The sequence below is a fragment of the Mchenga conophoros genome, linkage group LG17 (assembly GCF_057382185.1).
Source record: "Mchenga conophoros isolate Kocher_MC1m ecotype Shallow Benthic linkage group LG17, M_conophoros_male_GT1.1, whole genome shotgun sequence".
Classification (NCBI taxonomy): Eukaryota; Metazoa; Chordata; class Actinopteri; order Cichliformes; family Cichlidae; genus Mchenga; species Mchenga conophoros.
The window spans coordinates 12,412,472-12,969,826 of NC_140542.1; the positions used below are offsets into that span (position 1 = coordinate 12,412,472).

The window sequence follows — 557,355 nt, forward strand, 5'->3', positions numbered from 1 at the left end:
CCGAACTTTGTTGCAAGAACTTGGGGCCCTGAGCCCAACAGCTGGCTGCCGAAAAACTACAGAGTTCCTTCCCCCTGGTGATGTCATCAGCCGGGTTTTCTGATGATGTGACATACCTCCACTGATGAGAACTGGTGAGCTCCTGGATTTCCCGACAAAGACCTTGTACGGGCAGGAATCTGACTGCAACCAACTCAGCACAGTAGTAGAGTCAGTCCACAAGATGGTATTCTGCAGTGGTAGGGTAAGCTCAGTTTGAAGAGTCTTGGCAAGCTGCGCTCCAGTGAGAGCAGCACTGAGCTCGAGACGAGGCATGGACAATCTCTTCCGAGGAGCGACTCGGGATCTGGCCAATAGGAATGAATATGTCCATGGCAATCTGTGGTCCTCAGATAAGCTACAGATCCATACGCTTTCTTGGATGCATCACAGAACACGTGCAGCTCAAAGGTGCAACTCTATCTGTAGCAGGTGGCACATAATACCTCGGTAAGGTAATGTTCTGCAGGTACGGTAGCTCCTTTTCCCATTCTGCCCAGGTGGCACGAAGGACACCGGTGATAGGTTCATCCCAGCCCATCTCCTTTTGCCACATCGATTGTACAAGAATCTTCCCTCTAGTGGTATAGGGAATGATAAACCCTAGAGGGTCATACTGGCTGGCAAGCACCTTGTACACATTGCGAAGAGTTGGTGTTGCGTAGGAGACTGGGCGATGCTTGTACCCCAAGGTATCGGTGGGGCAATGCCAACGTAACCCAAGCATCAACTCTTGTGGATCACATTGGTTAAAGGTCAGCCAGAGCTCAAAGCTGTCAGAACGGGCAGCAGTAGGCAGGTGGGACACCACCTCTGGCACATTACTAGCCCACTGCCGTATCTCAAATCCTCCCCTGGCCATTAGCTGTCTCATTTGGTCCAGTAGCTGTTTAGCTTGGCAGGGAGTCGGAAGAAACTGGAGACAATTGTCCACACAAAAAGCTTGTGTGGACGGGCTCATACACATCTTCATTCCCCTCACGGTGGTCTTGCACATGCCGCTGTAAAGCGTAAGTGGCACAGCAGGGGCTGCAGATCATACCAAATGGTAACACTCGCCATTCATACACATCAGGTGGGCACTCCTGTTGTCCATCCCTCCAAAGAAAGCAAAGCAGAGGCTAATCTTCGGGAAGCAGGCGCACCTGATGAAACATGGCCTTTATGTCACCGCTTATGTCCACAGCATGCTGGCGGAATCGGATTAACATGCCAAGGAGTGAGGGGCTAAGCGTGGGGCCTGGCAGCAGGAGGTCATTAAGGGCAGGTTGCTGGTACAGGAAGGAGCAGTTGAAGACTAGGTGGGCTTTGTTGTTGCGATGCACAAGATGGTGTGGAATGTACCAGGATTCAGTGGAACCATGCACCTCCTCCAGAGTCAACTTTACCACATAGACCGCCTTCTCCAGTTTTTTTGATCTCCTCGTTGTATGTCTGTGCTCTGCTGGGGTCCTTGCATAGCCGACGCTCATTGGCCCTCAGAAGAGCCATGACAGCTTCTTGAGGTGCCTTCACCTGAGGAAATTCCGTGTGACGAAGCAAGGGAGTAGCATATCGGTGGACTCCCTCTACCTGTACTCGGACTGTCCTTGATTCAAGAATGTCGATTGCCTGCTGGTCCTCCTTTGACCTGGTGACCTCCTTTTCATTCCTAAACGGGAGGACGTCAAGCTGCCACAGCCTTTGAACATCTTTGGAGAGCTCTGATGTCTGTGGGATGAATGACGAGTGCAAGCATGCCCGTCCAGCCGCTGGATGTGGAAGACTCTTGGCAGGTCCCTGCAGCGCCCAGCCCAGCTCCGTGCAGACTGCTACTGGCCCTTCAGGTGGTCCACAAATCACCGGGCATACCGGAGTGATAAGGTGCGGGTGATCTGATCCAATCAGGATCAGTCTTTGTAGGTGACTGTACTTCCTTTTGAGTGTTTCCACTGGGCAAGATTGCTCCGCCGGAGCCAGTTGTTCTGCTGTGAATGCATTTAGTATTTGATGCCTCACCTTCGGCTTAGCTTTAGTGGACACCTCCAATGATATGCTTCCCCCATGCAGCTGCAGGACATCCTGTCTGATGGTTCGGAGGGCCAGAGCCTCGTCTGCCGGGGGCTAGGCCAAGGGACTTCACAGCAGCAGGCAATATTATAGTTCTCTCTGAACCGTCATCCAGCACAGCATAGGTGTCCATGGTTTTCTTCCCATTGTGGAGTTGAACTCTTATCACCTTCAACATCACTCTCCCAGAGTGACTGGGATGGTCAACATAGATGACACTGGATGCTGTGCACATGGTCAGGATACTGGGGTTCTGCTCTTTAGCCTTGGCGAGGCCATGTAATACAAGGAGGTGTTGCTCACCACAGGTGCTGCAGGGTTTCTTGAGCGTGCAGTTGTCAGCAGAATGGTTCCGGCCACACCTCCAACATTTATTCTTATCTCTGATCCAGTCCACAACCGCACCAAATCCAGCCGGGAGAACTCATTACATCCACTCAAGTAATGCTCTGTCCCTTCACAGAAAGGGCAGTAAGGCTTGAAACGTTCTCTTTTCTTCTGCATCACAACAGCCTTTGGACCTGGATGGGCCACAGCAGGTGGTTTGGTGGCTGTGGTTTCAGGTCCATAATAAACAGAGGCCAACTTGGGTTTGTGTTTTGTTTCCCAGTGCCTACTGACTTTCCCCTCCAACCAGGGCTTCTCTGAGGCATACAGCTCCGTGGCTCGTGGGGAGACATGCATTGCTTGGGTCTTGCACTCCAACCACTCGGCTAGATCGTAGAGGGTATAAGTGCGTTTTGATCCAGGCTGCAGGATCCCTCGGTTAAGGCAGTACTCCGCAAAGTTATCCCGATAACTCAGAGGGAGTTTGGTGAGTAATCGTCTACGTGGGATCCACAGTGGAGTTCACTCTCTGCCACCCCGTCTATCATGGTAAGCATGATCTGTATTGGGCTGTATTTGTATAGCGCTTTAGCATCCTCACTGGACTGGCAACTGACAGGGAAAAAGCTTCAAAGGCTTGTGAGTCACCTGGTTTTATGTGTGGTGTGCACAGGATGGCGCTGAGTTCACTCTGCACCAGTTGTCTTAGCTGACCGTAGGTCTGCTCAAGAGCCCTCATTGCACTAGTATATGGAGTTCGGTCATGGATGTAGCGTTTAGCCACTTGGAATGCACTTGGGAACTTCAAGTGATCTAGCAAGATCTGATACTTATAATCCTCAGACAAGTGCTTGTGAGGCCCAAGAACACTATCCAGTCCTTTCTTCAGTAAGACAAAGTCACTCTCCTTCCCAGAACTGAAAACAGTGAGCTTGGGCTTAGGGAGGCCATAGGAGGATGCAATCACCATTTCCAACATACTGGGTTCTGAACTCGCGTGGTTTGCTGCTGGGGGCATACCTGGCTGAGGTCTAAGCTCCTGTGCAGATAGCACAGGTTGGAATTAAGCATATCGAGCCTGTTGAGGCAGAGGGCAAAGTTGTGGGATCCAGGGCTGGAAACCCCGAGTGAAGCCCTCCTTTGCAGTAGAAGGTTGCATAGTGGCCAGCTGAGCCACTAAGGGAGATGGGTGGCCCAACGTGTGCAGTGGAAGTGCAGGGACTGGGGCTAAAGGAGCTGACATCACACAGACGGGCTCTGTAATTCTCTCCCCCTCCTGAATCGATTTGGGCTCCCTGTCTGTAGGATTTGGTGTGGGGACAGCTGAAGCCATTGGTTCCACCTCCATTAATGTCCCCTTTGGCACTGGAGAGGTGAGCTGCGGGGTTGCGGGACTCTGCTACAGTCACTTGCAGAGATCGCATCTGATGCAGGATATTAATCAGACAATCCTCCATTTTTCGCCATCTTATCTCTTCCACATCCGGCCTCCTTGTGTAGTGGGAGTCTGATGGTGCCATCATAACCTCCTCTGTTAGACTGGGTGACAGCCTTGGCCCATGGGTATGGTAGGACAACCTATAGTCCACCAGATGTCCAGGGATTCGATCCTGCTAGGACGGGGACTTCGTGCATCATCCTGATCTCTGGAGGCAGCCATGTCATTTAGGTGCAGCATATCCGGCTCGAAGGACCACTTTGTACAGAATGGTGTACGTCAGTTAATGCTGGGTGGTGCTGCAATAGTAACTATCCTCGGTCGGAAGGAGAGGCTGACATCCAGGGATTAGATTACCACAGGTGGAGTTTATTGGCGATCAGATGGATGGTACAGGGAGGTATGGCATACAGTAGGAGGATGTGGAGGGATGATATGGTGTGGTTTCTATGATTAAGAACAGGGTATACATTAAAACATGAATACAGATTAAAGATTAAGGATTAAGGAAACTGGCAACAAATTCCTCCACTACAAATCAGTCTGATACCACTTCTTACAGTGTTCACATTTACTGGGCTGCCATAGCTATCACTAACTAGCACATATGCTAACGGTAACTAAAACCAATACACACAAGTAGCAGGGTAAACATCTTAAGCATGGAACATTAACTCTCGTTTATGTGACACACACCATCCCCAACAAATACAGGATGGGCTATTTGCTTCCCTTCCCAGTAGCTCTCTCCTCAATCGTTAGCCCAGGAACGAACGAAGACCATCTACCTCAGAAGTCCCATGAATCCCATCACTGCCCAGAGGCTGCTGGGTAATGTAGTTCACACTAACACAGGCTTTCCTACACAGTAATTAAAATTTTTTGCCTCACCATAACCTCTTAAAGTTCAGAGCAAATATGCAGCTTAAAGTGCTCAAAAACTAAACAAAAAACTGAGAAAATGACAACAAACAGCTCTGTGCCAGGTTATGCTATGTTTTTGGTATTTTAATAAAAACACCTATACCAGGGGTCAGCAACCTTTCACATCCAAAGAGCCATTTGGACCCGGTTTCCATGCAAACAAAAACACTGGGAGCCGCAAATACTTTTTGACATCTAAAATGAAGATAACACTATATATATTGTTTTTTACCTTATGCTTTGTGTGAACAACTAAGGTGTGTTGCTTATGAAATCCTTGAAGTGCTAATGAGAAAATTACATTTTATTTATGTAATTAACACATTTTGAACTCTTAAAGAAATATAGCAAAAGGAAAGACACCCAGCTGAACTAAAATGATCCATGTAGCAAACAAAAACTGTTGTGAGCCGCCACCCTTATATCGCCTTTGGGCTTTTGGAGCCTTGACCTGACTTTTAAAAAATAATTGGAAAAAAAGCACTATGCTGCTAAAAGATGAAAAATAGATATTTGCAAAATTCTGCCTAAATATGTATTTTACCTGGTTAATGTGTGTGGCGAGGGGTGTTCTGCAGCGCCGCTGCAGGGGAGGCGGACGCACCTGAGCGGCACCCGCAATCACGCCTCACCGCCTTAACGTCTGTGCTATCTATGCTGTTGTGTTGGTATGTGTCGGGCTGTGAGCTGAAAAGCTACAGCCGGCTGTATGCGTACAGCAACTGTGTGTGAAAAGTGGTCAATGCAAACAGCGTCGGGTCTGCCGTGGTATGTTTACAATGGAACTTCTACTCCTGAACCTCTGCGCACAGCGTCTGCAAATCGGGGCTGTACGAAGTCACTTTCATCTTTACGCAGGACTGTAAGGTGCCATCTGTGAGGCGTGAGCGGTGTTTGTTTTTAACATAGTTCACGGAGGAGAATAGCTGCTGACATGATGTGGATCCGAAGGTCTATAATTGGCCTATCTGGGGTTGAAAGTCTCGATAAATGCACGGCGTTTCGGCGGGTACACCGGCTTCCGCGAGTGTGACGCTTATTTTGAGCAATGAAAAAATAATAGAATATAATTGTATTTTTATATTTCAATATCACAATAAGCTTCCAATTTAGAACTACAAGTTAAAAAAGAACTAACATAAATAAATTACACTTCAGCTAAATACTTCTAATTTATTTTCCCAAACCACGCGGAGCCGCACTATAAGGACTAAAGAGCCGCATTCGGCTCCGGAGCCGCAGGTTGCCGACCCCTATACCAAGACAGACTGATATTTCAGTTTAACAAGTGCTGCATAATTTACCATCCTCCTTTGTTTGGCCTACAGCACTGGCTGTACAGAAGTCTACGCCTTCTGACAACATTGTTGTAGCAACATGATGATTTCTTTTTAAGGCTACAGAATGCAAATCATGGTCCAGAGGGCACCTCGGGCTCATTTGAGAAATCCCTACCTCTCTTTTTTCAGCAGTCTCAATGTTCTTAGGAAAATGGCTGTTTATTTATTTGTTATTAGTGTTAAACTGTGTGAAACTAGAAATTTTCCAGGGCTGTTCTGGCTCATATATTTAGATTTTCATCTCATGGGGTTCATCACCATAGCAAATTTTGAGCTCTGTTTACTTTCAGTGTTCTTTACTGCAGAAAAAATCAAATACCAAAGTAAGAAAAGTAAACTGAAGCAATTCAGTGAGTCACATGTATGTTAAAAACTAAGTATAAGTATTCAAGTCTTGATCGTTGTTGGGGGAAAGGTTTGTTGCAGTTAGCTTTGAGAGCTAACAGTGAACTGTCTTCCTCCTTTCCAAAGCAGGTCAGTGCATATGTATTCAGTTACGTGTATGCTCAGTGGTACAAATTAACTTATAGCGCACATGTCGCACGTATTACACTCATGTCACGTTTCAGAAAGAGATTTAAATTTGGCTCTAAAGGGGCCCAAGGCAGTGACTTAAATGCACGCACAAAAGAGTAATGACACTAAGGTTAATAAAGTTGGTACAATAACCTGCTCATGATGAGATTTTAAAATCAGAAGCCTCATAATTGCTTTCTAATAACTTCTGCTGCCGATTAGAATCTTGATCAGCATCAAAACTTTGAGAGAATTCGGATTGGTCGGCTCTATCTTTGTAATGAATTGGTCGTATAACATGTCCGGCCTTTATAACACTGGCAAGCAGCATGTGAATGAAGAAATTCATCACTATTTTTCTCAATTAAATGTAGGTGGCTTACATTGTCAATGAAAAACTTGTGACCACATCATGCTTTAGTCATTCAACAGAATTTTCTTCTTTGGACCTTGGGCAGTACATTCAATATAATGCTCAATAAGTGCTGTAACAGCTGAAAACTAATTTTCAAGACAGATAGATGCATTTATTTGACAGCAATCAAGAGTACATATACTCATGCAGTTTTTCCAATCATGCCAAAAAAAAAAAAAGAGAAAATAGATTTCAAAGTTAAAAAATTTTCAGTCTGCTGTGTTTACCATATACAGAGATGTTAAAAAGCAGTATTTACAAGAATGTATTTTGTCCCTGAAGTTACTAAAAGGAATGGTGCATTTACTCACTGATATTCTGAAAATAATCTTAAGCTTGCAATTGTTCAAACAGTAAAACAGATGTAGAACGACATTTTAGAAGCTGCAAAATCTTTTGGGATGAATCAGACTGAATCGATGAATGCGTCATGGTTGAAGGACATTTAAGGACGCTCAATGTGTGAATTAACACTTAACCCTGAAGTTGTCATCGCACCATATTGTGTGACTCAGTGGAATGTACAAGATTAGAGAAAACTGTCACCGTCTCCCAGTCCAATGCAGCCTTGTGAAAATAACATTTACAGCTAAATTGATTTTGAGGAAAACAATAATTATGACCAAGTTATACTTAGTGTATAAAAAAAGACGGATGGCATACTTACCTTTAAGTAAACCCCACTAACCTTTCTAACCTTAACTTAAGTGCCTATTTTTCAAAACTGCATGTATTTCTGCAGTGAATCTGCAGAGAGTGAGCACATGTGGCACTGTGAGCATTTATTCTTATATATTTATAAATAATCAGAGGAATATTCAGCCAGAAAACTGGCTACTGCATTTGCATTATGTGCAAGTCAGATACAGGATTTTTTAGTGGTCATAATTTCTTTCAGAGAAGCATTATCTCTGATCAAATTTCTGGTCAAATCTGGTTAAAGCTGAGTTCATACTTCTGCAGAAAGCAGCACAGCATCTGCCAAAGTACGGGTGTCTTCGAGCCAGGATGTAAATCTTGCTCTCAAGTGAGAGAGTTGATTGCTATGTACATGAGTCATGCATTTCAGCCACCATGTCTACTCTGATGCAGATAATTAATGAGGCGCAGCTTAACCCAGGCAGCAAATAGATGTACATTGCCCAGTAAATGTAACTGGGTAAACAATTTATTGCCGTTATGTATATATGCAATTTTTAGGAGACGCAGTTGGTCGGTTGTAATTTAGACAGCACAGTCAGTTGTGTGACATAAAACAACAATAAACAAAATGAGCAAATGATCTGTAATTAAAAATGTTGAGTCGCAGGGTAAGCTATAATATGGAGCAGTGGGGACAGAACTACCATACTAGAAGTTAGAATTACAGACTTTGGAACTTGGAATATGTCAGTCAAAAGATGAAAATTGATGAAGGCTCTCTTTTAGCTTCTTCAATTTAGAGTTTCTGGTGACAGCAAGTCAAGCCTACAAAAGTCCCAGATTGGGGTTTCAGATATCCATATAAATGGCTTTAAACTATTAATACTCAATAAATTGAAAAGTTCAATTTGGTTAAAAATAACAACAGTTTTGCAGATTTTTGTTTGTAATCAAAATTAGCCCAATAGCCCGACATGAATCAAAAAATACCTTTATAACTAATGTGTACATTTGCCTTTTTTCTTTCTTCTTTGCTCAGTACATTGGGCGGGGAAAAGCCAAATAAAGTGACTTTTTAAAAAAAAAGTCTATGTATACACAGCTGACTCAATTAACTGGAAAAAAACAAGTTAAACATTAGCTCATACTTAGCATCAAACTTCAGTCGCAGTTAAGTTATACATTATAGTTTTATAGTTTTAAACAATAGCATAGTGTATTATTGTGGGGGTTTTTCAAACATAAAGCACCTTGAGCAGACTGTTATTGTGATTTGTGATATACAAAAAGAACTCAATTGAACTGTAAACACATTCACTCTTAGCCACGCTCATGTGTCAGATTAAAAGAAATGTGTAAAATGGTAAAAAAATAAAAACATCCTGTAAATAGGATCAGAAAACAAATTGGTACTAACAAATATAACAGGAACTATAAATACAAAATCCAGAAGAACTGTTTTCAAATGCATCACTGCAAATAAAATAAACACACTGACAAGATGGGAACCACACCGTGATTAGCACCTTCAGATCCCTGTTACATAAACTTTAAATCAGTGAAATCTAATGTTCCTTTCTGTATCTGGACCAGTTAATTAAAACCTCAAAGCAAAGAGCCATTCACATCTGAAAACCCACCCTTCCTCAGCCAGGCTACCCGTGCAGTACACATTCCAGTCTGATTGGCTTAGCTGTTGGCCCGCAGCCCAAAAGGCGTCTGTATAAAACTCCCTATGTGCTGAAAGGCAGAGTCAGAAAGGAAAAGGAACCCTGGAGTGACTGTGGGTTAACAGGAAAACTGAATTTGTTCTTTACTGCAATTGAAAGCACTGGAAAATGTGCAAAGGATTAGCCGCTTTACCCCAAACCTGCCTCGAAAGGTGAGTACTGAATCATTGCTTACATCTTAATAGTGTGTTGCTGTGATGTGGTTTGGAGCCCGCAAAGTTTGACTAAGCTTTGTAACCTGTTTGTGGGAGTTCTGTGCCATTAAAGTTAACAGTATGCACTGGAAAGCACTTTAAAGCAAAAAGAAGTTCACTTTATGAGTTTTTACTTTTGTGGTCTATTTTCTGCCTCCTATAAATTATTTTTAAACAGGCTTTTTGACACAGAGAATAATGTACATGACTTGTTTTAAAGCTTTTATTGTTTTACAGATGAATAGTGTATTGCTTAAGCATTCAAACACTGAAGGAGGTCAGGCATGTTGCTTAATGAGAGAAAGAGAAAAAAAAGTGTGGTAAATACTAAAATAAAAACAAGACCTGGATTTTAGGTTTTGTTCCTGACTTATTTTTTTTTAACAGTTTTAGCAGCTTTATTTCTGAAGCTGTGTTACACTGATTGTTAAAGCAGATTTTTACTTGTGAGTGTAATGTCAGTGTCCTGTTCAAATATACTACTCTGGTTAGAGGATGACACTTATCACAGTGTCACAATTTGATAAGCATCTGGACCGGACTGTTAGATGTTAACGCGTTGTTGTCCCGTTCTTCTTTCTGTCATTCAGGGCTAAGGAGATCAAGTCGAAATTAGGAGTCTTACTGCAGAAGCCGGAAAATGCCATCGACCTCATCATCCCCTACCCTGAGAAGACTGAAAAGAAACCGGAGAAGCTCCAGAAGTGAGTGTTTTTCCCTCCGAGGGCTGAATGTCTGTGATGTGGGTAGTATTTTCCTGATTATCTGTTAACCAGATAATTGATGGTAAAGCGGGAGAACAGAGCCCCAAGCAGGTACAAGATGTGGAGATCAAGTGAAACCTCCCCAGACATTGAGTGGGCTCAGACGTTGGGAGTGTGACGGTACAAAGCTTGAGATTTCAAATGCATTGCCTTGAACAGACTGTGGTAGTGGAAAAATATGTATGAGATGCTAAATTATGCCGGTTTTTTGTGTTTATTTGTCTTCTGTTACTGTACACCTAGACTTTTGGTGTTGTAAGGGAAACTTTTGCCTTTAATGTTTGTTTTTAACATAATGGAAAATGTTTTAAATAAATTGTAGCATAACTAGACTAGAAAGACCTTGACTTGTGTCAGTAAAAGCATGATGATTTTTTTTTTTTTTTACCACCTAAAAACCAGCCACAGTGTAGCTTTGAGGAAGGTTTATGTGGCTGTGGCAGAAGCTTTATTTGGGTTTATTTATTATAAATTTGTCTTGCAGCTCCTTTGACCTTTTTGTTTAGTTTGGCTGACAGCAGTCGCAGCAGCTCTCCTGCCTGAGCTGTCAGAACTCCATTTTTTTTCTTATATCATCGAGAAAATCGAATTTATGTTTCGTTATTCCGTAAGCTTTGGTTTGAATTCTTATTATTTATTCTTAACCCTCATTTTTTCTGAAGCACACTTTTTTTCCTTTGTTTTTTTTTAAAGATACAGATTGGGTGTCACTCACTAGCTATTCCAACTATTTTTCCCCCATAAAAAAAAGCAGGCTGCTTTGGAAATGCTCCCTAAAAAGGTGACTGGAAGGCAGCATTGTTTCACAATCTGACTTCTTTGTCCAATTTCTTTAATAAAAGTCCACTTTGAATGAGTTTAAAGTTGGAGCTCAGTGGAAATGACGGGGAAAGATTCAGACATAGACGGTCTATTTTTCCTCTGCAGAAATGTGAAATCTTATAGTGCAAACTCAGTTCAAAAGCTTTCATCTGGCTTTTTTCAGACAAGGACAATACAGTACAATACAATGTGTTTGAATATTTATAGCCTGTTTTCTGAAGCTGTCTGGCAACAGTTCATCAGAGGTTTACTTGGTGTCTGTTGACAGTCATTTTTATTTTCCCCAACCATTTTCAAAGGAAAACAAGGCAAACACTAAAGAATTAAAGAAGCATTTTTTTTTAGGTCTGAGCCTTAATTATTGTGATTATTAACACCTGTGTTGATCAACAACGATCTACGTCTAACCGGCTGCTTTAAAAAAAGAGTCTGAGTGAGATTTCTCAAGTCAAGGATTGTTTTGGGTTGGATCAGCACTCATGTACAAAGGTGTCTGTACAGTTATTCAGTGAGAAGGCTGAAATGTTTCCTGATTATTAATAAATACATACATTTTACCTTTACTGCCACTTAGCAGTCTCTGCATTGTGCAGGAAGCAGTTTTGTACCATAAGTTTACCTTAATAACTGTTTTTTTGCAGTTTAAATTGTAAGCTTCAAGCACTAACAACATGGCAGCTAAAGACCGTAAAGAAAGCCTTCTTAGCTCCTGAGGTAAGTTTTACACTGTTTTTCCTCCTGACTGAAAAGAGGTGTTTTTGTGCACACAGGCCTGCTCCTGAAGAGGCTTCTCAATGGCGTGAGAGTCTGGACCGGGTCCTGAACAACAGCTGTAAGTCAACCCTCTCTATTTCTCACACTTACACTTTCTTAACCAGAAAGCTCAAGCTGAACGTTTTGTTGCGTTTCTTGTTGTTGCCTATTTTTTGTAAAAGGCTGAGTTTTATTTTTTTATGTGACATCTGTGGCTCGAGAAGTTGGAGTGGATTGGAAGGTCTCCTCCAGTACACATGTTCAAGTAGTGCCCCTGACGTCTCCTTATAAATGTGTGTGTGGCAGATAGAAAGGGTGTTAAGTAAAGCACCGCATGAATAGGTGGATGTGGCTGTTACTAAAAAGTGTTTGGTCTCTAAAGTGTTTTTTCAAAAAAAAAAAAAGAAAGTTGTTGCTTCTTGATATTGGACCTCACACGTCTTTCAGTTTATGTAACAGCAAAGCCAGAAATGCACACCAACAATTCTGCTTTCTGAAATCCCAAAATTGAACATTTTCCAAGTAAAGTTACCCTTTTACGTGCACCACACAGTGAATTTGCTTTGTTGTACTCATAGAGAAGCCTGAAGAACATCATTATTTTCTTCTGTCCAAAGCTGTCATTTCCATTATGTAAGAGCTATCATTGTAGTTTAACTTTAATCAGTGTCAAAGGGTGAAAACATGCCTTCTTTGAGGTCTGGTGTCTGTCTGCAAGACAGTTTAAACAGAAACAGTACAGCTAGCAGGCTTTGGTTTCCATGACAGCAAACGTGTGTGCTTAAGACCTACATGTGGCCATGGTGTTTTAATTGGATAAGAGAGATGGTGACGATAAGGTTTTGATCTTTATCTCATCCAATATTATGTGCTCACTCTGCATGGGTTTACAGTACACTATGGGTAGCAGGAGCTTGGTGAAATATGAATTAAAAAAACCTTTATATAACATCTTTAAATCTTTAAAAAGGGGATAAAATGCATTTATCTAATGATATATCTATCCAAAAAAAACACATAATACACATAATGAAATAGTTTGCAGGGGACAGAGTTATATAAAGAGAGTTTTTGGCATAGATGCTGAAAAATGTAAGAAGAAGGGAAAGGAATATTTACAGTCACTATGCGCAGCAAACACTCAATTTCTGGCTCGGCTGTTTACCTCGCAAAGTGAACAGAAAGCCTGAGAGCCTGCAAGACTGATGATTAACTCTAATGGTTAGCGGTATTTAGTACTACGTGTAAACTCCCCAGCTAATAAGTCACTTAGGTGGCCCCTGCGCATTAAAACAAACCCTAGATACAGATGTTGCTGATACGTGAACAGAGAACCATTTCCTCTACCGAGCTCAGTGGAGTGGCAATGAACCTTTCTAAGTGGCTCCTTCAGCACCGTCTGGGGCAGAGAGATGTACGTTCCTCCAGTGTTTGTATGCTTGAATAAATGTGTATACCAGCCCAGGAAGGTTATGGGTGTTTTGGTTACATCTCTAGGGAGCAGTCTAAGTGATTCCAGCAGCACTGATTTATTGCACAGTTGCCGCAAACTGTCACACCGTGATTATTTATCTACATGATATTTTGCATTAACATTAGTCTTTATGGCTTTTCCTTGTTAAGTCCCCTGGGATTGTAAATGAATTATTTTCTCTCATGCACAGAGATACACTCTGCCCCCCACAACCCCACCACCAACGCCCTCGCACAACAGTCAATATTATGAAGAAAATACATAATGCATAACTACCTGTAAAAAAGGAAAAAAAGATTACACTTGACATAAAAAGGGTTTAATTGGTGGCATAGTATTTTGGTTTAAATTACAGTAATTTCATTTTTAGGGGTTTTGTTTTTAAACGTGTTGCTGAATAATTCACTTGCTATCAGCAAGAAGGTTCACTGGAGCTTAATAAAACTAATTTCATGAGTATCGAGTCAAAGGCAGATACACAAACACTAAACACGAGGCTGTGTTCTTTGGTCGCTGCAGCTCTCATTTACAAACTTGTGCCTGTGCATGTGCGCTTTGCTTTTTGTGTGCCCTTGTACTCGTTCCAAAAAAGACAAAAAAAGAAAAAGCAACAACTTGATTAGGACTCTGAGCTATTTTTAATCAAGCTAGCCATTTAGATTGAAGATAAAGGCCTGAGGCCGCAGCAGAAAGCTTATCATTTGCAGCATATGCCTGTATAGACAATGGGACCTTTTGCAGGCATTGTGTTGAGCTACAATGGCCTTCGGGGAAATGAGTGGCTGTTTTATCAAGCTTTAGTTTGGATAATTATTTTTTGATAACCAAAGTGCTTTTATATTTGTCCATAAATAATCAATTTGTTACTTTTTGACATTCCTGAAAGATAGTTGTCTAAATGTTTATAAAGTTGTGGGGGCTTTTTTTTAATTGTTTGTGGATTTTTTTTTTAAAGGTATGAGGTAAAGCCCCACTAAATAACATACACCATCCATCCGCTTTTAATCAGTAACAACAGAAATGCATTGTAATCTAGGCACAGTTTACATTAATTCTGTCAGCTTCTTAATCATGTAAAGTCCTATTTAGACATGGAATGTGTAACATTGGCAGTTTCATTTGTCAAATAAAGGCTTTTGAAACTGAGGTGTCTGCTATGTAATGCTTTAATTATGGTTTTAGTCAGGAGGGGAAAAACAGACGTATGACAAATGGAAAACAGGTAGCAGTTAGAAAAGTATAGGTGGACTGATATTTTTCTAAAAAAAAACAGCAACAGTGGTCAGTTATTGAGGGGTTGGTGGGGGGTGGTGGGGGGTTTAGGATTTAATTCATGAAAAATGCCTGACCTTTTCTAAAAGACGGCATGGTTGTCACCCTCTCCCTGGAGTGTGGTAACAGAAAGTAGAGGAGTAACCACAGACATTATACAAAAGACTGACATAGCCTCTGTGACATCACCCACTGCATTGAGAAAAACAGCCTTGAAGCACTGACTTAGTTTTATGTCACTGCCAGCTTTTTGCAGGGGGAGCCAGAAGTGTCCATATTTGGACAAGGGGGAGGTGTGCAAAGTTAGCACAAGCTGCATCCACAGACTTATGTGTCACATAACAATAATTTGGGAAAAATCATACAAAAGACACCAACATCACAAACATGGTTGAAAGGTCCAGTTCAGTGACTTGGGTGAGGAAGTAATCAGCAGACAGCTAGTCAGCACACACCTGTCACTTGGCATTAATATGCGAGCAGCAACAGGCTCTCAAGTATTAACAAGTCTTTTTAAGCCTTCATAAAATTTAGCCCAGCTCTGCAAAAGCAGTCTAGTGGGAAATTAGCCACAGAGACCAGAATCAGCTAAAAACGTGCTATTGTGAGCTTAAACATTTGGATCTCTGTCCTGCATTTGATTCCCCAAGTTTAGTGAAAATTAACAAAAAAACAGTCTTTCATACATAAAACCATGACTCTGGGACTCTGGCAATAGATCCTTTGGGCCTTGTGGGCTGAAGGTTGGGGCCTTTGTGGATCAGACTTATTTCAGTTAATATGCAGTGGGATTAGTCTTTGGAAAATCTAGAGGCTGAGTCAACACTCCTTTTGAACCATTTCTTGTGCTCATTGAGTTGTTCGGAAACAGTTTCTACTGTTTGACAAGGAGTGTTGTTCTGCAAGAGTAGAGTCTGTCATTACTGCCGACTGTGTCTGGGTTTGCACATGGATTTTAGCATTTTTAAATGAAAGAGCATTAAAGAGCTGATAAGTAGATCCTGTCACTTTAGAGAGGATGTGCTCTTAGAGACAACCTAAGTGGCTACATTTTTTAGCACGAAACATTGCTGCTTGGGAATGGAGGAGTTTCTCCTCTACAATCCAAATTATTAGCTTTTCCTAAGTCTTGGCTGCCATCCATAACAAACTTCAGGGCTCTAGACTAACTTTTTGCCATGGGCGTACCGGTACGCCTAACTTTAAAAAGTTAGGTGCACACAAATTTTATAATAATTTATATAATAATATGTGTTTTTCTGGATACACTGTGCTTTTTCAGCTTTCAAAGATTGATGACACCGTGTCAGAGCACTGGCTATGAATTTCAGAAGGATCAGGCCTTAACTTAAAAGAAAAGTTAGCAATAGTTCTTTTCCTATTACAGCTACATCCACTTCTGTCGTGCCTAGGCTGCTCACTAGGGCTGGGTATCATCACTGATTTCTATAATCCATTCGATTCCGGTTTTCAAAGTCCCGATTCGATTCAATTTAGCCTCAGACAGTCAGAAATATTATAATTCTGATCATTTATCAGTACTGACTTCATCAGAATTGTGAACATCACAGCAGATGCCTTTGTGTGAAAGTAACTGAGAATAAAACACAGAAAAACATGGAGCTGATTTTCCTGGTCTGGCTTTTTATAGCAGATAACCTTAAAAATATTCTACAATGTTCTGCATATAAAGTTTAAATTTCTTCAGTATTGAACAACAGAAAAAATAGCCTTTCTTGTCGGAGGTCATTCAAGTGAAAAAAAGAAAAAGAAAAGAAAAAGACAGCAGCCGACAGCGCTGTAAACAACGGTAGACTGGTGGGTAATAAGCGAATGAATAATACAGAAAACAGAGATTGGAGACGGGAAACTGTTCTTGAAGTACAGAGAGAGATAGAGAGAGAGCTAGCTGTGTATGAAGTGTGATTTTAATAGTCGTGGAAGCAAAACAGCAAAATTCATGACGACATTGATCAAATGTGAAGCGCAGTTTGCTGCTTCTTTTGCTGCTGGCTCAGTGAATTTTGGTTGGAGAGAGACAAAACCTGCAGCTCAGAATCAGCGCAAAAAAGACATAATCACAGCGCGGACCGGACGCATCAGAACCGCTAAGCTCCGACAGCGTGTCCGTCTACGGGCCGTCGGGTGAGAAAGCCGAGAAAGACAAAGTTGATTCTGATGCGTCGGGTCTGTGTTTACGTCTTTGTGTGGAATCCGTGTACCTGCTCTCATCTGCTGTTTGGTTGTTGTTGAAATGGTTTTGTGAGCTTTAATCTGAGAATCTGGCGTTTCTGGCAAAACACAGTTATATTTAAAAGTCGATTCAGGATTTAATTAATTGATATCGCTTTATTCAAGCTACTCACCTCCCACTGCCACCTGCACTTTCAACTGGACCACGGCCAATCAGAGAAGTCCCGCCCCTGACTATCTCTGATTGGTTTAGTCCACGATAGGGGCAAAATGTGTGTCTGTTGTTGACCACAGGGAAGGTTGCAGTTTTTTGGGGGGTTTTTTTGCTACCCGAACAGTTGGTCACACAGGTGCAACCAAATATTTTGTTTTTAGTCGCACCACTGAAAAATTTGGTCGCATTTGTGACCAAATTGGTCGCACTCTAGAGCCCTGCAAACTGAATAAAAACAGAAGTCTTTATTTTTTCATTGGACGCAAACAGTTTTCTCACAAGTTATATTAATGGTGGACTCAGAACAACCCATGTTGAGTTTTTTTCTTTGTTTTTGTTATCAGTGTTCCTTATCAATGTCACCATTGCTAGAATGACATTGGAGCTTTCTGTTCCTTTAATTTATTTATTTTTTGTTTGTTTGTTTTTTTACGTACAGTCATCAAATAAAAAGAAATGATACATTATAGCACATGTAAGTCCCTTTCTTTCTACATTGCTGTATGTAAGCTGTTCTCTAATTAGTCCCTTTTTGTAGACAAAAGCTGTTAATAAGCACAGTGGTTGATGATATAATACTGTGATTTGCAGAGATCCTTTTGTACTGTTCTGACATTTCACCTTAACAGCTGACTCCTCTGTATCGTTAGTAAATTGAAAGTCTCTTCATTAAGTGACAAACTTGGAACCCATTTCAAAATAAGATGCGTTTTGTATGGTGTTCATTTCCAGTTTTAACTTTGTAGTCTTTACGGGAATATGACATTACCCATATTCTTGAGCCATGTTTGAAGTGTAACGGATATACTCAAATCATGTTTAGTTTGACTTAGACTGTCACTGTAACTTAACTGAAGCTTACAATTGCCAACATATTTCCTCAGTGAAGTGCATACCAGGAGAGAGATTTTGATAACAACCTGTGAGTTTGTATCCTATAACATATCAGTTCATGACCTTCTCTGTCGTATCTCCCTCTATCAGATGGTCTGTCTGCCTTCCGTAGCTTCCTGCAGTCTGAGTTCAGTGATGAGAACATCGAGTTCTGGATGGCCTGTGAGGATTTCAAGAAGACCAAGAACCCAGCGAAGATGGCTGCCAAGGCAAAGAAGATCTACGAAGACTTTATCCAGTCTGAGGGACCCAGAGAGGTCAGGCACTCATGTCACTTCCCTATCCCTACTCTTTCATCAGCTCAGCCTCATAAAGATGATAGATAGTTAATCTTCAAATTAATCATACATTGCTTGTTTCACAAAGTGGAAACTGATGCTTGACCTCTTACTTTAACACTCTCCATACTCTAAGTATTTCATGTGTTCACAGTATGTTCCAGGTCAAACTGACCCAGGACAAGATTTCCATAATGACTGTCTATGCTGAATTCCAAAGCACAGATCTGTTTGGAATGTAAAAATAGTTTATCTGACATTATTAAATGACTCATTAATCCTGTATCCTAAGTTGAGAGTGAATTTGTTTTTGATTTCACAATGCCAAAGTACCATCGCTACAACCTTCAATTATTAATATAATTCATTACGTTAAATTATATCATTTTATATTAACATTATTTTATACTTAATAATGATATAGGCAGCATGGTGGAGTTAATAGTGCTATCCCAAAACAGCAAGAAGTTTCCTGGTTTTAAACTCGGCTGGGTCGTTTCTGTGTTTGTAACTTCTCCCCCGCCTGTGTGGGTTTTCTGTGCTCTGCCTGCCTTCCACAGTCCACAGGTTCACAGTTTCAAGACTGACTAAGAACATTGTTTGCCACAATTTGAGGCATACTGGTGGATCTAAATAGATACAGGTTAAATTTGACTCAGAACAGCCTTAATGTACAAATATTTGCAGCATTGGTACAACTGCATAACTTTTTTGCATATTTTAATCTTTGCGTGTTTGGGCCACTTAAGGAAAATCCATCAAACCAGGCTAAGAATGATTAAGTAACTAGTAATAATAAAAGAAAAGTTAAAAAACAAAAAGCAGGAGAATGACAACCAAAACACATAGCACCCTAGATTAGCAATCACTCCACAGAGAGCTGTATATAATATATATAAAATTGGTTAGAGGCAGAATTCAAATTGCATTATTTAGAAACAAAAGCATAATATTCATCAGCCTTCTATAACCAAACTTTTTAAAACTGAGAATCAATCCAGCATTTGGAACAGTGGTAATTCTTCTCTTTTGCAACAAAGAGAAAGAAGAATCATTTATCTGTTGCTTTTATCACCATTGGTACACTCCGTAACTAACATGGAGAAAACCATGACTGAGTCTTCCAAGTGAGTTTTGAGTGAACAAGTTTTAGAAATACTTGTTTTTATTTCATAAGATCTACCTTTTTGATCAGAATGACCTTATAAAATTAGAAATAACAAAGACTGTAGCCTCTGTGACATCACATTTAAGTGTAAAATTTCAGGTTATTGCCGTTACCGTCTTGGCAAACATATTTGCATGAGAGGTTAGACTAGATAGAAACAGATGCCTGCCTGTTAGTGCTAACATATTAAAATATTACTCGTATTTTCACCCGTATTTTATATCAACTTCTCTTATTTATCCTAGTTTTACTTGCTTCTGAGAGAATTTTGGTTTTTTGTCTTAAATCTCTCTAACAGGTCAATATTGACCACTTCACCAAGGATGTGACCCTGAGGAACTTGGTGGAGCTTTCCCCTTCAACCTTTGACCTGGCCCAGAAGAGGATCTATGCCCTCATGGAGAAAGACTCCTTTGGCCGTTTCCTCCGGTCTGAGCAGTACCAGGAGCTCCTGGTCAACTAAATTGAGTAGCTAGGGCAGGGGTGGGTAGGTGGGGAGATTTTAAACAGTAGCTAGATGGTTTGAAAAAAAGAAAACTAATGAAGAATTTCGATTAAATATTTATAATAAACTACTGTGTGTGTGTGTGTGCAAACTATAATCTGGAAGACTTTTGTTTTACAAAATCCAAATTGTGAATGTCATAGATATTACATTTCAAAATTACATTTTGAATTCAGCTAAAGTGAAAAAAATGCCTTTTGAAATAGCCCCACCTTTCCACCCACCCACCCCCGCACACACACGCACGTTCCTAAATTTGGACTCTTAAACTTGATGGTTTCCTAGCATGACCTCAAATGTAAATCAAAATTTCCTTTGAAAAAAGTACAGGGATGCACCAACACACACCAATATACACACTAAATCTATATCAAAACATGTAAAAGTAATCTCTATGGAAACCATACAAATCTTTAACTAGGTCAGAAAGTTAGTTCTTCAGTTTGGGATTTGAAAATCATTCTTTTGAAAAAATCCCTTATAAACATAACCTAACATATACTTACTACTTGCATCACAGTGTTGGAACTTTGTCAGACAGATTTATCATTATGTGTAAGCTGGGCCCCATTGTTTACCATGCACTTTTGACACATGGTGGTAGCATGAAAAAGTAAAAGAGATGGAGGAAGAAGATGAGAAGTTTATTGTCTCTGACCTGCTCCATTTGGTCTGAAAAACTAAGGCATTCCAAATCTATAAAGCTGAGTAACTGGAGAAAAATGAGTATTCCCCTACTGTAGTTGTACAAAGAAGTTGCTGGAGGTTGCTAACAGTCATTATTAAATCGATTGCTAAGGCCTAGTCACTAAAATCTAACCACACGCATTGGTATTGCTTTCCGTTGCTAAATGACATTAGTTGCAAAGAGCTATAAATTGCTGCACCAATAACCTCCTTCCATATCTTTGGTCAATAGTATATTGCTGCGGTTCCAACATGAATACATGCATGGCGCCGACTTGGCCTCAAACACTCACCAATTACTCATTATGCAGTTGTGAAACTCTGAACAGTGTGACCCATACCGGAAACATAGACTGTTTGCCTTGAAAGCAAAAGTGACAAGACACAGCTTTTACTTTGAAATGGAGTAGTGCCTGTTTCAAGTTTCCCTACCGCTCAGTGGTTACATAGTGAGTGTTTTCAAAAGAAAGAAAAACTGTAAACCAAGTCACAAGTTTAAGATAAGACGATGAAAAACATTTTGCAGTTTTGCTTTTATTAAAAAACCTCAAGATTCACCTTAAATGTACAACAATGTTAAATCATTTTAGAAGACATTAAAGTTTTATCCAGAAAGATGTGACTGTGATATGTGAAGTGTTTTGTGATTTCCCCCCCTTAAGACCTTATTGCATGGAAAGTAGAGCAAATGACTTTTTAAAAGGTAAAACAAAGGGAAATTAAAGTGGAACGGCAGTAAAACAGTTGGTTGTTTTGAATCAGTTGATTGCCTGAATAATTTGTAGCATGGACCAAATACTTTGTCTTTTTAATAAAAGAATATCTCACATAGTGGAGTACTATCAATGCATGACTAATATTTATCACATAACCTATTTTCTATTTTGGTTCTGGTCTGTTATCTCACCCTCACATAGATATAAAAATGTGGATTTTCACTACACCCAACCTTTTGGTTGTAATGTATCCTGTGTGAGCCATCCTTGAGGACAGTGCTGGCTAGTTGGCTAAGTGGTGGAGCTCCTTGTCTACCACTTAAGTGCAAGTTGCTAAGATGGGAAAATCAAGTAGGAGGGAATCTCATAAATAGAAGTGAACAGAACAGTGGTTTCATACAAAGAAAGATCTTTTTCCCATGTCACAACACCAAAGCTGTACTGTATGTATGCAAGCCAAGTCAATAAAAAGGTCCAGATCTGCTTTTAGTGTAAATTTACTTTTGAAAAACATGGGAAACTGATCTTGCATGTTTTCAGCACTAGACAATCCCTCAAGTGGCTAATGAGAATGATCTTATGATAAAGAATGGAGCACACAGTTAAATCCTAAAATCAAAGTGTAATGTTAGCAACATTTATAGCAGCATTACAAATTCAAAAATATATGCAATATCAGTTGATAAAGCCAACCTTATATGTACTTTCCTGTTTCAGACTACATTTTATACTTTCAATCACAAGTTATTTGTCACTCTTCTATCCTTAAGAGTATTCACCAACTTACACAAGACTATGCTACAATGAGATGTAATGTTGGATTTGGTGTTGGTGTGTAATGTTGAAGTGTCTATGATATATGCATTTAGTTAAATGTAGCAATCGTTGAGTGTGATGATATTTACTCTTGATTTATGTAATAACCAACAGAAATATAATTATATAATCAGCATTTATAAGTCCTTATTGTTCCCAAAAATTCAAATATATCACAAAAGAAAAAAGAAAAACTAAAAATTGTGCCGATCTGGACATCAGGCGTGATATATTTTCTACTTTTTCAGCTTATCTGAATTTCTAAATGTGTTATTATGAAATGCATCGGACCACCAAATTGACAAAGATTCCTTTCAGGTTTAAAGAGAAATGACAAGGATTCATGATGGCACAGATTAGCCAGTCTGGTGTCATAACCTGAAGAGTGAGAAGTCATCAATCAGCATCATAGAAAAAAATTAAACAAAATTAAAATCAATAAGGGCTTTAATGGTGCTGACAATGCATTATTGGATGTAGCTTGCATGTACGTTTTGGAGTCAATCACATAAAAATATATATGCACACAATTCCTGAAGATGTATTTATTTATACATGTAAATATCTAAACGTGTACAGATTTTCTGAACAGTGAAATCCATGATGCTCTGAATGGAGATAAGGCAAGTACTCTTTCTAGTGTTCTGTATCTCTTATAAAAGAGGAAACATCTGTCTTTAAATTGTCATTTTGGTTTTTCTTTTTTAAGTTATACATACGGAACCTGTTGTGGGCCTAAGCATTGTTTCAAATATCTGCTAGCTTGGTTGTAGCGCCTTCCTATCAAATAGTTGGAGCATAAATCCAAAAAGATATAGATATAGATATAAATAGATATATAGTTGATATAAAACAAAAGGGGGAAAAATGTGTTTTTCAAGGCCTTAGTTCAGGGCCAATAATCAACCCCCACCGACCACCCAAAAAAAGTGTCTGCAATTATGTAACAGAAACAGTCAAAGACAAACAGCACTGAAAAACAAAGTCTCAGAAAACATATTAGTTTATATATTTACTTCATTTTTCTTCCATCCCTTCTTGGAATGACTGGGTTGTTTTAAAGAATCTGCATGTAAAGAGTGCACCACCAAGAAACATCAGCGATGACTAAAGAGCAGAGCGGAAACAGATGCAGCTGACTAACTAGCTGCCAACACAAACACTGTCAAAAGCTTGCATGGATGCATCCGTCACTACCGCGCTTCCTAGAAATAGATGGAAAAGGTCAGATGCCTTTGTTCCCCAAAGGAGGTTAGTGACTCTCTGACAAATGTTTCTTGAGCTTGTAACATATGCGGGACACTGTCACATTTATAGACTCGGACTTGTAGTATCTAAAGTCTGAGCACTAAAACATGGCAAGCTAAAAGTCTGACATTTTATTTGATAGCCAAAGATCTATCAATACTCTTTCAAACAATCACTGTTGAAACAGATGAGTAAGCAGATCAAAACTCAAACATCTTTGGCTCTGATTTCACACACTGTCACTCTCAGTTTACTTTACCTGTCATATAATATTTAGTTTTTTATTTTTGTCTCTTGCCACAAGACATAGCATTTCACTCTGGCAGCGTTTTATGTTTTACGATATGTTTTCATAGACTTATTAGCAGTTAAAAAAGGAATCCAGACAGTTCCAAGTATGGAAAAAAGGTAATCAGACATGAAAAGAAAAAAGAAAATTATATAACATAAAATGTGATGTTTTGTTGAGGGATTCAGGTTCAACCTATAGCGGTGGGATCTGTGTGAAGTTTTAGGGACATGTTGGTGACCGTACTTGGGAAAAAGCAGAGCTGCAATCCCCAGAGTCCAAAATAGTCTTTGTTGATTGATTAAGACCATAAAACTATACAGTGCTGTTTATGTTTACTTAAGCATCGTTAAAAGGCAGAGGGCGTGGGTGCTGCAGGATCGGTGAGCACACAGGAAGCTGATTGCTCCTTTAGTTCCTCATAAAGAAGGCTGTAACATTGATAATGTTCTGGCAAACAGTTCTCATGGTTTCAGGGCTTTTTATACATTTGTCAGAAGAAGAATGATCTGTATTTGTGGGAGAAAATCATAGAACCTTCTGCAATATCCCCCAGTGAGATCTGTGGCTGGCGGTGAGATCTACTGCTGACAGGACTGCACCCACAGGGTTTCTAGCCACAGTCCGCCCCCACGTTCATCTAGGTCTGATGCTGTAAACAGAACTGGGTGCACATGAACTACTCATAAAAGACTGGAGTTAAGGTACCATTGGTGCTTGAAATACTACCAATTCTAATGATATCACATTGCTACTGTACACAAAGTGATATTGTTTTCCTGACACAAGGTGTATTATTCTAGCCAGTTTAAGTTGTGAAAACATAGTGGCTGGTGTCTTGATGCATTCTCAATCATCCAGGAAAGTAAATCTCCAAAAAGTTCTTCAGTCTCAGCTGACTGCAGGTTTCCCCAATCTTATAAACAGAACATTTGCATAATGACTGAAACCAGCCCACTGAAGGAACAGTGGTCTGGGAGGTCGGTTCCTTAATCTTAATTAAGATTAAGGAACTGAAGAAGTCACTTGGGTGAGTGACGAAACGTTTCTCCCACAAAACACTACGTCCAGATGAACAGAATCAACTTTTTGGAGATAGTGGCTGGTGCACTTTGACTTCTAGCTGTGTTTAAAATATTTATACAGTAAATGATCATGCTTAGGAATCACACACAGGTACAGAGGGCCTCAGAATAGAAACCTCAGGAAAAGAAACTTGGGGTAAAACCATGATATCAACTAAGAGAAGATTTCATTACATGAAAAAGAAACTGCCACATTTAAGTGTCTGAACCAACCCAATCTCCTTTATTAGACATCAAATATAGGTACCAAATACAGCTTCTATTTCGTACCTAGTTTGTTTTCACTGTTTTGATTAGAGTACCAAAATTAATTGATTAAATAGGTTTAGGAAAACCTAACCTCAACATTAGCCTGCTCACAGGCTTATGTTGAGCATACTAACTGTGTTAAAATGTGACACCAAGAAAGTGAGAGGAGATCTCTGAGCAGAAATATCTGCATCATCTAATTTAAGGTCACATCTTTATCTCACGGCAGCACGGTGGCACGGTGGTTAGCACTGTTGCCGCACAGCAAGAAGGTCCTGAGTTCAATTCCAACATCAGGCTGGGGTCTTTCTGTGTGGAGTTTGCATGTTCTCCCCGTGTTTGCGTGGGTTCCCTCTGGGTACTCCGGCTTCCTCCCACCGTCCAAAGACATGCAGCTTGTGGGGATAGGTTAATTGGATAACCCAAATTGTCACTAGGTGTGAATGTGCAAATGAATGTGAGTGCGAATGGTTGTTTGTCCCTGTGTGTTAGCCTTGCGACAGACTGGCGACCTGTCCAGGGTGTACCCCGCCTCTCGCCCTATGACAGCTGGGATAGGCTCCAGCGCCCCCCGCGACCCTGAAAAGGATAAGCGGAGATGGATGGATGGATCTTTATCTCACATGAATTTATTTGTCTAGGCAAATAGGACTGAACAGTGACTGTGCGTGTGTGTGTACTGTATAGCACAGTTATCCGTATGGAAACTAGGATTATTCCTGATTACAGTCAAGAATGCTCTGTTCCAGTCTGCGGTCAATCCTCGGGTATCCTGACATTTGCGGTTTTAAACAGCAGCATCCACCAACCAGAGACGATGCTGTTTCTACAACATTTTTTGTCCGTAAAACAAGGTTGATATCATGTAGGCTTATGGTTTCTACATGAGCACTATTCACTATTTTGTAGATCATACTAAGTCTGCTTTGGATGGTTATAACATTATGGCTCATAGTCAAAGTCCATAGGGAGAATATGAATGGGATTTTTGAGCTCCATAGTAATGAACAATTTCCCAGAGTAGTGTCTTGATACTCTAGTGGTGCCTAAGCATGCTGCAGCACCTCCTGAAGGATGGTATGGGGGCTACATGTGATAAACTACAAAATTAAAATAATTTAGTATTTAGGTCCTGAGTTCAATTCCACCATCAGGCCGGGGTCTTTCCGTGTGGAGTTTGCATGTTCTCCCCATGTCTGCGTGGGTTCCCTCCGGGTACTCCGGCTTCCTCCCACCGTCCAAAGACATGCAGCTTGTGGGGATAGGTTAATTGGATAATCCAAATTGTCACTAGGTGTGAATGTGCAAATGAATGTGAGTGCGAATGGCTGTCTGTCCATGTGTGTTGGCCCTGCAACAGACTGGCGACCTGTCCAGGGTGTACCCCGCCTCTCGCCCTATGACAGCTGGGATAGGCTCCAGCTCCCCCCGCGACCCTGAAAAGGATAAGCGGAAGCGAATGGATGGATGGATAGATGGTTATTAAATATTTAATAGTGGAATTTACATGTTTTAGATTACAGTTCCTATCATCAGAATGATAAATACACTTTCCTTCTTTCAAGATATCTGTACAATTGGCTTTCATAGTCCTTGGATAGCTGCTGCTGTATAACGTCTGTCTACTCAAACAATCCTTGATTGGTTTGAGTAGCTGGGTTGATAAGGATAGGTTTGTGAGCGTCATGCTAAAGTGCAGTAATGCTGGCAGACTAGACTCTATAGTACACTTATGATCAATTTCTTGCATCATAACATATATGAAAGGAATAAAAATATGTACCTCATGCACAGTAATCAGTTAGTGAATGCAAAAACAGAACCGGCTTTTGTAACAATTTCATTTAAGAAGGTGTCAAATAAAAATGGACTGGCATATATAGGATTAGCTATTAGCAAGTAGTTTATCACAACACTTTTTGGTTGTCACTGTTTAGCATCATTGTTAATTGTGAGCCTATGCCCAGTCAGTGTATGTGTGTAGACTGTGTTTGTTTTTCCTCTTTTAGATATCACAATCATATAAGAACAATGCATGACCAGTGTACAAGCCTTGGCAAAAATTATGCAATCAGCCCACAACAAACAACTCAAACATGTAAAATTATTTTCATTAAGGCTGTGAGGGTTTTTTTTTCCTTTGCAGATCAAGGATAGGACATATATCACCTGTTGGGATCATGAGGAAAAATATGCCAATTAATACTTTGTTGCATCTTCTCACACTTTTATCGTGCATTGAATGGTTTAAGGCATGGACTTCAGGAAAAACAACATTCTCCATCAAGCTGGTTCCAAACATCTCAGAAGTGCTTTGCAGATTTGAGTTTTATCCTGGACCATTTTTCTTTTCTGTTTCTACCATCAGTTGTCATTCAGTATATCTGAATCTCCCGAAAAAAAAGTGTTCACCCTTTTTGCTCTGTGGAAAGATCCATTATCATCACCATCATCAAACCTACTTTCTCTGATGGACAGGAAAGTGTCCAAAATTTAAATGTATACCTGTGCATTTACTGTTCAGATAATGAGTGTCATCTCCTCACATCTGTAATGCAACCCAGTATCATAAATGATGTGGGACACTTTCTTGCTTTCTTCAGACAGTCGTCTCTATATGTGTCATTTGAAAAATACTGTATAAAAGTTGCAGTACCATCTCCTCTGCTAGTGAAGATTTGTGCTTCGTGACTGAAAATCACTTTCATCCAGTCATCCACAGTCTATGCTTGTCTCTCTTCAGCCCACTGCAACCTTGTTTTTTGTTGTTTTTTTTTTGTACTAGTTGCTATTTGCTTTTCTGCTTATAAATCCCCCTTCATTCAGCCCATTTCTTACTGTTCCATCACGGGCACCAACTTCTGTTTCTACTTGTTTGTTTTACATTTGTTTTATTGTGGATTTTCTATTTTCAAGAGGTTAGGGCAGAATACAACTCTTTAAAGTTCATTTTTATGTTTTCATTTTATTATCTTCCCAGTTATTTTCCAGTTTAGTTAACTGAGAACTAACATCTTACAGACTGATATCACTCTTGTTGGGCCCATGCTTTTTATCAATCAGATGCACCAGGTTGTTAGGGTCTGTTGCAAACCCATCCATCCATCTTCATCCGCTTTATCCGAGGCCGGGTCGCGGGGGCAGCAGCCTAAGCAAAGAGGCCCAGACCTCCCTCTCCCCAGCCACCTCCTCCAGCTTATCCGGGGGAACACCAAGGCGTTCCCAGGCCAGCCGAGAGATATAATCTCTCCAGCGTGTCCTGGGTCTGCCCCGGGGCCTCCTCCCGGTGGGACATGCCTGGAACACCTCACTCAGGAGGTCCCCAGGGGGCATCCTTGTCAGATGCCCGAACCACCTCAGCTGGCTCCTTTCGATGTGGAGCAGCAGCTGCTCTACTCTGAGCCCCTCCCGGATGGCCGAACATCTCACCTTATCTCTAAGGGAGAGACCAGCCGCCCTTCGGAGGAAGCTCATTTCTGCCGCTTGTATCCGCGATCTCGTTCTTTCGGTCACTACCCACAGCTCGTGGCCATAGGTGAGGGTAGGGACGTAGATCGACCGGTGAATTGAGAGCTTCGCTTTTACACTCAGCTCCCTCTTCACCACAACGGACCGGTGCAGCGTCCGCATTACTGCAGCTGCAGCCCCAATCCGTCTGTCGATCTCCGGCTCCCTTCTCCCATCACTCGCGAACAAGACCCCGAGATACTTGAACTCCTCCACTTGGGGCAGGAACTCATCCCCGACCGGGAGTGGGCACTCCACCCTTTTCCGGCTGAGAACCATGGCCTCAGATTTGGAGGTGCTGATCCTCATTCCCGCTGCTTCACACTCGGCTGCGAACCGTTCCAGTGCGAGCCGGAGGCCCTCACCCGATGAAGCCAACAGAGATGAGATTCTGAGGCCACCAAAGTGAAAGCCCTCCGCCACTTGGCTGCGCCTAGAAATCCTGTCCATAAAAATTATGAACAGAACCGGAGACAAAGGGCAGCCCTGGCGGAGCCCATCACCCACCGGGAACGAGTCCGACTTATTGCCGGCAATGCTAACCAAGCTCTTACAACGGTTGTATAGGGATCGAATGGCCCGTAGCAATGGGCCAGACACCCCATACTCCCGCAACACCTCCCACAGGACACCCCGAGGGACACGGTCGAATGCCTTCTCCAAGTCCACAAAACACATGTAGACTGGTTGGGCAAACTCCCATGCACCCTCAAGTATCCTCGAGAGGATAAAGAGCTGGTCCAGTGTTCCGCGACCAGGACGAAAACCGCATTGTTCCTCCTGTATCCGAGGTTCGACTAGCGGACGAACTCTCCTTTCCAGCACCCTGGCATAGACTTACCCAGGGAGGCTGAGGAGTGTGATCCCCCTGTAGTTGGAACACACCCTCCGGTCCCCCTTCTTAAAGATGTTGCAAACCCAATTCTACAAAAAAAAGAAAATGTGGTGCTGTTTAAAATGTAAATAAAAACAGAATGCAATGATGTGCAAATCTCATAAACCCATATTTTATTCACAATAGAACATAGAAAAAATCAGATGTTTTCACTTAGAAAATATACAATTTTAAGAAAAATTGTGTCTCTTTTTCAATTTGATGGCAGCAATGCATTACACAAAAGTTGAGACAGCGTCATTTTTATTACTGTGTAGCATTAACAACAGTCTGTTGATGTCCAGGAACTGAAGAAACCAGTTGTTGGATTTTGTGAGAGCAATGTTGTCCCGTTTTTGCATGATATAGGATTCTAGCTGCTCAATAATCCTGGGTCTGATCATAAACTGGATGATCCCTATCCTTTTTAATCCAGAGGATATGGAGTCCATGCTTTCCAAAAATAATTTCAAATCTTGATTTTTCTGACCACAAAACAGTTTTCCATTTCAGTCCATTTGGGACAGAAAAGATTGCAATGTTTCTGGATCATGTGGGGCGATCGTGGCTCAAGAGTTGGGAGTTCGTCTTGTAATCGGAAGGTTGCCGGTTCGAGCCCTGGCTTGGACAGTCTCGGTCGTTGTGTCCTTGGGCAAGACACTTCACCCGTTGCCTACTGGTGGTGGTCAGAGGGCCCGGTGGCGCCAGTGTCCGGCAGCCTCGCCTCTGTCAGTGCGCCCCAGGGTGGCTGTGGCTACAATGTAGCTTGCCATCACCAGTGTGTCAATGTGTGTGTGAATGGGTGGATGACTGGATATGTAAAGCGCTTTGGGGTCCTTAGGGACTAGTAAGGCGCTATATAAATACAGGCCATTTACCATTTATATGTTCACATGTATTGGTTCTTCTTTGCATTATAGGGCTTTAGTCTGCACTCGTGGATGGCATGTGAACTGTGTTTACAGACAATGAGTTCTGTAAGTCTTCCTGAGCCCATGCAGTGATTTCCATGACAGACCATGCCTGTTTTTACTGCAGTGCTGTCTGAGAGCCTGAATCTCACGGGCATCCAGTATGCTTTCTCTAGATTCTTTGACTCTTATGACGACATTATGTACTGTATATGATGAGACATTGAAAGTCTTCACAATTTTATATTGAGGAAAATGTTTTCTGATTATGTTCCACAATTTAAAGATGCAGTTTTTTTGCCCTAACTTGTACTAATAGCTGTTTCCTTTTTATATTGCTTACTTTTACAGCTCTTTGTTGACACCATCCCAACTTTTTGGAGACATGTTGCTGCCATCAAACTCAAAAAGAGACACAATTTTTTTTTATAGTTTTTTTTAGATTATTTATTTTTTAAATCATTATATTCTGCTTATATTTACTTTTTTGGAATAGAGATTGTAGTTCTGCAGGTATTTGATTTTGAAACACCTGCAGAACTACATTTCTACAAGGGATTTCTTTTCTCTGTATTAATCTGAAACAAGATCTGTTTTTGTTTTTTTGCACACTATATTTACACAGCAATCTTTCATATAGGTATTGGAGGTGAAACCCTAACTCGCGCATTTAACACTCACAATTTGAAACACTTGCCCACAGACAATAAAAGCATAATATGGGCAAAGGTGTATATCACCAGAAAGTTATAGATACAGAAACCAAATTTCCTTTTATGATATATAAATTAGAAACCTTAAGCAGCTGAGTTAATTAGAGAAGCTTTCTAACTGTTGTTCTTTGCATGTATAAAGGAAAGCTCAGATGACTGCCACCGCTGAGAACAGTTTGCATTCTGGCATGCTGGGTCAAATTAAAATGCATCTGATTCATCACACACTAGAGCATTAGTAACTCACAACAGGAGTTAAAACCCATGATCTGCAGCAGAGTGGATTTACCACAGCGCAGTAAACAGCCATAATAAACTCTCTGCATAGTTACTCACTATATGAACTCCAAGGTACAGCTATAATACGTCTCCATGAAAACTGGAGACGTATTATAATAGATGAAAATTGTCACGTGTAGTAGAGTAGCACCGCAGCACGTCACCAGTCTAAAGGCCAGATGGTCTCCATACCTGTGAACAGCATACACAAGTTCTGCTTTCAGTCTTATTTGTTGCAGAAATACAGCAATAAATTTGCTTGGTATAATTTTATGTTTGACTTGTTCCTTTTTGATAAACAACATGTTCATTACTCCACCTGTGAGATCATTAAAAAAATAAAATGTATATAAATAATTATAATCTGGAGAAAAAGTTCACAAAACAGGCTAAACTATAAAAACCACATAATCCAAAGCTCAGGATTCAAATAGATCTTTCAGAATAACAGTCTCCTTTGCTATAAATCATTAACCAGAGACAACCTGAATAAAACCAAATCACTGACTGACCAAACAGAGATTCTGCCCTCTGAAAAGAGAGCGCTAAGTGATGTCAAGAAGAAGAAATACAGACATATCACATATTAAAGGGAATAAAAACTTGCTGTAAATAATCTTAAAAGAATGAATATTGCAACTCCCAAGTCAGTCTCCTTTCCATCCCATTTCCATGTTTTCCATGTTTCTAGATCAATCCAAACCAGATGGTGTGGAGTGCAAGTGAACTCAAAACCCAGTAACAGGGAGTCTGTGGGGGTACTGACCTACATATCATAATCTGGTAACACAAATGCAAGCACTTGTTTCACAAAATGAATGACATATATCATATAATTAGATATGCATGTTTCTGCTTCAGAAATATTAATTTAGCTGTGCATGAAACTTGGAAACCACTTACTTTTAATGCGTCATCTCTGTATTTACAAGGAGATGACGCATGAGAACGTGCCGTATCGAGAGGGCAAAGAGTCTATCAGTATCCATGGTGATGGATGTTTCTTACCTAGTGGCAAGCATGGATATTCATATACCTTTTGATTCCTACCTAACTCTTTAGTGTGGAGTGGCCTTCACAGCTGTATCTACAGTGGATTGACACTCTATAGTTAAGAGGGAAAGTCTTTTATTTGCCAGTTCCAGTCACGTTACACCTGCCCAGCAGACACCCTCTCCATCACAGGTTTAGCCTTCACACCTGCTCCTTATCAGCTAATCAGCTCCTGACCTGCTACCTGCCTGCCCAGCTGCATGTGTCTGTCAGATCAAGCTGACAAGATGTATAACATTCACTCCAACTGTGTCCATATACATATGGGTGTATTTTTAAGCTTTGTTTTGTCCTTTGTATACATGCAAACAGACCTTTAGGTCAATTCCAACTGATTTTTAGAGAATGTCTTGCAAGTTGAAGATAGGAAAAGTCCCAAAAATTACTATATCTTTTCCTAATCACTGTTCTCGGACTTAGATGGAAAAGTCAGTGAAGTAGGGAGAATTCATAAAAACTGGGTACAAACTCAGTACTATTTAGGGTATTGCAGTGATATGATATTCCTATTGGGTTGCAAACTCAAAATACATCCCAACGCTGAAGAGCATGATATCCTGAAAACCAAATTCACTCTCTCAAATTCAGTCCTCTTTGGGTCATTTTTAATGATTAATTTCCTGACAAAGATGAATTATTCAGACGTAGGGAAAGTAAATAAATCAAAGTAAGAGAAATTGATTTTTGTTTTTATTATTTTGCTGTGTGCACTGAAATATCTCACTTAAATTAAGTTTTTATGCTTAATAAACATGTTATGCGAGATACGTGTGAAACAACATGTAACCATAACCGATAATAGTCTATCATCACTATTTAATCATGTCGTAGGCAAAAACTGTGACAGTGATGTCAATATTACTGACACTGTCAGACACCAAGCTTGGACTTCATCGGCTACCAATACCAATATTAGAAACTGTGATATCACGAAAAGGGTTTTAAATAGATTATATACACTTAGACAACCTGGTCAACAGTTTATTTAGTAGTCTTTTTAGTAAGTTGGTATTTTCAAAAAAGATTAATTAAATTCTTGTATTAATAAACGGATCTACTCTTACTTTTAGTAAGAGACAGAATGAGGACATCCCTTCATGTTCTCTTTAACATACCTGACATCTTTATATTTGCCAGACCTCGACCTTCACTTCCAACCAATTGCGGCAAATCCTACCTTGAAGTGCCTGCTGTTGTGATTTGGTGACATAAATAAAACTAAAATGAACTGAATGTTCAGAAGCAGATTTGAATGTATCAGTGCAATCCTTGCCTACTGTGTGGATTTTACTGATGACTTGGATGATGGTCTCTCAGTTGTGTTGATATTCTGTTTTTTTATGAGTAGTTTGAGAGTGTGTCCTTTCATGAAGGATGTTCCAGTGTAACATGTGTAATACGGCTGTAATAACAATAAGGTCACTTCATTCAGCTGGGAACATTGCTAAGCAAAACTGATTACTGGGTATCAACCACAGACTTTTGTAAGCAATGTCACAATTATTTCCTGATAGAATCAGCTACGATATGTCCTTCAACTCTTTATGACAAACAATCAAGCCTCTGCTTCCTGTTTACACTGGCACATACATACAGTGTACATAAATAGTCATTTTATGTTTATCATTTCCACTTACAAAGAAAATGAAGAAAATAAGCTAGTCTAGATTAGATCCTTAAAATTGCTTTATTGTATAAATCCCAGCTGGCTCACCTACCTGTGTAAGTAAATATATCATCGCAAATCTTTTAAGTGTCAAACTTGGCAAAGATGTCATTTTATGGTTTATGACTCGCCTCAGCCCCTATGTGTTTCCAATAACTGCCAGACTGCTGTTAAAGTAATTATGCCCTTAGTCAGCAAATTAAAAGACAGAGCAGTCAGTCCAGTGGCATAATGGGATTAGCTAACAAATGACAAATGAGTGTGACACTTTTAAAATGTATGGTAGCATAGCTGGAGGGAAAGATCTGTTTTCATTAGTTTTACAAAAAAGCCATTTTCCTTTCCTTACCTCAACAAAGCATGTTAGATCAGACCGCAAGTCCTCCCTTTATCTCAAACAGCGAGGACACATAAATTGATTTGCTGCTAAGACTGCACTTTGTGTTCCCCAAGTGTAGTGGAGATATCAAAGATAGGCACGGCTGTGGTACTGATTCAGTCTTTGAGCACTACAGTCACCCCGGTGTCGGCCAGAACACCACTTAAGGCCAAATTGTCCCAGAGTATGAAAGAAGGAGGGAGCTTGAGGTTCCGTTTGAGGCACTTTATTGTTATCACTCAATTTCTGGGGCTGTAAACACAGCGGGTGTACATAGGTGTGTGTGTGGTTTCCTACAAAGGAAATAAACAAGGGAAATAACGATAAATAAAGAGAATAGGCAAGTCAAATACTCAAATATAAACATGATACAATATAGTTAAAATAAGCAAATATAAAGATCAGAAAAATATAATACACTTCAAACTGCTCACACTATGCAACTAAACAGTGCGAGGTTAAGCAACCGTCAGTACACAGGAACTACTTCCGGTAGTTGTACAAAATAATTATAATCCGCTATAATGCTCTTATTGTGAAGGGTATACTTCCGGTCGAACTACGTTCGCTATTTTATTAATCCTCGTACCTAATTGTTCGCTACAAACTCCGCTACTTCAAAGTAAACAATCACAAGCATCACATACAACATACAGAGAAGGTCTGATAACACAGGAATGACATTATGGACATACGAGCGACCGTACATGCGTCAACAAAGCTAAACCGGGGTAAGCTAACAACATAAATTAGCATATGAAATGAGGGTGAACTCACGCGTTGCATGCGTGGGCTCCAACTATGGACTACATTAGCTCCTAAATGGTAACATACTACAGTACTGACACAAACAAAGGCAAAATACAACACAGGTCACTACTTACTTGTCATTTACGCACACATAACATCCCCCAGGAATCAGTGCACCCCCTCCGGACCAACACTGCTCATCCGACATTAAACTGCCCACCTTACTAACCGGATGATGTCACTAGAAGGTGGGCTGGCCCAAACTGGCAGAAGACTGAACATTAAATGAACTTATATAAACTTATAAACACCAGTAAAACTATTCTATGAACTTTGGGGCCTTTTATACACCAAGTCTTTCTGCATTACACAATATGTTGGATAATGCGATTTCTAAAATGTTGATCTGAGTTAGAAAGGCCAAAGAGAACAAAAAAAGAGGCCCATCGGCAGAAGCCAGGCTGATTGTTTGCAGTGAAAACATAAAAAATCTCTTCTTACTGTGTTTTGTGGTATTTGATAGAGCAATGCCACTGCACTTCAATTAAAGGGATCCATGGAATTACCTGTGTGTACTGCCGATACAGTACAAACAATGCAGCAATCGTCAATTTTAATTACATTTATTATCAAATGTATCCACAATGCTAAACGGTTTCAAAGGATGTGCTTTCACCAGACATCAGTTGATTTTATCCCTAATGAGCTCCGAGACCTCACTCGTTATTGAACTGAGCTCTTTATTTTGATGTCGGCTGTAAGCCTGTAAAGTTTTAGACTGCATCTTCCACAGATACGATAATTTTTTTCCCCCAGGACAACAGTTTGTAAATGTGGCAAACACATACAAAAACACAGTGTTAAAATTAAGTATTATAGTTTTGTCATATCACAAAAAAGTGCACACATGCATGGTAAAGCAGGTACAGGGGAGTTTCTGCTTAGTGACTAAAAAACCTTATAAGCATTCCCACAGGGAACTCTGCTCTTGTAGAAGTTATGACATAATGTACGACAGACTAATAGAGCGGGAGTGGAAATTATGGCGTAGTTACTTATAGTATAGAGGTCATTTAAAAAAAAGTTTTCATTCTGGAGTTTAACTGTGACTTTTGCTAAAAAAAACATTGTGTGAATGAATTGCTTATTATTGCCAACTGCAAGAGGACAAAAAAAAGCATTAAAAACTTCAAAAACACATTTTCAACTTTTAACCCAACTATAAATTTTAGCCCTGTTGTCTTTATTACCCAAACTGTCCTATAAACCAGAGAACCAGATATGCAGGCCAAGCAATGTATATATTTATGTACTCAGTGTGTGCATGTGCTCAAACAATGGAGATCAGTGGCGTTGCGCGTGCACGTGTCAGCGGGTACGTGCTTCATTGCATGTATGATCACATTAGAGGACCAGACCCTCCTTTCAGGTTTTAATTAGCAGGCCTCACAGCTGCTTACCGTTAGAAAGGCAGGAGAGAACATCCAGCGATAAGCAAATTAACACTGAGTGAAGCTCTGCTCAGGTCTGGGAGTTTGAGCCTGAGCAGACTCTGGCTGTTATTACAGCTGCAGGCGGAGAAACATACACAAACACAAGTGCTGTACACAGAGGTGGATAAATCATCAGATTTTGTACTTAGGTAAAAGTAGCCACACTGCACTTTGGAAATACTATGTGGAAAAAGCAGTCATTTACATTTTTACTCAAGATAGAAAGCATCAAAATTCACTTAATGAAAAAAAATAAAGGCATATTTCAGACTAATTTATGTTATATTTGTAACTTGTATTCATTGATTCATTAATGTGTCAGTTTCTTTAAATTTGAAAGTGCAATAGATGCTACTTGTAGCCTACATTTAGTCCTTGTTTTATTTTTTATTTTTTCTCAAACTTTCCATCGCACCCTTTACTAGGGAATATTAATAAACTATATGAGAAAAATGGACATAGACAATGTGACTTTACCCACTACTTTCTTAATTCCATTCTGTAGCCTGAAGATTAGAATTCTGGCAGCTCCCATCTTGATTATGATTAGATTAAAGTCTAGGTTTTGATCTTCGCTGTGTGCTGTCGGCTTTGTGCTCACACCCAACTACAAAGAGAAAGATCATATGCGTGTCCTCATTATGATAGGGATTTGTGTTGGTTTTTGGGCTTTAGCCTCAGATTGATATTGTTGACTGGTAATTATAAAACAATATTTTTCAGGTCATTTTACATAAGGAAATGAAAAAGAAAGGCAACGAGTAGCGTAACTAATCATTCTCTCATGGGACGAATTAAGTTATGTACTCCACTTTAAGAAGAGTTCTGTGTAATATGTGTAATTACTTTTACTTTATTAATTTTTGCGAGTAACGACTCCAACAGTGATGAGAACAAAGAGAGGAAAGGTGTCCAACAGGCACAAACATTTGACCACACAGCACAAATTCTAATTTTCACGAGTTTGATGTCATTGCTATGCTGCTTATTAATGCTGTCCACACTCTGTCCACTAGAGTCGTTAAAAAGGGAGACAAAAGCCATGGAGAATAAAAATGTTTCTGGTACCAGGCTTCAAATGTGCTTTTTGACACCCTGAAGTGAGCCATTTTGACATGGGAGTCTATGGGTGCTTTTTGAGTCAGCCTTAAGTGATAAACCTTGTAAAATACGATTAGTTGTAAATGTCAGTGAACAGCTATTATTCCATCACATAAACCTATGTCATTTTTTCCAAAACAATGTCAGTATTTTTGATTTATGGACATTTTTTTTCTTCAATCAAGGCAACGCTGCAGCTTCATTACAACCACATCAGCAACTTTAATTTTTAAATCACAAAGTAATCCAGGGTATGCTCCATAGAGTCAAATATTCTGATCACCAGGCTCTATGAGTTTCCTTTATCTCACTTACCTTGGCACTATGATGTTTTCCACTGTGATCCAGAAAAAGTGCTGAGGAAATGATATTTTCTGAAAGGATTTAAAAGTACAGGTCACATATCTAAACACAACGGGGAAATGAACAGAAAAAGACAAAAGATTTGAGTGTACAAGAAAATAAATAGAGAAATAGAAAGATGTGCACTCAAGAGACAAAACAAAAGAAAAAATCCCAACAAAGAAACTCTCAGGAAATGAAACAACTTGGCAGAGAAAGGAACACTAGAAAACTAAAGGCATAGCAGTGACCATAACTATTCAACAACAATAGAAGAGTCATTCAATCATTTAATTATTTATATTTGTTTTCATGCTGTTTAAAGGGTTTTTTGTGCTTTAAAAAGTGTCTCTGATTTTCTTCTTTGTGATGTCCTCTTTTAAATTTTCCTTTGAGCTACATGTCAGTTTTGCATAAGACTTACTTTTGTCTTCAATTAACCTTTTCCAATTCCTCCAGCCTATATTGTGCTTTATTTACTTTTCTTACACCAGTGCCTGTACACTGTGGCTGGAAGAAAAGCGAATCATTTCTGTTTGTCTTTCCACCGGGGCTTCACATACCCTGTATTTTTCTGAAAAGCCATTTTCTCTGTTTTTCTTTTCTGTTGCTGGTCTGTTACCTGGAAAGATTAATGATAGCACTAAGAAAAGCCAAGTTAACTTGTTTTATCCCTGACCATACAGACCTCCAACAACCCACAGTTTTTAGTATAGTTTCAATCTGCATGGTGGAGAAATGCAGCAAGCAGCATCATACCTTCTACATTTGTAGGCTGAAGCAAGACCACAGCTGTTAATGCTATGACCTCTGTGGCTGCTGTGATGTAAAAGGAGGCGGTACACACCCTTGAAGTCATATATGTTGTTCTCTCAGGAAATGTCATGTGGACTGACAGAAAAGATTTTCCTGGTGCTGCAGAGGTTTCTCAAAAATAGTGCTCTTTGTTTTTTCTTTTAAATATAGGGTGAAAAATGTTACATGTTTTTATACTTTCTGTAATAAGAACCACGTGAGGAGGACCTAAATGTGGGTCATATTTTCAGGCTATAATCATAATTTAGGATGGAAAAATTAAATAAATAAATAAAAACACTTCAAAAATCATAAGGAAATAAACACATGAGTATGTCAGCTTCGTGACATCGTCGAAATGTGTGCAGTGTTTCCCATTAAGAACATACCAAGCAGACAGTTAGATCCAAATGTTTCACAACACATTTATTACTTGATAGCCAGATTGCCAGGTTAAAGTACCATTCTTATGTTCTGCTTTTTCCTTTACAATAAAATGCAGAGAAAATGTTGGTAAAAATCCAAAAAGAAAAAATAGACTTAGAGGGTATTTACTGCTTATAGTACTTCTCAGCAAGCAATAAACAATCGGGTTGTAATTTAAAAGCTTTCAGAATCTGCTTCTAAATGTTAAACATTTCTCATGGAGATTTATTGCCACGCTGTCCAGCAGAGTCAGCAAGCATGAAGAACAAGCAAAAACAAACCACTGACAGTGTTTATGCCAACAGCTGGCCTTGCACACACTTTTCCAAATCTGCACGTTGTTCATCAGTGTTATACAATTGTGACATTTCACTGAATTTTTGTGGTCTTCCATCGAAAGTCTGATGTCTAGTTAGCAGACTGTTGGGGCATTTTTTACTGTCAGCAAGAGGCCAGGTTTCAACATAGGGTGTGAATGGTGTGATGTGATTAATGTGAAGTTGCTGAATTTTCTAGTAACAGAAATAATTTCAGGACTGACTGGTGGATTTAATTAAGAATAGTCTTTAGTAATAGCTTTCTCATAGTGTGCTTAGTAAGGGTCTGTTGCAAACCCATCCATCCATCCATCCATCCATCCATCCATCCATCTTCATCCGCTTTATCCGAGGCCGGGCCGCGGGGGCAGCAGCCTAAGCAGAGAGGCCCAGACCTCCCTCTCCCCAGCCACCTCCTCCAGCTTATCCGGGGGAACACCAAGGCGTTCCCAGGCCAGCCAAGAGATATAATCTCTCCAGCGTGTCCTGGGTCTGCCCCGGGGCCTCCTCCTGGTGGGACATGCCAGGAACACCTCACCTAGGAGGCGCCCAAGGGGCATCCTTGTCAGATGCCCGAACCACCTCAGCTGGCTCCTTTTGATGTGGAGCAGCAGCGGCTCTACTCTGAGCCCCTCCCGGATGGCCGAACTTCTCACCCTATCTCTAAGGGAGAGACCAGCCACCCTTCGGAGGAAGCTCATTTCTGCCACTTGTATCCGCGATCTCGTTCTTTCGGTCACTACCCACAGCTCGTGGCCATAGGTGAGGGTAGGGACGTAGCTCGACCGGTAAATTGAGAGCTTCGCTTTTACACTCAGCTCCCTCTTCACCACGACGGACCGGTGCAGCGTCCGCATTACTGCAGCTGCAGCCCCAATCCGTCTGTCGATCCCCGGCTCCCTGCTCCCATCACTCACGAACAAGACCCCGAAATACTTGAACTCCTCCACTTGGAGCAGGAACTCATCCCCGACCCGGAGTGGGCGACCGTGGCTCAGGGGGTTGGGAAGCGCATCTGTAACCGATCCCCAGGCTTTCTGTCCTGGTCGTTGTGTCCTTGAGCAAGACGCTTTACCCTACCGCCTACTGGTGTTGGCCAGAGGGACCGATGGCGCGATATGGCAGCCTTGCTTCTGTCAGTCTGCCCCAGGGCAGCTGTGGCTACAACTGTAGCTTGCCTCCACCAGTGTGTGAATGTGAGAGTGAATGAATAGTGGCATTGTAAAGCGCTTTGGGTGCCTTGAAAAGCGCTATATAAATCCAATCCATTATTATTATTATTATTACTCCACCCTTTTCCGGCTGAGAACCATGTCCTCAGATTTGGAGGTGCTGATCCTCATTCTCGCTGCTTCACACTCGGCTGCGAACCGTTCCAGTGCGAGCTGGAGGCCCCCACCCAATGAAGCCAACAGAACCACATCATCCGCAAAAATCAGAGATGAGATTCTGAGGCCACCAAAGTGAAAGCCCTCCGCCACTTGGCTGCGCCTAGAAATCCTGTCCATAAAAATTATGAACAGAACCGGAGACAAAGGGCAGCCCTGGCGGAGCCCATCACCCACCGGGAACGAGTCCGACTTATTGCCGGCAATGCGAACCAAGCTCTTACAACGGTTGTATAGGGATCGAATGGCCCGTAGCAATGGGCCAGACACCCCATACTCGCGCAACACCTCCCACAGGACACCCCGAGGGACACGGTCGAATGCCTTCTCCAAGTCCACAAAACACATGTAGACTGGTTGGGCAAACTCCCATGCACCCTCAAGTATCCTCGAGAGGATAAAGAGCTGGTCCAGTGTTCCGCGACCAGGACGAAAACCGCATTGTTCCTCCTGTATCCGAGGTTCGACTAGCGGACGAACTCTCCTTTCCAGCACCCTGGCATAGACTTACCCAGGGAGACTGAGGAGTGTGATCCCCCTGTAGTTGGAACACAACCTCCGGTCTCCCTTCTTAAAGATGGGGACCACCACCCTGGTCGGCCAGTCCACAGGTACTGCCCCTGATCTCCACTCAACATTGTAGAGGCGCGTCAACCAGGACAGCCCTACAACGTCCAGAGCCTTCAGGAACTCGGGGCGGACCTCATCAACACCAGGGGCTCTGCCCCCAAGGAGTTGTTTAACTGCCTCAGAAGGCTGGGTACTCTGAACTGCCACTCGGCGCATAAGCGCAGATGACAATCAGGACCCGTTCCCCGACCCTAAGCTGCAGGGAACAAACCCTCTCATCCACCGGGAAAAACCCCAACGTACCGGCAGCAAGCCAAGGGGATATTAGAATACCCACCCCAGCCCGCCGCCTCTCACCAGGGGCAACTCCAGACTGAGACAGAGTCCAGCCCCTCTCCAGGAGACTGGTTCCAGAGCTCAAGCCATGCGTAGAGGTGAGCCCGACTATATCTAGCCGGTATCTCTCAACCTCATGCACTAACTCAGGCTCCTTCCCCACCAGAGAGGTGACATTCCATGTCCCTATTGCCAGTCTTGGCAGCCGGGGATCAGTCCGCCAGGGCCTCCGCTCCTGGCCGCCATCCGGCACACAATGCACCCGACCCCTATGGCGCCTCCTGCAGGTGGTAGACTTGCGGGAGGATGGGCCCATGTCTCCTCTTCGGGCTGTGCCCGGCCGGGCCCCATGGACTAAGGCCCGGCCACCAGACGCTCGCCCTCGGGCACCCTCCCCGGGCCTGGCTCCAGGGCGGGGCCCCGGTAACCCTATCCCGGGCAGGATAAACTGTTCCCTCGATGTTCTCTTCATAAGGGTCTTCTGAATCGCTCTTTGTCTGGTCCCTCACCCAGGACCAATTTGCCATGGGAGACCCTACCAGGGGGCAAAAGCCCCCAGACAACATAGCCCCTGGGATCCCAGGGACACACAAACCCCTCCACCACGATAAGGTAGCGATTCACGGAGAGGTTGCTTGAAACATGAGCATTTAAATGTGGAGGTTTGTTTTGATTCTGATGTTTTTAATCAGCTGCTGAGATTAGTCATCAGAATAAGTCCTTGAATCATTGAGAAAACATCTTACTGGAGGAAATAAGGGGTGAGTTTCAATGACAGGCTGCAAACTTTACTTGGTGATTGAATGGATGAGAAGCAGAGACACTTCACCGCTTAGGGAGGTTAATTCTATGATGTGAAGCCAAAGGACCAAAAACAGAAAAAGGATCAAAAATCCAAAATGTTTTCAGTTTCCGACTGAGTTTTCTCATTTATTTCCGATGAAGCTGCCTTTGCACTGCAGCATTTCTTTTGAAACTTCTGCTAAGATTTATCCTCAAAGGTCACTGTGCAGGGTTACAATTTCTACCACAGTGACAGTGGGTCCAAAATGAAAGGCCAAAGTTTTGCTCAACAGCTCATGCTGAGAGTATAAGTGCAGTCCGTGTACTCCCACAGAGCATATAGATTGGACAGGCAGTCAGATTTGACAGGGGGCATTTGCCTTATTTCACGTTACTCCTTCTTTAATAAATAAGGATATAAATAATGAATAATAGAAGTAAAAGAAAGAAAGGTGAGGGTACTTAAGAGAGGATATGAACTAAGGTGCAGAGTAAAGAATAAATAAATAAAATGAATTGTTAATATAATATGTAACCTAAACAGTGGACCAGCTTTATAGGCTACACAACAAATAGGCTCAATCAATAGGCTTTATGTAAAATGGATATTACTTAACTATTAATAAGATTTTAAAAAACAAACCCAGAGAAGTTTTTCTACTAAGCATTTTAGAGTTTCACAGCTAAAAGTTTACATTTTGCTAACTACAAGTTACCTTTTAAATGTAGTCGTGTCATTCTTATCAACCTTGATCCTCGCGACAGCAGAGCGTGTCTCACTATATTTAGATTCCTAAAATTCTACGAGGGACAAATGAGCTCTGTGTTAATTGTCATAATACATCCATCAGTTTATCTATTCATCTTCTTAACCATCTCTCCAATTCAGGGTGCCAGACATGCTGGAGCCTAGCCCAGCTATCATCCCAGGCAGGTCGCCTGTCCATCGTAGGCCACTAAACATAAACGGTTTTATGATGATTTAATTTTTATTCATTTATATTGACCATTCTTAAGAGAATGACATGTTTAATAGTCCTATATTAGTAGTAATACAATATTCCCAAAGCAGCCTACAAAAAACAGTTTCAAGAGCTGATTTCAACAGTTCAACAGCTAAATATTATGTTGTATTTATAATTAAATGGCTTAAAGAAGGAATCATTCTTGGAACAACTAAAGAAATAAAATTTATGCATGACTTTAATTCACAACGCCTCAAATCCTTCATCAGAGTGACCAGAAAAAATACTTGATTAATGAACTATTTTGTCTCGTGTTTGGACCTTTCCATCTCTGTGCCCCAGTACTGGTATTGAATGAAATCAGAAAAATGTTAGCCAGTGGTACTGTAGCTCCAGCCCTAAGTGTGCTTATCCAGATTCCTCATCCCTGGTCCTCACTTGTTGTCTCTCACTCCCATACATTTTAGATGACGGAGAAATATTCACACAAGCACACCAGTGGATTTATCACTTTTTTGTGATTTACTCGAGCTGCAGAATTCCTGCATGTTGCGGCTGACGTACAGCAGTATATCAGACAGAAACGAGAATGTGTGTCTGTGCAGACACAACTATGTGTGCATTCTTTTCTTTCTGTGTTTGCAGAAACTTTCCACAGGAAGGAATCTTACCTTAAACAACATAAGTCTCGTAACAACAGTTATTTTTAGAGATTCTGCCTCTATTAAAGAATCAAGGCACTTTATATTCTATTTTTGTGCTCTTACTAAGCAGCAAAGCAGGCAGACAGAATTTCCCAAAAGCAAATATTTATGCATGTTTGCCGTCTCCTTGTCTGTATGAGTTAGATTCCCAGATTAGATTTGATTAGTTATTTACTGTGTAGTTGCTCAGATATGTTCCCCTTAAATAGGCATCTTTATGCAGTGGGTATGAACACAGATGCTGTAAACACTGTTCACTTCAATGAGGCACATCCAAACAAAAAGTTGGTCCAGTGTATGAAAAGTGGAGCTTGAGCTCTGAAGGTTATTTTTAGCTTCTTGTAAGTTTTGAAGTTTAAAATTTAAACTGTTTAGTAAATTATTAACAGTGTATTAAACACCTCTATAAATTATGCTTTCATAACAAAATGATCGAATCCTGATGAAACCCGTCTTTCCTATGTGTGAAATGTTCTCTGGTAATTATTCGATAATAACGTTACCCTCTGATAATCATCTATAATCTGCAGACGTTACGCAATCAATGTTAGATATAGAAGAGACCACCTTTTCCCTGCTGATTATAGATGATTACTGTCTGATTATGAAGGGACAGATGTGATGAGGTCATGGAAACGTTCTTTTAGACATCACAACAAAAAGAGTCAACTGGCATCAACGTGTGTTGATCACTACATGAAATAAAATGTTATCAGTCAAGTTTAAAACCAATGCTGCATAACACAATTTTTATTTAAACATTAATTTAATCATTGCTCTTCATTAAAATTTCCTTTAAGATGTTTTTTTTTTGATTCAGTAAAATAGCATAAATGAACTTACATTTACCGTATATGATGATTTTCTAAGTACTTCTTCCTCCACATAGTTGCAGGGGGGATCATCTGATTGTTGGGTTTTTCTTATATATTTGAGTTTTTACCTTAAATCATTAAATGCCTTTTGAGAATTGTTGTGAATTGGAACTGTATCTATAAATCTGAAATAATATTAAATTGCATTAATTGAAATTATGTCATTTTAATAATCAATCTATCCTCATGTCCTTGGTGATCCACTTGTTAATATGGCACAATATGTTTGATGGTTGATGCGTCATAAGAAGTGTAACTGTGTAACAAAGAAGTGTGTGTTTGAGCTTATCCTCCAACATGTCACACACAAACATACTGTTCATGCCACATTTATTTACTTCATATCTTGTTACCTATAGTTACAGGAGAATTTCACCACTTGTGTTAATCAGCTAGTAGGTGCAGAGGACAGCTATTATTTTGACTGCCACCTTCTCTCAGCTTTACATTTTAAAAGAGCATCTGCAAGCTAGTACAACTCCACAACACTTTCCACAAGTGACATCACCAAAGCTCAAAAACAAAAATGTAAATACAACCACAGATTTTCATCATTAAGCACATTTGGGAGTATACAGAAATAGGACAAAGACACGTGTTCTTTTACATATAATATGTAGTTTTTTATCATCACAGTATACATTTAGATAAGACATTGTAGAATGTGTGGCCACCAAAAATTTGGTAAGGTGGTTTTCTTTAAAAAAAATATCCTACTCCGTTTAACATAACTGCGTCATGACTCTATGACAATTACTACTTCTACTATTATTAAAACATGCCTAAAATTCCCACGAGAACTAGTCAGTCTGTGTTTTCACAGTGCAGAGATCATGTCAGGATGTTTAAACAGCAGAGGCAGTTGTTACCATGATAAAGTGTTGAGATATACACCGGGTTTTACTCACGTGAATAAACAGACATCAGTGTCAACTATGGGCTGTTGTACAAACATATGGTATTAAATAGTGAGTTGGAACTTCAAATGACTATATAAAGCTTTTTTTCCATTACCACTACATTGTGAGGCCATAAGTCAACATGATGGAAAATAACCAATCTGTGACCCTAAACCTAAAACTAACTGCAAAGCCAATCACTACAGTATACGTGCTACTTTATTGTTGTTCCAGCTGTACCAGGATCAATTATTACTTTACATTTATGACTGTATAAAATTGTACAACATTTAAACTTGGAGACTCTACTCCTATACACAACGGAATTGGGGCATTATTTTAAAATGTGCTTGATGTATTAATTTAAATATTCAGGTCTGTACATAGCTAAACTAGTAATCTGTGCCGTTCCATTGAGAAAATGTTCCAGTGGCACCAGTTTTCGTGTCTGTTGGCTGGAGGTAGCTTTCAATAGTTTTCTGTTCTAAGTATCAAGATAACCTGGTCACAGCTTCTAGATCAGATTGTGTTTTGCAAAGAATCCAGAAGGAAAATGTCACAATGCAATGATATATTTACATTCAGTCAGTCTGTAGAACATTTCACCTGATGAATGCAGAAATGGGAAATATATAAATATTTACAAGAGTGACCACATAAGCCCAGAAATAAAGAGCAAGTATCAAAAACAGAAGGAAAAGAAAACGACCTCACATGAACCTTCATCAGACATCTTCAAAACCATTCTTCCTTCCTTATCTAGAAACCCCGGACACCCCAGCAAACCTATCATTCCCACTGTGAGCCCTAACTGACTGTCGATCTTTGGCACCTCCTTCAAGCTTTTCCTTCTTTCGTCCTGACTAAGCACCACCAGCTAACACCTGACTGCTGTCAGCCATGTCACAGCTTCTCTTCTCTTTCTTCTCCTGAGCAGCGTTACTCTGTTGTTGGCACAGATCCTGGATCAGTTTGGATTTGAGAAAGCGCCTATAGGAGTCTTTCTCCATCAGTGTGTAGATCATCTTCTGGGCATCATCAAAACAAGAAGGGCAGGCGTTCTCGACGTTCTGTCTTGTTTTTTCTCTTGTCGCTGCATCTAAGTTTACCTAAAAGGTCACAGAACGAAAGTAAAGTGAAACATACTGATGTAATGTATTCACTTATCAAGAGCCTAAACTTTTAAGCTGCCACAGAGAAACAGCAACTGTTTTTGGTAATAGAGATCATTGCTGATGCGAGGCAGGAGAAACACATGGGCTTATCAACAAAATGAAGACGTGAAAAAAGTAGAAAGATATCTTAAAGTAAAGGTGGACTATTTTTTTACTTGAAGGTAAATGTTCAGGTATAGTATTGGGGTGTGGTGAGTCATATTTTACCTGCCCAGCAAGTAATCTTCTTTTTATGTTGAAGGATTTTACTCTTATTAATCAAATTGATTTTGTTTGTCATTTTATTTCAGTAGTGCTGTGATTACCTCATTAAGAGCATCTGCACCAATATATTTCTGGTAGATCTGCTTGGCTCTGGTTGCTAGCTTGGTAGGTGCAGTCTTCGTGTAGTCCTCGCAAGCCATCCAGAAGTCCATGTTTTCCTCACTGAACTCCGACTTTAGGAAGCTGGTGAAGACTGTGCGACCCACTAAACACAGAAAGAAAAATGTGTCTCTTTTGATCCAACTGTACTCAACAGCCACATAGTCCATTTATTTATTTATTAAACTTAATAACTTTAGTTAATATATATTCGTTATTAATAAACTATTAATTAATAACATTACAATTAGTAATGTTGTTTACTAGTTGGTAAATTTTTTGTAAACCAGCTGGAACTTCCCAGTAACCATCAAGATCATGTTCACAGATGACCTTTGTAACACACATGCACATGTAAGTAGGCCAGTGACATAGCGATTGTGTAATTCTTCTTTCCTTGTTTTTTTTTTCTTAGGTTTAGATACAATTTTGGTCAGAATTGTGGCACAGTGCAATTTAATTATATAAACATACATTTTAACACTACAAATGATTAGTAAAGACTATTCTTTTATTGTGAAATAAGTCTTTACCAAAGTTTAATTAAGTCTCGGTTTAAACATTGTCGTCATTGTAAAGCATTGCCAAAAAGATAAAGCAGTGTGTTATTGAAGCAAAATGAATAAGCCTCACCAGAGTGTAATAAATGCTCTAATATAATGGTGTGGCAGCCTTTGCACTCATCAAAGCCAGTCTAAATTTTCTAATTTGGCTGGCTGCCTGATGAATAATGCAGCAGAATTAGCTAGAGCAGTCCAATTTCAGGTAGCAGAACCTGCCCAGACTTAGTCAAAAATTATGCCACCTCCCCAATAGGAGTTTTAATCAGCTCCCAACTGCACATTAGTTGCCAGAAAAAAATGAATCATGAATACAGAAGTTCCGAGTGCTGGGTAAGAATTTTACCAGCCTTATTTTTTGGCAGCGTGTCCAAGTGCTGGAGTTTTACATTGCTTTGTAGCATGATACGAACATGCCACTGATTTACTTTATATTAAAAAGCTACATCTTGTCTCATATGTCTAACATGACTACAAGAAGAGTTTGAGGAGACCTTTGAGGTCTTAATATGTTAAACAAATGAAGGAGCAGTAGCAGCTGACAGATGTAATAGGGACAGCAGAAGGAAGCCATAACTATGTTGGAGGTCATGGAAAGACGCAGGTCAGAACTCCGCTGGTTTCTGCAAGGCCGTTGCTCCCCATGCACACGCAGACAATATGATTCTCAGAGGTCTTATGCATCCACACACACACAGAGACACACGCAGAGACACACACACACACGTGCACACTCTGCACTGGTCAGCACGCCCTGAGAGGCCCTCTAGTAGTGCCTCGTGACACGTAGCAAAAGCTAGAGCATGAGAATGTGCTGGAAAGTGCTTGAGTGTGTGTGTGTGTGTGTGTGTGTGTGTGTGTGTGTGTGTGTGTGTGTGTGTGTGTGTGTGTGCTCCATTTGCGTGTTTGTGTGTCCCAGCCAAGTCCCCTTAACTTTCTTTTAACAGCAGTAATGAGCACAGTGATGATACTTAATTAGCCAAACCCAACCATCTGCTACGCTGCAGCTTGATTTTCAGCATCACTTTTGGGATTAGCAAAGCCTTACTGTCAACCCTTACAGTGATATGCTAAAGCCAGTATTTCCCATGATTGCAACTGTATTGTACTACATGAAAATGATTAAATATATAAAGCCACAGGCACATTTTGTTGAGAACAAATGAGTGAAGCTTCTGTCGGACAGCTGATGGCATTATTAATATTGGGATGCCAAAGTCAGAAGTTCTTCCAGCTAGCTTTGGATTAAAAGCCTCATCTGACTTGTTCTGATTCAGATCCAGTCTTTTATGAGTGAAACTAATGTAACACTTACCTTCACTGTTCAGCACATGGCTGAAAGACTCCTTCCATTTCTCCACCTCAGCTGTATTAGGCACCCTAAAACACAAACGATCAATGCCATTTTAAGTAAGGTTGCACAGAAAAACATTTTTACATAAAGTACATATGGACATTTTCACCTTATCTCTAATCTAGTCTTTTTGTAGTACTTTCTCCAAAAAGGTGAAGTAGCCACCAAACATCTCTTAACAACATAGCAAAACAAAGATATCTGTATGAGATATCTTTTGCTGTAAATAGAACGACACATTCAAATCCCAGTCGCAAAAATGCAATTATCAAAATGACAGCAAATCAAATCATGCCAACGCACGTCATCTGACAGCAGCAAGCCCGGACTATAGTAAAATGATCATTTTCAGTTATAAAAGACCAATATATAATCAGCATTTAGAATCATAATTTGCATTATGCACAAGGTTATATAAGCGCCATCGAGTCTTTGTGTTGTGCATAGTGATTGATATTGCTGCTGTGCAATTTTAGCAGGAAAACTGAATATTGATCATCCATAGCTGTCTCGGGATGCTGCTAAAAAGCCAAGGTCAATGCGAGCAGGGTCAATGCAAACGTTCTCATAAAGAACAATAACAGGCTTCCCGTGGGAAGACGTGCTCTGGAAGTGTAGAGAAATCTGATAGATTGTGCTCTTCGGTAACATAATTCGATTTCAGAATTTATGCAGAATTTATCAACTATAAAAGTTTAATGACTGTTAGCCACACAAGTCATCACATCTATGTCCAATTATAGGAGGCACTGGCTATACCACTGGTCCAATATATTAAAAAAAAGTACTAAATCATTTATTTTCCATGAAATGAAATGGTTCTTCAGCCTATTGCGTCAAAGTGAGCTCATCTTCTACGTGGAAAGATCCATCCATCTATTTTCTAATCACCTCCCTATCTCTTTCCCAACAAGCCTCAGATAACAGAGATGTACCGCGAGTTTCAGTCATTCATTTAGAGGCACATCAATATTAAGGGTCTGCAACTTGAATTGAAGCACGAGCCAGGATTTTCTTATCTGTACCGTGGTAGGCGCTAGTCACTGAGTTTAAAGTCAAAAATAAACTTAATTTAGCTCTGCATCAGTCTGAAGGAGACTGATCTCAAACAGACACCGCCATCACATTTTTAAGCAGTTTCAACTCCTTCAGATTGGAAACACAATATACTTTTTAAGTCAGCATTTGTGGCAGGCTTGGTTTTAGTTTTCATCATAAAAATTCTCTCTTTCGAAGGAGGCTCAATGTGCAACTTAGCGCATAGAACACATCTTTTAAACAGCAAATTCAGCTGAGAGAGGCTTGTTCCTCTAACCTTTTTGCAGCAGCTGTGGTTGATTTTTCTTTCATCTGCTTCTGATCTGCTGCTTGAGGTTCAGGCTTCTGGAGTAAGAAGCTTATTTTGTGCTTGATGTCTTTGGCACTGTGGAGAGGCAGAACGAGAGGACCGTGAGCAAAATGCATTTCAGAAAATGTCAGTGTGTTTCCATTAGTGATATCTGCGCACAGACTTCCTTTATCTATGTAAACAAGTGGTTAACAGCTTGTCAGCTAGTTCCTCTTTTTCCATGTTTAAATTGAGATTTTGAGTTGCTGCTGTAAAATAACAGCTCTTTCATTTTTTACATGTACACACATCATATTCAAAAACAATGTTTTAATTTTTTCTCTTTCTGTCTTTATTTTTTCCTGAATTAATGTTTTTATCCACCCGTTGTTCAAGGAATATTGCACTTACCTTTTCAAGCATGTCGCAGGCAGTGTTGCAAGTCCTTTACACATGCTGGAACGTTAAAAATCTAAAAATCCAAAGTCAGTTCTGTTGTTTTAAATGACAACAGAGAGGCAACCACACGGTTGTGAGCAGCAGTGTTTTTGCAAGAGTCCTTCAGTATCACACAGCAAGCTGTGGTTGTCTCCACCCCCAGCAGTGGTTTTATACCTCCAAAATGGATTGACAATCCCACCAGACGGGCGAGGGGTGGGGGAGTGTAAGACAGTTAGAAAGGGACAACAGAGAGGGAGGAACAGAGGGAGAGAAAATAGGGGAACATTTACAACAGATGGGATCGTATGTAACCACAATAAAAGGTGTTTTCCACTGAGGGATTTAAGGCATTAGAGAAACTGGTGAAGTCATACATCACGTGGAAAAAAACAGAGCTTTTTCAAACTGAGCAAATCTAAAATCCAGACCTGGAAATTGTTATTTTCAATGTATTCTGTGAGGTCATTGTTGGAAAATGTGACCTTTGTTGCTGGACCTACTGTCAACTCAGCTTACAGCAGCCAGTGTTTATGTTCAAGCATTAACAACCATTTTTATACTGCTGTACCTAAAGAGAATTATGTGCTACATAGCATTATTAATAATGTGATGCATGCAATAAACACATTTCAGTAAATTAGATGATTTCAGGATTCAATTATAATCTCATCAAATCAATACTTGCCTTGAATGTTGTGAAGTAGATCTGTCCAACAGGACACTTGTATCAAAAAGGGTGTAAGCCACAACTCCCTACCAGACACAAATGTTATAACATTTATAATATACAGTAATAAGCATCGTGAATGACAGTTTATTTTGTGTTACGGAAAACAGTAATGGTTTCATTAAAAGCATCAATATGGGACTTAATCCGATGCGTTCTTAATTGGCACTCTCTGAGGCTAGTTCCAATGAACACTGCAGCCATTGTGACTGTTTGTCTCCTTTTTGTTGGCTTACTGCTAATCAGTCTTTTCTCTCTACTTAGCAACTCGTGTCATGACATGATAACTACCTTGGAGCTGTTGTTTTGAAGAGTTTACAGCCTGAAAATGAATCATTCTGAAAAGTAATTATGCAGTTTTGCCATTCCTCCATAAATGAATAACTGTCTCTCTGTGTAATTCTAATTGTCCTCATTGGGTTTCTCATTTCAGGATTTGGTTTATAATTGTAAATACAAAACAATACTCAGAGTTTCACTTTCTGGGTTCTCAGTGGTGGTTTGACTGTGCCATTAGCTCTGTGGAAGTCTACAGTCGGGGATCATATAGCACATATCACATGGACACGTAGTCAGAACAACAGAAAATGCTGCCAATGCTTAGCTAGTTACAGGTAAAAATAGAGATACGTTACAGTGACAAAGAAGTGAAAGCAACCTATAGGAAAGGATGCGTTTTTTTCTCTCTTAAAGCTACAGTATGTTTAGCTTTCACATCGAAGTTCTGTCATTATAGTAGGTGTGGCCATGTCCTGCTGACAAAAGCCGGCCCTGAACTATTGTTAGCAAGGCTCAGATCAGCTATTATATTCCTCATGTTCATTTTATACTGTAGTTTTTTATCACAGTGGATACATTACAAATCATTTTCCTCAAGATGTGTGAGTGTATTAACTGTTTTAGCACTATGGCAAGAAAAACATCTGAGATCACCAAGAAGGGAAGACCACCTCCCACAATGACAAGAGCAAGAGTTTGATATGAGCAGACGAGTTCAATATGAAACTCGGCATGTCTCTCCAGAGACAGTACATGTGAGAAAAAACAATTGTTTTGATAATTACACAACCCTGATTTCATTCGTCAAATTACTTGCGCAAGTTTAGAGTCAACATTCTCTGTCTTTTAAACTTCTTCAGTTTTTTTCATTTTCTGAGTCTCTGAGCTCAGTCAAAGTCATTGAATACATGTGGTTTAATAATGCACTGTAGAAAGCAGCAGGTTAACCTTGTGAAGTCATTATAATAAACCTAATCCTAAAACATTCTATGAAGGACAGGTAGAGAGCAAGTCAGAGAGCAAATTCAAAAAGAGACACAGGAATGCTTTTAGTTTAGGTTTTGCATGCAGGTATTTTACTTATAATTTTTCATCCTGTAAATATGCTTTAGTTTAGCTGTTGATTTCTTTCACTGCTGTCAGTTAATGGTAAATATCTTACCACCATAAAAGTGTATAAACTCTCTTTAACCAGAAAGGGTATGTTTTTATCTGGTCTGTTTGTTTTGTTTAATCACCCGTTATTAGGTGTGTGTCAGGGTAAGTAGTTTTTAAAAGGTGACCACACACCACTATGCTTATGCAATCTCCAACCTTATCAGAAATGGGACTCTAATTATCTAAGACAAAAGAGGAGAAGCTTACTATTCCTATAGTGCTGTTGTGCTTTTGCACATTAAAGGGGTGTTTACAAGTTCTATAACTGTGCGGAATATGAACCATATCAAACACATTTTGTTTTGTTTACATTTTGCCTTCCTCACTACTTTTCTCACTACCTTAGAAGATCATTTTATAGCACTGAGAACTTCAGTTTTTCCTCTTACTGTAGATCAGAACTGTCAATAATTTTGACAGTTCTGATCAAGTATAAAAACAACAACCAACTTAGTCAAACTCCAAGAAACGGCAGTGCAGCACTAAACCGGCTGACCCTATTGAACTCAACCCACTCCACTTCTCATTGTCATCGAACTGTCAATATGGGACAAAATGTGCCGCTACAAATTTCAGCAAATTACACACAGACCTTGAATTACTATGTGACGCAATGAGACTCGGGTAAGGTACTGTCTCATAGCTGACCCTGTTCCTATTGTTTCCAAAAAATCTGAGCATTTTAGTCTACTCTTCAGTCGCTGGATGGTCATTACCATATAAGGTGCCCAGGGATTGCTAAGCTTGTAAATTAGTAAATGTTGTCTTTATCAAATAAAACTAAACCCAGTAAATTCAAACCAGTTGAAGGTTGGAATCTTATGAAACGCTGCCCTGAATTGTTTGGATGGAAATCAAAGTCCCCCACACGACTTGATTTGTGGCTCTGACGAGTCCTCTGCCGCAATTTCCTCCTACTTTACGTCTTCAAGCATCTCCTTTAGAACTTTTTATGACTTCAAGCAATATTCAATCATCCATGTATCTATCCTTGAATACAGAAGCCGGTAAACCAGCCCAAAGTGATTTTTTGAGGATGCAGTCAAGTGGCTGTTGTTATGGTAATTCTTTTTTTGAGTTTCTGACGGCATTGTTAATTTAAAGGTAAGGAGTCACGAATGGTGGAGGATATTAATGCAGATAGGCATGTTTTAACGAATAAGTCACAAACTAAAATGGAATACTGAACAAAAGAGGCTGCTTTGTGTTCTAAACCACTGCATATCAATCAGGGGTTAAAATCATTATCCTGCGACCTGTAATTATTTTTGAACAATAAGCCTGCAGAACAGCAATCAGATTGCAAAGAATAAACCTGAAATCGGAAATTTACCCACCCCAGTGTTCCGTGCTTTCCCTCTGGCCAGTTGCAATTGCATCCAGCCCACACACTCTAAGCTTGTTTTCTAATAGTATATATGACTATGTTTCTTCATCAGCAGCGGCAAAAAATAAGCAGAAGAAACATCTTTAAATGTGTGTATTGAAAAACGTAACCCCGTAAAACCTGGACCATGAAATAGATGCCTGAAAATTCTAATCTTAACCTAACCCCCTCACAATTAAATAAATATATACATATACATATAAGATCTAATTTGTTGTCATGTGTAATCACACTGATGATGTAGAGAACTCATAAAAGCTCATGTAGCAAATGTAATATACTTAGCGTTACAGCGGTGAGCAACCCAATGAGAACTCAGTACAGGTAATGATATACACTGGCTGTATCCCAATTCAGGGTCTGCAGCCTTAAATGCCGCATGTTAAGGCCGATTACGTCACCGTGACGCGACGAAGGCTGTCCCAATTCGAAGGCTGCTCGAAATGCGGCCCTCAAATGCGTCCTTCATTTCCCTGAATTTTAAGGACGTGGTGGTGTAGACTTCGTGGCCCAACATATCCCAGAATGCATAGCGTGGCGGTGGGTGTGGATAATTTTGCCGAAAAAAACGGCGGATGAGGGGCGCCCGAAGAGTAAACTTTAAGTAAGTACTGAATATTATGTCACTTATTTATGTGCAAATGTTTAATAACGAAGAACATTAAAACATTACTGTTGGCCACATGTCGGCAAAGTTATGTGACATTAGCAATGTTTGTACTAACTTGGTTTTAAAGCCTTTACTTTAAAATATACGCCGTTCAATAGCTGAGCTTAATCCTACAGAGAATGATCAAAGCTCATGTAGAAAGAAAGAAACAAATGAACAAAATATGTTCTCCTTCATTTCTGTCAAACAAAGCTGTTTCCAGCTGTTAGTATCATGGTTGCTAGGCAACCTGGGCAGTGCAACGGAGGCTAGACCGTCCCATTTCACAAGCCTCGCACTTCCGGCCTTAGCGGTCTTTGAGTACGCGGCCCTTGAGGACTGTTGAGGCTGCGTACTTTAAGGCTGCAGACCCTGAATTGGGATACAGCCACTGATTAGGTATAATATTATGACCACTGACAGGTGAAGTGAATTCCCTGATTATCTCTTCATCATGGCACCTGCTAGTGGGTGGGATATATTAGGGAGCAAGTGAACATTTTGTCCTGAAAGTTGACGTGCATGGGCAAGCATAAGGATTGAGTTTGACAAACTGTGATGGCTAGACCCCACAACACTTGTGGGGTGTTCTTGGTCTGCAGTTTTCAGCATCTAAAAGCAGTCCAAGGAAGGAACAATGGTGAACCAGAGACAAGGTCAAGAGCGACCAAGGGTCACTGATGCACGTGGGGAGCGAAAGCTGGTCGGTGTGGTCCCATCCATCAGATGAGCTACTGTAACTCACTTAGCTGCATTAGTTGCAGCCTGTAGGTTTCTTATCTGGGGAACTTTCAGGTCAGTACTGCAGGCGCAATGTTTTCACTTCCCTGTTTGCACCTGGTGCAGTTTTATGTCAGGAGAATAAATAATCTGCCGGTAGGTAGACTGTGACTGTGACAGCTGGCTGCCGGCGGAGCTCCTGGGCACGTCACTGCAACCCCCCCTGGCTTATGCTCCGCGGCTGCTGAGTGATCCCTCATCTGGGACTCTGTTTACTGTTATATTCCCATATATCATTGTGATGTTGTTTATTCTATTGCTCTAGTCTTCTTCTGCTTGTTTTCTTTTTTCTTTCTCAACAGGTGATCCAGGAAAAGAAAGAGAAAAAAAAAAGGACACAAAGACAAAGGTGATGAAGCAGATTTTCATTGTCTTTTCTCTCTATCTCTTTTCTCCTTTTTCTTTCCCTGCTACAGTGCCAGACAGGACACAAAAAAAGAAAAAGGTAGACTGTGACTTTAAAATCTGTTTCTTTCCTTTCTTTTGTTGTTTCTCTTAAATATTGAAATAGTGAGTATGTTTAACATAGAATAGAAGGGAGATGATTAGGCACCTCAGATGAATATGTGTAAGCTTGATGTATCAGTCTTTGTGAGCACTTTTTAAAGTGTTGGCTCTCAAACTGAGCAAGCTGAGCAGGTTGTTTTGACCAGCTCATTCATCTCGACCCGATGGGACAGACTAATCTGTCTTGCTCACAGATAATATATAATCAAGATTAACTGATAAGCAAGCTGAGGTTTGTTCAAAGTCTGGAGGATAACCTTCTGATAAATGCATCCTTGAAAATGAGGATCATTTCCTTCTTTCCTTCTCTTTGTCCCAGCGACTTTTTTCGCATGACCTCATAGCCAAAGCTGCAGCCATGCATTATTTTTCCCTTTGATCTGATACCTTGCAGCAGCTTTAATTCTTGTCTCCAAAAGTTCTAAGAGCGTACCTTTCAGATTTGCAGCCAACATGTGGAGGCATTTAAACAACGGAGGGCTGCCAGCAGTTCCCTTTTAAGGTAGAATGATTTCCAAACAGTGAGAGCAGTCCTTTTAAAATTGGACGCACTCAGGGAGGAGATTGTTAGCGTTGTTTGTGCTTTTGGTGGATGGTATTTTCCCGGCGCCCCAATAATCTTCTGATTGCTTTTTTTTTTTTTTTTTTTTTTTACAAGTTTTGCAGTGCATTTTCAAGGAAAATAACTACTACAGCCTAAAACCACCGATTTCTACAAGTTATTTACAGAAAACTTTGAGGAACATGACACTTCTTCATTTGCACGTTGTATTTGTGAATGTGTCTGAATAGCATAGGCCTTTAATATGCATCTGCGGACACTGCAAGGCTTAAAATAGAGATTTGCACCCAAGCATTAAAATGATGTTCTGTCAAGAGAAAGCCAATTCGCCGACTACATGCTCATAAGTGAATGAAGCGCTTTTAGCCATTCTATGTCAGCTGCAGGTTAGAAAATGTGCTTATAATAATACTGTAAAATGTAGGGCTTTTTGTAAAATGTAAATGAAAGCCGACTATAATAACTCGAAGCTTATTTCATTTTAAATATAATCATCAAAAGAAGAAGATTTTGACCATGTTTACCCATGTGCTATGTTGCCTCTTCTTTTAAAAACACTCAAAAACAAGGATTTGATAACTGAACATTCCAGTTGCTGTAGTTTAGAAATGGAACTGTTTTGTCTGCTCAACGTTCAGGAAGCTCTTTGTCATATTTTGGTTTCTCAGTCAGCCAAAAGTTTTTCACTTTCAGGTTGGAACTGCAGATAGGCTGGTTTAGCACCTGGACCCTTTTTTTTTTTTTTTAACAGCGCAATGACGTGCAGAATCTGGGTGGACATTTTGTTCCTGAATTAAACAAGGCCTTCCCTGAAAACGATGTCATCTGGATTGCAACACAGTATGTGGCTCCATTCCCAAACCTGTCTTTGTAACTCAGTATCAACAGCGCCGTCACAGATGTGCAAGTTACCCATGCTATGTAGTCGTTTAACGTCAAAGTTGCTGGTCTTTGAATCGTGTGACGCTAACATGCCAGATGGTCCCGTTCTTCTTTGGCCCAAGGGATGTGCTGTCCCCGATTTCCAAAAAAGAATTTCAGCTTTTGATAGGTGCGATTGTGCCGTGTCTGGTGTTTGTTTATAAATGTTTTCTGTTGCGCACAAGAGTTTTCGCTTGCTTTTTTGGGGTTTCACTGTCAGTGGATTTCAGAGGTCTTCCTGAGCTCATGAGCTGACATCTGCTACAGATTTTCAATGCAGTGCTGTCTGAGGGCCTGAAGCCATCCAAAAATATTGTTCAGCCTTGTGTCTGGAATACATGCAACTTGTGGGGATAGGTTAATTGGATAATCATTTCTGTATAGCTGTATATCTCAGATTCTGTAAAGTTATTTATTTCATATTCTGTATAGTTTTTCATATTTATATGCTGTTCATAGCCTGTACATAGCTTGTACTCACTACAGCCTGTACATACTTATAGTTATAGAATATTCACAACATACTTCATACCGTGTACATTATAACATACCATAATAGACCCATTTCTGTAATATACTCACATATCTATATTATTGCTAATATATATTGTAATATATCTATATCACTAAAGCACTGGATGGATGCAAACTGCATTTCGTTGCCCTGTACCTGTGCGTGTGCAATGACAATGAAGTTGAATTCTATTCTATTCTATTCTAATCCAAATTGCCATTAGGTGTGAATGTGCGAGTGAATGTGAGTGCGAATGGCTGTCTGTCCATGTGTGTTGGCCCTGCGACAGACTGGCGACCTGTCCAGGGTGTACCCCGCCTCTCGCCCTATGACAGCTGGGATAGGCTCCAGCGCCCCCCGCAACCCTGAAAAAGGATAAGCGGAAGCGAATGGAGGGATGGCAAAACTCCCTTTGTAGTTTAACAATGAAAAAATCTGTTTCATCTGTTTATGCACACCAGTTGGCTGAGTGCCAAAGCACCTTTATATTTTCACCTTTCTTATGTTATTTTAGTAATTCAAGCACATCTTAAATGTGATTTTTGTCTGTCACTTTTAGTTCTCTTTTACACAAGTGCTCAACTGTTTTTGTCTCCATGATGCTGAATGGGTACCATATAACACCCCGGCAGCTCACAGGAGTGCTGAGCGACTAAAACCAAGCTTCACAAATCAGACCGAACAGTTCAGCAGCTTTTTATATAACGTATATTTTGTTTCTCCTTCACGGTTTGGCTTTCCAAATAATGGTGTGGGGTCAGGTAAAATGGCTCTGTTTGGTTTCTGTCAGCATGGAACTGATAATGAATTTTGCCATGCTATCTCCTGCTGCTAACCAGACAGCAGGATATGATCAGCGCACCAGAGGCCAGGCTTACACAGCAGCAAGGTGATGATGGCTCTGTGTGTTCCTGGCACACGTAGAGCTTCACACAGACGTGTGTGCTTCTGGAAAATGCACAGAGGATCCTAATTTGAATTACACACATAAAGACAACAGTAGAGTAAACATTAAGTCTAGGTACTAAATTCGATGGCAAGATTTGCAAATATACATTATTTTATCTACTAAATGTTGCTCAGTTTTCAATTTATTTTGCATATAAAACTTTCTTAATATATTGATATTGAGAAGAAAGGGGGGGGGGGATCTACAGTGTACCTTTGGCTCTTAAGCCTTACCAGTTAGTGCCAGATAGGGATGTAGCAAAGACAGGTCAAATGACCAAAAATGAATTTATACTTACGATGTGGTGCACAAATTTGTTTGAATGTAGGGCAAAGGATCAGGCAGATGTCCCTTCCTTACTCCCCATGCTGCTGCCATCCTTGTCCGTTGTCTTATTACTTCCTGGATCGATTATTGCAACTCTTATTTGGTCTCCCCAATAAGTTCCTCCATAAACTTCAACTTCTTCAGAATCCTGCAGCTCGGGTCATAACTCGTACTCCCTTAAGAGACCCTATTACCTCAATTCTTCTACAGCTTCAGTGGTTGCCTATAGAAGCCAGGATAAACTTTAAAATCTTAGTTCTCACTTTTAAGTGTATTCATAACCTTGCCCCTCCTTATCTCTGTGATCTGCTTCATATCACCACAGTTTCCCGCTCTCTCAGATCTTCATCTGCCACTCATCTTGTTGTTCCTTCTTCTCACCTTACCAGTATGGGACACAGAGCTTTCAGTCGCTCTGCTCCTCGGCTCTGGAACTCACTTCCTTCAGCCTTAAGAAATATATAGTCCCTTCCCTTATTTAAGTCACAACTCAAAACTAGGGATGGGTACCGGTGTCCGGTGCCATGATGGCACCGGTTCTGACATAAACGGTAGTAACCAGACCGAAAAGCAGCGCACATTTCGGTGCTTTATTTCGATGCTTTTTTTTCCTGAGCTGTGATACACTTTAGATTCTAGCCAATCATTTTATGTTTCCGAGGATAGTAGGCGGGGCCAGGTATGTACGTTCTTTTAGAGCAGAGCTACAGATTAAAAATGCCCAAGGCAAAGCGGTCAAAAGTCTGGCTGTACTTCAAAATATGCAAACTCAGCAGCCTGCAACAAGTGCTTTAAGCTGATACTGTGATACTGTCAAAGGAGGTAACACCTCAAATCCGATGAAACACCTGGCGACGCATAGCGTTTTTTTAAAAGCCGAGAAATGCACCGTATTTGATAGCTTGCTGCAAGACCTCACACCGAGCACATCTACTGCGCGTGGGTTGCCTGTTATCGGTCCTGGAGTTAGCAACATCCCCCAAAACCCCGAAGAGGAGAGTCCTGGCCCCTAGCCCTGCCAGTGTAGCAGAAATGATGACGGATGATGATGCAGCAGCAGCCGTTCTTCTCTGCGTGAGTAGCTTAATGTTGTTTGTGTGTAATTTACGTTGAGTAGGCTAACCGCGCTATTACATTAATGCAGGTAAGGTGAACTAGCAAACATCATCATAGCTACATGCGGCTGTCTTCTTGTTTGATGGCAGATACTCCCTTCACCCTGGCCAAAAAGGCTAAAATGACCAAAGAAAAAGTGGAAAACAGTTAAACATGAGAGGGTTTTGGACAAAGTTTGTGTTTTTTCCATTGTTTAAGCACTGCTTCCAGCCAAGAGTGATACCATAAATCCCCTATAGCTGCAGAAAAGGCTAACATTGTTATGTTTTTACAAAAAAACAGCTGAACATGAGAGGTTTTTGGACCAATTTTGTGTTCTCCATTCTTTAAGCACCGGCACCGTTTCAAAAGTACCGGTTTGGCACCGGTATTGGATAAAACCTAAACGATACCGATCCCTACTCAAAACCTACTTGTTTAAACTGGCTTACTCGCTTTAATACAGATGTTTTTTGTTGTTTTGTGGTTGTATTTTGCTGTTTTTTGTATTTTAATTTATTAGAATTGATTTTAATATACTGTTTTATTTATGTCTTTTTCTCTTTGTAAGGTGACCTTGGGTTTTAGTAAGGCACCCTCAAATAAAATGTATATTATAATAATAATATGCTTGAACCAATCTTAGTCCTAGAATGTCACTGTTAATCAAAAAATTCAAGTTTGTTTGGAAGAAAATATCTTCCAAATATAAAGTTCAGGCAAAATAACTGCTTTTTGTGAAGTCTGGACTAAGATGAGACTTTTGAATCCAGCAGTGGGTTGGTAGTTCTTGGCCAAGTGAAATCTCACAACACAACACCTCTGAGACTGCTCTGAGGTGAAACACAGCAAAACGAGAAATCCTTGAGCTCAGAAGATTAAAAAAAACAGGTCAGCTTGAGTGTTATGTTTTTCTGACAAAAACACCTAATTTGACATTTGAAGTTAAGTCTGTGGGGGCTGTTTGATGGGTTCATGGTGCTTATGTGCTTTCAAAATAGTGTTAATCTTCACTTTTCATGGACGCTTTCTGCAGCATTTTCCTAGCAAAACATTGCAGCTGATTGTTTGCTCAAAACAAGTGAAGTGAATAATATTAGTTGCACAGTGAGTTATTTTAGGTAACAGCTTGGTATGTAGACAACAGTCAGGTTTTTTTTAATGGTGTGTTTAATGCATGAGGGTGTGTTTCCCATCACATTAATGGCTCCAAAGGTCAAGAGCAGCCTAGGCAGCTAGATATAGATCCTCATAAAGCACATCAGGTGGCAGGGAATAGCCTTGGTAAAATGTCTTAATCTCAGTAAATTATCCCACACAGGCTTCTCCTCAACCCCAATGATCTAGTCACCCCTTTGAGGAAGGACGACCTAGCCCTTCATAAGCTGTCGACTTTGTTCTCATCAGTTCTGTAGAGGACAGTTGGTGAAGGATAAGTGCATATCTCATGTGGTAAAGAAATGCATCTGTCATTTGGAGAGACATTAAATCTGATGGGTAAATCTAATGCAGTAACGGAGTACAGCTAGCCGTCCTATGATATCATCATTTCATTTTAATTTGGGTTGTTTACTGTGCTCTACAATTCGATTAAAAATATCAGTGCTTGCAAATGTATTACTTTCCACATTCGGGCCTACAAAATTTACATGAATTGTTCGTAGAATCATGCCTCAGTTTTTAAAGGATGTGTAAATAACCCAATATGAACTTAATGAAATTCTTTCACTTCAGTTTTTTGTGAATCAGGGGAAAGTGTGACTGACACATCCACTGTGAAAACACAGAGGATGCATATCTCTTCAAAACAATGTGCTCCCAGTGGAAATATTGCCTAATACCGCATAACATAGATGTGAGACTGATTTAATTAATTTTGATGATCGAGTAAGACAAAAGAAGTCCCAATTCAGCTTGTGTAAACATGCTGAACATTAAGCCTTATAATGACAATACAAGAAAAATAAGGGGATGAACAAAGATGTTGGGACAGATTGTGAGGCAACCTTGAATATCTGTGCAAAAATGCTCTCCTTTTAAATGTAGAAGTTCTTTAAAAAAATCTTTTTTGGTTTGGATTGTTTTGAAACAATTTTGAAGCAAAGTATTTACTTCATCCTTCTGTGAATTTGAATATATAAATATTCTGAAAACAAAAGAAGCAAAACCAAAGGACTAAAGGAGCAAAGTCAGCCAATCAGAAACCAAACGCTTTGATGTATTCCTAAGGTTCAACAAGTCTTCCAATTAAACTAGTGGTTTGCATGGTATGGTGACCCCTGGTGGCTCGCAGAGCCATTGAAGGGGCGGGCATGAACTACCAGGAAAAAGCTGACTTAAATAAGTGGGAGAAAATGGTTGTAGGATAAGGGAAATGGACAAGGATCTATAACTAGAATAAAAACATGACAACAACCTCCTTGCAACTGTGAAAAAAATAGACCAGTTGGCAAGTGGTTGCTGGAAGGTGATGGTTGTTGCTTGGTGGGACAGGTTGCAAGGAGTTTGCTGTTCAAAAAGCCACTTTGTGATTGCTTTGGTCTCTAGCAGCTTCAAAGACCAAAAAAGTCTATTCCAGGAGTTACAAAGACTGGCAAAAAAAAGTTGCCCGTACTCATGCTGCCCTGACATCATGCCAGCTCATTTTGGGATGGCATAGCCACCGATCAGTGTTCTTACACCCATTTGCCTGAAATTAGGGCGCCCTCCGTTTGCGAAGTGAACCTGCTGCTTGCGGCACAGGGAAGATAGGGCAGGCCGGCGGAGGATTCTCTGGCTGGAGCAGCATCTAAAAACCAACTTGCAAAACAAAATAAAAACAAACCAACAAACAAGAAAACACCAGACATTATAATACAGAGTTATAATCTGCACTGATGTTTTTTCAAAATTCTATACACAAAAAGTGAGCACAAGAGCCCTCAGTGCACCTGCTTGCTGCTGTGTCAAAGTAAACTTTATTGTCATCTCCACTATATACAGTCCAGTATATAGAGAGACGAGACGACGAGGCTCCAGTTACAGCAGTGCAAGTAAACAAACAATAAATATAAGAAGAGTAAGAAAATAAATATACACTTTAGGACCAGGGGTAAAGGGATCAATAACAATTTAAAATTTATAATTTAAAGTTTGATGATTTAAAGTCTCTCACACAACCTCTCGAAAGGGGAGGGGGGCACATTTCATTCATAATGTTGTGAATCCAAGCCCATTTTGTATTCATGATTTGTTCCTGGGTTGTGCGAAATCCCAGAAATAAACCCTAGAAAAAGCGAATCTGTGAGCTAAGGTGTAGGTCTGTTAGGTTATGTTGTGGTGATCGTCGAGTTGGGGGATGATTGTTCATACTGGACTGCAAAATTAAAACCAATGGAAGATGGACAAGAAGCATTCAAAGCCATCAGGTGCAAAAGATACAGGTAAGCAGATGTGTGATTGGATAATGGCCTGTCATCCTGAAACAATCAGAATCAGAATACTTTATTAATCCCTAAGGAAATTATGTGGGTTACAGTTGCTCCAAGAAGTAAATGTAAAAAATAGTAACAGTAAAAGACTAAACTCCAAACAATACATTATGTTACAGATGTTACACATTTAAGAAATAGCACTAATATATACAGATCGCTCAGTTCTAAATATCAAGGATCAACAGAGATGATTATAAATAAATATCAAGAAAATTTATAAGAATATTACAGAGTAGAGAAGAGCGTGTGTAAAAAGGGTGTAACTATTGCAGTGTTTACAGTGTGTTAGATGGAGGAGTTGTACAGGGAGATGGCCACGGGCAGGAATGATTTCCTGTGTCGTTCAGTGGTGCTTTTTGGTAATCTCAGTCTCTCACTGAACGTGCTCCTGTGACCAGCCAGTATGTCATGGAGTGGATGGGAGGTATTATCCATGATTGTCCCTTATCTTGGACAACATCTGCCTCTCAGACACCACCCTAACAGAGGCCAGCTCCATCCCCACAACATTACTGGCCTTGTGGATCAGTTTATTTAGTCTGTTGGCATCTGTGACCCTCAACCTGCTGCCCCAGCATGTAAGAGCATGGAGGATAGCACTGGCCACAACAGAGATACAACAAGATAACATTAATTAGTAGGGATAGTGAAAACTTTACATTTTTTAGTCACTTGGCTATGATAGGAAACAGTAGACACTGATGTAGCTTACTAAATCTTTTCGACTGTCTTCGGCACAATATTAATTAGTCATTGTCAGTTGTTGATTTGTCCTGTTCTCATTGTATGACGAATTATGATGGCTGTTTGTAAGCTGTCTGCATACTATGCATACTCTCTTTATATATATGTGTGTGTGTGTGTGTGTGTGTGTGTGTGTGTGTGTGTGTGTGTGTGTGTGTGTGTGTGTGTGTTATCTGGCTAAATTCAGTATGGTTCAAACTAGAGATGGCATGATACCACTTTTTAATGTCCGATACCGATTCCGATATCATAAATTTTGGATATAAATATCTTGCTGCATTTTGTATAAGTTCATACTCAAGTTTTAAAAAACAAGAGACTGAAGCTATTCTGTTATACCTGTATGCAAAAAATACACTCCACCCAAAACATTTTCAAGTTCAGCAACACTGATCAATCTAATAAATTTAAACCTACACCATCCTCCCTATTCTGGTATTTTAAAGAGTACTTACCTACCTAACTAATAGGGTTGCCAACTCCCAGCAAAAATATTAGGAAACCACCCCCCAGCCCTTAATCGATGTAATTAACTTTAATTTAATGCAAGTGTAAAACAAATGCACAAAAGTCAATTATTTTTCTACAATAATTAAATAGATTCAACATCTTTCTTCAACAGAATTGCAGACTGCACAGATGGTACCTTCCCAAAGGAAAACGTACTAAAGCTTACTAGGGTATATTACACTTATTATTTACTATATACAATAATGGATTTCTATACATTTAATCAGATGACCACTTTTGTTGTAAAATTGAGATAATTACTTATTCAAAGTTTTTAAATGGCATAACAAAGAAAAATATTTATTTGTGCCCCCCTCACCCTGTTAATGCCCAACCTGGCCCCCGACAAAACTTTGCTAGACCCGCCCCTGCACAGTTACCAGCCGTCAGCTATGTAGAAAAGGATCCTGGTGTTATTAGTCTCTCAGAAACAGTTCATAACTTCCCTTCAACCCATTCATGTCACCTAAAAGGTAAACCTGTTTCTCCATCACCTGCTCAGCTCTGATGATTTATTAAGGACATCTCCTGGTTTCATCTTCACGTTTTCCTCTCACCACATATCCAAACGGATATCATGACCAGCAGCTTTTACAGCCGTGGCTCCAGCAAACCTCAGCTGATACTAGAAAGTAATATTAAATACATTCTAACAACAGCTGATCATGCTTAAACGTGCTGCTGTTGTTTATCCGCTGGTCTCCTCTTTCTAGCACAAAGTGGTCAATAAACAAACAAGAAAGACGGGACTTGCGGCAGAAAAGCCGATCAGCTAATCATTGATCAGTTTCATGTTTGAAGTAATAACAGGAGAGGAAGGGGGAGTGAATGAGAGAAGTACCGTAATTGTCGGGCTATAAGCCGCTACTTTTTGCACAAGCTTTGAACCCTGCGGCTTTTAGTCAGGTGCGGCTTTTCTATGGATTTTCCATGATTTTTGTGATATCGTAAGACGATTTGTTTTGTGTGTTCCGCTGTTGTACGGCACTACGTTGCCTAGCGGAAGGATCGGGGTTCAAGAGTGGTATGTTAGTCACATGTCCGTCCGCCAGGCAACGTAGTGCCGTACGAAGTAGCGCGAAAAACATACTTCAAAGTAGCGCTACGCGTTCAGCGGGAGTCGTGGATGACGAGCGGCGATAAACTTGCGAAAAGCAAGTTATGCCCAACTCCACCGGTGGATTCTGACAGCGTGGAAAAGTGCGAAAACATCCACGATCACCAACGGATTTTGAAGGGCTGAACTGCTGCATGATGGAGAGGAGGACACCGCCACGGCCCTTCTGAGGGTGTTCGACTCTGACACTGACAACGAGGATTTCTTTGGTTTTGAAAGTGACAACGAAGGAGAGAAGCGGAGAGTGGATGACGAAGCCATCCTGAGCCTGTTTGTATCCGACACTGGAGAAGAGGACTTTGGTGGTTTTAGAGCGCAGGAAGAAGAGAAAGATGGTGAATGACTGACTTTTCTTCTTGTTAAAGCCATGTCACTGCACCTGAGCCTAAAAGGTAGTCCGAATCAATTTTTCTGGTGTGCTGTAGGTTACTGTTATTTACTACATGTGCAAATATGTACCCATAACTTGTTTTTCAAAATATTAATAAAAGGGGTGTGTCTCCAAACAGCCATCTCTTTCCTGACAATTCCCTTTGTGCATATTCTCTTACATATGATAAGTCAACATTGAAACACCTGCGGCTTTTAGTCAGGTGCGGCTAATGTATGTACAAAACAGGATTTTCCCCTGATTTTAGCTTGTGCGGCTAATATTCAGGTGCGCTTTGTAGTCCGGGAAATACGGTAGATGCAACTGCGCAGCAAAGAGAGAATAACTCAAGCTGAGTGTCTATTTTTTTTTATTCTAGCTGAAGTACGGGACAAATCGCTTCCTTTTCACCTCAATATGGAACTCCGATGGCCAGTCCAGCTGTGGCTCAATATATCAGTTGTTAAGCTTAACGTGGAAATACTATGCAAACATTCAGGGATGAACTTACACACTTGCTTTACTTCTCTGGGATAGTTTTCTCCGAGATGAAATGCCGCGGTTAGGAAGCATGTAGCGAGGCTCCAAATGCTCCAACAGACCACTGAGAGGTCTCGCAGACAACAGCCGCTATCACGTGACACATACTGCTCCGATGCGCCGAGCTGGGTTACGCCAAGTAGCACCTTTTGTGAGGTGATTTTGTGATACTTCGGATGGGATTACATTTTTTATTTCTCTCCGATATCCGATCCAGTAATTTAGGTCAGTATTGGACCGATACCGATACGTAATATCGGATCGGTCCATCTCTAGTTCAAACAACAGTTTTTACAGTAAAATATTTATCTTAATGTACAATCCTTAATATGTTTTATATGTGGGGGTGGGGGGTGAGGGGGTTGCAATAAGAGGTGTTCGCCCAGGGCACGAAAGGCCCGCCACTGCTGTTAAGGATACAAAGAACCCAGGCTTAGCTCTGGATTATGATTGCTTTCTGTTTTGGGTTAAGTTACGCTAATAGTAAAGAGGACTTTCTCCAGAAATTCTAAGACCTATTTGTTTCGCCACATAAGGTACCATGACAGGAATGCTTGTTTAATGAAAAGTCATAGCTTGCTAAACGAAGGATGTTTTTTGTGGCGTTACTGTAAACTGTAAGTACTCGAATTATAAATGGGTTATTCAGGAATAATTGTGAAGCCAGTTTTTATTATTCACTCACAGATGACTGTGAGCATATCGAACCCAAACAAAGCAGTAGACTTTTCCAGATTCTGCTAAATGACCCTTAGCAGAAAACTCACAGTATTTTGTGCAAAGGAAGAGAGAGCACTGCTATAGTGATTGTTTTTAGACACTGTCTGCAAGTCAGTCATGACAGGTCATAATGAGCTGTGAAGAGGCTACGTGTGGAACAACATGCAGGTTCACAATCAAAATCACTCTTCCTGGGTGGCCTCAGTCACTGCTTTCATCTGACATGGAGACACTGATGGATAAGTCACTGAGCTGTGTGTGTGTGTGTGTGTGTGTGTGTGTGTGTGTGTGTGTGTGTTTTTGGCCTTCTTGTTAATACAGATATTGGTTTAAAAAAAAGACATCTGTTGAAAAATGTTCCACTTGCTTCCTGTCAAACTGATGTTTTCCATGTGCACTCCACAAAGTTCACAAAGAAAAGATTTCAAGTATGAACTCTTGCACGCCCTCTGTTGTTGATTTTTTTTTTAACTGTTTTTATTATTACAACTTGTTAGCCTGACACCCAAAAAATCTTTTGTCTGTGCTCAACAAAGCTTCACTTAAGCTCTGAATTGGCTGCACACCTCTGTTTGTTGACTTGGACACTGCACTCACCGCAAATCTCCTCAACACTAATTAAAATGTCAATGGTGCCATGTGAAAAAGTCCATTTTAATCACTCTCACAACTGATAACTCCATTCCTCTTTGTACGCACGCGTGTTCTCTCTTTCTTTCTTTCTCTCTCGCTCACTCTCTCTCCATAACAGTGAACTCATTCTTTGTGCAAGTAGAAATAAAGTTTGACCCAAAGATTAAAATCAAACAGTCTGTGAAACTGTTACTGCTCTGCAACCTGGCAGATGACGATATAAACACACACATAATTTGTACTTAAATATAATCCGTGCTTCTGTCATATAAACACTGACAACTGCAGTCAAGACTGACCACAGGCCCCTCTGGAGATGTACTTTAAGACTGTGCGCTTGCAGACTGCAGCCTCGAAGTGTTTTCGCTGGTTATAATGTCCCCAACAGATCACCGTGTTGTAGTTACAGGCCACAGCTGTTCCTGAGGCATGGTATGTGTAATAACAAAAGCCAAGGTCTCATATTACATGAAGGAAAAGGGATTCTCTGTTTACTGTCAGAGCACATATGGTGTATCAGGCATTCGGCAGAATGTTTTTAATAATAGCAAACTCCCTGTCAGACCTTGTATTTCTTCTTTTCAGTGTAATATTTATTGTGATACTCAAAACCAAAAAAAGAAAGAGGTAGAAAACAATTTGGTGTCCTGAGGCTTGGTGATTATCTAGCTCCAACTCAGGTGGCATACATTTTTATTGTGTACTGGGGCCCATCACGACCAGCTAAAGAGGTGAAAGCTGACAAATCCTACAAAGCCCTGGCAAATCCTGGAGGAAGAAAATGTTTTACCTCACCTCCATAAACCAATACACAGATTATAGCAATTTCAATGAAATAATGTCAGTGCAAAAACATCCTCTTAAAATATGACGAGGTTTCTGGCATGAAGCTTCAAGGGCTCATTGTACAAGGGTAAACCATGAATTGTTTTCAAAAGACGAACATATGCACCGTGACAACACCTGTTGTCAGTCTTTGACTGCAGTTGTCAGTGTTTATATGACATAAACACAGATTATATTTAAGGGGAAATTATGTGTGTGTTTATATTGTCATCTGCCAGATTGCAAAGCAGTAACAGTTTTACAGACTGTCATCACCGCTTTAAAGTATCCTACCAGAAAAGGGTAGGAACAGAGACTACAATCATGGCTGCTCAACACTATCTTTGTTAACAGTTGAAGTTCAAGCTCTGGCTGCTGGGCTGGGTTCAGCATGCATAGTTTTAGCATGTTAGCAGTATATAATGCAGTTGTTTCTCCTTGGATGCAGTTTGCACTTTACCATTGTTCCACCGCTCCACCAGGTCCCTCAACCTTTCTTTCCCGGTGTACAGATAGATTAAAAAAACCTTTGTAACACAAATAACGACATAATTGTAATTAGTGTAATTACTGTAACTAAAGTAACACATTACATTAGTACATTACTGAAAAAAGTAATACGCTGTAATTACAGTAGCGTGTTACTTTGTAATAAGTGATAAGTAATGAGGTCTTCACTCAGTAAAACTGAAACATAAACTTCTTGTTCTTTCAAGTTTAGCGACTTGAATTAATGAAGGCAAGACCTAGCATACTAATCAGCTACAACTATCTAAGTCAGGCCATGTGGAGATATCATCTGAATTTCAGGAGCGAGACCACTCCTCCTTCACGCCCCCTCCGGCCTCAGGCTATAAAAAACCTCCTTCTCCAATACCTGCTGTTCTCATTTTCATGCCCCACCCTGCCCCCCCTTTTTCTTTCCTCTCTTCTCCTGTCCTCTCCTCTCTTCCTTTCCTCCCTTTATTTCTCATTAGTACATGGGGTTCTTCCCGGCCCAAGAGCCGTCGCCAGTCCCCTTCAAGGCCTTCCCCAAGCCACAGCACTATTCGCACTTCCTCATCCCTCATCGTTACCAAGGAAGTGGTCCCTGCTAGTGAACTATCAATTAAAAAAAAGCCAAGTCTCTAACGATAAATGTTACTAATAAATTGGTCAGTCATGAAAAAATATACTCACCCAAGAGGGAAACTATCCCTATAACCTCCAAGTGTTTTTTGAATCAGGCTGCAAATATTACAGCTGATCATAAGAGCCTATGAGCAACCCTTAAGTGGCCAGTCTAGAACTTGCAGTTTCTAACACTTCATTCTGGCTTCATTTTACAGCCCTTGAGATTGCCACTTAGACTCAGCTTTATTCTTTTTAATCAATAAATTGCACAAGAAAAAGCTTCTCGACTGCATTCGCTCATAATTAAAGTGTGCCTTACAATTAATACTAATGGTTTAAAATCATCAGCTCTACATCGTACAACGGAGTGCTTTCACAACAGCAGCATTTTTATTCACACAGTTATTGGTAATGGATTGGAGCTCAGGAAAATCTATTTCAGCTGACACTCACTGAGCCTGTGTTTGTCTGCCTAATCGATATATTGGTCTGCGAAATTGCAATTGAAGTTATCTTTGCATGCATGTGCGTGCAAACTAGCATGTGTCAGACCGTGTCTTCGTGCATGTGTTTGTCAGTTCATTGCCGATTAAATGGTCACACAAAGTCCTCCATTAGCGAGTCATGAGGTGTGTAATTTAGCATTTAAACTGCAGTCAGTGTTGTTGCCTCTCTGTTTGCCATGGAAAATACTATTTCAAGCCATTTCCTCTTAGTTGTTCTTCACTATCACACTTAAGGGCAAGGACAAGCGCATTGTACACAACAGTGTAGATTTAATCTGGGTTCAAACTTGTATGTGGTGATATAAATGGGTGTATGATTTTAAAAACATTTTTAAAATAACAGGTTTCTAATTAGACACAGCTGATTTAGATAAAGACAGGACTTTAAGCCACATTAAAACATCCAAATGAGGGTCACGGTTAGAGATGGACCGATCCAATATTACGTATCGGTATCGGTCCGATACTGACCTAAATTACTGGATCGGATATCGGAGAAAAATAAAAAATGTAATCCGATCCATTAAATATCACGAAAGCACCTCACAAAACTTGCAACACGCCGTAACTCACCTCAGAACGTTAGCACGTCGGAGCAGTATGCATCACGTGATAGAGCGGCTGTGGCATGCGGGACCTGTGGTGGTCTGGATAGCATTTGGAGCTTCGCTAGCAACCCGGCATTTCATCTCCGACAAAGTTATCCCGAGAGAAGTAAAGCAAGTGTGTAAGTCCATCTCTGAATGTTTGTAAAGCATTCCTGCGTTAAGCTTAACAAGCGACTGCCTCTTCTTGCTGCTACTTCAATCATGAAACTGCTTAACGATCAGCTGATCGGCTTTTCTGTCGCGAGTCCGTGTCTCTAGTTTGCTTTTGGCCCACTTTGCACCAGAAAGAGGAAACCAGCGACTGAACAACAGAAGCACGTTTAAGCTTGATCAGCTGTTGTTAGAATGTATTTAATATTACTTTCTACACCAGGATCTTTTTCTACATAGCTGACGCTGGTAACTGTGCAGGGGCGGATCTAGCAAAGTTTAGCCAGGGGGGCCGATAGGGCATTAACAGGGAAAAGGGGGCACAAAGACATACTTTTCTTTCTTATTCTCATTTAAAATGTCTAGCTTTTAATAAATAATTATCTGACACCCAAAGTTTTAATTTGATGCAAAATAAATAGAAGTCCATTACTGTATATAGCAACTATTAAGTCTAATATATATACCCTAGTAAGCTATAGTACTTTTTCCTTTGGGAAGGTACCATCTGTGCAGTCTGCAATTTTGTTGAAGAAAGATGTTGAATCTATTTAATATTTCTTGAAAAATAATTGATTTCTGTGCATTTTTTTCACACTGCATCAAATTAAGGTTGATTACGTCGATTAAGCATCATGAGGTGGAGCGTGAGGGGTGGTTCCCTATTTTTTATTTATTTATTTTTGTTGTTGCTGGGAGTTGGAACCCTATTAGTTAGGTTGCTTAATATTTACGCTAAGTACTCTTTAAAATACCAGAATAGGGAGGATGGTGTAGGTTTAAGTTTATTAGATTGATCAGTATTGCTGAACTATGAAATAATTTTTTTTGCATACAGGTATAACAGAATAGCTTTAGTGTAGTTGTTGTTTTAAACTTGAGTATGAACTTATACAAAATGCAGCAAGATATTTAAAAAACAGTTTTGTTGATTAAAAAACACTATATCGGATTCATATCGGTATCGGCAGATATCCAAATTTATGATATCGGTATCGGTATCGGACATAAAAAAGTGGTATCGTGCCATCTCTAGTCACGGTACAGTCAAATGCTTCTACGTTTAGTGTTTTGTTAAGTGTTTAAGCTCAGTATTTCACTCTGAACTGAAAGGCAGAAAATAGCAACTGGAACATATTGTTACTTGTTATGTAACTTAGTGGCAGCCTTAATTTAACAATACTCATTAAACAAGAAAAGGAGTAATAGTTATACCTAATCCATTGATGCACTTTAAGACTGAAACGATTGTTTTCCATTTTAAATTAACAGGCCAATTTAATACATGCATATATTATTAAGGTTCTTCGTGGCCAGTCAGTAACAGCATGTACTGTTCTCTTTTTAAAAGCCTCATTAAAGTCCGACTGGGGGTGTAGCTGTTACATCCTTTAAAGGAAATTCAACAACAGAATCACATGGCAGAAATCTGCTGCTCTGCTTTTTATGGGTTGAAACGTTCAGTGATAAAAGTATTCAAATCTTGGATTTAGTAATCGTTCTTACTAAAGTTATAGGAGAATTAATAATAAAAAGGCTCAAGACATGTTAATCAGTGTTAGACAACTAGAGAACGACAAAACTTGCAAAAGCCCATAGCTGCGATGGGACACATGAAAGGAAGCAGGTGCTTTTTATCAAGTTAAAAGAATCTGCAGTCTCACCTGTACATATGTATGCCCAATATTCGCTGTTCTTTAACTTCTAATTCATGTGGTTATCTATCTTTCTCGAGTTACTTGTGCAAGATACAGCAAAAGTTATGCAAAATGCTGAAAAATACTTTTTTTTTCTCTGTATTTATTGTACTTACATCGGTACCCATGAAGCTGTCCAGAGCACTAAGGAATGGTAACTAATGTTAATGAATTCAGCCAGGACCACCAAGTCAGAGTACACCTTGCCACAAGTGTTTCCCCTTGCACTAAGAACACTCTTCGGATGTCTCTTGCTTACATAAAAACTGTGTCTACTGCAAAGCACTGAAGTTCTTATATTGTTTTTCTTTTTTTTTGTATATTGTTTTCTTTACCTTCACCTTTGTGGTCTTGCTACCTAATTTCACTGTGCAAGAAACTGTACAATGACAAAAACAGTTCTAGGTTCTAAGATCTAATTCTCCCTCTGCCATGCATTGTGGGCTCACTCACTTGGGAGGTAGAATCTTTGGTCGGGAATCCTCAAAAGTATGAGCCCGAGGTGGTCCTGCCAACCGTTTGTATGTGTTGTCCAGCATTCACTTTTAGGTCATTCACTGGGCCGATGCCTCCATGTTTGCTTGTGCCATTCTTACCACAGTGACAATCTATCTGCTTCAACACATGTTCTGATGGCCAACACTAACCAGATGTTTGAGAGTATGTGTCTGCATTTCAAGTCTATCCACATAATACTGTAAGTCTGGAAGCTCTCCGCTAGCTGGTCTACTCCACCCTCTTCCAACTCCCTGACAGCAATGGTCCCACATTGTTGTGGATTGTCACTTGCTTACCCCCTTCTGCTGTTGATACTGTCAAACTCACAACAATAGACTGTTTTCCCAAGGCTGTACATTTTGTTGCCTTTCCCAAACTCCCATCTGCTCCCAGACAGCTCAATTCATTGTAGAAAACTTTTTTTTGCCTTGTATATTATTACAATTAATATACAAAGGCTATTCACACTTTTGGTAAATGCATTTTGCTGAGTAGACAAATTTAAATACAATTGTGGCAGAGTATGGTTAGTCATTCATGCCACAGTGGTGCCGAAACCCAGGAGGTGGAATGGCGGAACTATGACTGGGACAGTCAGTGGAGGCGCTGGCCCGAATGGTGGCCACGGCCACGCAGCGGGACCAGGTGGTGGTGTTTCGCCGCCAGGGGGAACAGCTGCAGTGGTCCTGCACGTATCTAGTTGACTGTGAGCCTCGGCTCACGTCCTCGCCTGCTGCGCATCCGCCGCCTGCACAGTCTGCCCCCAGATCCCGCTGGACACAAAGTCGATTGCCGCTGGACACACGGTCGGCCCCCCGATCCAACCCTTCCCTGCCGCTGGTCCATGGGGTCGGGGACACCAATGGTCGTATCCTGATTTCCTCTCCCGTTCGCAGCAAGGGGGAATAGGGCTAGGCCAGAAGGCCGTGGGGGTATGTGGCATGACTGCAGGTGAGGCTGACACACCAGAGTTCCATCAGCTCATCACACTTACCCAGTATTGAACTTGCCGGGACCTGAGGTTGTGGTTGATGTTGTTGTTGTGTGTGGGATGCAGCTGAAAAGCTGCAGCTATGTGTTAGAGGAAAAGGAACCAGAATAAAAAGGTTAAAAGAACAAACTATGTGGTCTAGTCAAGTCCGCCATTCATGCCACAACAATTTATATATTTTTACTATCTTCATTAATTTTAAAAAAATTTTCCACATCTAGTTTTAAATCTTAATTAGGTCTCAGCCAATGAACATTTCATGTACAACTCAGCTTATTAAAAGGAAGACAATTTTGGTTATACTGGAGTTAACCCGTTATTGCTCTTCCGAATAGTCCCACATTTATGTGCCAGTTATATTCATATTATTATCCTGATTATAAGGAGTTTTAAAACATTTAAGTCTTCCTCTCTGATTGTCTGGCAAGTGTCCAGGAAAATCATACAACATAAGCAGAGCAAAAGTACTGATTTACATTTCTTTAGTCACTGGTAAAATCGGTTTCAGAGTAAATAACTGGCATGATAAACCGGGAGATTACATCACCTCTAATTTATGAAATATGCATCATAGTTCATAAATGTAATAGATTTTGACACTCACTCAAACTTTGTGCCAGCTCTGTGTGCATTTAAATGTGAAAAGAGGGTATTTTGGATTGTACCAGACAGTCTATATAAGGAGCCAAGCTGCTGTACTGGAATACCTCAGATCAACATAGCTTCTTTTCCCAGTCAGCAACATTGTAAACATTGTGACAGTGCTCATTATAGCAAACTGGAGTAGAACAATCAGAAAAGCTATGGGATGTTTCAGAACAACAGCAGCTTGAACTCTGAGGTTCTGTAAGGTTCACTGTGCTGTGGATTATTTCCTCTTATACATTAATCTATTTCCATCCATCCATTCACTTCCACTTATCCTTTTCAGGAGCCTATCCCAGCTGTCATAGGGCGAGAGGCGGGGTACACCCTGGACAGGTCGCCAGTCTGTCGCAGGGCCAACACACAGGGACAGACAACCATTCGCACTCACATTCACACCTAGTGGCAATTTGGATTAATCAATTAACCTATCCCCACAAGCTGCATGTCTTTGGACAGTGGGAGGAAGCCGGAGTACCCGGAGGGAACCCACGCAAACACGGGGAGAACATGCAAACTCCACACAGAAAGACCCCGGCCTGATGTTGGAATTGAACTCAGGACCTTCTTGCTGTGCGGCAACAGTGCTAACCACCGTGCCACCGTGCTGCCCTTTAATCTATTTCATCAATTTTATTTTGGAACAGTGTAGAGATTTGTGAGACCAAAAGCAGAATGGAGAAAGAGGTGACACAACAGAATTTAAATCATGTGTTTTGTTCTGTCTTTTCAGGGAACTGAAACCTGCAGTTCCTCTTATGGCCACTTGAGACTAAAAAGGAAAATCAATCCCCATAATCGCCCATTTAGCAATTAAATCACCTTGTTAACAATTTATTAGAAACCTACTCATTTGTTGTTAAGGCTTAGTTAGGGGCTGGTAGTTTTCATCAGTGTGTGTGCTGACACAGGTAACTGCAGGTGATAGCTATCTGCTGTATGTTTCACCTCTGCTAATTTGAGTCTCTAAGATGGACGCCATAACATAGTCCTCTTGATTATGTTTGTGCCTATCAGAACAACAGAATAATCTGAGAAATTATATTATCTGCTGTGAGATACAAACCATTCAAGTTTATGTAGCATTTTAATAGTTTATTAGTACTAATTAGCAAATAGCTGTGTCTGTAAATGTCAAACATACATGGAGGCATGGGGTTAAGAAAGCTTGCTAGCCTTCCCTGGTAGTTTAACACTCCACTCCCTTGTCTAAATACTTCTTTGGAAGAAAAAAACTGTATGGCAGCGGCCAGAAATGCTCATGCTGAGTTTTCATAGTTTGAGTCCACAATCTACTGGGTGACATCAAAGTGGCTAGAAGCATCTTTTACACAGTCTGTGGAGGATACAGACAAGAAAGTCCGTTTTTTCATTTAATGTTTGCATTAAACCTTTTACAGCATGCGTCTGAAATATTGCACCGGTCAGTAAAATCCCAATGTATTATATCTTACACAATATGAAGTGTGGTTCCAAACAAATCCAGGTCTGAGCATGCTGAAGTGGTATTACACACTCCCTGTGTAACCTGTGAGATCTGAAAGACAGATGAGATAACCCTTCTCTCTGTGCCAAGAGCTACAATTTTTCCTCATCTTCCCCCGAAACCCTTCTCTTTCTCCTGCACAGGTTATAGCCTTATAATATGAATCATTGTTTACAAATCCACTGACCCTTAACGTTTGAGATCAATCTAAATTCTGACTATGTGAGACGCGACCTCTGTAAAGGTCTCTGTAAATGCAAACAAATCCTATACATTTATCATACCTGATGATGAGTAGTTTTGCTGACAGTTCAAAAACAGTCAGAAAAAAAACAGGTTTGTTAAAAAGCTGTTCTGCCACCGTAATAGCTTTAATTCTCCTTAGCATTGAGTGTCCAGGTCGTCTGGAAGCCCCATTCTTCATTACGACTGAGGAAGAGATTATCTTCATGTGCTCACCCTGTGGCCTGAGGCTAGTTATCAAAGACGAGTCCTATCAGGATACAAGTGTTTCCTCACATTTTAAAGGTGATCATTCAGAACAACGTGATGTGCCGGGTCTTACCCTGTAAAATAAGATGGACTAAAAATATGGACTGACACTAAGACATGAAAATGCACCCCAAAGCATGCAGGCCTGAATGCTTGACCCTAATATTGAGGGGATCAAGTGGTGAGTTTTGTTCTCTTTGTGCGTGTCACTTGCTTCCTCAGCTGCTGATGACTCACTTGACCGTATCAGTATTTTTCCACACATCTCCGTAGAACATTGTCTGTGGTTTTTGCACCACAGGGTCTCCAAATCCACGTTTTTATAATAAGGGGTTGACAGACTACATCTGTATCACGCATTATTATAATTTTTAAGTAGTTCTTAATTCAACAGTCTGATTACAGCCTGCAGATTTTCTCAGGTACCTGAGGAAGCTGCTGTTTTGTGCATCATAAGCATTAGAGTCAGCATATATGCGCTGCTGATTACGGCTTCCTACCTATTTATTGATGTCTTTTCAGTAGATCTGGATGCAGATGTCGCTTAGTCACGGTTCCCATTGAGGCACTGGCCAAGGGAACAGTCTGCGATTAAAGCTCCTGCCATCTGTGCCCTGACAAATGAGCCTCTTTCAAAGTCACTGAGATGATTTCCTCCTGTTATCAGGATGAACTGGGGCCACTCAGTTGGCCAAAGTGATGACTGGAGTCAAATGTTTAATTTTACCTTGCATCAGAAACAATTGTGTTTCACCTTGTTTTATTTCAGGGGTTCAATAATTTGACACTTTTTTTTTTGTATAGATACAATTTTTATTTTGAATGTACATTGCTGCAGTATCACACCCATGTATATGTACATATACATATACATACATCACTAGCTAAACATACACATGGTAGACTATTCATTAACTCTTAATGTCTTTTGTGTCTTTTGATAAATGCTGAATGATGCATTCTGTGCTGCGTCTTTAAGTGCAGAATAGCTTCAGACTTATAACCAGTGTATCCAGGACCTCAGTGTGCAAAATGATGGTCTGATATTGCACTATACTGTAGCACCACCTTGTGGTTGAAATAAGTGTGTTTCAAGAAACTCAAAATTTAATTCCTAATGCTGGGCTTACACTGTGCGATTTTTTCAGTCGCGCGATTCAGCTCCTGCTCAAACTGTACGGTTGACTCGCAGGGGTTAGAATTTCATAGGTCACGATGCAGGGTCTCACACTATACGGCCCGATGCTCTGATGCGACCTGAGTGCTCACACTGTGCGTCCATAAAATGAAGGTTATAACAGAAATTCTGTCGCTCTCTCCCTCTCCGTCTTTCACTCACACAGACACACCACCACCATCAACTTTGCTAAATTGCTAATGAAAAACATTGATCAGGCAGCTGTGATTGAGCAGCAGTGTAGATCCAACTATTTTCAAGGTTGTTGTGTCGTGATAATTTTGTGAGGCCACATTGAAAAGGCTCGGATGAGCTTTCCAAAGTTCTACAAGTTGTGCCTCCATCGCTTGTGTCCAGATCACACGCTGCACTGCCGTGCTGCGCTGTCTTTTTCGCTGACATTTGTGTTTGCGCGTGCGCAGTGTGACAAACTGCGGTGACACCCTCACGACGGTCGCGATTGATGATCGGGAGCTCGTCGTGAGGTGTTAATCGCGTCTCGTTACCCCACGTATACTACACGATGCACGACACACGATGAAGGCCAAAATCGGGCCGATCGCCAAAACGGTCGCACGACTCAAAAATCGGCTCAAAATGGGCCAAAAATCGCACAGCATTAGTATGAACTTAAACACTGCAGGTTGTTATGATTGCATATTCACCTATGGAATACCTCTGCATTTTCTCTCTGAAACATTTGCAAACTTACGTGAAAGTAAGTCCAGAATTCTTGAAGGACGTTCCAAAGATCTTCTTTAAATGGTGGCTGCTTTTTGTCCTGCTTTGTGTCAAGATGATCCCACATGACATCAATAACCCTGAGAGCTAATTGTTTTACTAATAACTCTATGGATATCACCTTGTTCTTCCAAAAATACTACTTTATGCTTGTCAAAGGTCACATCATTCACTGCAGCTAAAGGAAAAAAAGTAACAACTCATTCGCTTGAGTGGGATTCGGGGTCAAATTTAGGAACAGGGGGAATACACCTAAAGTCTGCTTTCTGCTTCAGTTTATCCTCACAGCATCAAGTAAAGACCAAAGAATGTTAACATAACACTTTAAATACCTCACTTGCACACACTGAAGAGGGAGGCGTTCACTCATGTAATATTTCAATTATATATTCTGAAAAATGGTTCAAAAAGCATGTTAAGGAAGTGAATGTGACCAGTTAAGAAAGAGTGGGGAGAGGATGAGGTCACACAGTTTAAGAATAAATATAGAGCTGTAAAAATGGCAAACTGCATGACCAAAGAAAGCCGACACATTCATTCATTCAGAATGGGTTTGTGTGGCACTCTGTGGGGCAATGCTAAGTGTAACAACACAAATTTAACAAAAAAAACACTTAGCTTATTATAATTTCCTAAGATTAAACTAACAACTAAAATTTGAAAAACATAACTGAAAACATATTGAAACAATGATGTGTACTTAAAAGGCTAAGTATATGGCATTGTCTTTTATTTTTGTATTTGCTAAATATTGATGCATAGGTTTAGTGAGTATTCTGGGATGTCTATGACTATGTATCAATTCTATTTGCAACATGCTGTCCTTGTATGTTATAAAGTTCTTGCTATACATATACTGCTTGTGTTTCCAAATGCAGTGGAAAAAGAAGATAGTATACAAACCAGTGGAAAGTTTCAATTAGCCCCACTGTTCTTCTGTGATTTAATCAGACAGTGGTGACATGATATCGCTTCAGTTAGCTGATATGAAGTTGTACAGTGATCAGTAGCTGCTCTGATTACTCTCCAACATTCTTTGTCTTTTTAGATCATTGACTGCTGTGGTCCTGTATCTTGTCCATGCTGTCTCTCTTTAACGAACATTAAGCCTTGTCCTTAATTAATCTCAGTGGCTAGAGTGGATCAAACCCACTGGCTGCACCCATTGATCCCAAAGAAGAAAGACTCTTGAAAAGATGATTATATCTCAGCTAACATGCTCCATTGTGCAGTCTGGTGAGTATTTGACTTGTTGCCTGATAGATGAGCATGACTTAAATAAGGAGTTGGGGTCAGTGGTTATATTTACTTTTTACAGGAGGAGGAGCTGTGTGTGCAACAGTAGCAGGATATAAAATGTGACCTCTCCTCTGCACATCTCTGCTAGAAGCCTGACTGTGACAGTGTGTACCACCATGAAGACCTGCGTGCTGTTATCACTGCTGCTGGCGTTGGGTTGTGTGACCATCAATGGTGCACCAGTGGAGCGTGGTGGCATGGAGCCAGGTTCATGTGAAGACGCATCAACAAAAGCAGCTGCTGAACTGGCTCTTACCAAAATCAACCAGGACAGGAAGGAGGGCTACATCTTCAGCCTGCACCGCCTGTCCAACGCACACATAAAGAGACATGTAAGCCATGCTGCTGCTTGCAGTATCAAACCAGTTCAGTTCATTGCATTTCTGTTTGTTTACTGGAGCACTTTTAGTTTTCAGTACAATCCAGCCATTTAAAGGGTTGTGACTGAAAAGCGTTTGGCTGAAATCTGGAGACAGAGCAGCAACCGTTACAGCACAATTGCACAGAAAGATGGGCAGAAAGGAACTATTAGACCTGCAACACTAAAAAACTAGTGTTTGTATTTTGCAAGGGGTCAAGCTTACAAATCAGGAGATTTCACAGATCCCGGGAAGTAAAACCAGAAACTGTTGTTAAATTCTGTTAAGGTTTTAATGACTGTAAATGTTTGTGTTTTTGACAAAACGGTATGTGTGCATGTTACAGGGAGATAATGGTGTGGTCTCCTACCTGACTCTGGATGTCGTGGAGACCAAATGCAGCGTTCTCAGCAAGAAGGACTGGAAGAGCTGTGAGACTCGTCCCACTGCAAACATGCCGGTTAGAAAAGACACACACCCTGCAAGTGCATGTACTCACACTGTTCTGCTCAAGGCTTTCTTGAGTAGTTGTTATAATAAAATTGTTTTTATTATATTTTTATTTTCTTAATCGATAAGGTTTTTGTTCCATAAGCATTAGTTCAGAAGTTGGAAGGGGAAAAAGTCATGTGGTGTATTGATATATTGTATTTGTGTTTGCAGGTATATGGACAGTGCAAAGCTGCTATCTTCATCAACAAGGTGCACAGAGTGGAGCGTCTCTACAAATACAGCTGTGTTATCAGACCAGGTATGAAAATTACCGCATCTCTTTGTTTCACCTATTTCCAATTTTCCTTGCAAAACATTAAGAAATGACGTGTAGGGCAACACTTGGCACTACATGTCAAAATCTGGGACAGCGCTTTTTTTGCACACCACAAAATGTTTGAAAATTTGAAGACAATTTTTGTTCTGCTCAGTTCCTGCAGCTAGAGTACATGAGATGTATCCTGACTGCCCAACTTTAATTCACCACGACAATAACAACGTTCAGAAGACTGTGTCCCACTCTCTGGAAAAGTTCAACAAGGAAAGCGGACTCGCCAATCGTTTTGCTCTCCTCAAAATCTGCCGTGCTGCAGCAGGGGTAAGCTTACCATACCTCCAAAAGGAACATCAGCACATGTGACATAATGTATCCTGTCATCTTAACTTCCATAACACACAGTGTCAAGGCTGAGAATATTGTGACTGAATTTCTGAGACCAGAGATTAGTTGAAATCACACAAAAATATCCTTCTTAGAGGTTAATCTAAAATCTTTATCAATAAATGACTAAATACTGGCTTTCCATCAAACCTCATGGGCCTACTTTTCATGTTCAACAGTTTTTATTCCCACCACTCTAGATTACTTAATAATTCCTCTGCAAATGATTTTCTCAATTAAACATTTGTTTATTTGTGTGTTCAGATGGCCATGAGTATGTATTACAATGTGGAATTCAGCATCCAGGAGACCATCTGCCCCAACAGCGCAGAAGCAACAGCTGAGAAGTGCCCCCTCATGAACTGCGAGTTCGCCGTGAGTCAAGATAAACACTTCACAACTTTTTTATTTTATCTGAACTGAATTTTTTAAATGAGAAATTTTGATCAAACTGCTTGATGAAATTACTCCACTGTGGCTTCTCCAATCAGGGGGCTATCAGTTTTTATCACTACAAGCAAAGTCCTCTGTTTACAGTCAAGCCTCGAGCAAGGATGTGTTCTAGCTTTATATTACTGGCTAGTTTACGTCAGCAGGAGATTATTCCTAGATTCAGTTTTTCTAATTCTTAAACCTTAGTAAAATGGGCGTTCCTCTCTGCTCTTTGTTCCTCTTTTTCTCTCCTCAGCACAAGGGCTTCTGTAAGGCATCCCTCTACCACTCCCCCACTAATGATGAAATCATTGACGTAGAGTGTGAGATCTATGAGCCTGAGGTAAGTCTTATCAGGATACGATCTCTGTTTTTTTTTTTAACATCTTTCAATAGCACAGAAAACATACAGGATTGAGTCTAAATTTTAAATTTATTAGAATAAAACCTTTGAAACTTTTGTCTCCCTCTTGAACAAATATTTGATCTTGAACAAATGAACACAAACTGTTGACTCTAATTAGGAAAAACTACAAAACAGGGAATTTGTGTTTGTCCTAGCTTTGCTTCCTTTATTGGACAGCAAGTCTTCCTCTGTATGTCAAGTTTTACTTTGATTTTTTATCTGTGATGTCAAACACTTTTTTTTCGTTCCTAATGTTCATCATACTTCTACATACAACCTGTAAACTGTGATACCACAGGAACCAGACGAATTTCTCCGTTGCTTAGTTAGTGGCAGGTTTTACTTTGAAACAATGGTGCTTGGTAGGATGGTGAAAAGCAGGATCCAGCTAGTCAACCTTACACAGTGTCATCTTTACAGTCGTAACATTTAAAGTAAAAGTTGATATCTTGTTTGTGCTCTAGACTGTTTCAAGCTCTAACATTACAAAATCAGATGATACAGCTAAATTCTCACCAGGGCAAACAAAATATCATTGAATGATTCGATTTAATTTCCTTTCATTTTTTTTTATATAACACCAATTCAAAACAACAGTGACCTCGAAGTGCTTTATGTTGTAAAGACCCTATGATAATAAAAAAAAAAGCAACTCCAACAATCACCAACAATTACAATATAGGAGTTTTTCCAAATTAATACTGTAAAGAAAAATGAAAATAGTGGTAAAAGTTCACTTGACTTTTAATGAGAAATGCAGTGATTAGCTTTCATCCGGTAGTCGCTATAGATTGTGATCAAATCATAGAATCCTTATGGGGCCATTAGCAGAAGTTCAGATTGTAATTCTTCCATCTTGACTTAATTTTTTTTAAATACCTTTTTCTTAAACAAGACAGCTTCACTTTCTGGTCACCATTAAATTTGCTCCCATCTGAAGGAGGTCAGATTTTGTAAGGACTTATTCACAGGGCCACTGGATTTTGCTTTACTGTAATGTACCGTATACTCTTTATCTCTTCTCCAGGCTGCTGAGAGAGAGAAGACACTCCACCTGCTGGGCGGAGAGACTGACCACAGCCACAATGACACACACTCACACAGCCACGAACAAGACCAAACACACGACCACGTACACGATCACACCAAGAGCCACTCTCATCATGACCAAACCCACAAGCATGCTGACAACCACGATCACCACCACACACATGACCATGCCACAGGCAGCACACACAGGCACGCTCATGACCACTCCCATGACCACAGTCACAGCCACGATCACGTGCACACTCATCACGACAAAGCACACAACCACAGCAGTGACTTTCCCAACCAACACCACGACTACAAGCACGCTGAAGGTGTGCACACCCATGAACATGACCACGAGCTGGCTCTGGACCACGATCACAAGCATGGTCACCTGCATGAACACGAGCACCACCACCATCACCACGAGCACGAACATGAGAACGCACCCCACGACCACCCAGAAGGCATGGTGACAATGCTGCCAGCTCTGGGCCAGCCTGTGACCCTGCCTTCCTTCCCTGATGTCCCTGCTGGTGGCCCTGAGCTCGGAGTCACTCTCCCACTTAAGCCCAACCCCCAGATTCCTGGAGAAATGGACCCTGCTATCGAGCCCTTCCCAACCTCAGTCTCAGACCAGTGTCCTGTCCCAAAGGCAGGACGTGACCTGGTGGAGAAACTCTTTGCTGAGGATGCTTTTTTTATGCTTGCTGTATAACATGGCCTATGGAACTGTTTTAGATGTACACAATGACTCAAGTGTAACAAAGAATGGAAAACTATATGATATATGATACATTTGCAATAAAAACATTCACAATCATTGTAACACATCACTTCTCACATGTCTAGCTTCTTATCCTAAGCATCAAAAATGAATGCCTAACCCAAAACCCTTGGCCTAAACCTAATTGTAACGGGAATGACGTACCTGACCACATAGTTCACTCGTTTAACACAGTTTATTCCCGTTTGCTGCTCTCTGAACACTCAGCTGCAGCATTTCAGCTCACACACAACAACAACAACCAAAACTCCTCAGGTCCAGGCCTGTTTAATAGTGGAGATATGATGAGCTGATCGAGCTCAGCTTTGTCCGCCGGTGCGACCTGCCATTCGAGTACAAAAAAGAAAAAGTCTCCGCAACTCTGAAAGTCTGAAACTGTGGTCAACAACAGACACACATGCCCATATTGTGGTCCAAACCAGTCAGACATAGTCTGGGGCAGACCTCTCTGATTGGCAGAAAACGCCAGAATCTAAGGTTAAAGCTATCAAAACTATTTCAACACCCACCAAATAGCTAAAACAGCAAACCAGAGCAGGTAAACGGATTCCGCACAAAGACATAAACACAGAGTGTGGAACCGACGCATCAGAATGAGTGAAATGTCTGCTTTCTCACCCGACGGCACATACGCAGACACGCTGTCGAGGCTGAAAGCCGACAGCTCACTGATTCTGATGCGTCAGGTCCGCTCTTTGTGTTCACATCTTTTTTTGCCCTAGATTCTGATGCTGCAGGTTTTGTCTCTCTCCAACCAAATTAGACTGAACCAGCAGCAAAAGAAGATCAAAACTAGGCTTCACATTTGACAAACATTAATTCCCTCTTACTTTTGCTGTTTTGCATCCACCGCTATAAAAAAAAAAATCACACTTCCTGATCAGGTCTCTCTCTCTCTCTCTCTCTCTCTCTCTCTCGTTGTACTTCAAGAACAGTTTCCCATTTCAAATCTCTGTTTTCACACTTATCTTTCTTGTAGAACTGTGCTCCAAATAAAGAACTTTGTGTTGACAAGATTGTTGAAAAATGCGCTTAATTTTTGTGCTGGTGCACTTAAGAAAAAAAGTTTGGTGCACCAGTGCAACTGTGGCAATAAGTTAGTCTAGAGCCCTGAAATCACATTTTGAGCCTCAAAAAATTTCAAACTCGTGGGGACGGGCATTTTGTACCCATTAGTGCCTGTTGGTCTCCACAAGTATAGTGGCATCCCAATTTTCTTTCCTCACAAAGATGTCAAAGGCTACGTTCATACTGCAGGCAAAAGCGCATCAAATCCAATTTTTTTGACCCTATGCGACCCATATCTGATCATGGTATGACAGTGTGAACGGCACAAATCCGATATTTTCAAATCCGATCTGGGTCACTTTCGTATGTGGTACTGAATCCGATACATATCCGATGTTTTAGAAAGCGACTGCTGTTTGAACAGTCATGTCGCATTAAAGCCGTCTTTTACGTCACTGACACAAACAGACGCCAATTATCAGCGCCCGAGAAGACACCGCGAACGCTTCCTGGCCATCCAGTGTAGATGTCAGTGAAACTTTTGGGAAGACAACATTGGAGAAACGTGAAAATTTTATTTGTACTTTATAATCTGCAGATTCTGACAGAAATCTGCAACTATCCTTTGAAGCACCGCTCCTCTAAAACAGCAATAAGGATAATTAATAGGTTATCTACATTATTATGTAAATAACAAAATAACTTAAAGCAAAAATTGGGAAACGTAAAGTCCGAAGTCTTTATTTTAAGGGTTATCAGTCAAATAATACTGTTTGCTCTGGGTCTAAACAGAGCGCGCTGTGTGTGAAGTCTTCTTTTGTGCATGCGGGCCGCTTTCTTTTTTTTTTTTTTTTTTATTCATATTTTGGATGGACAGAAACATTAACAAATATACAACTGGAATAATCATACTGTCAGTTCTCTGTCCGTTTCTTAACAACAACCAACAAATAAGGACTAACAATAACTAAGACAATCAGACAAACAAACAAACAAAAAAAAAACACCAGGAGAAACAAAATGATATACCGCCTCCTGGGAAACATCTGCAAAAACAAAAGCAATGGGGGCAAAACACCTGGGTGTCTAAAAACAAAACATAACCTTGACCACTGATGACATTAGACAATTTCTTCCCTCTACTGACTTTCAAAGTAAAAAATAGACAACAACAAAAATACCAACGACACATGAACCCCCCCCCCCCCCCCCCCCCCCCAAAAGAACATTTATCACAATATCTAGGAGACATTGTCGATGTACAACAAAAAAGGACCCCAGACCTGCTCAAAAATATCTTCTCTCCCCTTAATTCTGTACATAGTCCGTTCATATGATGCCATCTTAGACATTTGTTCAGTCCATTCCCTGAGAGAACAGGGGCTGCCTCAGTATTATCCTGCATCCTGTTATGAAAGCCAGACGCATCCAGCATGCGGGCCGCTTTGAGCGTTCACACTAGAGAGCGTTTGCTGTCGCATTTTATTTGTAGTGTGAACGAGCAGACAAAAAAATCTGATTTGATCAAAAAATCGGAATTGAGCATTAAGACCTGCAGTGTGAACGTAGCCTAAACACACACGCACGCACAGGTTAAAGACACTGGACCAGAGTACTGTTAGTCTTTCAATCAACAGGAGCATGAACCGAACCAGTGATAGCATTACTTTCGAGCATTACAATGTTTGTTTGGATTTTTTACATATTATAAGATTCATGCAAATTAAGATATAAACACACCATATTGTCAGGATCCTGGGTCTCCTGACCCAGCGTTTTTAGTTCTTTGTGATTTTTGTATTTTGTACTCGTGAGATTTATTCTATGGTTTCTAGGTTTGATCCCTTGCCCTTCATGTTTCTCTGTGCCCCCTCTGTTCTGTGTAAGTCTGTTTCTTGGTCTGTGTCTTTGCATGTTTTGAGTTTCTTGTGTTTTCTGTCACTCTGTATTGTGAATTATATCTCATGGTCTTTTGTTACTCCCACGAGTCTAGTTTCTTGTGTTCCGTGCTTAGTATTTACCTCCGTGTATTTTGGTTCTTAGAGTCCTCTGCTTTATGGGTTATGTCTCTGTGTTTCTTAGTTGCTGTCTCCACCGTGTCAAGTTCGCATCTCTGTGTTATACTTCCTGATTTATTTTGAAGGTCTGTGTCTCATGTGAGTGTATCCTACTTTGCTTCCTTTCTCATCAGTTCTGATTTCTCCCAGCTGTGCCCTCCTTCTGTGTCTCATTCCCCTCATTACTTCCCAGTGCATTTAAACCCTGTGTTTCTCTGAGTCAGTGTCGCGTTGTCCTTCATGCTGTGCGGATCGCCCTGTGTTTCCTGTAAGTTTAGGTTGTCATTTTTTAGTTTAGTTTAGTTTAGTTTAGTTTAGTTTAGTTTAGTTTAGTTTGCATGCTCGTTTTCCTGTGACTAGCAAATAAAGCTGTGGTTTTGAGTTCATCCCTCGAGTCTGAGAGTCCTGCATTTTTAGTCCTCATCTCCTACCTGCCACACAGCACATCCTGACACATATGAATAGGAATAAAAATAAGGAAGGCTTTATTTGGAATATTATATGTACTATTCTATGTACCATTTTTCTTCCACTTATCCAATATTTAGGAAATTATAGTTATAGCTACTGTATAAGATCAAACTAAGCATCAGAATCTTGTTTGAAACAGGGGCAATGTTCCCCTTCAGCTCCACTGCACCTTGAGACCTTCTGGATTTCATTGATGAGAAAAAGAAAATCTTGACTTGCGAGTATCTGTGTGAAATCAATAACAGGATCAAGTGCTGCAGGATCTTTAGTTACATTGATAATATTTATTTATGGTGAAACAGTGGTGGAATATCGCTGTTGCTTTCGTATAAATGAAGCGGACATACCTGCGTGGCCGCGATCTAATCCTGTTTACATAAAGTAAGCCTGCTCCCGAGCAAGTTTACGCTTACGGCTCTGTTGCTATGGCAGCAAGTCCCGGATGAGCTTCGGGGAACCGAACGATCCAAGATCACGCGAAATTGTCAACAATCAAATCCAGCTAACCTACTTAGCGAGGTACGAAGAACGGGCCCCAGGTCTTTCACCAGATGAAAACATTATAAAATCAAGAAGAGCTAGAACTGCTGAGCAGCTAGAATCCATTCTATCTGTAGAATGGGGTAACATTCCTCTCCCTAAAGTTTAGCAGCTGATCTCCTCAGTTCCTTCAGTTTTTTTGAGACATGTGGCTGTCATCAATTTCAAAATAAGCCCATATTTTGTCATAAAATTTCATTTTCCTGTGTAAACATTGAATATATTTTCTATTTTCTATTGTGGATAAAATATGTGAAATTGTGAGATTCAAAAATCAATGTATTTTGTTTTTATTTACGTTTAACACAATGTCCCAACTTTTTCAGAATTCGGGTTGCATGTCATAAGTTTCTTATTTCCTTCTTTGTAATTGTACATCCAGATGAGAAGGATTTACTATGTGGAACACAACACCCGGGAGACCACCTGCCCCCACAGTGCAGAAACAGTGACAGTTGAGAAGTGCTGCAACAGGAAAATGCATGCATGATGAATTCTGTGATTTGAATTCATTAAAAATCCACATGTTGAACTCTGACTTTGACTAATTTTTCACAAGCCTTTGATAAATGCTTATGATGTTTTGGCTTTCCTTAATAAGGAGAGTGTGTGGAATGTTGCAAAGAGAGGCAGGATTATCCAAACTGAAAGGGACGAGTTGCCAGAAGGCAGAATATCAGGCATACAAGTTACAAGTGCAACGGCATTCCATGTTACAATGACAATCATAATAAAAATCCACAAAGGTCAGCAACAGAAGGTAAGACAGGTGCTGAGAAACCAACTGAATGGTAGGAATAATATCTAAGCCATCAATACATTGACTCGTCGTCAGATATCCAGGCAGAATAATAAGCTGGCCACAGAAGAACATAGATACCACTGATCTCAAGACACAAATACCCCTCACAATCCACAGAGGACTATATCTGATGTCCAGAACCCTGAGGCTTGTGAGTAATGGAAAGATTAGTTAGTGTCAGGGCCAGAATCCAGGATGAAACAAGGAAGGAGCACGAGAAAACTGAGAAGTATCAGGGCCTGAAAGAACAGCTGGGGCAGATGTGAAAGTTCAAGTCCAAAATGGTGATAAAGAAGCATTAGGAACTGAAACCCCCAAACTAGAAGTGTGACTCCAGCAGTTTCCAGGCACATCAGAAGTCTGCTTTGATAAAACTGGAAACATCCTCACAGGGAATTGTAGTTTTTAGCACTTCATTTATCTAGCCACCTTTTGTAGTCTTAATGCATGTGTAAGAAAGCTGGATTTTCTGGTAACCATAAAACAAATTTCATTCCATCTAAATATGGCAGCACTGGCTCACAGTTTGTATGCACATATTTACATGGCCACTGAGGTTGCTTAACTATGTTATACTGTATACTGTTCTCCTGGCTTCTGAGATAGGGAAGAAGCTCCACATGCTGGTATAGACAACTGACCACAACCACAGTGACACACACTCAACCAGCTACAACTGAGACTAAACACACAATGACAACCAGACAAATGCATGTATACGTGCCCCATTCTGTGGTCCTGTCCATCTTATACCTGACCCCTCCCAGATCGATGCCTTCATAGAATATCTGCTATTTATAACACTTCGAATACAAAACCAAAAAATACTCTGCTTCCCGTTCTACATTTAAATATCCTAGGAACCACAAGTAAGCAGTCTGAGAGTGAAGTACTCTATTTGAATAATAAGGTGCTATAAGGTCTTTAAGATATGACGAGGCCTGATTATTCAAGATTTTGTATGTGAAGAGACATATTTTAAATCCAGCTCTGAATTTAGCAGAGAACATAATATAGGACAAATCTGCACTTGCTTTCATGTTGCAGTTAGTAGAGTTCTGGATCAACTGATGGTTTTTCAGGAGGTTTGTAGATCTTGAATTACAATAGTTTATTTTAGAAGAAATTAATGTGTGAAGTAGAGCAGGGCGATATGGCCAAAAATATTTATCACGATATATATTTGAAAATTTGCGATAACGATATAACTGACGATATAATTGATGCGAGACAAAATACAACTCCACAACATTACTAGCGCAAAAAGACAACCTTACATTTATTTTCACTTAAACAAGAAGCTGGTTTTTATGTACATTAAAGCTTTATAAAAATGTAACAGTGCAAATGCAAATTCCTTGCTGAAAGTTTAACCAAAAGGCATTTCCAGTAGAAATGGGCTGACATATCCTGAGCATAACCATGTATAATATCCACTGAAGTTAAAAGGAGGTGCTTTGCAACATTAAACTGCAGTGTGCAGTACGTATTTTTCGGACCATAAGGTGCACGGGATTATAAGGCACATTAAGTGAAACAAAGCAGTCAGATAAATCAAACTTTATTAAACTCATTCTTCTTGCTTCCTCCACTTCTGTACCATTGATTCATTAATGTTGAATTCTCTGGCAGCTGCTCTATTCCCATGTTGTTGCAGTATATTAATGACTAACCTGTGGATGGATTATCTCAGTTGTTCTCCTGACTGAAGTTTGGTCCGTTTACAGCATCCTGCCATGCGATTGCATTTGTCTCTAACTATCAGGAACCTTAACGTTAACTTTTATAAGTGGAAAAGTGTTAGTGTTCGTCCTCCAGCTTCACTGTTTATGTTATGCTAACATAGCTGTGTCGCTAGCGATCACGTAGCACATCATTATATACCAGCTAGCCCAACTTCAGTAACCCTACAAACGTCACTGCTGTTTAGTTTCCTGTCTTCATTTATGTTGGAAGCGATAGCAGAGCTGTAGGTTTGATTTTTTTCAGAAATCTCTCAGTCAGAACATGCAATATCATGCTTAGGTAACTAGCGAAACTAGCGAGCTAACTTCCGCTAGCTTCCTGCTAACTTCTAACCCCGTTAAATGTAATAAATTTTGTTTTCATGGATGCCTGGAAGTTAAACTTCATAGTTACAGCTGGTAAAGCAGCAATACTGATCGTTTTATTAGAGATGAAAGAATTTAGACAGTTTTTAACTCTCAGTGACGCTGCAGTGTTCGTTTGACCTGAAGCATACAGAGTTTAGGACCCAGATTACTCCCAGATTTAAGAGCATCTTAGTCCGACAAATACGACAAATACGACGGCCGCTTGCATGTTCTGCAAAAAAATGTTCTTTGTCGTGTATCTGACGGACAAACACCAAACCAGTTCCACATCACTGAAGTTGCACCATTTTTACAAACCAATTCTGGTTCATCTGTTTCAGTCAACAATCGGCCATGTGCGTATGAAAACAAAGGCACTGCGCATGCGCGTTTTACTCATATTCTATCGCGATATTTCATTTTCCTATCATTGCCTAACATTATACCGGTATTACCGTGAACGGTATAATATGGCCCAGCCCTAGTGTGAAGTGACCTATCAGCATCATTCGGAGACAGGATGTTTCTAGTTTTAGTTGAGCAAATGAATGACAGTAGTTATGATCAAAATGACTCCAAGATTTCTCACAGTGTTACTGCAGGCCAGGGTAATGTCATATATCTTTTACGTTGATAAAAAAAAAAAAAGCCTGTAATTTCACTTCTTTTCTTGTAGTGACACTTACTTTTGTGAATTTGATAAGTTCTTGATTGATTTCTTCTCTTCCCTAGTGCACTATGGCCCCTCAGTTTGTCTGAGCCAGCCATTGGCCTCCAGAGCAACAGATAGAAGAGGAGAAAGTCCAGCATCAGTCTGTCACAATTCTCCCTGTAAAAACTAGGCTTACAGGTCCTGCAAAGGAAGATTTCCCTGTCAATACTGATACTGATATTGTTCTTGTACACTCGAGACCAGGTCAAGGTGAACATTCAGCAAATACGTGCACAAAAAGATGAGCATGCAAAAAGAAAAAGCATGTGGCAACATAATCAGCTGATCAACCAGCAGCCTTCTTTGGAGAGCCTAGAAACATCACAGAAAGAAGAAAGCAAATAGAGTTAGAAGTGCTTATTTAAATGTGTGTGTATCCAGGAGAAAGATCTCTCTGTTAACTAACCTCTGATATCATGTCTGAGTCGAGGCCTTAGTCAGGGAGATGCCAAGAACCCAACGGTCAATCTTCGTGCTCCAGAGTGCTCTAAACCTCAGACCTCCAAACAGGACAATGACCCTAAGGACTCACCACATGAGTGGCTTCAGGACCACTCTGTGAATGTTCTTAAGTGTCCCAGAGAGAGAGACGCTTGAACCCAATTGAACATCTCTGGAGAGATCTGAAAATGGCTGTGCACCAACCGTCCGTTTGCACAAATAAATGCTATGTTCTTTTGACCTTTCACCCTCTTGATCCTCCCATTTAGTTTGTGTTAATATCAGAATCAGAATCAGAATCAGAATACTTTATTGATCCCTGGGGGAAATTATTTTTTGTTACAGTGCTCCATTTTAAACCAACATTAAGACAAGACAGACAATACGCTAACTAAGAATAGTACAATATATACATATATATACATACATACATACATAAGTCACTTATAAATAAATATTTGGAAAAGAAACGTGTAGTTGTAGCAGCAATGGTGGTGAATGTGTACCCAGACTGTCCCAGAGCCAAAAATCACAATGAACCAACCACCAAGGAAACAACTGACTCTCCCTGTGTGCACATTTATGAATTGTGGCTTTGCTTCACGTAACAAACAAATACTTCAAAACAAAGTGAGCTTATTATCTAATTACTTATAGTAATTTCATTAAAATGTGCTTTTAAGAGGCTGAATTTAAAAACCTGATGCTGAATGTGACAGTGTTCTGAAATTTACAGTCACTTAGGCTGCTAGAGAAAGAATAAAGAATGAAGAAAGAATGAATAGCTAGCTCTAGTGTTGTTAATAAGAAAAGTATACTGTGTTCAGTTTCAGTTTCTATTTATGATATTGAATGTAAGATTCAGTTTATAATTTTTAAATGTATTTTCATATGTGTGATCTTATCTTTCATGTGCTCTGTGTGTGTTCTGTCCAGTCTCCTCTGACCTCAGATCCCACCAAGTTGTAAATGCATGCTCAACTATAGGATAGCATTGTGAGATTAGTTGCTGCTTTGATTACTCGCCATCATTTTTTACCTTTTTGCTGTTTTTATTGAACAAACATTAAGCTTTGTCCTTGATTTAACTCAGTGCCGAGAGTAGATCATATGACCTTCAACAAACTGGTTGCACACGCTGATCCAAAAGAAAAGATCGATTGCATGAGTGATTATCTAACAACTGATAAGCTCCGTTGTGCAAGTGTGCACTGTAAATGTTTGTCTGGATGCTAGGTGAGCATGGCTTTTTGAGAGGTAGGGATCAATGGTCATATTTACCATTGACAAGAGGTGTGTGTGGGTGGAATGGGGGGGACTTAAACAGTAGCAGGATATAAAATGTGACCTCTCCGTCTCTGCACATCGGTGTTAAAGAGAGAGAGTCGTCCCAGGCCTTTACCATGAAGACCTGCGTGCTGTTATCGCTGCTGCTGGCGTTGGGTTGTGTGACCATCAATGGTGCACCAGTGGAGCGTGGTGGCATAGAACCAGGCTCATGTGAAGATGCTTCAACAAAAGCAGCTGCTGAACTGGCTCTTACCAAAATCAACCAGAACAGAAAGGAGGGCTACATCTTCAGTCTGCACCGCCTGTCCAATGCCCACATAAAGAGACATGTAAGCTGAGCTTGCAGTATTATTACTGTGTGGTAGACCAGAGCTGTTTAAGGCAGAATTACTTTCTAGCAGAGTCCAGAGAAGTTCAGTGTATTTTGGCATTACTGTGTATTTTGGCATTTTTAGTCAAATCATAAAGTGATTTGACTAAAAATCTGGAGAAAAAGTCAGTTAGAAACATTTTCATGAAACAAATATGTTCCAAAAACTTTTCACTGTGATTGGACCAAATGAGACAACAAAAACAAATTAAACCAATGTTTTAAGTAAGTACGACAAGTCAGACTGTTTTGGGGGATTTTTTTGAGGGGGGGATGCCATGTTAGGCAAATTACGTGAAAAACAAATGACCATGTGAAAGATCAGAACATAAATTAAACGAGTAACCACTGAAAATAAATTCCATTAGCGTTTTATTGACTGTACATAATGATTGATTAAATTTGTGTGTTTTACAGGGAGAGAATGGTGTGGTCTTCTACCTGAATCTGGATGTTGTGGAGACCAACTGCAGCGTTCTCAGCAAGAGGGACTGGAAGAGCTGTGACATTCGTAGTGGCAATACGCAGGTTAGAAAAAACACACACAAACACTGCATGTGCAAATTCTCATCAACAAGTTTACCAAAAATCTGTTTGCGTATGTAATTAATACATGTGTTAGTCCTGATTGTTTTTATTACTGTCTCTTGTGTTCTGCTTAAGGCTTTCTTACAATCTTAAATCTTTCTTTTTTAACATAGTGAGCATCTTAGTTTTGTGTTCCATAAGCAATAGTTCATAAGTTGGCAGGTGAATAAAGATATTTAGTATCACAAGATATTGTCATTGTTCTTTCAACTAATTTATAAAAAGGGTATAAAAAAAATCTAAATAAACTCTTTTGCGAATGTGATGCTGTATGTATAAGCAGTACACTAACATCATGTATTGTATTGTGTTTGCAGGTATATGGACAGTGCAAAGCTGCTATCTTCATCAGTAAGGTACACAGAGTGGTTCGTCTCTACAAATACGAGTGTGCTATCAGACCAGGTATGAAAAATATTACACGTATCAAAAAGAAGTGATTGTGGTTTTCATTCAAATTCAACCATTATATCTAAAAAGACATCAAGGTCCAGACTTAAAACATGTTTTTGTGGAGTGCAGCAGTCTCTTCATAATTAAAATGACTTTTTGTTCTGCTCAATTCCTGCAGGTAGGGTGCATCAGTCCTGTGGTGGCTGTCCAGGTTTAACTGACCATAATCATGATAAAGTTCAGAAGGCTGTGACTCAGTCTCTGGAGAAGTTCAATCAGCAGAGTGGGCTGGCCAATCGTTTTGCTCTGCTCAAAATCTCCCGTGCTACTTCACAGGTAGGGAGATCAAAATTAAGATGTGTGACATAATGTATCCTCGGCTCTTTTATTGTATAGATATATATTCTCATCATGCACTGTCAAGGCTGAGAATAAGGTGGCAGAATTCCCCTTTACAAATTTACACCATCAAATTTAATGGAAACACACAGAGAAGCTCCTACGCAAAAATTTGATTAAACAACTACAGTAGCCTGTAAGTAAAGTTTGCATAAACTGTATAATATTTCATAAAGTTTTCTACCAAATCTGGTATAAACAGAAAGGAGGCACATAAATGTTTATGGTAGTGGCACTGCTCTGCCTGGACTTATACTGACTGTATCCATACCTAATCTGGTACTACTACTACTGTAATGGTACTCTGGTACTTACATTAAGACACATTTCCTAACAGCAATTTCCTAATGTTGTAAACCCGCTCAACATTTGGCAATAAAACCCTTTCTGTTTCTGATTCTGCTCCACCCACTCTTCCCTGCTCTGCTGTGTTTCGTTGACCTGCGGTCACATGACTCAGCAGCACTAAGCAGAACTATGCAGGCTGCAGGAAGGGACAAAGTGGAGCAACGTATAGAGGTTCCAGGTTCTAAGAAATAAAATGTATACAGTTTTCCATTCATCTTGTCACATTCTAATATTGCACTAAAAAGTATCTCAGTTTTGAAACTACCAGACCACAGCCCAGCAGCCAAGAAGAAACAGACAGAAAACAGAAGAAACAAAGCTAATTTGTTTGTCTCCCCAAATAGTGACGGCAGATGGTCGCCCCTCCCTGAGCCTGATTCTGCTGGAGGTTTCTTCCTGTTATAAGGGAGTTTTCCTTCCCACTGGTGATTTCATTACTGGGGTTATCTCTGTATTTTTGAAAGGTCTACCTTACAATATAAAATGCCTTGAGGCTATATAAAAAAACTGAATTAAAATTGATTTAATTTAATTAAACAGAACGGGAAAATTTCACACAACTTCCTTAATCACATATTTCTGACAAAAATAAGAACAAGAATAGTGCTTAAAATATTTTTTTTAAACTTTAATCTTTTTCATTTTTTTGCATTTGGACTATGTCTTACTTTCGTGACAGGGGGCGCTACACCACCTCCAGACTTGCCAATGGTCATTCTGTTAACTAGTTACTGTGTGAAAAAAGAATCACCGTAATTTAGTGGTTATTAAAATGTATTCTATACCAAAACTTTGCTGTATCCCACACCGCCACAGAACATCACTAACTATGCTGCCTCAATTCTCACACATGATTTTATATCAAGTCTCTTCCTTAATTTGGGCTTTTCCTTTCTCTCTGTGTCTTTGTGCGTCCAGGTTGTCGCAGGTAGGAAGTACCATGTGGAATACGCCATCCAGGAGACCACTTGCCCCCAGAGGGCAGGAGCAGATGAACCTTGCCCCCCCATGAAATGCGAGTTTGCTGTGAGTCTTTTATTAATCTTTCATCTACTAGGTTTTGCCCTGTTTATTCTCAAATGAAATCAAGTTCAACTCACCTTCTCCATCAGGGGATTGTTTTACTTTCTAACAGTGCAAGGAAAAGACCTTCATTTGCTGCTCAAAGCTTAGTATGTTCTAGCTTCATATCAGTGGCTTGTGTATGACAGCAGGAGATTACTTTGATATTTAGTTTGCCTAGTTTAGAAAAAACAACGTAAAACTACAAAGTTTTCAGATGCAAATTTGTAGTGTAATGGCATCAAGTGACGATGAGTTGGTCGTAAGGTTTCTAAACAAGAAAATGAAGAAACTGAGATTCTGGATTCATCCAGAAATACATTCGCTTCTGCTTACCCTTTTCAGGGTCGCGGGGGATGTGGGGCCTATCCCAGCTGTCGTAGGGCAAGAGGCAGGGTACACCCTGGACAGGTTGCCAGTCTGACACAGGGCTAACACACAGGGACAGACAACCATTTGCACTCACACCTATGGGCAATTTAGACTTTTCAATTAACCTATCCCCACAAAGTGCATGTCTTTGGACTGTGGGAGGAGAACCCTCGCAAACACGGGGAGAACATGCAAACTCCACACAGAAAGACCCTGGCCTGATGGTGGAATTAAACTCAGGACCTTCTTGCTGTGAGGCAACAGTGCTAACCATGCCACTGTGCTGTCCATTCTGGACATCATCCAATTCTAAATAGAAGGCAGCAGCAAAAAGAATTTCTTGTTTTAATCCAAGAGGTGAAGCTGCATCACAGCTGCTTTTGTACATAATTCCGGACGTCAGTAAGGAAGTCTGAGCTCTTGTGGGTAGACCACACCTGAGGAGACAGAGAAATATTTTTCAGATAGCAGTATGACCCAGAGCAGCATGCACACTTGCCAAATGCAGTGGTCTGATTGGTCCAATCTGTTAATTCACACGCGAGAATCAGAAAAACTGAACTTGATCCAAAAAAATTTGTCCAAAAGTATTTTTAAAACAAGAAACATTTGCACAAACTGTACATGTAAAGGCCTTTATACTGTAGTAAAACCACAGGCATAATTATTGCACTCTTACTTTTTCTTCTTTTTCTCTCCTCAGCACAAGGGTTTCTGTAAGGCATCCCTCTTCCACGCTCTCAATGGCGATGAGGAGATTGAGGGAGCCTGTGAGATCTATGAGCCTGAGGTGAGACTCTTTTAGATGGTTTCGCTGTTTACCTTCAATGTCTTTTTACAGCATAAGAAAAAAAAGGATGATTGGTGGATTGTGTGATTTTAATTTTGGAACTCACTAAATTAACGCAAACTGTTTATACATGTCTTTGCTGTATAATTCCAATGAGGATGTGTTTTTTTTAAACTACAGAATCAGATGGACACATCCAAAGTTTTGTTAACACCGTTCCCCTAAAGTTTAGCAAACAGATCTGCTACAGTGCTTTAGCCTGTCTAAATTCTCAGTCACACCTGGTACACCTCTATTTTGAAGCTCTAACTGTCCAGATAGAAGAGGTAAAAAATAAAATTCACTCTGTACTGTTGTCGTGAAGGGAGACCATAGCTATGGAGGCCAGAATTGCTGTTTGTTATTTTCAGGACTTAAGTGGGCCTTGAAAATCTGAAGATGGAAGCACCAGACCATATTTTATTCACATGGCCATTAGAGGTTGCAAATCTATAATACACTGTTCACTCTTTAATATCCTACACTCTTTATCTCTTCTCCAGGCTGCTGAGAGAGAGAAGAAGCTACACCTGCTGGGCGGAGAGACTGACCACAGCCACAATGACACACACTCACACAGCCACGACCAAGACCAAACACACGACCACGCAAACGATCACACAAAGTGCCACTCTCATCATGGCCACACCCACAACCACACTGATGACCGTGATCACCACCACACACATGACCATGCCACAGGCAGCGCCCACAGGCACGCTCATGACCACTCCCATGACCACGGTCTGAATCACGATCACGTGCACACTCATCACGCCAAGGCACACAACCACAGCGGTGACTCTCCCAGTCACCACCACGACTATAAGCATGCTCTAGGTGTGCACACACATGAACATGACCATGAGCTGGCTCTGGACCATGACCACAAGCACGGTCACCTGCATGAACACGAGCACCACCACCATCACCACGAGCACGAACATGAGAACGCACCCCACGATGAACCACAGGGAACAGTGATAGTCCTGCCCGCCTTGGACCAGCCTGTGACTCTGCCTTCCTTCCCTGATGTCCCAGTTGGTGGCCCTGGAGTTGGAGTCACTCTCCCACTTAAACCCGACCCTCAAATTCCTGGACAGATGGAGCCCACCATCGAGCCCTTCCCAAAATCAGTCTCTGCCCAGTGCCCCACCACAGCGGGAAAGCATAAAAATGTGGATGAACTCTTCACTAAAGACCTCGAATTCAAGCCAGCTGCAGCCAGTTCATAAAGCCTATAAAACTGTTTTTAAATACACACACAAAGGCTCAAGTGTAATGAAAAGAAGGAAAACTATTTGGCATTGCATTTTTCTACATTAAACACATTGTCAGTAAAGGACTGCTTGCATGAGTCAATCTTACCGTTTCATGTCCTAGAGCAAAAAAAATGTTTTAAATGCACATTTTTTCATAGATTCCACTAAACAACTGATTTGCTTTGGCAAAAGGCTGCTAATATTTTTTGCACCAACCAAGCAATTCCCATATAGGTTACAACTGAAACCTTGCCATAAATCAGCATGCTGTGGAGTTAAAAATTTGTGGCACCTTAAAAATTGAATACAGGTGACAAAAGGTAAAGACATTCTGTAGCTGAGAAGAAGTACAGGTACTTGTTTTAAAAATTTGGGAACTAGCTGAAGTATTGATTCAGCTTCTCTGCAATGAAATAAATAGCTGAACCTCTGAGTGTACACCTGTGGACTAACCAACTGTTTAAGGTAACGTGCTAACACGGTTAATGCTAGCATCACTGCAGTTAGCCCCACCCTTTTATGCTCATGTTAGCAGTACTAGCTAGCTAACTTGCTCTTCACAAATAAAGCTTCAAGTTAGTCTCTGCCAAGACTAGATATGAAACTACCCATTTGTTTTGATTACACAAGGGCACACATTTCTGGCCTCTTTAAAATATAATATTGTTTAAAGTAAACATTTCAACTGCAAAGAAAGTTTAGCAAACATAGATTTTCTACTGTGGTTTATGCTGTCCAGATTCTCAGTCACAGCACCCACACCTCTCATTTTAAGCTGTAATAGTGTTCTAACAGAAGATTTAAAAAATAAAAGTCACACTCTGTACTGTTGTTATGAAGATGGCTACAAGAATGCTGAAGGCGTGCACACCTACGAGGATGACCATGAGCTGGCTCTGGGCCACGACCACAAGCATTGTCACCTGCATGAACATGAGTGCTACCACCATCACTACAAGCATATAAAATATACATATAAAATATACAAGCTGGCCCATTGTTTTTTACCTGGAGACAGCAGTCGCCCCATTGTTCTGACACACAACACTACACACTAACTACAAAAGGCAACACATTAACTACACACTCCAAACACGGTAAACGTCACAAATCTCTCACTTCTTAAAACTCACTCTCTCTCTTTTTCTGCTGTCTTTCTTTCTCTCTCTCTCTCTCTCTCTCTCTCTCTCTCTCTCTCACCATCACTCCTAAAACTTAACCCTCTTTCTAAACAACCAAATGTCATGTTGCCATATCATTTTTGATTAGTCAACACGAACTGGATGTTTTTTGTTTTGTTTTTTTATTTTTTGATCATAAGCAGAGAGTGCTTGCTAGCTCTGTCCTTAGCTTAGACAATAAACGTGACGAAACTATTGAGGAAAAAACACGCGTAAACATATTTTTATCATGACTCTGGTTTTACGTGGCCTATCTACACAATTTAAAACCTGGTATTTATCACATTGTTGCTTTGTCATCTTGAAGTGATCATGTGATTGGCTTACCACGACTACTTTATTCTTCCTCAGTCAAACAACAGTACTCATGCAATTGTTTTGCCCCCTAGCTACAGGTGTTTTGCCAAAAAGTGATCGTATGCCAGAAAGTGATTGCCGTCTGCGGGAGCGCGCGCAGCTGCTTAAAGCTGTAGCGCCCAGATTACTTACAGCTACTTCCGTGTAACTGATATAAGATGTGGTAAGCTGAACACAGCTTCAACCGTCTGTTTGTTGAAAAATAGTAACGCCACCGCATCACATTTTCTTGTTAGTAACAGTACTGGCGTTGTAACAATAGAAATAGTAATTAGCTAGATTACTCATTACTGAAAAAAATTATGCTGTTAGTAACGTTATTCCCATCACTGGTAATAAGCAAGAGAATAATGCAGGAAACAGAGATTTTTAGATGGGAAACTGTTCTTGAAGCACACTGAGAGAGAGAGAGAGAGAGAGAGAGAGCTGTGCAGATGTGAGGTGTGATTTTTATCGTGGTGAAAGCAAAACAGCAAAAGTAAGAGGGAATTAATGACTATGTTTATGTGAAGCAAATATTAAGTTTTGACAGTTTGCCAAGGAATGGGACTTTGTTCACACAACATCAAGCCTGCATTACCCACAATCTAATTGACAAGTGGAAAAGTCAGTCCAAACAGTGAAGAGGCTGCTGAGCAAGGCAAGAGACAGTAGTACTGACTTCTAACAAAGCCTGCTAGTATACCGCACAACGCCACAAAGCAAATGTTCCAAAGGAAGCTCAACCAAATCATACATCATTCAGGCAGAAGATAATGCTATTCGAAGACAAAATCGCCAAGATCTTCCGGACATGTAGAGTAGAATAGAGGTTGGAGGCTGATGAACAACCCCAACACACACTGGAGATACTATCACCTGGAACAGCTACACATACATAAGAACAAACACAGAAGATCTGTAAGACAAGTAAAGCCACCTATGAGACTGATTGAACAGAGGTGTTGATACGTTGTTTGGAAGATAATATTGTCATAGTATTTACACAAGTTGCACTATAATTGTGTACTGGTGTTGAACTGATTATGATTGTTGAAAACTACTTGTGCTTTTAACCTTTTATTGACAAAGCTTGGTTTAACAAGTAAAAGGAGAGATAGTTTATGTTTATGAAAGTAGAATTATTATATTTTTAAAAAGGGATGGTGTAATGATAACAGCAAATGCATATTTGCTTAGTATCAGTGTTTGATGTTGTTAATATGCCCAGACTGTAGGGGGAGCTAGAGGTCTAGAGAGGAGTTACCTGACGGCAGACTGGCAGAGTTGCTGTTCACATGTGATTAACACCAGTTCGATAAAATACCTTCTGTTCCGCTCTTAATTTATTGCAATATAGGGGCTCTTTGCAATGAGCTACTTTTATTTTGAAATTCGTTTTATTTTGAAAACCAGTTTCAGGAAGTGACAGGATGTCAGCCATGTTTGTTTAGTTCCTAGCGGATCACATGTGGGGAAATTTGATCCAGCGACATCTGCCTTTTGTTTGTGCCATCGACACCACCGTCTGTAAGTTTTCATTTGTATTGAATTGTAGGATTGTATTTTATGTATATTTTGTGGAAATATTTGCTGTAGATGAATACTTTAGTAGTTGTGTGCTAACGCTAATGGATGTGTATTGGAATCTAATTTTGTTGTGCTAATGATGCTAGGTTAATTTTAGCTATGTTATTTGTATTTCAGTTTTACTCCATGAGGAAATACTCACTAATTAAAAGGAGTTGGACGCTACATCCTGACTTCGCGCGTTATTTCAAGTGGAGTTAGGCTACTGCTGAATTGTGTAGCGTACACACACAAGGAGAGCAGGATACCTTCTCTTCAAGTAATGGTGTTGTCATGGCCCTGAGTCTGACGACTCTGTGTTTTGTGTTTCTTTATGTTATTCTATGTTCTTGTTTATTCTGTTATGTCTTTTGTTAAGGGTTGCTGTTCGTTAGGGTTTTGTTCTGTGCCTGCCTGCTCCCACTTCTCTGTGTTCCCTCTGTCTGTCCATGGTGTCACTGTGTCTGGTTGTGAGTCTGTCTGGGCGAAGATTTGGTTTTATTTATTTATTTTATTTAGGACATTGCATGTTAATGAACATAAATGTAAAAAAAAAAATTACATGAATGTAAACATGCCAGATTATAGCCAAGGGCTAATTTCCATCTGTTGTCCTTAAGCATAAAAAATAGACATAAAAATTCATCATTCATTCATAATAAAAACTCCATCACCAAACTTACACATACACACCATTCTGTTCCCAAATAAAACATTAAAACTATACAACTCATACATGATCACACACTTGATTTGTCCATAACCAGTTTTTAACCTTTGCCTTAAACAAATTGAGTGTAGAGCATTCTCTAATGGGTTGAGGAAGACTGTTCCACAGATGGCCTCCCTTGACAGAGAGGACGTTCTGCCCAAATGCTGTCCGTCTGTGGGGTATAAACAAGTCTCCTCGGATTGTAGCTTGAGTGGTCCTGTCTAAGCTTTCTTTATGCCTAATGAACTGCTTTAGTGGTGGTGGAGCAAGGGAGTGTAAGACTTTATATATTAAACACACTCTTTTAAGTTACACTAAGTTATTGAAATTCAGTAATGTATGTTTTTTTAACACATGACAGTGGTGGTGGGAAGTCGGTTTTTTGTCAAGTAGTTTTAAACTTCTTTTATAAATGTTTTCAATAGTTTTAAGTGTCGTTGAACAAGCAAGTGACCCGGACATCAAACAATAGTCCATATGAGAGATGATCATTGAGTAAAAATAAGTTTTTGCAACATTAATATTTAAATTATTACTTATATGATTAAAATTTCAATTATTAAATTTAAGTACCTGGGACACTTTATTTATGTGACTCTTGAAGGATAATGTTGGGTCTAGAATGACCCCAAGATATTTAAATTCTGGAGCTAATTCAAGCTCTACTCCATCCAGGAATATGTTTGACTGCTTCAAGTTTAAGGGGCGTTTTGAAAAATACATACAGTTTTTGAGGTGTTCAACATTAGGCATGAGTCCTCCAGCCAGCTATTAGGGCTGAACGATATATCGCATTTGCGATAATATCGCGACATGATCAAGTGCAATTTTCTAACCGCAAAGGCTGCGATTATATTATATGTCCAAATTCATGGGCTGCATCCTCCTGAGGCCGCATTTGTAGACCGATTACGTCATAGCGACGCGCCGAAGGCTGTCCAAATTCGTAGACTCCTCCGAATGTAGCCGACAAATGCGTCCTCCTTTTCCCCGAATTTGAAGGATGGGTCGGGTGTGTCCTTCGTGGCCTACCATATCCCAGAATTTATAGCGCGGCCCAGCCAAACTCCAGTTTCCAACAATGGCGGCCGCTACTAAGTTTTAAAATTACTCATACTAATCTTTCTGGATCACAAAATAAACTTTTAACATATTTTCAGGCGAGAAAGTAGTTGTGTAAACATCAAATATCTGCTCGGTTTATCAAGATATCCCATATTTGCAAAAGTGCTTCGACGTTTTCGGAGGCGTCTGCTACCCACCAGCTCGACAGCTAGCCGGGAGCTCGAGGGTTACTGATGCGGCCGAGAACGGCACAACTCCCGGCACATCATTTTCAGATCACCGCGGACTTTCGCTGCTCGGGTTAAACGTAATATATAAGTCGCTTAGACAACCTAAAAATGTTATTGTTGGGCTTTTTTCAGTGTTTTGTTTGTTCGTGAGTAAATCGGTTTGGCTGAGATTAAAGTTATTAGATTAGATAAAATAAAACTTTATTAATCCCCCGGGTGGGTTCCTCCTTGGTTTTCGCACAGCTGACTAAACGTCAAACAGAAAACTTATTAAACAGAAGTATGAGACAGTCGAGAATTTACACCAGTGTCTGGTTATATTTTAGATAGCAAGAAGCAGACGGCCGAGTTTATTAAACTCCACCGAGACAGTGGTGACGCTAATCAGAAGGCTAGACCGTCCAATTTCACGCGTTTGTGTGTGTGTTTATACAATTGCTATTATGTTTGCACTTTATGTGTAATGTTACTGACTGCAGAGATCAGTAAGATGTGTGTATTTTTTATTTATTAGCTTTATTTATTTAATATTATTTTTTAATTTAATGACTGTCTAGTAGTTCACAGATGTCGAAAAACTGAGTGTGGTAAAGCCACTGATTTTTTTTATGTATATTTCTGCAATCTGCACATTGTACTGACTTTCATTTTAATGTTTACACCAGGGTTCCTTGTCAGCACTTTATGCTCAGATGTTTGTAAGCTAAAAATAAACTATTGTGTATGTTCAAATATACTGTTGTGATTGAAGAAGTTAAATAAAAATGTCAGTCATCAATTCATGCATCACCTCATGTCATCATAACAGAGGTCTGTCTTCCAGGAAAGAACAGTTTAAAATTAATGTAATATAGTATTGGCCATACTATATGATGTATTGCTTGTCTTTGTTTAATAATACAGAAGACAAAGACCTTAAAAAATAATCGCATCGCAATCGCAATATTGGGGCAAAAAATCGCAATTAGATTATTTTCCATAATCGTTCAGCCCTACCAGCTATGCATTAATGCTAAAGCAGCTGTAAGATCTTTTGCCACCTGCTGAACACTATTTGCTTGCGTATATATAACTGCATCATCCGCATACATTTGAGTAAATATATTTGGACAGACTTCAGGTAAGTTATTGATAAAAAGAGAGAACAATAAGGGCCCAAGAACAGATCCTTGAGGAACCCCTGTATCACAGTCTAAATATGGAGATTTAACCCCATCCAACACCGCACACTGTTTCCTGTGTGAGAGATATGAGGCAAACCACTGAAGAGCCTGACTGGAGGTATTAAACCGAGTCAATCTGGACAACAATATCTGATGGTTTACAGAGTCGAAAGCCTTCTTCAGATCTAGCTCCAACACAGGGACTCTTGTCCAGCAAGCTCTTCAAGTTCTCCACTAACATACACAGGGTGGTATCTGTGGAGTGATGTGCCCGAAAGCCAAACTGCAATGGATGTAATGAGGGTTGGGTGTTTTCTAGGTGAGCAGTGAGGAGTTTAACCACCCACTTCTCAGCTATTTTAGATACGACCGGGAGTATGCTTATGGGGCGATAATTAGCAATGTCAGTCTTCACACCTGCTTTGAGAATTGATGTAACTGCAGCAATTTTCCAATCTGTTGGAACAATGGAGTGTTTGAAAGACATATTCAAAACATGAGTTGTTGGATGTACAAGCAAATCCATATGTTCCTTTAGGAAGTTTGTGTAATACCATATACATCAAGTGCTTTTGATTGTTTTAAACCTGTAATTAGTTTAGCAACTTCAGTGTCTGAAATATGAGTGATGGTGAACAAATTTTGACCAACATCATTCACATTATCAGAGCATACGACTGAGTCAAAGCTCTGACTGATCTCCTTAACAGATGAAATAAAGAAGGTGTTTAAGTTACTGACAATAGATAGAGGCTCTCTAACAATAGAGTTATTTACATAAAGTTCAATTGTATTTTTACTTTTGTTTGAATGACGGCCAAGTAATTTATTTAAGTGTTGCCAGATAATTTTACCATTACCTTTGGCTCTTTCAATTATATTTATAAAAATTTTTGCTTTGGTCTGTCTCAAACTTCTTATTACTTTGTTCCGCATTGAAGTAAGTCTCTGTCTATCCAGAGTTAGACCTGTTTTCAGGAACTGCTTTAGTAATTGATCTCTTGTTTTCATTAAATTCTTGCACTCTTTGTTTAACCAGGGCAAATTAGATGTTGTCTTTATTTGTGGCATTGGTGGGGACGGATGATTCAACCACCGAACTCTGCCCTGTTTCTTTTTTTTTCCTTTTTGTCTTTGCTTCTTGATAAAAAATTTAAAAAAAGGAGAAATATACTTGCCTACATATGCTATTCTACATGCTGTTAAACCATTTAAAATTAAAAGTCATAGTTTTATATGTGAATTATATAATGTTAAATTACAATTAAACAAATGACTAAGTATCTTAGACTTTAATTTACTTCAGCCATATTCCATATAAATCAGGTATCATACAAAAATAAAAATACAGTCATGACAATAAAAGAATATGACTTTAAGGACTTAACAACATTACTTCAGTTACACCAACATCTCTTATACATTAGCACTAAGGGAACACTGAATGACCTGGTGGGTTTTGTCCATAAAACTACTCATCTAAGATTAGCACAAAGTAAAAGATCTCTCAGCAAAATTATGCAACATTTTAGGCACTATTGCTCCTATCAAATCAGTGAGCTGGGATTTTTTTATTCCAAACATGAACTACTGTTACAGCAACAGACATGGACTACTGGGGCCCGTTCTTCGTACGTCGCTTACTACATCCAAGATCAATTGACACATCCAAGACCAAATCATCACGCTAACTCTGAGCTCGCTATTCCGGTTCCCCGAACACACCTGCTGTTGACGATTAGTACAGCTGGATGAAGTAATGTGAGATCACTGGGTGTCGCAAAAGGGGCTACGCATCGATAGTAGAAACATTGATCGGCAACCCTCTGATTGGTCGGCGAAAATGTCGAAGGAGAGCGCTCGGTATTTTTCGGCAGCAGAGCAAGAACTCCTGAGTGAGGGATTTCAGGAGTTTCAGAGTTTAATCAGAACGCAAGGCTGCAAAAGCAAGGAAAGAGGGCTGGCAGAAAGTTGCTGACAAATTAAACTCGTAAGTAATTTAATAATAACAATAATAATAATAATGGAGTGGATTTATATAGCGCTTTTCAAGGCACCCAAAGCGCATGACAATACCACTATTCAGTCACTCTCACATTCACACACTGGTGGAGGCAGCTACAGTTGTAGCCACAGCTGCCCTGGGGCAGACTGACAGAAGCCAGGCTGCCATATCGCGCCATCGGCCCCTCTGGCCAACACCAGTAGGCGGTAGGGTAGATTTATTATATTACACTATATTATCTAATATTATATTACATTATATTATATTATGTTATATTATATCCCCTTTCACATTAGAGCCACAACAGGACCCACTAGAACATGGGAACAGGTAAACGTGAAATATAAGAATATTCTACAGAATGGTAATATTTATCACTTATATTGCTTTTCGTCTCTTGGAAAGAGACCCTGAAATAATCTGTTTGTTTGTTCATAACAGCAACCAAGAAAAGGGCAGAGCAACAAAAGACAGGTGGTGGTCCTGCACCCCCTCGTCAAAAAGTTGGTTAAGTAAATAATACCCTCACGGGAATATCGATATCTCTCAATGAGCACGCTGTCGCGCTGAGCTAAAGGATCCTGTCTGTCCCGCAATATGCGCTGGATTCTGAGGACTCTCCTTATCAATCTTGCACCTTCCGCAATGGGTTGCTCACGTATACGGACAGGACATGGCTGCGACAGGCTTCCCAAATCCACCTTCGCTTCTATAGCCGTGGTCTCCCATCTTGATTACACGAAGTAATTTGCAATTACTGAAAGAAATCTCCGTCCCGGGTTCATCCGTGGATCGGGTTTCCTCCGAGGCGTGATCACCGATAAGCAGAGTTTTGTCCTTTCCTTATAAGATTCCTAATTATTCAAAGTAACGCTCAAGTATGCCGTTCAGCGGGTTAGTTACAGCGCCGGGAGCAGTTAGGAGAACAAAGTGATACATAGACTGTTTCAGGTTGCTCTCCCATAATCAACTCAAAGGTTTATTCAGTACAACAGTTTATATAGAGGAAAAAAAAGGTTCGTGTGTCAGCAGATTCTCAGTTCAAACTGGTACAGACCAAATAAGGAAACGTCTTCCTGCCTTCTGAGCAAAGAAGTATCCTTTGTGTAGTTTATCAGTTCAGCTACAATTTATGATCATTCCAGCAAAATACACTTCTAGACATAGAATACAGAGTTCTTTCATTAGTGAATTCTGAAACAAACCACCTGGCCTTTAACAAGCTCTTTTCTAGGAGATAAAGAAGGGAGGATGGGAGTAAAGAAGTGATCTCTGTGGTGTTTTCGACCTTGAGGTACCATCCTGTGATTCTTACACATTAATTCTTGGGTCACAGAGAAAGAGAAAAACAACTAGTAAATGGGCCTTATTGAGTAACAGTTTTCCTGTATAATATCACTATAAAACAATATCCTGTAAATGCTACCATGGTATCAAAATATCACAACAATTACTACTCTAAAATATGAATTACATCTGTAATAATCACATACATGTAATAGAATGTTAATAGTAGGCTACATTTCCCTTTTTTAGGAAATGACCTGTATGTATCTGTGTGAAATCAATAACAGGATCAAGTGCTGCATTATCTTCAGTTACATTGATGTTATTTATTTATGGTGAAACAGTGGTGGAATATCGCTGTTGCTTTCGTATAAATGAAGCGGACATACCTGCGTGGCCGCGATCTAATCCTGTTTACATAAAGTAAACCTGCTCCCGAGCAGGTTTACGCTTACGGCTCTGTTGCTATGACAGCAAGTCCCGGATGAGCTTCGGGGAACCGAACGATCCAAGATCACGCGAAATCGTCAACAATCTAATCCAGCTAACTTACTTAGCGAGGTACGAAGAACGGGCCCCTGGTGTCCCACACAATCAGAATCAGAATCAGAATGGGTTTATTGCCAGATGTTGAGGTTTACAACATTAGGAAATTGCTGCGGTGCTTCAGTGCAGACAATAAGAATTAAAGTGCTATGTAGAAAGAAAGATATGTGCATGAGATATACATGAGATATATACATGAGAATAAGAATTATGAGTGCTACGTAGAAAGATATATACATGAGTGCAGGTGGTGATCAGTGCCAAACATATATACATGAGAATAAGAATTATGAGTGCTACGTAGAAAGATATATACATGAGTGCAGGTGGTGATCAGTGCCAGACATGAAATGATGCAGTGACACAGCGTAGGGTCATGTGTTAGTGGCGGGGACAGTCATGTGGTTATTGTTCATGTGTCCAACAGCAGAGGGGAAGAAACTGTTCTTGTGGCGAGAGGTTCTGGTGCGAATGGACCGGAGCCTCCTGCCTGAGGGGAGCAGGTCAAACAGACTGTGTCCAGGGTGAGAAGGGTCAGCTGAGATCCGGGCTGCACGCCGCAGTGTCCTGGAGGTGTACAGGTCCTGCAGAGATGGGAGTCTGCAGCCAATCACCTTCTCAGCAGAGCGCACAACACGCTGCAGTCTCTGTTTGTCCCTGATAGTGGCTCCAGCGTACCACACGGTGATGGAGGAGGTGAGGATGGACTCGATGATTGCAGTGTAGAATTGCATCATCGTCCGTGTTGGCAGGTTGAATTTCTTCAGCTGCCTCAGGAAGTACATCCTCTGCTGGGCTTTCTTGATGACGGAGGTGATGGTGGGCTCCCACTTCAGGTCCTGGGTGATGGTGGTACCCAGGAAGCGGAATGAGTCCACAGAGGTGATGGGGGTGTCAGTCAGGATGATGGGGGGGAGTGGGGCTGTGTGCTTCCTGAAGTCCACAATAATCTCCACTGTCTTCTGGGCATTCAGCACCAGGTTGTTGTGGCTGCACCAAGACACCAGACGTTCAACCTCCCTCCTGTAGGCAGACTCATCCCCGTCAGAGATGAGCTCAATGTCCACTATGTGAAGGAGCCAAACACATGCCTTCTCCTCTCGTTAACTGAGATAAACTGTTGGCATGTTTGTTTTACATCTATACTGTCCAGTCTCTCCTGGTGGACATACAGCAGAATTGTTTAATCTCATTTCAGTCATTGTTGACCACGTTAGACATATAATTTTAACAGCCTCTGTAAACTAATATCCTGGCTTGCTCGAGGCTGCCGTTTTCTCTGACAGTTTCGATCAAAATTAGAAATGCTGCTCTGAGACTGAGATAACTAATAGTGCTCCCTGTTGTGCAGTTAGTTTCCAAAACACGTTATTCATGGTTACATACAGTTTTAGACTGATGTGGGCCAAAGCCTAGCATAGCCTGTAACGTTATTATGACGGACACATTTTATGAGTGAACTTGGCTTTAAGTGACTTACAGGTTTCTTTGAAAAATACTTTCTTATATCCAGGTTCTTCCTTTGTGCTGCCATCCTCCCTTGCAGGTCCTCGCAGTTCAGGGGTCTGTTCTTCATACCTCGCTAAGTAAGTTAGCTGGATTTGATTGTTGACGATTTTGCGTGAGCTTGGATCGTTCGGTTCTCCGAAGCTCATCCGGGACTTGCTGTCATAGCAACAGATCCGTAAGCGTAAACCTGCTCGGGAGCAGGCTTACTTTATGTAAACAGGATTAGATCGCGGCCACGCAGGTATGTCCGCTTCATTTATACGAAAGCAACAGCGATATTCCACCACTGTTTTACCATAAATAAATATTATCAATGTAACTAAAGATAATGCAGTACTTGGGGTCCATTCTTCGTACCTCGCTAAGTAAGTTAGCTGGATTTGATTGTTGACGATTTCGTGTGATCTTGGATCGTTCGGTTCCCCGAAGCTCATACGGGACTTGCTGTCATAGCAACAGATCCGTAAGCGTAGACCTGCTCGGGAGCAGGCTTACTTTATGGAAACAAGATTAGATCGCGGCCACTCAGGTATGTCCGCTTCATTTATACGAAAGCAACAGCGATATTTTGCCACTGTTTTACCATCAATAAATATTATCAATATAACTAAAGATAATGCAGTACTTGATCCTTTCATTGATTTCATACAGATACATACAGGTCATTTCCTAAAAAAAGGGAAATGTACTATTAATCATTCTATTTCATGTATTTGATTATTTCAGATGTAATTCATATTTTAGAGTAGTAATAGTAAATTACTTAATGTAATCAAGATGAGAGACCACGGCTATAAAAGCGAAGGTGGATTTGGGAAGTCTGTCGCAGCCATGTCCTGTCCGTATCCGCGAGCCACCCATTGCGGAAGGTGCAAGATTGATAAGGAGAGTCCTCAGAATTCAGCGTATATTGCGGGATAGACAGGATCCTTTATCTCAGCGCGACAGTGTGCTCATAGAGAGATATCGATTTTCCCGTGAGGGTATTATTTACTTAACCAGCTTGTTGACGAGGGGGTGCAGGACCACCACCTGTCTTTTTTTTGCTCTGCCCTTTTCTTGGTTGCTGTTATAAACAAACAGATTACTTCAGGGTCTCTTTTCAAGAGACTAAAAGCAATATAAGTGATAAATATTACCATTCTGTAGAATATTCTTATATTTCACTTTTACTTGTTCCCATGTTCTAGTGGGTCCTGTTGTGGCTCTGATGTGAAAGAGGATATAATGTAATATAATATAATGTGATATAATGTAATATAATATAATAAATCTACCCTACCGCCTACTGGTGTTGGCCAGAGGGGCCGATGGCGCGATATGGCAGCCTCGCTTCTGTCAGCCTGCCCCAGGGCAGCTGTGGCTACAACCGTAGCTGCTTCCACCAGTGTGTCAATGTGAGAGTGAATGAATAGTGGCATTGTAAAGCGCTTTGGGTGCCTTGAAAAGCACTATATAAATCCAATCCATTATTATTATTATTATTATTATTAAATTACTTACGAGTTTAATTTGTCAGCAACTTTCTGCCAGCCCTCTCTCCTTGCTTTTGCAGCCTTTGCAGTGTTCCCTTCCGTTTTAATTAAACTCTGAAACTCCTGAAATCCCTCAATCAAGAGTTCTTGCTCTGCTGCCGAAAAATACTGAGCGCGCTCCTTCGACATTTTCGCCGACCAATCAAAGGGTTGCCGATCAATGTTTCTACTATCGATGCGTAGCCCCTGTTACGACACCCAGTGATCTCACATTACTTCATCCAGCTATACTAATCGTCAACAACAGGTGTGTTCGGAGAACCGGAATAGCGAGCTCAAAGTTAGCGCGATGATTTGATCTTGGATGTGTCATTTGATCTTGGATGTAGTAAGCGAGGTACGAAGAACGGACCCCAGGTTTGCTGTTGCTAAAACTAAACAGAGCTCCCTTAAAGGCACAGCCAATCACATTGGCCATATTTGTTACATGATGTAGGACTACAGTGGAGAATGTAATTTAACTCTTTCTCCCACTTTGACGGATCTTTTTTTTTCTTTCTTTTTATGTGTTTTTCTTTTACTTGAAGAGATCAAATTATTGGTGGGTAAAATTCAATAATCGCTGGATATTGGTGGGGACATGTCCCTTCCGTCCATGCCAAATCTACGCCCTTGGTCTGTTAAGTTCAGTGTCTTGTCTGGTTCTCTGTGTCTGTAAGTTTCCTGTTTTATTCTGAAGGTCTCTGTCTGATGTGAGTGTGTTCAGTTTACGTTTCCCCTGTCTCGTCAGCTCTGTCATTACTGTCATTATTGAGAACCCACAGCTAGAGAAAAGGCACATAGCTCAAAGAAAGAACTGTGTCTACGCAAAACACAAAACTCAGCTAAGAGCCTACACTGAAAAAAAAAGTTATTTCAATTTACTTGATTTTATTGTGTACATCGGTCCCACATAATATGAACAAGTATGACTGACTTAATTTTCCACTTTCCCTCAAGTAATTAATGCTTGTCAAATCAAAGTATTTTATTTACATTAGATTACTTAAAAAAATCATGTTTGATGTACTAATATTAATCGGTTATCTTAACATCAATGTATTGCATAATGTCAATATATTTTAATGTTTAACACCAACTTATTTTTATTTGCCAGTCGTACGCAATGATATTATGTAATGTAAACACATTGCAATTATGTTCCTGCAACACAACTTATGGCTTTAAATCCTACTTAATTTTTTCAATTGAAATATTAACTGATCATTATTGACAAAAAAAAAGGCAAAGACTGTGAGTGCTACTGAACAATTCACCTTTATTAAACTGTAACAGCAGTGAAAGCAGCAATTCTGCCATGAACAAATCCAAAATCACATCCATATAAACTTGTTAACACATTTTTAAATAGAGCCTGCAGAAATAACTAAAAGAAAAAGTTAGTTTGAGAATATATTTGCAAATATATCACAAAAAACTGACCTCAGCAGCAAATAAAAGAAAGTGCTTATAGATGATCCTGTCATCTCTTACATATAACATTTGAATTAATTACACAATTGAAAATGTAAACTAAATTAAGACTACCTGAAAAAAAGCAACACGCTTTTATGAGTAAACAGATTTACAAAATATAACTTGTGTATTATTTGACAACAGTTTCAGCTTCTGTACAAGTATTTATCTGTACAAGATTTCAACTAAGTTGAGCCTTAAATGACATTGTTACATAACTAATACCAAACACCTACATGAATTTTAATCTTCATTTTAAACATGTAAGCAGGACATTAAGGTTGACTTAGAACATATTGCTAAAAATCGTCAGTAAAAATTTCTTAGAACATGATACCAAAAGGAAGAATCATCCTGCATTGCAGTCACATGAGGGGAAAGCAATAAAAACATAAGCAGTATAACGTTACTGAACACAAAATGAAAAACTGCAAAGAATTGCAGAAGTGCAGTCTTTGACTTCTCAATGAAACAGATGGTTTTTGAAAGCAAGAACTTTAGAGAGTTTAGCTCCATCCAGTTCCATGAAAACCTTCTGGAAAACGTCAAAGTTGTAGCGCAGGTCCGCAGGGTAAGCAAGGTTTAATGCATACATGAGTCCAAATAGCATTATCACAGCAAATGCTACATTATCCAAAGTCTTCGCCACCCTGATGCCTGCAAGGACAACTCTTGTTCATCTGCTGAAGCTTGCTCTTTAAGAAGATAAATTCAAACAGTGGTGTCTTCAACAGTCTCACTGATGGCACGTTCTTCGATGCCCTGTAAAAAAGAAGCCACGTTAGTCATTTCATGCCAAGTAAGTAATATGACAAACTGTGGAAAGTCTGAAAAAAAAGAAGAAAAAAAAAGACAAGTACATACCACATACTCCCGGATAAGCATGCCAGCGTCTTCACCCATGTAGATACACACTCCCTTGACAGACGCAGCATCAACATCTTTGCACTGAAATGAAATGTATGTAATTAGCATCTTCATTCAGCCCTTGTCCTTCATTTAAGTTTTAATAGTGTACTTTACATGAATGTTTTTAAAGTAAAGGCACACAAATTAATAATAGGTTTACTGGCAATTAATAATAAGTTGACAAAGTGAAGGTTAAAAAAACAAGCAGATGTAAAAATACAATATGAGAGAATTTATCATGGGAAAACATTTGATATTCAGGCTTTATCACTTACATTATCCATTTATGCCACAATTCTTTTCAGTATTAGTCCAAGCTCTCCTCTTCTGTTGACCAACTTCACCAGGTTGTCCAAGTGGAGATCCAGCTGAGCCAGGAACTTTGTTTGAGGGGGGATGGTGGCAATTCTCTTAAACTCAGTGTTGATCTGAAAACATGAGCACAGAGGAATGAGCTTCAAAGGTTTACTACCTGGAAGAAGGCTGCAATCACTCATACTGAAGAAATGGGCTGTCAAATAACAACTGTGCCTTAACCATTTTAGGCTAATACCACAAGAACACCGTGTATGAGGCAAACCTTACCTCATGGAAATCAAATAGATCAGGCCATCTTGCCATGAAAGCCTCCACCATTGGTGCATCATGGACAACTTCATGTCTTCTGTATGAAAAAGTCTTTTCCATCTTGAGTTTCACCAACTCTGTTACTCTTTTTTTATGTCCATGTGGTGGGCTTTGGCATGTCAATAGCTTTAAGAGTCCCTTTGTCTGCTACTTCTGAAACTGAGGTGAGGTTAAGAAACTCATTCCCAAACAAGGAATCCATAAACTGAAGTCTGAAACTGCCCTGAAGACAACACTGTCTCTTGACTTCAACGATGAGATCCTCAGTTGATTCAGGCGCTCCATTAGAGAGTGAGCCAAAACAGTCTTTAGGACCATAGGACTGTAGGCAAAAAAGAATGACATATTCAGAAAGAATCCTTTCAGTTTAGTTTTCATAAAGCTATCCATACCCAATAGTCAAAGTTATAAAGATCAGACATAAAAAAGAAGAATTTATCTAATGAAATACATGCGACTGAACCTATTACACTTATATGAACACCTTTTATTTCTATATGCCTTTTTAAAGTCACAATGTGGACTGATCCAATCTCATAGACAACCAATGGATAAGTTTCAAGGAGTTCACAGAGTGAAATGAGAGTGAATATTCTTGATGATACTGGGTTGAGCTCAAAAGCTCTGTCGTGCTCTCTGTACCAGCCACCAAGCTCTCTGACAATGTAGAATATGCTGTGGTACAATGCAGATATGGTTTTTCAGTATTCTGGCAATCCACCTGCTGCCCTTTGGGCCAGTACCATTCCATTTCTATAAGTTATGCCCTTTAATGTCACACACTGTGCAAGGTTGACCTCTAGAATGTCAGGGAATATGTACCTAATGACTTAAGCTATCTCCTCTTTAACTCTTTAAATCCACTAGAAAGGCCGATACAGCTGAGCTCTCTAATTCAGACTTGCCAAGAGATGGGGAGTTTAGATAGTAAGCTATCATCATCTGATGTTTTGACTTCTGTAATCATAAAGGTAAAAATTCTACCATCACAAAAAACATTAATTTTAATTGAAAAAAGGTATTCCAGTCCAGAAGAGCATCAATGGTTTCTTTAAAGTACCAATCTTTCCCTCATTTATACATAATGTTTTGAGAAGCAGCTCACATATGTTCTACACAAACTAGAAAAAAAGAGGGGGGGAAAGGGTCCTAATTTGTTTTGGGCCGATGTTGGAAAATTCACAATACATCACTTAATAAGACATAGTCTGTTGAACAAACTTATCTCCTTGTAGATATCTGCTGTATTACTTGGCCGTGACCAATAGAATAGTCAAGTAAGTGACACTTCACCTAAAACAATGACTAAATGGAAAAATGATTTGGCATTTATGGGCACAGGTTCTTAAACCCACGTCTAAGGTGGCAGGATCCTTATTATAACTGCTGCGTGTCAGCAGCAAGAATTAAGGTATAGCACTGTGGGGCTCCCAGCTTCTTAAACTCTGACGGTTACAGCCGGACTAATTAGCCACTGTAGCCATAACTAGCACGAGTAACACAAACACTACTGCGCTCTCTCAGTGATGTTTTAACTTGCTAAGCCATCAAAAACGTCAGTGCTCTCTGTCACATGCATAAATTCCATATCTGACCGACAACAGCTGCAATTTGTTACTATTTTTCAGTTTTAGCCACAAAGCTAATACCAACTTTAGCTAGCACTGTAAAAACAACATGTAGATGCATTACAGATTAATTTTTATATAGCATGCACTACAACACATCTGTGAAAACGTACCCAACTAAAACAAATGTATTTAAATTACTTACCTTCTCAGTATGCCTGACTCAGTGCCAAAGGTTGCATGTGGCTAAACAGTCTTCCAGAATCTGGCGGTCAATTGCGCTCTCCTTAAATTATGTTGTTGTCTTATTGGATAAGACTCTAGGTCTTATTATCCAATCATATTTAGTTGTTGTCTTTGAATATATTGCATCATTTCCGGTTGTTGTCAAACATGATTACAATGGTTTTAGTATTCTAATTTAGTCACTTTAAATCAATGCAAGAAAAATGAGTAGTCTCAGTATTGTTTATAATCAAGTAAATGGTACTTTATTTAATCATGTAAATAAGAGAAACATGAAAGGCTTGTGTAGCATTAACTAAATTCATTTGTGCAAATTCAAAAGCCTGCCAATTCCCATTTTTTCAGTGTACTTTAAATAGTGTCTTTAGGCACTTTGTTTCTAGCAGCCTATTGCAAAAACATACAGTTTGTTTAGTTGAATCTATAACAAATGTAAAGTTAGTTGCATTTAGCAGACATATAGTTGTACTTCTGCCAATAATCAAGATTATTCGCAAAGAATCATTAGCTTTATAAATCTGAGGAAGTTGAGGAGCAAAAAACATAAATAAGTGTCAGGCCTAAAAAATTACCAAAGACTGAGGATTAGTATCTGAAAGTCATGTCCTTAAGAGATGTTTCCTGTTTGTCATGCAAAATATTGGACCAAGCTCAGCACTCACATAGCAGAGATTTCACAATTAGGTGCTGGCTCTCTAGATAATGCCTCTTATCCCAGTGACACACAAGGGGGAGCTTGTTTATTCACCATTGAGAAGACACCCAACACTGTGCTTCCAAGAGGGTCAGTAACCCTGCATATATCTTCACTTATGGTGTAACATCTCTTTTCCACTATAACAACAGCTGTATGTTAAAACAACACAGCACAATATGCAGGAACAAAACTAAGTAAGTTTCATAACAATAACAGATACAGCAAAGACAATTTCCTTAAACTTAACATGAAGCACAGTTTGCCAGAGGCATGATGGGAGATAACATACAGATTACAACAGATTACATTCAGCCAAATCTTGGAGGTTTTGGGGAAGGCAATGCTGGCAAGGCCTTTTTTCCTCTATGGGCTATAAACCCACACCTGCCGGGTGCAAGACCTTCCCCCCTTCTTTGAGTATTATGTTTCTCATTGACCAGACACTCAGCTGTGGTAACAGCACTCTGGGCGGCGACAGTATATGCTTCAGGTCTCTTGGTGAAGTAGTCCATGGCAGGAAAAGGACATAGCGGTTCCCTAGGTTAGTGGTAGGGAAACGGCCAAGGATGACTACCCCAACACCTTCCATGGGAGCCCCCACCTGATACTGTTGCAAGTGGGGGCCATTCTGATGGCCCCTTCTGGGCAGTGCAAGCATCATACTGATGGAGCTCTACATCTTGGTGATACCCTGGCCAGTAGAACCAGGACCGAAGTCTTTGCAAAGTTATGGTGACTCCGAAGTGACCCGCAGCCACCGAACCACGAACCAGGTGGAGCACATTGGTATGTAGCTGATGAGGCACCAAGAGCTGGAAAACCTCACGGTGGCCCCCGTTTGGTTACTCAGTGATTCTTGAGATAAGGGACAAAACATGTCCGCCAGATAAAACCCAATTTTGGGGTTAAAAATATGAATACAAGTGTTAACCACACTGACTAACAGACAAACCAAGGCAATGTTTATGCAACAAAAGCATGAATTTGCATTTTTTATACATATATATTTATTTTAAATGGTACAATAGATTACCAGTACCTTAAAAATCCATTGTCCAGAAGCAGGTGTGATAATATTAAAATACAGGGAAAAAAAGTAAAAGTAATGTAAAATTAAACATCATGGCTCTCGTCACTAAGTATTTAAGTCAATAACATTATATAATATCAAAAATATGCAATTGAAAAAATTTTTCCCTACTTTTTTCTAGTAGAAAAGAATCGGGAATTATTGTGGGTAGCTTACACTCTGAGGACCCCTTTACCACTTCCTGTTTGGTACACATGCCATGAGGTCACTGCTGTGATAATTTATTTTATTTTTATTTCATTTATGACACACCTTTCTGATAAAACTCTGTGTCACAACCATAGCGCGTCAACACCAAAGTCGATGTAAACCAAGATTTATTTATTTTGTTTTGTAAAAAGAGCTTAATTTAGGTAGATTGTAGAGGCCATAAACAAATGATGAAAAACAAGATGGTTTCTGTCAGAAAAACATGACGTCAACACCATCAGGATTTTTTGTCTGACGGTGTTGACCCTTTTTCTAATGGTGTTGACAAATGTCACAAAAGTGTGCTATTCACCATTTATATGAAGTTATTTTTTACTAATATTTCAGATATATTACTTCCTGTGTGTTTTACTGATATTTCTGCTTCACAGATGTGTCAAATATTATCAAATTTGACTTATCTTGAATCTCATTGTTTATGTATACATTATTAATCCTGTAGGAAAATGCTTAGTACTCTGCATTTAACCCATTCACTCAGTGATGCAGTGGGCAGCTACCAATCCAGGATAGCCGCTGTTGGTTGAATGCCCAACCTTCCGATCATGTGGCATCTACTGAGCTATCTCTGCCCCGAGAGCTGTTCTTTAAGTGATGATGTATGAATCCTGCTTCCGGGCCCAAACTACTCTGTGTTTATTAAGCCTGTTGTGCTGTTAAAATGTTTTAATGCTTTTTATCTTGTTCTATTACATCTGAGCAAGCCCCTAAAAACAGTCAGTGATCACTGTCAGCCTAACCGAACCCTCACGTTAACTTTTATCAAGTGGAAAAAAGTTAGCATTCATTCAGCTGGTATATCATGTTTAGGGGGAAACAAGCAATCTAACTTCTAACTCTGTTAAATTTCATATATTCTGTTTTCATGGATGCCTGGATGTTACACCTGGTAGAGCCACACACTGATCATTTTATTAAAGATGAAAGAATTTAGACAGTTTGTAACTCTCAGTGATGCCGCAGAGATCCTTTGACTTTGGGATCTGCAGCAGAGTTTGGACCTGGAAATGACTAATGACATCAGACTTAAAGACCGGATAGCATTTCTATTGCTTAATGCATAATTGTGTTGTGAATATTCATCCTTAATTTGTAAAAAAGCATAAGGTTCAGAAAAATTATAGTGATTATAAAATGGTACATTTCAGACTAGAATGGCAAAGGGGAACCTGTCAGTAGAGGAATGAAAGAGAAGGAACAGGGATGATCAAAAAAGAAGGAGAGAAAAAATTAACAGCCAGCTTGAGTTTCTCATAAAGGAAAGGGAAAGATGGAGAAATAGAGTGAAAGAGGGAAAAATAAAGAACATCAGTGATCTGAAAGGACAAGAAAAAAGGTAGAAGAGAAGGTTTTGGAAACAAGCACAGAGAGACAAAAGGAGAGAAAGTACAGCAGGGTCCACAACCACAGAGTACTTTAGGAATCAAGGAGTAGTAGGCAGCTACTTGCTGGTGAACTGTTAAGATGTAGAACTTGACATGTGCAAAAACAGAATTGTTATGATGTGTCTTGTGACATTACAAAGGTTGCTAAGGTTTAATGGTCATTTTGAAAGAAATAAAATCTTGTTTTCTACTAGTGTGTCACCACCATTAGCACCTTGTCAACTGGAGTTTTTGTTTATTTTTCTCTTTTGGAGAACCATATAGTTTCCTCCCTCATGATCTTCCAATAAAAATACGTAATTTTCTCAATAAATGTGTAATTTGCATCCTGCTTAATATGATTGTTTCTTATAGAGATTAAATACAAGCTTCTGAAAATATGTATGACTGTAACTCTAATAATAAACAGCCAAAACAATCTTACTTTTAAATGTAGTATAATTACTTTGAAAACATATGTGCATAAAAAATAGAATAGAGAAGCTGCTAATAGTCAAAATAGCTGAAACAACTTAATTTAAAATATATATTTTTGCATTTCTTTGTGTCTGACGGTGTTGACAAAAACCTTGCACTTCTCCAGCAAAAGCATAAATTATTAAAAAATGTTTCACCTGGGAGATTGTACCAAAACATGGTGAGACGGCCAAACCTTTGTGTAACAATTATATGTAAATATGTTTTTGAAAAATCAAAAAATATATTTTAGAAAATTAAAACCTGTTTTGTCCCTAATCTCAGGAATCACTGAGTTACACTATCCATCCATCCATCCACTCTCTTCTGCTTATCCTTATCCCAAGTGGACTGAAGCCTATCCCAGCTATGATAGGGCAGTATACACCCTAAATATGTTGCAGGGTTAATTAACTTTGAGAATTTCTATGAGTATTAATTATTAAAAATAAACAATTGTATTTCTTTGAGTCCATTTACCCAGTTCAACAGTATGCTATGACCCGTCAGTTTGTCTGAACCAGAAAAGTCTGGCCACACAGCAGTTTGATTATTCTTACGGGAAGTCTAGCATCACAGTGCAAACAGGCCCTGCAAAGGAAAATTTTCTAGAAAAAAAAGGATAAACTGTTACTCAGTCTGCTTGCAATGCTTATCTGTTATGGTCCTTTTTCATCTTTTATATTCTCCGACCATCGGACCAGGATTTTATAACTTCATCTCTCATGGTGGGTCGCAGTATGTTGAGCCTAGCAACTGCAAACCTACACGTAATGTATTTTAAAGACAAATCATTTAGATGAGTACTGTAAGTGTCACTGTGTTGAGCATTGAGCTCCAATACATCTCTCTCTCTCTCTGAGAAAGTGCTTATATAGATTGCCTTCTCTGGCGGGACAATTACATGTTAAAGATCAAAGAAATGCAGAGTGGCAGGAGAACCGTGTTTACCTTCATAATATTCTTAAAATAACTGATTTCATGTTCTGAAATATGTTGAGTGCTGTCTTTGTTTGACGAATATAAGCGTATAAGCACTGTTAATATAAACTGTTGTTATTAAGAGATTAGAAAAAATCTTTACTTTGTGACTCTTTCAATATGGTCGTCTGACAGAAATATATATTACCTCCAATGTGTTTCATAGTCTGATGAAGGCTAAAAGGATGAAACATTAGCATGTTTGTTGGCTTGGCCAAATAAATTGGTATATTTGAGAATTGTCACACAAGTTTTATGTGTTTGCAACCTATTTCCTTTTGGTATTCAGTGCTGGAGTATTTACAAAATGCTTTGGCTCCACTGTTGTTAGTATCATTAGCTGAATTTGTCAGTTACAATAACTATGAGGATTTCTGACTATTTAAGTTTTAAAAAATAAACATACCCTGTTTCCCAATGCACTATGACCTCTCATTTTTTCTGAACCAGCCTTTGGCTTGCAGAGCAGCAGATGCCAGCTGTTTGCTCATCCTTACTGGAAGTCCAGCATCAGTTTGCCAAAAGGCCCCACAAAGAACATTTTCAGACTAGCATATGTGTTAATATTAACCCTGTAGGTACAGGGGGATAATTATCCATTTTTGGCTACTCATAATTTTTCCATTATATTTCAGCTTTAAAAGGGTCAGCCTTGTCATTTGGTATCATTCTTTCCAGAACAATCTCGCGTCTGATTTTGCATTTATTTTTTTCGTTTTGACCTAAAATCACACAAATATAAAATAAGACTAGGAAATTTTTTTTTTCTGTGAAAACCACAAGCATGTTTAACAAATCATTCTATCAACTTGTCAATTTCAAAAACCTATGCATAAATTTTGGAAACAACAAAGGTATATACAACTATTTACATAATAATGCAGGAAATGCCTCTGGAATGTTGTGTACAAACTCTTTACAGTACAAAAAGATGTTTGTGTCACTCCAAAAAATAGTTCCTGTCCACCAAATGACAGACAGGTAATTCACAGATTGACCAACAGCCTTGTTTACAGAGCCTTAAAATATAAGAGGAGAAAAAGAAAGCAAATACAGAGAGAATTGTTTTTTAAATGTCTATATGTCTCCAGGAGAAAGGTGGATCTCTTTACAAACACTGAAGGAGACGAGTTAACCAACTTGGAACTTCCACTGTTGGACGAAGAGGAAGACTCCAACTCTGCAATGCCCCCGCCATTTTATACTGTATAGCACAGAATCACAACTACAGTACGGTCACCTCAAAGCACTATATTGTAAGGTAAAGACCCTTCAATAATACAGAGCCACAGTGTTCCTGCTCATTGCTCTGACCTGTGGGTAATTAAGCTGTCAACTTATAAGGCCAGCGCTCTCGACTTCTCTTTGCGAGATTCTCAGCAAACAGAGTTAGTGCAGGCCAACATAGTGTTTTGTGAACGTCATAGTAAATTACCTTTTGATTCTCGTTCATAGCTACTCACCAGATTGCCAGACACCAACCTTCTCCATAGAACCTGCATTTGGACGCTGGACCTCTCAGCGGTCTTTATAGCCAAGGCTATCGCTCACTCCACGCACCTGCCTGTCTCAACTTCAGGAGTTTTGGATTCCTTACCACTCTCCCCTCCACGCTACTGATCCACCTGTGGCAAGTAAACAGCTTAAAGGAACATTCAGAACCATCATCTGACAGCAATCACCTGGAACCATACCTGAGCTTGTTTACTCTTATTTCAGTGACTCTGACCCCCCTGGACCCTGCCATCCAGTCTGACTTCCCCTTTGGCCCCAAAATCACAGAACTGCAGTTCTTGTTTTTCTTGTTGCTTGCATAGCTCAGGTTCCATAAGTGCTCAAAACTTTAGCATTGTTCATGGCACATGTTAATACTCATTGCTCACAGTTCAGTTTAATAGTCTCGTTGCACATTCACTTACTTTGAAAATAAACTTTGTTACTTAAACATTAACCAGTTCTCCGCCTGCGTCCTGCATTTGAGTCCTTTTCTCCCGAGTCGGCCTACAGCCATGACATAGGCGGGCCCAGAGGCCAGTATGCAACATGGACCCAAGCACAGATACAGACACGGACAACAGAAACTCAGTTTTAACAAGACTTTATTTACAGATGTAAACTTGTACACAAAGGAAAATGTGCGTGGGGAAACTTGTCATGTGTATGGTCTTACATTTTGTGTGCTATGCGTGTAATGCATACATTGTGTTCTGGCCACAAGAAGCTTCCACTCCCAAGTGGTAAATCCAGGCTCGGCTCTTCTTTAGGCAGTCTTCTTCAGAGAGATTGGCTGTGGCTCAGGATATAGAGCAGGTTGTGCAAAAAGTTGCTGGTTATATGGTAAATGGTAAATGGCCTGTATTTATATAGCGCTTTTACTAGTCCCTAAGGACCCCAAAGTGCTTTACATATCCAGTCATTCACCCATTCACACACACATTCACACACTGGTGATGGCAGCTACGTGCAAATCGGTCGTCTGACCTGGGTATAGGGGCGAAAGACTATTCTTTTGGAGGCACTATATCCTTGGTGCCTCCAGGCTGCCTGATGACGTGTGGACAAGGAACCGAATCTTGAGTTGCTCAAGATGCACACTGGATTGTGGGTCTGTTCATGAATATTAGACACAGAGCTTGAATAATAGTACCCTATGAATGTATGTTGGATTGGGTGAGTGAGGCTTGTAGTAAAAAGCCCTTTAAATATTCAGAAAAAGAAAAATGCTGTGTTATATAAGTGTAAAACTAAAGTTAGTTCAAAGTTAGTGCAAGACAGAAGTGCAAATGCATTAATAAATAATATGTACCATTTAAATCTAAGAAAAACAGCTTCATTGGTAGGAATCATTTCCTAAAGCATTCTTTATGGCAGCGAGGTTGAATCGATCTCAGAGAAACGGGGCTCTGCTGCCTGAACAGTGTGGAGTGGAGCAGGTGTGATGGGTTGTCCTTGATGGAGAGCCGTTTGTTCAGTGACCTCCTGTCCCTCACTGAGTCAAACGCCTCCACATTCTGACCAATGATATCGCAGTTTTTTTCCTCAGAAAGTCAACTCCCATCTCTTTAGTCTTGCTAACATTCAGAAGGTGGTGACAGCCATCCTGAGCAGCTTCTCACTCAGAAGAAGTAGCTGAATGGAATTAAAGCACCGGAGAAATTTAAAAAAACATGATTCTAACAATGCCACCTGTACCATCCAGGTGAGAGTGAGTACACTGCAACAGCTGGATAACAGCATTCTCACCACTTCAAGAAGAAGGTTAAGCAAACTGAAGAAGGTCAAAACTTTATGCCATGTTGTCGATTAGGCTCAACTGTGTGGCAACACTGGACCATGTGCCTATTGATCCAAAAGAAGAGAGGGTGTACAGCCTGTTTATTTAACAACTGATAACTTTATTAAGCAAGTGTGTGTGTGTGTGTGTGTGTGTGTGTGTGTGTGTGTGTGTGTGTGTGTGTGTGTGTGTGTGTGTGTGTGTGTGTGTGTGTGCACATGTGGGTAGCAGGATATAAAATGTGACCTCTCCATCTCTACACAGCTCTTTTGGAAGCTCGAGTGTGACAGTGTGTAAGAGAGTCGTCCCAGGCCTTTACCATGAAGACCTGCGTGCTGTTATCACTGCTGCTGGCGTTGGGTTGTGTGACCATCAATGGTGCACCAGTGGAGCATGGTGGCATGGAGCCAGGCTCATGTGAAGACGCATCAACAAAAGCAGCTGCTGAACTGGCTCTTACCAAAATCAACCAGAACAGGAAGGAGGGCTACGTCTTCAGCCTGCACCACCTGTCCAACGCCCACATAAAGAGCCATGTAAGCCATGCTGCTGAGCTTGCAGTATTATTACTGTGTGATAGACCAGTGCTGTTTAGGGTGGAATTACTTTCTAACAAAGTGCCAGATTTGGTGAAACAGAAATTAATCACATTCATTTTTTATGACAGTAAGTCCGGCTGTTTACTGAATGCATGATGCTTGGAAACCGTCATAAATAGTGTTTGTGTTTTGCAGACACTACCTGGCTTAAAATGGTCAAAATAAAAACAAGAAAAACAAATTTAGGTGACTTGTGTGAAAGTTTAGGAGGTACCATGAATCACTGGAAGTGACCAAGTGAAAGCTGTTAAATTCAATTACATTTTTATTGACTGTAAACATTGCTTGATAAAGTGTGTGTGTGTGTGTGTGTGTGTGTGTGTGTGTGTGTGTGCATGCATTACAGGGAGAGAATGGTGTGGTCTTCTACCTCACTCTGGATGTTGTGGAGACCGACTGCAGTGTTCTCAGCTGGAAGGACTGGAAGAGCTGTGACATTCGTCCAAGGGAAAATATCAAGGTTAGAGCACACGCACACACACACAAACAAAAATAAAAACACAAACAAAAACATTCCTGACTTGCATTGCAATTGCACACACCTGCTGCTATATATATATTTTTAGTATTTCTTTTAGCACTATTTATATTATTATATTACTATTTATTACTTTATTGTTAGGGCTGTTTTTGTTGTGCATCTGCACCTTATTGTTGTCAATGTCTACGCATGGGACAGTGTGAAACGTAATTTCAATTCCTTTGTATGGCAAGTACATTTGAAGAAATTGACAAATAAAAGTATTCTATTCTATTCTATTCTAAGTGCGCACACACAGAGAACGCAGCAAGGCTTTCTTAAAATCCTCAAATCTTTCTGTTTCAGCATAGTGATCATCTTGGGTTTTTGTTCCCTAAGCATTAGTTCAGAAGTTGGAAGGGGAATAAAGTCATTTGGTGTGTTGATATATTGTATTTGTGTTTGCAGGTATATGGACAGTGCAAAGCTGCTATCTTCATCAATAAGGTGCATAGAGTGGAGCGCCTCTACAAATACAGCTGTGTTATCAGACCAGGTATGAAAAATATTACATATATATGAAAAAAGGAGTTGCGATTTTTAACGATCATATCTATGATGACAACCAGTTCTACATATACAGCAGCATACTTTATGGAGGAAAAATAAAAACAGGCTGCACCTTATGAGACAATTTGGTGGCAGGTAGCTCCATGCCCTCCTGGGTTTTAATTGCACCTTAGAACACACATGCATCAACACTACAATGAGCGGGTGGAGGGAGGTTTGGAGTCTTCTCTCACCCCCATTCTCTGCGGGCTGCTGGAGCAGGGGGGCTAGGAGGAGTTGGCCGTCCGACTGCGGTCTGGAGTGTGGGGCCTCCCTGCTGCTGCGGAGTCGGGGCGGTCTGCCTCCCCCCACCGCAGGGAAAAGGGTAACGCCACCTGGGTCTGGGTGCAGTTCCCCCCTCCAGGGGCAAGGGTACCTAGACCCGGTTCGTAGAGTACGCTTGGGGAGTGTGATCATGTGTACAGCGTCTCTTTATGTCTGTCTCCACGTTGGTTGAGTGTGGAGTAAGTGCATATGAGAGCATGAGGGTGGGAATGGATGTTTGTGTCTGTGTGTGCCTGTATGTCTGTGTCTATATGTCAGGTTGGGTATCAGACGCCACCTCTCTGGGGACATCTCGGGCCCTCCAAGGTTTGGAGGCCTATCTCCACCCACCACCACTTCCCCTGCCAGTGGCGGACTCCCTCAGACATCGGTGCGTTGGTGGTTCTTTGTGTCTGGGGGTAGGCGTCCGGGTACACACCGGCTCACTCCTTGGCGGCCGCTTATCGGGGCCTGGAGCCTGGGGCTCGCTCGGGCCACTTCAGAGGTGGGGTGCCCCCGGCCTCTCGGCCTGGGGCTCGGTCACTCAGGCACAGCTGGCTGCCGGCGGAGCTCACGGGCGCGTCACTGCAACTCCCCCTGGCTTCTGCTCCGCCGCTGCTGAGTGAGCCCTCATCTGGGACTCTCCTCAGCTCTTACTGAGACAGTGGCGCGGCTGCCCCTCTGTTGGTCTTCCTTGGTCTGTTGTGTTCTGGGGGCCTCTGGATGTCTGAAGTTTTGATCTCCTCCATACCTGCTTCATACCCTGGAGGACGGGGCTGTGGCTCCCCACACTCCCTAGCAGATCGTTACATGGAGAAACCTTTGGAATGCAAGCATGCTGATCCACACAGGTATGCACACAGGTGTACACACGGGTATTCACAGACGCGGACTACAGCTTTCTTGGCTGCTGCCTCAAAGCACATTGTGCGCTGTCTATCTTGCGTGCTGCACAATATCGTTTATTATTTAGTATCTACTGATATCTACTGCTAGCTAGTTTATTGTGATGGTGCCGTTTTTTTTTATTATGTTGCTCTTTGTTGTTTGCTTTCTCTTCTGTTTTTTTTCTCCATACAGGTGACCCAGGTGTTTTGTTTTTTTTGTTTGTTTGTTTTTTTTTCTCTTTCTTCCCCCCTTCTCACCGTCTCTTCTCCCCTTTGGTTTTCTTTCTCTCTCTCCCTCTCTTTCTTTCATTCTTTCTCCCTGTCCTATCCCCCAGTCATGTCTGTCCCGTTTGTAGCAATTGAAAATAAAATAAATACATAATTATAATAAAGGTCAATCAAATGGACCAATATGGCAAGGCCATGATGATCCACTTGGTAAAATAAATCCGCTTGGCATCTTTCTTGGCCTTAAGACAACAATTCTGATGGCTAAAGATCCAAACGGGACACAAAAAAAAAATAAAAAAAAAATGAGACAATTTGGTGAAATTACAGGTTTCGTGCAGCACCAACATGTAAAACCACTTTTTTGTTCTGCTCAATTCCTGCAGGTAGGGTGCATGAGAGCTGTCCCGGCTGTCCATATTTACCTCGCAATAATGAGGAAGCTGAAGTTCAGAAGACTGTGACCAAGTCTCTGGAGAAATTCCACAACCAGAGCAGGCTGGCCAATCGGTTCACTCTGCTCAAAATCTCCCGTGCTACTGCACAGGTCAGATTACCACATATCCAAAAGAAACATCAAGATATGTGACATAGAAACATGCTAGCTAACCAAATACTTACTGGCTTACTTAGGCCAGGAAGTAAAACATCCTATAAGGTAGAGATGGGAATCACCATACATCCCACGATACGATATTATCACAATACTTAACACACGATACGATATTATTGCAATTTTTAAAAATATTTTGCGATATTCAGATTCTGTACATAAAGGTAAACTTTATCAATATTCATTATATCTAATATCAAAGTCTCGCACTCAGTCTTTCTCTCATTTCAGTCAGTTTTATTGTTGACAAACTGAACGGTTTGTATTACAGTCTAGTCCAACTTAACTGAATGCAACCATCTGGTACAATTATAGCTATTCTGAACTATGCAATTTGTAAAAACTATGCAGCCCATTCAGCAACTGAAGAACTTGAAAGTAAATTAAAACAAAATATAATTTTACATTAAATAAAAAAGTTTTAAACTTAATTAAAATAAAACATGTCTTAAATTAAAATAAGTAAACTGTCATGTTTATTGCTGCCAAAAAAAAAGTTAAACACATTTGGACATTGAAGGAATGTCAGGATTCTTGCTCAGAAAAAGGATCTGATCAACGTGCTCTGAAGTCAGAGCACAAAAACTTTTTTTGTAACAAAATATCGATTTCTGCTGTCCCTGTATCGATACATTATTAGCAAACAAAATATCACGATACTACACAGTATCGATTTTTTCCCCCACCCCTACTATAAGGACACCCAGAACCTTACATGCAATGTCTGCAGTTAAACACTATAGCTGATTGCCCCCCCCCCCCCCCCCCCCCAATCCTAGATGTGTAGGGGAGGAACAGAAAAATCTCTAAACATACAGTTTAAGACGAGGTTTAATTTAAGTACAACAATGACAACTATTATCAAAATCAACCTAACACTGGGTGACACTGAAAAACTAGCGCATACAGTCATTACTTCTGGGCTAAACTGTTATAGTTCAGTATTGTCACTTTGTGCAAAAGGTTCACTGAAAAGCCCTCGATCAATCTGAAATGAATGAGAATATTAACAGGGATAAGAAAGATCTTTTATTCATCATGGACTCTCATTTAGATTGACATATTGTTATGCTTTTTGTGTTTGTGTTTCCAGGTTGTCGCAGGTTCAATTTACCGTGTGGAATACACCATCCAGGAGACCACCTGCCCCCACAGCACAGAAGCAGTGACGGCTGAGAACTGCCCCCCTATGGACTGCGAGTTTGCTGTGAGTCAGGAGAAAGAATTATTAGTCTCACTCATGTAAAGTTGTAGTCAGACGGGTTGATGAGATCAGTGCAGTATGGCTTTTCTGATCAGGGGGTCATTTTAGTTTTAATGCTGCAATCAAAGACCTCTGCTTTCCACTCAAAGCTCTGATCCAGTGTGTTCTAAGTTCTACTGACTAGTTTGTGACAGCAGAGGATTACTTTTTCATTCAGTATGTGTAATTGTTCCACCGTAGTAAAACCACAGGCATCCTCAATCCTCTGCTTTCTTAAGTTTTTTCTTCTTTTTCTCTTCTCAGCACAAGGGCTTCTGTAAGGCATCCCTCTTCCAGCCTCTTTTTGATGAGGAGCAAATTAATGTCGACTGTGAGCTCTATGTGCCTGAGGTAAGACTCATTAACATGTCATATCTGTATTGTTCAAATATCCTTCAGTCGCATAGGGAACAGTGTAAGTAATAAATGGTGATGGGGGACCTAAGAAGGCGCTTAGTTTCCTTATGCCTTGGGCTGGCTCTGTTTTGTAAACTCTTTATTATAGTACACTCTGTATAAAATCTCCAGGCTGCTAAGAGACAGATGATGCTCCCCCTGCTGGGTGGAGAGACTGACCACAGCCACAACGACACACACTCACACAGCCACGACCACACCAAGAGCCACTCGCATCATGGCCACAACAGGAACCAAACTGATGACCACAATCACCACCAAACACATGACCATGCCACAGGCAGTTCCCACAGGCACTGGGACCACTCCCACGACCACGGTCTGAACCACGATCATGTGCACACTCATCATGCCAAGGCACACAACAAGCACGCTGTAGGTGTGCACATCCATGAGCATGACCACAAGCTGGCTCTGGACCACGACCACAAGCACGGTCACCTACATGAACACGAGCACCACCACCATCCCCACGAGCACGAACATGAGAACACACCCCACGATGATGCAAAGGGAACAGTGATAGTCCTGCCTGCCTTGGGCCAGCCTGTGACCTTGCCTTCCTTCCCTGATGTCCCCGCCGGTGGGCCTGGAGTTGGAGTCACTCTCCCACTTAAGCCTGACCCTCAGGTTCCCGGACAGATGGAGCCTGCCATCGAGCCCTTCCCAACCTCAGTCTCTGCCCTGTGCCCCACCAAAAAGGGAGGGGATCAAGGTGTGGGGATTCTCTTTGCTAATGACCCCATGTTCAAGCCGGCTGCATAATGTGGTGTATGAAAATGTAATAAACACAGTGTGCAAAACTCATTTAATTACTGAAATATATAAATAAATAAATAAATAAATAAATGTGTGTGTGTGTGTGTGTGTGTGTGTGTGTGTGTGTGTGTGTGTGTGTGTGTGTGTGAATGGACTGGTTCTTACACCGTATAGCGCTTCCTTATGCTACCTGAGGACTCAAAGTGCTTTATAGAACTTCATTCTTATTCGACCTCATTCACTCATTCATAGAGGCACTGTTTTCTATGCTTTTACTACATAAGTGCTTTCTAACATCGACACACATTTATATTTCAAAGGAAACATCAGAGAGCAATCTGGGACAATGGGCCCATATGGGTCACAAATGGCATGTTTGCTGGGAAGGTAGTTGAGACAAGTGGCTTTATTGTCATTCCAACCGTGTGCAGTGGTACAGTACACAGTGAAGGTGTGTGTGTATAAGGGATTCTGCAGCTAGGTGCTTGGTACTTTAAAATTAGTTCGTTGCTAAGTTACATGTAATGTATTAATGCTGACATCCCTTGGTTTAGGTAATGTTTTTCTCCTTGAATCATGTATCGGTTAGTGTTAAGTGGCTTAAAAACTGAAAACATTCTGCTGAAAAGGTTAAAGTACAAAGGAAAACTGAAAAACAGAAAATTGTCCAGTAAGCCTGAGGAACTATTGCTGTAGATCAGTGGTTCTCAAACTTTTCACAGTGAGTACCACCTCATAAAATATATGGCTGTTGAAGTACCACCCTTATGATTAACATTAAAGTACAATAGTATAGGCCTATTTAACACCATATACAGTTTACATGAGACAATTTTATTTCTTATATGAAAATTATTTATTTTAACTGTCATAAAGAGGACGTGACAAGTGATAATAATAACAACTGTACTGCATTAAAACATTCACAGCAGGTGGGATATCTTTAAGTAATGACGTATGAACCCTACTACCGGCTCCAAACTACTCTGGGTTTATTAAGGCTGTTGTGTTTTTAACATATTTTAATGCTTTGTATTTTGTTCTATTTAATCTGAACAAGCGTTTATTTACAGTGGCAGCAAAATGACAATAAATCCCCGTGCACTTCCATGACTCCCGTGTCGTGTCTTCTTCTCCAAAGTCCATGCTCAGTGCTCTCCACTCCCGTGTGTCCCCACACCCCGTGCTTGCTGCCCTGCGGTGTTCCACGCTCCTCCTGAGGGGAAATAACAGAGGCAGCCATCAAGACACTTAATTCCAGTAGGCATACACTCACAGACGCTAGATGACTGACGTGGAGTCTCACACAACAATCCAGCGTCGAAGAGCGCTCAGCCAAACTGTTAAATAGCTCCCAGACAAGGCTTGATCAGGTGTGTGTGATTCTCCTCCGCAGGTGTGGCCTGGCTGACACACCCACCAGGCCTGAAGAACGGGTGCTCTGCCACATACACACACACACACACACACACCTATACACAAACATAGAACAGCAGCACCAAAAATACACATGTCCGTATTTTGATTCAAAAACATTTTTCATATTACTGTAGTTTAGTAGGATTATGACTTTTACTGAAGTAAAGCAGTACGAGTTCAAACTATTTTCAGACACTCACACGGTGCTGATGTTCATGTAATGCATCTGTTCTAGCACAGCAGGCTGCACACAAGCATGCAGAGTGTTTGCTAATGTGACAAAAACGATTAGGAAAAAAGTGAGTCAACCTCTAATTCACATTTCAGGAAACACTCCAACAGAAATATTTACAGAAGATAAAAGTATATCCAAAACTCTTTGATCGATTCCTGCAGCATAACTCAAACTTTTTCTAAACTCAACTAATAGATAGATTTCTTCATTTTGAAAAAAGAAATCAAATGAACAAAAAGCACAGCTAAAGAGCACACACTCCACTGTTGCTAGCCCATTAAGTTTTATATGATACCACTGACATGAGCTTTTTAGATTTGCCAGTTACAGTTACTATGAGGAAGTATGAACTGGCACACATAAAATAAAAAGAAGAATCAGCAGCAGAGAAGTGGCTTACACTGATGGAGTGCTTTGCAAATGGCCCTCACTTTCTTTTAAGCTTCGATGAGATGAGCTGAGAAGAGTTCTGCTAATCGAAAGCTCACAGGCATTCCTGTTCATCAAGACTGCGTGACTTCATTTCTTAAAGAATTTTTTTTAAAGTAATATTCAAGAACTGAAATGAGGTGTGCAGTGAGCTTTTTAATTGATTTGCCCTGTTCCCCAGTGCACTGTGACCGCTCAGTTTGTCTGAGCCAGTCATTGGCCTGCAGAGCAGCCGATAGCAGCTGTTTGTTCATCCTTTCAGGAAGAGGAGAAAGTCCAGCATCAGTCTCACATGTGTCTCTCACAACTCTTTGTGTAAAAACTGGGATTACTTATTAGGTCCTGCAAAAGAAGATTTCCAGGTCAATGCATGTTTCAGTTTCATTATTAAATGATCTGCCAGCATAAGATTTAGTAATTCAAGTAGGTGGGATTTTTTGTTTTATTAGGACCAGTCTGTATGTGTGTTAGATGAGGATGAGTGTGTACCTGCTGGTCGTATGTTTGGCTTTGCTGCCCCAGGGAGGGGAGGCCTCGGACCCTCCAGGCTGCATGAGCCCTGATGCAGTGCGAGTGGCAGAAGAGGCGTTGGAACAGATCAACCAGGACAGGAAAATTGGATACATCTGGAGCCTCAACAGGCTCTATGATCTGCCTCACACTCCAGAACAGGTCAGGGTGAATTATGCATATGCATGCACAAAGACATGATCATGCAACAAAGGCATGCTGCAACATATTGACCAGCAGCCATATTGTTTTTATGTTAGAAAAGTCACAAAAGGAAGAAAGAAAATAGAGTTGCTTATTTATGAATGTGTCCAGGGGAAAGATGGATCTCTGTACAAACTAACCATCGATGTCATGGAGACCAAATGCCACATCACCAGTGGAAAACCGTGGAAACAATGTGAAGTCAGAAATATTGGGAATGTTCCAGTAAGTACCAAGCAATGCACATGTCACAGAACACATTATAATCTGAGACGATGTTTGAAAGTGAATATGTCAAAGATAAAAGCCTGAAATGTTTACTGGTCTATATTACCATGCCTGATATTTGAATGTATGCAAACTTTGGGCCGCACATTTTTCATGCAAATTGTGGAGGCAGAGGAAAAAATATCTTTAAAAATATGATTTGTGATTGGATTGACCCAGGTCTTCAAAATGAAAAATATGCACACATAACTACATTATAACTAGCATCTTGAAACTCCAGCATTTTTGACACTATTTGGACAGGACAATCAGGACAAAAATGATATTTTTGTGATATAAATTGTTATAATCCGGCATCAAAATTAAAGGAAATTTTCATTTTCTTTATTTTTGTAACCAAGAATGTAATGTTAAAAAGTATTCTACATGCTTTATTTTATAGTGTTAGAGTCACCTCAGCACAACTATTGGCGCTGTACAAATGAACTGATCTGAAAAACTTGAATTCAAAATGAGAGTTTGAATGGTGGATTTTTTACCGGCCAATACTTTGACATTTTTTGACATATCTGTCCCAAGTTATAGATCCTGATTCATTTCACAATACCAGACTGACAAAAAATATTTAGGTCTTTTTTAAGTAAAGCTGTATAAAATTATCAGAAAGTTTGACTTAAAATACCAGAAGTTGCAGCGACAACCTTTTCAGAGTTTTAATACAGTGAGTCTTCTGTTGTCTTTGTTTTACAAAGCACTGCATTGTAATGCATACATTCATATGTTCTGCATGTATGAGCTTAGTAAAGTGTAAATAGATAGTTTTTTTTATGAATGTATGAAATTTCTTAGCTGCTGTGGTTCACCTCTTACACGTACATGTGTCTTTAGCTACTGTATAAATGTGTTTGTGTATTTCAGGTGTATGGAGAGTGTCAAGTATCTGCCTATGTTCACACTCAAGTCAAACTACAAAGCTACTCCTGTACAATTCGTGAAGGTAGATCAAAGCATCACTGAGACTCTTCTGTATTTTTGTCAACTTCACTGTATAAAACAGAAAATTATTTACAGCGTCTTAGCCACAGAAAGCAATCAGACTCTGTTTTGTTCACACAACAGTTCCAACACTGTTACATTTCTATCACCTACATCTGTCTTTTTATCTAAAGCCCTCCCTCATGTAGGAACAACTCTGCATTTTTTTTTTTCAACAAATTAGCAAGACGGTGAGAAGATTCTCTGATCAAAAAACCTCAAAGAGGAAGAGTTTTCAGAATATGAGTTTGTTGTCTTTGGTGAACAGGACAGTGCAGACATTAGAGAGTGAAGTGGGGGCAGACTGAAGAATAATGACACACAGGAAATGGTGTGGGGGCAGAGAGTCAGACCCAGACCCGTGCAGTGAGGACTCTAGCCTTCAGTACTAACCAGGTGCTACAGCAGCACCTGAGCCAGCTCGATATAAACCTGTCAGGAACTAGCAAAGCTAAAAATACTGATGCACAAACATGATAAAAGGGGTGATAGTTACACTCGCAGTAGCACAGGAACAGAGCAGGAGAGGGAGCGAAAGAGAGCCAGGGTTGTTGCAAGAGACAACATCGTCACATTAGAAAGGTATAGTAATGAAACTGAGTGACACCAAGAAAAGAAGCAAAATCTGGAACCATTTCAATTTTATTGACAATACAAAGGCAGAGTGTAGAGTCTGCAAGAGAAGGATATCATATAGAGCCGGCTCCACAAACAACCTGCGCAGGCGGCTGAGAACTGTCCACCCATCAGTGCAATGGAAGGAACTGGGTGTGAGTGGAGCCCTCCAGTGGTTCACCACAAGACAGAACTCAATTGATAAAGACCTGGCAAAAATGACTGCACTTGATTTTCAACCATTTCCAGTTGTGGATGTTAAAGGATTCAGAAAGAATATTCATGCACTGAATCCTGTGTATGCAATTCCAACCAGGAAAACCCTCTCCCAAAAAATCATCCCAGGCCTATATGACAGAGAATGTGCATTTTCTTTTGTTTTGCATATTCATTTATATGTTATTGTGTTGTTGTTTGCATTTTATGACAACAATTTTATATTGTTGTTGATAATAAATTAATTAAAGCAACAAAACAACCTGAAAAGCCGGGTGGGAGCCGAAAGGGCCGGCTCTCTACAAAGAGCCGGAATTCCCATCACTAGTAAACCAGAACGGGCAGATGCATTTCTGAGGGCTGAACTATAGACTCACAAGAATCTCATCAATTTCAAGTTCCAAGAAATAAACATCAGTAGTGATAATAAACTTTGCTTAAAAAAAAAAAAAAAAAATAAAAAACTTGACCCATATCTTGATAATGACAGATTTTTCTTTTTCTATTAAATTTTAGTAAATCTCACTTTTATTAAGAAATTGGCTCTAACAGAGGTAAATAACCCATATGAAACATGGATGTGGTCTGTCTTGGTTGACATAGGGATAAAGTAAACATCTATTAAGGGTTCAATTTCTATGGTTGCTATAATTACAAATTAAAAAAAACAAAAACAAAGCAAGGGTCCAACAAACCTACAAGCATAGCTGCTCTAATAACATGATCCTCTAATAATTAGAGGGTTGGTGGTTTGAGCCCTGGCTGGTTCAGTACTGTGTGCCAATCCGAAGTTGCTCCCTGTGAAGGAATGTGTATTAATGTTAGATCAATTGGGCATAAAAGTGCTTTGGCAAATATGGCTTGTATTTAAAAAGTGCTTTGTGTGCTCAGAGTAGGAAATTGTTGTTTGAGAACAATGCCATCCACCACACAAGGGTTAACAGTGTGTACTCACTAGTGAAGTAATTCCGTTTCTCTATCTTGTCTTGCTGTGGCATTCTGGATAAATCATGTATTTTCATAGAGATTTTAGAAGAACCTAAATACAATAGTCAAGCCTAGAAGTGACAAATGAGTTGATTGATTGAGACAGGATGACCCTCAGGCTTCAGAATTTTGTTTTGACCTTTGAACCTCTTGATCCTTGTGTTCAGTTCCAGCTACTGCAGTGGTGGACACGTGCCCAGACTGTCCCACGGCCGAAAATCTGAATGAGCCCATTGTCAAAGAGACGGCCAATCTCTGCCTGCAGAGGTTCAATGAGGAGAGCCGCCTGGCCAACTACTTTACTCTGGAGAACATAACGAAAGCCAGTTCACAGGTTAAGACAGAAAAAGAAATGAAAAAGAAAAAGAAACCAAACGCAGGCAGAGAGTCAGTAAAGAAACAGGTTGAATACAAATTAAGCTTATGTGTGATTTCTTCTAAGCAAGTACTTTTAGTTTTCTATTCTTTTCAAAAGACTAGACCTAATGTAAAGCTCTTAGCAATTTTATCTGACTAGTTTTGGTCATAGTTCGCTTATTTTGACCTACCTCTGTCCTAAACTAGGCTTTCATAAATATATTTTTCAGTGGGTTGTTGGTCCGTCCTACTTTGTGGAATTCACTATAGTGGAGACAGTTTGTTCAAGGGAAACAGATGTCAGTGAACTGAGCCGCTGCACACCTATGGACTGTCAGTTTGCTGTAAGTAATGAGAAAATAATGCTCTGTTTACTCACCATATGTTCATAAAACTGGACTGCTACCAGGCTGAAGCTGAAAAACTGCCAATAATCTGCTGTTGAATGTGAAACTCCTCTGACAGTGATGAAAGAATACGCATAGATATCTTAAAGACCAGTAATGCACCTTACACTCAATTTATAATTATAATATTTGTCTTAAGACTCGGTGGTTAATTTATCATGTTTAAACCTATGTTCATGTGCCTGGTCTCACCTTTGGTGTGCTCTGTGTACTGCATCCAATCTCCACTGGCTCCAAACAAAAATCCCCCAAGCTGTAAATGCAGGCTCAGCTCTCCTTGTTTTCTCTCTTCTCAGCACAGAGGCTTCTGTTCGGGCTCACATGTGGCTCGTGAGGATCAGTTTGAAATCAGAAACCCTGGTGGCAAAAGGGATGGCTTGATTCAAGATAAGAAACCTGTAGAGGTGAAATGTGAGATCTATGAACCTCAGGTACTTGTTTGAACAACACAAGACTTAAATTATAAAAAAAAGTTCACAAATCACAAATTTGTGAACTTTAAAAAAAATAAAATAAAAAATAAAAAAAAGTTCACAAATCTTCACAGTCTATCACTGCACTTCTGATATTTTGATTGTTAAAGGGTTTTTGAAACACAGTTCGAAAATGTTGACAAATGCTTCATTGCTGAGCACCACCGCTCTCTTGACTATCTTCCGTTTTCAGGCTTCCTCTGTGGAGGCGCAGGCTCACGCAAAAGCAGGCAGTGTGCACACTGAACACCAGCAGCATAACCACACTCACCTGCATCCCCATGAGCACCTCCACTCAGACTCACCCAGCCCAGACATTACACTCTCCGTGTCTCAGAACCTTGGGACTGTGGTGAATCAGCCTGCCTCTCCCAGAGCTTCACCAGCAGGCAGCTCCTGCCCCGGACCCCGCAGACACAATCTGGGTTTACGGAATCTCAGGCTCTGATTGGTTGAACCTTCAGTACTCAGTCCAGAGATTGCTTTTAACCATATTGCAATTAGTTCAAGACAAGAAATGGTAACTAAAACCTTGCAATTAATACAGAAAAAAAATCTGTCTTTACTGTTCATTGATCATTTAAATAAAGTATTTATCACAGCTGGAAGTTGTATAATTTATTTCTATCAGTTTAGCAAATCGGTACTTTACCTAATCAAATAATGACCCCACTGTAGCAACTTCTTGGACACATTTTATTTTTAAAAAGTAACTCTTCTCATTTTAAGCTACATATTACTTTTGGGGGGGTTGTTTTATTTATTTATTTTACTTTATTATTTTGCAGGGGGGTATGTATGACCTCATTATTTGTTGATTTGGCCAGTTTAGCCTATTTGTAGGCTAAACAGCATAAGTTAACAAACTTATCAAGAGGCTATCACGTTTTTGATTGGCTCTCATCATATCTAAATGATAGATGTTTTTTTGTTTCCATTACCAGTTTTAGATCTGCAGACTTAAGCTTTTGAATACATGTTGGAGAGCCCAAAGCACACAAAATAGCTAGCTCTGAAATGAATTAGAAATACACCAACCCTCAGCACTTCCCAGACAGATCGGCAGTATTTAAGGCCATTCCATTGGGGGGAGAGGAGGGAGGGTGTGCATGACGTCTGCAGGATCAGATATTCCAGATAAAACCTACACTCTCAAGGACAACTTGCCGTGGTCGTATAGTGGTTAGTACTCTGCGTTGTGGCCGCAGCAACCCCGGTTCGAATCCGGGCCACGGCATAACTACTTTCTCCAGACATTAAGCTCCCAAGTTGGAAATGCAGAATCAGATCTGCTTGTTTTCTCTCTTCTCACAGAGGCTTCACACGTGGCTCATGAGAATAAGTTTGAAATCAGAAACCCTGGCGGCAAAAGGGGCATTTCGTTTCAAGATAAGAAACCTGTAGAGGTGAAATGTGATATCTATTGGTGCTGAACAGAGACAAGACAGAAAGATTTGCTGTTGGTCCAAAAACACAGACAAAACTTTTGTTTCCATATTTATCATCCCTTTCTCTGAAACACAGTAAGCAAGTCAGGAATGTTGGTATCTCGCGGTAACTCGCGATATCCTGCCTGCTCTAATGTAAAATTCTTGTGTTCTAAATCCCATAGTACTACATAAAAATTGGGAATTCTCATGGTTTTGAAAATTAATTATATTCATTATGCATATTTCAAAATTGTATACTTTATATTAGCCTACTAGATCATTATTACGATCCATTAATGAGTAATATACATTGAAACATTTAGCAGCAGAGTTGTATTTAAAACCAATAATCTGCATCTACAAAAGCATTAGCTACTTAAGCTTTTGAACACATGTTGGAGAGCCCATAGCACAAATAATATCTAGCTCTGAAATGCATTAGAAATACACCAACCCTCAGCACTTCCCAGACCGATCGGCGGTATCTCAGGCCATTCCGTTGGGGGGGCTGGTGACGTCTATGGGATCAAATATTCCAGGTTAAATTGGCGTACTGAGGACAGCTCGCCGTGATCGTATAGTGGTTAGTACTCTGCGTTGTGGCCGCAGCAACCCCGGTTCGAATCCGGGTCACGGCAGTTTTTGCCAAAGTGCTTTTGTAAGAGTATGAAATCCATTACTGGTCGTATAGATATTACCAATAATTATATCTCTATACGTAGGTTTTTGTAACTTTTTCTCTCTTTTTTGTATAGCGAGTATATACCAGTAGGGATGACACGAACACAGTGAATAGATAGAGTGGCTGCAATAAGTGTGTACATATTTCCGCCTACTCCATTTCGTACTCGGTGATTGAGTTCTTACTTCACGTGAGATTTTGTTTGAGCACATACGTGTGTATGTCTATGAATATATATGTGTGTGTGTGTGTACACGTAGTATGTGCGCATATGTGTATGTCTATATATGGCTTTGTTTTACGAAAAAGTAAAACGTAATGTAATCATCGTCATCATCAGCTGTTTATCTATGAATATAACACTTTCTTCGGTGTGTGTGTGTGTGTATGTACCATTACACACACATACACAATCAGTTTACAAATGTATTGTAACTAATACAACCTTTAAAAAAGTTTTCTTCTCTGCTGTCATATCAGACAGCAAATTATTTCTTTTTAGACAGTTTTAGGCTCTTGGCTGACTCGTGATGCCCACAACAGGAGAGCACTGCAGTCATCTGTGGTGAAAGTTTCGTGTGCCGTTAAGGCGGAAGCACACAGTGTGCACTGTGACAGAATGTAGGCCGGTTCAGGAGAAGAATAAACCTGGCAGACTGCCATCTCATGTATAAATACAAATTGATATACTCATTTATAAAAGAGGCTTCTGGCTGCCAAGAACAACATGTGGTTATTTTTATCTGTCAAATGCTTTGCTACCACATCTGTGTTGACAGTTGTGTTAAAACAGACATCAACAGCCTACATAAATTGTGTTTTCTAACACATTAAAAAGATGTATGAGATGCAAAAATCACACTGGAAATAACAAGCCATACTATTCAAAACTACTGGTTTCTTCTTAATAGAGGACAAGGAAACTGAGCTAATTCTCCTCTTATTTCTGTTAACCAATCCAGTGTTACACACTTTACGATGTGTCCACATGGTGTCAGCCTTATCTCTCTTTTCACTTCAACGAGTTCACACTGGACAGTTTGTCCAGTAATCCTAAAAGATAACTTCAGAGTTTTCTCTTTTTTCCCTTTATGCTACTGGATTAACTGCTGCACTTTTGTGCTTCCAAACTGGCTGCAGGGGCTGAAATCTAACTAAACTGCCATAAAATTGCATTTGAATATTTATAGTGCTCAGAAAACTACCTGACTTTTTCTCCTAGTAGCACCATGGGAAACTTGAAGTCTCACCCATGTTTTTACAATATATCACGGATTAGCATTAAGTATTGTAAATGTTTATTCATGCCATCTCCAGGATGAATTACAGGACTTTTCACAATTGCTCAGTTATACCTAAGATTCAAGATTCAAGAAGTTTATTGTCACACTGCAAAACACAAGTGGTTACGCAGAGCAATGAAATTCTTACTTTGCAGGTTCCCTTCACACCACTAAATAACAATTAACTAAAATAAAGAATAAACCTAACCCTGAGCATGGAAAATAGCATAGAAAATAATAAATGAAGTAAAAACAAGTGCTTTGTAGCTTATGTAGCTTATGTGTGGGTGTAGTCAGAATTTAAAGTGAAAGTAGTTGCAACGCTTTCACAGTGGTTATATATAGAAAGTATGCAATATTAAAATTTTTATATTGTAAAATGTATACTGTATACCTAAAGTATATTCTCAAGAGGTCAAAATATCTGCATCTTCATTTGCAAGTATGATGCTGACATTTTAATGTTAGTAAATGCTAGCATCAAGCTGAGCATTTACTTCAAAGCAAATGTGCCAAAGTAGCCACAGTCTCACCAAAAACCAAACTAACTGTTGGTCATAGACTGTATATAAAAATGGCTACCCGTTGCTTTCTGGCCATAGCAATTTGAAACCTCAACAGTAGAATTTTGGACGCCATCTGGGTTTTTCTTTTTTGGAAATAAGCAGTTGTATCCAGTCTGTGTCTGTAGCCTTTACGCCCCCTTCTTGGTGTGATTGGACCTTTTTGCAGTATTCTTGATTGTATTTCTCTTTTAATGGATTTCTGTCATAAAAAAAAAAATATGGCTTGCTGTTTTTTACAGCATGGTCAAAAAGAAAATCTCTGCATCAGTTTAGGTGAATAAAATTCCAATAATTATTTAGCATTTATTTATTACTTAATACTAGTAAGCAAATATATGTAATGTATCTTGCTACCCAAGCTTGCTAGTGTTACCTTGTAACTTAACTAACTTAACCTAAATCTCCTTCTGGCTTAAAACAAATAAATATAGCCAAAGAAAACTCAAACAAATGGTAGAATGGTACATTGAAGCTTCTAAATGTGTATTTTAAAACTATCAGGTGAATCATCATCTATATCCATCGTTTATATACAGTCTACATCACTGAAACACTTTTGGAGCCAGCTTCGAGTGGCTACTTCAGAAATCACTCTGTATTTGGCTGTTCCCCATTTGGCCTCATTCTTCAGCCTTGGATGTTGGTGCTTGCTATAGACACATCAGTTTGGGTTGATCCTAAAAGTGATGAATGATACAGCTTTTAAATTCCTCTGTAAACCACAATATATGAGCTACATGACAGTGTTGCAGATATTTGGCATGAGTGTCAAAAACACCATTAAAACAAACGCTGCAATAAAATCAACGGTGGTTGTCATGAGAATCAAAATTACAAACTGGAGTGACTGTAAGACTAATTTATCTCTTCAAACATATCTTTCAGTTGATCCTCTTTTTTTACCATCTATGTGACTTCACTCACTTTTACAAACAAGCACAGCAAAGACTTACATTTAATTGCACGTCCAAGCCTGCTACATAATTAACACTGGGTTGTATAAGCCTTTTATGTGCTTGGATGCTGTAACAGAGGCAGATTATATCTGTACTAATCTACCCCCAAGTGTGAAGTGAAGACAGCTTTTAATACTGCATGTTGCTACACAGCTTCAGGCACAATTGTAAATGTCATTAGCTGTCCCGCTGCTTCCCTTCTTGTCTGTCTTCTTTGTTGTGTGGCCCACATTCTTTAAAGATCTCCATTATTAATTTAGCTTAAAAGGCCCTCAAGATGTGTAAGGCTGTGCATGCATGCATGTGTGTGTGTTGTGTGGGGACTGTCTTTTAAACCTACCGTGTCTGTGTTTTTCTTGTTGCTTGTGGCTAAGACAAAAGATATCCCAGGTTCAAAGCTCCTGCTGACCTTAACAATGCATGATGTTGGTACCAAAAGAACAACAGGGCTCTGATTCACACTAAAAACTAAACTGATGAGTTAAGATAAAGCTACTGAAGTGAGCATCTTTTAGAATACCAGCTTAGTGTGGATGAATGTTGTGGTAAATAGTCTCAGACAAGGTCCTTCCTCATGGGAAAGCAAAATAGATATGATGAAGTGGTATGAGTGGAATTCCTAAATATGTTCATGCCTCAGCCACCTGAAACTAATGGAAAATACCACCTCACCTTTCTTGTATTTATTTATTTCCCCCCTTTATGATTTAAAGGTGGTCTGTGAAAATGGGGCAGTCTCAAAAACACAGTTTATCCTCCAATCCAATGTAACCAGCATTTACCTAGACTAATTAATCCCTGATACTTGACTTGGTAAATTCACGTTTACTTCAAGAAGCCACCTTCTATCATTTGTGCCCATTCACTGTAACCACCACCATAGCGCCAAGGGCTACAATTGCAGAAAAGTATCTTTAACTATTAATGCAGTCCTTGATTTCTTTGTGTTGTTGCTCTCAAATCTTGGGTGGTTAAAGGGTAACATACATTTTATGATCATCGTAGAATCCCACTTCCAAAGACATTAGGACAGGAGTTGGGCATGCAACACATCTCACAATTTTTTGAAAAGGAACAACAAAAAAACTGGAAAAGTAAGTGTTAATAAAAAGAAACCACTGGAGTAACATTTTGCAACAAATTACATTAATTGACAACAGATCAGTAACATGATGGGGTATTGAAAAGGCACCTTAAAAGTATACATACAATACATACAGACAATATCTGTATGTATAGTGTGACACAGACCCGGGCCAGTTTGCAGCTCATGCCACAGGGTCTTGGCCATCATGTCCTGATTGCCTGATTACTTTACTGTAAGCAAGTGCAGTGCAGGAATGGGTTAAGAGAAACACATCAACTTCAACTGTTGATGCGCACGCCATCTTCTTTTACCACAGGGACAGGCCATATTTGCAAAAATTATTTGAAAATATTAAATTGTAAAGCACTTTGTGAATTTTGTTCTTTAAAAGCACTTTATAAGTAAACCTTACTTAGTAGAAGATCCACTTAAAATGACACAGTGTGTATTTAGAGGCTATCACAGCAATGTTTAGAGTGTTAGAAGGGCAGGAGCTATATTATAATGCCCAAATAAATACCTGTGCCAGAATAAAATGAATTGGCCAAAAAGATATGAATGTGTTTTTTAGCAAAAAACTTGCATTTTTAGTGTTTATCCTAGATTCAAGATGTAGTATCAGGAAATAATCTGTTTCAGGTCTTAAATAAATTTCCTTCAGATTTAAAGGACTTATTATTTCCTCCTTTCTTATATATCAGTATATATCTGATGTGTATGTGGTTACTGTTAACTTCAATTTCCCCATGACTGGTGGAATTTGTTTGACTGCTCTAGTTCACTCCAAAGACATCCACGTTAGGCAGTAGATGTGAGATAGGTGACATATTTAAAGCTTGAAGTGGCTGTAGTAACCCTGAAAAAACATCCATACAAATGCTAGTCTATTTCCAAATGTAGAATACATATTTCTTCAAAAAAAAAACTTGTATATTTTTTCACCTTTAGGTTAACAACATAACTGTCACTGAAGGTTAAAGATTTCCCTACAAGGGCACAAATATGTGACTGTGACAACCTTGCATGTTGCCTTTTGTCCTCTATGTGGACCCATGCTGTTTGTGTGAACAGTATTCAAGACCTAGTTCATGCAGGGAGCGTGTGCTTATGATGCCGCATCCCTAATCAACAGATCAATATGAAGCTGGTGACCTGGCAAGGATTAAATTGTTCTCTATCCTTTTTTAAAGAGCCTTAAGAACACATGGGGTCCCTAAGTGGGTAACTGGTTGTACTGAGCATAAATTCCTCATGCACAGACAGCAGCTGTTCATGTCTGCCAAATAGCTGCCGCGAGGGCAAGGTGGCCATGACCACAAGGGCTGAAGGATTGGTGTAATACAGCCGTCTTTTATGGAGATACCTGTCAAAATACTCCAGGCAGAATAAAAAGAAGCTCACTGATAGTTATATCAGTGAGCTGTTATAAGGGCTTCATGTGTGTTTGTTCATTTAAAGCTGAGAGGCCAGCTAATGTTCTCTGTAATTACGTGATTTGGTTTGAAGGTAATCCACCTCCACAGCATTTAGGAAGCGCTCAGTTGCTAAACGGAGGAGTTAATTTTGATGTATGAGAATGATGTTCTAATTTAACTGAAGCACGATGATAATTAAGAAAGCAGGTGGGAATTTGGGAGATGGCAGTTTGGAGTAAATCATACCACACTGCTACAAGCCCTATTAGCAGCAGCAGCAGCACTTTGGAAATTTCCACAGAGGTGGCGTGAATGTGAATTTGTGCTGCTCCACTTCCCCACCCCTACCCGCCTGGGACCACCTTGTGGGAAGTGATGCATCTTTAACTCCTAGGGTGACGCAGATGGTGTGTGCATCAACATGACAACTGCATTAAGTATGAACACTACCCTGTCTACTGACCACATAGGTCTGTTTTCCTGGAGATACTGTTATTCCAGCTGCTTGAACACAATGTGTGGATGGCTGTCCATGAGTGTCTGAGTGCGCAAGATCTCCCTTTAATTATCAGCAACAGCAGCCTATTATTATTGTACTGATAAAATTGCTAACTAGACTACGGCTTCCTTTTTCTGGATTGTGCAGGGGTTTACACTTAAACCCCCGCGAGCCATCATTTTAGGGATTCCTACCTATAAAACCCGGAGAGCAGTCAAATGGTGGAAGTGGAAGCTAAATTGGCTAGTCATTCATATGTATATTAGGCTGTTAAGTAGGAATTCTGGAGGGAGGGGAGTGGGGGTGGGGGAGTGGAGTGTTTCAGTTTGCCATCTTGGGGAGAAATCAACACACATGGGTGTATGTCCTTTGTTGCTGACATTTATTGATAAAAACAGTACAAAAAACCAACCATTTGTACACATATTTACAAATAATTCAACATTGTCAGCAATCACTCACAATCCTGGCACTGCCATGGTACCTGTAGTCTGCATTTACCACATGTGTATCTTTTGCAGTGAACACATCGCACAGTGGCCTGATTTTTCTTGCATTTGTGTTTGACCTGACACGTGGCTCTTTTTCCAGGGCTCGGTGTGGAGGGTTGTGTCCGAAGCAACTGATCTTTTCTTGCCTTCTTCGCAGCTACATGAGAGTGAGCCAACTCTGTTGCAAGCGCCACCAGGAAGTCCACCCGTCTTTCCTTCGTCCCGGTGCATGCTTGATACAGCACATGTGCATTCAGTGCTGCCATGTCAATCATGTTATAAAACACGGCGACTGGCCAGCGCCGTGTTCCTTTGCGGACAGTGTACTCCCGAACCATCTGGTCCATCACATCCACGCCACACTTTGTTTTGTTGTAAAGGGTGACAGTGTTTGGCTTCCTTTTGGTGGTGTTATCAGTCTGAACCACGCTGTGCATGCTGCTAAGAATATAGACTGTCTTCTTCCGTTTGGCCGCATACGCCGTCAGCGTGGCAGCAGAGGTTGAAAACACCTAAGAAATAAGATAAATTGTTATTTCCATAGCCCTTTTACACACAATGAAACACATAAACATAGAACCACAAAAGTCCTGCAACATACCTGAGTGGTGAATATATTGCGATCTGTCTGTCTAGTGGATTGAGGAATTTCCCTGCGAATCCTGTTGACTGTGCCGAGGATGGTGGTTTTCCGTCTAAGAAGTTTTTGTGCCAGTGAAAGCGATGTGAAGAAATTGTCCGTGGTAACATTTCTGCCCTTGTCTAGGAATGGTTCCATCAGCCTCATTACTACATTTTCAGAAAGTCTCTCCCCAGTGGGACGACTGGGGTCCTTGCCAAGATATGGGAAGACATTGCAAATGTACTTGGATTTTAGGTCGCAAGCCACCCAAAACTTGATCCCAAACTTGTCAGGTTTACTTGCAATATACTGCAGGAAACAGCACCGAGTCTTTGATGGGAAAAGCTGTTCATCAATGGTGATATGTAGACCAGGGTTGTAGCACGTGATGCAGTTGGTGACAAATGATCCCCACACACTGGAAATTGCAGCAAACTTGTCAGTCTTTGCTCGATCACAGCGGGTGGACTTGTCATCAAAGCGTAGGTGTTGCATGATGTTTTGGAAGCGGTTTCGTGCCATAATTCCAATTATCTGTGGGTTTCCCAGGTTTGCTGACCAGCAGTCATTTACAGATGGAAGCCTGCAAACCCCCCGCAAGATCACAATTGCAATAAATGCCATTAGTTCAGGGAGGTCCATGAACCAATGAACATGCTCCGTTTGCTGTGCATGTTGAATAGTCCATTCTTGAATGCTACGAAGCATGTCAAGAGTGACGAAACACAGGAAGCTCTGAAGGCGACTCGAGATACTTCTCCTGGCCTTAGCCGTTGGCTCTCCATCTGCAGCGTACGCTTCTATTGGGGTGAAAGGGAGACAGGTCCCCACATGTTCTTCACGCCACACTGTGCCATCTTTCGCTGTCTCAGTCCCCAAACAAGGTCTCTTTTTCGGTGGAGAAGCAGTCTCCTCATCTGCAGTGTGAACAAATTCAAATTGTGAGCAAAATGGGAAGGTCAAACAAAATCACAAATGCATGCATAGATACTAATTATAATTCCAGTATCTCCTCCTCTGTATCAGAATAATGTCTGAAATATCTTACTTACTAACTACATCCACTTACTTGTTTGAAATGAAAAAGGAAATAACATGAAATGAAACTAACCGGAAGACTGATCAGACAGCTCTGAGTCCGAATCCGGCTGAACTGCTAGGTCTTCTCCATCCGAGTCACAAGGGTCGACTTCCGTCAGGATCATTTCCAAGGCCTGCTGCAGAAGACTACAGGTACCATGGCAGTGCCAGGATTGTGAGTGATTGCTGACAATGTTGAATTATTTGTAAATATGTGTACAAATGGTTGGTTTTTTGTACTGTTTTTATCAATAAATGTCAGCAACAAAGGACATACACCCATGTGTGTTGATTTCTCCCCAAGATGGCAAACTGAAACACTCCACTCCCCCACCCCCACTCCCCTCCCTCCAGAATTCCTACTTAACAGCCTAATATACATATGAATGACTAGCCAATTTAGCTTCCACTTCCACCATTTGACTGCTCTCCGGGTTTTATAGGTAGAAAGGTAGAAGCCTGGGGATGCTAGTGTCAGACTTTTTTTAAAGGTCTCTTTTCTGTTGATGTATGTTTTTATAGGGGTGTGACAAATCTGAAATAAAGCGCTGCAAAAACGTTTTAAAAAAGTATATTTGTCTTATTTCTAGTCAAAATTATCTCATTACACTTACGTCCCTATATATTACTGAAATGTTGCTCTGCAGCTGATTTTGTCTTATTTTAAGTGTTTTAAGTTGAATAGAAATAAGACAAATATACTTGGTAAGATTTTGAGTTTTTGGAGTGAGACAAAACAATGCAATGCAAACATCTAGAATAGTGTATCATAATTCCTTTTCCCAATACTGAAGCCTGTAATATTTAAAGGTTTCAAAATGATGTGTTGAGAAAAAGACATCAGAATAATAGATAAAATAAAATGTAAAAAGTTCAATTAAATTTATTCAGAAAGACTCTGAATAGAAGATGTAAACAATTATAACAAACTACTAAGTGAGGTTTTTCTATTTTTCTTAAATAAAAACTTAGACGCCTACTGTAATTTTTAAATAACATGTTATAAGTTCCTGATGTTAATATGAGTATAACATTAAAAAATCATGTTTTATTGTGACGGTTCCTTTTTTAAAAAAAAATATTCATAAAAATATTTATAAAAGTACGGTGTGCTTTTAAAAAAAATCACAATATATTTAACTTGCACGTTTATGTAGTAGCTTCCCACTAGGTGTTAGCAGATGTGGCCACTAGTTGGTAGCCTTGTCCTTTTTATTTAATTCAAAATCCCAGTTGTGTTCTTGCTACACCTGTAAGGCTGTGTTTCTTATTTTAATGGCAAAAAGATCAAAAGCAAGGCGTGCTATCTCTTCTTCACAATATCTCTCCAAAAATGTTAAATAACATCACAAGAGATGAAATTCAACATTTTTTAATTAATTTACTTTTTTGCTAATTGAAGGACATCGTTTTGCATCAGTCTCTAGGCAGTGCGTTTACATACAGGTTATTTTACTGCTGACCAAAGCCAGCGTTTACAGTAAACACCTGTAAATATACACGCCACTTGCATAGGTGTCATTCAGGTTATTTCCATTATAGTGTGTGTGTGTGTGTGTGTGTGTGTGTGTGTGTAAACAGGGAGGGGGGCAGGTTGTGGGGTGGAGGGGGCAGGTACGAGAGTTTCAGCCACTCCTCCTCATGGCCACGGCGCGTCTCTGCTCCAATGGAAACAGGCGGGATCCCCGGACTCCTCCAATCACACCTTTCCTCCATGAGGGCGGCGGGGTGGGGGGAGTCCTGAACCGGAGGCAGGACCCGACGAACTTCCACACTCGCCACAGGAAAAGTCGGGAAAACACATCTGTCCCCGCATGACGCTGTTTGTGTCGGCCTGCGTGTGTCGTTAAAGCCGTAGCGGTGACCGTTAGCGGGCCGGCAGTTTCCCGGAGCGCCGGTGAAGTTGTGGCCGCTGTTGACGGCGGTGTGGTAGCGTCGGGACGCTTTGCCGCTATGGAGAACATTCACTGATCGGATTTGGAATTGCTTTTCTTGGATTTATCCCCGGTAAACCGAGCTGTTCCCGCATATATCCTATTGGCACCGTGGAGTAGGAATATTTGGATGAAACAAAATGCCTGGGAAAACCAAGTACAACCTCGTAGATGATGGGCACGATCTGAGGATCCCATTGCACAACGAGGAAGCATTCCAGCATGGGATCAACTTCGAGGCAAAGGTGAGTTTCCAAGTAACTTTGAAGTGGTTAGCGCAGCACTTCATTTATATTTTATTATGTCACCGAGTCTTCTTCGTTAACTAACCTGTGCCTGAATAGCGCCTTGTTTAACTCGTATATACCGTAAACAAAACAGGTAACTGGCATAAGACTCTTGGGTCTCCCGAGAATTTGTTTTGTGCTCACGCAGTAAACTTAAGTTGTCAGCTTGTCAAGAGGTAAAAGTTGCCCAAAGCTGGGCTGATTATTACCTTACTGTAGGAACTTGTGTTTGAAATTAAAGGAAAGTCAGCTTCCTTTTTCACTAATGTGCTGTACCTGTCATATTTTAGTACATTGGCAGTCTGGATGTGGCGCGGCCGAGCAGCCGAGTGGAGATTGTGGCAGCGATGAGAAGAATACGGGTGAGTGGAAGGGAGCCTGACAGGACGCCGTTTAAAATCTTGCATTTTGTCATATTTTTCCTTTTCCACATCATTTGATAGGACACGACTCCACGTTGTCCACGGTTTTTTCTTTTTCTTTTAAAATCTGTTTACTTTTCGGCATTGCGAAGCTAATTATGATGGAAGAGCGCAATGCTATTGAACTGGACCCTGAACGTAACTTTAGCTTATTATAGGCTTATAGCTTAGTTATTACTTCTAATAATGAGCACTGCAATTATGCTTCCTCTAATATTTGTACTCATTTAATTCAGAGACAGACTCAGTTGGATTTTTAAATATCAATTTTACATATAATGCTTAAATCACATATCAGATTACCATGTGAGGCCATGTAAAACTGACTTGGAGAAGGCCACAGTGTTGTTATTTAGCATTGGTTTTGTGTGAACACACCTTGGAGTTTAAACGTGGAGCCCTTTGAGTGTCTTTGACATGTCTTGCCTGGTGGGAGGTTTGGTCTCCCATGTGCTCCATCAGTGTTTTGAAGTTTCCTTTGAAGCGGTGCACTGGAGTGTGACTCTTACCCCCTCTCTCCCCCCCTCTTTCCAAGATTTACAGCTTTTTCACTCCCAAAAAGAAGGCTTCATCTTAATCAATGTGTCTGCCAATCATATTGCGGCAAGCTGATGTAGGTTGTTGGAGGTGTTGATGTTTTCGGGGACTGGTGCTGAACTTGTAGGTGGAAACGAAGTGTTAGTTCTGTCCCTATTTATAATCTTGTGGTTTTAAAGAAAATTGTGCCCCCCACACACATGCTGACATTTTATTTTAAAATGCTGACACTTTTCCCTCATTAACAGACTTCAGTTTTGCTCTGCCATTGGCTCATTTCAGCAAGTTGCTCAACCTTTGAGCAGAGTTGAAAAAAAAAACCCCTCTCGTTGGCCCTTTAACAAAGAAGTGACCTGCTCCTAAAAAGTGGACCTCCCGGAATGCTGCCATGGCAGCTGTTGTTGTTGGCAAGAAAACGAGCATTGGTTTGGCTCCTCCGGTGTGAAAATGGTTTGACACTGGCTGGACAACACAATGGAGGGAAACCACAGGTATCAAACTTGGAATGGAGATCACGTTGGGGATCGGGGCGCTGCAGGAGTCACTCTGAAGGCATTTTGTTTGAGTTGGGTTACCAGTATGCCGAAGCAGTCTCCACTCAGTGATTATGTAAGAAAACTGCACTGGAATGCCCCAGTATGTTTTGGTAAATGCAGAAATGATTGGTTTGTTTAATTACTTTTAGGGCATTCATTTACTGATTAGTACACGCTTACACCTTATGCAAAATCTGGACTTTTTAAGTAGGAAAAGAAATCACCGAAAGTAGAAACACTGTAATCTTCAGCAGGTTTATGACTGGCAGAGACAATCATGCGTCTTTGCCGTTAGTTTCACTTAGAAAGAAACAACAAAGGGAGCTATAGAGGCGCTGTCCTTTATTTATCCTTGCAGTTAGAGTTGCCCCATAAAACCAGTTCACTGTGGATTAAGGACTACAACTGGGCATCAAGCAACATTCTTGCAGCCTACAGTGTTTATTCTTGATTCTTGACGTATATTATCTATCCCTGAAAATGTTTGGTCCTTCTTCAGTTTAATTGTACAGAAAATAAAAAAAAAAATCAGTGTTGTGCGTTTCATTTGTACCACATCAAAACAGAGCTTTTCATTATGGAATTGATCAACTTTCCCCTCGCTTCCCAGGCTGTTACTGTTGAGCAGCTGAAGAAAGTTCCGGGGGAAGCGATTGTTGACAAAGCACAGCAAATGCACAGATTGGATGCTTCTACTCTCTGCTCCCTGAACAGCAACATAAAAGTGGAATCAGAACAATGCCTAGACAAAAGATAACATGCTAGTTTTTCCCAAGGTTCCAAGTTCTGTGGTGTTGAAATGCAGTAGTGTGATGAATAATCATAAAAGATGTGAACACAACTTCCTATTTCCCTGCCACAATTACAGTAACTGGTTTGTCTTTTATATGACAGCTACCAAACAAAGCTGACTGTTACCGGCACTCATGTTTTGTTTCTAATTGAAATGTTCGTGTAACACCGGCAGCTTGTGAAATTTGTGAAAGTTAGTCAAAATGATGCTTTCCTGCAGCTTGTGTTTTTCTTGCAAGGTTACTGTCAGACTCCATTTCTGCAGTCAGTCAAAGTTTTGGACGCTGCCTGGCAACCGGTTGATGTATGGTTTCATTGTTCATTGTGTGCATGAGTCACCTGTAAGCTGGTAGCTGATAACAAACAGACAACAGTGCAGAGCAGGAAATAGGCACCTAGAATGGAGCCGAACGCAAAAACCGGCAGGATTTGACGTTTTGTTACACACACACGCACACACATAAAAACACACACGAGTAAACACACCCACTGTGTTGCACGTTGCTGTTGAATGATTAATGATCTCTCCAGAAATGAATGGAGAAAAACACTTAACAGATGGGAAGAGCAGTTTTCACTTCACTTAGTGAAACTTCCCAGCTGAAAGAAATGTAATGTTGAAAAAGTTACTAATGCATTTATGAACTTTTTTCCTTTTTTTTGGAACTCAGGGTCTGTTTTGCAGTTATATAGTGAATCATCAAATGACAAAGATATATTTTAATAAAGATTTTTTTCTCCACCTGTTTTGTTAAAGCTGAAATGAGGATCATGTCACATTTTTTCCTTTCTTCTGTTAGTGAAAAGATAGACTTGCATATACAGATTGAAAGAGCTATAAAATAAAATCCACCTAAATGCATTCTTGTCTTATTTTGCCTTTTTTCTCCCTGTCAGCTACAGACCAGTCAGAGATGAGGATCCTGTATTACATGCTGGTCTTCATAAATTAATTTTATTATTATCATAATCTGGAAAAGTGCAGCAGCAGCAGCTTATCTGGTTAAAAGAAGAGAAGACCTTTGCAGTGAATTAAAGAGATTAATTTCTCATTAATCGCCCTTTGCTGGGTTAACTGACTGTAGGAAGACTGAGCAGCATGGGATGAGAAGATTAGATGTGTCTGACGAGACATTTGTGAGGGCTGAAAGAGCACAGCGGTGGAGCTGGAGTGCGTAAAAGACAGAAATGGAAATGCTTTGTCAGTTCCTCTGGCTGTCAGGCTGAACCAGGACCTTTGTGTTCGCTCGGTGCACCAATTAGCTGGTGGCTGGAAAGCACAGTGCAAGTTTATTAGTCTGGGTTTTAGTTAGCATTTTAGCAAACTGTCGTAAAGCTTTGCACAAACTGTCCACTGCAGAAATTGGATGGAGGTTTTGAACAGTAATGTGCAATCTTTGTGAATACAGTTAGGCACTGAGAGGAAATATTTACAGTACTGAACAGTCTTGTGCTCTATTAAAATTAGTTGTTCCTTCTTGCGAGCCCAAAGACTCGTGGGAATAAAGACGTTTACGTTTGAATCATGTAGCAGTTTTGTGATGATTATTTTCAGCTCATTTCAGAGACTTTTGATCACCGTGGTTTTGATTTCCTGATGTTTGTGTGACCGAACACAGTACAAAGTTCAGCTAGAAATAGGCCACCATAGAACAGACTCCCGTAGGGAATAATTTGGTCTGGCCAGTGTTTGTCTTAACAGTGCTTACATTAAATACAGTAGCACTCCCTTAACCGTGTGGCACGAGGAAGGAGGAAGCTGTGATAATTAACTAAGGGAGGGATACTGTACATTAAATGTAGTATCATCTTAAGCACGCAGTGCAAAGAATAAGCGAAATGTGACTAAACAAATATCGTGCGACAGTTCCAAGAAAGACCAGAAACTCAGTTAATACAGTACAGTAATTAACTTCTTATTTAATTTAAAGAGGAAACACTGAAATGGCAACCAAAGAATGGCTGTATTCTTCTGTAAATGTGTCTTTTGTTCAGTAGATATGAACCTATAACCTTCTTGTGCCGCCCAGCAAAGAAGTTATAGAATTGAAATGATTAAATATCCCTGAACCGTGACTTAATTCATCCAGCTTCACACTGTGCTTGAGGACCTGATACAACATCACATTAATGTGACCAAACTGTAATTATCACGGAGACAGCTATGCTAAGTGGCCCAGTGAAGTAATTGTACAGTTGCTTGTACCTTTGCCTTAGACTTTCTATCGACTGTGTGCAAACATGTATAGTTTATGTCTGTTGTGTACACCTGCCTCAGCTTATTTCCCTTCAGACAGAAAATATGAACAGTGTTCATATTTCAAGTCCTCACAAGGAGAGAATTAACTGCTTCAACCACAGAAAGGGGACAACTAATGAAGCAGAAAGTTAGTAGTGCTGACAGGTGAGCATTATTGGTAAAAGTGACAGCCTTTCTCCATCAGGAAAAAAAGTCTTTTAATTACTGGCAGCCGGAGCTGACCTGCTTTATTTGATTGACTTTAATGAAGTAAAGAAGCTTTGGCTCTGTTCATGTAATCCGCTTGAATTAATAAATGGACTTTCTAAGAAGTGATGTCTTGCATTATGAAGGACCTTCAAACACTCATCTGTTGTGTGACTTATTTGTATTGAATCTTCTTTTTGCATTGTGATGATTGCTTTACATGATACTCTGCAGCTTCTTGCTGATATACTACAGAATGTCAAAACTGACAGATTCTTGTGAACAGTGCAGTGTGATTGTATTTACAGAGGTAAATGGCATGTAGAAAGTTGTAGAGTAACTAATTTATGGTAAAGCTCTCTGAAAAGTGTTTGAATATGTACTAGAGATGGCACGATACCACTTTTTTATGTCCGATACCGATACCGATATCATAAATTTGGATATCTGCCGATACCGATATGAATCCGATATAGTGTTTTTTAATCAACAAAACTGTTTTTTAAAATATCTTGCTGCATTTTGCAAGTCTGCAAGTTCATACTCAAGTTTAAAACAACAACTACACTAAAGCTATTCTGTTATACCTGTATACAAAAAAAATATTTAATAGTTCAGCAATACTGATCAATCTAATAAACTTAGACCTACACCATCCTCCCTATTCTGGTATTTTAAAGAGTACTTAGCGTAAATATTAAGCAACCTAACTAATAGGGTTCCAACTCCCAGCAACAACAAAAATAAATAAATAAAAAATAGGGAACCACCCCTCACGCGCCACCTCATGATGCTTAATCGACGTAATCAACCTTAATTTGATGCAGTGTGAAAAAAAATGCACAGAAATCAATTATTTTTCAAGAAATATTAAATAGATTCAACATCTTTCTTCAACAAAATTGCAGACTGCACAGATGGTACCTTCCCAAAGGAAAAAGTACTATAGCTTACTAGGGTATATATATTAGACTTAATAGTCACTATATACAGTAATTGACTTCTATTCATTTTACATCAAATTAAAACTTTGTGTGTCAGATAATTATTTATTAAAAGCTAGACATTTTAAATGAGAATAAGAAAGAAAAGTATGTCTTTGTGCCCCCTTTTCCCTGTTAATGCCCTATCGGCCCCCCTGGCTAAACTTTGCTAGATCCGCCCCTGCACAGTTACCAGCCGTCAGCTACGTAGAAAAAGATCCTGGAGTAGAAAGTAATATTAAATAAATTGTAACAACAGCTTATCAAGCTTAAACGTGCTGCTGTTGTTCAGCCGCTGGTTTCCTCTTTCTGGTGCAAAGTGGGCCAAAAACAAAGACGGACTCGCGACAGAAAAGCCGATCAGCTGATCATTTAAGCAGTTTCACGATTGAAGTAGCAGCCGGAGAGCGAGAGGCAGTCGCTCGTTAAGCTTAACGCAGGAATGCTTTACAAACATTCAGAGATGGACTTACACACTTGCTTTACTTCTCTCGGGGATAACTTTGTCGGAGATGAAATGCCAGGTTGCTAGCGAAGCTCCAAATGCTATCCAGACCACAGGTCCCGCATGCCACAGCCGCTCTATCACGTGATGCATACTGCTCCGACTGCTAACGTTCTGAGGTGAGTTACGGCGTGTTGCAAGTTTTGTGAGGTGCTTTCGTGATATTTAATGGATCGGATTACATTTTTTATTTTTCTCCGATATCCGATCCAGTCATTTAGGTCAGTATCGGACCGATACCGATACGTAATATCGGATCGGTCCATCTCTAATATGTACATTAAAAAATTTACAGTAGAAAAAGAGCCGGCATTTAGTGTGAAATCTACACTGAGCCGCAGTTAATGAGGTCGAAAATTAAACCGGGAAAAACAGCCAGTTTGGTGAGATCTCTGTAAACCTGGCTGGTATTTTCCATACATGCCTACATACTGTTCGTCCTCACCGCAGCAACAGTAGATCAATGGCTTTATGTTTAATATGTCTGAGTGGCTAACCACGCTGAATAACTCTCTGAAGAGTAATGCTGGGGAAATAACACGGACATGTCAGGTCAGTGGAAACAGCCCGTCGCATTCAAACCTCCCAGTGAACTGAATCACAGTTTAGAACACAAGACAAAGACACACCGTGGAAGAGATCCAGATATTAATAATAATAATGATTAAATACAAAGTCGTGTAAGAATGCAGAGAGTGAAAAGAGGTAAAAGAAGAGACCCCCATTAGTAAAAGGTAAAAAAAAAATGGGGTTCGAAGAAAAATAAAAAAACATATGATGTTGAAAGTTAACATAAGAAGTGTCCTTTAAGCTGAAGAAATGTGAAATGACGGTAGCCTTCACTTATTCATTCCTGGAATCCTATTATCAGATTAGTCGATCTGATTCTATTTTAAATATGCTCTGCAAAACTGAGAAAAAGACCTAATACACAAACAGATAATATGTTTCTGAAAAATGTCATCAATTCCTTGCTTTGTAGCCAGAGACTCAACAGCACTGCATCAAGCTAAAACATGTTGGTGCTCATAAACAGTAAGCAAAGTGCAGCACAGAGAAATGTAGAAAACAGTGAATTGAAGGTAGCCTTGTTCGAGTGGGCTTTTTGTGTGTAACAGCCTCAAATCTGGGCTCAAGGACCACTTAGGGGATTGGAGAGGTTGGAAGAAAGTGGATAAAAATGGATTATGCCATCATGTATTAAAACACACCAAATAAAATCTGTTTAGCTGACTAGTTCCTGGTTTCTCCGCTTGTTGTTTCACTATCTGTCTTTAAAGGGTTTTAGGGATTTTTCTTGTTGGATGGCAGGTATAATAAGAAACTGCGCCTCTACACAGACTCGACACAGAAACTGTCTCAGAGTAGATCTACTAGTCCATAAAGGTTATTACCACGTTTGTGACTTATGGATGATCAGTAGAGGCCTGCTAAAAACTCCTGGAGTGCTCATGAAGAAGCCTGCTAAACGTGCTTGTCTTTATAAGTACATCAGGAAGTGTGAAGGAGGGTTTTTATCCAAAGGGTTTCCTCTTAAGTAAAACGCAGTGTTTGCTGTTTTGAAGTGGTAAAGATTTATGCTAAACCATTTTTGCTTATGTATGAATTTCTTTGTAGAGTGTTTTAAAGCATCTCTTTGTGTTCTTCAAGCTCTCTCTCTTTTGTTTTGGCCAGAGCTCAGAGGTCCTTTTCAAACTTCAGGTCACAGTTTAAAGGTCATGAAGTGCGCTAATAATGACCTGTGTTTGGCTCATTACCCGCCCTCCCTTTTCGCCCCCAGTTGCTCCTTAAATTCCGTTTTCATCGTTTGAGACGATTGGTTTGGAAGGTTAAGTGATCATAATGAGCCTCTGTGTAGTTTACATTAATGTTATGGGACACTTGCTCAATGTCATGTTTATCCCTGCGGTTTATCCTATGCTAGCTGTCAGCGAAGTGCTAGCAGGCAGGCTGTCATTTCCATGTAAGTGTGTTTAAGAAGTGGCTAATATTTAACTTACCGTGTTCGTTACAGATAGCAGAGGGTTTGGCGAGCTGCTGATTGAGAGATGGCATGTATACACACTCCATTATTTACTTATGGTTCAGGTTGTTACAGGAATCTCTTTGAGCTAAAGGCTCAAACATGTAAGGCTTAATTAACAATGGTATGTAACTCAATTGTTAATGGAGTAATGATTTATTCAGCTCAGTGCTGTTGGAGGCATGATTTTTATGTCAGTGCATCTGAAAAGCAGCGTGTGGTAACTTTTTAGAACTGAGCCATTAAACAAAGCAAAAACGGATGTCAAGGTTGAAATTTAAGCCCAATTTAATCTGTATGATGCTGTTTAAAAAAGGATTTTCAGGCTTTTAAGGAGCATTGCATTCTTTAAAAACAGCCCTAAGAGGTAAACATCTTTTGACTGCCTGAAGTTTTACACGTTTTCCTCTGTGTTCATTAGTTGGCCGTTGTCAGGCCCTTAGTCACCCCCCAGCTTGGTAGAAGCATGATAAACTCTGCTGTCCTGTCCACCGTTTATCATGTGAACAGGGCCAAATGCCCCAATAGGCTGGGTCTACACTAGTGACCCCCTGTTGGTGCTCTTGGACAAAAGCAATAATCAGGATTCTCGCTAATCCACTTACTGTAACCAAGTTAAAAACAAGAAGCAAACCTCCACCAAAGCAGCTCACTCTAAGGGCAGTATTTACTTTAAGGAGAAAAGTGTTGTATTTTGTATACATTCACTTTGTTTTCGTCGTGCTTATAGTACAAAAAAGTTTGTAGTGCAGTACAAACAAGTGCAAAGTGCAGGCTTTTGTTATTTGCTATGTTTAAAACCCATTTTAATATACATAATTTTCAGTAACAGTATTTTTTATTTCTTAGAAGTATTATTTGATATTGTTTTCATGTATGAGGATATTGTACGTGTAGGATTCACTTCATTAAGTAAAACGTGTTTAAATGTTTTGCAATAAATATAGTATATAGTATTACAGCAATATAAATATAGTATAGTATTTCCAGGAACATTGTACATGTATTTAAATGGTTATAACCTGTTATTGGCATGTATGTTATAAAGTCCTAATTAGATAACATGATATTTAGAGTCCTGGTATGCCTATGTGTCGTCAATGGAAAAAATGGTAGTAAGAAAGTTTTAAATAGCTCTATATAGTCCGAGTTACTGTGATAAATCTATTGACCTTGAACACAATATTGTAACTCTTTATACAGGACTTTTTTATGGTGACAATACACACCACACTAACAGTTTTCCTCACGGTAACCCTGATAAGGATAGGCGATATGCTTACATTTGGAAGTTGGCAGAATATATTCATGGAGGTGTATTTGGAACACTAGCAGCACACTGCTGATTAGTCATCTGAGGTAGAAATTTAGCACAGGAAGCATCATCAAAACACAGACTGAGCGAATATAGTGTTTAAGAATGGTATTCTGTCTCGCGAGTAGTTCACGAGACTTAAGATATCCAAAGCTGTTAGGAATTGAAGCTATTGTGGTGGAACAGAGTGGCCTAGCACCTTACTAAGAATCTTCCCCATAATTTTTAGTCAGTGTATATGAGAGGTTCCATTTCATTTCTGTCTGTAAGCTTTTTACTTGGTCGTCTTCAAGCTATATTCAGCTCTTCCAACACACTGTGTGTATGTGTGACTAAGCAACCCAGTGCCTTTATGTGGTTTGCAAACACACACCTCCTCCTGCTTGGCTTCTCTGTTGAAATTTAAGGCTACAATCAAGAATAATATGTAGTCCTAAATGTGCAAGTCTTTCTGTTTGCTCTTCTCTGTAATCCCACCTTTTCTCCTGGCCTTTTCATTTAATCCCCCTCTTGCACGTGGCCCCCTTTTCCATGAACAATCTGTTCTGCTTGTCACATCGTCCTGCCCTTCATCAGAGGCCGAGTGAAACTCTGGCTGATTAACGGGGTTTTTTCTCCGAAACGCCAGGGTCTTTGTCAGCCCTCGCTGTAACTAATGGCCACACAGACTTAATTCGATCCCTCCCCTCTTACTTTATTATTAACGCCTGCCATGCCACCGAAATATGTCTCATCCTGTGAAATTTGTATTAACATTTTAGTCTCAGGAACATTAAATAACCCCCAGATAAATATCAAACAACCAAATTGTCCAGTTTGCTCCTGGTTGAAGGAGGAGGGATTTCTCTCCTGATTTCACGTTAGAAATATCACTCAAGAAAATAAGAAAAAAAAAGGAGATATTTGACAGATACCTGGTCCATGTCTGTGCTTGAAAAGCAGATGTTGTAGCAAAAGAGGAAAGTCTTGGTGGTAAAGTTGTTGAGTGAATTGGATCGCAGAAGCACGTAGACACAAATTTCTTCAGATTTTATGATTAACAGAACATCCTATCATTGGTTAGTAGTCATAAAGAATGTGTAAGCATTTTCCCTGTTTCCCTGCATATGCTTCACAAAATTAAAATGAACATTTTCCTATGTTCCATTTATTATTCACAACAGTTAGCAGTAGCAGCGGCATAATCTGCTGTGATTGGTTGGGGGTGAAGTGAAGTTGGGACAAATGAGGGAACGAGAATAACAACACTGATTAAATAGACTCACATTTCCATATAACAGGTGTGCAACAAATCATGCAACACTTCTTCTTCTCTGTGGTCTTGGTGAGCTGGGCTTGAATGACTTCTCCACCGTCCAGGTTGTGGTACTCTCCTGAGTAGAAGCAGTTCGGGATAACAGAGTTGGAGTCCATCTGACTGAGGAACAAGGGGCTGGTGAAGTAGCTGAATGAATTTTGAGGACTACTACAGGAACAACCTGAGCAGGCTGGTGTTTGGTATTTAGCACCAACTGAACTTGTAAAAGGAAATCAAACAGGACCGTCCGTTGATCGAGGATGGTGTAGTTCTCTAGAACTGATGGAAAAAAAGAGAACTCTGAGTTGGCAGATATACTATTAGAGCTGTAAATATACCTGGGCGGCCTGCCAAAGTAAAGTCTCTGTGTGAGCAACACTGTGTTCATATTTTCTACTTATTTCAATCAGGGGGCCTATGCAAGCGATGATGTGAAAGTAAATCAAAGTGTTTTTTTAGGAGGATTATGTATCTGTGCTTGAAAGATATAAAGCGTATAAAGTGTTTGCTGCAGGTTTAGACAGTGAATTAACTCTGATCCAGCAGGTTTGAATGTTGGTGTACGACGAAGCTGTACTCCTGTTTTAAGAGAGCGCGCACACACCTCTTTCCACTGCCTCTAAGCTTGCAATGACAAAATAGGCAAACAGCCTTGTCAGCACTATTAACTGCACTCCAATTACATCTTTACCTCCTTTGATTCCTGCCTCCATCTTTTCCCCTTTAGCTTATGTTTCTCCACATGCTCCGTTGCCACCGTTCACAACCCGCTGCCTCACTTGCTCATCTTCTTTCTCTGACAAGATAATATAGTGTAATAGCACACAGATGCTGCAGGGCTCCCTCCCAACGGTTCATGCCGGAATTTCCTCAAACTCCACCCAGACCCTACGTGGCCCAACGTGCCACCTGAACCTCCACCCTCTTTCTATAAATGTCAGCAGTTAACCAAAGAATGAATCTTGACTGTGCCCTGGGGCGGGCAGCAGGACGGTGGTGATCCAGGACAGTTGAAGGGGGGCGTTGTTGGAGTGCTGAGCTGGTTGCTGCTTTGCTGTGCCCTGCAGCGTAAACATGGGAAGGTACTGTGGTAGAGATGCTGTGCCTGGGAGGAAAGGGAGCTTTCAGAAGGTCCCTTTCCTGGTATAATCAGCTGCTCTCCAGTAGGTTTTGCCTCCTGCTAATCAATACCAGCACCAGTATTTTGGACTCCAGCCACCTATAGTAGTCCTTGTTCTGCTCTGCACCCACAGTGATCCTGGAGTAAGGACACATAACCCAGCTCTCAACCTCCTGCAAGATGGTGTAGCTAGAATATGTCCGAAATAAACTGAATGACATCAAACTTCAGAGATGAGATGTTTCTCTCTGCTCCAGCATACTGGACGTCATGCACCAGTTCCTGCTTCAGACTATCCTCTGTCTGTCTTAAACACTTGCAAACACGTGCCCTTCATGTTCCTTTTATTATCAGGCCTGATTTGTCCTCTTAATGCTTGTTTACATCTCTTTTTGCTGAGCAGTGAAAGGCAATTGGTCATGGAGCTGGAGTGAGGTTTTCTTCATGTAAAAGTGATCTTTTTGCTTTTGTCAGTAATTTACAGCTGTGAGCTCCTGGCTTGACAGTATCATTTACTCTACAATGACAGCGTGAAATTCAGGAATATACTGTGCTAGCAAAAAGTGCTATACACACAAAAAAGAAATGATTTCTTTGGTATAAATTTTTGCTTTATTAATCGATGATTGAAGTGAAAAGCCTAACGTAAGAACCTTAAAGAGTGGATGTAGATCACTGATTACTGCGAATGAAATGTATTAGAGTTTAGGCAGTGGATCGGACAAAACGGGGATCTCAAGCTCACTGTGCATTCCCAGATTTCATTTCATGATTTTTTTTCATCTGAGTTTTGTAACCGTAGTGGGTTAAAGAACTGGTTGTAAATGTAGGAAAATTTGAGAAGCCTGAGTAAGTAAGGCTGGGTGATTCAATTTTATTTCAGCAAATATAATTTTTTTTAATTTTGATTTTTTTTTTTCTAAACAAGATAATTGGAACGAAATTATTAGTTTTCTTGTTCACTTTGCTGTCAAGTGCCTTATTTTCTTTTGCAAAACCCATTGATTTACAGCTGTTAATTTTCTCTTCCTAAAAGCCCACACACTCAGTTTTGTTCAGCTGGGAGCTAAAATAACAGAAACAGTCTTTTCCCAGCAAGGCAACTGTCATGGTTTTCCATGAGTGACACCTGTGGATGGCATTTGCCTCTAACCCAGTCCACTGTTGATGCCGTGCTAAGGAGATGTTGCCTGATTGCATTGTTGTTATTTATGAATTTTCAAATGTACTGTTTAACCAAAAAATTTAAAAGCACATTTTCAGATTTGAATTAAGGTAATTTAGTCGCATCACTGAGAAGAAAAAATGGTTTTAGTGGTTTTTATGTTATGCAGGTCTCCCACATTGATTGACACAAAGACAAAAGAACTACACGAACGGTGCTGAGCAAATTTGTTAGACCACCTAAGAAGAAAATCAAAATATTATATGTTTTATTCTATTCAATGATTGCAAATAAAAAATTGTAATTTGGCATCTTAATAAAAAAAAAGAAAAAGATTATGTTTTACTATGTTTTTCAGCTTTTTATGCAAAACAATACATTTGAAAAATGATGTTGGTCATTTCCAGTACTGTTAATTGCGGGCAGCTGTGACATAAACCTTACGTTGGGCAGTGATCCGGTAAATTTGTTGAGCATTATTTGTTTGTCAGCGGTCAAACCATAGGCAGGGAGAAACAAAATGTAAATTACTGACGAGAGCTTAAAATCGTTTTCGTTTCTGTAGGTTTAACTTGTGCTGTGCGTGTACTAAGCTTCAAAACACCAACTTACCTGTCTCAGCGGACTGCAAATGCACTTGCATCAGTCAAGTAACACGTCCGGTTTCCCAAACACTTCTACTCAGGATTCTTTGAATGTTGAGCATCTCTCTTATGATGTCTTTGGTTAGCTGCCTGATTTTAACTGGTAGCATTACAGCTCCATAGCTGTTTTACTCTTGGGTCTGTAGGGGGTGTTGCTTTAACCCTTTGTCTTCTTGAATCTCAGACGTCGCACTGATCTTTAACTATCAGGTCTTGAGATCAAGGCTCCACAAAAACCACTTGAACCTTTCTACCATAAGGAAACCCTTGCACTGAGGTTTTGGCACGTCCAGCAGCTGTTAATCAGAGTTACAGATTTCTCACCATTGGACGAGCGCATGCAATTGCTCTGGCAAACTGACCTTTCAGCCTCACACTGATCCTCCAAGACTTCCTCCCCTCTGCACCCACTTTCCAGTTGAAAGTGAACTTTTAAAGAAGTGCCTTGAGGAACAGGTGGAAAATGAAGACACGGCCAGGAACAAGGTTCCCCCCCCGGCTGCTTTCGCTGCTCTGCTTCCGTCAGCCCCGTCCTCCTATCCTCATCTAATAATGCTCTGTTTCCTTCTCCTCTTCCTCTCTCTAGACTTTATCTTTATTTTACCTCCTGTTTCTATCCCCCCCCACCCCCCCCACCTCTTTGCGCTTTATCTTCATCCCTATCACCCTCAGTTCCCCTCACCCCACCCCCCCTTGTATTCTTCAGTATGTTGTCTTCTCTGTCCCCTTCATTCTGCTTTTCCTCCTCCTTCCTGCCCCTCCTCTCTCCCTTCATTCTCCTTTGCCTCCTCCTCCTCCTCAGCCTCTCCTCACCGCTCCTCCCTGCATAGTTTCTGTCGTTGTTGAAGAGCTCGTCTTCCCTGCAAACTGCCTCCATAGTTGGCGTGCTTTTCATAGCTCAGCTCTCACCGAGAGCGACTCTCTCTCCTCTTTACACACACCACCACGTGTCATTCCCTTCCCCTTTTAACCCTATGCTATAAACTTCCACACCAGTCAGTCGTTGCAGGCTGCGTCAACCTGACGTGTTTAACTTCTTGGGAGGTACAAGGTTCAAGATATGTGCACGGTTATGGCGTAGGACTGACAGGGGTTTCTGGTTACGTGTAAGTTACGAATTGGATTTCACATAGAAGCCTAAATCGGGCATGGGTGTAAAAAAACGGAGCTACTTTAGCAACCTCCGACTGAGCACAGTACTTTGCAAACTATGTAAGAAAACTGGTCCTGCTACAGGTAGAGGCAAACTTGTTTCAGCACTTAAGGCAAAAGCCAGGCTGTGAAGCGCACTTCTAACTGGAATCCGGTAATTCCCATCCGCCAGTGGATGTGGTTACATGGTGGGAAAACAGGTCTTTGGGTGTGTTTTTTTTTCTTGATCCAGAATAAAACATCCCAGGCATTTTTCGACTTTAATGTGTGACAATATTGTAGAGTTTTTGAAGAGTTACAAGGTTAGGTTACTTTAGTTATTGTTTTTGTCAGAGTGTCGTGGAAATCTGAAATAAATGGGTTTTTCACATCAGTGGGCTGTCTCTGTGATGTTTCATTTGCAAAAGAGTCAAATAACAATGCAGAGCACAGCAGCCTGCAAAGAAGCATTCACAAGCAATACAGTGGTTAAGCAGTTATGTGTTACACTTTAGTAAAAACTCCAGGGAAACACAATTACCTGGGCTCACATTAAACTTGTGCTGTGTTCCTTTATATATGGAAGTGTCAGTGCCATGGTAATATAATGGTGCTGCTGCTGGCACACTTTGGCAAGAAAATCGGGTATTCTGTCTTCACTGAATATGACACTCTTTGGTAAGCAAAGATAGAAAATGCCCTTGATTCTGTTTTTACTAGTAAATGCTGCTATCTGGACGTTACCAATGAAATCATTGTTCAGCGTTTTTATTGTTGTTGTTTTTTAATACAGTCCTGAATATTATTATCACAAATATAATTTGAGGCTATTTTGCAAACCACTAGCCTTTATTGAGCACTGTGATCGTCCAAATTTAGATCTGTCATAAAGCGTTCTACAGTTACCATTCAACATGGTCCAGTTTTCTTTTTTTAATGTTTGTCATAAATGAGACAATGATGCCACCGAAAAGGATTTTTATCCATTATTTTCAGGGATTGGTTGTATATATTGGTGAGTGCTTAATTATGGATGATGATGCCTTTAGTGAAATGCAACAGATGAGAAAATATCACAGAATAAATAAATAACTGCTCAGAGTGGGTGTGTGGTTTCATATTAGCTAAAAATGATTCACATTGGTCTTAACCATCTGTAAAATCTTCTTCTTTATTAAATTATTAAATAATTCCTAAAATTCCAAAATGTTTAGCCTTCTCTATCTCTTCATTACTAAACTGGATATTGAATATACACTTAGCTTGTACATATGGCTGCGTCATCTGCATAAAGTGTTCTGGTGAACTGGCAGGCAGAACACTGATAAATAGAGTGACTGTGTCCTGCCTATCGGAGCAGTCAGATTGCAGTGCATAATTTAAAGGTCAAGTTGCTGTGTTGTTTGCTATTTGAGCGTTCAGTAAATAATTATAGATGGAAGCCCTTTTAAGATGGCCTGTACCAAGCAAACTATGGGAGAGTTCTGCAACAGATAAGATGGGGGTGGAAGTATAACTTCCAGGGCTAAAAAAGGCTTTTTAAAACCTTCTTTTTGTGCAAAGTCAGCAACCTTTCAAGTTGTTTTTACTCTGAATTATTTCATGGATTCTGTTCATGCGCAGATAACATCCTCCAGGCATTTCAAGATAGATGCCAGTTCTGAAACTTATCGCTAGAAGCATTTTGTTATAAAGTATGACTCACCTCTGTCTGCTGTGTGTGTTTGCTTTGTTGGACTTTATCTCAAATTAAAAATAATTTTTTATTATCATGATGATTTTTTTTTGCATACGACATTTTCAGACCCTTTCACGTCCTGGTGAAAGGGTCTGAAACTCACATATCTGTGAGTGCACACACTCGGCAGCCAAGTGATAATGTTATGCAGTCATCTGCTGCTCTCAGGCTGACCTTGGAGCTGCCCTCATCTATCAGCCCCAGGCCTCGGCATTATCTCGCCACTGCAACCATCCCTCCTCCTATCTCTCCACTGTGGCTGCGTCTCAATCCTGCACTCAGCCCTCCTGTGCTTATCTGCATCCTTTTCCTGTCTCTTAATGCTGCCAGCTCCCATCCACGCCTTTCTCCCCTGCCCTCCTCTGCCTTTTCCTTTTTATTTTGTCAGCCTCGAGTCTGTCAAATCATCATCCCCGCTTCCATTAATCCTTTTAAAATGTTTTGGAACCAGCCGTGTCTTTTGTACGAGGTTCGACAAAATCAAAGATGCGCACGCATGTTTGCTGACATTTCCTGTAAATATGTGACACAATAATAATATTAAACCTTGTACTTGTCTTGTATATTTCAGTCATTGAGTTCCTGCGAGCGTTAACAACTCCTCTACCTAACTGCCCCCACTCTCCCTAAATGCACGAAAATCCGGACAAGTCGAGGAGTGTTATCAAGAGCACGTCCGCCTTGCATTGAGGCAAATGATTTCGCTGCCTTTTAGATCACCCACAGATGAAAGAGTGAAAGAAAGGGGATGATGATGAGGAGGTTACTAAGATTGTTTGATCTCCAGAGTCTGTGTGTGTCATTGCATGTGTGTGGCCGCGAGGATGAAATGATGTTGCCCTCCAATATGGTTTTAATGAAACCTTTTCCCCTCCACAGACACTTTCATTAAAGCTGCCGGCTGCTGCTGTCAACCCCACTTTCCCCACAGCCGCTGTGTGGATAGACTCCTCACAAAGCCTTGAACTCACAAACGGTCTTTGTTGTATTGCCATTTTCCTTCTTTTTGGTCTTTCATATGCTCTCTCTGACTGGACTGTTTTATTTTTTATTTTTTGTTGCCAGCACTCCTGCTTCTTTTACTCCCTAACGTACTGATTATATGGTTTGAAAACATCTGTTGTGCAAGTGTACAAAATACTTTAACATTACTAGTTATAATCCAGTGGAATTTGTAATGATACATGTTAGAAAACACAAGCACACAGAGGCTCTGTAATTGTTGAGTCAGCTGCTTTGGTATTCTGAATGTCTGATTCTGCATAAAACCTGTGTTTTTTATTATCAGTGGTTATTATATTTCTCACAACTGGAAGGCTTAATATTATTAATACTTTAACAATACTTTCTATTCTATTCTATTCCGTTTTTAAGAATTTTCCTTTTCCCCTCATTTACTATAGAAATTACAGAAAAAAACTAATTAATAAATCAATAAAAAACAAGTCATTTTCTGTGAATGAACAAACATTTTCTTCTTTATATTTACCGGATATTCTGAGCAATGAGTTACCAGAAATTTCTCTGCAATTTTCCACATTTATTCCTTACAGTTTAAGCCCAAAAAGTCACACTGAAAGATGCCTTTCATTAACTACAGCAGCATGTCTTTATGATGTAAAAAAGCTGAAATGTACTGTTGAAAGTGCCCTTCTTTTTCTTTTATTGAGATATCTCAGGGATTAAATGTACAGTTAAACTACTTTATGTGGTTGAGTTTGACCTCCTCGTTGTGCGTCATTCTCCATCCTCAAACGTTTACATGACTAATTAATTACAAACATTCCTATCAGTTCTAAAAATGTGAAGATATGCTGACAGGGTGGACCTTGTCAGCAAGAGGTGATCAGTATTCAGTCTGTCTGACAGGATGGGAACTGAATATGAGGAGTCTGTGTCTGCATTGGCTTATCTTTGGGTGCTGCAGCAACTGTTTCTTGGAATCATTTCCAAATGGTGCCATCACAGTTTATCCAGGAAAGCAGCACAAAATCACTGCTTTCGGTGCGGCATCAACCATTGTCTTTTCAGGATGTTTTTAACTAGGCTGAGAAATATAGTTTTGCTATAATACACCATTTATATCATGTGTGCTCCCTCTGAAGGAACTTTATCTGCTATAGTGTGGAGGGCGTTCTTTCAGCTAGAGTCATTCACCTCAATGAATGATAAAGAAACAGCTAGTAGGATATTAAATATTTGAATGCAGAAACAAAAACTGACTCAGAGCCAACCTCTCCATTCATATTTCTATTTCTAAAAATGAAGCTTGAGAAACTGAGCAATTTAGTGTAGTTACATAGTAATGAAATGATTTGTTTGCACTTAAAGCTTTGTGTATGAAACGTTACTCTACTGCTTTCAGGAAATATCATGTTGGTCAAAGAGCTATGGTACGCAAACTGTTGTGAAGTTGCAGCTAGCTGCTACTGGGGTGTGCCTCCTTTTGCCTTTAAAACTCCTGTAAGTCATCATGGTATTGATTCAACGAGGTGCTGGAAACATCACTCAGAGATGTTGGTCCATAATGACATGATAGCATCACACTTAATGGAAACACTTGCATTCCAAAATGCTCGGTTGGTATTGAGCATGCGTTCATGTTGTTCAAGTAAAATTGTGATCCTACCATTTCAGTGTTGCAGCAGTAATCGAGGCTCATCAGACACAGCAACATCTGACCGGAGTCCATGCATGTGTTCGGTTCTGACCTTACAGTGTAGCCGCTTTCAAGGTTCAACATGTGCTTTCAGAGATGCTCTTTTGCATACCTTGGTTGTAATCAGTGATTGTTTGCCGGACTGTTGCCTTCCTATTAGTTTGAAAGAGTCTGGCCGTTCTCCTCTGACCTCTAGTGTCAAAGAGGTATTTTGACTCAAAGAACTCAAATATCTTCTCTTTCGTTTCTCCGCATTGTTCTCTACAAACTCAAGACATGGTTGTGACCATTTGCCATCAGCAGAAATGCCACATTCAAAGTCACTTAAATCACCTTTCTTCTCCATTCTGATGCTAGTGTGAACTTCAGCAGGTTGTTTTTACCTTGTTTTTGCAGCCAAACACGCTGGTGAATCTACATATATGGTATTTGCAACTCAAACCAAATCCTGCATGTGCTTTAATTACATTGTGACTGCAACAGTTAGTATCTGTTCAAAACATCAGCCCACACAAACCTCTGAAACACCACAGACTTGTTCTTCACTGTGGTTTTTCACCCCAGCTGGCATGCATGTCAGAGGAGTAGGAGTAGATGATGGATATCTTACCTATTCTCTCATTTACACTTCAGTGGAGAGCGTGCCTCCTAATTGATTTCAGTTTAGTCTGCTGGGTGGATGAGGTAGCATGGAGACCATTCGTCATCATCGTCGTCATCTATCATTTTAGCGCTAGAAGTTGAAAAGATGAAAAAACACAAGTACTGACTAAAAGTAAAAATGTGAGCAGCACCAGCCCGTTGTTCCAACTCTTACAATTCTCCTCTTCATTCCCTCCGTCGGATGAAAGACCGAACAAAAGGTAGACCGTGTCATTAAGTCTGCAGTGGCCTTAAATAGCTGGTTTGTTGCCATTACATCCACAGGGTGTTGGTGGAGCTCACACGTATCCACATAACGATGTCGTAAATTAGAGCAGAGGGTTTTATGTTGGCAGTGATTGTATAGATGCTCAGCTGTCAGCAGTAAATTAAATTTACTCCTTCTACTGACTGATCATGTTCGTCTTTAATAGGAAGGAACGCTTGAAAGATGATGGCATTAAAAAGATTCTGAATGGTCTGTTTTTCTTTTATCCCAGCAGCAAAATAAGCAACAGCAGTTTCAGACATTTAATGCTTTCCATTAAAATGAAATTCATTTGCCTGTTTCTTCTCTTTTTACTGTGGGACATGTCTTTGCTGTAGCACTACTGATAAGGCTAGCTGTAGTTGAGCCCGACAGATTCCTGCAGACGTCTGCACAGGAGAGACAGCTGCAGTTTCCACCGTTCTCCTCTTCTTGTTTCTGTGTTAGTGAAGAGAGGAATCATACAATTTCAAGAAAGCTTTGTAACTTTCTTTCATCACCGTGGTGCTTGGAAGTACTGTAAGGTTGATTATTTCAACAACAGCCATGTGGTGATGATGACGGAGTGCTGACAATCCCGGTCTGCTACGGAGGAATTCTTTGGATTATGGTCAGATGGCAACATTGTGGAAATTTGACTGCAGCGAGTGAATATTGAATAGAGTGATAAAAGTTTCATTCGGCACAGCTCCGTGTTGGTTTCATATTGAGAACTGTTGCGTGTTTTCCACAGCTGAGCCTTCTCGGGCTGTAGAACGTCCGTTCTTGTTTACGTGTGTATTTATGTCGATATTTATGATGAAACAAGTGTCGTGTACAAGTAGTTATGTTTGGTGTTGAACCAGTATGACTTCTTCTTCTTTGGCAAATGATCAAATGTGACTTTTGGCTGATTTTGACATGAGTGCTGTGTGATACTGCAAATTTTGGTATTTACCAAGTTTACCAAGTAAATACTTGGCCAGTATTACCAATATCAGTGCAGATGATTTTACCTTTTAAACACAGCTTATGACGGGGAGAGCAGTGTGTCATGACTTAAGAGATGAATCATCATCAAATTTTGACCACATTTTAATGATCATTAAAACAATTTGAGTTTTACTTTCCACAATAACTTCGTTAACTCAACAAAACACACCTTTCAGCTTTCCATCTATTATTTTGGAGACCTGAAATGTAAATGTGCAAGTCTTTAAGCACATTGGGTCAACTTCTGTTGGTTAACTATGGTAAAATATGGGGGAAAAAATGGTACAAATAAATAAAATAGACTTGACCGTCAAACACAAAAAGGACTTTTTCCCATAGTGTGTGTCTGAGGTATATTTTTTTTCATTTCCAAAAAATTATTCAATACAATTGAGTTGGCTACATGCTGAACTTGGAGGATAAAAACAAACTATCGACGTTATTGATCTGCAGATCAATTCAGAATCAGAATCAGAATCAGAATGGGTTTATTGCCAGATGTTGAGGTTTACAACATTAGGAAATTGCTGCGGTGCTTCAGTGCAAACAATAAGAATTAAAGTGCTATGTAGAAGAAAAGATATGTGCATGAGATATACATGAGATATATACATGAGAATAAGAATTATGAGTGCTACGTAGAAAGATATATACATGAGTGCAGGTGGTGATCAGTGCCAGACATGAAATGATGCAGTGACACAGCGTAGGGTCATGAGTTAGTGGCGGGGACAGTCATATGGTTATTGTTCATGTGTCCAACAGCAGAGGGGAAGAAACTGTTCTTGTGGCGAGAGGTTCTGGTGCGAATGGACCGGAGCCTCCTGCCTGAGGGGAGCAGGTCAAACAGACTGTGTCCAGGGTGAGAAGGGTCAGCTGAGATCCGGGCTGCACGCCCCAGTGTCCTGGAGGTGTACAGGTCCTGCAGAGATGGGAGTCTGCAGCCAATCACCTTCTCAGCAGAGCGCACAACACGCGCACAACACGCCCACCTCTATTTGGCACACTTCATTCCACACTGACTGTGACACTAACCGAGCTGCTCGGTTGTTTCTTCACTTAAAATGATTCTGGTGTTGTGCAGCAAATATGAGGCCTTTAAACTTTAAAATGAGTTTTGGTGCTGCTACATTGAGTCCTTCGCGTGTTTTTTTTTTTTTTTTTTAATATTTTTATTCTTGACCACTGAGAAACCCAGTGACACGTGACCATTAATTGATTGTCATGCCAGGCTTTTATTGTGGCGGTCAGACTTTTCGATGAACATCATCTCTTTGTTCTTGTCATTTAGAAGCGAGGACGGGAGCTCCAGAGAATGACAGGCTGCTCTCAGCGAAGATGCAGAAATCCTGCCAGTGTCTTTATACTCACAGCACTACAGTGGCATCTCTCTGTGCTTCACCATTCATGTGTTCCTTGTCTATGGGACACTATATTTCAGTGTCTGTCTGTTGTTTTCTATTTGGATCTAACTGATAAAATCCTAATACACTTGAAATCACCAGACAGCTGTGAGTGTACACCCGAAAACCTTCGATTAAGGGTTAAAGGAAAGCATTTTGACAGATTGAAAGACGCCGCTGTTGGTCTGCTTCAGTCTGCTCTGAGTTGTTGATTTTGATTTGCTCTGGTTTACAAAATCGAAACTGTAAATGCCTTTGCTCACTGGATGCTTACAATCTGTGCCAGTATTTCCTGTGTTGAAAATATTCAGTATTCAACTTACCTATTTGTAATCCTGCCGTTCACATGGACAGTGTAATTTTGCTGGATGAATTTGCCAGAATCGTAGACTGTGAGCATTAGGATAAATTATTTATAAATATAAGCCATAAGGCTTCAGCCTATTCCTTTTTCGGTTACTGTTTGAGTACTTTTATGTAAAATTATAATCTGTTGTTGTTGTTGACTGAAATAAAAATTTCAATTTTATTTACCCCACTTTGCATAGTGGACCTAAATGAATGGATATAAGGTAAACAGAAAATCCATAACATTTACATAGTTTCTTTGTAGATTTAGAGCTATTTTTAAGTGTAGAAATTGTTAATTGAAACAAAATAATCACTGATAATGAAATTACTTATTATGTGAGGGCCTCTTGTTCCTGTTGAGAAGCAAAGGTCTGCATTTTGGGGCAATTTCATTGCTACATTTTGCTATGTACTCTTTTCAAGCATTTTAAAATGACAGACCACTTTGATAAAAACCCCAAGCCGGCTTCCAGAGCACTGCTGCCAAAAAAAGATGGCTTTCTTTGTCACCCTTTTATTACAAGGGACACATCAGTTTCCTTCAGTATTGCTTTTAATTGTTTCTGTGTAGAAATGAAATTCTGAGTTGATATACTTGGAAAGAAAAAAGAAGGGGGACATTTTAATGACGTTGTTGCCTCAATTTCAATTATTTAATTGAAACTCCCAGGAAAAAAAAAAGTCACTGACCTCCTCAACATACAGAGATACAATCCCGTCCTTAGTATCGTCATTAGAAGTGACTCACCATCCTCATTTATCTGTAATGGCTATGACCAGTCCTGAGACTTTACTTACCTGCTGCCTTTGCTGCTGATGTGCTGCATTGCAGAGCATTGCCTTCAGCCAGTCTTACATGAGTTCAGGAGGTCAGAATTATTTCTTGTTAACAAGGTTCTTTCTGGCATCAAGTTGATATTCGTACGAGACCATCTAGATCGATAACAACAAACCTCATTCGACACAGCGCTTTTCATTTGTAAGTAATTAATATAATTCTGCCTCTTTTCCATTTCCAGTACTTGTAAATGACTGGAGTGGAAGGAGAATGCTTAGCAATGGTAATAGGTTAAAAAACCTAACGCACACAAATATGATCAATGGAGGATTTTAAATATCAATGTTCTCAGTACCAGATGCTGGGGAGAGGAAAGAAAGCAGAAAGACATTGACAGCATAAAACTTCAGTGTTTTCTTTAACCTTTAAGGCTTTTTTGTCACGGAGTCACATCCGAAGGTTTCAAACACAAATTTAGGAATCTAACCTCCCACTCACATCCCACAGGTCTTTGGAAAGACAAATTCCATCTTAGTGGCAATCATTTTCTGGCTCTGCTGTGACTCTTCCAACTCAAACTCGTCATACAAATTGCCTTTGCAGAGCAGCATGATGAAACTTCATCAGCATTTTCTCTCTCTCGTCCTAGCATTGTGTTGTAGATTCTGAATAGCTTTGGGGAACTTTGCCATGGACCCAGAATGCACTTGGTTAACCTTAGCACCCCCCCAAAAAAAAAAAAAATACTGAGTCCAATGAATCAAGCTGTACTGTGGATTTTGAGGCATCATAGGCCAGCTGCGTTGATAAGGCAGCATCAGAGAGCCGAAGTTGCAGCAGCCATGCAAGCAAGGAACACGCACGATCCATCATTTAGCAGATGTATGACTGCTGCTTTTGCTGTGTCTGATTTGCTGCTTGTTACAGTGATGGGTTTTTTTTTCATCTCATTAGCTGGTTGTACAAACTAGACCCAGTTAGAGGGCAGATCATGACTTCACGTCTGCCACAGAAGTAGTGAAAAATCCAATAAGGAGAATACGGTTGAAGGAGAAAATCCAAAACTCGGAGAAAGGAGGAGAAATGTAAATTAGGATGTAAACAAAATAACTTTTTCACATTCAAGATTTAGCTGCAATTGGCTCATTAGTTTTTGGATTTAAAAAAAAATATCACACTTTGTGGTTGTGTAAAAGGACAGTAGACTAGAGACATGGAGAGCAATGAAACACTTTAATGAGTCCTGTGGGAGGCCTAATAAAGCAGCCCAGTGACAAGCAATGAAATAATGGTTACACTGTTCACCTCCGAGCTACCAACAGCTGCAGTCTGGATATATTGGAAAAACTAGAATGTTTTAACCTCTAAAAATCCAACAAGATATTGATCACCCAACTTGGGTTGGTCTTTGCGTTCCCCAGATCCTAATTAAACTACATTTAAAAAAAACTATGTGATATTAGCTTTCAAATGATGTCTCGTGTCTCAATGATGTCTCAATGAATTTGACACTACAGTTTTTCTGCTGTAAATCTTTCAAAACCTTAACAGAGCATTAAAAACATAAACCTACCCTTTGCCCAAGGTGGGTTATTAGGGAGCTGGTTGTGGAAGAAATATACATTTACCAATAATAAACTCAGTTTGAACTTGTTTTAACACTTAACCTCAAGAGCTTTAGCACAAAATGGCACTATTTCCATTTTACACATATAACTAATTCAATGCAACTACTTCATGCAGTATAGTATGATTAAACCTTTTTACCCTTGTTTTCAATGTGTTAAAGTCGTTAACCATAATGCTGCTAGTTACAGTACGTTCAATTTTGTTTATATAGTGCGAAATCACAACAATAGCTGCTCAAGGCCCTTCACACTGTGAGGTAAAGACCCTGCAATAATGGAGAGAAAACCCCCAAATCAGATGTTCTGTGAGCAAACACTTGGAAACGATGGGAAGGAAAAACTTCCTTTCAACCAGAAGAAACATCCAGCAGAACCAGACACAGGGAGGCGACACCACCTGCTGCGACTGGGTGGGGGTGTTATTGATAAAGTCTTTCACTATACGAAAACCTGGGGGTATTTTAGGCCTACAATATACAGATGAAAACACTGAAGATCATGATAGATCTTACCAGCTAGCCTGCTCATTAATGGTTAAAATGGCAACCAGAAAACTATGAATTATGTTGAAGAGATTGGAATATCATTATTGGTTTTAATTTTTACTTTAACGTTAAATGCTTTGGTCCAGTAGAATTTTCACAAGAAACTAATTTCTGCCAAATATTCTCATTTATCTTCTGTCTTTTCATTTGAATTCAGCTAGAGAGGGTGAGGAGTTTGTTCATTTGGGACATTTTTAGAGTTGAGTCTCTGCTACTCCACATTGAAGGGAGGCAGTTTAGGTTTTCTGGCATCTGATTGCTGGACACCTCCAGAGAACAGATGTAATTTCTCAGCTGGGGACTCCTCCCAGTTGAACATGTCTGAAACACCCAGGTGTTCCCCCAAAAGAGCTTCCTTCAGTTACTGGGGAATCTGTTTAGGCTGGTGCCTCCATGACCTGGACTCCAATAAGCAGTGGTTGATGGATGGATGCCACTGACAACATCAATGAGTTTTCTTGGAAATGGTATATTATGGTGTGTATATAGTTTAAGTTGTAGTGGTTTTAACATGGTCTTGTTACCTGCAGACAACTTGGTGACCCTCAGTTGTGCCTGTATTTAAACACTGGGACCTGCGCCTGTGAATTTTTAAAAAAAGGAGGGATAAAGTAGTTATTCAGTAGTGAAGGTTCCTCTTTTAGGCCTTCGCACCTTTTCAAATCATCAAAGCATCTTTTTTTTTTTCTACAGCAACAATGGAAATGTTTTACCGGAGTCATGTTAGTGTCAAAAACCCAATCTCAGTCAGCACACAACAGAGCTAAACACGCATTGTTCTGTTTTGGCACACACTTTGTGGCGTCGTGTTTACCCTGAGACGAGTCCCAAATTAACAGATGGAAAACAAAACGTGCTGAAAGTAAGCCAGGATGACAACATGTGTCAGAGTATTACTATAAATCAACACAGATCAATAGACATATGTTATGTGCTGTTTGTGCAGCATGAATAAAACAAGATGTTGAAAATTCACACTCACTGGGGACGCTGAGCTAATACCAACACATAGAGAAACACACCGTATGCATAACGAGATCCTGTGGGAGTGTGCGCGTTTGGGTGTAGGAGTGTAGGTAGACTCTTTTTTTGTTTTTAAATAATAATCAGGATGTGTGTAATGTCAACATTTCCACCCAGCCTGCTTTTTCTGCTGAATTCTGGGATAGCTTAAATATAGTTTTGTGAGTGTGTGTGTACTGGAAGCATAATCTAGGTTCAGGAAGGCAATTTTATAGAGGGGAAATGGGAGAACAATACCTCTGGCCTCAGTGTAGCACAGTCTGGTCAGCGGGGCTGTGATTTGGTGAGCTGCACTGCAAAAAAAAAAAAAACCTGACCAGCTCAGCAGGAAAAAATTCTAGTGTTTGGGCTCCGAACTGTACTCTGCAATATTCTGCTGCAACAAATCCTAAAATTGAATGGTCAAGCAGTAGCCCCAAGAAGCTGTGATAACCATTACCCTGCAAAGTAAAAGTGCTGGATGGAATAGAAAGTAAAGAGATTTATTAGAGCTGAAACTGTGACATTCCTCCTGAGGCTGTTGTCATCCTGAGGGGGTTTATACCCATTTGGATCCTCTGCATGCTCTGTAACGTCAATTGTCATCTGCTGCTGCGCCGTGAGACACGTGTAGAAGTTAATCAACCTGAGCCTAGGACAGGGCTGAAGGGATAGATAGGTCCTGTGTAATATTGTGTCTTAGGAGGTATAGCAGGTTGTCTGCTTAAATCCTGCTGTACACACATCAAAGTTAACCCCCTGGGAGAGACATCAAACCAAAAACTGGTCATACTGGTGTGGATAGAGCTTATGAAGTAGACCACTTCATCTCTGTGAGAGAGCTTGTATTGTAGAGGGCGATGACAGCATTAGATAAAAGGTGAGGGGAGTCTCTAAAATAATGTGACCCATCGTGCTGAGGAACATCAATACTGGAACAACAAACATCAGGCAGACATTTTCACCTATTCTTGTCTGGACAGACCGACATCCAGTATTGTTCTTGTGCTTCAGTGAAAGAGGAAAAAGTACAAACGATGACATGTGGACAACGGACGCTAATGACTGAATGAACAATTCTTTGGTCAATGCTTTATGCTCATGTCTGCCTTTCAGGATGGTATCAAACATAAAAGTGACCCCAAGCTGATTGGGGTTTTTGATTGGATTTGATTGATCTGTCAGTATTAATAACATTTTCCCATTCCCATTCAACTTCATTTATTCGCAGCTCCCTGGAAGCAGACATACAAATCTACTTTTGTGCTATATCTCATTTCCAGAAAGATTAATGTACACATAAGCATACCATAAATGGCACTGTTGTTGCATGAATGGCAAGAAGATCCACTTCCCGTAGTGACTTTAAACACTGAAACATATGCTGTTTGGGAAATGAATACCTTGAAAACATTTTGCAGTGTTTTTTCAACCTTAGTCGCTGTGATTGAAGAAATGAACTCAAGTTATTGACCTTGAATGTGGAAAACAAAGGGGAAAAAAAAGAAAGCAGGCAAAGCAGGAAGTTGATAATGTGCTTTGAGACCAGAGCTTAGATGCTGACAGAGATAGCCGAATCACAAGTAGCACAACTTCTATTCTATTCTATTAAACACTTAAGTCATGAAAGTGGCCAAAAGGTGACCTTTTATTACTCCTGAACTTTGGGCATCCTCTGGGATGTTTTCTCTGCTTTAAATCTTCTAAGACGTCTATTTGAACTTCCCACAGTGCTGAGTTTGAATGAAGGAACGAGCCTGTGGAATGCTGTTAAGAGTCTGATCCTCAGTGCTCCTTGGAGCTGCTCTAATTTGCCATCTCACTAGAGATTCAGAATAATTGGTCTCAATGAGGGATTACCTTCCGGCCACTGCTCATTTCAGACCAAACTGACAAAATGGCAACCCTGTATGACCCCTTATATCACAGAGGCGTGGGCTCCCTCGAATAGCTGGCTTGGAAACTAACCATTAAACTGCAAAAGTAATTTCTTAAAGTGTTAATTTTGTTGCATATATTCTTCTGCATGATTTCTTTTTAAATGTGCAAATCAACACGCTCATGATTCCAAACCAGTGTCTGGTTTTGTATCTTTGCCTTTGATCAGAGGGTCACAGGTTTTTAATACTGGCTAGACCATTTCCAACATGTTAATGGTCTGATAAAATGTCTTCTCATTCGGGCTTTGACTTGTGCTTATTGTCGTATAAGCACAGTCTTATTCTGTTTAGATACACTAATGCACTTTCTCCAAAGTGGTTAATTGTCAACAAACAGCTGCCACCGTGTTGCTCTTTCCATATTTTCAGTGTTGCGCTCAGAGAAATCACCAGGGAAAGTCATCAGAATTTTAAAGAACTAAATTGATGTCTTGAGCTTCAGTTTCATGCTGGTTGCACTTTGGCCTCGGATACACTATTAATACATTCTGCAAACCATCAGCAGCAGGAAAATAACCCAGTTGGAAATGTCAGATCAAAGTGTATCCTGGAACACATTAATTACTTTGAAAATGATTGGTGACAGTTTGTTAGCCAATAATTTATGATTGCAACATTTAGTTTGAAGTAAGTTTTCCACCTTACCAGTTTAGCTTGAGTTTGAATCTCACTCTCGAATGGCATTTCCATGCTCACCAGTTTCCTGGAGGAGTACTGGTTTCCTTCCGCAGCCCAAAGATACTTAAACTTATCGAAGACAATAGATTGCGTTCATGAGTGTAGTTGATTGTTAAGGCAGGGTTAGACACTCATTTTTGGCACTCATGGATAAAAATCCCATAATGCTTGGTCCAAGTACAGTGGTGTGCAAGGCAACTAGCCTTCTGCTCTTTCTTTTTTGACTCTGTTGTCAGGCTATAAAAGTGTTACGCATAACTGATTTAAGCTTACCGCAGGTTTTTACAGGCCAGTAGAGTTATAGATCGTTTTAGGTAACATACAAAGCGATATTCGAAAATCACATTTTGAATGTTTTCTATGGGGAGTGGTCTTACTGGTCATAGACTAACTTTGGAACCATAAGTGGTAGAACGATGCACCAAGTTAGGTTCAGACTGGTTTTGACCCCAGCTATAATTAAAAATTTTCTTTCATACTCCTGACCCAGAGACAAGCCAAATGCAGTGTTGCAATGGAAAACATGTATTTTCTCCAGGTCCAAAGAAAGGAATGCTATTTAATTTTGAAATATTACCAGGTGGTCTCTATGGTTATATAAGTCACATTAAATGATGTGACTTGCACCCTTCTGTCACTGTTAGTTTAGCTCTGGTGAGTTCATTAGGCACTTCAGGGGGTTGTATAGGTTTGAGGTTTGATAGCACATCCTCAGAGCTTAACACTGTAACCTGCTAGTGAAATATTCATAAGGTCTACTATCAGAGGCTTTGAAGTTCGCCAGCACCTGTGGCAGGATTTTCTTTAAAGCTTGCTGCATATCTTGTTCCTGTTTGAAACCTAACAACTGCGTTTATACTCCCTGAATTGTACTAAAATGTGTCGAGGCAAGAGTTGATATCCCAGCACTCTCGAGGAACAGTTTTAGTTAAAAAAAAACCCCCGTCATAAACAGAAGAGCTCAGCTTGTCCAAACAATCGTTAAACACTAAACCTGAACTTCATGCTACCTTTCAACCAACCAAGCTACTGTCCTGTCACAACTACATCTCCTGTTATGTGTTACAGAATTTTCCCACTGCAACACAATCTCCCTCCTCCTCCTAAACAGGAAAGGGCCCTCAATGATTCTCTATTGTAAACTACTGTAGGATTCCGACACACCCTTCATGTGACAACAGCAGTACAAAAGTGCTTGAGTAGCCAAGTTGTTCTTTGGTAATGCATGGCAGGTTAATGGGTTGTCCTTTGCTGTCTATGTTAACATTATTAACTGTATTAGCTAATGACACTGGAGGACTGTACTTATGGTAAAGGGCTTTAAGTACTAACATGCCCTTCTAGCTATGCTTTAAAACATTGATCGCGTGCTAATAAGTGGGTGATGGGATATGGTCCACTTGCTTCCCCTCCACCAACCCCCAAATGATGATAAATTGCCTGACACAGAGAGCTGTGATAGCTTGGATTATCCACATAATTATTCTCCTGCATATTTTTGCTTATTAATGATAAACAGAGAATGAAAATATAAATTGGGATCAACTGGGGCTTTCATTCATGCAGTGGAAGACTTAGATATTGGCATATTCCACTCTTGAATTTAGCACTTTTCTTTTTTTTATTTTTCCAACTGAGCAAAATTCTTAATGATACTGCTTTAATCACAGCTTCTTATCTGTGTAATCTTACATAACTTACAACAACATTTATGATTTTAGCTCAACAAGTTACACAGAATTTAATCAGAACTTGTATTCCATGCCCTGGTCATTGAATGACCTTCAGAACTCAATTATGGCTTTGTCTCACTGTGAGATTTACAAGATGTAATGAAAACTTAACATAACTGAAGAATTATTATTTCTACATTGATTCTACCATCATGTATCTTTTAGTCCTTTGTTTCTCTTAATGTTTATTGTCCTTCTAACCTTGACGTAGTGTGTTTTCTTTGCCAAGTCTTCCTTTCAAAGTAGATTTTACTCTTGAGGCGTTTATTGCTACAGCTCATGACCATGGGATAAAACATAAAGTATGCACTGATCAGTCAGCCAGGGAACGAAATTGGCCATTTTTCATTTTCCCGGCACTGACCAGTGAGCGACTGGTAACAGGCAAAAAACCACACCCGCATTCACAGCCACATGCTAACGTCATTAGCACGGAAGCTCCTCATTGTGAGTGAAGATGGAGCGTTCGCCAAAGTAAACCATGGGAGGAACCACCACTAAATCAGACATAATGAAACACTTAAGTCACTCTGATCCAGAACTCAGAGTTTGCTCATACTGAGGCCTGTAGCTATGGGCTCAAATTGTGGTCATAAATATTTTGTACTTGTAAATCAGTTTTGTACTTGTAAATCAGGATTTATATGTGTAAAAAGAATTTGTGTGTGGACCAAAAAATACATGTGAAACTCTGCACTCAAGTTTCAAGTTACAAGTACGAATTTTGACCGTTTTTCTTCCTTTCATCTAATGGGCCAATGTCATGTCAATCACAAATTTGACTATCCAATCAGAGAACAGATGGGTTTGGCTGTCTTTTTTACGCACACACAAATTCTTTTTACACATACAAAACTGATTTACAAGTACAAAATATTTATGACCACAATTTTAGCCCATATATAGCTAAGGTTCTAAGCAGTTCTGAGGATAATTATGGAGACTAATAAAAAAGAAAGAAAGAAAGAAAGAAAGAAAGAAAAGACAAGAGAAGGGGTTAAAGACCTGTTACCTGTCGAAGTTATAAACATACAGGAGAAGGTTGTAAGTAACTGACATTGGCTTTGTTATATAAATCTGCTTTTGTTTGGTGAGGTAAAATATGTCAGGTAAAGTTGGGTGTACAGCAGCTTATTTCCTGGCTGTAGCAGAGCACTTTACGTTCAGTGTAAGTTAAAGCTTACTGCATTTTCTGGCACAATTTTAAGTTGTAGACTTTAACATTTCCTTTTATTGTGAAAGTGACATTATACAATAAAGATGTTTTTTTTTTCTATTTGTATAAATTTTTTTAATAATAGTTTTAAAAGAAAAAAAGAATCATTAAAAGTCAGTACTGGCAGCTCACACTTCAAAGGAAAAGAATAACTAATCAGATACAGTCATGAAAACTGCACTTTGGCAGGGTTAAACAAAGGTTAAATAAATGAAAACGGGTATTTAAATAAATACTAAATAACTTGAGGAGCAGGTATTGATGGCGGCTGTAGATTATTCAGCGTGTGTAATCACTGCTAATTGAAAGTAAACCCGCGGTGTGTGAACAGGGTTGATGCTCTAATATTGTGCCGATTTAAATGAGCCTGTAATTTTGCTTCCTGCTAATTCTCATATTTCACATGCTAAGCATGTGCTTCGAGGGCTTCACATCGCCAGGTTTGTTGCTGTAATAAGACAGAAAATCAAGCATGACACATGAAATCTTGACATGTTGTAAAACTAACTAACTAACTAACTAACTAACTAACTAACTAACTAACTAACTAACTAACTAACTAACTAACGGGTAATAGCCACACAATACCAGCTATGCAGCATCTGTGGCCCTCTAATAAGTGATAATAGACCCTGAATGGTTTGGACATCATCAAGATGGTCAGGATAATTGCCAACCTCTCTAATGATGGGATTATGAAGTCAGTGCATAACACCGAGGATAGAAAATTGCATGTGTGATGCTCCCAAGGTGTCAGAGGGTCTGCGAACAAACAGCTCTGACACATGCTGAAGTTTGTAAATGAAAAGGTGAGTCATCTTCGCTTTAGTGCATTGAAACTGTATTAGGTTTTTTTTTCACCTTTAATACCACATACTGCTGGTTACATAGTTCTTGGTTTTTTGTTTGTTTGTTTTTTATTCAACCCCTGTTGGTGTTTGTTGACCTTCATAAATGGGTTCTGCTGCATGACAGTGAAACTGCCCAGTAATGAAAACCATAAAATACATCACAACTGCACAAAGACTAAAACAGCTGCAGTGGGATGAGCTGTAAACTGCACCCATCATGTCTCTGTGTTTCCCTGACGTCAGAAATCAACTCTGTGTGAGTGAGAGCTTAGATAAAATGACTTTTTATGTTCCTCTCTTCACACTGAGGGAAGTAATATAAAGGCGATCTTCTGGCTGGGAAGGGAAGTTTATCTCTGTTCATCTTTTGTCACTGACCTGCCACATTGGACCAAAAGTCTTTTTCTGTGCTAAAGCGGGCAACATCACTTTGCAGATGGATTATATAGTAAAAAAGCAGTCTGAGCTTTGCAGTGATTCAGGAAAATTCTCAGAACAAGGAAGGGACTGACACGTTAATACAGTCAGGAGGTTTGTTTGCAAGTGTTGTTTTATATGTCCTAAATTTTTAATGGTGTGATTGGTTGGGTAAAAAACAAATCTGAACTCGGAGGAGTAATATCCATACAGTGGGTGGTAAAATGATAGACGTACTCGTGCAGTTTAGTCTCTGAGAGCGCCTGGTGGAATTACAAGTACGTGTTTATGGAACGAACATCTCTGCTGAATGATGAAAACACAGGCCTGTCGATGCTGCATCTTATTCACATACTGATAGTTATTTTTATGAGTGTGTGGCAGAGTTTTAATCTATTTGATATTAACATCTTTCATCTGTTTCTTTTGTCTTTGTTCTTTATTCAGATGCCGGTTAGTTGTTCCTGCAGCAGCAGCAGTGTTTCCTCAGCCGAACTGTGTTCCCTCTAAGCTGCTGGCACGGTCTCTGCACACAGAAAATCTGCATTGCGCACAGAAAAAAAATCTAACCTGAATTGAAATTAAAGTAAATACGTTAACAATTCTGTTTTGCAGTGTTAGTCAGTAAGTGACTGGCTGCTCCCGTATGGGATTAGAACGATGCCACCTTATCCCATAGTCCAGCCAATAATGTGATTCACATTCGTAATTCGTTGCCATATCGTAAAAATGATATGGCAACGTGGCATCTAGTTGTTAAGAAACGGGGGGAAGTTTTAGGAGTGATGGCGGAGTGGCACAAATAATTTGTGTGGCATCAAATTTGATGCAGAACAGCTGATTGTTCTGTAAATAGTTTGAAATGTTTGTTTAAAAACACCTTGGCTGCATTTAAAAAAAAAATAGCTGCAAAAAACTTTGTTGTTTGCCAAACTGAGTTACTTTTTTGAACAAGTAACTATATAATTAATTGCCCAACATTGGTCATTATATACTGTATTTTACAGACAGAGAGTTACAGGACTCTCTCCCAGACCACAGGCTCATTATACAAGTCAGAGCTTTATAAAAAAAAAAAAATTAAAAAGAAAGTTGTGTTTTCGAAATTGGAGTTCAAGTTATTTTTACTTCCAATAGTGTTAACATACTACACAGGTCAATGACTAGATTTTTTTACATTTTCATTGTAAGTGGGCTAAAGCAGTTAATTAAAAGTAGTATAACATAAATGTAAATGCTGTAATTTGATTATTTTAATAAACCATGTAACTTGGATGGATTAGATGCCGGTGTGACCACAGTGCAAACGTCTGCTGTCGCTCACAGTGGTCCAAGGGACCGTTCAGGGAGTTTGTGTGTTCGCTCAGACACGTGAAAAATTAGAGGGAACATTGGTCCCAAGCAATCTGATTGTTTGTGTGATCAGTCAGTTTGCCATGAGGAGAGTTTGTCTTATTTACCATCAAGATTCTGAAAACTTCCTGAGAATTTTTGTCACTACGAGCCGCACTTTGTACTCTTTGTTTTTTTTTGTTTTTTTTTTTAATAAATACAGCCCCTGAACACAAAGCAAAAATAATTACAACCTTTCAGTGCCATGGTAACTGGGCTGGGCTGAAACTCAAAGTCATTGTTTCTTGCTGCCCATTAAATAAGTGATTTTTATTCGTTTTTAAAAAACCATTTTCTTTTCTTCTTTAGGACTTCTTTTTATAAACCGGTCTCTGACCTAATGATATTTCTGTCGTGGATTAATAGCATTTGTCTAGCGGAGCTTGTCCTTACTCATTTAAGCTCCATGTTATCTCAGCATGAGATGCACAGAATCCAATTGGAGAAATGAAACTAAGTGTCTTGCCTGAGTTGTCTGGATCCCCAGGCGAGTGCGGAGTTGATCAACAGCAGGATGCTAGCAGCCTCTTGAACACATAATCACTTTATTAGAATGAATCTGTCTAGCCTGCTTTCCACTCACGGCAATGACAGAACCTGCTCGTCAAAGCCTCGAGGCCACGACTAAAGCGTCTGCCCTGAGAGACTGATTGAAAAAGCGTACATCAGTTTAGTGCCTTGTAAGTTCTTTATTGGATATAATAATTACTTGACATCTATATCCATTCACCTCTTTCGCTCCTGTCTAACTGTAAACTCCCATTAAACTTCACGAAGACTGTGTGTAAAACTTTAAAACGTCTGCTGAACTGGCTTCCAACTTTTCTTCATTTAAAAGTCAAAATTAAGAAAAAGAAACTGGGTGACTTTTTAGCAGCCTCATTACTTGTCCTCTCTTTCCCCCGATGACTTTATGCATTATACTAAAAAAACATAGATATCACAACAGATTCTGCAGGAATTGAAAGGTTTTCAAATTAAAACAGTTTACACTTCTTCATCAGTCATGTTGTGATCTCACTGCAGGTAACAGATTAAATACAGAATAAAACCCTGCAAATAAAACGACACTCATAAATAAACACTAAAAATCAGAATAAAAACAATATACAAGATAAATACAAATTTCCACTGTGTGACAAATACGTGGCTCTATTTGATTTCTAATATTAGAATAGAATATATTTGAACAGAGTACAATACCTCTGGATTTTCCCCCATAACTGTCCTTCAGTGTTACAGGGTTTCTTGCACAATTTTGACTATGACTGGATACTTTTGGCGTATTTAATGTCATTGAACTGTGAATACATGTAGATATCTTTGTGCAGCATAGCAAACAGTTTATTTTGTTTTCCCACAAAAAATAAAAGTTTCCTTTGACCATGTTTTGATTTATTCGCGATACCTTAACAGCCGATTCGTGAAAATATTGTCGGACATATAACGGTCCGTGGCTCAAAAAAGGTTGGGGACCGCTGCTCTATAACACTGCCTGTATGTTGCCAATATAAGTAATGGTAGTAAGAAACATAATTTTAAATGGCTCTTTATAGCATTATCATCACATTTCCCTTCAGATCAATTTAGATCTATTGACATTGAAGTGGAGGTCAAAGGTCAAATTCACGATATTTTAAATCATTATACGGTACTTTCTATATGTTGATACAATACGCACCACGCTTGCAAGACTTATATTTCCAAATTACAAGGCTTTTTGTCAAGTTTTCAACAATAAATCATTAAGTTGACCTTGTAGATTTTGATGGATACAAGCCAAATTTTAATGGATCTTTATCATGACCAAACTCTACACCCCTACAAAGTTTTATCTGAATTAATTCTAAACTTTTTGAGCCATAGTGCATACAGACAGAATAAACACTACAAGAATCATAACCTCCTTCGCTGAGGTAATAATTTGTGTGGCAAGTGTTATAGTCCGAAAAATATGGTAGTCAGATTTTTTGTTTATTTTTTAAATATATTTATTTACATTCTTTTTATTTCAATAGTAGGAGAAGGAGGTTATACTTCACTGGGGACAGTGATTCAGATAGCTTCAGGTCCCAGAGATGTATAGTCAACCCTGATGTACATTTAAAGGGTGCACACTGGTGTAGTGTAGTGAAGTGTCTCTGCTGAATCATCAATGTAGTTGTGAAAATTTAACATCCTTGTTCACGTCCAGTAATGAAATTTCTGTCTATTTTAACACATAGAAACTATGACACCAATGTAAGAGTGTGTCTTCATCCTCTACTCTTTGTTTCACTGTGGAAGCTCCTCTCCCAATGACTGAACAAAGTGTTTTGATAGCAAGTTAGCCGTTGAAGAGTTATACAGCAAATTGACAAGCAATGACCTGTAGATTAATCAATAACAAACATAATTGTTTGTTGCAGCCATAATGGTAATGGTCGGTTGGATTTTATTTGCATGGATTTTGAGTCGAGCCCAGTGGACAGCCCTCTCTTCATACAGAAGAATTATTGCTACAAAGCCAAATTGCAAACCATTTGGACTCTCATTTACACCCATTTGTGACTAATGAGTGTCTTTGTCACAGTGCTTTGCACTCATTGGCTTTGAACTATACTTTGAACTGTTCCCTAATGGCAAAGTTGACCACAGCTGATACAATTTGCCGCCCCTAGTCTTACTGCCAAAACTTTGAGCAGGCCTGAGTCCATCCATCAGAAGAAGCCTCATCAGAGCAAGCCGGGGAGTCGTAGGAGAAATAATGTGCTTTTTATGATGGGATGGCCGTAATGTTCTCCACAGGTTGGGGTATTAACTGAGTTCATACATCACCCACACTGCAGAAAACCGTGGGGTAGTTTGACAGGGAATCACCTCTGGGGAAAATGTGGGGATAGAAAACGCCAACGAATTAAAATGTGAAGTAAGGTGAGGGGTTTTCCTCATGAGTATTAATTAGAGGCCAGGTTGATGTACAGCATGCTGTTTATACAAGAGTGAGAAACATGGAAAGTTGGAAGGCAAATGGATTTTTAGTGTTAAACAAGTCAGTTTAAATGTCAAGGAAAAACTATAAAGGCCCAAAAAATGCTGTGTTGGAAAGTTTTTTTAAAATAACATTTAACAGGCTTCATTTAACAAGCAGGGTAATCATGTTTTTTTGGTGGTTTTTTAAGGGAAGATGGACACAGCTGACACAATGTAGTTGCATTGTTCTAACTAACAGCAGATTTTTCACAGCTACTAGTTTCTTGGGATTATTTTGGGTGTCCAGGATGATATCTGTTCCTCTGCATTGCATTTATTTGTTTGGTGTGATGAATACACCTTGAAATCTTTTGCTGAACTGACATTTATCCAGGGATTTTCCTGGCTCTGTATGGGCCTTTGGGGGTGACTAAATGAGGGTGTGTAAAGCAGTGTAAGGGGTTGTTCTCGGTGACGTCCTCAGGCCAGTGAAATATGGAGAGTAACACACAATCACAAGGCACTTATGCCACTGAGGGCTCTTTTGAGGTGGATGACTGCTTCCCTCTAGGATCCCCTGAAGCGGTCATTGGTGTGGTGGTGGACCATAATGGCTAAATATCAATTAGTGGTGTTGGCTCTGGGCCCAGTGAGGCCTAAAAGCTGCAGCTCTGTAGCTGAGGCAATGCAAGTGCAACAGATAGACTGCTCTGTAACCGCGGCTGAGCGTTAAGAGGTTCTGAAGGGGAAAGGAATGCAGTCGGGTGTTGTTTCTGCAGCAGCCAAAACAGAGTCTCTACTTCTTAAATGAAAAATGCTAAGTTAAAGATGATCAAACAAGAGCACAAACTGAGTTATGAGTCTTGCTAAGGGCGTATTTGAAAATCAACCCCTCACTTAGGTGTTAAGAGATGGGCCACCTGCCTCTCATTAACATGATTCCATATTTTACTGTCAAAACTTTGCTAAATCTAAAGATGTAGCCACCATGTTGATCATCACTCTTGTGGGTGCGAAGGATCTAAGAGGCAAACATGCTGGTAAAGTCTTCCTAGCCGTCAGTGTAACTAGTTAGTTAATGGATGCAAGTAAATACTAGAGATGGCACGATACCACTTTTTTATGTCCGATACCGATACCGATATCATAAATTTGGATATCTGCCGATACCGATATGAATCCGATATAGTGTTTTTTAATCAACAAAACTGTTTTTTAAATATCTTGCTGCATTTTGTATAAGTTCATACTCAAGTTTAAAACAACAACTACACTAAAGCTATTCTGTTATACCTGTATGCAAAAAAAAAATTTCATAGTTCAGCAATACTGATCAATCTAATAAACTTAAACCTACACCATCCTCCCTATTCTGGTATTTTAAAGAGTACTTAGCGTAAATATTAAGCAACCTAACTAATAGGGTTCCAACTCCCAGCAACAACAAAAATAAATAAATAAAAAATAGGGAACCACCCCTCACGCTCCACCTCATGATGCTTAATCGACGTAATCAACCTTAATTTGATGCAGTGTGAAAAAAAAAATGCACAGAAATCAATTATTTTTCAAGAAATATTAAATAGATTCAACATCTTTCTTCAACAAAATTGCAGACTGCACAGATGGTACCTTCCCAAAGGAAAAAGTACTATAGCTTACTAGGGTATATATATTAGACTTAATAGTCACTATATACAGTAATTGACTTCTATTCATTTTACATCAAATTAAAACTTTGGGTGTCAGATAATTATTTATTAAAAGCTAGACATTTTAAATGAGAATAAGAAAGAAAAGTATGTCTTTGTGCCCCCTTTTCCCTGTTAATGCCCTATCAGCCCCCCTGGCTAAACTTTGCTAGATCCGCCCCTGCACAGTTACCAGCCGTCAGCTACATAGAAAAAGATCCTCGAGTAGAAAGTAATATTAAATACATTCTAACAACAGCTGATCAAGCTTAAACGTGCTGCTGTTGTTCAGCCGCTGGTTTCCTCTTTCTGGTGCAAAATGGGCCAAAAGCAAACTAGAGACACGGACTGCGACAGAAAAGCCGATCAGCTGATCGTTAAGCAGTTTCATGATTGAAGTAGCAGCAAGAAGAGGCAGTCGCTTGTTAAGCTTAACGCAGGAATGCTTTACAAACATTCAGAGATGGACTTACACACTTGCTTTACTTCTCTCGGGATAACTTTGTCGGAGATGAAATGCCGGGTTGCTAGCGAAGCTCCACATGCTATCCAGACCACCGACAGGTCCCGCATGCCACAGCCGCTCTATCACATGATGCATACTGCTCCGACGTGCTAACGTTCTGAGGTGAGTTACGGCGTGTTGCAAGTTTTGTGAGGTGCTTTCGTGATATTTAATGGATCGGATTACATTTTTTATTTTTCTCCGATATCCGATCCAGTAATTTAGGTCAGTATCGGACCGATACCGATACGTAATATCGGATCGGTCCATCTCTAGTAAATACTACATTAAAACTAATGAATGAATAAATACATTAAGCTCCAACATTAATAAACCTCACAGTTATATAACCACTGACCTTTACCACATCCTACTGTGAGCACTAAGGCTACGTCTACACTAATGCGTTTTTGTTTGAAAATACATCGTTTTCTCTCCCTTTAAATGAGTGGCAGACAGAAATGTCAAATCGTCTTCCGTTTCACGCATGCGCAGTACTGGAGCATAAGCGTTTTCAGCCGTTTCAATGTGGACGCATAACTCTGTTAAAACGACTGAAAACGCTAGTGTGGACGTGGAGCATTTTCAAACAAAAACGACGTTTTCAAATCTATCTGGGCTAGTGTGGACGTAGCCTAAGACATTTCCTGCTGTGATCAGATAAGCAGCAATATTGTAGCAAAGAGGAGTGAGCTCCCCACAGCAGGTGGAGGTTGCACCTAGAGATTGTTTCACCCCAAGGAAGAAAGGGAAGGTGAAAGACAGGGAGAGAGAATAAAAATGATGTCCATAGCTGCTGAACAATGAGTAACTGTCAGGGGCTAGCTCAGTCAGAAACAATCCAATAAAGTCCACTATGTTGGAGAAAGGATGTTGCCACTCCTCATACTTGGCGGTGATTAAAAGAGTGAAATTTAAAAATACTGACATCAGCTCTGACCTTCCTTTTTAATTACTCTTTAATGGTCATCATAATATTGCTGTTATGGAGAGGAAATCAGGGATGTTCTGATATTGTGACTGCCCTAATCAATAGATGAAGTGACCTAAACAATGATCTGGTGTTTTGGTTTATATATGGGAGTCAAATTCCTGCTGACTTCTACCCTCAATGTTAAAGTCCATTAGTCATGTCTGTTTTTATTCTGCAACATTGAGTGCTTTCTTGTAAGTATTTTTCCTGTACCTTCTTTAGGAAGGTCATGTGACCGCTTGGTTATATTGTCATAAAGTCGGGTAGCACAGTTTGACCATGTGATATTTGTTGAAGCCCTGTGTTGTGTGCACAGGGCTTCCAGCACTCTTCTCTCCTCCCTGCATCCACAACAGCAATACACAGTAACACCTGCTGAGTGTTTGATGACCTCATACCAGCAGCACAACACAGATATACACCAAGATGCAGTGCTGAGAGAAGATGGGCAGAAAATGAGGGACCAACATCAGAAGTGCCTATCTTCAGATTAGTTTGGAAAAAGCTAATGTCTTGCGATAATGTCTGATGTGCTTCCGCTAGCTCCTCACCATGAACGCTAACATGAGTGAAATGACACTAAAAGGTGAAACGGCACCAAAATTGTTACCAAGGCAATCATAGCATAAACAGAAGCTGGTTGTGTCAAATTGGCGTTGAATTCATGAAGCACTTTTATTTACAGTATGTGTAGGATAAGGTTTATGCCTCTTATCTGTGGGGCATGCATATATAGAGCAGCATGCTGGGGATTTTCTTATGTAATTCCAGTCTTCTACTAAAGACCGCGCGTGTTAAGTTGTTGGCCCCGTGAAGAGATTTGAGAAAGCTGTCTTCACCGAAATTGTTTCCTCTCCACAATTAGTGTGCATACACTTTGCGATTTCCGAAGGGACTCTATCAGCAGCATTGTTGGTCCTTTCCTGACACAGCCAATATCGCTTACGAATGGAGAGTCTGGCTTAATGGAGGATAAATCCACTCACCTTGGGCAATAATAGCTTACCCTCTGCAGTCTTACCTTGAAGATTGGAAACGTAGGACTTGGTATGTTTCCCTTATCTCTGGCTGCCAATAACAGGACCTCAGAGACAGTGAAGCATGAACCTAGAAGTGGAAAGGGAAAACTTCTGTCGGCCACCCGCAGCAAGCACACACAGGCAAGTGCTCTCCTACAAGAGAGGAAAAAAAGATTTTTGTCTGTCCTGGTAGTCGGGAGGGGATGGAAAACACCTGGGAGAAAAATGCAATTGCAAATGTAACCTTCCCGTGACCATGTTTGCATTTTTGAAATTATCGACCTACATCAGGTGATCGACTCTCAGTGAGGCGTAAAACTGGACCGGGGCTCATTTCATCTCGGCATCCACACCATTCTTTGTGTCATGCAGATAAGAGTGGGATTGCGAGATTGGGAAGATGTCCCGCAGCCTTGACACTTGACATTGGCGGCAATTTGTTGTGATGGAAATGTGGATGATGGTGCAAAAAGTCCGGTATGGAGGTGTGCGTACCATAGTTACCGTGCAACATCACTAGAGGGTAACAGCTGGAGCTTTTAGGAGGACGGGCGATGTGTAATTGAAGAGAGAGAAGAAGAGGAGAGAAGCTGAGCTGGAGATCAAGACAAATGATGTGAATGGGGAAATGAAGATGCAGGCTTGTTTTAAAGCCTAGAACAGAGCATGTTTGCTCTCACTGCTAGTGATGGGGTAGGCTGGAACTACAGGCCTATTGGCAAATGACTTGTAGACTGGTAGCCAATGAGAATATCCTGGATATTCCTAATAGATGTTCTCAGTCTTGTAATTATCTGTAACTGACCACATTAAACCAATACAAGATTGTTTATTAGCAAAGGACGTGAGGTTGCGTGCCCATTGACTTCTATAGAGTTTCGGTTGGATGTTTGTGAATTCCCAAATTTCACACTGTATATTAGTGTAACAATTTCCGTCAGTCTATGAATTTTCTTCCGCTTATCTGATTTAGCTTTGGGGGGGCTGGGGTGGACCCTATCCCAGCTGCCATAGGGCGAGAGGTGGGGTACACCCTGGACTGGTTGCCAGCCGCAGGTGTGAATAGTTCTGATGCTGGCCTATAAAGCTCTGAATGGTTTAGGACCAAAATACATCAGTGACCTCCTGACCCAGTATGAACCTTCCAGATCCCTCAGGTCATCTGGATCCGGTCTTTTATCAGTTCCCAGAGTCAGAACCAGACACGGAGAAGCTGCATTCAGCTTTTATGCTCCTTATATCTGGAACAAACTCCCAGAAAGCCTCAGATCAGCTGAAACACTCAGTTTATTTAAATCCAGGTTGAAGACTCACCTGTTCTCAGCTGCATTTGAATAAAGCACCAAATCCACACTTTTAAGCTTAAATTTCAAAACTTACATTTAACTACTGATTTTATCTATTGTTCTGATTTTATCTGTTTTGATTTTATATACTGTTTTGTTTGTTTGTTAATTAGTTTGTTTGTTTGCTTGTTTTAATCAGTTTTAAATCATGCTTTTTATTTGTTTTTGTTTCTAATGTCTCTGTAAAGCACTTTGAATCACCTTGTTGTTGAATTGTGCTATACAAATAAACTTGCCTTGCCTTGCCTTGCCTAGTTTTCTGTCAATGTCAATATTAATCCAGTAAGAATTTCGAATCATCACTTAACCTAGTCCTTAACCTAACCCCCCACTAACCAGGGCCTTCTTGCTATGAGGCCATAGTGCTCCACCACGCCGGCATGCTGCCCTTCATGTAAAAACTGTTACTGATGCTAAAATGTGTAACAGAGGGTATTCATCTTGTTTTGAAAACACTTGACCTAATGTTCAGGTTTTCCTCCAAGCTGAAGCTGAATCCCTAGTATTGTTTAGGTGTTTAGGTGTTAGGTGAGTAAGATTATTGCTAGCTATCACCACTGTAAACTGCAAAGATTAAGCTGTAGTTTAAATTTCAGGGCAATAAGAACTCGATGGCTCAATTCTAACTTGAATCTGTCCACCTGGACTCATATATATCTATTTAAACGCACAGTAAAAGAATAGAAGCTTACTGTGAAAGTCCATTAAAGCTTTTAATTGTGAACAAACATTTTAAAGTCCACAAATGGACCAAACAGTATACTTACAGTAGCTTCACCTCACAGAGCAAAGCCCGTATCACTGCTTAAGCTGCCAGCCTGTCCTGTTTTCAGCATCAGTTTAGGGGAGCCGTCTGAGCACGGCGCTACCTGCGTCAGTGTATGCATGAATGAAATTGTGTGTCAAGAGTGTAAATGGAGCGCAGCCCAGCTTTGGTCGAGCGCTGCGAGAGCGTGTCTGATATTTGACTAAAGAGGGTGGACTGGATTTGAAGCAACTTTGTGGATAGAAAAGAGGACTGGGTACAAGCATAGATTCTTTCTTAATATCTTTTTTTTGTATGTGTGTACATGTTTGTGATTGTCTGTGCATCTCTGTCTGATTAAGATTTAATTCCTTCTTTTAGTTTGTTAGGCTTTGGAATGTCAGCCTTGATAATGTTGATAATGATCTTCTTCTCTTTGCTGAGGTCTTTCAGTTCTCTCCACTTTACTCCCCTGAGGCTCAAACACATACAGTATGAGAAGCAAAGCAAAGTGCCTGTCAGGTTTGGCTTTGGGTTCCCTTCTGTGGCTTTTTCCGTGGTCAGCTAAGCATGCAGAGTCCCGGATGGCCCCACATCACAGCGTCGACCACTGCCTGTAAGCCTGTGGCAGCATTTGCTGGCAGGATCCCTATAGGAGAGTCTGCAGGAACTGATCCCACACCTTTACTCCTTTTTCTTCATTTGTTGGAAGTTCCACATCACACAGTAGAAATGAAACGTATGGTGTGAGTGAAGGGGCACAGTGGTTGACAAGTTGGAAATAAAGGTGTCATTTGCAAGGCAGTCAGCTGTTCGGACAAACAGGATAGCTGAATTCGAACCTGCAAACTTGCATCCACAAAAGCCAGCAGCACACACTCACACACACTTGCATGAATCTAGTCTGTGTGCGCATCTTGTTTGTCAGCATGGACAGATGTGAAAGAATGTGAGACGAGGAGACACATTTTAAACCCCGAACCTCTTCGGAGTAACTGGAAAACCCTCTGGCTAACTTCGGAACGTTAAAGGAATTTTTAATTTGCACAACGGTGCTTTGACACAACTCCCTTAATCATAGTCTGTTTTCATTGGGGAGAAACATCAATGTGGCAAATTTAAGATGCCCTTTGCAAATGGAGACGTCTGTATGGAGTGTTTGATTGCAGGGACGATTGGGTGATTGGAGGAGGGGTCTTCTACTGAAGAGAGCATGAATGAATTACATGGGTGTCTACTTCCAAGCTTGAGGGGGTTTTTATGCCAAGCTGAGCATCTTCCTCTGAAATGGGTTTAACTTTAATTTTCATGTATGAAACCTCCTGAGAAAGCTTCACCCCAACCTGGCTTCAACTCTAATGGAGCGGATAACCGAGGCTCACTATCACTAATGCAATTTTCCCTGTTCCATATGTAATATTACCTGCCTGTGCACGAGAGGCGAGACAGACGAAAAGACACAGCGGCCCTTTTTTTTTTTTCTTCCTTTTGACCTGGAGCAGCTCTTCCCATTTGCCTGTCTCTAAGGGCTCTTTACTTTGCAGACACAAAAAGGCCTGTTCTCAATGCTGGCATCCCAGCTTCTCGCTTTCTTTCTGCCGATTACTGACCTAACGCCATTTGATTTAAGCGGCTGAATTTCTCCTTACTTTCCCCTCTCAGCGTCACATCCCCAACCTATTCCGGAATCTCGCTGTTGAATGCCCGAGCTTTCATATTCAATCTTGTGCAAAATAGACCTACCTTACCTTTCTCTCTGTCTCTCTCTCGCTCTCTGTCTCTTTCTACCAGTTTTATAATTTTGCTTTGACAAAGGATTTCCCCCCTGTTCCTCTAAAGCCATTTAAATTCACCACCATGTGCTTACGGGAAATCCAATTTCTGCCACCAGCTTATAGAGTGGAGGAACAAAGAGGCCCATTTGCATGGAGAGTTAAGGAAATGGTATGTTGAGTTTGAGATGAGGATGAGAATTTCCCAGATTGCTTTACTGATGTGGTTATTGAATTGGTGCTGCAGTGCGACGTAAATGAAGCGCTCATAGGAGCTGCTCTGGAAGAGAGAAAACATCCAAATAAACTAAGAAAAAAATGCCAATGCAGTATTAATGAGGTATTACTTATGAGCTAGATATCACACACAGACATTCATTAAGATCTCATTGTAATGGTGATTGGACAATGTTGCATCATGATCGCTTTTTCAAAGGATTATAACAGATTGCGTCATTAAATAAAGAAATAACTGGGCTTTAATTCGTGTACCAAAAAAACCACAGGATTAGTTGTGACATATTTAGGACGAATATGCATGTTGGAGGTGTTAATCGATCTATAGAAGGGAGGCAGCCTGGCAGAAAGTGGAGTGCACCTTCAGTCTGAACTTTCAGAGTGATATTAAGCAAATCTGGATGTAGAAGTTTGAGAGTCGGGGCTGTAATTTTAACTCTTTAATCATATTCATTCCAATGCTGACAGGTAAAGGCAGCGACATGCTTATAAAGTTTTGTCCCGATTGCCCCTTTCCAGTGTGAATTGGATGTGGAGTTTTGCGCCTGTGGTTATAGGTTCGGTTTGAAAGGAGAAGTGTTCCTGTACTCTTTTTTAAGTTAAGTTATTGAAACTACACAAGAGAGAAAAGTAAAGATCTGTTATCAGGATAGGAAAAAAGAAGTCTAAAAATCCAGATGAGATGTGGGGTCGCCATTTAGGTGATGATAAATAGAGGTGTGCCTGCCAGGGATTCACAAGTTAACTGATGGCACTGGGATTTCCCCCTCTATATCAAATCTTTTTCAAGTGACCACAAATGAAATCCTATCTTTTCCAAGCAGTAGGATGTAAAAATTACAAATTGCAATCAATAGCCACTTTGACCAGGACCTGTTTCATAAAGTGTTCAGATGGAAGAAACTCCTGTTATCTGGTAACTTTGTTGGGACAGAATCATTCGATGGATTCGATGTTTTATTTTGGACACTAAGAAAAACTTACCTAGCCACTTATTAACGCAATTCTTTCTTTTAATATAGCATCAAATCACAGCAACGGTCGCCTCAAGGCAGTTTATATTGTAAGGTAAAGACTTGACAATAATACAGAGAAAACCCCAACACATAAGTAGGCACTTGGCGACAGTGGGGAGAAAAAACTCCCTCTGATTCCTCCAATATAACCAGACTCAGGGAGTGGCACCCATCGGTTACAACAGATTGGGGGTGAGGGGAGGGAGACAGGACCAAAGCAAAGCCAGTACAGAAGTTCCTTAAATGCACATTCTTTTCATTGGCCAGCAGGGGGCAGCTCTTCTGGTTGTCTGATGTCTATAGAAGGTAGTGCGGAAAATGATTTGTTACTTTATTATGACCTCAGTAAGTCATTTCCTAAGGAGGCTGTGGTCTCAATAGCAGGTTTCAGGCATTATGTAATGGAACATAATTTTGTACAATACAGTGTCATGAAGAGTTAAGTAGGATGTAATTTGGGATATGGCTACCGTGTCACAAACAAATTGGTACTAAACCATTGTGCAGTTCCTCAGTCACATCAATCAAACAAGTTGGTCATGGCCTATAATGTGGTCAAGGAGACCACAAGATTACATCACAGTGACTACATATGTGCAAAGTGTACAATCTGTGGTTTCTGTCAACTTACTAGGAAAATAAATAGCTTTTAGAGGCTATGATGTAGTGGACAGAAATAGCATTGGACCTTTGTGGCACAGCTGTGGCATTTAAAAGCTAAAAGCCACAAAATACCTTGTATTATTACTGCAGGTAATGATAATTCTGTGGGTTTTTGCCCCCTTTTATACTACACAGATGTATTTGCTCTGTTGTTGATATAAAAATAGACATAGCTGTGTTTGGCATATTGGCTGATTATGCTACAATCGAACAAAATGCCAAACGCTTGCCACTTTTCTCTGCTTCATATCTTTGTAAGCCAGAAATAACTAGCAGAAATACTTTGAAGTACTGATTCATCTGATGAATCATGAGCAGAAATAATCTTGCTTAATTGCGCTCCTAATTTAGCTGTATTTAGTTTATATGTATTTATGTGTCACAATTGAAATTTGCCCCTATCTGCCTCTTTAGCTCGGAACTTGTGCTTCTCTTTTTTTTTTCCTCAGCAGGGGAGCCAGTGGTACAGCTGATAAGACTGTTAAACATGGAGACATTGGCCACAGCTCACCACAGCTCCGTAATCGCACAGGTCCTCCTTACTTACTGTGTAGATGAAGGCTTTTGGTTGCTTTATAACAATGAGATAAGATAGCAGAGGAGAACAGGGAACGCTTCTGCTTTGAATGGCTGTGCAGAGGAGAGACAGGAGATGCTACAGTACACACTGTGTTTGGCTCCTCACTTGTCAAGCTGTTTTAGGATTTGTTTGGTTTTTGAGTGGAATAATCTCAATGGGAGAATAACAACTGTTGGGAAAAGTGCGTCCAGAAGCATCCTCCCTCTTTATATCCTTTCTCACTCTTCTGTGAGCACTGACATTCGCCGGGCAAAAATGATGGTTTTGTGTGTTTATGTATGTGTCTGTGCGTGTGCTTTAGCATTTGTCTGCAAGCCTACAAGCATATATGATTGATTTTTTTATGGAGGGGGTGGGTTTAACTGCTGGGGTGTGTGTATTTGGCCAATAAGTGAGTTTGTGGCAGTCAAGTACAGTGCAAAAAACATTTCCCTTACTCTGCAGGGAGCAGGACTGATTCCTTCATCAGTCTGTCGTCCACATTATAGACTTTATGGATGCAGTAAAAACTCCAATGGGCAGCTGCCACCAGTTTCTCAGCTTCACAACTGCCAAACACCGAATGTGTGATATATATATATATATATATATATGTATATATGTATATATATATATGTGTATATATATATATGTATGTATATATATATATATATGTATATATGTATATATATGTATATATATATATATATGTATGTATATATGTATATATATGTGTATATATGTATATATATGTATATATATATATATATATATATATATGTATATATGTATATATATATATATATATATATGTATATATATATATATATATGTATATGTATGTATGTATATGTATGTATATGTATATATATGTATATGTATGTATATATGTATATATATATATATATATATATATATATAATTTCTGGGGCAAGCAAATCTCAGAAGGCTGCCCACCACATTGCCAGGTAAATACTAAAGAAAAACATATAATGAAAAAACTAGGCTCCACCATGGAACTACTGAAGTTGAAGCACATACACGCACATAAAATCTGCCTCTTCTCTGCCTCTGATTGGCTCTGACCCTGACATTTCTGCCTAAGCCTCCTCATCTAACCATAGCACTAAACAAGCAAGAGCCTCGAGGTAATCAGAGGCAGGATAGAGATGGGTCTCTGCAGAGTACAGGTGACGCTGTGGCACCAGGGCTCTGTCAGGAGTAGGAGGCTAGACATCATGGACTGTGCAAAGAAGAGGCAGCTTGCAGTACTGAGAGCAAGAAGTCTAATGAGGAGCTGAAAGTTGATTAAAATGATTTCAATATGTGATGGGTTTACAAAACCTTCACATTTAGACGTGTTTAATCCTTATAGCAAACTTAGCAAATATGTTCAGTGGTGTTCTGAGATCAAGACTTTTTGGCGTGAATATATTCAAATAATTTAGCTTGATGTCTTTAGCACTTGCTCACACTCCCTGTGTGAGCCACTACTGACTAAAACACTGAGGCATGCAGCTGTAGAGCAGCATAGAGACATACATATACACTGTAAACATGAGGATCGTACTAAATGATCATACAAAATTATAAAATAAGTTATTAATAACATGAGACTAACTTGTTATTATTATAATAAGTTGGTATCACGTTAGCTGATCCTCAGATGTGATTTTCTTTTATAACTGTAGCAAAGAAAACATTTATATGCTGTTAAAAGCATTAAAAAAGGTTTAATTTCTTTAACTCAGATTACAATCTATATACTGCAGAGATGCTGCAGAGAAAACAGTGCAGAGACAGACAAAAGGGGTATTCTCCATCTGATCACTAGTCTCAGATATTCACTGTTCGGTAAAGGCTCTCACCAAAATGCCTTACGTCAGCCAGATTGAAGGACATTTCCAGTAAAGATGGGCCTGTAGGGAGTAAAACTCTGAAATCACTCGATGAGCAACATCACTTCTGGTGAATCACAGCTGATTACGGTGCAAAGTTGTAAGTCAGTCATGCTGCTACTGAGGAGCAATGACAGCCAGTTACACAACGGGCATTTTCACATTTCCAGACTTGTGGTCTGAAGGTAAATAATAGCCAGTGTCACATCCAAACAACCCTAATGGCTGATAATGAGCAAGTGGTTTTTGCCAGGACAAACAATAGATGATTCTGCTCTATTTTCCCTTCCTGCCTTATTTCCTGTGCTGAGCTTGGTGTACCACAGGAAGAGTGATGGAAAGGCAGCTCTCTTCGTTTCACGTTTGTGCACATTTATGGACTATTTGCTCTGGTCAACTATGAATTTTGCATGTTAACAAAATATATCCTGTTCTCCTGTTGTTGCTACACAGCCACTATTTACCATATCGGATATCCCACTTTGAGTGCATAATTACAAGTGGACTTATCGATCATCCAGCCTCATTCTGTGCTAAGGTAGCTGTGCTTGTTCATTTAATTTGCCAGAAAATCTATCTGTTATGAAGGAAGCATAGAATATATGGAATATGTGCTACTCCCCATACTTTTTGTGGTCTTAGTCTTAAGTGGGAAGACACAAGTCTGCTTCTTTCTGCTAAATCCACTCGCACTAAATTGTGAAATAAAATGATATCAAAGACTTTGGTGTCCCAGATTCAATGTAAGGGTATTTATAAACGTATTGAATTGCTGATAGCGTCTGTAATTTTGCTATTCCTAAGAGAAAACCAAAAACTTTACATGATTAAAATGACATTAACACATTTAATGTAAATCACTGTAGTTCACTTCTTAAATTGTGTATTACAAAAGGCTCATTTCTTTCAAGAGGAGTTGTGATTGGTTGTATTTGATGCTGTAGTTCAGTGCAGATCTAAGAGAGACGACTTGGGTGAAGTCGTTTCTCTGCACAAGCAGGAATTCATGTCAACTCTCTTAAGAAAAAATTCACCAAGCAGCTTAGATTTTATTTGAAATGAGAGTCAATGCGGCCAAGGTGCTCCAGGCATGTCCTTTCGGAAGTGGGCCCTGGGGTAATCCCAAAACAGTCAGCTGGCCTGGGAACTTCACAGTGTTCCCCTGATGTGTTGGATGAGGCAGCTAGGGAGAGGGAGGGACTTCTTTACTTGGGCTGCTCTCCCTGCGACCGCACTTTGGATAAGTGAAAGAATTGATAGATGATTTATTGATTTTTCATTGTAACTTTTATTGAGATGGTTGTGGTGAGTTGTAGAACAATGTAAACAGTTAAAAATGCACACCACAATGCGGCACACTTTTAAGTCACAATTTATTATTTTTTTCAGATATTCATTTGTCATATTTTAACATGTTTTCATATTATATTTATTATTAGTTTAAATGGTTTTTTTTTCTATTTCTTTGTCTGTTTGGAGTGTAGTATAGTTATATGCAATGTTCATAATACATTATGTGAGGTGCCATACAGTTAAGCAGCATTTAAAGTAGGAAGCGATCGTGGCTCAAGAGTTGGCAGTTCGTCTTGTAATTGGAAGGTTGCTGGTTCGAGCGCCGGCTCCGACAGTCTCAGCCGTTGTGTCCTTGGGCAAGACACTTCACCCGTTGCTGCCTACTGGTGATGGTCAGAGGGCGTGGTGCCGCCAGTGTCCGGCAGCCTCGCCTCTGTCAGCGCGCCCCAGGGCAGCTATGGCTACAATGTAGCTTGCCGTCACCAGTGTGTGAATGGGTGAATGACTGAATGTACTGTAAAGCGCTTTGAGGTCCATATGGACTAAGTAAAGCGCTATACAAATACAGGACATTTAAAGTATGATTCTTTATTGAAGAATGTGACACTGTCTATTAAACAGCCCTCAAATTTTACTTGATATCTGAGTGTTTTTTAGTTTTAGACTAGTCCTTAGACTGTTTATTCTTTCTTTGTTTGGTTGATTTGGACCAGTGTTGTATTTTGTCTCAGGAGGATATTAACAACCCAGACGCATCAACATTGGAGTGGCTTCAGTGTTGAAGTCCCTCAAGAATGTGTAAGTGTGTGAGCAACTTTAATCCCTCTGAAAATGGGTGTAATGACTAGACGATATCAGCTCACAGACGCTTGCAGCTTTAGCAAATCCACAAGTAAGCAAGACACGTGTGAAAATCCCCAAATCCAGATGTGCCACACTGATGTAGGCACATCAGATCTGGGAGGTGGAAGCAGCGGATGACTTGGCTGTCTGATGACTTATTCAGACAGCAGTCTCATCCTCGTTTTCAGTACTTGTAGAAAGTGCATTACCATTCAGGCAGCAGCTCTGAACAATGCAGAAAAAGCTGTTCTGTTACCTGCAGGCACGTCTTTGGTTAACTAGAGTCATTTAAAATCACCATGCTGCTTTTAAAGCGTTATTTATCTGAGATTTGATGGGCTGTTCCAGAGCTTGATATTCTCATTAAGCTGTGATGTATTTGCCTCTAAGACGTCTTCATACTTCTTTTGTTGGTAGATTATACTGCTGATATCCCAAAATATGCTAATCCCAAAACACCTCATTGTAATATTTGATCCCACCGTGTAGCTTTAGCTTCTTTTCAGCAGATGCAGAAGTGAGCATCCCCCTAAACGACAGCCTTCATCTTTTAACAGTATTGTGGAGAAGGTACATGACACACTTTTTGTGATCCACTCTGAGTGATTTATTGAACATGAGTCCATTCCTGTGAAATTCCAGGCTGACATGCATGCGAAGCGTACAAACAGGAGCGTCGGCCTTTACTGTCAGCGGTATTGTGGGCAGCTTCATTAAACTGCCAATTAAAGCTGTAAGAGCTGATAATCCTTTACTGTGTCTCCTGAAGTGCTTTATCATGACAGTCAGCCAGAAACACCTCAGCCCACAGTAATTTAATTCAGCCAAGACCACCTTGTCAACCAGAGGTTCCTCCCTTTAATTGGTTGCTCTAGTGATGGGTTGATGGGTTTTCGTTTTTCTTTTTTTTGCCTCCTGTTTACCAGTGTGCTTCTTTCCATGTGCGTTTCTTGCCGAGGTGTGGTGTAGAGGTTTAGGAAATCAAAGATCACATGGTTTTTCTTTTGGGTTAGCTTTGGGCATTGTTCTTTTGTTCTCTGAAGTTGTGAAAACAGCACAGCTCTTGACTGACTCTTTAAGTTTTCCGGTCCAGCGTGCAGTGCAGCACTGTGATATGGAGGAAATGGAGCAACAGGGGATCTGGAGGTTTGACAACTTGGCTCCACGCCTCATGCATACAGGATTCCATGACTGTCTGAACCAACCAGCAGGCCAAGTCACTGTGGACTCTGCTGTTCTAAAACATGTTTTCCTGAAGTTTAGGACACAGATCATCACTAGAGCTGTGCCTTTAAAGGTACTGGTGTACTTTTTGGGGGGGGTAATTATTTATAGTTGTGAAATCTGTACCATGTAGAGACTGGTATTGTGACAGTTTTGCACTGTAACATAATGGTACAAATATTCTTCCTTTTTAAAAAGAGTGCAAAATTGAGTAGAGGGATACTTAATTGATATTATTAATTCATTAAGGTTGCCCTCCCTTCTCTAGCCTTACCCTACAGCTCTCAGTAATGTAATTTCTGCACCTCTCATCAAGAGTCATCAATTAACCCAACGTGTAAATCTTTGGATTTTAGGGAAATCGGAGCACCAGAGAAAACCCACCTCCAGGACATTCCCGCTGTGAGACAGCAGTGCTTTTTATTCTGATCTGGCACTTTGAAATCTTGATGAAATCTTGAACTTTTTGCAAAAAGAGTTTTCACAGGACTCTGCAGTTTGTAAAAGCTGAATACATACATATTGCTTATTGCTGCTTATTGGTATTAAGAGGCTAAATATCAGCCAGGTGCTGCTAATCATATCCACTTGATTAGCTGAGCGCCTCACAATGCCGAGCAAGGTCAGACCGAGCAGGGCTCTGAGAAATTATAAAAAATGCAAAGTTGTTTAAGTTGTTGCAATGACTCAGACCTCAAACTGACTGAAATCCTGTGGCGAGAACTCAAGAGAGCTGTTAAATAAATACCCACAACTTAAATTTGTTTCCATGATGTATCGGTACCTTTTTGGTCCCTACTTACTTTAAGGACCAGTAGATTGTACCTGTAGGAACAGAATCTGACTTTGTATCTTTGATAACTGATTCTTTCTTAGTTTTAGTATCTTAATAAGAATGCTAATAATAATAGTAAATACAACAACTTTAAGTTAAGGCAAATTAAAGCAGTAACACAATTTAAAACAAATTAAAATTAACCAGAGCCACGAGTCCCTGAAGGTGAATCCACGGTCACCTTTAGAGTTACAGCTCAACTCTGGAACAGCCAAAAGACCCCGCCTGAGGATGCCAGCAGATTCATGAGTGAACACTTCTGCTATTTAGCTTGGGGGCATACCCAGACGTGCTTTAAAAGTGATCAGTAGAATCTTAAAATCAATTCTTTAAAAAAAAAGAGCGTTCTAGGAGCCTGTGAGGAGAGACCAGGTTTGAGGTGATGTGATACAATCTGCTAAAACCAGTAAAAAGCTGAGCATGCTGCATTCCAAATTACTGTTTTTGGTTTGTTTGTTTCATGTCAAAGAGGAGGGAGTTGCTGTATTTGAGGCACGAACAACTTGGTTTAATAGGAGATGGTTTTAATTGGAAAACGTAGGACTGGATAACATTTTAATTTTTGCTTCAAAGCTCAGAGCCTGAAGGAAACGGTAATCCAAAATTTCTGGCAGTGCTAAACTACTAACTTCCAAAAAGTTTTAAAGAATCATAAGTACCATCTGTTTCTGCAGGCGTTTCCTAAAGCTGGGCACAGTGAGGTGAAACATTTGGACTTCTATGCAGGGATAGAGTGCATTTAATTTAAAATGGATAAAAGAAGTGTTTGGCACATCTGGACACGTGTCTTGCTTACTTGTGGATTTGCTAAAGCTGCAAGCGTCTGTGAGCTGATATCGTCTAGTCATTACACCCATTTTCAGAGGGATTAAAGTTGCTCACACACTTACACATTCTTGAGGGACTTCAACACTGAAGCCACTCCAATCCTCTCAAAATTAGGTTTCAAATAAAGCTGTCATCACAGTTGAGGTAAATAAAAGCATGAAATGCAGTATTGGGCATCGGTGATGACACTGATTATTCTTAAGAAGAAACACCAGCTGTGGCTCAGGCGGTATCGATCTCCACCTGCTCCTGTCCTCATGTCGAAGTATCAAGACGAACCCTGATGTGTTTGAATGTTAGATAAAAGTGCTTAGGTGTAGAGTAAACGAAAGAAAGAACTGTGAATGTGTGTGATTGGGTGGATGAGAGGGGTAGTTGAAAGCAATTTGAATGCTCAAATTACAGAAAGTACCAGTCCATTTCACGTGCCAGCTGTAAACACCAGCCAGTCCTTATTGAAGGACACAGCCGGTCTGAGCGACCTCGATTAGTTAGCCACACTGCACTCACAATTGGCCTCACAGTTGATGCCTTTGCCCAGATTTAAAAAAAAAAAAAAGCAAAACCAAAATTGAATGAGTGAAGAGATGGCATAGGTCTAATTAACAATAAACATTTTAAAGCTTACATAAAGGTTTCCTTTTGCCTTTCTCTCTGCGTACAGTCCCGTCCTCTTTAGCTTTTCTTTGTTTTTTTAATTCTTCTGATGGTCACCAACATTAAGAAATACTTTTAGATAGGTGAAGGTGAAAAGCCTTCTACCTTACCTTTTATTTAATTTTACCCTTGAAGAACATGATTGTAGAATTGAACATTAGAAGTTCATCCTTGTGACAGAAACACAGCGCATAATTAAAAAGAAAAACAGTTGCAGAAGGCTTTTTACCTGCCTCGTCATTTTTCTGCCTTTGCCATTTCCATCTTCATTTGCTCCTTTTTATACCCTCTCTGTTTTTCTTTTTCTTTTTTTCCTCCTTTTTACGTTACTCAGAACACACGCAGCTTAAGCTTTGATTCCACTAGAGTTTAAGTAATAACAGAGCTGGATGTTTGAATTTAAAGGCTTTTATGGTGAAAGAGTCAACCCTCCAGGTTATAATGCAAATATGAATTTAAAAAGAAATCTGTGCATGCCTGGAGAATAGAAGCTGCCCTGCACTAAAGCTAATGTGGCTTTAAGACATGCATATAGACTCACACACACCCTCCATCATTTTGGTTTGTGTCACCTTGGAGTTGAGAGCATGACTGGCATCCTTTGACATGTTAATGAGTGTGTCTCTCATAGGACCAGACACTCACTGATAGGACGTCTTAAAAGGTTGCTGTGAATAAAGAGGCAGTCGGACCTAATTGTAGCCTGTATTCACACACATTTGGCTTAGTGCTCTGCTGTCGCTCCTGCTATTATATCACATTGAAAACAACTGTCTCCTTGATATGTATTAGTTTTGGAAGTTGAAATTACAAACCGCCTCTTCTGAAGAAATAAAGCGAATTGAAGGGTTTCCTTGGCTTTCAGAAGGTTTTGAAGCTTTCGTGAGCTCTGCTACCAGACTTCTATAGACTTCTAAAATATGCTAAAGGCTTGTCATAGAAAGTCACAAAAAGAAAAAGATTGATTTCAGATTTGCTTTTTGCCACAGATAATGAAAGAATTGCCAAAAGTAATCATTTTCCATCCTCTTGTTATAACATGCTGCGTCAAGTCAAACCGTAGACGGTATAAACGATGAACATGGTGACGAGCGAACCAAGAGTACCACAGATAGTCCTCCTTTCTGAAACATGGTAGAACAGTAGATTTAAGCTTTTCTTCAGTATGACTAAAAATGAGTGAAAAAGCCAAGAAAGTCAACAGGAAAGTGTTTACCGAGGTTTAAGTTAGAAAACTGTTTTCCCACTGACTGCTATAGGTCTTGTTGCAACCACAACTATCACCCTTCAGGGTTTTAAGACATTCTGCACTGGGTTCATTTTTTTGACCCAAAGGCTGTGAGTGCAGGAAAAAAGGGTTTTAAACACTTACTTTCTGGCACTTGAGGCTTCTTACCCTGCTGCACTTAACACATTTTGCTGGCACTGATGTACATACTCAAGTAACACTTCATGGTCCAGTGAAAATCTCTGTTCTAATAGTGTAAAGACTATGTTTGACTAAAAGGTTTATTTGCACTACAGCTTTGACAACTCCCAGTTCACTCCATAGTCACAATATAAAAACATAAATTTTGCATGTGGAGTAATTTTATGTACTAATGCAGTGTTCAAGAGGATTGTACGATTTTGTAGCTAGAATTTACGAAAGTCCCTTAAACATGTCACATACAGGTAGGGATGGGTATCGTTTAGGTTTTATCCTATACCGGTGCCAAAGCGGTACTTTTGAAACGGTGCCGGTGCTTAAACAGTGCTCGAACTGGTGCTTAAAGAATGGAGAACACAAACTTTGTCCAAAAACCTCTCATGTTTAGCTGTTTTTTTTTTTTTGTAAAAAGATAACAATGTTAGCCTTTTCTGCAGCTATAGGACATATATGGTATCACTCTTGGCTGGAAGCAGTGCTTAAACAATGAAAAAAAAAAAACACAAACTTTGTCCAAAACCTCTCATGTTTAGCTGTTTTCCAATTTTTCTTTGGTCATTTTAGCCTTTTTGGCCAGGGTGAAGGGAGTATCTGCCATCAAACAAGAAGACAGCCGCATGTAACTACGACGGTGTTTGCTAGTTCACCTTACATGCATTAATTTAATAACATGGTTAGCCTACTCAACGTAAATTACACACGAACAACATTAAGCTACTCACACACAGAATAACGGCTGCTGCTGCATCATCATCCGTCATCATTCTGCTACACTGGCAGGGCTAGGGGCCAGGACTCTCTTCGGGTTCTTGGGGGATGTTGCTAACTCCGGGTCCGAGAACAGGCACCACACCCGCACTCGGTGTGAGGTCCTGCAGCAAGCTATCAAATACGGTGCATTTCTGGGCTTTTAAAAAAACGCTATGCGTCGCCAGGTGTTTCATCAAGTTCGAGGTTTTACCTCCTTTGCATTTTTAATCTGTAGCTCTGCTCTAAAAGAACATACGTACCTGGGCCCGCCTACTATCCTCGGAAAGGTAAGGGCTTTCTGACGGACTTAATCTGTGTGATTGTGACTCTCCACAACAGGCAGACTGTGGGATTAGATGTAAGTATGAAAAATTGACATGTTAAAATTGTTTGGCCTGGCTCTCATTTTTCACCTCCTTTCAAAGGCCTATTTGAATGTTATGGTTTGTCTTCAGGGCTGAAGGTCACATTAGGTTTAGGTTAGGGTTTGGCACCTAATTGTGATAGTTTAATGTAGTTTTAGGTAGAGATGGCACGATACCACTTTTTTATGTCCGATACCGATACCGATATCATGAATTTGGATATCTGCCGATACCGATATGAATCCGATATAGTGTGTTTTTTAATCAATAAAACTGTTTTTTAATATCTTGCTGCATTTTGTATAAGTTCATAGTCAAGTTTAAATAAACAACAGCACTAAAGCTATTCTGTTATACCTGTGTGTAAAAAGTACACTGCACCCAAAATATTTCATAGTTCAGCAACACTGATCAATCTAATAAACTTAAACCTACTCCATCCTTCCTATTCTGGTATTTTAAAGAGTACTTAGCAGAAATATTAAGCAACCTAACTAATAGGGTTGCAAACTACCAGCAAAAAAAAATAAAAAATAGGGAACCACCCTCCACCCTCCACTTTGTGATGCTTAATCGATGTAATCAACTTTAATTTGATGCAGTGTGAAAAAAAAATGCACAGAAATAAATTATTTTTTCAAGAATAATTAAATAGATTCAACATCTTTCTTCAACAGAATTGCAGACTGCACAGATGGTACTTTCCCAAAGGAAAAAGTACTATAGCTTACTAGGGTATATTAGACTTAACAGTTACTATATACAGTAATGGACTTCTATACATTTTACATCAGATTAAAACTTTGGGTGTAAGATTCAGATAATTATTTATTAAAAGCTAGACATTTTAAATGAGAATAAGAAAGAAAAGTATGTCTTTGTGCCCCCTTTTCCCTGTTAATGCCCTATCGGCCCCCCTGGCTAAACTTTGCTAGATCCGCCTCTGCACAGTTACCAGGGTCAGCTACGTAGAAAAAGATCCTGGTGTAGAAAGTAATATTAAATAAATTCTAACAACAGCTTATCAAGCTTAAACGTGCTGCTGTTGTTCAGCCGCTGGTTTCCTCTTTCTGGTGCAAAGTGGGCCAAAAACAAACAAGAGAGATGGACTCGCGACAGAAAAGCCGATCAGCTGATCGTTAAGCAGTTTCATGAAGTAGCGGCAGGAGAGAGAGAGAGAGAGAGAGAGGGGCACTTGCTCCATATATCAGTTGTTAAGCTTAACGTGGGAATGCTTTACAAACATTCAGAGAGGAACTTACACACTTGCTTTACTTCTCTCTGGGATAACTTCCTCGGAGATGAAATGCTGGTTTGGTAGCGAGACTACAAATACACACAGCCGCTGTATCACGTGACCACACTGCTCCGACGTGCTACGGTTATGAGACGAGTTACGCCATGTCGCAAGTTTTGTGAGGTGCTTTTTTGATATTTAATGGATCGGATTACATTTTTTATTTCTCGCCGATATCCGATCCAGTAATTTAGGTCAGTATCGGACCGATACCGATACGTAATATCGGATCGGTCCATCTCTAGTTTTAGGAATATGCTTATGCAGTGGTGATGTGTAATGCTATGTAAAGATGCCACAAAAGGGCTGTTGAAAGTCCCTTTGTCTGACTAAACAACCATAAACAGCATATCAGGTAACACTGAGGCTGTTAATGTGAATTTTGGTGCACCTTGGGGACTGGTTTAGGGTTTTTTTAACAGAAGACATTGTAACTCATCACACAGGAAAAGACAACGTGAAAAATATTGATAAGCCATGCAATCAAGCTAGGATGCACATACAGTATCAAAACAGTGGAACCAGATTTACTCATGCATTGCACCAGTTGAATCTGGGTTTTGACCTTAAAAAAAAGTGATAATATTGCGTGCAGGAGGTGGCAACTCGGATATTTTATGTGACAGACCCTGTTGGATATGCATTTCTGGGAGCTCCTTGCTAAAGATGCAAAATATAGAGAGAAGAATGTAAAGTGATTTACCAACGTTTGCAACTCACAATTTAGTGCTAATTGCGCTGATATTTAATGCACTATAAAGCATGTCTTATTTTCTGCCCTTGATAATAAAATGAGCAGAAGATTCAAAGCCAGAGCCGTTGTGCTGTGAGGTGACGGCGTTAATTACCTGGACAAATGGACTGCTATAATTGTTAGTGTGTCACCTTGCCCAAATGTCTTTCTTGAAAATCGTTCACTCGTGGCTTTGCTTTTCTATCAAGGTTCAAAGCGTGGTGTCTTTTTTAATCTTTCCCCCCATTTTTTAAACAGCCTGCAGTGCCCTCCTTATAAAAGGCAGTGCATTAAAAATTATGGCTCTCCTAACATAATCAGTGGTTCCACTTTCTTTTTGACGGGTTCATCATCAAATAAAATCTATTATGAATGAAAGCAAGCTGTAATTTCTCTAAGCAACGAGGGCCATTAGCAGTTTGAGTCTTTATGCAGCGCGGCGCTGAAAATGAAGGCGCACTGGAAGTGATTTGTCGATCCACCAACAGCTCCTAAATTGAGTTTGTCTCACTATCCTTTTGGGGAAGAGAGGGATTTCTCCTCTGACATGGTTCAATAAGAGCAAAGAAAAGCCTTTGTAACTCTTTTCCCTCCCTCCCTCTGCTCCTGTGACTGTAGGTGGAGGACGACATTATAGGGAAAATGTCAAAGCTGATGATAAAAGACTGATGTGCCGGCTGAAAATACCTAAAATGACATTAGCCTCACTTTCATGTGCCCCTCTGATAGTAAAGTGGCCCCCTGGAATCCATCATCACATTTATCTGGGAAGGTGTTACATCTTCAATTCCTCTTCCCACAAACAAAGGCTGTATTGATCAGTTTCACAATAAATCCACTGACTGAACAGTTCTGCAGCACTCTGTAACACTGAAGAGAAGCCAGCTGAAGCGGTTTCTAAGGAACTGCTTCTGATATATCATCTTACATTTGAAGCAGCAAGTCAGAACGATCTGGTTGATATGAATCTCTTCCTCTGTTATTAGAAAAATATCTCTCATGCTTTCGATGTAAGGAACTATAGTCTTTGAAGCTTATCTCGCTGTGTGCATAAATCTATGCAAGATATACGTGACCTCAGAGGGAACAGAGGGAAAGAGAGAAAAGACATCGTCCAGGCAGGAGGCAGCAAAGTCTGATACAAGGATCCAAGGTTGAGAGACAGCGACAAAGTGCGAGAGGAGAAAGTCTTTAACTATGCATTAAAGCTGTGACAGTCGACAGAAAAATAGATTTCCCTTGTTTCCTATAGGACACAACGGGAACCTGTGCAAACAGTCTTTGAAAGCCTAATTTATCTTATCTAAAGTTACTTTTAGAAGTTACACTGCGGATGGTTTGGAGACCAGATTTTGAAATGTCTTTGTAAATGGATGCGGTCACAAATGTTGCTTTTTATGTGGTAATGATGAATGAGGGACACGGCTAGCTGCCTCGTTTTGGCATTGATTCAGTGAACAGGTGTTCATGCAGAGTACAGTGACTAACGCTGTCTCCTCAGAGGAGCCTGCAGCCACAGGTCCCTGTAGTCTGATGAGATACTTAATCAACTCATTGCGTCACATCCTCAGAGGCACAAACGCAGCCATTTGCTCTTTTGATGTTTCTTGTTCTTTACTATGCTATGCATGGTGGCCAAAATACACTGATAATGGAACAGACTGGATGCACAAATAATGCAGTTTTCTTTTATATCAAAACCAAAGGGAACAATCATTTACTATTCCTCTTCTATTTGTATTCTTTCCATCAGAATTTAGAAGCTGGCTACTAGGATTTACTCCCATTCAACCTAAGGAACATCAATGAGGCTTCAGTTAGGGCTGGGTGATATGGACCAAAAATTATATGTCATTGTTTTTAACTGATTATCATACATGGAGATGTTTTTTCACCTGCCATCAACAGGCTTTACTAACAAGGAACCAAAGTTCACGAACATGAACATGGCGTAATGTGATAGTTGGGATGTAAATGCTAATCAAGTTCTTCCCCAGTTAATCAGCAAATCAATTTCTCTATGGAGCTAACTTTGTGCATACATGCATTATCAACCAACCAAAGATTGATTCTGTTCATCTCGATGTAGCGTCTGTAGCGCAACACTCTGTGAATAGTACTCATGGTCTTTGATCAGTGGTTGTTGATCAATGGTCATGAGAATTTACATAATCATGATGAAGGAACTGACCAGTGGGCTGGTTTCAGTCATTATGCAAATGTACTGTTTATAAGATTGGGGAAACCTGCAGTCAGCTGAGACTGAAGAAGTTACTTGGATGAGTGACGAAACGTTTTTCCCACAAAATGCTACGTCCAGATGAACAGAATCAACCTTTGAAGATTTACTTACCTGGATGATTGAGAATGCATCAAGACGTTAGTTCACTGATATCACAAAGCGTTCGTTACAGATAAACTTTACTTGGGTGGTCCACCAAGTGTAGCAACAGCCTCCCAAGTTTACTTTATGAGTTATCTAAGTATACTTTTATTTTTCATTTCTGTTTTATTGTCTCTCAGAGGGAGTACTGCAGTCCACAATCCTAGTGGAAGAATCCTTGAAAATTCAGGCCCTGCTATCCAGCTATCCCCAGTTAGGGAAACTTGTTCCAGCAACTTACTTCCAGACAAAACATAGATTTTCTAGTCTTCTTTTACATAAATGTAACTCCACTTGCAAACTAAAAGTGTGTACTGCGAATAAACTTTCAGTTGTTGTCAGGTTCACATGAAGTTCTTTGAAGGCAGGAAGTTTGTTGTAGACCTCACAAAGACGCAGTCGAAAGCTACAGTCCTGTTCAGAAAGGGGCATTTCAATTATGTGGTTTTTAAATTGGCTTTCCAAAGTTTAACGGCATATCGCTCGTCCTTTTATATGCTAAATGCTCTGTACTCGTGTGGGCGTGTGTGATTATGTGCCAAAATATATTCAATTGGAAATTTTGGCTTTGATTCAAAGACAATACCGCGTCGCTCAGATTGATGAGACGTGATGGACCCTGCACAGCATCTTAAACACAGATGGTTTTGGAAAATGAAATGCCTTTTCATAAACAACATTGCTTGAGATTGAATCAGGCACCGGTGTGTGGAGAAAAGGGGAAGTCGGGAGGCATGGGGAGGGGGGGGGGAGAGATAACAGAGGGTAGAGGGTGTGTGAGGAGCCAGGGAGTAAAGGAGAGAAAATATATGATCATGGGGCACACAAGGGGTTAGTTGCTCTATCAAAGTGGCCGTGGGAATGAGAGTGAAAAGATTAAGATAGGTGGTTAAAAGAAAGCAGAATCCAACTAGGTTATTCTGCAGTGAATAAGGGAGAGAGGAAGGGAGGTTTCTGAGGTTGACAAGAAAGTGAAAAGCATTTGGTGCAGTTAGAAACTGAGACAGACACATCCCTCGGGAGTTGACATGGGAACTGTGGTCTAATCAGAAGATGCAGCAGCTCTTCACAGATGAGTGGATGCACAACCCTGTCTGTTGCTTCGCTGGCAGGAAAACCTCGTAATTGAATCTGATTTTTTTCCCTCCCGTGTTCTCCAGTGGAACTTTGCAGTCGCTCACATCTCTGGTTTTGTAGCTCTGACTTTTGCTGGAATGCTTTAGTGAACATTTCTGCGAACCAGAAAATGAGTAGTGCTCTGTGTTTTTACCTCACGAAGATCTGGCCGACCTGATTTGTAGGCCTTGTTGTTCCTTTTTCTTAAACATTGTTCACGTGTGAAATTAATAGTCTGCTTTGCCTTCCTTGATGCCTATACGTCTTGACTCTTTTGTTAAAGTTGCATCAGTGTCATACCAGCTAGTACGTAGTAGCTACACAGGTGATACTTACCTTAACTATCAGTGGGGTGGGGGAAAACATCGATATTGCATAGTATTGACATATTTTAAGTATCAATACAAGGACACCAAATATCAAGATTTATTAGATAAATGAAAATACTATGAACAAGAGTGCTAATCTCATGCCCCTCCAGCCTGAGATAACATCGGCCAAGCAAACTTACATTAAATTGGCTCAACCGCAAAAAGCATCCGACACTGGACACAGTTGAGGGCTGCCTTGTAATCGTAATGAATTTGTTCACGTTCCTCAACCAATTGCAACTTCTGATGACTAAATGGTTGCCCAGAGCTGAAGGGTGTTGCACAACCACTTTACGAGGCAACCTTTCTACAAACAGACGCATTGTGACTTAGACTGACTTTACAGGGAGTGCAGAATTATTAGGCAAGTTGTATTTTTGAGGAATAATTTTATTATTGAACAACAACCATGTTCTCAATGAACCCAAAAAACTCATTAATATCAAAGCTGAATGTTTTTGGAAGTAGTTTTTAGTTTGTTTTTAGTTTTAGCTATTTTAGGGGGATATCTGTGTGTGCAGGTGACTATTACTGTGCATAATTATTAGGCAACTTAACAACAAACAAATATATACCCATTTCAATCATTTATTTTTACCAGTGAAACCAATAGAACATCTCCACATTCACAAATATACATTTCTGACATTCAAAAACAAAACAAAAACAAATCAGTGACCAATATAGCCACCTTTCTTTGCAAGGACACTCAAAAGCCTGCCATCCATGGATTCTGTCAGTGTTTTGATCTGTTCACCATCAACATTGCGTGCAGCAGCAACCACAGCCTCCCAGACACTGTTCAGAGAGGTGTACTGTTTTCCCTCCTTGTAAATCTCACATTTGATGATGGACCACAGGTTCTCAATGGGGTTCAGATCAGGTGAACAAGGTGGCCATGTCATTAGTTTTTCTTCTTTTATACCCTTTCTTGCCAGCCACGCTGTGGAGTACTTGGACGCGTGTGATGGAGCATTGTCCTGCATGAAAATCATGTTTTTCTTGAAGGATGCAGACTTCTTCCTGCACCACTGCTTGAAGAAGGTGTCTTCCAGAAACTGGCAGTAGGACTGGGAGTTGAGCTTGACTCCATCCTCAACCCGAAAAGGCCCCACAAGCTCATCTTTGATGATACCAGCCCAAACCAGTACTCCACCTCCACCTTGCTGGCGTCTGAGTCAGACTGGAGCTCTCTGCCCTTTACCAATCCAGCCACGGGCCCATCCATCTGGCCCATCAAGACTCACTCTCATGTCATCAGTCCATAAAACCTTAGAAAAATCAGTCTTGAGATATTTCTTGGCCCAGTCTTGACGTTTCAGCTTGTGTGTCTTGTTCAGTGGTGGTCGTCTTTCAGCCTTTCTTACCTTGGCCATGTCTCTGAGTATTGCACACCTTGTGCTTTCGGGCACTCCAGTGATGTTGCAGCTCTGAAATATGGCCAAACTGGTGGCAAGTGGCATCTTGGCAGCTGCACGCTTGACTTTTCTCAGTTCATGGGCAGTTATTTTGCACCTTGGTTTTTCCACACGCTTCTTGCGACCCTGTTGACTATTTTGAATGAAACGCTTGATTGTTCGATGATCACGCTTCAGAAGCTTTGCAATTATAGGGACTGCTGCATCCCTCTGCAAGATATCTCACTACTTTTGACTTTTCTGAGCCTGTCAAGTCCTTCTTTTGACCCATTTTGCCAAAGGAAAGGAAGTTGCCTAATAATTATGCACATCTGATATAGGGTGTTGATGTCATTAGACCACACCCCTTCTCATTACAGAGATGCACATCACCTAATATGCTTAATTGGTAGTAGGCTTTCGAGCCTATACAACTTGGAGTAAGACAACATGCATGAAGAGGATGATGTGGACAAAATACTCATTTGCCTAATAATTCTGCACTCCCTGTAGTCACTCTCAGAGGGATTGTTAAAGTTTTGGATATAGCTGCTGATAGATTGCCAAAGTGTGCCATCGGTTTGACCGAGTTTTTGTCAGTGCACACGGCTCAATGGCTGTCAGCTGGTTGTATTCTAGCGATGTTTCTGTCTTTTATACCAAGATATGGAGAAAGTCGTCCTGATATGAATTAGAATCAATACTATTTATATTGGCATTGATAAAATTCTTTCAGAAACAAACAAAACAAACTGCTTATCCACATCAGTGTTGTGCAGGGGCTCTAACCTATCCCATCTTCTTTGGGGTTTTGCTTATGTGCGATATATTCAGAGAACTTGGTGGAAACATAGAGTATAAAATAATAAGATGGTGGACAAGAACTAGAATGTGGTGTGTATTAGGTTGTAGTGCAGTAGGGGGTAAAACTGAGCTAAAGAAGGTACTGCTTCTCACTGCGGGAGTGCTCCAGTTTCTTCCTGTGGAGACGAATAGAGAGAGTATGGCACCTTTTACATTGTAACTGCAGACGCTCCACTCATCCTCTAACAGCTCTGATTATTGGTTTTCTCTTTTCTTCATCTGCTAGTCCTTTGGGCTTTCCCTCAGGGAAAGTCTTAGAGGTCTTTTCTTCCTCTGTTTCTGCAATTTCAAACCCTTGTTGATCGGTGGTTCTTAGTTAAGGGTGTAATAGTATGCAAAAGGAAAGGTTCAGTATGATCTTCACTTTTTAAACTTTTGCATATAGCAGAGACGAAGGTAGTTACTCAATTCAAAAGTGACCATAATATGTTATATACTGAAATGCTGCCAGTGCCAAAATTAAAAGCACACAGTCAACCTGATCTGTGTGTTCTCAAAGGGTGTAGCGCGTCTTCCTCCCATCACCTACAACTGCTCACGCCTGTTCCTTCCTGATCGTGGTTCTGCTGGATGTTTCTCAGAGATTTTTCTTAACACTGTCATCAAGTCCTTGCTCATAGGGGTTTTCACTCTATTATTGTAGGGTTTTTACCTTACAGTGAAAAAGTGCCTTGAGGGGACTGTTGTCATTTTGTACTATATAAAATTGAATTGAATCTTTTTGATAGGCTATTCACTGAAAACCAGCAGTGTTTCAGCAATTTTAGCTTTAAAATTGCACAAAATGTTGTGCTCCCTATGTTTTGGTCAGAATTGAGGACACTGTCAGCTTTTTCAAATAAACTTTATTGAATTGCACAGCCCTTTTCTCAGATGTGTCTACCGTCTGTCCAATGCCCAATGACTAATATCCAGTCTTGACTGCCACTGCAATCTGCCCCTGTTATTTATTTCCCCTAGCTCCCATTCAACATGTCAGCATGCCTCAACAATAACAGAAAAGGTTTCTTTCTTTAGTGCTTTCATGGCTGACTGTTGTGTGAACTTTTTGATTTGTCAGCCTTATGTCAAAGGTGTTGTTCCGTAATCAGAACTGCTCAGGAACCTCCCGTTCTCATAAAACTTTGTTTTTGTATTTAGTTGCGAATTCACTTAATGAAGGAGATTCATTTTTAGTTACTAGAAAGAACAGAAATAATAGCAACTGCTTAGATAGGTTAATACAGATATTGTCTTGACTGTGTGCAGACTAGTCTCAACTGGCGTTAAATCAGACCTAATTTAAGTGGACAGGTCTGCATTTAAACTGTGGCTGGCAGTAAGCACATTTCTACAGGAGAAAGATCACCAGTTTGAGACTGGGAGGAGAAACAAACCCAGCCACAGGGGAGGGGTCATAAGCTAGTCAGGCCCCAAAACCCAGATAAATGGCACAGTTGGATCAGGAAGAGCATCCAACATAAAATCAGTGCCGAATCAGACATGCTAATCTGTTCATACGGTGACTTATTTCCCTGTGAGAATAGTGTGGCAATAGTTGGCAATCAGATTGACTGTACCATGTTGGCTATCTGTTGTGGATCCAGTGTTCTGGGGGACACGAACTCTAAAACCAATCTTGTACAATTGGCTGTATAACTGATTAAGCACGAAATTGTAAGTGCTCATAGAACAGATGTATAGAGATAAATATTGATTTTAGTAAATGCTGTGCAAAGGTCAAAATATGCTTTTTACTTCACTAAGCACCTAATGACAACACCACAGTTTGCATATTTAAGAAACCTTGGCTTTCAGTTTGTGTAATTAGGAGCTTAATGATCTGAGCTGTTAATTAAACTTAATAAGTCACTCTATTATTGCTTTCTCCTCACTCTGCTCTTCTTAGGTCTTTGTCTCCTTTTGTCCTCCCTTTTTGTTTTTCCTCTCTCTGGTTCATTCTTTACAGCCCTCTGTAGCCCTTTTTCCTTTCTCTAGAGTAGCCATGTCATTGAGATGGATGTGTACTCGTGATTGGCCAGGGAGAAACCTCGGAGCTTGAATGGCATTGGCTTAGAACAATTTGTGTGTGTGTGTGTGTGTGTGTGTGTGTGTGTGTGTGTGTGTGTGTGTGTGTGTGTGTGTGTGTGTGTGTGTGTGTGTGTGTGTGTGTGTGTGCTCACATGCAGATGGAGGCCTGCCTGGTTAACCAGTGCTGGTCAGCATCTGTGTTATTCTGTGTTGTTTAATAGAAGATGGACAAGCAGTGTAGTGATCTCAGTCTGAATAACTGGCCTCTTTTCTAGCCTGCTAAGATCATTGAACACTCTTGGTAACTGCTGTTACTTGACCTCAGTTGTGAACTGTGTGTTGGTCTATTGCCATGCATCTGATTGGTTATTTTAATCTTTTGTTTCAGTTCATAATAAGTAACACATTTGAAATAGTTGCTAGCAGAACTGGCATCGATATTAGACTTTATGAGTAACGGAATTACCCCAGCATGTTTAAAATGAAAAAGACAGAATAGTTGTGCCTCAATAAGCTGTTAATCATCATTAGCAGTGAAGGAGCCATGCGTGTAAGAGTCACAAACAGGATCAGAAAGATCATTGTGTCTTGAAAATGAATCCGAGCACGTTTGGATGGAAATGTGTGTTTCTTGCTTATACTAGCAAACTAGCTTGTTTAGCATGGTGGAGTTCCTAATTCAGTGTTTTTGGAATAGTGTCCTAGGCTTGTAAATTCTGTCATACTGTACAGACACTTGATAAATTAAGTGAGAAGCCACATCATTAAAGCTCTTGCCTAATATTGTTAAGGTTCCCTTCATTCTGTCATAGCTGCTTTAGTGTCTTTGAACTTATCCACCGTCATTAAGGGGTGCCATTTCCCAACAAAGGTGGACAGGATCTGCCAAAGTAGCATCTGCACTGTGTTTGTGTGCTGCCTGAACTTCTCAGTCTCATGCTTTGTTTGACTTTCTGGTTATATTTGGACACTGCAAGACACTGACTAGAATAATGAAAATCTTGTAGTTCGGACCAAAAATTGGGTCAAAATGTCTGTTTACCAGACTAAGCCTGTGCATTAAACAAAAAGTCTCTAATCCTTTGGGTTTAGTATAATGCTGGGGTACCTTTACAAGCATATGCATTGAATGAGGATTGATGGGCTTGTCTAAGAGTTGGCTAAACCTTATGCATCTGAGTGTTTACAGCAGGAGCTCCAGTTCAAACTCCTGTGCACAGAGGGTTAACTCTTCCTACAGTGCTATAGTGTTTGAATGTTTGTCATCAGCAGATGCTAAGGTGTTCTGGATTTTGCACATCATTCTTACACCTAACAAAAGCAGCGACGAAGATGTGGATGAGCTGCTACTTTCTGACATGGAAAGGACAAGATGTCTTACATTATATGACGAGTAATTTTACATGTAATTGTGTCATTATCTTGCTTTTCTGTTGATCATTATTATTCCCTGCCTTAAATTTCACAGTGAAAAAAGCATCTGCAGGCAGCAGACGTGCATGTTTGTGTCTTTGATGCCAAAATGATGGATTATACTGGGAACAGAAGGAACCTTTAGGAATTAACAACCTGCTTATCTGCAAATGGTGCCTGGAAATGTTGGACTTGTTTGCATGATAGATGAGCCTGTTCATGGACCCAAATATTCATTTCATTTCAGTAGGTTTAGATGTGAACTAATATATGTCACTACTCAGTATGACAAGGTTGTTTATGTTGGAAAAAAGAAATTCTGGTGTTTATTACCATTTGTAATAACAATAGTGGTTCTTGCTTTCACTTAATAGCTTTAACGCTGGTAACTTGGTCTTCCTCACTCAATACAGTCAACATTACAATGGATTGTCTATCTCGTGAGACATATGGACTCAACAAAGAGTTCTCACGTGACCAAAAGATGATACCTAAGTTGATGATGTGAGAGGAAAAAGAAACATTGCATGATGGGAGCATCTTCAAAATCCTAATACAACAGAAAGTTTCTGATGTTGTTAACCCAGCTTACTTAGGATTTTTTTAAAATCCTAACATTTAAACAGGAAGTACAGCGACAGATTCTTATCTCAGGATGTCAAATGCCGCTGTCCTGTCAGATACTTCTGTGTCCTTTGCTTTGCCTGTAATAATAACAGTAATGCTGGATGCCACCACCTAACTAAAGCACTAGAAAGTCCACAGGAGACTTGAAGGGTAGCGGATTAACTCACGAAGCTTAGAACTACAAAGAAAGAACTACATTCATGGCACATTTGGGAAGTATGTGCTTTGCGCTTTGTTTGACTTTGCTTTTCACTTGTTGATGAGGTTTAGTAAAAACTGAGAACTGAATAAAACTACAGGATGCTGACATCTAAAAAAAATTCAATTTTATCGATTTAACACTGAATAACAGAAGGCTAAACTGTTAGCTTGGTGTACTATTAAATCAAGAAGCTCATGGTTTTTTGATAGGTTTTTCTTCATACTTTCTAATGCAAACAGTCATTTTGGCTGCAATCTAAGTGACAACATTGATATCATTTTAGGTGTGAATTCAGGAGGGTTATCCAGCAGACACATTTCAGACAATCCTCAACAACCTGAGCGGCACTACAAACCGTTATCTGTGCTCATTCTAACCTTGTCCTGTATAGCTGTGCTGTTGGGACTGTAAAATGAATGCTTGTGCAATTTCTCAAATACAGCAGTTTCTGTGCTGCAAGTTTTTTAATTGCTTGCATTCATTTTCTCATATTTTACAGATAGATGCAGCAGCGATGTGATTTATAGTATTGCTACTGCCTCTTGAAATGGAAGCTGTAAGCACTAGGGAGTGTGTGTGGTAGGTAATGTGGATTTAGCGACAGGGCCATAACAGACAGGAATAGACAGGCTTATTAGCGAGAAGTGTTCCTGTCATAGTTTACTGCATGCACTTGGCCAGTCAAACCCTGCATGAAAAATCTGTTAAATTGCTGCTGTAATCATCTCTGTGGAGGTCAATCGTGCCATCGATCAGCTGCTCCAACGTTTAAATCTCGCATCTATAGCACAGTCAACATTACAATGGATGACAACATGACCATAAAACCACCAATAACACTGACACGTAAACATTTATAGACTTTGGAACTTAACCATATTGAATAGTTGAAGTGTTTTCCCAGATTATATGTAGGGAATATTGTGGAGGTTTTCGAATTTTTTTGAAGGTATCAACAGATTGTTGAATGCAGAGCTTTGCGTCTAAGTATAGGGCTTTGGAGCGTGATGTCACGGGGGTGGGCGTGGAAAGGATTTTGGCCCGATCCGCCATTTTGGGGGTCTAGCGCAAGTGAAAAGGGAGCACACACAACAGCCACGGTTCGTATTTGCTGTGTGGTCGGCTGCAATGTTCGATCGCACGACTGGCAAGAGAATAAGGTTGAAAATGGTTTATCTTTTCATTCTTTCCCAACCTGGAAGCAACATGAGCGGCTTGTGTATCGATGTTAGCAAACGAAGGCGTCTAGCCTGGAGAGCAGCTGTGAGACGAGCTGACGTGCAGTTCTCTTCCATCTCCAAATATCTGTTGGTGCTCCAGACATTTTCATTCCGGTAAGTTCTAAATATGTTCATATCACTCTTTATAGCCTATTAGTTTTATTTTCTATGCGCTCTGAGGTCGTAGCAAATTAGAACAAACATCCTACTGAGTGATTTTGCAGAACTACCGTCTATTTATAGAGTTGCTAATTATTTGGCATTATTGCAGCAAACCAGCCGATGAAATGGATGAAACATCATGACTGAGTTCCAGCGCTACACGAGGGACCTGCTTCAAACAAACCACCATGCCAATCAGATTACTTCTTCCATGTGAGGGTGAAGAGGTGACCCTCCTGGATAAGATGGTGAAGGTTTGCTGCGTTTGGTGAACAGTGTGATAATAAAACCAGAGAAGAATGAAACCTGCTCCTGTTAAATGTTCTTAAGTATTGTGCTGTTATTTTTTCAAAAGATACAGTAAATAAAGTAATGTTAGTAGTGGGTGATATCATGTAAACACTCATGATTTGGTGTAAACATTTTGTCATTTGTAAACTGTAAATGACATGGATTTTACACTGTTACTGATGTGATGTTCTATAAGGTGGTTTTAATTAAAAAAAAAAAAAGGCAAAATTATTTTGTTTCTTTATTCAAGTTTTGAACAGCGGGACTCAGTCAGTACATATTCAGTAAATGCAAATTATTTACACAGCAGTGCACTACAGGCATACATCTAGACCCCTAGATAAAACATTATGGCATTATAGCAGTGACAACTCCTCCACAGTAGCAGGTGGGATTTTTCTGTTTTGGGGACGGCTCCTTTTACCTGTCACTACAGATGGTCTGTGTATGTTTTGATCAAGAGCCTTTTTTTGGGCAGCTGAAGAGAAGTCGTCTATCTTATGGCCAACCTCTGGCTGTATCTTGGTAATATTACCCAGCAAAACCCAGTATGCAGGTTCATCTGTAACAGTCCTTGTGCCACAGATCAACACTGTTCCGTCTACTTTAGACAGAAGAGCAGCGACGTGGGTGCAGGTCTCTGCGACTCCGGCCATACAGCTGCAGTGGGCGACTTCAACCTTCCCTGTGATGCTCACAATGACCCATGGCTGCAATGCTGGTTCATTCAGTCTTTGAGAGAGCAGCACCTGAAACACACACAGACAAAGTTCATTTAAAGACAAGAACTATGAGCCAAGGCCAACACAAATGTGTTTTATCTACTTTATCATAAATGTAACAAAGTGTCTAGAAAGTTAGCACATACATGTAATTATGCATTTCTTTATGTATCCATCTATAGAGCGCTGCAGGTTATAGTCTAAATCTGTCTGTTCTCTGTCAGAAACCTGCCTGCAGAAAATGAACCTAAAGTATGTAATGCAAGGATGTCATCACTTTAGAGATGGAGAAAGCATAAAGTGACAATTATGAATCACTTAATATGATAAGGAGATTCTGCAGGTCATTAATCAATGTATAAAACTAAAATAAAAAGTATTTTTAGTGACACAGGATATAAATATGGAAGCAAGATGTATAATTAGGATTATTTATAATAAATATGAATAGTGCAATTTCTTTAACCATAAAGAATAACTAAATCCTTCAGGACAGTGTCACATCAGTGCACTGAACTCATTATGTTATCCACCTAACAGCCTCCACACGTTCTCACTGTAATTTCCCCTCATGAATGAATTTATGCTGCAGTAATGTGAATGTTTGCAGGGAAATCAAACGCATTTCACACGCAGTACTCGAGCTGACTTACCTTTGTTTGAATGACGACTTGTACGCGTTGACTCCACAGATAAGGTATGAAATATGTCAGGCTACGTCAATAGCGGTTGGTCTTCAGGGTTTCTACTCCACGGCCGTATTTCATATGGGTCCACATTTCCAATGCACGCTATTTTCTGCAAGTACCGCCGCTTCGCCTCTGGACGCAATCGGTCTCTATACAGTCCATTCTCGTTTGAGCTGCTTTTAAGCATCTTGTAATCGTCGTTCCAACACAGTGTGTTTGATTTGATTCGTAGACCCCGAAAATGGTGCCGTGCTCCCACAATGCATTGCGGCGTGATGTCAACTCCAAAGCCCTATTCTTTATATTTAGGGTTGTTAACCAAATGCATTAACCTCATTGTGAAAAAAGCATAAAAGGGCAGCGAAAAAAAGGCACAGTTTGACATCGTCCCTAGTACAGAGTCTGTGTCATTTTACCCATGTGAAACTACCCCAATTAATAAGATCACTGAATTCACAGCAAGCATCAAATGTGCTTCCTCCGGTTCTCTAGCTCAGCAGTCCCCAACATTTTTTGCTCCACGGACCGGTTTATGTCTGACAATATTTTCACAGACCGGCCTTTAAGGTGTCGCGGATAGATGCAACAAAATAAAACGAGTACCGGTACCAAAATATATATATATATATTATTCATAACACACGAGAAAAGACCCTAGGAAACCGAGTTAACAATAAAAACGTTAAAAAAAATAATGATAAAAACCCTAAAAACCATAAATTTCACACCCGAGCCTCAACTGTTGCAACAGGTACCAACAGACTCACGAACCAGTGGTTGGGGACCGCTGCTCCAGCTCAAACAGTATTTCCTGAAATGGGAAGACAACTGACGTGGACAAGCATCTCTTCAATTGTGCTCGATACCAGAAAAGCCAATGTACAATGCAGAAGCCCGAGTCCTCTGACATTTTTTGCATTTCATTCTTGAAAATAGCTCAAGCCTGTATTGCGCTTGGCTTTATACAAGCGCAAGATCTCTTTTTATGACCTCCTTAGTTAAAGTAGGACTGTTATTCCAATTGCTTGGAAGACTCTACTCTTGGACCTCCTCACCTCTCCATATGCATACAGTGATAACTTAATCCTTTAATGCCAGGTGTTTTATATTTGATGAAAGTCATATATCCAAGTTGATATTTAAGTTCTTAAAATGGTTTAATAAACACTCCAGTTTCAAAAGGTTTGAATTTTTTTGTCAAAAATGTCATGCCTGTTGGTTCAAACTTTACAGGGTTAGAGAGCCTCTCGCAGAACAGACCACATATTAGTGACAAAAGACATGACACTGAAGTCAGAAATGGCATCTAAGAAGTAGTTGGGGTGTAGGTGGGTTGCAAAGCAGCTTGCATTGTCTGCATTAACTATATACAGTCTGAAGCATCTTAAACATCATACATCTATATTGCTAATAGGATCAGTAAAATGGAATTAGCTTAATTTTGTATTGTAAAGGGATTATTCATATTGGACTACGGCAATTAAAACTGGTTTCTTGTAAAGTCAGTGCGAGCTTGGTTGTTTGTGTCTCTGTGTCAACAAAAAGCATTTCCTTAAATTCAAACCCAAGGACAAGCGAGTGTAACTAATGCACTAGATGTCTAAAAGTGAATTTAAAATTGATACAGCAACATCAGCAGACATCTGGAGAGATTCAGAACCCTTACAGTAACCCTCTTGTCTGAACAGTTGGGTCCTCCTCTGCAGTATATAGACTGTAACTGCTTACAAAAGTCAAGCACTGTGGAAAACATTATCATTTCTGCTCTATTTTTTTTTCTCCTTGCTTAATATGTCCTCATTTTAATGAGCCTTGTACACTTAATTGTAGAAAATTGCCTCTCAAAACATTAGCAATTAGGTGACGCTGGAACCTAAAAGTGTATTTGGTGTCTTTTCTGTAATAAATTATTTAAAACTTATGAGATTGTTGCACAGTAATTTTCTGTTGACTCACTAATTGACAATCAACAACTCACTAGTTTGAGCACATTTACGCATAATTGGTCGCGAACTGCAGAGAGATGGGAAATGTGATCTCTTAGCAAACAGCTCTGGCACTTTTTGTGCACTGACAGCCAGTAAGGAGGTGATTGGGTTTCTTCAAAGCTTTCTTAAAGCTTCTTGCTTTTTCAGACTGATGCGGACAGGGCGCTCTTTCTGCATTCTATCAGCTCCTTCATTATACAGACGTAAAAAATTCATAACACAAGAAGTCACCTTGTCAGCATGTGGCCAGAGATTTTAAATGTCATCATTTTTATTTCACTTTGTGATCTCAAACGAGCCAAAGTTGTGACAAAGCATTGACAAAAACCTCTGTAACATAAATATATATGTACACTACTGTTCAAAAGTTTTAGAACACCCCAATTTTTCCCTTTTTTCATTGGGAATTACGCAGTTTAATGTCTCATTGCATAATACAAATAAGCAGTTGGAGCTAAAACAGAAATCATAGACCAAATTGATAGACCAAAGTGTCTTCTAAACTTTTGACTCATCAAAGTAGCCACCTTTGGCAGATATAACAGCTGAACACACCTATGGCATTCTTTCTACAATAGAAATCAAAATTCTTCATAAAGTTCTTCCCATATCTGTTGCAGAAGTTCCCGTAAATGTGGCACTTGTAGGTCGCTTTGCTTTCACTCTTCTGTCTAGTTCATCCCAGACCAGCTCGATGGGGTTTAAGGCTGGAGACTGTGCTGGTCACTCTGTGTTTTGAAGCTTACCATCTTGTTCTTTTTTCCTGAGGTAGTTCTGGCATAGCTTGGACTTATGTTTTGGGTCATTATTTTGCTGTAGGATGAACCCCTGACCAACTAGGTGCATACCGGAGGGTAGTGTGTGGCGCTGAAGAATGCTGTGGTAGCCATTTTGGTTCAGGGTGCCTCTCTGTACAAGTCACCGATTCTGGATCCAGCATAACAGCCCCAGACCATCACACTTCCTCCTCTATGTTGGACAGTTGATGCCACACACTGTGGAACTATCCATTCACCTACTTGACAGCATATAAAGATCCTGCGTGATTTACTGAATTTGTATAAATCACTCCATAATACCAGTGGCAGTGGTTCATGGACCAGCCAAGCCTCTTTGTCTTATTCTGATGCCTGGCTTTCTTGCTGCAACTATTCCTGTCAAACGTGCAGCTCGAAGTTTTCTCTTCAGAGTTGAAGCTGAGACTTGCTTACTACGACCAATATTAAGCTGTGCTTGAAGCTGTTGTCCTGTGAGCTGCCTATCATGCAAGCGACTCTCAGAAACTTGTCCACTGTTTTATTTATGGCTTTGGGTCTGTCAGACCTCTCCCTGTCAAAATTTCCCCAGTTTCTGAATGCCTTTCAGTGGTGAAAGAAACTGTACTCACTGACACCCTGACTTTCTTTACAATTTCTCTGTAGGAGAGACCTAAACTTTTAAGTGTTATGATGGTCTTTCTCTCTTCCATTGTTAATTGCCTTATTCTCGCCATTTTTGTAGCAACACACTACTTTCTGCAGTACAGTACTGTTAAACTGATGCTCACGAGGGTATGGTAGCATAATGTGTTCCAACACTGGTTTTATGCAGACAGATGGGGTTGTAAGTAATCAAGAAAAGTTGGAACACCTGGAGGAATTATTAGCAGCAGCTTTCAAGGATTGATCAACCTCCTTTAAATTGTGAACCCATTTTGTGTTCCCTGGAGAAAGGCCTTTTTATATAATTCTGAAATGTACATACTTTTTTTGTTTTGGGTAACCTTACCTTTTTTAACCTCTGACAGTTCACCAATTAACTTTGTACCATTTCAAGCTATCCATTGGACTTGAATGACTTGAATTGCAATACATAACTGTGCATGTAGTAACCATTTAACATTATATCATTATTTTTCTTATACTGGGCCTTGGTGCAACACATAAAAGCAAACAAATAATAATAATAAAAAACCCCAAACCTCATGCTCTTCTGATTGGCTGTCCCTCATAGATAGCATCTGGGTGGACCATCTGCTTGGAGCCAGAGCTGTCCCCGAGATGACTGAATTTACAATATAGATATAAAAAGTGTTTCGAGCAGTCTGAAGCCAGACTGAGAGAGTATTTGGTCAGGGATTACTTGCACATACACTGACGTCACTTGAATATTTCCAAAAATGCAGCTCCTGTGGGGTGTTCCCAGTCTGCAGTGGTCAGCATCTATCAAAAGTTGTCCAAGGAAGGAGCAGTGGTGAACCAGCTACTGTCTCAGGGGTAACCAAGGCTCATTGATTCAGAACTCATCAATGAGTTGTGCTTTATTTAGACCAGAGTGCTCGCTTTGCTGTTTTTATATGCACCCCAATGTTCTGATGTCTTTCTTTGATTCACTGAGTGGGTCTTCCATAAGCGTCTCACAGCATGGTAGGATTGTACCTAATCTAACCTCAGTCGTTTCTCTGATGATGGCTGATGGCTAGAAGTAGACATAGAGGTGTGTCTCCTGTCACCTTTCAGGTGGTGCTGTATAACTCAGGGATTCAGGCATCACTCGGCTGCATGTCAGTTTGCAAGATCCCTATATTAACACAAAAGTCACTTGATCCAGGATTTTTTTTTTAGCCCTGCTCTGTATTTGATAGGCAAACAGTGTGGCTCCATACACTATTGACTGTGGGTGCCTCCTGCAGGGTTGTTTTTTGACACCGCTCACAGCTCCATTAAAGGCAGCAGAGACCATGGAAGCTGTCTCAGCTTGATTTATGGGGTATAAATTGACTTTAGCATAGCAGGAGTCTGCCCATCATCTTATATTCACTCAGCTGGGATTGCCCTTTTTCTGCAACAAATCTTGGTCATTGTCAGGTGTCTGTGCTCAAATAATTTCATGTTCATTCAAGCTTTCTTTATCTAATGCTTTCTGGTACTTCTAACATAGAAACCAGAATGTTTTTAAATTAACCACAGAAGTTTGTTATTGTAGGGCTGATCAAGTTTGCAAACGCTGGCACGATGCTTATTCAAATCTTTCAAGTGTGTTTATGAAGACACAGTGAAGCTGGTTTTATTCATAGTTTGACTGCGTGCTTGGTTTGTGGCAAGTGCAATATGAGTGGATGCAAATATGCTCTGGGTGTTATGAACAAAGAACGAGCTGCTTTAGCAGAAGTCTGCATGACATGGTAAAAAATGTGTAGTACCATCATTTTGTATTGGGACGATTATATGGCTTATGATAGATGAACATATATTGTTGGGGCACACACATCTCGACTTGGAGATGACATGCATCACCACGGTGCTCATACCTACCTACACAGAGCCTACACAACTTTTAGATCAAACCATTAGAAATGATGTTGGCTTGATTTTTTTCAACAGTGTGCTCTGTCTATCTGAAAATATATTTTTCACAAAATTGAATAGGCAGCACGGTGGCACGGTGGTTAGCACTGCTGCCGCACAGCAAGAAGGTCCTGAGTTCAATTCCAACATCATGCCGGGGTCTTTCTGTGTGGAGTTTGCATGTTCTCCCCGTGTTTGCGTGGGTTCCCTCCGGGTACTCCGGCTTCCTCCCACCGTCCAAAGACATGCAGCTTGTGGGGATAGGTTAATTGGATAATCCAAATTGCCACTAAGTGTGAATGTGTGAGTGAATGTGAGTGCGAATGGTTGTCTGTCCCTGTGTGTTAGCCCTGCGACAGACTGGCGACCTGTCCAGGGTGTACCCTGCCTCTCGCCCTATGACAGCTGGGATAGGCTCCAGGATAAGCGGAAGCGAATGGATGGATGGATGAAACCCTTAATGTGTATATATATGTTGCACAACAAATTTGCATCCAAAAAATTTTCCGTGTCGTCTTTTCACACCGTGCTCGGTCTGTACAAACTGAACCTCAGTTATCTGCTGCTACCATTAACTAGCAAGATGTCAATGTAATTTTTTTAACAGTACTTTGCTTTGATACATATGTAAGACTGTTGAGCAAGCCTTGACAACAGACGCTTGTAGGGTTTTTATGTCCAGAGGTTTGGGTTGAGTGGAAGTATCACCTCTGTACCTTCAGCTGCATGTTACACCGGTGTTATAACTAATATAGTTCTGAAATCACAGCAGCTTTAACTCAACTTTTAGATCAAACCATCTAAAAGTTAGACAGGGCTGTCAGACATGCGCCAATGTTGTCATTTGATATTTCTTCCCTGTTTCGTATAATTTTTTTTTCCACTGCCCCAGGACATGATTCAACAGGTGGACCCCCCCTCCCCCAACACACACACACACACACACACACACACACACACACACACACACACACACACACATCCCACGTCTACCTTTAATTTTCCAAAGAATTAATATCGCTTTGCCTGTCTTCTCTCTGCAGTATGAGTTCAAGGTCAAAAACATCAAGAAGAAAAAAGTCCACATCGTGGTGTCTGTAGATGGCGTGAAAATCACCTTGAGGAAAAAGAAGAAAGTGAGTGAACTTTTTTTATAAATTGCAAATTAAAAGCATCTTTTGTACTACTTTGTACTGTTTTGTACTGAATTGTTGTCACCCGCATCGTAGACCTTTGAACGGATCAGTAAAACATCATATAAAATGTCTTGGTGTAAAAACATTGATGTTTGTTTTTGGTTCATACGTGTGCTTTATGGTTGCGCATTGACCACCTCTGTCATCGGCCACGTCGATCCTTTTTTTTTTTCTCTCTTGTTTCTTTTTTCTTTTCTTTTTTCTTTTCTTTCTTTTTTTTCTCTTTTTTCTTTTTCTTCTTTTTCTTCTTTTTTTTCTCCTTTTTCTCTTTTTCTTCTTCTTTTCTTTCTCTTTTTTTCTTTTTCTTCTTTTCTTTTTTTCTTTCCCTTTCCTTTTCTTTTTTCTCTTCAATGCCCAATTCATCACGCATATAGCACTATCACTTGATCCTTGATAGTGCTGCAGATGACAGCCAGCTCTATTAGCCCACAACATTCACCGATGCTTACAGAGTGGTTAAAGGTGGGTGTTGACTCTAGCAGTTTAGGGCTACTTATTTTCCAAGTGAGATGCCACTTGGGCAAAGGAAATGTACTGATGGAAATGGAAAGCTGTGTGGATAATCTGCTAACAGTGCCTCACTTTATAAACACAAGTGCAGCCTTTGCCTTGCAATGAGTTTACCGAGGGCAGCACAAAACGTGCAGCGCTGCAGCAAGAGCAAGTATTCTCCTAACTTCACAGGCATACATGTTTCTTGTAATTTGAACACAAGAAAATGCTCCGAAATTAACTCATTCACTGCCATTGACGTCTATAGACGTCAATGGCAGTCAACGTAAGTTGAACTGAAGCCCACCAGCAGTAAAAGTAGACCTGCAAGGAGGTGCAGGGTTTGCGCACGTAAGGGATTGCGCAGTGAGACAAAAATGTGGTGCAAGTCTTGTTGTGTGGCTGGCAGTGAATGAGTTAAACTAAACATGAAAAAGGAAAAAATCACTGACAGCTGTGGTGTTAAAGAAACTGTGTTGTGTTTGGGGTTTTTTTTAAGCTACTTTTCCTGCATTTCATATAATACTGCAGGTATTTACTGTACTAAAGGCATAAAAAATACAATTTTCTTTTCACCCCGTATATATTTTCACTTTGCTTTCTCTGTCACCCTGTAAATTCCCAGCAATTGTGTTTTAACACATAATGAGGCTTTTTGTTGGCACAAAATCAGTATGTCTGGCCCCTAATGTGTATCTGTCAACAGTCTCGGCACACTGAATCATGGCTCTGTCTTTGTGGCTGTTGAGATATCATCTGTAGTTATAAGAAACATGTGACAGAGCTCTAACAATGTTGGGTTAGTCACTTTCTAAAAAGCTGTTTAATTTCCTGTGTCTTTGTTTGTAGCAGAAGGTAACGACCAGTCCTCTTAGAGAGCATGTGTGACAACGGAAGGACTACTAAAGAGAATACAGTGCTTGATGGGGATCAGAACCATTAGCAGAGTAGAAATCATGAATTAAAAGATGAGGAAAGAGCAAGAAGAAAGCTTGAAGAAGTTGAACTGACACTGGAGAGGAATCTGTGTTTCCAAGTGAGCTGAGGATGACGGGACAGGCTCTGTGGTCGACTCAGCGAATGGAGGGAATAAAGACGATGATGATCGATGAGCTTAATCCAGTCTTGCCCGCTTTAAATGGTGTAGATTATAGGGCCGTCACCAGATATCTGATTTCAGAAATATGGTACTTGGTGCCAGGACCAGGAGAATTCCAAGATGCTTGATGCTCGGTTCAATACAAAAGAAAAAGATTATCCTCTGTACTTAAAGATGAACTCTATTATTTCAGGACAACACAAGAAGGATGATACTTTGTACTGAAAAACACAATAGCAACATTTTCATATTGCCTTTTGCAAATCAGTTTCACCCCTTGGTAATCTGACTTGAATGGAAAGTACTACTATACCCACTTCTGGAGGGGTGATATCCTGCCCCCATCAGCTCTGGAAGAATATAGGTTACTAGCTACAGTACCTGCTGTAATTTCAAGGGAAAATGACTGTCATGTTTACAAAGTTTTTGTATTAAAAAGCATCTGAAGTACATTTTACCTTTTTAGGGTTTGTGTATTGAAAAAGCATTAAAAAGCATGCTTACCTCCTTAAACTCCTAAGACCCGAAATCTTCCACGGCATGCATTTTTAATTTCTCTTTGATATTTGGGCATATTGGGGCCCGATGACTGTAAAAACAAAGAATTACCAGATTAATTTTTTTTACCTGATTTTTGTTTTTAAGAAAAATAAGAGCCACATATGAGGATATTCATTTAAAATGTTGATAGAACAGTAGCAGTATAATGTCCTCGTAAGTGAATATTAGGGCCTTGTAGAGCAAAATTCAGTATTTTGGTCTAAATAACCCAAAATGTAATGTCCACATATGTGGACGCCAGGTCCTAGGAGGTTAAATAAAAACTGTGGGCTTCTGTAGATAATTTGACATTTACTAACAACTCAGTTTACCGGTCGATCAACGTCCATACCTGCACCTATGGTCACGAGCTCTGGGTAGTGGCCAAAAGAACAGGTTTATGGATACAAATGGTGCAAATGAGCTTTCTCCAGGGGGTGGCTGGTCTCTCCCTTAGAGATGGGGTGAGGAGTTTGGCAATCTGGGAGGGGCTCAGAAAAGAGCTGCTGCTCCTCCACATCAAAAGGAGCCAGTTCGGGCATCTGACAAGGATGCCTCCTGGGTGGCTCCTGGGTGAGGTGTGACACCGGGACAGACCCAGGACACACAGGAGAGATTATATCTCTCACCTGGCCCGGACAAGCTTTAGGTGTTGGCCGAGGAAAGACAGGTCTGGGTTTATCTGCTTAGGCTGCTGCCCCCATGTCCACCTGACCTGGCCACGGTTAAGTGGAACAAAATAGATGGATGGAGAACAATTATAAATTGATTATATTTGCTCATAACTCATAATAAGGCTATTTTGCGTTAGCAGCTTGACAAAACCTAAAACCTCACTGGAGATGACATGCATCACCAGTGCTTATGGATTTTCTCTGTTAAGCTGGAAATCCTGCTTTAGGCTCTGTGGTCACATAAAAAGGGGTGTTTCTCCAGTCAAGTGACTCTTTTTCTGCACAAAATGATCCCTATGAGAGGCACCTCCCCCAATCAGAGATGATGATCATCCTATAGTCATTAAAATGTATACAGAACATAAATATAAGAACATAAAAATATAGCAGTGCTGTTACAAATAAGACAAGATATTAAAGCTGTAAAAGACAACAACTGTAAACTTGGTATTTAGTGCACAGAATAAAAAGAAATCCATGTAAAATACTTCAAGTTAAATATTTTATGACTTATGATATTTAGAACTCAGTGCTAGTGTTTATGTGATTGGGTCTCATTAGAAACTAAACATTAAAGCCCCATAGGTTATGAAGGAGATGTGAAAGCTGCTTGAGTTTGATGCTTGAGCAAAGTAAATTAATTCTATGGTTTGAATAGAGATCCTGTGTTCCAATATTACATACTGAGGATTCCAGTGAGCGTGTGATGCATAGAGCTGGCAACAGTAAGGTATGGGCAAACTGAGCTCACTTTGAACACAACCTGGTCCTGACCAGGTTGAGTATCAGTTACCATGGTGATTTAGCTACCGGTAGGTAAAAAGAGAGTCACTTTTGTGACACAGAAAAATTTGGCTTTAAGGTCAGCATAGCTTGCTAACTCATTAATTTTGCTTTGTAATACATTCCCCCATACAGCTTAAGGTTAGGGCTGTGTCTGCTTTGGCTGATCAGTGTGCCAACAGGGAGCTTCAGCCCATCTGACTCCTATGCCTCGTGTCCTGGACCTCTCAGATGTGCTTGTGTTATTGGTGCCCTCTGGAGCATTTTGATAGAATTATCTGACGGCTAAAAAGCCAGTCCAAGTTTCTTCCTCTATGTTTCACTTCTCTTTCATATACAGTTTATTTTAAACACTCTGTGCAAGCCTGAAAAGCAATCGAAGTCTTGTATTTAAAGGGACAGTCTGTGTCTTTGTAAGGAGATGAGGCAGCTCCAAAATCTGATTGCCTGTTGGCAACTTGCTGGCTGTGAAAATGGCAAGATTTCCTCAGCTGATGGTCCACCATCTGCACAGACCACACATTTCCTTAGTTCCTTCGTATTGGGAAGAATGAGCAAATGATGCAGGGATGAATGTTCCATATAAAACCAACTTGCAAGATGGTTTCCTCCAAATTCTGATGAAAACTGTCAAATTCCTTTAAGCTTTTTGGAGCATCATTTTTGGCACACTGATTTTGCTGCTGTAGTCTGAAAAAACTTTATAGTTAAGCTTCACCTGAAAGACTGTACCTACTTTATGTAGGACTCACTCAGCTTATATCAGGTGAAACTCTGTTGACTTACAAAGGCCATATTTGTATGTCAGATTTACATTAATGTCTGAATGGCCCTGAAAGGAGTTGGCCTTTAATCGGACTAGTTTAAAAGTCTAGCTTTGTTAGTAAATGGCCACCTGAAAACATCTGCATATTTGCTCTATAGCTTTGTTGTGGACAGCAGTGTGAGTGGAAGATGCATACTGTAAGTATTCATAGGGTTAAGGCTAATGTCCTTCATGCTTTGTGCTTCAGCAAATTCAGTTCAATAAAAAATATCAAAGTGGAAAATCTCAGCTGTTACTGAAGCTTTACATCAGTATTTGAAGAACTGTTTAGGAAATACTGTATATTCTCTATAATATAGATTCTCATTTCCGGTGACCAGATGCACATGAAGTCGACAGATTTATATTTTTTGGAAGTACTGAGTCCGCAGACATCACCAGATACTTTTAAGCAGTGTAGAATCGTTCTGTCGGGAGTACTGAACAGGCACATTGGCTTTGGGACATTTATTTTTTTCAGCTTGCCTACTGCATATGTATTTCTTTTGAGGTACTTTGAGTACTTAATTAAACCATAAAACTGCGCTTAGATTTGAGCCTGACAATTTACTACAAATTGTGCTGAAAATGACAGCACAAAAAAAGCACATCCCTGATGTGAATGTGATAGTTGCCACTAGGAGGAATAATTTATTTGGAAGCCCAAGGGAGATGTTATTAAAAGTGTGAAATCAGTGCATGTAGACTGCTCAAAGTGGTGCCCAAAGTTTGACTTGTCCTGTAGATTTTTGCTGAGGCCAACTCTTGCATGTTTAGAGCAGAGCCCTGCATGTTTCTGGACCTTAAAGCTGGCATTTTACGTTAACAGAACAGAAAGTGTCACATCGACAGGAGAGAAAGAATAACACAAAATACAAGCGATTGATGTATTAATGGCTACAAAGTTGTTTTTGACATTTAACAGAAATGTTAAGTGTTTTAGGTTTTAGGTCACAATTGTAAGCAGAGAATCTGCACATAAACAATAAGGTAGAGATCAAAGTCTCTGCGTAATGTGTACTGAATGTAATGAATATTGAGGTTTTTGCTGAAATAGTTTGTTATCCACTGACGGCCGTGAGTCATATACACATGCCATTCATTACACATGGCCATACTAAAAAATACCTGCAGCTACATACACATGCAGAAAACAAAAGTGATGTGCACATTTATGCAAATGGAACAATAACTTCATTTACAGGCTAACTGGTGAAAATCTCCACACATCCATCTATTTAATGCCGCTTTCCCGCCGTGGGTCAATACACCAGACCATCCTCTCCCAGTTCATCCGAGGGAACTTTAAGACTTTCCCAGGCCAACTAAGAGATATAATCTCTATAGCTTTCCCTGGATCTGCCTCAGGGCCTCTTCCAAGAAGGCAATGCTTGAAACACCTCGACTGGCTCCTTTCAATGTGGAGTTCCTTCTGAATGAAGGAACTTCGCATCTCAACAGTAAGGGGGAGCCCAGCCGCCCTTCAGAAGAAACTCATTTCTCCCACTTGTGTCCACAGTCTGATTTCTGCCCAGGGCTCGTGAACATAGATGAGGGTAGGGATGTAGATCAGCAGCTGCACATTCACACTCATCTCTCAGTTCACCACAATAGAGCGGTACAGTGTCCGAATTTTGAAGCCAATAGAACTTGAGCATCTTTAAAAAGCAGAAATGAGATTCTGACACCAACTTCTGGAACTTAGATGGGCCTCGAAATTCAGTTGTGCAGAGACTGAATAGCTCTCGTAGCAATAAGAGAGTAAGTCGTACCCAAATTTACAAAGAAATTTAGTAAAATGCCTTCTCCAAGTCCAAAAAGCAAATAAAGAATAGTTCCTCAAACTCCCATGTACCCTCAAATATCCTCGAGAAGATAAAGACCTGGTCCAGTATTCTGCAACGAGGACAAAAAACCCCGAATTTTTCCTCCTGAAATTGAGGTTTAACTAACTGAATGTCTCTCCTCACCAGTATCCTGACTTGGACCTTCCCAGGGAGGCTTACTAGTGTGATCCCCCTATAGCTGAAACACTCCCTCTGGTTGTCCTTCTTAAAGATCGGAACTACCACTCCAGCATACCAAACCAGAGGCACTGCCACAGATTTCCATGCCATGTTGTAGAGATGTGGCAACCAAAACAGCTATGTAGCATCCAGAACCTTAAGGAACTCAGGGCGAATCTTGTCCACCCTGGGAGCTCTGTCATCAAGAAGTGATGAGACATCCCACCTTTGTCTTTAGACGGTGTCAGTCCATGGTTCCACTGAACTCTGTGTGGTTTGCTTCAGCACCACCCTCCACTTGAAATATGCAAAAGTCTTTTGCTGTGTTGTTTAGTTGTTAGATTATTCATGCCCACATTAAGTTTGCTTGTGTTTGACTTACTAATTTCCACTGCTATTGGTAAATTACCAAGGGCATTCATCAGAATGAACGGGCTGCATCTGTGTTAATAAATCAGTACCTGCTTGTTTTGTAACTATTTAGTTTGGCAAGCCGGCAGTCAGTTTTTGCTTTTCTTTTTTTGTTTTTGGAACTTTGTATTATCCTTTCGGCTTAGGTTGTCATCTCTACTTTACATATGCTAACAGGACAGTTCCACCTTCACTTAAATAGCAGTTAGCTGTCAAGTCAGCTAACTGAAAGCCAGGCACAAACTCAGATAAAAACGCAACATGATAAAGTTTTAAAAAGAATTCTGAAAAATGAAGGGATTCAAACTATATTTAATTTCTGACAACAAACCAAAAGTGAGCACAAAATATGGATATTTATTTTTCTGTACCTGGCTGCCCTCAAAAGGCCCTTGGTCAAGTGTACTGGCGGGATGCAATTAAAGGCCAGTCGATGGATGAATGTTTTCTTGTCGAGTTTGGCTCCTTGTCCCGAAAGCTGAAATGTCAAGTGTGACGGTCAGCAATCTATTTACATCTCTGAGTGCAAAGGAGGCATTCAAAGAGCGCAGATTGAAGTGATTGAATGACTCGGTCAACAAAGGGCTCTGTGGAGACAGAAATCAACAAGAATGATTCCTGTGTGCGTCTGTGGTGACATTTTGATTGTGACATTAAGGTGAAAGGTAGATTTAATCAAACAGACAAAAGGAGCAAGTAAAAAATGTATGTGAAGGGCTCACAATGATATCTGTGCTCACGGAATATCATCTGTCTGTCTTTGAGTTTCAGCTGATTTATGCTCAAACTGTCCAAGCAAGGAATGTTTCTTATTTCATTCGTCTTATGTATCCAATTTTTTTACATTTGGTGTAACTGAATGGTTTCGTTTTGTTTACACAGAAGAAGGAGTGGACATGGGACGAGAGCAAAATGATGGTGATGCAGGATCCCATTTACAGGTAAGCTGGCCTTAAGATTTTTTTTTTTTTTTTGTCATAACGTTACATTTCTTTAGCTCATCTTTAAATGCTAATTTAGATGCTTTTTAATACTTATTCTAGTAAGTCAGTCCTTATGGCTCATTGAGCCTTTTCCCAAATGAATTTTAATCCAAACTTGATTAAGTACACTGTGGTGGCTCCGGAAATGAGAATCCTTTGTCTCTGTCAGTGCAAGCGTTGACATTTTGGAGAAAGAAGGCACTGGTAAGTCTGGCGATAACTTCCACCGACTCCTAAACAGCACAGCACCACCAACATTTCAGAAAAAAAATGCTAAACATCATATCAGAAGAAATGGTAATCAAACCAATCCTCAACACTGTTTTTAAAAATTGAATAAATTTTAAGTTCTAATGTGCCCAAGTGTCACTTCTGCTGTCATGTTAATTTCGGATCTCTTTCTCTTTTAATGGGGGCATCTAATTAAACCTGAGCCGTTAGTCAGCTCTTTATCCCCTGTAACCATACTGTGGTTTTCTGCAGTTTTGTTTGCAGCGCTGCAATTCTATCATAATCACAGCATGAGGTTTAATTGACATCTTAAAACAGCCTGAGTTGTATCCCAGTGGCAGCGTGACCTAAAGTAACCTTATTTACTGCCAGTGGTGTTGGTGTTGTGTGGAATACTTGGGATCTGTGTCTTTCCTGTGTTGCTGTTTTTCCTCAGAACAGACATTTTTATGTAAATTCAGAACATCAAGCAGACTCGGCTTCGAGGCATTTGGGTCTTCTAGTCTAGTAGAGGTTTGTAATAGTGTGAGACTTTCAAGTGTTATTCATATGCATCATATAGCACTTTATTCGATACTCTTGTTGGTTACATGCGCGGTATTGGGAGTATCAATATGCAGACTGGGTGAACCGGGGGTTGAACTGTCAACCTTCCAATTAGTGGGTTTTGTTCTGGATGATTGTGAGTCAAACAACAACCTCCAGGGATGGAAAATGATGCCGACAGTTATGTGTCAAGAACTCTGAGTAGCCACTTGTGGCTGGCTCTAAAAGCGAGCCATCACCATAGACTCCCACGTTAAAATTGGCAACTAAAGAGTATTAAACATCTAGTGTAGTGAAAAAAAAGGTTTCTCTTTATGGATGGATTCTTTTTATCATAACGCCGTGTGTTGTGTGTGCGTATACCGATTAGGCGTAACATTATGACCAACTGCATAATATTGTGTTGGTTCTTCCAATCCATTGAGGCACAGACTTCACTAGAGTCCTGATTGTGTGCTGTGGTATCTGGACCAAGATGTTAGCAAACGATCCTTTAAGTCCTTTAAGTTTGAGGTGGAGTTTCCATGGATTGGACTTGTTTGTCCAGCACATCACACAGATGCACAGTTGGATTGAAACCTGGGGAAATTGGAGGCCAAGTCAACACTTTAAACTGGTTTGTTCTCCTCAAACCATTTCTGGACCATTTTTGCTATTAGGGATTACCATTTCAACAAAAAGCTGTACATGGTCTGCAACAATGCTTAGGTAGGTGGTACTTGTCACAGTAACTTTAACAAGGACCCAAGGTTTCCCAGCAGAGCGTTGCCCAAAGGATCGTACTTCCTCCACCAGCTCACTTTCTTCCCATGGTGTATCCCGATGCCAGGTGTTTCCCAGATAAGTAACCCACCTGGGCATCCACATGAGTTAAAAGAAAACGTGATTCATCATGATTCTTCCATTGCTCCATTGCTATTGGCAGTGCATAGGAGTCGACATTGGCACCCTTTCTGGTCTGCAACTATGCAGCACCATACGCATCAAACTGTGATGCAGTGTGTATTCTGATGCCTTTCTATCAGCACTAGCACCAACAATTTTGGCAGTTTGAGCTGCATGAGCTCGTCTGTCCACACAGGCCAGCCTTTGCTTCCCGCTGCAGACTGGAAAAACCCAACATGAGCTTTGGAGTTTTGGAGATGCTCTGACCCAGTCATGTAGCAATCACAATTTTGGCCTTTGTCCAACTCGGGTACAGTTCTTTACGTTATGTTATTCACTTCTGTCAGTTGTCATAGTGTTGTGCCTGATCTATATACGATGCATGTAATTTATTTTGCAAGCTCCATTCATTCAAATGTTTTTTAAGACTTGTAATTAGGCATGTACCTAACACTAAACTATCTGCAAGACCTCAGCTCCCTGACAGTTATAGTATTTTGTTAGCGTGTTACTTGAAACTAATTAGCAGATCTTTGTGTCAGAGTGACATAGTTTTATGGGCACAGCAACCCAGCTTGCTGGCGATAGCTGATAACTCAGCACCTCCTGCCAAAATAAGCTTCTGGCTCCAGAAAAACAAGATAGTCAGAATGCTAAACTGTAAGGCCTCAGAATAAAAATACTGGGTTACATTATAAGTCTGAGGTTACTGAGCAGAGAAAGAATGTAGATAAAAAGTATCTTGATAGCACATTTTATTATCAGTGTTTAAACCTTCAGGCATGTTTTAGTTGGGGAGTGAAGTTGAACATAAAGGCTATGTTGATCTGCATGGATGGTTTTCCCAAAGGTGAGCAAATATGTTTAATGTGTTTCCCGCTCTGGCAGTGAGATCATATCAGGTTTAAAAACTGGATGTCTCCCTGGGCCGTGTTTATTTTGGGGATATCCAAAATAATGGCGTGCTACTGCTCTAAATCAGCCAGTTTTCTTAATGTTATCATGACAAATTTTTGTGGCATTGTTAACATGTAAAAAACCTGTAAGTTTAATGGTCAAAACTGTTCCACTCTGCCAGAATGTCTGATAAAGCAGAGTGTAGGTACCAGGTCATGCTCTCAGCCCTGTTATGATCTTTTTTTCTTTTTATCTTGTCTTCTATTGTGCAAATTTGTTCACTCTCAATTCTTATTCTCTGTATCAGGAGATCTTGCTTGTCATTTATGAAAATGGCAAATTCAAAACAATGATACATTCTCCTAGAATGAGGATATTGTTCCCTGGTTAGCATTATCTCTTGGTGACCTAAAGGTCATGAACAAGATGGCGCCGAGTATGGCAGCCTTGTCGCGAGCTCCCCCAAGCAACAGCTTTTTTCTGTGTTTAATTTTACTTTTCCTTCATTTTATCGCGAGTAGCACATGTCTCCTTGTATACGACCGACAAACCTTACTGGACATAAAAGACGGTCTTTCTTATAACTTTCCGGAGTTCAAGTTTTGCAACACGGACGCTCCGTTTGCAGACCCCCCATTCATCTCACCTGAGACGCCTTTGTTCTCTGGCCCTGGAGGCCGCAAACGCCAACGCAGAGGGAGAAGATCTGGCATTCTGGTTCGACTGAGACGGCGCACTAACACACCACCGTTACCCAGTTCATTACTGGCTAATGTGCATGTGGTGGGGCGTGGTCTGCGGGGCCGTGCGGACGCACTTGCACGGCATCCGCAATCACGCCCGCCGTGTTAAAACACGGGGACTCAGGGGTTGGTGGTGGTGTGGTGTGACGTGAATCAAATAAAGTTGGCTCTGAACGTCGCTCCGTGGTCCCGCCGTGCCTTATTCTGCCACATTGGTGCCGAAACCCAGGAGGCGGCATGGCGGGTACCTACCAGAGCCAGGAAAGGAAAGAGCTGGCCGAGAGGGTGGCCGAAATAGCGGCCACCCAGCGGAAGCAGGCGGCGGAGGTGCGTCGCCAACAGGAAGAGCTGCGGAAGGAGAGCGAACGCCACCTGGGGAAGATGGCAGAGCTGGCAGCGCTGCTCTGGGCCTGGGCGCCACCCCCACAAGTGTGTCCCGAGGACAGTGAAGCGGTGGAGGAGCCGTGTGGGTCACCTCGGCAGCCGGAGGTGGTGGACGAGCCACGCGGGGGTCCGAGCCTGCCGGAGGAGGAGGAGCAGCCGGGTGAAGGGCTGCTCCTGCCGGGAGCGGTGGAGGAGCCGCTCCAATCGGAGGCCGAGGACGAGGCGGGCGAGGGTCTACACCTGCCGGAGGCAGAGGAGTCGCTCCACCCAGAGGTGGGCGAGGGGCTGTGCCTGCTGGGGGCGGAGGCGCAGTGCGCGGAGCCGCTCCAAACGGGAGTGGCGGAGGCGGTGGCGGAGCAGCTGTGCGGGGAGACGGAGGTCCCTGCTCCAGGGCAGCCTGTGCAGCCGGAGTTGGAGGCAGAGGAGCGGGACAGCCCCGCTAGGCCGGGGATCGGCGGGCTGGCTAGTCCAGCCTCGCCGCCACCAGTCGATTCTGCGCGCCTGACGTCTGCCCAGCCGCCTGTGTGCAGGAGCTCACGGCCATGCCTGTGGGGCCGTGTCCGCTTGCTACGCGGCCGACCTCCGGACCAGCTTCGCCGTTGCCGCTGGATGCGCGGGCGGCCACCAGAACGGACGCTTCCCCGTCGCTTGGTCAGGGGCTGGGGCGCCGATGTGTAGGGGCCGAGTCTCGCCCCAGTTCGCGGGGGGGGAGTAGGTTCGGCCAGATTGCTCCCCGGCCTCAATCGGGCGATGGGGGTATGTGGTGGGGCGTGGTCTGCGGGGCCGTGCGGACGCACCTGCACGGCATCCGCAATCACGCCCGCCGTGTTAAAACACGGGGACTCAGGGGTTGGTGGTGGTGTGGTGTGACGTGAATCAAATAAAGTTGGCTCTGAACGTCGCTCCGTGGTCCCGCCGTGCCTTATTCATGCCACAGTGCAGTCTCTGGAGAACAAGCTGTGCGAGCTTCGGGCACGGATCTCATTCCAGCGAGAGATGCGGGACTGCTGCGTGATCTGCCTCACAGAAACCTGGCTATCGGACAAGGTACCGGACTCCGCAATACAACTACCGGGGTTCTCCGTGCATCGCGCGGACAGGTCACAGGATCTTACTGGGAAAAGCAGAGGCGGTGGTGTGTGTTTCATGATCAACAACAGCTGGTGTGATTATGCGAACGTGCACCCGGTCAAATCCTTCTGCTCACCGGACCTGGAGTACCTGATGATTAAGTGCCGGCCATTCTGGCTACCGAGGGAATTTACAGCAGTGATTATTACGGCTGTTTACATTCCCCCACAAGCCGACACTGACCGAGCACTCAGGGAACTGTACAGCGCGATCAGCAGCGAGGAAACCGCACACCCAGAGGCAGCGTTTATCACAGCCGGAGACTTTAATAAGGGAAACCTGAAGAAAGTCTCACCCAAACTCCACCAACACATCCATTTTAACACTCGTGGAGACCGGCTACTCGACCACTGCTACACCTCTTTCCGGGATGCGTACAAAGCCCTCCCCCGCGCCCCATTCGGCCAATCAGATCACCGCTCCATCCTGCTCCTGCCCGCCTACAGGCAGAAGCTTAAACAGGAAGCTCCAACCCGGAGGGCGGTGCACTGTTGGACGGACCAATCGGAGTCTGCGCTGCGGGACTGTTTTGATCACGCGGACTGGGAAATGTTTCACGTGGCTGCTAGGGACATTGATGAATACACAGACTCAGTCTGCGGATTTATCAGGAAATGCGTGGAAGATGTCGTCCCATCCAGAACAGTTAAATCCTTCCCAAATCAAAAACCCTGGATTAACGGAGATGTTCGCGCGGCACTGGCGGCACGGAGCACCGCCTTTGCCTCCGCGAACACATCGGACTACAAACACGCACATTACCAACTCCGGAAGACGATCAAAGCAGCCAAACGTGAGTACAGGGACAGGGTGGAGCAACAGTTTGACAACCCTCGGAGTATGTGGCAGGGACTAAACACGATCACAGACTTTAGAGGGAAAACCAGCACACCGCAGACCACGGCCTCTCTGTGTGAGGATCTAAACGTATTCTACACTAGATTCGACACAGCGAACACCATGAGACCGGACAGTGTGCGCACCGCGGATGACGTCAGTGCGCACACTGTGTCTGAGGAGGATGTGCGGAGGTGCTTCAGGAAGGTGAACGCACGCAAAGCTACTGGTCCGGACGGGATTCCCGGCCGCGTCCTCAAGTCATGCGCGGCTCAGCTGGCTGGAGTGTTCACGCACATCTTCAACCTTTCCCTCTCTCTGTCTGTAGTCCCAGCCTGCTTCAAAATGGCCACCATCGTCCCTGTACTCCTCATTGAACGACTGGCGACCTGTAGCCCTGACCCCCATCGTAAGCAAATGCTTCGAGAAGCTGGTCAAGGACTTCATCTGCTCTGCACTACCCAACTCACTGGACCCTCTACAGTTCGCATACCGCCACAACAGGTCCACTGATGATGCCATAGCCCTGACACTACATACTGCCCTGTCACACCTGGAGAAGAGAGACACGTATGTGAGGATGCTGTTTGTAGATTACAGCTCAGCATTCAATACCATCGTTCCCTCGAAGCTGGACAGGAAACTGCAGGATCTAGGACTGAGCAGCTCCCTCTGCAGCTGGATCCTTAGCTTCCTGTCTGACAGACGCCAAGTGGTCAGACTGGGCAGCATCACCTCATCCCCCGTCACACTGAACACTGGTGCTCCACAGGGGTGTGTACTGAGCCCTCTCCTGTACTCACTCTACACCTACGACTGCACAGCCACTAACAACTCCAACATCATTGTGAAGTTTGCGGACGACACTACAGTGGTGGGTCTTATCACCAATGGTGATGAGACAGCTTACAGGGAGGAGGTCAGCGCCCTGACCCACTGGTGTCAAGACAACCATCTCACCCTCAACGTCGCAAAGACAAAGGAGTTGATAGTGGACTTCCGGAGGTGCAGAGAAGTACACACCCCCATCACCATCAACGGCGCTGCTGTGGAGAGAGTGAGCAGCTTCCGGTTCCTTGGTGTACATCTGGCTGAGGATCTTACGTGGTCAGTACACACAAACAAAACAGTGAAGAAGGCGCAGCAGCACCTCTTCTTTCTCAGGAGACTGAAAAGATATGGCATGAGCCCCCGCATCCTCAGGACCTTCTATCACTGTGCCATTGAGAGCATCCTCACTGGATGCATCACCACCTGGTATGGCAACAGCACCGCCTACAACTGCAAAGCTCTCCAGCGAGTAGTGCGGTGCTCTGAACGGATAATTGGAGGTGAGCTTCCCTCCCTCCAAGACATCTACAGGAAGCGGTGCTTGAGGAAAGCGGGGAGGATCATCAAGGACTCCAGTCACCCCAGCCATAAACTGTTCAGACTACTTCCATCAGGAAGGAGGTTCTGCAGCATCCGGTCCCGTACCAGCAGACTGAGAGACAGCTTTTTCCATCAGGCCATCAGACTGCTGAACACTTCATAGACACCTCACCTCCACTACTGGAACTTCAACATTATGCACTCCATACTGTACAGTAATGCCACTGTTTTGCACATGTCTCACTCTGTATATTTATTTTATATATTTTATTTATTGTTTACTCTATTTAATTTGTAAAATATGTGTACACACACACACACACACACACGTAGAAAAATATTTAGTATACACATCCAGAAATGCATATACTATTATATATTGTACATATATTTATTAGTTTCAGATGTAGCCATTCTTGTATTTTGCTTGTTTACATTATTGTATTTTGCACAACTCTGTTGCTTGTGAAGCTCGCACACAAGAATTTCACTCACATGTGCTGTACCAATGTACCTGCACATGTGATGTGACAATAAAAGTGATTTGATTTGATTTGAAAAGGGCTAAGCAGAGGAAAATGTCATGTTGAAAAAAAAGTCGAATAATATTAAAGTGTGAATATCAGAGTTCTGAGGGATTAGAAACCGCGGTTACGTTGTAAGATCAGAATTAAGGATGCAGGACGCGACGAGGTTTGTGCAGATGTTATTGGGGGAGACAGAACGGCTGGGAAGATCTCACCACAAGAGAATATGTGTGAGAAAGTTGGGCCTAACTTGACATGTCTGTGGTACATTTGACCCCACGGGACTTAAGATTGAGTTCATTCGATCATTTGCCAAAGGGCTATAAGCCTTTGATTTGAACTCTTACCACAGTCTTGTCTGAGCGGACCTGCTTAGACACAAACAGTCACTCAGTGCTGAGACGCAGCTTGTGAGAATTAAGTGGTTCAGACAGATTTGTAGAGAAATGATAGGAACGCTTTAAGATGACTTCACCATTAATCTCTTTGTCTTAGACTTACACAGACATGCAGAGATGTTGAAGTTTGCTCAAACGATGAAAGCCTGCCTGACTACGGTAGAAAAAAACCCTCGTTCTAGAGAGAGAAGTCGAAATAAAGTTGAAGACAGGTAGTGCCGCACTTCTTATTCTGCACCGAATGACTCATTCTTTATCCCACTGCTCCCTCTCTCTTTACCCTTCAGACGTACGCACGCACACGCGCACAAATTGACACACTCTCTCCCAGGCGGGCCCGGCTCAGAAGTGCATCCAGGAGCCCAGTTGGGGGTTTGGGCTTTGGAAATGATTCTGTCAGAAAGATGGATTTTGCCCTGCTGTTTGTGTAAGCGTCTCTGAGCTTAGGAATTCTCAGAGATTTTGTTTGGTTAGAGATGCCTCACCCTGTCCCACGCATCTAAACCTTGCGTACGGTTTTTAATATTACAGTCACAAAGTTCCCCCCCACCCCCACGGCAGGAGGAGGCTGCACAGGGTGGGGGCTTGAAGCCAAGTCCGATGGGTAAGCCTCATCGATCAGTGGCTGTCATCTGCTGAGCCGAGTGTGACAGATCTTCACGACATCTCATCTTTACTCTTCGACTTAGTTACGATGCGCCAGTCCAAACAGAAGTCTCAGTCATGAAATATTTGATATTTTCTGTGCCGGACTTCACTTCTGCTCTTCACATATATTTATGTTTTATAGGAAGTGTATATATCTTCTATACACAGTAGCAGAAGCGGCGATGTTAACATATGAGGATTAATATCTTGCCATATTTTTATATGAGGTGTCATCGTGTTTTATGACAAAAAAATGCTGATATGAAGTAGACACTGCTTCTGTAAGTAGTTATTTGTTATATGTTAGATATATGTGACAGTGTTGTTGTTTTGTTTCATATTCTTCTGTATTTCCCCTCCCACTGGGCAGTTTTTCACACATGAACTTTGGGCAATTTGGAGATAATCATGTTAATCCATCGTTGCCCTTTCTTAAATGTTGCACACAGCAGGAAATAGAGAACTTTAAGCATATTCTCACTACTGGAAACACTACTTGTTTGGCTGAGGGAGCTGCCTGGGGAATATGCAGGACACCCTCTCACTAATGGTAAATGTACTGAACTGTTAACGGTTCTATTGACACATTAATACAAAGTGACATTACTCTCATGTTGCACATGAGAGCTTGATGGCTATAGACTGTCCACTGCATATGTGTTCTCACATGCATCTCTGGATGGTAAAATCCTAGAAAAATTCAAGGCGCGTGAAAATGACTTTACTGTCCTTTAGGCTCCATCAAAAGCATTACTGTGAGCAGCAAATGATGTATTTCATCGTGAGCTCTGCCCAACCCTGTAATGAAGTCTGCGGTGCAGTCTGTTCTAGCACTTTGTTACTGCTATGCAATTACAAAGTTTCACAAAGAGCTGTCGTGATTCTCAAGCTGTACCTGTGGCATTGTTCTACTTTAAGAGGCTCGCTAGTATTGGACAGGGATGTGCATTCCAAGCAAAAGTCCTGGTCAATAGTCTCTGGAATGTGTTTGATCAACCTCCAACCAAATGGCTTTAAAATGACTGCACATAGTTGTGGTAGACTTGTAATATGCTAGCTGTACCTGGTGGATTTTATACTGGACAGTTTTTGTTTTAGAAATTTCCAGAAAATTTTTTTTGACAGTTATATTTCTCTTTTTTTCATTCTTTTTTTTTTCTCGTCTAGTTTATCTTGAACCACTTATGTACCACATATACCAATCAGCCAGGTGACATATATACACTCCAGCCTATGATACATAAGTTGCTTGCTCAACTCAGTGAGGTCTGGTCCAAGTCATAACAGCCTGCAGACCTGTCGATGAGTGTTTTCTTTGGAAACTAGTTCGTCCATGTTTGGTCAGTCCGTGCATGATTACATTGCCCCGCCCATACGCGAATATATCGCCGGTTGGAAAATTTTTACATACTGCCCGCACAATGTTTGCCTTCATAAGTTGAAAGTAAAGAACAACTTTCACATATAAATGCCAAGAGACAAGGTTTTCCCTAAGCGTATTGCATTGTCTACATGTTAGCTATGAGTGGTGTGAGTTGCGTGTGTGACATCTAGATCGTTCAATAAAATAAATTTGACAAAAACAGCTTAAAGTATACTTATGTAACAAATTATTGATTCTCATTATTTTTAAGAAAGAAAACTTAACAAGGAGTGTTTGTTCAATTAGTCGAAGTTATTCATACTTGCTGTGAACAGCTGCTGAAAACCCTGAGTCATACTAGATCAGAGTAGCACAGAGTCATTATCAGTCAGTACTTCGGTTCTTGCCATCACAGATAAAATGAAATCATAATAGGCCTGCATCCCAGAGGTCACTTCTTTACCAGACAGCTGATACACTACTGTGATATCTGTGTCCTTGTATGCTTTCAAAGTTGTTTTTCTCTTGACTTTAACTTATCAATATCCCTGGAGAGCAGTTTATATATCTAAGATTGATCACTGTGTATCAGAATTTTACTTGAAAAGTGACCCGTGTCGTCTCGATTTCAGAGTGATTAGTCTGTAAATGTTAATGCAGGGAAGATCTAGCATTTGCATCACCCTAATGTTATCTGAGAGTAAATTAGAAGGCTTCATTTAGTGAGGGGAAATCCCTATGTGAGAAACTTGGTATTACGTTTGAATACTGTACATCATAAGCTAAATGATACATATTCATATGTAGCTTTTCAAATGCAGGGAGGAAAACGCACATCAAAGCTGTGAACTGTTTTAAGCACTTATATGTGGGTTTTTCAGATGAGCAGACGCTGTGTGAATAAATCATTTGGGAGGATTTAGTGAGCGCTTTGCATATTTCTTTAGTGCATTCCTTTTTGTCCACAATTTTGTTGTCTATTCTATTATATTTTATTATATTTTTAGCTGCTTTCTAGCTGGAGCTGCTGTCTTACCACAACTTAGGCTGTGTGCCTCTCACGTCCAAGATCACATCAGAAGTTGACATTGTTGCACTGTTGAGTACAGTATTTGTTTGCTGAACATGTACAGAGCTACTTGGGTTCTATACAGAATACTTAACATGTGCGTACTAATGCAAGTAGTTCCTCTCAAATAAAGAACATATTCACAGTTTGGCAACAAAATAAAGCTCACTGTTTATTTTTCATCTTTTTTTTAAATAAAAAAGCACATTTGCCTTTTTAAAAGCACGAGTTCAGATTACCACATAGGAAACATCTAATCGTTGTTGGAAAATGCCACGAAAAATGATTAGTTTCTTAAGAGTTGTGACCTGACTCGTGTTTTATGAGCTGCTACAGATGATGGAGAACGCTGCTAATGCAGTGTTCTTTTTTTCCTTTCTTCAATCACAGCGAGCAAAATGTTCCAAATCTTAGACGCCAAACTTCCTGCTTACTTACTGTTTGTGGTGCAGCAATTTGCATGAGAAATGGACTCCGTCCTATCAGAGGAGATGTGTTTTTGACTTCTCTAATGCAAAGACCATCTGTTTTTTTCTCAGCCGCCCATATTTCTTCAGAACCGCACTGCGTAGTCACGAGTCATTACACACTTGGATATAATGTTTTAAATCAAATTTTGACATTTGTTTGTTTTTCTTTTATCACATATAACGAACAAATATAGTCATTTTTGCATAGTTGAGCAGAAGACGCTGTAAAATATTGTCACATAGATTAACAGGAATACGTTTTCAGCTGGGTTGACAGTAAACCCCTGTTAATTTTACAGTTTTCCTCCTTTTATCTGCAGTATTTTACTATAATCCTGCATGTCCTCATTTACAGTTCATTAATATAGTCTCTCCATTTGTACATTTTATTCTGTGCATCGCCGTTCTTTTTACATTCACTTGTTATAAGGTTGGACATTTTACTACTGTTATACTGCAATGCACTAAAACACTGGATTTCATTCATTTTAGCAGCAGTTTATCCCAGATACAGTTCAATGTGGTTATTTTTGTAAATGGTACATATTCCTGGCAGTATTGACTTTGGTAAGCTAAAATGCAGCAATAAAATATGAAGAGAGACTTAGAAAATCAATTGGCTTACATTTATCGGAAAAAGGGCCAAAATACTTGAGTTGCCAAATGACAATCAAATGACCTTTGTTCCTGTTTCTGAGTTGCTTTTATTGACGTTTCGGTCAAAGAAGCAGTTCAGAATAGTATCTGTACTGTACTGTAAACATTACCTGACACATGCCAGCAACGTGTCTTTTATAACTGCTGCTTCTTTTGTCCTCTTGTCATAAAAGAAGCAGCAGGTCGCAGTGTTAGACATTAAATATCTGCACTGCAAACCTCAAAGGCATGATAGCAGTCTGACTCAAGCATTACCTGTAACATTGTCCTCAAAAAGTTAATGTTACTGTACCCTCAAGGCACAATGTGGCAAGTTGTGAGATTTGTGTTAGATTGCCAGCTTAGTTGCTTTCCTGATTAGTGACCATTCATTTGAGGATGGCAGTAGTACCGTCATAGACAGTTAAATGTCTTTCAAGCTACCGTATGTGTGGTAAAAAAGTGCTTGATTCAGATTTGCAGCTGTCTACTCTCGGAAGTATTTTATCTTCCTCTGTTTACGGGGTCCTCTCCCACTGATCTCTAGCCTCTCTGCAGTGTTTTATGGGAGATAGCAAATAAAGGATACATTGCTCTCCACATTATACTGTCATATTAATGGGAAACAGACTGTCAGATGTTGTAGTTTTAGAGCAATTTCTAAGAGTTATGTGATTTAACCGGGAACTTTCTAACAGTAAAGTCATGGCAGCTAGATTAGCCATCTTATAACTTTGGGTTCTTACTGTTTAAACTGTGCAGCCATAAGGGAATATAAGCCTTACTGTTCCCTGTTTAACATTATACAGTACTCTTGTTTGCTTTCTTAATATAATCTAAAGATTTATTACTGTATTATTACTATATAACCTTGATAAATACTCTGGAAATAAATAATTGGCAGATGTGATCATTTACTACAGTGGTCTTGGTCATGGTGGCATGTTGCTGGCTAAACCCTAACACTGTCCTCAAACACAAGCTCTGGAAATAAAGGCAGTTCTTTCCAAAGAAAATGTTTGCCATTATACTTTAATATCATACAGCAGCTTGCTGATCATATTTTTTCTTCCTGACATATTTGCAGAGTATTTCAAAGCGCTGTGCATTACAGTTTCATTTGGGTTTCTTATTTTGTGCTGATGGGCACTGTTGTGCCGTGTTCTGCAGGTATAGATGTGTGAGTGCAGAGATCAACCTGGAAGCAGTCAGAGTGAGGGACTGCTGAGGCTAATGTAATGAGATACACACTCGAGTATTTGAGCCACATTGCCATCTTATTAGAGTGTCCATCAGTGGGGGAAATATTGAAGAAGCTTGAATGCTTTTAAAGTCTGTTTTTGTAACAGAAACAACGCTGTCACCTTAATAGCCGCCCAAATGGTTCTCCCTAATGTGTTTTTGGAAAAAGGGAAAAGAAAACTCACTAGAGACCAGCTGCTACTCGGGTTCTGTTAGGGAGCTATATTGAGTTTTTACTCAATTCAGTTTTTACGGTGATGTTAGCAACATCCTGGTGCCAGATACCACAGCACACCTTCAGGGGTCTACTGGAGACCAGCAGCAAAAGAGGGACCAACACAATATTGGGCACGCGGTCACAATGTTAGGCCCGATCATTGTAACCACAGCCTGATACAGATATAACAGATATACGTAAGTGTTAGGCAGTGGGCAGCAATACATAACTCTAGCTCTGTTTTCTATTCACAAACGACTTTAAGTTGCTAACTTGATCTGTAAACTTTAAGCATGAAGATATTCATGCAAAACATGTAGTTCTATGATTAGATTATTTTTACGTTTCTTTAAATTTGAAGTATATTTACTATCAGCATAAAACATTATGTCTCATATCCAGATTGTCAGGCTGATAAATTGAAATGTATTTCTTATTATGATGCTAAAGTAATGGTATAGTAGGGTGCTGCAAGTGTCAGATCAGTATATCAGGGCTGAGTGCACAAGGGGTTGCTAATAAGCCCCTAAAAGAACTGACAAACAGTATACATAATATGCTGTTACAGGTGATATTACTGTAAACACTGGGTCTTACAACAAGCAGAAGAACTTTAAGGATAGGTGCAAAGGTTTCAGCAGGGGGAGGAGAAATGTTCTTTAAGCCACTGGTGCTGCTGCTGTTCTCCCTTCAGATCTACAGGTGTACATCACCCTGTTCTGTCTCTTAACAAACCCAGACAGTGTTTGTGTGTTTTTCACATTTCACCTGCCAGATAGCTGCAGCCTCAGGGCAAAACCAGCAGACTCATTCACTGAGGAATACTTCGCAATGCCCTGGATCAAGCAGATGTGCCCACCCACAAACTTCAAACTGGCAGCCGGAGCATCTTTTTTTTTCTTAAACCATGCTCACAACGCTGTCATCTAACCCAACCAGGCACAAACACAGCACACACGCCTCATTTTTGAAAAAGCACAGGCTAAGTGTTTGTATCTGAAGCGCAGACATGAGTGTCATATTCAGAGTGCTCGCCAGTTAGTCACTTTTGACGATGGATGGATGGATAGATCGAGTTCTCCTGAGAAGTGATTTTTCTTTATTATTCTGCCTAATCTATTTATGCAAAGAAAAATATGTAGTCGTGGCAGGTTTGAGGTGTACATGAACTATCTCTGGTGGATTCATCTGCTAACTTGTCTGAAAACTTCTCCCCTGCCTTTTATAACTCAGTGTCCCTTCATGAACAGATGGCACGAGGAAGCAGTTGATAATCAAAGCAGCAGATGTTCGGGGAAGCGTGTTTGCTGCCAATACATCATGATTTGATCTTAATTTAATACCCAATAATGCATTTGAGAAAACCGATTAAAGCATAATTGTAAAAACTGTTTAATGCTTGTTATTCCTGAACTTGGTGTTTAAGCAAAAATGTCTTTCCCTCTCTCAGTGGTTGGGACCTTGTTGATTCTTCAGACGTTGCTCATGCTCTTTTCTCCTGTCCAGGCTGTTAGCCCACACTGTAGCAATTTTACACTGTAAAATTAGCCTTACTATTGCAGTTTACTTTATCGGTTCATTATTGTAAAACAGTATTTGGCAACAGAATGGAGTGGGCTCCAGCCTATTCAAGCCATCACAGGGTGGGAGGAAGCACACCCTCGACAGGTCACTTGTCTATCTAACAGCAGTAATTGATATTTAGTAAGTAATTAATCTTGAAGTAGTAAAATATTTTCTTCTCTTTTCGACTGCTCCCTCGAGGGCTCGCTGCAATGGATCACCAGTAGCATCCTGCTTTGCCACACCATGCCTCGCCATGTCCTCCTTCACTGCATCCCTGAAGCTCCTCTATGGTCGTCCTCTTTTTCTCTTGCCATGTTTAGCATCCTTTGGCCAGTATGTCCACCATCCCCCTTCTGCACATGTCTAAACCATCTCAGCCTCGTCTTTCTGACTTTGTCTCTAAACATTCTCAGTCTGAGCTGTCCCTCTGATTTACTCTAATAAGAAAACCTACTTTTTTCAAACTACTTTATTAGCTGTAAGTTATAGTGGTCAACACAGATGAAAACTCTCAAAGATCTACTTTATTACCAGACATCCATAATAGTGTCAGACTATTGCTGTCGTAGGGTGAACCTCACATGTTTGACCCTTTTGCTGTCAACTTTGTACTTGGTTATTATTATTCTGTTCATTATTCTGAACCAAGCAGCTCCACAAAACTTCAAAACTGTATCTGGGAGAAACTGGAAAGGAGTGAAAGTTTGGACATTTTTTAAATGTGCGTATATACAGTACACATCTGTCATTGGTTGTGTCTTCTCTGGCCTGCAGTGATGGTAATTGCTGTCATCCACTGAGAGGCAGCCTGCCCTCACTGACTCCCAACCAGACAGTGTGTATTAGACGGCTTGGCTTACTTCAGATCCCTCCAGTGAGGAGTTCACACCCAGCCAATTAAAGTCAATCTCATGTTTGTGTGTTCTAGGACACCCTGATTATGTGATAAGGAAAACAAACTCTGATATGAAGTGCACACGCATTCTACACACATTTCGCTTTGATATTTCAGTGCACTGATTTCATGCTGATTACATGCTGCACGCTTGAACAGCAAACACACACACACACACACACACACACACACACACACACACACACACACACACACACACACACTGATATATCAAGACCATGAAGTTCTCACAACCCTATTCTGTCCTATACAATCTCTTTCACAGCAGTATCCTCTCCTTTTCTGCTCTGAGCTAATGGAGTGTCCAGTCAGATTTGGTAGCATGCACACTTCCCTACAGGAACACATGAAGGGAAAAAAATTGAAGAGCCATTTTCTAAAATCTACTGAATAGCTTTTGAAGGGTCAGTTCCCTCAAATAAAAAAAAGAAGTAGTTCTGCAGCTTTGTTTTTATATACCGATACATCTGTAAAGAACTTGTAATCAGGAACTTCCACTTCCATGGACTTCCTCTTCCCAAGGGGAGGTTCTTGCAAGATAGTCTAAAAGGAATGAGCCCTTTCTTTCTGGGACTGCTTTTGATAGTAGGCTTGACACAGCTGATATACTTTATCACAGGGGCAACCGTGGCTCAGGAAGTGTATCTGTAACTGGAAGGTCGCCGGTTCGATCCCTGGGCTCTCTGTTCTGGTCATTGTGTCCTTGGGCAAGACACTTTACCCTATCGCCTACTGGTGTTGGCCAGAGGGGCCGATGGCGCGATATGGCAATCTGCCCCAGGGCAGCTGTGGCTACAACCGTAGCTTGCCTCCACCAGTGAGTGAATGAATAGTGGCATTGTAAAGCGCTTTGGGTGCCTTGAAAAGCGCTATATAAATCCAATCCATTATTATCTTATTTATTTATTTTAATCTTTTTCTCAATTGTAGTACAACAACCATCTGTATGTATTAAGGTCATCACAGCATCATGTGACACTTTATGACAACTGTCATTTTCATTCAAGGCATGAAGTAAACAGGGGCAAACTGCTGACTGCAGTCACCTTCAACCAGCATGACCAGCTGCTTGTTTCTGTTGTGATTTAGCTCCATTTGTAACATGTAGTTGTTTTACACGCAAATGTAAGCACATCCTGGTGTAAATCCTTAACCGACCGGTTGGTATTCCTTCACAAGACTTTCCTCTAAGAAAAACTTAACTTTAGTGCTGTTTTCTTTCCATTCAGAAACACTTTAAATAGTGTTTTTATGCTAGCTAAACCAAAATGTTGACTTCGCTGCTTAGAAGCAGGTAGTACTTTTCCTATATTCATTCGTATTCATTGAGGGCAAGCTTCCAAGCGCCCTCTGTTGTGCCCCCAGCTGAACTGCAGGCAATTTCTGTCCAATGAAATGAGTGGAATGGCTTTTTAAAACTGATTCTGTCGTCTTCATCACCTCATAAAGGAGGTTTATTTTAATGTCAGACAGACTGATGTATCAGTCACTTTGGACCCACAGCAATACTACTAAATAATCTTTTAACTTTTGTGTACTATAAAAATAGTAATACAGTTGTAACTTACAATTTTGAGGCAGATTCTTAAGGCCTGACTTTACATTTTTTAACATTGTCTACAGTAACATTTATAAGGTAATGCCTGACATCCAAATGCCGATGTCAGTGATTCCTTAAGTGCGGGTTGGGTGTGCCACAAAGGTACTGCAGGTGGGCCCAAGTAATAACAGAAATTCAGTGTATTTCTTTCTTTATTCAAAAAGTGAATTAAAACTGGTAATGTGTTCTAGTGGCAGGTGGGTCTCACACTGGCCTTAACACTTTAGGTATGACTGCGTAGCATTAGCAGTTTATAGCAAACAACTTCTGTTGTTTATATTTTTTAAATAAAATGTGGAGTTTGCATGTTCTCCCTGTGCTTGCATGTGTTCTCTCTGGGTACTCTGGTTTCCTCCCACAGTCCAAAGACATATAATTAGTGGTGTTAGGTGAAGTGAAATCGCCCATAGTTGTGAAAGTGAGTGTGAATAGTTGTCTGTCTCCATGTGTTAGCCCTGCGACAGGCTGGTGATCTGTCCAGGGTGTACCCTGCCTCTCGCCCTATGACAGCTGGGATAGGCCCCTGTGTGATCCTGACAAGGATAAGCAGAAGAGAATGGATGCATGCATGCATAAATACATTATAAAGGAAATCCATCATTTTTCTTATATTTTGATTAGATTAAAGATTTAAGATTGGGCAGACCCTGTGGGATATTCTGGTTTTTAAATGGGCCACTGAACACTTGACTATGGGAATGGCTGGCCAATGCAAATAATCCCCCATAAGACCCGAGCCACAAAATCATGTCAGTGAAGGTCCTGGAAAAAAGAGTGGCAACGGCAGAGCGACTGAAACAAAAATGTAATTAATTTATTGTTTCTTGTTGCTTGATGTAGCAAACTAGCTGCAGGGTCCTAATAATTACTGTGATGTTCAAAAGGCCAGTTCCTCCTCTTCCCACAGTCAGATCAGACAGAGCCTCTGGTTCTTAGAATTATTACAGCACAGGGCACCATCCAAACACTGGGAAATACAGTATGAGCCAAACTTAATTATTAACAGTCTCAACACATAACTGAGCCTCTCCCTCTTTCTCACTGTAACTCATAAATGAATAGATATAGCATTAAAAGAAAAAGAAAAAACATTGCGTCTCTGCAGCTATTCGGCTGTCATGTATTTTTCCTCCAACCAATGTTTTGACTGGCATTCTTAATTTTGGTTATGAGTATTAGTGACAGACTGCATGACTAAGAAGCTTTGATTATTATTCTGTTCTAAGGAAAAAGAATCTCACCTGTTTAAAACACTGGAGGCCTGTTGCTTTCATTTCCATCATAAAGGAGGTCTCATTAATTCTGGTCTCACTATTTTAACTCAAGCTGCATCTTAATTCAAACTTCACACTAAAATCCTACAGTTAATTCTAGACACATTTAAAAGTAGTTTGGCTCTGCGGTATAGTGTCAGGACTTTTATGACCCAACTGTCTGTCAAAAAGGGGATGTCAAATACAAGGCCCAGGGATCCGAATCGGCACAGCAAAGGCTCCAATATGGCCCGCTGGGCAATTTTGGAAAAGAGGGCATAGATTTTTAAACCTTTAACAGTATTTCCATAAGTTTTGCAGCTTCTCCTGTTGACAAAAACCTCCCCCAAGGCCATTCATACTACACCAAAGTAAATAAGTAATACCGGTAGATAAACAATTGAACAATAAAAAGTTTCTGCTTTTTGAGAAATGTATGATTTTGTTTACAGTGGATTCACAGTTTTAAAAAAATGACTTTTTGTTACTGCATTTCTCATTCTTATATTAAAATATCTTAGGGATTAAATACGGCCCACTTAAGATCAAAGTGGGCCATAAGTGGACCTTAAATTTTTAAACTAGCCTGTTTAAAACATTACGATGCGTGTTGTGAGGAATAGACTATTCTCCCTGAATCTGAGCTGCAACCCTAGCTTTGTTGTTGGAAATTGGAAAGTGGTAGTTTTACAGACCCATCGTCATGTCTACAATTGACTATTAAGTGTTGACTGTGCTGTGGAGCTCAGAGAAAACTGCACTAACTGGAGGAAATGGCTCTGCGGCTGCCGTGTTCGATAGATTTAGTCTGCTGTCTGAAATATTTGAAACCAATCCGAATAAAATGTCTGTAAACATGTTGCTGAGCTTTTCATACGCATTTACTGGACTTGTGTTTCAGTTATAAAGCTTTTCTCATGCGAAGAAGCAATCCACCATCGTTTCAGGCTTTCTCGGTTTATTGATCATCTGTGTCCTGAGATGGATTAAAAGGGCTCCGTGGGTACAGTATCTTGTTATTACCATTGCTAACACTTAAAGAGATTGCATTTTTTACTCAGTTGTATATAGTATTTGTATTTGTATTCTATTTTTATCTTATTGTATATTTATTTTATTTTATTCTACTGTATATAGTATTTTATTTTATTCTATTCTGTACAGTTGTGTACTGTATTTATTCTTATTGTATTCTAATTTTTGCCTCATAACTTTTGCACTGTCCACTTCCTGCTGTGACAAAACAAATTTCCCACGTGTGGGACTAATAAAGGTTATCTTATCTTATCTTATTTTCTGAGACTATAAGGGCCTCGGTTTGTATGTCTGTATTTATTCTAAAAGGCTTCAACCTTCTGCTGCTGCTGGTTTAAACATGTCTCAATTGAATGTAAATGAAGATGAAGACGGCTCAGCTTCTGTTTTCCTTCCCTCTGCCCACCCGTTGCTTTCCACTGCCTCTGGGCGTTGTTGTCTGCGTGTGCCCGCGTGGGTGTGTGTTTAGGTACGTGAGCGTGACCTTGGTTCTCCTGGGTAGATCCGGGTGTGGTGTTGTGGATACGATACGCATGTACCCACTCAGGCGCTGTTCAGTATACAGAACAGGAGAAGGTGATTTGTCTCTGGGAGGAAAGGCTTGCTGTGGCGCAGAGTCAGTTCTGCCTCTTTCTGTTTGTCCTCATCTTTACATAGTTACTTATCCGTGCTATCCGCAGGGCTGTATTTCATTTGAAAGTTCAGTCTCAATGTTTTCATTTTTGCCCAATTTCTGAGAAATACTAAGTGTTTAAAGAAGGACAAGGTCAGACCTAACAGATTCTTTCCATATTTTATATTCGCAGGCACTGGAGGTTTTTCAGATGCTTGCTGCATGATTTTTCATTTCATTATTGATTCTTTTTTTTCTTCTTTTTTTTTAAATATCCAGTTTTTCATGCTCTAATTAGACTTGTGAATATTGATGCACCGTTTCATTGTGATTCACCAATGGCCCTTTGCACACAGCAACACGTCCACGGATAATACTTCTCGTATAATATGTGACATCAATGCATGAACCATTCGTCAGTTGCATTGCTGTAAGAACACTGTCATGCTGTGATGTGTGGACACTATGTGGCGGTTTGTACTCGATGCTTACATAAGGCGTGTGCTGCCTGACTACGGTTGTAAAGGAATTACCCTCCCACTCAACTGACTGATTCGTTCTCATAAGCAGTCGTGGCAGCCTTCAGAGCTAGACACATTTATTTATTATTTATTATTCACATGTGGCCTCAGCAGAATAAGCATTTAACCTAATTTGAAATCTGCAACTTAGCGTGTTACTCCCCTTATGGTCATTCATATTAAATGAGAGAATACATTAAGAGTATCTGCTGCTTCTCGTAGAAGCCTGTGTTTGGTAGGTCCTCACGGGATCTGGGTATCGATACAGGGACTCCAAATATTGATATGTTGATATGATGCATCCACCCATCTTCTTCTTCTTTAATAGTTTATTAAATAGATTTAAACACTCTGGGAGTACTATGAATAAAAGGGCTCATCTCATGTACAATCATCATGAGATAATGCAGGGCAAGCAAGCTTACAGAGAATAGGCTCAACAGAAAAATCGTCTGACACTGGACACACTTAGCATGACAAAGCTACTTCCTTAGTCAGCAACCTGGGCAATTTGTGCTGGTTAATTATAAGTTAATTAGAAATTAAAATTATTGATAAATCATAATATGTGGCGTTCCAGTACTCAGAATACTGCAAAATTGCATCATGGGGTGTGTGATGATTCTTACCTCTTTCCATCAGGAGTGAAAGAATTTCCAGTCTGGACTGGTCCTCCTTTTAGCTCACCTCATAGCATAACATACCCAAATTAGTTCACCTTTGAGGCAGTCCAGTCAGATTCCCAAACCACTTAAAGAAGTGTAGAAGAGCAAAGGCTCCACTCTAAACTCCTCCCTGAATGACAGTGACATAAACTAGTTTATTTAATGAGGCCATGTAACCTTTTATGTTCTCACTATGAATATTTTCTTACTTGCAACCTTTAAAGTGGCTGCAGTGGCTGGAAATTTTGACCTTTTGTAATTCATCTCGTCTTTCCCCATAATTTCACTGCAGGTGATATCCACATGACATTTGTACTTTGTTAAAAACTGCAGCCAAATCAATGTTTGACTCATTCCAAATGTCACAAACTAAAACTAAATTCTCATCTGTGTTCTGGTTTCTGTAACCAACTTGTAGCATCGATATAATGGGATTTATTATAGTTTCAAAAGCAGAACAGTACCAACTAAATGTCTGTTTCCTACAGTAAAAGAACAAACTCTGGTTACATGTTTTTTCTGTTTTAGGATGAGGCACTGAACAAAACTTAAAGAAAGCACTTTTTGAGTACATTTTAAAGATCATGTCACCCTATAATAGGACATAGCACATGGAAGGACTCCTATGCGTTACACTCATCATCTATATGTGATAAACTTGGTTGATATTTATTTGGAATGACTCTGAGGTCGTTAATCATGTTTGGAAGGGTGAGCCCAGATGCACCTGATGCAGAAAGCTCATTTCCGCCACTTGTATTTACAATCTCATTCATCGCTAGTCAGACAGCTTTGAGTCACACTCCACCCGTTTTCATCTGAGAACCAAGTCAGACTTGGAGGTGCTGGCTTTCTTCCTGGAGACGTCACACTGTGCAGGAAACTTCCACAACGGAAGTGATTCTCTTGTTGTGCATCGCTTTGCAGTTGATTGGTCACTAGCAGACGTGCCTGACTCTAGTTGCCTAGGTAACCCTCTGACGTACCACCATCATATTTGTCAATCAGTGCTGTCCTCTGATAATATTGGTAGCCGCTTCTATCACTCGCCTTGCAGTTGATAAAAGTTTAACTCGGCAGTTGCCCACTTTCCATCACATGTGGCTGTTTAATTCTTACGGTAGTCACACCATCTCATTTGTAAACTCGGGCATTAAAACCGCTTGTGCATAGCATATTAGAAAATATCAGTTATTTTAAAAAACGGAAGGGCGGATGGAATGGAAAGCAGAGGTTTATAAACGGATGCGGAGGAGTGAGCTTGAAGTCCTCATTTGTTTAATAGTAAGCAGTGGCACAGAAGGGAGGATCAGAGGGCAACCTTAATGAGAAAACTTAACCGTGCATTTCTTTGGCTTCACTATGTTTTGAGAGCTGAAGTAGTAACTATGCTGGAGCAGTAAAAGATTGAACTTTCTGAAATGAATCCTGCAGTCATTCTCAGTTTTGATGGATTTTGTTATATTTAGGCTCGAGTTGTTCTGTCAGAGGATGATGGATGTTTCACACGTTTTGCCTCGTGCTGATAATCAAAAAGATTGGAGAAATTCTGCATTTGTATACAAACGCATGAAGGTCACTTGTCTTTTAATCAGTGTTTGCATTACATTCTATGGCTGAATTTAGCTTTTTACGCTTTTGGTTAGAGTATAACCACAATTTATATCTCTGTTTCTTCCCCATGTGTCTGTTGTGCTCCTGTATCGTATGAGCTGTGGATCTGCTTTCTATCTCTTACACTTGACTTGGCTAATTTTTTTCACCTCCCTAGCAGGACAAGGAATTTTTTACTAACTTAGTTTTCTTTCTGACTTATATCATTCTTGTCTTCCTGTACTAACGTGTGTGTGTGTGTGTGCATTCATCTGCTCTTGTGTTAATTATAAATCCCTTCACACATTCAATCCATTCAGTGTCCTTGCAAGATGCTGCGTGTCATGATATGATACATTATGCATTGTGGTATGAATGTATAATGTGGTGTATTATAATTCATGCGTAGCAGACAGTATGCATATGCATATATGTATGCATAAGGAGTGATTTCCTCTCCTGTGATGTGTTTGCTTGTGATAATGACAACAAATAGCCTCTGCCTCTGTGAGCAAGTATAGTAACAAAGCTAAATAAAGAGGAATTTATCAAATATGGAACGAGACCAGATGATGTTGAATAAGAATGCTGGGAAGTGACAGCACATGAAATGTTAGCATTATTGTTTATTATGTTTTACCTAAAGTATTAAGCGGATTTCTTTATTTGGTGAGTGGAACCAGCCATTATAAAGACTGTATACAAAAGAGGGAAATAATCAGTGACGTCGCGCTATGATTTAGAAAATGGCAATCTGAAGGTTTTGGCAATCTTACTTATTTATTTTGGTGAGAGCCTGAAATTTAAGTTATCGGCTAATTCTAGTAAGTTCGGTGTAGAATATTGATACATAGTGTAGGTGAATGGCACAAAAATCTTGTAATACTAATAAAATACAACATTTTTTCCCTTCTTGGTGTAAATAACTGCACAGGAGGCCATGTTATTTGCAAGATTTTGTATTAAAAATGTTCCTGTAGGCACTATAAATGCCTGGTTGATTCCACAATCCACTCTCATCACTTGAATTAACAGAAGGGACGCCTTGTACACACCTGCCAGGTACGGCTACTTTTTACCCCTCGGACGTAAAAGACTGATTGTAATCACAGTACTGTGCGGGCAATTGTGAATGCAGTAAGTCGAAAACAAGGTCACACAGGAGCTTCAAATTCATACCAAAAGGTGCATCTACTAAAAATCTTGGACAAGTTGGAATCTCAGTTAGAGGTCAAGTTTTATGAAAACCTTTGAAAGATTGAGATTTTTTCTTATCATAGGCGCGTCTACTAGGAGGAGCAGCACTGACGGTTGCCAGTATTTTTTCATTAACCAGCCCTATTTTTAAAAAAAAACATAAAACAAATGAAAATTGAAAAAGGTGCCTGTAGGTTTGATGCTTTGGGTAGTGTGCAACAACATCTCATTGTACCCCAACGTTTCCATCACCACCCTTCCATCTGCACTTTTACTGTAATCTCAGTGCCAACCTCAGAGACACTGGAAAGACTGTCAAAACTTCCAGCCCCAGTTGGCAGTTTTGATTGGCTGCCCCTCATAAGCAACAGGTTTGATTATTAGATAGGCAGAGTTCATGTGTTCGAGTCAGAACTGTGTGCTTCAGATGACCATATTGAGATATGTGCTCTACCTGATGCCATACAGTCAAAAACAGGAACAAAAACTGGCTATTAAGAATTACTAACTAGATGCAGTAACTTAAGTATTTGGGCATTTTAGGTCATCAACATCCATAAGAGAAAAAAGAATAACAACATTAACATTATTTAGGCTTCTTTGCAGGCTATTTTCCACAAAATAATAGTCCAGACTCTGTTATCCACACTTTCTGATACACTCCAGTGTATCGGGGTCCATGCTCCTGAGGCAAAACTCCAAATAAATATTTTACCTGTCTTGATTTGATATGAGGTTTTGGTTTATGTTGGAGAAAGCGAGAGTTTTATTCAATTTGTCTCCACTGAGTTGAGTTTATTGCAGGGCTTGAGATATTGATTTAGCGACCTGATTTCACATAAAAGACCCTAAAATGCGTCCATATAAATACAGAAACCAAAACGCTTAACCGTTTGATTAAATAATACATTACAGAATAAAAATGAGCCTGAGCTGCTAACTTCTCACCTTGACTGTAACAAGTGCAGTAGGAAATTGCCTGTCTGCTGGATGATTAAGTCTGTTGTTTTACTTTCCGAATTGCCAAGTCTGTGCTATAAAATTTCCGGGTTTATCTTTATCTGGGCATGTAGAGTTTGAGCTGACACAGCAGCTTTTCTGATAATGAACCTCTACCTTTTCACCCTGCTACTTACACTCGTATTTAATCAGGAAAATGCTTGATCAGTATGTAGTCTAGTGTCAGTGTTGCCAAATCTTTGCTGCTCTCAAGAATATTTTGCTTCACTCAAACCTGTGTCTTTGTTATGTTGGCTTGTTATTGTGAAGCTGTGTTTATCGTAATATTGAACTGTTGAGTGGTTTCAGTGCAGCTCAGGCAAAAGGCTTTTGTGTGTTGTCTAACCATGTCTGGTTTAAAGAGATCCCCCACGTGAAGTGAAAATATGAGTTGAAATCAAGATGTTCTGTTCAAGTAAACCAAGAGACCTTTGACCCAACGGCATTCACTGACTGAGGTGTTTTCTAACATAACCATCAAACCAGCATTTTGATTATTTTTGCTTGCAGAAAATCAGAAATCCAGTGTTTCAATCTATCATTTTGAGTTTGAGTAAATTACTGTTCAGATATATTGGATTATGATAGCAGATGACATTGTGTTCTGTAGTAAGAATAGGAAATAGGTGGAAGAGAGCCCAAAGAGGTGCAAGTATACATTGGAGAAAAGAGGAATGAAGGTCAGTAGAATCAAGATCGCATATGTGTATGTGAATATGAGAGAGACAGAGAGGAGTGTAACAGGGAGCAGAGGTAGTGAACATGGATAACTTGGAATATCTCAGGTCAACAGTGGGTGGAGACAAGTGTTCGGTGTCTGGAAAGTTGTTCCTGCTGAAAGCGAGTTTTTCCTTCCCACAGTCGCCAAGTGCTTGCTCATCTGATTGTTGAAGGGTTTTTACCTTAAAATGCATAGCGCCTTGAAGCCAATGTTGTTGAGATTGGGCTCTTTATGATTGGATTTGATTTGATTGCGTGACACCAGGATAGCAGCAAGAGGGAAACAGCAGGTTTACAGAATACAAGTGAAACTTGCTATATATATTTGTATGTACCCTCTACAAGAAGCGTGTCATTGACTGTCTGTGATCACTGAGAAGCTGACTGTTCAGAGTGATATGTAAAAGCATATTAATGGACAAGCGTGCATAAGCAACAGGTATAACCAGAGTCTTGAGATGATTGGCAACAAAAGTCAAGAACTTGGGAGAGCTTCAACAAGAGTGGACAGATGCTATTCAGTGCATCAAGGGCCATCTTCCTAATATCAAAGCATTCCTGAACCAGAGGCAACATGCTAAAGACAACAAGGATCAGACCTTTGCTCAGTTCTCTTTCCAGATAAAGGCAACTTTTAGATTCCATTTGGAAGTTGAAAGCCTAGTATCTGAAGTGAGCATGGAGAGCTGTTTTAAATTCTTCTCTGACCACACTCAACATTTGCATTCACGTAGTAAAGTTTTATCATTAGATGCTGTTGTTTTATTTGGTTATTGCTAAATCCATCTGAACAATCACAGCTCAACAAAAAGCAGGTCATCTGTGCTTTATTTCTTCAGAAAATCAACATCCAGGGTAGAAATTAGGGGTGCTTTTACATTTGCTTCATTTGGTTCAGCTTAAATAATCCCAGATGTAGTTGCAGTTGGTAATGTTCAGCATGGTTCAGTGAAACCTGTCAATTCAACTATTTGACTGCTTGAAAACAAGGATACCAGTTAGATTTTAAAGCCTTTACTGACAATCAAAGACTTAACCGTGAGCCTGCGTGGCTTCAAAAATGTTTGTTCATAAAAATTATGAAATGAACCAGACAATGAAAATAAACAGTCATTTTCAGGTTATGAATGCCTCACTTTGAAAGTAATGAGTATGCCCTGATAAAACACAAATCGTTAAGTCCCAACAGAGAAGGATGCTGAGTGTCAGTAGAATGAGCTCACACATTGAGTAACAGTACATATTAAAGACCTTAATCTTTTAGTGAGTTCATCCAGATGCCGTGTTTCCTGACATCAAGTGTGATTTTTATGAAACCCCTGACTTGCTATTAAAGGGAGACAGAAAGATAATCTCCTTTTTCGCACAGACCCACAAATTTTTTTTTATGTACGGCACAATAACTGTCAAACAGCACCTGTGGAAATTTGAATAAACATACACATCCTGACCTCGTAAACCTGTACTGGAACACTGACATAAATTAGCTCAGTTGGCAGGACACTCTGTAATTACTGACGCTCTTAAACCTGTCACTCAAATCCAGCCATTCTTACAACACACGGCTAATGACTAGAAATTTGTCACCAAATAGTCTGAATGGATTGTTGAGATCATGTGAAGCAAGCATTTGAAAGCCAGAAACATACTGAAATATTCAGTTTTGAGATATTTCTACTTATTGAAATTTTTCTATATGCTGTAAAGCTGTAAAAAAACAGCAGGTTTGTACCTCAGATCTATATGAGGATTTTCAATCACTTGAAGGATCAGACATATTATTTATTTATATGTTTTAAATTTTAAAAAAATGTTTGAAGCAATTTCCTCATGTACAGTTTGATTTATAGGGAAAAAAGACGATGCTGTCTCTAGCAGATTATTGCTGTTGCCCGTAATTTGCTCTGCAAAATTGTCTGCATACATTTGCTGTTTACTTTCTGAGCTGTAGAGCTGGACACACAAAAAAGTGCAATGCAATATGGAAACATAGTAACAAAGAATTTTCACCATCAAAGTAAAGGCTGCGCCTGGTTGCAGCTGAAGACTTCCATGCAAACTGCTGGCAACTGTGACAACCTGTTAGTGACCAAAGCAACTGCAATTAGGTTTTTGGTACCGTACCATTTTCCTCTATTACCAACTTCTCACTAGTGACGGCAAGTAACCTCCAGCAACCATTTGCCAACCAGATGGAGAATACAGGTTTTTCTCTAGTCACTGGTGGCAACCAGGGGACAATGACTGCTCTCTAGGCCTGTATGAATGGGGCCTTAGTTGGGCAAAGTTAACATACTAAATATATTCCTACCTATGGCCAACTCAACTCAACTCAGGCTTGTGAAACAGGCATGAAAACTTTATTACTTGTGTAGAAAGTCTGAGAAAGATGCACATTTTTGCTCCAGGTTGCACGTTAGGGTCTCAAAACTAGACTAGATTATATGGTACAGGTGAACTAGACCAAAAATATTTTACAACAGGCCAGATTTCGCCTGCATGCAATGAGTTTGACAGACATGATGTACACAGTGATCAAATAGTTCATGTTGTACTGATACTGAAGCTTTTATGGATTTCCAGTAAGAGAGAAATGATACTAATTGTCACGGTTCTGGGTCAGTTTTGACCCGGTATTTTGAGTTTTCATGTTTTGGTTTGATTTTGTATTTTTTGGTTATCTTCTTGATCTATTTGAAGATGATGTTCTATGTTCTGGCTTATTCTGGTTTATTTTTGGTTCTGCCCGTGTTAAGTCTGTGTTTCCTAGTCTGCGTCCTTGTGTATTGTTTCCTGTTTTATTTTGAAGGATTGTGTCCTATATCAGTGTGTCCAGCTTTGCTCCCCCTGTCTCGTTAGCCCCAATTTCTCCCAGCTGTGTCTCCCTCCTGTTACCCATTCCCTGATTACCACCCTGTGTATATTAGCCCTGTGTTTTCCTCAACCCAGTGTCGCGTCATACCCTCAGATCCTGCCTGTGTTTTCCAGTTAGTGTTTTCATGTTTGGTTTCTGTTTTGTTTGGTGCCAGCAATAAAGCTGAGGTTTTCAGTTACATTTCTGTCTCTGAGTCCTGCATTTGGATCCACATCTCCATCTGCCCGCACACAGAGCCCTGACACTAATACAGATGCACTCAGCTTTTAAAAGCATGATGCTTTTGCTGTAATAGACAAAAACAGACATCTCAAGGCTGATCTGGCACAGGTGCAATGGATTGATCCACAGTTACTGTGTGATTGTCAATGCTCTGTGTGTATGTTGCATTTCCTCTTACCCTTTGATTTATAGCAGCTGTGTTTCACAGGCAGCGATTTATCAAAGGAAAAAATGTCTGGGGCCTTCGAAAACAAGCCCACTTCATTACTCAAACATCACATGGCAGCTCCCTGCACGATAGGCTCGGCCTGTTAACACGAAGGGCTTATTGCAGGGTTAGCTGAGTGTGAGTGAGTGTGCGGTCATTGAAAGTCTTGTTAATGCAGCATTACGTTGGCTGTCAAAAGTTAATGAATGCCAGTGTGAGTAGCTGGGCTTTGTTTGTTTGTGCACAACTTGTGGAGCCTTTACAGAAGCGCTGACATCTCTTTCTGTCTGTGTTTCAGCTCGGAAAAGTGATGGAGAAGTGCTTTTGCCAAACTGCTGTAATGCCTTGCTGAACTTGAACTCACTGGATGAGTCATGATCATGTGCTTCGCTCCACTACCACACTCTCTTTTCAACTCCATATTTATGAGCGATTTCTGCCTGAGCCTTTTCTCTCTCGATTCACTCATAATCCTTCACATCCTCACTTTTTGGCTCTACCGATACTCTCATTTACTTTGAGTATCCATGACTCTCATTATTTAACCTGCAGTCACCATCTACTGCTCTTTCATTTTCTACCTTTGTTTCTATGCACTAAATTCCTCAGCTTTATTTATTTATTTTTAATAGTTTCCTTCCATGAACAGTAAAGTTGTCTGGGTCTTTTTGCTTCACCATTCTTTTTAGAATATTTCTGCATAATTATAGGTTTTTATTTCAAATAGTTCCCTATATTTTTACACATAAATTGTCTTAGTCTGTGCAATGGTTGAAATTATGAGGAAAAAAAGGCTTTTGGTGCTAATTATTACATTTTATTACACAGTTCTGAGCCTACTATCTGAATGTCACAGAAGAAATTGTGACTCATCAGACAAGCCAGCATCTTTCTGCTCCTCTTTTGTTCAGTTTTGATGAGCTTGTGCGAAAGTTAACCTCATTCCTGGTGTGGGGTGTTCAGGGATGCTGTGAATACAGTTGTTGTAATGAGCTGAAGCATTCTACTCTGACATCAACAAGGTGTTTTCATCCAGAGAGCTGGATCACTGGGTATTTTCTCCTATTCGGATGTAAACTCTTTGAGTTGGCTGTGTGGGAAAATCCCAGCAGTTTTGGAAATACTCAGACCAACCTGTCTGACACCAACAACCATGCCACGTCCAAAATCACTCAAATCGACTTTTGCAGCAGCAACCACAGTCATCGCTAAATGTTTGCCTATCGTCAGCTGTCATTAGGATGACAATTACTAAACATTATTGGCTTATACTGGAGTTCAGTCAATAAATGAGCAGTTCCATAGTAATTGTACACTCTTAACATGTTGTTGATGCTAAAATGTGGCATTCTTGCCTCTATAAAATCAAATTAAACCAGACTACTAGTGTTCTCTCTCTCTTTTTTCATATTTTTTGTTAAATATAGAACATAAACAGTCCTCAGCAAGTTGTTAAAACACTCCAAAATGCAGAGGATATGTTCTTAATGGCATAGAGCACAGGTGTCGAACTCCAGGCCTCGAGGTGTCCTGCAAGTTTTAGATGTCCTTGATCCAGCACAGGTGATTTAAATGACTAAATTACCTCTTCAACATGTCTTGAAGTTCTTCAGAAGCCTGGTAATGAACTAATCATTTGATTTAGGTGTGTTGACCCAGGGTGATATCAAAAACCCTTGAGGCCTGGAGTTGGACACCCTTGGTCTAACTGGACTTTCCATACAAGTTCGACACCCCTGGCATAGAGTCATCCAGCTACAGCATTGGTGCTGTAGAGGAGCATGGCCTATGCAGCTCTTCACTGGAAGCACCCTTGCCAAAGTATTCTTATAATTATTCCCATGTCTATCTGCTGTATCTAAAGCTGGAGTTAAGGGATTTAGATGCAGTTTTTCAACAGGTGCACCAAGGCAGATTTGACAGGGTTTTGCCACAGAATAACAGTATGCCAGTAGTTAGTGCAGGCCAACTAACTCCTTGGTGTTCATATTTATATTAATAGTTTTCTATCACAAAAAAGTACACGTGTTCATTTAAGTAAATAAACAGAGCAGTAAGAGATGTTTTTCAAAATTTGTTTTCTTTATTTTGATTTGCCGCTAATGACAATTTTTTTTATTTGTAGATTTTGTAGTGCTCCCTACAATGTGAACCTCTCACCTGAATTTTCAAAGTTTTGTTCAATCCAATTCAATTCAATTAAATTCAAGCTCAACAATCAAATGATCCCCTATGAGAGCAAGCACTAGGCAACGGTGGAAAGGAAAAACTTCCTTTTTAACAGGAAGAAACCTTTGACAGAGCCAGGCTCAGATAGGGGCAGCCATCTGAAGGAAATCCTTCATTATTTGTTCGAGGTCATCGAGACATTTAAGTTTTATGTATCGAGTCTCCAGGGATGGATATCCTGTCTTGTACTGAAATTGTTCTTCTGTCTTAAATGTCCAGCGCTGTTGCTTGTAGTTGTCTTCAATGTAATAGTCATCAGCGTAAATGCCAGAGTCTAGAACATGATCTGGTGGCTGACCCTGAGTCTCTATGATGAATTTCAGATAATCATATTCATTCTCCGCGGGGTAGAGTGGCACCCCTGTAGCAAGCTCCACAGCTACCAGCCCCAGAAACCACATGTCACTTGCTTCATTATAAGGAAGGCCAAGCATAACCTCAGGTGCACTATAACCAACCGTCCTCACGCAGTCACTAGGATTCACTGCAGACGCAGGACATGCAAGGCCAAAGTCTATAAGTCTGACTTTGACTGGAGACTCATGGCGGTTTACAACCATGATGTTTCCAGGTTTGAGGTCGGCGTGCACTATTCCTACAGAACCCAGCTGGGACAGAGCATTTGTGAGTTGACGTAAAATTGGCCTGACTTCGCTTATGGGGAGACCCTGGTTATTCTGGTCCCCTATGTAGTCCCACAGGCATTGATCAAGGAGTTCAAAGTTTAGGCAAACCCGCTCTCCGTTGTGGAAAAAGACGTTCCAATTAACAATGTTGGCGGTATCTGGATCCAACCTTGGCAGCTGCTCCAGGATGAAAGTTTCCAGTTTTGCCTGTTGCAGAATATCAGGGCGGACCTTGTTGACTTTAATAGCCAAAGCTCGATTGGTCTTGGTATCACGACATTTGGCTACAATACCAAAGCCCCCTTCTCCGAGGAAGGCCTCTACCTTGTAGTGGTTTCCCAAAATGTTCCCTTCAACTATTTCAGGTAGGGCTGCTCAATTAATCGAATTTTAATCACGATTACGATCTGGGCTTTCAACGATCATTAAAAATGACTGAGCCGATTATTAGCCCCTCCCTCATTTATCCGCGACACCTTAAAGGCCGGTCCGTGAAAATATTGTCGGGCATAAACCGGTCCGTGGCGCAAAAAAGGTTGGAGACCGCTGATTAAGAGGACCCGAGGGAAGCTCGGAAAGCTAAGCAGAAGTTATTTGGAGAGGAGAGTGACTGCTGTTGGTTGAAAAGAGAGGTAAAAAAAAAAAAACTTCAGTGGTGTTGCACACTATTTTATATTATTTTTTAAAGTCATTGTTAACCCTTTAAAGCCGGACAGAGCAGCACGCTCCGTTTTGTGTAACTATTTTTAAATCCCTGTAGAACCTGAACCGTGTAAGCTAGCGCAATAATTTGTTTTGCATATGAAACCGGAGGAGTTGTACTTACATCTTATGCCATCAGCTTGTCCTCGGTCACGGTTTCCTTCCACATAAAGCTTTGCAAAAATTGCATAAAAAGCGCTTGCAGGAACAAAAACATAATATTCCAGACACACGCTTTGCCGATCTGATCAGCTGTTCATAACACTTCCCACATTGAAAAAGTTGTCAGCGCGAACTATCACATATATTTATATTCCTGCAGTATATAAAAATTGGTGTATCTCCAAAATAAAACTATGAAGACACTCACAATAAGTTTCCTGTTGTTGTAAACTATTTTTTGCAACTTTTTTGTATTTAAAGTTTTGAGGGATAAGCCTCTTAAATTTCTCCAAGTAGAAATATATGTAAAAAAAAAAAAAAAACGATTTTCAATTTTCTTGTAGTTTATTGCACTTTTTTGCAATTAATGTAGTTACTATGGACTTAATGCATACATATTATTAAAATATGGGCTATAACAGTTGTATAGCAACTTGAAATGCTCCCACAAATGGCACTACAACATGTAAAAATATAATATAAGCTCTGGCGGACTTGGTTCTATAGTAGGTCTTAAAGGGTTAAATAAATATCGTCAAATAATCGAGATCTCAATTTCAGTGAAAATAACCGTGATTATCATTTTTGCTATAATCGAGCAGCCCTAATTTCAGGCTCATTTGAGCTGAAGGATGGGTTGGCTGACATGGTGAAATGTGTCGGCTTGGTTGTTGAATTGCTGAAAAACGTGAAACTCTCAAAACTTTCCAAAAGGGTTGCTGTCAGGTCAGCGTCCATTAAGCAGTAAAGTTTAACAGAGTAAAGCCCCTATTAAATACTCCACATGCATGAAAACTCAGAATTCGGTAGACTAGACATTGCTGGCGCTCCCGGTGAAAGAATTTTGTCAATACGACTTGTAGTTCTTTCTTGGGAAGCATTTGTTTCACAATGACTTTTCTGTTTATTTAAAGCAGCAGAAGAAAGGCAGATGTCTGTCTTTCTGTGTGTGAGTGTGTGTGCGTGCGTGCGTGTGTGTGGTGCCACTGGGTGCAGTTGCTATAGCAACCAGGCTCACACCTGCCTGCTTAATGAGCTCTGTCACTCTGCCAAGATTCATCTTTAAAACTTTTTTCAACTGTTGCTGTGTCCACAGTGTTTGCTCTACAGCCATCATTTTACCCTCAAAACACCCATCGTTTTTCTCTTTCCAACATTGTGTTTTTCAAAGCTCAGAGATTTAAACATTTTGAATTGTGTGGCTCAAAGTAGAGGGATAACCTTCTAACTGACCCATAGAAATACATTGTATTTTTAGTCAGGAGTTTGTTTCAACAGCAGGAAAGACCCCACTTTTTAAATTGCTCCTGTCATCACATTTTTGACACCACAAGGATAAAAGAGACACTGTTGTGCAGAACAATTCCTTGGGATCCTCACAGTTCAAAAGCTGTTTTGATGGGAGTTAGGGTCTTGGATTTAGATGCAGTTTTTCAACAGGTGCACCAAGGCAGATTTGACAGGGTTTCGCCACAGAATAACAGTATGCCAGTAGTTAGTGCAGGCCAACTAAATAGAGTATTCTGATTGGCCTGTTAAATTCAAGCTTATTGTTCATTGGTGGATTTTTCTTCCGCACACAAGTGGTTCAGATCTGGGCATTTGGAGTCAGATGGTGACTTTTAGAATCATCTTTTCTGAATGATTAAAATTTACGGCATTTAGCTGTCTGTAGTGGATTTTCCCACATTTCAGTCATTCAGTGATTAAAATAATGAGGTTTCAATTTTTTATGCAGATGTTTTCTGACTCTACATTTTCTTTTGTCATTAATCAGCTTTTTCTAATTTACATTTTAAACATGTTCGCCTACTTTTAACTTCTTCTCTTTGAATGTCAGCTTTCAATAGTTCTGAACTTTTTTTTTCAGGTGAAAATTTCTGTATTTTTCATCTCATTCAACATTTTTAACTTAACATGCAGCAATTATTTCATTTCAGCTCAAAACATTCAGCTATCAGCATCCACACTGCAGTTTCTTCAGAAAATGCATTCTCTAGTTTAGTTTAGAATTTTTAAATGAAATTAAATTAATGAGGCAAAACCACAGGATTCAGAAATGAATTTTTTCTCTCCAACCATTGGTTGTTAGTTGGAAATAACTTCATTGGGGAAGCAAAGCTGTTCAACAAGTAATTCAACCGAAGATCAAAAAGAATAGATGAAAACAAAGGAAATACTTAATTTTTCACTTGTGATGATCAGAGTAGAGACTAAAGGTCTGATTGGGCCGCACAAGATTTCCACTTCCACTTTTCAAACTGGGCCTCAGAACCTCTGCTTTAAATGATTGATCTTCTTTTTGTATCTGTATTGATTTTATTAGGGTTTTTTAATGTTATGAGGGGTTTTAATAAATATTTTCCAGTCAGATGTATTTTTGTTATCAGAGACACACTTCTATTGCTGCTCTTATTTCATTCAGCAGCAGCGTGAGCAGAAAAGTGACTTCCCTTCAGGTGAATATGTTGTGGATTGAACGTTTAAGCGGGACAGACAACCCCTTGAAATACAATAAAAGAAGCTTGCTGTTGGCACCATTTGCAGTTTGATTTATTTTGCCCTTAAGCATCTTTGACAGCTTTCGTGTGAAGCCCGCCTCACTTATTCCAAGATCTGATCTATCCGATGCATCTTCACCTGGATGGTTGGCAGCTGTTCCTCTTAAAGACAGTTGATAGAGATGTATCTGGGCTGTCATCTCGGCACTGCTCAGGGATTTGTCAGCTAAGCTCACTTTGACTCACTTGTGGGGTGAGCTTCGCTTGTCTGGAAGAATATAATGTGCCCCGCAGTCAACAGTTAGTGCAGCAGGAAGCAGTTTGCCATCATCCTGCCTCAGATTTAAAAACAAAAAAATCAGGATGTTTATTCCTATTAAACTGTCTTGGAGTGAGGGGCTAAAGGAGGGCCTTTTAATTAAAAGGGAAGATTTTTGGGGGGGGGAAAGGAGCCGGATGGGAGCGGTCAGTTTTCTCAAAGTACATGACCTGGCTTGAAATGTTTTTTGCTACAGCTCCTCAAATCCCGGATTTTTTAGTCCTACTCTTTCCTTTGGAGGAAAGGCCTGTCTTAAGAGGAGCCTCTACTAGTGTTCTGTCTCCTTTTAAAGTTTCTAGTAGAGTAGACAGCTTCCTGAAACGTCCTTAGTTTATTAGTTACACTAACACAATATATTTTATATTAATCAGAATCTGGATTCTGGGCCAAATTCATAATTTTTCTTTGATTTTTTTGTACATTGCAGTTTTGTTTTAATCACCTCATAATCCAGGAAATAGACAGAATTCAATTCATTGGCTTTTACCAGATTGACCATCTGGTGATGAATGCTGTGTGTAGAAACATGCAGGAATCCAGCTAGAATGTTTGGTATAAGTATTAATAATATGCAGATTTCTGCCTTAGAGGAATTTTATAGGAATGTATGATCAAATTCCACTGTTTTTGTTTGTAATTCAATTGGAATTTCAGAAGTCCAACTGGGCAAGAAACACGCAGTTCTAGAATAAGACATGATTGTAAGTCATAAATAAACCAGCAATTTTCAGAGTAAGACATAAGAAGCCAGCAGAGAGATTTATCACATAAATGTCTCCATAAACATGAAATGATTTATCTTAACGGAGGCTTAAGCCTGCTGTAGTCACATTACATATGTAAATGTCTACACTTTTTCTTTTACCTAAAAACACAGTGGCAGCCACACTGCTGGCTTGTTTACAGTCTGTATGGTGGTCCTTGATAAGTGCACTGTCATTATAGCTAATGGAGTCATTGAAAATCAAAGGCATAATACACCAAAGTGGATCAGGAAACATGGGGGACTGAATTGGTTCTCATTATTTATGAGCCCTTCACAACAAATATATGTGCAAGATGATGACTAAACTTGTATTTGAATTCGTATTGCCTTTCCTGCTCTCTGGAATTGACAGCAGGCTTTTTGTTATTCAAAAATAAATAAATGTATGAAAGTAAACCTAATGTGTTTAAAAACTAAAAATGACAATCTTGTAGATGATTTCATGCATCACTTATAAGTTGACTTTTACAGCAGCACGTTGGATCTGAAATCAGTGCATTCATGTGCGAGCTCGTGTGTGTGTGTGTGTGGGGGGGGGGGGGGGGGGGTGGTATTTTGAGAGTCTGCTGAGCAGACAAAGACACAATCTATAACTCAAGAACTTCAGCTAGTGTGGCTCCCAGAGAAAAAGGCCAAAATAAATACCACAAAAATGTCACAGAGTGCACAGATCAGACCCTACAATATTACTGGTAGGCAAACACACACACACACACACACACACACACACACACACACACACACACACAAACACAAAGCCACCTTGTACAGTAACATAATCACACATAGGCAGCAGGATCATTTGCATAATCTTCACCTAATTCCTTGTTCTTCCCTGGTTGTCCGTTGTCTCGCTATGATAAATTACCCCAAGCAACCTTGCAGGTTCCTTAATATGGTGCTAATTGGCCAATTAGGGCGCCGTTTTGCCTGAGGATTTCGCCACTTTTAGCGGTTATATTTCAAGTTTACTGTTAATCAACAAATGGCCTCAGATTCCTCTTCTGTCAAAATCCAACCACACATTGGACTATGCTCAAAAACACAAAGATACAGTGCATATGGTACTGAAGGCACATTTAAAGGTAGAAGAGCTGTACAAACGAGGGCAATAAAAATCACATAAATGAAGGACAGAGTCTTAATCTATACGAAACCAGGCCTAGAAAGGTCTTAGAAAAAAAGTCCTATGCCCAGCTGAATCATGGCAGCCTTTACAGCTTTGCCCAGGTAAAAGCCATAGACGATATAAAAGACCAGTACAATGTCACTCACTGGTTTGTGCAGCGAGCATATCTTGCATAATCCTCCTGACGCTTGACAATGGCCAAAATTTACAAAATTGACTTAATATTTGATTCACTATGACACAATTGAGTAACTAAACCTAAAAACTCATCACAAAAACCTTTTACTGAGGTCAGTTCTAAGAGCCTTGTTTCCACAAACTTCTGCAGGACAGGAAGTGTTTGTGAAACCAGGTACTGGCCTTTTAAAAGACTGCAGATTGCGGAAGAAATGTCAGACTGTTAAACTCAAAACTCAATCAGTTTAACCTGAGACACATAATCCTAACTATAGTGGGAAAATGAATATGATCACACTACTTAAAACATAACCCAAGTACCAAGGTGCTTACATAATATACTTAAAAATTAGAACTTTCTGTAAGTTGGTAAAATACAGATAGGCAAACAATGCAGGTGTCATCAGTTGGAAATGGCATTAAGTGGAGTAATTTCTTATTTTCAGCGGATTCTTACGTGTGAGCATTCATATCATTTCAAAATATGACAGTTTCCCAATTTTCTTGCCACCTTATCATCATCGGCATCTCTTTACCCCTCCAGCTTTTTTCTCTTGTCATCATGAATTAGACCCACAGTGGGGGTTAACTCATACAGTGCTCTCGCACCTACAGGTTATTGTTTAGGCGTTTTGCGCTGCCTTTGTACTCCCAGAGTTGTCTCTTGCTATTTACCTCCTCTGCAGGGTATTGTACAGTTTGTCACTGTTGTCTGCGCACAATCTCTCCCTACTAACACAACTCTATTTTTGACTCAAACTTAGTTCCTCCCTATATCCTCTTTCACACAGAGTATTTTTTTTGTTAGAATGGCATTAACGCCCCCGTCTCCTGCGTGCACTGGAATATATCACTGTTGTTATTTGAAGCATTTTCTTTTACTTGGATTTTAAGTTCACCTGACTTTCTGACATTTTTGCAGTATAACATAAATAAAACTGAAGTTTTGAAAAGAGCGTGCACCTGTCATTTATTTAAATAGTCCTACCCCCATCACAGCTTTCTCAGCTTCTTTTTCCATCTAAAATCTACAGTTTGATGTCTTTCCTTTTGGATTAAAACAAAATCATGTTTATATTTGTCACATTCAAATCCCAGAGAAATAGGCTTGTTTCCCATTTTGCATCTTAAGATGCATTTTGAAAGCTTGCCAGGTTTTGTTGTTGTTTTGCATCTCATTCACTTTTTTAGTTTCTGACCTATTTTCTTTTCTTTTAGGATCTTCTATGTGTCTCATGACTCCCAAGATTTGAAGATCTTCAGCTACATTGCCAGAGATGGACAGAGCAATGTGTTCCGCTGTAATGTGTTCAAGTCCAAGAAGAAGGTAAGACAGAGAGAAGCTCCGTTTTAATGTCACTTGTTACGTGCCCTTGATGAGTTGGATAGATTCACTTAACTTAAGCCGTACACCTACAGCTCTGCTTTAGACATCATCTCATAAATTTGTTTTAAACAACTGAACAACAACAGAAAGCAATTTTATAGCAACCAAAAGTGGTTGCTATAAAACAACGCAAGGACAAAAGTTGTACACTGAGGACTGGCTGTCTTATGTTAAGAAGTAATTATTTATTTATTTTGAGGGGGTTTTTTTTGGGGGGGGGATCTATTAGCAAGATTAATCAAAAAGTTGTAATCCGGCTGTGAGTTTTTTGGGATTTATCTTCTTCTTGTTTTCACTTCATAAATGCATATTCATTTGAAATACTGAAAATTAATTTGAAATAAAAAAAATATTGGGAGTCACCATTCAGATGTTTTTGTAAAAATATCGCTCATCCAGATACAGATATTCTAGAACTAGTACCAAGGCTGTATAACAAACCACACATTGCATGGTTACATGGTTTCAAACTAACCTTCTATTAGATCTAAATCTTTTACTATAAAAAACCTTTAGTCACAATTATAAATATAGTATGAAAGCCTACTTGAGGCTCAAATTTTAACCAGAGAGACTAGAATACGATGTTGGTATTTAAGGAATTGAGCTAAGTCACTTGATTCATATCTCTCAGACAGATTGTGATTTGTGTAAATGTAGAGCCTTTGTTTTACAAACGTTAGTCAAAGAGTTCCCCAGGAATGAGGACCAGTACTACAGTGCTTAAATCTTTGGGCAATATTACAAGAAAACACTGCATACATTTTCGGTTCTCTGCAGATGATACCCAGCTGTGTTTATCTACGAAGGCAGATAATATAAGACAATTAGTTAAACTGCAGTCACGTCTTAAAGATTTAAAGGCCTGGATGTGAAGTCATTTTCTTCTCCTGATTTCAGAGAAAGATTAGGCCCTAAAAATCTTGGAAGCATGATGTCTAACCAGATACTTAGAAACTTACAAAGGATGGCATTACCTTGGCCTCCAGCAACATTGTGAAGAATCTTGTCATTTTTGATCAGGATGTGTTCTTCAGTGCATGTATTAAACAAATATGTAGGGCTGCTTTCTTTCATCTTTGAAATACTGCTAAAATTAGAAACAGCAGAGCCTTCAGCTGTCATGTCCTGTAGAACTAGCTCCTAGCTTGGATTCAGGAGACAGGCACCCTCTCTACTTTTAAGATTAGGCTTCAAATTGTTCCTTTTTGATAAAGTTTAGATTTAGGGCTGGATCAGGTGACCCTGAATAATCCCTTAGTTATGCTGATATAGGCTCAGAATGCTGTGGGACTTTCTGTGACCGTATGATACAATAAGCATCACAGTAATTTCTGCATCATTTCCACTCACCTATACCACTATTTAATGACAGCATGTCATTACACTTTTGTCTTCTCCTAGTCTGTCTCCTTGTGCTCTCTTTCTTTTATTTTGTCGTTTCCTTCCACTCCAGCTGGTCGCGACAGATGGCTGTCCCTCCCTGAGCCCGATTCTGCTGGAGATTTCTTCCTGTTAAAAGGGAGTTTTTCCTTCCCACCATCACAAGTGCTTGCTCATAGAGGATTTTCAACAGCAAAATTACAAATGAATTTACAAAAACACATAATATAATCACATAGGCGGGGGGAAATGCAAGAGTTCAAAGAGTTACTTGTCTAAATTGTGTGGAAGTTTAAAATGGTTCATGCAAGCCTCAAGTACAACACCACAATAAAATGTCACTAAGAGGTGAAGAGTGACAATTCAAGGGAATTTATGAGAAAGTCTTGCTGAATCAATACGTCTTTTAAAAGTATTTAATAGAAGATACTGTCCACTGTAATTCACCTTTTGTAGTTAACGGTCAAGAGTTTGCTGCGTGGCAGGCTGTGCTCTGGCAGGTTCTGGAGCAACAGTTCAAGTATATAATCTGGGGCCAGGCCATGAAGGACTTTAAAAGCAGCAAGTTAAATTTAAAAGGTAGTTCTTGACCGGCAAGTGGGCAGCCATTAAAATCTGCTATGCTTCACATAACTGATTATGGTGAGTATGGTAAAACCTGAAAATGTGTTTGGACACACTCCGCTGATAAGTAGAGCTGAACTGCCAGTGAGCAAGTTGCTTCATGCCAACCTCTTCATACTCAGTTTCTCAAAAACCAACTAATGAGACTTTTTTTTCTTAACCTTGTTCTGCTAACCAGATTCTGCTTTGTTTGGGTTGTTTATGATTTCGAGTTCTTCCCAATTTAGATTTGTATGTCTTTTCTGATTTTTTTTTCAAAAGGAGCAGCAGAGAGGATGGGCTTCAACCTAGAATGAGTCATACGAATAATGTGTTCTTAAATGGCTGTATCTCAAACCACTGAGGTACTTTTTAGTGCTTGTGTGTCTGCAGTCTTTCTTATCTGTAGAAGTTTTCATCACTGCATCTGATCTGCAGAGATGAAGAAATGCCGTACCGTGCTATGAAAAAGTCTTTGCACCTTTTACTGATTTTATTTTATTTTTTTGCCACATTTACATGTTTCAGATCATCAAGCCAATTTTAATATTGGACAAAGATAACCGGATTAAATGCAGAATGCAAATTTTAAATGATGATGTGAGAAAACTATCCACATCTATCTTGCCCTTTATGAAAAGGTAATTCAAGTCCAGCATGAACGGCCAATTTAAGGCATTTGACTGCCATGTTGACTGTTGGTAGGACGTTCCTTTTATGAATGTGATTTCAACATGTCTGGCAGTAATCAGGTCTGGGCGAGTTTAGTGAAAATTAACTCATCTATCCTGTAAATGTGGTTAATCCCACTTAATTAATGACTTATCAGTTTTTTTCACACAGGTCCAGGTAGGTTTGGCTGCCTGCCTAAATGAACTCATCATTTCTAAACTGCATTCTGTATTTAGTTGGGCTGTCTTTGTCTGATATTAGAATTTGTTTGATCTGAAACATGTATCTGTGACAAATGAAAGAAAATCAGGAAAGGGGGAAATACTTTTTTCCACACCAACGTGTATTTCTCAATCCTCCGCACTTTTACAGCCCAGTTCAGTCCTCCTAACTAATATCTCATAATACCCTGTGTGAATCTTCTGTTTCACCTGCAAGGCTCACATTTTATTTCCTTTATTAATCAGCTGTGATGTGTAATTAGAATACACTAGAGGGGTCGGATTTGTTTTTGTTAATTCCCAATTTGATCTCAAGTCAGCTGGGCCAGAAAATCCTATGAAGCAAAAAATGTATTCACAAAACACACTCCCAAGTTGGCTTAAGCCCCCTCCTTCAGTGTGGTATGGCAGACCATGGATAATGCCTTTGTCAGTGAGAAGGATGTTAGACTGATGGTGATTCAGATCTCTGGTTCAGATGAAATTACCACTTCTGACAATCACTCTGATCTGTTTTTATGCAAAACAATGCTTTCTGGAGCAATCCATTGAAAGGTTCCAACATCATTCTCCACCGTCTGTGCGGCTTTCACACTATGCCAACCCAGCAAATGGGCCAGATTGGACCTTTTAGGCAGGCTGCTAGCTGTTAGCAGAGGTGGGACCAAGTCATTGTTTTGCAAGTCTCAAGTAAGTCTCAAGTCTTTATCCTCAAGTCTCAAGTCAAGTCTCAAGTAATGTCAGGCAAGTCACAGTCGAGTCTCAAGTCACTGGTGTAAAAGTCCGAGTCAAGTCACAAGTCTGAAATTTTGAATTTCAAGTCCTTTTGAGTCTTTAAAAAAAAAAAAACAACGAAAAAAGAATGTTGCAGTTATGCTAAATGTAAATATTAGACCATGTAATTTTAAAATCTGTGTTTTTCTCAACACATGACAAAATAGTGAACTTAGAAAATATACACAAATTGTGAAATTGCACCTCTTTAAAATGCAGCTCAATTAAACCTAGCTCCAAGAATAATTTTCACCGACAGTTCTGAGATAAGCTGCATGTTATTCTTGGATGCGGTTGTAGGACCGGCTTTAAAACCGCATGACAAAAATATCATACACATTAAAAAAAACTGCATCACCAACGTAGCCTGGACAACATTTGCTAGTTAGATGAAGTCAGCTATCTCATCGTAGCATATTTATATGCATATTTATAATCATACGGTTCTTGGAGTGAGTGCATACACTCATGAAGTTTAGTAACTTCAGGTCACTGCAACAAGCCCAGGTACAGTTTACCGACGGATGGGTGCAGGACCTTGAAATGCACCGTGTAGAAAGTAAAGACCATCGTACGTATCATAAGTTTACCAGTCTCACAAATCGTTGTCATAAATACACATTCGTTAACCGTTTATAAATAGGACCTTTGAGCTCAACGGTAATTAATTAGTAGTGGAAATAATTTCTGGTACGCGTTACAGAAATGTAGCAGTGACAATAATACTGTATGCTGTAATCGTACTGGGCAATTGGTGATACAAAACAACTGTTTTATCCTGTGAATAAAAGTATATGTTTTTGTCAATGCACCATAATAACAGAAGCGAAACACAATATTGTGTCAGGACAATTCACTATTTATGCACAATAAATAAAGGAGCATAGCGCGACAATTTCTGTTCAGCGCCAGACTTACTTGTAACCTATATCACCAATTATGTTATGAAAATGACGCATTAACTACTACAGCAGACTGACCTTTGTGGAAATGCTTGGAGCAGACTAACCTGTGAGCTGGAGTGTTCTGGGACGTTATATTTGATCTTTGAATGGCTGCGATCCAGGCCATCCGTCGCCTCTTTGTTACTTCGGAAACATGGCTCGAACAATTTCTCTTCAACGACGTAATCCGATAACAACCGATTTCTCTACCTGTCGGCTTCCCGTGGCTGTCATGTGACCGGCTATTGCAGTTAATAATACAACAGCTTCTTGCCATTTTTTGTGTTTCTTTTTATCGCTGTATAACTGATTTCAATTAAAAGCCTGCGTGCGCTAGTACCTCTTGCCACGAGTTCCCAGAATCCTTTGTGGTTCTACCCCAGAATGACATCACATTTTCAATCTCTATATAATATGCATGTTACATTTTATATTTGGGGTGAAATATCAAGTCTTTTCAAGTAAATCGGTTCAAGTCCAATTCAAGTCCCAGGTCATTGGTGTAAAAGTCCAAGTCAAGTCACAAGTCTTAGAACATTTTTTCAAGTCAAGTCTAAAGTCATAAAATTAATGACTCGAGTCTGACTCGAGTCCAAGTCATGTGACTCGAGTCCACACCTCTGATAGAAGCCACTAGAAACAAACTATTCCAGCCTAATTGATGACATTTATGGCATTTGTTTTCTGTGCTGACTGATATGCTGCTCGGTGCTTTGCTGCCTGCTTTTAAATCAGGTGTCACTCTGAACATAAACACAAGCTACATGTGATGTCTCTGATGTGTATCTGTTTCTACCCGTGCTGATGCTAGCATGACTAAAGCTAGCCAAGCAGCAGTAAATATGTGAAGCAAGGCAGAAGGATATACTCATCAAACAAACAGGATCATAAGAATATAAAACCACGAGCACTACAAATGTAACAGAAATATGTTGACATAAAATGGCATGTTATTTGAAATCTACACGAAACAATGACACAACTACTTTTTTTCAATTTTTTCAATTTATTTATTTTTTACCAATTGTCCAAATTAGTCTGTGATTGGCCTTAGTGTGACAGAAATCATATTTATATACAACTAAATATGACTCAGCAAACATGTTTTAAATGGATGATTCCTCACTTGATGACGAATGATCCATTTCCATATTTGCTGAGTCTTAAATTTGATGTCAGTGAACTTTTCAGTGGTTGGTGTTAAAAAAAAGCCCCCAAATCCCCTATGAGCAAGCACTTGGCGACAGTGGAGAGGAAAAACTCCCTCTTAATAGGGAGAAACCTCTGACAGAACCGGGCTCAGGAAGGGGTGGCCTTCTGTCTTGACCGAGAGGGGTTCAAATGTTCACTGACAATTTAGTTGTATATAAATATGATTTTTAGGACTTGATGTTGACACCAATTATGTGAAATTGGGGACGCGCACAGTTCCGCTTCTTCTTGTTCTTCTTCTTCCTTGGCGGAATCTCTGGCAGGCTCTTAACTTCAGTCTTGGGTTCAGCCACCTTGACACTGAGCATTTTCTGTTTGTCTTGTAGACTTTGCAAAGATTCCTGTACAGAAAATGCAGCTGACTCTTCTTTTTCTATCTTCTGTTGTTCTGTGGTGTCTTTTTCTTTCTGAGGCTCCTGCAGAGACCTTGCAGTGGATGGCCGTGAGTCCTCTTTTTCCATCTTCTCCTGTTCTCCAGTCTCGTTTTCTTTCGGAAGCTCAAATTTGTGCATTTCATTTGCAGCAGTGGAATTTTGTTCTTTGTGCTGCTGTGGGATTTTAAGTGAGGAAGCTTTGGCCCCTTTCAGCTCTCGCTCCAGAGACTCTAGCTTCAAATCATGAAGGGCCTTGTTGGGGCAGAGCTGGGATTTCAGGTCACTGATTTCCAGGTTGAGTGTCTCCTGCTCCTGCCTATGTTTAACGGCCTGCTCTTCAAGCTGATTTTGAGCTGCTAGGAGCTGTTTCTGGAGCATCTCAATCTGCTCTTGCTGAATCCTACATTTGAGCTCAAATTCAGCCTCCTTAGAGGACTTCAGTCCTACAGAGTCAGTGTGTGAAGCCTCTGTGGTTGGAGTGGCAGACTCCACACACTGCTCTGTGGTAGGGTGGCTGATTTGGTCCTGCAGGGTAGCAATCACCTCATCCAATATGACCATAGCTTCATTGTCACTTGCGAGAGTGTCTGTCTCACTGATGTCATTGGGCTTATTACTAGAAGCCTCTTCCAGCTGCTCTATGAGGCCTTTAATCGTTTCCTCGTGATTTCGCTCGTTCTCGTGAATTTCTTCACGAAGTTTGTTCACCTGAAACTGGTGATAAGAGGCCCTCTTGTTTGCACCTACCATTTTACAGTAAAGGTCGTTCTGATGGTATTGGGAGGCCTCCAGTTGGTGTCTGAGAGCAGCAATCTCGTGCCAGGGATTAAACGGGGTCCCTCCATTAGGCACAGGGTTTGGTCTGCTGGGGTTCTTCCCATTTCTCTCTCTCTCCATGTCCTCCTTTGTATTTGAAATGGGGAGGGATTCAGCCTTTTCTTTTTCAGGAGTGGCTCCAGTGTTTTTTTGCATTTCTTCATTTTTCGGGTTTGCTCCATCACCCGTGCTGCTTTGAGCTTCAAGAAGAGCCCGGGCATATGCCCGAGTAATTGGTCTTTTTGGTTCTTCAGCCACTCTTTTCTGTTTTTGCTTTTTTTGTTTCTTTGGTTTCACAACCGTTTCCTTTGGTGGTTGTGCCACAGGAGACTTTTTAGTATTTGGTTGTGCGGCTTTATCAACCTCAGGTTTTGGTGTGATGACCATTTCTATTTTTGCTTCTGCCATTGTAGATGCGTCAGCGTGTGCGTCTGCGTTTCTCTGCGTCCGCCTTGTCTTTGTTTTAACAACCAGGTTGCTTTGTGTTTCTGCCATCCGAGATCCACTAAAGTTGGTTGAACGTCTCCCCTATTTATAGGGTTTTCCAGTAGAATGTGCACTGTGACATCACAGGCTGTTCCTGTGATGCGCTGTTCCTTTGAAGTGCCATGATTGGAACAATTCAAAATAAAATGCCCACAAACCTAATGTAAAGGAAAGGCTTTTATTTTGTAGCACATACTGAATTAACACTATAAAAGCTACTCTACAGGAATTGCAGTAAAAAATAAAACAAAAGCAAAATATGTTTTTTAAATGGTTGTTAAAAAAACTAACCAAAGTAGAAGACAACTGTTTAGTGGAAAGTATTCGACATTCTAGAGATTCTCAGGCATAATAACTTCTTTCATAATTTTAACAAGGACAGGTAGAAAACGTTCATATTTAGTGAAAGATATTTATTAACATTATCCAATGAGAGTTACTGAATGTCTGTAGGCAGTGAGATCTTGGTGGTTGATGAGGCGACAGAATGTCATCTATGTTTTGTTTTAAATTCAGTTTCAATGCTGAATCTAAGAAACAACAGACTGCAGAGGGAGACTTTAATAGAGGCTTACTAACTCTTACTATCATATACATTGTGGAAAAATCTGTCTTTATTTAGCATAATATATTTGTTATAAGCACTAAATATGTTTTATGATTAACTGATGAACACTAACGTACCAAGCTGAAAATTCTGCTCACCAGTCAGCAGCTTATATTCACAAAAAACGGATAAATCTGCGATCCATGCAACTCTAACCAGCAGAGGTGGGACCAAGTCATTGTTTTGCAAGTCTCAAGTAAGTCTCAAGTCTTTATCCTCAAGTCTCAAGTCAAGTCTCAAGTAATGTCAGGCAAGTCACAGTCGAGTCTCAAGTCACTGGTGTAAAAGTCCAAGTAAAGTCACAAGTCTGAAATTTTGAATTTCAAGTCCTTTCGAGTATTTAAAAAAAAAACGAAAAAAGAATGTTGCAGTTATGCTAAATGTAAATATTTGACCATGTAATTTTTAAATCTGTGTTTTTCTCAACACATGACAAAATAGTGAACTTAGAAAATATACACAAATTGTGAAATTGCACCTCTTTAAAATGCAATTCACTATTTATGCACAATAAATAAAGGAGCATAGCGCGACAATTTCTGTTCAGCGCCAGACTTGCTTGTAACCTATATCACCAATTATGTTATGAAAATGACGTATTAACTACTACAGCAGACTGACCTTTGTGGAAATGCTTGGAGCAGACTAACCTGTGAGCTGGAGTGTTCTGGGACGTTATATTTGGTCTTTGAATGGCTGCGATCCAGGCCATCCGTCGCCTCTTTGTTACTTCGGAAACATGGCTCGAACAATTTCTCTTCAACGACGTAATCCGATAACAACCGATTTCTCTACCTGTCGGCTTCCCGTGGCTGTCATGTGACCGGCTATTGCAGTTAATAATACAACAGCTTCTTGCCATTTTTGTGTTTCTTTTTATCGCTGTATAACTGATTTCAATTGAAAGCCTGCGTGCGGTAGTACCTCTTGCCACGAGTTCCCAGAATCCTTTGCGGTTCTACCCGTGAATGACGTCACATTTTCAATCTCTATATAATATGCGTGTTAAATTTTATATTTGGGGTAAAATATCAAGTCTTTTCAAGTAAACCGGTTCAAGTCCAATTCAAGTCCCAAGTCATTGGTGTAAAAGTCCAAGTCAAGTCACAAGTCTTAGAACATTTTTTCAAGTCAAGTCTAAAGTCATAAAATTAATGACTCGAGTCTGACTCGAGTCCAAGTCATGTGACTCGAGTCCACACCTCTGGCTGTTAGCCCTGTTAGCTTATTCATTTATGTAATTTACAATGAAACGGCTCCACAAAAGAGGGTGGACTGATTGAGCTCATGAATGGATGATTTAAACAGTCACCTCTTTTTGGCCTTTAATGCAGTTTATCCTTAGGTTTTCTCATTATCTAACATTACCTGGCACAATTTCTTATACCTTGCGATCTCAAATGTTTCACATCCTCATGATGGGAGATTATTGGTGCTGAACTAAGGTGTTCTAAATTCTGTGATTTTTTTTTTTTTTTTTTTTTTTTTTTGGGGGGATGGGGATTTTGGTCGAGATAGGTCTCAAGAAGAAAGGTGTAGCTGGTGTAAATGGTGCTCATCATAAACATTTACCTTGGCACAAATAGGTATCATGGACAAAAAAAGATTTTCCGACAGCATTCATGTAAGTTAGAACACTTGTATGAGCAATTTTCAGGAGAGGATGAAAAGCAGGTGACCCATATGCCATAAGGCTATCGCAGAGGTCTGGATTCAGATACACCATACAGTATGTCCTTTCCACTCTCAACTGTCATAATAAAAGCTAAAACAAAAGACCTAAAATACTTTTTAAAAGTGCTTTTACTTACTAGCATGCCAGAGAATTGAACTACCAATCTACTGATTAGTAGGTAAATGCTGAGGCACAGCTGCCAAAATCTGATTTCCAATTTTAACTGGCAGTTGCACTGATGGTGCTTGTTTTGGGTTTATGTAATTTTTCATTAGAGTCGTTAGTTATAATATTGGGTATTTGCTGATTTATCAGTACCAACATTTACAACAGAAAGTGTATTTCCATTAATTTTCATTTTTAGCAATTACAAAACAAAGTTATATAATTAAAGAAGACATTCATCTAAGGCTACGTTCACACTGCAGGCGAAAGCGCTTCAAATCCGACTTTTTTGACCATATGCGACCCATATCTGATCATGGTATGACAGTGTGAACGGCACAAATCCAATATTTTCAAATCCGACCTGGGTCACTTTTGTATGTGGTACTGAATCCGATACATATCTGATGTTTTAGAAAGCGACTGCTGTTTGAATGGTCATGTCCCATTAAATTCGTCTTTTACGTCACTGACACAAACAGACGGTAATTATCAGCGCTGGAGAAGACAAACGAGAAAGCGTGGTGGCGGAAACTGGAGACGGAGCGATTCAATGGACAGAAACTGAGGTTTTGGACTTGATTAGCATATGGGGAGACAATTCTATTCAAGATAAACTTGAAGGGTCTTATCGTAACCGGGCTGTGTTCGAGTGCATTAAAGAAATGGTTGAACGAGGGTACAGGCAAATGTGGCTACAGTGTCAGAGGAAAGTGAAGAGCCTCGGGGCCATGTTTAAAGAAGCTAAAGATATAAACAAACGAAGTGGACGTGGTCGAGTCACCTGCCCGTTTTTTGATGAGCTTGACCGTGTTTTGGGCGACAAACCCAGCTGTCAGCCAGCTGTCACCCAGCTGTGACGTCTTCTTTTGCGCATGCGGACGGCTTTGAGGGCCGTGAACCGCTCACACTAGAGCGCGTTTGCAGTCACATTTTATTTGTAGTGTGAACAACCAGACAAATTAAATCGGATTTGATCAAAAAATCGGAATTGAGCATTAAGACCTTCAGTGTGAACGTAGCCTAACAGATGAAAGATTCCTGGTTCGATCCTGGTTTGGGTCAGAAAGGGGCACTGATGTAAAAACTCTGCTAAATCAAACATGTAGAGCGACCGTCTGTGATAAGCCCTTCTAAATAAGGTGGCAACTGGAGGTAGCTTCTACAAAGAAGAGATGGAAGAAACACCCTTCAACCATGTTACGAGTGTTGATGTTGCATAGTCTGTCCACTAGAGGGCACTCTGCAATATCCCCATTGCTGTGCAATGTGCCTGCTAAGTGCAAATGAGTAATCCGTGTCTTGCAACAATAGAATTTTTAAGCTGCATTGTCATATTATTTTAGGAAGGAGGTGTAAATAACAAAACATAAAAAATAAACAAATCTGTTTATGTTTTGTGTTACTTAAAGAAAAATTATTTTGGGCAATATATCAGATTTTTAAGTATTCAAATATATGTATTTGCATCTGTGTTAAAAATCCTGTATCAGCTGGGCTCTATTTTTTCAAACGATCAGTGAAAGAATTTGTGTTTTTGTGTCAAAACAACCTCAAACTTTGTTGCTGCATAATTACAAGATGGACAAAGACTGATCAGTGCATCATTTCCGATGTTTTCACAGTCTGGTAGTTATGTGGCGTTCACAACAATCCCACCTTCTCTTTTAAATCTAGTCACTGTCTGAGTCGCATCCTGACAACCGCTAAAAAAGACACACCCTGGTTTTCCTCCTTGCACTGTGGGCCTGGCATTGGTGTGAGGAACAAGTATGAGGGTCTTCTGGGGTGGATATGTTGCTGCTGAAATAAGCTGAGCAGAGACAAAGTTAAAACAGAGTCCAGCAGTGTGACACAGTTAGGAAATGTGCTCCCAGTTTTCCACTTTAGCTGCCAATTCAGAGGACTTGATAGTTAAGTCCAGGGGTTAGCTGGGTGAAGCGCACACTGCCTCATTATCTCTTACAGACAGACTGGCATTGACACATGAGCACACATACACGCACACACACGCGCAGACACACACATATTCTGTTCAGAATACAAAATGGAGAGTGACGCATACCAAAAATCTCTGGGCAACCAAGGCCCTGAGGCCATTAAACTGAAAACTTATCTGTGCGTGTGTGTGTGTGTGTGTGTGTGTGTGTGTGTGTGTGTGCGCACGCGCGCGCACGTGCAGGCACGTAATGCTTTTTAAAGTGTATTGGTGGTGAAGAGACTAAAGGCAGGGGCTGTTTTTAATGGAGAACTTATTGACAGTTTGAATTCATTTATTACAGTTCACATCTGGATGATATTGATTACATTTATAACTTTACAGAGTTTTTAAAAAAGCATTTCCCTGTGGCAGAACCAAAAGTGAACCTGTTGTTGTTCTCCTCTGGGTGCATGATGCCGCATTAGACTGCACTGTGAAAAAGCACATTAGTACAAAAAAATAAAGTCAACTAAGTAAACTAGTTTGGTTTATGTGTAATCAGTCTTTTTGCTCTGGAAAGTTAGCAGTTGGCTTTGCTTTCTGTAGTTATGTTTGAGTTGTTGTGATCAGCTACTACCTTTTAAAATTAGCCTTTCAATTATTTATTTTCGTTTTCTCATTTACTGACAATAGCAACTTCATAGAAACTAAAGCGTTACAAACACTCTCAACATATATTTAGAACCAGCAGATGATGATCTGGGTCTTATCTGGGATTATTATCACTTTTCTCAGTTTGAATATGGTTGAGAAAAAATATTATTTTTTAGGCTAAGACACACAGCCAAGATGCATCTGCCAGGACTGAAAATGAAGGACACGGTTAAAAATTGCATTTCCTGGTGGACTTCCGGTGGCTCGTAGCACCGCATGGCCGCATAGAGAGTGACCTCCGGCACCAACCGTGTGTTTCCCCGGACTCGAGAGCTGTATTAGGGCTACACTGCCATTTTTCGACTCAAGAATGAGTGGGGATAAATCTAAAAAGGGAGGATACGGGCTACGAAACATTCTTGACTGTGAAATGGAGAAGGACGCCGCGGCTAGTGAGGCAAGCCTCGCATCGGGACAAGATGGCGACCGAGGTGAAGGTCTGGGTTGGCTTCGGGATGCTGTGAGTAGCGTACTGGTGGCCGAAATGGCTACATTGCGTACCGAATTGAAGAGTGACTTCAAAGCATTCGGTACGGAATTTCGGGAGGATGTAAAGAAGCAAATGGCCGAACTCTCTAAGGAATTGAATCAAAGATTACACGAGATGGCGGATCAGGTGGAGGAGATGACTGGTCGGCTAAAGCACGTCGAGGACAACATGGCTGACTCGGAACGCTGGGTCATTGGTGTTAGGGATACACTTGTGCAGCTGTTGGAAAATCAACGGGCGCTTCAGGAAAAGGTGTCCGATATGGAGGGCCGCGCTAGACGCAAGAACATCCGGATCTACGGCGTACCGGAAAACTCGGAGGGCTCGTCGGTGACTACCTTTGTTGAAAATCTGATCAAAGAACACCTAGGCGAAGATTTCGGCCCGGACCGTGCTCTCGGCATTGAGCGCGCACACCGCGCGTTGGGACCGAAACCACCCCCGAACGCCCCACCACGCTCAATAATAGTGCGCTTCCTCCGGTTCTCTGTTAAAGAAGAGATTCTCCGCACGGCGTGGAACAAAGGGGTACATATCCAAAACAAACGGGTGTATTTCGATCATGACTACTCTCTGGAAGTGCAGAAAAGGAGACGGGAATATATCCCAGTTAAGAAGGCTTTGAAGGACAACGGGATCCGTTTCCAGACACCACTAAGTAAGATGCGAGTGTTTTATGCGTCAGGCAATGTCCTATATAATACCGCGAGCCAAGCTGCCGAGGATTTAAGAAAGCGGGGAATAGCCGTGGGTAAGATCACCTTGGGGAACCAAACCAACAGGAAGACAGAGGACATGATAAAGCAGCTACTTCCTTGGGAAACGCAGACAGCACACTGCGGGGGCGGCTTCCAGCAGCACGTGCGGGAAAAACTCCAAGCATTCCGGAGGGAGCAAGAAAAAGTGTCAGCAGACGAGTGAACAGCTGATGGCGGGACAACGGTGAGATAGCTGGCGGTAGAGTTTTGATAATCTAACCGCAGGAACACTGACTTTCGTATCCTTCAGAATTCATATTTCTTTAGGTTGGTGCCTACGGACATGGTTAGAGAACCACCACGTTATGTCTAGTAGCGATAAGAGACTGTTTCGTTTATTTTTTGCCCTTTTTTGGCTTTTTTGTCGGTCACTCCCCTCTTGTCGGATGAGGGGCCCCACCCTGTGGCCAGTCCCCTCAATGTCAAAGGATACTGTTATATCCTTTGTATTGGAAGCTCCTGTTAATGTTTTGTGTGTTTGCTGTTCAGTGAGTTCTGGTTGTGATGTTCTGAGGTCTGGGTTGATTATGTTGTATTCCACATATCCACTTGATGGCTTATAATTTCTATAAAATGCTGTCACTAAATGTAAATGGCCTGAATAGCCCTATTAAAAGAAGCAAATTAATTGCCAAATTGAAAAAGGAGACAGTAGACTTGGCATATTGGCAAGAAACTCATCTAGATAATGCAGAACATGAGAAATTAAAAAAGATGGGTTTCAGACATACATTTTATTCATCGTATAGGGCCGGGAAAAAACGAGGAGTAGCTATCCTTATCTCAAATAAAATAAAATTTGAACATATATCTACTATAAGTGATAAGGAAGGTCGGTTTGTTTTAGTAAAAGGTAGAATAGAGAATAAGACGGTCACACTATTAAATGTCTATGCACCCCCAGGAAGCAACGCAAGCTTCTTTAAGAAGATATTTGATTTGATCTCTAAGGAAACGGTGGGAACTCTTATTTGTGCAGGAGATTTTAATTTACTGTTAAATCCCAGATTAGACTCAAATAATAGGGACAGGAAAAGCACGTCTGGAGGGAAACGGGTTAAAGGAATGTTAACGGAATTAGGGCTTATTGACGTGTGGCGATCTATCCATGGGTCAGCGTCAGGATTCACTTTTTACTCTGCTCGACACTCAGTGTATTCGAGGATAGATTACTGTTTTATGTTTAATAGGGATTTACACAGGATAAAAGATTGCAGAATAGGTCCAAGAGATGTCTCTGACCACAGTGGACTTTATATAACGTTACATTTGGACGGGACACGGAAGACAACTTTGTGGAGACTAAATACCGGTATGTTAAATGACCCCGCTTTTGTGAAACAAATGACAGCCGATCTTAACTTGTACCTGCAGGACAATGATAATGGAGAGACAAATCACAGTATTGTATGGGATGCAGCCAAAGCTGTCCTCAGAGGTAAAATAATTGCGTGGTCGACCATGATTAAAAAGAAAAAGTCACAAGAATTGTTACAACTGCAGAATAGATTAATGGCCTTGGAACAGTCAGGTCTAAAGGATAAAAATACTACAGTAACCCACCAGATCAGACAGATTAAGCAGGAGATAGATAAGATATTGAGCGAAGAAGTAGAGAAAAACATAAGGTTCATGAAACAGAGGTATTATGAGGCGGGGCCTAAGGCGGCGAAGCAGTTGGCGTGGCGGATTAGAAAACAGCAAGCTGAAAATAATATTTATAAGATTAGAGACCCGGTTGGTAACAATGTTGTAACTGACCTGGATAAAATTCAAAAAGCGTTTGAAAAGTATTACAAATCCTTATATAGTCAATCTACTCAGGGTGATGTAAATAAGATGACTGACTTTTTGAATTCCTTAGACCTGCCTACGATTGGTCGAGAAGCAAATAGTAAGTTAACGTCCTTAATATCTCGGGAAGAAATAATTAAAGCTATCTCCAGCCTTAAATCCAATAAATCACCAGGTACCGACGGGCTCCCTGCCGAATGGTACAAAACCATGAGGGAAAGCCTTCTTCCCCTGTTGGAAACTAGTTTTAACTACATTTTGAAAGGAGGTCTGGTACCTCCCTCTTGGAAGGAGGCCTTCATATCGGTTTTGCCAAAGGGGGGACAGGATAGACTAAACTGCAAATCTTATAGGCCTATAAGTGTCCTGAACTCAGACTATAAACTATACACAACTATTTTGGTGCGAAGAATGGATGCTGTAATGCCTTCTTTGATTGATGAAGACCAAACGGGTTTCTTGAAAAATAGACAAACCCACGATAATATTAGACGAGCTTTACACATCATCGAACACATTAATAATAAGAAAAAAAGCTCAATTATTCTTAGCTTAGATGCTGAAAAAGCATATGATTCAGTGAATTGGGACTTCCTCTTCCTAGTGATGAAAAGATTTGGTTTCTGTAGCGAGTTTATAAGATGTTTCCAAGCTCTTTATTCTCTCCCTACTGCCAGAATAAAAATTAACGGTAGCCTCTCCGATACTATTTTTTTAGAACGAGGATGTAGACAGGGGTGTCCAGCAAGCCCCTACCTCTTCAACTTGTTTATCGAACCTCTAGCCCAGGCTATACGTCAGGAAACATCGTTGAAAGGGATTGTAATAGGAGGGGACGAGTACAAGGTGTGTTTATATGCAGATGATGTCTTGGTGACAATCATGGATCCCAGCTCAGGTATACCAGTATTAATGGGGATGTTGGAAACATATGGCCTGTATTCAGGGTATGTCCTTAATGTCAAAAAAACTCAAGTTCTGTCATTTAATTTTTCTCCGGACCAGACACTACTGGCAAAATTCAAGTGTAATTGGGAGGCAACTGCTATCAAATATTTGGGAGTGTTTCTGCCTAGAGATCTGACACAACTGTACGATATTAATTACAGTCGTATTAATAGAGAAATATATAGCGATCTCAACATTTGGGCCTTGCTCCCTCTCGACCTTGGCAACAGGATACAGATAATTAAAATGAATATTCTCCCCAAACTACTCTATCTTTTTCTTGCTTTACCTATTCAAATTCCAGAGAAGCAATTCAGGGAATGGAATAAGCAGATTTCGAGATTCATTTGGCTTAACAAAAGACCACGGGTGAAGTTCTCTACTTTGCAGTTGCCGAAAGACAAAGGGGGCTTGGCTCTACCTTCATTAAGGAATTACTACTTATCTGCTCAGCTGAGGTCCTTGGTGTGTTGGTGTAATCCATCTTTTTGAGCGAGGTGGAAGACTATTGAGATGTCTCTCTCAGACACGCCAATCCAGTCTAGACTTGGTCACGCGGCTTCTGATTTGGACGATACCTTGACGCCCAGCCACTGGGTCACTTTTACATTAAAAATATGGAGGGGAGTGGTCAAGCAAGCGCAACTCCAGGAAGAGATAAAACTTCTGAGGTGGCCAGCGTATGACCCTGATTTTCTACCTGCTTCCCACGATAGTAGATTTAAACAATGGGTGTGGCATGGAATCACTGCTGGGTGTTTGGTTATTGTAAAATCTAAAATTATGGCTTTTGATACCCTATGCAAGACTTACGATCTCGGGAAACAAGACTTTTTTCGATACTTGCAACTCCGTGACTATATTGGCAAAAGACTGAAGAGCTGTGTCCGTGGAGACTTCTCGATTGTTAATATTTTCATTGATGCTTATGACTCTGGGAGTAACAGAGCCTCGATAAGTAAACTGTATAAATGTCTGACTAAGCTCAAAGGGCACTCAACGATTTACATAAAGCAGAAATGGGAAAAAGAAATGGACATTGTGATTACAGAAGATGGGTGGGCACGGATCTGGGAGACACAGTTTACCACGACTAACTCCAACATGTGGCGGGACTTCTGCTGGAAGAACATTATACGCTATTTCATAACGCCTAAACAGAAGTCTAAATTCAGTGCTACACCTGCGTTTTGCTGGAGGAATTGTGGGGAAGTCATGGCTGATTACGGTCATATATTCTGGTCCTGCCCACTCATACGACCCTTCTGGACGGAAGTTATAAAGATAATTACAGAGGTGTTGGGATTCCACGTGTCTTGTACATTTACCTCATTGTATCTGGGGTATTTTACAGACGATTTAGTTGCAGATGATGTTTACCTTCTGAAAGTTCTCTTGGCTTCTGCGAAGAAGGCCATAACAAAACGCTGGCTCTGTAGAGATCCTCCCACTGTAACAATTTTTACCTCTATAGTGGAAGACGTCAAATTGATGGAATGTATGACTTTCACTCTGCGACTGCAGGGAGATTTGGGAAGGAGACGGTGGAGAAAATGGCTGGACTTTACAGCTTGTGGCAGCACCCTTTGATGCATAGAATTAGCAATGCAGACTTGTTGACGTATGTATGTGTGGATGTGCAGATGTATGTACAGGTGTATGTTATCTTCCCATGACCTCATACTGTTTCTGTTTTTTCTTTTTTCTTTTATCTTGTTGCATAAAAATGTTCCTAAACAAATAAAAAGTGTCAAAAAAAAAAAATTGCATTTCCTCAAGGAGTCACTTGAGCAAAAACAAGTCAAGAAGGTCCCTGTAGATTCAGTAGCTGTGTTAAACTGCTGCTTTTAATAGCAGAAATGACCATTTTTGCAGTCTGGAACAAAAGCTAATTTCTGCCTCTATAATGAAGGCAGGTGGGGGGAATTTTTTTAATGACAATGTTTGTGCTGTTGGTACCTTTGAAGTTTTATTAAAATTGTGTGACAAGTTTTAAAGTCTTCTAAGACGATTGTGATTTCTTTTAGTACAGTGAAGTGTGGTGTGGGTATATAACTAGGGATGGGTATCGTTTAGGTTTTATCTGATACCAGTACCAAACCGGTACTTTTGAAACGGTGCCGGTGCTTAAACGGTGCTTAAAGAATGGAGAACACACACTTTGTCCAAAAGCCTCTTGTTTAACTGTTTTTTTGTAAAAAGATAACAATGTTAGCCTTTTCTGCAGCTATGGGGCATATATGGTATCACTCTTGGCTGGAAGCAGTGCTTAAACAATGGAAAAAACACAAACTTTGTCCAAAACCTCTCATGTTTAACTGTTTTCCACTTTTTCTTTGGTCATTTTAGCCTTTTTGGCCAGGGTGAAGGGAGTATCTGCCATCAAACAAGAAGACAGCCGCATGTAGCTATGATGATGTTTGCTAGTTCACCTTACATGCATTAATGTAATAACGTGGTTAGCCTACTCAACGTAAATTACACACGAACAACATTAAGCTACTCACGCAGAGAAGAACGGCTGCTGCTGCCATCATCATCCGTCATCATTCTGCTACACTGGCAGGGCTAGGGGCCAGGACTCTCCTCCGGGTTCTTGGGGGATGTTGCAAACTCCGGGTCCGAGAACAGGCACCACACCCGCAGTAGATGTGCTCGGTGTGAGGTCTCGCAGCAAGCTATCAAATACGGTGCATTGCTCGGCTTTTAACAAAACGCTATAAGTCGCCAGGTGTTTCATCAGATTCGAGGTGTTACCTCCTTTGACAGTATCACAGTATCACCTTAAAGCACTTGTTGCAGGCTGCTGAGTTTGCATCTTTTGCTGTGAAGTACAGCCAGACTTTGACCACTTTGCCTTGGACATTTTTAAACTGTAGCTCTGCTCTAAAAGAACGTACGTACCTGGGCCCGCCCACTACGCTCGCAAAGGTGAAATGATTGGCTAGAATTCAAAGTGTATGACATTTCAGGGAAAGAAAGCACCAAACTGTGCGCTGCTTTTCGGTCTGGTTACTACCGTTTATGTCAGAACCGGTGCACATCCCTATATATAACTCACCACTGTTTATGCTTGTGTGTGTGTGTCTTACACCCAGTGCATTGCAGCGTATGGATCCAGCTTGCTAAGCACCCATGCTACTGTTAGCTGATAATTCAAATTCTGACAAAGGCTAAATCAGAAGGAAGCACTCTGGCATAATGAGAAGAATAAAGGTAACCATGTCAAACATGCAATAAAAATGTCATTCGTGTGGTTTTGTGTGAGTGCACGTGGAAACCTGTGAGAGGACAATTAGGAAGATGATTAAGGAGACTTTATTCTCCTTCTAACTACCAGCAGTGAGAAAATGTCTTGGCTTTATATCACAGCGGCATAAAAAAGGCTTCACTGGCCGATCACTTCTAACACTTAGGCAGGTTCTCCTTCTCTCTCTCTCTCCTCTACTATGACTTATGCTTTCTCATTCATCCTCCTCCTTCTCCAAATCAGTACTTCAGTGGATGCTAATGAATGGTCGAGTCACTGTTATGTAGAATTGAAGTGTGGGTGATGGAGCAAAGAGTGTTCATCCACACAGTGAATGCCACATTGGCTCCAAGTCCACAGATGGTACTACTCTATTTAAGAGGCAGCTGTAAGTAAGAGCAGAAGCAAGAGGTGGTGTCAGAAAGTGTTACGCCTTTCAGAAGCCATGTTTTGAATATTATATATTGGAAATCCACACGCAATATTCATAAGAAGCCACAGTGATCAATGATTGCGTGGTTTATTTATCGCAAATCAAAAGAAATAGGCAAATGTTTTGACTTATCACTGTTCAGGTCAGTTTTTCAGCCACTTATTTTTAAGCCTGTCTCCTCTCACATGAGCTGTCAGTGTTTGGAAAGTCTGAAGCAGTGAATGCAGCACCTACGTCACACAACTGCCCCTGCCATGCCTTGTTGTTGGTGGATATTGCTCCATAGTGTCACTAGTGGTGCTTGAGATATGCAAACAAGTTTTTGAAATAGCTTAAAATATATCAAACCCTCTATATAATTTTTACTTTGCAAGTTTTTACATTTCAGAAAGTATATGTTTAAACTTTATATTCTAGAGCTTCAGTGTTTTGTAAAATATACAGGTCTTTCCCAGTACAAGTCTCACAAGATTTTGGTGGTAATCCAAATGAAGCTAGCCCAGCTTTAGACCATGTCATGTGTTGGTATCATTACTCTAATGTCTAATCTTGGCGATATCTGCATCAGTGAGGCGGGGGCACTTTAACAAGCCTAACATAAAGAACGGCACTCATAAGGATCATAAAACATAATGTGGATAACTTGGTTTTGGTCTTTTAAACCTGATAATTGACTCTATATATTACAGCTCAGTAATAACATGTCGAGCTTTAATGTAGAGTCCTGCTGTTGTTCTGTGTTTTTAATTTATCTACCCAGCTAATGGATGTAGTGAGAGCTGTGGTTATTGTGTCAAGTGTTCCTTGAGTTCATTTAATGAAATTCTCATTGAGATTTGGACGGAGAAGATTGCAAAGGCCAGACTTTTCTCTTGAGAGGGAGATTTTTCCCTCGTGGCTAATTACATTAGAAAGTTTGGGGTAAGGTACAGGGTCAGTACTGCCCGTTTCAGATAAGAGATTAGAAACTAAAATGTCTTAAAGAACAAGATGTGTGTAGGGTGTATATTTTTACGTGGATGGTGTTTAAATGTAGCCACTGTAGATTTTAGCTTTAAAGTGAAGAATCAATGGTTTCCTCGCTGACTTTGTAGAGTGCTGATGTAAAATGATATAAGGCCAATTCAATGATAAGGACTCACTTTGTTCTTGATACAGCTTGGGGAAGGCAATTGGATTTAATAGCCTTTCAGCACTTTTTATTGAATATCCATATCTCAATGAAATTATCCTTCTGTCTTGAGCTGTAGTCTCTCCTCTCTGTTAAAGCTGCGTTGCTTCTGCACCAGTGGCACGACTAAATCAAAGTTCCAAATCAAACAGAACTGGAAATGGGTTGGCCATTTGTTTTAAGTTACTCCTTTCCTAACACTACATATCAGTCGTGTTATATATTGATGATTAGATTCCCCTGCTGAAATGTAAACACAGGCAGAAGTCAACTGGCTGTCCTGACATAATTACTCTGTCTTATTCTCCAGTGTTTTAGCTTTGTGCTATTTACAACAACCGCTATAAGCTCGCTGAAGCTGTCATGGAACTTGACAAGTCTACCCTTTTTAAAAAAAAAAACATTTCACTGGCTTATTTGATGATTTAACGAGGTTGTTCTCACTCCCAACCCAGGATGTGGTCAGGATCCTTTGGCGTCACATAGTGACACACTAAGCAACCCTTAAATGTCATTTTTCCAGTATACAGGGTAGTGCCGTAGGATAGTGGGAAGTCCTGCAATGTCTAAAACAAGCACGATGCGACTGTGGGCAAAACCGTTGTCCAACCGTGTTACACCATGGTAACCAAGAAAGCAGGAGAAGGTTGTGGCAGACAAAGTTGACAGATGTTTATCATTTTATATTTGTAACCCAAACCACAAGTTCACTGCTTGCCCCTGGAAGCTTCTTCAACAGCAAATTGGTCCCAAAGAATTGGCAAGACCAAAAATAGTACAGAATACCCTTTTGAAGAGCATGAGAGCAAGGGAGCATTACCCTGCCCAGAACAGGGTTACCAGGGTCCCACCCTGGATCCAAGCCTCCTACAGGGGCCTGAGGGCACGGTTGCCCCATCTTTGCCCATCCCAAAATACCTAGATTGGCTGTAGGGGATCAGTGCAGTGGATGCAGAGCAGAAGTGGAGGTCCTAGTTGTACCCAGCTGTCAAAACTCGCTAGAGCGACAAAATATGTCCCTCTGTTACTCACTTTGAAATCCAAGCTCCAGTATCTTGGTGTCTTGGGAAATGGCATGTTAAAATATGATGGGAAAGGTTTCATCCCCAAGTGCCAAAATGTGACAAACTAGGACTGAGAATTTCTTACATGTTCTCAAATTCACACCGACAAGATGATGTTCCAGTTTACTGTCTAGTGAGTGACAGAGGAAAGGGGAGAATCCAGAACATTCAGATGCTGTCTGGCACTCCTGCCACAGAGCGAGTTAATTAAAAGATACTGACATTTAAACAAATCCTGGAGAGAGAAAAGGTGACAGGGGAGAGAAAGAAGAATCAAGAAAGGTTGACAGAAGCAGTAAGATGATTGAAACTGGTTTGGGGGGGTTGCATGATGTAGCCATGTGTGGTGCCTCAAAAGCAAGCTAATGGTTCAGAAGAGTCACTGAGACATTATAAATTAATTTCCTTACACTTCGCTCACTTCATGCTGTCATACTCGAGCGCATTCACATGCACACAGAGACTTGTCCATTGATTAGGAGTTATTTCACTCTCATAATATTCACCTGCAGTGCCAGAACTATGGTATAATTCATTCCTGTTCCCCCCCTAATTTCAATCAAAGTGTTTGAAGAGCAGACTATGCTGTGCCCTGATCATTATAGTGATCAGAGAGCGTCTAATGCAAATCTTTAAAGGATACGCCAGTGAAATGATCTGTCTTATATGCTATAGAAGATTTGTATACACTGAGCAATGTCTGCGTAAGTTGTAGAAGGACGAGAGGAAACTGTCATCACAGAAGGAATAGACATATGAAGAGAGAGATATGTGGCAATTCTTTAATCACAAGCAATTCCCTTGCTCACCACCCCCGCTCTTGTTTACCCTGCTCTTTCCTAGATTATATTATATTCCCATTTGCCCCTTATTTTTGCCTGTGCCAAGACTTGCAAGTGGACAGCCAAAGCACCGCTCAACCTCTGTGGGTAATTCAGGATAAATAATGCTTCACACTTTTGGACAGACTTCATCTCGTCATCACTGAGGAAGAGCCAGCTCACCAGAGGCTTGATATGTAGAGAAGAAAGGGATAGAAAGGCAAAGATAAGGAAAAGATACACTTTTATTTAGTTGAACTGACAGAGAGGAAAAGTGATGGGGACAGAGTTGGAGACAAAAAAGAGGACTTGACAGAGATGGTGACAGATGTCCAACATAGGCAGCAGCAGCCTTTCCAGCAGGGTATCGAGGTTTTGCATTTGAGTGACAGATCTTTTAGTGATCCTGTCAGCTGCCACAATTGGAGATTAGCTAGAGAATTGGCTGAAGGCAAAAAATGTTCAGATAAAGTGCAAGTGTCTTCATAAAAAGTTAGTTAAAAAAGAAATTGTGTTAAAAGCAGCATTGAACATAGTGGTGTAACACTAAGGACATTCAAGGAGTTTCTATATTAAGAGGACCTCAAAGGAACAGTTAGTTATGTCTTTTTTTAGTTAACTTCAATTTACTTCACTTCAGTTCAGTTCAAATAATGCCACATCACAGCAAGCATTTATATTGTAAAACCCCAAACACTAACAATCGAACTACCCAGAGATTAATAAAAATTTACGATTAAATGTAGAGCATTCTGTAAGCACAAAGATGGGCCTGAAAGCCAAAGACTCTGCTATCCGTTCTACTTTTAAATACCCTAGTAACCACAAGTAAACCAGCAATCTGAGAGTGAAGTGTCTCTCCAGTTAATATATGTTTACCCAACTAAAAATACTTGGTTCATGTTGCGATTGGCAGCATTGGTTGGACGTGTTAGCCTGAAAGCATGCTGTCATGTGTTGAAGACTTGGAGCTTGGTTCTGAGAATATAAAGTCATTGGGAAAGTGTTTACTGACAATTAGGATACTTTTCAGACCCAGAGGCTGCATCTATTGTTAATATGAAGTCTGTGGTTTGGTTCAGTTGCCATAGATAGTTGTATGGAAAGTCCAGTTAGACCAAGGGTGTCCAACTCCAGGCCTCAAGGGTTTTAGATATCACCCTGGGTCAAATTAGTTCATTACCAGGCCTCTGGAGAACTTCAAGACATGTTGAGGAGGTAATTTAGCCATTTAAATCAGCTGTGTTGGATCAAGGACACATCGAAAACCTGCAGGACACCGGCCCCTGAGGCCTGGAGTTGGACACCCCTGAGTATCAGATTTCTGAGTCTGGATCAGAAATCTGATCCAGACTCAAAAGACTGCAGTCTGGTTGAAAAGGTAAACAGCGTACAGTAATGCTATGAATGTGATGTTGGGAATAATTGGAAAATATGGTTGTGTATTTATGATATGCAACTTTTTGTTAACCCAGCTGGCTCTTAAAATGAACAAGGGCATTTTTTCTGGCATTGCCAATCTCAACGGTCATAACTAAGGGGCAAATTACATCAAAAAAATATTTAAAGACTTTGAACAAATGGCTAAAACTGTATTTGTTGAAAGGGACTTCGCATTTGGCACTTTTGACTTTGCAAGGTTTTACTTCTTTAAGATGTTGTCCCAGTTCAGTTTCAACAGAATAGCAACAGAGAGAATCTCCTCCACGTTAATCTCACTGTCTAAGCACTTAATTGTCCATAAGCACATTTGACCAGAAGAAGAAAAAGCTTTTTTTTCTGTCCTTTGACTTCGATTCAGTTTTCCGGTCTCATAGGAGACCTTACCAAAGCAGCAATCAGTTATTTAAGCCCCCATGAAAAGGTTCAAGTTTTCTTTTGTCCCAGCGACTCTGGGTCTATACTTTTATTACAATTAAACTTAACTACTGCAGCACATTGCACTCTACTCTCCCCCCAGAAGCTTTTAAAACAATTGCAGCTTACAAAGTACTTCTGGCAGACTGTAACTGGAGCAAGTAGAGTGCTCACATCACTGCTGTTTTAAAGTCCCTGAACTGGCTCCTGATGCCTTTGAGGATAGATATTTAAGATCCTGGGAATATGGATGTCTTCTTAAAGAAGCAATTAAACTGGTTGATATGCTGCAAAAAAGACACCTGACCTGTGTAGTGCCCTCAGTCTTTGCTGCTCACTCTAGCAAAGATGAAAGACTGTGATGGATTTGACTTTGCCAGTTTTGGCCCCAAAGTGCCTTAAAAAAATTCTCCTATTTATACATTTATTCTCCATAACCCTGAAACCTGAGTATCTCTGTTCCATTATAAATTATTATATCCATCCATCCATAAATTTTCTTCCGCTTATCCTCATCAGTGTTGCAGGAGGGGCTGGAGTCTATCCCGGCTGCCATAGAAAGGCCATGGTCAGGTGACAGATTTAGGACTTCTTCTTTTTTTATAAGTGTCTCATTGTTGTAATTTAAGTTGTTGAAAGGTTCTTTAAAAAGCTGTAGAGTTGATCCAGTATGCTGCAGAGAAAATATTCTTCCTGTTAAAAGGGTGTTTTTCCTTCCCATTGTCATCAAGTTCTTCCTAATAGGGGGTTGATTGACTGTTGATGTTTTCTCTCCAGGACTTTTACCTAACAGTATAAACCATCTTGAGACAACAGTTGTTATATCAATGAAAGTGAATTGAAATTGAATTGGATTGTTGCTGCCTCTGCCCTTATTACTTCAGTATGGTATTATCATTGTTGAGCTCCCAGCGGCAGCCCATGTCCCAAGCATTTTTTTCAGCAGTTCAATGAGGTTAGCTCTTTTGTTTAATGGGAGCATTTAGTGGAACCAATTTGGGGTTTTGTTAGTAGGATTAAGAACGAGGAAGTCATCTTTCTGAGCCAGAAGCACAAAAAATGTGTTGAACTGTTGAGTCAATTACAAGAAAGGGGAATTGGAGAGGAGGAAAAAAAGGACTAAAATAATGAAAAAGTATAAAGCATTGTTTTCAATTGTGTGTTTTCCAACGCGTCGGTGTGTGAGGCAGGGGAGCCGAGCTTTGCTGTGTTCGCTGTGTACAATAACACCAGAATCTGCTCTCATCCCCGGTATGACTGCCTGTGGAACAAACATCTTCAAAGGGAAACACGATTGTTTACTGTCAGTCTGAGGACCAGCATGGGGTGAGAAGACATGAATGGGGTCCACAGAGAAGGAGGAGATGATGTGGGGGTGAGATAATGGAGGAGGAAATGAAGAAGATGGGAACGGCAGAGCGTGGAAAAACAGGACCACGGCTCCAAGGAGGAAAGATGAGTGAAGGATGCAAGAGTTGCTCCAAATGTGAGATGCCTGCAAGTGTATACTTAACATTTTTGAATAACATCATCTATCATTTTCAGAACAACTTTTTCCTTGTTTAAAAAAAGTGGAGTTTTGCCTTCAAGGGTCACTAGTTTTTTTTCTTTCCTTTCTTAATGCCCATAGAGCGGTGATGTCTCACGTTATTAACACTCGTCTCCAGAAAATTAGAAAAGAGAGGAAGCAGATGTCAGAATTGAATACATCTCTTTTAATTTGCATTTTTATCACTATAATCTTGAACATCAGCTACTTGTATTCATGACGCCTGGTTGGTTGATGACACTGTCACTGAATACCAATAAGGAAGATGTGTTAAGACAAACAAACACTAAATTATTTTATGAAGGTGGAGGGAAGCATTGCTTTAACAGCTAATCTGGCAAATACTCTTCAGAAGTTTTCTATATAGTACAAAACAACTACTCAACCTTTTACATTACAGTCTATGAATTTCTGTTTTTGAAGTATGGGTGCTATGTGGGTTGCACGCTCAGTCTCTGGGTGATCAGTTTACCAGTTAGTCACTGCAACTAGCGTGAATAAAAATCCTTAGGATTTCTTAAAATCTCATCATAGCAATATTTACCATTTAAGAGGTTGAAACTGTTAGTTCTTCAATTCTTTTTGGTTCTGAAGTTATTTAGTCATGTCACTGTGAGAATTCCAAATCACCATCAGGGTGTATACCTCACCCCTGACGTCGTTGCCCACCTCTCAATTTTAAATACACTTAGTCATTGAGGGCTAGCAGGAGGGACTATGCGCTTACCTGCTGCTCCTTGGCAGGTAGCTCCATGCCCTCCTGGGTTTTAATTGCACCTTAGAACACATATGCATCAACACTACAATGAGCGGGTGGAGGGAGGTTTGGAGTCTTCTCCCACCCCCATTCTCTGCGGCCTGCTGGAGCAGGAGGGCTAGTAGGAGGAGTTGGCCGTCCGACTGCGGTCTGGGGTGTGGGGCCTCCCTGCTGCTGCGGAGTCGGGGTGGTCTGCCTCTCCCCACCGCAGGGAAAAGGGTAACACCACCTGGGTCTGGGTGCAATTCCCCCCTCCAGGGGCAAGGGTACCTAGACCCGGTTTGTAGAGTACGCTTGGGGAGTGTGATTGTGTGTACAGCGTCTCTTTATGTCTGTCTCCACGTTGGTTGAGTGTGGAGTGAGTGCATATGAGAGCATGAGGGTGGGAATGGATGTTTGTGTCTGTGTGTGCCTGTATGTCTGTGTCTATGTGTCAGGTTGGGTATCAGACGCCACCTCTCTGGGGACATCTCAGGCCCTCCAAGGTTTGGAGGCCTATCTCCACCCACCACCACTTCCCCTGCCGGTGGCGGACTCCCTCAGGTGTCGGTGTGTTGGTGGTTCTTTGTGTCTGGGGGTGGGCGTCCGGGTACACACCGGCTCACTCCTTGGCGGCCGCTTGTCGGGGCCTGGGGCTCGCTCGGACCCCTTTGGAGGTGGGGTGCCCCCGGCCTCTCGGCCTGGGGCTCGGTCACTCAGGCGCAGCTGGGGGCCGGCGGAGCTCACGGGCGCGTCACTGCAACTCCCCCTGACTTCTGCTCCGCGGCTGCTGGGCGAGCCCTCATCTGGGACTCTCCTCAGCTCTTACTGGGACAGTGGCGCGGCTGCCCCTCTGTTGGTCTTCCATGGTCTCTTGTGTTCTGGGGGCCTCTGGATGTCTGGAGTTTTGATCTCCTCCATACCCACTTCACACCCTGGAGGACGGGGCTGTGGCCCCCCCACACTCCCTAGCAGATCATTACATGGAGAAACCTTTGGAATGCAAGCATGCTGATCCACACAGGTATGCACACATGGGTATTCACAGACGCGGACTAAAGCTTTCTTGGCTGCTGCCTCAAAGCACACTGTGCGCTGTCTATCTTGCGTGCTGCACAATATCGTTTATTATTTAGTAAATATTGATACCTATGACTAGCTAGTTTATTGTGATGGTGCTTTGTTTTCTCTATTATTATGTTGCTCTTTGTTGTTTGCTGTCTCCTCTGTTTGTTTTTTTTTGTTTGTTTTTTTTTTTCTCTCCATACAGGTGACCCAGGAGTTCTTTTTTTTTTTTCTCTCTCTTCCCCCCCCCTTCTCACCGTCTCTTCTCCCCTTTGGTTTTCTTTCTTTCTCTCCCCCTCTTTCTCTCATTCATTCCCTCTGTCCTATTTATTAAAAAAAAAAAAAAAAAAAAATGACAAAGGATGAACTGAAGCTCTGCCATCACGTAATGTCGCATACTGCTGTTTCTGATGTCATTTAGAGAGAGAAAAAAAAAAAAGAGAATTCTTAGACAGCTCTGTTTTTCATCCCTCTACAAATTAGATTGTGCGGTGTTACTGTATTATTAAACTGTAGATATATAGTTTGATTAGATTTGATAGTTTATATATAAAATAACGCTGATTGAACTCCTGAAAGGACGATGAAGCAGAGGATGATTGAAATTGGAAATGGAAATAATTTGGCACAGATATTCTTGGTTGGAAACAAGCTCCTGCTTTACACAGATCATGGGATTTGACTACCTTAATTGCAACAACCTGTAGCATGCAATGTGGTGGTAGCAAAACCTCCAAATCTGAAGCCAGAAACCAGTGGCATGCTCCTCTGTGGTTGACGGAAATGCTACCCTAGCTAAAGGTTTAACTCTCCGGGGATCTTGACGCAACATGGAGCATGAGCTCAACTGGCGAATTGTACGTGGTCAGCTTAACCGTTGTGGTGAACCAGTCGGATTATGTGCCAACCGTCACTTATGGGCTTCACATATGGCCACAAAAATGAGGTCAATGATACAACCAAAATGAGCTTCCTCCGTAGGGTGGCTCGGTTTGATCTCAGAGGTGTGGAGAGGAGCTCGGGCATGCAGAGAGAGCACAGAGTGGGACGCCTGCTACTTAACACTTTAATAAACAAACTTAGGCAATGCTAAACCAAATGCTTATTTTGCACCTCAGTATTCTATTTGAGCTGACAGCAGGGTGTTTACTTGCACAGAGTGTATTTCTGATGTTCATTTTCATTGAAAGTTTGGCTTGAATTTTTATTTCTATGGTTTTAAAAGTGTTTTTTTGTTGTTGTTTTTTTGAGAGAGAGAGAGAGTTTTCAAATGGCTTTATGCTGTCAGTGACTTTTAGTGAGGTACCGAGATCCAGGAGGAAGCTCAGAGGGGACAGGGCCTTCTCTATTGTGGCTCCAAAATTATGGAATAATTTGCCCATGCATGTTAGAGAGGCCCCTTCACTGTCCACTTTTAAATCACGTCTTAAAACCCACTTTTATTCCTTGGCTTTTAACCTCAGTGAGACTTAGTTTCTTTTTTAATGCAGTAGTTATTTAATTAATGATTTCACTCTTCTTTTATTTGTTTTTTATTTATATCTCATGTAATTTTATTTTACAGTTCCAATGTACAGCACTTTGTGTCAGCTGTGGTTGTTTTAAAGTGCTTTATAAATAAAGTTGATGATGATGATGATGATGATGATGAGGTGACTGAGCACAACAAAGTGGAGGTTCATGGAGCTTTTATGCCAGCAAGGCAGCTTAGTCATCACGACTGTTGATTCTGTAAGGGTCAGAAGGTATGTGACACACTGGGAGGTCATAAATTCTTTCTGCTGGTTGTGCCACCTGATGGCTGGTCACTATGGTAACATCAGCACTAAATTAAACTAAAGCGAGTCGATTTAATTTAAAAAAAATGAATAATAAAATGTGCTGTAAGAAGACTGCAGACAAACATTACTACTGATACAGAAACACATCTGTGGGCTGAGGCCAAAGCCCAGGAGCTCAGTTGCTGTCAAAACCCACTAACTCATCAACTGTTTTCTGATCCCATACAGAGCTTGCACTAATGCTGTTAGCACTTACAGGACACAGCCTCAAACTAGTCCAGTGTTGACAAGCAGGGCAAGAAAGGATTTGGTCCTTCAGTCATGTGTGTATTGTGTTGTGGCTTTTAGGCCACGCTTCATCCATTTATACTCATTCAGCTGAGAATGAGTGCTTTACAATGAAATCTTTTCTGCCTTTACGCCTTTCTACTGTGAGGAGATAGAGCAGATGCCTGACAGGAGATAGAAAGCGTCTAAGTTGTTTTTGCCTGACCTGCCTTTTCAGAGCAGGGCCGAAGGAGGAAAAAGGAGGAGATGAGCAGAGGCACTAAAGTCGGTGTGCCTGCGGGTAAAGTGAAATCCAGTCAAAAGTAGAAATTCAGAGTTTGGAGTATTTTTTTTTAACAACAGGCTGCTATTTGTTTGAAATGCCTTAGAAGGAGGAAAAAGGAGAAATTTCTCAATGTGCTGAAATACAAACACCCCCACCACCCCACCAAACAAAAAAATAAAAGCAACAAAGAGCTGCATCTACAATACAATAATAATAATAACTAGAATTATTCAGAGAGTACAAAGTTCTGCCGAGGCGGCTCAGTCTCTGGGCAGTATTTACTTTTAAGGGAATAGTATAGTAGGAGTAACCTGTAAATAACTGAACATGAATAAGGTACATATATAATATTATATAATCTAATACTACCGTATATTGCTAATTAACTGGGCACCTCATTCTCTTTCCTTTTGCAATATTTTCTTTGAAGATAAACAATTTTTGGGGTCATCTTAAAAGAAATGCAGATGTGAAATCAAAAGTGAGGTCAGAGGTCATGTGACATGGTTTTTGGAGGCAAAAGAATCCCCCTATATTGTTCCCTGTATTCCTATTTATTAATGCAATAGCAGTAAGAAACATAGTTTTAAATAGCTTCTCACTTTGACCTTAGATCAGTCTATTAACCTAAAAGGAGAGGTCAGAGGTCAAATGTGATGTGATATTTTAAATCTTTATACAGTACTGTCTACATGTTGATAACACACACCACACTTGTAAGAATTATAGTTGCTTTTTGTCAGTTTTCCACCAATAAATCTTGAAGACCTCGGGCGATGTAAGCCACATTTCACTAGATTGTTAACATGACCTCAAGTTTACACCCTTGAAAAAAGTAATGAGAAATTATTCAGAAACTTTCCAGCTAGTGAGTACTATGTGTCATTTTTGTCTCATTTTTGTCATTTATGTCTAATATTTCTTCTTCTTGACATAAAAAGTTTAAATGGAAACTTCAATCTTTACCTAAACCTTTATTATTATTATTTTTTTTAAATTAAAGAAAATACAACATGTAACTGATGCATTTCTTTTTTAAAAACTGATATAGCTGGGCAACATGTTCAGGATGTAAGCTTTACTCTGTGACAGCTGGGATGGGCTCTCTGAATCGGATCAAAGATAGATGGATGAAAGCAAGTCCACTGAGTCCAAGAGTAATAATTCCACATTTACAGTACATTGGTAGAAACATAGTCTCACGGGTGAAAGCCCGTTCATTTCTTTGTAGCTCTGCCTCTTCCTTATGTAGACTTTGTGACTCTGCATTTTTTTCCACTACAGGACGATTCAGTTTCAGTATTTTTCCTCCCCACTTAAGTTGCAAAGCATCACAACAACATGATTGGTCAGTTGTAATGGTGGCCCCACAACAACATCATGATCTCTTAACATAGTGATCTCAGATATCATCATGTGGCCCAGTGCATCCATGTAAGAGTGAATCACCAGCTGACCTACACACCCGTGTTCTGGGCTTGTTGTGTCTGAGACAGGAAATATTCTAAGAGTGATTCTGGGTCCAGTCGGAATCCAACACTGGGCTCAGTCTTATCTGGTAAAATCACCCTGGTGGCTCGTGATGGGGTTTGCATTGCCTTATACCCAGAAACATGTATTGGTTTCTGGGTAAACACCTGCAGAAACCCAGTCAGAGGAAGCCTAAGGAGAAAGATGCCACACTAGATGAAGTCGATTAGAAAATGCAACGCAGCAAAGAGTTTTTAATTTTTCTTTAAAACCAAATGTCAACACAAAAATGCAGCTGATAACACTCTGAGAATCACAGCTACATTTATTTGTCTTTCTTTGTCTCCTCACCCTCGCAGAGCCAGGCCATGCGTATCGTTCGGACAGTCGGGCAGGCGTTTGAAGTTTGTCACAAACTGAGTCTGCAGCACACGCAGCAGAACACAGATGGACAGGACGACCACCACAGCGACAAGAACAGCAATGACTCCTCCGTCACAGGTAGACACGAACACCATTCCATTTTTTATTCTATTAAAGCACTTCTGCTGTGGCCTCAAGTCTGTTAAAAAGTGCTTACTGCAAGTTCAGTTGTGCATACTGTGATCACTTTGGAGAATGGTGGAGCTGCAGAGGCACTAAAGACTGCAAGGTGAAAGTTGCGTGCGAGTTTTCAATTTGAATTGAACTCATTAAAAGACAAAAAAGTAGACGCGAGCTCACTGAGGAGAGGTCAGGAGCAAATGCAACGATTGATTGAGTGACGTTTTGTCTCAGGGTAATTCATTTGTTGTTTTACCTTCAGCAGGCGTTGTTAGTGAACGCTGACAGGCAAGTTCATACAGAGACAGTCTAAGATTGTTTTTCTGCGAGATGCCAGAAATGTTATTTTGCCATGTAAAGCGCCCACTTAGATAAAACGCACTGTGATTTTAAGACGAGTAAATACAGCTGTTTACGAGGTTTACTTTCAGATGAGAACTGCGCAGGGAGTGAGCGGATAGATAGACGTGTGTGGGTTGATGTAATGTAGTGCTTCAGAGGCATGTGCTGTGAAGGAGACTCGAGGCTTGTTTGGCTGTGGCAGTAAAAACATTGTCGGTGTGTCCAAAATTAAAAGCAGACCTTGAGAGCAGACTTTCTGGACCAACAAAGGGCACATCGCTGATAGAAACAGCCAGGCTTGTGCTGCCGATAGACTGATAGACCTTGTCTTTTTTTTAGACGCCCATAACAAAACATTGTTAAATTGAGTGCCTAAATTGTGGGTGGATTCAGTGCTGCTCTTTCATATTAGCTGGAGGTTGTCCAGGTGGCTGAGTGAATAAGACTCATACTTGCAATTTCCATCCTGTGTAATTTCCCCCTGCCTCGCTTATTTCCAATCACCTCTCTGCTTCTACATTCATAGAAATGCAGAAATTATCCCCAAGATAATTTATGGTTACAGTTGATATGAACATCATTCAAAATGGCATGTTTATGCCTTTTTACTGCAAAAGCTTTTTTTTTTTTTTCTGTTCCATCCTCATTATGCAGCAAGTCGCTCTTCACCTTTGTCTTTCCTCTCAAGAAAGATGTTCTCTGTTTGGATGCTGCACTGTTGCCATAACACTGTAGCATCCAAACAGACTGATGGCTGTTGGTTTTTGCCTGCTCTGCTCCTTGGTTCACCACCATGAGACTAATTTACGACATAACCAATTCATTATTTTTATCTTCTGATAAAATCTAAAGTGATGCCTCCTGTTTTAACATAAATCTGTTGTATAAACTAAATCCGATATAAATTTAGCAGCTATTCTCCTCAAGGTGGCCTCGTTGCCAGCCTCTGGTCTGTTTGTCCCCATCAGCATCAATGTGTAACATACGTGAAGTGGACTACAGTAGAGATATCAAGGTCCTTTGATGTCTAAAATAGAAGCCGTGCAACCACTGGCAACTGAGAATATTAAGAATAGTAACTGAGGGAATGTTGTAGAAGTTTGTTAGTGTCTTTCCGTAACAAAACGTAAAAGCAAAACTGGAAGACATGAAACTGATTTAAAATATTAATATAATACAATTATAATTATAAAATAAGTATTTACTAATAGTCCATAAGCACAAATCTGTGTGTAACCTACGCGTATGAACATTCATCATCATCATCATTCATCAGCCATTTATAATATTTGTATCTGAATTTGTTTGTACAAACAAATTTAAGTGTCTCTGACCATATGGACAAGCAAATGAAGTATTATTATCCTTATTATTGTTATTAATGCTAAAAATTACAGTTGAATTTTAAATTATAAAAGAATTATTACATTTAATATAAAGAAAACAGAAGATTCAATTGAAAGGTGTAGGCTTTTAATTTGAACCTGTGTTCTTTGTCGTCTCTTAAATTATCGTATCTTTCATTAAAAATGACATATCGTTGCTGGATGCAACAGGCTAATGTCGTCGCATTATTCCAGTCTGCCCTGAGTTTCTGATCTCTTTTGATGTCCAAATTTATTTCCTTTATTTGAGCCACGGTGGGTGTCTCAGAGGAAACCATATTAAAAACTTCTATAATTTCAGCTAGTTCAGTTTTATTTATACAGCGCCAAATCACAAAAGCAGTCGCTTCAAGGTGGTTTATTTTGTAAGGTAGACCCCACAATAATACAAGCAGAGAAAGACCCAACAATCATATGACCCCCTATGAGCAAGCACTTTGGTGACAGTGGGAAGGAAAAACTCCCTTTTAACAGGAAGAAACCTCCGGCAGAAACAGGCTCAGGGAGGGGCGACGATCTGCCACGAACGGTTGGGGTGAGAGAAGGAAAACAAGATGAAAGACATGCTGTGGAAGAGAGACGGAGATTAATTACAAGTAATGAGTCAATGCAAAGAGGTCTATTAACACATAGTAAATGAGAAAGGAGCCTTTGGACATAACTGTTTTCATTTCTTCAGCTGGACTTTCTGCTGCTTTCTTGCCTTAGAAGTACAGTAGCGTCACCGCTTTCTCTGTTCACCTGGAGGCATTTCCTTAGAAAGAGAAATGTGGGTGGAAGAGTATGGTGATTATACGAGACTGTTGCTTCAGAACTGTTCTCGTTTATTAACAAATGTAGGAACAAAATAGGCCGGTCACATTTCATTAATTGGACAGTAGTATAGCATACGTGTTTATTTTTACACTGTGTAAGAATGTACATATTAGTACATGAAGACCATTGGGTTTATACCATATTAGTTGTGTTTGGGCTCATTGTCATGCTGAAAAATGGAGATGTTGCCAATCATTGAGTTGATACCCAGGTTATCGGCTTTTCTAACTTGTCTAACGTTGTGTTGTCAGTTTCAGTTTTAACCTTGAGATAGGAAAGAGTCTCGGGAAGAACCAGTGAGAGTCCATTAGCACTTGTTCTATCAGATTGTAATCCTAAAAAGTATGTTTTTAATGCCCTAAGTAAAATGGGAAAGAAGTGTCATCAGTTCCATTGTGGAAGTCCTAAAAGTAAAGCAAAATCTGAAGGGCTGTCAGCACATTCCCCAGTGCCCACAAACACCTACACACTTCGCATAGTCATGTGTCCTCAGACTGCACTAACAGGTTGTACTGGAGACGCACTGCACATACACAGCTGTAGATGTGCTGTAGATGAGATTCCTGCCTGTATTGTGCCCAAACTGGAAAGAAGGAGAATGGTATGCTAGAGCGAATATCATGGATGAGTCAACACAGAGAAACAGCACAACAACACTGGTGGGCTGAGCTACTTTTATCCGCTGCCTGATGTCTGGACGGCTTGGGTTGTGTGGCAGCCCGGGGACACGTGGCTCTCAGTGGGGTCCTGAGAGGACAAGACAAGGAGTCATCAAATGCAGCTCTTTTACACCATTGTTCCAGATCTTACAGCGGCCAGCTGCTGGTCGTCCTCCCTGCCCTGATCTACACCGGGCAGGGATATGTTATTTGCAGATTCCCCTCCAGCCCTCCAAAGACGAGCTCGTTTTCACATGCTGATGAGCCCGGAGATCACCCACACGCTCTAACTGTGCATCGCACACACATTGTAAAGAGGACCTCACATGCATACAAGGAGAGGTCTGTACACACGCACTCACTGTCACGGTGTGTTAAATAACACAAGCGCCGTCACGCACAGCCAATGTGCTTATCTGAAGAACTAATTATCATGGCAATGAGAGGAGAGGGGAGGAAAAAAAGGGGGAGATAGTGTGCTGGAGGAAGGCATGTCTAGTTGAGATGAGGAAGAGGAAATGATGTTAGAGGGGAAAATAAACTCAGGAGGAGGATGAAAGGAAGAAGAAAGACCAAATGTAGATTAGAAAAGAGGAGAGGGGATGGAGAACTGGGTTGAACAGCAGGGAGTCACAAGAAGGAAGAAAAGGAAGAGAAGAAAGTGTGCGGCAATGTTTCTGTACTGTTTCAGAGGAGTTGTCCAACCCAGACTGAGTAATATAAACAACAAAGAATTTTGTAAAGTCAGCTTCCAACCTTGGAACTGGATCTAACGAAGCCCACTGAATGATAACAAATGCCAGTGTCATTACAGTTCAATTTAGCATGAGTTATAACAGAGCCACAGGCGTGAATATCCATTCAGCAGTAACTAGATAGTCAGTGAATGCTAAGTGTGCTGGGTAAAAAGCCCACGGGCTATATGATAACTTTTTTAGCTACAGTTTAAAAGCACACAAAACAAAAACTGTTTATTTGAGCAAGTTATTTTGATTCAGTCAGTGTGATTTTTGACTATTTTATTCATGGAGTGACAAAAAGCAACACAACTGCACCTGCTTCCAGTTCATTTATACCTGTTTAACCCTTTTTTCAACTAAGAAACAGTAAAAGCTCAAAGTAATTTTGGTCATTTTAACAGTGAATTGAAGCGCTAGTGATTCCACAGTTTTCTTCCCCTTCTCTTTCAATTCACACTCACTTATAGAGTAATGAACCACTGCTGCTGCTGCTACTTTGGTTTTAAAAGATTTAGAATATTCCAGTAGCTTAAACAAGGTAAATTACTGAATCTGATTACATTTTTATAACCCCCCCGTTCCCTGTACTAATCAGAAAAATATTCACTGCATATAAGTTTCCATGCAGATGAGTCTAATTAATGGTTGCCCACAGTGTTGTCTCCAGGCTTCCCTCAGCGTTTTGGAGACAAAGAAGGGTTCAGTTCCCCCTTCCCTCAGGTCAACCCTGCCCTTCCCTTACTTGCACTTCTGCCGAGGCACTGGAGGCCTCTGCCACCTGGGCCTCTTGTCACCACCGTCTGCACCCACAGTGGACATGGGTGGGCACTGAGGCTGAAGGCAGCTGGCGGCTGACTTTCTTATATGAGCCGTGGTTTGAGCCTAAAGCTTAATTTGGACTTCTGCAGTGAATCTGTGTAGAGCCTGCAGTGTAACATGCACAGGTGGCTAATTTTACATATCACTTTTCATTTGAATTATAAACTTCGGGGAAATCTACTTTGCTAAACCTTTATAATAATAATAATGGATACTTTATTGATCCCCATGGGGAAATTACTTGTTTTTCTCTGCATTTGACCCATTCACTCAGTGAAGCAGTGGGCAGCCCACTAAGCAGGCGCCCGGGGAGCAGTGTGTAGGGACGGTACCTTGCTCAGGGTTACCTCAGGGTAGCCGTTAAGTGGATTCGAACCGCCGACCTTCCGATCATGGGGCGACCACTTTACCTACTGAGCTATCCCTGCCCCAAGTGCTTGAAATAATAGTTATGCCATATTCATCATACCAGGGTCACACATTCCAAGAGGAAGTGTTGCTGTATGTAATCATTTATCCAAGACGTATAACGCTTGCTCTCTTTAGTCATTTGTAAATGGCTCCCACCCAGGCCCATGTATGCACCATTTCTCAATTTGCAACAGTCTCCCCGCAAAGGAGCTTAGCTCTTTTCTTCTCTCAGTGTAATTAACAATAACAAAGTCATCTGGAAAGAGTTGAGGCTGAACTGGGAAGCAAAGACAACAGGGGGAAATTATGTCAGTAGCAGAGAGCACGGGTAAACACCGGGCAGCAGAGCTTTGCCAGTTGAGTAGAAAGGGTGAGTATTACGAGGTGTAATGGAGGAAAAGGTAAGAGTAGTACTGGCAGCAGGTTTTGAATGGTAAGTATTGGAGATGACAAGCTGTGCTCCTTCCAAACTATTGGAGAGGAGGTTTGAGTGGAGGGGGAGGAGAGGATTAATAGCTGGGTGCACAAGAGGGGAAAACGAGCTGAGAGAAGTGACACCCTGTGTGGTCTTCTGCTGCTGGAGCCCATCTGCTTTAATGTTTGATTCAGACATGCATTCTTCTGCATACCAGGAACATACAGTGCAGATTTTATCCTGTCACTGAATCGAATTGAATTGAATAGACTGGTTGCAACGAGCTCGGAAAGAACTTGATACTTCCTTTTCACACCATTCTTTGTAACCCTAGAGATTGTTGTGTGAGAAAATCCCAGTAGATCGCCACTTTCTGAAATACTCAGACCAGTACCATCAACCATAACACATTTTCTTTCCCATTCTGATGCTCTGTTTTAACCTCAGCAAGTCATCTAGACCATGCCTACATACCTAAATGCATTGAGTTGCTGCCATGTGATTGGATGATTTGATATTTGTGTTAACGAGCAGGTGAATAGATGAAAGTGAGTGTATTTCCACTATATATTCTTATATTCATGCTTATTCGCTTTATTTCGTGATAGCCAGTGGTGGGCAGATGGATTTGCCAGCTGATATAGTTTTGCCAGTGAAGGGAGTGCAGCCCCTATGCCAGTCAAGTGTATTTTTAACAGCTAGAAAACAAATGCAATTTTGTTTTGTGGGCAGTTTTCAAGTGCAGTGCAGTTGTGCAGTTTTATGGAATAAAATATGGAAACACAGGCTTTCCTTGGTTACAAGGTTCACATTGAATTGGGTGAAGACATTCCAGGTACTGGGAGGAAGTGTTTCAGTGACTGTGACAAAGTTCTACAGAGGAAATATCTGAAGGCAGGAGGAATCTCATAACTGAGAAATCATTGCTGGCAAATATCAAGTTAAATCAACATATTTCTGCTTTTTTAATTGACTTTAATGGTACTTTTTAAAAATGTCTTTCAGTGCATCGATCTCTCATAAACTGTGGCAGCTTTCAACAGTGTTTTTACTAAATTAACATGTTTGGATTGCTGGAACTATTAACAGCAACAAAAGTAGTCTTTACCAAATAAAAGGAAAATGGATATCTCCATTAAAATTTTGATTAAAAGCGATGGGGCCACAAGCAGAAGAGTGGGAGGGCTGGCTGTGAACAGCAGCTGTTTTGATTTTGTGTCACAGGAAGCAATTTTGTTGATCATCACAGTTAATATCTGCTTTGTAAAAACTCAGAAACCACCACTGATTTCTGTATTGGAAATAAATTAACAGCAACAGGAACACTAAATGGAAGCCAGAGTGTGCTCCCAACAGTACATTTATTTTAAATTGACATTAAATTTGACATCTGTGTGGCAATAAAAAAAAATTGTCAACTATTTAGCATACTGTGGCTGTGTGGAAACTTTTCTCTTAAACGCTTTTATGTTTGTCCACCCATGTGTGTGTGTGTGCGTACATGCTCACGCCTACATGTGTGTGTGTGTGTGCAGGTGTGCGTGCTTATCCACCTGTGTGTGTATGTACTTTCCTGGGCTCAGTTCGGGAGCTAACAGGTGCAGAGAAGACGGCGACCGTCGCTGAAGAGACCGACATTGATGCCGAGGAGGTGAGCCAGGCGCTAGCAGCAGAGGATCTGAACCTCAACAGAGGAGTGACTGACCTGGACGCCACAGCCAAGACAACAGATGTGAACCTCTCAGAAAACAAGGTAGGCAAACACTGTGTGTACAGATAGGCAATGTGGTTGCCAAGGTTCATGTATGTTCTCTGTATGTGTGGCAGCAGCTTGGCATTACAGTTGGCAAATGGACAGGCCTTTAGCGCTTTTCTAGTCACTTTATTCTCTAAATTTGAAGCACTTTATCTACTGCACATCCGTGTCTGTTTTGGAATCAACAATTAATCTCACACATGTACGAGGTGGCAGGAAGGCTCTTTTACAAAAGATCCCAAACAGAAAAGCCCAACGTGACCAGGAGAGTCAAACTAGTTATGGTAAAGTTGCAGAGCAATTAGTGGTTGGAGACCACATCAGTACCAAGATTATTGCCACTGTACTGCATGCAATGAACTCACACTCTTGTTGTTTCAAAGACAGGGACAAAGGCCACAACCACATGCAAACAGCTGCCATCTTCAAAGCAACTTTGGTGCATCAAAGCAGTGATAAATGACACAGTCAGTCTGCTATTAGTTTGTGATCGAATGTGGTCAAGTTACAATTACATGCAATCTGTTTGTGATAATGCAGCACTTGACTTTTACAAATCTGTTGCCATCTACGTACAAAGAAAGACGCTCACTTTGCTTTATAAAAAATATACGAAGTTGCCAACCAGTTGATTCAAGTCGCTGATTGCAAAGTGATGAGTTGCAGACGAGTTGTTTGGCACACTCTGATTGATTGTAAAGTGTTGGCAATCTGTGTTTGCAAATTAGACAGCAGTTATTTTGCAAACCTTTAGCAATTCTGAGAGTAGCTGCAGGACTATCTGTGTCGGGCCACGACTGCATGGAGGCAGGTCGCTTTCAGCTAGGTGCTAACTGTGTTACTACGTGACGATCAAAAGTGGTCGAGGGTGTCGTACACTCAGTCATTTAGCCACCACAGCTGCTTGAAATCAGTTGTCAAATGTGAAAATATTCAATGCACTCAACTGCCAACCTCCATTTTTTTTCATAGATCTAGGACGGTTGCTGTCCTGCTTTTATTCTAATGTTCCAATATTCAAACTGAGCCATCAGCAGAAGCCAAATGGACACTTTAAGTTGTAAAATATATATTTTTTAAATGTAAGTAGTTTTTTTTATGCCTTGCTTTATGAAACATGACCTTTGCCCCTATGTCAGCGTTCCCCAACCTTTTTTGCGCCACGGACCGGTTTATGTTTAGATTTAGACTTTATACAGATTTCTCGAAGGCTTTCTTTAATGTAAGATTTACTTGAGAAATCATAAGGTTTTCATTTTCATTTGAAGATAAATGCATGTAGTAAACTCCACTAAAATCAATGTTACACCAGCTCTGTGCTTGTGTATGGCATGACTGTTAAGAAAGTAGCTCCTACTACTTGGTTTCTTTCAGGAGCTGTTAGCAGTGTGTTGGCAACTGAGCGCAAAGATGGCCAGTTCACGTCTTTGCATGGCCTTGTAGTATTAGAGATTTGATACTGCTCAGTCAGACCATCTGCTCTCTGGCCTGTGAAAACTCACCACTAGCATCTATCTATAACCACAGAAAGGCTGTCTGGCCTGTCGGAAGGTGTGAGAGCATGGTTGTTTGGCCTGCTGGCAGAGCAGCATAGTAACTGTTTTTTACTGGATTTACAGTTGTATGCAGGGGTGTAATTGTGTTTTTGATAGAGGAGGCAGTGGGAGGGAAACTCTACGTGATGAGGGCAGAGATGGGGTGCAGGGTGATGTTTATTATGCTACTGTTTGGCTCAAGACCTAGGGCTCCATATCAAGTTGGCAACAGCGGTGCATTGTAATAATTTTATTACGTTTTTATTATTTATAGCTTCCCATAGCCTGGCTTTGCTCAGTAGTGAGTGGACAAGTATAGCAGAAAAGCCTGGACTGCTTTTATTTGTTACTTTCTATATTCATTCTTTTGAACCTGTAAAACATTGTCACAGTTACAGATAAGTCATACAGAAGTCAATCCTAACTTTAAGCTATAGTGGGGGGTTTTTTGTATAACTTTATCAGTCTCTCACATCTTTGTGGAGGAATTTGGGTCCATACTTCTTGACAGCATTGCTACAGTTCCTTGGTAGTTGTGGGCATTTAGTGTTGCACAGCTCCATTAGTGTCCCACGTTACAGTCAGATTGGAGTTTGGACTTTTACTGGGCTCTTGCAACATCTCAATTCTTGAATTCTTCAGTGATTCTGTTGCATTTTCCTTTTGCATGATTCAACTTTAGCCAAGTTTTAGCTGTTGGACAATACTTTGGTATACAGAGTTTGCGGTGAGCTAAACAAGTGCAAGGTGTCCAGATCCTGTGGCTGCAAAACAAGCCCAAACTATCACCCCTCTGCAACTCTGTTTGACTGCTGGTAGGACTGTGCTGATGTCATGCATTTAGCTTTTCTTAAATGTGGTGCTGACGGTTAAGACAAGATAAGATAAGATAACCTTTATTAGTCCCACGTGTGGGAAATTTGTTTTGTTACAGCAGTGGACAGTGCAAGTTGCATAGAAAAATTAGAGAAAAAACACTGGAATAATATATCTATGAGATACTGTACACAATAGAATAGAATAAAATAAAATAAAATACTATATACAATCGAATAAAATAGAATACAAATGTTATATACAATTGAGTATAATACAACGATGCCAGAAAAGAGTATTGCACTTAGTGTTATTGCACATGTGTGGATGTGTGTGTTTGATCAGTTGAAGTCTTTGTTGTGGAGTCTGACAGCAATGGGGAGGAAAGACCTGCAAAATCTCTCCGTCCCACACCGTGGGTGCCGCAGCCAGCCACTGAAGGAGCTGCTCAGTGCTGTCAGAGTCTCCTGCATGGGGTGGGAGATGTTGTCCAACAGGGATGACAGCTTAGCCACCATTCTCCTGTCACTCACCACCTCCACTGGATCCAGAGGGCATCCTAGAACAGAGCTGGCCCTTCTGATCAGTCTGTTCTCTTCCTGTCTCCGGCAGAGATGTTGCCGCCCCAGCAGACCACACCGTAAAAGATGGCTGAGGCCACCACAGAGTCATAGAAGGTCTTCAGAACTGGGCCCTTCACTCTAAAAGACCTGAATTTAGGGCCAAACATCTCCAGTTTGGTTTTCTTTGTCCAAAGGGCATTCTTAAAGAAGTCTTGTGGTTTGTTAAGATGCAATTTTGGAAACCTGAGTTGTGCTGCCATCGTCTTTTTTAGAGAGAAGACTTGTTCAGTCTTTTGTGTTGTACTGGGACTAAAATGCCAACTGAGGCTTATAGAGTCTGTAATGTAGCTGTTGGGTTTGTTGCAGTTTCTCTGATCTCAGAGTGAACTTGCTGGCACATACACTACTGACGTGTACCTGACATTAAAGTATATAAAGTACATTAAACTCCTTCTGTAGAGGTGCTCACACAGACAGATGTGCAGTTAATAAAGTACATTTGAATAGCAGCACCTGGCAGCTACCTACTTGCTTAAATTCTTATAGAAGGAGTCAAAGTATGCTTTCTCCTTTTTCACAGGACAACGTAGAGCTCTGTGGAGATGTTCGTTTTTACTTTTGCTGTGCTGTAGGACTTTGTGCATACCACTGACATGCATACCCTGGCAAAACAGCAGCATTTAACACCCTGGGAAGGAGAACAGGCTCTCCAGACAGGCTACTGTTTTCGCCTTTCTGTAAGCTTTATTCAGGCTAGTGTTCATTTTCTAAAAAGAATGTTAATAAGAGTCATGAACAGACTGCTGTTGTCTAGCCTGAATAAAACAATGCACCAAGATTTATTACTGAGTGCTCTTGAGTGAAAGGCTGTGGCCTGAAGAGTTGCCAGTTTTTGGGACAAAGTTGCAACATTTGCCAAACATTTCTGCTACTTAGCAAATTAAAGAGTTGCATTATTTATTCCCTCTGATGCCCAGACGGTCATATTCACCCCGACTGATTTGGAGTATAGTTTTTGTTTATATATCTTTTTAATTTCTTGATGGTCTTTTTTTCATCAGATCTCATAAAACGCTCAGGGCTGTGCTTAACTCCGGGTAACCAGGCTGTTCCTTATTCATCTTCAGTCAATGCTAAATAGTGAAACAGATGAGCTCCTAGGCAACACTCCAGGCCAGCGTTAAGTAAACGTCTCATCAAGACCCACACAAGAGTGTTATGTCACCTCAGGCTTCAGGCGCACCGAAACATACCTGTTAACACACCACGTGAAGAGATGCCAGATGCTAAATCAGAGTTATAAAACCAAGCTATTCATCTGGTTAACAGTCCTTGGGTCCCATTAACGTTAGTTATGAGACCCTTCATTACAGCTCCTGATTGAAAGCAACATGGCGTGAAATCACTGAAACAACGAGCTCTCGGCAGTGACCTCTATTCTCAGGTCACTGGAGGGAGCGAATGTCTGTGTGCGTGACACATTGTCGTGTGTTCATGTAGTGTGCGTATTAATATATATATATATATATATATATATATATATATATATATATATATATATATATATATATATATATATGTATATATATATATATATATATATACACACACACACGCGCACACACGCGCACACATGTGTCATGTGTCAGAAAAAATGCATATATATATATATATATATATATATATATATATATATATATATATATATATATATATATATACACACACACAGAGACACACACGCGCACACATGTGTCATGTGTCAGAAAAAATGCATATATATATATATATATATGTGTGTATATATATATATATATATGCATTTTTTCTGACACATGACACATGTGTGCGCGTGTGTGTGTCTCTGTGTGTGCGTGTCCCTGAGGAAAGGGATTTGATTCACTACAGGGTTTCTTTGGAAGCTCATGAAAGGGAAAGCAGTCTGCGAGTGTTAAAGTTCATTCTCTTCCTGTCAGCTCCCATTAGACTGACAAATCCCTCGGCTGCCTGTGTTCAAATGATCCCAGAAGACTCGGAGAGCACGCATCAATCCTACCTTAGGCTTTCGGTCCATGGGGTTGAGTCAGGACGTCTTCATTTAAAGGGCTTGCCTCAGGGATCACAAAAAGTATTAATCCAAGGCAAATTACAAAGTCACTGGGTGCAATGGAGAGACAAAAGTGTGCTTTACATATTTCTGGCTCCTCTTGTGTTTTTGGTGAGAGGTAAATGCTTATCTAATGGATCAGTCAAGTAGAGTAAAAATAGGACACCACTCTCCTTGTGACTACAAAATCTCAGGGGTTTCCTGGTGATGTCATTGAATTTTCTTTTTGCTGTAGGAGACCGATTACAAGTATTTGTGGTGTCCTCTGTTCGCCCAGAGGTTAAGTGTGCAAAACCACTTTCAAACAGCAGGTGATTCCACAGGTCATTGGGTGGAAAACTACCAGCATCCAAGCTCTCATGGTGCATCTCGTACTGGCTGCGATCACTCTTATACCAATTAAAAGTGAAGTTGCCGAGCCCATTTGTTCAGTAGTTTGCATAAGAGTTCCACCAGTGAATGAATAAAACGTACGTTTACATTGACGAGCTTTAAAGTGTGACTTTAAAACAAATGCACTGATAGAGGTTTTGCATCTGGCCTACTTTCAGATGCTGTCAGGTAGGTGTAAATGCTTTATGAGAGTAATGCTATAGACATCACTCCACTGACAAATCACTTTCTGTCCTCTCCTTTTTTCCGCTGTCCTTCATGACTTTTTTTATTTTGTTTTAAGCTCTAATATGGCCTAACGTTGTTGAATCATTAGACAGGCTTCCCACTCACAAGCTATGGTGCCCAGTGGGTGAGAGGCAGAGTCTGTGTTTAGTTGGATGTGATTTTATTTTCCTTGATCTGAAGTCACTAAAATCAGTTAAAAGTTGAATGTGCTGATTGTTTGGGTTTTTTTTCCTCCTATATTTCCCTTGTTATCAGCTTTACAGTTATTACAGTCTGGCTTTGGGATCACAACAAATAAAAGAAAGACACGAGGGAATAACCAAAATTAAGTTTAATTTAGCAGCAATACGTTTTTCTTTTATCAAATGCAACAAAAATTCAGGCTTGGAAATGAGAGTGGCAGAAAAGCAATCTGCCTGGTGAACTCAAATCCAACTATATAAAAAATCAAAACTCAAATAGAAAAGAAAATTGTGTCAGAAGAGTGAGCTGCTACAAGGAGGAGGCAGGTTTTATAGATCCTAGACACAGTGGCCAGCTGCCTCCACTTTCTTGATTAATTCCAGCTCGAGCCAACCAGGAACCGTGGAAAATCTCATGGCCTAAACACAGGAGACTAAATACCAACATATCAATCCAGTATTTGTTTAGATCATACTTTCTTTTTTAATTGAGGAAAATTAGAAGCAATAATACGCAAAATAATTCATTTCAGTTTTATTTATATGCCACCAAAGTAACAATAGTTTCATCGAGACACTTTATATTATAAGGTAAAGACCCTACAGCAATAGATCCAAATCCAACAATCAGGCAACCCTCTATGAGCAAGCGTTTGGCAACAGTGGGGAGGAAAATCTCCCTTTTAACAGGAATAAACCTCCAGCAGAAACAGGCTTAGGGAGGGGCGGCCATCTGCTGCAATTGATTGGAGTTAAAGGAGGGAGGCAAAAGACACACTGAGAAAATGCAGAGTGGTATATAAGGCATAGAGAGTGAAAAGAGGTGAGTGAAGCCCTCAACAGCCTAGACCTATTGCCACATAACTAATGGAGCATTCAGGGTTGCCTGATCCAGCCCTAAATTTAAACTTTATCAATAAATAAATATACAAACCGTTGTAAGGAGAATAAACTTTCCCAAAATAATTGAAAAATCAACATTAGGGAAAATGTTTATACAGAGCTTTGCTTGACTTTTGGCAATATTAACCCTTTAAAGCCGGTCGGAGCGGACACGCTCCATTTTGCGTAAGTATTTTTAAATCCCGGTAGCACTGCAACCAAGTAAGCTAGCGCAATAATTTTTTTTGCATATGAAACCGGAGGAGTTGTACTTACATCTTATGCCATCAGCTTGTCCTAGGTCACAGTTTCCTTCCACATATAGCTTTGCAAAAACTGCATAAAAAGCGCTTGCAGCAACAAAAACATAATATTCCAGAAACACGCTTCGCCGATCCGATCAGCTGTTTGTAACACTTCCTACGTCCATCAGCGTGAACTGCCGCATGACCGCATGACCTGCCCGAAACCGGAAGTGACGTCATTTTGCGGAAATGTAGTTTTATTACGATCGGGGCCTTATGAGCCTATACTTGTGTTTTAAAAGTTATGTTTGAATTTATGACTTTCTGTGTCGTTTCTGGGATGCTTAGGACTCATATTGCACTGCTGGAAATAGTTTATTTTGATGCATATGCTGTTATTTTGCAAATTTGCACTATAATATTTATTTTCGTTTTTCCTGCAATATATAAAAATTGGTGCATTTCAAAAATAAAACTATGAAGACACTTAAAATAAATTTCCTGTGGTGGGAAACTAGTTTGTGCAACTTTTTTTGTATTTACAGTTTTGAGGGATAAGCCTCTTAAATTTCTCTAACTAGAAATATATGTTAAAAAAACAAAAACGATTTTCAATTTTTTTGTAGTTTATTGCACTTTTTTGCAATTTATGTAATTACTATGCACCTAATGCAGACATATTATTAAAGTTTGGGCTATAATGGTTGTATTGATGTATATCAACTTGAAATGCTCCCAAAAATGGCTCCACAGCATGTAAAAATATAATATAAGCTCTGGCGGACTTGGTTCTATGGTAGGTCTTAAAGGGTTAATATCCCTCAAGTATGCAGTCTGCACTTCCTGGAGTGAAAAACCAGCGTAGGGATAAAAGATGCAACACTGCGCAAAAGTCTTAAGCCACCACTCAGTTATTTATGTATTCAAGGAACCAGAGTGTTTTGTCATTTTTCATTCATTGCGATTTATTAATTTATACGAACAAAGTGATTCCCACGGAGCTAGTAGCTAACAACCTGCCATATCTGGGCATGGTGTGCAGTGTGACCTTTAAAAATTTAAGGAAACTGGGTGAGTGACATCCATGATCTGTGTCAAGAAGTGAACAGTCATAGGAGCTACTGTTCACTGAAGACTTATAAGAAATGGTCTGTGTTGGAAGTATTGCTGTCAAGAAGTCATCATTAACAGAAACTGCAAGAAAAGCTGCACAGCTGAGGTATGCCACGTTATACAAGAACCGGACTGAAAATCAGTGGTAACAGGTGTGTCAGCAGCCCTCTGTAAAAGGCTGGAGGCTCTGTCATGGTTTGCATTTCAGCCGGCGGTGATGGGGACTTTATCAAACTTAATGGGATTATGATTGCAGACAAATACTGTCAAAATTGATTTAATTTTCAAGCAGTACCATCTGGAAAATGTCTGACTGACAACACATTCACTTTTTCATATGACAAGGATCTCAAAGACACGGCAAAAAAACATACGTAGATGATAGAAAACGGACAGTTAATTTCATGAGTTATGGATTGGCCTCCCTAGAGTTCAGACCTCAGTGTTATTGAAGTAGTGAGGGGTTCATCCTGAAAGAGAGCAAAACAAAAGGCCACCAAGATCGGAATAAGCACTGAAGCTTCTCTGGGCTACTAGTATAGTTTTAATTTTACAGCCTGGTTCAATCGCTTTCCTCAAAATGATAATGAACTTTCTAGCATCGTGATACTTTCCTTTAACTTCTTGTAGCATGCTTCTGACACACGTGTTTGTGTTTATTCTTCTTGTTTTTCCTGTCAGTTGCATCTTTCAGAAATGGTGTTGTTCTGTTTTTTTTTTAGATACATAAGTACTTGTTTAATTTATGGTTCAATATATAAATGAGTAGTTAAGCAGCTGCAACTGAGAATTTGAACATCTTCCCTGAGTGTGAAAGCTTAGGTAGTCAAGTGTGACTCTAAAGACCATAAATTCTGTTTTCACACGTGTGATTACTCGCCTGGCTTCAGGACAAGAGGGTGATGATGTTGATGATGACATAAAGAGTTGTAGAAAGCAGGGAAGAGGTGTGAGTAGCAAGTGCTGTTAACCTTGAAAGAGTCTATTCTCTTTCAGGAAGTTACAGCTTTAGCACCACTGTTACATATATTAAATCATAGCACTGTTAGTCTATTTCATGAAACAATTTTAATCCTGTTACCATGGCCTAAAAAAAGAAACATTCATGTCTCTTCAGCCTTTAACTCATAGCTTCTAAGCTGCAGGCACACTCACACTTGGCCCTTTTCCCTGTCTCCACAGCAGCCTTACAGGACTTATCTTTCCAATGCTCTTCACACAATAAAAATGCAGCCTCTCAACTTTTCACTGTAAACTCAGCGGGGTTTTGTGAAACTGTCTCTTGACCCATTTATATTGGAGGCACTAGCTGAGGTGGTTTCTCTCTGTAGCCTCACTGTCTGATTTGATTTCCCAGCATGCGTGTGCGCGCGTGTGCATGTGTGTGCAGACTTGTAAAGTTGTGATACAACACAAGTCTGCCAATAACCAAGGAGTCCCAAAGCCAAAATACTGTCATCCTGCAGACCTTAACATTTAAGCATGCCTCATTTTTACCCTCTATTTTTATCCACGTCTGCTTTTAAATGCGTATATGTGGGAATGTTGTGGTATTTGGACCTGGTATCATCCCATGTAGGAAGCTATTTGCTCTGAGCCTGTAACTCGTGTGTTGTTGGCTGACAGCAAACCACAAAAAAATGCGGCCAAAGAAAAGACAAAGTAAAACGGTGACCTTTTCGCCTCAGGCAGGCTTGAGTTAGTCCAGGATTGATCTGCATTCCAAAGCCTGAGATGATCGTACATCTTTTTTACTTCCACACAGAGGGTTTGTTTCCCCGTTCATCATTTGCTTGTTCTGTCTCATCCATCATTACACTTTCCACTCCAGTAGCCTGCATTTTGTGTCGACATTCTTCTTCTTTCGGCTACTCCCTTTAGGGGGTCACCAAAGCAGATCACCCGCCTTCATCTCACCCTACCCCTAGCATCCTCCTTCAATACATCCATGAGTCTTTTCTGAGGTCTTCTTTTTTTTCTTCGCTACTGGCAGCTACATCTTTAACATCCTTTGTCCAAACCATCTCAGCTTTGCTACTCTAACTTTACCCACCAAACTGCTCAACCTGCCCTTCTGTTATACTCATTTATAATCTTGTCCATTTTGGTCACATCCAATGGAAACCTTAACATCTTCAACTGTACCCCCACTTTGAACCCATCTGTAAAGCTTGGTTTAGCTTTAGCTTTTATCCCTACACTGTAACTTTCCACGCTATTTAAGTTGTTGCAGGCTGCGTCGACCCAACGTGTAGCAACATTTCTTGAGAGGTTCTTGGGAGTTTCTTCATCAGGTTACACAGAAGTGCAACTGCTTCTGACCTTTTCGGTACTTCTCCATCAACACTGGCATGCAGTCCATACTGCTCCATGCTGATTGTCACCTCTCTTCTTAACCTATCTTTAAACAACTCTTTTCATGGCATGGCTCATCAAAATTATCCCTCTGTAGACGGCTCTGCACATCACCCTTGTAAATTGGATCCCGTACTCCTCTTCTGCATTTGTCAATATCCAATTGATACAAGTCCTTTCCTCCTTTCTTCGTGTCCAGCCTCGCATACAACACTAAGCCTTTTCTGGGGGGGTTTTTTTACCCCTACTCCACTTCTTTCCCTAGCTTCACCATAGTCTACATAGGAAGAGTTTTCCCTGCGACAGATTGACGACCTGTCCAAGGTCCACTCCACCTTTCCATGACAGCTGTAATAGGCTCCAGTCCCTCCCCCCAGATAGCTGGGTGGGTGGATGGGATGAATGGAGCTGTAACTGGCATGTCTGATCTGTAGAAGAAATTGCGAGGATGACTGTAGAAGTCCAATGTTGGATTAAGACAAATTAAACTACCAGCCTGGCTTGCAAATCACCTAAATATAACCTGGAAGAAATCCAGGTATACCAAATAGGTTTTGCAACAGACTTTTGTCAACTTGTTCACCACTCCCAATTACATGTTACTTATTATTTATAATTGTTAACATAAGAGTTGTTTTGTATGAACCCTCCACAGACCCTACTGCCTACTGTTTTTATACTACAGTAATAAGTAGCTCTCCCTTTGCTTCCCAGGTCTGAATCAGTCTCTGATTAGACATCTTGAAGCAAAACCAACAGAGCTTTGAGTAATAAGAACAGCCAGTGCCTCAAGTACAACGACATGCAAATTAATGCCCGCAACTATGTGACTGGCATCATTAAAAAGTAATGAGGCAACCATTAGCCAGGGAAACAAGAAATGTCATTTGACAATAACAACAATGGCTGTGTTGAAAGATCATCAAAAGCAGCTCAAATGATTCTAATGACACTAAGGGCAAAGAAATGTTCGACTAACAAGCTCTGAGTCTAGCTTGCAGACTGTATGCATTATTTAAAAACAAAAAAAAACAAAAAAACAACCACCACCTGATGCTTGTGTCAGAAGTGAAAGGACTCAGTGGAAATTGGAAAGGAAATATAAAAAGGCTATTCTGAAGGATGGGACAACGAGGTTCCTTTCTCAGGGTGTTGATCAGTGTGGCATCCTGGGTTGAAAATGTGGGTGAGCTTGCCACAAACTGTGGATGTGATTTTAAAACCTGCTGAAATATTCTCTGATTTAGTACACTCCTATTTCATCCTGTATCAGTACACAGGATATATCACTGAGACATCATTTGGTGACCATTTCCATGATCTTGTTACATACACCAAACAAAACAGACAGGCAGACCTGCAGAGCACCCACTGAAGCTAAAAGGCTAGCTAAATCAAAATCCAAGACAAAGGAAAGTTCTTGCTGAAGGCAAACAATCTCAGCTGGGACTGAGGTGGGAGAATGAGTAGCTTAAATCTTTACCAAGTGAAAAGAGGGGTCCATGGGGAGCTTTTTTCACCTTCGTGGCTCAAGATTTGGGAGTTCGCCTTGTAATCAGAAGGTTGCCGGTTCGAGCCCCGGCTCGGACAGTTTCGGTCGTTGTGTCCTTGGGCAAGACACTTCACCCGTTGCCTACTGGTGGTGGTCAGAGGTGCGCCCCAGGGTGGCTGTGGCTACATGTAGCTTGCCATCACCAGTGTGTGAATGTGTGTGTGGATGGGTGGATGACTGAATGTGTAAAGTGCGTTGGGGTCCTTAAGTGGGTGAACAAACAAACAAACCCTGAAAAGGCATAGGGAGCTATTCCACCACTTGAGCTCCTTGGAAGCAAAATATAAAAACTTGAAGGGCAGTTCAAATGTCTATACAGTACTGTACTGTATATTTACAGATTAAAGCATGTTTATGGTTCTTGGTGTGATCCTCGTATTTCAATATGGCACTCGGTAAACCTGAATTTGACACCCCTGGGTTAGAATATTGCTCTTTCAAGTAACCCCGTCAAATAGTTGTACAAAGAAAACAAATTATTCAGAGAAATATACAGTAATTAACTTAAAATCTACCAAGTCATTGCTGATCCATCTAGGCCAGCGGTCCCCAACCTTTTTTGCGCCACGGACCGGTTTATTCCCGACAATATTTTCATGGACCGGCCTTTAAGGTGTCGCGGATAAATACAACAAAATAAAACTAGTACCGGTACCGAAAAAAAGAAAATTTATTCATAACACACGTGAAAAGACCCAGGAAAACCGAGTAAACGATAAAAACGATAACAAAATAACACTGAAAACCGATAAAAACCCTGAAAACCATACATTTCACACCTGAGCCCCAACTCTCGCGGCCCGGTACCAAACGACTCATGGACCGGTACCGGTCCGAGGCCCGGGGGTTGGGGACCGCTGATCTAGGGTACTGGTTGTAGTTAACATGCACCCTTTTTTTTATAAAAATATCACCTGTTTTGTAGAAAACTGGAATGCCAAAATGAGTGGGAATTTTTTTTAAATGTCTACTTGTTTCTCAAACTTTGCTAATTTAGCTAATCCTGACACTAGGCAAGTCTTTGGTTAAACAATAGCAAGATGGCTAGGATATTAATAACAAAGTATCAAGACACAATAAATCAAACTATTGTTTTAAGATAAACAGCTCTTTAGTCTTGCTTTTCACACCAAAGCTTTTCTTAGCCCCAAATTCTTCTTCTTATTATTATTATTCTGTTAGTCCCAAACCATTTTTCTTTTGGAACATCCTTTGAACAATAACAGATTTGTTACATTAGGAGGCATCACGCTATCACTATATTATCATGAAGTCACCCTTAGAAGTAAAACATAGTGGAGGAGTAGTCTGTTAATGGGGTTATTCATAGTAACGTGCCCAAGCACGTCAAAACACTTCCGCCAAATTAAGATATTCCCTTATACTGCTATACCATGGTTTAGGTTGTTTAGGTTGATGTCATGCAATTTTATTACAGGCAGAGCCACAGTGGAGTAATTTGTGCAGATTTTATTTTCTTTTTTCTTCTCGAGAGCCCTTGATAAAGTTGTAAATCTGTAGCCAAGGCTGTCAGCAGTGAAGGAAGCCAGAACCTGTCAGACTGCACAGTGTTTTATAGCCAGCGTCCGTGTGTGGGTGTGGGTGGGAGGGCACTGTCTGTTTGACAGACAGAGAGCAGCTAGTGTAATCACAGCTGTAGGAGGAGAATTAAAAACTTCCTTTATCCCTCATCATCTATCTTTAGCTTTGTTTCCCTTTTCTCTGCTTCCCTGTTTTCTGTCTGTCCATCAATGAGTACAACCAGAGGCTAAAAGATAAAGGGACAACTATGAACTTGTTAGTGTGTGATATAATAGCAACTTTTCCCTTTGGGTCAAACAGTTATGAGAAATTTCAGCAATATGGCTGATCCTCCCCTTTAAGCCCCCCTTCTCAGTTTGAATATTCACTCCGTCTTCCATAATTGGCTTTTTCTGTGGTAAACAAGTTTAGCATTCAGGCATGGACTGTTGTTTCTTATTCTAGGCAGTAAACAGTGCAGAGAGGCCGAGTCTGTGTTTGAATATGCAGGATTGTGTTTAACAAACTTCTAGCTGTGAATACGGGGGTGTGAGCGTTTCATGTGTGGGTTTGACTCAGTGCCTGTCCTCGGCTTTTGTCGGCGGCATTGTGGATGTTTTTTATTTATCCACCCATTATCCAAGTTAACATACCCATTGTTGCGTCTCATATGGAAATTCAAAAGTTACTTTAAAAAAAAAAGAGACTGATCTCATCACCAGTTTGGCTTCTTTTTTTTAATGAATGGACTTCTTGTACCCATTAACACAAAGATTACAAATGTTCACAACTGAGTGCCTTCTACGCCCACATTTGCCTGCCCCATTTAACATCCTTGACAGCTTTTCATATGCATCAACCCTCGCTAGCTCAGTCACCAGTTTTTTAGGAGTCACTCCAGGCATTGTGCAGTTTATGGGAATATGTTGGCATCCAGCATTCACACAGCTGTGTGGGCCCTCTATGCAGTGGCATTTTTGGAGTTACAGGATTTGGCTCAGAGGAAGTGTGATGTGTCATGTGTTTCAGGGACAGCAGCTTACTATGCATCAAACAAAGGATTCCAGGCCTGGAATCCTTTGTTTGATGCATAGTAAGCTGCTGTTTGCGTCTAGTATGGTACCATATATTTTGCCTGCCTTAGCTCTTTTGTTCACCATTGATGTTATATGAGGGGGAAAATGACAACTCTTGAACTACCCACATCCCAAAGAGGCTGAAATTTCCTATGTGCTTCCTCAAAACTGCTTATTAGGTGCTAGAACAGCTCCAGTCCTCCGTGACACATTCTTTGGATGTTGACAATGGATTTTGCAAAAGCAGTATAATGGCTTTTCTAATATGCAGTTATGGCATAGACAATCATTGTTATAAGTGATGGGAAACATCACTGGTAGTAAACAGTTTATGGGGCGATCGTAGCTCAAGAGTTGGGGGTTCGCCTTGTAATCGGAAGGTTGCCGGTTCGAGCTTCGGCTTGGACAGTCTCGGTCGTTGTGTCCTTGGGCAAGACACTTCACCCGTTGCCTACTGGTGGTGGTCGGAGGGCCCGGTGGCGCCAGTGTCCGGCAGCCTCGCCTCTGTCAGTGCGCCCCAGGGTGGCTGTGGCTACATTGTAGCTTGCCATCACCAGTGTGTGAATGTGTGTGTGAATGGGTGGATGACAGGTTGTGTAAAGCGCTTTGGGGTCCTTAGGGACTAGAAAAGCGCTATACAAATACAGGCCATTTACCATTTATCAGATGGGAAAATGTTGCAGATGACTAAATCAGTGTACTTTTGGAATGGGATTTCTTTCCATCTGTGTTATGTCTTCTTCTGCGCCAGCTGACAGTCTATTTATGTCTGTCTTCTCCTTCTGTTTCTCTATAATTGGGAATAGTTCCTGTGTCCACAGTACTCGTGAGCCAAACATGCCATCCTCTTTCCTCTGTGTTGCTTTAAGTGCTGAATTATCTTATTCACGCTTCCACTTGCTAAACCTTCTCTGTCTGACAACCCAGCTTCAAAGCTACCGCAATAATCCTGCTTACCGTCCTTTACTTAGCAGCTGAGCAGTTGTTTTACGTATCTCGGAGTAACTCCAATGGAATAAAGGTGAAGGAAGTGTGTGTTAAAAAGAGGCACTTTCGAGAAAACACGTTTATCGGGATCCTGCTTGTTACTGAGAAGTCATCGCCAACAAATTCTCTCTTATCTCACATTTATACACACACACACACTCTCACTCATTCTGGAGACTTCTGTCTTATTATTCAAATCATGATGGCGCCAAACAACCTGTCAACCTGGATAATTTCCTCTCGTTAACATAAAAGGTCCGTGTCAGGCAGGCCATCAGTCACATTTTCCTCTCATGCAGAGTGCGTCTGCTCTTGGTGTCACCAGAAGGCATGAGAGACAGACTGTGAAGTATTTTGGCGTAGATTCCTTAAGGCAGGTTAAGGTTCAATTTCATCAGGTTTCTGATCGCCAGTCGCCCCAACCGTCCAATAGCATTTGATTCATTATGAAACACTTTGCCCTCGAATACACAGCAGCTCTATTCAAAAGCTTTTGATATCCACATATATCTGGCTGGCTGACCAACACTGTTACACATAAATATCGCAGTTTTGTCAGAAACTGGTAGCATCACAGGTGTATGCACAAGGTGGTCTGTGGTGTTGCTGCTACGATACACTAGTTGTGCGAACTGCTCCGTTTTTAAGGGCGACAATGTCCACATCAGGAGGTAAGAGAGGTGGCAGTGGAAGTGATACCACCCAGTGTTTTCACATTTTAAAGCATCCACTTTGGTGTGATGGCCACCACCAGCTCATTCTTGCTTTATCGGCATGAAAGTTTGATTGCTAAGTTGTAGCCACAGATGACACAGTGATGAGAGGCTTATTGATAAATACAAACTTTCCGGTCACTAAAACTAGATTGCAGGCTTTCAAGCCACAATATATATCCACCCATTTAAAATTCCTCCAACTACACAAACTCAGTGAAACAGTAACTTTCAAGACAGGTGGAGTTCAGTAACTTCAATTAAAAGAGGCCATCTACACAGCGTGTGCTGTTACACAGATCAGTCAAAGCAGCCTAACTTAGTCGCGACAGCATTTAGGGGTTTTAAAATAATCAATTTGACTCGCTTTTGAAGCCAGCCTCCAGTGACCCTTAAGGAACTGCAGTTTTTGGCACTTGGCTTCATTTATTAGGCCCCGAGGTTTCCGAATTTATGTCAGCTCGCTGTTAGACTCCTCTCACTACTGCCATGACTGGTCCATCACAGCAAAGCGCACTTAATGTTTTACCTTTGGGGCACTACATGGCCTTCAGCCTGTATCAGTCTGTGTGGTAAATGCCTTTGGAGGAAAACATGTACGCTATAATCTCAAGGTCTCCGTGTATGTCTGAGAGTGCTTTTTTTTTTTATTCCTCTATACCAACGTGTAATAGTCTGTTTTTAAGGACCGCTTCAAGAGGGGATTTAATACCTGCATTTATCTTCCTATCTGATGACGGAGAAGAGAATATGGCTGTGTATTTTTTGGAACAGCACGTGTTTTAAATGTATTTCCATGTTGTGTCTGCTTGGATGTCATCATTAGCATGGATTATGAGATATTTTATTTGGCCATTGTATTACAGAAATATATATATTTTGACTAGTTGAATGACGGAAAGGCCACGAAGTGTGACCGGTAACTAAAGCCTTGAAACTATAATACGATGCTTCATGGCGTTAGATGAAGGAGAGCTGATTCCCAAAGCTCATTATTGTTGGAGTGGAGCATTTCAGTGCTACTGATCTGCATTCCAGGGCAGCACCACTCATTCCACACTGGTGCAACTAATCAGCAACTCTACATTTTAAATTCAGATTGTTGTTTTGATGACGGCTTGTTCTCCAAGGCATTTTATTGACGCTATTGCTTGTCCTGATTGTATTTATTTATTCATTAGCAAAGCCTTTTCTTTTCTTTCTCTTTTTTTTACTTTTGATTTGCATCATCGGCTTCTTATGAGCAAGTTAGAAAAAGTGTTTGAAGTAGTACATGGTTAAAACGAGCATGAGTGTGCAATTTTAACAGATACACCTGCAACATGTGAAGCAAAACACAAGCTCTGATATTCATTTTACTTTTTTTACGTGAAATATTATGTTTTATCAAATTATGTATTTCTTAAATATCTGGGTCATTTTATATGTCCTGTACTACTTATTAGCAGTGTTGGGGACGTTACTCACTACTGTAGAAACATGGATAGGTGAAAATGGAAGTTATAGTGCTGCAAGTTAGAGTTGGATGTCTCAAGAGACCACTTTTACGTGGTCTTGGTCTTGACAGACTTTGGTCTCGGTCTTGTCTTGGTCTCACTGTCTCCATCTCGCTGTCTCAGATCGACATAGTGGTCGGGAGATTTGGAGTCAACAGTATCCATGATACACAATGTAATGAGCGCGAGCCGGCTCCTCACTTAATTTCCTTTCGCTGCTCAGCTCTCACACAGTGGCTCAGCTATGCTCCAATCCCTCCACATTGTGGCCAATCACATGCGAGGATACAAGATAATATCATTATGTGGAAAAACAGAGAGGGTGAGAGACGCGACAGTCAAGTGGAGCGTGCGTCTGTCCTCTCAGTGAGTGAGTGAAACAGTAGACAGCAGTGAGAGCTAAAGTTGTGTTAGCAATTGTTTCTGTTCTAGACGTAGTTTGCATGTCACTACAACGCTCTTGTTCTTTAGTGCAATAACAATTTAATGTCCAATCCTCAAAAGCTGTAGATCACTCCAACAGCTAACCGTAGTAATAAGACGTGAAGGCAGCGCCATGCACAAAACTGCTGTAAATAACAGATTTAAAACTGTCTTCTTAGACTGATATTTCATTTGTATTTTGAAAGGCGGTGTAAATAAATAATGTACTTACGTACTGCTCCCTTCACAAAACACCACAGACTGACTACTGGAACAGACAGCGTGTCCAACAGGGACCTTGCAGACTGTCAACTAGCAGCTTTGTTAAATAGTGCCCGCATGAGCAAGGCGAAGATGTATGACATCTTCCCTTTTTTGACACTTTGGATGATATATGATACACTTGCATTAGGTAGCACAATGTGCCATTAGTACACTGACGGTTGCTGGAAATATGTTTCAGGACTTGTATCTAGATATTCTGTCAGAAACCATGACAAATTAATTGTTAACTTGAACTATTTTCAACTTTTACAACCAATTTCTTGTTATATTAGAACAAACGTACTTTGATTTTTGGAAAAAATGCCATCCAGGAGGGGCTGAGATGGATGGATAGACGGATGCATGGACTTATGTATCATTTATTTTTGTATTTTTGGTCCACGGTGATTCATTTGAAGGCTCTTCCACCCGTAAATGTGCTCATAATAACAAGTTTGCAGGATTTTCTGTTTGAAGCCTCATCATGCTGACCTCATTTCCCCCTTTTCCCTCTGGTAGCAGCCTTCAGAGGAGGCTTCCCTGCTGGTGTCCAGCCCCAAGATGCTGCTCCCAGCATCAGGCATACTGCCACCCAGCACCCCGTTGTCTGTGCACCACCAGATCCAACTGCTCCAGCAACAGCTCCAGCAGCAACAGCAGCAGACACAAGTGGCTGTGGCACAGGTGAGTGTCATCCAGTGACATTATGTCTCCCATGAAATCTGCTTGCACAGGAATAAAAATATGCTTTTTTATACATTTAAATTACATTTCACATCACTCCAGTACTTTCACACTGCTCACTACAATCCTCACCATAGTGAAGTTGCTAAATTTCTGCAGAGTAAATTGTTACGAACCTCCAAACTTCATGTGGCCTCTTTTCGGCTATAGTCTTATGGGTAAGCTTGCAGAATGTAAGAGAAGATGAGCACAGAGAAAACACTGTAGCTATGGTCAGTTTGATCGCTCATATATTTATTCACTTTTAAAATATAGATGAAAATAACAATAGAAATAGAGCAACAGTCTGGTGTAAGCTAATGAATCATGAACAGTGTATTGGTACACTGGTGATTGATTTTAAATCAATACACAACACTAACCCACAGACCTCAGTTTAAGAGCACATTTCTTTCACCTGTAGGTTGCAACAACCACACCCTCGGTCTATCCGCCCATGCTATATCAGTTACTGTTTCTGCTGTGCACAAGAATGCTAGAGTACCTTCAAGCTTGTTGCCAAAATTCATCTCTAATTGGGACTTGTTATTCTGCTTTCCATCCGACTTTGCTGAAGTAGCTATTCAGGATTGACAGCTCAGAATAATCCTTCTTTGCATTAGACTAGGACTTGGTGAAGTCCCTTAGTTCACCTACTGTCTGAAACAAGCTGTTTACACTCGTTCCACCCACCTTTAAACCAACATTGTTCTGACAGCTGGTGCTGAGCGCCTGAAAGAGAATATTTAGAGCAATCTGAACCCTGAGCTTTTGGCTCACAGGGATTACACGTGATCTGAAACTTTGGCCATGTTTGATATGAGCATCCATCACTATAATAGTGACTGAAAATGAGGCAAAAGAATAATAGGCCTCTTTTCATTTTGTATTAACAGTAATTTCTGAATTCCCTTGGGTGGAAAGGATAATCAGTGGAATGACTCACGGGTCACTGACAAATTAAGGAGATCAACACATGCCTGTGGTCTTGGAGAGGAAAAAAGTGCAAAGCACATCCAGCATGAGACATCAGTCATCCAGTTTGAGTGGCTGTAGTGGGGGAGGAGAACAGTGACAGAAATGGCTTTGGGTTTGCGAGCTGGATCAACACACATACACAGAAGGCCTTAAGATTAAGATTAGAAAGTGCCATTTCATAGCTCAGCACGCTTTCCCTTGTGGATTCTTCACTCACACTGCTGACCCAGAAGCATCCCAGAGAGTTAAATTCTGATGTCTCAAAGCTTCTAGAGAGGGAGGCGGAGGTCCTGCTTAAACTGCCCGGCCACACTGAACTTTACTGTTCTCATCTTAAGATGGAGATGAACAAACAAACTGCTGCCACAACTGACAAATCACACATTCAGACTGAGCATGCCCATACATAGGTGCGATCAATTACACACTAATAAGGCCAAAGGTAGCTGCCCACGGGCAGAGGAACTAGTGTGTGTATTTTTTTTAAATGTATCAAAACTGCTTTGGAACATGAAGTAACGATTTTCACCTCATGAAATGTTTCAAACGAGTGCGTTCCAGGCATTTGTGTCTGACCTTGGTTCTTTTGCCATTTAGCAAGGTTTCCCAAGTGATCGTAACTTGTCTGAGATGCTGTAGCAGTTTGCTTCCACACAGCATCTAAATTAGTTTCACCTCAGTTTATTTCCTTATAGGCTTCTGGCTGCACTCTGCTGTTTCTACCATCCATCTCTGCAATGCTTAAATAACTACCTCAGCTATCGATCAAATAATTGACAGAAAAATAATCTAATATTGAATCATTTATCAGAATCAGAATCAGAATCAGAATACTTTATTGATCCCTGGGGGAAATTATTTTTTGTTACAGTGCTCCATTTTAAACCAACATTAAGACAAGACAGACAATACGCTAACTAAGAATAGTACAATATATACATATATATACATACATACATACATAAGTCACTCATAAATAAATATTTGGAAAAGAAACATGTGTAGTTGTAGCAGCAAACAGTGTGTTAAGTGGATGCGTTGTACAGGGAGATGGCCACAGGCAGGAATGATTTCCTGTGTCGTTCAGTGGTGCTTTTCGGTAATCTCAGTCTCTCACTGAACGAGCTCCTGTGACTGACCAACATGTCATGGAGTGGGTGGGAGGTGTTATCCAACATTGTCTTTATCTTGGACAGCATCCGCCTCTCCGACACCACCTTGAGGGAGTCCAGCTCCATCCCCACAACATTGCTGGCCTTACGGATCAATTTATATCATTTATAAGGCCTAACTTCTCAACTTTATGAGGTCAAAACTTAAGCAACACTGAAGAATAAAAAAATATCTCCATTACTTCTTTACTTGTTTTGGCTCGTGCTCTAAATCAGGCTCGACATAGAGACATATTACATATATTGGACATAATGTAGGTTTAAATTACAAAGCAACCATTCATATACATCCACAGCCGTATCTGCCAGTGAAGCACCTACAAGGATGGATGGCCATTTGTTTTCAGCCCACACTCAGGGAGGGGCGCGTCATCTTCCCAAATGTGGTGCTATCCACATTTATCTAATGCTCGGACAATGACAACGTTTTTAACAAGTCCTTCCATACAAGTCTGTATCAGAAGCTCCGTAAACAGATCCCCCTAACATTTGTTATGTGTATTCATTTGTGAGTTCTTGCTAAAATCACATGACGGCGCAGTTTAAAATGATCTGACTTTATTACCGTACTGGATTAACTGGCTGCTCAGATTAGCTGGTTTTTGTTTTTTGCCATTTGTGTTACCAACGGGGAAATTTCAGAGTGCCCTCTGTTGGACAAACGGTGCAACTTTAACACTCTTAACATGGTTGAAGGCCATTTCTCCCGTCTCTTGTTTACTTTTTAAATTTTCATTTGTCAGCCATTATGAATGCAGATCAGCAGATTGCTCATATTTCCTGATATATCACCGAGACTTTAGTGAGAACAGTAGCTCTAACTTTATGTGTTACTATAGAAGATGAACGCCAACTGTGTTGTGAACTCCCGTTTTGTTGCCTTCAAACTTGGATTATAGCTCTTGTTTTTTGTCTTTTGTAGCCAGAGGTTACCATATTTAGGAGAACGCGCTCCTAATTTATCAGCTCAAGCTTATCCAGGAGGGGCTAGTTTGTCTGCTAGTTTGGATAGTGGCTGCACATAATAGCACTGATGTAACCTACAAATACAGTCTTCAACACAGTTACGTCCTTCATGGAGGACTTTTAGTATTAGTCACATCAGGCACATTTGTTGCCTGGGAATTTTCAAGTGCTTGAAAAAGCCCCAATGTAGCCAACATAGTTAAGAAGTTTACTTCATGCCTATGAAGCTACTACTGACCTACTTGGAGGTGACCACTTTTTGTCACCCATCACTAGCTTTAAACTCTGCGTCAAAGGGAGTGGTTTTAGCCGTTAATGTGGGAGTTAAAGTTACACGTGACCATATTTGAGTAAAAGGGTAGAGCGCTAAGTTATTAGCTAATGCTTATGAGGTTAATTAGCAAGCTACAACCATCAACTGTATAGATGCAATGCACAGACGCACATATCGGCTAATTAGTCCTATAAGACTGATTAAAATTCAAGAATTTTATTCACCAAGATGGGAGACAAATGACTTTTTTTAAAGCCAGAATTAGATGGATTTTTACTTTTTGACAGATGTTTCCTCACTTTAAAACGTAACTATACTAACGATCATTTCTCTTCTTATTTCAATTTCAGAATTTCAACATGTACACAACACACAACACAATCTCTTTCATCAGTGTGCTTATGTGAATCTCCTGAGCATTCATAATGACTGATAGTTTGCCAACAGAAGTGATTTGTGCTGTTTGTGGCCAAGAAAAACTATTAAGCCCTCGTGCGTTCTCTCCCACTGGTCCAGTCAAATCGGTCTCTCTGATGTATAAGCATAAACTTTTCTGAAACTGCTTCTAAGCACTATTAATAAGGAAAGGCAGCTAACTCTAGTAATAAAGGTCAAACAGTAGAAAAGAAAAGGCTACATGGTTCTGCTCAGATAGTCCCAATTATGGATGAAGACACAGAGGAAGAGAGGAACAAGGAGATCATCTGGCTGAAGATGTGCTTGCACATGCACGTCTTTAGCTCTGTGTATTTTGTGTAATTTAGAGTTCTACAGTTGGTTTACTTATCAAAACTAATAGTCGTCCCTGGCGTCTTCGCTTCAGTTTCACACCAATAAATGAAAATGACAGTGTTAGGGGTTTTTTCAGGGGTTGTGTTGAAAGTAAATGCTGCTGGATGACAAAGTAACCTACTTAGTCATCTTTAAGACAGCTGTAGTTCTTGTTTATGGTTCTAATGTCTCAAACAGGGAGTCCCTTCTGATTTTTAGAGCTGTCAGACACGAGCGCATAGTGCTGTTATACAATAACAAATCAGCCACCCACAACTTTGATAAACAAAGCCAGAAAAAAACATAAGGACTTTTAGTTTTGCCAAGACTCCAGTGTATATACGCATAAATTATAAAAATTATCTAAGGACTTGAAATGTGAGAAAAAATACTGAAACAGGCTCAATTGCTGTATGTACGATAAACAGCTTTTTTTAACGGATAAAATGGGATAGACAGACATCAGCGTTATGTGTTCACCGTCTTTGAGACATTTGCCCTCGAGACAATGTGCTCTTTGTTATGCAGCAAAGGCAAACCAACTTTTGTGAACTTGTTTTGTCAGTCAGACAAAGACACGTGCCATTGTACTTGGCAATTGTACTTCATTCCATGAAGAATCGGTCAGCTGACCCCTTCAGAATCAATTGGGGGTTTTTTGTAGGTACTATTCGTGTATTTAATAAGGTCATGTGAATTTTCACCTTTTGACTGCAGCAATTGTCCATGTTACAAAAAAGGGCCTCTAAGTGCAGGATGTTAGGTTGAATTTTTCCACTTCAGTAAATGAAATTAGTAGGAATTAATGATAATGATGATTTGCATCATTTTTGCAGCATTTTCTGAGCTTTTATTTTGTAAGTACAGGAGCTAACCACATTATGTTTTCATTGTTGAAAAACTGTAAACAAATTTTCTTCCACTTAAAGTCCCACTTTTTCATAGTTTCAAGCATCTTTTTGAGCAACTTTAAGCATCAACATCAGGCATATATCAGAACCATCCATCCATCCATCCATCCATCCATCCATCTTCATCCGCTTTGTCCGGGGCCGGGTCGCGGGGGCAGCAGCCTAAGCAAAGAGGCCCAGACCTCCCTCTCCCCAGCCACCTCCTCCAGCTTATCCGGGGGAATACCAAGGCGTTCCCAGGCCAGCTCATTTCTGCCGCTTGTATCCGCGATCTCGTTCTTTCGGTCACTACCCACAGCTCGTGGCCATAGGTGAGGGTAGGGACGTAGATCGACCGGTAAATTGAGAGCTTCGCTTTTACACTCAGCTCCCTCTTCACCACGACGGACCGGTGCAGCGTCCGCATTACTGCAGCTGCAGCCCCAATCCGTCTGTCGATCTCCGGCTCCCTTCTCCCATCACTCGCGAACAAGACCCCGAGATACTTGAACTCCTCCACTTGGGGCAGGAACTCATCCCCGACCCGGAGTGGCACTCCACCCTTTTCCGGCTGAGAACCATGGCCTCAGATTTGGAGGTGCTGATCCTCATTCCCGCTGCTTCACACTCGGCTGCGAACCGTTCCAGTGCGAGCTGGAGGCCCTCACCCGATGAAGCCAACAGAACCACATCATCTGCAAAGATCAGAGATGAGATTCTGAGGCCACCAAAGCGAAAGCCCTCCGCCACTTGGCTGCGCCTAGAAATCCTGTCCATAAAAATTATGAACAGAACCGGAGACAAAGGGCAGCCCTGGCGGAGCCCATCACCCACCAGGAACGAGTCCGACTTATTGCCGGCAATGCGAACCAAGCTCTTGCAACGGTTGTATAGGGATCGAATGGCCCGTAGCAATGGGCCAGACACCCCATACTCCCGCAACACCTCCCACAGGACACCCCGAGGGACACGGTCGAATGCCTTCTCCAAGTCCACAAAACACATGTAGACTGGTTGGGCAAACTCCCATGAACCCTCAAGTATCCTGGAGAGGATAAAGAGCTGGTCCAGTGTTCCGCGACCAGGACGAAAACCGCATTGTTCCTCCTGTATCCGAGGTTCGACTAACGGACGAACTCTCCTTTCCAGCACCCTGGCAAAGACTTTCCCAGGGAGGCTGAGGAGTGTGATCCCCCTGTAGTTGGAACACACCCTCCGGTCCCCTTTCTTAAAGATGGGGACCACCACCCCGGTCTGCCAGTCCACAGGTACTGCCCCTGATCTCCACGCAACATTGCAGAGGCGTGTCAACCAGGACAGCCCTACAACGTCCAGAGCCTTCAGGAACTCGGGGCGGACCTCATCAACACCAGGGGCTCTGCCACCAAGGAGTTGTTTAACTGCCTCAGTGACCTCGCCCCCGGAAATTGGCGGGTCATTCCCCTCATCCCCAGACTCTGCTTCCTCCTCGGAATACGTGTCAGTGGGATTAAGGAGGTCCTCGAAGTATTCCTTCCACCGCCTGACAATTTTCTCAGTCGACGTCAGCAGCGCTCCGCCAGCACTATACACAGTGCAGGTAGAGCACCGCTTTCCCCTCCTGAGACGTCTGACGGTTTGCCAGAATCTCTTCGAGGCAGTTCGAAAGTCTTTTTCCATGGCCTCTCCGAACTCCTCCCACACCCGAGTTTTTGCTTCAGCCACTGCCCGAGCCGCATTCCGCTTGGCCTGTCGATACCTGTCGGCTGCCTCCGGAGTCCCACAGGCTAACCAAGCCCGATAGGACTCCTTCTTCAGCCTGGTGGCTCCCTTCACCTCTGGTGTCCACCATTTGGTTCGGGGATTACCACCACGGCAGGCACCAACCACCTTGCGGCCGCAGCTCAATGCAGCAGCTTCGGCAATGGCGACGCTGAACATAGTCCATTTGGACTCAATGTCCCCAGTCTCCCTCGGAATGCTGTTGAAGCTCTGCCGGAGGTGTGCGTTGAAGATCTCGCGGACTGGGGCCTCTGCTAGACGTTCCCAGCACACCCTCACTACGCGTTTAGGTGCACCAGGTCTGTCCAGCGTCTTCCCCCGCCACCTGATCCAACTCACCACCAGGTGGTGATCAGTTGACAGCTCAGCCCCTCTCTTTACCCGAGTGTCCAGAACATATGGTCGCAGATCTGCTGATACGATTACAAAATCGATCATCGACCTACGGCCTAGAGCGTCCTGGTGCCACGTGCACTTATGGACATTCTTATGTTCGAACAGGGTGTTCGTTATGGCCAAACTGTGATTAGCACAGGGTTCCAATAACAGAGCACCGCTCGGGTTCAGATCAGGGAGGCCGTTCCTCCCAATCACGCCCCTCCAGGTCTCGCTATCGTTACCCACGTGAGCATTGAAGTCTCCCAGCAGGACAACAGAGTCTCCAGGTGGAGCACCCTCCAGCACCCCCCAGGGACTCTAAGAAGGCTGGGTACTCTGAACTGCCACTCGGCGCATAAGCGCAGATGACAGTCAGGACCCGTTCCCCGACCCTAAGGCGCAGGGAACAAACCCTCTCGTCCACCGGGAAAAACCCCAACGTACCGGCAGCAAGCCGAGGGGATATTAGGATGCCCACCCCAGCCCGCCGCCTCTCACCAGGGGCAACTCCAGACTGAGACAGAGTCCAGCCCCTCTCCAGGAGACTGGTTCCAGAGCCTAAGCCATGTGTAGAGGTGAGCCCGACTATATCTAGCCGGTACCTCTCAACCTCACGCACTAACTCAGGCTCCTTCCCCACCAGAGAGGTGACATTCCATGTCCCTATTGCCAGTCTTGGCAGCCGGGGGTCAGTCCTCCAGGGCCTCCGCTCCTGGCCGCCACCCGGCACACAATGCACCCGACCCCTATGGCGCCTCCTGCGGGTGGTGGGCCTGCGGGAGGATGGGCCCATGTCTCCTCTTCGGGCTGTGCCCGGCCGGGCCCCATGGACTAAGGCCCGGCCACCAGACGCTCGCCCTCGGGCACCCTCCCCGGGCCTGGCTCCAGGGCGGGGCCCCGGTAACGGTAACGGCAGGGTAAACTGTTCCCTCGGTGTCCTTTTCATATATCAGAACTTTGTAGCAAAACTACACCAGAGTAATGTCTATGACAGAGAGTAACAGACACAAGTAACAGAATAAAGTGTATTTTGGTTAAACGTCACCGTATAACTTATGGCTATAGTGTGCCATATAGCTGTAAGACAAAAATACATTTCAAAGAGGTCATTGGTTTGATCCCAGGCTTCTCCGTTCTTCATTCTGAAGTGTCGCTGTGCAAAGTGCTGAGCCCCAAATTGCCCCGATAGACCCAGTGTGTGCTATGTGGGTGACACAAATACCATATAAACCCTGTTTAATCATTTAGTTTGAAAAGAATCAACTGCACTAAGCTTGTTTTGTTTTAATGTTATTGTCACAGTCCTTTGGGCTGATTTCGGCACATGCTGTTTGGAGACCCAACAGCAGAACAAGTGCTGAGAAGTTTGAAAGGTAATCATGTTCTTATGGTTTTAATTTTTCTGCCACAGATTAATTAAGAAAATGTGAAAAATCGGTGCTGCCAACTTCGCCGGAATGCAGAATTAGGTGTCTTGTCTGTCAAAACTTCCCTCCCAACCATTAGCTTCCTATTTATACCTGAGGAAATAAGATAGTGATTTAATATCCTCAGACTCTATTAATCAATCCACTGATTAAAAGAGAAAATGAATCTGCATCTGTTTTGAGAAATGATTCAGTCATGTTTTGAAGCAAATTTGTGTCAGCGTCTTTAAAGTAATATCCTCTGTTTCCAGCTTTGGAAGCTGAAATTAATAGAGGTTTGGAACAGAGACAAATCTGAGCATGTGATCAAAATCAGCATGTTTATCTACACGAAAAATAAATGTGTCCATAATTTTCTTTCTATTTGTCCCACTGTTTGCATATCTTAGCTGTCCCAGCTGTATTGCAGAGTGATGGATAGAAGCAGCAGCGTTTTAATTTTTTTTTTGTCCCAGGTTATTATGGAAGAAATTACCATGAGGGGTGAAGAAGAGATTGCTTTCAGTGTGACCCCGTGTGCTGCTGAAAATAACGGTGACTTTGAGGTTTGACCAGGGAACTGGAAAAAAATTCTCACAGTTGAACTGTGCCGCAGAGGTCACAGTAAATGGATGTAAATTAGTGAGCTAGCCAACACTAATCACAGCTCACTTAGAGATGAGTGGAAGTGGAGATGTTTAATGAAGTCTTGAAATCGAGGGAGATACGGTAGCTATCTGATTCAGGACAACTCGTATCTGCAGCTGCTGCTCAGCCGATGCTTAATGGAATCTGACATCTGGCTTTTGGTCCTTTTAGCTTGTTTCAGAGCTTTTTCAGTCATTTCTTGCTTTCTTTGTCCTCTTTCGTGTCTTTCCCGCCACACACTGCTTTCAGTTTTTCATCTTCTTCCATTGCTCTTTCCTTTGCACATTTCCTTTCCTTCCATTCTGCCTCCATGTGTTTAGCACGTTCAGTTCTGCTGCCTCTCTTTCCCACACTGCTGCTTTTCTGGTTCTCCCTCACTCTGCCAAGCCCTATCTTGCCGTCTTACCCGCATTACAAGTATGCATGCATTTCTAATGATTTCTTTATCATTGCACCAGTAGAAATGATAATGTTCCCTTTAGTGCTCTCCTGCAATGAGATAAAAACAGAGGCGAACCAGTGCTGGAAGGGTTTCAGACACTTCCACATCAAAAAGCCCTAGCGTGGGTGGGCAGTGCCATACCGATAATCTGGTGTGAAGAGCACATCCTTGGCAACCAACCCTGTGAAGTCGCAGCACACAACCAACACATCTAATCCTCTTACACCACCACTGGGAGAGTCTCTGCGTCTCAGTCTGAAAGGGAAATTGTATCATTCAAGCAGTTTTTCTGTAATTTCTGCATTTCTACAACACTGGCCAATCTTAAATTATCGCCGTCTTTAATGAGGAATTTTACATAGCTGAAAATTTGCCTGGTTTAGAGGCTGGAAGTGCTTGGGTGAGTTGGTGAATGCATGTATTTGTGTTTGTATGAGATATCTGGCAGATTAAAGAATGGCTAATGTCCCATTCCTCTGCAAGAGAGATTTGCCTTCTCACATGCGCCCCTTTCAGGTAATGCTACAAAAATTCTGAGCTGCAGTGGATGTCTAGAAGCATCTTTACGTTAGACTCATTCAGCGACGTAATCAGTAGCGGTGGGTGGATCGATCCAAATATCTAAGGTATCGATACCAACTCTGGTATTGGTAATCCCATCGATACTGGCGCGATAGGATCGATACTTTGTTTGCTAAAAGGTGTGTTTTGTTGTATTAGCTAATTATTGTGAAACGTAATCACAGTGATTTAATGGTCGTTAATGATGGTTCATCTCATAAATCATGGCACACCGCATAAGCACTTATAAGTTAAAAGTATTAGTATTAATCAGAGTTATTGTCAGCAGTAATGGCCCTGTATTTACTCGATAACATTTATTGCAGTATCGCACACCGCTAGTTATCAGAGAATAATAAAAAGCAACCCAGTCTATGTGGGAGACATCTAGAGGTGGAGTGAAGTAGTGCATGTGAAAATAGCTAGTGTGGTAAGTTAGTAAATCCAGCTTCATGTAACTTGTGATGTGTGTTATTAGCAGGTATGTGTTCCAAATTTTGATCTTGTCACATGTATTCCTGGTGCCTGAATCTAAGCAGTGGATGAAAGTGAAAGCAGAGTGTATGAGAGTCAATTGGAGACTGCCTCAGCCAGACGACCACCTAATGAACTTTTTGTAGCAGCCGAGGAAATTCACTGCTCACTTCTTTGGTTTAGCAGGACGGATTGACTTTGTTTGAATGATGTTATAATGACCTAATAGTTGGAGCAGCCCACATACTGGTGATACGACTGGGATGGATAACAGGTGATGAAGGCTGTTCTTTGGGCCAGTAACGATGAAACTTTGAAGCAACAGAAAAACTGTAAACACTATGTTAATGAATTATTGATGTGTGACTTGGGATTAGAATAAAGTAAAACGGAAAGCCCTGTGGAATTCCTGCATGTTAACGTTAGTTAGAGACAGATGCTCTCCGCATTGTAAAGAGCAAACAATGGAAGGATGGAAAATAGGTACTGAGGTTTCACGTTGTTTTGAAAGTGGGAATGGGGAAGATCAAAACCGTCCTTGGGTGCCGTTCTGCTGGGAGACGGTTTTGAACAATAAAAGTAATAAAAAGACAGAGAGATGCTGCTCCCTAATTAGAGATTTAACAAGACATTTTAGGTGCTTGAAGCGCCTTCACTTTCACGAAGCTGAGATAAGAGAGCAGAATGGATTGGGTAGCAGCAGGTTTACTACCAAGGGACCACCACAGTGAAGCACAAGTGGTGCACCTTTTAATTGGCTCTTTGTTTGAGTTCTGCTTTTAGAAAAACTTTTTACGCCTCTTCAAGGAACAGCAGCGTCATTGTTTCCAAAATACCGCGTTTGTGGTCCACAAGTGAATTGTCACTCTGTCAGGATTTCTGCCTGGCTGATTGTGCCCGTCCTTCCTTTGCTGAGCATTTACAAAGGAAATGCCAACCTGTTTGTTCATATATGTCACATTGCACCAGTTTGTGTGAGATTTGAGAACACTAACCTTTAAGCCAGTTTTCCATCCATTTAGCATTTTCTACAAACTGAATAGACTGTAACTACTTTGATAATTGTTCCATATATTACGCTAAAAAACTGATGGAACTATCGATCCATAAAAAGATTATTTCTTTTCCATTACTGGGAAGCATTGCACTTTCTGCCACTTCATTCATGCCTTTTCTTCTTTACTATGATTCATACACTGTCTGGTAATAGAGTAAGATTTCCTTCTCTTCTCTAATGGGCGTGGCTCTTCTGTAGGGTCCAGGACTGAGTTCAGATTCAGGGTGAACCCCTATTTCTAAGCAGGACAGGTAGCATTAAATTACTGCACTATAGCTTTCAGGCTTTAGTGACTCTGAACAGAACGTAATCTGCCTAGATTATTTTCCGCATTCACAGCCACTGTTCGGGGTAATTCGTTCCAGACTAATGCATTTCTGTTATCTGTTCTATGTGGAAAGAGGAGAAAAGTGAACAAGCAGCCTATAACTTTTGAGGAGTGGAGATATAAACATTATCTGTCACTTTTTTAATTTTACAAAAGGACAAAAACATGGCAGTAAAGTACAAACACACCAAATAACAGTCTGTTGCCACTAAAACGCATCGCCAAAGTTTCCATGCTAACACAAAGCTAGTAATATCAGGGCTCAGTATATGGGCTGGTTGTTTTCAACAGGCAACAGAAGGAGAGATGATTAAAGCCTCCATTTTTCCATGAAGTGCTCTTGGGGCTGGTTTTCACCAGCTTTGCTGTCAGGTTTGTGAAGCACTTGAACAGCAAAAGAAAGATCTTGCGTGTGTGTCCTTGTTAAGACAGGGATTTGTGCTGGGATGCGTGACAGTAGCCTAAAGCTTATATTGTTAACTGCTAATTATGTGGCAGTGCGTCTCAGACCATTTTATAGAGTAACATGAAAGTAATGCAGCAAGTAGGTTGACAAATGTCTCTTTCTTCGAGAAGTAAGTGTGTAGCTTATGCTGTGGCCACAGTGGGGAAAACAGTGTCTGGAGACTGCAGCACAGGAAAGATTATTGCAACTGTGTGGAATTAACTTGCGATCTTGTTGCCTTTGAAATGGTCACTTTAAAGATGGGGATCAGGTCTACGACTATTCGCAGTTAGTGACGGGGGTGCAAAGACAAGTTGATGAAACAGCAGAGACAGAGTCATCACTCGTCCGTCTGCCACCGAATGAGATCAAGTTGCCAATTGCATGCAATCTGTTTGAGAGAATACCTAGCTCCTGAGCTACACCCAGACCTTAGTGGCTAGAGTGTGATGTAATTGCAAGAGGACAGCAATTTAACTGGAAAACAACATAGTTGCTAGGCAACCTTGCTTTTTGTATAAGAATATAACCAGAATACAATGAATTGGCAACCAGTTGAGTTGAGTCCCCTATAGCAAAGAGATACATCGGGAAATGATTTGCACTCAGCACAGATCGACTCTGACTGCAACGTGCCGATAATCTGTCCGCATTCATAAGATGGAAAATATTTGCAAACCGTTTCCAATCTGCAAGTGAGTCGGAGTCAGGCTGTGAAAGTTTGGAGACAGGTTGCCTTCCACCAGGCAATCTGTGCAATCACCTTGCAATAAAAAATGACATCCTGAGCATGTTGCACACTCAATTTAGGGTAGACCAGTTAGTTGCCACAACTAGTCTGTTGCCAAAAGGCACAGTGCTAAATGAAGTCACTGTTCAACCACCGGTTTTGGGGGGTTAATGTTACTGCGCCATAAACACATTATTTTAAAAAATACTGTAATGACCCTAACAGTGTTCACCACAATATTGCCCACCAATTCAGTCAAAAATGGCCAAAGAAAATCTGTGAAAGAAGGGCAACACATAGGGTAAAAGATATTCACAGGTAGAGTGATAACACTGACTGTAATTACACATCTGCGAACTGGAAAATCTGTTCCATTATTCATAAATACTACCTGTGCTGCTTAAGTGACAGTTCACTTTAAGTATAACAATGGAAAGCAAATAGAACTAACTACAGGTGGCCAGACAGAAAGGCGCACCGCTGAACAAAAGGCAATAATCTTCGAGGTCAAGCCGTAGTAACTTAGGACTTGTTATCGTTCATCTTATCTATTTTCAATTTTATTTTTACATTTTATCTCTGGGAACAGTTGTGTTTTCAGAGAGTTTGCTGAATAAAGTTTAAGTTTAACCTTGTGTGGCCACTTCAGACATTTTTTTGATCAGATATCCAGATGATAAAGCTTAGCTTTGACTTTTAAAAGAAATTGTTTTTGTTCCTAGATTATTTGAATTATCTAATTTGTTCACTACAGCTTTTATATTGAATTATTCACTGTCCTTTTAGCAGCCACAGCAGCTCAGTGAGACATTTAACAATGGACAGCTTCAGAACAAATGTGACTCTTGTGGCCAAGGCCTCAGTATAAACCACGGAGGAGTGGCTGATGTGCTATTAGAGTTGTCAGCAGGGCAGCACAAGTCAGAGTCAAGCTCCTCTCTTCCATAGCTCAAGATGGGGTCCCATCTGCTGTAAATTAAACCACTGCAGTCATCATCAGGGTGTCTATCTTTACAAATGAGCTCTTCAGAGGCCGAACACAATCTGTAATCACCTCTGTTTGTTGAGGAGTACGGGGATAATGGAAGTAGATGACCGTCTTCCTTGACACTGTCTGGCCAGTGAATGTGGGAGAGGAGGAGGGATGGATCTCTCCACCCCACTGCCTCCTCATTAGAATGACAAAGGAGTGATGAGTCAGTCTAATGCAGAAAAGTAGCAAGGAGGAGTAAATGAGAAAACAGAAAACGACGCACAAAATGTAGAACAGAGCCATAATAAGAGAACAGAGCCAATTTTCCATAAAATGACAATATCTCTGTGTAAAAGAACCTGCAGATCAGGTTCTGCTTTTTTCTGTCTTATCGCTTAAACCAGGATTAGACAGGGAGTCACTCCTCATGGCCTCACATGTCAAAACACTCAACTTTACAACAGAAATAACTAGACAATTACATAAAATTAACAATAAGTTAAAGGGACTAAAACAGTGGGAAGCATTGTAGGACATGTCCATAATACCTCTCCTAGTAGGCCTCCAGGACACATCATTATCAGGTGCCTGAACCACCTCAGTTGGCTCCTTTTGCTGTAGTCCCTCTCGAATGATCGAGCTTCCCCCCCCCCGTCTCTAAGTGAGAGCCCAGCCACTCTTCAAAGAAACTTCTTTCTGCAGCCTCAATCTTTCAGTCACTACCCAAAGCTCATGACCATAAGTGATGGTTAATTTATGTGTTAGTTTGATTAGCAGCAACAGTAACCATTAACAAAGTATGACTGCCATCGATGACCAAAAAGCTATCACTTGGTCAGATGTTGGAGCATTTGCAAAAAGTTAGCTAAAAATGTTTTTCTGTCATGACAAGCAAGAATTAAAGTTAGACAAAATATTATAAAGGACCTCGGTACATGAGCTTGTTGTGTTCTCATTAAAGCCTGCAACACGAGCACTGCAAATGCAATAGTGAATAGAGGATTTTTCTGTAGTGCATAGCTGTGTTTCATAGGGGCTAGAATGGCCTTGGTACATTGTTCCAACTCTGATTACAGTTTGTTTTGTAGAGTTTTTTCCTTCCTTTCTTTGACACGTGGAGGCATTGACGTCAACAGCCAAGAGCCTTCGTGCTACCACGGTAACAAGTGCTGCGCTACCGCATCAAGCTCAAATTAGAAGCTAAGGAGTGATTAGGAGTTTCAGTAACTTGCACCTCCACATGAGGCCCTGTCATTCACACTGCTCTGAAAATACACCGTGAGCCCTTCACCCCAGCTGGTTTCCTAGGATTGTAAGGGAAACGGCTTGTAATCACTTTGGTATTGATTAAGCTTCTTACATGTACACTGACAAGAAGCTATTAAAAAGGCAAGAAACCACGTAACTGTCACTGTTTAACATTAAAACGTTTTCCACGTCCGTGCAGAATTTTTGGGTAAAAGGATGTTTCACCCTTTTTTTTGTTCGGCTCCTTTTTGCCTGTTAAACAGCCGATGTTTGAAGCACCGCTGGACCATGTTCAAACTCCAGAGTTAAGCTTAATCAAATTATTGAGAGCCACGTCGCCTCTGCTGTCAGAAAATCATTAATAAGTGGTCTCCTTTAACACACTGGGCCTCTTCTGAACCATTCTTGTGATTTGAAACCTTGAGAATTTCTCCTTTGAAACTGTTGAAAGCAAATACGTGCTCAGGATAGGAGATGGCAGAACAGGGTGGGAGGTGGGACCAACATTTGATTTGGAGAGTACTTTGAAGTCAGAACGGAGAGTCATTGCTGCTATAAAAGCTATGAGAGTGTGTGTGTGCGGACATCTGTGCACCGACTGAACAGTTTCTTTCTCCCCTTCCTCTCCTTTTATATCAAAGTGTAAAAGAAGTTGAGCCGTTCAGTCTTAAATTGAAATCGAGTGTGTGCTTTAATCTCGCGGGCCACAGCAGGCTGTTGCATTAAGGTTACATGAGGATCAGAGCTGCCAAACGAGCACCATTCGTCTTGTAATAAAAGATAAAGCCGCTGTAATTACAGCACAAAGAGGTTCCATCTATCACTAATGTTCTGTCTGGGTGTTTTTTTTTTCTTTTAAACTTTTAGATAATGTAATAGAAGGTGATCAAGTATCAGAAAGTAGAGTCAAAGCTGGAATATTTCATCATGCTTAATTAGCTAAAAAAGTAATAAAATTTGTCTGAAACTGGTAAAAAAGTAAACAAAAAAAACTGCCCATCACAGTTTCCCACATCTAAAGGCGACATGTTTCAAATTACTAACTGATTCCACATGTAGGAAGCAAGTAAGGTTTATTTATATTGTGTTTTCCAGTATAAAATGACATACACCAGTTAAAAGAGTATAAATGGATCAAAGTAAATAAAAGAAAGCCTGCACAGGTGGGTTTTAAGCTTCTTTTGAAAAGTGCCAGCAGTCTCCACAAATCTCCAGTCCAACGGAAGCAAAGTCCACATCCTGGGAGCCGGAAATTCAAAAGCACCGTCTCCTTTTGTCTTTGATCTGGACCCAGGTGCCACCAACAAACATCAGTCAGCTGGCCTAGTAGTGGCGTATGGATGTAAATGTTAACAGCAATATAAAGAGGAATGTGACCAATGAAGAGCTCTGAAAGTGGTCACCAAAATCTTAAACTGAAAACAACTTTACAATCCCCAAAGATTTTCGCTGATTACTTCATTTGCTTCTGACTGAAAAACGCTCAGATGATTTAGTTGGTTTGCTGTTTTGTTCTTCTTTCCCTCTGCAACTTTAATTAATGAAAACACTGAAAATATGGTGCGATCGATCAATCGCTGCCATCTCCTAAGCTCACATCCTCTGAGCCTCTCATCTCACAATCGGCGTAGTTACTAGAAGATGGCCCACACTCGAGCTACATTCCCCACATAACTGGAGACAAATCCACTTTGTATTTAGGCTCAAAGTTCATATTGTATTTCATGAGAGTATATTTTAATTACAAGAATTTTATCCACGTTTCTCTCATCTGTGATAAAACCCAAGCTCTCAGTGGAAATAATAATCCATCGTTTTTGTTTTTGTTGTAGTTTTTTTATATGGTCTAAAATTCAACCCAGTTTATAAACAAAACGGTGCCAAAATACAGGGGGAAAAAAAGATACAACTGAATACATAAAAGCAGAGAGCCCACTGATGAAAGCAACACAGTGTTGATCTGGCATTTTTAATACTTTTGTATGGTATTATATTCTGCCAGACCAAAGGCGATTGTTTTGCAGATTTATACATTCATAAACGAGTCAGTTAAACTTCTGGGATATTGTTGTTAATCACTCAAGCTGCTTTGGTGTTAATGAAATGAACAACATGTGCAGCAACAATGAGACAAACCTCGAACCAGGAATGGTTTTAAAGGTGGCGGCCACTGATGTTTTTTTTCTTCCTCATCTTTTTTGACTAGTTTTGACTAATTCTATAGTTTTACATTTGGCTAGGGTTAGTGTCATTACTGGGAGCATCACGCAATACCTGGACCCTACAGAGGTTGTGCAACTCCTCCAGGATGGCACATCAATATGTGTCATTGCTAGACGGTTTGCTGTGTCTCCTAACAGTCTCAGGAGCACGGAAGAGATTCCAAGAGACAAACAGGTACCCTAGGAGAACTGGACAGGGCCGTAGAAAATCCTTAACGCATCAGCAGGACCAGTATCTGCCCTTTTGTGCAAGAGGAACAGGATGAGCACTGCCAGAGCTACAAAACGTGGAAAACATTACCCTGCCTGCAACATCGTTCATTAGGAATGTTTTGGTGGTGGATCAGTGATGGTCTGGAAAGACATATCCACAGAGGGATATCGAGACCTCTACAGGTTAGCCAGCGGCACCCTGACTGCCATTAGGTACTGGTGCACTGGTGCAGTGGGCCATGGGTTCCTCCTGGTTCATGTCAATGATCAGCCTCATGTGGTGAGGGTATGCAGGCAGTTCCTGGAGGATGAAGGTATTAATGCTACTGACTGGCCCACACATGCTTGCCTGACCTAAATCCAATAGAACACCTCTGGGATGTTATGTTTCGGACCACCTGCAAAATGGACTAACCTGCCACATCATTTTATCGCTTTTCATGCCTGTCTTTGAATCTGTAGGGTGATCATTTTCGTTTCCATCAAACAATGTGTCGCCCTTTCATTCACCTTACACTCGATATAAGTGTAGATACGCAGCATGATTTATTTTATTTTCAATATTGAGATCTGATGTGTTTTCAGAGTTCGTTTAAGTTTTTCAAGCAGTATATTTAATTTGAGTCCACTCTTTTCCAGGGTAATTAAAATGAACTTGTATGTGACATGAGGACAAAATATACCACAAAACAAAAAAGGATTCAGTCTCAGATGTAGTCGGGCTTCTTTTCATGTGTGCCTAGTGTTTTAGAGCCAGATGTCATGCTTGATACTTGCAGTGACTGCACATTCAGATGCTGATAGAAATCTGTCCACCCTGTCTCTTAAGCTGTTACCCTCGTGGTGTTTGACTGATTCTAGTTTTCTTGTTGAGCTCAGACTCAGTGGTTTCTGTGTTGGGGGAAGGAGATGCATCAACATTTTGTTTCGCTCTCTTTGGCTTGTCAAATCTCTCAGCCTCTTCCTCTGACTGTCATTACTTTTCTCGCTCCTGGAAAACTGCTTAGACATTTAAAAAAAAAAAGGAAAAAGGAAAAAAAGGCAGATGCGTTACTATGACAACAACCTTGAGTCACGTCATTAGCTTCAGAAAAGCTGCAACACGGACCCATTCAAAGCATGTAAATGAACTTTTTGTATTTTCTTGTTGCCATTAAAGAAATATTTGCGGCAAACAGCACACACCGCTGATTTCTCAGATGAGAAAAGTGTGTTGGTAAGGTCAGCACAGTTTGGCCTTGGTCTTCCCACAGACTGGGATGAGGTGCATTGTTTTGTTTGGGGAATTCAGATAAGAGGAGCAACCTGGGAAAAAATGTTTCTGTGAGCTGGATTAGGTTTGCCTCGCTCATTACAGAGAATCCCTTTCTCCCTGCTTGTCAACAGACTCTTGACCCCTCACATCTTCTGTTGCAGGTCCATCTCTTGAAGGACCAGCTGAGTGCAGAGGCCACGGCTCGGCTGGAGGCCCAGGCTCGCGTCCACCAGCTGCTCCTCCAGAACAAAGACCTGCTGCAGCACATCTCTCTGCTGGTTAAACAGATCCAGGAACTGGAGACCAAAATGTCTGGACCAAATTCCAGTGAGTGGACCTATAGACATGCATACTGTATAATACACTTTAGATAAATAGAGATGTTCTGATGATATAAAAGTGCTCACACATCTACTGAATGTACAGGGCAAGAGTAGACAGGTTGCACCGGGCAAGTGTGTAAATTGTGACCTGCATCAGCCTCTGCTGGCAGTCAGTAGGAAATGGGATGTAGTTTGTAGTTCTTGCTTGAGGAAAAGACACATCACCTAAAGCAAGATGTGTCAAGCATAAGGCCCGAGGGCAAAAATCTGCCTGGCAGAGACTTCAGTCTGTTTGACCGGACAGCTTTGGAAAATGTGATGCTCCCTCAACTTGTTCTGTAAATTTAGGCAATTATATCTCAGAGCTTAAGCCCAAACAGCCGTAGCAACAGATTTCTGTTTTACTAGAGCACCATTTCTTTGTCTGACCTACTCAACATTAACATGGGCTGTAAGTGTGTGAACATAATGTGCAGTGCCTTTGACATCTCTGATCTAGATGATAGGCTGCAAAAACACAGCACAAGGGAGCTTTTTGGTTTCAATTCGGTTTTGGCCCTTACACAAAATGTAACTTTAATTCTTTAACTATAACAAGGCAGACTCATCCTTCAGATGTGTCCATGAAAATAGTTCTTTGCATTATAGTATCTTATTAATGCATTAATTGCTGACGCTTCAGACTGCTGTGTTGTTCTTTGAGCTCAAGTCTTCGTTTTCATAAAGTTTCACTGATTATTTTTAACAGGCTTTGGATGTTTCTCACTGATAGAGAATAATCAGCATGCACACACTGCAAACATATACTACAAAATAAGCATATTTAAGTTTCAATATAATTCTAAAATATATAGAGACCTTAAAGTATTTAACAATAGTTATAAAACGCAATATACATATAGAATGTAATAGGAAAAAAATGGTAAATGACCAGTTTTTCATTAAAACTGTCAAAGACTTTTACTCCCAGGAAGTAAAAGGAAGTAAAAGGTTCCTGCTTTTAGTCTGTTTCCGCTTTCTTTTAAAGACTTGATCTTTTAAAGACATTAGCTGGAGGGGGTTTATATTTATCTGGCCATGCACAATTTTACTTGCACATTATTTCATGTATTTTGTGGGCTATAGATCTAAATTATTTATTATATAGTTTTATATTATTTTTATATAGTATATATTTTTTCCAGTAAGTAAAGGAAATATTACGTTTTCAGGTATTGGAAGTGGGAATTTTCTTATTCCCAGTTAGAATTTTGATCTGGAAGGTTCCTTCTGATTCTTTACTCAGAAAGTCGGAGCAGCCCCACCAATCCTGAGTTAACAGTCCAAGATGGTGGCGGTAAACGGCACTAAAACTGTAAACTGTGAGGCAGCAGTGCTAGCCACTGATCCACTGTGATTAAAAGACAAACATAAAATTAACACAGTAGTAATCTATATGATAAATAATAATTGTAATACCTCCATAGTTGATTCATTTTTACCCCTCAGCTGTAAAAGGCTCATAGGATATTGGCGCGTTAACTCAAGTTTGTGAATTCGATAACCCGAAAACGAGGCAACGTAGGAATTTCAAATTAACAGTATATGTTTATTTACTAAAGATCTTTTATTCTGTACTGCCACTGTTGTGTATGCACTCTTGTGACTCACAAAATAAGCCACATCCAGAGCACTGACCAGGCTCTGTCCATGAACGTGCTGCTGTGGTGTTCTTAAGCACAAAAAACATGCATTATGTTGTATTGTTAGTGATGCATAAATCGCTCTACCTTTCCAAAAGCCGAAGCAAATCCTGTTTTTCCTCACATTTCCAGCTATCCTACCAGAACGCACAAACTTACTCCTGATTTCCAGCATCCAAGAGATAACTGGAACGTGGCATTAGTCGCTGTTAAAAACTAAAAGCAAATCAATTTTACACCCAGTGCAAGCAGAGGTGGACCAGTTTAGTGTCAATGACATAGTCTAATACAAACAAACATGTTTCTGAATGTCTTGTCTTTTCTTCTCATATTTCACTGGAGAAAACTGGAGGAAAGTGTCAAAGGTCCTTTGATCATGCTGACTAGGTGATTGGTCAAAACAAGTCATGTCCTCTGATGTGTCTCCTTTATATCTACATTTCGATACAAGGTTTACAGTTGTAAATTGTTCTGTTTCAAGATAACATTATATCCCAGGCAGAAAACTGGGTGCCAAATAATTCCTTTCATTTAGACATTCATCTGTCCCTTGCCTCTAACAACGTTCCTGCTGTGGGAAAAAATTGTACAACCAAGGCAAAGAGAAACTCTACCAAGCAAATGATATGGGAAAAAGCTCAGCTGAATGAGCTGTGAGTGAGATATCTCACAGAACAGAGCTGTGCCGTGACAAACAAGCAAATGTACAATGACAGTGACGAGAAAAAGTGAAAAATAGGCATGAAGGAGGCAGAAAAAAGGCATTAGTAATTCTACATCACACTCTAGGTCAACACACATCACTGTCAGACATGCAGAGCAGACGTCCAGCAACACACGGCGCACAAAAGCATTAAAACGCAGACGTGTCCAGTATAAGATGTCCTTTCCATGTCTCCCCCCTCACTACCACACAATTTTAGTCATCAATTTCATCTGCTGTTGAGACTGTGTGTGTGTGTTCCTGTCTAGCTATCTTTGTGAGGACTGAAATCTGCATTCTACTATACTTGTAAGCAGAGGTGTGGACTCGAGTCACATGACTTGGACTCGAGTCAGACTCGAGTCATTAATTTTATGACTTTAGACTTGACTTGAAAAAATGTTCTAAGACTTGTGACTTGACTTGGACTTTTACACCAATGACTTGGGACTTGAATTGGACTTGAACCGGTTTACTTGAAAAGACTTGATATTTCACCCCAAATATAAAATGTAACATGCATATTATATAGAGATTGAAAATGTGACGTCATTCACGGGTAGAACCGCAAAGGATTCTGGGAACTCGTGGCAAGCGGTACTAGCGCACGCAGGCTTTCAATTAAAATCAGTCACACAGCGATAAAAAGAAACACAAAAATGTCAAGAAGCTGTTGTATTATTAACTGCAATAGCCGGTCGCATGACAGCCACGGGAAGCCGACGGGTAAAGAGATCGGTTGTTATCGGATTACGTTGTTGAAGAGAAATTGTTCAAGCCATGTTTCCGAAGTGACAAACAGGCGACTGGATTGCAGCCATTCAAAGATCAAATATAACGTCCTAGAACACTCCAGCTCACAGGTTGTCACGGTCTGCAGAGACAGGCCGTGCGGTGGTGTGTGTGATGGACCCAGGTGCATACACAAGTGAGTAGACGGGAGTGAACTTAACAGAAAGCGAGCCTTTATTATGGCTGAAGACAAAGTGCACAAACAAAGCAGGGATGGCGTGACTAGACTATAACTAAACTGGGAAAACTAATACTGCGACAAACTAAGAAAACTCAGACTATGATGATCACTGCAAGGACTGACCGTGAAAACATGGAGGTGAGAACACAGACGACGCGACACAGACTGTACGAAACACAGAGACTAAATACACATGAGGGATGATCAGGGGAAGTGGATGCACACGGGGAACACAGGTGACACTGATAATCATAACAAGACACGGTAGGAGTGAACGTAACACTGATGGGAGATGGGCAAAGTAAAGCAGGAAGTACACAGAGGTTCAAACAGGAGGAGAGAGAGCACGGGGAGAACGCAGACATAACGGGCTGGGGAAAACATAGAATAAAGCACAAAGAGAGACGAGGGCTCATAAATACACAGAGGGGCACACAGGGGGTAAGAGTCACGAAGGGAAAACACATAAGGAACAACGTAACAGATCAACCCAGGAAGCATGGCCTAAATAAAGAACAAAATACAAAAATACATGAAAACTAAGAATACTGGGCCCACATGGCCCAGGACCATGACACAGGTTAGTCTGCTCCAAGCATTTCCACAAAGGTCAGTCTTCTGTTGTAGTTAATGCGTCATTTTCATAACATAATTGGTGATATAGGTTACAAGCAAGTCTGACGCTGAACAGAAATGGTCGCGCTATGCTCCTTTGTTTATTGTGCATAAATAGTAAATTATCCTGACACAATATTGCGTTTCGCTTCTGTTATTATGGTACATTGACAAAAACACATACTTTTATTCACAGGATAAAACAGGTTTTTTGTATCACTAATTGCCCAGTACAATTACAGCATACAATATTATTGTCACTGCTACATTTCTGTGATGCTACCAGAAATTATTTCCACTACTAATTAATTACCGTTGAGCTCAAAGGTCCTATTAATAAACGGTTAATGAATGTGTATTTATGACGACGATTTGTGAGACTGGTAAACTTATGATAGGTACGATGGTCTTTCGTTCTACACGGTGCATTTCAAGGTCCTGCACCCATCCGTCGGTAAACTGTACCTGGGCTTGTTGCAGTGACCTGAAGTTACTAAACTTCATGAGTGTGTGCACTCACTCCAAGAACCGTATGATTATAAATATGCATATAAATATGCTACGATGAGATAGCTGACTTCATCTAACTAGCAAATGTTTTCCAGGCTACGTTGGTGATACAGTTTTTTTTAATGTGTATGATATTTTTGTCATGCGATTTTAAAGCCGGTCCTACAACCGCATCCAAGAATAACATGCAGCTTATCTCAGAACTGTCGGTGAAAATTATTCTTGGAGCTAGGTTTAATTGAGCTGCATTTTAAAGAGGTGCAATTTCACAATTTGTGTATATTTTCTAAGTTCACTATTTTGTATGTGTTGAGAAAAACACAGATTTTAAAATTACATGGTCTAATATTTACATTTAGCATAACTGCAACATTATTTTTTCGTTTTTTTTTTTTTAAAGACTCGAAAGGACTTGAAATTCAAAGTTTCAGACTTGTGACTTGACTCTGACTTTTACACCAGTGACTTGAGACTCGACTCTGACTTGCCTGACATTACTTGAGACTTGACTTGAGACTTGAGGATAAAGACTTGAGACTTACTTGAGACTTGCAAAACAATGACTTGGTGTATGATATTTACCTCTGCTTGTAAGAACCAACAGTAACTTGTGAGGACACACACACTGGTCCTCACAAGTTTGAAGGCTTTTTTGAGGCTCAAAATGTGGTTTTAGTGTCAGGGTTACAATTAGGTTATGGTTAGGTTTAGTTACCCTAGGGTTAGGGTTAGGCATTCGTTTTTAATGGTTAGGGTTAATGGGAAACCATCATGTCAATGAAGGTCCTCACTAAGTTAGCTTCTCCAGCAAATATGTGATGCCATCAGGTGAATATAGGTCAAAATCTCTAAGGAATAATCCCAACGCCTGGCTGAATCCATGAAAAAAGTGATCCTCTTCAGAGCCTTCTGGCTGGGCAAAGGAGCAGCAGTGGCAGACAGTTCCTCTCAGTGTGCTGAGCAGTTCAAGAGGTCCTTTATCCCACTGTAATAAGACTTTTTAAACACCCTCCGTGTGTGTCTGTGTGTGTGACAAAAAATACATCCCCTAAAAAACAAACCAAAAAAAACAAACAAACATACAGTATATGTAGCATAATCTAAAGCAGATTATACTGCAGAAGCAGTCTGAGAAGTTTTTGTAGATGTTTGATTGATGGAGTTGTTTAAACTCGAACACTGCAACTGCTGTGAACCCAAACAAGCTACTGCTACTGTCCTCTGCCAAGGAGTGAGTGAGTCATCCTTCATGTTTGTTCTGGGTTGGTATTGAAGACGTCTTTCTTTAATGCATCTCTTTCTCACTGTTCCAGCTCCAGGTCTGTGCTGTGTGCCCGTGAAGAACCCTGCTAAACCTGTTTCACTGAGCAGTCGTGATGATGATGAAATGCTTTGAAACATGTTGTTTTTTCTCCTCTGCTTATGCTGTACGAGCATGCACTGATTTATTGGTCACAGAGTGATTTATTTTGCTGGGAGTTGTAATCTTATATTCACCACAATTCACAGATATGTACGTCACATACATTTTATCTTCTGCCTGCAAAGGTGATGGCAGATTCATTTCAATCAAGGCTCATTTTTAAAAGTGGTTGAAAACATTTTATGTATCTCTGTTCTTCACTTTCCACCTTTTGCTTCACCTGAAATCTCCTTGCTTTATCTCCTCCATCCAGTGGGTTCCCAGGACAGTTTGTTGGAGATCACCTTCCGGTCTACAGTACCTCCGGTGATATGTGACCCCACGACACCTAAGCCTGAGGTGTCAGCCCTCAACCTGCACACATTTGGCAACAGCGACGGGACCAGCAATGCCTTCTCATCATCCAACGGGAACCTGGGAAGCCCACTAGGTAGGGACCAATGTCTACTCAAACTGGAGTGTTTCCGTTTCCTCCCGGGACCCCCGGGGCCTCCACCTCCTCGACTCCCCTCGCCTCCTCATCCGCTCAAGATTAACAGGCCAGAGATCAAAAGTCCAGAAGCGTCAGAGGGTCCAGTAAAGTCTTTGTCCTGCGACGTCAAATCTCTGGGCTGCCTGGAATTTGCAAGGTTTCGCGAGTCGGGTATTGCCTCGGAGTACGAGTCAAACACGGACGACAGTGATGACAGGGAGGATGAGGATGAGGATGAGGATGAAGGGGAGGATGAGGACGAGGAAGACATGGAGATTTTTGGATGGGGAACAGATCAGGAGACAGTGAGGCTACTTAATGTTCTCAACAGACAGGGAACTCCTGACTGCCTGGGAGATGAAATAGCAGTGTAACACTTTAACCTGCCCCACCCCCCCATCCGGAGAATCCTATGGTGGCTTGTTTTGTTCACTTACTTAAAACTGCTGTGTGAGAGAGACATATATTGGATGTACACAACTACATAATCAAGGCTAACGTGAATTTACCAATCATATTTTTTTTAACCTGATGTTGTTGGCAGATTAAAGTTACGAGCTGTCCTCTAAGGCACATTCAGCTTGAACTTGAAGTGAATTTAAGATAACTATGGTGTCAGCTGTTTTTAGACGGACATAAGGCTTCTATGGGAAAACATAACCTTGTCCTGCATTCGAAGTCAGTATATTAAGTCACACTGGAGAAAACACTGCTGCCACGGTCTTTTGCCTCTGAAATGGTTGGCTTTAAGACCAGAGTAGGGCCTGCGATCATTCGTAGTGACTTGCCATTCTCAAAGCAACTTTTGGGTATCAAAACTGCAAAAACACTGAGTAAGTCTGCTTTCAGTCTGAGAGATGAGAATGAGGTTAATTTGACCATTATGCGCAGTTTGGTCATAATGATGCTGCAGCAGTGTGAAAAGTTGCAAATCTGTTGTCCTCTACATAGAAATTCACGGGTTCGAGTCCGACCCACTGCACTTTCTTCTACTTTGCACATCTTCCTCTTCCTCTCTCTCCCTCCGCTTTCCTGTCACTCTTCACTGCTCTGTCCAATAAAGCAGAAAAAAGGCCAGAAATAAAATATTAATGAAATTCACACTAACTACTTGAATTCAGCTCATAAATTTGAAACACAAACTCAGAAATATGTCTGTGCAGTCAGAGTTGAACTGATGGGATGTCTTCCATCGGGACATGTGCTATCCCGATGGGATTAACAGTGGTGTCCCAGATGTAGAGGGCAGATAACTGATGGCTCTAAAACTGGACAACTCACAGGAAAACAGTCTAAATCAATTAATAAGGCCAGAGCATCAAATGTAAAAAGAAACCTAATTAAAATAGTGTCCCTTTAAAAAAAGGACACATGTGGGCACAAACAAATTAATAGCAGAATGATAAATCAAAAATCATCGACAGCATGACATCAGAGAGGAGACCAAACAAGAACATGCCAAGCATTCTAAATTTTAGGTTTGTCAAACTTATCATCCTCATACAGGAGGCAAAAAAAGCAAGTTCACACAGGGTAACAGGACATTTTGTTAGCTAGAGGTTATCACAAATCAGCTGTAAGCAAATAAAGTTTGATTATAGATAATTTGCTTCTAGTTCATGCTGAATTCGCCTTAAGAATAATAATCTGAGTTGATCACGTACCCTTGGAAAACAAGAGTTTGAGCCTAATCTGTATGCACACTCATGCATATAGGGATGGGTATTGATAAGATTTTCACGATTCCGATTCCATTTTCGATTCTGTTTAACGATTCGATTCTTTATCGATTCTCTTGTCGATTCTTTTTTTAAAAAGGAGAACATTAAGGTCGATCAGCTTAGAACTTTGTTTTATATCTTCTCTTTGAACAAGATAGAAATTTAGGAGTAACATGGCCTTACAAACCCAACAGTGAGATAAGAGATCCACAGCCTACAGCTCTTCAATGGGGTGTCACAGGGTCCCCAGGAAAAAAAATTGTAAATGTAAAATAATAAAATAAATATTCACCTAAATGCACAGTAATGGCAGGTTTTGTAATAAGGCAGATCGCACTAACATAATATGCACTGTTAGTTGATTATTTACCTGCCGCATTAACGGGAGAGGACGTGCAAACGTTACCGCTGCTGCTGGGTTGAGATTCACGAGTCCGGAGCGGAATTAAAAACACGACATTCATTTAAGGTCATCGTGTGTTTTGTGAGCAAATGCTTTTGCATATTCGTAGCGTTTCCTCCCTTAAATGAAATATCTACTTTGCAAGTATTGCAAGTTGCCCTGTTGTCATCCGTTCTCGTAAAGTATAACCAAACTTTTTGACCGTTTGAGCCGCTTAGGCACCATGTTTCCTGCCAGGTAAATGACGCTCCGCAACGTGGTGACGTGATTCGGGGCGACTGGAATCGATAAGGCAATCGTTTGCAAAAACGGCAAACAACTCCAAGGATTGAAACAGTGGGAACCGGTTCTCAACAAGAACTGGGTTTCGATACCCATCCCTACATGCATATACTCTTATTTCTCTGAATCTGTTGCTCCTGTTTGCTTCCTTTTGTTTCCTGTTTTTTCATGACACACAGGCGTCCATCTATCAGACACACTCATCAGATTCAGACTCTTAAGTTTTCCCCTTTGGGTAAATTGAAGTTGTGATTCTGCGTGTACGCTGATGGTGTCATGGGGCTGTCAGGGTGTAACAGGAAATCAATCACTTAGCAAATGGAAGTTGTTTGAAAATGTACATATACAATAACTCCTCAAGGTTAGTTCAGGGGCAAGTGCTCACTCTGTCAACACGGACGGAGTAGCGATCATTCACGCTGACAGGAACAAGACAGAAGTGTTTGGGACTAAAGAGACCTGAGACTGACACGCTCTCATCACAGCTGGAGTGAAAAGCGACTCTTCCTGTGATGAAGCACGAACAGTTGGGTCTAACTTTTGGAGGGACTTTGTTACTTTGGAAAGGGAAAGTCCTTTCTTCCTCTGTTCATAATTAATCAAAGACTATTTTTAGACAGAAATCTCTATCTACCTGTACAAACTTTGTTTTCTACACAGAAACTGTTGGAACTGCTCCATCCTTGACCCTCTTTTTTGTCTCTCACTGTTTGTCAACTTGGTAGTCAGAGCATGTTTGCACTCTTTTCAGCTGTCCACGCACATATCTCCCCACTTTTTAATTTATGTAAAGCTGGGATTAGTTGGACCTCGAGGAACGCTGTTTGTTTCTTTTATTCATCTGGTATTCAAAACCTCTTCCCGCGTGCCAGAACAGCGGCTCGCGGATGACAGCCAAGAGCGGTCCCGTTTGTTTTAACCCAGCTCTGTGTACCGGCCTCCAGGCACGAGTCAATATTAAAGTATTCGTTTTGTTTCGTGGGGAAAGCTACAGAGTTTTCATTTTTGTGTACCGTAGCCATAGTTTAACAGGACAGCCCTTCGCTCAGATCAGCGCAGACAGTCATCCTTGGCAAAGGTAGACCTTGCAGAGATTTGAAGAGGAAGTGAGCCAAATCTCTAAGTGCTCAATATCTTTTTGCAAAGAGCTTTAGTCAGATTGGATTAAACCAGTAAACTGCCAGCCACTTGCCATCTGATTGTGTTTGTATTAAAAGATAACAAAGATCCTATCTGCTGTTTGTCTAAAGTTTGTTTGGATATTCGTGCCAAAGTGGTCGCACATGAGAACTAACTAGTGTTACCAGTAAAGAATATGCAGGCCAGCTATAATTAGTCAACAGCATAGGTTTTCTCTGGCTTGACTTAAAATTGATCCAAAAGATCTAAATTACATTTCTAGACATATAGAACCGTTCTTAATTTCTGCGCTGAGACAATTACGGAAGATGGAAGCAAAAGAAAAAGTCACTAATACTGAAATAAGCAAATGGAGCTAATAGTTATACAGTCAGCACAAGAGCATACTGGCAAGCAGCCTAATCTGTTATCACAAAGACGAAGCACTTGATAGGCGAATGAGTAAATAATGTAGATCTGGTCGTCCTTCAGTCAGAAACGCGATGTGAGGAGTCCTGACCAAGGTGAAACAGAGGGACACCACATAAATCAATAAGTAGCAATAATATAACTGTTGATTTTTCGATAGCCTACCTTTACCGGTTTGTTCAGTGTGGAAAGCAGAGGTGCCAGCCAGCTACTAGGTTATGATTCACAGAAATGCCCGTGCCTTCTGCAATTCCCAGACATCTCAATCAGCTCTATACTGCTGTATAAATCGGTGGATCTTGATAGACAAGTTCCAGTTTAGGCATAAGGTTTATACCCGGTTACAGGGAAAAGCAGGTTTAAACCTAGATGGTCCCGAAACAACAGCAAGTTATACCTTAGGACCAGAGTTGTAGACAAGTATCTTAGTCCCATCTGTCGTCGACTTGACAGATCCAAACAGACTGAAAACACAGCAGAAAAATAACGTACTATTAGCTGTTAAGCAGCAATGGCTTTAAAACAGAGAATCAATAATTCTTCACCTTGGGTAGATTTTGAAATATGCTCCTCAACAGCAATCATGCATGTTAAAAAAGAAAGGGTACTTGATGGGAATTGTAGTAGCAAAACAACCATGTTTGATGGAAGCAAAGACCTGCGTCTACTGGTGAACAGAAGAACTACAGTTCGGGCAAGTTGCACGCTTGGATTTCCATATTGATATTTTCCATTCACAACAGAAAGAAGCACTTCCAATATTCCAGCTCTAAGAATTCCCAATAGTGTACTCTTAAACTTCTTTGAAGTGCTTGCTTTTCTTTTGACTGTTGGAGCAGTCGGCTAAGGCGTCAGATCAAACCAGCAACACTGTGGTGTATGTCCTCTGATCGAAACCTTATCCTTCACATTGTCTTTTTTATCCCTCTTTCCTTGTGTTGTGTCTCTCTTTTCCCCTGCTGTCTTTTGTACGTGTTCATTTAAATAGTTTAAATCTTCACGAGTGGTTGAGCGCATGGCACAGGGGTGCAGATGCCTTCAGCGATCAGTCCCTCATTGAATTCCCGGCTGTCTAGACATTTGCTGCTGCTAATGTCTCATAGTCTCCTTCACTATATCTCTACTCCCTCTCCCCATTGTCGCTATGTAATTAAAGCAGAAATGCCCAGAAAAACCCCCACACACACGTTTAAGTCACATTTCAGCTTTTGATGCAATCACCGTCAGATAATGCAGTCATTTAAATATAATTAGAGGGCGCTTAATATCGACCAAAGACAAATTCAGACCTGTTGTGATAAATCATCAGTTAAAGCTCTGCACTGATATTATGGTGATTTAAAAAGATGACCTTACCTCATGATTCAGGTATTCATTTTAATCAAAGAATGTGTCTGGTCATCAAGACCGAAATTACCTCGGTGTCAGGCTCATTCGTATTCTTTGGCTTATACAGAGGAAGATTATGTGAAAGCCTTAGACAAGGTATTCCAGGAGGCCAAGCATTATGTGACTTGAATTACACAAAACTAGCTTTTTTTGGCAACTTTATCTGTTTGCACTACTTCTCAAATTCTTATTGTTGATTATATAAAAAGTTGTATTTTTTCTTCTGTTTATATATAAAAACACTAAGGGCAAGATCATTAGGTTGTGAAAATAACTTGAGTTTAGCATCTTGATCTGCCCAGTCGATTTGTCTGAATGCGAGAGTGAATGAATAGTGGCATTGTAAAGCGCTTTGGGTGCCTTGAAAAGCGCTATATAAATCCAATCCATTATTATTATTATTATTATTATTTCACTAATGTGTGACCAGGTAAACAAATTCTACACTACTTTAAACACAGCTTCCAGTCTGTAAATCTAACCATCCTCCCATACCCTCAGTTAGTGAACGGGTGCATCAGTGCTGTAGGCAAGTTGTGTGAAATACAAGCAAAGCTAAATTCAAAGGACTGTTCAGAAGACAAGGGGCAAAAAAGATCCTCAAATCAAAATATTTTCCTTTTTTTTTCAGTAGCCAGTGGTTGTAAATTAAATACTTTGAATTTTGGATTTGATGGTAAAATAAAACACACTGGTAGAACCTTGTCATTTTTATTTTATAAAATTGAAAAAACAGATTCGATCCATCCAATCTCTTCCTTTTACCCTTATCACAGTCGCGAGCAGGCTACAGTCTATCCCAGCTACCATAGGCAAGAGGCGGTGTACACCCTGGACAGATCACCAATCTGACACAGGGCTAACATAGAGAAAACCAACTAACCAAACCCAACTAACTGCATGTCTTGGACTGTGGGACAAAGCTGTAGTACCCAGAGAGAACCCTCAGAAACACCGGGAGAATATCAGACATAAAAAGGCTGGTCAGATGGTGGAGTCAAACTCAGGACCTTCTTGATGTGAGGCACCACCATACTGCCCTAAAAAACTAATTTATTGATTAAATTAGATAAAACTGTTTTGTTACCTTTAGTTATCCAGTAATGAAAAAGTTTAAATTTCCACAGGACTCTGCAGGACTATGTAAAAATTAAATACACCTCATCATCATCCAGTAGGTTGTAGAACTTGACTTGAAATTTATCGTTCTCTGTGTCTTTATCGGTCTGCCACACTGTTTTGGAAGAATTTTTGCCCACTCTTCTTTACAACATTAGTTTAGTTGACATTTGTGGTCATTCATTTATGCACAGCTCTCTTAAGGTCCTGCCACAGCATTTCAGTTGGGTTGAGGTCCAGGCATTGACTGGGCAATTGCAACACTTCGATTCTATTCATTTTCAGTCAGTCTATTGTAAACTGTCCTTTTATGTGACCCAACTTTTCCAAGCTTCAGCTGTTGGACAGATGGCCTCACATTTGACTCTAGAATACTTTGGTATACAGAGGAGTTCATGGTGGACTCAATGACTGTAAGGTGCCCAGGTCCTGTGACTCCAAAATAAGCCCAAATCGTCACCTCTCCACTACCTTGCTTGACAGTTGGCATGATGTGTTTGTGCTTATATCCTATGTTTGGTTTTTACCAAATCTGCCACTGCACATAACAGATAAACATCTCCACTTGTCTTTCCAAAGGACATTGTTCCATAACTTTTTTGGTTGTTCAGATGCAGCTTTGCAAACCGAAGCCATTCTGTCATGTTTCTGTTTTGTTTTGCTTTTACAGAGAAGAGGCTTTCTCCTGGCAACTCTTCCAAATCAGCCATACTTTGACATTTTCTAATTTCTAATGACATTAAGCATACTAATTGAGGCCTGTGGAGTCTGACATGTAGCTCTTGGGGTTACGCAGTTTCTCTTGTTTCTCTAAGGATTGCTCGGTCTGACCTCAGGTTGAATTAGCTGGGATGTGGCAATATGTTAACATGCAAAAGCCAGATCAGCAAATGACCAAAATTGCCTCTTTTTTTTCCAAATGGAAGAAGTAAGTATGCACATATTTGTTATCACAGATCTGCACAGAGTGCTGTAAAAAGCGTTTTCACTTGAGTGTATGTTCGTACATTTACATTTTAGTAAACCCTTTTGGTGGTTTAACAAAATAAGTTACCCCAAAGTCAAATATTCTATCAAATATTAAATATGCTGGCCAGTAGTGCTGTTTGTTGTTAAAATTATTTTGATATGAAGAGTGTACCTTAATGTGATTTGGGGATGAACTATCCCTTTACCAGTATTGCACAGTGCATTTTACACTCATGGTTTAGCCATTTGCATGTCTTAAGTTGCATGTCTTTATTCCTAACCTCGCTATTCTGCTCAGGCTTTGGCTAAATAGTCTTTTCTACTTCCATCTGATTTCATCTATATTTCTCTCACACACTTGACCTTAACTTTATTCCCCTGATCCCCACTTTTGCGCCGACCTCTCCAAAATGTCAGACATGCTGTAATTCTAAACAGTCTCTTGTTGTTGTTTTCTATATTAGTGATACATGTTGTGTGTTTGGAGGAATAAAGTACAGCCCACAGCCTTTAACCTTGACAAAGAGGTTAGTAATCACTGCTAAAGTACATGCGGAGGACAAAGTGTTATTATGAGGGTCTGCTTTTCATGAAATCTTTATTAATATAACCATCTGTTCTGTGGATTTATAGGGAGATCACATTCGGAGGCAAAGCAGACAGGATGGGTGTGTGCAGGTTCAGTTTAGTGTGAAACTCATTTCTACTTTGTAACTAGTTATTGATTTTGCTGTAATGAATTTACAGGACAGCTGAATTCTGGAAAGAAAGAAGTGTCTGTTTCTGGTTGCTCGTCTGCAAGTAGTGTTGGACTGAAGACATCTAGAATTGATAGGCCTCTATTTGCATTCAAGGGTAATAGCAAGCACCATTCCTTACCAGTGAAGAGTAAAAAATTCAATTTGTCCCAAACTCCTTTAAAAGTAGAAAATATTTGACCTTGAGAGGTTGAGATACAATACTGTTGTAATATAAGAGGTTCGCCTCCACACTCACTCGCCAGTAGAGTGTGTTGAAAAGGTTTAACTCTCGTATCTACAGATGCTTCAAGTCGGGTCCGGTCTTAAATCTTTATCTTTGTTGCAGCTTGTCTCTCTCACGCAAACTCTGTGATTTCCTCCCTCTTCTCAGCACTGATAAAATGTCTGGCTGGGATTTTCGCTGTGATTCGGAGGCCACGTTGTCAACCCGTCTGACCAAGCACAGCAGGGTTTGGTGACTTGTATCGATTTCCCCGTCACAAGCGCGTGTTGTTTGAAACCGGGGTTAACTACTGGGATAGAAAGGGAGCGAATCAATACACAGTACACAACTCACGCTGTCACCAGCAGGGACACGCTCAAAGGCAACACACACAAAGCAAATGCGTAGCAGGTTCAGAGCTAGCCAACCAAGGCATGGCACACACCTACAAGCAGTGGAACTAAAAACTGTCTGGCCTTGGTTGGCCGTGGCATGCACTGTGCAGTCTTCAAGGGGTACAGCAGAGACTGTTTTTCATTACTTTGCTTCTGTGCTTCAGCAAATTGATTTTGAACTTACAGTGGGGCAAAAAAGTATTTAGTCAGCCACCGATTGTGCAAGTTCCCCCACCTAAAATGATGACAGAGGTCAGTAATTTGCACCAGAGGTACACTTCAACTGTGAGAGACAGAATGTGAAAAAAAAAAATCCATGAATCCACATGGTAGGATTTGTAAAGAATTTATTCGTAAATCAGGGTGGAAAATAAGTATTTGGTCAATAACAAAAATACAACTCAATACTTTGTAACATAACCTTTGTTGGCAATAACAGAGGTCAAACGTTTACTATAGGTCTTTACCAGGTTTGCACACACAGTAGCTGGTATTTTGGCCCATTCCTCCATGCAGATCTTCTCGAGAGCAGTGATGTTTTGGGGCTGTCACCGAGCAACACAGACTTTCAACTCCCGCCACAGATTTTCTATGGGGTTGAGGTCTGGAGACTGGCTAGGCCACTCCAGGACTTTCAAATGCTTCTTACGGAGCCACTCCTTTGTTGCCCGGGCGGTGTGTTTTGGATCATTGTCATGTTGGAAGACCCAGCCTCGTTTCATCTTCAAAGTTCTCACTGATGGAAGGAGGTTTTGGCTCAAAATCTCACGATACATGGCCCCATTCATTCTGTCCTTAACACGGATCAGTCGTCCTGTCCCCTTGGCAGAAAAACAGCCCCATAGCATGATGTTTCCACCCCCATGCTTCACAGTAGGTATGGTGTTCTTGGGATGCAACTCAGTATTCTTCTTCCTCCAAACACGACGAGTTGAGTTTATACCAAAAAGTTCTACTTTGGTTTCATCTGACCACATGACATTCTCCCAATCCTCTGCTGGATCATCCATGTGCTCTCTGGCAAACGTCAGACGGGCCTGGACATGCACTGGCTTCAGCAGCGGAACACGTCTGGCACTGCGGGATTTGATTCCCTGCCGTTGTAGTGTGTTACTGATGGTGACCTTTGTTACTTTGGTCCCAGCTCTCTGCAGGTCATTCACCAGGTCCCCCCGTGTGGTTCTGGGATCTTTGCTCACCGTTCTCATGATCATTTTGACCCCACGGGATGAGATCTTGCGTGGAGCCCCAGATCGAGGGAGATTATCAGTGGTCTTGTATGTCTTCCATTTTCTGATGATTGCTCCCACAGTTGATTTTTTCACACCAAGCTGCTTGCCTATTGTAGATTCACTCTTCCCAGTCTGGTGCAGGTCTACAATACTTTTCCTGGTGTCCTTCGAAAGCTCTTTGGTCTTGGCCATGGCGGAGTTTGGAGTCTGACTGTTTGAGGCTGTGGACAGGTGTCTTTTATACAGATGATGAGTTCAAACAGGTGCCATTCATACAGGTAACGAGTGGGGGACAGAAAAGCGTCTTACAGAAGACGTTACAGGTCTGTGAGAGCCAGAGATTTTCCTTGTTTGAGGTGACCAAATACTTATTTTCCACCCTAATTTACGAATAAATTCTTTACAAACCCTACCATGTGGATTCATGGATTTTTCTTTCACATTCTGTCTCTCACAGTTGAAGTGTACCTCTGGTGCAAATTACTGACCTCTGTCATCATTTTAAGTGGGGGAACTTGCACAATCGGTGGCTGACTAAATACTTTTTGCCCTACTGTACAATAAGGTTAAAATACAGACTTTAATACTGTTTGTTCATGTCCAAGTTGGATGGCCGGTGTTGGAGCATAAAAAGGTGTCAGAACTTTAAAAATGGCTACTCAGTTACTTTCATCTTCTTTTTGTCCAAAAGCAAGATGACCTGAAATGTATTTATATATAACGAGCAGAGCAGCACACTCGATAACCCGGATACCTGCTACGCAGCTTTGCTCCTCTGACATAAAAACTCAACCAACAACTGTAACTGTAGCAAACATAGAACAAATCAATATGAAAGAGTGTGAATGCTATGATCTCTGCTGTCTATAATTTTCCATGGCAAACCCAGGATGTTTCTGAGATGAAACAAGTGCTCAATATAGTAGACGCATACAGGAGAAGTAAATGTCTTAGACAAACCAACCAAGCAGTGCTCTAGGGAAATGTAGTCCAAGGCTCTTGACTGACGGGAAGCCAAATAAACAAAAAAACTGTCAGTCTGCTGCTAATCTGCTCAAGCATATTAAGGGTTTAAAGAGAGTATTTCTCTTATGTTGAGGTCAGAGGCCAGAAGAGAATGGCCAGACTGCTTCAAGTAAATAGGAAGGCAACAGTAACTCCAATAGCTACTCATTAATATAAAGGTATGCACAAGAGCCTCTCTCAGCATGATGAACCTTGACCCAGAACCCCTCACAGGCTCGTCGAAATTTGAAATTGACAGATTAAAAAAATGTTCCCTGTTTTTATAGTAGGGTCAGAATTTTGCTTAAACAACATCCTGTCTTATATCAGTGGTTCAGGTTGGTCATGATGGTGTTATTTTATGGGGGATTGTACCAATTTAGCTTTGTTTCTATGCTGCAACTTTCCTAAGTGTTGTTGCTGACCATGTCCATCCCTTCATGACCAGCAAAGGGAAGATGGTCTCAAAGCTTCATATCATTTCAAATTGGTTTCTTGAACACGACAATAAGTTCACTGTACTCAAATGGCCTCCACAGTCACCAGATCTCAATAGAGAATCTTTGGGATGTGGTGGAAAAGGATATTTAGATGTGCAGCTGACAAATCTGAAACTGTGTGATGCACTCATGTCATTATGGACCAGAATTTCTCACATTTGTTTCCAATCTGTACCACAAAGAATTGATGTAGTTCTGAAGGCAAAAGGGGGTCCTACCTGATACTAGAAAGTAGGGGTGCAACGATACTCGTATCGATATTGAACCGTTCGATACAGTGCTTTCGGTTCGGTACACATATGTAGCGAACAATACAAAATTTTTAATTTATCTTATCAACTTTTCTTCTGACGATGCTGTCTGTGTTGACAGCTCAGTGGATCTCTTTGTTCGACTACTCCGCCTAGGCTGCACTGTCGAGCGCAGATCCACTGAGCGCAGCGCAAGCTAACAAGACAGAAGCTAAGCTCGTTGCAACATGGCAAATTGAACCTCCCCCACCCTCATTCAGATCTGGCCTTTGGAACTATTTTGGTCTTCATGTGAAGCATGACCCTGAAGGTAAGCGTGTCATGTTAAAATATATATTTATAATTTTAATAAATGACAAATTAAAAAAGCATGAACATTTTTTTGTATCGAAAAAATATCGAACCGTGACACCAAAGTATCGAACCGAACTGTGAATTTTGTGTATCGTTGCACCCCTACTAGAAAGGTGTACCTGTTAGAGTATCTGGTGAGTATAGGTGTAATGTTTTCTGATTATTTTCAGCTATTATTTTTACTCTTTGACTCTACTACTGCAGCTTGTCATGAGTCACAGTTCAAAATAAACCCTGTTTAACTCTGCAGCCCCTGAGTTCATCTTCTGTCTAAAACAAGTTGTTTAGCTCATTTTACTCTTCCTTTAAGCCTACTTTTTGATTGGCTCCTCCTCGCATGCAGAAGGTTTACACAGCCTGTGGCTTATGGTCATATTTTAGATGGCTTCTCTTGTTGAAATCTCACATAGCCAAGAGGAGAAAACACTGTGTGAGGCGGAGCTTTGAGACCAGTTTAAGTATTTGCCTCACAGGGATTGCGCAGATACTGATTTCATAATTTGAAACATTGACCATATGAAAGTTCATTATTGTAACACAATAAATAAGTAACCAAGCTGACCTTCAACTGATGCTGGCTACAAAGTAAATATGTTCAGGTCATTTTATCTTTGAAAATAAAACACATAAACAACAATAACATTTAGTACATGAGAAAAACACTGGATATGATGAAAGTCACTTCCACATACGGACACACGTTGATTCTGTTCATGTTTATTTCCCCCGGCTCTTTGTGTATGAGCCACATATAAAGAACTGTGTGTGCCAAGTGCTGTGTGCTTGTTAGGAACTGGCTGAGGTCGTTTTCTTTAATGTGAAAGTAGTGCTGACAGAGACACGAGGAGTTAGTAGGTCGCATATAAACAAACAGTCACGGCAGCTCCTCACAGTGCTGAAATTAATGACTGTGTTTGCCAGAAGAGCAGAGGGAATAAAGGACTTCCAAAGCTGAGCAATTAATCCTCTGACTTCGACATTAATGATTGGAGCCAAGTAGGAGTTCACCAGAAAAGATTCTCACTAACTAAACTTTGCAGACCAAGCTGCATCAACCAAAAAGATGGAGTTCATTAGTGTATGTCTGTGGGTGCATTAGCGTCGTGAAGTTTTATGCTTTCTTAACATTTTGTGTCCATTGAGCTTTGGTTCCCCATTAGTATCATGTATTCACAGTCTCTGACAGTGGTCTCCCACTGGGTCAGAGGATTTGAACCAGACGCCTACCACTCACTATCAAACTTTTTCAGCTTCCTCGAGGAGGCATTTTTCTTGCTTCTCTCTCAGCATTTACACACGTCTGCATATCCATTTGAAGGCAGTAGAGACCTCAGCGAAAACCATGCTCATGTTCTGACTCGAGTCTTGCTGTGCATTGACATCTGGATGTCTTTGATGTTCCCACGGTGCAGAGCTAAAGGCCATGCTAAGCAGCAGCCTGGCCTGATACATAATCTGGAACATGTGCAGCTCCAGATGTAAAGAAATAAAAAGAGCAAACTTATCGCAGCACAGCTGAAGGCCCGTCTCATCCGCATCTGCCTGTCAGCCCGTCTGTCTTGTCCCATTTCTTCCCTTCTTCTAAAGCTTCCTTTGTGTCTTTTCACTTATGCGCTGACAAAAGCGAGCTGACAAATGTAGTGCGTACACATGCTGAATTTAAAGTGGAGGTGGAAGATGGAATCAGCCTCAAAGAGAACAACTCCCACTGAGCCAGGTGGGGGCTGAAAGGAAAGACAAGAGATAACTTTGATCACTTTTAGCTCTCAGTTAGATACAGTGGGGCAAAAAAGTATTTAGTCAGCCACCGATTGTGCAAGTTCCCCCACTTAAAATGATGACAGAGGTCAGTAATTTGCACCAGAGGTACACTTCAACTGTGAGAGACAGAATGTGAAAAAAAAAATCCATGAATTCACATGGTAGGATTTGTAAAGAATTTATTCGTAAATTAGGGTGGAAAATAAGTATTTGGTCACCTCAAACAAGGAAAATCTCTGGCTCTCACAGACCTGTAACGTCTTCTGTAAGAAGCTTTTCTGTCCCCCACTCGTTACCTGTATGAATGGCACCTGTTTGAACTCATCATCTGTATAAAAGACACCTGTCCACAGCCTCAAACAGTCAGACTCCAAACTCCGCCATGGCCAAGACCAAAGAGCTTTCGAAGGACACCAGGAAAAGTATTGTAGACCTGCACCAGACTGGGAAGAGTGAATCTACAATAGGCAAGCAGCTTGGTGTGAAAAAATCAACTGTGGGAGCAATCATCAGAAAATGGAAGACATACAAGACCACTGATAATCTCCCTCGATCTGGGGCTCCACGCAAGATCTCATCCCGCGGGGTCAAAATGATCATGAGAACGGTGAGCAAAGATCCCAGAACCACACGGGGGGACCTGGTGAATGACCTGCAGAGAGCTGGGACCAAAGTAACAAAGGTCACCATCAGTAACACACTACAACGGCAGGGAATCAAATCCCGCAGTGCCAGACGTGTTCCGCTGCTGAAGCCAGTGCATGTCCAGGCCCGTCTGAAGTTTGCCAGAGAGCACATGGATGATACAGCAGAGGATTGGGAGAATGTCATGTGGTCAGATGAAACCAAAGTAGAACTTTTTGGTATAAACTCAACTCGTCGTGTTTGGAGGAAGAAGAATACTGAGTTGCATCCCAAGAACACCATACCTACTGTGAAGCATGGGGGTGGAAACATCATGCTATGGGGCTGTTTTTCTGCCAAGGGGACAGGACGACTGATCCGTGTTAAGGACAGAATGAATGGGGCCATGTATCGTGAGATTTTGAGCCAAAACCTCCTTCCATCAGTGAGAACTTTGAAGATGAAACGAGGCTGGGTCTTCCAACATGACAATGATCCAAAACACACCGCCCGGGCAACAAAGGAGTGGCTCCGTAAGAAGCATTTGAAAGTCCTGGAGTGGCCTAGCCAGTCTCCAGACCTCAACCCCATAGAAAATCTGTGGCGGGAGTTGAAAGTCCGTGTTGCTCGGCGACAGCCCCAAAACATCACTGCTCTCGAGAAGATCTGCATGGAGGAATGGGCCAAAATACCAGCTGCTGTGTGTGCAAACCTGGTAAAGACCTATAGTAAACGTTTGACCTCTGTTATTGCCAACAAAGGTTATGTTACAAAGTATTGAGTTGTATTTTTGTTATTGACCAAATACTTATTTTCCACCCTAATTTACGAATAAATTCTTTACAAATCCTACCATGTGGATTCATGGATTTTTTTTTCACATTCTGTCTCTCACAGTTGAAGTGTACCTCTGGTGCAAATTACTGACCTCTGTCATCATTTTAGGTGGGGGAACTTGCACAATCGGTGGCTGACTAAATACTTTTTTGCCCCACTGTACATCTCAACTATATTAGTGTTTGATGTGTCATAGTAGGACTGGAAGTATGACATATTTAGATACATCGTATCCCTCACCATGCCTTTAAGAACCAACTCAGATTGCCAAATAATGTTGAACACACAAGAAGCACAGTTTGTTTCAACCCCCCCAAGCCTTTGAATAACTGCCTCATTACTGCATAGCCAAAAGGCTCAGTGGACACACATTCTTATCTGTACACTTTGTACTGTTGTTCTGCTGCCTTTCTGGACTGGGTCATTGATTCCAGTGGAATACTTGGGGATACCTGAAGCTACTTTTTGCCAAGTCACAAGCTGGTCACCACAGTGGGTGGCTATGCATGTTTGATTTGGAATTTTTGGGCTGGATCCTGTCCCTGATGCAACCTCCAAGGGAATTTACAACAGTTCTTAATAGAATGGACCAAAAACACACAAACCTGAACTAGGAGAATTAGATAAAGCCAGAGAGTAACCGAATACCCGGAACCACAGCCCCATTATTTTCTTGCTGCCTCGTTTCCCCCTTGCTGCTTCTTTCATGGCGACACTCATATTTTGATGACTCAGACACTCTCACCGGGAGCTGTGGGGTCAGACAGACTGTGATGTGGCAAATGACTGAATGAATTATTGATCTGATGACTTTGATCTGGAGGCGACTGAAGGCACACAGACATGTCTGGCTACAACTAAGTAGTCTGTAGTCTACCCTCTGTTTGTAGGTCTCCTATTTCTCTGGCTTATTTTCCATCACAGTGGACGTCTCGGTACATTAATTTTAGCAGCACAGTTACCCTACACTGCAGATTATTGTAAGGCCAGTGGGAGAGTTTGAGAAATCTTCCACATGATACATTGTTGCAGGTCACCTATATTTCAAGAGACATCTAGTGTTATATGTCTCCATCTAGTAGACGTATAACCATTCCTGTCTGGGCATGCACAGTCTCATCTTCTCAAAGATGACCCGTGTGTAGGCAGCCCCACACACGGGTCGATCAGCGCCAACTCGCTAACGGAGATTTGCCACATTAATGCAGTTATGGCATTAACGTCATTTTAACGAGATTAACGCTGACAGCACTAGTCTTTTTCTTGTTCCAGCAATTTGAACCTGTCTTAACTTAACTACATTGAATATCCAGATGAGGTTTTCTGGGCTTTTTTGTTCTTTCTTTCTCAAAACAATTATTTTCCATAAACCAAATTCGAGCATCAGTGTGATGGGATATGAGGACACAGCACTGAACACAAGTGGCACATCAGTTGGATGTTTCCCTCTAACAGTTTAGCCTTGTAAAAAAGAAAAAAGCATCCACCGCTCCTGAGACTCCGGTGTTGCTGAGTCAGATAAAAGAAGGTTGCTTATGATCCAGTAATGATGACTCATCATTTGTATCATTCATTTCATCATTTCTTTGTAAAACCACCAGTCATTTCGATTTTTCACCAATCCGGTCAAAGTGTCTAGATACACTGGAACAAAATTAGATTTAAAATGTCTTTCACCATAATGAAAGTGTCTCATAAGCAGAATGTCAACATGCAAACAAGTACTAAAGGTTTAGCAGCATTGGTGTGTGATAGTCAAACAGGTGTGCCACAGTAATTGCTTTATTGAGCAGTCAGGTCAGGTCGACTCACTCCATTCAGCATTTCTAACCTGTTTACAAAAACATAATCAGTATTGGATTCGGTGGAGATTATGTGGGATTAGTCATTGCATGGTCTAATTTAAATAGCAGAGATTCATTTGTTTTAGTTTTAATGGAGAATTTTGGCTATGCAAAGTCAGGAGGCTTGTTTCATTTGTATTAGTTTCATTCAATAGTTCTGGCGCCTTGTAGCCTAAATGCAGTTTCTGCCAGTAAAACAATCCCAAAGGGAAGGACAGAGTAGGGTTGTGCACAAAGTTTACCTGACGGAGAGGATGAAATGGAAGAAGATGGAGAGGATGGGAAGAAAGAGAAGGCAGGTTAGTTTTTTTTTAATAAGATGGGGGTTTTTTGTCCCCTGAGACTGAGGGTCCAAGTCTCGCACCAAGACAGATGTCGACTGATGTTTAGAGGGATGAAGTTTAAAGTTTAAAGGATATCTATGATCACGTGTGTCCAGTTTAAGAAGAAGAAGGGGAGAGCAGGTCGGGTATGGCACTAGAGGAGGACGGGGCAGCTTTGTAATAATCTGCAGAGTTCAGATTTTACTGCTGAGCTGTTAGTTCCTTCTGATGCACTGCTGAGTCCAGCAGGAAAAGCATATTTCACTAATTAAGTTAGATAAAACTGAAATGATCTCCTGGGGGGGAAATTAGGCTGGAGATAAGATGCAGACAAAAATGTGTGAAGATAATTCTACTAATTAAAACAACTGAACAACCAGGCAGGAGATAAATGTGTCAAAATTTGTCTTAATTTAAAGTTTATCAAATCTATTAAGATTGTGTTATTTGTTAAGTTCTTTCAATTAAAAGCTGATTGATTTAGCATTTTCTTCTAAACACTGCAGATGGAGAAAAAGTGCACACTAATGCAGGAATATTTCTTAATGCAGAATATGATATTCCTCCTACTGTTGACCTCTTGTGGCTAATTAAAGGACTGTTGTGATGCACCACTTTTGGACTTGCAGCCTGTAGGCTGTTCCAATGAAGACAGCTGTGTGGTGTGTCGGTTGTTAGCCCAAAGCTCACGTCATGTTAACAGTGATGATTGTAGACATGATGTTTGGGTCACTTTAGGACAGAATCAAATATTTGCTTTTTTTGTGAGTTCTTTGGTAAAATTACAAATGTGAATGGTCAGGGTGGGACATCCAAATGTACCCCAATGAGGCATAACATTATCATCACCTGCCTAATATCATGTTGGTCGTCCTTTTTAATGCCAAAACAGCCCTGACCCCTAAAGGTTTGCTGTGGTATCTGCACCAAGATGTTAGCAACAGATCCTTTATGTCTTGTAAAATGGTGAGGTGGGGTCTTTATGGATCGAACTTGTTTTTTCTCACATACCATGTCAAAAGTAACATCCAGATGGATGGCAGGACCCAAGGTTTTTCTGTCAGAACTTTGCCCATTACACTGTCTCTGCCGGCTTGCCTGGGTCCTATAGTGCATTCTGGTGCCATGTGTTCCCCAGGAAAGCAATGCACATGCACCCGGCCAGCCACGTGTTGTCAAAGAAAAACCTGATTCATCAGACGAGGCCACCGTCTTCCAGTGCTCCATGCTCCAGTGGTGGACAGAGGTCAGCATAGGCACCCTGAATGGTCTGAGACCATGAAGCTCAATAGGCAGCAAACTGTGATGCACTGTCTATTCAAGCCAGCGCGAACTTTTTCAGCAATGTGAGTTACAGTAGCTCGTCTTCTTTTTTTGGTACTGGTTTTATTTTGTTGTATTTATCCGCGACACCTTAAAGGCCGTGAAAATATTGTTGGTCATATATATATATATATATATATATATATATATATATATCAGTGTCAGTGTTTTTCACTTCATCTGTCTGTGGTCGATGTAGCTTTAGTGCTGAAAACTGCAAGACAAAAAAGCCTTGAAGGAGTGGTCCTCAATTTAAAATCGGGTGCATTTATTTTATTTAAAGGTACAATAGCAGACTTTTTGATCTCGTGAGAAAACAGCAAGATAACACTGTTGTATAAGAATATTTACAATGGAAGTGAAAAAGTAGAAAAAGACTCAAAGCAGCCTGAGAGCAGTCAGTGAGAGTTCAGTCTGAACAATCAGAAACTTCTTCCATTAATCCTCTCCTGCATTTGCCCCCTCATCATCAAAAGCAGACTTTTACCAGAGCCCCCTCGCTTTAATCATTCATGTTAAACTGACACCTAGTCATAAATTGATAAGCGGCTCTACCTTTTTCCGTTTCCTTAGCAGATTTTTTCCCCCTTGCTTTGAATTTGCATACGTGATTGGCCTCTCTTGTACTAATACTTTTCTCATATGTTAATGTAGCCAAGCGAGAGCTCTAATTTAATACATCAGCGATAATGACCCTGTCTGGCCTGAAGATTAGTATGTTTAGTGTTCAAGTGAGAGTGTTTCAGTTCACACATCCTTTCAGCCCTGCACGCATCTCTTTGCATATTCACAGCAGCTCACTGGGATGCAGCTTTGTCTGCTTCTCTCATCTCTCACTGAGCACTACTGATTTTTCAATCAAAATTCCAAAAAAGGTTGACTTGCTAGTCTCTCATGTTTTATTCACAGTAGAACAAAGAAAACATCAAATGTTTAAACTGAGAAAATGAAGATGTCTTCAAAACGTGGGACTAGAAGCAGCAAAGAGCTGGAAAAGCAGTATTACATTAAAGAGCTGAAAGAACATTTTGTAAATAGTTACGTTAATTGGCAACAGGTCAGTAATGTGACTGGGTATAAAAAGAGCAGAGGTTCATCTGCATCTACAAATTATTCCAGATATTTTAGAATAATGGTCCTCAACATAATATTGTGAAGATTTTGGTGTCATTATCTAGAGTACAAAATTCCATTAAAAGATTCTGAGAATCTGGAGAAATGGCTGTGTGCAAGGGACAAGGCTGAAAATCAGTATTGGATGCCTCTGATGTTTAAGCTTTCAGGAAACAGTGAACAAAAACAGAGCTCATTCTGTCATATATCATTACACGGGCTCAGTAACACTTCTAGAAATCACTGTCTGCGAATGCAGTTCACCGTGCCATCCACAGATTTGCGCGATGGGTTAAAGATCTATCATGCAAAGAAGAAGCCGACCGTAAAGGATACTGTGGGCTGACACATGTCAGGGTGTGAAATATACAAGAGCGTGTCTTTCCAACAGAGCCTGGAATGTTAGTGTCAGTGCAATGGGCAACAAGCAGATTTCTTCATATTTGGACAGGCCTTTACTCTTGTTGGAAAGCAGTTAAAATGTTTTAGTTTTTGGTAAATTTTTTCTTCCATATTAACATTGGGGGCTTCGGTCAAATTCTCTCAGTGAAGAGGAGAAAAGGCTCTGAGTTTGTGTGTCGCTGTGTGTCTGTGTTTCTGTGTGTGCTGTCTCTGACAGAAGTGGGTTACCCTCAGCTAAGAACAAAGCAGGGAGTTTGCCACTTTGATTGGTGATGCCAAAGCCAAGCTGGGATGATTACAAGCTCACAGGGAGCTCCCTGGGAGGCCAGCGAAAACTGATTTGGCCAATTACCAGTACCACATAATAAAAACTGTACTCAATAATCACATCATAATTCAGCATTACTACTTATTAAGATAGAAGATGTGCGTGGAAAAATGGACATTACCACAGAGACAAAAGCTTTAATCAAGATTTAAGGAGCTGAGGTGCTATTAAGCGTCAGAGGCAATTACACCTTGATTAAAAACCAGATAGGTGAGTGACTGATTGAATATGAGTGATTAAACATGGTGCTGTAGATAGACTATGTAGGGACATTTGTTTTACAGAGGAAGTAGGAGTGAGGAAGTGAAGTTCAATGCTCGAATAAACATTTCTCAAAGCTGAGGTGTGAGTGCACTTGAAAGCTACTTTTTTCCCACTGGTGTAAAGGTTACCAGCACATAGCAAATACCTCTGCTGTTCCCAAATGCTGCTATTACCTGATTCCTGCTAAGACTATAACAAGTACAATCTTCCTGAGCCAAATCATGTGCTTTTCTTAAAAGGTATTGACAAAATGCGCTGCTTTTAAAAAGTGATGTTGCAGTTCAGAAAACAGCAGGTCCTATTACAGCAAAGTGAGGTAAAAGCTTTTCACTGTATTAAGTGCATTCAGTAACAAAAGCACATGAGAAGCCAAGTAATTAACTTTATCTATAATGTATGTTTGATTAACCTATTACTCACCAACCAAAGTACACTCATGACATCACCCACTGGCTTTGACATTTTAAAGCCTCAAAGTGTTAAATGGGAATCAGTGGCGATTGATTGATTGGCTTATGGCCGGGGTGTCCAACTCCAGGCCTCAAGGACCAGTGTCCTGCAGGCTGGTCCTTGAGGCCCAGCATCACCCCAGTGATGCTTTCTAGTGAGCAAAATTTGTAGATGATTAACCAAACAGTCCCTATAAACACATTGTTTTTAATGTGATAGTCAATTATTTAGTACTTATTTTAGCTCTAAAAGCATCATTTGCTTGAAGGTGAAATGAAGAAACTTTATTTTACACTGTGCCCACTGACAGCTGGGACAGGCTCCAGCTCCCCTCCGACCCTGAATTGGCAAAACAGTTAAGAAAGTGGGTGTACATCTGGACCATGCTATCAGGAACACCCACACTCTGCCATTAATTCTTAACATCATTATTCCACCTGCACACAACATGGCTGTTTCCAGCTCTGCCAGCATGCAGCTTTGGAAAAATCCACAAGTTGTGTAAAGACAAATGTGAATACAAATCATTTTTGAGAACAGCCTAATCTAACTTGACGGCCACTGAACTGTCTGTGGACTCTCTGGCCACTCTCTTAAGGCGTCCTTTGTTCACACACACACAGATTGACCTACAGTCAGACTGTAAGATTGTAGATTGCAGAAGATTGCATGAGCGTTACGTTGGATTCAGCTTAGCATCCAAAGCGAGTACACGAGTGGGAGTGAGCTCTTTGGTTTTGTTGACTCCTTTGTTTGGTGCTCAGTAAATGTCTGTTTTTACTCCTGTTTCTTTCGTCACTCTCTTTCCTGCTTATTCTTCAGGGTGCAGGACTGATTGGATATCAAAAAAGCTATTTTAATTAGGTGGTATACATGAGGATGGGAGGGATTACACGTCGGATTACACATTAAAAATAGCCCCTTCCCACTTTGCACGCTTCCCTGTCTCTGTGTCTAATCTGGCTGTTGTCTGAATAATGCTGTTAATCCACAGCAGCTCCCGAAGAAACAAACAAAATCCTCATTTCAGTGTTAATGAACGATAATTATTACAGATGGAGTCCTTCAGGCGTGTTTGTAATTAAAAGACAACTCACACACACAAACGCAAGCGCACAAGGAGTAAACAAGTCAATATTGTGCACACTCCTCCAGAACTGAACAAACAGGCTGTGGGAGTTTTCTGACTTAAAGTAACTGGAGTGATTAACATTTATACCTTCTTCTTTTTTTTCCAGAATATGATTATTCTTAACCTCTGTCTGAAGACATCTCAGTTTTCAGTGCAGAGGAATTTGAAACATGGTGCCGCGTCTCTTCAGGGGAGTGCAGGAGGTAAAAGGGACAAGTGTTTGGTCCACTCATCCACACAGGCAGCAGCTGGAGCTGCAGCAGAGTCTCAAACAGCTCACAGAGGCAATTTACGGCACTTATGCTCTCTCCTTTCTGAGTCATACCTCCATCAAGGGTTTGCACATGCACAGTTTCAGATCAAGTCTGAATCAAAATGCAAACGGTCTTGAATAATTATCCACAAGCTGCTTTAAAGACAAGATGTTCTGCATAAAAGGACAGAGTACAGAGCCATAACAGCAACAATCTGAGGTATAAAAAGCACCTGTGCAGTTAGCTGTTGATTGACGGGGGCAGGACATATTTTTAATTAGATTGCTTGAATATAAACTGTGGTTGGGCACACACTTTCCCAGAATGGCAACTACACCTCAGTAAGTGCAGTAGAGCTGTTTGTTGGTAATACGGAGTCTAAACACAGTACCTGTGAAGGTTCTCTGTCATCCAGGTCATCGTAGTCTAAGGAGCTTAGAAAGAAAAGCGTCTGAATTTCTTTAAGTTGCTTGAAACTCGTGAAACTTGAAACTCTTTCAAGCAGCTTAAAGAAGTCAAGACGCTTTTCTTTCTAAGCTCCTTAGAATAAACACAGTATATTGATAATGCCTCAGTTAAGCAAAATGTAATGAGCTGTAATAGAATCTAGCTTGATCATTACCAAAAGAGCAGCTAGTGTTCATTGTCATTTTCAAAGCTCTGACACTATGCGTATAGACTCAATCAATTCTCTCCGTGTCTGTGTTTCAGTCACTGTTTTGTGTGAGATTTATTTGATCCTCTGTCAACCTCTCAGTTTCACAGTTCCACAGACGGGTATAAATTCAAACAATGAAATCACTCACTGCAGCTTAGGTTCCACATTAATTCAACACACTGTAAGACTTCAGTGTGTCTAAGTTTACATTTAAACACTTTTGTTCAGGATTCTTTGAGTGTCTCTGTCGCTCTTTCATTGTTCTTATAACCACTGTATGCTTCCTGTGTCTCCAATCATTTTCAGCATCAGGCACTGAAAGTCTCTGCACCAGCATCTATTAATACTACAAAGCATGCAACTTGCAAATGCTGACAGTGCGTTATTCTAGTTATTATGCAGGAGCTTAACATGTTTCACTGAGCGCGCTGGAACATAAACACGTTGTGGCTCACACGAGTTTCATTCTAACTGTGGAATTCGGCCTGTGCTTTTTAATCTGTGGTTCACTTTTCAGACTGCACACTGAAACCACAGCAACTGGTAAAAGTTTGAAACTGGGACATCGCGTCATTGTTGTGGTTTTAACATCTAAGTTGCACTACTTGTCTAATTCTAAGGCTTCAGTAGGCTAGATTTGTAGGATAGAAATACACCTGTGTGACCTTATATGAGATCACACAGGGGCTGAGGCACAGAAGCCCATCCGTGAGAGGCCAAATGAAATTCTCGGTTAAGAGGCTGGAAGTAAATCTCAACACAGGGAATGACAAATCAAACAGAACAGCTCATAAGCTGCTGTGAATGAGCGTCCTGTCAGGAGGAAGTTGGACTCACTGAAATCTGCCAGTTTGCTGGTAATGAAGGAAGTGCCTTTTATTTGTTATTGAAACCCTCCATCCATTTTTTTGTTCATTTATTCAGTTCAGGGTCGCGGTGGGGCTGGAGCCCATCCATGTCCATGTCACAGGGCGCTGTGCCAGTGTACACCCTCAACATCTGTTTCAGAGCCAACACGTAGACTATAGGCTTACCTTCCTATAGTCAGTTGCACCAGTTAATCTAACCCCATGCATGTCTGTGGACTGTGGGGAGCACCCAGGGAGACGGCGCTAACCACCACACCGCTGCGTCTCCCCATGATTGAAACCACCTAAGCAAAAGAATTTGCTTTTTAATGTGGGCTTCACGGAGGTTGCTTTGAATTCAGATTTTTGCTGGGAATCTGTGTAGAGCCTACGACATAACCAATGCAAGAGGCCGACATCATTGCCCGCATTCATGCTCGTGCTGCTGTGTTACTGTATGTGTTGATTACCTTGTAGTCATCTTCCATGTTTTCTATGCGGTGTAAACTGATAGCAAGAGCTTCCCACTGTTGCCAAGTACTTGTTGGAGATCATCTGACTGTTGGGGTTTGCTCTGTATTATTGTAGTGTCTTTACCTTACAATATAAACTGCCTTGAGGTGACTGTTGTGATTTGGCACAATATAAGTTGAATTGAATTGGATTTGTGAGTCCATCTATTGATCATTTTTTTCTCATATTGAGATGACGTTAGTCAGTCTCTCACTGATGAAAACTGAGAAGAGAAAGTTGGAAATGCACAAGCAGAATCACCAGGACTGAACAGGCCGGTCACTATAGCTGTAGGCCCTTCTTTGATTTCTTGGGAGATGCACGTCAGATTTTGGTGTAGGGTTTCAGAAGGGTTTGATTTTATGAGTAGAGATACAGAGACTGTGTGTCTGTGCGCTGTTTACATGTTGCTCTGACATTAGTTTAGTTGGTGTTTATTTTTCAAATCTTATTTTCTTCTAACTTTGAAAAGAATCCATCATGCAGACTGGATTTCTACCTGTGTGAGCCTTTGTTTTACCAGGGGAGCATGTCTCACAGCTGTATTAAGTTAAGTTGCTTTTGAATTCTTAAATATTTTCTTTTCAAAGTAGGATAAATGTTGTTGCTTTTTTGGTATAGAACTCAAATGGATCCAGTGTTGTTGAAACGTTACTTTCAAGCACAGGAATACTTGGAATGTAAGAGTTTGCGCACATCTTTGAGAATTTCCCTCAGTTCTTTTATGAATTCAGGTTCTCAGAATCTCTTGTCTCTTTGTGCAATCCCAGACTGGCTCCATGATGTTGAGATCAGAGCTCTGTGGGGATCATAGCATCTGTAGCAGGACTCCTTGTTCTTCACTTTTTATAACTGTGGCTGTATGTTTGGGCTCATTGTCCCACGGTACAAGGAATTTGGGACGATCAGAGTCCCTCTTGATGGTAGTGCATGATGACTACAAGTCTAAAAAATGCCTGGCATGGTATTGTACATTAAGATGGTGAATACACAAGGTTACGTTAGGTGTCACACTCCCAGAGGAAGCACAATGTGTAGTATTAAACTTAAGATAATAGATAATCATCTTATTTTTGGACTGTGATGTAAGTATGTTGGACTGTGGGAAATAGAGAGGTGCATGGTAAAATGATTCATATTTAATGAAAGCAGACACTTGTTTTGGAAGGTGATCAGAGATCCCATTTGTTTAGAGATAAGAGTGATTCCACCACTTTATTTTCCATTTAAAATGAAAATGGTATCACAAGGCCCCACAAAGAAACATGGGATGGATTTAACCAATGTATTGTAGTTAATCGTCCAGGCCTAGTGTTTGAAATATAACCACACTGCCATGTTGGGTTTTTTAAAAAATCTTTTTTTAGAAACTGGTTACCTTTCAAATAAGGTCACCTACATTTTCGTATCATCACTTCAGTCATCATTGCTGCTGATCCCAACCCTAACTCTAACTAGTGATGTTCCCGGCAACTGTTCCTGGCAGTTTAATAGACAGTGACAAAAAATGTCTATTGTTTTTCTTCATTAATGAATCATAATTTAAATGCTGCTGTTTGGTATGTTGCATTATGCATTATAAACATTGCACATTATATGTGCAAAAAGGGAGAAGAAGGATGAAGAAGAGTCTCTCCAGAGTGTCCTGGGTCTACCCTGGGGTCTCTTCCTGGTAGGACATGCCCAATCGGAACACCTTACCCAGTAGGCAACCACTTGAACTGGTTCCTTTCAATGTGGAGGTATAAGGGCTCTACCCTAAGCCCGCCACCAACTGACTGAACTCCTCACTGTCTTTTCTGTCCGTTGTATCCACAATCGCATTCTTTTGCCTTTAAAACAACTAACAGTAATAATAACAATAATGAAAACATAGCTTTAAAGATTTATGGCCTTTCTCATAAACAATGCTCCTTCTGGTGGCAGATGCTCCATAACATTTAAGACACAGCAATTTACTGGGCATCAATCAAATGTTAAACGACTACCACGTCTGGTACCGACTAGTGCCAGTAGCAACAATTAGTCAACTAATCGCGTACATCCCTAATGAATATATTATTTTTACTTTCATAAAATTTTTCTCTCAAGTCTTGGCATTCAGGGAGCAAAGACTAACTATTCTAAATGACACACTCCAAAAGACATCCGCTTTGCCTTTCTCCAAAATGCAGAATTAGGATAAGGTTATCGCTGATAATGATTTAAAGCTTTTCAATCTAGGCTTTCCAAACAGGAGAAAATTCTATATAAAGAGGTTAAAAAGGGATGGCCATTAATCTGACTCTGACCCTAGATGGGTTGCCTTTGACTGGGTGGATCAAACAGGTTATTTGTTTGTTTGGTGTGATGGATTGCTTTTTGAACATGGAGATGGATGGGAACGTCTATATATTTAATAAAAGCAGCTGCATATTTTGGAAGATGCGTGGAAGGTCACACATGTCCTCATTGTCCATTTAATATAAACTGCTGGCAGGAAATGCATTCATCCAGCACTACACTTAGAAATGCATTGCCAGTAATGTCCATGAAGACTAAATATCTTTTTGTTTTAAAACCTTTAAGTCTTTTGTGTTTCACTGATGGTATATTTAGCCAGGACGAGCTGACCTCTAGTCCCAGTGGAAATGCTGGCATTTTAACATAGCACAATGGAAAGCCTTTGAATTTGCATTCATTTTAGTGAGCCATAAAAGCAACAGAGGTTCAGAGCTGGCTCGGGGACTGTCCAGCAGTGAAATGCCCATAAATAGTGATGATTAACTGCATCTGTGTGTAAATGAGCCAGCCAGTGACACTCTGGCTCATTTTCAAACAGCGGGTTTCACCTTTTCACCATGCAGAGAGGAAACCTGCAAAAACATTTAACGTTGAGACTTACACATACATTTTTCAGAGTACAATGGAGGCTGTATCACAAACACCTCTCTTCCTGGTGCCCTTCACAGGCTACTGTGGGGTTACTACATTACAAGGTCTTTCCGTTGACTCTCCATTGCAAGGTAATGTAGAAGTGTGTGGCCTCATTGTCTGGTGGGATCAACAAGGATGTTTTTTGGCCAATGGAACAGGAGACTATTGATCCAGAGATCACTCGATTACCTTGACAAACAGTCAGAAGATAAGAATAATGTTCGCAGGCAGGCCAAACATTCCAGAAAGATTCATAAATTAGCCTCCAGTTTCATCACAGCTTTAATTAAGCAAATCTGTGCCAGTATACCATTTGTTAGCAATGTCAGGAACCTATTTGTTATTTGTGGAAAAATGCTTAGTTGAATTATTTAAAGAAGTGTGTTTGTGGAACACAAAAGCATAAATTGCAGTCATGCCAATACACAGAAACTTAGAATGATGCACACATAATAAGCACTTATTTGGTGGCAGGAAGTGCAGAGTTATGGTTAGTGATGCTAATGACTTGCTCGCTGATGTACTGTATTAGCTAACTCTTAAAGAGCATTATTTTCTGCAATATTGTTTTTGTTAAGTATCACGTAAACCACTAACTGATTGCCTGTTGAACCAATTAAAGGTTTGAGATATATAACATCAGAAAATACTGAAATATTCTAATTTTCTAAGCCTGAGGTCGCATCGTCAGTTTGCTTATATTTACTGCTGCAAATGCTAAAGATATTTGAAAATCAGTGCAGTTAATATTGTGCAAATGTTTGGGCTGTTTCAGAAAACGGGCTGAACATTGCCACTTTCTTAAAAACACACAACTGCTGTGGCACCAGATATTTACAGACCAGGACTGTTGTTGTTTATTGGCTTTATTTTACCCACCAGGTGGCGCCAAAATAGTAAGATTATCTGTAAGGTTTCGATCGTACTTCCAAGTTTGACATTTCTTTTCTTTGCACTTTTCTTCTCTGCCTTCTGCGCGCTCTAAAGTACCAAAACGTATCCTTTTCTGTTCTTCACTTAGCTCTTTCTCTCTCCTTGAAGTCGATGCCTTCTGTATCCAGTTGATTCATAATATCAGATCACATTTCCTCTGGCCTTTTGTCTAATGGGCTTTTTGCAGATCTCCTGATTGGGATGGCAAGTGAAATATTTGTGTGTGCACAAGAGAAGTCAAGGTTACCCTTTGATACGCCATCTGATTCCAAATAGCTATATTTTCTCCACATTTATCTGATGAAGACAATGTACCTTTCAGATATGCGTACACAGCTGCAGCTGTGCTCTTTAGCTGTTGAACCTTCCCCAAAGTGTCCTCTTGTAGCAGTACTGTATGACTAAGCAGAAACAGCTTGACTAGTACAATGATTGATATCTGATACTTTGTGTCTTACTGAATGCTTTCCGAGAACTATTTCTCTCCAAGAGGTAAGATCGTCTGTCTTAAGTGGACTGAACCTGAGCTGCCTTTTTGTTTTGTTTTGGGTTTTTTGCTTTTTCTCATCCTGTATTTTTCTGCTTGATCGTTCCCGCCTATGTTTGTGCATGTGTTGCTGCAGTGGTGTTATTTTGTTGTTGTATTGTTTTATGTATTATTCTGTGATATCAGTGGATCTACTACGCTTTGCCACCTAGATCCCTCCCATGTAAATGCATTGTCATGAAAAACCTTTGAATCGTCGTGTTACAATGCAAAGCTGCAGAGCGCGTCATAAGAACGTGACATGTTTGAAGAAACACTCTACAAAAGATGAATTTGGTTAGAAAAGTTTGCCCAGTAGTTTGGAAGGGGGAAAAAATAAAAGAACTTTTTAAAACACCAATCAGAAGTGTTCGTTTCAGTGGAATATTTCTTTGTTTTCTCTCAAGATCCAAGTTAGTGTATCCCAGAGTAAAAAATCCCACCAGTATTGCCTAAGACTTGAAAGGCCTGCAGCTTTGCAGCATGCTCTTTTAAAAGCAGACATGCTCTTTTTTTGAAGTCCTACTGTGTATTCACCTACCCCTCTCTCTCTCCCTTTCTGCTCTTTCCCTCTCCATTTTTCTTTTGTGAACAGTTGATCAAAGTATGTTTGAGAACTCCATTGCGCAGCAGCAGAGTCCCCAGACCTCGAGGCCAGGGCCGTCCTCGACCCGGCGCGCCGCGGCGACGACTAATTCCAACCCGGGGTCCAGCTGCGTGGACTCGCCCTCCTCTGGAGGACAGCAGAGGCTGAAAAATGCCATTAACCTGGGCAAGGCAGTCGGGGCAAAGGTTAGTGCGACACAAGCAGAAACGGGACATTGAGCTCAGCAGGTCCTGTATTCTTTTACCCTTTGAAATAAGCTCATATAGTGTGACTTATTGAAAGGGACGCAGGTTTAAGCTCTTTTTATTCTTTCAGCTGAGCCGATAAACATTTGTATCAAAACTACCTGCAAAGGTTAAACCTTTCTCTCCTTCTCGTCTCGCCTTCTTTCAGGTCAATGACTTGCTAAGAAGAAAAGAGCCCAGCAACCTCGGAGACATTGGGGTCACGGAGGTCAACAAGAATGTTGGTGCAGTTTGGAGCTGCATGGAGCAACTCAGTGAGACTGCTGCCAGCAGGTATGCACCCTCATATCCACACACACATTCATACTTCATCTTAATACTGAGCAAACCGCTCCCCCCAAATAATTAACAGGCTTCTACGTCAAAAGATTTTAGGATGAATATGTGAAACTCGGAGGCCTTTCCACACGTCTAATTAATTAATAAACCCACTGAAAGACATTATCTTAATTTATTCAAAAATATTCCATTACCTATACTGAGCAGAGGACGTATCTATCACTGCAGAATTGGGCTGTGGGTCAGAAAAGGTGAATAATTTACGATTTTTCCTGTGAAATGTGGCTTTAAATTAATGATGATACATCAGAGGTGCCTGGGAGATGCCTGGAATTGAATAAGCCAGTTTTTCACTTTGAAGTTTTCAGTTTCAGGGGGTTTATTTTATTTTTTGTTTTTTTGAATATGCCGATTTGACATGTTTATGTACTCTCATAAACGTACTTTGGAGGATTTTTCGTCTGTTCTCCTGAAGATTGGCCGAGTAAAAGTCATTTTTCAGCCGCTCAGGTTCCATTTATCTCCATTCGATGCACCCAGAACAGATTTAGCTTCATTTAGCAGCGATCTAAAGATTGTTCTGGACCACCAGCTGGTTCGGCAGACTTATAGCTGACTCACTTCTCATTTTTGAAACGTGAATGCATGCGATGAGGTGCGCAGGACCTTCCCCTGTTCCCCAGACAACGCAAGTCCTGCAAAGCCTCTGACCTCCTTAACAAGGTTTATGTTTTTTTCTTGGGTTTTTGATGTTAAAGATGCTGTTTTTGTGACAAAAAGGTGCATTTTCTGAGGACAGACAGCACAGCAGTGCTTATTGAACTGTCTCCACCTGTCAGCTGCAGTGAAAGGTCACACAACAGTAATAATTTGCCTTGGCCTCTAGCTACAGGATTACGTGCTGACGTCATCTGGAACAGCTTAAGAATTTAGAGTGTTTTTTGTAAACACGCTCACTCACTGAACTCAGTGAGGAGCTCCGAACACGAGCGAATGTAGGTTTAAGCTCTTGTAGCCAGCCGCCTTCCTCCTCCGTCACTCAGCTTGTTCTTATTAGTAGGCAAGAGCAGCTTTGAAGTCTGAGTCATCCTGCCAGGTTTCATTCTTCTATCAGCTGAAGCGGCATGCAAACTTTGGATGGCTTTTGTTCGACAAAGTTTCATTCAGTTAAAATATGAAACAATTGGTGGTTCTTTGATGCAACAAACGCCCCCTGACAGGATTCTATTATTTTGCACAGCGGGGCCATCAGCCAATTAGCTGTCAATTTTTCTTGACATGTTTAGTCATAGTCCCGCCCACAGTTTTAATGTGTACCGACTGCAAAATCTGAAGTTCATTTTGCTGCGTTTTTTCTTTGCCTGAATAGTTTGTGCCTATTGTAAATGCAGCATTACATATGGGTTATGTATGGATTGCTTCCTTAGTTATTACAAACCCTAGCTTCAGTGTTTGTTCCTGTATGTAGGCTCTGTGACAGGTCATCTACTTTTATCTGCATCCAAATGCAGTTCTAGGATGTTTTACACAACATAACGTTGTTATGAAGGAGGAAACCATCTATCAGAGCCTAAATTGTTTTTGTAAAGCAACAGACAGTGCCCGAGAGAGGTGAAGAACAGTGCAGGCAGGGTGGAATGGGTGGAGACAAATGTCAGGGGCAATTTGTGACAGATGGATAGTGGTGAGAGTGAAAGGGAAGGTTTACATGATGGTAGTAGACCTGCTACACTATGATTTATGGTTTATAGAGGGTGCCACTGAAAGAGAGACTGAATCTGGAGGTGGCAGAGTTGAAGATTTCTGTTGGGAGAGAACAGGAAAGATCGAGCGGTATGAAGACAAAGTCAGAGAGGCAAGACTTAGATTGTTTGGACAAAGGATGTTGAAGATGAAGCTGCCAGGAAGGAGGAAAAGAGGAAGAGCGCAGGGAAGATTCATGGATGTAGTGAAGGAAGGCATGCAGAGGGATAGATGCTGGGGATAGGCTGAGAAGCAGGTTGATGATCTGCCATGACGACCACCAAGGGGAGTCATGAGGCTGTAAACATGCTGTTTAAGCTTGAACAGCTCTGGTCAATTCAAGCAGCTAAACTTCATCAGCATAAAATATGTTTAGGAATCGATTTCTTCTTTGTGGCAGCATATGGCAGAAGTTTCAACTGTAGTCACCACTTAAACGTTCTCTGTCTGTCTTTCGTTGCCTCCCTTAATCTCCATTTTCCCTTTTCTCCCCCTACCTTTATTCCTCTCTTCTATTCCAGCCACATCACCTCCTTTGACTCCTTCCCTCGGCTGGACCCTCCACCCCCATCGGGGAAGAAGCGCCTCCCTCGAGCACTGAAGACGACCCAGGACATGATGATCTCCTCTGACCCCGTGGTCTCCTCCCCCGACCCTGTGGATTCTTCCTCTTTCCCTTCCTCCCCTGAGAAGACATCCCCCATCACTCAGGAGGAGATAAGGAATGAGGAGGAGCAGCAACAGGGAAAGGAGGAGGAAAAGAGGCCATCGGGCCCAGCAGAGAGGAAACCCGGAGCTGATTCTGAGACAGCTGAGATCAATGACAACGTGGATACAGTGATAGGTGGAGAAGAGGATGGCGTAGAAGTGGGAAGCTCTGATGAAGGCATGGATGAACACAGGCTCCAGCTCCAGCTCTCTGTACCAGACCTCATCAATAAAGATCCCCCTCTGGAGTCCAAAGCCAAACAATGCGATATCTGGCAGAAGGCGCCGGGGCCAGACTCGCGGCTGGCTTCCACTCCCTGCTCGGGCAAAACTCCCTGCCGCATCAGCCTGGGCGAGGATGTCCTGCTGGGGAATGGCGCCCCCTGTAGCAAAGCCACTGGAGGGAGCACTGAAGACATGGAGCACCATCCAGACCTGCTGTCGTTTGAGTAACACACAGAGCTGCGGCCAAATAACCAGTTCAGTAGATTTCAAAAAGAATTTGAAGTTTTTCTCTTAGTGTCCATCCCAGAAATGTGTGTGGAGGTAATTCAAACAGACTGCAGCGAGTACTGCAAATCAAAAATTCACTGCCACTTTTCAATTTTTCAACTCGATCTTCTCTGGGCTTTACTTTAGGAAAAGAGAACACGTACTTCCAGAACCGAGGGCTCTTTATCTTTTTTTAATCTGATTTCCGGATGTGCGATTAGCTGAAAGGTCACGGTAATTACGCCTTGCTTTCTAACACGGCTGATCTGAGGTCAGCTGGGCGCTTCAAGAATCTTGTTAATGAATGAAAACAAAAACTGACCAGCATGAGACAATGAATGAGCAGCAACAGAGGAAATAAGCGGGACTCTTTTTTGTGCAGTTTTTTAATGCTTCTGGTTTATTCACTGTGTATTTCTTATGTATATCAGGTGTCTAACATATCATGCCTTCCTCAGTAATGTAATGATGATGTAACAATGAATGTTTTAAGTGAGATGAAATATCCTTTAAATGGGCTAAAATGTTACAGACAGTTATTGGCAAGTGTAACCACAAACATTAAATTTTATATTATTTTATCAGTATTAAGATAAAACACTATTGTATTTAGCACCACGATATTTTCGCTCTATTTAAAGGGACATTTCATTGCATTTTTGGTATAAATCATACAAACGCTGCTGCAGCTCAAAGTTATACAGCAATATAATGTACATTTAGACTCATTTAACATAAAACTCAAGTGTTAGGAGTTAGGCGCAGGCTCGGGAAAAGAAGACGGAAGTGAGGGGTGGAGAGGCGGAAAGGATGTGAATGTGTAAGATGGAAAAGGTTAGCGAGGAATTTCCTTTCAGTTCAGTCGATATGAAATGTCACGCAGCACTTTCTACTGCAGGAGGGCGAAGCCTTTTGACCCTCAGCTTCACCCTAAAGAAATGATTCCTGTTCCTTCTTGAGCCAACCTGGAAGAGAACTTTCTCCAAAATGGATTTTTGGAACACACTTAAACTTTTGTTTCAGTTATATTTATATAGCGCCAAATCACAACAACAGTCACCTCGATGCGCTTTTTCTTGTAAGGTGAAGACCCTACAATTACAGAGAGAAATCCCAACAATCAGACGACATCTGATGAGAAAGCACTTGAGTGAGACGTAACGTCCGGCAGAACCAAGCTCGGGGAGGGGGGCGGGAATCCAAACCTACATGGCCCTGTGTAAAAAAGCGTTCGCCCCCTAAACCTAATAACTGGTTGGGCCACCCTTAGCAACAACAACTGCAATTAAGCGTTTGCAATAACTGGCAATGAGTCTTTTACAGCTCTGTGGAGGAATTTTGAACCACTCATCTTTGCAGAATTGTTGTGACTCAGCAACTGTTTGTACCATAAAAATTTGATTGCCTGGAAGGCGAAGGAGCTGTGTGTTTGGATCCAGGCTCATAATTTGACCATAACTGAAACACCAACATGATAAAGATTTCCAAAATCATCTTCCCGCTGTGGCTGAACTGAAAGCGAATTCCAGTGATCTCCACAAAATCCTGATGGAGAGTCGAAAGAGAGGCGGGTGGAGGGACGGGCAGCTTTTGGAGGGAGGGCTGCTGGAAAGTTGTTTCTGAGCTGAGGAGGAGCAGGATAATTAGCTGTCAGCAGAAAGAGATGAAAGAGGTGCGTTTTTATTTGAGCAGATCATTAAGTGACAGACCAAAGACAGAAGCTCAGTCAGACATGCTGTTTTTTGTCACATTATTTTAGTGAGAAAGCAGGAGCGAAGATTTCTGCAGAAGAGAATCTCTCTCATTTACTTTCACTTCATCGGCTCTGGAAAAAAGAACCCAAAGCCTGTGTATTAATACCTTTGTCGTAGCAGTTCGCATTTGAAACTTTCTGACTCAGAAAGGGTTTTTTTTATCACTGTAAGAGTAGCACAATCAAGTTGCCATGGTTATTGTAGCACAAGCAAAGCTGTATTTTTATAACACTACTGTGTGAGCATCTGTTCTGCAGATCTGTGCGAGTGGATTAAAGTGGACTTTTGAACTGTGGAAAGTGAACACAAAGATCCCAATGCCCAGACACTGAAAAGAACCCATTTTCTGCGAGTGGTCTCAGTGAGTGACCTGCTGTCCTTGTAGGGATACACTAAAAATATCAAAGAGCTCCCAGAGGACAGCGAGACAGAGGCACAGCCAGCGTTGGTCATGGTCAGGTCGTGCCCGGCAGAATGAGAGGAATGTTGGAGCTAAAGAGAAATAGATAAAGGAAGCTTTGTCTCAGTCTGTCTCTCTCTGACTTGGTCTTACTGCCATCTACCACCACAATAAAGCAGCTGATGTCTCCCATTAAAGAGTTATTTCACCCAAGTCACAAAACATAATTGTCCCATTAGCTTTAACAAGCAACCTGCAAGACACTGTGGAGATTTTCTGCTGTTTTCAGCACCCAGAGCATTGCTCATGAAGTGAGAGTGGCAGATGACAGGTGGAAATGAAAAGTAGCTTTTTTTTTAAAAAAGAAAAAGAAAAAAGAAAATGTGTAAACTGACCCTTTTAGGTAGATGCAAGAGTGAAAAAGTATCATTTACTATTACAAAAAAACATAACTACTGACAAACACTGGTGTACAGCATGAGCAGGGAAAATATAGCCACCATTATTAAAATGGGTTTCTTAAACCAAAGCAGTTTGTTATAGAGGATAGCTAAGGCTGATGATGTCAGGTATCCCTAATATGGTCATTTAAGTCCCACCCACTTACTGTACAAACTTACTGTTTGTGAGAGGCAACCAGTCAGAAGGAATGTGGCTTAAAGTGAGGGGAGGGCTTGTGTTTGGCCTGATGAGCTGCACCAGCATGAGGTAAATGAGGATTTTCTTGAACAGCAAATATTACAAAACCTCTGAAGTAGAGTCCAAGAATATAAATCTGTTGTATGAAACGTGAGCAGAAGCCCTGCCCACTTTAAATGGCTCAGAAAAACTGAAATCTGTCAAGTAACGACCAAAACTCTTTTTTTTTCATGTTTATGTAGAGCTCATCGGTCCCTAAATGAAACAAAAACCACCCTAAAATAAAAATTGTAACTTGTAGCCTGACGGTCGATGATAAGCCAAGTGTCTCTCAGCACGGAGATGAACCACTTATCAGAGAGGCTTTGATGTGATCTAACAAACACGCAGGAACGGATTGATAACAGCCACTCGGATTGAGTCAGAAGGTAAAAGCAATGCAACGCGATCATTAGTTCAGAGAATGCAAACGAGCAGCTTTACGAGGACACAAACACTAAAAAGCTGAATTCTTTTATTTGCTGATGAAGGAGGAGCAGTGTACTTTTTATGGAAATGTTGTAAGGCTATTTTTGAAAATTCTGTGAAAATGCTAATCACTTTGTTGCTCTAACAAATGAAGGAAAGATTTATTTTGATATACAGTCAGAGGCAATCTGCGTTATTTAGCTGCTGCAGAATTTGATAAATGGAGAGGAAGAAAATGACCACCCTTTGTCTGTGACGTCGTGTCTTGCTTTTGTCTTTTCAACGCTGGTCGACATGATTTCAGCAGACATGATGAATGAAGGAAGCTGAGTGCTGCACGTGGAGGCTTTTTCAAAACAAGCCCGAAGACTGGGACCTTTTAGCAATTCTGCTTTAACTGTTGCAAATTATGTGACTGTCTCTTTTTTTATAATGAAAAATCAAAATGATTCAATAATTTTTTGCCTTTTATCCTCCTAATGTAGTTTTTTTTTTTTTTTAAGTGGGGAAATAATTCCTCCAATGGCTGTAATCTTCTAAGAAAACAAATCTGAAAATAGACTTAATCATGAACCACTTTTTGTCTTCTGTGTCTTTTTCAAAGCTTAACAAGACCTTTTCTTCATCATTTGTTCTGGGAATAGTCTGTGTTTTGTCTTTCCTTCGGCTCACGCCTGCCACTCAGTGACTGCTTGCACAGAGCTCTCATCCTTATCAGTTCCATCAGTCAGCGTCGATGGGCCCCCGTGTGTCCTTACTCTGTTTGATGGATCATACGCTCTGAGAGGCGCGGCGGTGGCGGGGATTCTAGAGCGGAAACCGCTCTGATGTTTAATTCATCTATGTTTGTCCTAATTCGTGAAACTCCTGGTCACTGGCCACCCCTGGTGTAAACAACCGGTCAGCTCAGACGTGTGTGCAGGTCTTGTTGCTGTTTAATAATTCAGACGTGATGCACTTATTGATTTTCTACAAAAGAACCCAGACCTTCATGCATAATGAATCATCTAGGGCGCGAGATAGCTGGGTGCAGTTTCTCGACCCAACAAGTTTCTCTCTGCTGTGTCCTGCTGAGCTTCTCAGCTAGTTTTGTATAAGGAAGCGCCCCCAGCAGTATGAACGAAGGTCATGCTGCGGTTGTTCTCGAAAGATTAATTTTTATGTAGTTACTCAAACTGAGATTGAGCTGAGATACTCTGCATAGCTTGAGCTTATATTTCACATATTGCAACTTGGTAGCAGTGTTGGGGAGTAACGGAATACATGTACCGCCGTTATGTATTTAAAATACAAAATATGACAGGCATCTTAACACAGGCAGCTGTAGCTAATTTGGTTTTTTTTTTGGTGCAGCATGCTAAACAACCTTGCTAGCATTAGTTACTAACTGTGTTGTCCAGTTATGATCACTTCTGGCTCTAGTATCAGCATAGCTGCATCCAAAAAGATAATGTTATGCCTCCAAAACAACACAAAGTCTGAAACCAGTCTGCGATATCCCAGTGGCTATGGCAATCTTTTATATACTGTCTATAGTGCAGTCCACCTCATAGACACCTATGTTGTGAGTTTGCCGCATTGTGCTCCAAAGCACAGGCTGGGTCTGACTGAGCCTTCATGAGTACATCCACAGTATGTTCTTTCCATCACAGCCTTATTTGTATGAGCCGGTCTACAAGGCACGGAGAGATTTGAAAAGAAAATTAGGACAGACAGAACAAAGCTGCTGCTTCTACAAATGAGCTCTTCCATGAATGCCTTTCAGAGCGTTGTGAAAGTGAATAGATGTTCACATTGATTATCAAAAATAAATCCCATAGTGAGCGTGAAGCCATAATATGATATGTAATACAGGCTGTTCTATTATCTGATGAAACGAGCAGTGTCTTCGCAGATGCTTCTTGCTGCTAGGACATCAGAAAAGTTTGCTCACTGACTCCAGCCCTGTGATGAAGAGGTATGTGTCAAACTGATGAAAGGGTGCACAGCTGTGCCACAATAACAGCCAAATTCTTTCTAAAAGTAGGCTAAGAGACATTTTTGTAAGGAGGAGTAGTCGGTGTAAATCGTCCTGCCTTCTGACTATGAAGATGACCTTTTCCAGGATAGCTTTACTTTGTAGCCTGGGGGATTCCAGCTTCTTGAACAGAGGGTAGATATTAGTAAACTCATTATTAACAGTGCATTAAATGTCTATTGTATATTCTTAGCAACTATTAACTGTAGTTTTAAACAGGAGCTTTTCTAGGATTTTTCAAATAAGGTGGCACATGGGGGTCCAGAGCCAGTGATGGGGTGGCAGGGTGTCTTTGTATTGAGTTAACCTGCGCATGTCACGGTCCTGGGTCGGTGACCCAGTGTTTTGAGTTTTGTATCATTATTGAATTTTGATTTTGTCATAGTTTATCTTTTCTAGTCTTTTGGTTTCTGTTTCTGTGTTCTATGGTCTGCTGTATTCCCTAGTCAAGTCTGCGTCTGTTATGTTTCCTGTTTTACTTTGAAAGTCTGTGTCCCATGTCAATGTATTGAGTCTCGCTTCCCCTTGGTCTTGTCATGTCAGATTACTCCCAGCCGTGCTCTCCTTGTGTGTCTCATTTCCCTCGTTATCCCTCAGTGTATTTAAGTCCCGTGTTTCTTTTTGTCAGCGTCACGTCGTCTGTGTTACATCCCTCATGTCATGTCAGGTTAATGGGTTTCAGGATTGTTGTGCAGTTCATGTTCCTGTAAGTGATTCATGTGTTTCATCATGCACTCTGCACAAGGTCCTGCTCATAGTCATTGCCAGTCTTCCTACTTTGTCATAGTTAAGTCACAGTTTTCTTAGTTTAGTTTTCCCAGTGTAGGTTCTACTTTAGTTTCGCCACTGCCCGTGCTGCTTTATGTTGCCCCCTGTATCAGCCATAATAAAGGCTCGCCTTTTGTTAAAGTTAGTTCTGTCTCCTCGCCTGTGTCCACACCTGGATCCAACACACACACCTCCGCACGGCCTGCCTCCACCAATCATGGCAGCGCAAAGGAAAGTAGTTAGGAAATGATAAGCACTGAACCTGTGAGGCCACAGCAGGAGTTCATTCTTTTTGTTTTACAGTGGAAAAAAAGGATGTAGCAAGCATTATGTCACCCGCTGATTTGTAAAGTCCTTTCACAAAGCCTGGATTTGAATATTTTTATGCCATCACAGTCTTGGTGTTTTGAAATCAGCTGTGAGCAGGTGCTCAAAGTAAACAATCACTTCTGTAACTACCAGTCCATTTAGCCCATTCCCTGGTTTTCCATTATATCGACACTCAGACTGTATGAGCTAAAAAAGTAAAGTACCCTTGCCCCTCTCTAAGTCAGGTAGCAGTAACTGAGTCAGTTAATTATGTAATAGTATATGATGTGACCGGTGTTTTAGTGCTACTTGGCTTTAAAGGCACAGTCAGTAATTTTTTAAAGATGACTTAATAGAAAACCAGAATGTTTTACTCGTAAATATACATTGATTAATGCATAACAAATTGATGTTTTCTCATAAACTTAGAATTAATCCATTAAAAGTAAATGGGAGCAGGTATCAGTTTGTGGAAGCCGCCACATTGCCCCAGCATTTTAAATACAGTAACTAAGATGGACTGAGATGGATATTCTGCCTAAATGTGGATATGTGTGTGGTTAGAGAATGGCCACACACGTAGTATGACTTATATGTTACTTTTAATTTAAAGTTCACAAACTCTTTCAAACAATTTTTGATCATTTAACATTTGTAGCTGTATGACGCGTCTTTCTCATTCTGTCTTTATCCCCCATCACCACTCCTCTCATTCCACCCTCATGTTCACCTCCTCACCTAAAGGTAGTAGATAGTGACAGGACTGGAAACCAAGCATCAGACATATGCACGGGTAGCAGCAGCAGAGAGAGGGGAGCCACCCGAGCAAGAGCTACGCTCTTTGGAAGAGCAGGTAATGGCCTTCTTTAAAAGCAAAGGTATAGAAATGGACAGTAAAAATATTGAGGGATGCCATCCTCTTCCGAGAAAAAATCAAATACCTGCCATTATCATTCGTTTTGTTAATAGAAAACAGAAAAAAGAACTGCTCAAGCAAGGAAGAAAGCTAAAAGGTACAAATGTTTATTTAAATGAACACCTAATCAAGAAAAATGCAGACATTGCAAGACAAGCAAGAATATTAAGAAAACAGAAGAAAATACAGTCAACTTGGACGTCAGACTGTAAAATATTCATTAAGTTAAATGGAACACCAGAGCAGGCTAAGGTTCTAGTCATCAAAGAGATGACGGAACTAGAAAAATATAACCGATAAATGCAAAGCAGTGCTAAATATGATGTGACCGTCCAAGTGCACAACCAACGCAGATGTCTGACAATTTTCAACTAACAACTCATATAGATATTGAAAATAAGACATTGATGTATGACAGCAACATAGATCCTGATTGTAATTTCTTTAACAATAAGACAAATGAATGCAATTATTATACAAATGAGCAACTTAAAAAGGAATTCAAGGTAGAACAGGGTATAACAATGGTTCACTTTAATAGTCGAAGCTTATATGCAAACTTTCAATCCATCAAAGACTACATAACACAGTTTGAACAGCCATTCAATGTGATAGCCATATCGGAGACCTGGATAACTCCTGGAAAAGAAGAAGACTTTAAAATAAATGGATATGAATTCCTTCATGTAGACAGGATCAACAAGAAAGGAGGTGGGGTGGCACTTTACATTGATAAAAACCTAAAGTACAAAAGAATGGGAAGAATGACAACTGTTATTGATGGAGTGATGGAATGTTTATCAGTGGAAATAAGTATAGAAAAAAGGAAAAACCTAATTGTCAGTTGTATATATAGAACACCAGGATCTAAGATTGAGATATTTAAGGATAATATGGAGGACTTATTTACAAATATAAATCAGAAAAGAATGTTTATTTGTGGGGACTTTAATATTGACTTATTGAATCCAAATCATAATAAGAGTACAGAAGAATTTATTGATTCCATGTACAGCATAGGTTTATTTCCACTGATAACAAGACCGACCAGAATAACATCTCATTGTGCAACTCTATTAGATAATATATTTACAAATATAATAGAAGGAAAGATAAAAAGTGGGCTGTTAATCAATGATATAAGTGACCATTTACCAGTCTTTGCATCGTATAATTGCCATTATAAAGTGAACAACGATGGACATAAGATTATTTACAAAAGAATAAGAACAGAGAAGACCTTAAATTGTCTTAGAAATGAACTTTTAAAGCAAGATTGGAATATTGTATATGAACAAACAGAAGTTAATAAAGCTTACGAAGGATTTTTAAGAACATTTAACACATTACTTGATAAAAACTGCCCAGTAATTGAAATCAATAGGAAACACAACTATGCAGGAAGACCATGGATGACAAAAGGACTACAAAATGCCAGCAAAAAAAAGAATACCTTATATCGAGAATTCATAAAAAAGAGAACAATAGAAACTGAAATGAAGTATAAAACTTACAAAAATAAATTAACTAATATAATGAGATCCTGTAAAGGAGAGTATTACATTAAAAGGTTAGAACACAATAAAGATAACACAAGAGATATATGGAATGTATTAAACAGAATAATCAAAAATGAATCAAGGAATAATGATTACCCTGGGTACTTTATAGAAGGGACAAGAAGTATTAATAACATGGAGGAGATAGTAAATGGCTTTAATGAATTCTTCGTAAACATAGGGCCAAAACTGGCAGAAGAAATAAAGGTTGATGGAATAGAAAGGGATACTGGTGAAAATATTGAAAGGAATAGTAGCTCAATGTTTTTAAGAGCAGTGGAAGAGAAAGAGATTTATGACATGGTTAGAGGACTTAAGAACAAAACCAGTACAGACTGGAATGATATTGATATGGTAACGGTAAAGACAGTTATTGATGGTATCGTAAAACCATTAAAATATATATTCAACTTGTCGTTTCAAAAAGGAGTTTTTCCACAAAAAATGAAAGTTGCTAAAGTTATTCCCATTTACAAAACCGGTGAAAGACATCATTTTACAAACTATAGACCAGTGTCAATACTCTCCCAGTTCTCTAAGATACTGGAAAAACTCTTCATAAAAAGATTTGACAGTTTTGTGGAAAAATATGAATTAATGACAGATAGTCAGTATGGGTTCAGAAACAACAGATCAACAGCTTTGGCACTGATAGATTTAATGGAAAAGATAACGGAATGTATGGATAATAAGAGGTATGCGCTCGGAGTTTTCTTAGATCTAAAGAAGGCGTTTGATACTGTTAATCATGAAATTCTATTAAAAAAACTGGAAAAGTACAGGTTTAGGGGAGTGGTTTTGGAATGGTTAAAAAGCTATGTAGGGAATAGGCAACAATATGTACAAATAAATGAATATAAATCTAATTTGATGGATATAGCTTGTGGAGTACCTCAAGGTTCAGTACTGGGTCCAAAAATGTTTATTATGTACTTAAATGATATCTGCAGAGTATCGGAGATTTTAAAGTTTGTAATATTTGCAGATGACACAAATATACTGTGTGCAGGTGGGGAATTGCCACAGGTTTTGGAAATGATCACACAGGAATTAACGATATTAAAGAAGTGGTTTGATATAAATAAATTATCATTGAATCTCGATAAAACCAAATTTATGTTGTTTGGAAACCAAAAGAAAAACATCGAAGTAGAAATATGTGTTGACAATGTATATTTAGAAAGAGTAAATGAAATAAAATTTCTTGGGGTGATCATTGACCACAAGCTCTGTTGGAAGCCACACATTACTTATGTTCGGGGGAAATTGGCACGGGGCATTGCCGTCCTGGGAAAAGCAAAGCATATGTTGGATCAGAAAGCACTGCACATTTTATACTGTGCTTTACTACTGCCATATATGAGCTACTGTGTAGAGGTCTGGGGAAACACATACAAAAGTAACACACAAACAATAACTATAATACAGAAAAGGGCCATTAGATTAATAAATAATGTAGGGTACAGGGACCATACAAATGCACTCTTTGTCAAAATGCAAGCTATTAAATTCCAAGACTTGGTGAAGCTTAAAACAGCGCAAATAATGTATAAAGTCAGAAATAAATTGCTTCCCAAAGAAATCTGTAAATTGTTCATAGAAAGAGAAGGTGGGTATAACTTAAGAGGGAAATGGAATTTAAAAATACAAAGTGCTAGAACAACTTTAAGAACTATGTCAATCTCAATTGCAGGAGTTAAATTATGGAACAGTCTAACAGAAGAAATAAAAGACAGTCAAAACATAAAACAGTTTAAAGTAAAATATAAAAACCTAATTTTAAATAAGTATAAGAATGAAGAAAACGGGGTTAACCCAGGATGGTAATGTTGCTGGTAATGGTGTTGCGGTTCTTTTTTGGTTGTTTTTTTGTTTTGTTTTGGTTTGTTGTTTTTCCATAACTTGTGTATCTGCAAATATACACATTCTGTATTTTTCATATGAAAGAAACTATACTGTGGTGGGGCTTGCTAATTTCTTGTTTTTGATTTATGTATGTTATGTTTTGTTTTACTTCATATGTTTATATGTTTCATATGTTGTTTGTTTAATTTAAGACAAAAAAAAATTAAATGAATGAGAGGTAAAACTTGAGGGGGTAGGGACAAATAAGTAAATACTTCAGCCTACTCCTTTTCAAACAAATAATGGAATGATATTTTGTAATGATTGTGAAGGCACATGTTTGAAATGTTTGAAATAAAAATGAACTGAACTGAACTGAAAAGGCTTATCTCTTGAACTGAAGTCACGGTTCTAAAACATTTATCTATTTTCACAATTGCTAACATAATGTCAGCTTATGTTAGACTTAAAAAACAGACAGTTTCAGTAACGCTGGCTAACAGTTTGTGTATTTGTCCTTTAGGAGCCACCATAGTTAGAGTCATGGACTTGAATTGGTTGACTGCAATTTGCAATCTCCTGACATCTAGTGGTGAGATTTTGCACACTGTACCTTTAAAAACATTGTACCAGTTTAGCATTTCAACCAAAGCTTGGCCCCTGAGAACACCCTGATGAATATTAACTCTGGTGTTGTTATTAAGCCATTGATCTCTGACTTTCTTTATGCCTACAAACACACCAGGTCCTCACAGTGTGGCTTGGATCGTTTGTGGTTAGTGAACAAACTTGTCTGGGATCTCATCACGCTGAACACGTACAAAAGTTTTCTCATCCTCTGTGTGTTTCTCATATGTGGGCAGCACTCTCGACCCTCAAGAGAAAACATGTTTTCCAACCCATTAGTCACTGCCAACTGGCAGGATAGAGTTCTTATCACGTTTATTGATCAGCATGGGAAAAGATTGAAGTTTTTTATTTGTTTGTGTGTGTGTGTGTGTGTGTGTGTGTGTGTGTGTGTGTGTGTGTGTGTGTGTGTGTGTGTGTGTGTGAGAGAGGGAGAGAGAGAGAGAGAGAGGTAAGAAAAGGACTCTGTTGCCCCTGTCAGGCAAACAAAGCCTCAAACCAGCTTTAGCCACACTGTAAAACCAAAACTGTCCCCATTAAAGCTGCTTGTTGCTCTTAACAAAAGCAACTGCAACACAACAGCGCACCAGAAGTGTTCTTCCAAAGTTCTCAAGTGTCCCTGGTGTTCGCAGATTATTGCTTATTGAAATGTTTTGTTATTCAGTGTAAGTGAACAAACAGTTCCTAAACTGCATTTTAGTGAGATGTTTGCTGAATGAACATCACACTGATGAAACAGCATTAGATTCAAGTGTTTTCTTTTTTACGATGTTACGCTTATGTGCACTCATAATAAAAATCATGGCAGTCCCTGATAGTACAGCTTATTACTTATGTTTTTTGGTGTTTTGGGGGGTTCCAGTCAGTTAATCACCAGGTTTTTAAAAGAAAAAGACACAAGAAAATATAACGTTGGTATTTTGAAAGGTAGTGCTTACCTTTCAAGAAGATGCTTCTTATATTGCAGTTACACATTACCTATAAGGGTGCAGACTATATTAAGTGCTTTGGGGTGACTGCTGTTGTGATTTGGTACTATATAAATAAAACTGAATTGAATTATATCATATTATTTTTGGATACTTAGATAATATTTATGAGCCATATCATGAGATCATTTATAGCGTCTGTCTTTTTAAAATACCTTGCAAGTAACTAACATATAAATTAGTATGATTTGTTTCTCCTTTGCTTTAAAGCTGACAGTCATCATTATCTACATTTTAACTGTCACGAGGAACAGGTAAACAATACTATCAGTGTTACACCAGTTCTGAATAATTACAGGGTAATGTTGGTAATTTAGAGTCATGGGGTTTGTTATGAATTATAATTATAGTTTTTAGAGGAATGTTTATTTTACTTTCTGGTTGTTTGTGAAGCCCCTTACCACTGACATATAAATCATTCACGCATAAAAAAGCATCAAACTCAAGAGATGAACCAGTGTTGTGTCCACACATAACAGACAACTTACCGAAGAAACAAGTTTAAATTGTATTGTAATTGCAGCCTGTCACAAAAAAAAAAACATGATTTGTTTCATTTCTTTAGTACATCTATGAAAAATGATAAAGGTAACATGGTTTGACAAGCATGAAATAGTATCTTTGCAACAACAAGGTGATTCAAAAAGAGCTACTAGCCAAAAACCTACATATTTCAGCATGGGCTGTAGCGCGTCCTGAAAATGTGAAGAAACTGGACAAGTGAAGGACAAAAGAAGTTGCCGGTGTAAAAACTATCCACAGCAGATGAACTGTATCTGAAAGTCTTTTTTTTTTTTTTTTTTTTCAGAAATAGGGGGTAAAAATCCAGCAAGGACCTGATACACGAGCTGAGAGAATCATCTACTGTTCACTGAAGCTTCATCAGAAACAGTCTCAGTCTTGATGGCTGTCAAGAAACCATTCTCAGGAAATGGGGGGGAGGCTTAGGTATGTCAAATTACAGGCAACAGATATGGAGTAGTGAATCTAAACTGGAAATTGCTGGTTCAAGTATGTACAGAGGAGATCAGGAGAGAGGTGAGTGTCTAAATCTGTAAAACATGCTGGGGGCTCTGTCATGGTTTGGGATGAATTTCACTTACTGGTGTTGTGGATCTTATAAAAACTTGTGGACTTTTGACTGTAGAAAAGCACTGATTGCCATGAATGGCTGTGTGGCAGGCAGGATTTGGAGACGAGAGACGGGAGATAAGCTAAAAAAAAAATCAGCTTTGATGCTGCACTCAAACAAAATACACAACAAATATATATATATATATATATATATATATATATATATATATATATATATATATTGGTCGGTAGTTGGTCCCCTCCAACTACCGACCAATAACCTGCCTCAGTACTACATGGAAGCTCCTGTCAGGCATCATATCGGCTAAGATGAACAGGCACATGGGTCAATACATGAGCGGGACACAGAAAGGAATTGGCAAGAATACCAGAGGTGCAAAACACCAGCTACTGGTAGACAGAACAGTCAGCCGAGACTGCAAGACCAGACTGACCAACCTGTGCACTGCCTGGATTGATTACAAGAAGGCCTATGACTCAATGCCCCACAGCTGGATACTGGAATGCCTAGAATTGTACAAGATCAATGGGACCCTAAGAGCCTTCATCAGGAACTCAATGGGGATGTGGCGTACAACACTAGAGGCCAACTCCAAGCCCATAGCACAAGTTACCATCAAGTGCGGGATCTACCAAGGAGATGCTCTGTCCCCACTGCTGTTCTGCATAGGCCTGAACCCCCTCAGTGAGATCATTAACAAGACTGGCTACGGATACCGACTACGGAACGGAGCAGTTGTCAGCCACCTCCTGTACATGGATGACATCAAGCTGTATGCCAAGAGTGAACGAGACATCGATTCACTGATCCACACTACCAGGCTATACAGCAATGACATTGGAATGTCGTTCGGACTGGAGAAGTGTAGTCGGATGGTAACAAAGAGAGGGAAGGTAGTCAGAACTGAGGGGATTGAACTACCAGAAGGCAACATTGCAGACATAGAGGACAGTTACAAGTACCTGGGGATCCCGCAGGCAAATGGGAACCATGAAGAGGCCGCTAGAAAGGCTGCAACCACCAAGTACCTGCAGAGGGTCAGGCAAGTCCTGAGGAGTCAGCTGAATGGTAAGAACAAGATCCGGGCCATCAACACATACGCCCTGCCCGTGATCAGGTACCCTGCTGGGGTAATAGGCTGGCCAAAGGAGGAGATAGAAGCCACTGACATAAAGACAAGAAAGCTCCTGACCATGCATGGAGGGTTTCATCCCAAGTCCAGCACCCTGAGGCTGTACGCTAAGCGGAAGGAAGGGGGCCGGGGACTGGTGAGTGTCAGCACCACAGTCCAGGATGAGACAAGGAACATCCAAGAATACATTGGGAAGATGGCCCCAACTGACCGAGTGCTCAGTGAATACCTCAGGCAGCAGAAACCCAAGAAAGAGGAGGGAGACGAGGAACCATCATGGAAGGACAGGCCCCTGCACGGTATGTACCACCGGCAGATAGAGGAGGTGGCTGATATCCAGAAATCCTACCAGTGGCTGGACAAAGCTGGACTGAAAGACAGCACAGAGGCACTAATCATGGCAGCACAAGAACAAGCTCTGAGTACAAGATCCATAGAGGCTGGGGTCTATCACACCAGGCAAGACCCCAGGTGCAGGCTGTGTAAAGATGCCCCAGAGACAATCCAGCACATAACAGCAGGGTGCAAGATGCTAGCAGGCAAGGCATACATGGAACGCCATAACCAAGTGGCCGGCATAGTGTACAGGAACATCTGTGCCGAGTATAACCTAGAAGTCCCGAGGTCAAAATGGGAGATGCCCCCAAGGGTGGTGGAGAATGACCGAGCTAAGATCCTGTGGGACTTCCAGATACAGACGGACAAAATGGTGGTGGCTAACCAACCGGACATAGTGGTGGTAGACAAACAGAAGAAGACGGCCGTAGTGATCGATGTAGCGGTTCCGAATGACAGCAATATCAGGAAGAAGGAACACGAGAAGCTGGAGAAATACCAAGGGCTCAGAGAAGAGCTCGAGAGGATGTGGAGGGTGAAGGTAACGGTGGTCCCCGTGGTAATCGGAGCACTAGGTGCGGTGACTCCCAAGCTAGGCGAGTGGCTCCAGCAGATCCCGGGAATAACATCGGAGATTTCTGTCCAGAAGAGCGCAGTCCTGGGAACAGCTAAGATACTGCGCAGGGCCCTCAAGCTCCCAGGCCTCTGGTAGAGGACCCGAGCTTGAAGGATAAACCGCCCGCAGGGGCGTGCTGGGTGTTTTTTTTTTGTGTATATATATATATATATATATGTGTATATATGTATGTATATATATATGTAGATATATATATATGTATATATATATGTATCCAGCACCCTGAGGCTGTACGCTAAGCGGAAGGAAGGGGGCCGGGGACTGGTGAGTGTCAGCACCACAGTCCAGGATGAGACAACGAACATCCAAGAATACATTAGGAAGATGGCCCCAACTGACCGAGTGCTCAGTGAATACCTCAGGCAGCAGAAACCCAAGAAAGAGGAGGGAGACGAGGAACCATCATGGAAGGACAGGCCCCTGCACGGTATGTACCACCGGCAGATAGAGGAGGTGGCTGATATCCAGAAATCCTACCAGTGGCTGGACAAAGCTGGACTGAAAGACAGCACAGAGGCACTAATCATGGCAGCACAAGAACAAGCTCTGAGTACAAGATCCATAGAGGCTGGGGTCTATCACACCAGGCAAGACCCCAGGTGCAGGCTGTGTAAAGATGCCCCAGAGACAATCCAGCACATAACAGCAGGGTGCAAGATGCTAGCAGGCAAGGCATACATGGAACGCCATAACCAAGTGGCCGGCATAGTGTACAGGAACATCTGTGCCGAGTATAACCTGGAAGTCCCGAGGTCAAAATGGGAGATGCCCCCAAGGGTGGTGGAGAATGACCGAGCTAAGATCCTGTGGGACTTCCAGATACAGACGGACAAAATGGTGGTGGCTAACCAACCGGACATAGTGGTGGTAGACAAACAGAAGAAGACGGCCGTAGTGATCGATGTAGCGGTTCCGAATGACAGCAATATCAGGAAGAAGGAACACGAGAAGCTGGAGAAATACCAAGGGCTCAGAGAAGAGCTCGAGAGGATGTGGAGGGTGAAGGTAACGGTGGTCCCCGTGGTAATCGGAGCACTAGGTGCGGTGACTCCCAAGCTAGGCGAGTGGCTCCAGCAGATCCCAGGAACAACATCGGAGATCTCTGTCCAGAAGAGCGCAGTCCTGGGAACAGCTAAGATACTGCGCAGGACCCTCAAGCTCCCAGGCCTCTGGTAGAGGACCCGAGCTTGAAGGATAAACCGCCCGCAGGGGCGTGCTGGGTGTTTTTTTTTTTTTTTTTTGTATATATATATCTATCTGCATATATATATGTAGATCTATCTATCTATCTATCTATCTATCTATCTATATATATATATATATATATATATATATATATATATATATCCATCCATCCATTCGCTTCCGCTTATCCTTTTCAGGGTCGCGGGGGGCGCTGGAGCCTATCCCAGCTGTCATAGGGCGAAAAGGCGGGGTACACCCTGGACAGGTCGCCAGTCTGTCGCAGGGCTAACACATAGGGACAGACAACCATTCACACTCGCATTCACTCGCACATTCACACCTAGTGACAATTTGGATTAATCAATTAACCTATCCCCACAAGCTGCATGTCTTTGGACGGTGGGAGGAAGCCGGAGTACCCGGAGAGAACCCACGCAAACACGGGGAGAACATGCAAACTCCACACAGAAAGACCCCGGCCTGATGGTGGAATTGAACTCAGGACCTTCTGAAGGTAAGCGAGTCATGGACTAAAGTAAAACAGTATGTTGGATGTGCCACGCAATGCTCAATTACATGGGTGGGAACTAGTGTGTTAGCGCAGTTAGCTCGTTAACGTGTTGGCCGTCTAGCCCCACGCACGGGTGATCAGGGGTAGCTCGTTAACGGAGATTTGCCGTGTTGTGGCGTTAACGTCATTTCAACGAGATTAACGCTGACAGCACTAGTGGGAACACAACGAATATGACTGCGCGTTTACGCCAACATCATCCTAGTGCAAAGACAAGTGGAAGCAGACAAAAACAACAAGCATGCATGCTACAAACTTTACTCGAGTCATTTAGACAGCCGTTAGCACATGATTCTCCTTATGGGAACCTGATATGTTTAATATTGTGGCGAGCTCAGACAAGGTGGAGACGGAGGTGTCGTTTGGTCTTGCTTCCCGTGAGCTAGCCAGGGAGCACAGCCGTTTATTGACATCTGCAGAAGAACACTGCCGCTAGCTAACTGCTCAGCGCGGCAACAGCACAGCAACAACAACAACAACACACAGGGCGCCCTCTGACCCCGGAAGGACACACCGTCGCAGCGAGAGGGCGTCACCCGTCACTATGGCAACATAAACAAAACATAACTGTACAAACAGAACCCCGAACAGCCCTGACCCGCTACATAGCCCCCACCTAAAGGGTCAGTCGTCCCCGACGACCCCATTACCCCACACAAAGTCCTGCAAATGTCCAGGTGCCTTCTTTTGGCGCACCGGCCGGTCACGACCCGCGGGGGGAAAGTCACTCGGGTCAGAACATGGGGTGCCACCATCATCCCACTTCTGACACCAATGTGGCGAGCTTAGACAAGGAGGAGACGGAGGTGTCCTTTGGTCTTGCGTCCCGTGAGCTAGCCAGGGAGCACAGCCGTTTATTGACATCTGCAGAAGAACACTGCCGCTAGCTAACTGCTCAGCGCGGCAACAGCACAGCAACAACAACAACAACACACAGGGCGCCCTCTGACCCCGGAAGGACACACCGTCGCAGCGAGACGGCGTCACCCGTCACTATGGCAACATAAACAAAACATAACTGTACAAACAGAACCCCGAACAGCCCTGACCCGCTACAATATGCTGCTGAGAATATAGCCCAGAAGAAGCGTATAGTATAGCTTTTATTTTGGAAAGAGCCATTTCTCTGTAATAAACTCTCTTTTCCAAAGATGAGTGATTCCTCAATCAGATATTTATTTTTTTAATTACTTTTGTTTCAGCAACATTCAATTTAAAAACTGTACTTTTGAGTTAAAATATATATTTATAATTTTAATAAATGACAAATTAAAAAGGCATGAACATTTTTTTGTATCGAAAAAATATCGAACCGTGACACCAAAGTATCGAACCGAACCGAACCGTGAATTTTGTGTATCGTTGCACCCCTAATATATATATATATATATATATATATATATATATATATATGTGTGTGTGTGTGTGTGTATATATATATATGTGTGTGTGAGTGTGTATATATACAAATAAAGGATATATTAGGAAAAATGTTTGAATTAGAACTACTCCTGGTACTCCAGCAAACTAGGCCAACAATTTTATTTTCACATTCATTCCACAGCATGACGTGCTTTGTATGCGTTTCTTAAAGATAGTAATTAAGAGAAAAAAAAACATGCATTTTATGTTATTTATACTAATACTCTTTTCTTCTCACTTTGCTCAAATCTGCCAGTGGAGTGGTAGTCTCTGGGGGTTTTCTTTCCTTCCTTCTTCACCCTCCACCCTCTCCTTTGCCTTTCTTTCTCCTGGGGCTGATGATGCCTCAGACAGTAAATGCTCTCGTGTGTGTTTGGTGTTTGGTCTTGTTTGACTTTGACTTTTGTTTGGGTCACTCATGACTGACCGAAAGACAGATGTTGTGAAGCTATTCTGAGTACATCTGCTTCACAACCTCCCAGTCTTTACTGCATCGATCCATTCATCCATCTGCCATCATGGGCCCATTGCAACCTTTCAAAGCCCAGACGGGGCCTCCTTTATAGGGAGCAGGTTGTCAAAGGATGCACAGACAGATAATCAGACAGACAGGCTGTTAGCTGAGGCAACATTAGTCTGTCTGCAAAGTGAAACAGGCCGCAGGGGCTCTGCTGCTACAAAAACCCTGTATTTTAACAAGCCATTAAATTCACTGTTGGCTCTTTAAAGCTTATTTTTCTTCAGGGAAGAGAGGCAGAAACCTGTCAGTGAGGTATAATTGTTTCATTTGTTTCTAGCGCAAATCAACATCTCATTTAAAGTCAAGCTCCCAGTGGAGGGAAAAGTGAAAGCTTTTGTTACTTTTTTTGTTTTGCTTTGTTTTTTCCAGTGGTAGATATAAATCCCTAAACTAGTTTAGATACATTTATTAACTGCCATTAAATGGGGTTCCCTCAGGATTCAAGTAAAAATAATCACATACCTCACAAAAATACTGGGAAAAAAAGAATGAAAGCACCAGATTGGAGCAGTTTACAGGAAGCAGAGAGACTCTTTTTTTTTTTAACCCATTATGGAGCTAAGATGGTAAATACTGAAGAACGCTACAGACATGTATGCATGTGGCTCATAACACACTAATCTTGTTCAGACTGTTTAGTGCAATTAGTCACCCTTCTTACAAAATGATAACACAATGCTTGGTGAAGTCTAGCCCCAACACTCTAAATATATTGCTCCATAACATGCACATATTCCTACAAACTTAAATTGTTCCTGACTAGCTTATGTGTTTATATCAGTTACTTTGGATTTAGAGATAGCAAGTGATTAGCCTATATGCCAAAAAATGCATTAGCATACGTTTGCTTTAAGTGATAGCTTGCTGAGCCAGTAAACCAGAAGAGAGAACATGTCAGATCAATAGTTTAGCTTTTAAATTTTTAGCATGTTAGCATTGTCTTTTATAGGCTAATTATCTTGCTACTGTTAGCATACATCTCAAAATTTGTTAAGACCAAAAACAATCTTTCAAAAATAGATAAAAGCATCAAAATTTAAAAACATGTCTCCCTGGCACCATTAATTTATTGGCAACTTGAATTTAAAAAATTTCAAAGTTTTCTAGTTTGACAATCATTCCCATTTGGATAACAATTATTTTATGAAAGAATTTCAACCACTGGATCAATTTAGAAGTTTTTTTTTCTTGATTTATATACGTCTAGCTTGTTTGTTTCAAACAAGAAGTTTTATGTTTCAAAAACTAATTAATTTCAGTTATAGATGTGTTACATTTTGCACCAATGATCCAATGACAAATGTTGCTGCACAGGTCAAGGGATCACATTTTACCTCTAAGTTAACGCTATGAAGTTGGTTTCAGAGATTCATTGGTGCATGAAGACTTCTTTGCCCTTGGTTTGCTCTGCTGGCACACCCTGTCATCGGCTGTTATTGTTTTTCTTACAGGCTAACACAGAGAGACAGATAACTGTCTGTCAGGCTGCGCTGCCCAGCTATCAAGTTCCAACTAGGAACTCAAGGGTAATGTTCTCTGCATTTTAACTGTCCTAGTTTAAGCCATTATAATTAGATTGTAATTATATTTAATGTTGGTTTTATTTATTGTATTTTTAGTTTATTTCAGGTTAATTATTACCTCGTTTTAAAAAATGCTTTATTGGATTTTATTGTTATTGAGGTACATATGTTAAAATATTTGTTTTTATATTTGATGTTTTTAACCCACCTTGTAAGAAAGGAATTTCCCAACTTTGGGATGAATAAAATGTATCTGTTTTACATGTTATCTTACCTGGCAAGTTCACCTTAGTCTGTGTCTCTGGGTGACCTTCCTACCCAGCCAATATAACACAAGGCTAAATAGTTCTATCTAGTGGACAAGTGAAAGCATTGCATCCTCAAAAGGTTACTAAGTGGCCCAGAATCACTTTCATTAAATAAATAATGAATAATAAAATTGTATTAAACCAGTAATAAGCATATTTCACTAGTAAGTCAAATAAATGTTACTATGAACTGAACAGAACATCAAGCCTCTGAAAACTTCCACAACTTTATCTAAAATATGAGCACACGTGGAATTTCAAACTTTGAAACTCTTGTGTGTTTGACTCCTTGAAATTCAGAAATCCATCACAGTGATGATAATGCTTCATTATTATTTATCATTTCTCTACCGTTTCTCTAATAAGCTCTGGGAGTCACATCACTCAGGGGGACAAGCTGACTTCACCCTAACTTTCCTCTCTGGGTTTTAAAAGGTTTGAAATCTGAAAAATATATAAAAAGATCTAACTTAGCAAAAGTGAATCATCATAAGAGGTACCTTTGGTTAAAGCAAGACACGGGGGTGAAAATCCTGCGATTAAATGAAAACGTCGCTGTAAACATCACCAAATAAGAGCTGCTCTTACAGTTTACATTACTGTGTGTACATACATTTGAATCCTTCGTATGTATGTGATCAGAAGTGGAAGAGAGAGACAGATCTTCTATTTGAGTGAACAAAAAATTAAATATAAAATAAACTATCCCAGCTTTCTTGTTAATCTGACGTTGGATGAGAAGTCCTGGCTCAGTGTCCGCGCTAATCCATCCCAAAGGTGTTCTATCAGGGTCAGGACTCTGTGCAGGCCAGTCAAGTTCTTCTACACCAAACACACTCGTCCATGTCTTTATGGACCTGCTTTGTGCACTGGTGTGCAGTCATGTTGAAACAGGAAGGGACCATCCCTAAACATTGTCCAGAATGTCTTGGTGTGCTGAAAAATAAGAGTTCCTTTCACTGGAACTAAGGGGCCAAGCCCGAACTCCTGAACAACAATCCCACGCCACCTTTGAAACTTTACACTTTGCGCAATGCAGTCAGACAACTACCATTGGTTTTGGTAGTTGCCAGGACAAACTCGCCCATTGGTTTGCCAGACAGAAGCCTGATTCCTCACCCCAGAGAACACATCTTCACTGCTCCAGAGACCAGTGGCAGCGTACTTTACACCACTACATCTGACACTTGTGCTTGGTGGCGGCTTGGGAGTAGCAGTTTAGCCATGGAAACACATTTCTGTCAAAAGTGGGAAACATGGCAGAATTAGATGCTTTTTTTTTGCTGTGTGAGTAAACTGGTTAAACAGGAGGAATGATCTCCTGGAGTGTGACTTGCACCTGTCTGACACTGAATGAGCACTACTACACCTCCAGCTTCTCTTACTCACACTGCTTGTAGTTTGTAACACAGAGGTCCATGTCCTGCACAGGGTGGAGGAAAACTTCAACAAGCCTCTCTATCCTGCTGTGTAGCTCTACTATCACCTTTTGTATTGTAACACAGCCAGTCTTCTTTATATTAGCTGTTTGATGAAACCAGGCTTTCTGCTTTAGTGTCTGTGTGGCTTTTAATGCATGATTTGACTCTCTTGTACACAAAATGAAGACAAATGGCGATAGACTGTGGGAGTGGTCCTACAATCCTCCAATCAAATTGTTTTTTTGTTTGTTGTTTAAGTGAAATTGCAAGTGAATATTAATCAACAGCCCACAGAGAGGTAACAGTTTCTAATTTTTCATTTTTTATCTGTAATTGTGTATCTGCAGCTGCAACTTGAAACCAATAAAACATGCATTTTTTGTGAAGAGTCTGTGGAAATGTGGAACTTGAAGCCTCAACATAACCTGCTTTATTATTTTACTATGCATCACTAGGATCTTCCAGCCAGGTTAAAAAACACAGACACCTACCTAAAAAGATAAAAAAGAAAAGTGCTGTCCAATAAGCTTGCTTTGTGGTACACCCCTCACCTCAGACATCTTTTTTCACATTCCTCTTGGAATGGCTGAATACCACATTCAGCCATGCAGCAAGTTTTAAATCCATCTGCTCTGAGACCTCCATCAAAATACGAGAAACAGAGAAATTAGGTTCAGTGCAAGAGGTTATTTTATTATTATTATTTTTAACCGTTGACACAATCAGCAGAGAATCAAGGCATGACATGAAGACATGAAGAGGACGGGGTCAGATCTTGTTGAATGCTGCTACGTCGACACTCTGGACCTAAAATAAAGCAAAAAAATGCAAGTGTACCAGGATTATTCACGACAGCGAGTAACTGCATGAGATACTGTTCCTGATGTCACCCTGAAGAAAAAAAATGACTCAAACTGTTCTTGTACAACTGCTCGTGTTATGGAGTCTTTCAGCTTCACTTTGTCCCTTTCTGCCTCAAGGTGGCAGCAGTGTGCTGACTGTGGCAGATAATGTGATGATTCTGACACACTGCTCTTATTTTCCTAGGTGAGCCATCCTCACTGAACCTAATCTGTTCACTCCAGCTTCTCTGATGCTTTTAATCTATTTTAATTTCTATGTTTGAGTATGTTTACCTACATTTTAATGATAAAAAAATGCATATATGTAATTAAAATTAGCATTAAAAGAGTAAGGAGGAGTAGAGGGGAAACGGTGGCTTTGTCTATTAGCCGTTTTACTATTGCAAGTTAATGCGATTTGGATTTCAGCAGCAGATGGCTGTCCCTCCATGAGCCTGGTTCTTTAGGTCTTTCCAGCAGTTTGAGTGTTCTTCCTTCCTACTGTCACTAGAGCATCATTTGATTTTGGGGGTTTTAGTGGGGTGATTGCTATTGTGATTATTAAATTCTGGATGCCCAGTTAGTCTGTTATTGTATTGAACAAGACTTACATAATCCTCAAACTTGGTGATTTCCTCCTCTAACATGTCTGTTCCCACTTTGTCGTCCTCCACCACACACGCAATCTGGAGCTTTTTGATGCCGTATCCAACAGGAACCAGTTTGGACGTCCCCCATAACAGACCGTCGGCCTGTACTGAGCGCACACACTCCTCAAGCTTCGCCATGTCTGTTTCATCATCCCACTAAAAGAAGCAGAAAAAACAGACAGTGAGCTTTTTTTTCTTTTTTAAATAATTGACCTATGACCGGGCTCAGACAGAGCAGACTTACAGGTTTGACATCCAATAAGATGGAGGACTTGGCGATGATGGCAGGCTTCTTGGCCTTTTTCTCTGCATACTCTTTCAATCTCTGTTCTTTGAGTTTGTCTGCCTCTTCATCTTCATCACTACCAAACAGATCAATATCATCGTCGTCATCCTCCTCCTCCTCCTCTTTAGCTGGGGTGCTGGTCTTCTGCTGGACAGCGGTGCCCTGAAGAAAATTAAAAGAGTAGAAACATCTCTGGATTCTAAAAGGTGAAAGCTGGTTGAATGTTTAAAAACTCACGTTTGTATAAGGGACTGGAGGAGCAGAAGCTGGGCTGACGGCTGCAGGAGACTTCTCCAAAACTGCAACCCGACATTCCAGTTTGGAAAGTGCTGCCCTCAAGTTCTCCACCACTAAAGAGACATGAGATACAAGAGTGCGTTTAGCATGAATGAGGAACATGTGAATATGAATAAAGAAGTGATGCATATTCTAGCAGATCAAACACTGTGAGAGTTAAGACAACAGCACTGAATAATCCTTTAACTTTACAACCAATCAAATGTAAATCAGTAGTTAATCCTGTTCATTCACTTGTCTCTGTTTTACAAAAGGTCTCCAGCTCTGTAGGTCTGCTAGACTGGTGCCTGCATTTGCAGTTAGAGAGCTTGTTGATTAGGGAAAAAAAGTGTGATGACACCATTTTCATGTATTTTTAAAAAAAAAATCCTGTCAAAGTCATTTGATCATTATTAGCTGCAGTTCTAATAATACTTAACTTCAGCTGAGGGCACCAAAATAGCTCTGCTGTAAGTAAAGAAGGAAAATGCATTAACACCAAAGCTGAAAACAAACCCACCTTTGTGTAAGCTCTGGTTCTCCAGCTCCAGGCTCTTGATGCGGGAAACGAGTTCTCCGTGATCAGCCGAGCTGCTGCTGATGCTGCTGCCTGTGCTCTGAACCGCAAAGACAGAAACGGAGAGGGATCAATACAGTTTAATGAGAACATCTGATGGAGGATGTGGAATATTAGTCGTTTCATCAAACAGAACACCCATGTGTGAGAAAACAGCAGGTTGCAGTCTCAACAGCCAGGCTCTAGAGCCAGAAAGTGACAGCACAAGTATGCAGCAGTTTACAGACCCCAGTAGAAATATGCAGGTGACTGTGTCTGAATTGGAAACTGCACAGAAAAGGCATCTGTAAGCTGAGGTATTCAGATCAGTAAAGTGTGGTTTTCAACAAAGTCCACTGACAGAGGTGCTTCCAGTGACACACAAGCTTTGGTGGCACTTACAAGCTGAGAATGTTGGCTTATGGGAGGCTGAGCAGACCCTCTGTTACACAGTGTAGTCTTCAGCTTGGGGCCAGATTTCAGGGAAGAAAGGAAATGAGAAGAAGGGAAGGAGCAGGATTTATTGAAGTTCATGCCAAAAGGAGAGCAATGAGGAGCACAGAACAGAAAGCAACTGGAGCAACCACAGGAAATAAACAGAGCTCGGAGGTCACAGAAGAGATAAAAGACTACAACCACATTTTTACACTAAACCACATTTACACTTTAGAGCCTTCAGATCAACAGAGAGCTTCAACTCAAACAAAATCTCCCTTATCAGTTAGTTTAATCCATCTCCGTCAAGGAAATGAAAGCTAGGAAAAGTCAGAGAAAAGGAGGGCAACTGGTCCTATGTGTATTAGACTGTCACCATAAAATGATAGCACTATAGCTATGTTATTTCTAAATTAAAACTAGTTTTTGAGCTATGCCGATGTCAGACTGCACTATTATTTCTTTTTAAAAAGATGATGATCACAGTGCCTGATAGTAGTCTGAACTGGGCATTATGTGAATATGTAAGCTAAGATTAGACAGCTTACATTTTGGAATAACTTGAAATTATTTCCAAGACAATTTCAATTTGTCATCTCCATTTACTTAAAAGAGAAAGACACTACCCCCAAAACTAAAAGGCTGGATGCTCTGATCTAAATGGTCGGGATTGGTGAAATTATATTAGTATGCATACATGTACTTGGATAATTTAAGCACTTTTAATACCACATCAATGTTATCCATCAAATGGAAATACAGCGTGTTCGATGATACTTACCCCTGCTAGAGACTTTTGGATGTTCTCCCGGGCCCGGGCAATGTCCTGAAGAATGGTGTTGGCGCCAGCATCCTTCAAGAAAACGAACAGCTGTCAGTGTCAATTCATCTCTGACTTTATGACGCAAGGACAGACTCCACAATTAGAACATTTCATTCCAAAATATTAGATTGATTTACACCCCCCAAAAACAAACAAACAAAAAGGAAAAAAAACAAAAAACTGCATCTATACAGCTCTGGTCAAACCAGACCTCTAGCAGATTTGTGCTGCAGGTGCCTTTTGTATCATTTTAATTAGTCAACTAATTATTCTGGCTCAAAACACATGGTTGTGTCCAAAATCCCAAAATTAAGGCTTCAGAATCCAAAACCAGCAGAAGATGTTACAGTGGCGATCTACTTAGATGTTTACATTTTAATGTGGCCTGCGACCAAGGCCGTAATTTACTTAAATTACAATGTAATTATATTTACATACAAATATTTAAGGTTGGTACACTAGAATAAGGAGCTAACAAGTCAGGTTTTTACAGGAAACAAAGATAATTATACTAAATAATTTTAAGTACAGCGCAAGTAAAAAATAAATAAATAAATAAAATAATTCAATAATAAATAAATAATCAACATAATGAATATTCAATAATGATGTACAAAAATAATAATGTAAAAAGGCAAGATTAATCCACTTCATAATACCAAAATGCCCTGAAAAGTACAAAATACTAATGATATAAGATGGTGAAAAATTGTTTGTTTTCCCCCTAAACTACCAGGAAATTGTGTAGTACTTAAAGTTACTTAGAGTACAATTATTTTCTGTTTCCAGTAAAAATGTCCTGTATCTACCTTTAAGTATTTGTATGTAAATATACTTACATTACAATCTCAAATAAGATACGCTGAAATTCGTCCTTAGACAGAAGGTATATTCTAACGTATTACTTTATTTATTTTTAATTACAATAAAATATAACTTCAAATTCAGCCTGTGGAATAATAGTTTTGATCAAATACAGAACAGAACAAACAAAATCTATGCACTGTTAGAATCTAATCTCTACGCAAAGACACTTAAGATGTAAATAATCCACATTAATATGGTACAATGGTTTCAGATTAGATGTGATGATTAAAAGCTTAAAGCACAAGATTTAACTTGTAAGGCAGCGTGGTTACCTTTGTAGGTTGTGGTGAGCCATTCATGTGCTCGTAGAAGCGCCTCTCTGCTTCGTCATAGCGTGGTTTGTCAAACCAGATCTTTTCCTTGGCCAAAAAATCCACTGCACTCATTTTTCTACAAAGTAGAAAGCAGGGAAGGAAAAGACAGGGATGTATGAACAGGACACAGAAGGTCAGGGAAAAAGGAAATGAAGCCTAAATTATTACTAATTCTTATACTAAAAATCACTCAGCATACAGAGATTTCACCAATACAAAATCTGACTTTTTATTCTGTAAGAGACTAATTTTAATTTAGTTTTAAACAGCTATTCTCCACCAACAGCCACCCCAATCCAACTATACAAATGCATAACAAAAAAAAGAGGATGGTAAAACACAACAATGGGTCAGATAGTCAAAACACAAAGCATAAGGAAAAGATTGAACACAGATGAATGACAAAGAATGGCTTAAAGGAAAGAAAAATCAAATTCATGTGGGAAAAGAATGGAGGTGATATGATGGTCAAAAAACCCAAAAAACAAAAGATGAACTGAAACATCTGGAGCAGTTCCCTTCTCCCGGTTTGATCATACTTGTCCCTCAGTGGGGCGGCCGAGGCAACTGATGAGGCTTCTGCTTCTGGCCTGCGCTCCTTCTTCACAGCTTTATTCCCACTGCAACCATGGAAATGGCTCTCAGCAGCATCATACCGCCACTTGTCCAGCCACACCCGCTCACTGTTCGGATGGAGGAAATAGCGAACTCCTGCAGCTGCTACTTCTTCCTTCTCCGGGAGCTCAGCCGGCTCCTCTTCCTCTTGTATCGGGTGCAGAGCATGGAAGACCTCAGCTTTCCCCTGTGGGACCACACGTGTTTCCTCTGCTACAGTTTCTTCGTTTTCCTCCTCCTCTTCCTCTTCTACAAGGCTTTGAGGGTGGTCACTACATCTGGAAGTAGCAGTGCAGCTGGACCGTTTGGTGGAATTGTTACCATACAGGTTTTGGTAAAAGGCTGCCTCAGCACGGTCATAAAGTGGTTTGTCCAGCCACACGTCTCTGAGCAGCTCCACTGGGATGCGGGGCAGTCCGTTAACTGATTGCCGTACGGTTGGTGTGATGGCTGCTTGGATGACAGGGGTTGCAGGACTTGGGGCTAGAGACTGATATCCTTCATCAGGTGTTCTGGATGCAGTGGAGCGACTGGATGGAGCTTGAAGGTCCAGAGAGTTTGGAACTGATGGCTGCATCGACCCCTCAACAAAGCGGCGTTCTGCTTGGTCAAATGTCGTCTTGTTTACCCACACTGTTTGTACAACATGGTGGCAGGCCACTTGGTCACCATGGTTGCATGATGGGCCAGCAGAAGGTGGAGCTGCAGTGGATGAAGAGTTCAATTGTTTCCCGGAGGATGGAGGTGATCGGTTCGACTGGGTGGTCCCATTAGAAGAGCTTGCCAGCCAGCACTGGTAGAGGCTCTCTGCTCTCTCGTAGACGCTCCGTTCAAACCACACATTCGCGCACTCAGACTGCAGACCAATCAACCCAGAGAGGTGATCAGACGGCTGACTGCTTTGTTTGTTTTTCTCCTCGCTCTTGTGCTTGTCGACTTTTTCTTCTGGGCGGCTCTCAGGATTAGACAAACGTTTTCTGCGGCGACGGCTTTTGCCACTACGCTTTCCTTCTCCGTTTATGCTGCCGCTCTCCGGAGACGACGACGCGGTCTCTCCATTTCTCTGGCCTGGCTCGGCCTTCTTTCTACAACCCAGCATGGTCTTTGTGGACTGATCCACCTGATAGTGGCTGGGAGGCTGACCATGCTCTGACTGATCATCTACAGAGCTCTGGGTGTTCTTCTTAGACATCTTTGCGCCGTTGCGGAGACAAAGGAAAGAGAATAACAGGCACAGGCTTTTGGGTTAGTGAGAGAGAGGCACGGAGGTTTAAAGACACAAAGGGGTCGATCTATTTTACACAGTGCTGCTGATGAATTATTGAACTTTTGCTTTGTTACAGAGATGCACATTTATGGCAATACACTACAAAACAAATTCTACAAATCGGTAGCAGAGAAAAACATGCAGCATGCAAGCAGATGGTGTAGACTGAAGTTAGGTGACTGGACAAAGTCTGTCACCTTGAGAATTCAGCACTGCACTTTTCACACTTTCGGCACAGCAGAGAAAGGAGCAGGACAGTATTTGGAGACAAGTCCATCATTTCAAAATGCTAATGATCAAAGCAATTACGAGACGGTTTTAGCCAACTGGCTATGGAATACACATTTTTCCTTAGCATCTGGCGGTTGCCAGGACTGACTGGTCTGTAGGTTTGTGTGACTCAGACGTTAGTGCTCATAGTGGCCAAACCTCAATAAATGATGCTCTTGGTTGCTATGTCATCACCTGTTGGTTTAGTGAAGTCCTGTTATGGAGTCTCGAGCTAAGTTTTTCACCATATTTTCAGACTGTGAAACAGAATGCTTACTGGCTTGTCAATCACAATGGATAAGCTTCACTTCTGACAAGATACATCGTAGCCTCTACATATGCTCAATCCAGAAGTCTAAATTAAGCTTTGCCCCAATAAAGCAAGTTAATCCACAAAGACTTTAAATAATTGTGAGAATTTCTATGTAAAAAAAAAAACCCCAATCCTTTCCATGTGGTTATGATTATAAACTATTAATTCATAGAATTAGTAGATATGAGATACTGTTCATACAGAGGTGCCTTACCCCATTAATACACAGGCAATGCATGCCTGTCTGACTGATGTTGAGAAACAATAATTTTAACATATCGCCCAGTTCTAACTAGAGATGGCACGATACCACTTTTTTATGTCCGATACGATATCATAAATTTGGATATCTGCCGATACCGATATGATTCCGATATAGTGTGTTTTTTAATAGATAAAACTGTTTTTTTAATATCTTGCTGCATTTTGCATAAATTCATACTGAAGTTTAAATAAACAACAACACTAAAGCTATTCTGTTATACCTGTATGTAAAAAATACACTGCACCCAAAAGATTTCATAGTTCAGCAACACTGATCAATCTAATAAACTTAAACCTACTCCATCCTCCCTATTCTAGTATTTTAAAGAGTACTTAGCAGAAATATTAAGCAACCTAACTAATAGGGTTGCAAACTCCCAGCAAAAAAAAAAAAAAAAAAAAAATAGGGAACCACCCCCCACCCTCCACCTCATGATGCTTAATCGACGTAATCAACTTTAATTTCATGCAGTGTGAAAAAAAATGCACAGAAATAAATTATTTTTCAAAAACAATTACATAGATTCAACATCTTTCTTCAACAGAATTGCAGACTGCACAGCCTTCCCAAAGGAAAAAGTACTATAGCTTACTAGGGCATATTAGACTTAATAGTCACTATATACAGTAATGGACTTCTATATATTTTATATAAGATTAAAACTTTGGGTGTAAGATTCAGATAATTATTTATTAAAAGCTACACATTTTAAATGAGAATAAGAAAGAAAAGTGTCTTTGTGCCCCCTTTTCCCTGTTCATGCCCTATCCGCCCCCCTGGCTAAACTTTGCTAGATCCGCCCCTGCACAGTTACCAGCACTCAGCTACTTAGAAAAAGATCCTGGTGTAGAAAGTAGAGATGGACCGATCCGATATTACGTATCGGTATCGGTCCGATACTGACCTAAATTACTGGATCGGATATCGGAGAAAAATAAAAAATGTAATCCGATCCATTAAATATCACGAAAGCACCTCACAAAACTTGCAACACGCCGTAACTCACCTCAGAACATTAGCACGTCGGAGCAGTATGCATCACGTGATAGAGCGGCTGTGGCGTGCGGGACCTGTCGGTGGTCTGGATAGCATTTGGAGCTTCGCTAGCAACCCGGCATTTCATCTCCGACAAAGTTATCCCCGAGAGAAGTAAAGCAAATGTGTAAGTCCATCTCTGAATGTTTGTAAAGCATTCCTGCGTTAAGCTTAACAAGCGATATATGGAGCGACTTCCTCCTCTTGCTGCTACTTCAATCATGAAACTGCTTAAATGATCAGCTGATCGGCTTTTCTGTCGCGAGTCCGTGTCTCTAGTTTGTTTTTGGCCCACTTTGCACCAGAAAGAGGAAACCATCGGTTGAACAACAGCAGCACGTTTAAGCTTGATCAGCTGCTGTTAGAATTTATTTAATATTACTTTCTACTCGAGGATCTTTTTCTACGTAGCTGACGGCTGGTAGCTGTGCAGGGGCGGATCTAGCAAAGTTTAGCCAGGGGGGCCGATAGGGCATTAACAGGGAAAAGGGGGCACAAAGACATACTTTTCTTTCTTATTCTCATTTAAAATGTCGAGCTTTTAATAAATAATTATCTGACACCCAAAGTTTTAATTTGATGTAAAATGAATAGAAGTCAATTACTGTATATAGTAACTATTAAGTCTAATATACCCTAGTAAGCTATAGTACTTTTTCCTTTGGGAAGGTACCATCTGTGCAGTCTGCAATTTTGTTGAAGAAAGATGTTGAATCTATTTAATATTTTAATATATTGAAAAAAATAATTGATTTCTGTGCATTTTTTTTCACACTGCATCAAATTAAGGTTGATTACGTCGATTAAGCATCATGAGGTGGAGCGTGAGGGGTGGTTCCCTATTTTTTATTTATTTATTTTTGTTGTTGCTGGGAGTTGGAACCCTATTAGTTAGATTGCTTAATATTTACGCTAAGTACTCTTTAAAATACCAGAATAGGGAGGATGGTGTAGGTTTAAGTTTATTAGATTGATCAGTATTGCTGAACTATGAAATATTTTTTTTTGCATACAGGTATAACAGAATAGCTTTAGTGTAGTTGTTGTTTTAAACTTGAGTATGAACTTATACAAAATGCAGCAAGATATTTAAAAAAAACAGTTTTGTTGATTAAAAAACACTATATCGAATTCATATCGGTATCGGCAGATATCCAAATTTATGATATCGGTATCGGTATCGGACATAAAAAAGTGGTATCGTGCCATCTCTAGTAGAAAGTAATATTAAATAAATTCTAACAACAGTTTATCAAGCTTAAACGTGCTGCTGTTATTCAGCCGCTGGTTTCCTCTTTCTGGTGCGAAGTGGGCCAAAAACAAACAAGAGAGATGGACTCGCGACAGAAAAGCTGATCAGCTGATCATTAAGCAGTTTCATGATTGAAGTAGCAGCAGGAGAGGGAGGGAGAGAGAAGAGGCAGTCGCTCCATATATCGGTTGTTAAGCTTAACGTGGGAATGCTTTACAAACATTCAGAGATGAACTTACACACTTGTTTTACTTCTCTCTGGGATCACTTCCTCGGAGATGAAATGCTGGTTTGGTAGCGAGGCTCCAAATACACACAGCCGCTCTATCACGTGAGCACACTGCTCCGACGTGCTACGGTTATGAGCCGAGTTAGTGTCGCAAATTTTGTGAGGTGCTTTTTTGATATTTAATGGATCGGATTACATTTTTTTATTTCTCTCCGATATCCGATCCAGTAATTTACGTCAGTATCGGACCGATACGTAATATCGGATCGATCCATCTCTAGTCCTAACCCAGATCAATCGAATCTAATTTTTTATGAGTTTTCTAGAATCTGATTTATCAATCATGTCTTTCACGGAGGACACTGTATTATCAGAGCTAGTAAGATATCCAGCATATGCCATAGCTTTTATATTATTAGCACCATTTATGACTAAATATTTATGCAAAGGATACACATTAAACTGACCTTATAATGCACTCCTTTGTTTACAGCTTCCATTATGTACTTTACAAACCTTAAACAGCTTTGCAACACTGAACATACACAATGACATGATAGCAATCACAGGAAGAAAAGGGGTCATTGAGTAAAAGAAAAACATTAGTGGACCAATGCAACGCATGCGCATGCAAAATAAATAAATAAAATTAAAATAATAATACAGTAGGTATTACAATTCAGACATGCACTAAATCATGCATCTTTAAGTTTTAGTAATATACTACAATACAGCAAATGCATTCCCTATTGTTCATACAGAGCTTAGTTAAAATGATCCAAACTAATACAAAGCTATAACAACTTTGGGTACTGGTTTGGGAAGTCATTTCCTGCTTGATGTTTATGAGGAGATCTTAGTCAATCTGTTAACTCACCTTCTTCAGTAAAGGTGTTGAGCTCAACCTAGTATCAAAGTCAAATGCTCAACACGTTCTTTTCATCCAGTTAACCGCAAGCCATTGAAAAGAAATTTATCAATCACCACCTTGCAAAATGAATCAGACAATACAAGGGATACAACATTTAAGGAGGGTGGAAACAGTACAAAAGACGGACATAACTACCATGATGTGACCCATTGTTTTCTGCACTCCTGTTTTGAAGCCAAACGTTTCTACCATTTCCATTTTGGTTGCAAGAAACTGGATGTGACTTGAAAGGGTATGTCTGAATGTGAAACTGCTTGGTCATTGGCTCCCGACTTGTGATTGACAAGCCGTTAGCCAATGAACAAGCAGAAAATACCACTGATAAGCCTCCTATTTGACATGTGGTAGGTTTAAGATTTTATTGAGTATGATCTTAAAGGAGTAACTAAGACAAAGAACTAGCAAAGTGTTTACAGAGGTCAAAACAGAAAGGCTTTTTTCCTCATAGACTAAAGGACAGGAACACTCATTGAAGGCATAGTTATAGCCATCTTTAGGCTTTCAGACTAAAAACCGGTTTAAGGCACTTCCACATCGGCTTAACTTTTTCAAACCAGGAAGCTACATCCATCTTTTGTACTGTCTGTGCTCAATGCAAGGTATGTGACAGCGTTACAAGGAATACTCACATGTGAAATTCTGAAGGCAAGATGGGAGAAGACAAGCTATACATTAAAAAATTTATCTAGATCAGATATTCAACATGAAAGTCAACCTTTCCGCAGTCTTTAAATGGCTCCACTTTTAGCCTTGGATGATGCTGAATGGGAAAAATGCTTTCACTGAAATCCAATTTAATCCTAGAACATGAAGCAAAACTTGGACCCAACCCCCCTTCAGTTGGGAGCAGTTTATTTTCCTCTACATCATCAAAAGTAGACATTTGCTGTTAAAGCACATCACACCTTTCAATACTCAATCTAATTAACAGATCAAACAAATTAGATACGATGTGGAAAACAGATTTTATCCATCTTCTTAAAGAACTGCTGCCTAGGCTCAGCTGCGGTAGGAGGGGAGGTTCATTTATCCGTTTCAATTTCTGTGCATTTTCAGGGAGAGTGTATCCTGTATTGAGGAGCTCCACTAGCAGCCAGTATGGTTGCCTGTCACTGAAGTTAAGAGGATAGCACTGTTGGTGTGTGTGTGTGTGTGTGTGTGTGTGTATGTATGTATATATATATATATATATATATATATATATATATATATATATATATATATATATATATATATACACACACACACACACAAAAAACTAAACATACTCTTCTGAAGGCACCCCAAAAATATTTCATACAGTAGGAAACTGCCGTTTTTAATTTAGCTTAGTTTTATTAACAAAAGTTAATACTTAATTTCTTGGGAGCTATTTCGAGCTGCAGCTCTGGTGAGTATTTCTGGCAGCAGGGTGGTGCACTGGGTGCTGGATCAGCTCAAAATAAACTACATGGCAATTTTGGAACATGTCATGGCTTCAAGCAGTTTTTGGAAAAGAAAAAAGAAGAATTCTATGCAATGGTTGATTTAGATATAGATATATTTAGATATAGGCTGACGTATACTTAAGACAGTTTGATTGTCGGTTTTGGCTGGCTCACAACATTCAGTTGATATCCCTGTGACTTTAGAATTTGGAGAAAAATGAAATCACCCCAGACACCCTGTGGCATTATATAGAATATGCTTTGTTCTCCTTTGATGTAGAGTATCCTTGCATGTATATAGTTGGTGCAATTTCATTCACAAATAATTTAATTCATCAGTCCCTCCTTGATAACATTTAAAGAGGGTGGCTGACAAAGAATATATACGTGATTTAGAACAACAAGAATTCACCTCTCCTGTCCTGATCTGTATAGAAGCTCATCAGTGACCATGTTCCAGGATTCAAGGCAGCACTTCCACTTAAAGATACTTGTGTAACGTCATGTAGAAAACCCTGTCATGCCAAATGCTAAACAACAAAAGACAGAGCATCAGGAGCGCTGTCAACTTCCAAAGGTGCGCGCCCTGCTAACCTTTCATCTTCTTTAATTCGGTCCTAGCTAGAATTCTGCAGTAGCCATTTCATTTGCACCGGAATAAGTCTACTTGTTTTAAAACGTGGCCCTAAAGAGCTTCTTTTTAATACTGACAATGCCGTAAAAACCTAACCAGCACAAGCAGCCACTGAAGCCGGTATCCGGCAAGAGTGACTGCCGCTCCGACAGTGTTAGCACTAGCACGCTGCTCATTCAGCTAGCAGCTTGCTAGCCACGGCTAATCCCAGCCAAACGCCTGCTCTGTTAACCACTGAATATCCATCAGTTTACCCAAAATGTATTTTAAAGATTCCCACCACTAACAACCACACTGAAACCTGGCTGTCGGTCGGCGTTGAGCTTACTTACTATTGTGGGTTTTTTTTGTCTTGTCGGTGTGAGGCCGGGCCAGCGGATAAAACGTGTTTCTCCGGTCGTGAATGACAGCGGGAAGGAGGAAGAAGCGGAGAGGAAGCAAGGAACAGCGGTGATTGTGTGATCTTAGCGGGTGGGGGAGGGAAGGTATGAATCATTAATGTTGCCTCATGCTCTGTGTTGAATGTCATGTCGTTTTGATATATTAAAATTGGAATAAATGTGACACTGGAGTATTTGCATCTCACCAAATTAGGTCACAACTCAGTTTAAAGCTACACCTCATAATTTCCAACCGCTGTCTTAGTATGACAGGCTTTACTGTTTATGATACCTTCACTCAGTTATTATTGTAAGTCTCTAAATTATTTACATCTGCTGTTATAGACAAATCAGTGACAAAAAAAACAATGTTTCATTCTCTTTGATCTAGATTTCAAATCCTCTGAACTTTTTATTTCTATTGTTCAGCCAGTTCAAGTGAACAGTCTTGAATTTTGACTCATATGACGCACTGGCAGATGAACTATGTAATGTTATTCAGGGCCAGAAAAGGTACTAAATGGACTTGTCTGGAAATTTATTTTTCAAGATTACAATTAGTTTTGTGGTGCCTTTTGTTATCAGTGAACTCATGACTTTGTCCATCAATCCACACACACCCATTCATTCATTTTTTAATGTGTACACAGGTCTGGGCTGCAGTCTATAAAGAGACCAGACCTTTCCTCCCTAAATGCAAACTCAAGCTTTTTCAGAGGAATTCCCAACTGAGGCCCACCTCTCCTGGAGCAGGAAGAGGTGGGCCTCAGGTCCAAGTTGAGACCTTGCTAATGGAGAAGGGGCTCCATGTGGCCTAAGACGCAGCAAATTGTCCACCCTCTTCTACACCCACAGCACATGCTTTGTGGATCAGGCCACAGTCAAAGGGTAATACATTGTCAGTCAGATTCTTGGCTGACCACTGACTTCAGATCTAACAATATTCAGTGTATAATTTCCCAAAACAAATTAAAACAAGAATTTATCGAATTTATCTTAAATGATTTATCCATATGGCTGCCTATTAATGTTTCTTTCTAGGCTTACTGACTCATTGTTGCAGTGGCTTGTTATCTTTTGTATTGAAGGTCAGAAATTAAGTCTGAGCTGTCAGCTAATAGCTGGTTTCAAGACTCCAAAACTAACAGAAAAATAAGGAACAGAACCTGATAACATGACACTTTATGAAAATTGATACTTATTTTTAAATTAGAACCATTTTTTTTTTTCCATACACCATGTTATACACAACCATACAGTAGCTATACTTGGGACACTATCATTGTACTGGAGCCACACAAATGTGATTACTCTTATCCTAAAATTTAGACGTATGCTTTATCCAAACAAATATTAAATACAATAATAATAATTTAAAAGATTAAAATGATCCACTGACTCTACATTACAATCCAATCAAGAGCAGTAAGGCAGTACAGCAATGAAGATGTTCATAACAGGGGCTTCTGTAGTGATGATGAACAATATGGTCTGCATAACAGCTTTTTTTCTACTCGTTTAGCCTCTCCTTCAGCCTTCGAGTCTCACGTGACTTTTAGTAAATGTGACAAGTTGGATTTATTCAGCATTTCGTTATTAGAATATATATCAACAAATACTGGTACAATCAAATTTGGGTTGTACCTTACTTGCATCCAAATCCAATAAGACAGGGTTATTTGAGTGCATGTAAAAACAGAAGTCATGGTCTAATATTAAACTGTCAGAATCAATTTTAAGATTAAGCCAATGTTGACTTTTAGCTTACAGAGACTGAAAGAAGATGAGAAAATGTGATTTAAAAAAGGGACAACTTGGTTTTTTTTTTGAGTGTGATGAGAAGAGAAGAAGAAGAAGAAAAAAAAAAAAAGGAGTTCAGGTTTCCATGTTGGGTATTTATCAAGTTAAAAGTCTAATGAGTAGTTCTTAAAGGCAAATTTGTCCATCACTTTCTGCTCCCTGCTGTTGACTTTCGGCCGAGTTCCCTGGCTCTCTCTGTGGCGGACTCCACAGCACTCATGGTTGACGCCCTCACACCGCCTTGTTCCAGTGTGTGAAGCCCATATATGGTTGTTCCACCTGGCGTGCAGACTTCTGAGCGAAGTTGAGCTGGATGCTTCCCGGAATCACGTAACAACCTCCCAGCACCCTGCAGCAAATAGCAGCTTTCAAATATTATATTTGGACACGCAGGAGTCAGAGCTCTGAAGTGAACTGTTGTAAAACAGAAGTGAGCAAAGTGTTAAACTGACCAGAACAGTCTGAGAGGCAATGCTGTGGGCTAGAGCGCTTGGCATGCCCATTTTAACAGCTCCTTCTGCCAGAGCTTCAGCAAAAAGATACACCTGCAGAGAAGAAGCTCACTGATCAGAATAAAACATGAACTCTGTGTCAGTAAGTCATTAAAGACTCTGGAAAAAGAACAGTTAAAAGAAATCATAAAAAGCCCAAAATTGACATGACATTCATGACCATGGTGAGCTCAGGTAAACCTCTGAGCTCAACTGTGCTCACAGGAAGCTCAACTTCCAGGCAGGTACTACCAGTGACAGTGAAGAATACCACTGATTGACACATGACCTGGGTGTAAATAGATTAGAAGGACACCTAGGCAACTGGAGCCTGGAATATATAAGCAACCGTCATCTTCAAAGCAATGTGTATGGTCTGAGAAATTCATGTTACAATTGTAAACAAGAAGTTACAAAAGCCGCTTTTCCATTAGTACCTATTTTCACCACGGTTTTCAATTAGGTCCCAGTACCTGGTACCAGGGTTCCAAGCGATCCTAACAGGCACCAAGACGTCACCAGACTGCATGCCAGTGATTGGCCGGTTAGGAGTGTCATTTGATGTGTTATGAGAGCATCTCGTTCATGAAAATCAAAACCACCATTTTTGAAACCCAGCAACGGGTTAAATGGCTACCAAAAGCAATGCCATGTTCCCCAAGTCTGACGAAAAGCCACAGAGCGAGCAGCACGTATATTCTTGCCTGAACTTCCACCTTTTTTGTAGTGTTCGAGTTGCATACTAATTACGTCATGTCATGCTCGGACACATTGCTATAACAACAACCACACACATTGGGTTGTACTCTGCTGCAATGGAAAACCAGTCGATCCGAGTAGGTACTAATGGAAAAGCGGCAAAAGACTTCAGATAAAACAAATAAACCAACCAAAAGAAATAAAATCTAGGACACTCACAAAGGCTACTCCGCTCCCGCTCAGCCCAGTATGGATGTCAATCCAGGCTTCAGGTCCCTCCTCCACCAAACCACAGCGATGCAACAAGGAGCGAAGTAGTGCGCCGTCCTCCTGTTTTGCGTGTGATCCTCGAGCAAACAGGAGAGCACCTTCCTGAACTAAACACGGTAGATTTGGCATCAGCCGGATGGCAACAGAGTTCTCAGGAAGGAGCTTGAAGTTAAAAGAGGACAAATATAGATAGATCAGCATTGAAAGTTACAGCTCACCCTAAAATGAAATCTGTGCATGCACATAAGTACAATTAAATAAAAAGAATTAAAATAAAAAATAAAAAAAAAATCAGCAATTAATAAAATGTAACATGCAAGTAAACAATTATAATTTGGCATATTAATAAAGAAAAATGTGCTTTTTCATAAAACATAAGAACAAGAATCATATTTTAGCATTAAAATATCCCCTTTATTAATGAGTTTGTGCACACTGGTGGATTAAGCATTAGAGAACCAAATGATGTTGTAATTACATAGACTGCTAATTTAGGGCAGCTCAGCTGTGGCATAAAGATGTAACTGGGTGATGATCTGATACATGTGAGCACTGTATATATAATTTGTGTGTGTAGTATTAGTTTCAGGTAGGAACTATTTTCTTTCCATACAACTATACCTTTATTTGGAACCTTTATTTGTGCCTCTGCCCATGAAGACAGGCGACTCTACTCTGATGTTCGCTAGCTGCACTCTTCTATTGGTAGATGGAGGTGGTATACAAAAAATACTTGAAAAACTTGAACATGAAACTGCTCAGAGAGATCTGTGGTATTTGAAATAATGGTTCGTGATTTCCATAAAGAGACACTGCTACAGAGTTAATAAAAATATACAAATTGGGGAGCTTTGAGCAACTTATACACAAGAGAAGAGAGACATCTCTGCAGCCATCTCAAAAACTCGTTCACACCATGACAGTACAGACATAAACACACTACAAGCCAAAAGAAGAACACAAATCTGATTCAGTGGTAATCTGTCCCTTAAAAGACACACCAGAAACTATGTGGCACTCACCTCCTCTAACGTTGCTAGTGTTACTCCTGCTGCAACAGATACAATCATGTGTCTGCCAGTGACGTGTTGTGTGACCTCCTTGAGAACTAGCGGAACCAGGTGAGGTTTGACTGCGACAAAGACCACATCAGACCCACAAACCACCTCTATGTTGGAGTGAGTTACAGCAATGCCCAGCTCCTAAAAGCAAGCCGGTGTAATATTACTTAGCCGAAGCACTAGCTCGGACACAAGATCAAATCATGCTGATGGCACACAATTCCTTTATATTGTTAATTTTTGCAGAAGCATTTACATTTCTAGGACTTGGAAGATGTCCTCCAGTATTACAATTATTTGCTTATGACATGATTACAGTTCATGTTGCTTTCTAAAACTCTGCCATGATAACAGACTCAGTGTTGTTTCAGTGATATTAGCAAACCAGTGTTTAATGCCATGCAAAGTGCTGTTTAAGAGTTTAGAGGAGAGGAGTAAACTTTAAATGGTCAATTAATCATTTACTGGGTCAACTTTAAAAAAAAAAAAATCTATTGGATATAATCCAATTATCTATTCAGCAACTTTGTTTCTCTCAACGAACAGTACAAAGTTGCAAAAAGTTATAGAAAATTATTTTTCATTCTCAGGTGAGAAAAGTGTAAAACACTCATCAGTCACCATAAAAATATGCTTTTGGGAAAAAGAAAACAGAAAAACAAAACACTAAAGTGGTCTGACGAGTGATTAAACCCAACAACACAGTTTGCTGACTCATTTTTGGGGAAAGATTCAGCAGACTGAAGCTTAATAACCACAGCTGTCATAGACAGAAAGGTTAGGCCCCAAATCTAAAGTGGTATACATTTCATTTCCAAGCAGTATAAGAATATATAAATGCAAAAACCACCTCTCCAAAGAGCAAATTCATATAACATTCAAATCATTAAATGTTCGTGTAAAAACACACACAAAGTTAACTTAAGTGACAAAAATAACAAGGGGTTAAGAGAAAATGCAGTATTGTTTATTGCGGTGCCCTGTAGTGGCCAGATGCAATAAGGTTTTTATTTCTATTGGTCACAGTGTTGCTAAGATATGACTTTACTTTCTGTTTGTCAGCTTTCCACACTTATGATTAGCTGTGACAGCCAGAAGACCTCCCATGTCAGCTTTAGTGACAACTGAAAAGAAAAAAAAAAACAAACATTTGGGGCTTGTGAAAAATTGTAATACCCCTTCATAAAACCCAGTGGTTTCACACCGGGCTTGAGAAATCCAACGCTTCCTTGTTTTTTAAAATCTAAACTAAACTTTGATGCACTGATCTATTGATGCAAGCCGAAAGACGATGGCCGTAATCTAGGAACTGACTTAAAAAATGATCTCTGACTTCATTAACACTGAGACTGATAAATGGACTCTGGTCAGGACGCGCTTTAATGATCCTTAAAATAACCTTTGACAAGAAACCTTTATGTGGATCTGGTTCAGGCTGACCCAATGAGACCATTTAAGGTGATTTTCAGTAGAAAATACATCGAGTTCAGATTCTGAATTTCAGACATTGTACCTTTCAAAACATGGAGGCATCATTTAATGACTGAATTTCAACCTGTGACCACATTTTAACATGAACTGCTTAGAAAACAGACTGTCTGCAGTTTTGCCTTAAAGTCATGTCAGGTTCACAGTCACATCATCCCCAACATCCCAGCTGTGGCAGACATTTTTTTTTTTTAATAAGGACAAATGATTGATCATTGATCAGTTTTATATACGTTTGATTGAAACAGATTGCTACAATAAAGGGAAGTAAATGTTAGCGGTACAGGAACCTAACTGACAGCCTGACACCTGCATTATTATACAAAGTATTAGCGTTAGAAAGATGGGGAGCACAGATTTTATATTCTGACCAGGTCATAGATCAATGATGTAATCGCCATTTCCATCCCTAAATATAGACGAATGAATGATCGTAAAAGTGCTCATGTTAATTACAAAAAACCCCACATCATCTAACTGGGATTTTAGCATTTTTAAAACAAACTTTTGCAGTTTCATTTACTCCAGTATGTCCTCTGATGGTGACTTTATGAATGAAGAAATGAACGTGGATGTCAGTCAGTCGTTTTAAGTGCAGCAAGAGGGAAGAGAAAGAAACTCAGAGCAGGTTAAGTTCACAGAGTTTACCGATTGACTGACTCAAAGTTTAAGTTAACCGTCTTTCTGGAACAGAAAAGCCAGAATTTTCCTCATCTCAGAGTTAAAAAATTCAGTTGTTAGTAAACCTGATTCCCAGAATAGGGACCATGTCTACGAAAAGGTAAAAATGTTACAAATACTTACGCTGCTTAAAAATAACTGGCTGCTTCACTAGTTTTAGACTGAACTGTAAACTGATCTTCACCATAACTGCTTACTTCAATGCAAAATGATTCACACTGAGAACTTAAATGATAGAACAATAAACAAGATGGAAAAAAACCTCCACAATACCTGAAAGCGTCCCAGATTCCTTGAGGATGGTGCACTAACTTTGACGTTTGCAGGAAGGACATTTCCTACAAAGAGAACATTTATTAAATACTAATGTGTCCTTCATTCCAGTCCTCCTCACTTCTTCAGTTCTCTCTACACTCACCGGATAAGATGCCTTTGGCGATGCCAAACGCCATGTTCCCTGCACCGATAAAGCCAATCTTAAGCTGAGAGTCCATCTCAGGGTCCATTTTGATCTGAAACCAAAGCAGGCAGCAGGTTACAGCAGGAACATCGAGATAACATGATGCCAGTGATTAAAAATCACCATGATGACGCATTTTCCACTGTAACAAGGGTTTCACACGTTGTTGTTTGAAGATATTAAACTGTGTACATTTTACAGACCAAAAATAAATAAACTCAGGGAATGAATCCAGACAAGAATCAACACTAAAAACGTCACCACTCCAAAGACAATCAATTTGTGTTCAGATCTTTGTGTCCATGCATATGAGAAACCCGATTACTATGAGAAATCAGGTTAAAGCAAAAAAACAAAACAAACTCACACATATATGATAAATCCTAGTTGACAGGTGGTCAGTAATCAGATTCCCCTCCCTCCTCCAGTAAAATGCTGCCACAGCCTGGTTTCCCTGTCATAGGTCATTATGAAACGGCATCCTTTACCCAGTTCTGGGTTTGCAGGACAAAAAAAGGCTTAAGTACAGAAACCAGTCAGTGTGCACATCCGATTTCTCTCGTGTTTGGACTGCAGCCTGTATCACTGTATGTGGTCAATGAGCAACTGAATATTGTTGGTTTGACTGAACCTAGAAACACGTGACTCACACTCAACTGCCAGTCTCCCAATTAAACAAAGACAGTCAATAGAAGCGCACATGAAAATATGAATAAACCCCACTAAAGATGCAGTGGAAAAAATAACAGTGGTGTTTGGACACATGTTGCAGAGACAATAATTTAAGTGTTTGTTGGGGTACACCTGGATTAATATAGAATTAAAATTGTTGCGTTTTTGTTGATCGATATTATAGTGTTGTTATTAGTGTTGTACATGTTTCTACACAACATCATACCTACTAATTCAGGAATCTGAATTACCCTTGTAATGGAAACACTTTAATAGGAAGCAGTGTATTTTTGTATATGTAAAAATGTAAATTTGACTATGTTGATACTGAAAGCTTTTCCTATGTTTTGTTTGGAAAATGATTCGAGACCGTTACTTACCTGACAGAATATTAGAAACACCTTATTTCAGTAACTGAGAGAGTCACTCTGACATTACAGTCTTAATGAATATAGAACTGATTGCCAGACAGGTATACTGTATTTAAATTTTAAAAAGTGAGCTACACCTAATATCAGTGTATACTGTAATCCAGATGTATTAAAAAACAAGCAGACTATGACATCATGTAGCATGATCTACTGACTATTATGGCATATTTGGGCCATTTTAAGTTTAATTATGGAGCCAGAGAAAGGGTGTGTTTTCTTGCAAATTTAGTTGTAGTCTGATTTTTTCATAACAAACATACAAGTTCAATATTGGAGTGCATCTGTTTTTGATTTTTTGTAAATCTTTTTCTTCCCATTTTAAATTTGACACTTTAATATTTGAATCTACAGTAATGTGCAAACATCTTGAGTCACCCATCAATACTTTATCTTTTGCTTCCACCCTGCATGTGTGATGCTTTGGGCTCTTCGGTTTCATCAGAAATTGTCTCTGTGGAAGACGGTTTGCCATTGTTAAGGAAGGGAAATCAGGAGGCTGAGGTATGCAAATTAAACAAGAACTAGGTTGAAAATCAGACGCTCGGGTCTTATGAACTGATGAATCTAAATGTGAAATTTTTGGTTCAAATGATGTCCAGAGGAGGTCAGGAAAGAGGTACAAGAGTTAGTGTCTACAGCTATCGGTAAAACATGTGGAGGTTCTGTCATGGTTTAGGGCTGCATTTCAGCCAGTGGTGTTTTTGATCTTGCCAAAACTGCCATAATACCATCAGATTTTGATCCACCATGCAATACTATCAAAAAACCTGACTGGCAACGGCATCATTTTTCAACAGGTCAAAAGCCCAGACACATGGCCAATGCAGTAAAAGCATAACTGGACAATGGAACATAAAATAAATAAATAAATAAATAAATAAAAAAAAGACAATGGGGCGTGATCAGCCATGGACTGATCTCCCCAGAACTTCAACATTACTGAAGCAGTGTGGGATCATCTTAACTGAGGCAAAAAGCAGCAAAAATTTCCTTCAAGACGCCTGGAGATCTATTCTTGAAGACAAAGAAGTCAAAAGGCAATCAAAGCAAATATTGACTTTCAAGCTTGTTAGAGTTGTACAAACTGTTTTTGCCTTATATTCTGTATTTTCATGCATGCTTTGATTTCTCAATAATTCATCACACCCATTTCACATTTTCCTAGCAAAATAACTGAATGAGAAGTGACTCAAGACTTTTGCACATTACTGTATCCCGGTTCTCTCCTTCTAAATTTAGGGCTTTATACTGCCAGAATATTTGAACGTCTTCCCTTTTGAAAGTTGTATAAGTTTATATCTTTAAATTAGAATATTCGACACATTTACTTTCCGAAATTTTGAATTTCCAAGGAATTAATCCCCGTCTTCCCAGGCGCCATATTTCAGTTATTTTAATACCTACAATGGCCCTCCTACGTCATCGTAAATTACATACGACACCGCCTCCACGGTTATCACCCCTACAATTAAATCCAGGTTCTGGGTGGTATTGTCCGGGCAGGGCTGCGGCCAGTGTAGTACTGATGCTTCGCCATCTGACTCTTCTGTCACCTCGTCGTTTCTGTCAGAGTTAACCCCGGGTCCCACCAGAGGGTGTCTGGACTCCATAATAGCGACCATCGTCTTTTCATAGCGCCACCAGCCCTGTATTTTAGTTGGGGCCGGGGAGTCGGGCTCTCGCTTGCACTTGTAGTATGCGCTTTTGAGAAGTTTCCAGCGAAACTTTAATTGGTCCACGGATCTGTGATAACCAGCCGCTGTCATTCTCCTGTGTGCCACTTTGAACAGTTTGTTATTCCTCACTTTCCTTCCGTCTAAGCACTTCTTCATGTCCAGCTCCTTGAGAATTTCCAGAAACAACTCCGTTTCCTTCACGTCCCAGTTCTGCTTCTTGATGCCAGAATCGTCCATTGTTTTAGCAATGCAGTCTCATGAAAACTCACACGAACTAGCGTTCACACGGCTAGGTTGCTAATAGGTGCTAGCATGCCTGCTGTAGCATGAGCTGTTGTGATGTTGCTAGTTTAAAATCTTTAAGCAGTATTTAGCACGGAATCTTCAAAACCGAATCAATAAAAGGATTACAATTCTGCGTTTTAAACCCTCTAAACATGAAGAAAAAAAAAGCCCCGCTCATGCATCTGAATAGGAATAGCTTGAAAATAATCCAGGAGAGATTAGATTAGAAACACAATGCACGTGTTTCTTTTTGACTGGACAACTATAAAGTAACACGGAGTGACACAAACACGATAGCGTGAACAAAACCGGGTAACGCTGGCGGTAGGACATTTATTCACCTGATTTGTGTTTCAGATTTGCTGATATCCGGCGTTTTGGCAACCGCAAACAGAAGTTAAATTTAAACCGTGGATGCACCCAGAGCATACACAGAGCCAACCAGCTGACTCTAGCTCCACTGTTGGTTCGTTTGGTTTTACTTCACTGTCGCTGCTGTTCCAGGTGGGCGGCGCCGCTCAGCATCCTCTGCGAAACATTCCGCGCATACCGGTTTTTTTTCCCGCCGTGTCCAGGACGTTTCAACCGTGAAATAAATGAAACGCACCTTTTTAAAGAACGTCTGCCATTCCATTGGTTGTGGCCTCGTCGTGACGAGAAGCTTTAAACGGGTTGAAGAAAGTTAGTGTCTGTCATTTGAATCAGCTGTGTGAGGGGGACGGGGGCGAGTGTTTTACCTTGTCAAGGACCTCCTTGAACAACAGGTATTTGTTTACAAATTATTCTATTTTATGCATTTAATAGGGCGTTTTTATTTTAACTGTTCATACATTTCGCAAAATATGATAGCTAATTTTTTGTTATTTTTTAATGACTGCAGTATTTTAAAATCGGGGAAAACAACTTAACATTTTTACAGTAAGCTAATTAGCTTCGTTTCCGTCCCGTTTAAGTCATGCAAAAGTGATTATTTGTTAATTAAATGATGTTACTGCAAGTATTCAGCAGAGCGCTGCAGCAGTGGGCATGCCTGGGCAAGCCTCGGTAGGATCTTCATTCAATCAGAGAAATAAATGGTAGTTGTTATTTCCACATTGTCTAATGCAGCAGAAACACTTTATAGTCATATACAGAATGCTAAATGCTAAACATCGTCACAATATTCGTTTAAATATGCACAGATCATCAACAATGTTGAAACCACCTGGCTAATGTTTTGTAGCTGACGGTCTCACCACCAGAACAGCTCTGCCCAGTCCGGACATTTCCATAAATGCCTGAGTGGAATGAGCTCTGGGCAGTTTGGTGCTCGGGTCATTGCCTTGGGCTCTTTGCTAAAGCTGTCCCTGAGCAGGTTTTGCCCTGTGGTTTAGGCACGTTATCAAGGGGTGTTACGATACGACCACCTAACATCCACAGGATTTAAGTTGGTTAAACATTTTTAGTTCTTCTCTCCACTGGTCAATAGTTTCGATGCGTTGGCTGATTTGCTCTGTTGCTTTTTGTACACGGCTCAACAACAAAAAAGAAAATTAAAGCAACACATCAGATCTGAGGGTTAAAAAAAAATCATGCTGCATATCTACACTGATATGAAAATGATCACCTTACAGAGGGCTGAATTCAAAGACATATTGAAAATCAAAGTAAAAAAATGATGCAGCAGGCTAGTCCACTTTGCGGAAATTTTAATTGCAGCTAGTCATAATGGTACTTAGTAATTTGTATGGACCCCTGCCTGCCCCCTGCCCAATGTGCTTGTAAGCATGCCTGACAAGGTCCGGGCATGGTGATGGTATCCTGAGGGAATCTCCTCCCAGATCCGGACAGTCTAAGATGCAACCTGCTGGTGTTCAATTAGTTGAAACATAATGTTCTACAGGTGTTCTACTGGATTAAGGTAAGGAAAGCATGGGGGGCCAGTCAGTAATATCAACTCTGTCCTCCTCCAGGAACTACCTTCATACTCTCGCTACATGAGGCCAGGCAATGTTGTGCAGCAGAGAACATCAGTGGTGGGCCTGCTAATTCTGGTATTCTCTGGCAAATGCCAGTCAGGCTCCATGGTGTGGGCAGTGAGCACAGTGCCCACTAGAGGACGTTGGGTCCTCAGGTCACCCTCATGAAGTCTGTGATTGTTAGTGAGCACGTCCTTCACACCAGGGTCCTGCTGGAGGTCCTTTTATAAGAGTGTGGCAGTGTTTATCCTGTTACTCCTTGCACGAAGGAACAGACACTGATGGGATAAGGACCCTCTACAGCACTGCTCACCTCTGAGTAACTGCCTCCCAAAAGTGATTTAAAAAAAACAAAAAAACAACCCATAAACACACCTAAACTCAGAAGAGTTGAAGCTGCAAAGGGTGGGCCGACATCATATTAAACTCTTTAGATTAAGAGTAGGATGAGAAGTTCTTATGTATGTGAAGGCAGACGAGCAGTTACTTTTGGCAGTATAGTGTGGTTGCAGGGATTATGAGAAATGTATTTCCCATGTTTGATGATTTGCATGCGCACCTTGTCATGTTCTGATCCAGACATGGGTCACCTCATCCACTACCTGCACCTCCTGCTGGCCTGTCAGTGTCTCGCGGTCAACGGGCTGTTTGAGTGGCTGAGGCTGACAGAGGCACCTCGAGCAGCAGCGCCTCTTCAACCAGCTGCAGTGGCTCCAGCACATCTTGCCAAAGACGCTCAGTTTGAGATGGCAACTGCAGATGAGAAGTTTTTAGCTGAGGCAAAGCAGATGGAGCTCAGCCCATTGGACAGCTGTCATTACAGGGTATGTGGGCCTTGAAAATGTGTATTTAATCCAACGGACAAATAAAATGTTTTTGAACAATATTAGGTTTGAGTTTGGAGAAGGCTGGGCAACAGTGTTATTAAGTGTCTTTCATATAAAATTCTCATGGCACAGTTTTCAATACATTGTTTAAACAGAGGAATCATGTTTCTCTGGTTTGTCTCCTCCTGTAGGTGATCGCTCGGCTAAAGTCGAGCTGTGACAGCCTCTCAGAAGAAAAGCTCGCAAAGCTCGGAGTGGAACTGTTTAACTGCCAGGCAGAGATTGAGGGGCGCCAGACGTACCTATGCACAGAGGAGATGGTAAAAATACGATCTTGTAGTACTTGTCAGAAATGGCTTTAAAAATATAATGAAAAAATATATAATGTTGTGTGCTAATCTCAATTTTATGTGTTAGACCATCAAAGAGTGCACAGCAGACATGGATTCAGATACATGGAATGCTTACCACATAGTGAGCAACCGAGCGCGCTCCGTTTGTTATGCAACTCGACAGCAGCTTTTCCGGCGCAGAGCAGAGCACACAGTCAATGCACTCATCTCCACAGCCACCAGCCAGCTAGATGCAATGAAGGACCTGAAGGTAAGGCTGGGTTTAAAAAAAAAATAAATAAAATTATTTTTATTTTGCAAATCAGTGGTTTCTTGGATTCATGGATCATTTTCAAACAGGAGGGCCAGGTAGAGTTGAAAGAACTGACTGCAGCATCACTGGACAAGCTGCTTGAAGGCCACAGTGTTCTGCAGGCTCAACAGGGGAAGCTCCACGAGGGCCAGGAGCAGATGACGAGTTCACTGAGGGACAACCTGGAGCGTCTGGGTCAGGAAAAAGCTCTCATCGCCTCTGGACAGGAGTTGGTAGCTCAGCTCATTCAGGGAATTACACAAAGAATGGGTGAGAATTTTACATTTTTCTGTATTTTTATTCTATTCTGTTAAAATTGACTTTGGGCGCGACTGCAAATAATCCGACATAAAGGCTCTTTTCATGTGCTAACAGTCAAATTGCAGCAGTTTGTAAATGGGTTTACTACTGACCATGGATAAAAGAAACTGTTTGTCAAAGTACTCGAAAATGACCTGATACAGTTCGATGTGCTGAATGACTTCTGGAAGTTTTAACTTTCCCCTTTTAAATAAGATAAAATATTGAACTGCAATTCTCTTTAAGAAAACTCTGTAAACACACCTGATGCCACATCATGTAGCATGGATTTTATTCTTTCTGTCCACCTTATTTTTTTTTATTTTATTTTTTTTATTTTATTTTAGAGAATGTGAGCGAGCATCTTCAAATCCAGGGCTCTGAGGTGCAGGACAGCTACAAGGCGATTGTCAAGGACCTGGCAGATGTAAGACACCAAGCTCAGGACATCTATCAGAAAATTGGTAAATGGCTGAAATCATTTGTAGTTTATAAAACTATCCCCCCCAAGCAATGTGCTTACATATCTTTTTGTATGTGGCTGAGTAGACCACAGTATGATAGAGTTTCTGCAGTATCAGGATCAGACCTCCCAGTACTACACTGACCTGATGAACAAGTTGGAGCGCATGAACAGCACCCTGGGAGGCATGCTGCACTACCTCGATAAGATGCAGAGCCGCATAGAGGACAGGCTTCACATGATCCAGGGCTACCTCGGATGGGCAGGTGAGACACGGCAGCCATAGGGCACACTCCCTTTTTATAGGGTCTTTTCCTGCTACAGAGAAGTTGGATAATTGACTGTCAGCAGGACATATTTAGAAATTAATTCTTTACATTCTCTTTGACTAAAAAAAAAAAGGTTTCTGTATGACTTAAGAATTCTTTTTCTTGTGCTTTTTGCTTGAACAGGTTTAAGTCTGACAGCTATATGGACGTGCATCACACACACAGGCTACTTTGTACTGTGTGCAGTCCTGCTGACATTCCTGCACTGTCCTGGTTTCTCTCGAGCCATGCTGCTGCTAACTGTGCCTCTGAATGCAGTTGCTGAAGTCAACCAGCAGCCAGCGCTGGATCTCACCAGCCTCAGCCTGCTGCTGCTCACTCTGTCTCTGGGTATAAACATAAAGTCACTTATGAGGAAAATACATTAGCTGCAGTTTTCTGAAGCATTTGTCACAGTGTGAATTTTGTTTCTGCAGGTCACTGGTTTGTGAATCAGCTGTGGGCATGCTTCAAGATCACGAAAAAGCTGACCAGTCCACTGCTACTCAGCTCGTGCACCATTGTGGAACCGCAGAAGCAGCCTTGCAAGTGAGTATGTTGCACACTAGAACTGCAACTTGCGTATTGGTCTTTGAAAATGTTCAATTTAACGGACTTCACTGAATGTTAAGGCCATCACCATCTTGGTGTTTTGAAACTGGACATGGAAGAGGGGTGACGTCTGCTTGCTGATGGACACTGGTTGCAGCTATCAATTATAATGTGGACTGGGATTGGGGACCCCTGCTCTATGAGGGCTGGTGTCCCTGCAGGTTTTAGATCTCACCCTGGGTCAACACACCTGAATCACATGATTAGTTCATTACCAAGAACTTCAAGACATGTTGAGAAGGTAATTTATCCATTTAAATCAGCTGTGATGGATCAAGGACACATCTAAAACCTGCAGGGACACCGGCCCTCATGGACTGGGATTGGGGACCCCTGATATAGAGACAGTAATTTATTAAATGAGCACAATGTTGTAGATGTTAAACTTGGCTAATGATTTAATCCGACTCAATCAGAAACTCTTGAGTTCACTGGTCAGTGCTCAAACTGGTAACTGATGATTTGTTCGAGTAAAAAAAATGAATTTTGAACTCTACACGGTCAGTAAGAGCTTCAGGCAGTAGAACATGTATTATTGTCTACACCAAATTAACAATGATTCCTTTTGCATCTATTGGACCTATTTTCTATCCTTTTGTGCTCAGAGATGAAAAAGATGACATCATTGAGGAAGACGACCTATTGAATCCGGACAGCTTTTTATCAGGTGGGAAACACATGCTGAACCTTTTTACAGTGAATCCTGTTCAAGAGCAGTGCTCTTTCTATAAATTCAGCTTCTCAGTTTTGCTGTCAAACATGTTTGTGTTCAGGTGAACTTGGCATATCAGCTGTGTCTCCACCTCAGAGGAAGCTTACGCCAGAGTCGAGGCTTATGGCAGTAATTGGTAAACCAAATCACTCCACTCCCAGGTTTATACCAAAGCCACTTTCTTCAGCGGTAAGCAAACTGAGTTAATGCTTTCAGAAATGCAAAAACTGTATTCTCAGTGCATCACTAGTGGCAAGCAAGACAAATATTGTTTAATTGAAATCTGTTTTAGGCTCTTTGTTACGATATACCCCTGAGTAACCTGGAAGGTGTTTTTGATTCAGTCACTGACTCGTCTGATTTAGGGAATGATTCACGAAGTGCAAGACCCACTCCATCGTTAGTCAGCAACAGGTCAGTAGCTCCAGTTACATGCACATATTTTATTTTTATTTTTTTTTCTGTTTGAAGAGCTAAATTGTTTATATGGACTGTGATTTAATGTACTTTGGTGTGTGTGTGTGTGTGTGTGTGTGTGTAACCCTGACATTTGAAATGAGCATGTCATGTTAGGGATTCTAGCTGCCAGTTCATTGCTATGTTACTGATACCAGTTTTCACTGAAATCATACAGAAATAGAAGTAAGAGTCTCCAAGAGCTTTTGGCCTATAGGAGTTGTTTCAATGTATACTGACCTCATTATTTGAAACTGTGGAATTAATAATTACCCTCCAATATAACCTCATTATAATGAGTAAAGGGGAAATATGAATTGTTAAAGGGCATCTTTCTGTTTTTCTGCCTTCAGCTCAGTGTCAGGCCGTCAGCTGTGCAATGGCCTCACAAAAAGAGGAAAAGTCTGTAAGAAGAGAGCCGTGCCAGGACAGGAGTACTGCAGAGTCCACGAAGGGGGGCACTCCTCGTATGTCCAGTTTTAACAGGCTCAGCCGTCTTTGTTGTCTGTAAAAACTGTATACAGTAATGAAATATTGTTTTTACTAAGTTCTGTCTGCACTGCAGACAGCAGTAAGATTGCTGAATGAAAATTACATCTGTAGATATTTTAAATGTTTTTAGACGTTTATTTAGCTTTCGTGTTTAATAAAAATGAAAACTTATCAAAATTAGCTTTGTCAGAGTATGTGCATGTACACACAAGGAACTGGGCTCAGTTTTTTCTTAATTCCATGCTCTTTATTGCTTTCAATGTACCTAAGAGAACATGGAAACAGACAGTAGCAATGTGCCACAGATGAACATGTATAGCCTATTCATAGTGGTGGGTAACTGGTTCTATATATAGATGGAGGGAGAGAGTTATGTGAATTTGTATAGTATATTTTTTTTTCTCTCATTTCTTTTCTAAATGTACTTGTATATTGTTCACATGTTGAAATAAATTACCTATCAATCAATCAATCAATTTGAGTATGTGTAATATAGGTATAACCAAAGAGTATTTACTGCATGGTTTGTTTCAGTAAAAGCTGTGGTGGACGTTTTAGTAGAGACAACATGTAAGCAATGGCCTGTGAAAAGCTGTTCTGTAGCACCTACCAAAGGGAGGAACTGGAAGAGGTTGTATCCTGGGTGTGAGTGTTTCCTAATTCTGAGTTTGTACAAATCGTTTCTTGCAGACCTGACTTGTCCACTGTAGTCTGTTCTCGTCCTCTTTGGTTTGATTAATACACTGATGGTCATGCAGTAAACAGACTGGATTACTGCAGAGTAGAAATGGACCAATAGCTCCTGAGCTGGTGCAGGAGGTCCATCCTCTTCTGGGCCTCTTTGATAATTTTGTATTAGGTGGCAACAGACTGGATCCCTGAAACCTGAAGGAGCATGTTCAGCTGTTTAACCCCTCATTGATATGCAGACTCATCACCAACCTTCACAAGTCTCATGATCACCATGCCATCTGCAAACCTCACGTTTTTAAATAGGCTGGTGTTTTGAGGTGCAGTCGTTTGTGTATGAGGATCTGCATTCCTCAAGGGCCGATGTCCTGCAGGTTTTAGATAGCACCCTGGTTCAACAAACCCGAATCAAATATTAGTTCATTACCTCTGGAGAACTTCAAGACATGTTGAGGAGGTAATTTAGCCATTTAAATCAGCTGTGTTGGATCAAGGACATCTAAAACCTGCAGGACACTGGCCCTTGAGGCCTGAAGGTTCCCCAACCCTGATCTATACACTTCTGTATACATCAGGGTTCTGTGTCTGTTATAAAGTGAAGCATGAGTAGTGCTGTCCAGCAGAACTGAATCCTTGTTTTGTTTTTATGGCATATGAACATATAGAGAAATAAAAATCTCAATCTGTGACATGTCTTTCATTTCAAGGGTAGGACACTTGAGACACATTGCAAATATAAAATATTTATTTTGCTCTGATTAGTTTAAAAAAAACAAAAACAAAACACTAGCCCACATAATGCTCAATTATATAAGCTGGATCAATCAAATCCCAAACCCTTCAATAACAAACTAAGTCAAAACAATTCTGATTTCTGAATGTTATGTTGTGCCAGCACCTGGATTACAAGAGTGAAGCAGCCCATTTCCTATGGGCTCAAAATGTGGTCATAAATATTTTGTACTTGTAAATCAGGATTTGTATGTGTTTAAAAAAATAAAGATTTGTGTGCGTAAAAAGAATTTGTATGTGTAAAAAAAGATTTGTGTTGGTATAAACAATTTGTATATGTAAAAAAGATTTGTGTGTGGACTTAGCCAAAAAAACCCTGCAAGTTACAAGTACGAATTTTGACCCTATTTTTCTTCCTTTCATCTGATTGGTCAATGTCATGTCAATCACAAATGTAACAATCCAATCAGAGAACAGATGGGTTTGGCTGTCAGAAGGGCGCTTTTTTTGAACTGCAGGTCTTTGAAGGGAATAAATGCCCTTTTACATGCCAACCCAGTGTTTTCCTTCATCACCACGAAGGAAAACAGTCTGTGGTCGTCCAAGTTTGGTGATTTTTGTGTCACAGGTCTACGTGTTTAATACAGGGACTTCCACAGCCTTTTCAACAGCACTGCGGACCGCGGGGTGGGGGTGGGTAGTGTTTTGGAAATGACAGTCTTCATCACAAAGCTTTCTTCGGTTTGAATTAGCATACATGTTTTTATTGAGCATTTGAAGAACTAGCAAAAAAAACAAACTCTTGTAGAGGACATAAAGTCAGAGATAGAAAAGACAAGGAGCAGGTGCATCTAGTACAGGTAGAGCAGCTGCAAAAACCCACAGAGCTCAGCAGCCAGCGCAACAAATTCTGGATCCTTTGCTCTTAGTTAGCAGTTAGCATTAGCAGCACATCCTTTGTCCGATGTGAAAGGACTTTTATGCTGCGCACTGTGACTCACAGCAATGGTCCCGGGTCAGCCCTGACTTTGTGTTAAACTAATCCTAAAGTAATAATGGTGTTTGTAACCACTGACATACCACAACTTTATCTTTTCAACAGCTGCTGAAAGTTAGGTGACCTAGCTGCTATCGGATATTTATATAGAGATCCTCAAGCTTCAAACTGTATTACCCTTCAAGGACCTGCAGTTCAAAAAAGCGCCCCTCCGACAGCCAAACCCATCCGTTCTCTGATTGGATTGTTACATTTGTGATTGACATGACATTGACCAATCAGATGAAAGGAAGAAAAATTGGGTCAAAATTCGTACTTGTAACTTGCAGGGTTTTTTTGGCTAAGTCCACACACAAATTTATTTATTTATTTATTTTTTTACACACACAAATTCTTTTTACTCATACGAAACTGATTTACAAGTACAAAATATTTATGACCACATTTTGAGCCCATAATTTCCCAGCTGAAATGATTAACGCTACAACAGTGAATAAAACTCTAAAACTTCTTCTTACGGGTCGTAGAATAGACGATGACATCATTTTTCTTTTACTGAAGGACAGTAGACCCCACGATCTGTACGTTCCTAAAACGTTCCACGCTCAGCTGGATGATCTAGTTTAGATTAAAACAGTTGGATTAAATCTGAGATGACTGAACTCTTCCTGCTGGTAACACTGATACTGGAAACCACAATCAGCAACTCTGCAATTTAAGTTAAAACTGGGAGGGAAGGAAAAAAAAACAAAAAAGACATCCAAGATTACATGTAGCTCAGTCAGTACCCTTTAAAATTCGACTAGAGAAAAATGTAGTGAGGGACAGTAGAAAAATGGCAGAAAAGCTTTCTTTTACAGCATAATTAATGTCAGTCCTTTTAAAAGCAAATACAAAGAGCGCCTAAATGGGAAAACCAGCTGAAAGCACCTGAATTTAGAGGGCGTAGAACAGGGCTGCCCAATCCCAGTCCTTGAGAGCTACTATCCTGCAGCTTTTAGATGCATCCCTACTCCAACACAGCTGAATCAAATGGTTTGATCTCTTCAGCATGCCATCATGTTTGGCAAAGGTCTGATAACAAGCCATTCATTTGATTCAGGTGTGTGGGAACAAGGATGCATCTAAAAGCTGCAGGACGGTAGCTCTCGAGGACCGGGATTGGGCACCCCTGGCGTAGAAGAACAACGCTCTTCCTCACAGCAGCTGGACGGATTCAGCAGTGATGACTTTAAGGCCTTGCAGTACAATTTCTTAATTTTATTTTATAGCTGTGTTGAGCCGTGAAAGGAAATTATTTTTGTCTCCTACTACAGACTGGTAGCAACTTTCATGTGTGTATTATTTCCTATTGACTGAGGGGCACCTCTAAATGATCATGATTTGCAGTGGTCTCTTAAAAATGCTTCTCTAACACTGAGTCCACAATCACAACCATAGCCAGTATACAATAGATGGACTTCACTACTGTGATTTTACCCTTTGCTTAGTGAAGCTGTTGCGATTTTTGCAATCATCAATTTGGTGTTTTGAAACCAGATGTGACGAGGTAAGGTACAGACTTGTCATTTAACGTCTCTTTATAATCACTAACACTTCAATCTAGCTACAGAGCTCAAGCTCATAAGGAAAGTGTTTACTGAGGTCACAGATTGTGGATGAGCAAAGATTTCTACATGACTGGACTGCTTTTTACAATTGCAGGAGTCACCCCCTGCTGGCCATTAAAAAGAATACAGGTTTAAGGCACTTCTGCATTAGCTCACAATTTAGACCCTGCAGCTACACCCACCTTTTATACACAGACAAGGATTCTAACCAGTTCCTGACACAAGAATAATGCCACCATGGCTCGGTGGCATCATTTCAGTCCAATACTTTTCAAACTGGTATTCTGACAAATCATCCAAGATTGAATCCAGCTAAATAGAGTCCATGTACCGAAAAGGGGTCCCAGGTCCTGCACCCAACATTCAGCACAAAACAGTATGGTGCTGCAGAAAGAGGGCAACAACAGTAAGACTCAACACCAACTGCCTTGTGTTTGTGCTGTGAAGCACTTTGTTTTCCACGAGCTCTCTCTCCACCACCAGACTCTTTACCAACACAACAGCAGATGAAACAAGAATTAGCACCGATTTTTTTGGCAGTCTTCTCACTTCCTGGCTGTGTCATAGTTGGCAACAAACCAATCACAGGTTTCCTTTAAAGCTGCAAGTGAAAAGAACCAGGCAAGTCAGTAACTGATGGAGTCTTTTGAAATTTCTACACTGTTAGCATCTAAATGTCAAGCTTTACATCAGCCGCACCTTGGTTGAAGGGGGTGAAAGTGAAGTCTGGCAGATACCGGCACAGCTTTGCATTGCTGGCCGTCTTTTTGAACTGTCCATCTGCTTTACTGGTGTCAAACTGAATGTCACGGGTAAAGGAAACAATGAGACAACAAGAAGCAATGTTGGGGTTTTCTCTATAGTAGTCTACAGTCTTTACTTTACAACATAAAGCGCTTTGAGGCGACTGCTGTTGTGATTTAGCGCTATATAAATAAAACTGAACTGAATTTAACGTTAATCTTCCAAATCCACTGTCAAAAACAAATAACTTGCATTACTGAAAGGATACCACGACTTCTCCTTTAAAGCCCAATGCATCAACAACAGCTTCTGCTGCTTCTTTGATGGACACTTCATCTTCCTCACCAACTGGAAGCAACAGATGTAGCATTATAAGAACACTTATCCTTAAACTGCCATCATCATTGAATAGTCAAAGAGTCATAGAGTCTATGAGGACTCACCAGAGAGAATGATTGGCTCAACTTCTGGATACTCCCTCAGGACCCAGAGGAAAAGACGAGCCAGGTCCAAAGAGTAGATGAACTGTCTTCTAGGTGTGCCAGAGCCCCAGACCACCAAGGGTTTCCCCCCCTCTGAACAGTACAACATGTAGATGAAGTCACATGTCCATTTACACCACCAAAAACTTGTAAATGCTTAAAGAGAAATGCTGGAATGACAATGGGGTTAGGGACTTAAAAATCCACAACTTACTTTGAGCAATGTATGCTTTATGTATAAGACCTGGTAGCACATGACCATCTTCGATGCTAAAGTTGTCATGAGGACCAAACACATTAGTGGGAATCACAGCTGTATAGCAACGCCCATGCTGCTGTAAATACGCTCTGTGAAGCACACACAGGAAAAAAATGTCATGAGGCTGAAAGTTTTAAATGCATTTCCTGAAAAATAGGCAGAGGCATTATGCGAGGGTGACACATAACAGTATTGGAGAATTCTCAAACACTAATATGTCCTGTGAAACTATACACATGCTAAACAGAAGTATAACTAAAAACTGTTGGGATTATGTTGGTCAGCCGCAAGATCATGATTGTTTTACCCCTTTGAAACACCCTGCATTTGTTGATCTTTTAAGACAACAGCTTCCTTGCTGGACTTCTTGAAAATAATTAGAACTGTTCTAAACCAGTCTGCCAGGGAGGGATTTGAGAGCTGAGAGAAAGCACAATGCGGTAGAGGATAGAAATGACACATAGAAGACATAACGTACCTGTTGTGGACATCAATCATCCTCTTTGCATAGGCGTAGCCAAAGTTGGACTCATGAGGTGGACCGTTGTGGATCTGTAGTAAAGAGAAGCGCATGTGAGCTGCTCTTTTCCAAATGTGCTGATGCACAGAAAGAGCAGGGAGGTATATTCACCATGGTCTCGTCAATAGGATAGGTCGTCTTATCAGGAAAGATGCAGGTGGACAAGCAGGAAACAACCTTGACCACGCCCGCTTCATGCGCTGCCTGCAGCACATTGTCATTGATGTAAATGTTGTTCCTCTGGAAAGTAAATAAAACAGGATGAGCATCAAAAACATGAATCTAGATAGTCTACGATCATAGCATTTCTATTAAATGAGTTAATTAGATGAACAGGTTCCTCATACCCAGAAGTCCAGGTTATATTTCATGTTCTTGAAAAGCCCTCCAACCATAGCAGCCAGGTGGATGACGTGCGTAGGCCGGTGTTTCTCAAACACTGCCCGGGTCTGGTCCATATTCCTGAGGAGAGGCCACCAGCAGGTTAATAGTATCAAAACATGTGACAGCATTTTATCTTGAAGCGGAGCAACTCTCACATGAGGTTGGCATCTTTGGAGGACAGGAATATCCATTCCTCCCCCTCCTTGGCTCCTCCTTCTTTCACCACATGCTGTATGGCCCTGCCCACCAACCCGGATGCACCTGTCACCAACACCCTCATGGGATCGCTCATGTTTATCTAGGTAGTGGAACATGAACAATTCAGCACAGGACGAATCACAGGGAAACTCTGATTTAGATACAAGCTATAAACATCGTCAAACTTTCTAAAGCTAACAGGTTTATCTGTGTTTTCATGCAGTAACGTTTGCTATTTGTTAGATGCTTCCTGATTTTTATCTGAGGTGATCTGACCCGTACAAAACGAGCAGATGTTGTACATATATAGTTGCATATGTGCCACGTACACCGCACACGACCATTCAGACAAGCTAACCTTATTAGCTGTTAGGTGGCGGTAATCGCCGTCATCGTTCCTTGGAACTCGACAAAGTAAAAAACTGATTACCTCGTAAGTTTACTTTTCTTCCTAAACGCGAGATATCAGTGCTAGAAATCCTCGTTAACTCAGAGTTAAACAAATAAGCTAGCATTAAAAAAAAACCTCTTTTACCTGTTTGAAAGCTGAGAACAGAACAGAGAAGCCGGTTTCTTCTCTTCGTCGCCTCTTCCTTCTTCTTCTAAATTTAATTGGCGGTTGTCAAAGAACTGAATGGTGCATTACCGCCACCAACTGGTGTGGAATGTGACTGATTCACATGTGAATGTGAATGTTTTAGGTCAGTTGTCTTCTCTCCATCTGAGCTGCTGCATCTTCTTCTTCTATCTTTTTATGACGGTTGGAAAACCACTTCAGGTACATTACCGCCACCTTCTGGACGGAGATTCTTTTCCGTAGGCTGTCCATTCACCATCCTTCCCTCCAGCGACCCTAGAGGCTTCTTGCTGGTTCACTTTTATCTCTTCCAGGTGTATGCATTCTGTCTCTTCAGCTACTTTTCTCTTCTTTACACAACTACCGCTTTCCCACACTGTCAATCTCAATACTGACGTTACTGTAGACCAGTCATCTTCTTGCCTGCCTTTTTCGAGCAAATCAGCCTCCGTGTTGCACTCTTGTGAAACCCACCTCCTTACCATCTTCACCTTGGACATCTCAGTGGGAGCTTTATTCAAAGCCGAAGTCGTCATCTTCAAAACCACCAGCATCTAGACCAAGGGCGTAGATTTGGTTTTGGCATTGGTGGGGACGGATGATTCAACCACCGAACTCTGCCCTGTTTCTTTTTTTTTCCCTTTTTGTTTTTGCTTCTTAATAAAAAGAGGAGAAATATACTTGCCTGCATATGCTATTCTACATGCTTTTAAACCATTTAAAATCACAATTCATAGTTTTATATGTGAATTCTATAATGTTAAATTAATATTAAACAAATGACTGACTAAGTATTTTAGGCTTTAGTTTACTTCAGTCATATTCCATATAAATCAGGTATCATACAAAAATAAAAATAGCTTCAAATACAGTCATGACAATAAAAGAATATGACTTTAAGGACTTAACATCATTACTTCAGTTATAGTACACCAACATCTGTTATATTTTGGCACTAAGGGAACACTGAATGACTACCCATAAAACTACTCATCTAAGATTACCACAAAGTAAAAGATCTCTCAGCAAAATTATGCAACAGTTTAGGCGCACTATTGCCCCGATCAAATCAGTGAGCTGAGATTTTCTATTCTAAACATGAACTAATGTTACAGCAACAGACATGGGCTACTGGTGTCCCACACAACAACTGTTTGTAGGGTGAGTGCATTTTTGTGCAAACTGCACTACAAGGTGGATATTTGCAAAATCATGACTACCTCATGACATTTTGTCTCAAAAATTAACCCTATGAATATGTCAGTGCCATTAGGATGAAATTATTGTGTCACCAACATTTCTATGTTAGACATATAATTTTAACAGCCTCTGTAAACTAATATCCTGGCTTGCTCAAAGCCGCCGTTTTCTCTGACAGTTTCAATCAAAATTAGAAATGCTACTCTGAGATAACTAACAGTGCTGCCTGTTGTGCAGTTAGTTTCCAAAACACGTTATTCGTGGTTACATACAATTTTAGACTGATGTGGGCCAAAGCCTAGCATAGTCTGTAACGTTATTATGACGGACACATCTACAGTGATGAGAGCAGCTACTAGATTTTTATCCAATCTTGGATTCTAGCTGCTCACTTTTCATTGCTGTTGTAATAGCTATAGCTATTACAACAGCAGCAGTATACTAAACTGTATACAGTTTAGTATACTGTAACAAACAAGGGCTTCCCTGAAAAATGTGTTGCTCTAACCCCTATATATACCTTTCAGTATTGCTGGGGCCCTTCCAGAGCATACTGCCAGTTCATAGATGCACCATCATACCATCAGAGCTGCAGACTCTTGATAATAAGTTGGAGTTTCCTCTTTAGTCTGGAGGACACAGTATCTATGTTCTCTAAAGCTGGTGGAACTTGTGATTTTATACAAGTACCATCTATTTTGTAAAAGAACATTTTGTTTTTAATAAAAGAGACACGTGTGTGTCTGATTAAGTAATAAAATGTTCCAGAGAAAAATACAGTTTTATAAATAGCAAAACATCACAACACAAAACTCCATTTACTTTATTTCATAGATGTATTTATTTGAATTGCAACATCATCTTCCTCTGCTGCTTCTGTCTACTGAGGAGATGAGAATCTGCCAAAGAACAGGACGGACTTGGTCTCGTTGTGTCTGATGAAGAAGAGGAAGGGGTGATCTGCTGTGAAGTATCTGGTCCATCCAGAACTAAGATTCCTGGACACAACACCTGTGGCTGCAGCGGCCTCTGTGCCCTCCTCGTTCACCTCCACAAAGACCTTGTGGGCCACCGTAGACAGGAAGAGCCCCCCTTCACCGTTCATGCCAGACAGGTCAGCGCTTCCTGCACAGAACACGTCCTTCATACCCAGTTTAGTCAGAGGTTCATTCAGCTCGTAGTCTTCCTCCAGCTTGAACTTTGGCAGGTGAAGGACAACTTCTGAATCAACATCCATGTTTTTCCTGTCGGTCCATTCATTCAGCCTCTCCTGTGTTAGCTCCTTCTCCAGCTGGAACACAGTTAATACATTTTGTCATATTTCTTTTGCTCATATTTAAATTCATTTTATCCATGAAATCAGAAGCAGTCTGTTAAATGATCAAATTTAAGTAAACTGAAGTGAAGCAGAAGAGTTTTTGTGTCTTTTCTTTACAGGAACTTGTTTCTAGGCTGTGTACCTTCAGCAGAGGGCCTGAGCCGTCTGAGGACTCCTTAGGCAGCAGAATGAACATGCTGAGCTCCTCACCCACATAGGGCAGCTCCATAATCTGCAAATCATGGTCAGCAATGTAGTTGTAGGGAAGCTTCTTCCTCTGGTGCATCATCTGGACTGGTACGGTCTCATTCTGACACACAGGAAATCCAGGCGACCAGATCATGTTATCATAAAGCTTCTGATGGTGTTTACCTTAAACATTTTACAGTTTCCTGTATTCAGACTTTGAGTCCAGATTTTGTAACCTTCAGTTAAATTTCTACCTGTTTGATTTTAAAGGGCATCTCTTTGGTGTTTGCCTCTTTAAACGGGTTCTTCCAGTTGCCCTTGAAGTAGACAGCATTGACCAGAGCCAGTCTGGTATCTGCGTCGACTGTTCCTGGCTTCAGAAGGTCTTTTATCTTATCTGAAAGGAAATACAGAAACACAACAATATTTCATTATAATCCACAGAGGATGCTAAAATGATTCCCTGCTGTTCAGGCTGTGGAAGATGCACATTCTCACTTTCTGTCTGCTGCTCGACCCAGCTGTTGATCTCTGCTCTGCACGCCTCTGGAGCTCCGATGAAGTCCACAGTCTTCAGGTCTGCCTGGTAGTACTTCTGTGTGGCGTCAAGGAAGTCCTGCAGAGAGCAGACATCTGTTTATTAATCCAGTCTTTGTAATGAAGAACTTTATGAAGAGAATCATTGATGTGGACACTCACTGGGAGGAAGTGGGCAGTGTTTTCTCCATTAAGACGGTTGGCTAGTTTCAGGATGTAGGATGCAGATGGTGAGTTGATGTCAGCGTTCAGTTTCTGGAAGTCTGCATGGACGCCTTCACCTGAGCTGAATGAGAGGGCCTGTGTGGCATTGAAGACAAAGACTGAAAGGATGTGACACTGAGCCTGAGCGACCCTAATGTAACAATTTATGGTCCAAAGGTAGAAACTGGACAACTTTATTCTTTCAGCATCAGGTTTAATAATAACATTTAACACACTGTCAGTCTCACTGAACATCATGCTCTCAGTAACTATACTGCTTGTGCGTTTTATGGACTTTCATGCCATTTATATAACACAATCCATCCTCATATGGTAGACACAAATTTCTGATGTCCCACTGGAAACATCTTGGGGTTCAGTGTTTTGGATACATAGAAAATTAAGCTTTTCAAAGATGTTAAATGAAACCCCAAAATTTATTTATTTATAAATCTACCGAGGACAAGAATTATTAGTTTATTAGTTAGTTTACTATTCAGCCAGCCAGCACTCTTGTAGCAAAAAAGTTCAGATTTTTTATATTATATTATATATATATATATATATATATATATATATATATATATATATATATATATATATATATATATATATATATATATATATATATATATAAAGACAAATCAAAACAACAAAATAAAATTATTTCTTCTGTATAGAAAAACACAGACAGCCACATTTGACTGCTTTTAAACTGTAACGAGGGCTTGAAGTTGCACAATCATGCTCGCCGATCAACTGACAGCTGGTGCAGGGAACAAGTGACAGTGAGCTGACCTGAGCGATCTGAGCTGCAGTGTCTCCTTTAGCTCCCAGGTAGACCATGGCCAGGGCTGAGCTGATGCTCAGAGGAGAGACAAAGTTAACTTAAGTGACAAAAATAACAAGGGGTTAAGAGAAAATGCAGTATTGTTTATTGCGGTGCCCTGTAGTGGCCAGATACAATAAGGTTTTTATTTCTATTGGTCACAGTGTTGCTAAGATATGACTTTACTTTCTGTTTGTCAGCTTTTCACACTTATGATTAGCTGTGACAGCCAGAAGACCTCCCATGTCAGCTTTAGTGACAACTGAAAAGAAAAAAAAAACAAACATTTGGGGCTTGTGAAAAATTGTAATACCCCTTCATAAAACCCAGTGGTTTCACACCGGGCTTGAGAAATCCAACGCTTCCTTGTTTTTTAAAATCTAAACTAAACTTTGATGCACTGATCTATTGATGCAAGCCGAAAGACGATGGCCGTAATCTAGGAACTGACTTAAAAAATGATCTCTGACTTCATTAACACTGAGACTGATAAATGGACTCTGGTCAGGACGCGCTTTAATGATCCTTAAAATAACCTTTGACAAGAAACCTTTATGTGGATCTGGTTCAGGCTGACCCAATGAGACCATTTAAGGTGATTTTCAGTAGAAAATACATCGAGTTCAGATTCTGAATTTCAGACATTGTACCTTTCAAAACATGGAGGCATCATTTAATGACTGAATTTCAACCTGTGACCACATTTTAACATGAACTGCTTAGAAAACAGACTGTCTGCAGTTTTGCCTTAAAGTCATGTCAGGTTCACAGTCACATCATCCCCAACATCCCAGCTGTGGCAGACATTTTTTTTTTTTAATAAGGACAAATGATTGATCATTGATCAGTTTTATATACGTTTGATTGAAACAGATTGCTACAATAAAGGGAAGTAAATGTTAGCGGTACAGGAACCTAACTGACAGCCTGACACCTGCATTATTATACAAAGTATTAGCGTTAGAAAGATGGGGAGCACAGATTTTATATTCTGACCAGGTCATAGATCAATGATGTAATCGCCATTTCCATCCCTAAATATAGACGAATGAATGATCGTAAAAGTGCTCATGTTAATTACAAAAACCCCACATCATCTAACTGGGATTTTAGCATTTTTAAAACAAACTTTTGCAGTTTCATTTACTCCAGTATGTCCTCTGATGGTGACTTTATGAATGAAGAAATGAACGTGGATGTCAGTCAGTCGTTTTAGGTGCAGCAAGAGGGAAGAGAAAGAAACTCAGAGCAGGTTAAGTTCACAGAGTTTACCGATTGACTGACTCAAAGTTTAAGTTAACCGTCTTTCTGGAACAGAAAAGCCAGAATTTTCCTCATCTCAGAGTTAAAAAATTCAGTTGTTAGTAAACCTGATTCCCAGAATAGGGACCATGTCTACGAAAAGGTAAAAATGTTACAAATACTTACGCTGCTTAAAAATAACTGGCTGCTTCACTAGTTTTAGACTGAACTGTAAACTGATCTTCACCATAACTGCTTACTTCAATGCAAAATGATTCACACTGAGAACTTAAATGATAGAACAATAAACAAGATGGAAAAAAACCTCCACAATACCTGAAAGCGTCCCAGATTCCTTGAGGATGGTGCACTAACTTTGACGTTTGCAGGAAGGACATTTCCTACAAAGAGAACATTTGTTAAATACTAATGTGTCCTTCATTCCAGTCCTCCTCACTTCTTCAGTTCTCTCTACACTCACCGGATAAGATGCCTTTGGCGATGCCAAACGCCATGTTCCCTGCACCGATAAAGCCAATCTTAAGCTGAGAGTCCATCTCAGGGTCCATTTTGATCTGAAACCAAAGCAGGCAGCAGGTTACAGCAGGAACATCGAGATAACATGATGCCAGTGATTAAAAATCACCATGATGACGCATTTTCCACTGTAACAAGGGTTTCACACGTTGTTGTTTGAAGATATTAAACTGTGTACATTTTACAGACCAAAAATAAATAAACTCAGGGAATGAATCCAGACAAGAATCAACACTAAAAACGTCACCACTCCAAAGACAATCAATTTGTGTTCAGATCTTTGTGTCCATGCATATGAGAAACCCGATTACTATGAGAAATCAGGTTAAAGCAAAAAAACAAAACAAACTCACACATATATGATAAATCCTAGTTGACAGGTGGTCAGTAATCAGATTCCCCTCCCTCCTCCAGTAAAATGCTGCCACAGCCTGGTTTCCCTGTCATAGGTCATTATGAAACGGCATCCTTTACCCAGTTCTGGGTTTGCAGGACAAAAAAAGGCTTAAGTACAGAAACCAGTCAGTGTGCACATCCGATTTCTCTCGTGTTTGGACTGCAGCCTGTATCACTGTATGTGGTCAATGAGCAACTGAATATTGTTGGTTTGACTGAACCTAGAAACACGTGACTCACACTCAACTGCCAGTCTCCCAATTAAACAAAGACAGTCAATAGAAGCGCACATGAAAATATGAATAAACCCCACTAAAGATGCAGTGGAAAAAATAACAGTGGTGTTTGGACACATGTTGCAGAGACAATAATTTAAGTGTTTGTTGGGGTACACCTGGATTAATATAGAATTAAAATTGTTGCGTTTTTGTTGATCGATATTATAGTGTTGTTATTAGTGTTGTACATGTTTCTACACAACATCATACCTACTAATTCAGGAATCTGAATTACCCTTGTAATGGAAACACTTTAATAGGAAGCAGTGTATTTTTGTATATGTAAAAATGTAAATTTGACTATGTTGATACTGAAAGCTTTTCCTATGTTTTGTTTGGAAAATGATTCGAGACCGTTACTTACCTGACAGAATATTAGAAACACCTTATTTCAGTAACTGAGAGAGTCACTCTGACATTACAGTCTTAATGAATATAGAACTGATTGCCAGACAGGTATACTGTATTTAAATTTTAAAAAGTGAGCTACACCTAATATCAGTGTATACTGTAATCCAGATGTATTAAAAAACAAGCAGACTATGACATCATGTAGCATGATCTACTGACTATTATGGCATATTTGGGCCATTTTAAGTTTAATTATGGAGCCAGAGAAAGGGTGTGTTTTCTTGCAAATTTAGTTGTAGTCTGATTTTTTCATAACAAACATACAAGTTCAATATTGGAGTGCATCTGTTTTTGATTTTTTGTAAATCTTTTTCTTCCCATTTTAAATTTGACACTTTAATATTTGAATCTACAGTAATGTGCAAACATCTTGAGTCACCCATCAATACTTTATCTTTTGCTTCCACCCTGCATGTGTGATGCTTTGGGCTCTTCGGTTTCATCAGAAATTGTCTCTGTGGAAGACGGTTTGCCATTGTTAAGGAAGGGAAATCAGGAGGCTGAGGTATGCAAATTAAACAAGAACTAGGTTGAAAATCAGACGCTCGGGTCTTATGAACTGATGAATCTAAATGTGAAATTTTTGGTTCAAATGATGTCCAGAGGAGGTCAGGAAAGAGGTACAAGAGTTAGTGTCTACAGCTATCGGTAAAACATGTGGAGGTTCTGTCATGGTTTAGGGCTGCATTTCAGCCAGTGGTGTTTTTGATCTTGCCAAAACTGCCATAATACCATCAGATTTTGATCCACCATGCAATACTATCAAAAAACCTGACTGGCAACGGCATCATTTTTCAACAGGTCAAAAGCCCAGACACATGGCCAATGCAGTAAAAGCATAACTGGACAATGGAACATAAAAAAAATAAATTAATTAATTAAAAAAAGACAATGGGGCGTGATCAAATGTCCAATCTTTTTGACTGGACAACTATAAAGTAACACAGTGACACAAACACGATAGCGTGAACAAAACCGGGTAACGCTGGCGGTAGGACATTTATTCACCTGATTTGTGTTTCAGATTTGCTAATATCCGGCGTTTTGGCAACCGCAAACAGAAGTTAAATTTAAACCGTGGATGCACCCAGAGCATACACAGAGCCAACCAGCTGACTCTAGCTCCACTGTTGGTTCGTTTGGTTTTTACTTCACTGTCGCTGCTGTTCCAGGTGGGCGGCGCCGCTCAGCATCCTCTGCGAAACATTCCGCGCATACCGGGTTTTTTTTTTCCCGCCGTGTCCAGGACGTTTCAACCGTGAAATAAATGAAACGCACCTTTTTAAAGAACGTCTGCCATTCCATTGGTTGTGGCCTCGTCGTGACGAGAAGCTTTAAACGGGTTGAAGAAAGTTAGTGTCTGTCATTTGAATCAGCTGTGTGAGGGGGACGGGGGCGAGTGTTTTACCTTGTCAAGGACCTCCTTGAACAACAGGTATTTGTTTACAAATTATTCTATTTTATGCATTTAATAGGGCGTTTTTATTTTAACTGTTCATACATTTCGCAAAATATGATAGCTAATTTTTTGTTATTTTTTAATGACTGCAGTATTTTAAAATCGGGGAAAACAACTTAACATTTTTACAGTAAGCTAATTAGCTTCGTTTCCGTCCCGTTTAAGTCATGCAAAAGTGATTATTTGTTAATTAAATGATGTTACTGCAAGTATTCAGCAGAGCGCTGCAGCAGTGGGCATGCCTGGGCAAGCCTCGGTAGGATCTTCATTCAATCAGAGAAATAAATGGTAGTTGTTATTTCCACATTGTCTAATGCATCCAATGCAGCAGAAACACTTTATAGTCATATACAGAATGCTAAATGCTAAACATCGTCACAATATTCGTTTAAATATGCACAGATCATCAACAATGTTGAAACCACCTGGCTAATGTTTTGTAGCTGACGGTCTCACCACCAGAACAGCTCTGACCAGTCCGGACATTTCCATAAATGCCTGAGTGGAATGAGCTCTGGGCAGTTTGGTGCTCGGGTCATTGCCTTGGGCTCTTTGCTAAAGCTGTCCCTGAGCAGGTTTTGCCCTGTGGTTTAGGCACGTTATCAAGGGGTGTTACGATACGACCACCTAACATCCACAGGATTTAAGTTGGTTAAACATTTTTAGTTCTTCTCTCCACTGGTCAATAGTTTCGATGCGTTGGCTGATTTGCTCTGTTGCTTTTTGTACACGGCTCAACAACAAAAAAGAAAATTAAAGCAACACATCAGATCTGAGGGTTAAAAAAAATCATGCTGCATATCTACACTGATATGAAAATGATCACCTTACAGAGGGCTGAATTCAAAGACATATTTAAAATCAAAGTAAAAAAATGATGCAGCAGGCTAGTCCACTTTGTGGAAATTTTAATTGCAGCTAGTCATAATGGTACTTAGTAATTTGTATGGACCCCTGCCTGCCCCCTGCCCAATGTGCTTGTAAGCATGCCTGACAAGGTCCGGGCATGGTGATGGTATCCTGAGGGAATCTCCTCCCAGATCCGGACAGTCTAAGATGCAACCTGCTGGTGTTCAATTAGTTGAAACATAATGTTCTACAGGTGTTCTACTGGATTAAGGTAAGGAAAGCATGGGGGGCCAGTCAGTAATATCAACTCTGTCCTCCTCCAGGAACTACCTTCATACTCTCGCTACATGAGGCCAGGCAATGTTGTGCAGCAGAGAACATCAGTGGTGGGCCTGCTAATTCTGGTATTCTCTGGCAAATGCCAGTCAGGCTCCATGGTGTGGGCAGTGAGCACAGTGCCCACTAGAGGACGTTGGGTCCTCAGGTCACCCTCATGAAGTCTGTGATTGTTAGTGAGCACGTCCTTCACACCAGGGTCCTGCTGGAGGTCCTTTTATAAGAGTGTGGCAGTGTTTATCCTGTTACTCCTTGCACGAAGGAACAGACACTGATGGGATAAGGACCCTCTACAGCACTGCTCACCTCTGAGTAACTGCCTCCCAAAAGTGATTTAAAAAAAACAAAAAAACAACCCATAAACACACCTAAACTCAGAAGAGTTGAAGCTGCAAAGGGTGGGCCGACATCATATTAAACTCTTTAGATTAAGAGTAGGATGAGAAGTTCTTATGTATGTGAAGGCAGACGAGCAGTTACTTTTGGCAGTATAGTGTGGTTGCAGGGATTATGAGAAATGTATTTCCCATGTTTGATGATTTGCATGCGCACCTTGTCATGTTCTGATCCAGACATGGGTCACCTCATCCACTACCTGCACCTCCTGCTGGCCTGTCAGTGTCTCGCGGTCAACGGGCTGTTTGAGTGGCTGAGGCTGACAGAGGCACCTCGAGCAGCAGCACCTCTTCAACCAGCTGCAGTGGCTCCAGCACATCTTGCCAAAGACGCTCAGTTTGAGATGGCAACTGCAGATGAGAAGTTTTTAGCTGAGGCAAAGCAGATGGAGCTCAGCCCATTGGACAGCTGTCATTACAGGGTATGTGGGCCTTGAAAATGTGTATTTAATCCAACGGACAAATAAAATGTTTTTGAACAATATTAGGTTTGAGTTTGGAGAAGGCTGGGCAACAGTGTTATTAAGTGTCTTTCATATAAAATTCTCATGGCACAGTTTTCAATACATTGTTTAAACAGAGGAATCATGTTTCTCTGGTTTGTCTCCTCCTGTAGGTGATCGCTCGGCTAAAGTCGAGCTGTGACAGCCTCTCAGAAGAAAAGCTCGCAAAGCTCGGAGTGGAACTGTTTAACTGCCAGGCAGAGATTGAGGGGCGCCAGACGTACCTATGCACAGAGGAGATGGTAAAAATACGATCTTGTAGTACTTGTCAGAAATGGCTTTAAAAATATAATGAAAAAATATATAATGTTGTGTGCTAATCTCAATTTTATGTGTTAGACCATCAAAGAGTGCACAGCAGACATGGATTCAGATACATGGAATGCTTACCACATAGTGAGCAACCGAGCGCGCTCCGTTTGTTATGCAACTCGACAGCAGCTTTTCCGGCGCAGAGCAGAGCACACAGTCAATGCACTCATCTCCACAGCCACCAGCCAGCTAGATGCAATGAAGGACCTGAAGGTAAGGCTGGGTTTAAAAAAAAATAAATAAAATTATTTTTATTTTGCAAATCAGTGGTTTCTTGGATTCATGGATCATTTTCAAACAGGAGGGCCAGGTAGAGTTGAAAGAACTGACTGCAGCATCACTGGACAAGCTGCTTGAAGGCCACAGTGTTCTGCAGGCTCAACAGGGGAAGCTCCACGAGGGCCAGGAGCAGATGACGAGTTCACTGAGGGACAACCTGGAGCGTCTGGGTCAGGAAAAAGCTCTCATCGCCTCTGGACAGGAGTTGGTAGCTCAGCTCATTCAGGGAATTACACAAAGAATGGGTGAGAATTTTACATTTTTCTGTATTTTTATTCTATTCTGTTAAAATTGACTTTGGGCGCGACTGCAAATAATCCGACATAAAGGCTCTTTTCATGTGCTAACAGTCAAATTGCAGCAGTTTGTAAATGGGTTTACTACTGACCATGGATAAAAGAAACTGTTTGTCAAAGTACTCGAAAATGACCTGATACAGTTCGATGTGCTGAATGACTTCTGGAAGTTTTAACTTTCCCCTTTTAAATAAGATAAAATATTGAACTGCAATTCTCTTTAAGAAAACTCTGTAAACACACCTGATGCCACATCATGTAGCATGGATTTTATTCTTTCTGTCCACCTTATTTTTTTTTATTTTATTTTTTTTATTTTATTTTAGAGAATGTGAGCGAGCATCTTCAAATCCAGGGCTCTGAGGTGCAGGACAGCTACAAGGCGATTGTCAAGGACCTGGCAGATGTAAGACACCAAGCTCAGGACATCTATCAGAAAATTGGTAAATGGCTGAAATCATTTGTAGTTTATAAAACTATCCCCCCCAAGCAATGTGCTTACATATCTTTTTGTATGTGGCTGAGTAGACCACAGTATGATAGAGTTTCTGCAGTATCAGGATCAGACCTCCCAGTACTACACTGACCTGATGAACAAGTTGGAGCGCATGAACAGCACCCTGGGAGGCATGCTGCACTACCTCGATAAGATGCAGAGCCGCATAGAGGACAGGCTTCACATGATCCAGGGCTACCTCGGATGGGCAGGTGAGACACTGCAGCCATAGGGCACACTCCCTTTTTATAGGGTCTTTTCCTGCTACAGAGAAGTTGGATAATTGACTGTCAGCAGGACATATTTAGAAATTAATTCTTTACATTCTCTTTGACTAAAAAAAAAAAGGTTTCTGTATGACTTAAGAATTCTTTTTCTTGTGCTTTTTGCTTGAACAGGTTTAAGTCTGACAGCTATATGGACGTGCATCACACACACAGGCTACTTTGTACTGTGTGCAGTCCTGCTGACATTCCTGCACTGTCCTGGTTTCTCTCGAGCCATGCTGCTGCTAACTGTGCCTCTGAATGCAGTTGCTGAAGTCAACCAGCAGCCAGCGCTGGATCTCACCAGCCTCAGCCTGCTGCTGCTCACTCTGTCTCTGGGTATAAACATAAAGTCACTTATGAGGAAAATACATTAGCTGCAGTTTTCTGAAGCATTTGTCACAGTGTGAATTTTGTTTCTGCAGGTCACTGGTTTGTGAATCAGCTGTGGGCATGCTTCAAGATCACGAAAAAGCTGACCAGTCCACTGCTACTCAGCTCGTGCACCATTGTGGAACCGCAGAAGCAGCCTTGCAAGTGAGTATGTTGCACACTAGAACTGCAACTTGCGTATTGGTCTTTGAAAATGTTCAATTTAACGGACTTCACTGAATGTTAAGGCCATCACCATCTTGGTGTTTTGAAACTGGACATGGAAGAGGGGTGACGTCTGCTTGCTGATGGACACTGGTTGCAGCTATCAATTATAATATAGAGCAGGGGTCCCCAATCCCAGTCCACGAGGGCTGGTGTCCCTGCAGGTTTTAGATCTCACCCTGGGTCAACACACCTGAATCACATGATTAGTTCATTACCAAGAACTTCAAGACATGTTGAGAAGGTAATTTATCCATTTAAATCAGCTGTGATGGATCAAGGACACATCTAAAACCTGCAGGGACACCGGCCCTCATGGACTGGGATTGGGGACCCCTGATATAGAGACAGTAATTTATTAAATGAGCACAATGTTGTAGATGTTAAACTTGGCTAATGATTTAATCCGACTCAATCAGAAACTCTTGAGTTCACTGGTCAGTGCTCAAACTGGTAACTGATGATTTGTTCGAGTAAAAAAAATGAATTTTGAACTCTACACGGTCAGTAAGAGCTTCAGGCAGTAGAACATGTATTATTGTCTACACCAAATTAACAATGATTCCTTTTGCATCTATTGGACCTATTTTCTATCCTTTTGTGCTCAGAGATGAAAAAGATGACATCATTGAGGAAGACGACCTATTGAATCCGGACAGCTTTTTATCAGGTGGGAAACACATGCTGAACCTTTTTACAGTGAATCCTGTTCAAGAGCATTGCTCTTTCTATAAATTCAGCTTCTCAGTTTTGCTGTCAAACATGTTTGTGTTCAGGTGAACTTGGCATATCAGCTGTGTCTCCACCTCAGAGGAAGCTTACGCCAGAGTCGAGGCTTATGGCAGTAATTGGTAAACCAAATCACTCCACTCCCAGGTTTATACCAAAGCCACTTTCTTTAGCGGTAAGCAAACTGAGTTAATGCTTTCAGAAATGCAAAAACTGTATTCTCAGTGCATCACTAGTGGCAAGCAAGACAAATATTGTTTAATTGAAATCTGTTTTAGGCTCTTTGTTACGATATACCCCTGAGTAACCTGGAAGGTGTTTTTGATTCAGTCACTGACTCGTCTGATTTAGGGAATGATTCACGAAGTGCAAGACCCACTCCATCGTTAGTCAGCAACAGGTCAGTAGCTCCAGTTACATGCACATATTTTATTTATTATTTTTTTTCTGTTTGAAGAGCTAAATTGTTTATATGGACTGTGATTTAATGTACTTTGGTGTGTGTGTGTGTGTGTGTGTGTGTGTGTAACCCTGACATTTGAAATGAGCATGTCATGTTAGGGATTCTAGCTGCCAGTTCATCGCTATGTTACCGATACCAGTTTTCACTGAAATCATACAGAAATAGAAGTAAGAGTCTCCAAGAGCTTTTGGCCTATAGGAGTTGTTTCAATGTATACTGACCTCATTATTTGAAACTGTGGAATTAATAATTACCCTCCAATATAACCTCATTATAATGAGTAAAGGGGAAATATGAATTGTTAAAGGGCATCTTTCTGTTTTTCTGCCTTCAGCTCAGTGTCAGGCCGTCAGCTGTGCAATGGCCTCACAAAAAGAGGAAAAGTCTGTAAGAAGAGAGCCGTGCCAGGACAGGAGTACTGCAGAGTCCACGAAGGGGGGCACTCCTCGTATGTCCAGTTTTAACAGGCTCAGCCGTCTTTGTTGTCTGTAAAAACTGTATACAGTAATGAAATATTGTTTTTACTAAGTTCTGTCTGCACTGCAGACAGCAGTAAGATTGCTGAATGAAAATTACATCTGTAGATATTTTAAATGTTTTTAGACGTTTATTTAGCTTTCGTGTTTAATAAAAATGAAAACTTATCAAAATTAGCTTTGTCAGAGTATGTGCATGTACACACAAGGAACTGGGCTCAGTTTTTTCTTAATTCCATGCTCTTTATTGCTTTCAATGTACCTAAGAGAACATGGAAACAGACAGTAGCAATGTGCCACAGATGAACATGTATAGCCTATTCATAGTGGTGGGTAACTGGTTCTATATATAGATGGAGGGAGAGAGTTATGTGAATTTGTATAGTATATTTTTTTTCTCATTTCTTTTCTAAATGTACTTGTATATTGTATATTGTTCACATGTTGAAATAAATTACCTATCAATCAATTTGAGTATGTGTAATATAGGTATAACCAAAGAGTATTTACTGCATGGTTTGTTTCAGTAAAAGCTGTGGTGGACGTTTTAGTAGAGACAACATGTAAGCAATGGCCTGTGAAAAGCTGTTCTGTAGCACCTACCAAAGGGAGGAACTGGAAGAGGTTGTATCCTGGGTGTGAGTGTTTCCTAATTCTGAGTTTGTACAAATAGTTTCTTGCAGACCTGACTTGTCCACTGTAGTCTGTTCCCGTCCTCTTTGGTTTGATTAATACACTGATGGTCATGCAGTAAACAGACTGGATTACTGCAGAGTAGAAATGGACCAATAGCTCCTGAGCTGGTGCAGGAGGTCCATCCTCTTCTGGGCCTCTTTGATAATTTTGTATTAGGTGGCAACAGACTGGATCCCTGAAACCTGAAGGAGCATGTTCAGCTGTTTAACCCCTCATTGGTATGCAGACTCATCACCAACCTTCACAAGTCTCATGATCACCATGCCATCTGCAAACCTCACGTTTTTAAATAGGCTGGTGTTTTGAGGTGCAGTCGTTTGTGTATGAGGATCTGCATTCCTCAAGGGCCGATGTCCTGCAGGTTTTAGATAGCACCCTGGTTCAACAAACCCGAATCAAATATTAGTTCATTACCTCTGGAGAACTTCAAGACATGTTGAGGAGGTAATTTGGCCATTTAAATCAGCTGTGTTGGATCAAGGACATCTAAAACCTGCAGGACACTGGCCCTTGAGGCCTGAAGGTTCCCCAACCCTGATCTATACACTTCTGTATACATCAGGGTTCTGTGTCTGTTATAAAGTGAAGCATGAGTAGTGCTGTCCAGCAGAACTGAATCCTTGTTTTGTTTTTATGGCATATGAACATATAGAGAAATAAAAATCTCAATCTGTGACATGTCTTTCATTTCAAGGGTAGGACACTTGAGACACATTGCAAATATAAAATATTTATTTTGCTCTGATTAGTTTAAAAAAAAAAACAAACAAAACACTAGCCCACATAATGCTCAATTATATAAGCTGGATCAATCAAATCCCAAACCCTTCAATAACAAACTAAGTCAAAACAATTCTGATTTCTGAATGTTATGTTGTGCCAGCACCTGGATTACAAGAGTGAAGCAGCCCATTTCCTATGGGCTCAAAATGTGGTCATAAATATTTTGTACTTGTAAATCAGGATTTGTATGTGTAAAAAAGATTTGTGCGTGCATAAAAAAAATTTGTGTGTGGACTTAGCCAAAAAAACCCTGCAAGTTACAAGTACGAATTTTGACCCTATTTTTCTTCCTTTCATCTGATTGGTCAATGTCATGTCAATCACAAATGTAACAATCCAATCAGAGAACAGATGGGTTTGGCTGTCAGAAGGGCGCTTTTTTTGAACTGCAGGTCTTTGAAGGGAATAAATGCCCTTTTACATGCCAACCCAGCGTTTTCCTTCATCACCACGAAGGAAAACAGTCTGTGGTCGTCCAAGTTTGGTGATTTTTGTGTCACAGGTCTACGTGTTTAATACAGGGACTTCAACAGCCTTTTCAACAGCACTGCGGACCGCGGGGTGGGGGTGGGTAGTGTTTTGGAAATGACAGTCTTCATCACAAAGCTTTCTTCGGTTTGAATTAGCATACATGTTTTTATTGAGCATTTGAAGAACTAGCAAAAAAAAAAAAAAAAAAAAAAAACTCTTGTAGAGGACATAAAGTCAGAGATAGAAAAGACAAGGAGCAGGTGCATCTAGTACAGGTAGAGCAGCTGCAAAAACCCACAGAGCCCAGCAGCCAGCGTAACAAATTCTGGATCCTTTGCTTTTAGTTAGCAGTTAGCATTAGCAGCGTATCCTGCATCCGACGTGAAAGGACTTTTATGCTGCGCACTGTGACTCACAGCAATGGTCCTGGGTCAGCCCTGACTTTGTGTTAAACTAATCCTAAAGTAATAATGTTATTTCTAACCACTGATATACCACAACTTTTTCCTTTCAACAGCTACTGAAAGTTAGGGGACCTAGCTGCTATCGGATATTTATATAGCGATCCTCCAGCTTCAAACGGTATCACCCTTCAAGGACCTGCAGTTCAAAAAAGCGCCCCTCTGACAGCCTAACCCATCTATTCTCTGATTGGATTGTTCCATGTGTGATTGACATGACATTGACCAATCAGAAAAATAGGGTCAAAAATCCGTACTTGTAACTTGCAGGGGTTTTTTTTCTAAGTCCACACACAAATCTTTTTTACACATACAAATCTTTTTTACGCACACACAAATCTTTTTTACACACACACACAAATCTTTTTTACACATACAAATCTTTTTTACGCACACACAAATCTTTTTTACACATACAAATCTTTTTTACACGTACAAAATATTTATGACCACATTTTGAGCCCATACCACAGAAAGCTATTTTCCAGCGAAAGAATATGGAGAATAAATGTCCTGGTAAGTAATATTAAGTTTGTTGAGTTTAGTAAACTTCGGTGAAATTAGAATACCAAGGAAAAAATAACACTTAAAGAATTATTGCAACCGCCGAATATTTCAGTAGGCTACTGGGGGAAGCTAGCATAAGAGTTATTAGTTATAAGATATAATCCAAGTCGTAACATTGCTGTGTGGAGCTGCAGATTTGGTTGCAGGTTAATACTGGCAGTGTCGCCATGCCAGCTGACTGCATTTCATCATCAGCCAGTGTTGTTCTTTATACATCAATATTACCAAAGTTTGTGCCATGTTCAATGTAGGGATGTGCAGTTCTGGTCCTCCTGGTTTCAGATGTTTCCATACTTCAACACAGCTGATTTAAAGAATCATTTACAGACTTGTGCACAACTAGGTGTTTGGGGATTATTTGGTGACAGGTGACAGATCAGTGGAGGCACGGGGTCTGTTGGCACAAATTGACCTCACATTTATTGGCAATTTATCCACATTTAGAAAAATTCTAGGGGAAATTAAGTTGCTTTCTGATGTACTTCAGTCTCCATCTCTTGATCTAGCAAAGGCTGTAGACCTAATTCATGCACTTCAAGACACCTTGGACCAATATAGAAGTGAATCCTGTTTTGATGAGCTGTGGCAAGACGCAATGGATATTGCAGAACAGTGTACTGTTGCCTCTGAGACAGTTAAGAGAAGGATGCAGAGAGAGAGCCTCAGGCTAAAGGGTTATTTTGTAGATTCTCCAATCGGGCAACACAGGTGTAAGGAAGATGACAAGGACAAGTTTAAGAGGGAAGTATTTTACCCCATTCTTAACCATGTACATGCAGAGATGGAGAAGCGCTTCAACAAGACCAATTGTGATATTATGCGGGGTATACAGGCACTAAACCCCAAGAGTAAGAGCTTTTTGTCAGAGGAAATAGTTGTAAGCTTGGCTGGTCTGTATGACTGTGATATTGAAGACCTCAAACATGAGCTGTATCAAGCTAGAAAGGTTGTTCAAAGGAGAGCAGGGTGTGGGAATGAACTCTCCAGTATTTTGGGGTTTACTACCTTCCTAGAGCCTTACAAAGAGGTGTTTCATCAGCTTTTTCATTTATGTCGAATAGCTTTAGCTTTACCTGTCAGCAGTGCTACTTGTGAACGTAGCTTTTCAGTGCTAAAGCTTAGAAAAAATCATGTACGAACAACTATGACTGATGAGAGGCTTAGCAATATTGGAGTTTTGAGTATTGAGAGGAAAAGGGCAAGATCATTAAGCCTGGATGACTTTGTAACACGTTTTGCCACCCGTCACCGTAACAGGCGGATCTACCTATTCTAAGTCATTGATAATATTTAATGAAGCATAGAGTAGGTACTTGAGTAAATGTTCTCTTTCAAAACATAAATATTTTGCAACTACAAGTGCTGCTGTTCACAAATGTTTTTGTACTTCTTGTCTTCTTAACATGTAACAGAGTCTTATTAAAAGTTCAGTATATTTTAATAAGTTTAAATAAGTTTTGCATTGCATTGGCTAATTTGCCAATTGTATGTTAAAAATGTTTGTAGTTTAATGTTCAAAAATGTTTTAGCCCAAAACATATGTGCACTATATGTCAGTAAAAATACTTGTCCTTGAATGCTGAATAAACTGACAAAGCACTGATTGTATCTCTTGTACTTTATCAACACAGTATCTAAACACTTTTCACTGTAGTGGTGAAAATCTCATTCTAATAAAAGTTAAAAGCGCATCCAGTTATTAGGTTTATAGGATTATTGAATTATGGTTAACGGTTGGTAGAATTTTTGTTTAACATTATCTGCCAATTACATCTGCCACCCTTCTCCAAATCTGTGCCCCTACCTGGCCACCCCAAAAAAGATTTTCTAGACACGCCACTGCGTTCACCCTACCCAGGATATGGTTTCAACACTACTTCTTAGCCAACAGGCTGTTAAAATTCAATATTAAATTTTAACAGCGTTCGACTGCCATGATAAAACAAAATCCATAAATCCATAAATAACAAAGTCAAATAATGCCATATTTTATACAACAATCAATAAACCAATAACCAAACAAATCATAACATATTATAGTCATCTTATAATGAATTTCATTCAAAATACTATTATACAAAAACATTCTCATGGGTCCCATCAAAGCTAATAAACATTATCCAAAATTAATCAATTAACACATTTAATCACAGGTGTTGCGCAACAAGTTCAATAATCTAAAGGGAGTTCAACTCAATTCAAAAGTCTCATAGGCCGTTTTGGCATTTAATCAGAAAAGTAACAAAAAACATCCAAAACGGACAAAACTACAAAAATAAAATCACTCGCTCAACTCTTGATACGTTAATTCAACATTCGGCCATAGTGAAATAAACAAAAACAACAATATTCAATAAATCAAACCAGTAATTGCACTTACTGTCACTAGCCTAGCATTAGCTTACCGGCGTTTTAGAATGCGCGACCGCGGCTCCGTATTTTCATTAATTGTGACAAAACAAAACAAACAAATAACTCACCGTTGAGTCGATTGAGAGAGGGTGTAAAGGTGAATGAATCGGCCGGGTTATTGCACGCTGTCAACTGGTATGTAGTCTGTAATTTGTCAATATCTGACAAGAACGCCAACCAGGGCTGTATCCCAATTCAGGGTCTGCAGCCTTAAAGTACGCAGCCTTAACGGTCCACCAGGGCCGCATACGCAAAGACCGCTAAGGCCGGAAGTGCGAGGCTTGTGAAATGGGACGGTCTAGCCTCCGTCTGCCCAGGTTGCCTAGCAACCATTACACTAACAGCTGGAAACGTTTCATACAGCTTTGTTTGACAGAAATGAAGGAAAAATCTTTTGTTCATTTGTTTGTTTGTTTCTACATGAGCTTTGATTTGATAAGCATCTGAGGCTGAGACCAAGGGACTGTGAAATCATGATTATTGGGCTTCACTTCTGTACTGAACAGTCATTTAAGATTAGCTAGTAAATAACAATTAGCTAATGTTGTTCATGAGACTAAAGTCATCTCCCTTTGGTAATGTACATATAATATGGCCAATATTAAAGTTATAATTTCAATCATTATTACAACAGTGAATGAACTCTGTTTCAAATACTGAGCTTCAGTAAAGATTCAAGCTGCATCTATTTATATTATTTATATTTCCTGTCACCTTAAATCTTCACTCAAAGACAGGTTTCTGTCTTGTGGGGTCAGATGGTACCATGGTTACACTCCCCCCCCCAAAGACAGGTTTCTGTCTTGTGGGGTCAGATGGTACCATGGTTACACTCCCCCCCCCCCCCCCCTCCCCCCCTCAATCCCATGGACGTCCTTGTACATGGACTAGGCTGGCAGTGAATGACTGGTTGGCTGAGGTGTGAAGGCATCGTATCCTCTTCTTCATCGTCTTGAAGAGCGAAGGAGAAGACAGAACTTAACTCATGCAGAAAGGTCTGAACGCTCTTTAACAGAGGCTTACCAGGCTTGATGTACTGCAGCCGATCAGGAGGATTCCTGGTGCAGGTTGAGTGCCTTAAGGGCGGTTCTGCCTCAGGACTCAGAGGCTCTGATTCAGTAGGTGAGTGTTGTGACAAGTTATTACTGGATGGTTCTGGAATAACTGGATCAGAAGATAGACTTTCTTCATCATGAGAGGTTTCTGCAAGCTCAACTGGCTCAAAGCCAGCTTCCAAGGTTTCGTTATCAATAACTTGTTCCTCTTCAACAGGTACAGGTATAGGTTCCTCTGTGTTCGCTTCCTCTGTAGCCAATACTACAGGGTCATCTGGCTGGTCGATAACTTGAACAGATTGCGGAGTATTGGGTAAGTCAATGGTTGTTGTGAATGTGACAGGTTCAGCAAAGAAAGGAATGGGTAGGTATGAGATGAGTTCCCCTTTGTCATTGTCATCATCAGCAGCAGCAGCAGCATGTACAGGAGACACAGGTAACACAGGCATTTTCCCCTTTTGCTTAGTAAGCATTTCATTTTCAGAAGGTGGTAAATACCCACAGGGCAGTAGGAGGTCTCGATGTAAAGTCCTCAGGGGCTTGTCTTGGCCTTCGGGTCGAACTGTATACACAGGAAGATTGCCGGCTTTCTTCACTACAATGTACACAGATGACTCCCATTTATCTGCAAGCTTGTGTTTGCCTCTTACCCGCACGTTCCTCACAAGAACTCTGTCTCCAACATTCAGCTGTGATGCAGTGATATTCTTATCAAATCTGTTTTTGTTACGTTTCATCACTTTTTCTGAGTTTTCAATGGCCAGCTTGTAACTTTCTTCCAGGTGGGACTTTAGTTTTTCCACATATTATGTGTGGGATGTTGATCCTTCTTTGGCAAGGGGTAGTCCAAAGGCTAAGTCCACCGGTAAGCGAGGTTGGCGACCAAACATGAGCTCATATGGTGAGAAACCTGTAACATAATTTCTTGTGCAATTGTATGCATGCACCAGGGGCTTTACAAAATCTTTCTAATGACATTTCTGTTGAGCTGTCAGTGTTCTTAGCATATCCAGTAATGTTTGGTTAAACCGTTCAACAGGATTGCTTCTTGGATGGTATGGAGTGGTTCTTATTTTGTGGATCCCAGCCATTTCACAAAGCTCTCGGATGATTCTGGATTCAAAGTCAGGGCCTTGGTCACTGTGCAACCGTTCTGGGATACCATAATGAACAACAAATTTCCATTGCTGCCAAAAGGGCTTGTGGGGACCAAAAGCACAGGACAAATTCAAATCAAGGGCAACCATTTCAACTGTCTTCTTGATACTGGCTCTCAGGTTACTACCATTCCTTATGCCTTCTATAATACTTATCTTTCAGACCACCCAATGAAACCACTAAATGATCTGTTGGAAGTAGAAGGAGCAAATGGACAAGCTGTACCTTACCTGGGATACATTGAGATTAACATGACGTTCCCAGCTGATTTTCTTGGTTCATCCATTGATGTAGATACACTTGTCCTTGTCGTGCCTGATGTCCAGCAACCATACCCAATGATACTTGTTGGCACCAACACTCTTGATGTTGCTTACAGCAAACACTGTGATACCCACCCTGAGCAGTCATTCCTGCCAACTGGTTCCGGTTACATTGCAGTTTATAAAATTCTCCGCCATGTCCAGAATTTAAATGACCAGTATGCTCCTGTAATCTTAAAGTCAGACCAACCACATACCATTACTCCCGGCCAAACCACTGTCCTTGAGGGATGCCTTGTCACAAGGCTATTCCAAGGTGAGATAGCAGTTATTCTGGAACACCCCACCTCCAGTTCTCTGCCTGGTGGACTCATGGTAAAAACCTGCCTTGTGGACTTACCTCAACGTTGGCCATGTTTTCTGACTGTTGTAGTGAGTAATGAGTCTGACCATGAAATCCACATTCCAGCTCGAGCTATCTTTGCAGAAATCAGTGCCTTCCAGGAAGTCACATCCATTATTCAGACCAGTCTACAGAGTCGTTACCTCCATCTCAACCACAATACAACTTTGGAGATTCCCCTTTAACTTCAGACTGGAGAAAACACATTGTTTAAAAGCTCAACAGTATTCCTGAAGTATTTGCCAAACACAATCTGGATTTTGGCAGGACCGACAAAGTTAAACACCAAATCAAATTGTCTGATCCAACCACTTTCAAGCAAAGACCACGACCAATTCATCCTCAAGATCTTGATGCTGTAAGGAAACACCTGCAAGAACTTCTTGACTCCGGAGTTATCAGAGAATCCGACTCACCATTTGCCTCTCCAATTGTGGTTGCGCACAAAAAGAACCGCAGTGTACGTCTTTGTATTGACTACCGCAAACTCAATCTGCAAACAATCAAAGATGCTTATGCTCTGCCTAAACTGGAAGACACCTTCTCCGCACTTGCAGGATCAAAGTGGTTCTCAGTGCTACACCTCAAGTCAGGATACTACCAAATTGAAATGGAGGAGAAGGATAAAGCGAAGACTGCCTTTGTCTGCCCATTAGCATTCTGGGAGTTTAATTGGATGCCACAGAGGATTACCAATGCACCAAGCACATTCCAATGGCTGATGTAAATCATGGTTACACTTAGGTATGCATAAAAACCTTTCATTTAATTACAAAGCCCGGTCTTCAGTTAATTCAATACAAAATATTACATAGAGTACACTATACAGGTTATCGGATGTTCAAAATGGTCTTTTTGTCCTCCAACAACTGCTCACACTGTCAAGCCAATACACCGGACAATTACATCCACACTCTTTGATTCTGTCCACCAGCTCAGAATTGTTGGAGTGAGATATGTGAAGACTTATCAAAGTGTCTGAAATGTAACATTCCAACTTCCCCTTTAGTGTGTTTGTTGGGCAACTTAGATTAGAAAAGAATATAGCCCACATGGTTTTCACTGCACTATGCATTGCCAAAAAAAAAAAAGTCCTCATTAATTGGAAAAATAAAAATAATCTTAATTCTAAGCAATATAGAAATCAAGCCAACTCGGGGGCTCTTCAACTTAGGTCAGTGGCGAGAGGACACATCCCTGTGGTGCTCCTGTGTTGATGGTGATGCTGTTAGACGCATCCAGTTTGTCTTCCTCACAGCTGACGGTATGGAGGTACATAAATACCCACCGCTAGTATGTACGGAAGACTAGGTTGAGTTAGTTAGGTTTAATAGGCAGATAGAGGGGATATTGCTCCTGTTAATTGTGTGTGTCCAAGGTTTATTGAAGGGAATGTCATCAAGTTGATGTGTTGGAATGAGGCTGCGTGGCATAGGTGCAGTTCAGCGTTTGGATTTTGTAATGTTTTGAAAAAAATGGAGACACACCAATTAATACAATGTGGTGATGTGGATGGAAAGAAAAGACAGCCAAAACCAACTGCTAATGCTTTGGAGAATCAGATTGAAAGGCTTCAAACAGAACATCACACTAAGATTAATAAAATTAAAAAGGTCATAAAGGTTATTAAAGAGTTAAAGCAATCTGAAGATAATGTTTCCACTGTTCAGGCTCAGTTAGAGAATTTGTCTGTGTTGCTTAATGAGGCAACTCATCTGCATGAAACCTTGCTTCCTTTGCTTCCTCAAGAAGAGCAAGAAAAAGTCAATTGCTTGGTTCATAAGTGTGCGAGCACATAATACCGAGTTTATGGAAGAGATAAAGAAATGGCTTCAAGATGCAAAGGGAAACCCTCAGAGCAAAAACCAAGTGTCTGAGCTTGATTTGCCACAGTTAAATCCACCTGGTGTTGATTCCTCTGATGTATTACCTGCTGGAAATGGTTCTGGTGCTTCTAGGCACGCAGGGAATGTTGGTAAAGGTACTGCGATAGATGATGTTAATCCAAGTGATAGCATCTCTAATGTTGCAAACAAAAGTTGTAGGAAAAGCAAATCATCACTCAGTGGCTCAATGGTTTCATCTGCCTTGTCAGCACGCATAATGGCAGAAGCTGACATGGCTGCCCTTCTTGTTCGACAGAGGTTGTTGAAAGAAAAGCATGCTTTGGAAGAACAAGAAATACAGCTTAAGAAAAGAAAAGAGCTGCTTGACTTAGAAACTGAAATAGCAGCCTCAGCAGCAAAGGTGAATGTTTTAAAAGCTTCTGAAATGTCCCGAGTCTCAAGTGCTGTTAATGGTGAATCTGATGGAATGAATTCGTATTTAGAACGAGAGCAGGGGCGTTTAGGTGTCTTAAATCCTAATGCTCCGACGTTCAAACCTGTGTTGCCAGAGCGACCATATCAGGGTGTTGATGCAAGTGATCATCAAGCGCATGTATTGGATGTAAGGCCCAAGGTTAAAAATATTTCTCAGCCTAAGGTCGTTTCATTGGAACAGTCAGAGACGAAGCCACAAGTATTTCCAGGTGCAGTTTCAACTACTCAGATGATGTCGCAGTCTCACGCACAATCAAAACCTCTTACACATACAGTGCAAGGTGGTGAGGGTCATGATCATCTAGTCACAGTTTTGAAGAAACAGAATGAAATTACAACTTTATTGGCTGAGCAGCAGTCTCTGCTTTTGTTACCAAGGCGTGACATTCAGTTCTTTGATGGTGATCCTTTACAATATCAAACATTTATGAGAGCTTTTGAGCACATGGTGGAGAGTCAAGCTCACAGTGCTAAGGATTGTTTATATTTTCTCGAGCAATACACTAGAGGCCATCCAAGAGAAATGGTCAGAAGCTGTCAGTATATGCCTGCTGAGTATGGATATGCTAAAGCTAAATCTTTGCTCCAGGAGAACTTTGGCAATTCGCTGAAAATTGCTGCTGCCTACATTGAAAGGGTCAGTAAATGGCCACCTATAAAATCTGATGATGTGAAGGCTTTGCAGGAATATGGGTTTTTATTAAGGCAATGTTGTAATGCAATGGGAGACGTTGAGTCCTTGCATGAGTTGGATGTCTCTGCTAATATGCAAGCAGTTATAAAAAAGTTGCCTTATAAGCTCAGGGATAAGTGGAGGAATGTTGTCTGCGATCTGCAGGAGAGGTTTCAACGTAAAGTGGTTTTTTGCGATGTTGTTGAGTTTGTCGAAAGGCAAGTTAAGATCGCAAGTGACCCATTGTTTGGAGATATACAGGATCCTATCTTTTTTGAAAGAGAATAAGATAAGATAACCTTTATTAGTCCCACACGTGGGAAATTTGTTTTGTCACAGCAGGAGTGGACAGTGCAAAAGTTATGAGGCAAAAATTAGAATACAATAAGAATAAATACAGTACACAACTGTACAGAATAGAATAAAATAAAATACTATATACAGTAGAATAAAATAAAATAAATATACAATAAGATAAAAATAGAATACAAATACAAATACTATATACAACTGAGTAAAAATACAACGATGACAGAAAGGATTATTGCACTTAGTATTATTGCATATGTATGGATGTGTGTGCTTGATCAGTTAAAGTCTTTATTATGGAGTCTGACAGCAGTGGGGAGGAAAGACCTGCGAAATCTCTCCGTCCCACACCGTGGGTGCCGCAGTCTCCCACTGAAGGAGCTGCTCAGTGCTGTCACAGTCTGCTGCATGGGGTGGGAGATGTTGTCCATCAGGGATGACAGCTTAGCCGCCGTTCTCCTGTCACTCACCACCTCCACTGGGTCCAGAGGGCATCCTAGAACAGAGCTGGCCCTTTGGATCACCCTGTTCAGTCTCTTCCTGTCCCCAGCAGAGATGCTGCCGCCCCAGCAGACCACGCCATAAAAGATAGCAGAAGCCACAACAGAGTCATAGAAGGTCTTCAGGAGTGGGCCCTCCACTCCAAACGACCTGAGTCTCCGCAGCAGGTACAGCCTGCTCTGCCCTTTCCTGTAGAGGGCGTCGTGTCCATTCGTGTCCATTCAATAATGTCACCATATAAGATACACAGTATCTATAATATATGTGGCAAGGTCAAAGATCAACGAAACACATTCTCTATTAAAGTTCATTTCACACTTTATTTCAGATCAAAATCAGGAGGGGTCCAGCATAACAGACCCCTAGCACAGGCTGGTTAGGTATTAAGAAATTATGGCTCAGTCATCTCCATTTGGAGCTCAGGTGCATGGTCCGAGTGGCCGACTGGACCCTTATTCGCCTTATGATCTCCTAGTGTTACATATGTGCTTCTCCTCTGCTTTCCGTTGTATGTTAAGGCCTGGTAAACATCCCACATGATAGCATATAGAGAGGATGCAGACGTATAATCCCTGTTTTTATGCACTTATCAAGAGAAATGGCCACAAGTGCTTAGGTCAAAATAAAAGAATAAAAAATTATAACTCAACTAATCGCCAACAGGTGATCAGATCTTCCCGCACCTCCATAGGGGAAATCTCACCCCATTTTTTTTATTTTTATTTTTTATTTTTTGATAACACTTTATTTGGTTTGTGTATGTAGTAAATGTGAGAGTCATGCAGCTGTTAGCAAACACAGCAAACACAATCAATTAGTTTTAAACTCTTTTATTTACACATCCATGTTAGTAAGTACTTGGAGGTCAAGGAAGATCTGCTGACCTGTCGGTGTCTCGTCAATCTCCCACTCCCTTATTCGGTCTGCCAATCCAGGGGTACTGCCCCTGATCTCCACACAGCATCGTAGAGGCGTGTCAACCAAGACAACCCTACAACATCCAGAGCCTTCAGGAACTCGGGGCAACCCTCATCCACCCCAGGGGGCCTGCCACCAAGGAGATGTTTATTAAAATAACCTCACCCCTGGTGATGGACGAGTCATCCTCCTCAACCCCAGACTCTGCTTCCTCTACAGAAGACGTGCCAATGGGATTAAGGAGGTCCTAGAAGTATTCCTTCCACTGCTCAACAATATCCTTAGCTGAAATGAGCAGCACTTCACCTGCACGATACACAAGGCAGGTAATACCCCCCGAGTTGCCTGACGATTTGACAGAATCTGTTCGAGGCAAACTGAAAGTCTTCTTCCATGGCCTTTCCGAACTGCTCCCACACTAGAGTTTTTGCTTCAGCCACTGTCCGAGCTGTGTTCCGCTTGGCCTGAAGGTACCCATCAGCTGCCGTCGAAGTACCACAGGCTGACTAAGCTCAATAGGACTTCTTCTAGAGCCCGATGGTTCCCTTCACCTCCGGTGTCCACCATCTGGTTCAGGGGTTGAAGCAGCTTCAGCAATGGAGATGCTGAACATGGTTCATTCAGACAGAATGACCCCAGTCTCCCTTGGAATGCTGTTAGAGCTCTGCCGGAGGTGGGAGCAGAAGATCTTGCAGATGGGGGTCTCTGCCAGGCACACCCTTACTTTACGTTTAGGCACTCCAGGTTTGTCCAGCATCCTCCCCCACCACCTGATTCAGCTCAAAGCCTGGTGGTGATCATTTGACAGCTCAACACCTGAGTTTGCCCAAGTGTCCAGAACATGTGGCCGCAGATCTGATGATACAATTACAAAACTGACCTGCAGCCTGGGGTGTCCTGGTGCCGCGTGCACTCATGGACACCCTTCTGTGCAAACCACAGTTTGTTCATAACTAACACCATGTTTGAACATCACTCCAGTTCAGATCTGGCAGGCCGTTCCTCCCAATCGCGCCTCTCCAGTTATCACTATCCGTGCCCACATGAGCTTTGAAGTCTCCCAGTAAGATGACCGAGTCCAAGAAGGCCCAGTACTCTGACCTATCATTTGGTATATAGCCGCAGACAACAGGGACTTCCCCACAGGTAGGCCCATGTCCCTTTTTTGGACTAAGGCCTGGCCTCGAGGTGCTTGCTCACGGACACCCCACCTGGACCTGGCTCCAGGGCAGGGCCCCAGTAACCCTATTCCAGGCAGGGTGAAATGTTCCCTGGATCCTCTACTGATAGGGGCTTTTGAACTGCTCTTTGTCTGGGCCGTCACCTAGGATCAATTTGCCATGGGCAAAAGCCCCCCACAACATAGCCCCTGGGGTCCTTGGGACACACAAACTCCATCAATATGGTAGCGATCCACAGAGGGGAATTATTATACATACATATTTCATACAATGACTCATATATAACATTCAATTTACAAAGTTTCAACATTGAACTTGTCAGTGGTAGCATTTCATTTTTGAAAACATTGTGTCATGTGAACTGTAAGATGTTTTAGAAGCATATGAAGCAAAAGAGATAAGTTGATGGCATTGGAAAATGCATCATTGCCTTTCAAAGCATGTCTTTAAGGACCGATCAGGTCCCATCACAGGTAACTGATGTCATTTATACCTGCGTCCATGCAGGCCTGAGTATCATTTGAGAAAAGTTGATACTGAAAAGCATAAGCAGTTCAGTTAATAAGATATCAGCGAAGTCTGTGGGGCTCTGTTGTGAAACAGATCAAGAGAAATGGTGTTAAAACCTGTGGTTAATTTAAAATGGCAAGTTCAAAAATAAATAAATCTTGAGCGACTATGTAAAGTGTAAACAACTGCAATGAGGTCACCATATTTTATTCTTAGTGAAACGAAAAACATACGAGATGTGTTAACTGAGAAAAATTGATTTAATTTTAAGCAAAAAGGGCCTTTTAAATATGATGGCAACATGTCTCAAAGCTGGCACAGAGTCGTGTTTGCCACTTTGTAGCATTCCCTCTTCTTTTAACAACAGTCTGTAAACATGTGATGAGAGCAGCTGCGAGATTTGTCTGATATTGGAATCTGGCTACTCATAATAGCTGCACAACACAGTATCCATGTTCTCAAAGCTGCTAGATCTCGTGCTTGTACAAATACCATCTATTTAAAAACAAACAAAACCCCAACACCCCACCCCCATTTTTTTAAAATGAAAAATAAAGTTTTATAATTAGCAAAACATCACAACACTCCATTTACTTCATTTCAGAGATTTTTTTAATTTTCATTTATGTTGCAACATCATCTTCCTCTGCTGCTTCTGTCTACTCAGGAGATGAGAATCTGCCAAAGAACAGGATGGACTTGGTCTCATTATATCTGATGAAGAAGAGGAAGGGGTGATCTGCTGTGAAGTGTGTGTCCGGTATAAAACTCTCCAGCTTGATCACAGCACCTGTGGCTGCAGTGGCCTCTGTGCCCTCCTCGTTCACCTCCACAAAGGCCTTGTGGGCCATCGTAGACAGGAAGAGCCCAGGTTCACCGTTCATGCCAGACAGGTCAGCCCTTCCTGCACAGAACACGTTCTTCATACCCAGTTTAGCCAGAGGATCATTCAGCTCGTAGTCTTCCTCCAGCTTGAACTTTGGCAGATGAAGGACAACTTCTGAATGGGTGCTCATGTTTTTCCTGTCGGTCCATTCAATCAGCCTCTCCTGTGTTAGCTCCTTCTCCAGCTGGAACACAGTTAATACATTTTGTCATATTTCTTTTGCTCATATTTAAATTCATTTTATCCATGAAATCAGAAGCGGTCTGTTAAATGATCAAATTTAAGTAAACAGAAGCGAAGCATTTGTGTAAATGACCTAATTTGGCCAGACATAATTTGGTAATGTTGACATGTATATTTATATAGGCCAATTTCCTTCAGGGTCAACCTTCAGGATCAATAAAGTTTTACTGAATTGAATTGTTTTGGAACTACTTTGGTTTTATTTTGAAACAGGAAACTAGCGCAAAACACAAGATGAAGGTTTGTTAATAACGTGGGTTTTACAATATGGCCTTACGAAGACAGATCATCATTTTGTCTGTATTAATTAATACCCGGCTGACAGTGGCACGAGTTTTGATAATGTTACTTTTAATGTAATAGGTTATGTGCAATCAAGATGTTGTTTAGAGTTTTTGTAAGCTATTAAAGTAAGAGCAAAGCGGTTGAACTGAAGCAATGTCATAAGAGAATTTTAGTTTCTAGTGAAAGGACTTACCACCCTTTGATTATGTAGGATTGAGAGGTGAAAAATATGCATAAGATTGATGATATAAAGTGTAAATTTGAAGTTCATGTTATAGTTAGTGTGCAGGAGAAATGAGTGTTTCCTTAATATTTTAAGGTATTAATATGTTGGGTTTTTGACAGCATCTTTACCAAATGTTTCAGTGAACCACACCTCTAATAAAAATTCTGTGAAGCATCAGTATAAGAGACCATCATTCAATCAGGGATGGTACAAGAAGAGGTTTTCGTGGCTTTTCCTCACAGGAACTTGTTTCTAGGCTGTGTACCTTCAGCAGAGGGCCTGAGCCGTCTGAGGACTCCTTAGGCAGCAGAATGAACATGCTGAGCTCCTCACCCACATAGGGCAGCTCTAGGATCTGCAAATCATGGTCAGCAATGTAGTTGTAGGGAAGCTTCTTCCTCTGGTGCATCATCTGGACTGGTACGGTCTCATTCTGACACACAGGAAATCCAGGCGACCAGATCATGTTATCATAAAGCTTCTGATGGTGTTTACCTTAAACATTTTACAGTTTCCTGTATTCAGACTTTGAGTCCAGAATTTGTAACCTTCAGTTAAATTTCTACCTGTCTGATTTCAAAGGGCATCTCTTTGGTGTTTGGCTCTTTAAACGGGTTCTTCCAGTTGCCCTTGAAGTAGATAGCATTGACCAGAGCCAGTCTGGTATCTTTGTTGACTGTTCCTGGCTTCAGAAGGTCTTTTATCTTATCTGAAAGGAAATACAGAAACAACAATATTTCATTATAATCCACAGAGGATGCTAAAATGATTCCCTGCTGTTCAGGCTGTGGAAGATGCACATTCTCACTTTCTGTCTGCTGCTCGACCCAGCTGTTGATCGCTGCTCTGCACGCCTCTGGATCTCCGATGAAGTCAACAGTTATCGGGTCTGCCAGGTAGTTCCTATGTGTGACGTCAATGAAGTCCTGCAGAGAGCAGACATCAGTTTATTAATCCAGTCTTTGTAATGAAGAACTTTATGAAGAGAATCATTGATGTGGACACTCACTGGGAGGAAGTGGGCAATGTTTTCTCCATAAAGACGGTTGGCTAGTTTCAGGATGTAGGATGCAGACGGTGAGTTGATTTCAGCGTTCAGTTTCTGGAAGTTTGCATGGATGCCTTCACCTGAGCTGAATGAGAGGGCCTGTGTGGCATTGAAGACAAAGACTGAAAGGATGTGACACTGAGCCTGAGTGACCCTAATGTAACAATTTATGGTCCAAAGGCAGAAACTGGACAACTTTATTCTTTCAGCATCAGGTTTAATAATAACCTTTAACATACTGTCAGTCTCACTGAACATCATGCTCTCACTCACTACACTGTTTGTAGGTTTTATGGACTCTGATGCCATTTATAAACACAAATTGCTGATGTCAGACTGGGAACATCAGTGTTTTGGCCACATAAACAAACCTTTTCAAACACGTAACAAAACCCCAAAAGTTGAATTCTGTCCAATCATAAACCTACTGAAAAGAAAGTTTATAAGACAGCACTAGTCTCACAAGGTGTGAATTTTTTCTGAAAATATAAATATATATAAAAAGCAAAATAAAAAACAAAAATCAGAACAAAAAGCAGTCAGCCACATCTGACAAGACATTTAAAGTTTCAAAGGCATGCTGGCTGATTAACTGATGGTGGTGCAGGGAACAAGTGACAGTGAGCTGACCTGAGTAATCTGAGCTGCAGTGTCTCCTTTGGCTCCCTCGTAGACCGTGGCCAGGGCTGCGCCGATGCTCAGAGGAGAGACAAAGATGTTTCCAGCAGGGTTTGTCTGGCTCAGAGTGCGGAACAGCTCCAAGGCAAAGGCTGTGTTTGAGCTGCTGACGGCAGACATGGCTGATGGTGTTTTCCTGTAACATGCAAACAACAGTTTAAACTGCAACAACATTACATATCGGAAACAACAGAAGACTTTATATTAAAGCAATGAGGGGAAAAAAAAAAAACACAACACACTTCAGGAAGTAACACCAGCACTGCTGGGAGAATATAGAAAATCACCCCAATCATCTGCCAGCTGTGCATTTATTTTAACAACCTGAGCTGTTTTCACAAAGCTGATTTCTGTGACCAAACTCAAAGATAAGAGAACGATAAGTGAAACTCGTAGACACATAAAACGAGGATGAGCACAGGAATGAGGAAAGCGTGTAAATAAGGTTGGTGGAATAAAGAAATGCGGTCCTACGGAAGACGATCAGGGCTTTAAAAACAAGAAGAAAAAAGTGGGGACTTTAATCTCAGAATTCTGTAAGAAAGCTCGTCCCCACTTCTTTCTGTTTCCAGTGGAATCCTCTTCTGGTGATGGCTTATTTTACAGAGAACAGCATGACTAGATCTCGTGTGTAAACCTGAACTCGATCGATCGCCTCTGACGGGAATGGCTGATGGGAATGTTTCAGAGAATGAAGTTCCTGTAATGCAGCTCATCGGTTATTCATTTAGTTCCTACGAGACATGGAGCCTGTTCTAAATAGCACATTTTACAGTCTGGCTCTAATCTCGGACTGTAAGTTGAACTCACAGAACAAAGTGCCTCCTCTCCGATCTGATTATTATTCTCCAAACCAACGGCCGCGGAAGGCTAAACATGGGGATACTGACGACATGCAACAACAACGCAGGAAATGCACTTCTGAGCTACTGTTCTCTTTATTCAACCATTATACTATTCAAACCACACATCAGTAGGGGAGACCGGGGATAGTTGTAACGTGGGTCAGTTGTAACACTTCCAGTTTCTCCAAACAGGGCTAAGTTTCAAATGATGTGACTCATCCTGTGCATGCCCAATTCAGTTCTGCTATCACATGTGAAAAATCAGCACATTTTGTCAAACACAGACAGTTTAACATGAAAAAAAGTAATTTGTATGCCAAAAAGTAAGTTTTTCTACTTTATTTCAATGTTTAATAGCATTATCTGCTTTGCAGTTAAACTCATCAAACTTAAATTATGTTATTTGTATGTCTATGGGGATATATTCTATGTAGGTCTTTAGAGCTAGTGTTTTAGCCGTTGGCTGTAATGTTAGCTAGTTCATGGCTATAGGAGTCTGGGTCAGTTGTAACAGCAACAGTCTGGGTCAGTTGTAACAGCAACAGTCTGGGTCAGTTGTAACAGCAACAGTCTGGGTCAGTTGTAACAGCAACAGTCTGGGTCAGTTGTAACAATAATGCAGATGTTACAACTTACCACACTATTACTTTAACTGATATTGAACAAGTTGGGGCAACGACATCAGCAGAGAGAGGTTCACTGGTCGCTTTTGTATATGTGGTTAATGCCATTGGCAACACAATTCCTCCACTGTTTGTGTTCCCACACATACATTATGCAGACCACTGTGTCAGAGATGGACCAGTAGGAAGTACTGGTAGTGGAAATAAATCAGGATGGGTGCAAGAAACAGATTTCCTCATCTTTCTGAAGCACTTTGCAAACCACACAAAGGTAAGCCATGATAAAAAAAAAATAATGGAATTGCGATGCTGGTGAACAACTACATTTTTTCAGCTTCATTGTTATGTTCAAAATTGGTGCAAGAGTTGTAGGTTATAATGCCCACTGAGCCAATGAGGCCAAACTCGAGGAAGACCAACCAAAATTAATGAAATATTCAGTTGCAGGAAATTCCATAATATGTTTTTTTTGGGGGGGGCTGGAATATGTTCAAAAGCTAGATTTCTGCATTCTGGCACACACACACACACACACACACACACACACACAAATATTTTGTCAGTACCCTTATTTCATTGTGTTAGATTTCACCCCAGGATATGTTACAACTAACCCAGACTATGGGGTTAATTGTAACATTTCACTCTTTGTGTTTGAGGCCATACCATGCAATGGGTAATTGTGCTGCAGAGAAAATAGCTGCACTATTTAATAGCCGACACATGTAAATACTTTGCATTACATTTTGAATCCACTACCTTAAACGAGCTCCAATTTACAGACAGAAATGTCAAAAATGTTACAACTATTCCCGGTCTCCCCTACATGGGACCCAATATAAAACAAATGCACAGACTCCACAAAGAAAGATGACTGGCACTCTCAAAGCTTTACACCAATTATTATGCCAAATTGCGATATCCACCCGCAGAATCAAACACACTGCGCATTCAGTTGCGGTCAACAGAAAGTTTTACCCCATGCTCACCATACCTCTCTGCTCATCAAACAGCAGGTGCGCTGAACAGGTGAGTGCAACAACATTTATTGCCCAATACACACCCATGAGTCACGCCCCACGACCGTGCACCAATGCAGTGTGTGCATTTTAAACCAACCCTCTTAACCCCAAAAAGGAAAAACTCACATAGGGGAGACCGGGGATAGTTGTAACATTTTTGACATTTCTGTCTGTAAATTGGAGCTCGTTTAAGGTGTGGTTTGCAAAGTGCTTCAGAAAGATGAGGAAATCTGTTTCTTGCATCCATCCTGATTTATTTCCACTACCAGTACTTCCTACTGGTCCATCTCTGACACAGTGGTCTGCATAATGTATGTGTGGGAACACAAACAGTGGAGGAATTGTGTTGCCAATGGCATTAACCGCATATACAAAAGCGACCAGTGAACCTCTCTCTGCTGATGTCGTTGCCCCAACTTGTTCAATATCAGTTAAAGTAATAGTGTGGTAAGTTGCAACATCTGCATTATTGTTACAACTGACCCAGACTGTTGCTGTTACAACTGACCCAGACTGTTGCTGTTACAACTGACCCAGACTCCTATAGCCATGAACTAGCTAACATTACAGCCAACGGCTAAAACACTAGCTCTAAAGACTTACACAGAATATATCCCCATAGACATACAAATAACATAATTTAAGTTTGATGAGTTTAACTGCAAAGCAGATAATGCTATTAGAAATTGAAATAAAGTAGAAAAACTTGCTTTTTGGCATACAAATTACTTTTTTTCATGTTAAACTGTCTGTGTTTGACAAAATGTGCTGATTTTTCACATGTGATAGCAGAACTGAATTGGGCATGCACAGGATGAGTCACATCATTTGAAACTTAGCCCTGATTGGAGAAACTGGAAGTGTTACAACTGACCCACATTACAACTATCCCCGGTCTCCCCTATTGCTCGTACAACATATGCACATACGTACATTCCTCTATAAAATACTCCTGTGTTCTGGCCGGAAATGTTTCCTCATTGCTAACTGGTGTTATTGTTTCTTCGTCTGTTACATCATCCAGGACCTGTATCTCATGATGCCCTCTTGTACCTCTGTTAGCCGGCTAACATCCTTCAAGGCTTTCCTGATTCTGGTATCCAGCTTTCTTCTTCTTCATGATGGGCATTCTTGATCTTCAGGGTGAGTTTGTTTTTCGAGCAATGAATATGTTAAATCTAAAAACAAAAAAACAAACACAAACAAAGAACAACACTAAAATAATTTTTTTTCTTCATTGCTGATAGGAAGCATATTGAAGTGATGGTTATTCTTAAAACTTTTAACTTTAACTGTTACAGATGAAAGTGTCATATATTAAAAAATAACTAAAATCATTCAATAACTGTAAAACAGCCAAAAGTTCTCCTTTCCATGAAAGAACAGCGGCACACACAGCTGCATACAGTGTGGGAGTGATGGAGGTTTTAGAGTGTCAGCAGATGGCGATAGAGAGCTTGTGAGAGGGCCCGGCCTCTCTGTGGAACCGTAATCTTTTTGGCCTCACAGTATTGTGTAGAAGTGAAACTTTTTGCAACCATAAGTAATGCTAACTGCTGCCCATTAAAAAGAATGCAGGTTTAAGGACATTGCAGTGCACTGGCTTTTCATTTCAGACCTCTGTATCCATGTCCATATTTTATCATGTCTTAGTTCCAGCAAATACTTTATTGCCAGTTTGAGGTAATTAATGTGAGTCCGTTTCTTTCAACGGCAAAAACGACTTTACTTTTTTTTTTTTTTTTTTTTTTTTTACATATTTGTGTCTCCCATGAGGAGTTAACTATTTAGTGCAGTGCCCACTGAAATTGATCATAAGACCAAAGTCATAATTTCCATTTTGTTGAGATGCCCTGCTCTCTCTATCAAAATTCCTCTCCTGATATTGCTGCACCTTTACCTCTCTCAGTGCACATGGATCTATTATCATATACAAACTGATTACCAGTTCTGTCTCTCCTTCATCTGCAGCTGATTCTTCTCATGTCAAGGCTGTATGTATAAAGCTTCTATCAGAATGTTAAAGTGGTGTGCTGTATGTTGCTGTCTACAGCCTGAGGAACATAAAAATAACAGCGGCTCCTTGTTGCTCATTTGGAATGCATAGTCCTTCCTGCTTGACTCATTGGAAAGTTTTCCAGTGTATTATCTAGACTGCACTGAGGATAATTACGGGGGAATAAACACAGAGGCGTTTGCCATTTTCTGGACTTGAACGCAGTCTGAGAGAGAGAAACTTTATTGACAGCCACTGATATATACACATGTACATCACTTGCCAAACACAATGCATGTTATAGGCTGTTTCCATTTTCCTTTATATACTCTGCATTCATTCAAACATTGAGCCTGTGTGTTGGCAATGCTATATAATTATGTGTTTTAATTGAGAGCATATTTGTTTTAAATGAATGTCAACACTGTCATCCCTAAGATGTGATTTTTTAGAGAAAAAAAAAGTTTGGAAATTCTCAGAGTTGTGTATTCTTGTGAACTTGCTTTATGTGGCCTTGGTGTTTCAGGTATTTTCATGCTCGGTTTACCCAAAGCAAATGCAATGGTCAGTCACTCTTTTAGCACCAATTAGTGATCAATTTAAATATGACTGCAATATTTTTCTAGCAAACCCACACTCAACATAAGTCAGCTCAATACTGGCATCAATAGGCCAGTATGTTAACGAGCTCGCATTTTCAGCCTGGTCATTCCACAAGCTTCCCTTCATCCCACTCAGGTTGCGGCAGCTTCACGTTAATATAGAAGCATTTAGTGAAATGACTGCATTGTCTTACTGAGAGACTTCAACTCTCATGTGGGAAACTACAGTGAGACTTCCAGGGGCATGATTGGGAGGAACCGTCAGGGGCCGGCAGTCTTCCGTGGCCTACCTGCCCGTTGTGTCCATGTGCGCTGTTTTTGTTTGTGTCGTCGAAGCGACCTCTCAACCCAGAAGTGTTCCGGTGCTGGAGGTAGCTGCACCTGAGCTTCAGTCAATGCTGGATCATTGAGTTAACCCTCATCAGTATGGCCGTGATTGATAGTGTTTAGAACCTCGTGTCACGATGGGGTACGCTGGTGTGTTTATGGAGCGGACCTAAAATCAGACGAACAGTAACGAAAAGGGAATGGCTGCAATCACAGCATTGTAAGATGGTGAAAGATGTACCCTTAGGCCCCCTCCTCGATTCAGAGATGGTCTTTCCCTTTTCACCCAAATGGTCTCCTTGACTCCACGCTTAAACCAGCGTTCTTCCCTTTGCAGCCATTCCCCAACTGTCTGTGAATGGTACTCATGGCCATTGATCAGCGGTCCTTGATCAATGAGCTTTGATCAGTGGTTTTTGATCAATGTTCATGAGAATTTTCATACTAATGATCTAGAAACTGACCTCCCAGGCCATTGTTCATTCAGTGGTGCTAGTTTCAGTCATTATGCAAATGTACTGTTTATAAGATTGGGGAAACCTGCAGTCAGCTGAGACTGAGGAAGTCACTTGAAAGAGCGATGAAATGTTTCTCCCACTGAAAACGCTACGTTCAGATGAACAGAATCAACTTTTTGGGATTTACTTACCTGGATGATTGAGCGTGCATCAAGACGTTCCTTTTGATTTGGTTTAATAATATGCTGCAGCAGAGAGAGCACTCTGGTTAAACGCCAAAGGCAGCGCACAAGGCAGCGCCCGTCTGAAGATGGGCACTGCCTTGTGCGTGCTTTGTATGCAAAGTGACAAAACATACAGACAAAGACATTCCACAACACTTACACATTGCCACATCACATGGGCCTATACCTTTAGCTTATCCTCCCTGAGAGAGTTATGACCTTGTTTTTTACTTAACCGTCACCTAAAGATTAACTTCCTGAAGCCTCCTCCTTCCATGAGTAAAGGAGAAGGAGTTCCACTATCTGTCTAATCCCCACAACGCCTGGATGTCTCTAACTTACTCACAATGACCTAACTGTGTTTGTGTAATAAAGCATAAAACACATATGTGATGCTATCATACATGTATATAACTACATGACACAAAAAGTGATATTACTATTACTAAAGTGAAACATTTGATCATAATAAAATAAAGAAATTTGTATCACACCCACCTCCTCAGTCATGGTGGTTATCATGATTGCCACTGAAATAGTTTATCAGCATTCGGGTTTTTAGGTTTTTCATTTCAAAATTATGTCAATGTGTGTTGTGCAATTTCAGATTTCTGCTGAGGGGGCTCAGGGACTTATTTGCTGGACCTAGATGCCCGAGGCTCTTTCATAACCACGACACTGCTTCAGCGACAGGCAGGATTCATATGTTTGCATCATCCTTGCACACTACTGTGTCACTGTTTCCTGATAGGGAGGTACATTTAGCATTGCTTTCATATCCTCCTGAGAACCAGCTTATTCATTTATTTCCTGTGCAATGGACATTTGTTTTTAGTCTGTCTTTTGACTCATTTGAGATATCTTACTATGTCCTGATCTACTAAATAGAAGCCATCCTGGGCTTCCCATTGATATCTGATGTGTTTGGGTGGGTGACAAAAAAAAGTTCAATGGAAAGATTCTTTTGTACTCGGTTCTGAGGATGATATATCCACATGAGTCATTGTATGGAAGTTCATTCAATCCACCATATTGAGCCTTTTATATTAAAATCCATTGTGTAATCTCTCCTGCTGATTTTCTGCAAAGTGTAACTTCATAAGTCTATACAGGTTTTGCTTTGTGTAGCCACATGTGGAGTTTCTGTGCATGTTAATGATTAAATGCTGCACATCTTTCTTTGCTCACTGTCCATTAAATGTTGTCTGCGTCACCTGCTTGGCTGTCTGAATCCCACATGTCACATGTATTCAGTCTTGGCTGTCACTGTCACTTGTTACTGTCGTTACTGCAGTCCAATCATCTTCTTGCCTGCCTTCTCTGAACCATCAGCCTTTGTGCCGCATGGTTTAAATCTGTGCTCTCCATCATTTTCATGGATTGTATTTGCAGGGCTTCTCCTTCATCTACATAATCTGGACTGGACAGGTGACTAATGATGTCATGTATATCTGTAGTGTGTGCTACAGCCCTGCAGGCCTGAGCACCATTTGAGAAATGTTGATACTGAACAGCGTAAGCAGTGGAGTTAATCAGATATCAGTAAAGTCTGTGATGCTCTGTGTTTAATGTATAACCCCAATTTCAAAAAATGTTGACATACTATGTAAAATGTAAAAAAAAAAAGTCTGCAATGATTTTCCCACATTTTATTCTCAGCAAAACACAGAAAACACATCAGATGTGTAAACTGAGAAAAACTGATAATTTTGAGTAACGAGCATCATGACTGTCTCAAAAAAGTTGGTACAAAGCGTTTGCCACTGTGTAGCATTCCCTCGTCTTTTAACAATTCTGTAAACATGTGAAAAAAGCAGCTGCTAGATGCTTTTTGTGATATTGTTACTGCTCATTTTTCATTGTGGCTGTAATACCTGCAGTATGCAATTTAGCGTCATCATGGTGTAACATAAAAGGCCTTCTCTGACAAATATGCTGCTGTAATAACTGCTGCTTCTGTCTACTGAGGAGATGAGAATCTGCCAAAGAACAGGATGGACTTGGTCTTATTGTGTCTGATGAAGAAGAGGAAGGGGTGATCTGCTGTGAAGTGTGTGTCCGGTATATAACAACAAGCGCTGATCATAGCACCTGTGGCTGCAGCGGCCTCTGTGCCCTCCTCGTTCACCTCCACAAAGGCCTTGTGGGCCACCGTAGACAGGAAGAGCGCCCCTTCACCGTTCATGCCAGACAGGTCAGCGCTTCCTGCACAGAACACGTTCTTCATACCCAGTTTAGCCAGAGGATCATTCAGCTCGTAGTCTTCCTCCAGCTTGAACTTTGGCAGGTGAACGACAACCCCTGAATGGGTGCTCATGTTTTTCCTGTCGGTCCATTCATTCAGCCTCTCCTGTGTTAGCTCCTTCTCCAGCTGGAATACAGTTAATACATTTTGTCATATTTCTTTTGCTCATATTTAAATTCATTTTATACACGAAATCAGAAGCGGTCTGTTAAATGATCAAATTTAATGAAGTAAGTAAGCATGTTTCTAGGCTGTGTACCTTCAGCAGAGGGCCTGAGCCGTCTGAGGACTCCTTAGGCAGCAGAATGAACATGCTGAGCTCCTCACCCACATAGGGCAGCTCCAGGATCTGCAAATCATGGTCAGCAATGTAGTTGTAGGGAAGCTTCTTCCTCTGGTGCATCATCTGGACTGGTACGGTCTCATTCTGACACACAGGAAATCCAGGCGACCAGATCATGTTATCATAAAGCTTCTGATGGTGTTTACCTTAAACATTTTACAGTTTCCTGTATTCAGACTTTGAGTCCAGATTTTGTAACCTTCAGTTAAATTTCTACCTGTTTGATTTTAAAGGGCATCTCTTTGGTGTTTGCCTCTTTAAACGGGTTCTTCCAGTTGCCCTTGAAGTAGACAGCATTGACCAGAGCCAGTCTGGTATCTGCGTTTACTGTTCCTGGCTTCAGAAGGTCTTTTATCTTATCTGACAGGAAATACAGAAACAACAATATTTCATTATAATTCACAGAGGATGCTAAAATGATTCCCTGCTGTTCAGGCTGTGGAAGATGCACAGTCTCACTTTCTGTCTGCTGCTCGACCCAGCTGTTGATCTCTGCTCTGCACGCCTCTGGAGCTCCGATGAAGTCCACAGTCTTCAGGTCTGCCTGGTAGTACTTCTGTGTGGCGTCAAGGAAGTCCTGCAGAGAGCAGACATCTGTTTTTGTAATGAAGAACTTTATGAAGAGAATCATTGATGTGGACACTCACTGGGAGGAAGTGGGCAGTGTTTTCTCCATAAAGACGGTTGGCTAGTTTCAGGATGTAGGATGCAGATGGTGAGTTGATGTCAGCGTTCAGTTTCTGGAAGTCTGCATGGACGCCTTCACCTGAGCTGAATGAGAGGGCCTGTGTGGCATTGAAGACAAAGACTGAAAGGATGTGACACTGAGCCTGAGCGACCCTAATGTAACAATTTATGGTCCAAAGGTAGAAACTGGACAACTTTATTCTTTCAGCATCAGGTTTAATAATGGTAAATGGCCTGTATTTATATAGCGCTTTACTAGTCCCTAAGGACCCCAAAGCGCTTTACATATCCAGTCATCCACCCATTCACGCACACATTCACACACTGGTGATGGCAAGCTACATTGTAGCCACAGCCACCCTGGGGCGCACTGACAGACACTGGCGCCACCGGGCCCTCTGACCACCACCAGTAGGCAACGGGTGAAGGACACAACAACCAAGACTGTCCAAGCCGGGGCTCGAACCGGCAACCTTCCGATTACAAGGCGAACTCCCAACTCTTGAGCCACGATCGCCCCGTAATAACCTTTAACATACTGTCAGTCTCACTGAACATCATGCTCTCAGTAACTATACTGCTTGTGCGTTTTATGGACTTTCATGCCATTTATATAACATTCTAGCTTCATATGTTATTTACATGATGGTATATTGTTAGAACAATGAATTTTTGACGTTATAACGTGATATAGTTCGATTTTTCTTTTGCCTGGGTGGCAGCTCAACGCTTCCGTAACTGCTTTTAAAATACAACGAGGGCTTGAAGTTGCAATCATGCTGGCTGATCAACTGACAGCGCGGTGCAACTAACAAGTGACAGTGAGCTGACCTGAGCCATCTGAGCTGCAGTGTCTCCTTTAGCTCCCAGGTAGACCATGGCCAGGGCTGAGCTGATACTCAGAGGAGAGACAAAGATGTTTCCAGCAGGGTTTGCCTGGTTCAGAGTGCGGAACAGCTCCAAGGCAAAGGCTGTGTTTGAGCTGCTGACGGCGGACATGGCTGATGGTGTTTTCCTGTAACATGCAAACAACCGTTTAAACTGCTACAGCATTACCTACTGGAAACACAACAGAAGACTTTATATTAAAGCAACGAGAAAAAGTGACTTTTTCAGGAGAGCGCATACAGACAGAAACCACCGCCCAACTCACTGAAGCTAAGACACCGGACACGGCGCAGCCCGTTTCAGAAACTTGTCAACAGCGACTCGTTTATCTGAACTACAAGCTACTTTATTCCCACACACATAAAACGAAGACAAATCCAGCAGAATACCCGATTTACAGGGTGAGATATTAGTCTAACTGCAGTTCTTTGCTGGGTGTAAATAAAGTTGGAGGATTGAAGAAGGACGATCCTACGGAAGAGGAAAGGGCTTCGGAGCGTGATGTCACGAGAGGGGGCGTGGCCAAGTTTTGGTTTGCAGGTAAACAGAAACAAATGATCCCTGTTGTCTTTGCTTAATGATTGGATTTGGTCCTGACAATCCACATTGCTGGCATCGTATCTTTCAACATGTGTGTGGGTCGATTTGAATGATCCAGATGTAAGTGCAGCCACTCAGCCTCTACTGCAGATGTGTCACAAATTAATCTTGTAGTAAACTATGGCACTTGGCCACAGGTGGCAGTAGTGGACTGACCTCCATTTGAGACTGCTCCAGCTGCTATGTGATAGTCAGTAGATCTGCTACAAATTGCAGATCATATGGAAGTTTTGGAAATAAATCATGAATATTCCTTGCTTAGCATTAAAAGTAAACATTTCTAGCTCTCCCCCACACTCAAAAACAGATGCCAAACCTACTGACACACCTGAGTCACTCACTTTCTTAAATCCACTCACTCTCACTGGCTCTGTTTATTACTAAACTTGTGTCTCCCATGAGGAGTCAACTATTTAGTGGAGTGCCCATTGAAATTGATCATAAGATCAAAGTCATAATTTCCATTTTGTTGAGATGCCCTGCTCTCTCTATCAAAATTCCTCTCCTGATATTGCTGCACCTTTACCTCTCTCAGTGCACATGGATCTATTGTTATATACAAACTGATTACCAGTTCTGTCTCTCCTTTATCTGCAGCTGATTCTTCTCATGTCAAGGCTGTATGTATAAAGCTTCTATCAGAATGTTAAAGTGGTGTGCTGTATGTTGCTTTCTACAGCCTGAGGAACATTAAAAATAACAGTGGCTCCACGCTGCTCTCCAACTGTCATTGGCATTATATGCATCTGATCTCAGACTCTATGTTATGGTTCTGGGTCATTTTGAACCAGCGTTCTCAGTTTTCTTGCATTTTTGTATTATATTAAGTTTATTATTTTAAGGATTTATTCTATGGTTCCTAGATTGTTCTGTTTAGTTTATTAGACTCCCCCTTGTGTCTTTGCCCTCTGTATGTCTTCCTTTATTTAATTGTGAGTTCTTGTGCTTTGTTTCCTCTCCCTGTTTTGTTCCATCATGTTTCCCCTGCCTGGCATGTCTGTGCTCTCCCTCATGTTCTCTCTCCCCCTCCAGTCTCTGTCTCGGTGTACTTCCTGTTTTACTTTGATAGTCTCCCGTCAGTGTACATCACGGTGTTTACTCCTGCCCTGTCCCGTTATGGTTATTCGTTGTTAGCTGCCCATTCCATAGATACTAATGCACCATCATACCATCAGAGATGCAGACTCTTGATAATAAGTTGGAGTTTCCTCTTCAGTCTGAAGGACACAGTATCTATGTTCTCTAAATCTGCTAGAACTTGTGCTTTTATACAAGTACCATCTATTTTATTTAAAAAACAATGTAATGAAAAGAGTTCGTAATTAGCAAAACGTCACAATACAAAATTCCATTTACTTTATTTCAAAGATTTATTTTAATTTGGATTGCACCATCATTTTCCTCTGCTGCTTCTGTCTACTCAGGAGATGAGAATCTGCCAAAGAACAGGATGGACTTGGTCTTGTTGTGTCTGATGAAGAAGAGGAAGGGGTGATCTGCTCTGAAGTGTGTGTCCGGTATATAACAAAGTAGCATGATCATAGCACCTGTGGCTGCAGCGGCCTCTGTGCCCTCCTCGTTCACCTCCACAAAGGCCTTGTGGGCCATCGTAGACAGGAAGAGCCCCCCTTCACCGTTCATGCCAGACAGGTCAGCGCTTCCTGCACAGAACACGTTCTTCATACCCAGTTTAGCCAGAGGATCATTCAGCTCGTAGTCTTCCTCCAGCTTGAACTTTGGCAGGTGAAGGACAACTTCTGAATCAACATCCATGTTTTTCCTGTCGGTCCATTCATTCAGCCTCTCCTGTGTTAGCTCCTTCTCCAGCTGGAACACAGTTAATACATTTTGTCATATTTCTTTTGCTCATATTTAAATTCATTTTATACACGAAATCAGAAGCGGTCTGTTAAATGATCAAATTTAAGTAAACTGAAGTGAAGCAGAAGAGTTTTTGTGTCTTTTCTTTACAGGAAGTTGTTTCTAGGCTGTGTACCTTCAGCAGAGGGCCTGAGCCGTCTGAGGACTCCTTAGGCAGCAGAATGAACATGCTGAGCTCCTCACCCACATAGGGCAGCTCCAGGATCTGCAAATCATGGTCAGCAATGTAGTTGTAGGGAAGCTTCTTCCTCTGGTGCATCATCTGGACTGGTACGGTCTCATTCTGACACACAGGAAATCCAGGCGACCAGATCATGTTATCATAAAGCTTCTGATGGTGTTTACCTTAAACATTTTACAGTTTCCTGTATTCAGACTTTGAGTCCAGATTTTGTAACCTTCAGTTAAATTTCTACCTGTTTGATTTTAAAGGGCATCTCTTTGGTGTTTGCCTCTTTAAACGGGTTCTTCCAGTTGCCCTTGAAGTAGACAGCATTGACCAGAGCCAGTCTGGTATCTGCGTCGACTGTTCCTGGCTTCAGAAGGTCTTTTATCTTATCTGACAGGAAATACAGAAACAACAATATTTCATTATAATCCACAGAGGATGCTAAAATGATTCCCTGCTGTTCAGGCTGTGGAAGATGCACATTCTCACTTTCTGTCTGCTGCTCGACCCAGCTGTTGATCTCTGCTCTGCACGCCTCTGGAGCTCCGATGAAGTCCACAGTCTTCAGGTCTGCCTGGTAGTACTTCTGTGTGGCGTCAAGGAAGTCCTGCAGAGAGCAGACATCTGTTTATTAATCCAGTCTTTGTAATGAAGAACTTTATGAAGAGAATCATTGATGTGGACACTCACTGGGAGGAAGTGGGCAGTGTTTTCTCCATAAAGACGGTTGGCTAGTTTCAGGATGTAGGATGCAGATGGTGAGTTGATGTCAGCGTTCAGTTTCTGGAAGTCTGCATGGACGCCTTCACCTGAGCTGAATGAGAGGGCCTGTGTGGCATTGAAGACAAAGACTGAAAGGATGTGACACTGAGCCTGAGCGACCCTAATGTAACAATTTATGGTCCAAAGGTAGAAACTGGACAACTTTATTCTTTCAGCATCAGGTTTAATAATGGTAAATGGTAAATGGCCTGTATTTATATAGCGCTTTACTAGTCCCTAAGGACCCCAAAGCGCTTTACATATCCAGTCATCCACCCATTCACGCACACATTCACACACTGGTGATGGCAAGCTACATTGTAGCCACAGCCACCCTGGGGCGCACTGACAGACACTGGCGCCACCGGGCCCTCTGACCACCACCAGTAGGCAACGGGTGAAGTGTCTTGCCCAAGGACACAACAACCAAGACTGTCCAAGCCGGGGCTCGAACCGGCAACCTTCCGATTACAAGGCGAACTCCCAACTCTTGAGCCACGATCGCCCCGTAATAACCTTTAACATACTGTCAGTCTCACTGAACATCATGCTCTCAGTAACTATACTGCTTGTGCGTTTTATGGACTTTCATGCCATTTATATAACATTCTAGCTTCATATGTTATTTACATGATGGTATATTGTTAGAACAATGAATTTTTGACGTTATAACGTGATATAGTTCGATTTTTCTTTTGCCTGGGTGGCAGCTCAACGCTTCCGTAACTGCTTTTAAAATACAACGAGGGCTTGAAGTTGCAATCATGCTGGCTGATCAACTGACAGCGCGGTGCAACTAACAAGTGACAGTGAGCTGACCTGAGCCATCTGAGCTGCAGTGTCTCCTTTAGCTCCCAAGTAGACCATGGCCAGGGCTGAGCTGATGCTCAGAGGAGAGACAAAGATGTTTCCAGCAGGGTTTGCCTGGTTCAGAGTGCGGAACAGCTCCAAGGCAAAGGCTGTGTTTGAGCTGCTGACGGCGGACATGGCTGATGTTGTTTTCCTGCAAACAACCGTTTAAACTGCTACAGCATTACATACTGAAAACATAACAAGAGACTTAAAGCAATGAGAAAAAACCTTACCGGAAGTAACACCAGCACTGCTGGAGAATAAAGAAAATCAAAGGATTCCTATCAGAGTTATCTGTACACCAGTCAGCTTTGCATTTTTTAACAGCCTGAGCTGTTATCACATTAGCTGGTGTCTATGACTCAACCATACTTGACTCGCTGTGTGCGAAAAAAGTCAAAGCAAAATGACAAGACAAAGAAAAGTAAAAATACACTCACACATAAAACAAGGAAAAATCCAGAGGACTACCTGATTTACAAGAGCACAGAACTGTGGTGAGACAGGAGACTGACTGTAGTCCTTCTCTCTGTATAAATAAGGTTGGTGGAAGGAACAAGGGCGGTCCAGTCTTACTGGTTATGGCTCATTTTCCAGAGAACATCATTACTAAATCTCATGGGAAAATCTGAACTGAGAATGCTCAACTCTGATGGGAAATAAAATCCCAGACTGTAAGTTGATGAATCAGAGTGTTCTCTATAATGTGAATCATTATTTCTGACATATGTATGTGTCATCTGGGGAAGAAGGACTTTTCTTACCTAGCTGTTGCATGCCCAGTGGTGCAGTGGCCTCTGTGCCCTCCTCGTTCACCTCCACAAAGGCCTTGTGGGCCATCGTAGACAGGAAGAGCCCCCCTTCACCGTTCATGCCAGACACGTCAGTGCTTCCTGCACAGAACACGTCCTTCATACCCAGTTTAGCCAGAGGATCATTCAGCTCATAGTCTTCCTCCAGCTTGAGCTTTGGCAGGTGAACAAGAACTTCTGAATGAACTTCCATGTTTTTCCTGTCGGTCCATTCATTCAGCCTCTCCTGTGTTAGCTCCTTCTCCAGCTGGAACACAGTTAATACATTTTGTCATATTTCTTTCGCTCATATTTAAATTCATTTTATACATGAAATCAGGAGCGGTCTGTTAAATTCTTAAGTGATCAAATTCAATAAAGTAAACTGAAGTGAAGCAGAAGAGTTTTTGTGTCTTTTCTTTACAGGAAGTTGTTTCTAGGCTGTGTACCTTCAGCAGAGGGTCTGAGCCGTCTGAGGACTCCTTAGGCAGCAGAATGAACATGCTGAGCTCATCACCCACATAGGGCAGCTCCATAATCTGCAAATCATGGTCAGCAATGTAGTTGTAGGGAAGCTTCTTCCTCTGGTGCATCATCTGGACTGGTACGGTCTCATTCTGACACACAGGAAATCCAGGCGACCAGATCATGTTATCATAAAGCTTCTGATGGTGTTTACCTTAAACATTTGACACAGTTTCCTGTATTCAGACTTTGTGTCCAGATCTTGTAACCTTCAGTTAAATTTCTACCTGTTTGATTTTAAAGGGCATCTCTTTGGTGTTTGCCCCTTTAAACGGGTTCTTCCAGTTGCCCTTGAAGTAGACAGCATTGACCAGAGCCAGTCTGGTATCTGCGTTGACTGTTCCTGGCTTCAGAAGGTCTTTTATCTTATCTGACAGGAAATACAGAAACACGGGTCGCGGAGTATGGGAGTGCCTACTGGGGTCAGTGGGGGAGCTGACCCCAGGGAGGGGTCACCTGCCCCTCCCTTCCTTTCCTCCCCATCTCCAGCTGCCTCCCTCTTCCCGCTCCACCACAACCACCCACACATGCAGGGCCTTGGAGTAGGGGTATGTCACCAGGGTGCAGAGGAGGCTACCCCCCCTCCCCTCTGTCCCCTTCTGGCTGCCTCTGCCTCAATTTTATCCCACAACTTAGACATTCACATTATTCACACTCTCATTACGCATACATATAGGATCTTGGGGGTGGGCACGATACACGGAATCCAAGTTACCATCAGGGTGTACACCTCACCCCTGGCATCGTTGCCTACCTCTCAATTTTAAATACACGTAGACATTGAGGGCTAGCAGGAGGGACTATGCGCTTACCTGCTGCTCTCTGGCAGGTAGCTCCATGCCCTCCTGGGTTTTCAATGCACCTTAGAACACACATGCATCAACACTACAATGAGCGGGTGGAGGGAGGTTTGGAGTCTTTTCTCACCCCCATTCTCTGCGGCCTGCTGGAGCGGGGGGGCTAGGAGGAGTTGGCCGTCCGGCTGCGGTCTGGGGTGTGGGGCCTCCCTGCTGCTGCGGAGTCGGGGCGGTCTGCCTCTCCCCACCGCAGGGAAAAGGGTAACACCACCTGGGTCTGGGTGCGGTTCCCCCCTCCAGGGGCAAGGGTACCTAGACCCGGTTTGTAGAGTACGCTTGGGGAGTGTGATCGTGTGTACAGCGTCTCTTTATGTCTGTCTCCACGTCGGTTGAGTGTGAAGTGCACATGAGAGCATGAGGGTGGGAATGGATGCTTGTGTCTGTGTGTGCCTGTATGTCTGTGTCTATATGTCAGGTTGGGTATCAGACGCCACCTCTCTGGGGACATCTCGGGCCCTCCAAGGTTTGGAGGCCTATCTCCACCCACCACCACTTCCCCTGCCGGTGGCGGACTCCCTCAGGTGTTGGTGCGTTGGTGGTTCTTTGTATCTGGGGGCGTCCGGGTACACACCGGCTCACTCCTTGGCGGCCACTTATTGGGGCTCGCTCGGGCCACTTCGGAGGTGGGGTGCCCCCGGCCTCTCGGCCTGGGGCTCGGTCACTCAGGCACAGCTGGCTGCCGGCGGAGTTCACGGGCGCGTCACTGCAACTCCCCCTGGCTTCTGCTCCGCGGCTGCTGAGTGAGCCCTCATCTGGGACTCTCCTCAGCTCTTACTGGGACAGTGGCGCGGCTGCCCCTCTGTTGGTCTTCCTTGGTCTCTTGTGTTCTGGGGGCCTCTGGATGTCTGGAGTTTTGATCTCCTCCATACCTGCTTCATACCCTGGAGGACGGGGCTGTGGCTCCCCCACACTCCCTAGCAGATCATTACATGGAGAAACCTTTGGAATGCAAGCATGCTGATCCACACAGGTATGCACACAGGTGTACACACGGGTATTCACAGACGCGGACTACAGCTTTCTTGGCTGCTGCCTCAAAGCACATTGTACGCTGTCTATCTTGCGTGCTGCACAATATCGTTTATTATTTAGTAACTAAATAATATCTACGGCTAGCTAGTTTATTGTGATGGTGCTTTTTTTTTTCTTATTATGTTGCTCTTTGTTGTTTGCTGTCTCCTCTGTTTTTTTCTCCATACAGGTGACCCAGGAGTTTGTTTTTTTTGTTTGTTTGTTTTTTTTCTCTCTCTTCCCCCCCCTTCTCACCGTCTCTTCTCCCCTTTGGTTTTCTTTCTTTCTCTCCCTCTCTTTCTTTCATTCTTTCCCCCTGTCATGTCTGTCCCGTTTGTAACTGAAAATAAAATAAATTCATAATTATAATAAAGGTCAATCAAATGGACCAATATGGCAAGGCCATGATGATCCACTTGGTAAAATAAATCCGCTTGGCATCTTTCTTGGCCTCAAGACAACAATTCTGATGGCTATAGATCCAAACGGGACACAAAAAAAAAAAAAAAAAAAAGGAAGTCCTGCAGAGAGCAGACATCTGTTTATTAATCCAGTCTTTGTAATGAAGAACTTTATGAAGAGAATCATTGATGTGGACACTCACTGGGAGGAAGTGGGCAGTGTTTTCTCCATAAAGACGGTTGGCTAGTTTCAGGATGTAGGATGCAGATGGTGAGTTGATGTCAGCGTTCAGTTTCTGGAAGTCTGCATGGACGCCTTCACCTGAGCTGAATGAGAGGGCCTGTGTGGCATTGAAGACAGAGACTGAAAGGATGTGACACTGAGCCTGAGTGACCCTAACGTAACCATTTATGGTCCAAAGGTAGAAACTGGACAACTTTAATTTTTCAGAAAAAAAGAAAAGTAAGAACCCCCCCCCCCCCCCCCCCAAAAAAAAAAACCCCAAAAGACCTTGTCCTGTAAGTTATATTCCCTTTGGAAGGTTTACTGTATGATAAGGGTATGATGGTTTTGTACATGTTAAGGTTATGCCTCAGTACTTAGTACCAAATAATCCTACCAACATGGAAAAAATTGTTCATGCATTTGTGTCATCACGTTTAGATTATTGTAATTCCCTGTTTACCAGCTTGGACAAATCATCTCTTTCTCACCTCCAAACTATACAAAATGCAGCGGCCAGGCTACTAACATCTTCTAGCAAGCGTGCTCACATTACTCCTATTTTATATTCCTTACATTGGCTCCCAATTGATTTTAGAATACACTTTAAAATTCTTGTTTTAACACTAAATGCACTAAACGGCCAGGACCCAGATCATTTATCCAAGCTTCTCATAAAATATACTGCTGCTGCTTGTCTCTGCTCACAGACTCAGAGTTTGTTGGTTGTTACCCGTACACGACTGAAGACCAAAGGGGACAGATGCTTTCAGTCTGTGGCACCAAGGCTGTGGAACAGTTTACCACCACAACTACGTTTGGTTGACTCTGTGGAATCCTTTAAAAAGCAGTTAAAAACTTTTCTTTTTAAACAAGCCTTCTGTTGATCAACACTTTTTAAATTTTCATTTACTATTAATCTTTTATATTGTGTATATTGTCTATTTTGTTACTTAACTTTCTGTTTATTTTAATCTTTGTGTACAGCGCTTTGTCTATGAAAATAATAATAATAATAATAATCACACGGCATACCACCAAACAAAAATGACAAAAAAAGGATACTGACAATTTTTCCCCGCGCACCAGGTATAGAAGAATTAGCTCAGTTTGTCCCCAGTATAACTTTTTTGTTGTTTTTTTCTGACCACTACTCATGCTAGGGCCTTCATCCAGGTGAGAAATTTCTCCAGGGCCCAGGTCAGATTGACTACTTTTTCTTTTCTGTTGCTATTGCACACGCTGTATCGTCTAACAGCATGACCATTATGTAATTTCTTCTTCGTTTTCTTAGGCAGTTGGCAACTAATTTAATTAGAGCAGGTAGTTGTACTGCCTGCTAGTGGAAGACAACGTAATTGTTCTGCAAGTTACTCACGCCGGTCGCAGGAACCAGATAATCTTCAACGTAACACTTGATCATCTCTCACGGCACTATGCGCCCGCACAGTGGTTGGGAAACACTGGTCTACAGTGACCCCTTGTGGACACTGAGATATTGCGGTGATGAGTAGATGTGATTGTGACTCTACTAATTATGATATTGCCTGTTTCTGTTTTCAGAAAATCATGCTCATAAGTCACACCTACTGTATATTCCATAACAATAAGTTCAAGTATGGCTGCACCAAATTTGGATTGAGCCCGGAAAGATCTCTGATGTAAACAATTCTTCTGTGGAACTTAGTTAAAGACAGTTAACCCAACTCCTGCGGTCTTTCTGAAAGAAGACTTAGTCCAGACTTGTATACCCAGACTTCATGTATTTCTGTATGTATTAATGCATATAGTCTATAGTGTGGATGGGTCCTTATTCTGGTTACAATCTTAAATAATGGTTTGTTTTCAACACACTAACAATACACTAACTAATGGGATGAACATGTGGAAGATCTACTTCTTTTGCTACTAAAGCCAGTTTGATATATGTTATTTGCACATCCATAGAGTTAAGGTTCAGAGTGGTTCTTACAGAAAAGCTGCAAGTGTAAAGCATTTGCTTGGCACTGGCAATATATCAGGGTTTAGCACCAAAACATCTTAGTTAACCAAAATAAAAATAGAAACGAGACTTTTGAAATAAAATCTTAAATTAACTGAAATGACATTAGTAATGGAAAACTAACTACATTTTTTTAAAGGAAATATCCTTTAAAAACTGTTACTACAACTTGCCTATTGAGGCTTTGATGGAAGTGTTTATTGAGTGTACAAATAAAATAATATTAGAAGAAGGGAACAAACTTTATCTTAATTCTAAGAAATGTCCTCAGCTTGAATCAGTTAAGTAGAAGATGAATAAAATAAAATATGGGAAAAAAATACCTTTGTTTTTATGCTGCCTACATTGTAGAGTGTGACTTTGTCCCATTCCCTACTCAGAGACAAAGTGGGATGCAGAAAGATGAGGGAACCCTAAAATCGGTCACAGTGGCTCAATGTGGGGAAAAGAATCACAACTCATAACAATTTCTATTGTGAGTTTTAGATTTTCTTAACGTACAGGCTGTGATCAGCTGATCTGAGCTACTACTGCTCTGAGGTTTACTGCTCTTTGTGAATTTACACAATTCAACAAGATGTTAGCAGAAGTTGTCCTGATGGATTCCACCCTCTGCACTGGCAGTACACTGTTTATGTTGTCTTTATACTAGACCAGAGGTGGGGACCTCCGGGCTTCAAGGGCAGGTCTCCTGCAGGTTTTAGATGTCACCCGGGGTCAGCACACCTGAATCAAATGATTAGTTCATTACCTCTGGAGAACTTCAAGACATGTTGAGGAGAGGGCTGGGTTTCAATTATCGATTTATCGATTAAAATCAATTTTAGCTTGAATAATGGATATTAATTCATTAAATATGAATCGATTTTTAAATATAAATATATTTTGCCAGAAATGCCAGAATCTCAGGTTAAATCTTTCATTTCAACAACCACCAAACAGCTGAAACAGCAAATGAGAGCAAATAAACGGATTCCACACAAAGACGTAAACACCAAGCACAGACCCGACGCATCAGAAACTGAGATGTCGGCTTTCTCACCCAACAACACGTACACGGACACGCCGTCAGGGCTGAAAGCCGATGGCTCACAGATTCTGAAGCTGCAGGTTTTGTCACTCTGACCAAAATTCACTGAACCAGCAGCAAAATAAGATCCAAACTGCGCTTCACATTTGATAAACATCGTCATTAATTCCCTCTTACTTTTGCTGTTTTTCTTCCACCACGATAAACTTCACACTTCCTGCACAGCTCTGTCTCTCAGTACTTCAAGAACAGTTTCCCATCTCAAATGTCTGTTTTCCGATTATTTGTTTGCTTGTTACGCTGTCCCCCCCCACAAATGACCTCCGACAAGTAAGCCTCATTTCCGCTGTTCAATACCGCAGAAATGTGTTTTATCCTCGGTTACTTTGACACAAAGGCATCTGCTGTGATGCTCACACCTCTGATGAAGTCTCGCAAGTCTCAGTACTGATAAATTTCTCTGGATCGGGGATTAAATCAGGACCTTGTGAATCGGAGAGATTTTAAATCAGCTGTCAGACTGTACAATCAGAACTGCTCCCAACAAACATAGATGTTTACATCAGTGCAGTAACTTGTACTATTTTATCAACCGATTCACACTATAACCAGGGTTGGCCTCTTATCTGTATTTAATTTTATTGAATTTAATAACGGTACAGTACTCTGTTTTTGGTAACCATTGTCCTTGATATAAATATGTAAAAATTGTGTATGTTTCTGTTCTGTGGCTTGTGTGCTGTTTGTTTGTATATGTGTCTTTCTTGCTGCTGTTACACCCAAATTTTCCCTTGTTGGACAATTAAAGGATTCTTCTTCTTCTTCAGTTACTAAATTCAAGCATCATCAGCTGAGCTTCAAATTCAGGCGATCGTGGCTCAAGAGTTGGGAGTTTGCCTTGTAATCGGAAGGTTGCCGGTTCGAGCCCCGGCTTGGACAGTCTCAGTTGTTGTGTCCTTGGGCAAGACACTTCACTGGCGCCTACTGGTGGTGCCAGTGTCCGGCAGCCTCGCCTCTGTCAGTGCGCCCCAGGATGGCTGTGGCTACAATGTAGCTTGCCATCACCAATGGGTGGATGACTGGATGTGTAAAGCGCTTTGGGGTCCTTAGGGACTAGTAAAGTGCTATACATTCATCTCTGTTATACTCTGCACCACAGCCACTGTGCACTAGTCAGACATGTCTAACCTGTTTATCCTGCACTAAACTGCAGAGCATTGTAATGTAATGCAGTCTTTAAATAACACAGTTCGTCTACCTCGTTTTGATTAGCAGCATGTTTCACAATGTCATCAAAACAAAACAAAACAGCTAGCTGTTTCTTTTCTCCCTCTGTGAAATTCAGCAGCTTGACCTTTAGCTGCAACACACTGTGAGACTTATGCTTGCTCCTTTCCAGTATTGCTAGTGTCAAGGGATTTTTGTTTTTATATAATTTGACCAGCTTCATGAAATGTGCTTTTTCTGTTTACTAAGCAATCTACATGTCTATGTGACTTTTCACCTAAATACTTTTGTGATGAACTTATTCAGCTACTAAACCACTTCCTGTTTTTAAAGATTTTTAGAAATCCCCTGTCAGCTAGCTAGATGGTGAACCACAACTTATGGAGATCTGCATTCATGCCACAGTTGTAGCCAATTAAATAAATGAAAACATAAATAAACAAAAAACACTGACCCATTGACCTCTGGCAAATAGCTTGTTTCCCACAAGCTTTTGAAACACGTTTAACTAAATACCAAAAGGTGAATTTTATTTATTCATAAACTTACTGAGGGTGAGAGATTATGCAGTTTATCTATAGACAGCAGCAATGTGTGTTTTTTATAGAGACAAAAAAAACAAAACAGAAATTTTTTTTTTTCTATATGGAAAAACACAGACGGCCACATCTGACAAGACGTTTTGTGAAAACAGGTCAGACTGACTGCTTTTAAAATGCAACGAGGTCTTGAAGTTGCACAGGCATCATGCTAGGAGATCAACTGATGGCGTGGTGCCTGTGCAGTGAGCTGACCTGAGCCATCTGAGCTGTAGTGTCTCCTTTAGCTCCCAGGTAGCCCTGGCCATGGTCCATCCTTGCTCAGAGGGGAAACAAGGATGTTTCCAGCAGGGTCTGTCTGGTTCAGAGTGCCGAACAGCTCCAAGACAAAGGCTGTGTTTGAGCTGCTGACGGCGGACATGGCTGATGGTGTTTTCCTGTAACATGCAAACAACCGTTTAAACTGCTACATCATTACATACCGGAAACACAACAAGAGACTTTAGATTAAAGCATAGAGAAAAAGTGACTTTTTTAGGAGAGCGCATACAGACAGAAACAACCGGAGCTGCCCCACCCACTGAACCTAAGACACCGGACACGGTGCAGCCCGTTTCAGAAACTTGTCAGCAACGACTCTCTGCTCACTTATATGAGACTACAAGCTACTAAAACGAAGACAAATCCAGCGGACTACCTCATTTAAATGTTGAGACACGAGTCTAACTGCAGTCCCTTGTTAGATAGCCAAATCAGCCCAGTACCACTCTGAAGAGCTGCATGATGAAGGTGTGCGACGTCTTGTGTCCAGACAAAACGCAGATTTTGGCAAATGTGAGCCTGATTTAAGAACACAGTTGTGTGAAAGAAGCAAAAACTTCATTGCATACTCTCTTGCTGTGGATGAAAGTACAGACATGATGGACATTGCACAGCTGACCATCTTCATCCGTGGAGTGTAAATATTAGAAACTAAATCGATGCACGGGACAACGACAGGAAAATACTTTTTTTTTTTTTTTTGAAACGTATGTCAAAGTGTAACCGACATGAAACTGCCCTGGGACAACAGATCGAGCTGGTGTTGTGCAGGATGTAGGATCTAGTAAAGATGCAGGAGGAGAACTGTACCGGTGAGTTAACAGCATATCACTGCATCACACACCAGGAAACGCTGTGTGGTACAGTCCTAAAAATGATGGAGCATGTAATGATCACCGTAACGCAAACCGTAAATTTTATCTGGGCTAAAAGTTTAAATCACCTTCAATTTCAGTCTTTTATGTGGGAAATAGATTCAGAGTTTGCCGACATTCCTTATCATACTGAGGTCTGTTGGCTGAGTTGGGGAAAAGCTCTCAATAGAGTTTTTGAGCTCAGCAAGGAAATCTGTCAGTTCATGGACATGGCATGTATGATGCGGTGAAGGCATTTCAAGTGAAACTGTCACAAATGCACCAGTGCAAGCTGCCTCACTTTCCCTGTTGCCAAGTAATGTTGAACCAAGTCAGCGGACTTTGCTCCGTCTACATGCGGCTCCAACCTTGTGTATGCTTTCATTTATTTTTTCTGTGGTTTTTGGCAGCATGTTCATATTTCTAATTTGCATAATTGTGACAGGATATATTTTTATGGAAAGCAAAATATTTAAAGTTAAAGTTTATTTTTTTAAGTTTATTTATTCTGGAATAATATTCCTGTCTGTTTTTATTCATATTTATGTTAAAAAACAACAACATTGTTTTAGTGTGTTTAAAAAATGTTTATCTTGTTTGGCCTGCAACATAAAGTGTGCCTTGAGTTTTGGCCCCCTATGCAATTGAGTTTGACACCCCTGTTTTAAACCTGGGTGTCTGTCTGCTGAATCCAAGTTAGAAGCTGGAGAGGAGGAGCCTGGAAGCAGGAGGCTCTGCCCCCGATTCTACTTTTAAATATCCTAGGAACCCAGTGGCGGTCCTAGCCTGTTTGGTGCCCTGGGCGAACACTCCCTCTGGCGCCCCCCCCCCCCCCCCCCCCCCCACACACACACACACAGACAAAACATATTAAGGATTGTACATTAACATAAAGCTGTTGTACACACACACACACACACATATGAAGAGAGAGAGAGTATGCCTAGTATGCAAACGGCTACCAAACAGCCATCATAATTCGTCATACAATGAGAACAGGACAAATCAACAATTGACAATTGACTAATTAATATTAAAATCTGTAACATAATGTATTGTTTGGAGTTTAGTCTGTTACTGTTACTATTTTTACCATTTCTTCTTGCAGCAAATGTAACACACATAATTTCCTTAGGGATTAATAAAGTATTCTGATTGTTTCAGGATGACCTGCCATTATCCAATGACACATCTGCTTACCTGTATCTTTTGCTCGTTTCTCTTCCTCTTCTTTTCTCTTTTTTCTAAACTGAGCACCTGATGGCTTTGAACTTTTCTTGTCCATCTTCCATTGGTTTTAATTTTGTACTCCAGTATGAACACCCATCCCTCAATCCATGGATCACCACAACATGTCCTAACACACCTAAACCTTAGTTCACAGATTCACTTTGTCTAGGGTGCATTTCTGAAATTTCACACAACCCAGGATTCAAATCATGGGCTTGGATTTACAACATTATAAATGAAATACGCTCTATTTGGAAGCAGCAGGGCCCCCTCCCCTTTTGACGGGTTGTGTGTGAGACTTTAAATCATCAAACTGTAAATTTTAAATTGTTATTGATCCCTTTACCCCGAGTCCTAAAGTGTATATTTATTTTCTTACTCTTATTATATATATTGTTTGTTTACTTGCACTGCTGTAACTGGAGCCTCGTCGTCTCGTCTCTCTATATATTGCTCTGTATGTAGCGGAGATGACAATAAAGTTTACTTTGACCGAGGGCTCTCGCGCTCACTTTCTAAGTCTGTATCATAATGTCTGCTGTTTTCGTGTTTGTTGGTTTGTTTTTATTTTGTTTTATTTTGCGAGTTGGTTTTTAGATGCTGCTCCAGCCGGTCAGAGAATCCCCCGCCGCCCCGCCCTCTCCTCTCTGCGCCGCAAGCAGCAGGCGCACCTCGCAGACGAAGGGCGCCCTTACTCCCAGGAAATGGGCGATAGAAAACCGATCGGTGGCTATGCCATTCCCAGTATGCGCTGGCTGACGTCGGGGCAGCATGAGTACGAGCATTCTTTTTTTTTTTTTTTGCCGATGCCCGTGATGCCGCCCCCCACCACGATGCCGCCCCGAGCAACCGCCCGTGTCGCCCGTATCAAAAACCGCTACTGTAGGAACCACAAGTAAGCCTGCAGTCTGGAAGTGAAGTGCTCTACTGTGAGGTCTTGAGATAAGATTGCCACTACCAGCCTCAGAAACCAATAAACCTTATATGTCACTGCAACATTATCCCATTAGTCTTTAGCCCTGGAGATACTTTGCTATAAGATTCAGAATACAAAGCGCAATGACTGCTTTATATGTGATGGAAGGTTTGAAACCAAGATCCAAAAGGCCAGAGGGAGTTGGCTTGTTGGCAGCTTGTTATTAAGAGTTAGTTGGCTATGGCCTTAGCTCAGTCAGGTCTTGGGTTAAAAAAAAGAAGTGCAATATGTCCATAAGTGAGGCTTTATAATCTAATAATAAAAAAAGAGTCAGAACTCTGGCTGCTGGTCTAGAACAATAGAATATGCACACTAAAGAGCCATCCTTAATAACTCTGATCAGCCACTTTGCAGCAACTTAATCAAACAAAGAAAATCAGTACTGGAAGACTCCTCTCTCTCTAAAACCATTCACACCCACAGCCATCACGCATTTTATTTTTCATGAAAATAGCAGATGAGCTATGTCAGACAGTACATTTCCATTTGGGATAAATAAAGTTTTTATGACCTTTATTTCTTCTTTTTTTTTTTTAGAGAATAATGTTTTTCAAAGACTTGTCAAGGATGAATTCCCAGCTACGAGGGAGCAATGGCACAAGGGGAGGCCCTCCCGAAGCTGAGACTGAGCAAAACTGGAGAGATGTCTGTTAGAAAGAAGCATCACACTACACCAGCATCAAATGGCTAATGGTTTTAATAGCTGAACAAAACTAATCTATATCACATATCGAGACTTCAACAAGGAGTCTGAGGCATAAAGAGCTAAAAACACCAGGACCTGACACGGTCCACACCTTTTAGCTAAAGAGCCACTCAATGATGGACACTCAGCAAAAACAAATGGGCTTTTAGGGACAAAAATGGGTGACTAGAAAATCATAAGGTTTATGATTTTCAGCAGAAATGCTGTGAGCAACAAAAATATGAAAAAGGTTTTCTGGTCTAAGGGACAACACAGACAATTCTGTTCATTTTACAAGTAGTTTTAATCCCATACTGATCTTTAGTGTATTATATAGTATTCTTGTAGTAAAAAAAGTAAAACAAGAGCCGGACTTGTGACTTGTTTGAGAAGCAGAGTGCATCAGTGTTTTTATAAATAAAGAACTGTGTACAACTGAGAAGCTGTGTCGATGCAATCTGTGCCACAATACCATTCTGTTCAAAATAAACTAATAAAAGACTGGACCGATTAAAAGCCTTAATTTCTACATTCATTTCTACAGCCACTGTTTCCAATATTAACCCCCCCCACAAAAACCCAACGTAATTAAGAATGACTTAATGTAAAATAATCAAACTTTATTCACGAATAAAGCAAAAATACAATTTCTTAATTAACTCAACATCACAAAATAAAGGCTTCATTTATACTGTTTTTAAGATGTTTTATTTTAATTTGAACCATCCTTTTCCTCTACTGAGGAGATGAGAATCTGCCAAAGAACAGGATGGACTTGGTCTTATTGTGTCTGATGAAGAAGAGGAAGGGGTGATCTGCTCTGAAGTGTTCCTCCCTCAACATGCAGAATGCTACCATTCCAGCTGTGGCTGCAGCGGCCTCTGTGCCCTCCTCGTTCACCTCCACAAAGGCCTTGTGGGCCACCGTAGACAGGAAGAGCCCCCCTTCACCGTTCATGCCAGACAGGTCAGCGCTTCCTGCACAGAACACGTTCTTCATACCCAGTTTAGCCAGAGGATCATTCAGTTCGTAGTCTTCCTCCAGCTTGAACTTTGGCAGGTGAAGGACAACTTCTGAATCAACATCCATGTTTTTCCTGTCGGTCCATTCATTCAGCCTCTCCTGTGTTAGCTCCTTCTCCAGCTGGAACACAGTTAATACATTTTATGGCATCTTTGTTGTTTAATTTTAACATTGTAAACATCACCTGAGAGCTACTCTATAGTCATAAAACTTTGATAATAAAGCAAAACGCTGACTTTTCTTTATAGGTATTTATTACTAAGTTCTTTACCTTCAGCAGAGGGTCTGAGCCGTCTGAGGACTCTGCAGGCAGAAGAACAAACATGCTGAGCTCCTCATTCACGTAGGGCAACTCCAGGATCTGCAGACCATGGTCATGAATGTAGTTGTAGGGAAGCTTCTTCATCTGGTACATCATCTGGACTGGTACGGTCTCATTCTGACAAACAGCAAACACAAGAAATCCATCTTACTTGAGTTAAATTGCTTTCTCTGTTTAAACTGTATGTCCCCATACTTAAAACAGGATTACATTTAATTTTTACCTGTTTGACTTTAAAGGGCATCTCTTTGGTGTTTGCCTCATCAAATGGGTTCCTCCAGTTGCCCTTGAAGTAGATAGCATTGACCAGAGCCAGTCTGGTATTTGAGCGTACTGTTCCTGGCTTCAGAAGGTCTTTTATCTTATCTGACAGGAAATACAGAAACACAACAATATTTCATTATAATCCACAGAGGATGCTAAAATGATTCCCTGCTGTTCAGGCTGTGGAAGATGCACAGTCTCACTTTCTGTCTGCTGCTCGACCCAGCTGTTGATCTCTGCTCTGCACGCCTCTGGAGCTCCGATGAAGTCCACAGTCTTCAGGTCTGCCTGGTAGTACTTCTGTGTGGCGTCAAGGAAGTCCTGCAGAGAGCAGACATCAGTTTATTAATCCAGTCTTTGTAATGAAGAACTTTATGAAGAGAATCATTGATGTGGACACTCACTGGGAGGAAGTGGGCAGTGTTTTCTCCATAAAGACGGTTGGCTAGTTTCAGGATGTAGGATGCAGATGGTGAGTTGATGTCAGCGTTCAGTTTCTGGAAGTCTGCATGGACGCCTTCACCTGAGCTGAATGAGAGGGCCTGTGTGGCATTGAAGACAAAGACTGAAAGGATGTGACACTGAGCCTGAGCGACCCTAATGTAACAATTTATGGTCCAAAGGCAGAAACTGGACAACTTTATTCTTTCAGCATCAGGTTTAATAATAAGCCTTATTGTGAAACTGTTATATGCTGTTAATATATTTAATATTTATTTTTCATGTCTATAGGAGGCTATTATGATGTGTTATGCTAGACTTTATTATTCATGTGCTTGACCACTGTCCCAGTTTCCAAAAATTCTTATTGCAGCTAAATTTTTTGTGGTTTAGCTGCAGGGGAGGGGTGGAGCAGTGGGTTCAGGGTGTGGTGTCAGGAGAGGCTGACTCACGCACCTGACCATCATCAAATCATGTCTCTCCTTTTAAGGATGTTGCTGGGACCGGAGTAGGAAGCCATGTGGAGTGCTGAAAGGAGAAGGCATCTGAAAAGCTGCGCGAACGAAGTAGGTAAAAAAAAAAACCCATGTCAAAAAAACACCTATAAACGTTCAACACCTTTGCCGGGGCAGGCCCGGAAAATGGCCTAGCTTGCAGCTATGCAGCGGGAGAATGCTTCAGTGTTTCACCGCCAGTTGGAACAGCTGTAGGACCAGTCGAGCATCTGAATGTAGTCGAGCATCAGGTCGCTCGGGCTGGCTATTTGCCGACACATCTGCCGCTCCCAGCTGTGTCCCACTACCATACGGGAAAGGGAGATGGCCCCCATGCCTTCCTGGAGGTCTTTTGGGCCACAGCGGAAGCGTCCCATTGGCTGGAGGAGTTCTTCACCACCATGGCCCACCGCCACGGAGCTGCGAGAGGCATTAACCTGCTTGCCTCTGCTTTTTCTCCACAGGTCCTGGTGGCTACACACCCTCTCCTTGATCTGAGAGGGGTATACAGCGTACCAGTAAGGTGTCAAGGGGGTATACACCAGGCCTTGGTGGACATGGGCTGCACGCAGACCCTGGTTCACCAAACACTGATTCGAACCAGGGAATTGTTGGAGGCAGAGTGGGTGGAGCTTAGCTGTGTGCATGGGGACATACATGAACATCCCATAGTGCAGCTGCAAATTAAATACAAGGGCAAAACACATAGAGTAAAGGCTGGAGTTAACCCACAGCTGACACATCCCTTAATTCTGGGGACAGATTGGCCGGGGTATAATAACCTGCAGCGTCTGTGCTGCGCTAAGTGGTGATGCGGGGGTCGTGTGGCGCTGCCGGCTTGAGTTTATTCACTCCTGGAAGAGTTTCTGCTGGAGCAGTCTTGGAAGGACACCCTGCGCTCAGCCTTCAACCAAGTGATAAAAATTAATGTTCACATGGTGCACCTTGAAAAAACATTTTATTTAACCAAAATAAAAACAGAAACAAGACTTTTGAAAGAAGAATGAGAAAACTGGGATACAGAAAGATGAGGGAACCCTAAAATCGGTCACATTAGCTCAGCGTGGGGGAAAGAATCTCAACTCGCAATAATTTCTATTGTGAGTTTTAGATTTTCTTAATGTACGAGCTGTGATCAGCTGATCTGGGCTCCTGTTGCCCTGAGGTTTACTGCTCGTTGTGGATTTACACAACCAAATTCAACAACATGTCAGCAGAAGTTGTGCTGGCTGACTTCCATCCTCTACACTGGCAGTACACTGTTTATGTTGTCTTTATACTAGACAGTAAAAAACTGGAATGAAGGAGGAATTCAGTTAATGCTGTACTGCAATCTAACCTGTTTATCCTGCACTAAACTGCAGAGCATTGTAATGTAGTCTTTAAATAACACAGGTCGTCTACCTCAGTTTGATTAGCAGCACAATATCATCAAAACAAAACAGCTAGCTCTCTTTCTGTTCTCCCTCTGTGAAATTCAGCAGCTGGACCTTTAGGTAACAACACACTGTGAGACAAACTCCACACAAACAGTTTGTGTGCTTGCTGGTATTTATTGAGCTGATAGAAACCTTGCCTTTAAGACTACCTGCCACTCAAAAAACATCACTCCCTTTATGCTTGCTCCTTTCCAGTATTGCTAGCTAGATGGTGAAGTACCACAACCACAACTTATGCAGATCTGCTCTCATTCCACAGTTATGGCCAAATAAATAAATAAATAAAAACATAGATAAACAAAAAACACTGACCCATTTTACCCTCTCAGGCTCAAATTAAGTTTTTGTTGCTAATGCACAAAAGAATACCTGCAGTGGTATTTCTGAGTAAAAAAAACCTCATAAAATATGTATGTGGGGTAATCAGATTGTTAGCTTTTAACTGTTGCAAATCTGCAACGCCTGCCTTGAGAGGGTTAACCACTGAGTAAGGCACTTTTGAAGCTTCTATCTATTTTAATGCGACATCAGAATCAGAATACTTTATTAATCCCAAAGGAAATTATGGGTTACAGCAGGCAGCACGCTAATGGCCCTTGGTGATTGACGTACACAAATATGTACATCAATCTTTCAAGATTTGTATCCATGTACTCCATTCTATTCGGGGAGTACTTCAATGCAGAAAGAGTCTCTAAAAATAACCCATGATTTGTTTGTGCTGTTGTTACACACATTAGTCTTATCTGGAAGTTAATCATCTTCTTTGCAGTTTTTTTTTAAATTGAGGTTTCTAATCCAAATTGTGAAACTGATACTAATATCATTCATTCATTAGCCTGCTGCCTGTCACACTGGAGATTAAACTGTATTAGATGAAACTCTCCCAGTATAAAAGTCATTATTCTATGTAAAGGACAAGCGAGGATTTATAACTATGGATTAAAGCTGTCAAAACCAAACTGTTTTTTTAAACTGAAATTAATGTTCACCTGCTAGTTTTTCTTTTACAGTGTTCTGTTTTTTAAGCAAACAATAGATATCTTGTTGAGAGGCGTTTATTGAGGTCAAAGTCCAGATGCTGTTTCAGTGCCTCTCCCAGGACACACCTTTCAGTTTATGGTTAGGCGGGTATTTGGGCCAATACTGATAGACTAAGTGCAAAAGTCACAAGCTATATATATATATATATATATATATATATATATATATATATATATATATACTACTAAAAGTTGTGCAAAAATGCAGTGCAGGGAACAAGTGACAGTGAGCTGACCTGAGCCATCTGAGCTGCAGTGTCTCCTTTAGCTCCCAGGTAGACCATGGCCAGGGCTGAGCTGATGCTCAGAGGAGAGATAAAGATGTTCCCGGCAGAGTTTGCCTGGCTCAGAGTGCGGAACAGCTCCAAGGCAAAGACTGTGTTTGAGCTGCTGACGGCGGACATGGCTGACGACGTACGGTTTTCCTGTAAAGTGCAACAAAACTAAAAATAAATAATGCACTATACGCATTTTGTCATGTAACACAATCCGCAATGCATATGAACCTTTACATTTTAAACACCCTAAACCGTCACTACAGAAACATAGAGCAAATTCAAAAAGCAGCTGAATGTAAAACACGAGATAAAAGTATAAGGCAAGTTACCGGGATTTAAACCGTCACACGTCAACTTTAGCAGGCGTAAATACGCATCTCAAATACAGCTCGTCGCTCGATGTGCGTTGTTACGAAAGCAGAAGTTGTTTTTACATTACCGGATGTTCCTGCGGCTGAAGTACGGTTTGCTCGCACAAAAACAGGGAAAGTGAAAGCAAAACGTAAAGGAAGGCAAAATGTCCCCAAAATATCCTAGAAACGGTGAGGGGATCCGCAGGCTGACCGCTGCTCATTTATACAGAGCGCACAGCGTGGTGTGACAGGACAGGCTTCAGTGTGGGTGGGTGGAACGCGTGAATGGGCGATAAGTCACTGACGGTGACAAAACACGGTATTATACTGAGGAAGAAACAAAAATGCAGTTGGACAGAGCTGTGGACGTGTTTGTACAACCTGTAGAACACCACACTGTGCTGTCGGCACCACACAAAACTCCCATCCACGTTTTTCACGTGTGTTTATTTAATATATGGGTTTTTTTTATACTGTTCAAAGATTACGTGGTGAGCTTACCAAGACAAAACCCCACCGATCTACCTGAGTGGCAACTAGCGTAACTCTGGCTGACAAAGCAGAGTTCACTTTTTTTAATGTAAATCTGTGTAATGTCTTCAAACTATAGTCTAAACCAGAATCAGGCAAACAAACAATCCAATCAGGCCCATTGGACGAAGTTTCTGTTTTTCTTTCTATTATAGAAATTACTGCGTGATTATTGCAACTATAGGTAAAAGAAGAAAAAACTCACAGGGCAGTCTGGACAATGAGCTACCAGAACTTTTTCTGCAGTTTTACACATTTATTTCTTACAATTTAAAACCAACGAATCATGCAGATTTCTTTCATTTAGTGCTGCAGCATTTCTCTGTCAACAACATACAGATTTAATTGCACCTTTTTCTTATATTAGGATATCGCCAGGATTAAATGTGGAAATAAACTTCTGTACAGTAACAGAAAGGACACTTTTACTGGTCTGGCCCACTAAGATCAAAGTGGGCTGTATATGGCCAACGATGTAAAAAGAGTCTGACACCCCTGGTTTAGTCTTATATACACTGCGAGGTAGATTTTCAGCTTGGTGGAGAATACAATGTTATTTCACAATATTTTAGTATCAGAATTATCCTTGAAAATCTCCATCTGCATCATAGAAACACTGGGAATCAGACAGGACGCAATAACCAGTCTTTTGTCCCGATTGGGGAAAAACATTCATGCTTAATGAAGCTTAATTTCAACTAGCTAATATGGGAAGAATGTGAGTAGGACCCATGGCTCTTACCACTATCCAGGATATTTCACAATATCTTTTCCTTATCTTTTTTCACTTGTACGCTTACATCATTCAGGCTAAGCAATCACGAGCTGGTGGTCATAAAGTCAGGCTTACCCATTCCAGTTATGAGCACATTCATGTGAGAGGGAAGGTGTTACTAATCACAAATATGGACTAGGTGAACTGGCAGCACAAGAGAGTATTTTATAAAATAAGGGCAAACTATAATGCTACAGCCAAAACAAGTCATTTACTAATCTGGAGGTTGATGCTCCAATCTGTGGCTGTTCCAGTCTGTGTACCAAAGTATCCTTGGGAAAGATATTGAACCTTGAGTTACTCTTGATGTGTTAATCAGTGTGTAAATGTGTGGGAATGTAAGATAGAAAGCACATTAAAATGAAATACAAGTATAAATTTGTAGCTTAAACCAGTAAGTGTGGGTACTTGTAAATTATATTCAATGACAACAAGTAAAAGGTTAAGTTTCCCTGTTTTACTGTTATATTACTATCAAGACATGTAGAATGATGAAATAGCTTTAAATTGCTTGTGGCCAGAAGAAGAAGGAGAAATCTAAATATATTTCTTAATTATGCTCATTTCATTGAGAATGAAAAAGAGTTTAAACAACCTCCACGAACTTTAAACCTTTATCCTGTTCACACCCTGATGTCAGAGGGGCTTTCTGGGAATGGTGACAATATTTCCCAGAGAAGTGACGAATCAGTAGTACTTTTGTGGGATTGCCATTATCTTTATCGTAGGTATAAAAAATAAATAAAGACATGTTAAAGAAAACGTTCATGGTACAGCTAGCTGCGGATTAAGTAGACCTTTAAATGAGTATTTTAATTGGTATCTATCCAGAATGGGTGTGGTTGGTCTGCTGGAAAGTGAATCATGTTTTAACGTGTCTTAACTTTGAGTTTGCACAATTTGGTAGTGTGGTCAATTCTGTATTGTACTGTGAATACACAGGAACAATAACTCCTATACCCAGCAGCTTTCCAAAGCTAATGCATGACTGTTTGTTTCCTCTATCTTTGTTTCTTTTTTCGGTACAAACGTGCGAAATCTCTGTTAATAAAAAGCCAGTTTGTGGGTACGGGATGTGGTTCTTGGCTCAGCTCAGCTGTGGGAGGAGAAACAGGGTAGGTGGTTTAGGGTGCAGTGCTAGGGGAGGCTGTGCAGAACACATATTGTACATATCAGTCTCTCTTTATGCAGAAGCAGTAGGTTAGCTGGCGGTCACTGAGCATTGTACAAAAGATAAACAGCAGAGCACTTGTAGGTACCTCCTAGGATGTTTAAATGCAGAATGGATGGAAGAATCTTCAGCTTTCAGGCCCCTCTTCTATGGAACCAGCTCCCAGTTTGGATTCAGAAGACAGACACCTTCTCTACTTTTAAGTTTTGCCTTAAAGCTCATTCACCTCTTTTCACTCCCTATCATTAGGCATTTTGAATCGCTGGCTCTCCTACACATTGTGTCCAATGTCCTATCTTCCTCCCCTCGCTCCCAACTGGTCAGACCAGATGGCTGCACCCTCTGAGCCTGGTCCTGCCGCAGGTTTCTTCCTGTTAAATGGGAGTTTTTCCCTCCCACTGTTGCAAGTACTTGATCAAAGGGGCTTGTGTGATTGTTGGGGATTTCTCTGTATTATTGTAGGGTCGTTACCTTGCAATATAAAGTGCTTTGAGGCAACTACCAATGTAATTGACCTTTAGTAACCTTTGCTGATGATGTGGTTATTTTACTTTCTCTGGTGTGCAGATTCAGTAGTGGACGGTACATTCAGTACATTAACTGCATTTACTATATTTAAATAACGTCCTGTAATCACTAATTACAGTCCAAATATGTGGTATACAGCATATAAGTAAAGATTCATTAAGTACATAGTACTACTTACTCAGATGTGAAAACTACCACTCTTTTTTAGTGTAAATATTTATTTAAGTTTGGTTTTCAGGATTCCAGATAGAGGGGGTTTGAAGTTGCAAAGCGTTAAATGTGAAGTTTACCTCACAAAAAACGTGCCTTTCTGAAAGCTGTCTGTGTGTACTGTATTGACTCCAGTGAAACTAAATGAAGCTCTTACTTTTGTCTTTATGTCACAGTACAACTTTTTGTATCACCTGCAATGGCTAATTATTATTATTTTTAATAAACAGTATGCGTAGGCAGGTAGGATGGAGCAGAGGTCACACAGGTGTGGCTGTGTGATTCACTGTGTAGAGTGACTTACACAAAGGCTCACTGTATGCTAAAGCTTTGTTAGCCACAGACACATGATAAACCAGAGGTGTGGACTCGAGTCACATGACTTGGACTCGAGTCATTAATTTTATGACTTTAGACTTGACTTGAAAAAATGTTGTAAGACTTGTGACTTGACTTGGACTTTTACACCAATGACCTGGGACTTGAATTGGACTTGAACCGGTTTACTTGAAAAGACTTGATATTTCACCCCAAATATAAAATGTAACATGCATATTATATAGAGATTGAAAATGTGACGTCATTCTGGGGTAGAACCACAAAGGATTCTGGGAACTCGTGGCAAGAGGTACTAGCGCACGCAGGCTTTCAATTAAAATCAGTTATACAGCGATAAAAAGAAACACAAAAAATGGCAAGAAGCTGTTGTATTATTAACTGCAATAGCCGGTCACATGACAGCCACGGGAAGCCGACAGGTAGAGAAATCGGTTGTTATCGGATTACGTCGTTGAAGAGAAATTGTTCGAGCCATGTTTCCGAAGTAACAAAGAGGCGACGGATGGCCTGGATCGCAGCCATTCAAAGACCAAATATAACGTCCCAGAACCCTCCAGCTCACAGGTTAGTCTGCTCCAAGCATTTCCACAAAGGTCAGTCTGCTGTAGTAGTTAATGCGTCATTTTCATAACATAATTGGTGATATAGGTTACAAGCAAGTCTGGCGCTGAACAGAAATTGTCGCGCTATGCTCCTTTATTTATTGTGCATAAATAGTAAATTGTCCTGACACAATATTGCGTTTCGCTTCTGTTATTATGGTACATTGACAAAAACATACTTTTATTCACAGGATAAAACAGTTGTTTTGTATCACTAATTGCCCAGTACGATTACAGCATACAATATTATTGTCACTGCTACATTTCTGTAACGCGTACCAGAAATTATTTCCACTACTAATTAATTACCGTTGAGCTCAAAGGTTATATTAATAAACGGTTAATGAATGTGTGTTTATGACAACGATTTGTGAGACTGGTAAACTTATGATATGTACGATGGTCTTTACTTTCTACACGGTGCATTTCAAGGTCCTGCACCCATCCGTCGGTAAACTGTACCTGGGCTTGTTGCAGTGACCTGAAGTTACTAAACTTCATGAGTGTGTGCACTCACTCCAAGAACCGTATGATTATAAATATGCATATAAATATGCTACGATGAGATAGCTGACTTCATCTAACTAGCAAATGTTGTCCAGGCTACGTTGGTGATGCAGTTTTTTTTAATGTGTATGATATTTTTGTCATGCGATTTTAAAGCTGGTCCTACAACCGCATCCAAGAATAACATGCAGCTTATCTCAGAACTGTCGGTGAAAATTATTCTTGGAGCTAAGTTTAATTGAGCTGCATTTTAAAGAGGTGCAATTTCACAATTTGTGTATATTTTCTAAGTTCACTATTTTGTCATGTGTTGAGAAAAACACAGATTTAAAAATTACATGGTCTAATATTTACATTTAGCATAACTGCAACATTCTTTTTTCGTTTTTTTTTTAAATACTCGAAAGGACTTGAAATTCAAAATTTCAGACTTGTGACTTTACTTGGACTTTTACACCAGTGACTTGAGACTCGACTGTGACTTGCCTGACATTACTTGAGACTTGACTTGAGACTTGAGGATAAAGACTTGAGACTTACTTGAGACTTGCAAAACAATGACTTGGTCCCACCTCTGTGATAAACCTCCCTGATTAATGACAGCTGTTAGACTCCAAGTCTCTCTGTTATGTTACCATTTCTCTTGTAACTCTCCTTCCACTGCATTGTTCAACTATCAATTCAAAAGCTGGTCTTTAACAGAAATTCTAATGGGTTTTTTTTTTTTTTGCTTTTTTTTAAATCAGTTTTTTTCTTTTCTTTTACGAAAAAAATACAGATTTTGGCTGAAACAGTTCTTGAGCTATTGCAGGTAAATAGGGGAGGCAGGGATAGCTCAGTAGGTAGAGTGGTGGCCCCATGGTCGGGAATTCGAACGGTTCAATGAAAGGCCACCCTGAGCAAGGTACCATCCATACACATTGCTGGGCGCTAGATTGGTGGCTGCCCACTGCTTCACTGAGTGAATGGATTAAATGCAGGGAGGAATTTCCCCACAGGGATCAATAAAGTATTCATCATTATCAAATCAAGGATAAAGTAAAGACATCTACAAAATATCCCCAACATTTGATCTCAATTTGCTGTTCTTTAAATAAAACTTGATGTAATACACCCCCATACAATGTTTTAAAAGGACAATAAAGTACACAGAGATAGGAGATGAATGCATTACAAAAGTGTGGGATTTTGAGCAAGGTCTTGGCCCGTAACGTCATATGCAGAGGGTTTGCATGTCAAGTGAAGGCTGTGTGCAGGCAGGAATGGTGGATCTAAAGTGCAGACTCACGGCAGGCAAAGATGCACTCAAAAACAGCTTTATTGCTAGACACAAAAACGAACTAAACTGAAACTACAAATAAACTAAACAGGCTTGGCAGACAGAGCACACAGTACAGAACAAGGGAGATCACAACACAGACCACGAAAAACACAGGGTTTAAATACACAGAAGGAGCAATCAGGGAATGGGAGACAGGAGAGAAATAAAGCTAGGACAAATCAGGGCTAACGAGACAAGGGAAGCAAAACCCGACACATTAACATAGGACACATGTGACACACTGTAATGTGTGGTCACATTATGTGATTTAATTTTTGTACATTGTATAAGCTTTTAGGTGTAGTTTTGTTAAGGAAGGGCCTTAATCTTGTGATTTTTGTTGGAGATCCAACATGTGGTGTGATCCCTAGTTACGCCACAAGGGGGCACTTCCGCCCCAGTGAGATGGTTTAGTGCAGGGCTGCCCAATCCCAGTCCTCGAGAGCTACTATCCTGCAGCTTTTAGATGCATCCCTACTCCAACACAGCTGAATCAAATGAATGGCTTGTTATCAGGCCTTTGCCAAACACGATGGCATGCTGAAGAGGTAATCAAACCATTTGATTCAGCTGTGTTGGAGTAGGGATGCATCTAAAAGCTGCAGGACGGTAGCTCTCGAGGACCGGGATTGGGCACCCCTGGTTTAGTGTGACGCTACTGCTCGTCTTCAGATCTGGCAGAAGCGAGAGAGGAAACACACTACCTGTCGTCCATCTCATAATTTATCTGTTTTTTTCAGGTTAGTAAGTAATAAGGCCACACATGTGGTCCACATAATTTACATGCCAAATAAGGGTAAAACCTGACCAGCAGTTTGTTTTGCTGGGATCTGTATTCGTCTGTTTTGCTCATTGAAATGTGTTACGATCGAGAGTAGGAGCTAGCTTAGCTCGCCACATCCTAGAGTAGCTGTTAGCTTTGTTGTTTTCTAAACTTAAGGCACCCTCTTGTAACAAAAGTACACCACGGCTCCTGTATATTTGAGTTAATGTGTTCGCAGAGACAGTTTGATATGTTGTCACTGTTATTGTCTAAAGTTAGTGTAATAACCTATAATAATTCTGATCGCTCTGCAATGTTGATGTGGAGATTTCCACTACACAGATACGCCATTAGTATATGGTACAATACTGGAATGTTTGCTTTATCAAACGATGTGTGAAAAAAAGTGTGATTTATAGCTCTTAGTAACAAACAACAGAGATGACTGTTTAGATTTTTGTTTATACTATTATTATACTATTTTAGTTTATTCTGATTTTGGGCTTTGGGAATGTGAGACAGAGATGTTAAGAAGTTTTTGCAACCTGTTGTGAACACATGAATGTGTTTAAATAAAGATCTGGCAGAAGCGAGAGAGGAAACACACTACCTGTCGTCCATCTCATAATTTATCTGTTTTTTTCAGAACCAGACATAATCTGTCAGCCGCCCTCTTGCTTGGGGTGTGTTACACACAGACTACCAAAATAAAACAGGACGACAGGCACAGACGTACAGACTTGATACTAAACAGAGGGATGAACCATGGGACAGGAGAAACAGCACAGAGTAGTAACACGGATACTGGTAAGGCACATTGACTGAAACTAGAAAAACAAAAATAACCTCAAAAGAACTAAAACCATGAATAACAATGATTTAAAATTATAATTAAACTCAAAGCACTGGGTCAGCAACCCAGGGCCCCCAATATTGCAGCCCATTCTGTTTTAGGCACAGGTGTCGAATCCAGGCCTCCAGGGCCGGTGTCCTGCCGGTTTTAGATGTGTCCTTGATCCAAGAAAGCTGATTTAAATGGCTAAATTACCTCCTCAACGGCTGTGTCCCAATTCAGGGTCTGCACGCTTGAAGTACGCGCACTACGCGTACTACGTACGGTGCGTACTATAAGTACGAGAAGTGCAGAAGTGAGAGGCTTGTGAAATGGGACGGTCTAGTCTTTGTTGCGCTGTTCAGGTTGCCTAGCAACCACGATACTAACCACGAGAAACGTTTCATACAGCTTTGTTTGACATAAATGAAGGAGAAAAAAATGGGTTTTTTGGTCATTAATTTTTGTCATGACATCACTTTGATTAGTTGAGTATCTGAGGCTGAGACCACGGGACTGTAAAACATGATTGTTGGGCTTTATTTCTGTGCTGAACAGTCATTTAAGATTCGTTAGTAAATAACAATTAGCTAATGTTGTTCATGAGACTAAAATCATCTCAATGTGGTAATGTAAATATAATATGGCCAATATTATAGTATTGTCAGATTATTATGAGATATATCTATCTATCCATATCTCTCTCTCTCTATATATATATATATATATTGTAAATGCTGTTAAAATGTTAAGTTACATAATTTCATGAATATATATAGTTTGCGTTGAAATGTCTTTATTTGAAATGTACATGTGTAAGGTGAGAGCTAGTGTCTCGTGAGAATACCCTTAACGAGAGCACACGAGACTTTTCATGGACTGCGAGGGAGCAGATGTCTCTCATGAAGCGATTTAAGCTAAAAGTTTACTAAAAGAAAGGGCAATACAAGGACTTAAGGACCTCTTTTCAGGACAAGCAGCCAACGAGGTATTTGTCATTTGAGAAATGTTTTTTATTTTGTGTTTGGACTTAATATGTGTACTGTAAAGTTGCTAATTGTTTGTACTGTTCGCTCGTGACCAGTTCTCACGGCGTAATGGCGTAATGGCGTATCGGCGTACTGGTGATGGTGAAGCTGAGGAGAGAAGGCCCAAGTAATAAACGCCCGTTTCAAAGAACCGACCTGTGTCTGTGTTGTCGTGAAGAGAGCTACAGTGAGAACTCGCCTGCTCAACACGGGTAGGAGAGGACAGGATCGCCGCGGATGACGAAACGACGCGGATCCGGTGCATCACGTCAGATAAGCAGAGTGCATAACGCATATCGGCACAGCATTAACAAGCAACGGTGGTTAGACTGAGTTAAAGCGCTAATTTTCACGTTTAAGATCAGGAGAAGCTCTACCACAAAGTGAAGTTAAGGTGGTGTGAGAAGTGGTTAAATGTGAAAATTGCAACTAAGGGACTCATCTGTTATTCTTGCTTGCTTAATGTAGAGATTAATCCAATGTGTTTGCATTTATAGTTGTTGTACATCACAAGGTTTATAGAACAAACAAGTAAATATTTAACAAGCTCACAGGTTATGAGTAATTTTGAGTTATACAAAATCTGCTGAGTTTAAAGGGCACCTTATGTGAATTTTAAAGGGGTACTATACTGATGTGAAAACTTGAAAACCTTTAGTAATGTAAATGATAAGGATTTAAGGTATTTCTAAGTACATTTACACTGTTATTGTATATTTGTGATAAGGTGATTTTTGTTGTTCTTGTCTGTTTGAAACTTAAGTTCAGTATTGAAGTCAACAGTGTGTTGGAAGACTCATACATACATTTATGAACCTTAATTCAAATTAAGTTTATTGCAACTTTCACTTACACATAGTCCAGAAGAAATCTAGTTGAAGTTTAATAGCTGCACAATCACACTGCTATAATCTCAACATGTCTAACATAAGCAGAGAGACCTGCCATAAAGATGCTGAACAATCCGCTCAAGCTGAAGCTACTGTCACTGAATCTGCAGCAGAACTAGAGGGGCTTCGAAGAAGTGAGAGGGCGCGTACCCTAACAGAAAGGGGAAGAGCATACCAAGATGAGAGACTGAAGCACATTCAACGCAAATACAAAATCATCTATGAGAAGTGGAGGTGTCATGCACGAATAGGCAAAGAGTTATTAAGTGGTGATGCTTCTAAGGATGAGTTAACTGAGCTTATTGAGAACATCAAAAGCACCTGTTCTGATGTAAAGGTGGTTTATGAGGAGCTGCGTCAAGCGCAAACCCCTGAACCAGACCTGCGGCGCAGGGTTGATACATGCATGTCATTCTCAGAATTTATTATTCAAAGAGCAGAGAGACAGCTTAAAGGTCATGAAGCAGATAAAGATGAAGAGTCTTGGCCTGATGCTGGATCTGTTCTAGGCTCAACAGGTTCTGTTTCTAGACCACTGTCTCGTCAAGGATGTAGTTCTACCCACTCTAGCAGCCACTCTGTCAAAAGAATAGAGGCTGTAGCTGAAGCTGCTGCAACTCAGGAAGTCTTGGCAGTGTTGGAGGAGCAAGAAAGGGAAGAAACAGAACTTCAAATGTTAGAGGCTGAGAACCTAGCCAGACAGCAAGCAATCCAAGATAAACGTAGAAAACTTGCACGCCTAGAAGAAGTAAAGAAGCTAAATGCTGCTAGAGCTCGAGTGAGGGTCTATGATGAAGCTGAAGAAAACATAGAAGCAACTGATTTGTCGTATGGTAGTGAAGTACTGCCAGAGCTTAGAGTCGCTGACTCCACAGTACTTCCAGTCACAACCCATTCTCTCAATGCATCAAGTCCCCCATTTATTCCTCAATCCCTAGCAGTCACAAGTCAAGCTCCTTGTCCACAACAGCTACCTCAGTCTCCTCCAGCCTCAGTGTTGAGGCCTCAAGAGCAGAATAGCTTAGATCTAGTCAATGCACTAGTAGAAGCTATGAGTGCAAACCGGCTCCCAACACCAGAGCCTGGGGTGTTTACAGGAGATCCCTTGAAGTTCAAAGACTGGCAACTGTCCTTTGAAACATTAATAGAAAGGAAGAACATCCCAAAGAATGAAAAACTGTATTACCTAAGAAAGTACTTAGGTGGCACAGCAAAGAAGGCCGTGGAAGGATTTCTTCTATTGGGCACAGAAGCAGCATATGACTCAGCCTGGAAGCTTTTAGAGAAACGTTTCGGAGACCCATTCCTAATTGGGAAGTCACTCAGAGACAAGCTGCATGCATGGCCAAAGATAGGTTCTAAGGATGCTTGCGAGCTAAGAGAATTTGCAGACTTTCTCAAGAGCTGTGAGGCTGCCATGTCTCATGTCAAGATGCTGGAGGTCTTGAATGACTGCGTTGAGAGTCAGAGGATTCTGCTGAAATTGCCAGATTGGTTGGTTTCCAGCTGGAATCGCAAAGTGATGGAAGTCAGACAAGTGAAAGCTGAGTACCCACCATTCAAGGTGTTTGTTGACTTCCTATCAAAGGAAGCAGATCTTGCTTGCGATCCGATTTCCTCAATACAAGCACTTAAGAGTGTTGAAAGCGAGAAACCAAGGCATCTACGAAGCCAAATAGTTCAAGCAAAGACTCTGACCACAACTACAACACAGAGCAGTATTACATCATGTGTTTTCTGCAAAAGGACAGGACACATCCTAGACAAATGCCGAAGTTTCACAGAAAAGACAGTTCAGGATCGTGTTAAGTTTGTACACACAGAGAAGCTTTGCTTTGGATGTTTGAAGACCGGTCATCACTCAAGAAAATGTGATAACAAAAGCACGTGTGAGAAATGCCAAAAGAGACACCCAACATGTTTGCATGACGATAAGTTCAAGGAACGTCAAAGGCCAATCCACCTAAATGCAAGTGAAATTTCAAAGGACAAGGCAGACACCACAGAAAGGACCGCAACAGCCACTTCCAACAGAGTTATTCAAGAGGGTCTAAGCACACGAACATCTTCTATCTTGCCAGTCTGGGTGTCATCTATTAAGCAGCCAGATCAAGAACTGCTAGTTTATGCACTCTTAGACACACAGAGTGATACCACCTTCATACTAGATGAAGTAGCTCAAGGCCTGAACACAAACAGAGAGAATGTCAGTCTGCGACTGTCCACAATGTCTGCCAAGTCGACAGTTATTCCATGTCAGAAAATGACAGGTCTACAAGTGAGAGGATACAACTCAGAGAAAAGGATTCCACTACCACCTGTTTTCACAAGAGAATTTATTCCAGTAAACAGGCTGCACATTCCTACCTCTGAAACAGCTCTAAAATGGCCACATCTAGAGCAACTGTCAGAAAAGATTCCACCACAGTTGGATTGCGAAGTAGGCCTTCTTATAGGCTACAACTGTCAACGAGCCCTCCTCCCAAGAGAGATCCTGTCTGGTGACGAAAATCATCCATATGCGCAGCGGACTGATCTGGGCTGGAGCATTGTTGGTTGCTCACATTCAGCAAGCGACAACAGCGATCCAATAGGATTCAGTCATAGAATCATAGTACGACAAGTGACACCAACTGTGCATCCATCAGTTCAGCTAAAGAAGGAAGTGCACTTTGCGTGCAGGACTCAAGTCAAAGAGATCAACCCACTTGACATAATTAAGACTTTTGAATCAGATTTCACAGATCACTCAACAGATGATAATCCAGTTTCTCAGGAGGACCTCCTCTTTCTGTCTAAAGTGAAAGCTGGAATAAGACAGAAGGAAGATGGCCACTATGAACTTCCGCTTCCTTTCAAGACAGACAAACCTAATCTTCCAGACAATAAACAGTGTGCAGTTCACAGGCTCAGCTCATTCGAGCGTCGACTGAGGAGAAATGAACAATATTACACGGACTATGTCAATTTCATGAATGAAATCATAAGTAGAAGAGATGCTGAGAAGGTGCCACAGTCTGAATTAGACAACCAGCCAGCATGGTACATACCGCACCATGGTGTCTACCATCCCCACAAGCCCGGGAAGATCCGTGTGGTTTTCGATTGTTCGGCACGCTACCAAGAAACCTCTCTAAATGACCATCTCTTGACAGGTCCAGACCTGACTAACACATTAGTTGGTGTGTTGTGTCGATTTAGAAAGGGTCCTATAGCCATAATGTGCGACATCGAAAAAATGTTTCACCAGTTCCACGTTGCAAGGAAACATCAAGATTATCTCAGGTTCCTCTGGTGGGATGGAGGTGATTTGGATTCTGAACCCTCAGTGTACAGGATGAAGGTACACCTCTTTGGGGCAGCTTCATCCCCCGGTTGCTCCAACTTTGGACTGAAATACCTAGCTTCACAAGGCCAAGGCAAGTTCAGCAAAGAAGCCATTAAGTTCATCCAAAGAAGCTTCTATGTAGATGATGGCCTGACAAGTGTAAGGTCGACTGCTGAAGCTATACGCCTGGTAAAGGAATCAAGAGCTCTGTGCAAAACAGGAAATCTACGGCTACATAAGTTTGTATCCAACGATGAGAGTGTGATTGCAACAATTCCACCACAAGAATATGTTCAGACCAAAGATCTAAACATGGCTCTAGGAGAACTTCATATCGAGCGAGCACTTGGAGTTCAGTGGTGTGTTGAGGCGGATGAATTTCAGTTCAGGGTGGTGGTAAAAGAAAACCCACTGACAAGGAGAGGCGTTCTCTCAACTGTTGCCTCAGTCTATGATCCACTAGGTTTCGTGGCTCCATTCCTACTTATCGGCAAACAGATTCTTCAAACACTGTGTAGAGACAAGGTAAGCTGGGACGAACCTCTCCCCGAGCACATCCAGCCACAATGGGAGTCATGGCTCAAAGATCTGCCTCATTTGGCAGTTCTAAAGATTCCAAGAAGCTACCTTCCATCAAACTTTGGTGAAGTCTCACTATATGAGCTTCACAACTTTTCTGATGCAAGCTTCAAAGGGTATGGTGCATGCTCATACCTTAGAGCGGTGAGTGAAACAGGACAGATAAGTTGTTCACTTGTCTTGGAGAAAGCAAGAGTAGCCCCTACCAAACTAACAACCATCCCAAGGCTTGAGTTATCTTCAGCTGTGACCTCAGTCCGCATTGGTGATATCATTAGAGGCGAGCTGGAGATTGAAAATGTGCAAGAGTATTACTGGACTGACTCAAAGGTGGTACTTGGCTATGTGAACAATGATGCTAAAAGGTTCCAAACATTCGTGGCCAACTGCATCCAGCGAATAAGATCTAGCACAAAACCTGAACAATGGCGACATGTCAACTCTGAAAACAACCCAGCTGATGGAGCCTCAAGAGGATTGACTGCAGTTCAAATGAAAGAATCTAGCTGGCTGAAAGGACCCAACTTCCTTTGGCAGCAAAATCTCCCACATGAAGTGGGAATGGTGGGAGAAGTTGAGGCTACTGATCCTGAACTTCGGAGAGCACATGTTCATGCAGTTAAAGCAAGAGAACAGAATCCAATGGTAAACCGTTTAACTAAATTTTCTGACTGGTCCAGAGTGGTGAGAGCCATTGCCAGGCTCAAGAGATTTGTCAGAGAGTTTAAGGGATTTCAGTCGAGAACTAATGAGTCGACTAATCTTGAAGAACGAAGAGAAGCAGAGATCTTCATCATCAAACTCGTACAAGAAGACGCTTTCGCTGAAGACATAAAGAAAATAAGAGGCAAGAAGGAACACACTTTGAGCAGGCACAACAGGCTACGCCAGCTGAACGCTTTCCTGGACGAAACCAATGTTCTTAGGGTGGGAGGACGGCTGTCTCAGTCAGCCTTACACCATGATGTAAAGCATCCTGCGATTCTTCCGAAAAAATCTCATGTGTCAGCTCTGCTGGTCAAACATCATCATGAGCTTATACACCATCAAGGAAGGGGCATGACCATGAACGAGTTGCGTGCAAGCGGAATATGGGTCCTAGGATGTGGAAGTGTGGTCTCCTCACACATTTACAAGTGTGTAAAATGTAGACGATACAGAAGAACAACTGAGGTTCAACAAATGGCAAATCTACCAGGAGAGAGAATTGAGACATCTCCCCCCTTTACTTATTGTGGGCTTGACTGTTTTGGCCCCTTTATTGTGAAGGAAGGAAGGAGAGAGTTGAAACGATACGGATTGTTATTCACCTGCCTATGTTCTAGAGCAGTTCACATAGAAACCCTTGACGATTTGACAACAGACGCATTCATGAATGCACTTCGATCATTCATAGCTATTCGAGGACCCGTGCGCCAGCTAAGATGTGATAGAGGCACAAACTTTGTTGGTGCTAGAAAGGAGCTTTCTGAATTGCTTGAAGGAATGGATCAAGACCGTACAAGGGCGCTTGGTTGTGAATTTGTGCTGAATGTCCCATCAGCTAGTCATATGGGAGGAGTTTGGGAACGCCAGATTCGAACAATCCGAAGCATCCTGATAGCTATGCTCGACAAGTCCGCCAGCAGACTTGACACCACAACTCTAAGAACGTTTCTGTATGAAACAATGACCATAATCAACAGCAGGCCACTAAGTGTCGAGCATCTTCACGATCCTACTGGTCCGGAACCCCTCACTCCCAACCACATTCTAACCATGAAATCATCTGTAATTCTGCCACCCCCTGGACAATTCTGCAAAGAAGATCTCTATCTGCACAAAAGGTGGAGAAGAGTACAGTTTTTGGCCAATGAATTTTGGCAACGATGGAAACGAGAATACCTGCTAAACCTCCAACAACGACAGAAATGGCAGAAGCTGTCACGAAACTTGCAACCAGATGACATTGTAATATTAAAGGATGACAGTGCACCAAGAAACCAGTGGAAGCTTGCAAGGGTTGTGGAAGCCCTGCCCAGCGCAGATGGCAAGGTGCGAAAGCTAAAGCTTCTGCTCAGTGACACTACTTTTGATAAGGGAAAACCAATCACTAAATCAGTTTTCCTTGAGAGGCCTGTTCACAAAGTAGTTACATTACTTGAGGCCACCTAAAACACACGTAAAGCTAAATGACCTACACTTAAATGTACACTCACACATCACTTCCTTATAATTTTCATTGAGGAAAATCTCTCATTTTAAGTCAATGAGTGATTTTGGTGGGAGTGTAAATGCTGTTAAAATGTTAAGTTACATAATTTCATGAATATATATAGTTTGCGTTGAAATGTCTTTATTTGAAATGTACATGTGTAAGGTGAGAGCTAGTGTCTCGTGAGAATACCCTTAACGAGAGCACACGAGACTTTTCATGGACTGCGAGGGAGCAGATGTCTCTCATGAAGCGATTTAAGCTAAAAGTTTACTAAAAGAAAGGGCAATACAAGGACTTAAGGACCTCTTTTCAGGACAAGCAGCCAACGAGGTATTTGTCATTTGAGAAATGTTTTTTATTTTGTGTTTGGACTTAATATGTGTACTGTAAAGTTGCTAATTGTTTGTACTGTTCGCTCGTGACCAGTTCTCACGGCGTAATGGCGTAATGGCGTATCGGCGTACTGGTGATGGTGAAGCTGAGGAGAGAAGGCCCAAGTAATAAACGCCCGTTTCAAAGAACCGACCTGTGTCTGTGTTGTCGTGAAGAGAGCTACATATATATATATATGTGTGTATATATATATATATATATATATATATATATATGTGTGTGTGTGTATATATATATATATATATATATATATATATTCTTCTCGCTTCTTTCCCTGCGGGCGGTTTATCCTTCAAGCTCGGGTCCTCTACCAGAGGCCTGGGAGCTTGAGGGTCCTGCGCAGTATCTTAGCTGTTCCCAGGACTGCGCTCTTCTGGACAGAGATCTCCGATGTTGTTCCCGGGATCTGCTGGAGCCACTCGCCTAGCTTGGGAGTCACCGCACCTAGTGCTCCGATTACCACGGGGACCACCGTTACCTTCACCCTCCACATCCTCTCGAGCTCTTCTCTGAGCCCTTGGTATTTCTCCAGCTTCTCGTGTTCCTTCTTCCTGATATTGCTGTCATTCAGTACCGCTACATCGATCACTACGGCCGCCTTCTTCTGTTTGTCTACCACCACTATGTCCGGTTGGTTAGCCACCACCATTTTGTCCGTCTGTATCTGGAAGTCCCACAGGATCGTAGCTCGGTCATTCTCCACCACCCTTGGGGGCATCTCCCATTTTGACCTCGGGACTTCCAGGTTGTACTCAGCACAGATGTTCCTGTACACTATGCCGGCCACTTCGTTATGGCGTTCCATGTATGCCTTGCCTGCTAGCATCTTGCACCCTGCTGTTATGTGCTGGATTGTCTCTGGGGCATCTTTACACAGCCTGCACCTGGGGTCTTGCCTGGTGTGATAGACCCCAGCCTCTATGGATCTTGTGCTCAGAGCTTGTTCTTGTGCTGCCATGATTAGTGCCTCTGTGCTGTCTTTCAGTCCAGCTTTGTCCAGCCACTGGTAGGATTTCTGGATATCAGCCACCTCCTCTATCTGCCGGTGGTACATACCGTGCAGGGGCCTGTCCTTCCATGATGGTTCCTCGTCTCCCTCCTCTTTCTTGGGTTTCTGCTGCCTGAGGTATTCACTGAGCACTCGGTCAGTTGGGGCCATCTTCCCAATGTATTCTTGGATGTTCCTTGTCTCATCCTGGACTGTGGTGCTGACACTCACCAGTCCCCGGCCCCCTTCCTTCCGCTTAGCGTACAGCCTCAGGGTGCTGGACTTGGGGTGAAACCCTCCATGCATGGTAAGGAGCTTTCTTGTCTTGATGTCAGTGGCTTCTATCTCCTCCTTTGGCCAGCCTATTACCCCAGCAGGGTACCTGATCACGGGCAGGGCGTACGTGTTGATGGCCCGGATCTTGTTCTTACCATTCAGCTGACTCCTCAGGACTTGCCTGACCCTCTGCAGGTACTTGGTGGTTGCAGCTTTTCTAGCGGCCTCTTCATGGTTCCCATTCGCCTGTGGGATCCCCAGGTACTTGTAACTGTCCTCTATGTCTGCAATGTTGCCTTCTGGTAGTTCAATCCCCTCAGTTCTGACTACCTTCCCTCTCTTTGTTACCATCCGGCTACACTTCTCCAGTCCGAACGACATTCCAATGTCATTGCTGTATAGCCTGGTAGTGTGGATCAGTGAATCGATGTCTCGTTCACTCTTGGCATACAGCTTGATGTCATCCATGTACAGGAGGTGGCTGACAACTGCTCCGTTCCTTAGTCGGTATCCGTAGCCAGCCTTGTTAATGATCTCACTGAGGGGGTTCAGGCCTATGCAGAACAGCAGTGGGGACAGAGCATCTCCTTGGTAGATCCCGCACTTGATGGTGACTTGTGCTATGGGCTTGGAGTTGGCCTCTAGTGTTGTACGCCACATCCCCATTGAGTTCCTGATGAAGGCTCTTAGGGTCCCATTGATCTTGTACAATTCTAGGCATTCCAGTATCCAGCTGTGGGGCATTGAGTCATAGGCCTTCTTGTAATCAATCCAGGCAGTGCACAGGTTGGTCAGTCTGGTCTTGCAGTCTCGGCTGATTGTTCTGTCTACCAGTAGCTGGTGTTTTGCGCCTCTGGTATTCTTGCCAATTCCTTTCTGTGTCCCGCTCATGTATTGACCCATGTGCCTGTTCATCTTAGCCGATATGATGCCTGACAGGAGTTTCCATGTAGTACTGAGGCAGGTTATTGGTCGGTAGTTGGAGGGGACCGGTCCCTTCTTGGGGTCCTTGGGGATCAGGACCGTCCGGCCTTCAGTTAGCCATTCCGGGTGTCTCTCGTTAACTAGCAGCTGGTTCATTTGTGCTGCCAGACGCTCGTGGAGTGCAGTCAGCTTCTTCAGCCAGTAGCCGTGAACCATGTCGGGCCCTGGTGCTGTCCGACTCTTCATACTGGAGACCCTTTCTTGGATATCTGCCACTGTGATGGTTACTGGACCCTGTTCAGGGAGGTCGCTGTGGTCTGCCCTCAGATCCTCTAGCCACTGAGCATTGCCGTTATGGGTTGCATCCTTCTCCCATATGCTCTTCCAGTATTGCTCCGTCTCCAGCCTTGGTGGTGCTGTTCTCTTATTGTTCCCTTGCCACTGAGAGTACACCTTTGCTGGTTCTGTGGAGAACAGCTGGTTTATTCTCCTGCCTTCTATCTCTCTGGTGTACCATCTCAAGCGGCTGGCCAAGGCTGTGAGTCTTTGCTTGGCAGTTTCCAAGGCCTCAGATATGGACAGCTTGCTGTATTTCTTAGGCACCTTATTTGTCGCACCTTTCTGCAACTCCGTTAGTTGGCTAACCTCCCTCCGTGCTACTTTGATCTTGCCCTCTAGCCTCCTTCTCCATGGAGGGTACTGCCCCTTGTCGCTGTTCAACTTGTAGCCAAGCATCTCACTGATCACTGCTGCCGTATTGTAGATCAGCTTGTTAGTGTCGGTAATCGTGGTTGTAGGTATTGCCCGTAGTGCTGCATTAACATCATCTAGCAGACCTTCTGAGGGTACTTCACGTAATCTTGGTAACCGGCTACGGGGGATCCAGGTTTCAAGCTTGGCCATGATCCTATTTTTCAGGTCAGTTCCTCTCGCACTCAACGATCCTTCTCCTATCGCACTTGGGGCTATGTACCCAATCTCGGGTGGGGGTGATGATATCGCCCCCCTGACCTGGCGTCCTGACTCCTCCTTGCCGTAGCATTTGTGTTGTACCTCGTCAATCTCTAGCTGTGAGAGCAGTCCTTTCTTTCGAATGTTGGAACACTGAGCTACTAGTTGTTTCGCCGTCATTGTGGATGTTGGGTATCGAAGAATCCATAGGTCCCTCATCCTATTCATGTAGCCCCTTCCGCCGGGGTTACTTGCGTAGTAGCATTCCAACAACGCCCTGTTTTCGTCTCTTGCCCACCGATGCCTTCTTGTTCCAGTAGCCCACTTTTCGTCAGGGTGCCCTGGTTCCTCAACACCTGACGCGGACCTTGTTGATCCGGGCGACGTCCGAGCCGGCATGCCTTCATATTTATCTGTCTCGCTCATGTCTGCGGTAGGCTTGCTTAGCATATATATATATATATATATATATATATATATATATATATATATATATATATACATATATGCTTTAAAACCAAGTTAACGCTGAAAGTACAAACATCGCTAATGTCACACAACTTTGCCGACATGTGGCCAACAGTAATGTTTTAATGTTCGTCATTATTAAACATTCGCACATAAATAAGTGACGTCATATTCAGTACTTACTTTTGACACTTCACTCTTCGGCCGCTCCCTTCTGCCGTGTTTTGCGGAAAAATTATCCATACCCACCGCCGCGCTATGAATTGTGGGATATATGGGACCACGAAGCGTGCACCGGACCACGCTTGATATTTGGGGAAATCGACGGCGCATTTGGAGTATGCATTTGAAGTACACTTCGAATTGGGACAGCCGTTGTCGCGTGGCGGTGACGTAATCGCACTTAAAATGCGTACTTCAAGCGTGCAGACCCTGAATTGGGACGCAGACCCTGAATTGGGACACAGCCAAAATGTGTTAAAGTTCTCCAGAAGCCTGTTAATGAACTAATCATTTGATTCAGGTGTGTTGACCCTGGGTGAGATCTAAAACCTGCACAACACCAGCCCTCGAGGCCTGGAGTTTGACACCCCTGGTTTTAGGCATCTCAAGGCCCAGTAAGCAGCAGAAGTATCCTGCAGGTGGCAGTGGATCTGCAGAGGACAGCAGATTACCTGGATACCCAACTGGGTCACCTGCTTGAGGGTGTCTGATGTATCTGATGTCCAAATGTGAAAAAAAAATTGTTTCTTTAATAATCACTTAAACAAAATGATTTATTTAATCTCTTTAATATATGAATGTTTTATCTGATGTTTACATTTTATGTTCTAAGGATTCAAGGATTCAAAGTGTGTATTGTCATGTGTACAAAGAAAAGCATTTCTCTGTACAATGAAATTTTTTCCACACACAGATGCTGGTTAATATATACAAATAGAACTAGAACAGATAAATACAAATAGTATGAATAAATAAATGGAGACAACAAAATTGAAGTAGACAGATGTGTGTGCAAAAGAGCTGTGAGCTTAATATGCTGGTTTGATAAGTAAGATGACCTGATGTGCAAAAAATTATTATTACTGTTAAAATAGGTCAGCTGTTCAAGAGTCTGATAGCAGTGGGGAAGAAGGAGTTGATGAGTCGAGATGTTCTGGATTTCTCCTTCTAAACCTTCGTCGTGAGGGGAGAAGTGTGAACAGTCTGTGTTGGGGGTGTGTGTGGGCTTTGAAGATGGAGGCAGCCTCTAGACTCTGCGATGGTAGATGCTCTGCAGAGAGGGTAGCGGGGTCCTGGTGCTCTCCAGAGTGCAGCTGTAGAACCTGCTGAGGATCTTGGCCGACATACCAAATTTCTTCAGCCTCCTCAGGAAATACAGCCTGGCCAGTGTCCAGGTGAGGACCTTGGTGACGTAGACGCCTAAAGTTGCTTTTTGTCAGGTCACGTCTGTTTCTATTTTTTCTCTTTTTATTGTTTTTTGTTTTCACAATGAGAGGTGGAATAAAAATAACTAGCCTTAGTCAGTTAATTAAAAAAAAAAGATCTGATGCAGAAATCCTGAAACTTAAGTCTGAATAAACATGTATTCACCACAAGAGGAAGCCAGAGTCACATACTACTGCTTTTGAGGGGGGCTCTTTTGTTTTGTGTTTTTTCTCCATGTTCATTACTGCAGAAACCTGATTAGAGTCTGTGTGTATGATGTAAAGACTGATAAAAACAAACATTTATTCAAAGAGGTAGACTATCCAGAGGTTGTTTCAGAAAACACAAAAACTCTACCTCTCCTAACATCCATCTCTGAAGTGTTGTTTTCCTGCACTGGCATTTCTGTTAACAGCAGAATAATCTTTGTGTCCTGTCAGCATGCTCCAGTATCAAAAGGCAGTGCACTATAAAAAAATATTCAACAAAAAAATTCCTTGTAATTTTCTACAATGACATTTTCTGTTTTTCATGTAAGTTCATGGACTTTTCTGTACATGGTAAAATGGAAAATTCTGTAGATTTACAGTATGTCCTTCTTTACTATTTACAGACATTTCCTTTAACTATAAAATGGAAAATTCTATTTACATTACAGGCACTTTCTTTCACTGCAACTCAATAAATATCCTTGTATTCTCTTCAACTCAAAAACTTGACTAAAATATAATGACAGCATGTCATTGACAGCATGTCATTATATTTCATCTAACACATGAACAAAATATATGGGCAGAAATCTGTGCCATCGGAAACTGAATTTGAATAAGTTCAATTCGAATTTGAATTGCTCGGATTGAATCTGAATTGTAACTTGAATAAATGCTTTTACAAACTGAATATGAATTACCCCAATTTGAAATTAAATTTATTGGTTTGAAAATGATCATCACTAAATTGAATTGAATTTTATATTTTGAAAATGAATTCATTTGCTTTGAAACGGTATTTTATCATTTAAAATTTAGCTCTCGAATAATTTCAGATTCACTTCTCACCATTCAGTTTAAGTTCTACAATTCAGTTTTTTTGGGACTTAAATCCGGTTCCGGTTCAAGAGTAGTCGAGCGCAGATTAATAGAACTACATTTTACTAGCGGACCGAAAGTGTTACTGACGGGAATCTACAGCGTCTTGAGCTGAATTAAGACTTCAGAAGTCATTCGTCATGTCGAATGACCAGCGGATGAATTCTCAGGTTGGTAATAAATGTATTACATAAGAACAAGCGTCATGTTAACAAATGATAGCTGTACAGTAACTTTTATCCTTATTGCAGCTGTTAGCTGAAAATGCTAATTTAGCGTAGTTTGCTCTGGATTTAGCTTTGACATGAATTAGACTAACTATTCACTTTAGCTAAAGTTAAGTTAGCTAAAGAGTTGGGATGCTGTATAAGACATAAATAAAGCTAAAATACAAAGGTTTGGATACCGTTTTGCATGTTTCCCTACTGTAGGGGTCTCTACAAGCATACAGAGGGGGTACTCTCAGAGGGTACAAGATGACAACTCTGGAATTCTACTAGAAACAGTCGATCATATTTGTTTGTCAAAGCTGAATCTAGGGCAAACTATGCTAAATTAGCGTTTTTAGCTAACAGCTACAATAAGGATAAAAATTACTGTACGGCTATCATTTGTTAACATGACACTTCTTCTTATACATGTAATACATTTATTACCAACCTGAGAGTTTATCCGCTGGTCATTCGACATGACGAATGACTTCTGAAGTCTTAATTCAGCTCAAGACGCTGTAGATTACCTTCAGTAACACTTTCGGTCCGCTAGTAAAACATAGTTCTATTAATCTGCGCTCGACTACTCTTGAACCGGAACCGGATGTAAGTCCCAAAAACTGAATTGTAGGACTGAAACTGAATGGTGAGAAGTGAATCTGAAATTATTCGAGAGCTAACTTTTAAACGATAAAATACAGTTTCAAAGCAAATGAATTCATTTTCAAAATATAAAATTCAATTCAATTTAGTGATGATCATTTTCAAACCAATAAATTTAATTTCAAATTGGGGTAATTCATATTCAGTTTGTAAAAGCATTTATTCAAGTTACAATTCAGATTCAGTCCGAGCAATTCAAATTCGAATTGAACTTATTCAAATTCAGTTTCTGATTGCACAGATTTCTGCCCGTAAAAATAACTCACAATCTTTAAAATTTGAGCATTTTTATTTTCCTTCAAATCAGTTTGGTCCTCTTGTGAATTTGTTTGTATACATCCAAGTGGCTCCAAAGTGTTTTCTTTAAACAGAACACCTGACAAACGCAAACATGACATTTAACAACCTGCAGAGTACCTTTAAGCTAGAATCACTGCCCCCTCTGCAGGTGGGGGAGGGATATACAGTGGGGCAAAAAAGTATTTAGTCAGCCACCGATTGTGCAAGTTCCCCCACCTAAAATGATGACAGAGGTCAGTAATTTGCACCAGAGGTACACTTCAACTGTGAGAGACAGAATGTGAAAAAAAAATCCATGAATCCACATGGTAGGATTTGTAAAGAATTTATTCGTAAATCAGGGTGGAAAATAAGTATTTGGTCAATAACAAAAATACAACTCAATACTTTGTAACATAACCTTTGTTGGCAATAACAGAGGTCAAACGTTTACTATAGGTCTTTACCAGGTTTGCACACACAGTAGCTGGTATTTTGGCCCATTCCTCCATGCAGATCTTCTCGAGAGCAGTGATGTTTTGGGGCTGTCGCCGAGCAACACGGACTTTCAACTCCCGCCACAGATTTTCTATGGGGTTGAGGTCTGGAGACTGGCTAGGCCACTCCAGGACTTTCAAATGCTTCTTACGGAGCCACTCCTTTGTTGCCCGGGCGGTGTGTTTTGGATCATTGTCATGTTGGAAGACCCAGCCTCGTTTCATCTTCAAAGTTCTCACTGATGGAAGGAGGTTTTGGCTCAAAATCTCACGATACATGGCCCCATTCATTCTGTCCTTAACACGGATCAGTCGTCCTGTCCCCTTGGCAGAAAAACAGCCCCATAGCATGATGTTTCCACCCCCATGCTTCACAGTAAGTATGGTGTTCTTGGGATGCAACTCAGTATTCTTCTTCCTCCAAACACGACGAGTTGAATTTATACCAAGAAGTTCTACTTTGGTTTCATCTGACCACATGACATTCTCCCAATCCTCTGCTGTATCATCCATGTGCTCTCTGGCAAACTTCAGACGGGCCTGGACCTGCACTGGCTTCAGCAGCGGAACACGTCTGGCACTGCGGGATTTGATTCCCTGCCGTTGTAGTGTGTTACTGATGGTGACCTTTGTTACTTTGGTCCCAGCTCTCTGCAGGTCATTCACCAGGTCCCCCCGTGTGGTTCTGGGATCTTTGCTCACTGTTCTCATGATCATTTTGACCCCACGGGATGAGATCTTGCGTGGAGCCCCAGATCGAGGGAGATTATCAGTGGTCTTGTATGTCTTCCATTTTCTGATGATTGCTCCCACAGTTGATTTTTTCACACCAAGCTGCTTGCCTATTGTAGATTCACTCTTCCCAGTCTGGTGCAGGTCTACAATACTTTTCCTGGTGTCCTTCGAAAGCTCTTTGGTCTTGGCCATGGCGGAGTTTGGAGTCTGACTGTTTGAGGCTGTGGACAGGTGTCTTTTATACAGATGATGAGTTCAAACAGGTGCCATTCATACAGGTAACGAGTGGGGGACAGAAAAGCTTCTTACAGAAGACGTTACAGGTCTGTGAGAGCCAGAGATTTTCCTTGTTTGAGGTGACCAAATACTTATTTTCCACCCTAATTTACGAATAAATTCTTTACAAATCCTACCATGTGGATTCATGGATTTTTTTTTTCACATTCTGTCTCTCACAGTTGAAGTGTACCTCTGGTGCAAATTACTGACCTCTGTCATCATTTTAAGTGGGGGAACTTGCACAATCGGTGGCTGGTTAAATACTTTTTTGCCCCACTGTAGCAGAAGTGGAGGATGAACTCAACTTGGGTGTCTATTGTCTTATGTAGTTTGGGAGTCCATTGAATGCTGGTGTGGGTGTACTTTTCCTCTGCGGTGGGGTCGTGTGGGCTGCCCCAGGCTCTGTGGGGCTTCGAGGTGCTGCTGCACCTGTGGCCCCAGGTCCGTATGATCCCTGTCCCCCTGCCATTGGTGGATTCCAGGGAACGGGGGTACCTACAAGGGTCAGCGGGAGAGCTGGCTCATTCTTTAAATGAACTGCTCAGCATTACATAAATAACATTTTGAACAAATGTTAGAAAGACAGAGTTACAGGGAAAATGTCTGCAAATGTTAACTGAACATTTTTTGTTACAACGTAGACATAATGATAAAGGTACTGGGGTGAAACGAAACTTTTAATAATAATAAGATACACAGTTTATTTGTGTATTGATAACAAACTATATTATCCAGCTATAAATGAATAATCTTAATTTTGTGCCTTTGTCATACAGTCTTAAAATCCCTGCAAGGCTCAAAGTGGCTGAGATATAACTCTACACATTTACTCCCTCTGGGTGGATCTATAAACATAGACACTGATTTCTATTTCGGTCTCCTCCTTTATCTGCAGCCGACTCTGCTCAAACACTGTAAAACTGCTGCAGTCTGTACTGCAACATCTATGTGAATGTCTTCCTAGTGTTACAGAAACGTTTTTACCTGATTGGAAGTTCTGACAGGTTAGCCACACCAAAGTGACAGGGTTGGTTCCTCAGGTTTGCTACATAACCCCAGTTTTCTGAGTCCACTGAGTCAATTCCAAATTAAAATGCCTAAATTTGATACTGGTAGCTTGTTCTTTTCATGATATTCTTCTAGCATGAAAAAAGAGAGAGTGGGTGGCTTTAAGATACTGAACCCCAAGTTGCTCTCCGATCCTTTCGTCGGGTGTGAATTTTAGATAGATAAAGTGCTTGTGTGAATGAGGCTCTATGTAATAGACAGTTCATTTAGCATATGGATATGTACACAGGATTAAAAAGCTGATTTTCATTGGAGACAGTCGTGTAGTTCCTTTGGTATTTTGAACTGTATGTTCTGTGCCTTTCCCTGACCCAGTATTTGATGGTGTTACACTTCTCTCTTCAATATGTTGCACTTGTCAGCAACAGGGGGGCCATGTTGGAAGAGTGCCTGACCTTTCATAAATCTCATCATTGTTATTTTGACTTATTTACGAGAGTGAGATGAAAGCAGACCAGCTTTACACCACCAGCAGGAGGCAAAGGCAGGGGAAGGAGTGTGTGTATGTGAGGGGTGTTTAACTTACTACCTTTGTCCTTCAGCCTGCACATTTAGGGCACACTAATATCCCAGAAGCACAGTTAAACAGTTCTTAACTCTCAGACAGTATGGCTTAAATGATCAGGTTCTCCTGAGGCACATATTACAACACAAATTGAGGCTAGTGTCACCTAAGCCAGCCTACTAGACCACAGCAGGAAAAACCCCATTGTAGAATATAAAAAGACATAATGATGATGTTCCACAGCAATGTCTGATGTCAGCCAAGGACTTTCAGCTACAACTACAACTACATGAAGTTATGGAACTATTGTATATACATGTATATAAATATAACCATATAACAAGTTAAATGCTGAACTATTCTCTTTGGAGTTTGGAGTTCTTAGTCAGCTACAGGTTTGACTCTGGCCATGCTTTGTGAGGTGAAATCAAAGAAGTAGAAATGGAACATGCTGATCATGAAATGCGTTATCATGTTAATGTGTGCTTTTCTTTTACCCTAACCCTAGTCATAACCATGTGTATTTCCTCCATCCTCCAGAATCCCTGTTAAGCTAAGGGAAACGCCCACTGCCACCGGGTCCATCCTCAAAGCACAGAACATTAGCATTCATTTAACATTGGTTTGAATATTCATCATTCTCTTGGTTCTAATTTAGTTGGCATATAGAACTGAAGATTACATGTGACTTTTACATTTGTCAACTGCTACGTTTTGTTGTCTGTCTTTCGACACACAGAAATGTCCTTTGATTCTTGTGAATGTTTGATGTGATTTTTAGTGTTTAGTTAGTAAAAGGTCAACAGACTCACAGCTATGCTGATTTTAAAAAAAAAAGAGTGTTCCTAAGCTATTAACAAGGTTAATAGCTAGATGTCCTGTTAATAGCTAAAGCTATTCACTGCTCTTAGTTAGAAAAACACTGCATTTCACGTAAAATTAAATAAGTTACTTCAATACATTCTGTATGGTTCATGAGTGTTGTAAAATACACAACACTCGAGTTTTACAGTTTATACAAACTGGCATGACTTTACCCCCCAAGTTGGCATATTTATGATATGTTTGATGTTTGATTCTTTTTAACATAAAGACACTTAGCTTCTGAAAATCCAAACACAAGTGCCAAAAGGAGCTAAAATGCCCGGTGGAGATGCAGAGCTGGGTGCTAATTCTCTGCTACTTGATCACCCACCACTCCACTGGTCCATTAATGACTCAGGGTACAAGTTCATGCATGGCAGGTTAGTGGGTTTAAGTTGTCAGTGAAGTTTGTGCGAGTGTGTGTATATCAGCCTGAGCACATGCTGAACAGACCCTGGCAAATGAGAGATCACCGATACCCCAGATAGCTGCATGTTTACAATACTGACCTTATAACCCTAGCATTAATGTTCCCTAGATGCAATTAAATAAGGTGTTACATATTTGATACAGATTCTGCAGCTGCCATGTATGAAACTACCAACAGAGCATGAACACTGTGTCCCATCTCTTTCTGTGTTACCCTGATTTTCCAAGCTATTTAGCTTCACTGAAAATGTTTTTTCCCCATAGAATTTGTACCTGTTTGTTTTATATACTCTTATTTTTTTCCTTTTTATGTTGCCAGTCCAAAATACTGACAGCTTGTTCCATTAGGAATTGATGTCAACAGCTGTAATATTTGTGGAACATGCATTGAGGGTCTTAACATAACATAAAAAAATCCCTGCGCAGACAGCCTCATGTCTATGCCTATTTATTTTCCATTTAAAAATGGCAACTAGGCAGCAGGATCAAAAAACATGCTGCAAATTTGTAGATATGAGATCATGCCATGTACTCCACTGACCAACCCCATCCTCCTCAAATGCATTTCGGAGCAAAGCCAACCCATGTGCCCTTAATTCTGTCATTCAGGGGATGCAACCTCTGCAGCCGACCACTGTGGTCAGCTGCTATGCCAGGCTCATTGTGTGCCCACACAACTGTGACCTTCTCAGGGATCACTAAGGAATCCACACTTCTGATTGAGATTCCACGTAAGATTAAGCAAGGCCCCTGGAAATCTATGTCAAGTGTTCTGTGTGTCAACCATCAGCCTTTAAAGTATGCGTTGTGTATTTTGCAGCTCACGTGCAGTCAGTGGCTGAAAGATTTGCACTTTCTGTGATGTCAGTGCCCTTGTCGAAAACATGTGTCTCAAAAACTTTACTATGCTATGTGTAATTGTAAAAATTGTTCTGTTCTTTTTAGGGCTTTTAATAAACTCCTGTCATTGCTAGTACTGGGTAGGACCTCCTTGTGTTTTGATTTTTCGTGGCATAGATTTAAAAAGCTGGAAACATTCATCAGAGATTTTGGTCCACACTGACATGATTGCATCATACAGTTGCTGCACGTCCTCCACATCCCAAAGGTAATTTGTTGGATTGTGATTTGGTGACTGTGGAAGCCATTTCAGTACAGTGAACTTTTTCAGATTTCTAGAAGGCAGCTTGAGATGATTTAAACTTTGTGACATTGTGAGTTTTCCTGCTGGAAGCAGCCATCAAAAGATGTCTGTCATAATAAAAAGGATGGATATTGTCAGCAATGCTGAAATTGGTACTAAAGGGCTTTCAAGGGTCCTGCGCAGTATCTTAGCTGTTCCTAGGACTGCACTCTTTTGGACAGAGATCTCAGATGTTGTTCCTGGGATCTGCTGGAGCAACTCACCCAGCTTGGGGGCCACTTCACCGAGCGCTCCGATTAATACTGGGACCACTGTTCCCTTCCTCCTCCACATCATCTCGAGCTCTTCTCTGAGCCCTTGGTACTTCTTCAGCTTCTCATGTTCCTTCTTCCTGACGTTGCTGTCATTCAGTATCGCTACGGCTATCATTGCAGCCATCTTCCTTTACTTGTCTACCGCTACTATGTTCAGTTGGTTAGCCATCTGTATCTGGATCTTAGCTCAGTCATTCTCCACCACCCTTGGGGGCGTCTCCCATTTTGACCTTGGGACTTCCAGGCCATACTCAGCACAGATGTTCCTATGTACTATCCCGGCAACTTGGTAATGGTGTTCCATGCATGCCCTGCCAGCTAGCATCTTGCACCCTACTGTTATGTGCTGGATTGTCTCGGGGGCTTATTTACAAAGCCTGCACCTGGGGTCTTGCGTGGTGTGATAGACCCCAGCCTCTATGGCTCTTGTGCTCAGAGCTTGTTCCTGTGCTGCCATGATTAGTGCCTCTGTGCCACTGTCCTGTCTTTCAGACCAGCTTTGTGGACCTTCCTCTGTCCTCTACACACCGTGCAGGGGCTTGTCCTTCCATGATGGTTCCTCCTCTTTCTTGGGTTTCTGCTGCCTGAGGCATTCACATTGTCAGTCATCGCAGTATTTCTGATGTACTTGTGGATGTTCACTCACTAGTCCTTGGTCCTTCCGCTTAGTCTACAATCTGTGGGTGAAACCCTCCTTTGGCCATCTTATTATCCCAGCAGGGTACCTGATCACAGCAGGGCGTAGGTGTTGATTGCCCAGATCTTGTTCTTACCATTCAGCTCACTCCTCAGGACTTTCCTTACTCTCTGCAGGTACTTGGTGGTTGCAGCTTTCCCAGCACCCTCTTTGTGGTTCCCATTTGCCTGTGGGATTCCCAGGTATGGCTCCCATACCATACCATACATTTCGCCAATCTGCATGACATTCCAATGTCCTTGTTGTACATGAAGCACGAACTTCATGTCACAAGAGATAAATAACAAGTATGATTCATTCATGTGAATATTTAATTTTTCAAATTATGTGTTATGGAAAGGTATGAATTACATTTATGAAAATCCGTACAGAACTGACGAAACAGAAGAACAAACAGTATCTTAACACAATCAATCCCATTCCTGTTGTTGACACATTTACTGTTTATTTATAAAATCACTATCTGTCATGTCAACTGAAAATTTAAATTGAAGGAAAACTGGCAAGAGTTTTTCATGGAACAGCTTTACTGTATGTACAAATGAAAAACAGGTGTTTTGTGGCTATGCTGTGAAAGCTAACATGTTGGCTCTTGAAAGGCCTTTTAAAAAAGAATGCAGGAGCAGAGATGACAGCTAGCAGCTGACCGTTTGTCCTTTGTAAAAAGCATCTTTAAATTTAGATTTAACTTGTCTTGTTGACATTTTCCAGTACAAGACAGGTTCACAACCGTTCTTGTACTGGATTACTATGATTTACAAAGAGTGTGGCAATACTCTGTCCTATTTCCTGTGGCATACACTACTATTGTCCCAAGATAATTTAATTGAGTGTGTGCTATATATATCATAAGTGGAATGCAAACATTTGGCCCTGGGTGACACTGTTGGACAGATGAAAAGTACTACTAAACCCTACAGCAACAAGCACCAGTGTGCCCACTTATCACAGAGGAAGAAGGTGGAGGGAAAGGAGGACATGAGGAAGGACTCAGAGCTGGAAGTCTAAATATCATGTTTAGAGTTTGAGCCCACTGATTAGGAGGTCAAGAGAACAATAGATGATGATAATCAGCAGAACAGATGACAATGAGAAAATCCAGTGTAAGCCTGGTGCACATTTCAGATGTGCTGAAGCACATTAAGAAGCTGAAATGGCTGCTTAAAAAAGTTGTTTTTGTGTGTGGTAGGTGTGTTTCTTTTTTTCCTTAAAATGAGATCGTACAATTTTTAATAAAACTGAGTTTGTATTTTAGGCAAACAAAGTGTCCTTTAACTATTAATTATTTATATGTGTCCAACAACTCCTTTAAATGAAGCAACTAAATCTAAATCTGAATCAACTAAATAAATCTTTCGGCTTTGTGCTTAAGATTATGCGAAAAAGTGTAATATAATGCATACAAACAAACATGTTATTTACAGCTCACTCAGACTTCTTTACATTGTTGGTCACAAACTTTAGATGAAAGGTATCAAAGGGAGCTGTCGCTAAGGTTAAAATTGGAACGTTTTAAATCATTCAAAATTACTTGGTTGGGTTTAAGCATGAAAAACAACCAGGTTAAAAAAAGATAACTGTTTTGGTTGTAACTGTTTCAAATGTCTGGTTTTCTTGTAATTTTTTTCTTGCAATGGTGATGAATCCCAGTTGAAGTGTGGGCATATCAACATGTCCTTCAGACACAAAATGTTCTTCCGTTGAAGTATATTGTAGATTCAGTGTCATTCGGACAGTCATGTTTGTGACTTCATGCAAAAATAAATAGATTACTTTTCAGTAATCTATTTGCAACGAGACCAGCCTGTCAAATAATATTTGCAGCCGCCTGAAGCTTGGTACGAAAATGAACCCATATTGAAAAGAACATAGTTAAATATAATGGATGGAGCAGGAAAGTACACTATAAATATTATTAGGCATTAGAAAATCTGTAAGGCTTGTAAAATTCAGAGCTTTCTGTATCTTCTCAGTTTCTCAGTTAAGCCTTTTAGCAATAATCGTGTTTGCTAGTTAGTCCACCTGTTAACACTTTTGAATCACTGACTGGAACTGAGAGAGTTTGCCAGCAAGCACAACTTCAATTCAGCTGCTGTTGTCTTGGTCTCTTGACAAGATAAGCATGTACGTCACCACCTGAGCAATGTGCTAAGCAGGCCACATTTATCACTGAGCTAAATTTACTAGTTGACCATCCTCTTATTTATCCATCTGACTGCATGCTAACTTAATTAAAGTTATATGTTACTAATCAATTATTTCAGATTTCTAAAAGAAATAAGCTGCCAGCCATAACTAAGTAATGCTGGTTAAAAAAATGCTGAGCCAACCTACTATAAGCCCAAGGTTTGATTTCTAAAGTGGAACTAAACTAGGTCCTAACTTTGAGCACTGCTCTGGTTCTTGGGCTGGTTTTAGGCCTTGGAGTCACTGGGTGGGGTGCTGTAGAGTGCTCCATCTGGGGACTCCATCATTCTGCTGGGGGACTTCATTGCTCACATGCACAACAATGTGAACTGAAAGGGTGTGATTGGGAGAGATGGCCTACCCAATCTGAAACAGAGGGGTGTTCTGCAAATTGGACTCATGCTAACCAAAGTTTGTCCATAGCAAACACCATGTTTGAACATGTGGTGTGTAGATAATGTAGTTCTGTTTGGTGCATCAGGTGATGACCTCAAGCTTGCATTGGAGCAGTTTTTGGATGAGTGTGAAGGAGGAGGAGTTCAAGTATCTGAGAGTCTTGTTCAGGACTGAGGAAGGAGTGAAGCATGAGAATGACAATCAGACTGTAACGACCTGTTGTGGTGAAGAGAGAGCTAAGCATAAAAGTGAAGCCCACAACTGGCCCTCAAACCCATGATCACTAGCTATAGCGTAGGGTGCTCGGTCTTTTGAAAGGGGCTCGGATTAGAGCCAAGTGAGGCGTTTGGGTTTGGGCATCTGACTAGCCCGGATAGATTTGAAAAAGGCGTTTTCGTCTGAAAATGCTCCGCGTTCA

The 557,355-nt window shown here is 40.8% G+C and overlaps 18 protein-coding genes, 2 long non-coding RNA genes, 2 other non-coding genes and 1 pseudogene across 44 annotated transcripts; 11 read left to right on the forward strand and 12 right to left on the reverse strand.

Annotated features, from left to right (window-relative positions):
- Positions 1 to 9,417: 9,417 nt before the first annotated feature.
- rgs5a (regulator of G protein signaling 5a) lies at positions 9,418 to 22,700 on the forward strand. Its single transcript, XM_085251725.1, has 5 exons — positions 9,418 to 9,572; positions 10,205 to 10,318; positions 11,971 to 12,032; positions 18,091 to 18,257; positions 19,745 to 22,700. The coding sequence occupies exons 1-5, from the start codon at positions 9,529 to 9,531 to the stop codon at positions 19,907 to 19,909; spliced, it is 552 nt and encodes a 183-aa protein (XP_085107851.1). The 5' UTR covers positions 9,418 to 9,528; the 3' UTR covers positions 19,910 to 22,700.
- A 6,933-nt stretch (positions 22,701 to 29,633) lies between these two features.
- LOC146555132 (uncharacterized) lies at positions 29,634 to 35,379 on the reverse strand. The gene is made up of 3 exons (XR_014889223.1): positions 35,308 to 35,379; positions 34,394 to 34,716; positions 29,634 to 31,517 (listed from the first exon to the last, which is right to left on the reverse strand). It is a non-coding gene; the product is annotated as an uncharacterized LOC146555132 (long non-coding RNA).
- Positions 35,380 to 45,276: 9,897 nt separating this feature from the next.
- Positions 45,277 to 51,524, reverse strand: rgs4 (regulator of G protein signaling 4). Its single transcript, XM_085252404.1, has 5 exons — positions 51,358 to 51,524; positions 50,935 to 51,042; positions 49,581 to 49,645; positions 47,648 to 47,811; positions 45,277 to 47,276 (listed from the first exon to the last, which is right to left on the reverse strand). Exons 1-5 carry the CDS (start codon positions 51,399 to 51,401, stop codon positions 47,031 to 47,033), a joined length of 627 nt encoding a protein of 208 aa, XP_085108530.1. The 5' UTR covers positions 51,402 to 51,524; the 3' UTR covers positions 45,277 to 47,030.
- A 29,915-nt stretch (positions 51,525 to 81,439) lies between these two features.
- Positions 81,440 to 85,706, forward strand: LOC146555134 (uncharacterized). Its single transcript, XM_085251814.1, has 8 exons — positions 81,440 to 81,514; positions 81,666 to 81,909; positions 82,283 to 82,396; positions 82,600 to 82,687; positions 82,860 to 83,026; positions 83,354 to 83,464; positions 83,778 to 83,864; positions 84,955 to 85,706. The coding sequence occupies exons 2-8, from the start codon at positions 81,694 to 81,696 to the stop codon at positions 85,675 to 85,677; spliced, it is 1,506 nt and encodes a 501-aa protein (XP_085107940.1). The 5' UTR covers positions 81,440 to 81,514; positions 81,666 to 81,693; the 3' UTR covers positions 85,678 to 85,706.
- A 9,512-nt stretch (positions 85,707 to 95,218) lies between these two features.
- Positions 95,219 to 100,863, forward strand: LOC146555135 (uncharacterized). The gene is made up of 7 exons (XM_085252149.1): positions 95,219 to 95,489; positions 95,948 to 96,058; positions 96,436 to 96,523; positions 96,690 to 96,847; positions 98,177 to 98,284; positions 99,396 to 99,482; positions 100,025 to 100,863. The coding sequence occupies exons 1-7, from the start codon at positions 95,274 to 95,276 to the stop codon at positions 100,754 to 100,756; spliced, it is 1,500 nt and encodes a 499-aa protein (XP_085108275.1). The 5' UTR covers positions 95,219 to 95,273; the 3' UTR covers positions 100,757 to 100,863.
- Positions 100,864 to 115,687: 14,824 nt separating this feature from the next.
- Positions 115,688 to 119,935, reverse strand: LOC146555136 (uncharacterized; annotated as a pseudogene).
- A 7,160-nt stretch (positions 119,936 to 127,095) lies between these two features.
- LOC146555137 (fetuin-B-like) lies at positions 127,096 to 134,008 on the forward strand. The gene is made up of 7 exons (XM_085252412.1): positions 127,096 to 127,355; positions 127,765 to 127,878; positions 128,347 to 128,434; positions 130,253 to 130,413; positions 131,573 to 131,686; positions 131,987 to 132,073; positions 132,251 to 134,008. Exons 1-7 carry the CDS (start codon positions 127,140 to 127,142, stop codon positions 132,902 to 132,904), a joined length of 1,434 nt encoding a protein of 477 aa, XP_085108538.1. The 5' UTR covers positions 127,096 to 127,139; the 3' UTR covers positions 132,905 to 134,008.
- A 1,220-nt stretch (positions 134,009 to 135,228) lies between these two features.
- On the forward strand, positions 135,229 to 140,614 carry LOC146555138 (fetuin-B). Of its 2 annotated transcripts, XM_085252546.1 has the most exons (8): positions 135,229 to 135,343; positions 135,431 to 135,653; positions 135,807 to 135,920; positions 136,842 to 136,920; positions 138,944 to 139,110; positions 139,364 to 139,477; positions 139,837 to 139,971; positions 140,207 to 140,614. In XM_085252546.1, exons 2-8 carry the CDS (start codon positions 135,453 to 135,455, stop codon positions 140,459 to 140,461), a joined length of 1,065 nt encoding a protein of 354 aa, XP_085108672.1. In that variant the 5' UTR covers positions 135,229 to 135,343; positions 135,431 to 135,452; the 3' UTR covers positions 140,462 to 140,614. The 2 variants fall into 2 exon arrangements, with proteins under 2 accessions (XP_085108672.1, XP_085108671.1); XM_085252545.1 differs by having other exon boundaries at positions 135,244 to 135,653.
- A 564-nt stretch (positions 140,615 to 141,178) lies between these two features.
- trnah-gug (transfer RNA histidin (anticodon GUG)) lies at positions 141,179 to 141,250 on the forward strand. The gene has a single exon. It is a non-coding gene; the product is annotated as a tRNA-His (tRNA).
- A 759-nt stretch (positions 141,251 to 142,009) lies between these two features.
- trnah-gug (transfer RNA histidin (anticodon GUG)) lies at positions 142,010 to 142,081 on the forward strand. The gene has a single exon. It is a non-coding gene; the product is annotated as a tRNA-His (tRNA).
- A 9,788-nt stretch (positions 142,082 to 151,869) lies between these two features.
- On the forward strand, positions 151,870 to 400,152 carry LOC146555141 (carboxyl-terminal PDZ ligand of neuronal nitric oxide synthase protein-like). 3 transcript variants are annotated; one of them, XM_085250812.1, is made up of 13 exons: positions 151,870 to 152,303; positions 152,636 to 152,707; positions 232,929 to 233,021; positions 240,774 to 240,832; positions 280,282 to 280,390; positions 313,117 to 313,258; positions 320,423 to 320,640; positions 339,614 to 339,778; positions 359,171 to 359,336; positions 365,492 to 365,668; positions 395,486 to 395,682; positions 395,891 to 396,015; positions 398,286 to 400,152. In XM_085250812.1, the coding sequence occupies exons 1-13, from the start codon at positions 152,199 to 152,201 to the stop codon at positions 398,923 to 398,925; spliced, it is 2,268 nt and encodes a 755-aa protein (XP_085106938.1). In that variant the 5' UTR covers positions 151,870 to 152,198; the 3' UTR covers positions 398,926 to 400,152. The 3 variants fall into 3 exon arrangements, with proteins under 3 accessions (XP_085106938.1, XP_085106939.1, XP_085106940.1); XM_085250813.1 differs by having other exon boundaries at positions 339,617 to 339,778; XM_085250814.1 differs by having other exon boundaries at positions 320,471 to 320,640.
- Positions 400,153 to 422,078: 21,926 nt separating this feature from the next.
- Positions 422,079 to 433,244, reverse strand: LOC146555142 (uncharacterized). 3 transcript variants are annotated; one of them, XM_085252420.1, is made up of 10 exons: positions 432,579 to 433,244; positions 426,995 to 428,262; positions 426,414 to 426,531; positions 425,233 to 425,304; positions 424,419 to 424,481; positions 423,981 to 424,077; positions 423,422 to 423,534; positions 423,143 to 423,346; positions 422,860 to 423,054; positions 422,079 to 422,213 (listed from the first exon to the last, which is right to left on the reverse strand). In XM_085252420.1, exons 2-10 carry the CDS (start codon positions 428,260 to 428,262, stop codon positions 422,175 to 422,177), a joined length of 2,169 nt encoding a protein of 722 aa, XP_085108546.1. In that variant the 5' UTR covers positions 432,579 to 433,244; the 3' UTR covers positions 422,079 to 422,174. The 3 variants fall into 3 exon arrangements, with proteins under 3 accessions (XP_085108546.1, XP_085108545.1, XP_085108547.1); XM_085252419.1 differs by lacking the exon at positions 432,579 to 433,244 and having other exon boundaries at positions 426,995 to 429,574; XM_085252421.1 differs by lacking the exons at positions 424,419 to 424,481; positions 432,579 to 433,244 and having other exon boundaries at positions 426,995 to 429,570.
- Positions 433,245 to 436,254: 3,010 nt separating this feature from the next.
- On the reverse strand, positions 436,255 to 447,694 carry pycr3 (pyrroline-5-carboxylate reductase 3). Of its 5 annotated transcripts, XM_085252425.1 has the most exons (8): positions 444,593 to 445,404; positions 442,391 to 442,477; positions 441,982 to 442,075; positions 441,837 to 441,901; positions 439,356 to 439,535; positions 438,283 to 438,495; positions 437,326 to 437,418; positions 436,255 to 437,222 (listed from the first exon to the last, which is right to left on the reverse strand). In XM_085252425.1, the coding sequence occupies exons 1-8, from the start codon at positions 445,037 to 445,039 to the stop codon at positions 437,019 to 437,021; spliced, it is 1,383 nt and encodes a 460-aa protein (XP_085108551.1). In that variant the 5' UTR covers positions 445,040 to 445,404; the 3' UTR covers positions 436,255 to 437,018. The 5 variants fall into 5 exon arrangements, with proteins under 5 accessions (XP_085108551.1, XP_085108554.1, XP_085108555.1 ...); XM_085252428.1 differs by lacking the exons at positions 442,391 to 442,477; positions 444,593 to 445,404 and adding an exon at positions 447,605 to 447,694; XM_085252429.1 differs by lacking the exons at positions 442,391 to 442,477; positions 444,593 to 445,404 and adding an exon at positions 445,429 to 445,672.
- On the forward strand, positions 445,421 to 452,328 carry LOC146555144 (protein brambleberry-like). 3 transcript variants are annotated; one of them, XM_085252424.1, is made up of 13 exons: positions 445,421 to 445,851; positions 447,625 to 447,869; positions 448,064 to 448,192; positions 448,290 to 448,475; positions 448,565 to 448,787; positions 449,165 to 449,281; positions 449,367 to 449,546; positions 449,733 to 449,939; positions 450,026 to 450,137; positions 450,806 to 450,867; positions 450,974 to 451,101; positions 451,257 to 451,326; positions 451,722 to 451,821. In XM_085252424.1, exons 2-12 carry the CDS (start codon positions 447,627 to 447,629, stop codon positions 451,275 to 451,277), a joined length of 1,608 nt encoding a protein of 535 aa, XP_085108550.1. In that variant the 5' UTR covers positions 445,421 to 445,851; positions 447,625 to 447,626; the 3' UTR covers positions 451,278 to 451,326; positions 451,722 to 451,821. The 3 variants fall into 3 exon arrangements, with proteins under 3 accessions (XP_085108550.1, XP_085108548.1, XP_085108549.1); XM_085252422.1 differs by having other exon boundaries at positions 445,422 to 445,851; positions 451,205 to 451,326; positions 451,722 to 452,328; XM_085252423.1 differs by having other exon boundaries at positions 445,422 to 445,851; positions 451,278 to 451,326; positions 451,722 to 451,860.
- A 2,495-nt stretch (positions 452,329 to 454,823) lies between these two features.
- Positions 454,824 to 459,133, reverse strand: LOC146555145 (GDP-L-fucose synthase-like). Of its 2 annotated transcripts, none has more exons than XM_085252430.1 (10): positions 459,012 to 459,133; positions 458,434 to 458,576; positions 458,242 to 458,356; positions 458,006 to 458,134; positions 457,853 to 457,926; positions 457,330 to 457,463; positions 457,077 to 457,208; positions 456,902 to 456,981; positions 456,589 to 456,688; positions 454,824 to 456,490 (listed from the first exon to the last, which is right to left on the reverse strand). In XM_085252430.1, exons 2-10 carry the CDS (start codon positions 458,568 to 458,570, stop codon positions 456,435 to 456,437), a joined length of 957 nt encoding a protein of 318 aa, XP_085108556.1. In that variant the 5' UTR covers positions 458,571 to 458,576; positions 459,012 to 459,133; the 3' UTR covers positions 454,824 to 456,434. The 2 variants fall into 2 exon arrangements, with proteins under 2 accessions (XP_085108556.1, XP_085108557.1); XM_085252431.1 differs by lacking the exon at positions 459,012 to 459,133 and adding an exon at positions 458,835 to 458,949.
- A 1,976-nt stretch (positions 459,134 to 461,109) lies between these two features.
- On the reverse strand, positions 461,110 to 479,250 carry LOC146555146 (leukocyte elastase inhibitor-like). 6 transcript variants are annotated; one of them, XM_085251131.1, is made up of 13 exons: positions 479,109 to 479,250; positions 470,379 to 471,383; positions 470,127 to 470,267; positions 469,801 to 469,960; positions 469,391 to 469,584; positions 465,054 to 465,147; positions 464,909 to 464,973; positions 463,300 to 463,360; positions 462,460 to 462,597; positions 462,259 to 462,376; positions 462,015 to 462,157; positions 461,714 to 461,881; positions 461,110 to 461,544 (listed from the first exon to the last, which is right to left on the reverse strand). In XM_085251131.1, exons 5-13 carry the CDS (start codon positions 469,396 to 469,398, stop codon positions 461,134 to 461,136), a joined length of 1,206 nt encoding a protein of 401 aa, XP_085107257.1. In that variant the 5' UTR covers positions 469,399 to 469,584; positions 469,801 to 469,960; positions 470,127 to 470,267; positions 470,379 to 471,383; positions 479,109 to 479,250; the 3' UTR covers positions 461,110 to 461,133. The 6 variants fall into 6 exon arrangements, with proteins under 6 accessions (XP_085107257.1, XP_085107259.1, XP_085107260.1 ...); XM_085251133.1 differs by lacking the exon at positions 469,801 to 469,960; XM_085251134.1 differs by lacking the exon at positions 463,300 to 463,360 and having other exon boundaries at positions 479,109 to 479,249.
- LOC146555147 (protein brambleberry-like) lies at positions 467,470 to 474,097 on the forward strand. Of its 2 annotated transcripts, none has more exons than XM_085251129.1 (13): positions 467,470 to 467,629; positions 469,411 to 469,655; positions 469,850 to 469,978; positions 470,076 to 470,261; positions 470,350 to 470,572; positions 470,950 to 471,066; positions 471,152 to 471,331; positions 471,518 to 471,724; positions 471,811 to 471,922; positions 472,591 to 472,652; positions 472,759 to 472,886; positions 472,990 to 473,111; positions 473,509 to 474,097. In XM_085251129.1, exons 2-13 carry the CDS (start codon positions 469,413 to 469,415, stop codon positions 473,636 to 473,638), a joined length of 1,839 nt encoding a protein of 612 aa, XP_085107255.1. In that variant the 5' UTR covers positions 467,470 to 467,629; positions 469,411 to 469,412; the 3' UTR covers positions 473,639 to 474,097. The 2 variants fall into 2 exon arrangements, with proteins under 2 accessions (XP_085107255.1, XP_085107256.1); XM_085251130.1 differs by having other exon boundaries at positions 473,063 to 473,111; positions 473,509 to 473,647.
- A 9,359-nt stretch (positions 479,251 to 488,609) lies between the features above and the next one.
- LOC146555148 (leukocyte elastase inhibitor-like) lies at positions 488,610 to 494,244 on the reverse strand. Of its 2 annotated transcripts, none has more exons than XM_085251138.1 (7): positions 494,161 to 494,244; positions 491,651 to 491,834; positions 490,982 to 491,119; positions 490,781 to 490,898; positions 490,539 to 490,681; positions 490,238 to 490,405; positions 488,610 to 489,402 (listed from the first exon to the last, which is right to left on the reverse strand). In XM_085251138.1, the coding sequence occupies exons 2-7, from the start codon at positions 491,816 to 491,818 to the stop codon at positions 488,992 to 488,994; spliced, it is 1,146 nt and encodes a 381-aa protein (XP_085107264.1). In that variant the 5' UTR covers positions 491,819 to 491,834; positions 494,161 to 494,244; the 3' UTR covers positions 488,610 to 488,991. The 2 variants fall into 2 exon arrangements, with proteins under 2 accessions (XP_085107264.1, XP_085107265.1); XM_085251139.1 differs by having other exon boundaries at positions 494,156 to 494,171.
- Positions 494,245 to 499,429: 5,185 nt separating this feature from the next.
- Positions 499,430 to 502,456, reverse strand: LOC146555149 (leukocyte elastase inhibitor-like). Of its 2 annotated transcripts, none has more exons than XM_085252963.1 (7): positions 502,224 to 502,456; positions 501,902 to 502,085; positions 501,031 to 501,168; positions 500,843 to 500,960; positions 500,601 to 500,743; positions 500,300 to 500,467; positions 499,430 to 500,166 (listed from the first exon to the last, which is right to left on the reverse strand). In XM_085252963.1, exons 2-7 carry the CDS (start codon positions 502,067 to 502,069, stop codon positions 499,756 to 499,758), a joined length of 1,146 nt encoding a protein of 381 aa, XP_085109089.1. In that variant the 5' UTR covers positions 502,070 to 502,085; positions 502,224 to 502,456; the 3' UTR covers positions 499,430 to 499,755. The 2 variants fall into 2 exon arrangements, with proteins under 2 accessions (XP_085109089.1, XP_085109090.1); XM_085252964.1 differs by having other exon boundaries at positions 502,348 to 502,422.
- Positions 502,457 to 503,963: 1,507 nt separating this feature from the next.
- Positions 503,964 to 506,603, reverse strand: LOC146555150 (leukocyte elastase inhibitor-like). 2 transcript variants are annotated; one of them, XM_085252965.1, is made up of 7 exons: positions 506,456 to 506,603; positions 506,190 to 506,373; positions 505,299 to 505,436; positions 505,098 to 505,215; positions 504,856 to 504,998; positions 504,555 to 504,722; positions 503,964 to 504,385 (listed from the first exon to the last, which is right to left on the reverse strand). In XM_085252965.1, the coding sequence occupies exons 2-7, from the start codon at positions 506,355 to 506,357 to the stop codon at positions 503,975 to 503,977; spliced, it is 1,146 nt and encodes a 381-aa protein (XP_085109091.1). In that variant the 5' UTR covers positions 506,358 to 506,373; positions 506,456 to 506,603; the 3' UTR covers positions 503,964 to 503,974. The 2 variants fall into 2 exon arrangements, with proteins under 2 accessions (XP_085109091.1, XP_085109092.1); XM_085252966.1 differs by lacking the exon at positions 506,456 to 506,603 and having other exon boundaries at positions 506,190 to 506,389.
- On the reverse strand, positions 506,388 to 511,188 carry LOC146555151 (leukocyte elastase inhibitor-like). The gene is made up of 5 exons (XM_085252820.1): positions 511,179 to 511,188; positions 507,766 to 507,908; positions 507,463 to 507,630; positions 506,987 to 507,281; positions 506,388 to 506,410 (listed from the first exon to the last, which is right to left on the reverse strand). The coding sequence occupies exons 1-5, from the start codon at positions 511,186 to 511,188 to the stop codon at positions 506,388 to 506,390; spliced, it is 639 nt and encodes a 212-aa protein (XP_085108946.1).
- Positions 511,189 to 515,377: 4,189 nt separating this feature from the next.
- Positions 515,378 to 519,572, forward strand: LOC146555152 (uncharacterized). Its single transcript, XR_014889333.1, has 3 exons — positions 515,378 to 515,961; positions 517,831 to 518,128; positions 518,747 to 519,572. It is a non-coding gene; the product is annotated as an uncharacterized LOC146555152 (long non-coding RNA).
- Positions 519,494 to 524,817, reverse strand: LOC146555153 (leukocyte elastase inhibitor-like). 2 transcript variants are annotated; one of them, XM_085252961.1, is made up of 7 exons: positions 524,638 to 524,817; positions 524,157 to 524,345; positions 520,908 to 521,045; positions 520,707 to 520,824; positions 520,463 to 520,605; positions 520,189 to 520,356; positions 519,494 to 520,037 (listed from the first exon to the last, which is right to left on the reverse strand). In XM_085252961.1, exons 1-7 carry the CDS (start codon positions 524,770 to 524,772, stop codon positions 519,630 to 519,632), a joined length of 1,299 nt encoding a protein of 432 aa, XP_085109087.1. In that variant the 5' UTR covers positions 524,773 to 524,817; the 3' UTR covers positions 519,494 to 519,629. The 2 variants fall into 2 exon arrangements, with proteins under 2 accessions (XP_085109087.1, XP_085109088.1); XM_085252962.1 differs by having other exon boundaries at positions 524,528 to 524,664.
- Positions 524,818 to 557,355: the final 32,538 nt, after the last annotated feature.

Coding starts and splice junctions, on each gene's coding strand:
- LOC146555146 (XM_085251133.1), bottom strand. Junction 464,974..465,053: donor CGCCAAAGGCATCTTATCCG/GTGAGTGTAGAG, acceptor TTCTCTTTGTAG/GAAATGTCCTTCCTGCAAAC. Junction 461,545..461,713: donor GCTCAGGCCCTCTGCTGAAG/GTACACAGCCTA, acceptor ACTGTGTTCCAG/CTGGAGAAGGAGCTAACACA.
- LOC146555153 (XM_085252961.1), bottom strand. CDS start 524,772: ATGAGCAGCGGTCAGCCTGCGGATCCCCTCACCGTTTCTAGGATATTT. Junction 521,046..524,156: donor CTGCAGCTCAGATGGCTCAG/GTCAGCTCACTG, acceptor AATGCCACACAG/GCCCTCTCATTCAGCTCAGG. Junction 520,606..520,706: donor GGTCGAGCAGCAGACAGAAA/GTGAGACTGTGC, acceptor ATTTCCTGTCAG/ATAAGATAAAAGACCTTCTG.
- LOC146555138 (XM_085252546.1), top strand. CDS start 135,453: ATGAGGATGAGTGTGTACCTGCTGGTCGTATGTTTGGCTTTGCTGCCC. Junction 135,654..135,806: donor TGCCTCACACTCCAGAACAG/GTCAGGGTGAAT, acceptor GAATGTGTCCAG/GGGAAAGATGGATCTCTGTA. Junction 136,921..138,943: donor CTCCTGTACAATTCGTGAAG/GTAGATCAAAGC, acceptor CCTTGTGTTCAG/TTCCAGCTACTGCAGTGGTG.
- LOC146555150 (XM_085252965.1), bottom strand. CDS start 506,357: ATGTCCGCCGTCAGCAGCTCAAACACAGCCTTTGCCTTGGAGCTGTTC. Junction 504,723..504,855: donor TGCCCTTTAAAATCAAACAG/GTAGAAATTTAA, acceptor CCTGTGTGTCAG/AATGAGACCGTACCAGTCCA. Junction 504,386..504,554: donor GCTCAGGCCCTCTGCTGAAG/GTACACAGCCTA, acceptor ACTGTGTTCCAG/CTGGAGAAGGAGCTAACACA.
- LOC146555145 (XM_085252430.1), bottom strand. CDS start 458,570: ATGAGCGATCCCATGAGGGTGTTGGTGACAGGTGCATCCGGGTTGGTG. Junction 458,357..458,433: donor TCCAAAGATGCCAACCTCAT/GTGAGAGTTGCT, acceptor GCCTCTCCTCAG/GAATATGGACCAGACCCGGG. Junction 456,982..457,076: donor TGAGCCAATCATTCTCTCTG/GTGAGTCCTCAT, acceptor TGTTGCTTCCAG/TTGGTGAGGAAGATGAAGTG.
- LOC146555142 (XM_085252420.1), bottom strand. CDS start 428,262: ATGTCTAAGAAGAACACCCAGAGCTCTGTAGATGATCAGTCAGAGCAT. Junction 426,532..426,994: donor GCCGCCCCACTGAGGGACAA/GTATGATCAAAC, acceptor TCTACTTTGTAG/AAAAATGAGTGCAGTGGATT. Junction 423,055..423,142: donor TCTTATTGGATGTCAAACCT/GTAAGTCTGCTC, acceptor TGCTTCTTTTAG/TGGGATGATGAAACAGACAT.
- LOC146555144 (XM_085252422.1), top strand. CDS start 447,627: ATGGGTCACCTCATCCACTACCTGCACCTCCTGCTGGCCTGTCAGTGT. Junction 450,138..450,805: donor CCGCAGAAGCAGCCTTGCAA/GTGAGTATGTTG, acceptor TTTTGTGCTCAG/AGATGAAAAAGATGACATCA. Junction 451,327..451,721: donor CCATCGTTAGTCAGCAACAG/GTCAGTAGCTCC, acceptor TTCTGCCTTCAG/CTCAGTGTCAGGCCGTCAGC.
- LOC146555141 (XM_085250812.1), top strand. CDS start 152,199: ATGCCTGGGAAAACCAAGTACAACCTCGTAGATGATGGGCACGATCTG. Junction 280,391..313,116: donor TGTTCAAGTCCAAGAAGAAG/GTAAGACAGAGA, acceptor TCACCCTCGCAG/AGCCAGGCCATGCGTATCGT. Junction 396,016..398,285: donor AGTGAGACTGCTGCCAGCAG/GTATGCACCCTC, acceptor CTTCTATTCCAG/CCACATCACCTCCTTTGACT.
- LOC146555148 (XM_085251138.1), bottom strand. CDS start 491,818: ATGTCTGCCGTCAGCAGCTCAAACACAGCCTTTGCCTTGGAGCTGTTC. Junction 490,406..490,538: donor TGCCCTTTGAAATCAGACAG/GTAGAAATTTAA, acceptor CCTGTGTGTCAG/AATGAGACCGTACCAGTCCA. Junction 489,403..490,237: donor GCTCAGGCCCTCTGCTGAAG/GTACACAGCCTA, acceptor ACTGTGTTCCAG/CTGGAGAAGGAGCTAACACA.
- rgs4 (XM_085252404.1), bottom strand. CDS start 51,401: ATGTGTAAAGGACTTGCAACACTGCCTGCGACATGCTTGAAAAG. Junction 49,646..50,934: donor ACCACAGCTGCTGCAAAAAG/GTTAGAGGAACA, acceptor TTTGTGTTTTAG/GGTGCCTAATACAGCTGAGG. Junction 47,812..49,580: donor CCATGTGCTGAACAGTGAAG/GTAAGTGTTACA, acceptor TTCTGTGTTTAG/TGGGTCGCACAGTCTTCACC.
- pycr3 (XM_085252425.1), bottom strand. CDS start 445,039: ATGGACGATTCTGGCATCAAGAAGCAGAACTGGGACGTGAAGGAAACG. Junction 439,536..441,836: donor GGAATCTGGGACGCTTTCAG/GTATTGTGGAGG, acceptor GCTTGCTTTTAG/GAGCTGGGCATTGCTGTAAC. Junction 437,419..438,282: donor GCGGGAGCGGAGTAGCCTTT/GTGAGTGTCCTA, acceptor TCTTCTCTGCAG/GTGTATCTTTTTGCTGAAGC.
- LOC146555149 (XM_085252963.1), bottom strand. CDS start 502,069: ATGTCCGCCGTCAGCAGCTCAAACACAGCCTTTGCCTTGGAGCTGTTC. Junction 501,169..501,901: donor CTGCAGCTCAGATGGCTCAG/GTCAGCTCACTG, acceptor AATGCCACACAG/GCCCTCTCATTCAGCTCAGG. Junction 500,961..501,030: donor ACACTGCCCACTTCCTCCCA/GTGAGTGTCCAC, acceptor TGCTCTCTGCAG/GACTTCCTTGACGCCACACA.
- LOC146555137 (XM_085252412.1), top strand. CDS start 127,140: ATGAAGACCTGCGTGCTGTTATCACTGCTGCTGGCGTTGGGTTGTGTG. Junction 127,879..128,346: donor GTCCAAGGGAAAATATCAAG/GTTAGAGCACAC, acceptor TTGTGTTTGCAG/GTATATGGACAGTGCAAAGC. Junction 132,074..132,250: donor GTGAGCTCTATGTGCCTGAG/GTAAGACTCATT, acceptor TAAAATCTCCAG/GCTGCTAAGAGACAGATGAT.
- LOC146555151 (XM_085252820.1), bottom strand. Junction 507,631..507,765: donor TGCCCTTTAAAATCAAACAG/GTAGAAATTTAA, acceptor CCTGTGTGTCAG/AATGAGACCGTACCAGTCCA. Junction 506,411..506,986: donor ACTGGGCATGCAACAGCTAG/GTAAGAAAAGTC, acceptor TTATGTTTTCAG/TATGTAATGCTGTAGCAGTT.
- LOC146555147 (XM_085251129.1), top strand. CDS start 469,413: ATGGGTCACCTCATCCACTACCTGCACCTCCTGCTGGCCTGTCAGTGT. Junction 472,653..472,758: donor TCCGGACAGCTTTTTATCAG/GTGGGAAACACA, acceptor GTTTGTGTTCAG/GTGAACTTGGCATATCAGCT. Junction 472,887..472,989: donor CAAAGCCACTTTCTTTAGCG/GTAAGCAAACTG, acceptor AATCTGTTTTAG/GCTCTTTGTTACGATATACC.
- LOC146555135 (XM_085252149.1), top strand. CDS start 95,274: ATGAAGACCTGCGTGCTGTTATCGCTGCTGCTGGCGTTGGGTTGTGTG. Junction 96,848..98,176: donor TCTCCCGTGCTACTTCACAG/GTAGGGAGATCA, acceptor TTGTGCGTCCAG/GTTGTCGCAGGTAGGAAGTA. Junction 98,285..99,395: donor CCATGAAATGCGAGTTTGCT/GTGAGTCTTTTA, acceptor TTCTCTCCTCAG/CACAAGGGTTTCTGTAAGGC.
- rgs5a (XM_085251725.1), top strand. CDS start 9,529: ATGTGCAAAGGATTAGCCGCTTTACCCCAAACCTGCCTCGAAAG. Junction 12,033..18,090: donor CCGGGTCCTGAACAACAGCT/GTAAGTCAACCC, acceptor TCCCTCTATCAG/ATGGTCTGTCTGCCTTCCGT. Junction 18,258..19,744: donor AGTCTGAGGGACCCAGAGAG/GTCAGGCACTCA, acceptor TCTCTCTAACAG/GTCAATATTGACCACTTCAC.
- LOC146555134 (XM_085251814.1), top strand. CDS start 81,694: ATGAAGACCTGCGTGCTGTTATCACTGCTGCTGGCGTTGGGTTGTGTG. Junction 82,397..82,599: donor GTCCCACTGCAAACATGCCG/GTTAGAAAAGAC, acceptor TTGTGTTTGCAG/GTATATGGACAGTGCAAAGC. Junction 83,027..83,353: donor TCTGCCGTGCTGCAGCAGGG/GTAAGCTTACCA, acceptor TTGTGTGTTCAG/ATGGCCATGAGTATGTATTA.